This window comes from Ranitomeya variabilis, chromosome 5, assembly GCF_051348905.1.
Source record: "Ranitomeya variabilis isolate aRanVar5 chromosome 5, aRanVar5.hap1, whole genome shotgun sequence".
Classification (NCBI taxonomy): Eukaryota; Metazoa; Chordata; class Amphibia; order Anura; family Dendrobatidae; genus Ranitomeya; species Ranitomeya variabilis.
The window spans coordinates 22,996,867-23,492,975 of record NC_135236.1 but is presented as its reverse complement, the minus strand read 5'-3'; the positions used below and the strand labels follow the sequence as shown (position 1 = coordinate 23,492,975).

General features: G+C 45.3%; 3 protein-coding genes across 3 annotated transcripts; 1 reads left to right on the top strand and 2 right to left on the bottom strand.

Annotated features, from left to right (window-relative positions):
- Positions 1-19,262: 19,262 nt before the first annotated feature.
- Positions 19,263-321,471, bottom strand: LOC143774206 (sulfotransferase 2B1-like). The gene is made up of 7 exons (XM_077261584.1): positions 321,121-321,471; positions 240,890-241,031; positions 225,539-225,750; positions 96,524-96,650; positions 96,348-96,442; positions 84,450-84,630; positions 19,263-19,593 (listed from the first exon to the last, which is right to left on the bottom strand). Exons 2-7 carry the CDS (start codon positions 241,023-241,025, stop codon positions 19,469-19,471), a joined length of 876 nt encoding a protein of 291 aa, XP_077117699.1. The 5' UTR covers positions 241,026-241,031; positions 321,121-321,471; the 3' UTR covers positions 19,263-19,468.
- A 94,639-nt stretch (positions 321,472-416,110) lies between these two features.
- On the top strand, positions 416,111-417,858 carry LOC143774727 (olfactory receptor 1500-like). Its single transcript, XM_077262492.1, has 2 exons — positions 416,111-416,137; positions 416,941-417,858. The coding sequence occupies exons 1-2, from the start codon at positions 416,111-416,113 to the stop codon at positions 417,856-417,858; spliced, it is 945 nt and encodes a 314-aa protein (XP_077118607.1).
- A 36,647-nt stretch (positions 417,859-454,505) lies between these two features.
- Positions 454,506-455,432, bottom strand: LOC143774725 (olfactory receptor 11L1-like). The gene has a single exon (XM_077262491.1). It carries the CDS (start codon positions 455,430-455,432, stop codon positions 454,506-454,508), a length of 927 nt encoding a protein of 308 aa, XP_077118606.1.
- Between the last annotated feature and the right edge of the window lie 40,677 nt (positions 455,433-496,109).

Below are 496,109 nucleotides of genomic sequence, written 5' to 3'. Positions count from 1 at the left end.
TGGCACTGTATAACGCATACGTGCTATCACAATGTGCAGGCCAGACCAACAACACCTTCCTTCAGTTCCAGGAGGCGGTGATAAAGGCCCTGATTGGAGGCATGGAAGGAGTGGGCCACAGCACCCCTGGAACTCAAAGTTCCCATATGGTACCAGGGCAACATTTTCCCTGTGAGGGGAGAGCAAAAAAAGGTGCCGGGTGTGCTATAAAAGGGGGATAAGAAGGCAAACTCGTTTCCAATGTGAGACGTGTCCCAACAAACCTGGACTGTGTTTGAATGAATGCTTCAGAATTCATCACACGTCCGTGGACTAGCCACATCCTGATATTCCACTACAGAACTCACCCACACCAGGCTGATATACACAACACCACACATAAACACCAACGTGACGTACACTAAACCACACCCCAACCTGACATACACTACACCACACCACACACACCAACCTGACGTACACTACACCACACCCCAACCTGACATACACTACACCACACACATCAACCTGACGTAGTGTGTCAGATTGGTGTGTGTGGCGTAGTGTACATCAGGTTGGTGTGTGGTGTGGTATAGTGTACTGTTGTGAATTCCATTCTCGGGATTCCTCCTGTGGTCATGAGTGGTACTGTGTGAGTTTGTTCTTGGGCTCCCTCTGGTGGCCTTTAGCGATATGGCTGGTCTTGGCTGGGCTCAGCTGTTTCATCTCCTGCTAGGCTGGGCCTATTTAACTCACCTGGACCTTTACTTGTCGCCTGCTGTCGGTGTACTCAGTCCTGATCCTGTGCTCTCCTGAATATTCCTTGTGACCAGTCTCCTGCTATGAGAAGCTAAGTTTGCTTGTTCAGTTTCTCATTATTTCCTTGACAACGTTTCTCATTATATAATGAGTTCAGCCCAGCTTGCTTTTATGTGATTTTTTGCTTGCTGGTTAGTTCTGGGATGCAGAGTGCGCCTCTCACATCGTGAGTCGGTGTGGGGGTTCTTGTATTCTCTGTGTGGTTTACTTTTGATAGTTTTTGTAGTGACCGCACAGACACCTATCTATTTTCTGCCTATCTAGTATTAGCGGGCCTCATTTGCTAAATCTGTTTCATTTCTACGTTTGTGTTTTCCCCTTGACTCACCGTTATTATTTGTGGGGGGCTATCTAAAACTTTGGGGTACATTTCTCTGAGGCAAGTGAGGTCTTTGCTTTCTCTCTAGTAGTCAGTTTCTCAGGCTGTGACGAGACGTCTAGGTTTTCAGGTAACGTTCCACAGCTGCCTTTAGTGTGTTTGGATAGGATCAGGATTGCGGTCAGTATAGCTTCCACATTCCCATAACTTGTCCTATATACTCAGGGTATATTTGTCAGGTCAGTTTGAGATCCTACCACCAGGATCATAACAGTACGGCAGGCCCGAAAGTGTTAATGCAGCTAAAGAGGGAGAAGAGAAATCTTAAGGTCATTTTTTTTTTTTCCCTCTGCACTGTGTTTTGCCTCTCTCCTCCCCTTAATCTCTGGGTGGTTCTGTATGCAGCTACTAATATGGACATTCAGAGTCTGTCTTCTAGTGTGGATCATCTCACTGCAAGGGTACAGGGCATTCAGGATTATGTAGTCCGTAGTCCTATGTCAGAGCCTAAAATACCTATTCCTCAGCTGTTTTCCGGAGATAGATCTAGGTTTTTGAACTTTAAGAATAATTGTAAGTTATTTCTTTCTCTGAGACCTCGCTCATCTGGCGACTCTGTTCAGCAAGTCAAAATTGTTATTTCTTTGTTGCGGGGTGACCCTCAAGATTGGGCATTCTCTTTGGCGCCAGGAGATCCGGCACTGCTAAATGTTGATGCGTTTTTTTCTGGCGCTTGGAGTGCTTTATGAGGAACCAAATCTGGTAGACCAAGCAGAGAAGGTTTTGCTGGCTCTCTCTCAGGGTCGGGATGAAGCAGAGGTTTATTGTCAGAAGTTTAGGAAGTGGTCAGTGCTCACTCAGTGGAATGAGTGCGCCCTGGCGGCGATTTTCAGAAAGGGTCTTTCTGAAGCCCTTAAAGATGTTATGGTGGGGTTCCCCACGCCGGCTGGTCTGAATGAGTCAATGTCTTTGGCCATTCAGATTGATCGGCGTTTGCGGGAGCGCAAACCTGTGCACCCTCTGGCGGTATTTTCTGAGCAGAAACCTGAGCCTATGCAATGTGACATGTCATGATTCCCAATGGCAGGGACATGGGCAAAAACGGACTAGCTCTAGGAAGATGGTATCTCAGGTAACCGCGATGCTGAACCTAACACGCAAATAAAAGTAGCCAGGGGGTGTGCCTACGTTGTATCCCTAGACACCTCGCGCCAGCCGGAGAGCTAACTACCCCTATACGAGGAATACACAGACCTGGCTTGCCTCCAGGGAAACCCCAAAAGTTATAGTAGCCCCCCACATGTAATAACGGTTAGGTAAGAGGAAAACACAAACGCAGTATGAATATAGATTCAGCAAAGTGAGGCCCTCTGACTAGATAGATGAAAATACAAAAGAGGACTTTGCGGTTAGCTCAAAACCCTAAGCAGCCATCCTGAAACCACCTTAACTCCGTTATCAACTCATGACACCGGAGTAGTAATTTCAGATCACTAGAGCTTCCAGCAGCACGAGAAATATAAATGCATGCTGGACAAAACAAACACAAAAAGCCAAAGATTTCAACTTAGCTGAATTGCAGACTTGGAGCAGGTAGCAAGCAACAGAGATGCTCTGGTAACATTGATTGCCGGCACTAGAGTGACTGAGAAGCCAGACTAAATAGGAAACTCCCAATTTCCTGATGAAAACAGGTGCACTGGAAACACAAGACCAAAGTCAACCAGTACCACCAGTAGCCACCAGAGGGAGCCAAAAACAGAATTCACAACAGTACCCCCCCCTTAAGGAGGGGGCACCGAACCCTCATGAGAACCACCAGGGCGATCTGGATGGGCCCTATGAAAGGCGCGAACCAAATCAGAGGCATGAACATCAGAGGCAGTCACCCAAGAATTATCCTCCTGACCGTATCCCTTCCATTTAACCAGATATTGAAGTCTCCGTCTGGAAATACGAGAGTCCAAAATCTTCTCCACAACATACTCCAATTCACCTTCCACCAGCACAGGAGCAGGAGGCTCAACAGAAGGAACAACCGGTACCTCGTACCTCCGCAACAACGACCTATGGAAAACATTATGAATGGTGAAAGATGCTGGAAGGTCCAAACGAAAAGATACAGGATTAAGAATCTCCAAAATCCTATAAGGACCTATGAACCGAGGTTTGAACTTAGGAGAAGAGACCTTCATAGGGACAAAACGAGAAGACAACCACACCAAGTCTCCAACACGGAGATGATGACCCACACGACGATGACGATTAGCAAACTGCTGAGTCTTCTCCTGAGACAACTTCAAATTGTCCACCACATGACTCCAAATCCGGTGCAGTCTATCCACCACAGAATCCACTCCAGGACAATCCGAAGACTCCACCTGACCAGACGAAAAACGAGGGTGAAACCCTGAATTGCAAAAGAAAGGAGAAACCAGAGTAGCAGAACTGGCCCGATTATTGAGGGCAAACTCTGCCAACGGCAAAAAGGCGACCCAATCATCCTGATCAGCAGACACAAAACACCTCAAATACGTCTCCAAGGTCTGATTAGTTCGCTCCGTCTGGCCATTAGTCTGAGGATGGAACGCAGATGAAAAAGACAAATCAATGCCCATCCTGGCACAGAACGCTCGCCAGAACCTAGACACAAATTGAGATCCTCTGTCAGGCACGATGTTTTCCGGGATACCATGTAAGCGAACCACATTCTGAAAAAATAAAGGAACCAACTCCGATGAAGAAGGCAATTTGGGCAAGGGTACCAAATGAACCATCTTAGAAAAACGGTCACACACCACCCAAATGACGGACATTTTCTGAGAAACCGGGAGATCCGAGATAAAGTCCATAGAGATGTGCGTCCACGGCCTCTTCGGAATAGGCAAGGACAACAACAATCCACTAGCCCGAGAACAGCAAGGCTTGGCCCGAGCACAAACATCACAAGACTGTACAAAGGTACGCACATCCCGAGACAGGGAAGGCCACCAGAAGGACCTGGCCACCAAATCTCTGGTACCAAAAATTCCAGGGTGGCCCACCAACACAGAAGAATGAACCTCTGAGATGACTCTACTGGTCCACTCATCTGGAACAAACAATCTCCCAGACGGACAACGATCAGGCCTATCAGTCTGAAACTCCTGCAAAGCACGTCGCAAGTCTGGGGAGACAGCAGACAAAATCACTCCATCCTTAAGGATACCCGTAGGCTCAGAATCACCAGAGGAGTCAGGCTCAAAACTCCTAGAAAGAGCATCTGCCTTCACATTTTTCGAGCCCGGCAAGTATGAAACCACAAAATTAAACCGAGAGAAAAACATTGACCAGCGCGCCTGTCTAGGATTCAGACGCCTGGCGGACTCAAGGTAAATCAGATTCTTGTGATCAGTCAAGACCACCACCTGATGTCTAGCACCCTCAAGCCAATGACGCCACTCCTCAAATGCCCACTTCATAGCCAAGAGCTCCCGATTACCGACATCATAATTTCGCTCGGCGGGCGAAAACTTTCGAGAGAAAAATGCACATGGTCTCATCACTGAGCAATCGGGACTTTTCTGCGACAAAATCGCCCCCGCTCCAATCTCGGAAGCATCAACCTCAACCTGAAAAGGGAGCGAAACATCAGGCTGGCGCAACACAGGGGCAGAAGAAAAGCGGCGCTTAAGCTCCCGAAAGGCCTCCACAGCCGCAGAGGACCAATTGGCAACATCAGCACCCTTCTTAGTCAAATCAGTCAGAGGTTTAGCAACACTTGAAAACCCAGTTATAAATCGACGATAGAAATTAGCAAAGCCCAAGAACTTCTGAAGACTCTTCAGGGAAGTAGGCTGCGTCCAATCACAAATAGCCCGAACCTTGACAGGATCCATCTCAACAGAAGAAGGGGAAAAAATATACCCCAAAAAGGAGATCTTCTGAACCCCAAAGATACACTTTGAACCCTTTACAAACAGAGAATTGGACCGCAAAACCTGAAAAACCTTCCTAACCTGTTGAACATGCGACTCCCAGTCATCCGAAAAAATCAAAATATCATCCAAATACACAATCATAAATTTATCCAGGTATTTACGGAAAATATCGTGCATAAAGGACTGAAAGACTGAAGGAGCATTAGAAAGACCAAAAGGCATTACCAAATACTCAAAATGGCCCTCGGGCGTATTAAATGCAGTTTTCCACTCATCTCCCTGCTTGATCCGCACCAAATTATACGCACCCCGAAGATCAACCTTAGAGAACCACTTTGCCCGTTTAATATGAGCAAATAAATCAGTCAGTAGTGGCAAAGGATACTGGTATTTGACTGTAATCTTATTCAACAGGCGATAATCAATACAGGGCCTCAGGGAGCCATCTTTTTTACCCACAAAAAAAAACAACTGCTCCTAAAGGGGATGAGGATGGACGGATATGTCCCTTTTCCAAGGACTCCTTAATATACTCTCGCATAGCAGCATGCTCAGGCACAGATAGATTGAACAAACGACCCTTGGGAAACTTGCTGCCCGGAATCAAGTCTATAGCACAATCGCAATCCCGGTGAGGGGGGAGAGAACTAAGTTTAGGCTCCTCAAAAACATCACCATAATCAGACAAAAATGCCGGAATTTCAGAGGGAGTAGATGAAGCAATGGAAACCAAAGGTACTTCCCCATGAGCCCCCTGACATCCCCAGCTTAACACAGACATTGTTTTCCAGTCAAGGACTGGATTATGAGTTTGCAACCATGGCAATCCAAGCACTAAGACATCATGCAAGTTATGCAACACAAGGAAGCGAATCACCTCCCGATGGTCAGGAGTCATACACATAGTCACTTGTGTCCAGAACTGTGGTTTATTCCTAGCCAAAGGTGTGGAGTCGATACCCTTCAGAGGGATAGGAACTTCCAAAGGCTCTAGGCTAAACCCACAACGTCTGGCAAAGGACCAATCCATAAGACTCAAGGAAGCGCCAGAATCCACATAGGCATCCACAGTAATAGTTGATAATGAACAGATCAAAGTTACAGACAAAATAAACTTAGACTGTAAGGTGCCAATTGCAAAAGACTTATCAACCTTTTTTGTGCGTTTAGAGCATGCTGATATAACATGAGCAGAATCACCACAGTAGAAGCACAACCCATTTTTACGCCTATAATTCTGCCGTTCACTTCTGGACAGAATTCTATCACATTGCATAATCTCCGGTGCCTGCTCAGAAGACACCGCCAAATGGTGCACAGGTTTGCGCTCCCGCAAACGCCGATCAATCTGAATAGCCATAGTCATGGATTCATTCAGACCTGTGGGCGTAGGAAACCCCACCATGACATCTTTAACGGCGTCAGAGAGACCTTCTCTGAAATTCGCCGCCAGGGCGCACTCATTCCACTGAGTAAGCACAGACCATTTTCGAAATTTTTGACAATATACTTCAGCTTCATCATGCCCTTGAGAGAGGGCTAGCAAGGCCTTTTCAGCCTGAATCTCCAAATTAGGTTCCTCATAGAGCAACCCCAGTGCCAGAAAAAACGCATCCACATTGAGCAGCGCAGGATCCCCTGGTGCCAATGCAAATGCCCAATTCTGGGGGTCACCCCGCAACAAGGCAATAACAATTTTAACCTGCTGAGCGGGGTCTCCAGCGGAACGAGATCTCATAGAAAGATACAATTTACAATTGTGCTTAAAATTCAAAAAGCGAGATGTATCTCCAGAAAAGAACTCAGGTATAGGGATCTTGGGTTCAGACATAGGAGCATGTATCACATAAACTTGGATATTTTGAACCTTAGAGGCAAGAGTATTAAGATTAGAAGCTAAACTCTGGATATCCATTTCTCAACAGCAGAGATCTGAGCCATTCAGGGGTTAAGAGGAGAGGAAAAAAAAAAAAAAAAGACAACAGATTGCAATTATGGCTAGACAGAACCTCTGAGTAAAAAAAAAGGGTCTCTCCTTCTTTAGCCAATACCTTTAATACATTATGGCCGGCAATACTGTCATGATTCCCAATGGCAGGGACATGGGCAAAAACGGACTAGCTCTAGGAAGATGGTATCTCAGGTAACCGCGATGCTGAACCTAACACGCAAATAAAAGTAGCCAGGGGGTGTGCCTACGTTGTATCCCTAGACACCTCGCGCCAGCCGGAGAGCTAACTACCCCTATAAGAGGAATACACAGACCTGGCTTGCCTCCAGGGAAACCCCAAAAGTTATAGTAGCCCCCCACATGTAATAACGGTTAGGTAAGAGGAAAACACAAACGCAGTATGAATATAGATTCAGCAAAGTGAGGCCCTCTGACTAGATAGATGAAAATACAAAAGAGGACTTTGCGGTTAGCTCAAAACCCTAAGCAGCCATCCTGAAACCACCTTAACTCCGTTATCAACTCATGACACCGGAGTAGTAATATCAGATCACTAGAGCTTCCAGCAGCACGAGAAATATAAATGCATGCTGGACAAAACAAACACAAAAAGCCAAAGATTTCAACTTAGCTGAATTGCAGACTTGGAGCAGGTAGCAAGCAACAGAGATGCTCTGGTAACATTGATTGCCGGCACTAGAGTGACTGAGAAGCCAGACTAAATAGGAAACTCCCAATTTCCTGATGAAAACAGGTGCACTGGAAACACAAGACCAAAGTCAACCAGTACCACCAGTAGCCACCAGAGGGAGCCAAAAACAGAATTCACAACAGTGACAGGATTCTGACCAGAGTTGAACGGCAAAACCACAGACGTCAGAATGGGTTGTGCTTTTACTGTGGTGATTCTGCTCATGTTATCTCAGCATGCTCTAAGCGCAAAAAAAGGGTTGCCAAGTTTGTCACCATTGGTACTGTACAACCTAAATTCATTTTGTCTGTTACTTTGATTTGCTCTCTGTCATCCTACCCAGTTATGGCTTTTGTGGATTCAGGTGCTGCCCTGAATTTGATGGATTTGTCATTTGCCAGGTGCTGTGGTTTTATCTTGGAGCCTTTACAATTCCCTATTCCGCTAAAGGGAATTGATGCTACACCATTGGCCAAGAATAAACCTCAGTACTGGACTCAATTGACCATGTGCATGGCTCCTGTACATCAGGAGGTAATTCGCTTTCTGGTGCTACATAATTTGCATGATGTTGTCGTGTTGGGTCTGCCATGGCTGCAGGCTCATAATCCAGTCCTGGATTGGAAAGCAATGTCTGTGTCAAGTTGGGGTTGCCAGGGGATTCATGGTGATGCTCCTTTGGTGTCAATTGCTTCTTCTACTCCTTCTGAAGTCCCTGAATTTTTGTCCGACTACCAGGATGTATTTGATGAGCCCAAATCCAGTGCCCTACCTCCTCATAGGGATTGTGATTGTGCCATAAATCTGATTCCTGGCAGTAAGTTCCCTAAGGGACGACTTTTTAATTTGTCTGTACCAGAACACACCGCTATGCGGAGTTATATAAAGGAGTCCTTGGAGAAGGGACATATTCGCCCGTTCTCGTCCCCTTTGGGTGCGGGGTTCTTTTTTGTGGCCAAGAAGGATGGTTCTCTGAGACCCTGTATAGATTATCGCCTTCTAAATAACATCACGGTCAAATTTCAGTATCCCTTGCCACTGTTGTCCGATCTGTTTGCCCGGATTAGGGGGGCCAGTTGGTTCACCAAGATAGATCTTCGTGGAGCGCATAATCTTGTGTGCATAAAGCAGGGCGATGAATGGAAAACAGCATTTATTACACCCGAAGGTCATTTTGAGTACTTGGTGATGCCTTTTGGGCTTTCTAATGCCCCCTCTGTGTTTCAGTCCTTCATGCACAACATCTTCCGAGAGTACCTGGATAGATTTATGATTGTGTACCTGGATGATATTTTGGTCTTTTCTGATGATTGGGAGTCTCATGTGAAGCAGGTCAGGATGGTATTTCAGGTCGTGCGTGCCAATGCCTTGTTTGTGAAGGGCTCTAAATGTCTCTTCGGAGTCCAGAAGGTTTCCTTTTTGGGCTTTATTTTTTCTCCTTCTACTATCGAGATGGATCCAGTCAAGGTTCAGGCTATTCATGACTGGACTCAACCTACATCTGTGAAGAGTCTTCAGAAGTTCTTGAGTTTTGCTAATTTTTACCGTCGCTTCATCACTAATTTTTCTAGTGTGGTGAAGCCTTTGACGGATTTGACCAAGAAGGGTTCTGATGTGACGAATTGGTCTCCTGCGGCCGTGGAGGCCTTTCAGGAGTTGAAACGTCGGGTTTTTTCGGCTCCTGTCTTGCGCCAGCCCGATGTCTCTCTTCCCTTTCAGGTCAAGGTTGATGCTTCAGAGATTGGAGCAGGGGCTGTTTTGTCGCAGAGAAGCTCTGATGGCTCTGTGATGAGACCCTGTGCTTTCTTTTCAAGAAAGTTTTCGCCTGCCGAGCAGAATTATGATGTTGGTAATCGAGAGTTGTTGGCAATGAAGTGGGCATTTGAGGAGTGGTGACATTGGCTTGAGGGAGCCAAGCATCGTGTGGTGGTCTTGACGGATCACAAGAATTTGACTTATCTCGAGTCTGCCAAACGGCTGAATCTGAGACAGGTTCGATGGTCGCTGTTTTTCTCTCGTTTCAATTTTGTGGTTTCATATCTTCCGGGTTCGGAAAACGTGAAGGCTGATGCCCTTTCTAGGAGTTTTGTACCTGACTCCCCGGAAGTTTCTGAACCGACTGGTGTTCTCAAAGAGGGGGTGATTTTGTCTGCTATCTCTCCTGATCTGCGACGGGTGTTGCAGGAGTTTCAGGCCAATAGACCTGACCGTTGTCCACCGGAGAGACTGTTTGTCCCAGACAGATGGACCAGTAGAGTTATATCCGAGGTTCATTCTTCGGTGTTGGCGGGTCATCCTGGGATTTTTGGTACCAGGGATTTGGTGGCGAGATCCTTTTGGTGGCCTTCCTTGTCGCGGGATGTGCGTTCCTTTGTGCAGTCCTGTGGGATTTGTGCTTGGGCCAAGCCTTCGTGTTCTCGTGCCAGTGGATTGCTTCTGCCTTTGCCTGTCCCGAAGAGGCCTTGGATGCATATTTCCATGGATTTTATTTCGGATCTTCCTGTCTCTCAGAAGATGTCTGTCATCTGGGTGGTTTGTGATCGTTTTTCCAAAATGGTCCATTTGGTACCCTTGCCTAAGTTGCCTTCCTCCTCCGATTTGGTGCCATTGTTTTTTCAGAATGTGGTTCGTTTACATGATATTCCGGAGAACATTGTGTCCGACAGAGGATCCCAGTTTGTGTCCAGATTTTGGCTATCCTTTTGTGCTAAGATGGGCATTGAATTGTCTTTTTCGTCAGCCTTCCATCCTCAGACGAATGGTCAAACCGAACGAACTAATCAGACCTTGGAAACTTATTTGAGATGTTTTGTTTCTGCTGACCAGGATGATTGGGTGACCTTTTTGCCATTGGCTGAGTTTGCCCTCAATAATTGGGCTAGTTCTGCTACTTTGGTTTCACCTTTCTTTTGCAATTCTGGTTTTCATCCTCGTTTCTCCTCAGGTCAGGTTCAGTCTTCTGACTGTCCTGTGGTGGATTCTGTGGTGGATAGGTTGCAGCAGATTTGGAACCATGTGGTGGACAATTTGACTTTGTCCCAAGAGAAGGCTCAGCGCTTTGCTAACCGCTGTCGCTGTGTGGGTCCCCAACTTCGTGTGGGGGATTTGGTATGGTTGTCTTCTCGTTATGTCCCGATGAAGGTTTCCTCTCCTAAGTTCAAGCCTAGTTTCATCGGTCCTTATAAGATTTTGTAAATCCTCAACCCTGTGTCTTTTCGTTTAGACCTCCCAACATCATTTGCCATTCATAATGTGTTCCATAGGTCATTGTTGCGGAGATATGTGGTGCCTGTGGTCCCTTCTGTTGATCCTCCTGCTCCGGTCTTGGTCGAGGGGGAGTTGGAATATGTGGTGGAGAAGATCTTGGATTCTCGTGTTTTGAGATGGAGACTTCAGTACTTAGTGAAATGGAAGGGTTATGGTCAGGAGGATAATTCCTGGGTTGTCGCCTCCGATGTCCATGCGGCCGATTTGGTTCGTTGGTTCGTGCCTTTCATTTGGCTCGTCCTGATCGGCCTGGGAGCTCTGTTGAGGGTTCGGTGACCCCTCCTCAAGGGGGGGGGGTACTGTTGTGAATTCAGTTCTCGGTCTCCCTCCTGTGGTCATGAGTGGTACTGTGTGAGTTTGTTCTTGGGCTCCCTCTGGTGGCCTTTAGCGATATGGCTGGTCTTGGCTGGGCTCAGCTGTTTCATCTCCTGCTAGGCTGGGCCTATTTAACTCACCTGGACCTTTATTTGTTGCCTGCTGTCGATGTATTCAGTCCTGATCCTGTGCTCTCCTGAATATTCCTTGTGACCAGTCTCCTGCTATGAGAAGCTAAGTTTGCTTGTTCAGTTTCTCATTATTTCCTTGAAAACGTTTCTCATTATATAATGAGTTCAGCCCAGCTTGCTTTTATGTGATTTTTTGCTTGCTGGTTAGTTCTGGGGTGCTGAGTGCACCTCTCACATCGTGAGTCGGTGTGGGGGTTCTTGTATTCTCTGCGTGGTTTACTTTTGATAGTTTTTGTACTGACCGCACAGACACCTATCTATTTTCTGCCTATCTAGTATTAGCGGGCCTCATTTGCTAAATCTGTTTCATCTCTACGTTTGTGTTTTTCCCTTGACTCACCTGTTATTATTTGTGGGGGGCTATCTAAAACTTTGGGGTACATTTCTCTGAGGCAAGTGAGGTCTTTGCTTTCTCTCTAGTAGTCAGTTTCTCAGGCTGTGACGAGACGTCTAGGTTTTCAGGTAACGTTCCACAGCTGCCTTTAGTGTGTTTGGATAGAATCAGGATTGCGGTCAGTATAGCTTCCACATTCCCAGAACTTGTCCTATATACTCAGGGTATATTTGTCAGGTCAGTTTGAGATCCTACCACCAGGATCATAACAGTGTACGTCAGGTTGGTGTGTGTGTGTGGTGTACACTACACCACACACACCTACCTGATGTACACTACACCACACACCAACCTAACATACACTACACCACACACCAACCTAACATACACTACACAACCCAACCTGATGTAGTGTGTCAGGTTGGGGTGTATGGCGTAGTGTACGTCAGGTTGGTGTGTAGTGTGGTATAGTGTACGTCAGGTTGGTGTGTGTGTGTGTGGTGAATACTACACCACACACACCAACCTGACATACACTACATACCTTCCATACACAACATGGTGTCCGCTAACGATTGGAGCTAATTTTTCATTCAAAAAGTGAAATGGCGCACCTTCCCTTCCGAGCTTTGCCGTGCGCCCAAACAGTGGTTTACCCCCACATTTGAAGTATTGGTGTACTCAGGAGAAATTGCCCAACAACTTTTAGCATCTATTTTATCCTGATACCCATGTGAAAATGAAAAAAATTGAGGCTAAAATAAAATTTTTGTGAAAAAAAAGTACTTTTTCATTTTTATGGATCAATTTGTGAAGCACCTGGGGGTTCAAAGTGCTCAATATGCATCTAGACAAGTTCCTTGGGTGGTTTAGTTTCCAAAATGGGGTCACATGTGGGGGAGCTCTTATGTTTAGGCACACAGGGGCTCTCCAAATGCGACATGGTGTCCGCTAAAGATTGGAGCTAATTTTTCATTCAAAAAGTCAAATGGCGCTCCTTCCCTTCCGAGCCTTGCCGTGCGCCCAAACAGTGGTTTACCCCCACATGTGAGGTATCGGTGTACTCAGGAGATATTGCCCAACAAACTTTTGCATCCATTTTACCCTGATGCCCATATGAAAATGAAAAAAATTGAGGCTTAAATAAATTTTTTGTGAAAAAAAGTACTTTTTCATTTTTATGGATCAATTTGTGAAGCAACTGGGGGTTCAAAGTGCTCAATATGCATCTAGATAAGTTCCTTGGGTGGTCCAGTTTCCAAAATGGGGTCATATGTGGGGGAGCTCCAATGTTTAGGCACACAGGGGCTCTCCAAACGCAACATGGTGTCCGCTAACGATTGGAGCTAATTTTTCATTAAAAAAGTGAAATGGTGCTCCTTCCCTTCCGAGCCTTGCCATGCGCCCAAACAGTGGTTTACCCCCACATGTGAGGTATCGGTGTACTTAGGAGAAATTGCCAACAAATTTTAGCATCCATTTTATCCTGATGCCCATGTGAAATTGAAAAAATTTGAGGCTAAAATATTATTTTTGTGAAAAAAAGTACTTTTCATTTTTATGGATCAATTTGTGAATTACCTGGGGGTTCAAAGTGCTCAATATGCATCTAGATAAATTCCTTGGGGGGTCTAGTTCCCGAAATGGGGTCACTTGTGGGGGAGCTCCAATCTTTAGGCACACAGGGGCTCTCCAAACACGACATGGTGTCTGCTAACGATTGGAGCTAATTTTTCATTCAAAAAGTCAAATGGCGCTCCTTCCCTTCTGAGCCCTGCCGTGCGCCCAAACAGTGGTCCCCCCCCCCCACATATGAGGTTTCAGCGTTCTCAGGACAAATTGGACAACAACTTTTGGGGTCCAGTTTCTCCTTTTACCCTTGAGAAAAAAAATTGTTGCTAAAAGATCATTTTTGTGACTAAAAAGTTAAATGTTCATTTTTCCCTTCCATGTTGCTTCTGCTGCTGTGAAACACCTGAAGGGTTAATAAACTACTTGAATGTGGTTTTGAGCACCTTGAGGGGTGCAGATTTTAGAATGGTGTCACTTTTGGATATTTTCTCTCATATAGACCCATCTAAGTGACTTCAAATGTAAGGTGGTCCCGAAAAAAATGGTTTTGTAAATTTTGTTGTAAAAATGAGAAATCATTGGTCAAATTTTAACCCTTATAACTTCCTAGCAAAAAAAAATGTTGTTTCCAAAATTGTGCTGATGTAAAGTAGACATGTGGGAAATGTTATTTATTAACTATTTTGTGTCACATATCTCTCTGGTTTAACGGAATAAAAATTCAAAATTTGAAAATTGCGAAATTTTCAAAATTTTCACCAAATTTCCATTTTTTTTTTAGAAATAAACACAAAAATTATAGGCTTAAATTTACCACTAACATGAAGCACAATATGTCACGAAAAAACAATCTCAGAACCGTTAGGATCCGTTGAAGCGTTCCTGAGTTATTACCTCATAAATGGACACTGGTCAGAACTGCAAAAAATGGCCAGGTCATTAAGGTCAAAATAGGCTGGGTCATAAAGGTGTTAAGATCTGGACTAAGGCTCTGAATCAAAGCTTCGTGATGGCCCTTGCATTGGTCATTTCTAAACTCAACAGCATTGCATGATTATATATTCTATTCATTACCTTCTATCATAACAATGCAAAGTGGAAATGAGAGTTTTACAGAAATGTAAAATTTAGTTACATTCAGGAGAGATTGAGCCTCTGAGAAAAACTGTTTCTTATGTGTGAAAGGACCCATAGGATCTGTCTGATCACAGCATGAATAGGAGTTTTGTTCACAAAGCAAATTACATGACGATCCTTATCTCAGTTATCTCAGTAAACTAAAGTACTTTATAACACCAGCTTGAGAAAATGATTTTAACATCTGAAATGTTGTCCTACTGAAATGTCTGTTTAGTAATTGCACTCAATACTTGGTGGGGTCTCCTTTTGCATCAATTACTGCATCAATGTGGCGTGGCATGGAGGCGATCAGTCTGTAGCAGTGCTGAGGTGTTATGGAAGCCCAGGTTGCTGTGATAGCAGCCATCAGCTCATCTGCATTGTCGGGTCTGGTGCCTCTCATCTTCCTCTTGATGATACCCCATAGATTCTCAATGTGGTTAAGGTCAGATAAGTTTGCTGGCCAATCAAGCACATTGATACTGTTGTTTTTAAACCAGGTATTGCTACTTTTGGCAGTGTGGACAGGTGCCAAGTCCACCTGGAGAATTAAGTTTCCATCTCCAAAAAGCTTGTCGGCTGAGGGAGTCATGAAATGCTCTAAAATGTCCTGGTAGAGGGCTGCGCTGACTTTGGTCTTGATAAAACACAGTGGACCTACACCAGCAGATGACATGGCTTTCAAAACCATCATTGATTGTGGATACTTCAAATCATTTTTTCAAGCTGGTGTTATAAAGTGTTCTAATTTACTGAGATAATTACTTTTGGGTTTTCATTGGTTGTAAGCCATAATCATCAACATTAACAGAAATAAACACTTGAAATAGATCACTCTGTTTGTAATGACTCTAATATATGAGTTTCACTTTTTGCATTGAGAAACTGAAATAAATTAACTTTTCGATGATATTCTAATTTTGTGAGATGCAAATGTATTAAGACAAAATGCAAAAGGATCCAAATCCCCCCTGATGGCATTGATATTGAGCTAGAGATACTCCTGCACCATGCTCTCCAGTCGTTCACAACTTGTCAGACTTGTTCTCTGTTCTGCTGGTGCATGGGCTGGTCTTAAAAAATGTGTGAAATGACGCACAGAAATTGCTGCTGCAACTTACACTGCTGCTGATGATAATTTTTTTGCATTGATAACTCAACGTTCCTTGGGTTGGAAGTTTATAACTGCGATGCATGCTGTGTACCTGACTGCTACATTGGGGAAAATCACTCTGCAGATTGTCCACAAGTGTGTTTTGATACTCCAGTATGCGCGTGTCCCTTTCCAGTGGGGGGAGTATCTGGCAAAATATACTCTTGCACCAATGGATCTAAAGGAGTGGCAACCCAGTAGTCAGCACTATTTCTTATTCTGACAATCTGGGCATCATGTTGGAGACAGTGCAGCAAGAAAGTGCTCATTTGTCAGATGTTAAAATGAGGTAAAAGTCCGTGGTGTGTTGATGACAGAGTAATACTCAAGCTTGCTTCCTACTTCTGCTTCCGCCAACCATGGTCATATGAGAAGGGATCCTTATCCTCTTCATCTCCTGATGGTTGCATGCCTATCACTTCCTCATCCTCTTCATATTTTCTCTGCTCCTGCACCTTCCCTAACAGTTTCTCTGGTACCATAACCACCCCTCATTTGCTGTGATCCACCCTACCATGGCATCCACTTGTGCGACAACAGTCCAGAAAAATGAAATATTGTTGTACCTTTTGCATCCTCCTTTGTTTCCTCCACTTCTCTGGGACCAACACCTTGTCCCGCAGACAATTCAAAGTATACTCCAGTAAAGTAGAAGAAAGGAATAGGGATGCTGATGATGAAATTTTCACTGCTAACTCTCTTAGTAGCCTTTTTGAAAATGTACAGAAGCATGCAGAGGTCCTTGATCTGTGCACACTCCACAAGTGTGATTTGCACCACGTCCATACTGTGTTGGCCCAAGCTATGCAAAAGAACATATTGCACCAGGGCTCATCGCTGTTGTTACAGTCGCTTCAACATAGAGAGAGGATTTTCAAAGTGTTGGCACATCCCATATCATTTGGTTAAACGATACCCAGAAAGAACTCTGTAGCGAAGCAAGTCGATGACTCGCAGGATGCCAATGGTGGAAGTGAAAACACACAGCAACAATGATTTCTGCAGTAGCGTATCCAGGCCAAGATTGTGGCGGAGAAATTGCTGTATCACCAAGTTCAGGAAGTGAGCCAGGGAAGGCACATATGTGAGTTTGCCACAGTGTAGTGGCCCCACAGGGTTTGCACCGTTATCGCACAATCCTTTCCCTGCATCCAGTTTCAGTGGAGACAGCCATTGTTGAAACTCAATTGGGTGTAGTGGTTTAGTTCTCCATCCTCTGGTGTGTAGTGGCTTAGTTCTCCAACCCCTGTAGTCTAGTCATTTATTTCTTCTTTTTCTGGTGTGGAGTGGTTTAGTTATCCAACCACTGTTTTCTATTAATTTACTTTGCCTTGAGAAAGTATTCGGCCCCCTGGAACTTTTCAACCTTTTCCCACATATCATAATTCAAACATAAAGATACCAAATGTAAATTGTTGGTGAAGAATCAACAACAAGTGGAACACAATTGTGAAGTTGAACAAAATTTATTGGTTATTTTAACTTTTTGTGGAAATTCAAAAACTGAAAAGTGGGGCGTGCAATATTATATGGCCCCTTTAACTTAATACTTTGTTGCGCCACCTTTTGCTGCGATTACAAGTCGCTTGGGGTATGTCTCTATCAGTTTTGTAAATCGAGAGACTGAAATTCTCGCCCATTCTTCCTTGGCAAACAGCTCGAGCTCAGTAAGGTTTGATGGAGATCATTTCTGAACACGAGTTTTCAGCTCTTTCCACAGATTCTCAATTGGATTGAGGTCTGGAATTTTACTTGGCCATTCTAACACCTGGATACGTTTATTTGTGAACCATTACATTGTAGATTTTGCTTTATGTTTAGGATCATTGTCTCATTGGAAGACAAATCTCCGTCCCAGTCTCAGGTCTTTTGCAGACTCCAACAGGTTTTCTTCAGGAATCGAATTTGGCTCCATCCATCTACCCATCAATTTTAACCATCTTCCCTGTCCCTGCTGAAGAAAAGCAGGCCCAAACCATGATGCTGCCACCACAATGTTTGACAGTGGGGATGGTGTGTTCAGGGGAATGAGCTGTGTTGCCTTTACGCCAAACATATCGTTTGATGTTGTTGCCAAAAAGTTCGATTTTGATTTCATCTGACCAGAGCACCTTCTTCCACGTTTGGTGTGTCTCCCAGGTGGCTTGTTGCAAACTTTAAACAACACATTTTATGGATATCTTTGAGAAATGGCTTTCTTCTTGCCACTCTTCCATAAAATTGTCCTATGGACAGACTATCCCACCTCAGCTGTAGATCTCTGCAGTTCATCCAGAGTGATCATGGGCCTCTTGGCTGCATCTCTGATCAGTCTTCTCCTTCTTTGAGATGAAAGTTTAGAGGGACGGCCGGGTCTTGGTAGATTTGCAGTGGTATGATACTCTTTCCAATTCAATATGATCGCTTGCACAGTGCTCCTTGGGATGTTTAAAGTTTTGGAAATCATTTTGCATCCAAATCCGGCTTTAAACTTCTCCACAACAGTATCAAGGACCTGCCTGTTGTGTTCCTTGTGCTTCATGATGCTCTCTGTGCTTCAAACAGAACCCTGAGACTATCACAGAGCAGGTGCATTTATACTGTGACTTGATTACACACAGGTGGATTATATTTATCATCATTAAAAACCATATTCTCATCATCATTTCTGAAGAATTTATTCACACCAGCAATGCAGCCCACCTGCAAGTTTATCCAACTGGATCCAGTATCTCCGGATGGATTCCTCCACCAGTCACTGGGCACAGCAGCTATCTTTCTTCAGCACTACAGAACAGTTGTCCCTGTCACAACTCCACCAGATGAGTGTAACCAGCCCTCTCCTACTCTTCCTCCATAGGGTATCACCCTATTTTGCGATCTGTTTCCAACTTCTAGATTTATTCATAGAAAATACTGAAACATATGATCATTTCTTTGAAAATAGCCAATCCTGTCACCCATCACCAATTCCTGGCCTACACCTTGCAGTTTGAAGCACTAATAATAAAATTACACTGTGCAGTTTTTACTGAACCAGAACCACATTTGTCTATGGGAAATGTCTGAAATTAAGGAACGAGAGCGCACAGGGCGATAAAAGTGATATTTTGGATGACAATACGTGGTAGGTGCAGTCACCTTTACAGGTTGTGAAAGGTCACAACCCCTTGCAGGACATCAAAGGAAACAGTCGTTTCTGCATACTCCAATGGATACCAATGTCACAAAGAAGGAAGAAGAAGACCGGGTTTCTTGTATCCACACTGCCCACACAACGATGGAAATGTTCTTAAAAGCTTTATTTTGCCATCACATTTCGTGGCAATCTGCCACTTCCTCAGGGCTAAAAATTAATATAAATTTTTGGCCCTGATGAAGTGGCAGATTGCCACGAAATGCGTCGGCACAATAAAGCTTTTAAGAACATTTCCATCGTTGTGTGGTCAGAGTGGATACAAGAAACCCGGTCTTCTTCTTCCTTCTTTGTGATATGGGAAATGTCTGGTATGGTCGATCATTCATAAACAGATGGACTGCCATCAAGAACCTGGCTGACACATAAGAGATATACAAGGTCAGTCATTAGAAGCCACCGGAACAAACCTGTTACCTGTAAAGTTTTATTATATACAGATATGGAAACATGGATTCCACTCAAATGCAATGAATTTATTGAAAATATTGAAATTAATTCAGTACAGGCAGAACATCCAGAAAACATCAATATCCTTTACTTGATCATTAATCTTATTCATATCTTATGATCTTGCATAAAAAGTGTTAATTTGCAGCCAATAATCATCACCGACTGGCAAATTTACTGCACTGAGAACATTTGTCAGCTGGCAAAGCCCCATTATTCCGGTATGTTTGTATCCCAAGGAAATTTCACACTGAAGTCTTTCATTTCTGCCTTGTAGATCTTGTCAAAATATTCATTTTGAGCCACAGTAAAATTATTTTTCCAATCTCCGACTATCCCTGTAAAACACAAGTGGTGACAAAATATTTAAATTTATGTTTAAGAGATCTGTTATATGCACATAGTAATCCCTAAAATAGTATCAGTCCTAAAACACAATACTTAGGAATAGTAAAGAAATAAAAAATGTGAAGAATGTGGCATAGTCCAGACAAAATTGGATAAGGGCAAAAAGAATTTCATCAAATAAACCTAAACTACACGCTTCTACGTTGTACTGATGCCTTCCGAAGATACCAGAAAAAAATAAATAAATGGGATAAAAAGACGGGACTACAAGTCTAAAGTCTAATCATGAAAACAATAGTAGAACATTTCATAGAAACTTAAATCCTTGAATAACAGTCATTGAACAATAAAAAACACATGACCATGTAGAAACAGGTCATCAGTGTCTGAACAATAGGGGTACAACAACCCGGCTGACTAGAGCTGTTACCGTCACCAGCTGGAAGTTCTCAGATGATGCCGGGAACACAGAAAATTTATAGTGACCACAGTCAGGTACCCAACATTGACCCCCTATACATTTAAATAGGAGGTAAATCTGTCTGTGGCCGCTATTTAAATGAAGGAGTGGCCGTGTTCCAGCAAAGTTCAAGAAATTCCAGCCACCACCAATAATGGCTGTTCGGTGTGGCTGCCTGGTGTCGCACCCCTCAATCAGATATTGATGACCTGTTCTAAGGTTAGGTCATCATTAAATACGTAGTGGCCAACTCATTTATTCCATTGCAGTGATAGTAGCATAGGCACTACACATAAAAACATATTGAATAAATTCCTAAAAAAAATCCTGCACTTCACTGAAAAGGGGTGCAGGAAAAATAATATACATAAGCATCAGCACGGGGGTCATCATGTGTGGAGGGGGTTCAAGAGCTCAGTCCTTATCACTGTGGTTATCAATATAGTTGTTGATGTGAATATATGACAGGGACATTTAAATGGAGAAGTTTTCGGTGCACGTGCAATGCCTCCTATCAGCCCCCAGCAGCATGACAGCTAGGGACCTGCTGAAGGTGACATTGCTGACATTTTGGCACTTATGTGAATCTCAGCCACAGGCTGAACTTATTAGGAATATCTAATAAATATAAAAATGAAAGCGGCGCTGGTTATTGGTGCAGGGTATAAATTACCTGCAGCGAAATAAAAACAATCACCACAAGATTGTGAGAAATACAAAAAAGTAAAAAATATATATATGTACTTCGCGCTGGTATACCCTATATTCAAACACTTAGGTGGATGTGTTCTCCACACAAATCTCTTAATAATACACTGGATTAGATCATCAGTCCATATCTGTATAAGAGAGTCAAAATAGTCTGAACACTAGGACCTGCAGATTAGGTCTCCTAGATAAATAGTCAGTACCTTAGGATTAGAAATGAATCGTGTCCAATATCGTGGATTCACAGAGTTCCTGGATGGCATCAGGGCCTGAGGAAGAAAACTGTTGTTTTCGAAACGCGTAGGCTGTGTTGGTCCTTACCGCAATCCGTACTGAACTTTCTAGTTACGTGGGGCGGTCACCTGATCCACTACGTCACGCAGGTCCTAGACACGCCGCTCACACCGCTCACACTATACGGCGCTGCAGACCAAAGACTGAGTGTTTCCGCCCCCTGCTGAGATTTTGGTGCACGGAGCAGCTGCCACCGGCCGGGGCAGCCCTCCGGTTTAGTACTTTCCTGAAGACTACGCTGATGCCATCCAGGAACTCTGTGAATCCACGATATTGGACACGATTCATTTCTATTCCTAAGGTACTGACCATTTATCTAGGAGACCTAATCTGCAGGTGCAGGTCCTAGTGTTCAGACTAGGGTTGAGCGAAACGGGTCGATCATTTTCAAAAGTCGCCGACTTTTGGCTAAGTCGGCGTCTCATGAAACCCGATCCGACCCCTGTGCTTGTCGGCCATGCGGTACGCGACTTTCGCGCCAAAGTCGCGTTTCAATGACGCGAAAAGCGCCATTTCTCAGCCAATGAAGGTGAACGCAGAGTGTGGGCAGCGTGATGACATAGATCCTGGTCCCCACCATCTTAGAGAAGGGCATTGCAGTGATTGGCTTGCTGTCTGCGGCGTCACAGGGGCTATAAATGGGCGTTCCCGCCGACCGCCATCTTACTGCTGCTGATCTGAGCTTAGGGAGAGGTTGCTGCCGCTTCGTCAGAAGCAGGGAGAGCGTTAGGCAGGGTCCACTAACCACCAAACCGCTTGTGTTGTAGCGATTTCCACTGTCCAACACCACCTTTGGTGTGCAGGAACAGTGGAAGCTATTTTTTTTTTTTTTTCCTCAGCGCTGTAGCTCATTGGGCTGCCCTAGAAGGCTCCGTGATAGCTGTATTGCTGTGTGTACGCCACTGTGGAAACCAACTGCTTTTTTCAAAGCACATATCCTCTTGTTCCTTTCTGCACAGCTATCTTTTTGTTTGTCCACACTTTTTATTTAATTTGTGCATCAGTCCACTCCTATTGCTGCCTGCCATACCTGGCTTAGATTACTGCAGGGAGATAGTAATTGTAGGACAGTCCCTGTTTTTTTTTTTTGTTTTTTTTTGTGGGAGATTAAGATTGGAATTTCTGCTACAGTGCCATCCCTGTGTGTGCCATCTCTCACTGAGTGGGCCATAGAAAGCCTATTTATTTTTTCCGTGATTTGTGTTCTAAATTCTACCTCAACACAAAAACACTACATCAATCAGTGGTAGAAAAATATTGGCCTCAGTCAGGGCTTGTGTGCCACTGCTGTGTGTGCTATCTCTCATTCAGTGGGCTATAGAAAGCCTATTTATTTATTTTTTTTTTCTTATTATTTGGTTTCTAAAGTCTCCCTGAAAAAAAAAAAAAAAAAAAAAACAGTGGGAGAGTAATATTGCCCTTTCAGCTTGTGTGCCAGTCTTGACTCCTGGGTGTGCCACCTCTCTCCCTCTCATTCAGTGGGCCATAGAAAGCCTATTTATTTTTTTGGTTTTTTTAATATTATTTGGTTTCTAAAGTCTCCCTGAAAATAAAAAAATAAAAACTTAAAAAAACAGTGGGAGAGTAATATTGCCCTTTCAGCTTGTGTGCCAGTCTTGACTCCTGGGTGTGCCACCTCTCTCATTCAGTGGGCCATAGAAAGTCTATTTATTTTTTTTTTTTAAATATTATTGGGATTCTAAAGTCTCCCTTAAAAAACAAAAAATACATAAAAAAACAGTGGGAGAGTAATATTGCCCTTTCAGCTTGTGTGCCAGTCTTGACTCCTGGGTGTGCCACCTCTCTCATTCAGTGGGCCATAGAAAGCATTTTTTTTTTCCTTGATTTGTGTTCTAAAATCTACCTCAACACAAAAACACTACATCAATCAGTGGGAGAAAAATATTGGCCTCAGTCAGGGCTTGTGTGCCACTGCTGTGTGTGCTATCTCTCATTCAGTGGGCTATAGAAAGCCTATTTATTTATTTATTTTTTTTCTTATTATTTGGTTTCTAAAGTCTCCCTGAAAAAAAAAAAAAAAAAAAAAAAACAGTGGGAGAGTAATATTGCCCTTTCAGCTTGTGTGCCAGTCTTGACTCCTGGGTGTGCCACCTCTCTCTCATTCAGTGGGCCATAGAAAGCCTATTTATTTTTTTGGTTTTTTTAATATTATTTGGTTTCTAAAGTCTCCCTGAAAATAAAAAATAAAAAACTTAAAAAAACAGTGGGAGAGTAATATTGCCCTTTCAGCTTGTGTGCCAGTCTTGACTCCTGGGTGTGCCACCTCTCTCATTCAGTGGGCCATAGAAAGCCTATTTATTTATTTTTTTAAATATTATTGGGTTTCTAAAGTCTCCCTTAAAAAACAAAAAATACATAAAAAAACAGTGGGAGAGTAATATTGCCCTTTCAGCTTGTGTGCCAGTCTTGACTCCTGGGTGTGCCACCTCTCTCATTCAGTGGGCCATAGAAAGCCTATTTATTTATTTTTTTAAATATTATTGGGATTCTAAAGTCTCCCTTAAAAAACAAAAAATACATAAAAAAACAGTGGGAGAGTAATATTGCCCTTTCAGCTTGTGTGCCAGTCTTGACTCCTGGGTGTGCCACCTCTCTCATTCAGTGGGCCATAGAAAGCATTTTTTTTTTTCCTTGATTTGTGTTCTAAAATCTACCTCAACACAAAAACACTACATCAATCAGTGGGAGAAAAATATTGGCCTCAGTCAGGGCTTGTGTGCCACTGCTGTGTGTGCTATCTCTCATTCAGTGGGCTATAGAAAGCCTATTTATTTATTTATTTTTTTTCTTATTATTTGGTTTCTAAAGTCTCCCTGAAAAAAAAAAAAAAAAAAAAAAAACAGTGGGAGAGTAATATTGCCCTTTCAGCTTGTGTGCCAGTCTTGACTCCTGGGTGTGCCACCTCTCTCATTCAGTGGGCCATAGAAAGCCTATTTATTTTTTTTAAAAAATATTATTGGGTTTCTAAAGTCTCCCTTAAAAAACAAAAAATACATAAAAAAACAGTGGGAGAGTAATATTGCCCTTTCAGCTTGTGTGCCAGTCTTGACTCCTGGGTGTGCCACCTCTCTCATTCAGTGGGCCATAGAAAGCCTATTTATTTTTTTTAAAAAATATTATTGGGTTTCTAAAGTCTCCCTTAAAAAACAAAAAATACATAAAAAAACAGTGGGAGAGTAATATTGCCCTTTCAGCTTGTGTGCCAGTCTTGACTCCTGGGTGTGCCACCTCTCTCATTCAGTGGGCCATAGAAAGCATTTTTTTTTTTCCTTGATTTGTGTTCTAAAATCTACCTCAACACAAAAACACTACATCAATCAGTGGGAGAAAAATATTGGCCTCAGTCAGGGCTTGTGTGCCACTGCTGTGTGTGCTATCTCTCATTCAGTGGGCTATAGAAAGCCTATTTATTTATTTATTTTTTTTCTTATTATTTGGTTTCTAAAGTCTCCCTGAAAAAAAAAAAAAAAAAAAAAAAACAGTGGGAGAGTAATATTGCCCTTTCAGCTTGTGTGCCAGTCTTGACTCCTGGGTGTGCCACCTCTCTCATTCAGTGGGCCATAGAAAGCCTATTTATTTTTTTTAAAAAATATTATTGGGTTTCTAAAGTCTCCCTTAAAAAACAAAAAATACATAAAAAAACAGTGGGAGAGTAATATTGCCCTTTCAGCTTGTGTGCCAGTCTTGACTCCTGGGTGTGCCACCGCTCTCATTCAGTGGGCCATAGAAAGCATTTTTTTTTCCTTGATTTGTGTTCTAAAATCTACCTCAACACAAAAACACTACATCAATCAGTGGTAGAAAAATATTGGCCTCAGTCAGGGCTTGTGTGCCACTGCTGTGTGTGCTATCTCTCATTCAGTGGGCTATAGAAAGCCTATTTATTTATTTATTTTTTTTCTTATTATTTGGTTTCTAAAGTCTCCCTGAAAAAAAAAAAAAAAAAAAAAACAGTGGGAGAGTAATATTGCCCTTTCAGCTTGTGTGCCAGTCTTGACTCCTGGGTGTGCCACCTCTCTCTCATTCAGTGGGCCATAGAAAGCCTATTTATTTTTTTGGTTTTTTTAATATTATTTGGTTTCTAAAGTCTCCCTGAAAATAAAAAAAAAAAAAACTTAAAAAAACAGTGGGAGAGTAATATTGCCCTTTCAGCTTGTGTGCCAGTCTTGACTCCTGGGTGTGCCACCTCTCTCATTCAGTGGGCCATAGAAAGCCTATTTATTTTTTTTTTTAAATATTATTGGGTTTCTAAAGTCTCCCTTAAAAAACAAAAAATACATAAAAAAACAGTGGGAGAGTAATATTGCCCTTTCAGCTTGTGTGCCAGTCTTGACTCCTGGGTGTGCCACCTCTCTCATTCAGTGGGCCATAGAAAGCATTTTTTTTTTTTCCTTGATTTGTGTTCTAAAATCTACCTCAACACAAAAACACTACATCAATCAGTGGGAGAAAAATATTGGCCTCAGTCAGGGCTTGTGTGCCACTGCTGTGTGTGCTATCTCTCATTCAGTGGGCTATAGAAAGCCTATTTATTTATTTATTTTTTTTCTTATTATTTGGTTTCTAAAGTCTCCCTGAAAAAAAAAAAAAAAAAAAAAAAACAGTGGGAGAGTAATATTGCCCTTTCAGCTTGTGTGCCAGTCTTGACTCCTGGGTGTGCCACCTCTCTCTCATTCAGTGGGCCATAGAAAGCCTATTTATTTATTTATTTTTTTCTTATTATTTGGTTTCTAAAGTCTCCCTGAAAAAAAAAAAAAAAAAACAGTGGGAGATTAATATTGCCCTTTCAGCTTGTGTGCCAGTCTTGACTCCTGGGTGTGCCACCTCTCTCTCTCATTCAGTGGGCCATAGAAAGGCTATTTATTTTTTTGGTTTTTTTAATATTATTTGGTTTCTAAAGTCTCCCTGAAAAAAAAAAAAAATAAATTAGGTGGGAGATTAATATTGACATTAGTGCTTGAGTGACAGTCCTGCGTGTGTGTCATCTCTGTGATTTTGTGCCACAGAAAACAGAGTGTGTAACATTGTGCCTGATTTTCCTTGTGGTCTCACCAACCTGTTAAGGGATATTGAAATCATACTGAAGTTATAGCTCACCGTGTAAGTTGTTTGACAGCAACAAATAAAGTTACTTTGGTTAAGATTTTAAAACAATGAGGAAGTCTGGTGCAAGAGGTCGTCGTGGGCGTTCATTGTCAGCTGGTAATGATGGTAGTGGTAGTGGAGCATCAGGTGGTCGTGGGGATAAAAATATTCCACCTAAGTCTGGAGCTGTGGAGCCAGTTTCGTCGTCAGGCTACACAAGGCCTCGAACGCTCTCTTTTCTGGGAGTAGGAAAACCGCTTTTAAAGGCGGAGCAGCAACAGCAAGTTTTGGCTTACATTGCAGACTCAGCCTCTAGCTCTTTTGCCTCCTCTTCCGAAACTGGTAAATGTAAAAGCAGCGCGTCGCTTGTGGATGTTCACGGTCAGGGACAAGTCGCTTCCTTGTCCTCCTCAGCAAAAACTACAACAAGAGAGAAGGATGCAGCAGGCGACACAACGGGTCACTCCATGGAGCTCTTTACACATACCGTCCCTGGCTTAGAAAGTGAAACATTTAACAGGCCATGCCCATTACAAGTAGATTCTGACATGGAGTGCACTGATGCACAGCCACAGCCAGAGTACTATGCTGCTCCTTTGACTCAGACCACCACATTGCCCTCTCAGGGTACAGATCCACAATCAGACCCTGATGAGACTATGTTGCCCCGCCACGAACGCTATACCACCGACCGACACAGTGACACAGACGAAGTTGCACACGAGCTCGAAGAGGAGGTAATAGATGACCCAGTTATTGACCCCGATTGGCAGCCATTGGGGGAACAGGGTGCAGGCGGCAGTAGTTCAGAAGCGGAGGTGGAGGAGGGGCCGCAGCAGGCATCAACATCGCAACAGGTTCCATCTGCCGGGCCCGTATCTGGCCCAAAACGCGTGTCAAAGCCAAAACCTGTTGGAGGACAGCGTGGCCATCCGGTTAAAGCTCAGTCTGCAATCCCTGAAAAGGGATCCGAGTCTAGGAAGAGTGCAGTCTGGCATTTTTTTAAACAACATCCAACTGATCAGCGCAAAGTCATCTGTCAAAAATGTTCAACTAGCTTAAGCAGAGGTCAGAATCTGAAAAGTCTAAATACTAGTTGCATGCATAGACACTTAACCACCATGCATTTTCAAGCCTGGACTAACTACCAAACGTCCCTTAAGGTTGTAGCACCCTCGGCCAATGAAGCTAGTCAGCAACGCAACATCCCTTCCGTCACTGTAAGGCCACCATTTTCCGCACCACCGGCAGTATCTGTGCAGGTTTCTTTGCCAGCCAAAAGCAGTCAGGGTCAGGGAACCACCAGTTTTGTAGGAGGAAATATTGCATCTAGGGCACCGGCGGAAACAATACCGTCTCCAACCGTCTCTCAGTCTGCCATGTACACCGGCACACCCGAAAGTTCCACGATCTCCAGCTCTCCAGTCCAGCTCACCCTACATGAGACTCTGGTTAGAAAAAGGAAGTACTTATCCTCGCATCCGCGTACACAGGGTTTTAACGCCCACATAGCTAGACTAATCTCGTTAGAGATGATGCCCTACCGGTTAGTTGAAAGCGAAGCTTTCAAAGCCCTGATGGAGTACGCTGAACCACGATACGAGCTACCCAGTCGACACTTTTTTTCCAGAAAAGCCATCCCAGCCCTGCACCAGCATGTTAAACAGCGCATCGTCCATGCACTCAGGCAATCTGTGAGTACAAAGGTGCACCTGACTACAGATGCATGGACCAGTAGGCATGGCCAGGGACGTTATGTGTCCATCACGGCACACTGGGTGAATGTGGTGGATGCAGGGTCCACAGGCGACATCAATTTAGGGACAGTTGTGCCTAGCCCACGGTCTAGGAAACAGTTGGCTGTAGGCGTTCGCACCCCCTCCTCCTCCTCGTCCTCCTGCAGAAGCTACAGCTCTTCCACAGAACGCAGTCTGCCAACCACTCCATCGGCAGATGACACTGTTGCACACCAGTTGTCCCATTATGGGCCAGCTACTGCCAAGCGTCAGCAGGCTGTATTGGCTATGAAGTGTTTGGGCGACAACAGACACACCGCGGAAGTTCTATCCGAGTTCTTGCAACAAGAAACGCAGTCGTGGCTGGGCACAGTAGATCTTGAGGCAGGCAAGGTAGTGAGTGATAACGGAAGGAATTTCATGGCTGCCATCTCCCTTTCCCAACTGAAACACATTCCTTGCCTGGCTCACACCTTAAACCTGGTGGTGCAGTGCTTATTGAAAACTTATCCTGGGTTCTCCGACCTGCTCCTCAAAGTGCGTGCACTTTGCTCACATATCCGACGTTCGCCTGTACACGCCAGCCGTATGCAGACCTATCAGCGGTCTTTGAACCTTCCCCAGCATCGCCTAATCATAGACGTTGCAACAAGGTGGAACTCAACACTGCACATGCTTCAGAGACTGTGCGAACAGAGGCGTGCTGTTATTTATTTGTGGGAGGATACACGGGCAGGCAGTAGGATGGCAGACATGGAGTTGTCAGGTGTGCAGTGGTCTAAGATACAAGACATGTGTCAAGTCCTTCAGTGTTTTGAGGAATGCACACGGCTGGTTAGTGCAGACAACGCCGTAATAAGCATGAGCATCCCCCTAATGCGTCTGCTGATGCAAAGTTTGACGCACATAAAGGAGCAGGCGTCTGCACCAGAGGAAGAGGAAAGCCTTGATGACAGTCAGCCATTGTCTGGTCAGGGCAGTGTACAGGACGAGGTAGCGGGCGAAGAGGAGGTGGAGGACGAGGAGGATGATGGGGATGAGTATATTTTTAATGCCGAACCTTTCCCGGGGGCACAGGAAATTGGTTGCGTGTCACGGCCGGGTTCTGGTTTTTTGAGGGACACAAGTGACGTAGATTTGCCTGCAACTGCCCCTCAAACAATCACAACCGGAGATTTGACAACTGGAACTTTGGCCCACATGGCGGATTATGCCTTACGTATCCTAAAAAGGGACACACGCATTACGAAAATGATGAACGATGACGATTACTGGTTGGCCTGCCTCCTTGATCCACGCTATAAAGGCAAATTGCAAAATATTATGCCACATGAGAACTTGGAACTAATATTAGCAACCAAACAATCAACTCTTGTTGACCGTTTGCTTCAGGCATTCCCAGCACACAGCGCACGTGATCGTTCTCACACGAGCTCCAGGGGGCAGCAGACTAGGAGTGTTAGGGGTGCACACATCAGAAGTGGCGTTGGACAGAGGGGTTTTCTGACCAGGTTGTGGAGTGATTTTGCTATGACCGCAGACAGGACAGGTACTGCTGCATCAATTGAAAGTGACAGGAGACAACATTTGTCCAGTATGGTTACTAACTATTTTTCATCCCTTATCGATGTTCTCCCTCAACCGTCATTCCCATTTGATTACTGGGCCTCCAAATTAGACACCTGGCCAGAATTGGCAGAATATGCATTGCAGGAGCTTGCTTGCCCGGCAGCAAGTGTCCTATCAGAAAGAGTATTCAGTGCTGCAGGTTCAATATTAACCGAAAAAAGGACTCGTCTGGCTACCCAAAATGTTGACGATCTAACATTCATTAAAATGAACCACAACTGGATTTCGAAATCTTTTGCCCCACCTTGCCCGGCCGACACCTAGCTTTCCTATGAAAAGCTCTTGCCTGTGAATTACTTTTCTAATGTCTAATTTGCTGCAGCTGATTGTACAGCATACGACATGTTTACACCTCCCTAAATGGCAAAACTCCCCACACGGGGCCGTGGTATCGCGACTTGGCGCAAGCACCCGTGAGACTGCTGTTTGTCTGAAGAGGTGGGTGTGCTCGCTTTTGGTTGACGGCATTGCTACTGGGTCCCTCATAGTACAATGTAGTGTCTCTGGCGGTGGTGGTGCGCACCCAACGTCAGACACACCGTTGTAACATGAGGGGCCCTGGGGCGGTCCCGCCGGCCTCAAGAGAGTTCCCCCCTACCCCAGCTCAAAATGTGCTCTACCACGTGCAAAATTATGTCGCACAGCTCCACCAATCTTTAGTCTATTCGCTGACATCATTCAATGTCTGGCACTGACAATACAAATTTGTAGACATCTATGATGCAACTTAAAGTAGTCTGTGTCTGTGTCCTATATTGGCACCATTAAATAGTTACTGCCAAATTACTATGTCAGAAACTCAGTAGATGAGCCCACCCCTGTACCTAAGTATTCCACCTTTTTTTTTGTTTTGGTTGTTTTGCGAGACATTAACATCTATTTATATTTTGGGAGTACTGGGACAGACACTCCTTGCACTACTCCTCCACTCACCACCAAGCTGCCTGTGTATCCATGTAACCGCTGTAAAGCTGCCATGAGCCTATTGTTTGTTATTTTAGGCCTTTGATAGCCTGTCTGCGGTCCCTACTTTAAATACTCCTCCACTCATCACCAGCTGCCTGCCCGTGTATCCATGTAACCGCTGTAAAGCTGCCATGAGCCTATTGTTTGTTATTTTAGGCCTTTGATAGCCTGTCTGCGGTCCCTACTTTAAATACTCCTCCACTGACCACCAAGCTGCCTGTGTATCCATGTAACCGCTGTAAAGCTGCCATGAGCCTATTGTTTGTTATTTTAGGCCTTTGATAGCCTGTCTGCGGTCCCTACTTTAAATACTCCTCCACTGACCACCAAGCTGCCTGCCCGTGTATCCATGTAACCGCTGTAAAACTGCCATAAGCCTATTGTTTGTTATTTTAGGCCTTTGATAGCCTGTCTGCGGTCCCTACTTTAAATACTCCTCCACTGACCACCAAGCTGCCTGCCCGTGTATCCATGTAACCGCTGTAAAGCTGCCATGAGCCTATTGTTTGTTATTTTAGGCCTTTGATAGCCTGTCTGCGGTCCCTACTTTAAATACTCCTCCACTGACCACCAAGCTGCCTGCCCGTGTATCCATGTAACCGCTGTAAAACTGCCATGAGCCTATTGTTTGTTATTTTAGGCCTTAGATAGCCTGTCTGCGGTCCCTACTTTAAATACTCCTCCACTCACCACCAAGCTGCCTGTGTATCCATGTAACCGCTGTAAAGCTGCCATGAGCCTATTGTTTGTTATTTTAGGCCTTTGATAGCCTGTCTGCGGTCCCTACTTTAAATACTCCTCCACTCACCACCAAGCTGCCCGTGTATCCATGTAACCGCTGTAAAACTGCCATGAGCCTATTGTTTGTTATTTTAGGCCTTTGATAGCCTGTCTGCGGTCCCTACTTTAAATACTCCTCCACTCACCACCAAGCTGCCCGTGTATCCATGTAACCGCTGTAAAACTGCCATGAGCCTACTGTTTGTTATTTTAGGCCTTCGAAGCCTGTCTGCGGTCCCTCCTTCCACTAGGCCTCCACTGACCAGACCACTGCTGCCCGTGTACCCCTGGAACCAATTTTAAAGTGCCTACAGCCAGCCCATTTTATTGTGTTAGGCCTTCGAAGCCTGTCTGCGGTCCCTCCTTCCACTAGGCCTCCACTGACCAGACCACTGCTGCCCGTGTACCCCTGGAACCAATTTTAAAGTGCCTACAGCCAGCCCATTTTATTGTGTTAGGCCTTCGAAGCCTGTCTGCGGTCCCTCCTTCCACTAGGCCTCCACTGACCAGACCACTGCTGCCCGTGTACCCCTGGAACCAATTTTAAAGTGCCTACAGCCAGCCCATTTTATTGTGTTAGGCCTTCGAAGCCTGTCTGCGGTCCCTCCTTCCACTAGGCCTCCACTCACCTGACCACTGCTGCCCGTGTACCCCTGGAACCAATAATAAAGTGCCTACAGCCAGCCCATATTATTATGTTAGGCCTTTGAAGCCTGTCTGCGGTCCCTCCTTCCACTAGGCCTCCACTGACCAGACCACTGCTGCCCGTGTACCCCTGGAACCAATAATAAAGTGCCTACCGCCAGCCCATTTTATTATGTTAGGCCTTCGAAGCCTGTCTAAGGTCCCTCCTTCCACTAGGCCTCCACTCACCTGACCACTGCTGCCCGTGTACCCCTGGAACCAATAATAAAGTGCCTAGAGCCTATTTTTTTATTTAATTTAATATTAATAAAGCCAGGATGAACTACGATATACCACGCTATGAGCTACCCAGTTGACAATTCTTTTGCGAGAAAAGCCATCCCACCCCTCCACCTGCATGTTAAAGACCGCATTGTCCTTGCATTCTGTCAATTTGTCAGTCCAAAGGTATACCTGACAACAGACACATGGACCTGTAGGCCTGGCCACGGAAGGTTACGTGTCCTTTGTGGCTAAATGGGTTAATGTATTGGATGCATGGTCCACACAGGGGACAGTGTCATGATCTCTGCAGGCAGAGATCATAGCAAGCCTATAGAGGGACAAGCTCTCGGAAGATGGAACTATACTGACCATGAACTAAGCCTGCCGCGCAACTAGAAATAGCCAGGTAGCATTTCCTATTTATCGCTAGATGCCCAGCTCTGGCCTAAGACCTAAATAGCTAGCAGAGGGAAATATAAGACCTGGCTCACCTCTAGAGAAATATTCCAAAGAAGACAGTAGCCCCCCACATATAATGACGGTGAGTTCAGATGAAACAACAAAACACAGCAGGAAAATAGTCTTAGCAAATTTGAGGTCCGCTTACTAGATAGCAGAAGACAGATAGTATACTTTCATGGTCAGCAGAAAAACACTAACAAAACACCATCCAGAGATTACCTTAAACTCTGGCATTAACTCATAACGCCAGAGTAGCAATCCCTGATCAACGAGAGCTTTCCAGACACAGTAACAAAACTTCAGCTGTGAACTGGAACAAATAGGCAAAACAAAACATGGACAAAAGTCCAACTTATCTAGTAGTTGTCTAGAAGCAGGAACAAGCACTGAGAGGCATCAGATAACATTGTTGACCGGCAAGAAACCACCAGAGAAATGAGCTTAAATAGCGACACCCACTACTGATGGAACCAGGTGAAACAGGAAAGAGGATGACAAGTCCAATTCCACAAGCGGCCACCGGGGGAGCCCAGAATCCAAATTCACAACAGTACCCCCCCCTCAAGGAGGGGGCACCGAACCCTCACCAGATCCACCAGGGCGACCAGGATGAGCCCTATGGAAGGCACGAACAAGATCAGAAGCATGAACATCAGATGCATTGACCCAAGAATTATCCTCCTGGCCGTAACCCTTCCAGTTGACCAGATACTGGAGTTTCCGTCTGGAAACACGAGAGTCCAAAATTTTCTCCACAACGTACTCCAACTCACCCTCAACCAACACCGGAGCAGGAGGCTCAACTGAAGGTACAACAGGTACCTCATACCTGCGCAATAACGACCGATGAAAAACGTTATGAATGGAAAAGGACGCAGGGAGGTCCAAACGGAAAGAAACAGGATTAAGAATCTCCAATATTCTATAAGGGCCGATGAACCGAGGTTTAAACTTAGGAGAAGAGACCCTCATAGGGACAAAACGAGAAGACAACCACACTAAATCTCCAACACAAAGCCGAGAACCAACACGACGATGACGGTTGGCAAAACGCTGAGTCTTCTCCTGGGACAACTTCAAATTGTCCATAACCTGCCCCCAGATGTGATGCAATCTCTCCACCACCGCATCCACTCCAGGACAATCCGAGGATTCCACCTGACCGGAGGAAAATCGAGGGTGAAACCCTGAATTACAGAAAAACGGGGACACCAAGGTGGAAGAACTGGCCCGATTATTGAGGGCGAACTCTGCCAATGGCAAAAAAGCAACCCAATCATCCTGGTCAGCAGAGACAAAACACCTCAGATATGTCTCAAGGGTCTGATTAGTCCGCTCGGTCTGGCCATTAGTCTGAGGGTGAAAAGCAGATGAAAAAGACAAATCTATGCCCATCCTAGCACAGAATGCCCGCCAAAATCTAGACACAAATTGGGTACCTCTGTCAGAAACAATATTCTCAGGAATACCGTGCAATCGGACAACATTCTGAAAAAACAGAGGAACCAACTCAGAAGAAGAAGGCAACTTGGGCAGAGGAACCAAATGGACCATTTTAGAGAAACGGTCACAGACCACCCAGATGACAGACATCTTCTGGGAAACAGGCAGATCTGAAATAAAATCCATCGAGATGTGTGTCCAAGGCCTCTTAGGAATAGGCAAGGGCAACAGCAGTCCGCTAGCCCGAGAACTACAAGACTTGGCCCGAGCACAAACGTCACATGACTGCACAAAGACTCGCACATCTCGTGACAGGGAAGGCCACCAGAAGGATCTTGCCACCAAATCCCTGGTACCAAAAATTCCGGGATGACCTGCCAATGCAGAAGAATGTACCTCAGAGATGACTCTGCTGGTCCAATCATCCGGAACAAACAGTCTATCAGGCGGACAACGATCCGGTCTATCCGCCTGAAACTCTTGCAAGGACCGCCGCAGATCAGGAGAAACGGCCGACAAAATTACTCCCTCCCTAAGGATACCTGTGGGTTCAGAATTACCAGGAGAGTCCGGGTCAAAACTCCTAGAAAGGGCATCTGCCTTAACATTCTTAGAACCCGGTAGGTATGACACCACAAAATTAAAGCGAGAAAAAAATAAAGACCAGCGCGCCTGTCTAGGATTCAGGCGTCTGGCAGTCTCAAGATAAATCAAATTTTTGTGGTCAGTCAATACCACCACCTGATGCCTAGCCCCCTCGAGCCAATGGCGCCACTCCTCAAACGCCCACTTCATGGCCAAAAGCTCCCGATTCCCAACATCATAATTCCGCTCTGCGGGCGAAAATTTGCGAGAAAAGAAGGCACAAGGCCTAATGACGGAGCAGTCGGAACCTTTCTGCGACAACACTGCCCCAGCTCCGATCTCCGAAGCGTCAACCTCAACCTGAAAAGGCAGATTCACATCAGGCTGACGCAACACAGGGGCAGAGGCAAAACGGCGCTTAAGCTCCTGAAAGGCCTCTACAGCATGAGGGGACCAATTAGCAACATCAGCGCCTTGTCTGGTCAAATCAGTCAGTGGTTTAACGACATCCGAAAAACCAGCAATAAATCGGCGGTAAAAGTTGGCAAAGCCCAAAAATCTCTGAAGACCCTTAAGAGAGGAGGGCTGAGTCCAGTCACAAATAGCTTGCACCTTGACGGGATCCATCTCAATGGAAGAGGGAGAAAAAATATACCCCAAAAAGGAAATTTTCTGGACCCCAAAAACGCACTTAGACCCCTTCACACATAAAGAATTAGACCGCAGAACCTGAAAAACTCTCCTGACCTGCTGGACATGAGAGTCCCAGTCATCAGAAAAAATCAGAATATCATCCAGATATATTATCATAAATTTATCCAGAAAATCGCGGAAAATATCATGCATAAAAGACTGGAAAACTGAAGGGGCATTAGAAAGACCAAAAGGCATGACCAAATACTCAAAGTGGCCCTCGGGCGTATTAAATGCGGTCTTCCACTCATCCCCCTGCCTGATCCGCACCAAATTATACGCCCCACGAAGATCAATTTTAGAGAACCACTTAGCACCCTCTATACGAGCAAACAAATCAGTAAGCAATGGCAATGGGTATTGATACTTAACAGTGATCTTATTCAGAAGCCGATAATCAATACATGGTCTCAAAGAGCCGTCTTTTTTTGAGACAAAGAAAAACCCAGCTCCCAAGGGAGAAGAAGATGGACGAATATGTCCCTTTTCCAAAGACTCCTTTATATATTCCCGCATAGCAGCATGTTCCGGCACAGACAAATTAAACAAACGACCCTTTGGATATTTACAACCCGGTATCAAATCTATGGCACAATCGCACTCACGGTGCGGAGGTAACGACCCAAGCTTGGGTTCGTCAAAGACGTCTTGATAATCAGAGAGGAACTCAGGGACTTCAGAGGGAATGGACGACGAAATAGAAACCAAAGGTACGTCCCCATGAATACCCTTACATCCCCAGCTCAACACAGACATTGCTCTCCAGTCCAAGACTGGGTTGTGAGACTGCAACCATGGCAATCCCAGTACCAAATCGTCATGTAAATTATACAGCACCAGGAAACGAATAATCTCCTGGTGATCCGGATTGATACGCATGGTTACTTGTGTCCAGTATTGTGGTTTATTATTAGCCAATGGGGTGGAGTCAATCCCCTTCAGAGGAATAAGAGTCTCCAAAGGCTCTAAATCAAAACCACAACGATTGGCAAAGGACCAATCCATAAGACTCAGAGCGGCGCCAGAGTCAACATAGGCGTCCGTGGCAATGGATGACAAAGAACAAATCAGGGTTACAGACAAAATAAACTTAGACTGAATGGTGCCAATGGAAACAGACTTATCAAGCTTCTTTGTACGCCTAGAGCATGCTGATATAACATGAGTAGAATCCCCACAATAGAAGCACAATCCATTCTTCCGTCTAAAATTCTGTCGCTCGCTCCTGGACAGAATTCTATCACACTGCATACTTTCTGGCGTCTTTTCCATAGACACCGCCAGATGGTGCACCGGTTTGCGCTCCCGCAGACGCCTATCAATCTGAATAGCCATTGTCATGGACTCATTCAGACCTGCAGGCAAAGGGAACCCCACCATAACATCCTTAACGGCATCAGAGAGACCTTCTCTGAAAGTTGCCGCCAAGGCGCACTCATTCCACTGAGTAAGCACAGACCATTTACGGAATTTTTGGCAGAAAACTTCAGCTTCGTCTTGCCCCTGAGATAGTGCCATCAAAGTTTTTTCTGCCTGAAGTTCCAAATGAGGTTCCTCATAAAGCAAGCCCAAGGCCAGAAAAAACGCATCCACATCGCGTAACGCAGGATCCCCTGCTGGCAATGAGAAGGCCCAATCTTGAGGGTCACCCCTGAGCAAGGAAATCACAATCCTAACCTGCTGAGCAGGGTCTCCAGCTGAACGAGACTTCAGGGACAAATAAAGCTTACAATTATTTCGGAAATTCTGGAAGCTAGCTCTATTCCCTTTGAAGAACTCCGGCAAAGGAATTCTCGGCTCAGATACCGGAGCATGTACCACAAAATCTTGTAAATTTTGTACTTTCGTGATGAGATTATTCAAACCCGCAGTTACACTCTGGAGATCCATTATTGTCAGGTGCACACAGAGCATACAGAGATTAGGAGGAGAGAGAGAAAAAAGACTGCAGCAAGTCAGACTGGAGGAAAAAAAAAAAAAAAATTCCAGCAGACTTCTTATAACTCTCCTTTCTCAACCTGGGTCTTTAACACTTTATTGTCCGGTCAAACTGTCATGATCTCTGCAGGCAGAGATCATAGCAAGCCTATAGAGGGACAAGCTCTCGGAAGATGGAACTATACTGACCATGAACTAAGCCTGCCGCGCAACTAGAAATAGCCAGGTAGCATTTCCTATTTATCGCTAGATGCCCAGCTCTGGCCTAAGACCTAAATAGCTAGCAGAGGGAAATATAAGACCTGGCTCACCTCAAGAGAAATATTCCAAAGAAGACAGTAGCCCCCCACATATAATGACGGTGAGTTCAGATGAAACAACAAAACACAGCAGGAAAATAGTCTTAGCAAATTTGAGGTCCGCTTACTAGATAGCAGAAGACAGATAGTATACTTTCATGGTCAGCAGAAAAACACTAACAAAACACCATCCAGAGATTACCTTAAACTCTGGCATTAACTCATAACGCCAGAGTAGCAATCCCTGATCAACGAGAGCTTTCCAGACACAGTAACAAAACTTCAGCTGTGAACTGGAACAAATAGGCAAAACAAAACATGGACAAAAGTCCAACTTATCTAGTAGTTGTCTAGAAGCAGGAACAAGCACTGAGAGGCATCAGATAACATTGTTGACCGGCAAGAAACCACCAGAGAAATGAGCTTAAATAGCGACACCCACTACTGATGGAACCAGGTGAAACAGGAAAGAGGATGACAAGTCCAATTCCACAAGCGGCCACCGGGGGAGCCCAGAATCCAAATTCACAACAGGACAGCCTGCAAAGTCTGTCTGCAGTCCCTAATTCAAGTTGTCCTCAACTGAATAAAGCTGAGCTTCTACCATCTGGCTCTGATTAACTGCTGTTTTTAAAAAAATTGGCTGTTCCGTCCTTCTAAAGGTGTCTGCCCCTGCCTGGTGTTGTCCTCAACTGAATAAAGCTGAGCTTCAACCTTCAGTTCCAAACATACAACAGAAAACTGGTACAATACAAAAAGTGGCCTCCAGCTACAAAAACTTTCTCCTACAAGTAGTTAACTGACAGTTTTTTTTCCAGTGAAAACACAGATATGGCATCCAACGAGTGTTGTCCTGTCTCGTCTTCTTTATATTATTGCCAAGAAGCTGCAACTGAATAAAGCTGAGCTTCAACCTTCAGTTCCAAATTACCATTTTTAAAAAAGCAATTGGCTGTTCCGGCCTACTAAAGGTGTCTGTCTGCCCCTGCCTGGTGTTGTCCTCAACTGAATAAAGCTGAGCTTCAACCTTCTGTTCCAAATTACCATTTTTAAAAAAGCAATTGGCTGTTCCGGCCTACTAAAGGTGTCTGTCTGCCCCTGCCTGGTGTTGTCCTCAACTGAATAAAGCTGAGCTTCAACCTTCTGTTCCAAATTACCATTTTTAAAAAAGCAATTGGCTGTTCCGGCCTACTAAAGGTGTCTGTCTGCCCCTGCCTGGTGTTGTCCTCAACTGAATAAAGCTGAGCTTCAACCTTCTGTTCCAAATTACCATTTTTAAAAAAGCAATTGGCTGTTCCGGCCTACTAAAGGTGTCTGTCTGCCCCTGCCTGGTGTTGTCCTCAACTGAATAAAGCTGAGCTTCTACCTTCTGCCTCTTACTAACTGCTGTTTTTTTTAAAAATTGGCTGTTCCGGCCTACTAAAGGTGAATGTCTGCCCCTGCCTGGTGTTGTCCTCAACTGAATAAAGCTGAGCTTCTACCTTCTGTTCCAAATTACCATTTTTAAAAATGCAAATGGCTGTTCCGGCCTACTAAAGGTGAATGTCTGCCCCTGCCTGGTGTTGTCCTCAACTGAATAAAGCTGAGCTTCTACCTTCTGCCTCTTACTAACTGCTGTTTTTTTAAAAAATTGGCTGTTCCGGCCTACTAAAGGTGTCTGTCTGCCCCTGCCTGGTGTTGTCCTCAACTGAATAAAGCTGAGCTTCAACCTTCTGTTCCAAATTACCATTTTTAAAAATGCAATTGGCTGTTCCGGCCTACTAAAGGTGTCTGTCTGCCCCTGCCTGGTGTTGTCCTCAACTGAATAAAGCTGAGCTTCTACCTTCTGTTCCAAATTACCATTTTTAAAAATGCAATTGGCTGTTCCAGCCTACTAAAGGTGTCTGTCTGCCCCTGCCTGGTGTTGTCCTCAACTGAATAAAGCTGAGCTTCTACCTTCTGTTCCAAATTATCATTTTTAAAAATGCAATTGGCTGTTCCGGCCTACTAAAGGTGAATGTCTGCCCCTGCCTGGTGTTGTCCTCAACTGAATAAAGCTGAGCTTCTACCTTCTGTTCCAAATTACCATTTTTAAAAATGCAATTGGCTGTTCCGGCCTACTAAAGGTGAATGTCTGCCCCTGCCTGGTGTTGTCCTCAACTGAATAAAGCTGAGCTTCTACCTTCTGTTCCAAATTACCATTTCTAAAAATGCCATTGGCTGTTCCGGCCTACTAAAGGTGTCTGTCTGCCCCTGCCTGGTGTTGTCCTCAACTGAATAAAGCTGAGCTTCAACCTTCAGTTCCAAATTACCATTTTTAAAAATGCCATTGGCTGTTCCGGCCTACTAAAGGTGTCTGTCTGCCCCTGCCTGGTGTTGTCCTCAACTGAATAAAGCTGAGCTTCAACCTTCTGTTCCAAATTACCATTTTTAAAAAAGCAATTGGCTGTTCCGGCCTACTAAAGGTGTCTGTCTGCCCCTGCCTGGTGTTGTCCTCAACTGAATAAAGCTGAGCTTCAACCTTCTGTTCCAAATTACCATTTTTAAAAAAGCAATTGGCTGTTCCGGCCTACTAATGGTGTCTGTCTGCCCCTGCCTGGTGTTGTCCTCAACTGAATAAAGCTGAGCTTCTACCTTCTGCCTCTTACTAACTGCTGTTTTTTTAAAAAATTGGCTGTTCCGGCCTACTAAAGGTGTCTGTCTGCCCCTGCCTGGTGTTGTCCTCAACTGAATAAAGCTGAGCTTCTACCTTCTGTTCCAAATTACCATTTTTAAAAATGCAATTGGCTGTTCCGGCCTACTAAAGGTGAATGTCTGCCCCTGCCTGGTGTTGTCCTCAACTGAATAAAGCTGAGCTTCTACCTTCTGCCTCTTACTAACTGTTGTTTTTTTAAAAAATTGGCTGTTCCGGCCTACTAAAGGTGTCTGTCTGCCCCTGCCTGGTGTTGTCCTCAACTGAATAAAGCTGAGCTTCTACCTTCTGTTCCAAATTACCATTTCTAAAAATGCAATTGGCTGTTCCGGCCTACTAAAGGTGTCTGTCTGCCCCTGCCTGGTGTTGTCCTCAACTGAATAAAGCTGAGCTTCAACCTTCTGTTCCAAATTACCATTTTTAAAAAAGCAATTGGCTGTTCCGGCCTACTAAAGGTGTCTGTCTGCCCCTGCCTGGTGTTGTCCTCAACTGAATAAAGCTGAGCTTCTACCTTCTGCCTCTTACTAACTGCTGTTTTTTTTAAAAATTGGCTGTTCCGGCCTACTAAAGGTGAATGTCTGCCCCTGCCTGGTGTTGTCCTCAACTGAATAAAGCTGAGCTTCTACCTTCTGTTCCAAATTACCATTTTTAAAAATGCAAATGGCTGTTCCGGCCTACTAAAGGTGAATGTCTGCCCCTGCCTGGTGTTGTCCTCAACTGAATAAAGCTGAGCTTCTACCTTCTGCCTCTTACTAACTGCTGTTTTTTTAAAAAATTGGCTGTTCCGGCCTACTAAAGGTGTCTGTCTGCCCCTGCCTGGTGTTGTCCTCAACTGAATAAAGCTGAGCTTCAACCTTCTGTTCCAAATTACCATTTTTAAAAATGCAATTGGCTGTTCCGGCCTACTAAAGGTGTCTGTCTGCCCCTGCCTGGTGTTGTCCTCAACTGAATAAAGCTGAGCTTCTACCTTCTGTTCCAAATTACCATTTTTAAAAATGCAATTGGCTGTTCCAGCCTACTAAAGGTGTCTGTCTGCCCCTGCCTGGTGTTGTCCTCAACTGAATAAAGCTGAGCTTCTACCTTCTGTTCCAAATTATCATTTTTAAAAATGCAATTGGCTGTTCCGGCCTACTAAAGGTGAATGTCTGCCCCTGCCTGGTGTTGTCCTCAACTGAATAAAGCTGAGCTTCTACCTTCTGTTCCAAATTACCATTTTTAAAAATGCAATTGGCTGTTCCGGCCTACTAAAGGTGAATGTCTGCCCCTGCCTGGTGTTGTCCTCAACTGAATAAAGCTGAGCTTCTACCTTCTGTTCCAAATTACCATTTCTAAAAATGCCATTGGCTGTTCCGGCCTACTAAAGGTGTCTGTCTGCCCCTGCCTGGTGTTGTCCTCAACTGAATAAAGCTGAGCTTCAACCTTCAGTTCCAAATTACCATTTTTAAAAATGCCATTGGCTGTTCCGGCCTACTAAAGGTGTCTGTCTGCCCCTGCCTGGTGTTGTCCTCAACTGAATAAAGCTGAGCTTCAACCTTCTGTTCCAAATTACCATTTTTAAAAAAGCAATTGGCTGTTCCGGCCTACTAAAGGTGTCTGTCTGCCCCTGCCTGGTGTTGTCCTCAACTGAATAAAGCTGAGCTTCAACCTTCTGTTCCAAATTACCATTTTTAAAAAAGCAATTGGCTGTTCCGGCCTACTAATGGTGTCTGTCTGCCCCTGCCTGGTGTTGTCCTCAACTGAATAAAGCTGAGCTTCTACCTTCTGCCTCTTACTAACTGCTGTTTTTTTAAAAAATTGGCTGTTCCGGCCTACTAAAGGTGTCTGTCTGCCCCTGCCTGGTGTTGTCCTCAACTGAATAAAGCTGAGCTTCTACCTTCTGTTCCAAATTACCATTTTTAAAAATGCAATTGGCTGTTCCGGCCTACTAAAGGTGAATGTCTGCCCCTGCCTGGTGTTGTCCTCAACTGAATAAAGCTGAGCTTCTACCTTCTGCCTCTTACTAACTGTTGTTTTTTTAAAAAATTGGCTGTTCCGGCCTACTAAAGGTGTCTGTCTGCCCCTGCCTGGTGTTGTCCTCAACTGAATAAAGCTGAGCTTCTACCTTCTGTTCCAAATTACCATTTCTAAAAATGCAATTGGCTGTTCCGGCCTACTAAAGGTGTCTGTCTGCCCCTGCCTGGTGTTGTCCTCAACTGAATAAAGCTGAGCTTCTACCTTCTGTTCCAAATTACCATTTTTAAAAATGCAATTGGCTGTTCCGGCCTACTAAAGGTGTCTGTCTGCCCCTGCCTGGTGTTGTCCTCAACTGAATAAAGCTGAGCTTCTACCTTCTGTTCCAAATTACCATTTTTAAAAATGCAATTGGCTGTTCCGGCCTACTAAAGGTGAATGTCTGCCCCTGCCTGGTGTTGTCCTCAACTGAATAAAGCTGAGCTTCTACCTTCTGTTCCAAATTACCATTTTTAAAAATGCAATTGGCTGTTCCGGCCTACTAAAGGTGAATGTCTGCCCCTGCCTGGTGTTGTCCTCAACTGAATAAAGCTGAGCTTCTACCTTCTGTTCCAAATTACCATTTCTAAAAATGCCATTGGCTGTTCCGGCCTACTAAAGGTGTCTGTCTGCCCCTGCCTGGTGTTGTCCTCAACTGAATAAAGCTGAGCTTCAACCTTCAGTTCCAAATTACCATTTTTAAAAATGCCATTGGCTGTTCCGGCCTACTAAAGGTGTCTGTCTGCCCCTGCCTGGTGTTGTCCTCAACTGAATAAAGCTGAGCTTCTACCTTCTGCCTCTTACTAACTGCTGTTTTTTTAAAAAATTGGCTGTTCCGGCCTACTAAAGGTGTCTGTCTGCCCCTGCCTGGTGTTGTCCTCAACTGAATAAAGCTGAGCTTCAACCTTCTGTTCCAAATTACCATTTTTAAAAATGCAATTGGCTGTTCCGGCCTACTAAAGGTGTCTGTCTGCCCCTGCCTGGTGTTGTCCTCAACTGAATAAAGCTGAGCTTCTACCTTCTGCCTCTTACTAACTGCTGTTTTTTTAAAAAATTGGCTGTTCCGGCCTACTAAAGGTGTCTGTCTGCCCCTGCCTGGTGTTGTCCTCAACTGAATAAAGCTGAGCTTCAACCTTCTGTTCCAAATTACCATTTTTAAAAATGCAATTGGCTGTTCCGGCCTACTAAAGGTGAATGTCTGCCCCTGCCTGGTGTTGTCCTCAACTGAATAAAGCTGAGCTTCAACCTTCAGTTCCAAATTACCATTTTTAAAAATGCAATTGGCTGTTCCGGCCTACTAAAGGTGTCTGTCTGCCCCTGCCTGGTGTTGTCCTCAACTGAATAAAGCTGAGCTCCAACCTTCTGTTCCAAATTACCATTTTTAAAAATGCAATTGGCTGTTCCGGCCTACTAAAGGTGTCTGTCTGCCCCTGCCTGGTGTTGTCCTCAACTGAATAAAGCTGAGCTTCTACCTTCTGCCTCTTACTAACTGCTGTTTTTTTAAAAAATTGGCTGTTCCGGCCTACTAAAGGTGTCTGTCTGCCCCTGCCTGGTGTTGTCCTCAACTGAATAAAGCTGAGCTTCAACCTTCTGTTCCAAATTACCATTTTTAAAAATGCAATTGGCTGTTCCGGCCTACTAAAGGTGAATGTCTGCCCCTGCCTGGTGTTGTCCTCAACTGAATAAAGCTGAGCTTCAACCTTCAGTTCCAAATTACCATTTTTAAAAATGCAATTGGCTGTTCCGGCCTACTAAAGGTGTCTGTCTGCCCCTGCCTGGTGTTGTCCTCAACTGAATAAAGCTGAGCTTCAACCTTCTGTTCCAAATTACCATTTTTAAAAATGCAATTGGCTGTTCCGGCCTACTAAAGGTGTCTGTCTGCCCCTGCCTGGTGTTGTCCTCAACTGAATAAAGCTGAGCTTCTACCTTCTGCCTCTTACTAACTGCTGTTTTTTTTAAAAATTGGCTGTTCCGGCCTACTAAAGGTGTCTGTCTGCCCCTGCCTGGTGTTGTCCTCAACTGAATAAAGCTGAGCTTCAACCTTCTGTTCCAAATTACCATTTTTAAAAATGCAATTGGCTGTTCCGGCCTACTAAAGGTGTCTGTCTGCCCCTGCCTGGTGTTGTCCTCAACTGAATAAAGCTGAGCTTCTACCTTCTGCCTCTTACTAACTGCTGTTTTTTTTAAAAATTGGCTGTTCCGGCCTACTAAAGGTGTCTGTCTGCCCCTGCCTGGTGTTGTCCTCAACTGAATAAAGCTGAGCTTCAACCTTCTGTTCCAAATTACCATTTTTAAAAATGCAATTGGCTGTTCCGGCCTACTAAAGGTGAATGTCTGCCCCTGCCTGGTGTTGTCCTCAACTGAATAAAGCTGAGCTTCAACCTTCTGTTCCAAATTACCATTTTTAAAAATGCAATTGGCTGTTCCGGCCTACTAAAGGTGTCTGTCTGCCCCTGCCTGGTGTTGTCCTCAACTGAATAAAGCTGAGCTTCAACCTTCTGTTCCAAATTACCATTTTTAAAAATGCAATTGGCTGTTCCGGCCTACTAAAGGTGTCTGTCTGCCCCTGCCTGGTGTTGTCCTCAACTGAATAAAGCTGAGCTTCTACCTTCTGCCTCTTACTAACTGCTGTTTTTTTAAAAAATTGGCTGTTCCGGCCTACTAAAGGTGTCTGTCTGCCCCTGCCTGGTGTTGTCCTCAACTGAATAAAGCTGAGCTTCAACCTTCTGTTCCAAATTACCATTTTTAAAAATGCAATTGGCTGCTCCGGCCTACTAAAGGTGTCTGTCTGCCCCTGCCTGGTGTTGTCCTCAACTGAATAAAGCTGAGCTTCTACCTTCTGCCTCTTACTAACTGCTGTTTTTTTTTAAAATTGGCTGTTCCGGCCTACTAAAGGTGTCTGTCTGCCCCTGCCTGGTGTTGTCCTCAACTGAATAAAGCTGAGCTTCAACCTTCTGTTCCAAATTACCATTTTTAAAAATGCAATTGGCTGTTCCGGCCTACTAAAGGTGTCTGTCTGCCCCTGCCTGGTGTTGTCCTCAACTGAATAAAGCTGAGCTTCTACCTTCTGCCTCTTACTAACTGCTGTTTTTTTAAAAAATTGGCTGTTCCGGCCTACTAAAGGTGTCTGTCTGCCCCTGCCTGGTGTTGTCCTCAACTGAATAAAGCTGAGCTTCAACCTTCTGTTCCAAATTACCATTTTTAAAAATGCAATTGGCTGTTCCGGCCTACTAAAGGTGAATGTCTGCCCCTGCCTGGTGTTGTCCTCAACTGAATAAAGCTGAGCTTCAACCTTCTGTTCCAAATTACCATTTTTAAAAATGCAATTGGCTGTTCCGGCCTACTAAAGGTGTCTGTCTGCCCCTGCCTGGTGTTGTCCTCAACTGAATAAAGCTGAGCTTCAACCTTCTGTTCCAAATTACCATTTTTAAAAATGCAATTGGCTGTTCCGGCCTACTAAAGGTGTCTGTCTGCCCCTGCCTGGTGTTGTCCTCAACTGAATAAAGCTGAGCTTCTACCTTCTGCCTCTTACTAACTGCTGTTTTTTTATAAAATTGGCTGTTCCGGCCTACTAAAGGTGTCTGTCTGCCCCTGCCTGGTGTTGTCCTCAACTGAATAAAGCTGAGCTTCAACCTTCTGTTCCAAATTACCATTTTTAAAAATGCAATTGGCTGTTCCGGCCTACTAAAGGTGTCTGTCTGCCCCTGCCTGGTGTTGTCCTCAACTGAATAAAGCTGAGCTTCTACCTTCTGCCTCTTACTAACTGGTGTTTTTTTAAAAAATTGGCTGTTCCGGCCTACTAAAGGTGTCTGTCTGCCCCTGCCTGGTGTTGTCCTCAACTGAATAAAGCTGAGCTTCAACCTTCTGTTCCAAATTACCATTTTTAAAAATGCAATTGGCTGTTCCGGCCTACTAAAGGTGAATGTCTGCCCCTGCCTGGTGTTGTCCTCAACTGAATAAAGCTGAGCTTCAACCTTCAGTTCCAAATTACCATTTTTAAAAAAGCAATTGGCTGTTCCGGCCTACTAAAGGTGTCTGTCTGCCCCTGCCTGGTGTTGTCCTCAACTGAATAAAGCTGAGCTTCAACCTTCTGTTCCAAATTACCATTTTTAAAAAAGCAATTGGCTGTTCCGGCCTACTAAAGGTGTCTGTCTGCCCCTGCCTGGTGTTGTCCTCAACTGAATAAAGCTGAGCTTCTACCTTCTGCCTCTTACTAACTGCTGTTTTTTTAAAAAATTGGCTGTTCCGGCCTACTAAAGGTGTCTGTCTGCCCCTGCCTGGTGTTGTCCTCAACTGAATAAAGCTGAGCTTCTACCTTCTGTTCCAAATTACCATTTTTAAAAATGCAATTGGCTGTTCCGGCCTACTAAAGGTGAATGTCTGCCCCTGCCTGGTGTTGTCCTCAACTGAATAAAGCTGAGCTTCTACCTTCTGCCTCTTACTAACTGTTGTTTTTTTAAAAAATTGGCTGTTCCGGCCTACTAAAGGTGTCTGTCTGCCCCTGCCTGGTGTTGTCCTCAACTGAATAAAGCTGAGCTTCTACCTTCTGTTCCAAATTACCATTTCTAAAAATGCAATTGGCTGTTCCGGCCTACTAAAGGTGTCTGTCTGCCCCTGCCTGGTGTTGTCCTCAACTGAATAAAGCTGAGCTTCTACCTTCTGTTCCAAATTACCATTTTTAAAAATGCAATTGGCTGTTCCGGCCTACTAAAGGTGTCTGTCTGCCCCTGCCTGGTGTTGTCCTCAACTGAATAAAGCTGAGCTTCTACCTTCTGTTCCAAATTACCATTTTTAAAAATGCAATTGGCTGTTCCGGCCTACTAAAGGTGAATGTCTGCCCCTGCCTGGTGTTGTCCTCAACTGAATAAAGCTGAGCTTCTACCTTCTGTTCCAAATTACCATTTTTAAAAATGCAATTGGCTGTTCCGGCCTACTAAAGGTGAATGTCTGCCCCTGCCTGGTGTTGTCCTCAACTGAATAAAGCTGAGCTTCTACCTTCTGTTCCAAATTACCATTTCTAAAAATGCCATTGGCTGTTCCGGCCTACTAAAGGTGTCTGTCTGCCCCTGCCTGGTGTTGTCCTCAACTGAATAAAGCTGAGCTTCAACCTTCAGTTCCAAATTACCATTTTTAAAAATGCCATTGGCTGTTCCGGCCTACTAAAGGTGTCTGTCTGCCCCTGCCTGGTGTTGTCCTCAACTGAATAAAGCTGAGCTTCTACCTTCTGCCTCTTACTAACTGCTGTTTTTTTAAAAAATTGGCTGTTCCGGCCTACTAAAGGTGTCTGTCTGCCCCTGCCTGGTGTTGTCCTCAACTGAATAAAGCTGAGCTTCAACCTTCTGTTCCAAATTACCATTTTTAAAAATGCAATTGGCTGTTCCGGCCTACTAAAGGTGTCTGTCTGCCCCTGCCTGGTGTTGTCCTCAACTGAATAAAGCTGAGCTTCTACCTTCTGCCTCTTACTAACTGCTGTTTTTTTAAAAAATTGGCTGTTCCGGCCTACTAAAGGTGTCTGTCTGCCCCTGCCTGGTGTTGTCCTCAACTGAATAAAGCTGAGCTTCAACCTTCTGTTCCAAATTACCATTTTTAAAAATGCAATTGGCTGTTCCGGCCTACTAAAGGTGAATGTCTGCCCCTGCCTGGTGTTGTCCTCAACTGAATAAAGCTGAGCTTCAACCTTCAGTTCCAAATTACCATTTTTAAAAATGCAATTGGCTGTTCCGGCCTACTAAAGGTGTCTGTCTGCCCCTGCCTGGTGTTGTCCTCAACTGAATAAAGCTGAGCTCCAACCTTCTGTTCCAAATTACCATTTTTAAAAATGCAATTGGCTGTTCCGGCCTACTAAAGGTGTCTGTCTGCCCCTGCCTGGTGTTGTCCTCAACTGAATAAAGCTGAGCTTCTACCTTCTGCCTCTTACTAACTGCTGTTTTTTTTAAAAATTGGCTGTTCCGGCCTACTAAAGGTGTCTGTCTGCCCCTGCCTGGTGTTGTCCTCAACTGAATAAAGCTGAGCTTCAACCTTCTGTTCCAAATTACCATTTTTAAAAATGCAATTGGCTGTTCCGGCCTACTAAAGGTGAATGTCTGCCCCTGCCTGGTGTTGTCCTCAACTGAATAAAGCTGAGCTTCAACCTTCAGTTCCAAATTACCATTTTTAAAAATGCAATTGGCTGTTCCGGCCTACTAAAGGTGTCTGTCTGCCCCTGCCTGGTGTTGTCCTCAACTGAATAAAGCTGAGCTTCAACCTTCTGTTCCAAATTACCATTTTTAAAAATGCAATTGGCTGTTCCGGCCTACTAAAGGTGTCTGTCTGCCCCTGCCTGGTGTTGTCCTCAACTGAATAAAGCTGAGCTTCTACCTTCTGCCTCTTACTAACTGCTGTTTTTTTTAAAAATTGGCTGTTCCGGCCTACTAAAGGTGTCTGTCTGCCCCTGCCTGGTGTTGTCCTCAACTGAATAAAGCTGAGCTTCAACCTTCTGTTCCAAATTACCATTTTTAAAAATGCAATTGGCTGTTCCGGCCTACTAAAGGTGTCTGTCTGCCCCTGCCTGGTGTTGTCCTCAACTGAATAAAGCTGAGCTTCTACCTTCTGCCTCTTACTAACTGCTGTTTTTTTTAAAAATTGGCTGTTCCGGCCTACTAAAGGTGTCTGTCTGCCCCTGCCTGGTGTTGTCCTCAACTGAATAAAGCTGAGCTTCAACCTTCTGTTCCAAATTACCATTTTTAAAAATGCAATTGGCTGTTCCGGCCTACTAAAGGTGAATGTCTGCCCCTGCCTGGTGTTGTCCTCAACTGAATAAAGCTGAGCTTCAACCTTCTGTTCCAAATTACCATTTTTAAAAATGCAATTGGCTGTTCCGGCCTACTAAAGGTGTCTGTCTGCCCCTGCCTGGTGTTGTCCTCAACTGAATAAAGCTGAGCTTCAACCTTCTGTTCCAAATTACCATTTTTAAAAATGCAATTGGCTGTTCCGGCCTACTAAAGGTGTCTGTCTGCCCCTGCCTGGTGTTGTCCTCAACTGAATAAAGCTGAGCTTCTACCTTCTGCCTCTTACTAACTGCTGTTTTTTTAAAAAATTGGCTGTTCCGGCCTACTAAAGGTGTCTGTCTGCCCCTGCCTGGTGTTGTCCTCAACTGAATAAAGCTGAGCTTCAACCTTCTGTTCCAAATTACCATTTTTAAAAATGCAATTGGCTGCTCCGGCCTACTAAAGGTGTCTGTCTGCCCCTGCCTGGTGTTGTCCTCAACTGAATAAAGCTGAGCTTCTACCTTCTGCCTCTTACTAACTGCTGTTTTTTTTAAAAATTGGCTGTTCCGGCCTACTAAAGGTGTCTGTCTGCCCCTGCCTGGTGTTGTCCTCAACTGAATAAAGCTGAGCTTCAACCTTCTGTTCCAAATTACCATTTTTAAAAATGCAATTGGCTGTTCCGGCCTACTAAAGGTGTCTGTCTGCCCCTGCCTGGTGTTGTCCTCAACTGAATAAAGCTGAGCTTCTACCTTCTGCCTCTTACTAACTGCTGTTTTTTTAAAAAATTGGCTGTTCCGGCCTACTAAAGGTGTCTGTCTGCCCCTGCCTGGTGTTGTCCTCAACTGAATAAAGCTGAGCTTCAACCTTCTGTTCCAAATTACCATTTTTAAAAATGCAATTGGCTGTTCCGGCCTACTAAAGGTGAATGTCTGCCCCTGCCTGGTGTTGTCCTCAACTGAATAAAGCTGAGCTTCAACCTTCTGTTCCAAATTACCATTTTTAAAAATGCAATTGGCTGTTCCGGCCTACTAAAGGTGTCTGTCTGCCCCTGCCTGGTGTTGTCCTCAACTGAATAAAGCTGAGCTTCAACCTTCTGTTCCAAATTACCATTTTTAAAAATGCAATTGGCTGTTCCGGCCTACTAAAGGTGTCTGTCTGCCCCTGCCTGGTGTTGTCCTCAACTGAATAAAGCTGAGCTTCTACCTTCTGCCTCTTACTAACTGCTGTTTTTTTATAAAATTGGCTGTTCCGGCCTACTAAAGGTGTCTGTCTGCCCCTGCCTGGTGTTGTCCTCAACTGAATAAAGCTGAGCTTCAACCTTCTGTTCCAAATTACCATTTTTAAAAATGCAATTGGCTGTTCCGGCCTACTAAAGGTGTCTGTCTGCCCCTGCCTGGTGTTGTCCTCAACTGAATAAAGCTGAGCTTCTACCTTCTGCCTCTTACTAACTGGTGTTTTTTTAAAAAATTGGCTGTTCCGGCCTACTAAAGGTGTCTGTCTGCCCCTGCCTGGTGTTGTCCTCAACTGAATAAAGCTGAGCTTCAACCTTCTGTTCCAAATTACCATTTTTAAAAATGCAATTGGCTGTTCCGGCCTACTAAAGGTGAATGTCTGCCCCTGCCTGGTGTTGTCCTCAACTGAATAAAGCTGAGCTTCAACCTTCAGTTCCAAATTACCATTTTTAAAAATGCAATTGGCTGTTACGGCCTACTAAAGGTGTCTTTCTGCCCCTGCCTGGTGTTGTCCTCAACTGAATAAAGCTGAGCTTCAACCTTCAGTTCCAAATTACCATTTTTAAAAATGCAATTGGCTGTTCCGGCCTACTAAAGGTGTCTGTCTGCCCCTGCCTGGTGTTGTCCTCAACTGAACAAAGCTGAGCTTCCACATTCTGGCTTTCGCCCTATACTATCAGATATTAAACTGCATTTGGCCTACTAGTGTGGTTATGCCCTTGAAACAGTGTCTGCTGCTCTTGGGTTTGCTACTCCACTGAACAAAGCAATGCCGCCTGTTTAGTCCTGTTACCAATTTTGAACTGCATTTAGCCTACTTTATTCTTTGGCCCTATATCTGTTTCCTCCTCATCCTGCCCATTGCCCAGCCACTGCTAGATGAGTCTGCTGGTACATTGACCTAGACCACTACATTCCCCTTATACTCTACACAGCCAGAATCTGACCCTGCTGAAAGTAAGGTTCCCCTTCCCGCATGTTATACCACCTTACACAGGGACAGAGAGGAAGGTGCAGATGAAAGTGCAGGTTCCTTCATCAGGTGGGGGGGCATACTCGTTGGCTACGTCACTGGCACAGGGCCCCTCAGAGTACGCAAAAGTGTCGCTGCTGGTGGGAGGCGCCCCCGCCATGCAAACACACATCGCTGTACTTTGAGGGGCCCTGTGCCAGTGCCAATGCGAACGAGTGGGCCCCCCCTGCTTGCTCAGGATCACAGCACTTGCAACGTTGAAATACTTACCTTTCCCTGCAACACCGCCGTGACGTAGTCCGCATTTCCTGGGCCCACGAAAAACTTGAGCCGGCCCTACTCCCCCCACAACTTTTGCCAAATGACCCCCAATTCCCTATGCCCAACTATTATTATAAAGTTAATTAAGATTGACAAGCTTCAGAAACAAGAATGGATGTTTTTGGCATTAAAATGGGCACTGTAGGTGTTTTCCTGGCCTCCACTCACTGCCGACTATGCTTCCCCATTGACTTGCATTGGGTTTCGTGTTTCGGTCGATCCCCGACTTTTAGCGATAATCGGCCGACTGCACTCGACTCGACTCTGGACAAAATCGGGTTTCACAAAACCCGACTCGATCTTAAAAAAATGAAAGTCGCTCAACTCTAGTTCAGACTATTTTGACACTCTTATACAGATATGGACTGATGATCTAATCCAGTGTATTATTAAGAGATTTGCGTGGAGAACACATCCACCTAAGTGTTTGAATATAGGGTATACCAGCGCGAAGTACATATATATATTTTTTACTTTTTTGAACTTATTAGGAGACTGCAATTTTCCCTATGTACTGTAATTTTGTGATATTACAGATACGATACAAGCAAATGGATGACCACATGTTGATGATCCTTAAGGGGATTAAAAATATAAAAAAAAGTTTAAAAATATAAAAATTCAAATCACAACTTTTAAATTAAAAATGAACATGTGGTATTTCCATGTCCATAAAAGTCCAGGTTATTAAAATATAACCAATATGGTAAATGCTATAAAGAGGGAAAAAAAATCAAAACTAATTGTGTTTTTTCAGTAACTATATCTCCTTATAACAGTTGGGGCATGGCTTGCAAGCTGATGGTGCCAAGTGCCTGAGCTCCGGCGTTCATGGACTGCAAAGTGGCCAAACCAGCTAACTTACCGTAAAGTAATCTCCTCCCCATGCGTGTCGCCCTAGTGATCTCTGGTGAGCTCGGCGAGGTACAATGCCGAGGGTCAAGTCTCGCAAGCAGGAGTCCTCAACAAAGCTTAATTACTTTTTCATCTGACAGACAGCTCAGCTGCGGTGTTTCTCCCTCACTCGGTGTCTCTCCACATACCTCTCCCAGGATATTAGTAGGAACCGTGGATGATGACGGCTGTGAGATTCCTCTTACAAAAAAGATGATGCAAAGTCTTCTCAGCTCAATTAGAGCTTCTCTCCGAGAAGATCTGCGAGGTATGCTAATTGAACTGAAAGGGGGCATTGATTCTGTGGAGGACCACAAGGTACAAATCGAGACAAAAATGGCGGAATATGCCAGATCACATAATGATCTAATAGATGCTAATGCGGCCCTAGAAGAAGCGGTACCGTTATCTTAAAGGTTAGATTTGTGTTCTAGAAGACAGATCATGCCGCAATAATGTTCGGGTGTGGGGTTCTCAGAGACTGTTCAAGAAAAAAAGCTTACTATTCATTTTTGTAAATTTCGGCAGATCGTCCTTCCAGAACACGACCATGGGACTTGATGATAGACAGAATCCATATTGTACCTAAGCCAAAGAATGTAAAACCCATCTTTGCGAACGATTATGTTGGCACAATTCCATTTTTCTAAGCTAAGGAAGCCTTTCTACTAAATCTGAGGAAAAAGCCTTACTTGCCAGACCCTTTTCAGAATATTGTAAATAGCTAACCACACAACAAGAAACAGCATAGCCGATAGTAAATATTATTTACGCAATAATCAGAAATAATTAGACTATTTATGCTGAAAATAATACAAAAAACGACTTAATATCAGGATTAGTCGCTATCAAATATAGAAAGGGAATTATGGATCACAAGGACCCAAAAAAAACGACCAACAAATCCAAATGGTAATATATAAAAAATGTTAAATTTTATTATTGCACAACAATTATGAAAAATACATATACATCACATATAAGAAACAGGTGAGGCACAATACTGCGGGGTGTACAGAGACACCACAGGAGAGCATACTAAAGGCACACGGAGCCGGGAACAAAACATACACCCATACAAAGAGTAGTAATAAGCAAGGGATTAAGGTAACTTCAATCCCATCCTGCTATAGCTAATGAGATTCTAACACCAACACCCACATAACAAGACCAAAGGTCCGAGTACACATATATATGGAACAAATATCCATTACCTCTAGTGGGAAAAGCGGGTGAGACGTATCTAGGGTCTGTGCGCCCTCCCCGACGCACGTTTCGGTAATCAAACCTTCCCACTGAGGGAGGGGAGGGTGCACGGACCCTGGATCCGTCTCACCCGCTTTTCCCACTAGAGGTAATGGATATTTGTTCCATATATATGTGTACTCGGACCTTTGGTCTTGTTACGTGGGTGTTGGTGTTAGAATCTCATTAGCTATAGCAGGATGGGATTGAAGTTACCTTAATCCCTTGCTTATTACTACTCTTTGTATGGGTGTATGTTTTGTTCCCGACTCCGTGCGCCCTTAGTATGCTCTCCTGTGGTGTCTCTGTACACCCCGCAGTATTGTGCCTCACCTGTTTCTTATATGTGATGTATATGTATTTTTCATAATTGTTGTGCAATAATAAAATTTAACATTTTTTATATATATTACCATTTGGATTTGTTGGTCGTTTTTTTTGGGTCCTTGTGATCCATAATTCCCTTCCTTTTCAGAATATTTCAGCTTTTCCAGATTTGTTTATGTTGACAATTGCTAAGAGAAAGGAACAAGCGAATGTAGCTAAAGTGTTGAGAGACAATACCATTATATATAGATGAGGCTTCCCAGTTAAAATTATGATTCTCTATTCAGGAACAACGCATGTATGCCAGTCACCGGTGCAAGAGGAACATCTGTTATATAAATGGAACCTGCTATCTTCTATAGCTAAAGATTTAAATATGGAGAGATCCATGAGTCTTGCTGGACTTAGTTAGGACTAGGGTTTTCTGCAACTCCGAAATAAGCAACTGGTACATGACACTTCAGGATTCTCAATCACTTTGCTAGCATAAGGAATCTCTTAAATTTTTTGTGACAAATCTGCTTGCAAAAACAATATATTGATTTTGCTCTACTCCTATATTAATATAGATGTAGTAATTATTAGTGATGAGCGAACGTGCTCGCCACTACTCGTTATTCGCCTGAGTATCGGGGCACTTGGGGTACTCGCAGAGCAGCAAGCTTTTCCAGAATTATTTGGCGGTACCTGTTGTCTCCACCCAGCATTTTTGCCAGACTTTAGAGACCCAATCACGGTGCAGGGATTGTCTGCCAGGCCATGAAACGCCACAGCCATCTTTGTTGTGGTCATGCAGTGATTGACTTGGTCGCACAGCTTCATCCCGAGTATAAAAGACCGGGCGCCGCCCTGCTCGCCGCATTCTGTTCCTGTTTCAGAGAGAGCAGGTAGAGCTGCTGCCAAGATAGGGTCAGAATCGTGGTTTTAGAGTCAGTGTAGGTCTGCAACTCTTACATCCACAACTCCTCAGAAACCAAAAGTCCTTTTTAGGGCTAATTCGTGGGTCCCGATATTGCAGCGCTAGGTAGGCAGGGCACAGCATATCCACATCAGTGCAAGGCCTGCAGGCACTGTATGTGCGTCCATTGGTCCCACTGCATCCTTCCCAAAACTCCATAACTGTTTGCTGCTGCAGCTTATTTACTGTCTATATTTTTTTCCAAAAATTCCTCCCCCCCAAAAAAAATATACAGTCTCTTCTGTCAGACTGAGGCCTGTTCAAAAGTTATTGTTTGTCAGGCATAGTTGTGTGTGCTAGCCTTGTGCCCCTTTTTTTTGGTGTTTTAAAGTCACCAAAAAAGGCCCCATATTTCTGCGTGCTCCAAGTTTGGGCACTGGAGGCCGGTGTACTTATTTTTTGGCTGTGTTGTACTCAAATTCTATACAGCGCTATTTAACATAAAAAATTTGAAAGGCCACAGATTTGCCAGTGTGGTATTTCTGTTACTGCCATCATATATCTCTGTGCTCCAAGTTTGGGCATTGGAGGCCGGTGTACTTATTTTTTGGCTGTGTGATACTCAAATTCTATACAGCGCTATTTAGCACAAAAAAAATTGAAAGGCCACATATTTGCCAGTGTGGTATTTCTGTTACAGCTGTCAAATATCTCTGTGCTCCAAGTTTGGGCATTGGAGGCCGGTGTACTTAATTTTTGTCTGTGAGATACTTAAATTCTATACAGCACTATTATGCATCCAAAAAAATTTGAAGGCCACAGATTTGCCAGTGTAGTATGTCCATTATAGCTGTCATATATCTCTGTGCTCCAAGTTTGGGCATTGGAGGCCAGTGTACTTATTTTTTGGCTGTGTGATACTCAAATTCTGTACAGCACTATTTCGCAACCAAAAAAATTGGAAGGCCACAGATTTGCAAGTGTGGTATTTCCGTTACAGCCGTCATATATCTCTGTGCTCCAAGTTTGTTCACTAGAGGCCTGTGTACTTATTTTTTGACTGTGTGATATTCAAATTCTATACAGCGCTATTTCTCATTCCAAAAATTGGAAGGCCACAGATATGCCTGTGTGGTATTTCCGTTTCAGTCGTCATGTATCTCTGTGCTCCATGTTTGGGCATTGGAGGCCGGTGTACTTATTTTTTGGCTGTGAGATACGCAAATTCTATACAGCACTATTTTGCATAAATTAACTTTAAAAAAAAGAAAAATTGAATACAGTCTGTTATGTCAGGCTGAGGCAGCCTGGTGTTTGTGTTTGAAAAATCATAGATTTGCAGGCATACTGATCACATATTATTTAGCTACTAATAAAGACATATGTGCTGAGCATTTGAAATAGTGCAGTAGTCCATTTAAAATGGTTAAGGCAAGGGGCAAGGGATGGGGAAGTGGATGTGATGCCGATGGTACATCCAGAGGACGAGCCCGTGGGCAACTTGAAAGTGGGCAACAACAAAGCCCCACATCTTCTTGCTCGACCTTCCTGTCCCAGTTTCTAGGTGACCGCAGCACACCACTATTGAAGCCAGAGCAGTGTGAAACGGTTGTTGGTTGGATAGCGGATAATGCTTCCAGTCATTCAGCCACCACCACCACCTTGTCTTCCACACGGTCAAGTATGAGTAGCCGTGAGTGTGGCCAGGATATTCCTCACCCTGATCCTCCTTCTTCTCACCATGACAGGTGCCCTGAGACAACTGATCCCACACTGGGACACTCTGAAGAGCTGTTCAGTTTTCCATTTCAACATTCAGAAATCTCTGCCGATCAACTTTAAGTGGGGAAAGTTGAGATCGCATGTAGAGCTGCCCAAAGCTTTATCCAGCCCCAGTCACATGAAGGAGATGGTGGGAAAGTTTCACAAGAGGTGGACGATGATGAGATACAATTACCAGAAAGTCAGGAGGAGGAGCATGGTGCGGATGTGGAAGACAAGGTGGTGGATGACATAGTGACTGACCCAACCTGGCAGGAGGACATGCATAGTGAGGACAGCAGCACAAATGGGGAAGGAGGCATATCCCCCCAACAGACAGGAAGAAACAGTGTGGTGGCCACAGACAGAAGGCGTGCATCCGTTCCCCGTAACACCAACATGAGTGAAGTTGCCATTCCACCTGTGAGATCTTCCCGAGTCTGGCTATTTTTTAAAGACTCTGCCGATAACCCCAAACAGGCCATTTGCAGAACCTGCCATTTCCGCATCAGCAGGGGTAGCAAAACAAACATCTTGACCACCACCAGCATGATCAGGCACATGCAAGCCAAGCACCCGACTTTGTGGGCCGAACCCCAAGCTCCAGGACAGTTGCCTGCTGGTCACACCACTGCTTCTTCCACTGTTTTGCATAGAAGCCAATTCCCAGTACACTGTGCATGTGAAGAAGCCTCTAGACCTGCACCTGTTATGGCCCACAGTCAAGCAGCACTATCAGCAAACCCGTCCAAGTCCTTGTCCCAGCACAGTGTTCAGTTGTCTATAACCCAGTCTTAGGAATGCAAGCGGAAATAGCCAGCCAACTCAACAGTCCTCAATTCTAATATTTCTTGGTCCCCAGTCACCACTATTTCTCCCGGTGCGCCGTACCGGCATTACACCAGCATGTGTCCCACAACATTACCCGTGCCCTCAACAATGCTGTTGCCGGGAAAGTCCACCTAACTACGGACACGTGGACAAGTGCTTGTGGGCAGGGATGGTATATCTCAATGATGGCAAACTGGGTTGCATAGTGGGAACTGGGACCCATTCGGATGTTCTGATGGGACACATCCTCCCCATGCCAAGGATTGCTGGCCCTACGTCAATCAGGGTTGCCCCCACAGTCTGCAGCTCCTGCACCTCCTCCTCTTCTTCCTCCATCTCTGAAATCAACACATCAGTCAGTAGCTGGAACCACTGCAGCACTGCCTCAGCCAAGCGGCAACAGGCTGTGCTGAAGCTAATCTGCCTAGGTGACAAAACCACACAAGGCAGAAGAGTTGTGGACAGCGCTTTCGAGCAGTCAGATGTTTGGATGACACTGCTGAACCTACAGCCAGGCACGGTCGTATGTGACAATGGCCGTAACCTGGTGGCAGCTCTGAGGCAAGGTGAGCTCACACACATACCTTGCTTGGCACATGTGCTTAACCTTATGGTTCACCTTTTTCTGAAAAGCTACCCGGAGCTGCTAGTGAAAGTACGCCATCTGTCTGGCCATTTTAGAAAGTCAGCTACAGCTTTAGCCACCCTTGCTGTGCTTCAGCAGCGTTTTTACCTTCCAGCTCACCGACTGTTGTGTGATGTCCCCACGCTTTGGAACTCTATGCTGCATATGTTGGAAAAGATTTGTGAGCAGAAGAGGGCCTACCAACATTAACAAGGCCATCAAATTTCAGGTCAGACTCCACACATAAGGAATGGACATGGATGTCAGACATATGTAACATCCTCCAAAATTTTGAGGACTGCACCAAGATGGTGAGCGGCGATTACGCCATAATTAGCATCAACATTTCACTTCTCTGCATTCTGAAAACCTCGCTGCTCACAATCAAAGAGGATGCATTGCAGGTGGAGCACGAAGACATGGAGCAAGGACACATACAGGGGGACTACACTCAGCCCAGATTCATGTCTTCTCATCGTGGATTGGTAGGCAATGAAGAGGAGGAGGAGGAAGAAGAGGAGCTACTTTCATGTGCTATAGATGGTACTTCAAACACATATGTATTAGCTTCTGTTCAGCGGGGATGGCTTGAGGACAGGGAGGAGGAGGAGGACAGCATTGTCAGTCATCCTGTTGGTGAGGACATGGAAGTCTTGCCTGTTAGCAGTCTGGCATGCATGGCTGACTTTATGTTGTGCTGCATTTCACGTGACCCTTGTATTATCAAAATTTTGGGTGGCACTCATTACTGGTTGGTGACACTTCTAGACCCACGCTATAAGGAGAACTTTCAATCTCTTCTGCCTGAGGCAGAGATGTGTACTAAAATGTTGCAGTACCACAGGGCCCTTGTAGCGGAATTACTTAGATAATTCCCATGTAAGAACGCTGAAAGCAGGCGTCAGAGTTTGTTGTACAACCAAGGAGTCCAAGCAAGAGAGACAGAAGTACAATCGATCTCAGGCAGGGGAACAATGGCCAAGTTCTGGGACAGTTTTCTCAGACCCTCCCATCGTGGCGGCACAGAGGCAAGGGGTGCTGTCTCAAGAAGTGCAATTTTGGGAAGATGGTGAGGGAGTACCTTGCAGATCGTACAAACGTCCTCCGTTATTCCTCTGTGCCTTTTGATTATTGGGTATCAAAGCTGGACACGTGGAATGAACTGGCTCTCTATGCATTGGAGGTCCTGGCCTGCCCTGCTGCTAGTGTTCTGTCAGAGAGGGTCTTTCAGTGCCGCTGGTGGAATTATAACAGATAAGTGCATCCTCCTGTCAACTGAAAATGCTGACAGGCTGACTCTTATAAAAATGAACAAGGCCTGGATTGGAAAGACTGTACACCACTGTTATGACCCCAATGGCAGAGGGTCTCAGAAATAATTTCTAAGTCTGCAAACACAAAAAACCAGCTCATAGGGCAGTGGTAACTGGGCTGACCATATACTGTATCTAATCCTAGCACCACAAATAACAGCAGCCGGGGAACGTTCCTACGTTGGTTCTAGACGTCTCGCGCCAGCCGGAGAACTAGCTAACCCTAGAAGGGAAAAGAAAGACCTTTCTTGCCTCCAGAGAATAGACCCCAAAAGTTGGATACAAGCTCCCAACAAATAATAACGGTGAGGTAAGAGGAAAAGACAAACATAAGAATGAGCTAGGTATTTAGCAAAGAGAGGCCCACTAGCTAATAGCAGAATATAGAAAGATAACTTATATGGTCAGCAAAAACCCTATCAAAAATCTCCACACTGGAAATTCAAGAACCCCCGAACCGTCTAACGGCCCGGGGGGAGAACACCAGCCCCCTAGAGCTTCCAGCAAGATCAGGAATCACAATTAGTACAAGCTGGACAAAAATGAAAGCAAGCAAATAACCCAAAAAACAAAGAAGCAGGACTTAGCTTAATTTTGCACGAACCAGGACCAGCAGATAGGAGCAAACAGAATGTGTCTGATTACAACGATGCCAGGCACTGGACTAAGGTTCCAGGAGGTTTATATAGCAACACCCCTGAAGTAACGACCCAGCTGGGTGCAAACTGAGGGAAGAAAATCCCAGAGTCATATCACTAGTAACCACAAGAGGGAGCCAAAAAGTCTAATTCACAACACACCACCAAGTGAAAACAGCGAAACATAACCTCAAACAAATTCGCTCTTTTGGGGAGGTGATTTCTGATGCACCTCTTCACAACCATCCATAAGTATAGGCTTCCAAGTTTGGTCTGTTTGTTGTTATCCTCCTCTTTATCCTCATCCTCATCATCCAGACCACTAGATGACCAGGGTGAAACGTGCTCTGTACTGTTATAGGCCGTTGATTTTTGGGCACGAGGGCTGTGTGGGCACTATTTTATTTAGTAAAAACAGGACCCCACATTGGGGAATTGGGCATTACATTACATTGGGCCTACTTCTTAAGTCTGTTTCATGCAATGTGTCCTTTAACTGCCACTAGATGACCAGGGTGAACATGCTCAGTACTGTTATAGGCTGGTGAATTTTGGGCAAGGGGCCTGCGATGGAACTAGTCTATTTTTTAAAAAAAGGTAACCCCACTGGGGAATTGTTTGGCAGATCATGCACTGCATTACGAGTCTCAGAGACACACACCACTACATTGGGCCTAATTAGCTCTGTCTATTGCAAAATGTCCTTTAACTGCCACTAGATCACCAGAGTGAACGTGCTCTGTACAGTCCTTGTTAGGACTGGCGGAACGCACCAAATAATATTTAGAGAGGATATGAGGTGCGTTCGCAGTCCGGGGTCCACCGTGTAGAAAGAAAACCTGCTGCTTGGTAATGGCGGACTAGATGGTGGTATAATGAGAATACACACATGGGTTAGCTTCACCCAGAATGAATGAAGAAAACCCTGTTGCATCACAGGGCCATGATACTGCACAGAAATTGCAAGTAAAGGGTCACAGAATTCTGTCCCAAAACACGGGGAAAGAGTTCCTCAATACCTCTTACGCTTGACACTGTTACTGTGGTGTCAGGGGTAGAACTGAACTAATAATAATAATTAATCACACAAGAGTGCATACAACGCCGCTCTGGCAGATGCCACTAACAACCCTAACCAGGGCCCAGAAAGCGCACTAAGAGCACGGCGCCGCATTGGTGGTCGCTGCTGAGAGACGCTGACTTGTGTGCTGGATGTGCAGAGCAGCACTGTCTGGTGCTAGGTAGCTTCCACCATTTGCGAGTAGGCAACAACACTAGGGATGGGAATGATTCGGAGATTTCATCCATCGACAGGCATTTATCTACACACACAAGTAAATAAGTTTACACTAGTGCATGGCCGAGCGGCCATGCGAACCTTTTATAACAGTAGCGCTCCAGGACCTTCCTGATGGTCCAATAGGAGCCTCAACTGGACCTCAGCATGTGACCCCCCCCTCCAATGGGAGGTCATCCTGTGGGCATGCTCAGTATGGGAAAAGCAGGACTTAGTCCCAGAAAAGCCTGCTTGCTGCTGGTCAGTGCCGGCTACAAAGGCAGAGCCTGGAAAGGCAACAGTAACCATTTGCACAGTATCATCTTGAGCCAGATTCTGGGACTGACGTTGCTGCTGAGCAGGTTCCACTGCAGCTGGAGGAGAATGGGAGACCACAGTGGACATTGTTTGCGATTACCCCTGTGCAGCGGTAACCCCACTGGGGAATTGTTTGGCAGATCATGCACTGCATTACAAATCGCAGAGGCACACACCACTACATTGGGCCTAGTTCTTAACTATGTCTCTTGTTTAACTGCCACTAGATCATCAGGGTTGAACGTGCTTTGTACTGGTATAGGCCGGTGAATTTTTGCAAGGAGCCTGTGATGGCACTAGTATATTTTTAAAAAAGGTGCCCCACATTGCTGAAACCACATCCTTGTTGGCAAATATTTTTTAACATTTCTGTACCTTAAAGAGCTCCCTCAAAAAGCTCCTTTTTGTGTTGCCTGGTTGCTCACATTGGACACAATGCACTTTGTATAATTCAATAAAGCAATGCTGTTAGTTTGGCTCAGTAGTTCATTACAAATATTTCTTTGTCGACTACATTAGTTTCTCTCCTTGAGAGCCATAACTTTGGCTGCCTCAAATGTACAAATAGTGAGAGAAAATTGGTGCGCACTCGATATGCTATGGGAGCGAGGTGCTGGTGTAACGGGCTGTAAAAAGCCCCAATATAATAGAAGGTATAGAATACATTGCACACTCTACACAAATATAATGCAATAATAGTGTAAATTTATTAAGGACATGAAGATAGAGTGATGTATGTTGAAAGCAACCAGAAGTAAATTGACAGAGCCTTAATCATATAATTGCTAGAATAAAACAAAAAAATACTTAAACATCAATATCCGTATAAATAGTGTCACATGTAATATTTACAAATCAGATAATGAAACAGATAAAATGAGTCCCATCAAAAATACATAATATAAAAAAATACGGCAAGCAGTAACTGCATCCCAATGAAGAGGATAGAAAAAAAGCAAAGTACATAAGGGTAGAATGCTTAGAAGGCCAGAACATATGGCTACACATACAGAGGGCAAAAATGATGTTCTACCTTTAATAGAGATAAGGTGGAGGATAAGGAAAATCCCTAGGTGTCGTAGAATAAACTGTGAAAGATAGTGACTCTAAGTAAGATGTTATACATAGGTACATAGACAGTAAAGATAAATGACACATAGGGTACCTTTATAGTAGTGTTATGTCCCAGTGACAATGTTGTATGGACCCCTGGTGTGGGGTCTATAAATAAGTAGGGACGGACATCAACAAAAGACATCTGGTAGCGTGTCTAGCGGTAAAATAAGCTTGTGTGCGGGGGAATAAATATTTGCTTGATCTGCCTGATAAGCGGCGCTCCCGCGCCCTGCTGCAATGGTGTGGCGTGACCGGCGGTATGAGGAGTTATATGTGCACTGATGCCTATCAGCCCGGAAGGGCCATCCCCTGCCCGGAAGTGACACTATGGATGTTAGAGTAGCAACCGCGCATGTGCAGCTGCCGTACGTATGAAGCGCTGGTTGCTACGATACAGGAGCGCTGTGTTGGGTTTTAGAGTAGCGACTGCGCATGCGCGGCCGCCGTACATATGAGTCCCTGGTTGCTAAGATATAAACACGCTGTATCCCAGCTGGTGCTATTTTAGGAGGACTGGTACTTGTGCATGTGGCTGGAGAGGGAGAGAGTAGAATAACGCTAGAGTGGCATGAATAAAAATCTGAGAGGGAACGCATTATTAATTGCCTGGACACAGTAGGGACTATGTATAATATACCTATAGCAAATAGTACAAGAATTACAATATGGAGGGTATGAAGACTCTAGATCATTAAGGGAAGGTCAGATATGAGCAATGTCATAAATAGCAGGGGGAACATTATGCATATTGTAGTAGGTGGGGGAGGGTTACTTATTATGAAGAACTCACCAGAGTATTCAGCGTGTCTGAAAAAAAGGGGGTACAAAAGATAATTAATTTACGCTTTAATGTAAACAATCAATTTCTCTATTGAGCCACTTGGACAGTAGGTATCTAAAGTATAAATCCAATATGTTTCCAATGATTTTAGGTGCTTGACGTGATTACCCCCATCTAGGACAAGGTACCTGTTCAAAGATCTGAAATTTGAGATGTGACACGGAGTGTCTAGCCTTAGAAAAATCATCTGGGAGGGGAAGCCAAGTTTTACCACAGCGCATAGTCGATTTGTGGCTTGCTATCCGGTCCCTGACATGTTGGGTGGTCTCCCCAACGTAGAGGAGACCACAAGGGCACTTAATTACATAGACCACAAAGTTTGATTTGCATGTATAGAAGCCACGGATGTGAAAAGATTTTCCGGTCCTGGGATGGGTGATGTTATCTGATTTAAAGGGGTTGTCCACTACTTTCAATTAACTCCCCAATGTATCCCCCCGGGGCCCCTGATGAATTGTGTAAATACCTTCCATTGCCGTTTTCACCTGTGAGTGGCGCTATGCCAGCGGCTGACTCCAGGTCACGTGACTCCCAGGCTGCAGCCGCTGCTTATTTCCACCGACGTCACGTCAATTTCCAGACTCTGGAAATTGATGTGACGTCATGATCAGGCGTGACACAGGCTCCACAGGCAGCAGACACTCATCTAGAGTGACTGGGCTGTGGGCAATGCTGGGGGTGGGCGGGGCTGTGCTGAGGGCGGTCGGGCTAGGCAGGAATATGCGGGCGCCAGGATTCTGTGTGCCGGCGCCGGGTGTCTGCGTGCCAGCGTCGGGATGTGCGTGCGTCAGGGGTCTGTGTGCCGGCGCCGGGATGTGTGTGTGTGTGGGGGGGGGTCATTGTTGTGTGTGTCTCTGTGTGCAGGCATCGTCCGATGTGGCTACAAGTCCCATCGGGCTCTGCCTGCTACAGTGACAGTGAGTGACACATTAGCCAATGATGGGACAGTAGTAGTCCCATCATCCGGCTAATGTGTTGAAAGTAAAGAAACAAAACACATATAAACATATACAGACATTCAACATGTGACAACATGCAACATGCAACATACGACATGCAACATGCGATGACATGTGACAACATGCAACATGTGATGACATGCAACTTGCGATGACATGCACAATGCAACATGCGATGACATGCAACATGCAACGACATGCAACATGTGACGACATGCAACATGCGACGACATGTAACATGCGACTATATGCAACATGCAATGACATGCAACATGTGACAACATGCGACAACATGCGTTGACATACAGCATGTGACATGCAGCGACATGCAACATGTGATGACATGCGACTTGCGGCATGTGACATGCGATGACATCTGACATGCACCATGCAACATGTGATGACATGCAGCATGTGACATGCAACATATGACATTCAACATGCGATGACATACACCAAGCGACATGCAACATGCGACATGTGATGGCATGTGACATGCGACATGCGCCATGCAACATGCAACAACATGCAGCATGCAACATGCAGCATGCAACATGCGATGACATACAGCATGCAACATGCGACACGTGATGACATATGACATGTGACATGCACCATGCAACATGCGATGACATGCAACATGTGATGGCATGCAACATGCGACGACATGCAATGACATGTGACATGCAGCATGCAACATGCAACATGTGACGACATGTGACGACATGCAACATGCTACAACATGCAACATGCGATGACATGCAACATGTGACGACATGCAACATGTGACATATAACATGCCACATACAGTACATACATACAGTGCATACATACAACATACATATAGACATACAGCACATATAACATAGAGTACATACTCACCATCACTTGTCACTTTTATTCCCCGAAGCCAGTGTCACCTGTAAAAAATATTAAAATAATAAACAAACTCTATACTCCCTGATCCGCAGAAATCCAATGAAAATGAGTGTCCCACGACGATCTCCCATAGAGCAGCAGCATCAGCTCTCCAGGGGCTCCAGGAATACAATGATGGAAGTTATCTTTCCACAATGTATTCCTCACAATGTATTCCTACGCCCCTGTGGGAAAATAATCCCCAGTCTCACTTTTGGCATTGCTGTGTGAGAAATTTTCCCACACAGCAATTGCCATAAAGTGAGACTTTGAACTCTAATAACCTCTCCGTGATGCACTTCTGGAGCCATTGTCTCCTGTCAGTGTGTCACTGAGAGTCCTATAGAGCGGTGACATCACCCGATGTCGCAGTTTTATAAGGGAGATCGTCATGGGACACTCGTTATTAATTGGACTACGATGGACAGGTAGTATGCGGTTTATTATTTTAAGATTTTTGCAGGTGCTGAAGTATGGTAAGTATGGTTAAATGAAGAATATTAAAATACTTTTTTCTGTCTGTGTCTTTTTTAACTCTTTCACTACTAAGGGATTAATATTGGATAGGTGTCTTATTGACGCCTCTCCATTATTAACCCGGCTTAATGTCACCTTACAATAACAAGGTGAAATTAACCCCTTATTACCCCAAAATTACATGATTGCTAAATGGCGTAGCAAGAAAAAAAACCAAAAGCCAAAATTATGTTTCTTTGGTCGCCGCAACATTGCATTAAAATGCAGTAACGTATCTGCACAAAAGTTGTATCAATAAAAACGTCAGCTCGGCGCGCAAAAAATTAGCCCTCACCCGACCCTATATCTCAGAAAATATAGACACTATGCGTATTGGAAAATAGCATAATTATTTTACTTCTTTTTAGCAAAGTTTGGAATTTTTTTTCACCACTTAAATAAAAAATAACCTAGATATGTTTGGTGTCTATGAACTCATAATGACCTGGAGAATCATAATGGTAGGTCAGTTTTATGCTGTGTGCAGATTTGTTGCAGATTTGGGTGCAGAATTTTCTGCACAAAAAAATCTGCATCTCCTTGCAGAAAACGCAGCTGCATTTTTGATGCATTTTTCTAATTTTTTTCACGGTTTTGATGCCTTTTTTGTGCAGTTTTGATGCAGTTCTTGGTGCGGTTTTCGGTGCGTTTTTTTGCGTGGTTTTGATTCAAGTTTTTCATGCTTTTTTATGCAGTTTTTGGTGCGGTTTTTATGCAGTTTTTAGTGTGGTTTTGATGCAGTTTTGATGCAGTTCTTGGTGCGGTTTGATGCAGTTTTTGGTGCGGTTTTGATGCAGTTTTTGTTGCAGTTTTGCTGCAGTTTTGCTGCAGTTTTGCTGCGTTTTTTGTGCAGTTTTGATGCAGTTTTTAGTGCGGTTTTCATGCAGTTTTGATGCAGGTTTTGGTGCAGTTTTGATGCAGTTTTTGGTGCGGTTTTGAAGCAGTTTATTGTGCCATTTTGATGCGTTTTTGGTACAGTTTTGATGCAGTTTTTGGTGTGGTTTTGATGTAGTTTTTGGTGCAGTTTTTATGCCTTTTTGATGCACTTTTTGGTGCGGTTTTGATGCTGTTTTTGGTGCAGTTTTCTTGTGTTTTCAATGCAGTATTTGGTGTGGTTTTGATGCAGTTTTTGGTGTGGTTTTGATGCAGTTTTTGGTGCAGTTTTCGCTGCGGTTTTGAAGCAGTTTTTGGTGCAGTTTTGATGCCGTTTTTGGTGCAGTTTTGATGCTTATTTCTGCAGTTTTGATGTATTTTTTGTGCATTTTTTGCACGGTTTTGATGCATTTTTTTGGTGCGGTTTTTGCGCCGTTTTTGTATGCGTTTTTGAAAGCTAAATAAAGATATATTATGGAACAACAAAAAAAATTGTGATATCATTATTGTCCAACCTCCTCTTTTACATTTGTCCAACCCACACTCCATTACACACAGATAGACAGATAGATGATAGATGAAATGGATAGACAGATCTACATATAGATAGATCTATTAATGCATACATTTATCTATTCATATATCTATCTATAGATATATCTGGATAGATATATCTATTGATAGATGTATGAATAGTGTAGGGTGCGGGTCCACTGTCCGGATGAGGCTACTTTCACACTTCCGTCTTCTGGGCTCCATCGCAATCCGTTGTTTTGGGCAAAAAACGGATCCTGCAAATGTGCTTGCAGGATGTGTTTTTGCCCATAGACTTGTATTAGCCGCGACAAATGGGCACACGTAGCATCCGTTGTGCAACGGATCTGTCGTGTTTTGGCGGACGCGACGCAAAAAAAGTGTTCAATATAACTTCTTTTGTGCGAAGTGTCCACCTTTTCTGACCGCACATGCGTGGCCGGAACTCCGCCCCCTCCTCCCCACTCATCACAATGGGCAGCGGATGCGTTGTAAAACTGCATCCGAAATGTACAGTATATAGAAAACAAGGCACTTCCATAGTATGCACACCACAGCAATAATAAAGTAAGAAAAAGTCCACTTTTATTGGTTCACAATTAAAACATAATTAAAAATATACACACACAACTGTAGCAAACCCGGGTACATATGATAGCCCCAAAATATACAACTTGGTACACAATAATGCATATATAAAACATACATGTATTTACATATACCTATAGATTAAACCCATACCTCAATGGCTCATGGGGTATACAAAATAGACCCTCCACAAAAAGGAGAAAGGACGTAGTCTCAGCATAAAAAGGCTGCATACAAAGAGCGCCAATAATATGACATGCACCAAGTATGTATAGCAGCCCAACTACCCACAATCCTAAAAATGAGAAGAGTATCCCATGCATATACCATGGGAAAAGGGGAATACCAAGATGTGAACCTGAAATAGACAGGCTAGACTACCCGGGAAGGACCACAGACCATAGCCTCTCACAGATGAGGCTTCGTCAGGGGAAGTGAAAGAACACAAAACCGTGGATATATATATATATATACACACAATAAAGATGTCTGATAGAACTGCATCCGCTGCCCACGTTGTGCTAAATTTAGCACAATGTACATTGGGCCGACAGTTTGCGATGGCCCCGTACCGACGGAAGTGTGAAAGTAGCCTTACATCCGAATTAGCTGCAGATTGGATGCTGCGTACTTGTAGTCCCATCGGATGATGTCTGCACACACACCCCAAAAGACTCCCCGCTCAGCCTCGCACACACCCGAGCAGTCCTGAACACACCCGAACAGCCCGCAGACTCCGCCCGCACACACATACACGCACACAGTCACTGCCCACACACTTCCCTCCTCCCGAACTGCAGCGGTTCTCGGACCCACATCCGCAGCAAAACTGCAGATCTTTTTTAAATCTGCGGTTTTGCTGCGGATGTGCCCGACTCAATGAAAGTCTAAGGCTGGAGTCACACTACAGCGAGATAAGGCCGAGTCTCGCAGGTTAAAACCAAGCTCTGGCACCGGCACTCTGGAGCTGAGCGTGCAGCTCCATGTATTGCTATGTGGCCACACGCTCCGCTCTGGAGTGCTGGTGCCAGAGCTTGGTTTTAACCTGCAAGACTCGGCCGTATCTCACTGTGTGTGATCTCAGCCTAATGGTGCAGAAATGCTGCAGTTTGGCACAAAAGAAGTGACATGCTGCGGGAAAAAAAAGCTGTGTTTCGGTGCACAACAAGTCTGCGGCTCCCATAGACTTACATTGGTTGTGCACTACACTGTGGATTTGATGCAATTCTGTTCAGCAAAAAACCCTGCGGATCTGCAATCAAATCCGCAACGTGTGCACACAGCCTTAGCATTTAGTGAACCTAGCAAAAAAGACAAGCAAAAAACAAGTGTGGGATTGCACTTTTTTGCAATTTCATCGCACTTTGAATTTTTTTTTCACATTTTCTGTTACACGACATGGCAAAATCAATGGTGTCGTTCAAACGTAGAACTTGTCCCGCAACGGATAAGCCCTCACATGGCCATATTGACGGAAAAATGATGGCTCTGGAAAAAAGGCGAGCGATTAAAGAAAGAAACTCCAGGGGTGAAAGGGTTTAGAAACATGGATATGGACATATCTATGGAAATAGACATAGATATATAAATATATCTGTATGTATCTATCTATCCATCCCATATCTATCTATCTGTCTATCTATCTATCTATCTATCTATCTATCTATCTATCTATCTATCTATCTATCTATCTATCTATCCAACCACCCATCCATCCATCTATCTGTGTGTAATGGAGTGTGGGTTGGACAAATGTAAAAGAGGAGGTTGGACAGAAATGACATCACAAATCTTTTTGAAGATAGAGGGGAGAGACGAGGGAGGGGTTTGGGTGTGTTTTGGAGTGGGTGTGGTAGGTTCATGCTTAGTGGCCAGTGCAATGCATCATGGAACTTGTAGTATTAGAGCACAATAACTCAGGAGAAAGGAAGTTGTCGATTAACTCCATGAGAGCTGGATCCAGCACTGAAGATGTGCTGCTACAGCATGATAAAAGGTAATATTGCTAAAATAAACAGAGTGGATGTTTTCAGTGGCACATAATAGCAAGATTTATGAAAAAAAAATTATTGTAGTGGATATCTTCTTTAAGGTGAACACTGGCAGGTGCAGCAGGCTCTGCTACAAGTCCTGGGACCTGAGAACTGACATGCATGTTACAAACAAACTCACAAAATTGCACTGGCACCTCCATGTTGGAGGAGGTTTAAATACTGAGTGACCTCCAGCTATTGGCTGGGGACACTTTAGAGGAACACGCATGACCCATTTAGGAAATAGGAAGTGTGCGCTTACTCGCTTTAAGCACAGTGCCTGAAGATCTGCTAGGAGTGCAAGCACCCTGGGCAGCAGCAGACCCGGAGGGAGCATGACGGGAACCTTGGCGGTAAGCACGCTGATGTCTCTGCAAAGGGAGAGGGACTGCAGGTAGAGATGCCAGCGCTACACGATGAAAGAGTTTTATGGTGATGATTCCCATCATATGATGTAGTCAATAACTGAATGTCCATTTCCTTGTCAGATTGCGATACTAAGCAGGTTGAGGCGGGGTAAGCACTAGCATGGGAGAAAGGCTGGGAATCCCTGGTTATAAAATTAATAAAGAAAGAAATGATAAAAGGGATCAATTCATACTTTCTTTGTGTTCTTATAATTTTTAAATAACAATTTTATATGCTACGGTATAATCTGTTATTAGTATTTTTAGATTGTGTGTGAAATATTTTGTAAAAAAATGTTTTCAGGTGATTAGGTGTTTGAATCACTTTGAAATTTATTATCTTTAGGTCAAATTTTATATTTTATTTTATAATGATATTGCTATATTTTACATAATTTTACATTTATATATTGTACATTTTATATTTTATATCACTTTATTCCTTGATCATTTTTTGACTATTTTTTTATTATAGTGCTTTGGAACAAAGCACTATACTGTTATTCCATCGTGGATAACTTCTTCTTATTATTATTATTATTCAGTCCGCACGTAATGCGGCCCGAACCGCTTCACTCACAGACTCCAGTGAGGTGTCATTTCGAAGCCAGCGTCTCCTAAGTATTTTTCGTGTCGATCGGATTTGTAGTTTTGGTGCAATTTGCGTTTGAAAATGTTTTTTCCCCTCATTGTAATGCATTTCAATAGGGAAATTTTCCCATAGGTTATAATGGCCGGGTTTCTGAGGCAATTTGAAATGTACCTGCCACCTGGCTGATTAGCTCATTGATATGCGCAGTCAGGCCCAGTTACTATGCCAACGCCTGCAACATGACCACACCAGCACAGTTTTGCCAGATAATATCAGCTCTTAAAGTGATAGCACAGCACAATTCCAAAGCACTAGGCCCAGAGTGACCTGGGCCACCAAATCGGGCCCAGAGTGACCCGGGCCACCAAATCGGGCCCAGAGTGACCCGGCCCACCAAATCGGACCCAGAGTGACCCGGGCCACCTAATGGGACCCAGAGTGACCCGGCCCACCAAATTGGACCCAGAGTGACCCGGACCGCCAAATGGGACCCAGAGTGACCCGGCCCACCAAATCGGACCCAGAATGACCCGGCCCACCAAATGGGACCCAGAGTGACCCGGCCCACCAAATGGGACCCAGAGTGACCCGGCCCACCAAATGGGACCCAGAGTGACCCGGCCCACCAAATCGGACCCAGAGTGACCCGGCCCACCAAATCGGACCCAGAGTGACCCGGGCCACCAAATCGGACCCAGAGTGACCCGGGCCACAAAATCGGACCCAGAGTGACCCGGGCCACCAAATCGGACCCAGAGTGACCCGGGCCACCAAATCGGGCCCTGAGTGACCCGGGCCACCAAATCGGGCCCAGAGTGACCCGGCCCACCAAATGGGACCCAGAGTGACCCGGCCCACCAAATCGGACCCAGAGTGACCCGGGCCACCAAATCGGACCCAGAGTGACCCGGGCCACAAAATCGGACCCAGAGTGACCCGGGCCACCAAATCGGACCCAGAGTGACCCGGGCCACCAAATCGGGCCCTGAGTGACCCGGGCCACCAAATCGGGCCCAGAGTGACCCGGGCCACCAAATCGGGCCCAGAGTGACCCGGGCCACAAAATCGGACCCAGAGTGACCCGGCCCACCAAATCGGACCCAGAGTGACCCGGCCCACCAAATCGGACCCAGAGTGACCCGGCCCATCAAATCGGACCCAGAGTGACCCGGCCCGGCACCCAAGTGTGAAAGTCTTGCAGGGGTAGCCCGGGCACCATTCCAAAGCACTATCTGTAGTTCCTTCAGGCAATACCCATCTAGTTTTATTTTTGTTTTCTTGGTTTTATTGCTGCATTTCTGACAGCTTACCGCTTGTTACCAAGGGTTAATTGACATCATTGAATGCTTCCATCCAATTGGTCACTAGTACTACCCCTATTTAATATGTCACTTCCTACACTGTCTGTAAATCCACCTGAGGAAGGCAGCAGTCCGCTACCGAAACGTGTTGTGGTTAAATAAAAGGTTTGTTCACCATTAATCTATTGCAGTGTGCTCTATAGCCATAGCGCTCCTTAAATTGACCACATGTTTTCCAAAATAGTTTACATTCCCCTCAGGGGATTATGGCTTCAGCAGCTTGGGGTCATAGAGTTCATCTCCAGGCAAAAGGACCTGAAGTGACATCACATCCTGTGAAGTGGCATCACATGACTGGATCTTGGGCCCACATGACCAGACTGGGATGCACAGCACAGGAGCAGTCCCGGAGCAACAGAACAGGATTGCACGGAGACGTCCGCTACCAGAGTTGTGCAGGAGTGCACAACCCTTCCAGGTGAGAGACTAATCCCTCCACCTTCCATTGCAGCATCCCAATCAAATCACCTGGGGCTTCTCATGCTCTTCCATGTTTATTGTCTGACATGGAAACCAGGAGGACTTTTTCAACAGACTAGTGAAACAGGAGGAAAGCTGGGTCCATCACTATGATCCTGAGACTAAAGTCCAGTCGATGCAATGGAAGCATCATGTCTCCCTGCCTTTGAAGAAACCATAATCACTGGGGCATACTATGCTTCACTGCTGCAGAAATTGTGGCAGGCCATCAAAACCAAGAGATGTGGCATGCTCACCAAAGGTGTCCACCTTCTCCAAGACAATGCAAACAGTTCACAACTCACTTGTATAATAATAATCTTTATATAGCGCTAACATATTCCGCAGCACTTTACAGTTTGCACATTATCATCGCTGTCCCCAATGTGGCTCACAATCTAGAATCCCTATCAGTATGTTTTTTGGAATGTGGGAGGAAACTGGAGAACCCAGAGGAAACCCACGCAAACATGGGGATAACATGCAAACTCCTTGCAGATGTCGTCCTTGGTGGGATTCGAACCCAGGACCCCAGCGATGCAAGGCTGCAGTGCTATCCACTGAGCCACTTGTTGCCCAAATGGAAGCATGCTCCCATGGCTTTGAAATTCTACTGCTTCCCCTTTATTCACCCGAATTGCACCATTGGACTTCCACCTCTTTCCAACAATTAGGTTATTTTTGAAGGGCAAGCATTTTCCAGATGATGAAACTCTGATTTCCGAAGTCACAACATGGCTTTTGGAACAACCTGTCGACTTCAACAAGCGAGGTGTTTACAGTTGCTTAAAGAGATGGGAGAAGTGTGTGTGATAGAAATATATATATCATGTAGATCTCACTTGCATGTATACTCCTCTATAATCAAATATATACTTATATGTTCACAGCTAATATATACATTATAATCAATGGTTTAAAATGGCTGACAAACTGATATAACCCAGACAGATCATATGGGGTTTTCCATCCCAAAAAAGCAGAAGAGTGTCAGATGTTTGGTGACTGCTGATCAGATGTCTCCACTTTGTCCTAGACACAGAACTCAAGTTTAGTTGCTTAATCAGCAGTCATATGAGCATTAATCACAATATTCCATATATGTTTAGATAACCAATGACAGAGGAGCTAGACAATATGGTAATTAACTAACCACCCCTGACAACCCCTAACCACTCCTTTCTATGGGAAAATATAAAACTATGTATGTACAATAAAGTTTCAGTATTGATGGAATGTTGTTCTGTCACAGTTGTGTACAGTCCATTCTTGATGAGCGCTCAAAATACTCAGTCTAATTGGGAGTGGCCGCAGCACACACGGGGATATATTTATCCAACCCTAATATTTCCATAACATTAATGGCGCCCCAACAGCGAGGCATGGATGAAACGCACGCGGGGACCCACTACTGACCGGAAAGAAGGAGGTGTTGCCATGGCCTTGGCACAGGGGCAGGAGACTGCGCAGCTCCATAAGTAAGGTAAGAAAATGTTATCATCTTACCTGAAAGTCCCCTGTGCCCAGTCCTTGTCTATGCCTCTTGCCGGTCAGATGTGGTCATCAATTCCCAGGTAGTGTAAAAAGTCCTGAATCCACCCTGGGAGGTGTCTGCTGTGTGCCGTATATATGTTTTGTATTTGTGTAAAATCCGAGAGAAGAAGGAAAAAGTGACTTTTGTTTGTGGTTGCTGGGAAACAGACCGCAGGAGGTCAAATCGCTCGATAAGTTATTGCAGGATTCCCGTGCATAGGAGGAACACGCAGAGTTCCGGGGCAGGTAGTCCCATGTTCCAGGCACGAGTGGTGATAACTTAAGAGGGCTACTGCAGATTCCCGTAGTGCCGGCGATCCAGTCAGGGCGTCCGGACCGGGGTGGTAGATTTCCCGCTTGTTGTGCTTCTCAGGCACTCAAGCGGCCCGGGCGCAGGTGCGTCCAGTGCGATTGGCAGTAGTCTGTTCCCAGCGCAACCTGCATGTGTCACAGAATATAAAAGGGCATCTCTCGGATTGTCTATCTGTTTCTGTTTGTGTCATGTACTATTGCCGCTTTAAGAAGCAGAAATAGTTCTCTTAAACTTCCTCTTTTTTTTAGCTGAAGCGGAGATATGCATTGTAAATCAAACTGTCACATCTGGTTTTTTCTGACTGTTTTCAGCTGCAATGCTGGCTATGTGTAGTTTTTTTGTGAAGAAGTGAAATTTAAATTGTATCTATCATTTTTGATGTGACATAAGTGTTTTCAGAAACGTGATTTTAGTGACATTTGATATTATTGCAATGGCATACGGAATAAAAAGAGGAAGTGTGTCTCTGACTGCATTTGAGCACAGAGATTCTAAAAAAAAAAAAAAAAAAAGAGAAGAGAAAAGCCGTTTTAATTAATTTTTTTTTTTACTCTCTTAAAGGGTCTTTTTCTTTTTGCGGCATTTTAACGTTTTTTAATTAAGTTTTCCTCAATCTTCAATCTCTTTACCTTTTTATTTTTTATTTATTTATTTATTTATTTTTGAAAAAAGTTTTTTTTCTTTACTCTTGTATCAAAGTTTTGAGTTTTTGGTTGTGAACTAAGTTTTTGACGGTTTTTCTTATCGTTTTGGGTTTTTCTTAGTGTTTTATATACTCATTTTTAGAAGTTTTTTTTAGTACTGTTTTCTTTTTTTTCATTTTTGTGTGTTTTTCGTTTTCATTTTTTTGCTTTTGCCATGGGGAATAAAGTGGCCGAGCAACAGGAAAGTCTTTTATTTCCTGATGAGCAAACAGCCCCTAGATAGTGGCAGAACACCAAGGTGTGAGTATGTGAAGATTTTGGAAGGTATAAAGTACGTGAAATTCATTAGAATGGCAGACTTCAAGCTGCGGAGTGGCATGACGTAGAAAGGAAAATAAGGGAAGTTAGCTGATGTTAGATTGCTGAATACTAATACATGGTATGAAGTGGCAGCAGAGCTTACATCGTTTAGGTGGTACAGAAAGTTATGTGAGCAAACCAGGAAGTGATTTTTGTGGGTATAAGACAGGAGAATCTGCGCAGTCTGCTTTTAGCAGAATCCATGGTATAGGTAGTTATTTTTGCACAGTATGTGGTGTGCCCCGTCTCTCCCTACAGGGAGAAGGCATAATTGCTCCTCTCTATTATTCTTGTTGTTCTCATCTATCCTCTTTTTTTTTCTCTGTCAGTATTTTCTCTCCGCATTCTCTCTCCTTTCCTCTCCTCTTCCTCCACCTTTTTTCTCTTCTCTCTCTTCCCCTCCTTCTCCACTCCTCTCCTCCCTCTCCCTTCCTTCCACCCCTCCCATTTTCTCCTCCCTCCTACTCCACTCCCCCACCACACCTTTCTCCTCTCTTCTCCTCCCTCTCTCTCCACATTCTCTCTCTCTCTCTCCTCCTACTATTCCTTTGTCTCACTCCTCAACCCCTCCTCCTTCTTCTTCCTCTTTTTCCCTCCTTGTTGCCCGCTGGGCCAACACCCAATTCAAACAATATGGTGCTTACAGCACAAGGTTTCCCTCTATGCCCCTGGCACAGTCCAGCCATTGCCAGTTGTGATATCGGGGAAAGAAGGTGAAAGCCCCCCCCACAGTGGGCAGCCCCAGACACATCAGGTAGCAGACAGCTCAGCCCTGGGTGCAGAGGGGGGAGGAGTGATATCAGAACGAGCTCACTGACAGTTCCTCCGTTACCTCATTTCACAGTCAACAATATTGTAACCCTTAAGGTTTTACGTGAACTTTGATATCACCATGTATTGATAATGTACAGCTTCAGCACCGGTCAGAGCTGCCTACATTCACACCAACATGAAACTATAAGCCTAATCCATCATAGCTTCAGCAAGGGGGGAGACATCCTCACATAAAAAGGCAACTTCTAAGTCCAATATAAGTCAGTGTACGACCCCAGTACAAGCTATCACAACTATTCCTCTGATGAAGATGAAGAGGGAACATCATACATGCTGTCCAGTACTAGAAAGGAAACCCACAGGCACCAAGAATGCAAGGGCAGATAGAGGCACCACCATTACACTATGTGCACTCCACCCCAAGTCAGGTGACAATCTTCCAGACCCAGGGATGCATCCCATGCCATTTTACCGAAGAATGTAGCAGAGCCAGTGAAACATATGCAGCCACCTGGAATGATCTCTGGGCCATGAATGAAAATAGAAGCAGGTGATGCAGTCTGGCCAATCATGAAGGAACAATTCAAACTTCCAGCAGAATCAGACGTACACGCTTGGGAGTCAGAGCCACAGCTAATTGAACAGCTCAGAGAGTGGGCCAAAGGCAGATTGGCAGGACAAGTCATGACATGAGCCAAGATAAGACAGAGTCTGTAAAGAAGTTTCATTGCAGAGTAATGCAAGTATTCCAAGACTTGGGCTTCACCATTCATGACCAGATACACAGGCAAATGTTGGCACAGGACATTGGGCATGGACTGAGACAGCCAATCAGGAAACCACTGATAGTGGCTAGGCCTAGGAACAGGTCAATAGCAGTGGACTGACCCAGAAAAAATGTTTTATGTGCGCCTAGGAGACTGTTTATTGCCGATTGTCACCAAAATTGCCACCATTATAGCACCACAAAAGAGCACAAAGAAGGAAAAGGGTGCCGTGCTGCTGAGAACACCAGAAGGGGAGCCAGAGGTGAAGACACTACAAAGTGCCAATCGTCACACCGGAAGAACCGCTGCAGACTCCATAGAGGAGACACCGACCTCAATAAGGTTAGCAAAGGGGAGAAGCTATGTTGGAGCAGGGGGAAGAAGTGATGGCAGATGCAGCCGCAGCCCCTGTAATGCCCCCAGACCTTGGGTTGGATGCAGCCGCCGGTCTCATGGCACCCCCGGGCCTCGCCACGAATGCACCTGCAGGCCCCATCTTACCACCGCAGCCACAGCCAGCAGGCCGGACCCCGCTGCCGCTACAGTACCCATCATGCCGTTGTCCACAGTAGCCAAAGGGATTGAATCCCAACCAGGGGTGCAGAAGACAGCCCCTCTCATGGTGACCACTGACCTGGAAGCGCAACCACCCTACAAAGACAGAAGAAGTGTCAAGTGTTACATTTGTGGCGACTCAGTTTGGCCATTTCCAGAACCAGTGCAAAGCACTGACGCCCCCGAAGAGACTGGACCCATGCAATCCAAGAGTTGGTCCAGAGAAACAGGTCAAGGAGGAAGTGCAGAAAGCAGTGAAGTACCCCGTCCATAGGACAGAGGCAAGCAAGCCAGGCCCGCAAGACACTATGCTCCTGACATGTAAAACTTCATCTGCAAGACCAATACCTTCAATTACCCTTAAAGTGGATGGCGTTGTCAGATCCAATGTGGTGCAGCCAGAAGTGTGATGACACCTGTGGAACTCACGGATCCCACCTGCCTATCAGAATCCTCTGTGTCTCGCATGGGCATTGATGGTCAAGTCAGACATTCTCAGCTTACAAAGCCACTGAGCGTGTGCACTCAGCCAGGACACTCTATCCTGTCCCAGTTTGTGGTGTAAAGGACCTGCCACTCAACCTGCTGGGAGCGAACCTACTGCAGAAGCTGAAGGCAACCACAGTGTTCCACGAAGATGGGACAGTGACACTTTCTTCATCCCTGACCCAAGAAGATTCATGCTGGCGGCCCTACAAGAACATTAAACAATCGATGAGGCCTACCCAAGGAGGTACTGGATGTAGTACCAGAAAGTCTATGGTCTAAGGGACCCCAGCACGTGAGAAAACCTCAAGTTGCCCCAGTACGGGTGTCACTCAAGCCATGTACCCCGTACCATCGTAAGGCCCAGGCCAGGCCTAGAGTCAAGCTGCCTCTGACCAACTGAAGGTCTACCTGGAAATAGGAATCATTGTTCCTCGCACATCGCCTTGCAATACCCCGCTTTTCCCCTTCAAGAAAAAGACTGTAAAAGGAGAGCCAGCCAAGTTCAGAATGATATATAACCTGAGAGCTGTGAATGACGCCACAGTGTTTGAAACTGCATTTATGCCGAATCCGCACACTCTGCTCTCAAATGTGCCTGCCACAGCAAAAGTGTTCACAGTGAACAACCTGGCTAACATTTTCTCCAGTGTTCCAGTTCATCCGGAAGACCAGTTCCTGTTTGCCTTAATGCACCAGGGGGGACAACACACATGGACAGTGATGCCACAGTGGGCCCAGAACAGCCCTTCACAGTTCACCAAAGCAATGTCCACAGTTCTCACCAACTGAGTCACAGAACAAGCAGAAGTAACCCTGCTACAATACATGGACAATCTACTCCTTTGTGCAGTTGACTTTGACACGTGTAAAGCCCTTTCCTTGTATCTCCTACTCTACCTGGCGGAGCAGCACTGCAAGATCTCAAAGAACAAAGTCCAGTGGTGTCTGAAGCAAGTTACGTTCCAGAGACACTGTATTGCTCACCAGGCGAAACACCTGACAGATGACCGGAAGACCACAGTGGAGAAGATGGTCCCTCCGAGAACTCCAAAGGTGCTACTTGCCTTCCTTGGTCTAGTTTCGTATTGCAGAGCCTGGATCCCTGATGCTTCCGTCCTAATGCAGCCTCTGTGTGAATACGTCAGCGTGACCCCGTTCCTCCAGACAGATGTGGCCTTCAGTTCGTTTAAGAAGTTAAAAGGCTCTGTAGTCTCAGCGCCAGCACTAGGCCTATCTGACTACAAGAAGCCATTCAGTCTCTACTTGATGAGAAGAGAAGGCCTTGCTACTGGAGTCCTGACACAGCTTCAGGGGGAAAGCAGAGACTTTCGGACTACTTTTCAGCTTGCCTGGATCCAGTTGCAAGGGGAGCCTCTTCCTCCCGCATGAGAGCAGCAGTTGCAGCACACGCCCTCCTGGACAGGACTACTGACATCAGTGGAAAAACCATTGGAAATCCTGGCTCTGCATGACATCTCAGCAATCCTCAACCAAACCCAGCTAAAACATCTCTCCACCGCCAGGCATCTTCGCCTCCAGTGCTCTCTACTCCTGCCCAACAATGTCACCATCTCCAGATGCACAGTCCTCAACCCGTCCACTCTACTCCCACTCCCAAGGGGGGATACAGATATGGACCCTCAGATAAAAAGTCTGCATGGGATCTGAATTTGCTCCGGACGGATGACCATGATTGCTTCAGCATCATGCAACAGGAAACAGCAGGACTACCCAAGGTGGCAGAAGAGCCTCTGACCAACCCAGAGTTGATCCTCTATGTGGATGGCTCCAGATTCGCAGATGATGAAGGAAGATTCCACACGGGATGTGCAGCGACCAGCAATCAAGAGATCCTGTGGTCCAGAAGTCTGCCGCCCAGTCTGTCAGCCCAGGAAGCAGAACTGATAGCGCTGATGAAGGCCTACCAGATGGCAGAAGACAAGACTGAGAAAATGTATACCGATTCAAGGTACTTGCATGGCATAGCACACGACTTCGGACCCATCTGGGCTGCAAGGGACTTCCTCACAGCAAGCGGAACAACCGTGAAGCATAATGGAGCCATTAAGGACCTGCTGAACACACTTCAACTTCCAAAAGTGGTGACAATGCTAAAAGTCAAAGCGCATGGAAAACTGAACACAGTAGGGGCACGAGGCAACAACATGGCGGATATGGCAGCCAAAGAAACAGTCAAGGGAAGACAATATGGACAAGTGGAAGAGGTCGTAGAGCCGGACGGCTAAAGACAGGAAACCTGACCAAATGACGTCCTGTGATCTGCTCAAAAAAGCTGCAAGAGCAAGCCCCAAAGGACAAGAAGGAATGCTGGATGCAGAAGAGAGCAACACATGAAGAAGGAAGGGTATACTCAATGGACTACAAACCCTGTTTACCCCGAAGCATGTACCCTATGGTGGTCCAGTGGGCACATGGACCCACATACAGATTAAAGACACAGATGAATGATCCGATTGGTGCTTACTGGTTCGCTCCAGAAATCTCCACCCTAACAGCCAAGTTCATAAACAGCTGTCTGACCTGTGGCAAATGCAACCCTGGAAGAATGAAGAAAGTTCCCACACCTCGTCTTGCCAGACCACTGTACCCCTTCCAGAGGATCCAGATAGACCACATCCAGATGCCGCCAAGTGGAGGATTCGAATATGCCCTTGTGGTCGTGGACGTGTTCTCAGGATGGCCAGAAGCTTTCCCAGTGAGGAACCAGTCAGCAGAGACTACTGCAAAGAAGCTACTCTCAGAGACGAGATATGCAGCTATGGGGTCCCAGAAGTGATAGAGAGTGACCAGGGACCTGCATTCACAGCAAACCTCACATGAGAGATCTAGTCAGCAGTAGGGTCAGACTTAGGCCTACACACTCCCAATCACACTACTTAATGTAAGGCATACTTCCAGAGGCCCAGCAAAGCTGTCACCATATGAAGTTTTGTTTGTGTCTAGTCCCAGGTTAGGGGTATCCTTTCCCTCAGCAGCTGACTATGTAATATGATATGTCCAAGTTGAAAAGAAATGAAAGCGCACTCACCGGTATTCAGCAGACAGCGATTTTATTCATGTGCATTATTGCAGTGCAGGGAGGGTAGACAACGCATGGTGGATGACAGCTGTTTCGTGCTAACAAGCACTTCAACAGATTCTATGATCCGGTGATCACTTTGAGGCTTAAGAGTCCAACACATAACGGCAGTGCGTCTGCATTTTCTCTGGACTGTGTATATGTAATATGATACTTTGTCTGCTTATGTAATTGAAATCACCAAGAAACTTGCTAACATCCATTCTCGAGTTTTTTTCTTCATTGCCAGATCCTGATACAGTGTCCGGTATGCACTCCTAGAAGCCAGGAGACTGGGTGTTGGTGAAAAAGCTTGTAAGGAGAACACCACTCGATCCCAGATTTGATGATCCTGTTCAAGTGCTGCTGATGACACCAAACTCTGTGAAACTGGAGGGAAGACTCGCTTGGATCCACTCATCGCATTGCAAGAAAGCTCCCCTACCAGAAGATGACATCCAAGCCAGAATGATGTTGCGGCCTGACCGAAAGGATGACCTACCTGATAAAGACTACACATCGCTCACTACACCTGCTATTGACTAAGAGACTGATTGCAACGAACCCCCGTTAGGGACAGATCTCCTGACCGCCCATTTGCGAAAAGTCTGTACGGAGTGGGGCACAGGCGTTAGGCTTGTGTCAGTTCGCCGACAGCACAAAAGAGTTGCAGCGCTTTGGGACAGGAGGCTAGGATTAGGGCAAGTGATATCTAAGGGGGGCTTGTGATAGAAATATATATATCATGTAGATCTCACTTGCATGTATACTCCTCTATAATCAAATATATACTTATATGCTCACAGCTAATATATACATTATAATCAATGGTTTAAAATCGCTGACAAACTGATATAACCCAGACAGATCATATGGGGTTTTCCATCCCAAAAAAGCAGAAGAGTGTCAGATGTTTGGTGACTGCTGATCAGATGTCTCCACTTTGTCCTAGACACAGAACTCAAGTTTAGTTGCTTAATCAGCAGTCATATGAGCATTAATCACAATATTCCATATATGTTTAGATAACCAATGACAGAGGAGCTAGACAATATGGTAATTAACTAACCACCCCTGACAACCCCTAACCACTCCTTTCTATGGGAAAATATAAAACTATGTATGTACAATAAAGTTTCAGTATTGATGGAATGTTGTTCTGTCACAGTTGCGTACAGTCCATTCTTGATGAGCGCTCAAAATACTCAGTCTAATTGGGAGCGGCCGCAGCACACACGGGGATATATTTATCCAACCCTAATATTTCCATAACATGTGTCCCTAGGTGGAACCTATGTAGAGAAGGACTAATAACTGTGCCAAGTTTCATTGCTTTCAGGCCACAGGAGTGAGTCAGGGAAAATCTTTAATGAATGCCCCTAGTATATCACCTGAATTAGTGTTTGACTAAAGACTAGTGATGAGCGAGAATGCTCGTTGCTCGGGTTTTCCCGAACATGCTCGGGTGTCATCCGAGTATTTTGGAGTGCTCGGAGGTTTAGTTTTTGTTGACGTAGCTGCATGATTGTGGTATCTAGACGGCCTGGATACTTGTGGGGATTGCCTGTTTGTTAGGGAATCCCCACATGTATTCAGGCTGTCTAGCAGCCGCAAATCATGCAGCTGCGTCAACAAAAACTAAATCTCCGAGCACGCCAAAATACTAGGAGGACACCCGAGCATGCTCGCTTATCACTTCTAAAGACCCCATATGCTTTTACTAGCTGTCAGATTGTTTAGTTAGCAGCTAGCTTATCTTGTACTATCCCCCCACTTTGTCGAGTGCTCCTCTGTTTTCTTTGAGAGAGCTGCTACAAACATTTCTGGTGGCAACTTACAGTATCTGTTAGATAATGAAAGGATCTACAATCTGAAATTGGAAACGCCGGATTCTTATTTCCCCCAACAATCCCATCAGTCAGAAGCACCCATACATACTACACTGTCGGCTAAACCTTTTGATATTGGACGGTTTGGCCACCGTTAATTTGTCACTTTTAGGGTATGGTCACCATTAGAGTATGTGCACGTTATGTATTTTCAATGTCTTCGAGCCTGACAATTTTTCAAGTGGAAGACGCTGAAGAGTCTTATTTTTCATCTCTCATTTTTCATCAGTTTTTCCTCAATTTCTTTTGTTTGCCCATTTTGGACCAGTCACTTTTTTAACCTCTTGTCATCTTTGGAAGCCCAAAAAAGCTAATGGAATCTAAGCATCAAACCGTTTTCACATTGCAGTGCATATGTTCAGACTGTTAGAATCTGTTTTGTTTTTGACCATCCGCCATCTTGTTGTGGTTTTCTGGCTGCTGGTCTTTTTCCCCTGGTGCTGGGTTGTCTTAGGTCAGGTGATTGTATCACCCTTTATTACCCAGCACCTGCCTCCCATTCCTTGCTGGACAACAGTGTTAATCCGCTAGAGTTCTGGCTTGGTGCTTTGATAGCTTTCTGTTTTTGATATTGTGCAGCTCTGGGATCTCTGGTTCTGCTATCTTTAGTTTCTGTTTTCAGTTTTCTTGTGCAGACTTCTCTGTATTTTTAACTAGGAGGTGACCAGTGTTATACCCAGTCCTTATCTCTTTTAGGGAACTCCTTCCCCCTATCTATAGGTCTTCACTTGAGATTAGCCTAGGATCGTCGGTGGGTCTATTCTCGAGGAATGGGTCGCCCACTCCATCGTAGGGTATCTGCCTAGTCTCCTTTTTCAGGCAGGTTATATAGCATACCCAACTGAAAAGGGTAAAAAAGCTTGGGCCACCTGAATATTGGGCTTTTCACATCTTTCTGCCACTTCAAGGCTTTTGAAGCTTGAATTTAAAAGTAAAAATAACAAATGAAGGGACCTGCGAACAGCAAATTAATTTAAGTTAAGTTAATTCATTTTTTCTTTTTGTTTTAACTTTTCAGGCAAGTTTTAAGTGGAATCCAGCAGATAAAAACACGTTGTATGCATATATTCAGTCTGACTTGCCAGGAGAAGGCATGACAGAAATTGCCTAGTGCAGAATGAACGCAAGATATGACCTTGACTGTACATATTTTTTTCTCAATATGATGTTAAGTTTTTACCTTTTCTCATAAATGGGCTTTTCTCCAGGTCCATCCAAGTAAGTGGTGCAAGACTGTAATTAGCCATATTGTTCTGTTTCATGTTCTTAAAGGAAGCATTTTTCACCACAGAGTCCACTGCTTCGTCATCTAATTCCTTTCCAAGAAATTTGCAAATCTTAATCACACTTCCTCGTAGGTCCTGTTGCCAATTAGGAAAATCCAATATTTAGCATAATAATTATGCAGAATGAAATTAAATATTTATGTTTCTACTTTTATGGTGAGACCACACGTTGCGACTGGACACATGACTGGACCAAACTCAGTTCATGCTTTTTGCCAATAGCTGCATAATTTTATTTAAAAATAGTGTAGACATTGGCCAACCATGGCCGGAATGAGCCTCAATGCACGATGAGCCATAGAGTGTAGCTGCATCCTAAGACTATACTTACATCTTATAAGTTACTATCTACTGCTCTCTCTTTCTCTCTCTCCAGTTTCCGAACTGTAAAATGGACTTCTAGGAGAAGGCCTTATTCAGAGTTCAGCATAGGACACTTGGTGTCCAGTAAGATCCCCAAACTTTACAGTTCGAGTTTGCTCACCTCTAATCTTCATCATCATAGGTTCATGCTTTGTTTCTTATTGTTCAGATTGGTTGCAAATTTATTAGGAATTTGATGCCTGGAGATTTTGTTATATTGGGTATAGAATGAATACAAGTAACAAGAAACAGAACTACCAGCAATAAAATGCATAACTGGAGTTGCATTCACTTTTGACAACTAATCAATACTTTTTTGGTTTGAGGATTGTGGCAGAGATCAATGATTATGATAATGGAACAACCTCTTTAAGTCCTTTCCCCCCAAATGTGGTTTGCATGTTAATGACCAGGCCAATTTTTACAATTCTGAACATTGTAAATTTATAAGGTAATAACTCTGGAACGCTTCAACGGATCCTACTTATTCTGAGATAGCTTTTGCGTGACATATTATACTTTATGATAGTGGAAAAATTTGTTTGGTATGATTTGTGCTTATTTGTGAAAAAAATGAACATTTGGCGAAAAATGATTAAAATTTTGCAATTTTCCATCGTCTACTTTACATCAGCACAATTTTGCAACCAAATTTTTTTTGTTATAAGGGTTAACGTTGACCAGTGATTTTTCATTTTTCCAACAAAATTTACAAAACCAATTTTTTCATAGGGACCACATCACATTTAAAGTCATTTTGAGTGGTTTATATGATAGAAGACACCCAAAAGTGACAATACTCTAAAAATTGCACCCCTCAAGGTGCCCAAACCCACTTTCAAGAAGTGTATTAACCCTTCAGGTGCTTCATAGGAATTTTTGGAATGTGGAAAGAAAAAGTGAACATTTAACTTTTTTCACAAAAAATTTACTTCAGATCCAATTTTTTTTTTATTTTGACAATGGTAAAAGTAAAAGTAGGGCACAAAATGTGTTGTGTAATTTCTCCTGAGCATGCTGATACCTCATATTAGAAAGACAACCACTGCTTGGGTTCAGAATGGAAGGAGCGCCTTTTGACTTTTTGAATGCAAAATATGCTGGAACAATTGGAGGACATCATGTTGCCTTTGGAGAGTCTCTGATGTGCCTAAACAGTGAAAATCTCCCACAAGTGACACTGGTTTTGGAAACTAGACCCCTCAGGGAACGGATGTGTGGTGAGTACCTTGAAACCCTCTGGTGCTTCACAGATGTTTATAATTATAATTATTATTATTTATTTATATAGCACCATTAATTCCATGGTGCTGTACATGAGAAAGGGGTTACATAGAGGGTTATAGATATTGTCTACAGTAAACAATTTACGATGACAGACTGGTACAGAGGGGAGAGGACCCTGTCCTTGCGGACTTGTAATGTTGAGCTGTGAAAATAAAGAAAATTCAATTTTCCTCAAAATATGTTTAACCTCATCTGTTGCATTTTCATAAGGGTAACAGGAAAAATTGCACTATACAATTTGCTGTGCAATGTCTCCTGAATACGCCAATATCGGATATGAGGGAGAAAATTACTGATTGGGCGCACACAGGGCTCGGAAAGGAAGAAGTATCATTTGATTTTTTGAATGTAAAATTTCCTGGAATCATTAGCGGACGACATGTCTAATTTGGAGGGCCCCTGATGTGCCTAAACAGTGGATGTGACCCCGTTTTGTAAACTGGACCCCTCAAGGAATATATTTAGATGTGTGGCGATCACCTCGAACCCTCAGGTGCTTCACAGAAGCTTATGAATTGAGCCATGAAAATTAAAAAGCACATTTTCCCCACAAAAATGTTATTTTGGCCCCAAATTTTGCATTTTCAAGGAGAACAGGAGAAATTGCACATGCAATTTGTTGTGCAATTTTTCCTGAGTATGCCGATGCCCCATATGTGAGGAATGCTACTTTTGAGGCACAGTTCAAAGCTCAGAAAGGAAGAGGCACCATATTGGAGCTCAGATTTTGCTGGAATTGTTTTTAATTTTTTTAGGGTTAATAGGATTTTTTTTTCCAAAAAAACTATGTCCACTTTTTCCTGAGTGCGCCAATACCTTACATGTAATCAAGAAATAATTTTCAGACACAGTCCATAGCAAGAAGCACCAGATTTTACTGTTATGCTTGGACCCACTGGGAGAGCCCATGAGGTGCCAACACAGCAGAACCTGTTATGGTTCCGGTGGTTAGGAACACATGAACTGACCTGATAGGTAAACAAAAAGTAAGGACAAGCTCTGGGAATGTGTGAACTTTACTAACCGCAATCCTGATCCTATCAACACACACTATATATATACTCATATACTGAGAAACATTTTCAAAAAACAATGAGCAAAAATGGACTAGCATGAACTTAGCTTCTCCACGAGGAGACAGGTCACAAGGGAAGTCCCAGAGAGATCTGAACCAGTACTGAATACAACGACAGCAGGCAACAAGTAAAGGTCCAGGTGGAGTTAAATAGGCAGCAAGCCTAGCAGGAAACGAGGCAGCTGGAGTCCAGCTACAGACCAGCCGTAACAGTCAAAGCCACCAGAGGGAGCCCATGAACAGAACTCACAAAGTACCACTCATGACCACAGGAGGGAGCACGAAAACGGAATTCACAACAGTACCCCCTCCCTTGAGGAGGGGTCACCGAACCCTCACCAGAGCCCCCAGGCTGATCAGGACAAGCCAAATGAAAGGCACAAACCGAATCGGCAGCATGGACGTCAGAGGCAACAACCCAGGAATTATCCTCCTGACCATAGCCCTTCCATTTAACCAAGTACTGGAGCTTCCATCTCGAAATACGAGAATCCAAGATCTTCACCACATACTCCAATTCTCCCTCGACCAACACCGGAGCAGGAGGATCAACAGAAGGAACCACAGGCACCACATACCTCCGCAACAATGACCTATGGAACACATTATGAATGGTAAAAGATGCTGGGAGGTCCAAACGAAATGACACAGGATTGAGGATTTCTGAAATCTTATAAGGACCGATGAAACAAGGTTTGAACTTAGGAGAGGAAACCTTCATAGGAACACAACGAGATGACAACCATACCAAATCCCCATACCAAATCCCCCACACAGCGACGGCGATTAGCAAAGCGCTGAGCCTTCTCCTGTGACAACGTCAAACTGTCCACTACGTGGTTCCAAATCTGCTGCAACCTATCCACCACAGAATCCACCCCAGGACAGTCAGAAGGCTCAACCTGACCTGAGGAAAAACGAGGATGAAAACCAGAATTACAAAAAAAAGGCGAAACCAAAGTAGCAGAACTAGCCCGATTATTGAGCCAATGGCAAAAAAGTCACCCAATCATCCTGATCAGCAGAAACAAAACATCTTAGATAAGTTTCCAAGGTCTGATTAGTTCGTTCGGTTTGGCCATTCGTCTGAGGATGGAAGGCCGAAGAAAACGACAAGTCAATGCCCATCTTAGCACAAAAGGACTGCCAAAATCTGGACACAAACTGGGACCCTCTGTCAGACTCAATGTTCTCCGAAATACCATGCAAACGAACCACATTCTGAAAAAACAGCGGAACCAAATCAGAAGAGGAGGGCAACTTAGGCAAGGGCACCAAATGGACCATTTTAGAAAAACGATCACAAACCAGCCAGATGACAGACATCCTCTGAGAGACATCCGGGACAAACAGTCTCTCCGGTGGACAACGGTCAGGTCTATCGGCCTGAAATTCCTGCAACACCCGCCGCAAATCAGGGGGAGATGGCAGACAAGATCACCCCCTCTCTGAGGATACCAGCCGGTTCAGAAACTCCCGGAGAGTCAGGCACAAAACTCCTAGAAAGGGCATCAGCCTTCACATTCTTTGAGCCCAGAAGGTACGAAACCACAAAATCAAAACAGGAGAAAAACAGCGACCATCGAGCTTGTCTAGGATTTAACCGCTTGGCAGACTCGAGATAAATCAAATTCTTGTGATCCGTCAAGACCACCACGCGATGTTTGGCTCCCTCAAGCCAATGTCGCCACTCCTCGAATGCCCACTTCATTGCCAACAACTCCCGATTACCAACATCATAATTCCGCTCGGCAGGCGAAAACTTTCTAGAAAAGAAAGCACAAGGTCTCATCACCGAGCCATCAGAGCTTCTCTGTGACAAGACAGCCCCTGCTCCAATCTCAGAAGAATCAACCTCGACCTGAAAAGGAAGTGAGACATCAGGCTGACGCAAGACAGGAGCCGCAGAAAACCAACGTTTCATCTCCTGAAAGGCCTCAACGGCCGCAGAAGACCAATTCTTAACATCAGCACCCTTTCTAGTCAAATCCGTCAAAGGCTTAACCACACTAGAAAAATTAGTGATGAAGCGACGGTAAAAATTAGCAAAGCCCAAGAACTTCTGAAGACTCTTCACCGATGTAGGTTGAGTCCAGTCATAGATGGCCTGGACTTTAACTGGATCCATCTCGATAGTAGAAGGGGAAAAAATAAAGCCCAAAAAGGAAACCTTCTGGACTCCAAAGAGACATTTAGATCCCTTCACAAACAAGGCATTGGCACGCAAGACCTGAAACACCATCCTGACCTGCTTCACATGAGACTCCCAATCATCAGAAAAGACCAAAATATCATCCAGGTACACAATCATAAATCTATCCAGATACTCTCGGAAGATGTCGTGCATGAAGGACTGAAACACGGAAGGGGCATTAGAAAGCCCAAAAGGCATCACCAAGTACTCAAAATGACCTTCGGGCGTATTAAATGCTGTTTTCCATTCATCGCCCTGCTTTATACGCACAAGATTATAAGCTCCTCGAAGATCTATCTTGGTGAACCAACTAGCCCCCCTAATCCGAGCAAACAGATCGGACAGCAGAGGCAAAGGGTACTGAAATTTGACCGTGATTTTATTTAGAAGGCGATAATCTATACAGGGTCTCAGAGAACCATCCTTCTTGGCCACAAAAAAGAACCCTGCACCCAAAGGTGATGAGGACGGACGAATATGCCCTTTCTCCAATGACTCCTTTATATAACTCCGCATAGCGGCATGTTCTGGTACAGATAAATTAAAAAGTCGACCCTTAGGGAACTTACTACCAGGAATCAAATTTATAGCACAATCACAATCCCTATGAGGAGGTAGGGCACTGGATTTGGGCTCATCAAATACATCCTGGTAATCCGACAAAAATTCAGGGACTTCAGAAGGAGTAGAAGAAGCAATTGACACCAAAGGAACATCGCCATGTACCCCTTGACAACCCCAACTTGACACAGACATTGCTTTCCAATCCAGGACTGGATTATGAACCTGCAGCCATGGCAGACCCAACACGACAACATCATGCAAATTATGTAACACCAGAAAGCGAATAACCTCCTGATGTGCAGGAGTCATGCACATAGTCACTTGAGTCCAGTACTGAGGCTTATTCTTGGCCAATGGTGTGGCATCAATTCCCTTTAGTGGAATAGGGAACTGCCATGGCTCCAAGATAAAACCACAGCGCCTGGCAAATGACAAATCCATCAAATTCAGGGCAGCGCCTGAATCCACAAAAGCCATAACTGAGTAGGATGACAGAGAGCAAATCAAAGTAACAGACAAAATGAATTTAGGCTGTATAGTACCAATGGTGACAGACTTAGCGAACCTTTTTGTGTGATTAGAACAATCAGAGATAACATGAGTGGAGTCACCACAGTAAAAGCACAACCCATTCTGACGTCTGTGATTTTGCCGTTCAATTCTGGTCAGAATCCTGTCACATTGCATAGACTCAGGCTTCTGTTCAGAAAACACCGCCAGATGGTGCACAGGTTTGCGCTCCCGCAAACGCCGATCAATCTGAATGGCCAAAGACATTGACTCATTCTGACCCGCAGGCGTGGGGAACCCCACCATAACATCCTTAAGGGCTTCAGAAAGACCCTTTCTGAAAATAGCTGCCAGGGCACACTCATTCCATTGAGTGAGCACAGACCACTTCCTAAACTTCTGACAGTAAACCTCTGCTTCATCCTGACCCTGAGAGAGAGCCAGCAAAATCTTTTCTGCCTGGTCTACTAGATTAGGTTCCTCATAAAGCAATCCAAGCGCCAGAAAAAACGCATCCACATTTAGCAATGCAGGATCTCCTAGCGCCAGGGAGAATGCCCAATCTTGAGGGTCACCACGTAACAAAGAAATAATTATTTTAACTTGCTGAGCAGGGTCACCAGAGGAATGAGGTCTCAGAGAAAGAAACAATTTGCAATTATTTTTGAAATTCAAAAACCTAGATCTATCTCCAGAGAACAGCTCAGGAATTGGTATTTTAGGCTCTGACATAGGACTGTGAACTACATAATCCTGAATGCTTTGTATCCTTGTAGCGAGCTGATCCACACAAGAAGACAGACCTTGAATGTCCATATTTGCAGCTGAGTCCTGAACCACCCAGAGATTAAGGGGAGGAGAGAGGCTAAACACACTGCAGAGGAAAAAAAAAACCTCAGAGCTTCTCTTATCCCTCTTTTGCGATGCATTTAACACTTTACGGGCCTGCTGTACTGTTATGGTTCCGGTGGTTAGGAACACATGAACTGACCTGATAGGTAAACCAAAAGTAAGGACAAGCTCTGGGAATGTGGGAACTTTACTGACCGCAATCCTGATCCTATCAACACACACTATAGGCAGCCGTGGAGCATTCCTGACTCGGCCTAGATGCCTCTTCACAGCCTGAGAAACTAGCTACCCCTAGAGAGAAACAAAGCCTCACTTGCCTCAGAGAAATTTACCCCAAAGTGTAGGGAGCCCCCCAAAAATAATAACGGTGAGTTAAGGGGAAAACACAAACATAGAAATGAAAACAGGTTTTAGCAAATGAGGCCCGCTAATAACTAAATAGTCAGAAGATAGCAAGGAATCTGTGTGGTCAGTATAAAATACTACAAAAATTATCCACGCAGAGAATACAAAAAGACCCCCACACCGACTCACGATGTGAGAGGCGCAACTCCGCACCCCAGAGCTTCCAGCTAGCAATAAAATAGCATATAAGCAAGCTGGACTGAACTCATCATATACTGAGAAACATTTTTAAAAAACAATGAGCAAAAATGGACTAGCATGAACTTAGCTTCTCCACGAGGAGACAGGTCACAAGGGAAGTCCCAGAGAGATCTGAACCAGTACTGAATACAACGACAGCAGGCAACAAGTAAAGGTCCAGGTGGAGTTAAATAGGCAGCAAGCATAGCAGGAAACGAGGCAGCTGGAGTCCAGCTACAGACCAGCCGTAACACTCAAAGCCACCAGAGGGAGCCCATGAACAGAACTCACAAAGTACCACTCATGACCACAGGAGGGAGCCCGAGAACGGAATTCACAACAAGAACCCCCAATAAGAGACCCCATTTTACGAACTACACCTCTCCATGAATTCATGGAGGGGTGCAATGATCATATTGATATCATGTATATGTCACAGAATTTTATACCATTGGGCAGTGAAGAAAATATAACTACATTTTTACCACCCAAATTTTGTTTTAGCCCAAGATTTTACATTTTCACATAAGTGAGTAAAAATGTCACCAAAATTTGTCCCACAATTTCTACTGAATGTGGCAATAGACCATATGTGGCTGTACAGTGCTACATAGCCATACGGAAGAGACTCAGGAGGAAAGGAGCGCTATTAGCTTCCTGGAGTGCAGATGTTCCTAGAACAGTTTTCAAACTCCATATGCAGTGCCCCTAATTGCTAGAAAAGCAGAATCCCCCCTCAAGACGACCCCATTTTGGAAATTATACCTCTTCAGGAATTTATCTACAGGTGCAGTGACGATTTTGACTCCATGGATATTTTCCAGAAACAAGCAGCAATGAATGTTGCCAAGTGAAAATTGCAAACTACCGTTGCAGTGATCAGTATGTTGCAGTCACCATTACCTTATGCCCAGCTCTTGCTCCTGGAGGCATGCACCCATAAGTTAAGCAGGCTCAGAAATGCCAAGTGTGGATTCTATATGTAGATTAGGTACACTTTGGGGCTCAGAAAGGAGGGGACATTTGGATTTGGTAGCGAAGAATTTGCTGAATTTATTTTGTTGGGTGAGGAACAATTTCGCTTTCCCAGTAGCCTTTGTCCTTCCAGTAATGTGGACGCCTCCTATATTTCCATTAACAGATGACAGACCAGAGTGGCGACTTGCTTTTTTTGTGGATTGAATTGAAGCTTTTATGGGGAACATTTTACATAAAATTTGAGATCACATTTATCCGGCACTTTATGCTGAGCACTTACTTTGGGGTTTCCATCTAAATCTCTAATTAATGTGATTCAGATGAAACTCTTGAGTGATTCGTTCACTATAGCTATGCAGCAGAGTTACTTTTGTCTGGCCTCCATTCAGCGGTGTCTTTCTTTTCAGAAGTGAACAAAACTATGGCAGACGGCACTTTTATCCAATCCTAAAAAGACAGACATTGGCGGATCACAGGTCTGACAGTGTTCACAGTGCTTGCATCTGCCTCATTATAGGGAATCTTCTACCGAGGGTTCCTTCTGAATCACGTATTTCAGAGATTTTCATAGAAACCATAATGCAAGTGCTCAAAGCCGAGTGCAGGATAAATATCCGCTGAGCCTTACTGTGATTTTTGTGAGGCAGAATGAAAAAAATCAACAGCACGTGATGAATTGGTTTTATTTATTTTTCCTCATGCTGCAAAAGTGACAAGGTGACTTTATTCTTGTGGTAACTACGATTACAGCGATACCAGATTTATATCGAATTTTTATGTTTGGCTATAGCCACAAACTAAAATACACTTTTTATTGCAAAAAATAGTTTTTGCATCACCACACTTTGAGAGCTATAATTTTTCCATATTTTGGCTCACAGAGTCATGTGAGGGCTTGCTTTTTGCGGGCCAAGTTGACATTTTTATTTATACCAATTTTAGGCAAATTACATTTTTGATCACTTTCTATTCAAATTTTTTGGAAGCAGAATGAACAAATACCAGCAATTCAGGAATAATTTTTTGTTTGGGGGGGTTATACTGTTCCATGTGTGGCAAAATTGATAAGGCAGTTTTATTATTCAGGTCAGTATGATTACAGTGATAACTCATTTATATTTTTTTATGTTTTGACGCTTTTATAGAATAAAAACTATTTTATAGAAAAAATAAGTGTTTTTGCAGCACTTTTTTCTGAGAGCTATAACTTTTTTATATTCCACTGATGGAGCTGTATCTTGGCTTGTCTTTTTACAGGACAATATGATGTTTTCAGCGATACCATGCTGATTTATATCTGCCTCTTTGAACACATTTTATTCCACTTTATGTTCTGTGGTATGACAATAACATTGCTTTTTGCCTTGCTTTTTATTTTATTTTTTTATGGTTTTCTCCAAAGGGGTTAACTTGTGGAACAGTTTTACAGGTCGGGCTGTTGCGGACGTGGCAATAACAAACGTGCGCTTTTGTTTATATTTTTATGGATACAATATCTTTTGTTTTTTTATTATTATTCTACATTTATTAAAAACATGTTTTTACAATTATTTAAAACATTTTCTTTTTTTACTTTTTTTACTTTGTCTACTATGGAACCATCATTTTTTTGCAGGATGATTGCTTGTACACCATGAGAATGTAGCAGCATCCCTGTGCCGTACAAACTGTCAGCTCTGCAATGATGGAGAAAGTTGCTGACCATGCACTGTTCATGATCAAGCAACTTTCCTAGCTCTGGTGACCCGGATGTCGTCATGATGACATTGCGTCACCATGGCAACTATTGGCAGCCTACGTCATGCCACAAGGTCTCTGATTCATGAGCAGTGGGGCTGTCATCCCTCTGCGGCTCCCGAAATGCTGCAATCACTTTCGACTGCAGCATTTAGGAATCTAAAGTGCTGGGAGAAGTGTGTGAGCGCTCCTATAACTTAGTGCCGTGTGTCAGCTGTCAGAATCAGCTGACAACCGGCGGTGATCACCCGCGCACAAGCTGTGTGCGCGGGCAATTGCAATGATGTAATAATCTGTCCCTGGTCAAATAGGACCAGGGCACAGGAGCGTATTATTGTGAAAAACATCATAAAGGGGTCAATATGATTTTTTTTTACATAATAGACACATATATCAAACCAGATTAATTGAAAGGAGTTGCCCATGACTATTGATCACGGTAAGATGGCCGTCGGGCTTCGGCTCTTTTGCTTAGCTGGCGGTGCCAAAAATGTAAAACGCAGAGAACCACAGCCATGTAAAGAGAACCTGTTAGCTTGATTTGTAATGTTAAGTAAAGACATTGCTGTAATGGTGCTGTAATGCTGATTGATTTTATAGTTTTGTTAAATATGCAATTTGTCTCTTCAGAGAGGAAAAGAAATAGAATTCTAGTACCACATATAAGAAGTAGCAATCCTAACAGTGAATGTCGATCCTTTAACGAGCCTTGCCACATGACCTAGAATGAAAGTCAAAACCAGAATCTTAATTTGTAGAGACTGTTTCAGAGCACTGCCTCTCATCAGGGCAAAGTGTGAGATTTGGGTTGGCTGCATGAGAGGTGTCTGACCGGGATCTAAGGGGTATCGTTTCTCCTTGCAGAGAGTGACATGTCAAGCTTGTTGAGATGAGACTTTCAAGCCGCAATGCTCCTCTGGGAAATATGCAAATTTTCTCTTTGCATATTTCCCAGAGGAGCATTGTGACTTGAAAGTCTCCTCATCGTGGCATGGTTGACGTGTCACTCTCCACAAGGAGAAATAATACCCCTTGGATCGGTACTTTTGGTGAAGAAATACGCTTTGTTGATTTTGTTTTTCTTCTTTAGTCTCCATTTGAAGTTTTCTGCTAAATAGGTTTCGGTGCACAAGACCAGACTGAACATTTGGTCTTCTCCTTCCTGTCTGTGATTCCGAGGCTTCTCCACTTATCTTTTTCTATTACCTCCCTTCTGTGATTGAAATCTCCAATTCAAAAAGAGGAAGCAGGCAAAGGAGCCAGAGAATCAGACAGTGAGAAGAACACCCAGTGTCCGGCCCCTGTGCACCAAAATCTAATTAGCAGAAAAATTCAAATGGTGATTAAAGAAGAACCAGAAAGTAGATTTCCTCACTAAAGGTATTAATGTAATTTCTGCTATTTCTGTATTTCTGAGCCATTATAGGCATATATTTATTTTACATTACAAACTCGTGCTAGCAGGTTCTCTTTAGTCACACATTTGGATGATATAACATCCATTCTTCTGTTATTTTGGTTTTGCAAAGGTGAGATTTCAATCTATTACATTTTTAACCTTTTTTACGAGGTTTATTTCTGCCCTTAAAATGGATATTCATAAGAATGTTTCCTCTACATGTCAATAATTTCATATTAAAGATTTACCTTCTTAAGATCCTCATAAGTGTGAAGCATAAAGTTATCTTTTCCCAGCAATGCCATCCATCCCTTGACGTGATTAAACCAAGATCCATATGGTACTGCAATGAATAAAATAGTACAGCAGAGAATATGCTTATAACTGACAATTTTATAAGTTTACATTAATTTTAATTACTTACTGTTTTCAGTTAAGAATTCTCTTATAAAATTATCCATATTTTCTGGATCTTTGAAAGTTGTACTCATTGTTGAAAAATAATAAAGGGACACCGCAACATCTTTAGGATCTCTGATTGTATATATGATCTAAAACAAACATTTCAAAAGCAAGAAATGAAAAATTTATATTTTATATGATTGTTTATACAATTTTATGTATGACTACTTACTTTTAAGATGTATTTCCTCTATAAAAGAAGGGATAGGATTTACTTCAAAGTGGTGTCAAAACTAAATTAATCCACCCCAGAGGGTTAGAGTTGCCGAGTGATATAATATATCTTGATATTAATAACTGGCTTCTATATAATATAATATGATATTTTTCCTAATGCAGAACCAAAAACGCAACACTGGATCACAACAGTTTAAAAAAATAAAAACAAAAACTGATGCTAACTATTAAATAGATAGTTGAGTTGCGATATGATGCACATGTCATGATCCGTTCCAGGGTTTATTAGTGTCTGCCTTTTTTTAGGACGGATCATGTCATGGGTTAACTTTGCTCTGCCTCATTCTGGGTTCAGGTTGGCTATTTAGCTCCCAGGAATCTTGCTGGCAGTGTTAGCTATAGTTCTGTCTTTGGCTTGTGAACCTGACTCTGGAAGCCCTTAGTTTGTCCTGCTGTGAACCCTGACTTGTCCTGTGTCTGTTATCTCCCTCTGTCTGCCCTTTCCCTGCGTTTGTCTGTTCTGCTTGATTCTCTGATTCTGACCTCCTGGCTTGGCTATTGACTCTGTTTTGATTTGTCCCTATCATACCGTATTTTGCTCATCCTGGTTTACTGATCTATTGCTACATCCTGACTATCCTTTCTGTTTAAATCCTTTTTTTACTGACGTGTTATCTTGTGCCCTGACTCAGCTTTTTCTGACTACTCTCTTGCCACTAGGTGGCATCTGTTCAGCTGCTCAGTGTGTGCAGTGTGTGTCTCGCTTCCCTATAAAGCTCCCCCTGGTAAAGGTTGCGCTGTACTGCACTGCAGCTGCATGACAGCACACCTTCATACTGTAACGCTTCCACCCCTTAGTATGTCTGAGCAGAAATTGACAACTTGGTTGTCTGGTTTCGTGCAGGGGTGTGCTGAGCTGTCTATGCAGTAATTGACAGCTCACGTGTTCAGTCTGTTGCAGGGGTGTGATGAGCTGTTTGTATTCTTATTGACAGCTTGGTCATCCAATCAGAGACTCTCGCCAGATGCTAACTATTCCCTTGTTTGCTCAGCTATATAACTAGGCTGGCAGTCCCAGATAGCTGTAATAAGTAATCAAATTCACCGCACTCTCTCTAGATGAAATGCCAAAATTGTGTCAGTTTATTAACCTGAGTTAGACTGGGAGCGTAACAGAATATTACAGCATATGCGGTTAACAACGTTTCGGCTCAACCTGAGCCTTTATCACGTTTTCGCTGTGAAGAAAATATGTAAACAAAACAAAAATAAATAAATAACATAAATGAAATGGTACATTGTCAAATAATCATGGGTTATCCTAGATATGGAATAAGGAAACAAAGACATGTCCACCAATAAGGACATAAAGAGGTGTCCGTGAAGGTGATGACTCAGGGATTGAGTATCTGAGTAGGGTAGAGAGGGTCTTGTGCGTCCTGCAAGTAGGGATGGTAGAGTGAGTACCAATAGTAAGGGTATTGAGATCGTCAGAGGAAGAGTGATCAAAGATACACAATGATTAACATATACAAGCATTGCATTACATTAGTATGGCATGACATTGTGGATCACAATACAATAAGGCAGCGGCGCAGGTGTTTTACCTTGTTCCAGTAAAGGATAGTGTGTGAGAAGGGATAAGTCCCAGTGGTACAACACAAGTTCTGCAGAAAACAGTGAACAAGGGTTAGCTGGTAAGGAATAGAAGATTAGTGCCCAAATAAGTTGTCCAGGTTACCTTTAAGTAATATACTGGTGTGTAGGTACGCTAATTGAGGCTCCCTTACAGAGGGTATGGACCTGTTAAGAGTAAACAGTATGTATGTAATGTTCATCTGAGTGCCCATAGTGTGCCGAGATAAGAAGAAGCCCTGTATATAGGTGATTACCTTTGGTATCTGGATGTTGAGTGGCACTCCCACGCTTTGCTCAATGGCAGCATATGTCAGGTCTGTGGCTGGGATGGCGTGTGTTTGTTAAATCACCGCCGTACCGGAAGTAGACGGCGCAAACCGGAAGTGACATCGCGCTACTGTGTGGGGCCTCAGTGCGCACGCGCAGCTCTCGTTGTAGCAACCCTGTAACCAAGCACTGCTGATAGCTTAGATCAGAGCGCTGTGTAACGAAGTAGATGACCTAATGGGGGCATACTGTAGCCTGGGATTATGTAATAGCTGCAATATGTGTGTAGATGTTAATAAATGTGCCTAGATGTTTATAAATGCAAAGTACTAAGATATACTACAAATGCAGGATATTGGATTACATGAAAAACGGGGAAAAAAATAAAATAAAACAAAACAGGGAAAAAGGCAATGATAATAGGGGGGCAGGATAGGGCAAACCAGGGAACTCGGGGCAACTCACCCACATTGGAGTTGCGGGTCCTATGAAATAGTGTTTTAACGAGTCTGTAAGAGAGGATAAAATCATTAAGTGGTATAGCAAGGCTCATACTAACCAATCAATTTCCCTATTGAGCCCTCTGGGGGCCAGGGTGTCCAGTTTGTATATCCAGAGGGTTTCACGTGCTCTGAGAAGTTTTATGTGATCACCCCCTCTCCTGGGGAGGGGGACTTGATCAATGACCTGAAATTTTAGCTGTGCCACTGTGTGTCTGAATTTGGTGAAATGATCTGGTAAAGGCAACCAGTTTTTGCCGCATCTGATGGTAGATTTGTGACTGGCAATTCTGTATTTTATGTGTTGTATGGTCTCCCCTACATATAGGAGGCCACATGGGCATTTGACTAAATACACAACAAAATTCGAATCACATGTATAAAATCCACGTACTGGATAGGATTTGCCGGTTCTGGGGTGGGTTACGGTACTGGACTTAATGACATTCGAGCAGGCTGCACAGTTCAAACAAGGGAAGGTGCCATTACGTTGGGTGCCCAGTAATCTCTGTGTAGTGGTGGGCCGCTTACTGCCAATGTCTGCTCTTACGAGTTGGTCCCTAATATTGGGGGGTCTTTTGTTGCACATCAGGGCTGGTTCTTTGAAAGGAGGTATGTTCGGATATGCTTTGGCTAAAAGTGGCCAGTGTCTCCTAATAATAGAATGGATTTTGGGAACCAATGGATGAAATACGTGTACAAATGGAATCCTTTCACTTGTGTTGCTCAGGGGCCGAGGAGAAGGAGGTGACAAAATATGTGCTTTCTCATCAGCGAGAAGTTTAGAGGGATAACATTGTGCTTGAAATTTAGAAGTCAAGATATCCAGTCTATCATTAAGTTTGACAGGGTCAGAGACAATACGAGCTACTCTGTTAAGTTGGGAATGTGGTAGGCTATTTTTCAATGAATGTGGATGACAACTAGTGTAGTGTAGGAGGCTGCTGCAATCAGTAGGTTTACAATACATATCCGTGGAGAGGCCTCCATTAGTATCCTTGACAACTGTGGTGTCTAAAAAGGTTACTGAGTCGGTATTATAATAAATGGTGAATTGGAACTCGGGGAGGATGGAATTCAAGTGAGAATGAAAGGATAATAATGTATCTGAGGTACCTGTCCAGATAAGAAAAATGTCATCAATATAGCGGTGATAACTAGGGTTGAGCGACTTTCATTTTTTTAAGATCGAGTCGGGTTTTGTGAAACCCGACTTAGTCCAGAGTCGAGTCGAGTGAAGTCGGCCGATTATCGCTAAAAGTCGGGGATCGACCGAAACACGAAACCCAATGCAAGTCAATGGGGAAGCATAGCCGGCAGTGAGTGGAGGCCAGGAAAACACCTACAGTGCCCATTTTAATGCCAAAAACATCCATTCTTGTTTTCTGAAGCTTGTCAATCTAAATTAACTTTATAATAATAGTTGGGCACTGGAAATTGGGGGTGATTTGGCAAAAGTTGTGGGGGGTAGGGCTGGTTCAAGGTTTTAGTGGGCACAGGAAACATGGACTACGTCACGGCGGTGGAGCAGTGAGAGGTAAGTATGTCAAGTTTGCAAGTGCTGTGATCCTAAGCAAGCAGGGGGGCCCAATCGTTGGCATTGGCACTGGCACAGGGCCCCTCAAAGTACAGCGGTGTGTTTGCACGGCGGGGGCGCCTCCCACCAGCAGCGACACTTTTGCGTACTCTGAGGGGCCATGTGCCAGTGACGTCGCCAACGAGTATGCCCCCCCACCTGATGAAGGAACCTGCACTTTCATCTGCACCTTCCTCTTTGTCCCTGTGTAAGGTGGTATAACATGCGGGAAGGGGAACCTGACTTTCAGCAGGGTCAGATTCTGGCTGTGTAGAGTGCAAGGGGAATGTAGTGGTCTAGGTCAATGTACCAGCAGACTCATGTAGCAGTGGCTGGGCAGTGGGCAGGATGAGGAGGAAACAGATATAGGGCCAAAGAATAAAGTAGGCAAAATGCAGTTCAAAATTGGTAAGAGGACTAAACAGGCGGCATTGCTTTGTTGAGTGGAGTAGCAAACCCAGGAGCAGCAGACACTGTTTTAAGGGCCCAAACACACTAATAGGCCAAATGCAGTTTAATATCTGATACTATAGGCCGAAAGCCATAAGGTTGAAGCTCAGCTTTTTTTAGTTGAGGACAAACACCAGGGAGGAGCAAACAGAGCTATTAGGCCCCATCCAGCAATTTAAAAAAAAAAAAAAAAAAAAGAGCCAGAAGGTGGAAACTCAGCTTTGTTCAGTGGAGGACAACACCAGGCAGGGGCAGACACCGTTAGTAGGCCCTAACCACCAATTTTTAAAAACACAGCACTTAATGAGAGCCAGAAGGTTGAAGCTCAGCTTTATTCAGTTGAGGGCAACACCAGGGAGGGGCAGACACCGTTAGTAGGCCCTAACCACCAATTTTTAAAAACACAGCACTTAATGAGAGCCAGAAGGTTGAAGCTCAGCTTTATTCAGTTGAGGGCAACACCAGGGAGGGGCAGACACCGTTAGTAGGCCCTAACCACCAATTTTTAAAAACACAGCACTTAATGAGAGCCAGAAGGTTGAAGCTCAGCTGTATTCAGTTGAGGGCAACACCAGGGAGGGGCAGACACCGTTAGTAGGCCGTAACCAAAGTTGAAGGCCAAATGCAGTTTAATATCTGATACTATAGGCCGAAAGCCACAAGGTTGAAGCACAGCTTTATTCAGTTGAGGGCAACACCAGGGAGGGGCAGACACCGTTAGTAGGCCCTAACCACCAATTTTTAAAAACACAGCACTTAATGAGAGCCAGAAGGTTGAAGCTCAGCTGTATTCAGTTGAGGGCAACACCAGGGAGGGGCAGACACCGTTAGTAGGCCGTAACCAAAGTTGAAGGCCAAATGCAGTTTAATATCTGATACTATAGGCCGAAAGCCAGAAGGTTGAAGCACAGCTTTATTCAGTTGAGGGCAACACCAGGGAGGGGCAGACACCGTTAGTAGGCCCTAACCACCAATTTTTAAAAACACAGCACTTAATGAGAGCCAGAAGGTTGAAGCTCAGCTTTATTCAGTTGAGGGCAACACCAGGGAGGGGCAGACACCGTTAGTAGGCCCTAACCACCATTTTGTTTTTTAAAAAACACTTAATGAGAGCCAGAAGGTTGAAGCTCAGCTGTATTCAGTTGAGGACAACACCAGGGAGGGGCAGACACCGTTAGTAGGCCGTAACCAAAGTTGAAGGCCAAATGCAGTTTAATATCTGATACTATAGGCCGAAAGCCACAAGGTTGAAGCACAGCTTTATTCAGTTGAGGGCAACACCAGGGAGGGGCAGACACCGTTAGTAGGCCCTAACCACCAATTTTTAAAAACACAGCACTTAATGAGAGCCAGAAGGTTGAAGCTCAGCTTTATTCAGTTGAGGGCAACACCAGGGAGGGGCAGACACCGTTAGTAGGCCGTAACCAAAGTTGAAGGCCAAATGCAGTTTAATATCTGATACTATAGGCCGAAAGCCACAAGGTTGAAGCACAGCTTTATTCAGTTGAGGGCAACACCAGGGAGGGGCAGACACCGTTAGTAGGCCGTAACCAAAGTTAAAGGCCAAATGCAGTTTAATATCTGATACTATAGGCCGAAAGCCAGAAGGTTGAAGCACAGCTTTATTCAGTTGAGGGCAACACCAGGGAGGGGCAGACACCGTTAGTAGGCCCTAACCACCAATTTTTAAAAACACAGCACTTAATGAGAGCCAGAAGGTTGAAGCTCAGATTTATTCAGTTGAGGGCAACACCAGGGAGGGGCAGACACCGTTAGTAGGCCGTAACCAAAGTTGAAGGCCAAATGCAGTTTAATATCTGATACTATAGGCCGAAAGCCACAAGGTTGAAGCACAGCTTTATTCAGTTGAGGGCAACACCAGGGAGGGGCAGACACCGTTAGTAGGCCGTAACCAAAGTTGAAGGCCAAATGCAGTTTAATATCTGATACTATAGGCCGAAAGCCACAAGGTTGAAGCACAGCTTTATTCAGTTGCAGCTTCTTTGCAATAATATAAAGAAGACGCGAAAGGACAACACTCGGTGGATGCCATATCTGTGTTTTCAATGGAAAAAAACCTTTCAGTTAACTACTTGCAGGAGAAAGTTTTTGTAGCTGGTGGCCAATTTTGGTACTGTACCAGTTTTTGGTTGTATGTGTTTTTGTTTTTAATGTTAAAATGTATGCATTTGATATCTCTCCAGTATTTTCTTTATTATAAGCAAAATACTTATTTTTATATTTTCTGATGTTTTATACCGGAGTGTTCTTCGGGACACGCTTATAAACTTGATAATTGGTTCCAGGGGTACACGGGCAGCAGTGGTCTGGTCAGTGGAGGCCTAGTGGAAGGAGGGACCGCAGACAGGCTTCGAAGGCCTAACATAATAAAATGGGCTGGCTGTAGGCACTGTAAAATAGGTTCCAGGGGTACATGGGCAGCAATGGTCTGGTCAGTGGAGGCCTAGTGGAAGGAAGGACTGCAGACAGGCTTCGAAGGCCTAACATAATAAAATGGGCTGGCTGTAGGCACTGTAAAATAGGTTCCAGGGGTACACGGGCAGCAGTGGTCTGGTCAGTGGAGGCCTAGTGGAAGGAAGGACCGCAAACAGGCTTTGAAGGCCTAACATGATAAAATGGGCTGGCTGTAGGCACTTTATAATTGGTTCCAGGGGTACACGGGCAGCAGTGGTCTGGTCAGTGGAGGCCTAGTGGAAGGAGGGACCGCAGACAGGCTTCGAAGGCCTAACATAATAAAATGGGCTGGCTGTAGGCACTGTAAAATAGGTTCCAGGGGTACACGGGCAGCAGTGGTCTGGTCATTGAAGGCCTAGTGGAAGGAGGGACCGCAGACAGGCTTCGAAGGCCTAACATAATAAAATGGGCTGGCTGTAGGCACTGTAAAATAGGTTCCAGGGGTACACGGGCAGCAGTGGTCTGGTCAGTGGAGGCCTAGTGGAAGGAAGGACCGCAGACAGGCTTTGAAGGCCTAACATGATAAAATGGGCTGGCTGTAGGCACTTTATAATTGGTTCCAGGGGTACACGGGCAGCAGTGGTCTGGTCAGTGGAGGCCTAGTGGAAGGAGGGACCGCAGACAGGCTTCGAAGGCCTAACATAATAAAATGGGCTGGCTGTAGGCACTGTAAAATAGGTTCCAGGGGTACACGGGCAGCAGTGGTCTGGTCAGTGGAGGCCTAGTGGAAGGAGGGACCGCAGACAGGCTTCGAAGGCCTAACATAATAAAATGGGCTGGCTGTAGGCACTGTAAAATAGGTTCCAGGGGTACACGGGCAGCAGTGGTCTGGTCAGTGGAGGCCTAGTGGAAGGAGGGACCGCAGACAGGCTTCAAAGGCCTAACATAATAAAATGGGCTGGCTGTAGGCACTGTAAAATAGGTTCCAGGGGTACACGGGCAGCAGTGGTCTGGTCAATGGAGGCCGATTGTAATGAGTGTCTGCCAGTTAGTAGTCAAAAAACAACAAATAAATGTGAATGTCTCGCATTAAAACAAAGACACTAAAGGGTGCAATCATTAGGTTCAGGGGTGGGATCCTCTGCGTTGTTTAAGACCTACTAATTTAGCGCAAAGTATTTACTGTGGTAAATAGAGAACACTGCCCCTGACTATGTTATGTACCATCATACATGTCAACACAATGGTATTGTCAGTGGCAGATATGGAAGGATGTCAGCGCATAGACTAAACATTGGTGGAAGTGTGAGAGATAACTGTGGAAGTGGTAGAGCAATGTTTGACCTGGGGGTGGGTGAACTCTCTTGTGGCCGGCGGTACAGGCCCCCTCATGTTACAACAGTGTGTCTGACGTTGGGTGCGCACCACCACCGCCAGAGACACTTTATTGTACTATGAGGGACCCAGTACCAATGCCGTCGACCAAAAGCGAGCACACCCACCTCTTCAGGCAAACAGCTGTCTCACGGGTGCTTGCGCCAAGTCGCGATACCACGGCCCCGTGTGGGGAGTTTGGCCATTTAGGGAGGTGTAAACATGTCATATGCCGGACAATCAGCTGCAGAAGACAGCTAGACATTAGAAAAGTAATTCACAGTAGTCCACAGGCAAGAGCTTTTCATAGGAAAGCTAGGTGTCGGCCGGGCAAGGTGGGGCAAAAGATTTTGAAATCCAGTTGTGGTTCATTTTAATGAATGTTAGATCGTCAACATTTTGGGTAGCCAGACGAGTCCTTTTTTCGGTTAATATTGAACCTGCAGCACTGAATACTCTTTCTGATAGGACACTTGCTGCCGGGCAAGCAAGCTCCTGCAATGCATATTCTGCCAATTCTGGCCAGGTGTCTAATTTTGAGGCCCAGTAATCAAATGGGAATGACAGTTGAGGGAGAACATCGATAAGGGATGAAAAATAGTTAGTAACCATACTGGACAAATGTTGTCTCCTGTCACTTTCAATTGAAGCAGCAGTACCTGTCCTGTCTGCGGTCATAGCAAAATCACTCCACAACCTGGTCAGAAAACCCCTTTGTCCAACGCCACTTCTGATGTGTGCACCCCTAACACTACTAATCTGCTGCCCCCTGGAGCTCGTGTGATAACGATCACGTGCGCTGTGTGCTGGGAATGCCTGAAGCAAACGGTCAACAAGAGTTGATTGTTTGGTTGCTAATATTAGTTCCAAGTTCTCATGTGGCATAATATTTTGCAATTTGCCTTTATAGCGTGGATCAAGGAGGCAGGCCAACCAGTAATCGTCATCGTTCATCATTTTCGTTATGCGTGTGTCCCTTATTAGGATACGTAAGGCATAATCCGCCATGTGGGCCAAAGTTCCAGTTGTCAAATCTCCGGTTGTGATTGGTTGAGGGGCAGTTTCAGGCAAATCTACGTCACTTGTGTCCCTCAAAAAACCAGAACCCGGCCTTGCCACGCAACCAATTTCCAGTGCCCTCGGGAAAGCTTCCGCATTAAAAATATACTCATCCCCATCATCCTCCTCATCCTCCACCTCCTCTTCGCCCGCTACCTCGTCCTGTACACTGCCCTGACCAGACAATGGCTGACTGTCATCAAGGCTTTCCTCTTCCTCTGGTGCAGACGCCTGCTCCTTTATGTGCGTCAAACTTTGCATCAGCAGACGCATTAGGGGGATGCTCATGCTTATTACGGCGTTGTCTGCACTAACCAGCCGTGTGCATTCCTCAAAACACTGAAGGACTTGACACATGTCTTGTATCTTGGACCACTGCACACCAGACAACTCCATGTCTGCCATCCTACTGCCTGCCCGTGTATGTGTATCCTCCCACAAAAACATAACAGCCCGCCTCTGTTGGCACAGTCTCTGAAGCATGTGCAGTGTTGAGTTCCACCTTGTTGCAACGTCTATGATTAGGCGATGCTGGGGAAGGTTCAAAGACCGCTGATAGGTCTGCATACGGCTGGAGTGTATGCGAGCACGGATATGTGAGCAAAGTCCACACACTTTGAGGAGCAGGTCGGAGAACCCAGGATAAGTTTTCAATAAGCACTGCACCACCAGGTTTAAGGTGTGAGCCAGGCAAGGAATGTGTTTCAGTTGGGAAAGGGAGATGGCAGCCATGAAATTCCTTCCGTTATCACTCACTACCTTGCCTGCCTCAAGATCTACTGTGCCCAGCCACGACTGCGTTTCTTGTTGCAAGAACTCGGACAGAACTTCCGCGGTGTGTCTGTTGTCGCCCAAACACTTCATAGCCAATACAGCCTGCTGACGCTTGGCAGTAGCTGGCCCATAATGGGACAACTGGTGTGCAACAGTGTCATCTGCCGATGGAGTGGTTGGCCAACTGTGGTCTGTGGAAGAGCTGTAGCTTCTGCAGGAGGACGAGGAGGAGGAGGAGGAGGTGGTGCGAACGCCTACAGCCAACTGTTTCCTAGACCGTGGGCTAGGCACAACTGTCCCGAAATTGATGTCCCCTGACGACCCTGCATCCACCACATTCACCCAGTGTGCCGTGATGGACACATAACGTCCCTGGCCATGCCTACTGGTCCATGCATCTGTAGTCAGATGCACCTTTGTACTCACAGATTGCCTGAGTGCATGGACGATGCGCTGTTTAACATGCTGGTGCAGGGCCGGGATGGCTTTTCTGGAAAAAAAGTGTCGACTGGGTAGCTCGTATCGTGGTTCACCGTACTCCATCAGGGCTTTGAAAGCTTCGCTTTCAACTAACCGGTAGGGCATCATCTCTAACGATATTAGTCTAGCTATGTGGGCGTTAAAACCCTGTGTACGCAGATGCGAGGATAAGTACTTCCTTTTTCTAACCAGAGTCTCATGTAGTGTGAGCTGAACTGGAGAGATGGAGATCGTGGAACTTGCGGGTGTGCCGGTGGACATGGCAGACTGCGAGACGGTTGGAGATGGTATTGTTTCTGCCGGTGACCTAGATGCAATATTTCCTCCTACAAAACTGGTGATTCCCTGACCCTGAGTGCTTTTGGCTGGCAAAGAAACCTGCACAGATACTGCCGGTGGTGCGGAAAATGGTGGCCTTACAGTGACGGAAGGGATGTTGCGTTGCTGACTAGCTTCATTGGCCGAGGGTGCTACAACCTTAAGGGACGTTTGGTAGTTAGTCCAGGCTTGAAAATGCATGGTGGTTAAGTGTCTATGCATGCAACTAGTATTGAGACATTTCAGATTCTGACCTCTGCTTAAGCTAGTTGAACATTTTTGACAGATGAGTTTGCGCTGATCAATTGGATGTTGTTTAAAAAAATGCCAGACTGCACTCTTCCTAGCATCGGATCCCTTTTCAGGGATTGCAGACTGAGCTTTAACCGGATGGCCACGCTGTCCTCCAACAGGTTTTGGCTTTGACACGCGTTTTGGGCCAGATACGGGCCCGGCAGATGGAACCTGTTGCGATGTTGATGCCTGCTGCGGCCCCTCCTCCACCTCCGCTTCTGAACTACTGCCGCCTGCACCCTGTTCCCCCAATGGCTGCCAATCGGGGTCAATAACTGGGTCATCTATTAACTCCTCTTCGAGCTCGTGTGCAACTTCGTCTGTGTCACTGTGTCGGTCGGTGGTATAGCGTTCGTGGCGGGGCAACATAGTCTCATCAGGGTCTGATTGTGGATCAGTACCCTGAGAGGGCAATGTGGTGGTCTGAGTCAAAGGAGCAGCATAGTACTCTGGCTGTGGCTGTGCATCAGTGCACTCCATGTCAGAATCAACTTGTAATGGGCATGGCCTGTTAAGTGTTTCACTTTGTAAGCCAGGGACGGTATGTGTAAAGAGCTCCATGGAGTAACCCGTTGTGTCGCCTGCTGCATCCTTCTCTCTTGTTGTAGTTTTTGCTGAAGAGGACAAGGAAGCGACTTGTCCCTGACCGTGGACATCCACAAGCGACGCGCTGATTTTACATTTACCAGTTTCAGAAGAGGAGGCAAAAGAGCTAGAGGCTGAGTCTGCAATGTAAGCCAAAACTTGCTGTTGCTGCTCCGCCTTTAAAAGCGGTTTTCCTACTCCCAGAAAAGAGAGCGTTCGAGGCCTTGTGTAGCCAGACGACGAAACTGGCTCCACAGCTCCAGACTTACGTGGAATATTTTTATCCCCACGACCACCTGATGCTCCACTACCACTACCATCATTACCAGCTGACAATGAACGCCCACGGCCACGACCTCTTGCACCAGACTTCCTCATTGTTTTAAAAACTTAACCAAAGTAACTTTATTTGTTGCTGTCAAACAACTTACACGGTAAGCTATAACTTCAGTATGATTTCAATATCCCTTAACAGGTTGGTGAGACCACAAGGAAAATCAGGCACAATGTTACACACTCTGTTTTCTGTGGCACAAAATCACAGAGATGCCACACACGCAGGACTGTCACTCAAGCACAAATGTCAATATTAATCTCCCACCTATTTTTTTTTTTTTTTTTCCTCAGGGAGACTTTAGAAACCAAATAAGATAAATTGTTTTTTTCAGGGACAATTTAGAAATCAAATAATAATAATTAAAAAAAAGCTTTCTATGGCCCAGTGCCCACTGAGTGAGAGATGGCACACACAGGAGTCAGGATAAGGAGTGGCACACAAGCCCTGAGGACAGTATTAATCTCCCACTGATGGATGTAGTGTTTTTTTTTTTCAGGTAGATTTTAGAACCCAAATCAAGCAAAAAAATAAATAGGCTTTCTATGGCCCACTGAGTGAGAGATGGCGCGCACAGGAGTCAGGATCAGGAGTGGCACACAAGCCCTGAGGACAGTATTAATCTCCCACTGATGGATGTAGTGTTTTTTTTTTCAGGTAGATTTTAGAACCCAAATCAAGCAAAAAAATAAATAGGCTTTCTATGGCCCACAGAGTGAGAGATGGCGCTCACAGGAGTCAGGATCAGGAGTGGCACACAAGCCCTGAGGACAGTATTAATCTCCCACTGATGGATGTAGTGTTTTTTTTTTCAGGTAGATTTTAGAACCCAAATCAAGCAAAAAAATAAATAGGCTTTCTATGGCCCACTGAGTGAGAGATGGCGCGCACAGGAGTCAGGATCAGGAGTGGCACACAAGCCCTGAGGACAATATTAATCTCCCACTGATGGATGTAGTGTTTTTTTTTCAGGTAGATTTTAGAACCCAAATCAAGCAAAAAAATAAATAGGCTTTCTATGGCCCACTGAGTGAGAGATGGCGCGCACAGGAGTCAGGATCAGGAGTGGCACACAAGCCCTGAGGACAGTATTAATCTCCCACTGATGGATGTAGTGTTTTTTTTTCAGGTAGATTTTAGAACCCAAATCAAGCAAAAAAATAAATAGGCTTTCTATGGCCCACAGAGTGAGAGATGGCGCTCACAGGAGTCAGGATCAGGAGTGGCACACAAGCCCTGAGGACAGTATTAATCTCCCACTGATGGATGTAGTGTTTTTTTTTTCAGGTAGATTTTAGAACCCAAATCAAGCAAACAAATAAATAGGCTTTCTATGGCCCACTGAGTGAGAGATGGCACGCACAGGAGTCAGGATCAGGAGTGGCACACAAGCCCTGAGGACAATATTAATCTCCCACTGATTGATGTAGTGTTTTTTTTTCAGGTAGATTTTAGAACCCAAATCAAGCAAAAAAATAAATATTTTTTCTATGGCCCACTGAGTGAGAGATGGCGCGCACAGGAGCCAGGATCAGGAGTGGCACACAAGCCCTGAGGACAGTATTAATCTCCCACTGATGGATGTAGTGATTTTTTTTTCAGTTAGATTTTAGAACCCAAATCAAGCAAAAAAATAAATAGGCTTTCTATGGCCCACAGAGTGAGAGATGGCGCTCACAGGAGTCAGGATCAGGAGTTGCACACAAGCCCTGAGGACAGTATTAATCTCCCACTGATGGATGTAGTGTTTTTTTTTCAGGTAGATTTTAGAACCCAAATCAAGCAAAAAAATAAATAGGCTTTCTATGGCCCACTGAGTGAGAGATGGCGCACACAGGAGTCAGGATCAGGAGTGGCACACAAGCCCTGAGGACAGTATTAATCTCCCACTGATGGATGTAGTGTTTTTTTTTTCAGGTAGATTTTAGAACCCAAATCAAGCAAAAAAATAAATAGGCTTTCTATGGCCCACTGAGTGAGAGATGGCGCGCACAGGAGTCAGGATCAGGAGTGGCACACAAGCCCTGAGGACAATATTAATCTCCCACTGATGGATGTAGTGTTTTTTTTTTCAGGTAGATTTTAGAACCCAAATCAAGCAAAAAAATAAATAGCCTTTCTATGGCCCACTGAGTGAGAGATGGCGCGCACAGGAGTCAGGATCAGGAGTGGCACACAAGCCCTGAGGACAATATTAATCTCCCACTGATTGATGTAGTGTTTTTTTTTCAGGTAGATTTTAGAACCCAAATCAAGCAAACAAATAAATAGGCTTTCTATGGCCCACTGAGTGAGAGATGGCGCGCACAGGAGTCAGGATCAGGAGTGGCACACAAGCCCTGAGGACAGTATTAATCTCCCACTGATGGATGTAGTGGTTTTTTTTTCAGGTAGATTTTAGAACCCAAATCAAGCAAAAAAATAAATAGGCTTTCTATGGCCCACTGAGTGAGAGATGGCGCACACAGGGATGGCACACACACGGATGGCACTGTAGCAGAAATGCAAATCTTAATCTCCCACAAAAAAAAAAAAAAAAAACAGGGACTGTCCTACAATTACTATCTCCCTGCAGTAATCTCAGCCAGGTATGGCAGGCAGCAATAGCAGTGGACTGATGCACAAATTAAATAAAAAGTGTGGACAAACAAAAAAGATAGCTGTGCAGAAAGGAAGGAACAAGAGGATATGTGCTTTGAAAAAAGCAGTTGGTTTCCACAGTGGCATACACACAGCAATACAGCTATCACGGAGCCTTCTAGGGCAGCCCAATGAGCTACAGCGCTGAGAGAAAAAAAAAATGTAGCTTCCACTGTCCCTGCACACCGAAGGTGGTGTTGGACAGTGGAAATCGCTACAGCACAAGCGGTTTGGTGGTTAGTGGACCCTGCCTAACGCTATCCCTGCTTCTGACGAAGCGGCAGCAACCTCTCCCTAAGCTCAGATCAGCAGCAGTGAGATGGCGGTCGGCGGGAACGCCCCTTTATAGCCCCTGTGACGCCGCAGACAGCAAGCCAATCACTGCAATGCCCTTCTCTAAGATGGTGGGGACCAGGACCTATGTCATCACGCTGCCCACACTCTGCGTTCACCTTCATTGGCTGAGAAATGGCGCTTTTCGCGTCATTGAAACGCGACTTTGGCGCGAAAGTCGCGTACCGCATGGCCGACAAGCACAGGGGTCGGATCGGGTTTCATGAGACGCCGACTTAGCCAAAAGTCGGCGACTTTTGAAAATGAACGACCCGTTTCGCTCAACCCTAGTGATAACATAAAACGTATTGTAGGAAGAGTTCGTTGGTAAATACATGGGTTATCTCGAAATGGTTCATGAACGCATTTGCGTAAGCTGGCGCAACGTTCGAACCCATCGCGGTCCCGCACTTCTGGATGTAGAAGGTATCTTCGAATACAAAGTAGTTCTCATACAGCACTAGGGTGAGTAGGTCTAGGCAGAATTGGATAGCATCTTCCAAAATTGTAGATTGGCACAATAGGTGTTTAGTGGCCTCAATGCCTTTCGTTGAATCGACGTTGTAGTGTGGCTAAAGGGTGTCTAATTGACGGGAGATATGTGTCGCATAGATGGCTTGCCGCTGTGATGTAGCCATAGCTACCTATATGTCTGTCAGGACCTGTGGTGATGTCACAACCACATGCCTGATCATGTGATGGGTTCTGGGTGTGGTTAGACCTACAAAAGAAAGCCTAATACTTAACACAGTGGTTATGTGTGGAGCTGCTAGGCTCCTGAGTGTGTTAAAGTTCCAGGGCTGAGCCTGAAAGACTGGACACTTTGTTTTTCCTTTTCCTGAACTAAAGGCTATTTGTTTGCTGTTATTTTGCCACATGGTTTATGATGTAATAAACCTATGAATTTTTAAAGGAATGTGCCTCCTGAAGTGTCAGCCATCGCACCTGAGTGAGTGAAATCCCTACAATTGGTGGTAGACGTGCGGGCAGCGTTCCCAGCGGAGACAAAAGTCTGTTATTGAATGTCCTGGGTCAAGTCTGTTGTAAGCCAGCCGGGGAAAATGGAGGAACTGCTGAAACACTTGGTCCAGTTGCAATCACAGCAGGAGCAATGGCAGCAGGTACATCAAGAGACCAACAGGCTGTTGATGCAGCAGATACAACAGAGCCAGCAGGAGCAACGGCAGAGCCAGCAGGAGCAATGGCAGCAGATGCAACAAAACCAGCAGGAGCAACGGCAGCAGATGCAACAGAACCAGCAGGAGCAACGGGAGCAGAAGCAGCTTCTGGCAACCGCCATCCAGGGCAAGACGAGTGCCCCAACCCCAGGTCTGGCTGATGACACCCACGTCCGGAAGACGGTAAGATGCGCATTGCAGAAAATGACCCCCGGGGATGATGTTGAGGCCTTCCTGACGGTGTTTGAGAGGGTCGCTGAGAGGGAAAAACTCCCGCCAGAGCAGTGGGCAGAGGTACTGGCGCCATACCTGACCCCAGAAGGCGTACTATGATTTGACCTTGCAGGATGCCAAAGAGTATCACAAATTGAAAGTCGAGATTCTCGCACGTTTGGGGGTGACACTGACTGTCAGGGTACAGCGAGTTCACAGCTGGGCCTATCACCAGGACAAACCACCTCGCTCTCAAATGTTTGATCTGTTGCACCTGGTCCAGAAATGGCTGCAGCCAGAGTCATGTACACCAGCACAGATGGTGGAACGAGTGATGATGGATCGGTTTGTGCATTCCCTCCCGAGGTCCATACAGACTTGGGTTGCCCAGGGTGATCCCCAGAATGCCGACGAACTGATCGGACTGGTCGAGAGATACCAAGGGATGGAAGGCTCCTTTGGGAGGCAGCCCGTGCCGTACTGGGGGTCCCAGAAAGCTGCTGAGTCCCAAAAAGGGGTGGCGCGTCCAAGGTCACAAAGGGCAGGGGAGGTGGTGCCCAAGGTCCCTACGGGTGATATTATTTGCTGGAGGTGCCACAGGCCAGGACATATAGCTGCCCGTTGTTCCCAGACCACTGAGCAGATGGACTGCAGCATGGGACGCCGTTGTTCATACTATGCGTATCCAGCCTGCAGTGTGAACTCTCCGCCCAACGAGGGACCTCAAGCGTGTCCCGTAAGGGTGAACGGTCGAGCAGCAACGGCGCTGTTAGACTCAGGGAACTTAGTGACCCTGGTGAGGGCCACTTTCCCTCTCCATCTGCTCCTGGGAAAGAAGGTCGGAGTGCGGTGCATCCATGGTGATGCAAAGGACTGTGGCTAGGGTGGACATTGAAATGGCATGTGGCACTGAGTCCCACATAGTTGGCGTCGTGCAGGACTTGTTGCACCCTATAATTATTGGCCGGGATTTCTGTTTGTTTTGGGATTTGTGGGGAAAAGGTTCTGAGCTCCCTAGCAAGAGTAGGGAACCAGTGAACCCTGGAAGGGTGTCACCACACCCAGAGACAGATAGATTTCCTTTTTGTGTGCTGGTTGGGGAAGAGGAGGAAGTGTCCCCTGCATCTGACACTATGGAGTTAGAGGTAACCGGTGAAAATTTTGGGACTGCCCAACATAGGGACCCCACTCTGAGGGAAGCCTTTAATAATGTCACAGTTATTGACGGGGTGGTACAGGAGCCGGGGGCAGACACAAGGTTTCCCCATTTTCTGATGAGTGGGTAGTTGTTGTACCGGGTCACGAAAATAAGGGAGGAGTTGGTAGAGCAGTTGGTAGTACCGGGTCCATATAGACGGAAGGTGTTGGACATGGCCCATTCACACATCTTGGGTGGACACCTAGGGGTGGAAAAAATGCAGGAATGGGTTGTGCAGAGATTCTATTGGCCTGGGTGTCAAAGAGAAATAGTGAACTATTGCAGGTCCTGCCCTACATGTCAGCTAACTGCTCCCACTCCTCATTTCCGGAACCCCCTTGTGCCACTGCCCATTATTGAGGTACCGTTCGAGAGAATTGCCATGGACTTGGTTGGTCCCTTAGTTAAATCAGCCCGAGGCCATCAGTATATATTAGTCATCCTGGACTATGCCACACGCTATCCTGAGGAAATTCCCATGAGAAATTCTTCCTCGAATAGTATAGCCCGCGAGTTGGTCCATGTCTTTTCCCGGACAGGTCTGCCGAAAGAGATCCTGACTGACCAGGGGACACCTTTCATGAGAAAGGTGATGAGGGAGTTATGCAAAGCCCTGAAAATCTCCCAGTTGAGGACCTCAGTGTACCATCCCCAGTCAGATGGTCTTGTTGAGAGATTTAACAAGACACTGAAGAGCATGCTGAGAAAGGCTATAGAGAAAGACGGTAGAGACTGGGATTGTCTCTTACCCTATCTGATGTTTTCCATTCGTGAAGTTCCACAGGCCTCCACAGGGTTCTCACCGTTTGAGCTTCTATATGGCCGACATCTGCGAGGACTCCTGGATGTAGCCAAGGAAACCTGGGAAGCCGAAGTCACGCCCCACAGAAGCGTCATTGAGCATGTGGCCCTGATGCAGCAGAGGATTGCAAAGGTGATGCCTATCGTGAAAGAACACCTCCTCCAGGCACAAGAAGCTCAGGCCAGAATCTACAACCGGTCAGCAAGAGTGAGGCAGTTCAATCCGGGAGACCGAGTTCTTGTGTTAGTTCCGACGGTGGAAAGCAAGTTCTTGGCCAAATGGCAAGGGCCATATGAGGTTGTCGAGAAACTTGGTGAAGTAATTTAAAAAATTCAACAACCAGGAAGACGGAAACCATTCCAGGTATACCATGTCAACCTCATCAAGCCGTGGCAAGATAGAGAGCCGACAGTGACTCCGTCGTTGTTAAGCAACCCAGAAGGTGAGGTTGGAGCGGTTACTATAGCGGAGACGCTATCGAAGACCCAGAAACAACAGTGCCGGGAGTTACTCCAGAAAAACAGGGACCTGTTTTCAGAGTTGCCAGGACACACGAAGGTCATAGCGCACGAGGTCCTAACAGAGCCACATGTGCGGGTGAACGTGAAGCCCTATCGTATTCCTGAGGCTCGACGAGAAGTTATCTCCAAGGAAGTGGAGCGTATGTTGAAGCTTGGAGTCATTGAGGAGTCCAAGAGTGGTTGGTCGAGCCCAGTTGTCCTCGTCCCAAAACCTGATGGAGAGTGGAGGTTTTGCAACGACAATCGGAAGTTGAATGAGGTCTCCAAGTTTGACGCTTATCCCATGCCCCGCGTTGATGAGCTCATCGAAAGGCTTGGACCTGCCAGGTACATAACCACCTTGGATTTGACGAAGGGGTATTGGCAGATCCCCATGGCACAGGAAGCCAAGGAGAAGACGGCGTTTTCTACACCAGATGGATGTTTCCAGTATGTCCAGATGCCATTTGGCCTACAGGGAGCTCCGGCGACCTTCCAGAGGGCTATGGATAGAATCCTTGCACCCCATAAGGCATACGCTGCTGCGTACCTGGATGATATCGTCATCTTTAGCCCGGATTGGGAGAGTCATCTGGAAAAGGCCCAAGCGGTGTTTGATGCTATAAGAGAGGCCGGTTTTACAATAAACCCAAAGAAGTGTGCCTTGGGTAAAGAAGAAGCTGCTAAGTACCTTGGATACATAGTGGGTCGTGGAGAAATAAAACCCCAAATCAGTAAAGTGGAGGCAATTCAAACATGGCCAAAACCAGTTTCCAAGAAGCAAGTTAAAGCCTTCCTGGGTATCGTGGGATATTACAGGAGGTTCATCCCAAACTTCGCCACGATGGCTGCGCCTCTGACTGGCCTGCTAAAAGGGACAAAATCAGTAATGGTTAAGTGGTCCGAAGAAACAGAGTCAGCCTTCCAAGGAATGAAAGAGGCTTTGTGTAAGCAACCCGTTCTGATGGCCCCAAACTTCAAATAAGAGTTAATTCTTCAGACAGATGCCTCAGATGTCGGGGTGGGAGCAGTCCTTTCCCAGGAGCTACATGGGGAGGAGCATCCTGTCCTCTATCTGATTAGGAAGTTGTCCTCGTCTGAAAAGAACTACTCAGTCGTTGAGAAGGAGTGCTTGGCCATAAAATGGGCGGTGGACACATTACGGTACTATCTGCTGGGACGTAAATTTAGATTGGTATCCGACCATGCCCCACTTAGGTGGATGAGGGAAACAAAGGGTAGAAATACTAGGGTCACCCGTTGGTTCTTAGCCCTGCAGGACTTTTGTTTCCATGTGGAACATAGGGCCAGAAAGCTGCACGGTAATGCTGATGCCCTGTCAAGAATCCCTTGTCTAGTGGGGGAAAGTGCCAAGCCCCACGGCTTTAGGCAGAGGGGGGAGGTATGTAGCGTGGCTAAAGGGTGTCTAATCGACGGGAGATATGTGTCGCATAGATGGCTTGCCTCTGTGATGTAGCCATAGCTACCTATATATCTGTCAGGAACTGTGGTGATGTCACAACCACATGCCTGATCATGTGATGGGTTCTGGGTGTGGTTAGACCTATAAAAGAAAGCCTAATACTTAACACAGTGGTTATGTGTGGAGCTGCTAGGCTCCTGAGTGTGTTAAAGTTCCAGGGCTGAGCCTGAAAGACTGGACACTTTGTTTTTCCTTTTCCTGAACTAAAGGCTATTTGTTTGCTGTTATTTTGCCACGTGGTTTATGATGTAATAAACCTATGAACTTTTAAAGGAACATGCCTCCTGAAGTGTCAGCCATCGCACCTGAGTGAGTGAAATCCCCACAACGTGTAAAGACTATTTACATCAAGCGTGACAAGGGTACTGTTGGGTGGTACTGTGCCCAATTGTTTGATAATATTTAGAAAATGACCGGTGTCTAAGAGAAAGTATCGGGTGGATTTGATCAAAGGTGTCAAGATTCTCTCCAAAAAGACAGATAGAGGAGATAGGACAGAGTCTGTTGAGGCCACTATAGGGCGACCCGGGGGATTCTGTAGTGATTTATGAATCTTAGGTAACACAAAAAATACGGGTGTTATCGGATGAGGATTGATCAGGAAGGTTGCTGTTTTCTGATCGATGGTGTGTTGAATCAGATATGTGTCAATTACATTTTTGATTTTGCGACTAATGGCCGCAACCGGGTCCCTTGGTATGATACCGTAGGTGTTGGTGTCCGCTAGTTGGCGATTAATCTCACCGATGTATTGTATGCGATTCATCACTACAATAGCTCCCCCCTTGTCAGCTGGCTTCACTATAATAGATTTGTTGGTGTGAAGACAGGACACAGCCTGTTTCTCAGTGGGACAAAGATTAGAGTGAGGAGGAAATAGACCAAGACGTTGTTGGTGTATAAGAGAGTCCACTTCCTGGTCCACTAGAGAAATGAACATTTCAGCTGCATGATAGGTCCTAGGAGGGCAAAAATTACTTCGATTACGGAGTCCAAGGGTGGTGATTGACAACGCCGGCGGTGTGTCATCTCCCCTTGTGGGTACTAGGGTACGCATATTGTCCGTATTAAGACCAAAATGAGTCCGGTAGAAACTCTCCAAGTCTTTTTTCAGCTGCAGAGCATCCCAATTTGGTGTAGGGCAAAATGAGAGCCCCTTTTGAAGTACTGAGAATTCTGTGGGGGAAAGAAGATGGTCGGATATATTGATTACTAGGTTCATGGTCTCACCTGTGATCTTGTTGTCATTCTTTCACTTTGCTCTCCTTGTGGGTCCCCATCGTGATGTCCTCCTCTGCGTCCCTTGGATAAAAAACGTCGACGGCTGGAATTGGTCGAAGAGTCGCTTCCGGAACTGTAGGATCCATCTTTGTGTGGATAGCGTGATCGACCCCAGGTAGAGGTAGAGGAGTCGGTCCATTTATAGACCCTGTTGTTGGCGTAATCTTCAGTGTCACGTTGGAATTTGGCTCTTTTGCATTCCTGTAGGATCCTCTGGTGTTCAGCCAAGGTTTTCTCCGTCTTAGTCTTCAGAGTGGACCACTCAGTGGAGGAAACAGTAGTTGAAAGTTGCGCCTCTATATTCTGAATACTCTGTTTGGTCTCCCCTATTGCTTTCTGAAGGAATTCTATTGTTAGTATAATGATGTCTAGGGAGCACTTGTTTAGAATCCTCTTATACTTTTCACAGTATTCCGGATTATCCGAGAATAAGGTGGGATGTAAATTGCACCTAAGACCCCTGGGTATTTTGTTTTGCCTATAGTATTCGGCTAGGGTTGTGCAATGAAGGTCGTAGGAAATGAGCCTACGTTTTTCTTTTTCAAAATCCCTGGTCCTCAGTTCATGTACTGGGGTCCTGAGAAATTCGCTAGATCCTGTCACTTGGGACAGTATATCTGAGCTTGTGGCCACATCAAACGCAAAAGTGTCAGTAGACATGGGAACATTGCAATGATGTAATAGGAATGGCCGGTGCAGCTGCCAATACAATAGTATAGGAAGAGGGTTATTTGGCGTGCACTCAGCCCAATAAGGCGAGGTGCCGGTGTAATGGACCAGAGGCCCTGATATAATAAGTAATCAAATTCACCGCACTCTCTCTAGATGAAATGCCAAAATTGTGTCAGTTTATTAACCTGAATTAGACTGGGAGCGTAACAGAATATTACAGCATATGCGATGAACGTTTCGGCTCAACCTGAGCCTTTATCACGTTTTCGCTGTGAAGAAAATACATAAACAAAACAAAACAAAACAAAAATAAATAAAAAGCATAAATGAAATGGTACATTGTCAAATAATCATGGGTTATCCTAGATATGGAATAAGGAAACAAAGACATGTCCACCAATAAGGACATAAAGAGGTGTCCGTGAAGGTGATGACTCAGGGATTGAGTATCTGAGTAGGGTAGAGAGGGTCTTGTGCATCCTGCAAGTAGGGATGGTAGAGTGAGTACCAATAGTAAGGGTATTGAGATCGTCAGAGGAAGAGTGATCAAAGATGCACAACGATTAACATATACAAGCATTGCATTACATTAGTATGGCATGACATTGTGGATCACAATAAGGCAGCGGCGCAGGTGTTTTACCTTGTTCCAGTAAAGGATATTGTTCGAGAAGGGATAAGTCCCAGTGGTGCAACACAAGTTCTGCAGAAAACAGTGAACAAGGGTTAGCCGGTAAGGAATAGAAGATTAGTGCCCAAATAAGTTGTCCAGGTAACCTTTAAGTAATATACTGGTGTGTATGTATGCTAATTGAGGCTCCCTTACAGAGGGTATGGACCTGTTAAGAGTAAACAGTATGTATGTAATGTTCATCTGAGTGCCCATAGTGTGCCGAGATAAGAAGAAGCCCTGTATATAGGCGATTACCTTTGTACTTTGCATTTATAAACATCTAGGCACATTTATTAACATCTACACACATATTGCGGCTATTACATAATCCCCAGGCTACAGTATGCCCCCATTAGGTCATCTACTTCGTTACACAGCGCTATGATCTAAGCTATCAGCAGCGCTTGGTTACAGGGTTGCTACAACGAGAGCTGAACGTGCGCACTGAGGCCCCACACAGTAGCGTGATGTCACTTCCGGTTTGCGCCGTCTACTTCTGGTACGGCAGTGATTTAACAAACACACGCCGTCCCAGCCACAGACCTGACATATGCTGCCATTGAGCAAAGCGCGGGAGCGCCGCTCAACATCCAGATACCAAAGGTAATCGCCTATATACAGGGCTTCTTCTTATCTCGGCACACTATGGGCACTCAGATGAACATTACATACATACTGTTTACTCTTAACAGGTCCATACCCTCTGTAAGGGAGCCTCAATTAGCGTACCTAAACACCAGTATATTACTTAAAGGTAACCTGGACAACTTATTTGGGCACTAATCTTCTATTCCTTACCGGCTAACCCTTGTTCACTGTTTTCTGCAGAACTTGTGTTGCACCACTGGGACTTATCCCTTCTCACACACTATCCTTTACTGGAACAAGGTAAAACACCTGTGCCGCTGCCTTATTGTATTGTGATCCACAATGTCATGCCATACTAATGTAATCAAGGAAAAAGGAGAAGATCCAGCTCAACGATATAGTGAAAAATCCATAGCTTTATTTCACTTCAAAACAGCATCGTGTAAGGATAAAACATCAGCACGCAAGAAGATAAAAAACCAAGATCAACGCGTTTCCGGTGACTAAGCACCCTTAATCATGATACCTGGCACATGTCATGTCTCATACTTTTATACTGGTATCCGGTCGGCACACCGGTATTACAATTAGTTGAATTGGTCAATCCAACCAAGTGGACACACATGAAAGTAGATACACAGCAAACATGATAATAGAACTGAGACAAATGTTCTAGCTAGATAAAAGTACAGAAATAATGGAACATGCATAAAATACATGAAAGGACTACATACAAAATTTAGAAAAATGAAATAATAAATGAATAAAACTATGCAAAATTCAGATATAATAGTTATGATTAAGTAAGCCCAAAATAAAGTATGTTAAAGTTTTAGTACATATGGTATAATATACTCTAATAGCAGTGTGACAAAGGTACTATTATTAGTCTGTAATATAGAACTGGATTCGTTGAAAACAACTAAATCCACTATGACTAGTGACAATTTGAGCAAAAAAGAAAGAAATTTACAAAAAAGGAAAAAAGGGAAAACTATCTGACATGGAGCACGAACTCTTGTGAGTTCTTTGTTCAAAGGTATGGCATGCATGTGAATCTCATAATTAACAGAGCTACAAGCTTCTTTGATTCAAGAGTCAGCCTGGAAATGTCACAGACTCGTACGCACAGCTGCAGACGCTGTTACAGTGTCAATGCGGCCGGCAAACGAAGAGGAGCAGAAAAAACACATGTTGGTAATGAAATGTATTATAAGAAAAATATTTTATATAAATGATAAATATGAGCATAAAAAGCATACAGGGAATATGACCCACACATTTAGTGAACAGGTAACGGAGAAGCAGCTCCGCAGTCCATGAACTTGTCGGGAAATTGATAAAAGAGCATAAGATCCTTCCTTGATTCAAAGGTCAGCCTAGGAATGTCACAGACTCGTAAATGGCTAGAATTTAGAGGAACAAAAATAAACAAACTAAGAACAGTCACAGCCGAGGTGAATTAAAGCACAGCTGCAGACGCCGTTACAGTGTCAATGCGGCCGGCAAACAAGAAGGAGCAAAAAGACATGTTGGTAATTAAATGTATTGTAGACAAAATATTTTATATGAATGATAAATATGAGCATAAAAAGCATACAGGGAATATGACCTACGCATTTAGTGAACAAGTAACGGAGAAGCAGCTCCGCTGTCCATGAACTGTTGGGATATTAATAAAGAAGCATTAGATCCTTCCTTGATTCGAGAGTCAGCCTAGAAATGTCACAGACTCATAAATGGCTAGAATTGGAGGAACAAAAACAAACAAAATAAACAAATTAAGAACAGTCACAGCCGAGGTAAATTAAAGCACAGCTGCAGACACCGTTACAGTGTCAATGCGGCCGGCAAACGAAGAGAAGCAAAAGGACATGTTGGTAATTAAATATGTTATAGAAAAATTATTTTATATAAATAATAAATATACGCATAGACAGCATACAAGGAATATGACCTACACATTTAGTGAACAGGTAACGGAGAAGCAGCTCCGCTGTCCATAAACTGTCAGGATATTAATAAAAGAGCATTAGATCCTTCCTTTTATTTAGGCCATGTGGTATGCTAGTCCCAAGCTTAAAAATCCACCATGTTTCTCTATTTCTCAGGATTACCTCAACATCCCCTCCTCTGAATGGTTTGTGAATTTTTTCGATCGCATACATTTTGAGTGACTCAAGATTAGACTGATGATGATTAATGAAATGTTGAGAGACTTGTGATATATTTCTGTTAACATTGATATTCTCAACGTCATAAGTGTGTTCACGGATGCGTGTTTTTAAGGAACGTATGGTACTTCCCACATATTTAAGATGACACGTTGTGCATTCCATGATATATACCACATTTTTGGTGTTGCAATTCAAAAATGTTTTAATGGAATAAATATTCTGGTCACTAGCGTCAGTAAAGTTACAGCATTTCCCCGAAAATTTACTAGTTTTGCATGCCACCGCACCACATTTGTAAAAGTCCTTGGTACTAAGCCAATGGGAAGGCTGTGCAGAAGGGGCATTAAGAGAGATTGGTGATAGGCTGGAACCCAAGGAAGGTGCTTTTGTGGACACAATTCTGCATCCATTTCTCAAGATTTCAGCTATATCAGAATCCTCCTTAAGAATGGCCAAATTATTAGTAATTGTTTTCTTAATTAAATTAAATTGGTTGCTGTACTGGAGAACTACAGTGATCGGATCTCGTGAAGGCAGACTTTGATTTTGCTTTTGCTTTTTATAAAAACGTGGTCGTCGTGCGACGATTTTTTCTGCTCTTTTCAAATGCCAATCACTGTAGCCTCTCTGTGTGAGTCTTCCTTTGATGCCCTCAATTTCTTGAGAGTAATCTTTCTGTGTACTACAATTGCGTTTTGCCCTTACCATTTCCCCTACAGGAATACTTTTAATTGCGTGTTTGGGATGGTGACTGTTTGCACGCAATATCGTATTTCCTGCTGTGGTTTTCCGAAAAGTGGAGGTAACAATGGGGGTATGAGGTATGCCCTTCAATTTTAGATCCAGGAACTCTGTGCATGTGCGGTCTTGACGTGAGGTGAACTCAAGGTTAAAAGGATTGCCGTTAAAGTAATTTGTTAAGTCCTGTACGGTAGACACATCGGAATTCCAGATTAATATCAAATCATCGATGTATCTACCGTACCAACGTATGCAATCTTTAAATGGGTTCTCATCATTGTATATATAAGATTCTTCCCACCAACTCATTACCAAATTGGCGATGGAAGGTGAGTATTTAGCACCCATTGATACACCGCCAATTTGCATAAAGTGCACTTGATTAAAGCAGAAAAAATTATTAGTCATGAGAAAAGAGGTGACCTCTATAACATAGGACTGAAGGTCCGTGGAAAAATCACTATATTTCTGCATGTGAAATTTAAGAGCAAAAAAGCGCCACTTCATATGGTATGGAGGTATATAACGAAGTGACGTCTGAAGTAATCCATGAGAAATTTGACTGCCATATGAACTCCTCCATAAAGTTAAGAACATCAGTGCTATCCCTAAGATAACCGGGTGTTCTCTGGACGAGAGGCTGGAGGAGCAGGTCCAGCCACTCCCCCAGCCTCTCACCCAGAGATCCAATACTCGACACAATCGGCCTCATGGGTGGTGGGTATTTATTTTTGTGGGTTTTGGGTAAAGCATACAGGATTGGAGTTACTGGATTTGAAACTTTTAGATAATCACTTTCCTTTTTATTGAATAGTCCCATGCTAAGCCCCTCATCTATTAGACTATGAATTCTATTTTGTATTTGTAGAGTGGGATTGGCAGACAGGCGCTTATAAACAGTCGAATCCAAAAGCATGTCATTAACCCATGTGATATAATTAGCCTTGTCCATTATAACAACGGACCCACCCTTGTCAGAGTTTTTGATGACAAGATCATCATTGTTTTGTAGTTCACGTAATGCCTTCTGTAACCTGGGTTTAAGATTACTATTGTACAAGTGTCTATCCCGCACACCTTCAAAGAGACTTCTCAACTGAGATTCCATCACATTTTGAAATCTGTCCATAGCAGGTTTACGTGCCTGGACAGGATAATAATGGGGATTGGGCACTTTAATTACATTTTTTGGAATGGTTAGATCTTTACTGGTCTCTGAACTTTCTTCTTGCAGTTCTAATAGACACATGAGTGACAGCTGGTCTGGAAAGTCAAGAGACCTGAAAGCATTATTATGGGCATTCATGTTGCATTTTACCTCTAATGGATCATCCCTAAAATGCAATTTGAGAGCGATATTTCTAATGAATCTATTCACATCGCGAATCGTGGAAAAAAGGTCAAAATTACAGCTTGGTACAAAATTAAAGCCATATGATAGAAGTTCTTGTTGGTCATCTGTGAGGGAAAAAGAAGACATATTGACAACATTATATTGACCTAGCGCTGGCGTCTGAGATGATATCTCGGAGGATTTCTGTTTGTTTCGATGTTTCCTTCCTTTTCTTCGGTAAACCTTTTTTTGTTGTGAAATGGAGGTTTGCTTTTTTTGAAGTAAGAGTTTTTTGAACTCTGTGCAGGTTCAGAATCTGAGTCCTCTGTGACTCCAGTTGAAGTGTCCAGATCTGACGAGCTGAAGGTGACCTGTCTCCGCATGCGATTTCTATAAGTGCGGTTTCTATGGGGTTTTAGGATTAAGCTTTGGGATTGATTCATTTTATCCCACCTCCCCCACTCGTAAACCTGTTCATTAGCATAATCATAGAGATCACGATCCAACTTGAGTTTTTTCATGTTCATAATAGCTTCTTCTGCTTTAGAAATTTTAGAGTTACTGGTGTTAATAAACTCATCAAATTTTGCCGATGTCATTTTATCCTTCACCTCCTTAGTCATAGTTTCAATGTTTTGTTGCAATTGAATCAAAGAATTTTCCTCGTGTTGTATTATCAGGGCAATTAGTTTTAACGAACAATCAGATAGAATTGTGTTCCACTCTTGAACAAAGGTGTCTGAAAACACAGTACTGGGAATTTTCTTCACTCTCAGCCCTGTTGGGATAACATTTTTTTCTTTGTAGTTTTTCAGTGAACTAAGGTCCCACCAAAGGCGGTTTTCCTTAAGCATAGAAGATAATAAATTATCAAGTAGTCCATCCTTGTTGCTATTCAATGGAGTTTCCTCCGTAGCTAATGATGCAAACAATTTCTCTGCTTTATTTTGTCTTTTAGACATATCCATTTTGTTGCATCAAAGTCTATTGTGCTGATGTTAAAATAAATCCTTTTGCCAAAATTAGATGTATGGGGGTCCGGGCGAGCACGGAGACACAAATAAATAGAGTAAAAAGAACAAAGTCCAGCTCACCATACCGACATTCCCCAGGTCTCGGAGCACGGAACTGCTGTGTCAGGGCGCAGGTAAACAAGGAAAAAGGAGAAGATCCAGCTCAACGATATAGTGAAAAATCCATAGCTTTATTTCACTTCAAAACAGCATCGTGTAAGGATAAAACATCAGCACGCAAGAAGATAAAAAACCAAGATCAACGCGTTTCCGGTGACTAAGCACCCTTAATCATGATACCTGGCACATGTCATGTCTCATACTTTTATACTGGTATCCGGTCGGCACACCGGTATTACAATTAGTTGAATTGGTCAATCCAACCAAGTGGACACACATGAAAGTAGATACACAGCAAACATGATAATAGAACTGAGACAAATGTTCTAGCTAGATAAAAGTACAGAAATAATGGAAAATGCATAAAATACATGAAAGGACTACATACAAAATTTAGAAAAATGAAATAATAAATGAATAAAACTATGCAAAATTCAGATATAATAGTTATGATTAAGTAAGCCCAAAATAAAGTATGTTAAAATGTAATTAAAGTGCCCAATCCCCATTATTATCCTGTCCAGGCACGTAAACCTGCTATGGACAGATTTCAAAATGTGATGGAATCTCAGTTGAGAAGTCTCTTTGAAGGTGTGCGGGATAGACACTTGTACAATAGTAATCTTAAACCCAGGTTACAGAAGGCATTACGTGAACTACAAAACAATGATGATCTTGTCATCAAAAACTCTGACAAGGGTGGGTCCGTTGTTATAATGGACAAGGCTAATTATATCACATGGGTTAATGACATGCTTTTGGATTCGACTGTTTATAAGCGCCTGTCTGCCAATCCCACTCTACAAATACAAAATAGAATTCATAGTCTAACAGATGAGGGGCTTAGCATGGGACTATTCAATAAAAAGGAAAGTGATTATCTAAAAGTTTCAAATCCAGTAACTCCAATCCTGTATGCTTTACCCAAAACCCACAAAAATAAATACCCACCACCCATGAGGCCGATTGTGTCGGGTATTGGATCTCTGGGTGAGAGGCTGGGGGAGTGGCTGGACCTGTTCCTCCAGCCTCTCGTCCAGAGAACACCCGGTTATCTTAGGGATAGCACTGATGTTCTTAACTTTATGGAGGAGTTCATATGGCAGTCAAATTTCTCATGGATTACTTCAGACGTCACTTCGTTATATACCTCCATACCATATGAAGTGGCGCTTTTTGCTCTTAAATTTCACATGCAGAAATATAGTGATTTTTCCACGGACCTTCAGTCCTATGTTATAGAGGTCACCTCTTTTCTCATGACTAATAATTTTTTCTGCTTTAATCAAGTGCACTTTATGCAAATTGGCGGTGTATCAATGGGTGCTAAATACTCACCTTCCATCGCCAATTTGGTAATGAGTTGGTGGGAAGAATCTTATATATACAATGATGAGAACCCATTTAAAGATTGCATACGTTGGTACGGTAGATACATCGATGATTTGATATTAATCTGGAATTCCGATGTGTCTACCGTACAGGACTTAACAAATTACTTTAACGGCAATCCTTTTAACCTTGAGTTCACCTCACGTCAAGACCGCACATGCACAGAGTTCCTGGATCTAAAATTGAAGGGCATACCTCATACCCCCATTGTTACCTCCACTTTTCGGAAAACCACAGCAGGAAATACGATATTGCGTGCAAACAGTCACCATCCCAAACACACAATTAAAAGTATTCCTGTAGGGGAAATGGTAAGGGCAAAACACAATTGTAGTACACAGAAAGATTACTCTCAAGAAATTGAGGGCATCAAAGGAAGACTCACACAGAGAGGCTACAGTGATTGGCATTTGAAAAGAGCAGAAAAAATCGTCGCACGACGACCACGTTTTTATAAAAAGCAAAATCAAAATCAAAGTCTATGTGCAAAAAGAAAAAAAAGAGCATGAACCGCACATCCCAAAATCATACGTTGATCTAAAGCCGCTAGGCAAAAATTTAAATACTGAACATGAGGTTTTCAGTTTAACATTCTGATCAGACTGTATGAAGCCCACTGCCCCTTCACGGCAAACCTCGTAGTGGGTCCTAACGCCCATTTTGGGGTCTAGCCCATTTTGGCTCTCACTGAAGAGCTGGAGGTAGGTGAGTTGAAATGCTCCCTTCATTTTGGTGCTGGTGCTGTGTGGCGGCCATTGTTGCTGTGGCTTTGTGCTGGTGGGGCGGCGCGGTCTGGAGTCTTGGGGACTCAGTCTCGCAGCATGGGTGCTGTGGGGCAACAGGCCATTCGCCCTGCTGGTGCATGGCCGCTGCGGCGGTGGTCGCCGCACGGCTCCACTCCGTTAGGGCGTTAGGACCCACTACGAGGTTTGCCGTGAAGGGGCAGTGGGCTTCATACAGTCTGATCAGAATGTTAAACTGAAAACCTCATGTTCAGTATTTAAATTTTTGCCTAGCGGCTTTAGATCAACGTATGATTTTGGGATGTGCGGTTCATGCTCTTTTTTTTCTTTTTGCACATAGCATGTACTTGTCTCTTTTTTTGGACCAGCACTCCTCCCATTTGGCTCAGGTGATTTTAATTAGCAGGAGACTGCAAAGTAAGCGGTCTAGCCCATTTTGGCTCTCACTGAAGAGCTGGAGGAAGGTGAGTTGAAATGCTCCCTTCATTTTGGTGCTGGTGCTGTGTGGCGGCCATTGTTGCTGTGGCTTTGTGCTGGTGGGGCGGCGCGGTCTGGAGTCTTGGGGACTCAGTCTCGCAGCATGGGTGCTGTGGGGCAACAGGCCATTCGCCCTGCTGGTGCATGGCCGCTGCGGCGGTGGTCGCCGCACGGCTCCACTCCGTTAGGGCGTTAGGACCCACTACGAGGTTTGCCGTGAAGGGGCAGTGGGCTTCATACAGTCTGATCAGAATGTTAAACTGAAAACCTCATGTTCAGTATTTAAATTTTTGCCTAGCGGCTTTAGATCAACGTATGATTTTGGGATGTGCGGTTCATGCTCTTTTTTTTCTTTTTGCACATAGCATGTACTTGTCTCTTTTTTTGGACCAGCACTCCTCCCATTTGGCTCAGGTGATTTTAATTAGCAGGAGACTGCAAAGTAAGGGGTCTAGCCCATTTTGGCTCTCACTGAAGAGCTGGAGGAAGGTGAGTTGAAATGCTCCCTTCATTTTGGTGCTGGTGCTGTGTGGCGGCCATTGTTGCTGTGGCTTTGTGCTGGTGGGGCGGCGCGGTCTGGAGTCTTGGGGACTCAGTCTCGCAGCATGGGTGCTGTGGGGCAACAGGCCATTCGCCCTGCTGGTGCATGGCCGCTGCGGCGGTGGTCGCCGCACGGCTCCACTCCGTTAGGGCGTTAGGACCCACTACGAGGTTTGCCGTGAAGGGGCAGTGGGCTTCATACAGTCTGATCAGAATGTTAAACTGAAAACCTCATGTTCAGTATTTAAATTTTTGCCTAGCGGCTTTAGATCAACGTATGATTTTGGGATGTGCGGTTCATGCTCTTTTTTTTCTTTTTGCACATATCAAAATCAAAGTCTGCCTTCACGAGATCCGATCACTGTAGTTCTCCAGTACAGCAACCAATTTAATTTAATTAAGAAAACAATTACTAATAATTTGGCCATTCTTAAGGAGGATTCTGATATAGCTGAAATCTTGAGAAATGGATGCAGAATTGTGTCCAGAAAAGCACCTTCCTTGGGTTCCAGCCTATCACCAAGCTCTCTTAATGCCCCTTCTGCACAGCCTTCCCATTGGCTTAGTACCAAGGGCTTTTACAAATGTGGTGCGGTGGCATGCAAAACTTGTAAATTTTCGGGGAAATGCTGTAACTTTACTGACGCTAGTGACCAGAATATTTATTCCATTAAAACATTTTTGAATTGCAACACCAAAAATGTGGTATATATCATGGAATGCACAACGTGTCATCTTAAATATGTGGGAAGTACCATACGTTCCTTAAAAACACGCATCCGTGAACACATTTATGACGTTGAGAATATCAATGTTAACAGAAATATATCACAAGTAGTGTTGAGCATTCCGATGCTGCAAGTATCGGGTATCGGCCGATACTTGCTGTATCGGAATTCCGATACCGGGATTCCGATACTCTTGTGGTATCGGGTATCGGGTATCGCAACAACATTAATGTTAAAATGTGTAAAAGAGAGAATTAAAATAAAAAATATCGCTATACTCACCTCTCCGACGCAGCCGGGACTTCAGCGAGGGAACCGGCAGCGTTGTTTGTTTAAAATTCGCGCTATTACTTGGTTACGTGAATTCCCGGCTTGTGATTGGTCAGGTCGGCCACGTTGCCGGGACGTGGACCAATCACAGCAAGCCGTGACGAAATTACGTCACGGCTTGCTGTGATTGGTCCGCGTCCCGGCAATATGGCCGCCCTGACCAATCACAAGCCGTGACGTCACGGGAGGCTGGACACGCGCCCATTTTAAAATGAGCGCGTCCAGCCTCCCGGCTTGTGATTGGTTGACCGCGGCGCAACCAATCACAAGCCGTGACGTCACGGGAGGCTGGACACGCGCCCATTTTAAAATGAGCGCGTCCAGCCTCCCGGCTTGTGATTGGTTGACCGCGGCGCAACCAATCACAAGCCGTGACGTCACGGGAGGCTGGACACGCGCCCATTTTAAAATGAGCGCGTCCAGCCTCCCGGCTTGTGATTGGTTGACCGCGGCGCAACCAATCACAAGCCTTGACGTCACGGGAGGCTGGACACGCGCCCATTTTAAAATGAGCGCGTGTCCAGCCTCCCGTGACGTCACGGCTTGTGATTGGTCAGGGCGGCCATATTGCCGGGACGCGGACCAATCACAGCAAGCCGTGACGTAATTTCGTCACGGCTTGCTGTGATTGGTCCGCGTCCCGGCAACATGGCCGACCTGACCAATCACAAGCCGGGAATTCACGTAACCAAGTAATAGCGCGAATTTTAAACAAACAACGCTGCCGGTTCCCTCGCTGAAGTCCCGGCTGCGTCGGACAGGTGAGTATAGCGATATTTTTTATTTTAATTCTTTCTTTTACACATTTATATGGTTCCCAGGGCCTGAAGGAGAGTTTCCTCTCCTTCAGACCCTGGGAACCATCAGGAATACCGTCCGATACATGAGTCCCATTGACTTGTATTGGTATCGGGTATCGGTATCGGATTGGATCCGATACTTTGCCGGTATCGGCCGATACTTTCCGATACCGATACTTTCAAGTATCGGACGGTATCGCTCAACACTAATCACAAGTCTCTCAACATTTCATTAATCATCATCAGTCTAATCTTGAGTCACTCAAAATTTATGCGATCGAAAAAATTCACAAACCATTCAGAGGAGGGGATGTTGAGGTAATCCTGAGAAATAGAGAAACATGGTGGATTTTTAATCTTGGGACTAGCATACCACATGGCCTAAATAAAAGGAAGGATCTAATGCTCTTTTATTAATATCCTGACAGTTTATGGACAGCGGAGCTGCTTCTCCGTTACCTGTTCACTAAATGTGTAGGTCATATTCCTTGTATGCTGTCTATGCGTATATTTATTATTTATATAAAATAATTTTTCTATAACATATTTAATTACCAACATGTCCTTTTGCTTCTCTTCGTTTGCCGGCCGCATTGACACTGTAACGGTGTCTGCAGCTGTGCTTTAATTTACCTCGGCTGTGACTGTTCTTAGTTTGTTTATTTTGTTTGTTTTTGTTCCTCCAATTCTAGCCATTTATGAGTCTGTGACATTTCTATGCTGACTCTCGAATCAAGGAAGGATCTAATGCTTCTTTATTAATATCCCAACAGTTCATGGACAGCGGAGCTGTTTCTCCGTTACTTGTTCACTAAATGCGTAGGTCATATTCCCTGTATGCTTTTTATGCTCATATTTATCATTCATATAAAATATTTTGTCTACAATACATTTAATTACCAACATGTCTTTTTGCTCCTTCTTGTTTGCCGGCCGCATTGACACTGTAACGGCGTCTGCAGCTGTGCTTTAATTCACCTCGGCTGTGACTGTTCTTAGTTTGTTTATTTTTGTTCCTCTAAATTCTAGCCATTTACGAGTCTGTGACATTCCTAGGCTGACCTTTGAATCAAGGAAGGATCTTATGCTCTTTTATCAATTTCCCGACAAGTTCATGGACTGCGGAGCTGCTTCTCCGTTACCTGTTCACTAAATGTGTGGGTCATATTCCCTGTATGCTTTTTATGCTCATATTTATCATTTATATAAAATATTTTTCTTATAATACATTTCATTACCAACATGTGTTTTTTCTGCTCCTCTTCGTTTGCCGGCCGCATTGACACTGTAACAGCGTCTGCAGCTGTGCGTACGAGTCTGTGACATTTCCAGGCTGACTCTTGAATCAAAGAAGCTTGTAGCTCTGTTAATTATGAGATTCACATGCATGCCATACCTTTGAACAAAGAACTCACAAGAGTTCGTGCTCCATGTCAGATAGTTTTCCCTTTTTTCCTTTTTTGTAAATTTCTTTCTTTTTTGCTCAAATTGTCACTAGTCATAGTGGATTTAGTTGTTTTCAACGAATCCAGTTCTATATTACAGACTAATAATAGTACCTTTGTCACACTGCTATTAGAGTATATTATACCATATGTACTAAAACTTTAACATACTTTATTTTGGGCTTACTTAATCATAACTATTATATCTGAATTTTGCATAGTTTTATTCATTTATTATTTCATTTTTCTAAATTTTGTATGTAGTCCTTTCATGTATTTTATGCATTTTCCATTATTTCTGTACTTTTATCTAGCTAGAACATTTGTCTCAGTTCTATTATCATGTTTGCTGTGTATCTACTTTCATGTGTGTCCACTTGGTTGGATTGACCAATTCAACTAATTGTAATACCGGTGTGCCGACCGGATACCAGTATAAAAGTATGAGACATGACATGTGCCAGGTATCATGATTAAGGGTGCTTAGTCACCGGAAACGCGTTGATCTTGGCTTTTTATCTTCTTGCGTGCTGATGTTTTATCCTTACACGATGCTGTTTTGAAGTGAAATAAAGCTATGGATTTTTCACTATATCGTTGAGCTGGATCTTCTCCTTTTTCCTTGTTTACCTGCGCCCTGACACAGCGGTTCCGTGCTCCGAGACCTGGGGAATGTCGGTATGGTGAGCTGGACTTTGTTCTTCATACTAATGTAATGCAATGCTTGTATATGTTAATCGTTGTGTATCTTTGATCACTCTTCCTCTGACGATCTCAATACCCTTACTATTGGTACTCACTCTACCATCCCTACTTGCAGGATGCACAAGACCCTCTCTACCCTACTCAGATACTCAATCCCTGAGTCATCACCTTCACGGACACCTTTTTATGTCCTTATTGGTGGACATGTCTTTGTTTCCTTATTTCATATCTAGGATAACCCATGATTATTTGACAATGTACCATTTCATTTATGTTATTTATTTATTTTTGTTTTGTTTTGTTTACGTATTTTCTTCACAGCGAAAACGTGATAAAGGCTCAGGTTGAGCCGAAACGTTGTTAACCGCATATGCTGTAATATTCTGTTATGCTTCCAGTCTAATTCACGTTAATAAACTGACACAATTTTGGCATTTCATCTAGAGAGAGTGCGGTGAATTTGATTACTTATTATATCAGGGCCTCTGGTCCATTACACCGGCACCTCGCCTTATTGGGCTGAGTACACACCAAATAACCCTCTTCCAGATATCTGTAAGTCATTGCTTCAGCTCCGTGTGCATTGTTTTATCTGTACCAAGTGCCTTGCTTATTGATCTATCTTTGCCTGACCTTGAACCTCATTCTGACCATCCATTTGTATAATCCTTGTGCTCTGACCTCCTTTTCTTCCTTGCATTATGACCTTGGACTGCTGGATGACAACGCCTTTGTGTCTTCCATATGTTTATGAAGTACTTTCCTGGTTATTGACCTTAGACTACTTGCCTATACCGACTTGTGGTTTGTCCATGAGAAGTGACTCATGTCACATTACAGCTGAACTACACATTTTTCTTTTTCACCAGTGTAGAGCCTGTTCACACGCTGTGTGACCAGGTGACAAATTTGTCACAGGATTATTCTAATGAATGTGAGAGTCTGGAACCATCACAGTACCAGTTGCAGGGTCAGATAATTCATTTATGAAAATTTCCTCTAGCCATCCACTGCCTGCAGTGGCTATAACATCAGTACACTCTGATGTATGGTTGGTCTCTTCCAAACCTATAATGGACCTTCTGGGTAAATTATCAGGAGAGGAAGACCAGTTTAAAATAGTGAAAGAAATGGTTAAACTGAATTTGAAAATATATTCTCTTATAAGCAAAGGGTCAGTATTATCATCTAAGTCTTCCTGTGTCCAGCTTCCTGTACACTCCATCTTGTTAAAGGTCAGTTATTCTCGTAAGACTGCCATAAGGATGGGAGTTGATATCCTCTTGAGGATGCATCTGTTCTTGACCTCTTCACCAGAATAACCCACACGGTTCTGCCAAATCCCTTGTTAAACCACAAACATCACAAATATGTACAAAACACCCCTGCATTCCTCTTTTTAGAAATCTACTTGTATCCCAGGACATGAGTGATAACCCGTCAAGAATTGTATATGTTTTGCCAAGTATTTTTGTAACCTATACTCCTTGTGACTTTTTCCTATAAAAGAAGGGCTCAATAAAGGAAGGATAGGATACTTTGGAAAGACAACCTGTAGTCTGTCTCTCTGATTTATTTCTCCTAATAGGCGCCTATCAACAGCTATACCTGAGGTTGGTTTCCATTTGAGAGAAAATCTCGTCTTTAACAAAGTGTTTAGGGAGAGCTGTAGGTTATTTTTTACCCTGCTTTCCCAGACATCAGGGGATGAGTTCCATTGAGTAGGAATAATCATATCCGTAGTACGAGGGGGTCTTCAGACCTGGGCATTTTCCTTGTCCTCACAGGTCCCAGAATGGTCTTCTGTGGACACCTTTTTTGAAGTTTTAGCGTTGATCTATGACAAACCCAGCAGGATCCAGGTTGTTGAGACAATGATCATGCACAGGGTGGCCACACAGCTGAGGACTACTGCACTGACTTCTCACAGTGGTCTACTAAAGTCCTGTGAAATGATGCTAGTTTCAGGTGCCAGTTTCACAAAAGTCTTTCTGAGGCTCTTTAAGAATGCTCTGGTTAATCATGATGCCCCTTGCTCTCTGGTGGAGGTCATAACCCAGGATATTCAAATGGACAGCAGAATCAATGAGAGACGTGGTGAACAGAAGGCTGCCCTTTATACTTCCACAAAGAAAGTCCATTTACCAGAGGTGAAGCCAATGAAAGTTATAATTGCCAGTCTTCCTGTTGTGGAGAGAAAATGTAGATAAGATCTTGGATTCTGTCTGTACCGTCGTCTCACAGGACATTTTCTCAAGAAGCGCCCAACTCATTCTCAGGCAATCAATCCATCGGGAGAATGTCAGAGTCTGGGTGATGGCTGAGGTAGGCATCCAGACTCCCAGGTACCTTTTTCTTCCTCTCATAGAGTACTGATGTTATCCTTCAATACCTAGATGTTATCAGCATTGGGATTTATTGACTGTGGGACTGCTGCTAAATTTATTGATTTGGGACTGGTTGTAAAGTTGGGATTAATGGCAGTTAGTTTAGAAAGACCTTTTCAAATTTTTGCCATTGACATGACACCGTTAGTCTGGAATTTGGTCAAGAGTGTAACGGTGGATTTCACTCTAAGAGTAGGAGCATTTCTCTCTGAATCCATCTACTGTTTTTTTTGACAATTTACCTACTGTTTTGGGAATCAGACATTCATGGCATCTTCTTCACAAACCTGTTATTGATTGATGTCAGAGGGAAATTGTTAAATGGAGCCCCGATTGTTACAGTACATGTTTAAAATTGGTACATATATGCTCTGCTACTCTGAAGAGTGCCGGGGTTCCTGTTATGGTTCTCAATGGCAAGAGAACATAGCCCAGCAAACATAAGTCCTAGCTCTTGGAAGGATGGAAACTAAACTGACCATGAACTAAACCTGCCGCACAACTAACAGTAGCCGGGTAGCGTTGCCTACGTTTTTTATCCCTAGACGCCCAGCGCCGGCCGGAGGACTAACTAATCCTGGCAGAGGAAAATATAGTCCTGGCTCACCTCTAGAGAAATTTCCCCGATAGGCAGACAGAGGCCCCCACATATACTGGCGGTGATTTTAGATGAAACGACAAACGTAGCATGAAAACAGGTCTAGCAAAATTGAGGTACGCTTACTAGATAGCAGGAAGACAGAAAGGGCACTTTCATGGTCAGCTGAAAACCCTATCAAAATACCATCCTGAAATTACTTTAAGACTCTAGTATTAACTCATAACATCAGAGTGGCAATTTCAGATCACAAGAGCTTTCCAGACACAGAAACGAAACTACAGCTGTGAACTGGAACAAAATGCAAAAACAAACGAGGACTAAAGTCCAACTTAGCTGGGAGTTGTCTAGAAGCAGGAACATGCACAGAAAGGCTTCTGATTACAATGATGACCGGCATGGAAGTGACAGAGGAGCAAGGTTAAATAGCGACTCCCACATCCTGATGGAAACAGGTGAACAGAGGGGATGATGCACACCAGTTCAATTCCACCAGTGGCCACCGGGGGAGCCCAAAATCCAATTTCACAACAGTACCCCCCCTTAAGGAGGGGGCACCGAACCCTCACCAGAACCACCAGGGCGATCAGGATGAGCCCTATGAAAGGCACGGACCAGATCGGAGGCATGAACATCAGAGGCAGTCACCCAAGAATTATCCTCCTGACCCTATCCCTTCCATTTGACCAGATACTGGAGTCTCCGTCTGGAAACACGGGAGTCCAAGATTTTTTCCACAACGTACTCCAACTCGCCCTCAACCAACACCGGAGCAGGAGGCTCAACGGAAGGCACAACCGGTACCTCATACCTGCGCAACAATGACCGATGAAAAACATTATGAATAGAAAAAGATGCAGGGAGGTCCAAACGGAAGGACACAGGGTTAAGAATCTCCAATATCTTGTACGGGCCGATGAACCGAGGCTTAAACTTAGGAGAAGAAACCCTCATAGGGACAAAACGAGAAGACAACCACACCAAGTCCCCAACACAAAGCCGAGGACCAACCCGACGCCGGCGGTTGGCAAAAAGCTGAGTCTTCTCCTGGGACAACTTCAAATTGTCCACTACCTGCCCCCAAATCTGATGCAACCTCTCCACCACAGCATCCACTCCAGGACAATCCGAAGATTCCACCTGACCAGAAGAAAATCGAGGATGAAACCCCGAATTACAGAAAAAAGGAGACACCAAGGTGGCAGAGCTGGCCCGATTATTGAGGGCAAACTCCGCTAAAGGCAAAAAAGCAACCCAATCATCCTGATCTGCAGACACAAAACACCTCAAATATGTCTCCAAGGTCTGATTCGTCCGCTCGGTCTGGCCATTAGTCTGAGGATGGAAAGCAGACGAGAAAGACAAATCTATGCCCATCCTAGCACAGAATGCTCGCCAAAATCTAGACACGAACTGGGTTCCTCTGTCAGAAACGATATTCTCCGGAATACCATGCAAACGGACCACATTTTGAAAAAACAGAGGAACCAACTCGGAAGAAGAAGGCAACTTAGGCAGGGGAACCAAATGGACCATCTTAGAGAAACGGTCACACACCACCCAGATGACAGACATCTTCTGAGAAACAGGAAGATCCGAAATAAAATCCATCGAGATGTGCGTCCAGGGCCTCTTCGGGATAGGCAAGGGCAACAACAATCCACTAGCCCGAGAACAACAAGGCTTGGCCCGAGCACAAACGTCACAAGACTGCACAAAGCCTCGCACATCTCGAGACAGGGAAGGCCACCAGAAGGACCTTGCCACCAAATCCCTGGTACCAAAGATTCCAGGATGACCTGTCAATGCAGAAGAATGAACCTCAGAAATGACTTTACTGGTCCAATCATCAGGAACAAACAGTCTACCAGGTGGGCAACGATCAGGTCTATCCGCCTGAAACTCCTGCAAGGCCCGCCGCAGGTCTGGAGAAACGGCAGACAATATCACTCCATCCTTAAGGATACCTGTAGGTTCAGAGTTACCAGGTGAGTCAGGCTCAAAACTCCTAGAAAGGGCATCCGCCTTAACATTCTTAGAACCCGGCAGGTAGGACACCACAAAATTAAACCGAGAGAAAAACAATGACCAGCGCGCCTGTCTAGGATTCAGGCGTCTGGCGGACTCAAGATAAATTAGATTTTTGTGGTCAGTCAATACCACCACCTGATGTCTAGCCCCCTCAAGCCAATGACGCCACTCCTCAAAAGCCCACTTCATGGCCAAAAGCTCCCGATTCCCAACATCATAATTCCGCTCGGTGGGCGAAAATTTACGCGAGAAAAAGGCACAAGGTCTCATCACGGAACAATCGGAACTTCTCTGCGACAAAACTGCCCCAGCTCCGATTTCAGAAGCGTCGACCTCAACCTGAAAAGGAAGAGCAACATCAGGCTGACGCAACACAGGGGCGGAAGAAAAGCGGCGCTTAAGCTCCTGAAAGGCCTCCACAGCAGCAGGGGACCAATCAGCAACATTAGCACCCTTCTTAGTCAAATCAGTCAATGGCTTAACAACATCAGAAAAACCAGCAATAAATCGACGATAAAAGTTAGCAAAGCCCAAAAATTTCTGAAGACTCTTAAGAGAAGAGGGTTGCGTCCAATCACAAATAGCCTGAACCTTGACAGGATCCATCTCGATGGAAGAGGGGGAAAAAATATATCCCAAAAAGGAAATCTTTTGAACCCCAAAAACGCACTTAGAACCCTTCACACACAAGGAATTAGACCGCAAAACCTGAAAAACCCTCCTGACCTGCTGGACATGAGAGTCCCAGTCATCCGAAAAAATCAAAATATCATCCAGATACACAATCATAAATTTATCCAAATAATCACGGAAAATGTCATGCATAAAGGACTGAAAGACTGAAGGGGCATTTGAAAGACCAAAAGGCATCACCAAATACTCAAAGTGGCCCTCGGGCGTATTAAATGCGGTCTTCCACTCATCCCCCTGCTTAATTCGCACCAAATTATACGCCCCACGGAGATCTATCTTAGAGAACCACTTGGCCCCCTTTATGCGAGCAAACAAATCAGTCAGCAGTGGCAACGGATATTGATATTTAACCGTGAATTTATTCAAAAGCCGATAATCAATACACGGTCTCAAAGAGCCATCTTTCTTAGCCACAAAGAAAAAACCGGCTCCTAAGGGAGATGACGAAGGACGAATATGTCCCTTTTCCAAGGACTCCTTTATATATTCTCGCATAGCAGCATGTTCAGGCACAGACAGATTAAATAAACGACCCTTAGGGTATTTACTACCCGGAATCAAATCTATGGCACAATCGCACTCCCGGTGCGGAGGTAATGAACCAAGCTTAGGTTCTTCAAAAACGTCACAAAATTCAGTCAAGAATTCAGGAATCTCAGAGGGAATAGATGATGAAATGGAAACCACAGGTACGTCCCCATGCGTCCCCTTACATCCCCAGCTTAACACAGACATAGCTTTCCAGTCAAGGACTGGGTTATGAGATTGCAGCCATGGCAATCCAAGCACCAACACATCATGTAGGTTATACAGCACAAGAAAGCGAATAATCTCCTGATGATCCGGATTAATCCGCATAGTTACTTGTGTCCAGTATTGTGGTTTATTACTAGCCAATGGGGTGGAGTCAATCCCCTTCAGGGGTATAGGAGTTTCAAGAGGCTCCAAATCATACCCACAGCGTTTGGCAAAGGACCAATCCATAAGACTCAAAGCGGCGCCAGAGTCGACATAGGCATCCGCGGTAATAGATGATAAAGAACAAATCAGGGTCACAGATAGAATAAACTTAGACTGTAAAGTGCCAATTGAAACAGACTTATCAAGCTTCTTAGTACGCTTAGAGCATGCTGATATAACATGAGTTGAATCACCGCAATAGAAGCACAACCCATTTTTTCGTCTTAAATTCTGCCGTTCACTTCTGGACAGAATTCTATCACATTGCATATTCTCTGGCGTCTTCTCAGTAGACACCGCCAAATGGTGCACAGGTTTGCGCTCCCGCAGACGCCTATCGATCTGGATAGCCATTGTCATGGACTCATTCAGACCCGCAGGCACAGGGAACCCCACCATAACATCCTTAATGGCATCAGAGAGACCCTCTCTGAAATTCGCCGCCAGGGCGCACTCATTCCACTGAGTAAGCACAGCCCATTTACGGAATTTCTGGCAGTATATTTCAGCTTCGTCTTGCCCCTGAGATAGGGACATCAAGGCCTTTTCCGCCTGAAGCTCTAACTGAGGTTCCTCATAAAGCAACCCCAAGGCCAGAAAAAACGCATCCACATTGAGCAACGCAGGATCCCCTGGAGCCAATGCAAAAGCCCAATCCTGAGGGTCGCCCCGGAGCAAGGAAATCACAATCCTGACCTGCTGAGCAGGATCTCCAGCAGAGCGAGATTTCAGGGACAAAAACAACTTGCAATTATTTTTAAAATTTTGAAAGCAAGATCTATTCCCCGAGAAAAATTCAGGCAAAGGAATTCTAGGTTCAGATATAGGAACATGAACAACAAAATCTTGTAAATTTTGAACTTTCGTGGTGAGATTATTCAAACCTGCAGCTAAACTCTGAATATCCATTTTAAACAGGTGAACACAGAGCCATTCCAGGATTAGAAGGAGAGAGAGAGAGAGAAAGGCTGCAATATAGGCAGACTTGCAAGAGATTCAATTACAAGCACACTCAGAACTGAAGGGAAAGGAAAAAAAAAAAAAATCTTCAGCAGACTTCTCTTTTCTCTCCTTTCTCTGTCAATTAATTTAACCCTTTGGGGCCGGTCAAACTGTTATGGTTCTCAATGGCAAGAGAACATAGCCCAGCAAACATAAGTCCTAGCTCTTGGAAGGATGGAAACTAAACTGACCATGAACTAAACCTGCCGCACAACTAACAGTAGCCGGGTAGCGTTGCCTACGTTTTTTATCCCTAGACGCCCAGCGCCGGCCGGAGGACTAACTAATCCTGGCAGAGGAAAATATAGTCCTGGCTCACCTCTAGAGAAATTTCCCCGATAGGCAGACAGAGGCCCCCACATATACTGGCGGTGATTTTAGATGAAACGACAAACGTAGCATGAAAACAGGTCTAGCAAAATTGAGGTACGCTTACTAGATAGCAGGAAGACAGAAAGGGCACTTTCATGGTCAGCTGAAAACCCTATCAAAATACCATCCTGAAATTACTTTAAGACTCTAGTATTAACTCATAACATCAGAGTGGCAATTTCAGATCACAAGAGCTTTCCAGACACAGAAACGAAACTACAGCTGTGAACTGGAACAAAATGCAAAAACAAACGAGGACTAAAGTCCAACTTAGCTGGGAGTTGTCTAGAAGCAGGAACATGCACAGAAAGGCTTCTGATTACAATGATGACCGGCATGGAAGTGACAGAGGAGCAAGGTTAAATAGCGACTCCCACATCCTGATGGAAACAGGTGAACAGAGGGGATGATGCACACCAGTTCAATTCCACCAGTGGCCACCGGGGGAGCCCAAAATCCAATTTCACAACAGGTTCCTGCAGGACTTCAGAGTTGTGTTCTCGGAAAATGATGAGGAGATAATACCTGCCCATTGTCCTACTGATTGTGCTAATAATCTTGTCTCTGGTGCAAAATTCACCTTTACAATTTTCCAGGGCCTAAATGGACAGCCATGAATTAATGTGTTTATGACAGAAAAATATTTAGAATTGAGAGTCCTCAGTGTGTCAGGACTCTGATCATTTTTTACCTTTTGTGCATTACTGCCCTTTTCCAACATGGCGTCTTTGGTCTCATGTGCACTTGTCTTCCTGCTATAAAACTCCACCCCAGCCTTCAGTCTGTGCTAGATTATTCTGCTTTGCATTCAGCTCCTGATTAATCCCTGGCCTTGCACCTGCACATGCTTCTGTGAACCTGTGTTGGAGATCCTGCCACTCTGCTCTGAGTTCCTGCTGCATACACCAGTGTTCAGTATTCCTCCTTCATCTGCTGCTCGTGTTACTTCCATCTGCATTTGCTGGACATGTAAGCTGTTTCTGCTCTGCAAAACCTGAGACTATTAACCAGGCCTCCCTGGTTGAGCTAAGATATGATTTGAACTGCCTAATAGCATATCTATCTGTGTCTGGACTAAGTCAAGGATCTATTCGTGTCAAGTTTCCTCAAGTATAACTGTGCTTCATAGACTTTCTGCTTGTTTGCATCTACCTCTGAAGTTTCCTATTGACTGCTAAGCTGCGTTTATTATTTGCACCAAGTGTTGTGGACTTGAGTTTCTCTCTGCATCTGCTTGAATTACCGTGTGATAATATAAACTTTACCACTTATAAAACTGTGTCCTGTTGTCTTGTTCCATGCAAAGAGTCTCCTGAATTATCCCCTATAATTATTACACAGTGGTTGATACCTTTTAATGGCTAACTGAAAAGATGGTAACAAATTGCAAGCTTTCGAGACTACACAGGTCAATTCATCAGGCAAAGACTAAAAGAAATTCTGAAGAATCACATATTTATGCACAACGTAGCACAGAAAAAAAAACAGGAAAAAACCATGGATAAGATAGGTGACATGAAGCAGAATTACCATGAGTGATAAACAGTTATGTCCATAAATATTGGGCCAATTCTTAGATAAGGAATGTTTTATTGTCCTCTGATTGGGGTTGGTTCTGTTGTGATGACCCCACATGGTCTGAGGAGCAAGTTCCTTAGTTGATGTAAAAAGACATAAATCCATGCGACACATTCATTCCTGCAGTGAGACTGTCAAAGGTCGTCATCAGTTTATATTCCCAGACTCTTCTGTCTCTCTTAGATTTGAAGTTACCTTTTAAAAAGTAATTTTATGTCCATAATGTTATGATTTGGGAGACAAAAATGTATTGCCACAGGTAGATCCATTCTTTTTTCTCTTGTTTTGTGGCGGTGAGAATTCATTCTTGTTCTAAGCTTTGCCCTGTCTCTCCCACATACAGACCCCCTGTTGGACATTTAGTACAAATAATTAAGTACTCCACATTAAAAGTGTCGCAGCTGAAAGTACCTGGTATCTTGTAGTCCTGATGTGAATTGGAGAGGACAGGGAGCTCTTGACAATGAAGCTTCTTAGATTTGGGGGCTGCCTAAAACACAGTAGTGGGCGGTCTGGAAAAATGGATTGTAATCAGGCATCTTTTTGTAGTAAAGATTGTAATTTCCGTGCAGCTCCCCTTAGCACCTCCAGATTTGGATTGTAGGTAACTACTAGAGGTACCCAGTTATTTTCTTCTTTAGCTTTGTAATGTAGCAGGTGATTCCTTGATATTCTGGTGGCTCTTGTAATCTGGTTTTCAATTGTTCTTGGATGGTAGCCCTGATTCAAAAAGGTCTTTCTGAGGCGACCAAGGTATTCATCCCTGTCCATTGGGTTGGAACATATACAATTGTAACTGATGGCTTGGCTGTAGACAATGGAGTTGTTTATGTGTTTTGGATGGAAACTGTCCCATTTAAGGTATGTTGGATGATCGATTGGCTTCTTACACAGGGATGTCTCTATTTTATTGTTCTGCAGCTTCATGATGGTGTCCAAAAAGTTAATATCAGTACAGGAGTAGTTGAGTGTCAAGTTGATGGTTGGATGAAATTGATTAAACTGTTCATGGAACGTCTTTAGCTGTGGCTCAGACTCCGTCCAGATGATTAAAATGTCATCAATGTAGCGGTAGTACACCAGAGGCCTGATGGGACATGAGGACAAAAAGTTGCTTTCAAGTTTGGCCATGAAAAGATTTGCATACTGTGGGGCCATTTTACTTCTCATTGCTGTGCCAGTCTCCTGTAGATATATCTTCTTGTCAAATTCAAAATAATTATGGGCGAGGATGAATTTTATAAGTTTCACCACAGAATTTGCATCAGTCCCTGTGTTTTCCAGGAAGAATTTGCAGGCATTTAATCCATCCTGGTGTGGGATATTGGAGTACAAAAATTCCACATCCATGGTGACCATGATGGTTCCTTCTGGTAGAGGACCTATTGTTGATAGATTATTCAATAGGTCAGTTGTGTCCTGAATGAAGCTGGGTGTTTCCTTTACCAGGGGTTTAAGAATACCCTCTACCCATCCAGAAACCTGCTCAGTAAGGGTGCCCACACATGAAATAATTGGTCTTTCTGGATTTCCAGATTTGTGGATTTTGGGAAGCATGTAGAATATCCCTGTTCTTGGACTTTCTGGTATCAGGTCATTGGCTCTTATGGATTCGTCGGGCAGACAAGATACCAACTTGTTTAATTCCTTTTAATAGTCCTGTGTAGGATCCGACTCCAATTTTACATCAACTAAGGAACTTATCCCTCAGACCATGTGGGGGTGGGGTCATCACAACAGAACCAACCCCAATCAGAGGACAATAAAACATTCCTTATCTAAGAACTGGCCCAATATTTATGGACATAACTGTTTATCACTCATGGTAATTCTGCTTCATGTCACCTGTCTTATCCATGGTTTTTTCCTTTTTTTCTGTGCTATGTTGTGCATAAATATGTGATTCTTCAGAATTTCCTTTAGTCTTTGCCTGATGAAGAGACCTGTGTAGTCTCGAAAGCTTGCAATTTGTTACCATCTTTTCAGTTAGCCATTAAAAGGTATCAACCACTGAGGACTCTCAATTCTAAATATTTTTCTATCTACTGGCTAACACGGTACCAAGATATATATCTTTCCTGTATCAATATGTTTATGACAGTTTATTAAAGGGTCATATCTGTCCGACTTATTCCCCTATAGCTTCTTGACCATCCTTGCCTTGATTTCCAAGAACCAAACAAAATCACATTTAAAAATTCATACCAGCTTCCACTTATCCCCAACCTATATAATATAAGCCTCTGGGGGCTAAATGGTTTTCTTAACTTGATCATAGAGGGGCTAAAAATGTAATACACATCTGGAACGATGATGAGTGGAAAATGGCATTCCTAATTCTATTTGAAAATCTCATCATGCCATTTAACTTATCCAATGCACCTGCTGTTTTCCAAAATGTTATACATGATATTTTTCATGATTACATTGGAAGATGTGTTGTGATTAGTGATGATCAAACGTTCTCACCAACACTCGGTACTCGCCTGAGTATCACTATGCCCGAGTATTTCCAGGATTATTTAGCAGGAGCTCGAGTCTCCGCCCTGCAATTCTGGCACTGGATAGAGCACCAATGACAATGCAGGGATTGTCTGCCATGCACTGTAATGCCACATCCATCCTTGTTGTGGTATTACAGTGATTGGCTGGCCGCACAAGGTCATCGGTTCTATAAGAGACTTGGTGCCGCCCTGCTCGCCGCATTCTGCGCTGGATTTATGTACTGTAGTTAGAGCTGCTGCTGAGATAGTGTCAGAATCGTCCTTTAAGGCCGGAGACACACTGCTGCGAGATACGGCCGAGTCTCGCTGGTTAAAAGCAAGCTGTGGCACCTGCACTCCGAAGCGGAGCATGCAGCTGCATAGCAATACATGGAGCTGCACACTCCGCTCTGGAGTGAGGTGCGACAGCTTGCTTTTAACCAGCGAGACTCGGCCGTATCTCGCAGCAGTGTGTCTCCGGCCTAAGAGTTAGTGTGGGTCTGCTAGTGTTCAGTCCACAAATCCTGAGAAACCAGCAGTCCTTTTTAGGGCTAATTCGGGGTTACAGAGATAGTAGCGCTAGATAGGCAGGGGAGTCTATGTGCACATATCCACATCAGTGCAAGGTCTGCAAGCACAGTATGTGAGTACATACGTACTGCATACCTCAAAAAGCTCCATTACTGTCTGCTGCTGCTTATTTAATATATCCCTAGCTGCAGTTATCTGTGGATCTTTTTTCAGCTTATAACTGGTCATTTTATACTTAAGCAATCCATAGCCCCCGTTTTTCTACATTTATTTGCTTGGTCGCGCGGCAGACTACAGCCAGGTCATTGCAATAGAAGAGCGTGCAAACCTAAGAATTTTATTTATTTTTTTATTGTCCCAAACATCAGATGTGAATGCACCAATAAATATGTCCTTTTTTTGTACTATCTAATATTTTGTAGTGTTTTACAACATTTTTGGACACCATTTTGCTGCCCCAAAAATCTGTAGCTGGCCCAAAAATATTCAGCTACAGCTCATATATTTATCACAGTGAATTGTACGACACACGCATCTCATATCATCGCGCTAAATAGCTTTACATTTTAATACTCCATTTTTTTAGTGGCATAGCCAACTTGTTAACACAATTTTGGTGTGGCCAAACAAACCAAGGTCACATTTTGATGAGTCTGATATCTCAGGCTGACGCCTGGTGTATCTGTGGTGTAAAATTCTTCGCTTTGCAGGCATAAGTTTTATAGTTCTATCTGCTACCCTTGTTCTACTCAGTATTTACTGTTTTAAAAAATTACCCCCAAAAAAATTAAGTCTGTTATCTCCGTCAGATGCCTCATGTATCTGTGGTGGAAAAATCTTTACTTACCAGGCATACGTTGCATAGTTCTGGCTGCTAGCCTTGTTCTACTCAGTATTTATAATTTTCAAAAATTACAAACATTTTTTTAAAAAATACATAAAGTCTGTTATGTCTGTCAGACGCCTGGTGTTTCTGTGGTGGAAAAATCTTCACTTACCAGGCATACGTTGCATAGTTCTGACTGCTATCCTTGTTCTACTCAGTATTTAGTGCTAAAAAAGTGGCTGCTAGCCTTGTTCTACTCAGTATTTAGTATTTAAAAAAATTAAAAAAAAACATTTAAAAAAATTTAGACAGTCTGTTATCTCCATCAGATGCCTGGTGTATCTGTGGGGAAAAAAAATCTATGCTTAGATGGCATATGTTGCATGGTTCTGGCTGCTAGCCTTGTTCTACTCAGTATTTAGTGTTTTCAAAAATTGCAAAAAAAATTTCAAACAATACAAACAGTCTGTTATGTCTGTCAGACGCCTGGTGTATCAGTGGTAGAAAAATGTTCACTTACCAGCCATATGTTGCATAGTTCTGGCTGCTAGCCTTTTTCTACTCAGTATTTAACGTTTTCAAAAATTGCAAAAAAATTCAAAAAATACATACAGTCTGTTATCTCTATCAGACGCCTGGTTTATCAGTGGTGTAAAAATCTTCACTTACCAGACATATGTTGCATACTTCTGGCTGCCATTCTTGTTATACTCAGTATTTAGTGTTTTTTTTTTTTTAAACATTTAAAAAATGTAGACAGTCTGTTATTTCCATCAGACGCCTGGTGTATCTGTGGTGGAAAAATCTTCACTTACCAGGCATACGTTGCATAGTTCTGGCTGCTAGCCTTGTTCTACACAGTATTTAATGTTTTAAAAAAATAAAACATTTTAAAAAATTTAGACAGTCTGTTATCTCCGTCAGACGCCTGGTGTATCTGTGGTGGAAAAAGCTTTGCAGGCATAACTGCTAGCCTTCGTCTACTCATTTTTTGTTTAAAACATATTTTTTTTAAATATATATTTTAGCTGTCTGTTATCTCCGTCAGATGCTCGGAGTATCCGTGGTCTCCAAAAACGTGTTTTTTCAGGCATACTGATCACATACAATTTTTATCCAAATAAATCCATTTGTATTGAGCTTTTCAAAGATTTCAGTAGTCCATTTAAAATAGGCAAGGCAAGGGTCAAGGGATGGGGAAATGGACGTGATGCTGATGATGCATGCAGAGGACGAGGCCATGGCCAAGCTGAAAGTGGGCAACAACAAAGACCCACATTTTCGTGCTCAACCTTTCTGACCCAGTTTCTAGGGGACCACAGCACACCACTATTGAAGCCAGAGCAGTGTGAAATGGTTGTTGGTTGGATAGCGGATAATGCTTCCAGTCACTTAGCCACCACTACCACTAAGTCTTCCACATGGTCAAGTCTAAGTAGCCATTAGTGTGGACCGGATATTACTCACCCTGATCCTCCTTCCTCACACCATGCCGAGTGCCCAGAGACAACTGATCCAACACTTGGACACTCCAAAGAGCTGTTCAGTTTTCCCTTCAAAGATTCCAGACTCTCGGCCAATCAACTTGAAGTGTGGACAGATGAGATCGCATGTAGTGATGCCCAAAGATTTCAACAGCCATGGTCACATGAAGGCGATGGTGTCACAAGAGGTGGATGATGATGAGACACAATTTTCAGAATGTCAGGAGGAGGAGCAGGGTGTAGATGTGGAAGACGAGGTGGTAGATGACATAGTGACTGACCCAACCTGGCAGGAGGACTTGAAAAGTGAGGACAGCAGCACACATGGGGAAGGAGGCATATCACTCCAACAGGCAGGAAGAAGCAGAGTGATGGCCACAGACAGAAGGTGTGCATCCATTCCCCATAACACCAACATGAGGGAAGTTGCCATTCCAACTGTTAAAAATCTTCCCGAGTGTGGTTATTTTTTGCAGACTCTGCCGATAAGCCCAAAAACAGGCCATTTGCAGCACCTGCCATGCCTACATCAGCAGGGGTAGCAAAACTACCAGCTTGACCACCTCCAGCATGATTAGGCACATGGCAGCAAAGCACCCGACTTTGTGGGTCAATCCTCAGGCTCCAGGAACACTGTCTGCAGGTGACACCACTGCTTCTTCCACTGTTTTGCATAGAAGCCAATCCCCAGTTCACCGTGCATGTGATGATGCCTCTGGCCCTGTTATTGCACACAGCCAAGCAGCACCATCATCAAGCCCTCCCACATCCTTGTCCCAGTGCAGCCTTCAGTTGTCTATACCCCAGTCATGGTAACGCAAGCGGAAATACCCAGCTAACGCCTCACAAGCCACAATACTAAATTCTAAAATATTGTCTGCTTGCGCTCCAAATGTTGCCTTTCAGGCTCGTTGAGATGTACGTTTTCCGCAACCTGATGGACCTGCAGTCCCTAGTAACTCGGTCCCCAGTCTCCACTATTTCTCCCGGTGTGCCATACCAACTGTAACAACTCTGCTGGCATCACTGCATGGCCTCCCATCCCCCACCTGCATTACACTCAAACTCACTTACTTCTCTGGGCCTTGTTGTGACTTCTCTCTGCTGCCAGCTCCATGCTGTGTGCCTCATGTCTGCTGTTTGCTCTGTGCATGCTCTGTCTGTGTGCATAGGGGGTGGCAACGGCAACTCCTTTTTCTTATAGAGACTGTGTGCACCTTGCTAAGTTGTCCCTGGCCAATCGCCATGAGGCTTCCTGTATTTAAGACATTCCCACCCATTGGTGGGGGCCTGTGCAACTTACTCCCTCAGTCAGTTCTTAGCTGCTGAGGTGCCAGGCCCTGTTTTGCTTACTCTGTGTCTTGTGTAGCCACCCAGAGGGGATTAGTACCCTGGTCTATGTCCTTGTGTAGCCACCCAGCGGGACTTTGTACCCTGGCCTATGTCTGCCACCCAGAGGGGCGTCGTACCCTGGCTTGTGTCCATGTCTTTTTTGTCCGGTTCCTGACTTTGTCTTAGCCTAGTCTTGCTCCTATGTTCATTTATATCCCTGCCTTGGTTTCCTTTCCCTGCTATGCGTACTCTGTGTCTTGCTTTGCCCTGCTTTGTACTCTGTATCTAGCTTTGCTCTGCTCTGCCCTGTGTCTTGCTTTGCTCTGCTTCCGGCTCTGCTCTCTGCGACCTTGCTTGGTTCCTTGCTCTGCATTCTGTGACCTTGCTCTGCACTCTGTGGTTTTGCTCTCGGCTCTGCACTCTGTGTCTTGCTCTGCTCTCTGACTTTGCTCTGCTCTCAGCTCCGCACTCTGTGGCTTTGCTCTCAGCTCTGCTCTCTGTAGCTTTGCTCTGCACTTTGCTCTGTACTTTGACTTTGCTCTGCACTCTGTGGTCCTGCTCTGCGACTCTGCTCAGCTCTTGCTCTGTGGCTCTGCTTCTTGTGGTTCTACTTTGCTCCGCTCCTTGCGGTTCTACCTGGCTTCGCTCCTTGCGTTTCTGCACTTGGCTCCGCCTCCAACTATTGGCTCCGCCTCCTGCATTTCTGCACTTGGCTCCGCCTCCAGCTCTTGGCTCCGCCTCCAGCGTTTCTGCACTTGGCTCCGCCTCCAGCTCTTGGCTCCACCTCCTGCATTTCTGCACTTGGCTCCGCCTTCTGCATTTCTGTGCTTGGCTCTGCCTCCTGCTCTTGGCTCCGCCTCCTGTGTTTCTGTTCTTGGCTCTAGCTCCTGTGCTTTCGCTCTGCATCCGCTCTTGCGGTCTTTATCTACCTATTCTTAAGTCCTCGTGTCTGAACAGTTTCTTACCTATTCTACATACATGCCTGCAGACCGGTCCCTACCACTCCTTCCAGTGTACCTGCCTGCCTACCAGAGAGCCAGCCGTGACCGCCTGCCTGCCAGTGTCTCTTTTGTACCTGTCTGCCTGCCTGTGTCCCAGCCGTGCCCGCCTATCTGCCAGAGTGCCAGCCGTGCCCGCTTGCCTGTTTATGTTCCGTTCCCCAGTGGGATCAGCAGCCACAGCCAGACACCACCCTGGAGTGGTACCTGGTAGCTTCCTATTGCACAAGTCTGACCTCACCATCAGAGGCTCCAGCGAACACCTAGGAAGCTACTTATTTACACCCCTTCCAGGGAAGTTTGGTCTGTGGTCCAGTGGGGCCACTCCCCTGCACGTCCACGCCAATCAGTCTGGGCGCGAGCGTGACACCAGCATTACACCAGCAATTGTCTCACAACATTACCCGTGCACTCAACAATGCTGTTACTTGGAAAGTCCATCTAACCACAGACAGGTACACAAGTGCTTGTGGTCAGGGACAGTACATCTCACTTATGGCACACTGGGTTAACATAGTGAAAGCCGCGACCCAGTCAGACCTTGGAATGGAACACATCCTTCCCACGCTGAGGATTGTGGGCCCTACATCAAGCAGGGTTGTCACCACAGTCTACAGCTCTTGCAACTCCTCCTCCTCTTCAGCCTCCTTCTGTTAAATGAACACATCAGTCAGGAGCTTGAAGCGCTGCAGCACTGCCTCAGCCAAGCGGCAAAGGCTATGCTGAAGCTAATCTGCTTAGGTGACAAACCACACAATGCTGAAGAGTTGTGGACAGCGATGAAAGATCAGTCAGATATTTGGATGACACCACTGAACCTACAGCCAGGCATGGTCCTGTGTGACAATGGCCAGAACCTCGTGGCAGCTCTGAGGCGAGGTGAGCTCACACACATACCTTGCCTGGCCCATGTGCTTAACCTCATGGTTCAACATTTTCTCAAAAGCTACCCGGAGCTGCCGAATCTGCTAGTAAATGTGCTCCATCTGTCTGCCCATTTTAGAGAGTCAGCCAGAGCTTCAGCCGCCTTTGCCATGCTTCAACAGCGTTTGCAGCTCCCAGCTCACTGACTGGTGTGTGATGTCCCCACGCTCTGGAACTCTTCATTGCATATACTGGAAAGGATTTGTGAGCAGAAGAGGGCAGTTGTTGATTAACAACATCAAAAGGCCGTTGATATTCAGTTCAGACTCCACACATAAGACCTCAGGAGTGGACATGGATGTCAGACATATGCAACATCCATCAAAACTTTGAGGACTATGAGCGGTGATTACGTCGTAATTAGCTTCACCATTTCACTTCTCTGCATTCTGAAAACCTCTCTGCTCACAATTAAAGATGATGCATTGAAGGCAGAGCACGAGGACATGGAGCAAGAAACCATACAGGGTGATTACAGTCAGCCCAGCCTCATGTCGTCCCAACGTGGATTGGTAGACAATGAGGAGGAGGAGGAAGAACAGGAGCTAATTTCATGCACTATAGACTGTAAGGCAAGCACAGCTGTCATACCGTCTGTTCAGTGGGGATGGCCTGAGGACAGGGAGGAGAAGAAAGAGGATGAGGAGGAGGACGAGAGCATGGTCAGTCGTCCTGTTGGTGAGGACACAGACGTCTTGCCTGTTAGCAGTTTGGCACACATGGCTGTCTTTATGTTGCGCTGCGTCTCATGTGACCTTCGCATTATATAAATTTTTGGTGACACTCATTACTGGTTGGTGACACTTCTAGACCCATCCTACAAGGAGAACTTTCAATCTATTCTGCCAGAGGCAGAGAGGTGTACTAAAATGTAGCAGTACCAAAGACCCTTATAGTGGAATTACTTAGCATAAAAAATAAATTCCCATGTGAGAACGCTGGCAGCAGACGTCAAAGTTTGTTGTACAACCAAGGAGTCCAGTCGAGATAGACAGAAGTACAATCCAGCTCAGGCAGGGGAACAATGGCAAAGTTCTGGGACAGTTTTCTCATACCCTCCCATCGTGCCGGCACAGAGGCAAGAGGTGCTGTCACAAGAAGTGCATTGTTTGGGAAGATGCTGAGGGAGTACCTTGCAGATTGTACAAACGTCCTCCGTGATTCATCTGTGCCTTTTAATTATTGGGTATCCAAGCTGGACAAGTGGCATGAACTAGCTCTCTACGCCTTGGAGGTCCTGGCCTGCCCTGCTGCTAGCATTCTGTCAGATCGGGTTTTTAGTGCTGCTGGTGGAATTATAACAGATATGCACATTGGCCTGTCCACTGAAAATGCTGACAGGCTAACCCTTATGTAAAGGAACAAGACCTGGATTGGGAAAGACTTCTGTACACCACCAAGTGAAACAGTGAAACATAGCCTTAAATACATTCTCTGTTTTGGAGCGGTGTATTCTCATGCACCTCTTTACAACCACACATGAGTATACACTTCCAGATTTGGACAGTTTGTTGTTATCCTCCTCTTTATCGTCATCCTCATCATCCACAACCAGAAGAACACCAGGATGAACAGATTCCTTGATGCCAAAATCACACTTTTTTTTGTGCAAGGGTGTTTTTATGATGCCCATTACTAATTGGAAACTAAAACAAATGTTACTCCCACAGAGGGAAATGTCATAAAAAAGAGATGTACATCTACTATTCCCATATATTCTTATATTTTCCATTTTTTCCCTATCTCTGGACAGTCCTCTAATGAGGTAGTGTATACCTCTACAATATAAATTTATTCAAAGACTTTTATATTATATTTTTATTTATACCCCTGTCTCTGAGCTGTTACTAGGGGCAAACATATCTCGTTGGACACATTCTGGCTTCAAATCTATTAACCTGTGTTCGCCCCTCCCTTTTATTATTTACTTTCAGCCGTGGATTCACATTATTTATTTATTTGTTTGATTTCATTATGATTTAGCTTTATGTCTCCTCATTCTTCACCACTAGATCACCAAGCTTAATATGTTCTGTGCAGCTACAGGCAGTCCATTTTTTGGCAAGGGTGTCTGTGATGCCCATAGTATGTTTTTAAAAAATGTATCCCCCTTGGGGAAATGTTTGTCAGCCCATGCACTGCGTGTATGTGCATTACAGGTCTAATAGGCACAGTCCTTTAAATTGGGCCTAGTTTGTAATGAGGCCTTCAGAAATGTCTGCTCATTATCCACCACTAGATCACCAGGCTTAACATATTTTGTGCTGCTACAGACAGTCAATTTTTTGCCAAGGGTGTCTGTTATCCCCATTCAATATTTTTTAAAAATGTACCCCCATGGGGAAATGTTTGTCCACCCATACATTTAGTGTATGGGATTTCAAGTTTAGGAGACACAATCCTTTACATTGGGTCTAGTTTTTAATGAGGCCTTCAGAAATGTCTGCACATTCTCCACCACTAGATCACCAGGCTTAACGTCTTTTGTGCTGCTACAGGCAGTCAATTTTTTGGCAAGGGTGTCTATGATGCCCATAGTATTTTTTTTTTAAATGTACCCCCCATTGGGAAATGTTTTTCAGCCTATGCACTTCTTGTATGGGCATTACAAGTCTAGCAGACCCGCTCCTTTAAATTGGGCCTAGTTTTTAATGAGGCCTTCCTCCACCTCTGATCATTTTCCACCACTAGATAACCAGGGTTCACGTGTTCTGTGCTGCTACAGACAGTCAATTTTTTGGCAAGGGTGTCTATGCTCCCCAATCCTTTAAAACCCTGCTGTTCTGTTCCCATGTACTATACACTTGTATTGCTCCTGGGTCACTATGACCCGGTTTATTAAATCTTGATTTTAGATACTGTAACTCAATTATTTTTATACCTTTTGCTTACTAGACTGTATGGGAACATGTTTGGAAATAAAAAAAAAAAGAAAAATGAAATTGAAATCTTTATTTATTTTTTTAAAAAAAGGAATCTTAGTAATAAGCAAAACGAAAAATAGCAAACTACACATGTGGTAAAAAAAACAAACCAAAACAAGCAAATCAAACATTTTGTGGAAAAATTAAAGATAATAAACACTTCAATATGAACATATTTACATGGTAATATAAATTTATGTATTCCTGATTGAAGATCAATAAACATGAGCTTTGCATAAGAATTTTTTGCATCCAGAACATGTAATACTTGTTTTATTATCACAAGAATAAGGGCAATAGCTGCACCTTTTTCTTTATATTCTGGAAGCACCGCTGGTAGAGGCCATGGGGGTAGAAGTGCTTGTGTAGGCCATGGTTTCACTTTCTTGAGCATGTTGCTGGATGCTCTGTACAAGGCCTGCTGCTCCTTCTTAAAACAAGGAGATAAGCCAGGAAGACAGGCTTACTTAGCAAAAAAAAATCATTTGCAGGCCTTTAGAGCTCAGCTTTACAAAATGAGGCCCTTTTACACAGCGCATTCAGCACAGTCCATTCTGCACAGAATATACAGGTGTAGTGCAAACCTAGTGATCTCTCTGGATGCACTCTACATTTTAGTATAGACTGTGCACCAAAAATAATCAATATAAAGCCATTTTTATGGTGCCCAGATCTCAATGCATACACCCGGCAGAGCACGTGTACGTGTCACGGGGGAACTGGGTAGACTAAGGTTGGTTACCCGGGCCCCTGCGATATCCTTCAGACTAGGGAAACCCTGTCTGTCCCTTTCTCAGAAGTTACACTAAAAGTGTGCATGCCTGGGCCGCCAGGCCTGACCCTGACTCCTGTTTCAGCCCTAAGCTGAAACCACCACCCGCCACCCAGTGAAGAGACCACACACCAATCCCCACAGAAAGCACAGACAGGGAAAACTGAAAAACGCACCACGCCGCAGACACACAGGAATACACTATAATGTGCACAGGGCAAAACAAATACAAATAGGAAGGAGGAATAAGACAAAGGATTATACACCACCAGATACGATATTCCTACAAGAAGACCACCACTCCAGACCGGAATCACCAGGCATAAAGCACAAGCTATAATCGGCGACGCCCAAAGTCCAGCGTGACTATTTAAAGGCCGTGGGCGTGACCCAGCCTCCAACCTGATTACCAGCTAGATTAACCCCGAGCAAGCTGGATAAAATCTAGCCGACGCCACTGAGCGTGTAGTGGACGTAAGTGGAATTACTGCTGTCTGTCGGACGCCCTAGTGTGAACAGTGTCCAACATGACAGTACCCCGCCTTCTACGAGGGATCCCAGGGCCCTCACGACTTATAGGACCCAGCTTGTCCGGATGGCGGCGGTGAAACATACTGACCAGCCGGTCCGCATGTATGTCCGAGGCTGGTACCCAGGACATCTCTTCCGGCCCATAACCACGTCAGTGTATAAGGTACTGTAAATTGCGGCGCACTACACAATAGTCAACTGTTATGATCCCAATGGTAGAGGATCTCAGGGTTTTCAGCAAAGTCTGCAAACATAAAAAACCAGCTCATAGGGAGGTGATAACTGAGCTGACCGCATACCTGATCCTAGCCCACAACTAATAGCAGCCGGGGAACGTACCTACGTTGGTTCTAGACGTCTCGCGCCAGCCGGAGAACTAACTAACCCTTTCAGAGAAAATCAGACCTCACTTGCCTCAAGAGAAAGGTACCCCAAAGTAAAGACACGCCCCCAACAAATAATAACGGTGAGGTAAGAAGAAAGGACAAACGTAAGTATGAACTAGATTCAGCAAAGAGAGGCCCACTATATAATAGCAGAAATATAGAAAGCGGACTTATGCGGTCAGCGAAAAACCCTACAAAAATATCCACGCTGAATATCCAAGAACCCCCGCACCGACTAACGGTGTGGGGGGAGAATATCAGCCCCCTTAGAGCTTCCAGCAAAATCAGGAATCACATTATGAACAAGCTGGACAAAAAAACAGAACAATGCAAATGAACAAAAATAAGAAAGCAGGACTTAGCTTATCTTGCAAAAATCAGGACCAGTAGACAGGAGCAACTAGACAAGGACTGATTACATTGATGCCAGGCAATGAACTAAGAATCCAGGAAGTTTAAATAGGAACACCCAGGGTCTAACGAACCAGGTGACTACAAACCTGGGGAAAGAAAATCCAAGAGCCATACCGCTAGTGACCACAAGAGGGAGCCAAAAAGTATAGTTCACAACAGTACCCCCCCTTTAAGAAGGGGTCACCGAACCCTCACTACGACCACCAGGGCAATCAGGATGAGCAGCGTGAAAGGCACGAACCAAATCGGCCGCATGAACATCAGAAGCGACCACCCAGGAATTATCCTCCTGACCATAGCCCTTCCATTTGACCAGATACTGAAGTGTTATGACCCCAATGGCAGAGGGTCTCAGGAAAAATGCTAAGTCAGTAAATACAGAAAACCAGCTCATAGGGCAGTGGTAACTGGGCTGACCATATAACTAATCCTAGCACCACAAATACCAGCAGCCGGGGAACGTTCCTACGTTGATCCTAGACGTCTCGCGCCAGCCGGAGAGCTAACTACCCCTAGAAGGGAAAAGAAAGACCTTTCTTGCCTCCAGAGGAAATACCCCAAAAAGTTGGATAGAAGCCCCCCACAAATAATAACGGTGAGGTAAGAGGAAAAGACAAACATAAGAATGAGCTAGGAATTTAGCAAAGAGAGGCCCACTAGCTAATAGCAGAATATAGAAAGATAACTTATATGGTCAGCAAAAAATCCTATCAAAAATATCCACACTGGAAATTCAAGAACCCCCGAACCATCTAACGGCCCGGGGGGAGAACACCAGCCCCCTAGAGCTTCCAGCAAGGTCAGGAATCACATTTAGTACAAGCTGGACAAAAATGATAGCAAACAAACAAATAACCCAAAAAACAAAGAAGCAAGACTTAGCTTAATTTAACACGAACCAGGACCAGCAAACAGGAGCAAACAGAATGTGTCTGATAACACCGATGCCAGGCACTGGACTAAGGTTCCAGGAGGTTTATATAGCAACACCCCTGAAGTAACGACCCAGCTGGGTGCAGACAGAGGGAAGGAAATCCCAGAGTCATATCACTAGTAACCACTAGAGGGAGCAAAAAAAGTCTAATTCACAACAGTACCCCCCCTTAAGGAGGGGTCACCGAACCCTCACCAAGACCACCAGGGCGATCAGGATGAGCAGCGTGAAAGGCACGAACCAAATCGGCCGCATGCACATCAGAGGCAACCACCCAGGAATTATCCTCCTGACCATAACCCTTCCACTTGACCAAATACTGAAGCCTCCGCCTGGAGAGACGAGAATCCAAGATCTTCTCCACCATGTACTCCAACTCGCCCTCAACCAACACCGGAGCAGGAGGCTCAGCAGAAGGAACCACAGGCACAACGTAGCATCGTAACAAAGACCTATGGAACACGTTGTGAATGGCAAACGAAACCGGAAGATCCAAGCGAAAGGACACAGGATTAAGGATTTCCAATATCTTGTAAGGACCGATGAAGCGAGGCTTAAATTTAGGAGAGGAGACCTTCATAGGAACAAATCGAGAAGACAGCCACACCAAATCCCCAACACGAAGTCGGGGACCCACACCGCGGCGGCGGTTGGCAAAACGCTGAGCCTTCTCCTGTGACAACTTCAAGTTGTCCACCACATGATTCCAGATCTGCTGCAACCTATCCACCACAGAATCTACTCCAGGACAGTCAGAAGGCTCCACATGTCCCGAGGAAAAACGAGGATGGAAACCAGAGTTGCAGAAAAATGGCGAAACCAAAGTAGCGGAACTAGCCCGATTATTTAGGGCAAACTCAGCCAACGGCAAGAAGGTCACCCAATCATCCTGATCTGCCGAAACAAAACACCTCAAGTAAGCTTCCAGAGTCTGATTAGTTCGCTCAGTTTGTCCATTAGTCTGAGGATGAAAGGCAGACGAGAACGATAAATCAATGCCCATCCTAGCACAAAAAGATCGCCAGAACCTGGAAACAAACTGGGATCCTCTGTCAGACACAATATTCTCAGGAATGCCGTGTAAACGAACCACATTCTGAAGGAACACAGGAACCAGATCGGAAGAGGAAGGCAGCTTAGGCAAAGGCACCAAATGGACCATTTTTGAAAAGCGATCACATACCACCCAGATGACAGACATACCCCGAGACACCGGGAGATCAGAAATGAAATCCATGGAAATATGTGTCCAAGGCCTCTTCGGGACAGGCAAGGGCAAGAGCAACCCGCTGGCACGGGAACAGCAAGGCTTAGCTCGAGCACAAGTCCCACAGGACTGCACAAATGACCGTACATCCCGTGACAAGGAAGGCCACCAAAATGACCTAGCCACCAGATCTCTGGTGCTAAAAATTCCCGGATGACCTGCCAACACCGAGGAATGAACCTTGGAAATGACTCTGCTGGTCCACTTATCAGGAACAAACAGTCTGTCAGGTGGACAAGAGTCAGGTCTACCAGCTTGAAATCTCTGCAACACACGTCGCAAATCAGGAGAAATGGCTGACAAAATAACTCCTTCTTTAAGAATACCAACAGGTTCTGTGACTCCAGGAGAGTCAGGCACAAAGCTCCTTGAAAGAGCATCAGCTTTCACATTCTTTGAACCTGGTAAATACGAGACCACAAAGTCAAAACGGGAGAAAAACAATGACCAGCGGGCCTGTCTAGGATTCAAGCGTTTAGCAGACTCGAGATCCATCAAATTTTTGTGATCAGTCAAGACCACCACACGATGCTTAGCACCCTCGAGCCAATGACGCCACTCCTCAAATGCCCACTTCATGGCCAGTAATTCCCGATTGCCCACATCATAATTCCGCTCAGCAGGTGAAAACTTCCTAGAGAAGACAGCACATGGTCTCATTACCGAGCAACCAGGACCTCTCTGTGACAAAACCGCCCCTGCCCCAATCTCAGAAGCATCCACCTCGACCTGAAAGGGAAGTGAGACATCAGGCTGGCACAAAACAGGCGCCAAAGTAAACCAGCGCTTCAACTCCTGGAACGCCTCCACGGCTGCAGGAGCCCAGTTAGCAACATCAGAACCTTTCTTGGTCATATCCGTCAAAGGTTTAACAACGCTAGAAAAATTAGCGATAAAAGGACGGTAGAAGTTAGCAAAACCCAAGAACTTCTGAAGACTCTTAACTGACGTGGGTTGAGTCCACTCATGAATAGCTCGGACCTTGACTGGGTCCATCTCCACAGCAGAAGGGGAAAAAATAAACCCCAAAAAGGGAACTTTCTGTACTCCAAAGAGACACTTTGAGCCTTTAACAAACAAGGCATTCTCACGCAAAACCTGAAACACCATCCTGACCTGCTCCACATGTGAGTCCCAATCTTCAGAGAAAACCAGAATATCGTCCAGATAAACAATCATAAATTTATCCAGATACTTCCGGAAAATATCATGCATAAAGGACTGAAATACTGAGGGAGCATTAGAAAGCCCAAAAGGCATCACCAAGTACTCAAAATGACCTTCGGGCGTATTAAATGCAGTCTTCCATTCATCACCTTGCTTAATGTGCACAAGGTTGTATGCACCACGAAGATCTATCTTGGTGAACCACTTGGCACCCTTAATCCGGGCAAACAAGTCCGACAAGAGAGGCAAAGGATACTGAAATTTTACAGTGATTTTATTCAGTAGCCGATAGTCAATACAAGGTCTCAAAGATCCGTCCTTCTTAGCCACAAAAAAGAATCCCGCACCAAGAGGTGAAGAGGATGGACGGATATGCCCCTTCTCCAGAGACTCCTTGATAAATGAACGCATTGCGGCATGTTCAGGTACTGACAGATTAAATAATCTTCCATTAGGAAATTTACTACCTGGAATCAAATCTATGGCGCAGTCACAGTCCCTATTAGGAGGCAGAGCACTGGATCTGGACTCACTGAATACATCCTGATAATCAGACAAATACTCAGGAACTTCCGAAGGAGTAGAGGAAGCAATAGACACCGGCGGGGAGTCAGCATGAATTCCCTGACAGCCCCAACTTGACACAGACATTGCCTTCCAATCCAGGACTGGATTGTGGGTCTATAACCATGGCAGACCCAAAACGACCAAATCATGCATTTTATGCAGAACAATAAAACGAATCACCTCCCGATGTTCAGGAGTCATGCACATGGTCACCTGTGTCCAAAACTGCGGTTTATTTTCCGCCAATGGCGTAGCATCAATACCTCTAAGAGGAATAGGATTTACTAACGGTTCAAGAACAAAACCACAGCGCTTGGCAAATGACAGATCCATTAGACTCAGGGCGGCACCTGAATCCACAAACGCCATAACAGGGTAAGAAGACAAAGAGCAAATTAAAGTCACAGACAAAATAAATTAGGTTGCAAATTACCAATGGCGACAGGACTAACAACCCTTGTTAGGCGTTTAGAGCATGCTGATATAACATGTGTAGAATCACCACAGTAAAAACACAACCCATTCTGACATCTATGATTTTTCCGTTCATTTCTAGTCTGAATTCTATCACATTGCATTAAATCAGGTGTTTGTTCAGACAACACCACCAGAGGATTAGCGGTTTTGCGCTCCCGCAAACGCCGGTCAATTTGAATAGCAAGCGCCATAGAATCATTCAGACTTGTAGGAATGGGGAAACCCACCATCACATTCTTAATGGCTTCAGAAAGGCCATTTCTGAAATTTGCGGCCAGAGCACACTCATTCCACTGAGTAAGCACGGACCATTTCTGAAATTTTTGGCAATACACTTCAGCTTCATCCTGACCCTGAGAAATAGCCAGCAAGGCTTTTTCTGCCTGAATTTCAAGATTGGGTTCCTCGTAAAGCAATCCGAGCGCCAGAAAAAACGCATCAATATTCGCCAATGCCGGATCTCCTGGCGCTAGCGAGAAAGCCCAATCCTGAGGGTCGCCCCGTAAAAAAGAAATAACAATTTTAACTTGCTGAGCAGAATCTCCAGATGAACGGGGTCTCAGAGAAAGAAACAATTTACAATTATTCTTGAAATTCCTAAACCTAAATCGATCTCCAGAATACAATTCCGGAATAGGTATTTTAGGTTCAGACATAGGACTACTGGTAACAAAATCTTGTATACCCTGCACACGAGCTGCCAGCTGGTCAACACTTGTAATCAAGGTCTGCACATTCATGTCTGCAGCAAGCACACGCCACTCAAAGGTAAAGGGGAGGAAGAGAAGGAGGGAAAAAAAAAAACCTCAGAATTTCCTTTCTTATTATCCCACTTCTGCAATGCTTTAAACATTCAATATTGGCCTGGCATACTGTTATGACCCCAATGGCAGAGGGTCTCAGGAATAATGCTAAGTCAGTAAATACAGAAAACCAGCTCATAGGGCAGTGGTAACTGGGCTGACCATATAACTAATCCTAGCACCACAAATACCAGCAGCCGGGGAACGTTGCTACGTTGATCCTAGACGTCTCGCGCCAGCCGGAGAGCTAACTACCCCTAGAAGGGAAAAGAAAGACCTTTCTTGCCTCCAGAGGAAATACCCCAAAAGGTTTGATAGAAGCCCCCCACAAATAATAACGGTGAGGTAAGAGGAAAAGACAAACATAAGAATGAGCTAGGAATTTAGCAAAGAGAGGCCCACTAGCTAATAGCAGAATATAGAAAGATAACTTATATGGTCAGCAAAAAATCCTATCAAAAATATCCACACTGGAAATTCAAGAACCGTCTAACGGCCCGGGGGGAGAACACCAGCCCCCTAGAGCTTCCAGCAAGGTCAGGAATCACATTTAGTACAAGCTGGACAAAAATGATAGCAAACAAATAACCCAAAAAACAAAGAAGCAAGACTTAGCTTAATTTAACACGAACCAGGACCAGCAAACAGGAGCAAACAGAATGTGTCTGATAACACCGATGCCAGGCACTGGACTAAGGTTCCAGGAGGTTTATATAGCAACACCCCTGAAGTAACGACCCAGCTGGGTGCAGACAGAGGGAAGGAAATCCCAGAGTCATATCACTAGTAACCACTAGAGGGAGCCAAAAAAGTCTAATTCACAACACTGAAGCCTCCGTCTAGAGAGACGAGAATCTAAGATCTTCTCCACCACGTACTCCAACTCGCCCTCAACCAAGACCGGAGCAGGAGGGTCAACAGCAGGAACCACAGGCACAATGTACCGCCGCAACAAAGACCTATGGAACACATTGTGAATGGCAAATGACACAGGAAGATCCAAACAAAAGACACCGGATTTAGGACCTCCAATATTCTATAAGGACCAATAAAGCGAGGCTTAAACTTAGGAGAGGAAACCTTCAGAGGGACATACCGAGAAGACAACCAAACCAAATCCCCAACACGAAGTCGGGGACCCACACCGCGGCGGCGGTTGGCAAAACGCTGAGCCTTCTCCTGTGACAACTTCAAGTTGTCCACCACATGATTCCAAGTCCGCTGCAACCTATCAACCACGGAATCCACCCCAGGACAGTCAGAAGGCTCAACATGACCTGAGGAGAAACGAGGATGAAAACCAGAGTTGCAGAAAAATGGCGAAACCAAAGTAGCGGAACTAGCCCGATTATTGAGGGCAAACTCAGCCAATGGCAAGAAGGTCACGCAATCATCCTGATCCGCAAAAACAAAACATCTCAAATAAGCCTCCAGCGTCTGATTAGTTCGCTCCATTTGGCCATTAGTCTGAGGATGAAAGGCAGACGAGAACGACAGATCAATGCCCATCTTAGCACAAAAAGATCGCCAGAATCTGGACACAAACTGGGATCCTCTGTCAGACACGATATTCTCAGGAATGCCGTGCAAACGAACCACATTCTCAAAAAACAAAGGAACCAGATCAGAAGAGGACGGCAACTTAGGTAATGGCACCAAATGGACCATTTTGGAAAAACGATCACACACCACCCAGATGACAGACATTCCCTGAGACACCGGAAGATCTGAAATGAAATCCATGGAAATGTGTGTCCAAGGCCTCTTCGGGATGGGCAAGGGCAAAATCAACCCGCTGGCACGAGAACAGCAAGGCTTAGCCCGAGCACAAGTCCCACAGGACTGCACAAAAGAACGCACATCCCGTGACAAGGAAGGCCACCAAAAGGACCTAGCCACCAAATCTCTGGTACCAAAAATCCCAGGATGCCCTGCCAACACCGAGGAATGAACCTCGGAAATAACTCTGCTGGTCCATTTATCAGGAACAAACAGTCTGTCAGGTGGACAAGGGTCAGGTCTACCAGCCTGAAATCTCTGCAACACACGTCGCAAATCAGGAGAAATGGCCGACAAAATTACTCCCTCTTTAAGAATACCAGCCGGCTCTGAGACTCCAGGAGAGTCAGGCACAAAGCTCCTAGAGAGAGCATCAGCCTTCACATTTTTCGAACCAGGCAGGTATGAGACCACAAAGTCAAAACGGGAGAAAAACAATGACCAACGAGCCTGTCTAGGGTTCAGGCATTTAGCAGACTCGAGATACATCAGATTTTTGTGATCAGTCAAGACCACCACACGATGCTTAGCTCCCTCGAGCCAATGACGCCACTCCTCAAATGCCCACTTCATGGCCAACAACTCCCGATTACCAACATCATAGTTCCGCTCAGCAGGCGAAAACTTCCTGGAAAAGAAAGCACATGGTCTCATCACAGAGCAACCAGAGCCTCTCTGCAACAAAACAGCCCCTGCACCGATCTCAGAAGCGTCTACTTCAACCTGAAAGGGAAGTGAGACATCAGGCTGGCACAAAACAGGCGCCAAAGTAAACCAGCGCTTCAGCTCCCGAAAGACCTCCACGGCCGCAGGAGCCCAATTAGCAATATCAGAACCTTTCTTGGTCATATCCGTCAGAGGTTTAACAACGCTAGAAAAGTTAGCAATAAAACGACGGTAGAAATTAGCAAAACCCAAAAACTTCTGAAGACTCTTAACAGACGTGGGATGAGTCCAATCATGAATAGCTCGGACCTTGACTGGGTCCATCTCCACAGTAGAAGGGGAAAAAATAAAACCCAAAAAGGAAACCTTCTGCACTCCAAAGAGACACTTTGAGCCCTTCACAAACAAAGCATTATCGCGCAAAACCTGAAACATCATCCTGACCTGCTTTACATGAGAATCCCAATCATCAGAAAAAACTAAAATGTCATCCAGATAAACAATCACAAATTTATCTAGATACTTCCGGAAGATGTCATGCATAAAGGACTGAAACACTGAAGGGGCATTAGAGAGCCCAAAAGGCATCACCAAGTACTCAAAATGACCTTCGGGCGTATTAAATGCAGTTTTCCATTCATCTCCCTGCTTAATGCGCACAAGGTTGTACGCACCACGAAGATCTATCTTGGTGAACCAACAGGCACCCTTAATCCGAGCAAACAAGTCTGACAATAGTGGCAAAGGATATTGAAATTTAACCGTGATTTTATTCAGAAGCCGATAGTCTATACAAGGTCTCAAAGACCGGTCTTTCTTGGCCACAAAAAAGAATCCCGCACCAAGAGGGGAAGAGGATGGACGAATATGTCCTTTCTCCAAAGACTCCTTTATATAAGAACGCATCGTGGCATGCTCAGGTACCGACAGATTAAATAATCATCCCTTAGGAAACTTACTACCAGGAATCAAATCTATAGCGCAGTCACAGTCCCTATGAGGAGGAAGAGCACTGGACCTGGACTCACTGAATACATCCTGATAGTCAAACAAATACTCAGGAACTTCTGAAAGAGTGGAGGAAGCAATAGACACCGACGGGGAATCGCAATGAATTACCTGACAACCCCAACTTGACACAGACATAGCCCTCCAATCCAAAACTGGATTATGGGCCTGTAACCATAGCAGACCCAAAACGACCAAATCATGCATCTTATGCAGAACAAGAAAACGAATCACCTCCCGATGTTCAGGAGTCATGCACATGGTCACTTGTGTCCAATACTGCGGTTTATTCTCCGCCAATGGCGTAGCATCAATTCCTCTAAGAGGAATAGGATTCTCTAAAGGCTCCAGGACAAAACCACAGCGCTTGGCAAACGACAAGTCCATAAGACTCAGGGCAGCACCTGAATCCACAAACGCCATAACAGGGTAGGAAAACAATGAACAAATCAAAGTCACAGACAAAATAAATTTAGGCTGCAAGTTACCAATGGCGACAGGACTAACAAACTTTGTTAAGCGTTTAGAGCATGCTGATATAACATGTGTAGAATCACCACAGTAAAAACACAACCCATTCTGACGTCTATGATTTTGCCGTTCGGTTCTAGCCTGAATTCTATCACATTGCATTAAGTCCGGTGTCTGTTCAGACAACACCGCCAGAGGATTAGCGGATTTGCGCTCCCGCAAATGCCGATCAATCTGAATGGCCAGTGTCATAGAATCATTCAGACTTGTAGGAATGGGGAAGCCCAACATCACATTCTTAATGGTTTCAGAAAGGCCATTTCTGAAATTTGCGGCCAGAGCGCACTCATTCCACTGAGTAAGCACGGACCATTTCCGAAATTTTTGGCAATACACTTCAGCTTCATCCTGGCCCTGAGAGATAGCCAGCAAAGCCTTCTCTGCCTGAATTTCAAGATTGGGCTCCTCATAAAGCAATCCGAGCGCCAGAAAAAACGCATCAATATTTGCCAATGCCGGATCTCCTGGCGCCAATGAGAAAGCCCAATCCTGAGGGTCGCCCCGCAAGAAGGAGATAACAATTTTAACTTGCTGAGCTGAGTCTCCAGACGAACGAGGTCTCAAAGATAGAAACAATTTACAATTATTCCTAAAATTCCTAAATTTAAATCGATCTCCAGAGAACAGCTCAGGAATAGGTATCTTAGGCTCTGACATAGGACTGCTAATAACAAAATCCTGAATGCCCTGCACACGTGCAGCAAGCTGATCCACACTAGTAATCAGAGTCTGAACATTCATGTCTGCAGCAGAGCTTCAAGCCACTCAGAGATAAAGGGGAAGAAGAAAAAAAAAACAAAAAACTCAGAACTTCTTTTCTTTTAATCCCACTTCTGCAATGCATTAACTATTCACTCGGCCTGGCATTCTGTTATGATCCCAATGGTAGAGGATCTCAGGGTTTTCAGCAAAGTCTGCAAACACAAAAAACCAGCTCATAGGGAGGTGGTAACTGAGCTGACCACATACCTGATCCTAGCCCACAACTAATAGCAGCCGGGGAACGTACCTACGTTGGTTCTAGACGTCTCGCGCCAGCCGGAGAACTAACTAACCTTTTCAGAGAAAATCAGACCTCACTTGCCTCAAGAGAAAGGTACCCCAAAGTAAAGACACGCCCCCAACAAATAATAACGGTGAGGTAAGAAGAAAGGACAAACGTAAGTATGAACTAGATTCAGCAAAGAGAGGCCCACTATATAATAGCAGAAATATAGAAAGTGGACTTATGCGGTCAGCGAAAAACCCTACAAAAATATCCACGCTGAATATCCAAGAACCCCTGCACCGACTAACGGTGTGGGGGGAGAATATCAGCCCCCTTAGAGCTTCCAGCAAAATCAGGAATCACATTATGAACAAGCTGGACAAAAAACAGAACAATGCAAATGAACAAAAATAAGAAAGCAGGACTTAGCTTATCTTGCAAAAATCAGGACCAGTAGACAGGAGCAACTAGACAAGGACTGATTACATTGATGCCAGGCAATGGACTAAGAATCCACGAAGTTTAAATAGGAACACCCAGGGTCTAACGAACCAGGTGACTACAAACCTGGGGAAAGAAAATCCAAGAGCCATACCGCTAGTGGCCACAAGAGGGAGCCAAAAAGTATAGTTCACAACAGTCAACCACCTTGGAGACTTCAAACTCCAAATTGCCATCCACCAAGACTGGAGGTGGCATAGGCGCCGTATCCACAGAACCCATCACCTTTTTTAATAAAGATCTGTGGAACACGTTGTATATTTTATATACCGTAGGGAGCGCTGTTATGATCCTGGTGGTAGGATCTCAAACTGACCTGACACATATACCCTGAATATATAGGACAAGTTCTGGGGATGTGGAAGCTATACTGACCGCAATCCTGATCCTATCCAAACACACTAAAGGCAGCTGTGGAGCGTTACCTGAAAACCTAGACGCCTCGTCACAGCCTGAGAAACCCACTACCCCTAGAGAGAAAGCAAAGACCTCACTTGCCTCAGAGAAATATCCCCAAAGTTTTAGATAGCCCCCCACAAATAATAACGGTGAGTTTAAGGGGAAAACACAAACGTAGAGATGAAACAGGTTTAGCAAATGAGGCCCACTAATACTAGATAGGCAGATAAAGATAGGTGTCTATGCGGTCAGTACAAAAACTATCAAAAGTAAACCGCGCAGAGAATACAAGAACCCCCACACCGACTCAGATAAAGATAGGTGTCTATGCGGTCAGTACAAAAACTATCAAAAGTAAACCACGCAGAGAATACAAGAACCACCACACCGACTCACGATGTGAGGGGCACACTCTGCACCCCAGAACCAACCAGCAAGCAAAGAATCACATAAAAGCAAGCTGGGCTGAACTCATAATATAATGAGAAACGTTTTCAAGGAAATAATGAGAAACTGAACAAGCAAACTTAGCTTCTCATAGCAGGAGACTGGTCACAAGGAATATTCAGGAGAGCTCAGGATCAGGACTGAATACACCGACAGCAGGTGACAAGTAAAGGTCCAGGTGAGTTAAATAGGCCCAGCCTAGCAGGAGATGAAACAGTTGAGCCCAGCCATATCGCTAAAGGCCACCAGAGGGAGCCCAAGAACAAACTCACACAGTACCACTCATGACCACAGGAGGGAGCCCGAGAACGGAATTCACAACAGTACCCCCCCCTTGAGGAGGGGTCACCGAACCCTCACCAGAGCTCCCAGGCCGATCAGGACGAGCCAAATGAAAGGCACGAACCAAATCGGCCGCATGGACATCGGAGGCGACAACCCAGGAATTATCCTCCTGACCATAACCCTTCCATTTCACTAAGTACTGAAGTCTCCGTCTCGAAACACGAGAATCCAAGATCTTCTCCACCACATATTCCAACTCCCCCTCGACCAAGACCGGAGCAGGAGGATCAACAGAAGGGACCACAGGCACCACATATCTCCGCAACAATGACCTATGGAACACATTATGAATGGCAAACGATGCTGGGAGGTCCAAACGAAAAGACACAGGGTTGAGGATTTCCAAAATCTTATAAGGACCAATGAAACGAGGCTTGAACTTAGGAGAGGAAACCTTCATCGGGACATAGCGAGAAGACAACCATACCAAATCCCCCACACGAAGTCGGGGACCCACACAGCGATGGCGGTTAGCAAAGCGCTGAGCCTTCTCTTGGGACAAAGTCAGATTGTCCACCACATGGTTCCAAATCTGCTGCAACCTATCCACCACAGAATCCACCCCAGGACAGTCAGAAGACTCAACCTGACCCGAGGAGAAACGAGGATGAAAACCAGAATTGCAAAAGAAAGGTGAAACCAAAGTAGCAGAACTAGCCCGATTATTGAGGGCAAACTCAGCCAATGGCAAAAAGGTCACCCAATCATCCTGGTCAGCAGAAACAAAACATCTCAAATAAGTTTCCAAGGTCTGATTAGTTCGTTCGGTTTGACCATTCGTCTGAGGATGGAAGGCTGACGAAAAAGACAATTTAATGCCCATCTTAGCACAAAAGAATCGCCAAAATCTGGACACAAACTGGGATCCTCTGTCGGACACAATGTTCTCCGGAATACCATGTAAACAAACCACATTCTGAAAAAACAGTGGCACCAAATCGGAGGAGGAAGGCAACTTAGGCAAGGGTACCAAATGGACCATTTTGGAAAAACGATCACAAACCACCCAGATGACAGACATCTTCTGAGAGACAGGAAGATCCGAAATAAAATCCATGGAAATATGCGTCCAAGGCCTCTTCGGGACAGGCAAAGGCAAAAGCAATCCACTGGCATGAGAACACGAAGGCTTGGCCCGAGCACAAATCCCACAGGACTGCACAAAGGAACGCACATCCCGCGACAAGGAAGGCCACCAAAAGGATCTCGCCACCAAATCCCTGGTACCAAAAATCCCAGGATGACCCGCCAACACCGAAGAGTGAACCTCGGAAATAACTCTACTGGTCCATCTGTCTGGGACAAACAGTCTCTCCGGTGGACAACGGTCAGGTCTACTGGCCTGAAACTCCTGCAACACCCGTCGCAGATCAGGAGAGATGGCAGACAAAATCACCCCCTCTTTGAGAACACCAGTCGGTTCAGAAACTTCCGGGGAGTCAGGTACAAAACTCCTAGAAAGGGCATCAGCCTTCACGTTTTTCGAACCCGGAAGATATGAAACCACGAAATTGAAACGAGAGAGAAACAACGACCATCGAGCCTGTCTCGGATTCAACCGTTTGGCAAACTCGAGATAAGTCAAATTATTGTGATCCGTCAAGACCACAACACGATGCTTGGCTCCCTCAAGCCAATGTCACCACTCCTCAAATGCCCACTTCATTGCCAACAACTCACGATTACCAACATCATAATTCCGCTCGGCAGGCTTAAATTTTCTTGAAAAAAAAGCACATGGTCTCATCACAGAGCCATCAGAGCTTCTCTGCGACAAGACAGCCCCTGCTCCAATCTCAGAAGCATCAACCTCAACCTGAAAGGGAAGAGAGACATCGGGCTGTCGCAAGACAGGAGCCAAAGAAAACCGATGCTTAAGCTCCTGAAAGGCCTCCACGGCCGCAGGAGACCAATTCGTCACATCAGAACCCTTCTTGGTCAAATCCGTCAAAGGCTTAACCACGCTAGAAAAATTAGTGATGAAGCGACGGTAAAAATTAGCAAAACCCAAGAACTTCTGAAGACTCTTCACAGATGTAGGTTGAGTCCAGTCATGAATAGCCTGGACCTTGACTGGATCCATCTCAATAGTAGACGGAGAAAAAATAAAGCCCAAAAAAGAAATATTCTGGACTCCGAAGAGACATTTTGAGCCCTTCACAAACAAGGCATTGGCATGCAGGACCTGAAATACCATCCTGACCTGCTTCACATGAGACTCCCAGTCATCAGAAAAGACCAAAATATCATCAAGGTACACAATCATAAATCTATCCAGATACTCTCGGAAGATGTCATGCATGAAGGACTGAAACACAGAGGGAGCATTAGAAAGCCCAAAAGGCATCACCAAGTATTCAAAATGGCCTTCGGGCGTATTAAATGCTGTTTTCCATTCATCGCCCTGTTTTATGCGCACAAGATTATACGCTCCTCGAAGATCTATCTTGGTGAACCAACTGGCCCCCCTAATCCGAGCAAACAGATCAGACAACAGTGGCAAGGGGTACTGAAATTTGACAGTGATGTTATTTAGAAGGCGATAATCTATACAGGGTCTCAGAGAACCATCCTTCTTGGCCACAAAAAAGAACCCCGCACCCAAAGGGGACGAGGATGGGCGAATATGCCCCTTCTCCAAGGACTCCTTTATATAGCTCCGCATAGCGGCATGTTCTGGTACAGATAAATTAAAAAGTCGTCCCTTAGGGAACTTACTACCAGGAATCAAATTTATAGCACAATCACAATCCCTATGAGGAGGTAGGGCACTGGATTTGGGCTCATCAAATACATCCTGAAAGTCTGACAAAAATTCAGGGACTTCAGAAGGAGTAGAAGAAGCAATTGACACCAAAGGGGCATCGCCATGAATTCCCTGGCAACTCCAACTTGACACAGACATTGCTTTCCAATCCAGGACTGGATTATGAGCCTGCAGCCATGGCAGACCCAACACGACAACATCATGCAAATTATGTAGCACAAGAAAGCGAATCACCTCCTGATATGCAGGAGTCATACACATGGTCACTTGAGTCCAGTACTGAGGTTTATTCTTGGCCAATGGCGTAACATCAATTCCCTTTAGTGTAATGGGGAATTGTAAAGGCTCCAAGATAAAACCACAGCGCCTGGCAAATGACAAATCCATCAGATTCAGGGTGGCACCTGAATCCACAAAAGCCATAACTGAGTAGGATGACAGAGAGCAAATCAAAGTAACAGACAGAATGAATTTAGGTTGTACAGTACCAATGGTGACAGACTTGGTAAACCTTTTTGTGCGCTTAGAGCATGCTGAGGTAACATGAGCAGAATCACCACAGTAAAAGCACAACCCATTCTGACTTCTGCATACATATTAATCCAATTTGACCTATAGCAATTCAATGCTTGGTCCCATTCCGTAGGACTAAGTAAAACAACAGAGCCACCTCAAATCATAACATGGCTCAAGGAATGCAAAATATACAACTTTATTGACAGAATTTAGACATAACAATAAAAACAAGGTACCTCACAGTGCAACTAAACATCACCCAGGTACTGAGGCACTATAAATATATACTTCTTACTATACCACCCTACTACGGATACTCATAATTACGATGACAATAGTATATAGTATCATGAACTCTTATTATGATATCACATGCCACCACTGGTAAACCATAACTAAGTGGAAGACAGCAACAGAGCCCTCTCACAAATTCTAGATCCAATCAGAGTCCCCTAGGTGTGGGTATATGTGTGTAAAAGGATAAGTATAAATATATTTACCAAGTGGAGTGCCGAAGCCTGAGTGATTATCCCACCCCGACACGCGTTTCGCCTGTTCTTCTTCCGGAGGCGTGTCTGGCTAGGGAGGTGTGTGGTCTATTTAAGTGACCGGGGGCCAATGGATGACAAGCGTGGTTGACAACAGTAACTAGGTAAGAGCAACACATGGCTAGGGTATGACGGCGCATCCGGTGCTCGGCCGATCTCCAATGGGAACGCCCCACTTCCGGTCAGTGAGACGCCAGCATTACGCCCAGCGTGTGCAGGGCGGAAGTCAGGCATCATCACAGCAGACCGGAGCAGGGAGCTCCGGAATGGTCCGAGCGACGCATGCGCACACCCTGACAGGTCATGCGAGGAGTGGACGCGGGGCGTTATGTTACACATAAGGAAGACATGCTGTATATATACTATAGCAGTCTAATAATATTACGATTTATATAGCTTGACCAAAGTGCAATTGTGCTCAAGATCTAAAGTGCATATGATTAATAATAAGCACCGCTATAGTGCTGCGCTACATATAATGAGCCTAAAGTGCAAATATATAATAAAATTAAAATTAGTCCATTATGTGATTACTAGTGACAACACCAAGGGCATTAGATAGTATTGGTGTGGTTCATAGTTGTGCATTACTGCACCAAAGTGCCTAAAAATATGTGACATACATGCAGCACCAATTACTGCATATTCACCAAAATACATACCAAGATGCATATATAAGACACAAAAATGTGTTGACATTGGGTAAAATACATACAAAAATAAAAGTATAATATGATATAAACATAGGTACCTGTGGGTAACAAAATAAAAACAATATGTGTTAAATATACCCCTATATATATGTATATATATGTATATATATACACATATATATGTACCAACCTAATGGTGAGTGACAAAAAATAATAAATAACATCCCCACCCACAAGTCACATGAATACAGTTACCCCGAGCCAAAATGATATACAGCATTCAACAGATGTCCATAGCTGATATCAGGACACCTGTTCAAATATTCTCTTCATGGATGAAAAGTTCTTTCATGGAGCTGTCAGGAAATAATAGAGTCAACATGATGAGCACCCGATCACCACGACCACAAGAATATAGATCTAAAAGGTAATAAAACAATGTCAATACAAATCTAATACACATTCTGACATCTGTAGTCTTGCCGTTCAACTCTGGTCAGATTCCTGTCGCATTGCATAGGCTCAGGTTTCTGCTCAGAAATTACTGCCAGATGGTGCACAGGTTTGCGCTCCCGCAAACGCCGATCAATCTGAATGGCCAAAGACATTGACTCATTCAGACCCGCAGGCGTGGGGAACCCCACCATGACATCTTTAAGGGCTTCAGAAAGACCCTTTCTGAAAATCGCCGCCAGGGCGCACTCATTCCATTGAGTGAGCACAGACATCTTCCTAAACTTCTGACAGTAAATCTCTGCTTCATCTTGACCCTGAGAGAGTGCCAACAAAACCTTCTCTGCTTGATCTACGAGATTTGGTTCCTCATAAAGCACTCCAAGCGCCAGAAAAAACTCATCCACATTTAGCAATGCAGCATCTTCTGGCGCCAGAGAGAATGCCCAATCTTGAGGGTCACCACGTAACAAAGAAATGACAATTTTAACTTGCTGAACAGAGTCACCAGAGGAGCGAGGTCTCATAGAAAGGAACAACTTACACGTATTCTTAAAGTTCAAAAACCTAGATCTATCTCCGGAGAACAGTTCAGGAATTGGTATTTTAGGCTCTGACATAGGACTGCGGACTACATAATCCTGAATGCCCTGCACCCTTGCAGTGAGATGATCCACACTAGAAGACAGACTCTGAATGTCCATATCTGCAACTGAATTCAGAACCACCCAGAGATTAAGGGGAGGAGAGAAGCCAAACACAGTGCAGAGGAAAAAAAAATGACTTCAGGATTTCTCTTCTCCCTCTTCTGCTGCATTAACACTTTGTGGCCTGCTGTACTGTTATGATCCTGGTGGTAGGATCTCAAACTGACCTGACACATATACCCTGAATATATAGGACAAGTTCTGTAGATGTGGAAGCTATACTGACCGCAATCCTGATCCTATCCAAACACACTAAAGGCAGCTGTGGAGCGTTACCTGAAAACCTAGATGCCTCGTCACAGCCTGAGAAACTGACTACCCCTAGAGAGAAAGCAAAGACCTCACTTGCCTCAGAGAAATATCCCCAAAGTTTTAGATAGCCCCCCACAAATAATATAAATAAATATAATAACGGTGAGTTTAAGGGGAAAACACAAACGTAGAGATGAAACAGGTTTAGCAAATGAGGCCCGCTAAAACTAGATAGGCAGATAAAGATAGATAAAGATAAAGATAGGTGTCTATGCGGTCAGTACAAAAACTATCAAAAGTAAACTACGCAGAGAATACAAGAACCCCCACACCGATTCACGATGTGAGGGGCGCACTCTGCACCCCAGAACCAACCAGCAAGCAAAGAATCACATAAAAGCAAGCTGGGCTGAACTCATAATATAATGAGAAATGTTTTCAAGGAAATAATGAGAAACTGAACAAGCAAACTTAGCTTCTCATAGCAGGAGACTGGTCACAAGGAATATTCAGGAGAGTACAGGATCAGGACTGAATACACCGACAGCAGGCGACAAGTAAAGGTCCAGGTGAGTTAAATAGGCCCAGCCTAGCAGGAGATGAAACAGCTGAGCCCAGCCATATCGCTAAAGGCCACCAGAGGGAGCCCAAGAACAAACTCACACAGTACCACTCATGACCACAGGAGGGAGCCCGAGAACGGAATTCACAACAGAGAGCCAAATGGTAGGCTACCAGGTTAATGATGATGGCAACCCTAAATGGACCAATAAACCTTGGACCCAATTTCAAGGATGGAATCTTGAGTTTTATGTTTTTTGTGGACAACCACACCCAGTCACCCACACTCAGGTCCGGACCTGTCACACGTTTACTGTCAGCCACTCGTTTGTACCTTGCACCTACACTTAGCAAGCTCTGTTTCACTCTCCTCCAAATGGATGACAGTTGTGCTCCTAACTGGTCCTCCTCCGGGATGCCAGTAGAGCCCCCCTGATGCAGAGTACAAAACTGAGGATGGAGCCCGTAAACACAAAATAACGGGGACCGTTATGGTCTGGTGATTAAGGAGCGACATGCGACTAGCTCTGAGCAGGTGGTAACTATACGGACCGCAGATCCTGATCTTAACACAGACACTAGCAGTAGCCGTGGGATGTTCCTGTCACTCCCTAGACACCTCGTCACAGCCGGAGATCTAGCTACCCCTAAAGGTAGAAAATAGGAAAGCTATCTTGCCTCAGAGAAAATCCCCAAAGGATAGGACAGCCCCCCACAAATAATGACTGTGAGAGGAGAAGGAAATGACATACGTAGTATGAAACAAGATTTAGCAAAGGAGGCCACTACTAGCTAAATAGAATTAGTACAGGACAGAACACTATGCGGTCAGTAATAAAAACTAGCAAAAGTCCACCGCAGAGAAATGCAAAAATCTCCACACCTGACTAAAGGTGTGGAGGGCAAACTCTGCTGCCCAGAGCTTCCAGCTTAACTAAATAAATCCATACTGATAAGCTGGACAAATGAGCAAAACATAGAAAGTGCTGAACAACAAAGTCCACAACAAGTGAACAGCAAAAAGACAAGCAAGGACTTAGCTTTGCTGAAATGGTCAGAGTGACAGGGAAATCCTCAGAGAGCCATGACTCCAAGCTCAACAATTGACAACTGGCATTGAATTAGGGATAAAGCCAGACTAATATAGCCGAGCCAGAAAGACGATCAGTGAAAACAGCTGCTGATGTTAAATCCAAGAAGCAGCCATACCACTCAAAACCACAGGAGGGAGCCCAAGAGCAGAATTCACAAAAATGCTACTTATAACCACCGGAGGGAGCCCAAGAGCGGAATTCACAACAGGGGACTCCCCAGACAATTCCTGATGGTGATTATTTGTAGCAAACTCAGCCAAAGGAAGGAATGTCGACCACTCCTCCTGATTGTCAAAAACAAAACAGCGTAAGTACTGCTCCAAATTCTGATTCATACGCTCGGTCTGACCATTTGAGGATGAAACGCAGAAGAATGCGACAACTTGATCCCCAGCCGCGAGCAAAAAGCTTTCCAAAATTTTGCCAAAAACTGAGTACCCCTATCAGACTTGATGTCAGATGGGACCCCGTGAAGTCTGACCACCTCCTGCACAAAAACCTGAGCCAGAGTCTTAGCGTTAGGCAACGAAGGCAAAGACACAAAGTGCGACATCTTTGAGAACCGATCAACAACCACCAGAATTACCATGTTCCCAGCAGAGGAAGGCAAATCTGTGATAAAATCCATGCAAATCTCCGTCCATGGCCTACTGGGTACCCCGAGAGGATGTAGTGTGCCAGCAGGACGAGAGCGGGACGTCTTAGCCCTAGCAAACGTGGTACATGCTGATACGTATGAGACCACGTCCTGTCGGATTTTGGGCCACCAAAACTGACGTGACACCAACTCCAAGGTACCCATAACCCCTGGATGGCCAGCCAGGACAGCATCATGATGCTCACCCAACACCTTTAGGCAAAGATGGAGCAGTACAAACGATTTGTTAATGGGAAGCTCTGGTGGTACCTCCACCTGAGCCTCGGCAATCTCAGCCTCAACCTCGGTCGTGAGAGCCGAGACCACTACACCCTTTTGGAGGATGGGTACCGGATCTTCCCGAGGTTCTCCCCCCGGAAAACACCTGGACAAAGCATCCGCCTTAGTGTTCTTAGACCCAGGTCGGTACGTAACAAAAAAGTTGAACCGCAAGAAAAACAATGCCCAGCGAGCCTACCTGGGGACAGACGCTTGGCTGACTCTAAATACAGCAGATTTATATGGTCGGTGATAACTGTAACCTGATGGACTGACCCCTCCAAAAAGTATCGCCATTCCTCAAAAACCAACTTGATAGCGAACAACTCCCTGTTGCCGATATCATAATTGCGTTCGGCAGACGACAGCTTCTTAGAAAAGTAGGCGCAAGGACGCAACTTACCCAAGGATAAGCCTTGTGACAGCACCGCCCCCGCATTAACCTCAGATGCATCGACTTCCACGGTAAATGGTTTTGATACGTCCGGTTGCACCAGAATGGGGGCCGAAGCAAAACTGTTCTTCAGAAATTCAAATGCTCGCACAGTAGCCTGAGGCCAGGCAGAGAAATTGGTACTCTTTTTCGTCATGTTAGTAAGCGGTTTAGCAATGGTAGAAAAATCTTTGATAAACTTTCTATAATAGTTGGAAAACCCAAGAAACCACTGTAGTGCTTTTAGGTTATCAGGCCGTTCCCATTGCAGCACCACTTGCACCTTAGCGGCATCCATTTTAAACCCTGAAGCAGACAAAATATAACCCAAGAAAGGCAACTTCTGAACTGAAAATACATATTTCTCAAGTTTTCCATAGAGCTTATTTTCCCTGAGAAGCTGTAACACCTGCCTCACATGCCCTAAATGAGTATCACGGTCGCATGAATAAATGAGAATGTCATCTAGGTACACAATAACGAATTTCCCCAGAACATGCGAGAATACATCATTTATGAAATGTTGGAAAACTGCAGGCGCGTTTGTCAACCCAAATGGCATCACCAAATTTTCAAAATGACCCTCAGGAGTATTAAAAGCCATCTTCCACTCATCACCTTGACGGACTCTTATGAGGTTGTAAGCCCCCTGAGGTCAAGCTTGGAAAACCAGTTAGCACCAGCCACCTGGTTGAACAAATCAGGTATCAGTGGCATAGGATATGGATCACGAACCGTAATCTGGTTTAACTCCCTGAAATCTAGACAGGGGTGTAGTCCGCCATCTTTCTTTTTAATGAAGAAGAACCCCGCTGCCACCGGCGAGGACGAAGGCCTGATGTGCCCTTTGCTCAGATTCTCAGCAATGTAATCTTTTAAAGCTTGCTTCTCAGGACCAGAGATGTTGAACATCCTTGCTTTTTGCAATTTAGCCCCTGGTTTAAACCTAATAGTACAGTCATAGGGGCGATGTGGTGGCAATTCTGTGCAACCCTTCTCTGAGAACACATCCGCAAAATCCAGCAGTGACTCAGGAATGCTTGGAGTCACAGCGGACACACATGTGGCCAGGCAATTCTCCTGGCAAAATCCGCTCTACTGAATTATGTCCTGAGTTTTCCAGTTAATAACCGGGTTATGCACAGATAACCATGGAAAACCCAGAACCATTTGTGCAGGAAGATTACTGAGCACCCTACTGTTATGACCTGGTGGTTAAGAGGCCACACTGATATGACCTGGTGGCTAAAACGCAACATGGAATGAGCTCTGAGAAGGTGGTATCTCTACTGACCGCATTCCCTAATCCTAACAACAACACTAGTAATAGCCGTGGGATGTTCCTGACTCTCCCTAGACACCTCTTCACAGCCTAAGAACTAATTACCCCTAAAGAAGGAAATAGAAAGCTATCTTGCCTCAGAGAAAACCCCAAAAGGAAAGACAGCCCCCCACAAATATTGACTGTGAGTGGAGAGGGAAATGACGTACACAGAAATTAAATCAGATTTAAGCAAAGGAGGCCAATACTAAACTTGATAGACAGAGAGAAAAGGATACTGTGTGGTCAGTATTAAAAACTAGGGTTGAGCATAACGGGTCGGCCATTTTCAGAAGTCGCCGACTTTTGGCAAAGTCGGGTTTCATGAAATCCGACCCCTGTATGGGGTCGGCCATGAGGTCGGCGATCTTCTGAATCTGGTATCGGAATTCCGATACCGAGTTCCGATATGTTTGCGATATCAGAAATCGGTATCGGAATCCACATTTAAGTGTAAAATAAAGAATTAAAATAAAAAATATTGATATACTCACCTCTCCTACGCAGCCTGCACCTTACCGAGGGAACCGGCAGCCTTCTTTGCTTAAAATGAGCGCGTGAATGGCCTTAGATGACGTCACGGCTTGTGATTGGTCGCGGCCGCCCATGTGACCGCCACGCGACCAATCACAAGCCGTGATGTAATTCTCAGGTCCTAAATTCCTAATTCTAGGAATTTAGGACCTAAGAATTACGTCACGGCTTGTGATTGGTCGCGTGGCGGTCACATGGGCAGCCGCGACCAATCACAAGCCGTGACGTCATCTAAGGCCATTCACGCGCTCATTCTTAAGAAGGAAGGCTGCCGGAAAGAAGCAGGGCGCGTCCGAGGGTGAGTATATACCTAATAGGAATATACTCACCCTCGGCTTCTTTCCGGCAGCCTTCCTTCCTAAGAATGAGCGCGTTCAGGGCCTTAGATGACGTCACGGCTTGTGATTGGTCGCGGCCGCCCATGTGACCGCCACGCGACCAATCACAAGCCGTGATGTAATTCTCAGGTCCTAAATTCCTAATTCTAGGAATTTAGGACCTGAGAATTACGTCACGGCTTGTGATTGGTCGCGTGGCGGTCACATGGGCGGCCGCGACCAATCAGAAGCCGTGACGTCATCTAAGGCCATTCACGTGCGCATTTTAAGCAAAGAAGGCTGCCGGTTCCCTCGGTAAGGTGCATGCTGCGTCGGAGAGGTGAGTATATCAATATTTTTTATTTTAATTCTTTATTTTACACATTAATATGGATCCCAGGGCCTGAAGGAGAGTTTCCTCTCCTTCAGACCCTGGGAACCATAGTATCCCATTGCACTGCATTGGGTTTCGTGTTTCGGCCGACCCCGACCCCGACTTTTTTATAGGATCAGCCGATTTCACTCGACCCGACTTTTGAGAAAGTCGGGTTTCGTGAAACCCGACCCTATAAAAATAACAGTCGCTCAACCCTATTAAAAACTACAAAATCCACGCAGAGTTTACAAAAATGAACTCCACACCGACTCACGGTGTGGAGGGGCAAATCTGCTTTCCCAGAGCTTCCATCTAGCCTGAATATGACATAGTGACAAGCTGGACAAAACGAGACATATTTGCAGAGCAATAGAGTCCAAGCAAATGGACAAACAAGAACTAGCAAAAACTTATCTTTTGCTGACAAGGACAGGCCATATGAGAAATCCAAGGAGAGAACCAAATCCAACCAAGAACATTGACAGCTGGCATGAACTAAAGCCCAGAGCAGGTTTAAATAACAAACCCAGGCAAGGCGATTAGTGAAGGCAGCTGCTACAGCTACCTAAAGGAGCAGCAGTTCCACTCGAAACCACCAGAGGGAGCCCAAGGGCAGAACTCACAAAAATACCATAAGCAACCACAGGAGGGAGCTCCAGAACGGAATTCACAACAGTACCCCCCCCCTGAGGAGGGGTCACCGAACCCTCACCAGAGCTCCCAGGCCGATCAGGACGAGCCAAATGGAAAGCACGAACCAAATCGGCAGCATGAACATCGGAGGCAACAACCCAAGAATTATCCTCCTGGCCATAACCCTTCCACTTGACCAGATACTGAAGCTTCCGCCTCGAAAAACGAGAATCCAAAATCTTCTCCACCACATATTCTAATTCCCCCTCAACCAACACCGGAGCAGGAGTATCAATGGAGGGAACCATAGGTACCACATATCTCCGCAACAAGGATCTATGGAACACATTATGAATGGAAAAAGAAGCTGGAAGGGCCAAACGAAAAGACACCGGATTGATAATTTCAGAAATCTTATAAGGCCCAATAAAGCGAGGCTTGAACTTAGGGGAAGAAACCTTCATAGGAACATGATGAGAAGACAACCAGACCAAATCCCCAACACGAAGCCGGGGACCAACACACCGATGACGGTTAGCAAAACGTTGAGCCTTTTCCTGAGACAACGTCAAATTGTCCACCACATGAGTCCAAGTTTGCTGCAACCTGTCCACCACAGAATCCACACCAGGACAGTCAGAAGGCTCAAGCTGCCCCGAAGAAAAAAGCGGATGAAAACCAAAGTTACAAAAGAAAGGCTAAACCAAGGTAGCCGAACTAGCCCGATTATTAAGGGCAAACTCGGCCAATGGCAAAAAGGTCACCCAATCATCCTGATCAGCAGACACGAAGCATCTCAAATAGGTTTCCAAGGTCTGATTGGTTCGCTCCGTTTGGCCATTTGTCTGAGGATGAAATGCTGAAGAAAAAGACAAATCAATGCCCATTCTAGCACAAAAGGACCGCCAAAACCTAGAAACGAACTGGGAACCTCTGTCAGACACAATATTCTCTGGAATACCATGCAAACGAACCACATGCTGAAAAAATAATGGAACCAAATCAGAGGAGGAAGGCAACTTAGGCAACGGTACCAAATGGACCATCTTAGAAAAACGGTCACAAACCACCCAGATGACAGACATCTTCTGAGAAACAGTAAGATCAGAAATAAAATCCATGGAAATATGCGTCCAGGGCCTCTCAGGAATAGGGAAAGGCAAAAGCAATCCACTGGCACAGGAACAGCAAGGCTTAGCCCGAGCACAGGTCCCACAGGACTGCACAAACGAACACACATCCCACGACAAGGAAGGCCACCAAAAGGACCTAGCCACCAAATCTCTGGTACCGAAAATCCCAGGGTGACCAGCCAACACCGAACAATGAACCTCAGAAATTACCCTGCTAGTCCATCTATCAGGAACAAACAGTTTCCCCACTGGACAGCGGTCAGGTTTATCAGCCTGAAACTCCTGAAGTACCCGCCGCAAATCCGGTGAGATGGCAGAAAGAATCACCCCCTCCTTGAGGATCCCAGCCGGCTCAAGAACTCCCAGAGAATCAGGCAAAAAACTCCTAGAAAGGGCATCAGCCTTCACATTCTTAGATCCCGGAATAAACGAGACCACAAAATCAAAACGTGAGAAAAACAGAGACCACTGAGCTTGTCTAGGATTCAACCGCTTAGCAGACTCGAGGTAAATCAGATTCTTATGATCGGTCACGACCACCACGCGATGCTTGGCTCCCTCAAGCCAATGTTGCCACTCCTCAAATGCCCACTTCATAGCCAACAACTCCCGATTGCCGACATCATAATTACTCAGCAGGCGAAAACGTTCTGGAGAAGAAAGCACATGGTTTCATCAACGAGCCATCAGAATTCCTCTGTGACAAAACGGCCCCTGCCGCAATCTCAGAAGCGTCAACCTCATCCTGAAAAGGAAGAGAAACTTCCGGCTGATGCAAGACAGGGGCAGAAGTAAATCGGCGTTTAAGCTCCTGAAAGGCCTCAACAGCCTCAGAGGACCAACTAGTCACATCAGCGCCTTTCTTCGTCAAATCGGTCAGGGGCTTAACCACACTAGAGAAGTTGGCAATGAAACGGCGATAAAAATTAGCAAAGCCCAAAAATTTCTGAAGGCTCTTCACAGATGTGGGTTGAATCCAGTCATGAATGGCTTGGACCTTAACAGGATCCATTTCTATAGATGAAGGAGAAAAAATAAACCCTCAAAAATAGACCTTCTGAACTCCAAATAGGCACTTAGACCCCTTCACAAATAGAGCATTATCACGAAGGATCTGGAATACCATCCTGACCTGCTTCACATGAGACCCCCAATCATTGGAAAAAATCAAAATATCATCCAAATACACAATCAAGAATTTGTCAAGATAATTGCGGAAAATATCATGCATAAAGGACTGAAATACAGAAGGAGCATTAGAAAGCCCGAAAGGCATCACCAGGTATTCAAAATGGCCTTCAGGCGTATTAAATGCAGTTTTCCATTCGTCACCCTGTTTAATACGAACAAGATTATATGCCCCTCGAAGGTCAATGTTGGTAAACCAACTAGTCCCCTTAATCCGAGCAAACAAATCAGAGAGCAAAGGTAAAGGGTATTGGAATTTGACCGTGATCTTATTAAGAAGGCGATAATCAATACAGGGTTTCAAGGAGCCATCCTTCTTGGCAACAAAAAAGAATCCCGCTCCCAATGGTGACGAAGATGGCCGAATATGCCCCTTCTCTAAAGACTCCTTAACATAGCTCCGCATGGCGGCATGCTCTGGCACAGACAGATTGAAAAGTCGGCCCTTAGGGAACTTACAGCCAGGAATCAAGTCAATAGCACAATCACAGTCCCTATGTGGAGGAAGGGAACTGGACTTGGGCTCATCAAATACATCCTGGAAATCTGACAAAAATTCAGGAACATCAGAAGAGGGGGAAGAGGAAATTGACATTAAAGGAACGTCACTATGTACCCCTTGACAACCCCAACTAGTCACAGACATTGATTTCCAATCCAGCACTGGATTGTGTACCTGTAACCATGGAAAACCCAGTACAACAACATCATGTAAATTATGCAACACCAGAAAATGGCAATCTGCCTGATGTGCTGGAGCCATGCACATAGTCAGCTGAGTCCAATACTGAGGTTTATTGTTGGCCAACGGTGTAGCGTCAATACCCCTTAAGGGTATGGGACTCTGCAAAGGCTGCAAAGAAAAACCACAGCGCCTAGCGAATTCTAAGTCCATTAAGTTCAGAGCAGCGCCCGAATCCACAAATGCCATGACAGAAAAAAATGACAATGAGCAAATCAAGGTCACAGACAGGAGAAACTTAGGCTGCACAGTACTAATGGTAACAGATCTAGCGACCCTCTTAATACGCTTAGAGCAATCAGAAATAGCATGAGCAGAATCCCCACAGTAAAAACACAGCCCATTCTGACGTCTGTATCCCCTCTGTTCCGCTCTAGTCAAAATCCTATCACATTGCATGGGCTCAGGACTCTGCTCCGAGGACGCTGCCATATGGTGCACCACTTTGCGTTCGCGCAGGCGCCGATCAATCTGAATGGCCAGAGACATAGATTTGCTCAAACCAACAGGCGTGGGGAACCCCACCATAACATCCTTAAGGGCTTCAGAAAGACCCTTTCTGAAAATTGCTGCCAGCGCGTCCTCATTCCATTTAGTGAGCACAGACCATTTTCTAAATTTCTGGCAGTATAATTCTGCCGTATCCTGACCCTGACACAGGGCCAACAGTGTTTTCTCAGCATGCTCTACAGAGTTAGGTTCGTCATACAATAATCCGAGCGATTGAAAAAATGCATCTACATTAAGCAATGCCGGATCCCCTGACTCAAGGGAGAATGCCCAGTCCTGAGGGTCACCACGCAGCATAGAAATAACTATTTTTACTTGCTGAATGGGGTTACCAGAGGAACGAGGTTTCAGAGCAAAAAACAATTTGCAGTTATTTTTAAAGTTCAAAAACTTAGATCTATCCCCGTAAAACAAATCCGGAGTAGGAATTCTAGGCTCTAAGGCCGGAGTCTGAACAACATAATCTTGAATACTCTGTACTCTTGCAGCAAGCTGATCCACACAAGAAAACAACCCCTGAACATCCATGCCCGCATCAAAATCCTGAATCACCCAGAGATTAAGAGGAAGGAAAAAGACAAAACAGACTAAAGAAAAAAAAATGGCTCAGAACTCTTTTTCTTTTCTTTCTTTTGAGATGCATTCAGCTCATTTTTGGCCAGTTGTACTGTTATGGTCTGGTGATTAAGGAGCGACATGCGACTAGCTCTGAGCAGGTGGTAACTATACCGACCGCAGTTCCTGATCTTAACACAGACACTAGCAGTAGCCGTGGGATGTTCCTGTCACTCCCTAGACACCTCGTCACAGCCGGAGATCTAGCTACCCCTAAAGGTAGAAAATAGGAAAGCTATCTTGCCTCAGAGAAAATCCCCAAAGGATAGGACAGCCCCCCACAAATAATGACTGTGAGAGGAGAAGGAAATGACATACGTAGTATGAAACAAGATTTAGCAAAGGAGGCCACTACTAGCTAAATTGAATTAGTACAGGACAGAACACTATGCGGTCAGTAATAAAAACTAGCAAAAGTCCACCGCAGAGAAATGCAAAAATCTCCACACCTGACTAAAGGTGTGGAGGGCAAACTCTGCTACCCAGAGCTTCCAGCTTAACTAAATAGATCCATACTGATAAGCTGGACAAATGAGAAAAACATAGAAAGTGCTGAACAACAAAATCCACAACAAGTGAACAGCAAAAAGACAAGCAAGGACTTAGCTTTGCTGAAATGGTCAGAGTGACAGGGAAGTCCTCAGAGAGCCATGACTCCAAGCTCAACAATTGACAACTGGCATTGAATTAGGGATAAAGCCAGACTAATATACCCGAGCCAGAAAGTCGATCAGTGAAAACAGCTGCTGATGCTAAATCTAAGAAGCAGCCATACCACTCAAAACCACAGGAGGGAGCCCAAGAGCAGAATTCACAAAAATGCTACTTATAACCACCGGAGGGAGCCCAAGAGCGGAATTCACAACAGGGGACTCCCCAGACGATTCCTGACGGTGATTATTTATAGCAAACTCAGCCAAAGGAAGGAATGTCGACCACTCCTCCTGATTGTCAAAAACAAAACAGCGTAAGTACTGCTCAAAATTCTGGTTCATACGCTCGGTCTGACCATTTGACTGAGGATGAAACGCAGAAGAATGCGACAACTTGATCCCCAGCCGTGAGCAAAAAGCTTTCCAAAATTTTGCCAAAAACTGAGTACCCCTATCAGACTTGATGTCAGATGGGACCCCGTGAAGTCTGACCACCTCCTGCACAAAAACCTGAACCAGAGTCTTAGCGTTAGGCAACGAAGGCAAAGACACAAAGTGCGACATCTTTGAGAACCGATCAACAACCACCAGAATGACCATGTTCCCAGCAGAGGAAGGCAAATCTGTGACAAAATCCATGGAAATCTCCATCCATGGCCTACTGGGTACCCCGAGAGGATGTAGTGTGCCAGCAGGATGAGAGCGGGACGTCTTAGCCCTAGCGCACGTGGTACATGCTGATACGTATGAGACCACGTCCTGTCAGATTTTGGGCCACCAAAACTGACGTGACACCAACTCCAAGTTACCCATAACCCCTGGATGGCCAGCCAGGACAGCATCATGATGCTCACCCAACACCTTTAGGCAAAGATGGAGCAGTACAAACGATTTGTTAATGGGAAGCTCTGGTGGTACCTCCACCTGAGCCTCGGCAATCTCAGCCTCAACCTCGGTCATAAGAGCCGAGACCATTACACCCTTTTGGAGGATGGGTACCGGATCTTCCCGAGGTTCTCCCCACGGAAAACACCTGGACAAAGCATCCGCCTTAGTGTTCTTAGACCCAGGTCGGTACGTAACAAAAAAGTTGAACCGCAAGAAAAACAATGCCCAGCGAGCCTACCTGGGGACAGACGCTTGGCTGACTCCAAATACAGCAGATTTATATGGTCGGTGATAACTGTAACCTGATGGACCGACCCCTCCAAAAAGTATCGCCATTCCTCAAAAACCAACTTGATAGCGAACAACTCCCTGTTGCCGATATCATAATTGCGTTCGGCAGACGACAGCTTCTTGGAAAAGTAGGCGCAAGGACGCAACTTGCCCAAGGATGAGCCTTGTGACAGCACCGCCCCCGCATTAACCTCAGATGCATCGACTTCCACGGTAAATGGTTTTGATACGTCCGGTTGCACCAGAATGGGGGCCGAAGCAAAACTGTTCTTCATAAATTCAAATGTGCGCACAGCAGCCTGAGGCCAGGCAGAGAAATTGGTACTCTTTTTTGTCATGTTAGTAAGCGGTTTAGCAATGGTAGAAAAATCTTTGATAAACTTTCTATAATAGTTGGAAAACCCAAGAAACCGCTGGAGTGCTTTTAGGTTATCAGGCCGTTCCCATTGCAGCACCACTTGCACCTTAGTGGCATCCATTTTAAACCCTGAAGCAGACAAAATATAACCCAAGAAAGGCAACTCCTGAACTGAAAATACACATTTCTCAAGTTTTCCATAGAGCTTATTTTCCCTGAGAAGCTGTAACACCTGCCTCACATGCTCTAAATGAGTATCACGGTCGCATGAATAAATGAGAATGTCATCTAGGTACACAATAACGAATTTCCCCAGAACATGCAAGAATACATCATTTATGAAATGTTGAAAAACTGCAGGCGCGTTTGTCAACCCAAATGGCATCACCAAATTTTCAAAATGACCCTCAGGAGTATTAAAAGCCATCTTCCACTCATCACCTTGACGGACTCTTATGAGGTTGTAAGCCCCCTGAGGTCAAGCTTGGAAAACCAGTTAGCACCAGCCACCTGGTTGAACAAATCAGGTATCAGTGGCATAGGGTATGGATCACGAACCGTAATCTGGTTTAACTCCCTGAAATCTAGACAGGGGTGTAGTCCACCATCTTTCTTTTTAATGAAGAAGAACCCCGCTGCCACCGGCGAGGACGAAGGCCTGATGTGCCCTTTGCTCAGACTCTCATCAATGTAATCTTTTAAAGCTTGCTTCTCAGGACCAGAGATGTTGAACATCCTTGCTTTCGGCAATTTAGCCCCTGGTTTAAACCTAATAGTACAGTCATAGGGGCGATGTGGTGGCAATTCTGTGCAACCCTTCTCTGAGAACACATCCGCAAAATCCAGCAGTGACTCAGGAATGCTTGGAGTCACAGCGGACACACATGTGGCCAGGCAATTCTCCTGGCAAAATCCACTCCACTGAATTATGTCCTGAGTTTTCCAGTTAATAACCGGGTTATGCATAGATAACCATGGAAAACCCAGAACCATTTGTGCAGGAAGATTACTGAGCACCCTACTGTTATGACCTGGTGGTTAAGAGGCCACACTGATATGACCTGGTGGCTAAAACGCAACATGGAATGAGCTCTGAGAAGGTGGTATCTCTACTGACCGCAGTCCCTAATCCTAACAACAACACTAGTAATAGCCGTGGGATGTTCCTGACTCTCCCTAGACACCTCTTCACAGCCTAATAACTAATTACCCCTAAAGAAGGAAATAGAAAGCTATCTTGCCTCAGAGAAAACCCCAAAAGGAAAGACAGCCCCCCACAAATATTGACTGTGAGTGGAGAGGGAAATGACGTACACAGAAATGAAATCAGATTTAAGCAAAGGAGGCCAATACTAAACTTGATAGACAGAGAGAAAAGGATACTGTGCGGTCAGTATTAAAAACTAGGGTTGAGCGAAACGGGTCGGCCATTTTCAGAAGTCGCCAACTTTTGGCAAAGTCGGGTTTCATGAAACCCGACCCCTGTATGGGGTCGGCCATGAGGTCGGCGATCTTCTGAATCTGGTATCGGAATTCCGATACCAAGTTCCGATATGTTTGCGATATCGGAAATCGGTATCGGAATCCACATTTAAGTGTAAAATAAAGAATTAAAATAAAAAATATTGATATACTCACCTCTCCGACGCAGCCTGCACCTTACCGAGGGAACCGGCAGCCTTCTTTGCTTAAAATGAGCGCGTGAATGGCCTTAGATGACGTCACGGGTAACCGCGAAGTCCTCTTTTGTATTTTCTGCTATCTAGTCAGAGGGCCTCACTTTGCTGAATCTATATTCATATTGCGTTTGTGTTTTCCTCTTGCCTAACCGTTATTATATGTGGGGGGGCTACTATAACTTTTGGGGTTTCCCTGGAGGCAAGCCAGGTCTGTGTATTCCTCTTCTAGGGGCAGCTAGATCTCCGGCTGGCGCGAGGTGTCTAGGGATAAAACATAGGCACACCCCCTGGCTACTTTTATTTGCGTGTTAGGTTCAGCATCGCGGTTACCTGAGATACCATCTTCCTAGAGCTAGTCCGTTTTTGCCCGTGTCCCTGCCATTGGGAATCATGACAGTATTGCCGGCCATAATGTATTAAAGGTATTGGCTAAAGAAGGAGAGAAAATAAAAGAAGTTTCTGACACTTTTTTTTTTTTTTTTTTTACTCAGAAGTTCTGTCTAGCCATAATTGCCATCTGCTGTTTTTTTTTTTTTTCTTCTCTTAACCCCTGAATGGCTCAGATCTCTGCTGTTGAGAAATGGATATCCAGAGTTTAGCTTCAAATCTTAATACTCTTGCCTCTAAGGTTCAAAATATCCAAGACTATGTTATAAATGCTCCTATGTCTGAACCCAAGATCCCTATACCTGAGTTCTTTTCTGGAGATAGATCTCGTTTTCTGAATTTTAAGCACAATTGTAAATTGTATCTTTCTCTGAGATCTCGCTCCGCTGGAGAGCCCGCTCAGCAGGTTAGAATTGTTATTTCCTTGTTGCAGGGTGACCCCCAGAATTGGGCATTTGCATTGGCACCAGGGGATCCTGCGCTGCTCAATGTGGATGCCTTTTTTCTGGCACTGGGGTTGCTCTATGAGCAACCTAATTTGGAGATTCAGGCTGAAAAGGCCTTGATAGCCCTCTCTCAAGGGCATGATGAAGCTGAAATATATTGTCAAAAATTTCGAAAATGGTCGGTGCTTACTCAGTGGAATGAGTGCGCCCTGGCGGCGAATTTCAGAGAAGGTCTCTCTGACGCCGTTAAAGATGTCATGGTGGGGTTTCCTACGCCCACAGGTCTGAATGAATCCATAACTATGGCTATTCAGATTGATCGGCGTTTACGGGAGCGCAAACCTGTGCACCATTTGGCGGTGTCTTCTGAGCAGACACCGGAGATTATGCAATGTGATAGAATTCTGTCCAGAAGTGAACGGCAGAATTATAGGCGTAAAAATGGGTTGTGCTTCTACTGTGGTGATTCTGCTCATGTTATATCAGCATGCTCTAAACGCACAAAAAAGGTTGATAATTCTTTTGCAATTGGCACCTTACAGTCTAAGTTTATTTTGTCTGTAACTTTGATCTGTTCATTATCAACTATTACTGTGGATGCCTATGTGGATTCTGGCGCTTCCTTGAGTCTTATGGATTTGTCCTTTGCCAGATGCTGTGGGTTTAGCCTAGAGCCTTTGGAAGTTCCTAGCCCTCTGAAGGGTATCGACTCCACACCATTGGCTAGGAATAAACCACAATACTGGACACAAGTGACTATGTGTATGACTCCTGACCATCGGGAGGTGATTCGCTTCCTTGTGTTGCATAACTTGCATGATGTCTTAGTGCTTGGATTGCCATGGTTGCAAACTCATAATCCAGTCCTTGACTGGAAAACAATGTCTGTGTTAAGTTGGGGATGTCAGGGGGCTCATGGGGAAGTACCTTTGGTTTCCATTGCTTCATCTACTCCCTCTGAAATTCCGGCATTTTTGTCTGATTATTGTGATGTGTTTGAGGAGCCTAAACTTAGTTCTCTCCCCCCTCACAGGGATTGCGATTGTGCTATAGACTTGATTCCGGGCAGCAAGTTTCCCAAGGGTCGTTTGTTCAATCTATCTGTGCCTGAGCATGCTGCTATGCAGGAGTATATTAAGGAGTCCTTGGAAAAGGGACATATCCATCCATCCTCATCCCCTTTAGGAGCAGGTTTTTTTTTCGTGGGTAAAAAAGATGGCTCCCTGAGGCCCTGTATTGATTATCGCCTGTTGAATAAGATTACAGTCAAATACCAGTATCCATTGCCACTATTGACTGATTTATTTGCTCGTATTAAAGGGGCAAAGTGGTTCTCTAAGGTTGATCTTCGGGGTGCGTATAATTTGGTGCGGATTAAGCAGGGAGATGAGTGGAAAACTGCATTTAATACGCCCGAGGGCCATTTTGAGTATTTGGTAATGCCTTTTGGTCTTTCTAATGCTCCTTCAGTCTTTCAGTCCTTTATGCACGATATTTTCCGTAAATACCTGGATAAATTTATGATTGTGTATTTGGATGATATTTTGATTTTTTCGGATGACTGGGAGTCGCATGTTCAACAGGTTAGGAAGGTTTTTCAGGTTTTGCGGTCCAATTCTCTGTTTGTAAAGGGTTCAAAGTGTATCTTTGGGGTTCAGAAGATCTCCTTATTGGGGTATATTTTTTCCCCTTCTTCTGTTGAGATGGATCCTGTCAAGCTTCGGGCTATTTGTGATTGGACGCAGCCTACTTCCCTGAAGAGTCTTCAGAAGTTCTTGGGCTTTGCTAATTTCTATCGTCGATTTATAACTGGGTTTTCAAGTGTTGCTAAACCTCTGACTGATTTGACTAAGAAGGGTGCTGATGTTGCCAATTGGTCCTCTGCAGCTGTGGAGGCCTTTCGGGAGCTTAAGCGCCGCTTTTCTTCTGCCCCTGTGTTGCGCCAGCCTGATGTTTCGCTCCCTTTTCAGGTTGAGGTTGATGCTTCCGAGATTGGAGCGGGGGCGGTTTTGTCGCAGAAAAGTCCCGATTGCTCAGTGATGAGACCATGTGCATTCTTCTCTCGAAAATTTTCGCCCGCCGAGCGAAATTATGATGTCGGTAATCGGGAGCTCTTGGCTATGAAGTGGGCATTTGAGGAGTGGCGTCATTGGCTTGAGGGTGCTAGACATCAGGTGGTGGTCTTGACTGATCACAAGAATCTGATTTACCTTGAGTCTGCCAGGCGTCTGAATCCTAGACAGGCGCGCTGGTCATTGTTTTTCTCTCGGTTTAATTTTGTGGTTTCATACTTGCCGGGCTCGAAAAATGTGAAGGCAGATGCTCTTTCTAGGAGTTTTGAGCCTGACTCCTCTGGTGATTCGGAGCCTACGGGTATCCTTAAGGATGGAGTGATTGTGTCTGCTGTCTCCCCAGACTTGCGACGTGCTTTGCAGGAGTTTCAGACTGATAGGCCTGATCGTTGTCCATCTGGGAGATTGTTTGTTCCAGATGAGTGGACCAGTAGAGTCATCTGAGAGGTTCATTCTTCTGTGTTGGCGGGCCACCCTGGAATTTTTGGTACCAGAGATTTGGTGGCCAGGTCCTTCTGGTGGCCTTCCCTGTCTCGGGATGTGCGTACCTTTGTACAGTCTTGTGATGTTTGCGCTCGGGCCAAGCCTTGCTGTTCTCGGGCTAGTGGATTGTTGTTGTCCCTGCCTATTCCGAAGAGGCCGTGGACGCACATCTCTATGGACTTTATCTCGGACCTCCCGGTTTCTCAGAAAATGTCCGTCATTTGGGTGGTGTGTGACCGTTTTTCTAAGATGGTTCATTTGGTACCCTTGCCCAAATTGCCTTCTTCATCGGAGTTGGTTCCTTTATTTTTTCAGAATGTGGTTCGCTTACATGGTATCCCAGAAAACATCGTGTCTGATAGAGGATCTCAATTTGTGTCTAGGTTCTGGCGAGCGTTCTGTGCCAGGATGGGCATTGATTTGTCTTTTTTATCTGCGTTCCATCCTCAGACTAATGGCCAGACGGAGCGAACTAATCAGACTTTGGAGACTTATTTGAGGTGTTTTGTGTCTGCTGATCAGGATGATTGGGTCACCTTTTTGCCGTTGGCAGAATTTGCCCTCAATAATCGGGCCAGTTCTGCTACTCTGGTTTCTCCTTTCTTTTGCAATTCTGGGTTTCACCCTCGTTTTTCATCTGGTCAGGTGGAATCTTCGGATTGTCCTGGAGTGGATTCTGTGGTGGATAGACTGCACCAGATTTGGAGTCATGTGGTGGACAATTTGAAATTGTCTCAGGAGAAGACTCAGCAGTTTGCTAATCATCGTCGTCGTGTGGGTCATCGTCTCCGTGTTGGAGACTTGGTGTGGTTGTCTTCTCGTTTTGTCCCTATGAAGGTCTCTTCTCCTAAGTTCAAACCTCGGTTCATAGGTCCTTATAAGATTTTGGAGATTCTTAATCCTGTATCTTTTCGTTTGGACCTTCCAGCATCTTTCACCATTCATAATGTCTTCCATAGGTCGTTGTTGCGGAGGTACGAGGTACCGGTTGTTCCTTCTGTTGAGCCTCCTGCTCCTGTGCTGGTGGAGGGTGAATTGGAGTATGTTGTGGAGAAGATTTTGGACTCTCGCATTTCCAGACGGAGACTTCAATATCTGGTTAAATGGAAGGGATACGGTCAGGAGGATAATTCTTGGGTGACTGCCTCTGATGTTCATGCCTCTGATTTGGTTCGCGCCTTTCATAGGGCGCATCCAGATCGCCCTGGTGGTTCTCATGAGGGTTCGGTGCCCCCTCATTAAGGGGGGGGTACTGTTGTGAATTCTGTTTTTGGGCTCCCTCTGGTGGCTACTGGTGGTACTGGTTGACTTTTGTCTTGTGTTTCCAGTGCACCTGTTTTCATCAGGAAATTGGGAGTTTCCTATTTAGTCTGGCTTCTCAGTCACTCTAGCGCCGGCAATCAATGTTACCAGAGCACCCTGTTGCTTGCTACCTGCTCCAAGTCTGCAATTCAGCTAAGTTGAATTTTTTGGCATTTTTTGTGTTTGTTTTGTCCAGCATGCATTTGTATTTCTCATGCTGCTGGAAGCTCTAGTGATCTGAAATTACTACTCCGGTGTCATGAGTTGATAACGGAGTCAAGGTAGTTTCAGGATGGCTCCTTAGGGTTTTGAGGTAACCGCGAAGTCCTCTTTTGTATTTTCTGCTATCTAGTCAGAGGGCCTCACTTTGCTGAATCTATATTCATATTGCGTTTGTGTTTTCCTCTTGCCTAACCGTTATTATATGTGGGGAGCTACTATAACTTTTGGGGTTTCCCTGGAGGCAAGCCAGGTCTGTGTATTCCTCTTCTAGGGGCAGCTAGATCTCCGGCTGGCGCGAGGTGTCTAGGGATAAAACATAGGCACACCCCCTGGCTACTTTTATTTGAGTGTTAGGTTCAGCATCGCGGTTACCTGAGATACCATCTTCCTAGAGCTAGTCCGTTTTTGCCCGTGTCCCTGCCATTGGGAATCATGACACAGTTCCACTCGAAACCACCAGAGGGAGCCCAAGGGCAGAACTCACAAAAATACCATTAGCAACCACAGGAGGGAGCTCCAGAACGGAATTCACAACAGTACCCCCCCCTTGAGGAGGGGTCACCGAACCCTCACCAGAGCTCCCAGGCCGATCAGGACGAGCCAAATGGAAAGCACGAACCAAATCGGCAGCATGAACATCGGAGGCAACAACCCAAGAATTATCCTCCTGGCCATAACCCTTCCACTTGACCAGATACTGAAGCTTCCGCCTCGAAAAACGAGAATCCAAAATCTTCTCCACCACATATTCTAATTCCCCCTCAACCAACACCGGAGCAGGAGTATCAACGGAGGGAACCATAGGTACCACATATCTCCGCAACAAGGATCTATGGAACACATTATGAATGGAAAAAGAAGCTGGAAGGGCCAAACGAAAAGACACCGGATTGATAATTTCAGAAATCTTATAAGGCCCAATAAAGCGAGGCTTGAACTTAGGGGAAAAAACCTTCATAGGAACATGACGAGAAGACAACCAGACCAAATCCCCAACACGAAGCCGGGGACCAACACACCGATGATGGTTAGCAAAACGTTGAGCCTTTTCCTGAGACAACGTCAAATTGTCCACCACATGAGTCCAAATTTGCTGCAACCTGTCCACCACAGAATCCACACCAGGACAGTCAGAAGGCTCAAGCTGCCCCGAAGAAAAAAGAGGATGAAAAGTTACAAAAGAAAGGCGAAACCAAGGTAGCCGAACTAGCCCGATTATTAAGGGCAAACTCGGCCAACGGCAAAAAGGTCACCCAATCATCCTGATCAGCAGACACGAAGCATCTCAAATAGGTTTCCAAGGTCTGATTGTTTCGCTCCGTTTGGCCATTTGTCTGAGGATGAATTGCTGAAGAAAAAGACAAATCAATGCCCATTCTAGCACAAAAGGACCGCCAAAACCTAGAAACGAACTGGGAACCTCTGTCAGACACAATATTCTCTGGAATACCATGCAAACGAACCACATGCTGAAAAAATAATGGAACCAAATCAGAGGAGGAAGGCAACTTAGGCAACGGTACCAAATGGACCATCTTAGAAAACCAGTCACAAACCACCCAGATGACAGACATCTTCTGAGAAACAGGAAGATCAGAAATAAAATCCATGGAAATATGCGTCCAGGGCCTCTCAGGAATAGGCAAAGGCAAAAGCAATCCATTGGCACAGGAACAGCAAGGCTTAGCCCGAGCACAGGTCCCACAGGACTGCACAAACGAACACACATCCCACGACAAGGAAGGCCACCAAAAGGACCTAGCCACCAAATCTCTGGTACCAAAAATCCCAGGGTGACCAGCCAACACCGATCAATGAACCTCAGAAATTACCCTGCTAGTCCATCTATCAGGAACAAACAGTTTCCCCACTGGACAGCGGTCAGGTTTATCAACCTGAAACTCCTGAAGTACACGCCGCAAATCCGGTGAGATGGCAGAAAGAATCACCCCCTCCTTGAGGATCCCAGCCGGCTCAAGAACTCCCAGAGAATCAGGCAAAAAACTCCTAGAAAGGGCATCAGCCTTCACATTCTTAGATCCCGGAATAAACGAGACCACAAAATCAAAACGTGAGAAAAACAGAGACCACTGAGCTTGTCTAGGATTCAACCGCTTAGCTGACTCGAGGTAAATCAGATTCTTATGATCAGTCACGACCACCACGCGATGCTTGGCTCCCTCAAGCCAATGTTGCCACTCCTCAAATGCCCACTTCATAGCCAACAACTCCCGATTGCCGACATCATAATTACTCAGCAGGCGAAAACGTTCTGGAGAAGAAAGCACATGGTTTCATCAACGAGCCATCAGAATTTCTCTGAGACAAAACGGCCCCTGCCCCAATCTCAGAAGCATCAACCTCAACCTGAAAAGGGAGAGAAACATCTGGCTGACGCAACACAGGGGCAGAAGTAAAACGACGTTTAAGCTCCTGAAAGGCCTCAACAGCCGCAGAGGACCAATTCATCACATCAGCGCCCTTCCTCGTCAAATCAGTCAGAGGCTTCACCACACTAGAAAAATTAGCAAAAAAGCGGCGATAAAAATTGGCAAAGCCCAAAAATTTCTGAAGGCTCTTTACAGATGTAGGTTGAGTCCAATCATGAATGGCCTGGACTTTAACAGGGTCCATTTCAATAGCCGAGGGAGAAAAAATGAAACCCAAAAAAGAAACCTTCTGAACTCCAAAGAGGCACTTAGACCCCTTCACAAACAACGCATTAGCACGAAGGACCTGAAATACCATCTTAACCTGCTTCACATGAGACTTCCAATCATCGGAAAAAAACAAAATATCATCCAAATACACAATCATGAATTTATCCAGATAATTCCGGAAAATATCATGCATAAAGGACTGAAATACCGATGGAGCATTAGAGAGTCCGAATGGCATCACAAGATATTCAAAATGGCCTTCGGGCATATTAAATGCTGTTTTCCATTCATCACCTTGTTTAATAGGCACAAGATTATACGCCCCTCGAAGGTCGATTTTAGTAAACCAACTGGCACCCTTAATCCGAGCAAACAAATCAGAAAGTAAAGGTAAAGGGTACTGGAATTTGACAGTGATCTTATTGAGAAGGCAATAATCTATACAGGGTCTCAAGGAGCCATCCTTCTTGGCAACAAAAAAAAATCCCGCTCCCAACGGTGACGAAGACGGGTGAATATGCCCCTTCTCCAAGGATTCCTTTACATAACTCCGCATAGCGGCATGCTCTGGCACAGACAGATTGAAAAGTCAGCTCTTAGGGAACTTACAGCCAGGAATCAAATTAATGGCACAATCGCAGTCCCTATGAGGAGGCAGGGAACTGGACTTGGGCTCATCAAATATATCCTGGAAATCCGACAAAAACTCAGGAACTTCAGAAGAAGGGGACGAGGAAATGGACATCAAAGAAATATCACTATGTATCCCCTGACAACCCCAACCAGTTACAGACATAGATCTCCAATCCAGCACTGGATTGTGTACCTGTAACCATGGAAAACCCAGTACAACAACATCATGTAAATTATGCAACACCAGAAAATGGCAATCTTCCTGATGTGCTGGAGCCATGCACATAGTCAGCTGAGTCCAATACTGAGGTTTATTGTTGGCCAACGGTGTAGCGTCAATACCCCTTAAGAGTATGGGACTCTGCAAAGGCTGCAAAGAAAAACCACAGCGCCTAGCGAATTCTAAGTCCATTAAGTTCAGAGCAGCGCCCGAATCCACAAATGCCATGACAGAAAAAAATGACAATGAGCAAATCAAGGTCACAGACAGGAGAAACTTAGGCTGCACAGTACTAATGGTAACAGATCTAGCGACCCTCTTAATACGCTTAGAGCAATCAGAAATAGCATGAGCAGAATCCCCACAGTAAAAACACAGCCCATTCTGACGTCTGTATCCCCTCTGTTCCGCTCTAGTCAAAATCCTATCACATTGCATGGGCTCAGGACTCTGCTCCGAGGACGCTGCCATATGGTGCACCACTTTGCGTTCGCGCAGGCGCCGATCAATCTGAATGGCCAGAGACATAGATTTGCTCAAACCAACAGGCATGGGGAACCCCACCATAACATCCTTAAGGGCTTCAGAAAGACCCTTTCTGAAAATTGCTGCCAGCGCGTCCTCATTCCATTTAGTGAGCACAGACCATTTTCTAAATTTCTGGCAGTATAATTCTGCCGTATCCTGACCCTGACACAGGGCCAACAGTGTTTTCTCAGCATGCTCTACAGAGTTAGGTTCGTCATACAATAATCCGAGCGATTGAAAAAATGCATCTACATTAAGCAATGCCGGATCCCCTGACTCAAGGGAGAATGCCCAGTCCTGAGGGTCACCACGCAGCAGAGAAATAACTATTTTTACTTGCTGAATGGGGTTACCAGAGGAACGAGGTTTCAGAGCAAAAAACAATTTGCAGTTATTTTTAAAGTTCAAAAACTTAGATCTATCCCCGTAAAACAAATCCGGAGTAGGAATTCTAGGCTCTAAGGCCGGAGTCTGAACAACATAATCTTGAATACTCTGTACTCTTGCAGCAAGCTGATCCACACAAGAAAACAACCCCTGAACATCCATGCCCGCATCAAAATCCTGAATCACCCAGAGATTAAGAGGAAGGAAAAAGACAAAACAGACTAAAGAAAAAAAAATGGCTCAGAACTCTTTTTCTTTTCTTTCTTTTGAGATGCATTCAGCTCATTTTTGGCCAGTTGTACTGTTATGGTCTGGTGATTAAGGAGCGACATGCGACTAGCTCTGAGCAGGTGGTAACTATACCGACCGCAGTTCCTGATCTTAACACAGACACTAGCAGTAGCCGTGGGATGTTCCTGTCACTCCCTAGACACCTCGTCACAGCCGGAGATCTAGCTACCCCTAAAGGTAGAAAATAGGAAAGCTATCTTGCCTCAGAGAAAATCCCCAAAGGATAGGACAGCCCCCCACAAATAATGACTGTGAGAGGAGAAGGAAATGACATACGTAGTATGAAACAAGATTTAGCAATGGAGGCCACTACTAGCTAAATAGAATTAGTACAGGACAGAACACTATGCGGTCAGTAATAAAAACTAGCAAAAGTCCACCGCAGAGAAATGCAAAAATCTCCACACCTGACTAAAGGTGTGGAGGGCAAACTCTGCTACCCAGAGCTTCCAGCTTAACTAAATAGATCCATACTGATAAGCTGGACAAATGAGAAAAACATAGAAAGTGCTGAACAACAAAATCCACAACAAGTGAACAGCAAAAAGACAAGCAAGGACTTAGCTTTGCTGAAATGGTCAGAGTGACAGGGAAATCCTCAGAGAGCCATGACTCCAAGCTCAACAATTGACAACTGGCATTGAATTAGGGATAAAGCCAGACTAATATACCCGAGCCAGAAAGTCGATCAGTGAAAACAGCTGCTGATGCTAAATCTAAGAAGCAGCCATACCACTCAAAACCACAGGAGGGAGCCCAAGAGCAGAATTCACAAAAATGCTACTTATAACCACCGGAGGGAGCCCAAGAGCGGAATTCACAACAGGGGACTCCCCAGACGATTCCTGACGGTGATTATTTATAGCAAACTCAGCCAAAGGAAGGAATGTCGACCACTCCTCCTGATTGTCAAAAACAAAACAGCGTAAGTACTGCTCAAAATTCTGGTTCATACGCTCGGTCTGACCATTTGACTGAGGATGAAACGCAGAAGAATGCGACAACTTGATCCCCAGCCGTGAGCAAAAAGCTTTCCAAAATTTTGCCAAAAACTGAGTACCCCTATCAGACTTGATGTCAGATGGGACCCCGTGAAGTCTGACCACCTCCTGCACAAAAACCTGAACCAGAGTCTTAGCGTTAGGCAACGAAGGCAAAGACACAAAGTGCGACATCTTTGAGAACCGATCAACAACCACCAGAATGACCATGTTCCCAGCAGAGGAAGGCAAATCTGTGACAAAATCCATGGAAATCTCCATCCATGGCCTACTGGGTACCCCGAGAGGATGTAGTGTGCCAGCAGGATGAGAGCGGGACGTCTTAGCCCTAGCGCACGTGGTACATGCTGATACGTATGAGACCACGTCCTGTCAGATTTTGGGCCACCAAAACTGACGTGACACCAACTCCAAGTTACCCATAACCCCTGGATGGCCAGCCAGGACAGCATCATGATGCTCACCCAACACCTTTAGGCAAAGATGGAGCAGTACAAACGATTTGTTAATGGGAAGCTCTGGTGGTACCTCCACCTGAGCCTCGGCAATCTCAGCCTCAACCTCGGTCGTGAGAGCCGAGACCATTACACCCTTTTGGAGGATGGGTACCGGATCTTCCCGAGGTTCTCCCCACGGAAAACACCTGGACAAAGCATCCGCCTTAGTGTTCTTAGACCCAGGTCGGTACGTAACAAAAAAGTTGAACCGCAAGAAAAACAATGCCCAGCGAGCCTACCTGGGGACAGACGCTTGGCTGACTCCAAATACAGCAGATTTATATGGTCGGTGATAACTGTAACCTGATGGACCGACCCCTCCAAAAAGTATCGCCATTCCTCAAAAACCAACTTGATAGCGAACAACTCCCTGTTGCCGATATCATAATTGCGTTCGGCAGACGACAGCTTCTTGGAAAAGTAGGCGCAAGGACGCAACTTGCCCAAGGATGAGCCTTGTGACAGCACCGCCCCCGCATTAACCTCAGATGCATCGACTTCCACGGTAAATGGTTTTGATACGTCCGGTTGCACCAGAATGGGGGCCGAAGCAAAACTGTTCTTCATAAATTCAAATGTGCGCACAGCAGCCTGAGGCCAGGCAGAGAAATTGGTACTCTTTTTTGTCATGTTAGTAAGCGGTTTAGCAATGGTAGAAAAATCTTTGATAAACTTTCTATAATAGTTGGAAAACCCAAGAAACCACTGGAGTGCTTTTAGGTTATCAGGCCGTTCCCATTGCAGCACCACTTGCACCTTAGTGGCATCCATTTTAAACCCTGAAGCAGACAAAATATAACCCAAGAAAGGCAACTCCTGAACTGAAAATACACATTTCTCAAGTTTTCCATAGAGCTTATTTTCCCTGAGAAGCTGTAACACCTGCCTCACATGCTCTAAATGAGTATCAAGGTCGCATGAATAAATGAGAATGTCATCTAGGTACACAATAACGAATTTCCCCAGAACATGCAAGAATACATCATTTATGAAATGTTGAAAAACTGCAGGCGCGTTTGTCAACCCAAATGGCATCACCAAATTTTCAAAATGACCCTCAGGAGTATTAAAAGCCATCTTCCACTCATCACCTTGACGGACTCTTATGAGGTTGTAAGCCCCCTGAGGTCAAGCTTGGAAAACCAGTTAGCACCAGCCACCTGGTTGAACAAATCAGGTATCAGTGGCATAGGGTATGGATCACGAACCGTAATCTGGTTTAACTCCCTGAAATCTAGACAGGGGTGTAGTCCACCATCTTTCTTTTTAATGAAGAAGAACCCCGCTGCCACCGGCGAGGACGAAGGCCTGATGTGCCCTTTGCTCAGACTCTCAGCAATGTAATCTTTTAAAGCTTGCTTCTCAGGACCAGAGATGTTGAACATCCTTGCTTTCGGCAATTTAGCCCCTGGTTTAAACCTAATAGTACAGTCATAGGGGCGATGTGGTGGCAATTCTGTGCAACCCTTCTCTGAGAACACATCCGCAAAATCCAGCAGTGACTCAGGAGTGCTTGGAGTCACAGCGGACACACATGTGGCCAGGCAATTCTCCTGGCAAAATCCACTCCACTGAATTATGTCCTGAGTTTTCCAGTTAATAACCGGGTTATGCATAGATAACCATGGAAAACCCAGAACCATTTGTGCAGGAAGATTACTGAGCACCCTACTGTTATGACCTGGTGGTTAAGAGGCCACACTGATATGACCTGGTGGCTAAAACGCAACATGGAATGAGCTCTGAGAAGGTGGTATCTCTACTGACCGCAGTCCCTAATCCTAACAACAACACTAGTAATAGCCGTGGGATGTTCCTGACTCTCCCTAGACACCTCTTCACAGCCTAAGAACTAATTACCCCTAAAGAAGGAAATAGAAAGCTATCTTGCCTCAGAGAAAACCCCAAAAGGAAAGACAGCCCCCCACAAATATTGACTGTGAGTGGAGAGGGAAATGACGTACACAGAAATGAAATCAGATTTAAGCAAAGGAGGCCAATACTAAACTTGATAGACAGAGAGAAAAGGATACTGTGCGGTCAGTATTAAAAACTAGGGTTGAGCGAAACGGGTCGGCCATTTTCAGAAGTCGCCAACTTTTGGCAAAGTCGGGTTTCATGAAACCCGACCCCTGTATGGGGTCGGCCATGAGGTCGGCGATCTTCTGAATCTGGTATCGGAATTCCGATACCAAGTTCCGATATGTTTGCGATATCGGAAATCGGTATCGGAATCCACATTTAAGTGTAAAATAAAGAATTAAAATAAAAAATATTGATATACTCACCTCTCCGACGCAGCCTGCACCTTACCGAGGGAACCGGCAGCCTTCTTTGCTTAAAATGAGCGCGTGAATGGCCTTAGATGACGTCACGGCTTGTGATTGGTCGCGGCCGCCCATGTGACCACCACGCGACCAATCACAAGCCGTGATGTAATTCTCAGGTCCTAAATTCCTAATTCTAGGAATTTAGGACCTAAGAATTACGTCACGGCTTGTGATTGGTCGCGTGGCGGTCACATGGGCAGCCGCGACCAATCACAAGCCGTGACGTCATCTAAGGCCATTCACGCGCTAATTCTTAAGAAGGAAGGCTGCCGGAAAGAAGCAGGGTGAGTATATACCTAATAGGAGTATACTCACCCTCGGCTTCTTTCCGGCAGCCTTCCTTCCTAAGAATGAGCGCGTTCAGGGCCTTAGATGACGTCACGGCTTGTGATTGGTCGCGGCCGCCCATGTGACCGCCACGCGACCAATCACAAGCCGTGACGTAATTCTCAGGTCCTAAATTCCTAGAATTAGGAATTTAGGACCTGAGAATTACATCACGGCTTGTGATTGGTCGCGTGGCAGTCACATGGGTGGCCGCGACCAATCAGAAGCCGTGACGTCATCTAAGGCCATTCACGCGCGCATTTTAAGCAAAGAAGGCTGCCGGTTCCCTCGGTAAGGTGCAGGCTGCGTCGGAGAGGTGAGTATATCAATATTTTTTATTTTAATTCTTTATTTTACACATTAATATGGATCCCAGGGCCTGAAGGAGAGTTTCCTCTCCTTCAGACCCTGGGAACCATAGTATCCCATTGCACTGCATTGGGTTTCGTGTTTCGGCCAACCCCGACCCCGACTTTTTTATAGGATCGGCCGATTTCACTCGACCCGACTTTTGAGAAGGTCGTTTTTCGTGAAACCCGACCCGATCCTATAAAAATAAAAGTCGCTCAACCCTATTAAAAGCTACAAAATCCACGCAGAGTTTACAAAAATGAACTCCACACCGACTCACGGTGTGGAGGGGCAAATCTGCTTTCCCAGAGCTTCCAGCTAGCCTCAATATGACATAGTGACAAGCTGGACAAAAAGAGACATATTTGCAGAGCAATAGAGTCCAAGCAAATGGACAAACAAGAACTAGCAAAAACTTATCTTTTGCTGACAAGGACAGGCCATATGAGAAATCCAAGGAGAGAACCAAATCCAACCAAGAACATTGACAGCTGGCATGAACTAAAGCCCAGAGCAGGTTTAAATAACAAACCCAGGCAAGGCGATTAGTGAAGGCAGCTGCTACAGCTACCTAAAGGAGCAGCAGTTCTGTTGTGAATTCTGTTTTTGGGCTCCCTCTGGTGGCTACTGGTGGTACTGGTTGACTTTTGTCTTGTGTTTCCAGTGCACCTGTTTTCATCAGGAAATTGGGAGTTTCCTATTTAGTCTGGCTTCTGAGTCACTCTAGCGCCGGCAATCAATGTTACCAGAGCACCCTGTTGCTTGCTACCTGCTCCAAGTCTGCAATTAAGCTAAGTTGAATTTTTTGGCATTTTTTGTGTTTGTTTTGTCCAGCATGCATTTGTATTTCTCGTGCTGCTGGAAGCTCTAGTGATCTGAAATTACTACTCCGGTGTCATGAGTTGATTACGGAGTCAAGGTAGTTTCAGAATGGCTCCTTAGGGTTTTGAGGTAACCGCGAAGTCCTCTTTTGTATTTTCTGCTATCTAGTCAGAGGGCCTCACTTTGCTGAATCTATATTCATATTGCGTTTGTGTTTTCCTCTTGCCTAACCGTTATTATATGTGGGGGGGCTACTATAACTTTTGGGGTTTCCCTGGAGGCAAGCCAGGTCTGTGTATTCCTCTTCTAGGGGCAGCTAGATCTCCGGCTGGCGCGAGGTGTCTAGGGATAAAACATAGGCACACCCCCTGGCTACTTTTATTTGCGTGTTAGGTTCAGCATCGCGGTTACCTGAGATACCATCTTCCTAGAGCTAGTCCGTTTTTGCCCGTGTCCCTGCCATTGGGAATCATGACAGTATTGCCGGCCATAATGTATTAAAGGTATTGGCTAAAGAAGGAGAGAAAATAAAAGAAGTTTCTGACACTTTTTTTTTTTTTTTTTTTACTCAGAAGTTCTGTCTAGCCATAATTGCCATCTGCTGTTTTTTTTTTTTTTCTTCTCTTAACCCCTGAATGGCTCAGATCTCTGCTGTTGAGAAATGGATATCCAGAGTTTAGCTTCAAATCTTAATACTCTTGCCTCTAAGGTTCAAAATATCCAAGACTATGTTATAAATGCTCCTATGTCTGAACCCAAGATCCCTATACCTGAGTTCTTTTCTGGAGATAGATCTCGTTTTCTGAATTTTAAGCACAATTGTAAATTGTATCTTTCTCTGAGATCTCGCTCCGCTGGAGAGCCCGCTCAGCAGGTTAGAATTGTTATTTCCTTGTTGCAGGGTGACCCCCAGAATTGGGCATTTGCATTGGCACCAGGGGATCCTGCGCTGCTCAATGTGGATGCGTTTTTTCTGGCACTGGGGTTGCTCTATGAGCAACCTAATTTGGAGATTCAGGCTGAAAAGGCCTTGATAGCCCTCTCTCAAGGGCATGATGAAGCTGAAATATATTGTCAAAAATTTCGAAAATGGTCGGTGCTTACTCAGTGGAATGAGTGCGCCCTGGCGGCGAATTTCAGAGAAGGTCTCTCTGACGCCGTTAAAGATGTCATGGTGGGGTTTCCTACGCCCACAGGTCTGAATGAATCCATAACTATGGCTATTCAGATTGATCGGCGTTTACGGGAGCGCAAACCTGTGCACCATTTGGCGGTGTCTTCTGAGCAGACACCGGAGATTATGCAATGTGATAGAATTCTGTCCAGAAGTGAACGGCAGAATTATAGGCGTAAAAATGGGTTGTGCTTCTACTGTGGTGATTCTGCTCATGTTATATCAGCATGCTCTAAACGCACAAAAAAGGTTGATAATTCTTTTGCAATTGGCACCTTACAGTCTAAGTTTATTTTGTCTGTAACTTTGATCTGTTCATTATCAACTATTACTGTGGATGCCTATGTGGATTCTGGCGCTTCCTTGAGTCTTATGGATTTGTCCTTTGCCAGACGCTGTGGGTTTAGCCTAGAGCCTTTGGAAGTTCCTAGCCCTCTGAAGGGTATCGACTCCACACCATTGGCTAGGAATAAACCACAATACTGGACACAAGTGACTATGTGTATGACTCCTGACCATCGGGAGGTGATTCGCTTCCTTGTGTTGCATAACTTGCATGATGTCTTAGTGCTTGGATTGCCATGGTTGCAAACTCATAATCCAGTCCTTGACTGGAAAACAATGTCTGTGTTAAGTTGGGGATGTCAGGGGGCTCATGGGGAAGTACCTTTGGTTTCCATTGCTTCATCTACTCCCTCTGAAATTCCGGCATTTTTGTCTGATTATTGTGATGTGTTTGAGGAGCCTAAACTTAGTTCTCTCCCCCCTCACAGGGATTGCGATTGTGCTATAGACTTGATTCCGGGCAGCAAGTTTCCCAAGGGTCGTTTGTTCAATCTATCTGTGCCTGAGCATGCTGCTATGCAGGAGTACAGTTAGGTCCATATATATTTGGACAGAGACAACATTTTTCTAATTTTGGTTATAGACATTACCACAATGAATTTTAAACAAAACAATTCAGATGCAGTTGAAGTTCAGACTTTCAGCTTTCATTTGAGGGTATCCACATTAAAATTGGATGAAGGGTTTAGGAGTTTCAGCTCCTTAACATGTGCCACCCTGTTTTTAAAGGGACCAAAAGTAATTGGACAGATTAAATAATTTTAAATAAAATGTTAATTTCTAGTACTTGGTTGAAAACCCTTTGTTGGCAATGACGGCCTGAAGTCTTGAACTCATAGACATCACCAGACGCTGTGTTTCCTCCTTTTTGATGCTCTGCCAGGCCTTCACTGTGGTGGCTTTCAGTTGCTGTTTGTTTGTGGGCCTTTCTGTCTGAAGTTTAGTCTATAACAAGTGAAATGCAAGCTCAATTGGGTTGAGATCAGGTGACTGACTTGGCCATTCAAGAATATTCCACTTCTTTGCCTTAATATACTCCGCGTTGCTTTGGCTTTATGTTTTGGGTCATTGTCCATCTGTAGTATGAAACAACGACCAATCAGTTTGGCTGCATTAGACTGGATCTAAGCACGCAGTATGTCTCTGAATACCTCAGAATTCATTCGGCTGCTTCTGTCCTGTGTCACATCATCAATAAACACTAGTGACCCAGTGCCACTGGCAGCCATGCATGCCAAAGCCATCACACTGCCCCTGCCGTGTTTTACAGATGATGTGGTATGCTTTGGATCATGAGCTGTACCACGCCTTCGCCATACTTTTCTCTTTCCATCATTCTGGCAGAGGTTGATCTTGGTTTCATCTTTCCAAAGAATGTTCTTCCAGAACTGTGCTGGCTTTTTTAGATGTTTTTTAGCAAAGTCCAGTCTAGCCTTTTTATTCTTGATGCTTATGAGTGGCTTGCACCGTGCAGTGAACCCTCTGTATTTACTTTCATGCAGTCTTCTCTTTATGTTAGATTTGGATTTTGATACGCCGACCTCCTGGAGAGTGTTGCTCACTTGGTTGGCTGTTGTGAAGGGATTTCTCTTCACCATGGAGATTATTCTGCGATCATCCACCACTGTTGTCTTCCGTGGGCGCCCATATCTTTTTGCATTGATGAGTTCACCAGTGCTTTTTTTCTTTCTCAGGATGTACCAAACTGTGGATTTTGCTACTCCTAATATTGTAGCAATTTCTCGGATGGGTTTTTCTGTTTTTGCAGCTTAAGGATTGCTTGTTTCACCTACATAAAGAGCTCCTTTGACCGCATGTTTACGTCACAGCAAAACCTTCCAAATGCAAGCATCACACATCAAATCAACTCCAGGCCTTTTATCTGTTTAATTGAGAATGACATAACGAAGGGATTGCCCACACCTGTCCATGAAATAGCCTTGGAGTCAATTGTCCAATTACTTTTGGTCCCTTTAAAAACAGGGTGGCACATATTAAGGAGCTCAAACACCTAAACCCTTCATCCAATTTTAATGTGGATACCCTCAAATGAAAGCTGAATGTCTGAGCTTCAACTGCATCTGAATTGTTTTGTTTAAATTTCATTGTGCTAATGTCTATAACCAAAATAAAAAAAATGTTGTCTCTGTCCAAATATATATGGACCTAACTGTATATTAAGGAGTCCTTGGAAAAGGGACATATCCATCCATCCTCATCCCCTTTAGGAGCAGGTTTTTTTTTCGTGGGTAAAAAAGATGGCTCCCTGAGGCCCTGTATTGATTATCGCCTGTTGAATAAGATTACAGTCAAATACCAGTATCCATTGCCACTATTGACTGATTTATTTGCTCGTATTAAAGGGGCAAAGTGGTTCTCTAAGGTTGATCTTCGGGGTGCGTATAATTTGGTGCGGATTAAGCAGGGAGATGAGTGGAAAACTGCATTTAATACGCCCGAGGGCCATTTTGAGTATTTGGTAATGCCTTTTGGTCTTTCTAATGCTCCTTCAGTCTTTCAGTCCTTTATGCACGATATTTTCCGTAAATACCTGGATAAATTTATGATTGTGTATTTGGATGATATTTTGATTTTTTCGGATGACTGGGAGTCGCATGTTCAACAGGTTAGGAAGGTTTTTCAGGTTTTGCGGTCCAATTCTCTGTTTGTAAAGGGTTCAAAGTGTATCTTTGGGGTTCAGAAGATCTCCTTATTGGGGTATATTTTTTCCCCTTCTTCTGTTGAGATGGATCCTGTCAAGGTTCGGGCTATTTGTGATTGGACGCAGCCTACTTCCCTGAAGAGTCTTCAGAAGTTCTTGGGCTTTGCTAATTTCTATCGTCGATTTATAACTGGGTTTTCAAGTGTTGCTAAACCTCTGACTGATTTGACTAAGAAGGGTGCTGATGTTGCCAATTGGTCCTCTGCGGCTGTGGAGGCCTTTCGGGAGCTTAAGCGCCGCTTTTCTTCTGCCCCTGTGTTGCGCCAGCCTGATGTTTCGCTCCCTTTTCAGGTTGAGGTTGATGCTTCCGAGATTGGAGCGGGGGCGGTTTTGTCGCAGAAAAGTCCCGATTGCTCAGTGATGAGACCATGTGCATTCTTCTCTCGAAAATTTTCGCCCGCCGAGCGAAATTATGATGTCGGTAATCGGGAGCTCTTGGCTATGAAGTGGGCATTTGAGGAGTGGCGTCATTGGCTTGAGGGTGCTAGACATCAGGTGGTGGTCTTGACTGATCACAAGAATCTGATTTACCTTGAGTCTGCCAGGCGTCTGAATCCTAGACAGGCGCGCTGGTCATTGTTTTTCTCTCGGTTTAATTTTGTGGTTTCATACTTGCCGGGCTCGAAAAATGTGAAGGCAGATGCTCTTTCTAGGAGTTTTGAGCCTGACTCCTCTGGTGATTCGGAGCCTACGGGTATCCTTAAGGATGGAGTGATTGTGTCTGCTGTCTCCCCAGACTTGCGACGTGCTTTGCAGGAGTTTCAGACTGATAGGCCTGATCGTTGTCCGTCTGGGAGATTGTTTGTTCCAGATGAGTGGACCAGTAGAGTCATCTGAGAGGTTCATTCTTCTGTGTTGGCGGGCCACCCTGGAATTTTTGGTACCAGAGATTTGGTGGCCAGGTCCTTCTGGTGGCCTTCCCTGTCTCGGGATGTGCGTACCTTTGTACAGTCTTGTGATGTTTGCGCTCGGGCCAAGCCTTGCTGTTCTCGGGCTAGTGGATTGTTGTTGTCCCTGCCTATTCCGAAGAGGCCGTGGACGCACATCTCTATGGACTTTATCTCGGACCTCCCGGTTTCTCAGAAAATGTCCGTCATTTGGGTGGTGTGTGACCGTTTTTCTAAGATGGTTCATTTGGTACCCTTGCCCAAATTGCCTTCTTCATCGGAGTTGGTTCCTTTATTTTTTCAGAATGTGGTTCGCTTACATGGTATCCCAGAAAACATCGTGTCTGATAGAGGATCTCAATTTGTGTCTAGGTTCTGGCGAGCGTTCTGTGCCAGGATGGGCATTGATTTGTCTTTTTCATCTGCGTTCCATCCTCAGACTAATGGCCAGACGGAGCGAACTAATCAGACTTTGGAGACTTATTTGAGGTGTTTTGTGTCTGCTGATCAGGATGATTGGGTCACCTTTTTGCCGTTGGCAGAATTTGCCCTCAATAATCGGGCCAGTTCTGCTACTCTGGTTTCTCCTTTCTTTTGCAATTCTGGGTTTCACCCTCGTTTTTCATCTGGTCAGGTGGAATCTTCGGATTGTCCTGGAGTGGATTCTGTGGTGGATAGACTGCACCAGATTTGGAGTCATGTGGTGGACAATTTGAAGTTGTCTCAGGAGAAGACTCAGCAGTTTGCTAATCGTCGTCGTCGTGTGGGTCATCGTCTCCGTGTTGGAGACTTGGTGTGGTTGTCTTCTTGTTTTGTCCCTATGAAGGTCTCTTCTCCTAAGTTCAAACCTCGGTTCATAGGTCCTTATAAGATTTTGGAGATTCTTAATCCTGTATCTTTTCGTTTGGACCTTCCAGCATCTTTCACCATTCATAATGTCTTCCATAGGTCGTTGTTGCGGAGGTACGAGGTACCGGTTGTTCCTTCTGTTGAGCCTCCTGCTCCTGTGCTGGTGGAGGGTGAATTGGAGTATGTTGTGGAGAAGATTTTGGACTCTCGCATTTCCAGACGGAGACTTCAATATCTGGTTAAATGGAAGGGATACGGTCAGGAGGATAATTCTTGGGTGACTGCCTCTGATGTTCATGCCTCTGATTTGGTTCGCGCCTTTCATAGGGCGCATCCAGATCGCCCTGGTGGTTCTCATGAGGGTTTGGTGCCCCCTCATTAAGGGGGGGTACTGTTGTGAATTCTGTTTTTGGGCTCCCTCTGGTGGCTACTGGTGGTACTGGTTGACTTTTGTCTTGTGTTTCCAGTGCACCTGTTTTCATCAGGAAATTGGGAGTTTCCTATTTAGTCTGGCTTCTCAGTCACTCTAGCGCCGGCAATCAATGTTACCAGAGCACCCTGTTGCTTGCTACCTGCTCCAAGTCTGCAATTCAGCTAAGTTGAATTTTTTGGCATTTTTTGTGTTTGTTTTGTCCAGCATGCATTTGTATTTCTCATGCTGCTGGAAGCTCTAGTGATCTGAAATTACTACTCCGGTGTCATGAGTTGATAACGGAGTCAAGGTAGTTTCAGGATGGCTCCTTAGGGTTTTGAGGTAACCGCGAAGTCCTCTTTTGTATTTTCTGCTATCTAGTCAGAGGGCCTCACTTTGCTGAATCTATATTCATATTGCGTTTGTGTTTTCCTCTTGCCTAACCGTTATTATATGTGGGGAGCTACTATAACTTTTGGGGTTTCCCTGGAGGCAAGCCAGGTCTGTGTATTCCTCTTCTAGGGGCAGCTAGATCTCCGGCTGGCGCGAGGTGTCTAGGGATAAAACATAGGCACACCCCCTGGCTACTTTTATTTGAGTGTTAGGTTCAGCATCGCGGTTACCTGAGATACCATCTTCCTAGAGCTAGTCCGTTTTTGCCCGTGTCCCTGCCATTGGGAATCATGACACAGTTCCACTCGAAACCACCAGAGGGAGCCCAAGGGCAGAACTCACAAAAATACCATTAGCAACCACAGGAGGGAGCTCCAGAACGGAATTCACAACAGTACCCCCCCCTTGAGGAGGGGTCACCGAACCCTCACCAGAGCTCCCAGGCCGATCAGGACGAGCCAAATGGAAAGCACGAACCAAATCGGCAGCATGAACATCGGAGGCAACAACCCAAGAATTATCCTCCTGGCCATAACCCTTCCACTTGACCAGATACTGAAGCTTCCGCCTCGAAAAACGAGAATCCAAAATCTTCTCCACCACATATTCTAATTCCCCCTCAACCAACACCGGAGCAGGAGTATCAACGGAGGGAACCATAGGTACCACATATCTCCGCAACAAGGATCTATGGAACACATTATGAATGGAAAAAGAAGCTGGAAGGGCCAAACGAAAAGACACCGGATTGATAATTTCAGAAATCTTATAAGGCCCAATAAAGCGAGGCTTGAACTTAGGGGAAAAAACCTTCATAGGAACATGACGAGAAGACAACCAGACCAAATCCCCAACACGAAGCCGGGGACCAACACACCGATGACGGTTAGCAAAACGTTGAGCCTTTTCCTGAGACAACGTCAAATTGTCCACCACATGAGTCCAAATTTGCTGCAACCTGTCCACCACAGAATCCACACCAGGACAGTCAGAAGGCTCAAGCTGCCCCGAAGAAAAAAGAGGATGAAAAGTTACAAAAGAAAGGCGAAACCAAGGTAGCCGAACTAGCCCGATTATTAAGGGCAAACTCGGCCAACGGCAAAAAGGTCACCCAATCATCCTGATCAGCAGACACGAAGCATCTCAAGTAGGTTTCCAAGGTCTGATTGTTTCGCTCCGTTTGGCCATTTGTCTGAGGATGAATTGCTGAAGAAAAAGACAAATCAATGCCCATTCTAGCACAAAAGGACCGCCAAAACCTAGAAACGAACTGGGAACCTCTGTCAGACACAATATTCTCTGGAATACCATGCAAACGAACCACATGCTGAAAAAATAATGGAACCAAATCAGAGGAGGAAGGCAACTTAGGCAACAGTACCAAATGGACCATCTTAGAAAACCGGTCACAAACCACCCAGATGACAGACATCTTCTGAGAAACAGGAAGATCAGAAATAAAATCCATGGAAATATGCGTCCAGGGCCTCTCAGGAATAGGCAAAGGCAAAAGCAATCCATTGGCACAGGAACAGCAAGGCTTAGCCCGAGCACAGGTCCCACAGGACTGCACAAACGAACACACATCCCACGACAAGGAAGGCCACCAAAAGGACCTAGCCACCAAATCTCTGGTACCAAAAATCCCAGGGTGACCAGCCAACACCGATCAATGAACCTCAGAAATTACCCTGCTAGTCCATCTATCAGGAACAAACAGTTTCCCCACTGGACAGCGGTCAGGTTTATCAACCTGAAACTCCTGAAGTACACGCCGCAAATCCGGTGAGATGGCAGAAAGAATCACCCCCTCCTTGAGGATCCCAGCCGGCTCAAGAACTCCCAGAGAATCAGGCAAAAAACTCCTAGAAAGGGCATCAGCCTTCACATTCTTAGATCCCGGAATAAACGAGACCACAAAATCAAAACGTGAGAAAAACAGAGACCACTGAGCTTGTCTAGGATTCAACCGCTTAGCTGACTCGAGGTAAATCAGATTCTTATGATCAGTCACGACCACCACGCGATGCTTGGCTCCCTCAAGCCAATGTTGCCACTCCTCAAATGCCCACTTCATAGCCAACAACTCCCGATTGCCGACATCATAATTACTCAGCAGGCGAAAACGTTCTGGAGAAGAAAGCACATGGTTTCATCAACGAGCCATCAGAATTTCTCTGAGACAAAACGGCCCCTGCCCCAATCTCAGAAGCATCAACCTCAACCTGAAAAGGGAGAGAAACATCTGGCTGACGCAACACAGGGGCAGAAGTAAAACGACGTTTAAGCTCCTGAAAGGCCTCAACAGCCGCAGAGGACCAATTCATCACATCAGCGCCCTTCCTCGTCAAATCAGTCAGAGGCTTCACCACACTAGAAAAATTAGCAAAAAAGCGGCGATAAAAATTGGCAAAGCCCAAAAATTTCTGAAGGCTCTTTACAGATGTAGGTTGAGTCCAATCATGAATGGCCTGGACTTTAACAGGGTCCATTTCAATAGCCGAGGGAGAAAAAATGAAACCCAAAAAAGAAACCTTCTGAACTCCAAAGAGGCACTTAGACCCCTTCACAAACAACGCATTAGCACGAAGGACCTGAAATACCATCTTAACCTGCTTCACATGAGACTTCCAATCATCGGAAAAAAACAAAATATCATCCAAATACACAATCATGAATTTATCCAGATAATTCCGGAAAATATCATGCATAAAGGACTGAAATACCGATGGAGCATTAGAGAGTCCGAATGGCATCACAAGATATTCAAAATGGCCTTCGGGCATATTAAATGCTGTTTTCTGTTATGGTTCTCAATGGCAAGAGAACATAGCCCAGCAAACATAAGTCCTAGCTCTTGGAAGGATGGAAACTAAACTGACCATGAACTAAACCTGCCGCACAACTAACAGTAGCCGGGTAGCGTTGCCTACGTTTTTTATCCCTAGACGCCCAGCGCCGGCCGGAGGACTAACTAATCCTGGCAGAGGAAAATATAGTCCTGGCTCACCTCTAGAGAAATTTCCCCGATAGGCAGACAGAGGCCCCCACATATATTGGCGGTGATTTTAGATGAAATGACAAACGTAGTATGAAAATAGGTTTAGCAAAATTGAGGTCCGCTTACTAGATAGCAGGAAGACAGAAAGGGCACTCTCATGGTCAGCTGAAAACCCTATCAAAATACCATCCTGAAATTACTTTAAGACTCTAGCATTAACTCATAACATCAGAGTGGCAATTTCAGATCACAAGAGCTTTCCAGACACAGAAACGAAACTACAGCTGTGAACTGGAACAAAATGCAAAAACAAACGAGGACTAAAGTCCAACTTAGCTGGGAGTTGTCTAGCAGCAGGAACATGCACAGAAAGGCTTCTGATTACAATGTTGACCGGCATGGAAGTGACAGAGGAGCAAGGTTAAATAGCGACTCCCACATCCTGATGGAAACAGGTGAACAGAGGGGATGATGCACACCAGTTCAATTCCACCAGTGGCCACCGGGGGAGCCCAAAATCCAATTTCACAACAGTTTTCCATTCATCACCTTGTTTAATAGGCACAAGATTATACGCCCCTCGAAGGTCGATTTTAGTAAACCAACTGGCACCCTTAATCCGAGCAAACAAATCAGAAAGTAAAGGTAAAGGGTACTGGAATTTGACAGTGATCTTATTGAGAAGGCAATAATCTATACAGGGTCTCAAGGAGCCATCCTTCTTGGCAACAAAAAAAAATCCCGCTCCCAACGGTGACGAAGACGGGCGAATATGCCCCTTCTCCAAGGATTCCTTTACATAACTCCGCATAGCGGCATGCTCTGGCACAGACAGATTGAAAAGTCAGCTCTTAGGGAACTTACAGCCAGGAATCAAATTAATGGCACAATCGCAGTCCCTATGAGGAGGCAGGGAACTGGACTTGGGCTCATCAAATATATCCTGGAAATCCGACAAAAACTCAGGAACTTCAGAAGAAGGGGACGAGGAAATGGACATCAAAGAAATATCACTATGTATCCCCTGACAACCCCAACCAGTTACAGACATAGATCTCCAATCCAGCACTGGATTATGTACCTGTAACCATGGAAAATCCAGTACAACAACATCATGCAAATTATGCAACACCAAAAAGCGAATATTTTCCTGATGTGCTGGAGCCATGTACATGGTTAACTGTGTCCAATACTGAGGTTTATTCTCGGCCACTGGCGTAGCATCAATCCCCCTTAAGGGAATACGGCTCTGCAAAGGCTCCAAGGAAAAACCACAGCGCTTGGCAAATTCTAAGTCCATTAAGTTCAGGGCAGCGCCAGAATCCACAAATGCCATAACAGAAAAGGACGACAATGAGCAAATCAGGGTAACAGACAAGAGAAATTTAGGCTGTACAGTACTAATGGTAACAGACCCAGGGACCCTCTTAGTACGCTTAGGGCAATCAGAAATAGCATGAGCAGAATCACCACAGTAAAAACACAGGCCATTCTGACGTCTGAATTTCTGCCTTTCTGCTCTAGTCAAAATCCTATCACATTGCATAGGCTCAGGACTCTGCTCAGAGGACACTGCCATATGGTGCACTGTCATGATCTCAATGGCAAGAGAACATAGCATAAGCATATATAGGAACTAGCTCTTGGAAGATGGGAACTGAGCTGACCATGAACTAAACCTAACGCACAACTAGCAGTGGCCGGGTAGCATGCCTACGTTGATTCTAGATGCCCAGCCCAGCCGGAGGACTAAATAAAGCTAGCAGAGGAAAATATTAGTCCTAGCTCACCTCTAGAGAAATACCCCGAAAGGAGACAGAGGCCCCCCACATGTATTGGCGGTGAGTTGAGAAGAAATAACAAACGTAGTATGAAAATAGGTTTAGCAAATTTGAGGTCCACTTACTACATAGCAGAAGACAGAAAGGACACTTTCATGGTCAGCTGAAAACCCTATCAAAAACACCATCCAGAAATTACTTTAAAACTCTGGCATTAACTCATAACACCAGAGTGGCAATTCCCGTTCACAAGAGCTTTCCAGACACAGTAACGAAACTACAGCTGTGAACTGGAACAAAATGCAAAAACAAACATGGACAAGAGTCCAACTTATCTAGTAGTTGTCTAGGAGCAGGAACAAGCACAGAGAGGCTTCTGATAACATTGTTGACCGGCAAGCAACTAACAGAGCAGCAAGGTTATATAGCGACTCCCACATCTTGATGGGAACAGGTGAACAGAGAAGATGAAGACACCAGTTCAATTCCACCAGTAGCCACCGGGGGAGCCCAGAATCCAAATTCACAACAGTACCCCCCCCTCAAGGAGGGGGCACCGAACCCTCACCAGAACCACCAGGGCGATCAGGATGGGCCCTATGAAAGGCACGAACCAGATCGGAGGCATGAACATCAGATGCATTCACCCAAGAATTATCCTCCTGGCCGTATCCCTTCCACTTGACCAGATACTGGAGTCTCCGTCTGGAAACACGAGAGTCCAAGATTTTCTCCACAACGTACTCCAACTCACCCTCAACCAACACCGGAGCAGGAGGCTCAACGGAAGGCACAACCGGTACCTCATACCTGCGCAATAATGACCGATGAAAAACGTTATGAATAGAAAAGGATGCAGGGAGGTCCAAACGGAAGGAAACAGGGTTAAGAATCTCCAATATCTTATACGGGCCGATAAACCGAGGCTTAAACTTAGGAGAAGAGACCCTCATAGGGACAAAACGAGAAGACAACCACACCAAATCCCCAACAGAAAGCCGAGGACCAACACGACGGTGGCGGTTGGCAAAAAGCTGAGTCTTCTCCTGGGACAACCTCAAATTGTCCACCACCTGCCCCCAGATCTGATGCAATCTCTCCACCACAGCATCCACTCCAGGACAATCCGAAGATTCCACCTGACCAGAGGAAAATCGAGGATGAAACCCCGAATTACAGAAAAACGGGGACACCAAAGTGGCAGAGCTGGCCCGATTATTGAGAGCGAACTCCGCCAATGGCAAAAAAGCAACCCAATCATCCTGGTCAGCAGACACAAAACACCTCAGATATGTCTCCAGGGTCTGATTAATCCGCTCGGTCTGGCCATTCGTCTGAGGATGGAAAGCGGACGAAAAAGATAAATCTATGCCCATCCTAGCACAGAATGCCCGCCAAAATCTAGACACGAATTGGGTCCCTCTGTCAGAAACGATATTCTCAGGAATACCATGCAAACGAACAACATTTTGAAAAAACAGAGGAACCAACTCGGAAGAAGAAGGTAACTTGGGCAGAGGAACCAAATGGACCATCTTAGAAAAACGGTCACACACCACCCAGATGACAGACATCTTCTGAGAAACAGGCAGATCTGAAATAAAATCCATCGAGATGTGCGTCCAAGGCCTCTTAGGAATAGGCAAGGGCAACAATAATCCACTAGCCCGAGAACAACAAGGCTTGGCCCGAGCACAAACGTCACAAGACTGCACAAAGCCTCGCACATCTCGTGACAGGGAAGGCCACCAGAAGGACCTTGCCACCAAATCCCTGGTACCAAAAATGCCAGGATGACCTGCCAACGCAGAAGAATGAACCTCAGAGATGACTCTACTGGTCCAATCATCAGGAACAAACAGTTTATCAGGTGGGCAACGATCAGGTCTCTCCGCCTGAAACTCCTGCAAGGCCCGCCGCAGGTCTGGAGAAACGGCTGACAATACCACTCCATCCTTAAGGATACCTGTGGGCTCAGAGTTACCAGGCGAGTCAGGCTCAAAACTCCTAGAAAGGGCATCCGCCTTAACATTCTTAGAACCCGGTAGGTATGACACCACAAAATTAAACCGAGAGAAAAATAATGACCAGCGCGCCTGTCTAGGATTCAGGCGCCTGGCGGTCTCAAGATAAATCAAATTTTTGTGGTCAGTCAATACCACCACCTGATGTCTGGCCCCCTCAAGCCAATGGCGCCACTCCTCAAAAGCCCACTTCATGGCCAAAAGCTCCCGATTCCCAACATCATAATTCCGCTCAGCGGGCGAAAATTTACGGGAAAAGAAGGCACAAGGCCTCATCACGGAGCAGTCAGAACTTTTCTGCGACAACACTGCCCCAGCTCCGATCTCAGAAGCGTCGACCTCAACCTGAAAAGGTAGAGCAACATCAGGCTGACGCAACACAGGGGCAGAGGAAAAACGGCGCTTAAGCTCCCGAAAGGCCTCCACAGCATCAGGGGACCAATCAGCAACATCAGCACCCTTCTTAGTCAAATCGGTCAATGGCTTAGCAATATCCGAAAAACCAGCAATAAATCGACGATAAAAGTTAGCAAAGCCCAAAAATTTCTGAAGACTCTTAAGAGAAGAGGGCTGCGTCCAATCACAAATAGCTTGAACCTTGACAGGATCCATTTCAATGGAAGAGGGGGAAAAAATATATCCCAAAAAGGAAATCCTCTGTACCCCAAAAACACACTTAGAACCCTTCACACACAAAGAATTAGACCGCAAAACCTGAAAAACCCTCCTGACTTGCTGGACATGAGAGTCCCAGTCATCCGAAAAAATCAGAATATCATCCAGATACACAATCATAAATTTATCCAAATAATCGCGAAAAATATCATGCATAAAGGACTGGAAAACTGACGGAGCATTAGAAAGACCAAAAGGCATCACTAAATACTCAAAGTGGCCCTCGGGCGTATTAAATGCGGTTTTCCACTCATCCCCCTGCCTGATTCGCACCAAATTATACGCCCCACGAAGGTCAATCTTAGAGAACCACTTGGCCCCCTTTATGCGAGCAAACAAATCAGTCAGCAACGGCAATGGGTATTGATATTTAACAGTGATTTTATTCAAAAGCCGATAATCAATACATGGTCTCAAAGAGCCGTCTTTTTTTGACACAAAGAAAAAACCGGCTCCTAAGGGAGATGACGATGGACGAATATGTCCCTTTTCCAAGGACTCCTTTATATATTCTCGCATAGCAGCATGTTCAGGCACAGACAGATTAAATAAACGACCCTTTGGGTATTTACTACCCGGGATTAAATCTATGGCACAATCGCACTCTCGGTGCGGAGGTAACGAACCAAGCTTGGATTCTTCAAAGACGTCACGATAGTCAGACAGGAACTCAGGAATTTCAGAGGGAATGGATGATGAAATGGAAACCACAGGTACATCCCCATGAGCCCCCTTACATCCCCAGCTCAACACAGACATAGCTCTCCAGTCGAGGACTGGGTTGTGAGATTGCAGCCAAGGCAATCCTAGCACCAAATCATCATGTAGATTATACAGCACCAGAAAGCGAATAATCTCCTGGTGATCCGGATTAATACGCATAGTTACTTGTGTCCAGTATTGTGGTTTATTATTAGCCAATGGGGTGGAGTCAATCCCCTTCAGAGGAATAGAAGTCTCCAAAGGCTCTAAATCATACCCACAGCGTTTGGCAAAGGACCAATCCATAAGACTCAAAGCGGCGCCAGAGTCGACATAGGCGTCCGTGGTAATAGATGACAAAGAGCAAATCAGGGTCACAGATAGAATAAATTTAGACGGTAAGGTGCAAATGGAAACAGATTTACCAAGCTTTTTAGTGCGCTTAGAGCATGCTGATATAACATGAGTAGAATCACCACAATAGAAACACAACCCATTTTTCCGTCTAAAATTCTGCCGCTCGCTTCGGGACAGAATTCTATCACACTGCATACTCTCTGGCGACTTCTCAGTGGACACCGCCAGATGGTGCACTGGTTTGCGCTCCCGCAAACGCCTATCGATCTGAATAGCCATTGTCATGGACTCATTCAGACCCGCAGGCACAGGGAACCCCACCATAACATCCTTAATGGCATCAGAGAGACCCTCTCTGAAAGTCGCCGCCAGGGCGCACTCATTCCACTGAGTAAGCACAGACCATTTACGGAATCTTTGGCAGTAAATTTCCACTTCATCTTGCCCCTGAGATAGGGACATCAAAGTTTTTTCTGCCTGAAGCTCCAAATGAGGTTCGTCATAAAGCAACCCCAAGGCCAGAAAAAACGCATCCACATTGAGCAACGCAGGATCCCCTGGTGTCAATGAAAAAGCCCAGTCTTGAGGGTCGCCCCGGAGCAAGGAAATCACAATCCTGACCTGCTGTGCAGGGTCTCCAGCAGAGCGAGATTTCAGAGACAAAAATAATTTGCAATTATTTCGAAAATTCTGAAACCCGGATCTATTCCCCGAGAAAAATTCCGGCAAAGGAATTCTCGGCTCAGATACAGGTGCATGACAAACAAAATCTTGCAAATTTTGTACCTTCGTGGCGAGATTATTCAAACCTGCAGTTACACTCTGAAGATCCATTACAAACAGGTGGACACAGAGCCATTCAAGGGTTAAGAGGAGGTAAGAAGCAGCTAGACAGCAATTAAGGGCTAGGCAGCAAAACTCTGAGGGGAAAAAAAAAAAAAAAAAAAAAAAAAATTTCCTTTCAACACTTCTTTTTCTCCTGCTTCAGCCCAAACAATTAACACTTTGCGGGCCGGTCAAACTGTCATGATCTCAATGGCAAGAGAACATAGCATAAGCATATATAGGAACTAGCTCTTGGAAGATGGGAACTGAGCTGACCATGAACTAAACCTAACGCACAACTAGCAGTGGCCGGGTAGCATGCCTACGTTGATTCTAGATGCCCAGCCCAGCCGGAGGACTAAATAAAGCTAGCAGAGGAAAATATTAGTCCTAGCTCACCTCTAGAGAAATACCCCGAAAGGAGACAGAGGCCCCCCACATGTATTGGCGGTGAGTTGAGAAGAAATAACAAACGTAGTATGAAAATAGGTTTAGCAAATTTGAGGTCCACTTACTACATAGCAGAAGACAGAAAGGACACTTTCATGGTCAGCTGAAAACCCTATCAAAAACACCATCCAGAAATTACTTTAAAACTCTGGCATTAACTCATAACACCAGAGTGGCAATTCCCGTTCACAAGAGCTTTCCAGACACAGTAACGAAACTACAGCTGTGAACTGGAACAAAATGCAAAAACAAACATGGACAAGAGTCCAACTTATCTAGTAGTTGTCTAGGAGCAGGAACAAGCACAGAGAGGCTTCTGATAACATTGTTGACCGGCAAGCAACTAACAGAGCAGCAAGGTTATATAGCGACTCCCACATCTTGATGGGAACAGGTGAACAGAGAAGATGAAGACACCAGTTCAATTCCACCAGTAGCCACCGGGGGAGCCCAGAATCCAAATTCACAACAGTGCACCACCTTGCGCTCGCGCAAGCGCCGATCAATCTGAATGGCCAAAGACATTGACTCATTCAGACCAGCAGGCGTAGGAAACCCCACCATAACATCTTTAAGCGCTTCAGAAAGACCCTTTCTGAAAATCACTGCCAGGGCATACTCATTCCATTTTGTGAGCACAGACCACTTTCTAAATTTCTGGCAGTATACTTCTGATGCTTCCTGACCCTGACACAGAGCCAGCAAAGTTCTTTCTGCCTGATCCACAGAATTAGGCTCGTCATACAGCAATCCGAGCGCTTGAAAAAATGTGTCAATATTGAGCAATGCAGGATTTCCTGGCTCAAGGGAGAATGCCCAGTCCTGCGGGTCGCCACGCAGCAAAGAAATAACAATCTTCACCTGCTGAATGGGGTCACCAGAGGAACAATCTGCAATTATTTTTAAAGTTCAAAAATTTAGATCTATCCCCAGAAAATAAATCAGGAATAGGAATTCTAGGCTCTAATACCGGAGTCTGGACAACATAATCTTGGATACTCTGTACCCCTGCAGCGAGTTGATCCACGCGCAAGGACAGACCCTGAACCTCCATATCAGCACCAAAATCCTGAACCACCCAGAGATTAAGGGGAAAAAAAGACAAAACAAGCTACAAAGGAAAAAAAAAATGACTCAGAACTTTCTTTTCCCTCTTTTGAGATGCATTTAACACATTGTGTGCCAGCTGTACTGTTATGACCTGGTGGTTAAGAGGCCACACTGATACGACCTGGTGGCTAAAACGCAACATGGAACGAGCTCTGAGAAGGTGGTATCTCTACTGACCGCAGTCCCTAATCCTAACAACAACACTAGTAATAGCCGTGGGATGTTCCTGACTCTCCCTAGACACCTCTTCACAGCCTAAGAACTAACTACCCCTAAAGAAGGAAATAGAAAGCTATCTTGCCTCAGAAAAAACCCCAAAAGGAAAGACAGCCCCCCACAAATATTGACTTTGAGTGGAGAGGGAAATGACGTACACAGAAATGAAATCAGATTTAAGCAAAGGAGGCCAATACTAAACTTGATAGACAGAGAGAAAAGGATACTGTGCGGTCAGTATTAAAAACTACAAAATCCACGCAGAGTTTACAAAAATGAACTCCACACCGACTCACGGTGTGGAGGGGCAAATCTGCTTTCCCAGAGCTTCCAGCTAGCCTGAATATGACATAGTGACAAGCTGGACAAAAAGAGACATATTTGCAGAACAATAGAGTCCAAGCAAATGGACAATCAAGAACTAGCAAAAACTTATCTTTTGCTGACAAGGACAGGCCATATGAGAAATCCAAGGAGAGAACCAAATCCAACCAAGAACATTGACAGCTGGCATGAACTAAAGCCCAGAGCAGGTTTAAATAACAAACCCAGGCAAGGCGATTAGTGAAGGCAGCTGCTACAGCTACCTAAAGGAGCAGCAGTTCCACTCGAAACCACCAGAGGGAGCCCAAGGGCAGAACTCACAAAAATACCATAAGCAACCACAGGAGGGAGCTCCAGAACGGAATTCACAACACCCTACATGTAATCTGCTCAGAATGTAGGACCCCAATGTGGAGTTTAACCTCAGCCACAAACTCAGTAATCTCCCCCTGTGAGAGAGGGGTAGCATTGATCGTGACCACCCGGATAGGATGACGCAATTTTCCGACCGTGAACCCGGCCGTGCGTGCAAACTCCTCATCAATGAGATTAGTGGCCGAACCACTATCCACATAAACAGTGATTGGCAGCTCTCTGCCAGCGACCATAACTGTGGCAGGGAGCATACATTGAGAGACCACCATGGAGGATATGCATAAGCTCAGATTGGCCTCCTCCACACCCTCTGAGCTTAGTAGATTTTCGCCGTTGCGCTTTTTTTTAGAAAACAGAGGACAAGTATTTACATAATGCCCCTTTTCACCACAGCAAAAACAGAATCCCTGCTTCGTGAGTGAGGGGGCTTGATGACGTGACACCCCTGCAATTTGCATAGAATCCGTGGGCTCACCTGCAGCAAACTCACGTGCACCTACAACCTCCCCCATAGGCGGCGTCTCTAGCGCCCCCTGACGCAAACGCCGATTAATGCAGACAACAAGACTCATGGCAGACTCTAGAGATGCAGGAGTCTCATACATCAGAAGGGCTTGTTTAATCCTTCTCGAAACCCCACATACAAACTGACTCCGCAGCGCCGGGTCATTCCATTGTGTGTCCCCTGCCCAGCGGCGACATTCAGAACAGTAATCCTCCACCATTCGCTGCCCCTGGCAGAGAGCATGTATTTTAGATTCTGCTAGAGCCAATCTGTCAGGATCATCATATATGAGTCCAAGAGCAGAAAAAAAACTCTGTGCTGAGTTAAATGCAGCTGAATCAGAAGGTAATGAAAATGACCATGCTTGGGGGTCTCCTTTCAGTAATGAGAAAACCAAGCCCACACGCTGAGCCTCATTACCTGAGGAAAGCGGGCGCATACGAAAATACAATTTGCAAGCTTCACGGAAAACAACAAATTTACTGCGTTCCCCAGCAAACCTCTCAGGTAAAGGGATTTTTGGCTCTGCAACTCTACCTGCAGTTTCCACTTGCACATTAGATACCACAAGACCCTGTTGCTGAACTGCCCCCTTCAATTCTGAGACCTGTAAGAACAACGCCCTCAACTGGCGGTTTATGGAAGTCATGGGATCCATGACATAAAAAAAATATATATATATATTTTTTCTTTTGGGACGATTATAATGTCACGGGGGAACTGGGTAGACTAAGGTTGGTTACCCGGGCCCCTGCGATATCCCTCAGGCTAAGGAAACCCTGTCTGTCCCTTTCCCAGAAGTTACACTAAAGGTGTGCATGTCTGGGCCGCCAGGCCTGACCCTGACTCCTGTTTCAGCCCTAAGCTGAAACCACCACCCGCCACCCAGTGAAGAGACCACACACTAATCCCCACAGAAAGCACAGACAGGTAAAACTGAAAAACGCACCACGCCGCAGACACACAGGAATACACTATAATGTGCACAGGGCAAAACAAATACAAATAGGAAGGAGGAATAAGACAAAGGATTATACACCACCAGATACAATATTCCTACAACAAGACCACCACTCCAGACCGGAATCACCAGGCATAAAGCACAAGCTATAATCGGCGACGCCCAAAGTCCAGCGTGACTATTGAAAGGCCGTGGGCATGACCCAGCCTCCAACCTGATTACCAGCTAGATTAACCCCGAGCAAGCTGGATAAAATCTAGCCGACGCCACTGAGCGTGTAGTGGACGTAAGTGGAATTACTGCTGTCTGTCGGACGCTCTAGTGTGAGCAGCGATCCCATTGAAATAATTTAGGAAGTAAATAAATTGATATACAATATTAGATGCAATAAATAGACCCAACTGAGGTTATATCTCCTTTATTTCACTGAAAATATGGCCACACAGCTGTAAAAATGATGGCGGGTCACTATGACCCGAACACAACAAGTGTACAAATCGGCGTGTAGCAAAAAGTAAACAAAAAATATATATATACTAGATGGTGGCCTGATTCTAACGCATCGGGTATTCTAGAATATGTATGTAGGTATATAGCAGCCACATAGTATATAGCACAGGCCACGTAGTATATAGGAGCCATGTAGTATATAGCAGACCAATACTACGTGGCCTGTGCTATATACTATGTGGCTGCTATATACATACATACATACATATTGTAGAATACCCGATGCGTTAATGCAGGCCACGCAATATATAACAGTGGCCACACAGTATATAACACAGCCCATATAGTATATAACACAGCCCACGCAGTATATAGCAGCCACACAGTATATAACATAGTCAATGTAGTATATAACACAGGCCATGCAGTATATAACAGTGGCCACATAATATATAGCACAGGCCATGCAGTACATAACACAGCCCAGATAGTATCTAACACTGGCCATGCAGTATATAGCAGCCACACGATATATAACGCAGCCCATGCGGTATATAACACTGTCCACGCAGTATATAATACTGCCCACGTAGTATATAACACTGGCCACGCAGTATATAACAGCCACACAATATATAACGCAGCCCATGCGGTATATAACACTGTCCACGCAGTATATAATACTGCCCACATAGTATATAACACTGCCCACATAGTATATAGCAGCCCACACGGTATTATAACGCAGCCCACACGGTATATAACACTGCCCATGTAGTATATAACACTGCCCATGTAGTATTTAGCAGCCCACGCAGTATATAATGCAGCCCACATGGGATATAACACTGCCCACGCGGTATATAACACTGCCCACGTGGTATATAACACTGGCCACATAGTATATAACACTGGCCACGTAGTATATAGCAGCTATGCTGTATATAACGCAGCCCACGCGCTATATAACACTGCCCACGTAGTACATAGCAGTGTGGGCACATATCCGTGTTAAAAAAGATAATTAATACAAAAAATAGTTATATACTCACCCCCTGGGATCCAGCGAAGCTGTCCCTATGCATGCGGCTGCTGCCATCTTCCGTTCCCAGGATGGATTGCAAAATTACCCAGATGACTTAGCGGTCTCCCATGTCATTTGAGCAGTGTTTACATCACTTTCAGATGTTTTTAGACCTTAAAAGGACCCCCGGGGGATCGTGGTAAAAATATTCGGGTTTCCCATAGACTTACATTGGGTTCGTTGCTCGGGTCGAGTACACAAATATTCCAATTTGCTCAACCCAAGAAACGAGCACCAGAGCATTTTAGTGCTCACTCATCACAAATCAAAAGTAGTATTTCTCCACAAATGTGATATCATAAGCACACTCAGAAGAAACAAATTGTATGGTGCAATTTCTCCTGTTACCCTTGTAAAAATAAGAAATTAGGGCTCAAATATCATTTTTGTGGGGAAAATGTGATTTTTTTATTTTCACAACTCAATGTTATAAACTTCTGTGAAGCCTCTTGGTGTTCAAGGTGCTCACCACTCATGTGAGGGGTCTACTTGGGGTCACTTGTCGGGGGTTACCATTGTCGGGGGTTTCCATAAAGTGACAGTGGTCAGAATTGTCATTAACGGTCAAACCACCTAGCGGGTAAAAGGGTTAATGTTTGCACACATCTTTGTACTTACACTGTGCTTCTGCACTCTTTAGATTACACTTTTTACATTATATATTTGATCTACGTATTACATCTAGTTGTTATGTACTTTTCATTTTGACACAATAATCGTATTGATAAATATAATATTAACAATATAAGCGAGATCACACTTAAGCACTGCAGAATGTTTTTGATGACTTTCTGTGTAATAATTTACCTTTGCCTTTGAACCATTAAATGATTTCATAAACATGTGTCTGTGCAAGTGGCTGGTAATTAGGCGAGGGTGTTCCTCACTTTGTTGTAGTTTTTCGGCATAATCCAACTCTTCAATCCAAGGTACTCTTTCCCAGTTCAGTACAGTATTGCTCCAGGTTGGGTCTCCATTCTTTTGAATGAGGCTTAAAATCTCAACCATCCATGTGGTACCTAATAATGTTATTAAAAGCAAGAAGAAAAAATATATATTTTTAACATTTGAGAAATTTTAGTTATGCAAGATGATCTCTGACCAACATTTGTACAAGGCTTTTAAAATTGTGGGGCTGGATCTGAATACATTTTATATGACACATGCAAAAATATACACTGCTCAAAAAAATAAAGGAAACACTAAAATACCACATCCTAGGTATCTCTGAATGAAATATTGCAGTTACAATTTTTTTTTTATTGCGTAGTGGAATGTGTTCAGAACAATAAAACATAACAATTATCAATGTAATTCAATATGAATATCCCATGGAGGTCTGGAGTTGATCCAACTTCAGTGGAAATGCCTCATGACAAGGAAATGATGCTCAGTATTGTGTGTGGCCTCCACGGGCCTATATGACCTCCCTACTGTACCACACCTGGGCATGCTCCTGATGAGGATGCGGATGGTCTCCTGAGGGATCTCCTCCCAGACCTGGACTAAAGCATCCACCAACTCCTGGACAGTCTGTGGTGCAACATGATGTTGGTGGATGGAGCAAGACATGATGTCTCCGATGTGTTCAATTGGATTCTGGTCTGGGGAACGGGCGGGCCAGTCCATAGCTTCAATGGCTTCAGCTTGCAGGAACTGCTGACACACTCCAGCAGCATATGGTCTCACAAGGGGTCTGAGTATCTCATCTCGGTACCTAATGGCAGTCAGGCTACCTCTGGCGAGCACATGGAGGGCTGTGCGGCCCACCAAAGAAATGCCACTCCACACCATTACTGACCCACTGCCAAACCGGTCATGCTGAAGGCTGTTGCAGGCAGCAGATCGCTCTCCATGGTGTCCCCAGACTTTGTTACGTCTGTCACATGTGCTCAGTGTGAACCTGCTTTCGTCTGTGAAGAGCACAGGGCGCCAGTGGTGAATTTGCCAATCCTGGTGTTCTGTGGCAAATGCCAAGCGACCTGCACGGTGTTGGGCTGTGAGCACAACCCCCATCTGTGGATGTCGGGCACTCAGACCATCCTCATGGAGTCAGTTTCTAACCATTTGTGCAGACACATGCATATTTGTGGCCTGCTGGAGGTCACTTTGCAGGGCTCTGGCAGTGCTCCTCCTGTTCCTCCTTGCAAAATGGTGGTGGTAGCGGTCCTGCTGCTGTGTTTTTGCCCTCATACGGCCCCCTCCAGGTCTCCTGGTGTACTGGCCTGTCTCCTGGTAGCGCCTCCAGCCTCTGGACACTACGCTGACAGACACAGCAAACCTTCTTGCCACAGCTGGCATTGATGTGCCATCCTGGATGAGCTGCACTACCTGAGCCACTTGTGTGGGTTGTAGAGTTCATCTCATGCTGCCACGAGTGTGAAAGCACAACCAACATTCAAAAGTGACAAAAACATCAGCCAGAAAGCATTGGTACTGAGATGTTGTCTGTGGTCACCACCTGCAGAACCACTACTTTATTGAGGGTGTCTTGATAATTGCCAATAATTTCCATCTGTTGTCTATTACCTTTGCACAACAGCATGTGAAATTGATTGTCAATCAGTGTTGCTTCCTAAGTGGACAGTTTGATTTCAAAGAAGTTCGATTTACTTGAAAGTTATATTCTGTTGTTTGTGTTCCCATTATTTTTTGAGCAGTGTATATTAAATGACACAATAAATTACAATAAAACAATACACAACTGCAAATAAGATACGTGGAAGAAGCCAATTTGAACTCAGAAATGCATTTTCTCACTTGAAAACCATCTGTAATCTGACATTTTTTGTATTGACAAGGATAATTGACATCAAAATTGACATCAAAAGCTTTATTAGAAACAGAATGATTGGAGCTGAGACAAACTCAAAACCTTATACAATGATCCTGACTTTTACAGTTCGCTCACAGTAGCTTCTAAAAAATCAATCCCATTCTCATCCTGAAAAGATGAACTATCGAAATCCATATGGTTCACCTTTTGTCATGCGAATGCAATGTGAGTGTGCAATTATTTTCTCATCTCGGATTCATATGCAATGCATTTTATAATCATCTTTTACATACTATAATACACTATGTAAACTTAATAGCTAGTTGACAAAAATAAAGCAATCATATATAAAGATATAGATACAAAGATGATAGAAAAATCTAAATTATATAAATAGTAAATAGAATAGATACAGAGGCTTGCAAAAGTATTCACCCCTTGGTATCTCCTTTGGTTTGCTACCTCACAACCGTTTTTTTAAGGGTTTGCATCAGGTCATGTAAAGATAGGACAAACATGTATGACAAAATAAATGAAAACTTCAGTGTGAATAGCTAAAGTCAGTACTTTGTAGAACCTCATTAAAGCTGCAAGTTGCTTTGGATTAGTCTCCATGAGCTTTCCACATCTTGCTACTGAGATTTTTGTTTAATCTTCAAGGCAAAACTGCTCTAGTTCCTTCAGATTAGATGATTTCCTTTGTTATAAAAGAGAAGGAACCAGGTGCACTACCATAACATAAATTATATGAAGCTCGGGGTGCAAGAAAGTGGTAAACATGAATAGTAAAAACAGAAGAAAGCACCACTACAATTATGCACACCATGCAGTAATATACATATTCCAGTACACAATATATAGAAAGCAGAGGTTTTTATGGAAACACCACACAATATAAAACATACTTAAAACCAAAAAAACAACATAGAAACCTTGTCCATATAGAATAATAACACATAAATAGCTTAGTGTATAGCATAATGCCTGAACCCTAGCACATATATCTATCGGCTCATGGGGCTCATGACGATGGACAACCAGCATATGAATCCCCCAAAGAAAACACAAGGGAAGTCCAAAGCAAGTACATGAAAAGGCTTATAAGCCATCACAGACAACTAACCATATGATAAGGTAAAGTAGCCCATAGAGTACAAAAGCCCAAGGGATTAGATTACCCAATGTTCAGCATTGGCAGGGGAACAATTTCCCCATACACCCAAGCTGGATGGACCAAGGAATGCGGCCCCACTCGTATCGCCCTCACCAATAGGGCTTCATCAGGGGAAGTAATGGCGTTCACGCCGACCTCTTTTTAAATACAAATAAGAGTATACTCCACCTAATAGCGACCTGGTGTGTACCGGAAGAACCTGGGCAGGAGCCGGAGTCACGGCGAACCGCACATGCATGGCCTGGACCGCAAGACGCGCAATAAACCACAACAGCTCATGCACAAGCCTGAACCGCAAGTAGCACGACAAACCACAAATTCGCATGCACCAGCTGAGAAGCCCGAGTAAATGTGTCACAAGCCGCGGGACCATACATAGCACCTGCATAGGCAAGTCTTATGCCAGTCCCAAAGGGCAGGTGTGGCTAAATAGCCAAGGAAGGAGTGAGGGGAAGGAAGGTAAAAAAGAGGGGGAAAAAAGAGGGGGAAAAAAAGGGGGGGAAGAAAAATTAAGGGGGGGAAGGGGGCCAAACGTAAGCAAACATATAACAGATATCTGTGAAAGGGGTGAGAGAGATTCTGAGCATAAAGGCTCAGGATAAACACCCCCAAGGCAGAAGAGCCATTAATACTTATAACCATGTATGTTTGCTGGCAGGGGATAAAATTATCCCTTGGACCCCTAAAATATGCACCAGTAAGATATAGAGAGACAAAAATGACACACTATCACTTTGTGGAGCCCAAGGTAACATCAAAAGCACCACAAGTGCAAGTGTACCCATAATGTATGATTTAAAGGACGCATAGTGATAGCTAGGTACATCCAAACTAATCCAACCATCATTCAACCCCCAGGGGTACATTCATACAATCATCACCTGACACTTTTTTGAGAAAGTATATCAATAACAAAGTACATATAATGCCATAATAAGCATGTACTGAAATAACATCTTTATTAGGTCTCAAAATACAAATATAATTACTTTCCAAATAACTACAGACATAATACAGTAAACTTCATTTATAGGACCCATAACTTAGGCCCAGACTGAATAATGCACGTTCGCACTAAAGCCCTGCCCAACAATAAAAACTATATACAGGCACCATGATTACAAAAAAAATGGGGCTGCACCACTACCCAGATCCAAGTTGCCAAAACCGTATGAACCATGGGGCAAGACCGGGGTCTAACCCAGGAAGAACCTAAATCCATAGCAGAAGAACACCGCCCCATGAGCCAAACCCAAAGGAAGGAGCATAACAAGGGAAGGGAAGAGAAGAAAAGAGAAAATCTCCTCTACATAGAAAGTAAGCAATCACCCCATGAGCCAGAACACCAAGATATCTAAATAGAAAACACATCGACGGTATATACATAATAGATACATATGTCATGACATAACTAATAACAAGTGACAACAAACAACTCCAACTGTAAAAATTGCATCATAGGTATAGCACATTAAAGAGAAAGGAACCCACAGGAGCAGAACCATGAGGCATCCAATGTATCCAATCCAAAATCGGCCATAAATAATGACCAAATCTTCAGATTAGGCCTAGTCGGGATGATGTGTCCAACCTCCTCTCCATGTAAGGTCCCACGGAGCCACCTCCAGCATATTGTAATAAGGACGGGCAGATCTCATCCTAAAAATCCTGTAAACAAAAGCTCCTCATTGAGACCTGCTGGGGCAACAGAACCAAGCTTAAAAATCCATCGAGACTCAGAACGTAATAGGCACGGTTTGTACGGACCACCCCTATTAGAGATATGGATTTTTTCCAACCCCACTACCCGTGTGTTCAAAACCCGCCCTGCGTGGTGTGCCAAAAAATGGTCCGCTACAGGCGTGAGAGTCCGGCCCTTAGATGAATCACTAGAAGCCAAATTAATGGTGAAAAAGTGTTTTGAACTCTACAGCGTAACTCCTGCAACGTTTGGCCCATATACACCAACTGACATGGACAAATAAGAGTATACAGTGGGGCAAAAAAGTATTTAGTCAGTCAGCAATAGTGCAAGTTCCACCACTTAAAAAGATGAGAGGCGTCTGTAATTTACATCATAGGTAGACCTCAACTATGGGAGACAAACTGAGAAAAAAAAATCTAGAAAATCACATTGTCTGTTTTTTTATCATTTTATTTGCATTTTATGGTGGAAAATAAGTATTTGGTCAGAAACAAAATTTCATCTCAATACTTTGTAATATATCCTTTGTTGGCAATGACAGAGGTCAAACGTTTTCTGTAAGTCTTCACAAGGTTGCCACACACTGTTGTTGGTATTTTGGCCCATTCTTCCCTGCAGATCTCCTCTAGAGCAGTGATAGTTTTGGCTTTTCGCTTGGCAACACGGACTTTCAACTCCCTGCAAAGGTTTTCTATAGGGTTGAGATCTGGAGACTGGCTAGGCCACTCCAGGACCTTGAAATGCTTCTTACGAAGCCACTCCTTCGTTGCCCTGGCAGTGTGCTTTGGATCATTGTCATGTTGAAAGACCCAGCCACGTTTCATCTTCAATGCCCTTGCTGATGGAAGGAGGTTTGCACTCAAAATCTCACGATACATGGCCCCATTCATTCTTTCATGTACCCGGATCAGTCGTCCTGGCCCCTTTGCAGAGAAACAGCCCCAAAGCATGATGTTTCCACCACCATGCTTTACAGTAGGTATGGTGTTTGATGGATGCAACTCAGTATTCTTTTTCCTCCAAACACGACAAGTTGTGTTTCTACCAAACAGTTCCAGTTTGGTTTCATCAGACCATAGGACATTCTTTCAAAACTCCTCTGGATCATCCAAATGCTCTCTAGCAAACTTCAGACGGGCCCGGTCATGTACTGGCTTAAACAGTGGGACACGTCTGGCACTGCAGGATCTGAGTCCATGGTGGCGTAGTGTGTTACTTATGGTAGGCCTTGTTACATTGGTCCCAGCTCTCTGCAGTTCATTCACTAGGTCCCCCCCGCGTGGTTCTGGGATTTTTGCTCACCGTTCTTGTGATCATTCTGACCCCACGGGGTGGGATTTTGCGTGGAGCCCCAGATCGAGGGAGATTATCAGTGGAATTGTATGTCTTCCATTTTCTAATTATTGCTCCCACTGTTGATTTCTTCACTCCAAGCTGGTTGGCTATTGCAGATTCAGTCTTCCCAGCCTGGTGCAGGGCTACAATTTTGTTTCTGGTGTCCTTTGACAGCTCTTTGGTCTTCACCATAGTGGAGTTTGGAGTCAGACTGTTTGAGGGTGTGCACAGGTGTCTTTTTATACTGATAACAAGTTTAAACAGGTGCCATTACTACAGGTAATGAGTGGAGGAAAGAGGAGACTCTTAAAGAAGAAGTTTCAGGTCTGGGAGAGCCAGAAATCTTGATTGTTTGTTTCTGACCAAATACTTATTTTCCACCATAAAATGCAAATAAAATGATAAAAAAACAGACAATGTGATTTTCTGGATTTTTTTTTCTCAGTTTGTCTCCCATAGTTGAGGTCTACCTATGATGTAAATTACAGACGCCTCTCATCTTTTTAAGTGGTGGAACTTGCACTATTGCTGACTGACTAAATACTTTTTTGCCCCACTGTAGATGACCCAGGTAGTTTTGCAATTGATGTAAGACTGGAGCCTATGTCTCCCATCCAAGGGATTAACAAAGACATCCCTGGTGGCCACCAAGTAAGAACAGATATTGCAGCCACCACAAGCAAAGGATCCACTGAGTCTACTCCCCTGATTGATTCTCATCGTTTGCCTCCAATGCCCAAACTTGGAGCACAGAGATATATGACGGCCATAACGGAAACAGCACACTGGCAAATCTGTGGCCTTTCAAAAAATGTTTATGCTAAATAGCGCTGTATAGAATTTGAGTATCACACAGTCAAAAAATAAGTACACTGGCCTCCAATGCCCAAACTTGGAGCACGCAGATACATGAGGCCTTTTTCAGTGAATTTAAAACACCAAAAAAAGGGGGCACAAGGGTAGCACACACAACTATGCTACGTATGCCTGACAAACTATAACTTTTCAACAGGCCTCAGTCAGACAGGACAGACTGTATATTTTTTTTGGGGGTGGGGATTTTTTGGAAAAAAATAAAAAATATAGGTATATAGACAGCAAATAAGCTGCAGCAGCAGGCAGTTACAGAGCTTTGGGAGGGATGCAGTGGGACCAATGGACGCACATACCTGCAGTCCTTGCACTGATGTGGATATGCTGTGCCCTGCCTACCTAGCGTTGCAATATCGGGACCCACAAATTAGTCCTAAAAAGGACTTTTGGTTTCTGAGGAGTTGTGGATGTAAGAGATGCAGACCTAGACTAACTCTAAAACCATGATTCTGACCCTATTTCGGCAGCAGCTCTCCCTACTCTCGCTCAAACAGGAACAGAATGTGGTGAGCAGGGCGGCGTCAGGTCTCTTATACTCGAGATGATGCTGTACGGCCCAGCCAATCAATGCCCGACTACAACAAAGATGGCTGCAGCGTTTCATGGCCTGGCAGACAATCCCTGCACCATGATTGGGTCTCTAAAGTCTGCAAAAACGCAGGGTAGAGACTGCAGTTACCACCGAATAATCCCGGAAATGCTCGCTGCTCGCCGAGTACCTCAATACTCGGGCGAGTAACGAGTAGTGGTGAGCACATTCGTTCATCACTACTAAATACAGTGAGAGCAGGAGCAACGGATGGGAGTATTCATCAGCCGCTTCAGCGCTGTAAATAAATAATAAAAAAAAACAGGCGTGGGTTCCAATGTATTTTTGCTAACCAGCCAGACAAAACTCACAGCTGGGTGCTGCAACCCTCAGGTGTCAGCTTCAGCAAGACTAGCTCCCAAGAATACAGGGGTCCCCATCTTGTTTTTTAAAATTATTTAAATAAATAATTTAAAAAAACGGTGTGGAACCCCCCTATTTTTGACAACCAACCTTGCTAAAGCAGACAGCTGGAGGCTGATATTCTCAGGCTGGTAAGTAGCCATCGATATTCACACCCCCCAGCCTAAAAATAGCAGCCCACAGCTGCCCAGAAAAGGCACATCTATTAGATGTGCCAATTCTGGCACTTTGCCTTTATCTTCTCACTTGCCCTGAAGCGGTGGCAAGTGGGGTTCATATTTGTGGGGTTAACATCACCTTTGGATTTTCAGGTGACATGAAGCCCAGCTTAGTATTGGAGAAGCGTCTATAAGGCACCTATACATTATTAATCCTATAGTTGTATGGTAAATAAAGACACAGACAGAGCAAAGTCCTTTATTTGATATAATACTAAACACAGTTTTCCATTTTTATTTAAACGCCTAATTCCAGTGAAGCCCTCAATCTCATGTAATAAAAGTAAAATTAAAAAAACAACAATATCCCTCACCTGTCTGTTGTCCTGTCCCATGCTGTAATCCATGTCTGGGGGATAAACAGTTTTCCACCTGAATGGTGCCAAGATGTGTCTGTCCAGGCTGAGAACCACTGGTGACTGAATTGTTGTGAGTGCAGCCTCAGAGACTGGTGGTGATGTCATAGAGGTTACGTCTGGTCACTGAGGCTGTGTTCCTAGCCGGGCTGAACTGCAATGACATCGGTGACATCCCCACTAGCATCGTGAGAGTTTTTCTCACTGTTGGGGTTTGCCCATCTCTAAAGAGAAGATCAGCAACTCATATGCTCTGCAGGAAAGTCTTGGTCTTTGGTACTTAGTGGTCTTGACTAAAAACTATAAAACTTAAGTAATGCACATGAGAAGTTGTTAGTAGATGCCAATGGATTGTTAGGCAGATGTTATGTTGGCATGTAGGCCCAAATAACTAGGACTCTATTCTGGAATCAGTGCATCTCCAATAATGAACACTACACACCCCTGGAAGAAGTGAACATTGATTTTATGTGTTTCATAGGTTTTATGTGAATTGGTGCCTTCCAGGTTCAGGTTCCCTGAGTGGGTGAGGACGACAATTGTTATAGAGGGGAGAAATAAAAATGTGCTATGTGAAATGTGAACCGCGTACTGTGGTTTTAGCATAAATTGTGAAAAGACTGTGATTTGGTAGTGTACTGCATATGGTAGAGATATAAATTAGGATCTAAGACATAAGATAAGGGCAATACTGATATGAGACAGTAACTGTAGCTAGTTGGGACAGATGATGGATAATAACTATAGTGTATGCATTATAGGTGTAATTTACTTTGTGCAAATGTGTGGGTGTTTCACCAGCTACATACTGTAAGGCCAGACATAGTTAAAGGTTTGGATTAGCCTATAGTGGGAGGGACAAGTCCCATTAAAAAGGGACTGCTTCCTGGTAGTGACTCGGATAGGAAAGTACAGTAACAAAGGTCAAGTTCAAGTGCAATTACACCTAGACAGGCTGTTTGAGGTTAGTCTAACAAAATGTTACAGTTATTCTTTAGGACAGTACTAACAGTCAACTTTGCCCAAGTCTGACTAGCATAGTTTCCATCCTTCTGACTCCCTCTCACCTACAGTGACTTCCAACAGTATTCACTCCCTTGGCTTTTTTCACGTTGTGCTACTTCACAAAGTGGAATTTCACTGTTTTTTAGTGTTTGCATCAGTTCATGAAAAAAATTCCTACAACTGTGAACATTTGTTTTTTTTTTGTTTGTTTTTTATTGTGAAGCAAACGACAAATAGGATAAAATATTTTAGAAAGTATTAGATTTGCATACAGGAAAGCAGAAGAGAACTGTTTAATCACTAGATTGTGAAAAATACACTGAATCTATATAGAAAAAATATATGTTTACTGAGGGTATATATTATCACTGAAGAGCTTGATGGAGGACCATTAATGCATACAGGACCAACCCTGATGAAGGAAAGCGTACTTTCCGAAACACGTAGGAATTGAAAGGTCCCTGTTGCACCCTGTACCATACGAACGGCAAACACGCAGCGGTTCCACGTGGTTGATGACGTCATGCCAGGTCCTGCCCTGACCATCGCCCACAGCACAGCAAGGCAGTACCCGGCAGCTGGCTGATCCGAGCTCCCACACACCACCTGATTTTCCCTGCCGCCCGCACCGCTAGGAGAGAAGAAGCGGTGTTGCCTCAATAGAAGCTCAACAATAAGGTAACAGCGACGCGTGTGCAGATTTCCAACCCGCGCCACATCACCTTAATTCATAGAAGCACTGCCACCAGCTGGGGCATCTTCTACTAAATCTCAACTACTGCATGCATGATTTGACTTTCATAGGATTCTTCACTTTGGATCAAGGATCGGGAGGGTTACCCAATATCAGAGGTTTAAACCCTCTTCAACAGACTCCAACTGGACTCTTTTTTATAAACTTTTGTACAGCTTGTCACCCCTCTGTTGTTCCTTTTTTACTTTACAGGCTGTCAGTATAATAACTTTGCAAATTTCACTTTAGGTGGCTGCAAATACCCATCAGATACCTGATTACACAGCGCATTACCCCCACACTTTAGCATTTTCTCCATTTTTCCACAGGTGTCTAGCGCTGGTTCAATTAAGAATATGTTATCTTTTTTCATAGCATCACAAATCAAATATTGTTGGCTTTATGGGCATAGTGCAATCTAATCATACAGGATACTGTTGTCTCTACATTGTATTTTCTATGCATTTTTAATACCCCCCTCTCGTGCACAGTGTACAACTCTTTAATATATACCCTCAGTAAACATATATTTTTTTATATAGATTCAGTGTATTTTTCGCAATCTAGGGATTTAACACGTTAACGTTCTTTTCTGGTTTCCTGTGCGCAAATCTAACACTTTCTAAATTATTTATCTTTTTGACAACATGGTGGTCATTTAAACCTAGAAACAACCAAGAGCATAATGCCCCCAAAGAATTCATCACATCAACAGTTTCATATGAAACATGTATATTTTATTAGCATAATACACAAACGTAACAATAGAAAAGTTCAGATAGTACAAATGATGAGGATAAAGTGAATGACTAAAAGACACGCCAAAATGGAGATGCACACATTACACATTGTAAGGGTGCCAGCACAAGCATACAATAAGTAGTCTATTTAAATAAGGCAACAGTATTGCAAAAAATTGTGGGGATGGAGGGAGAAAGTGCGGTAATCCTAGGCTACATGGCCAGTAAATAATGAGCATAGCTCCACCATGTCCCTCTTAAGTCCACCCATATTGCAACGTGCCCATAAAGTGCAAATCTAACTAAGTAGCATATCATGTGTTGCGCTTACCCATGTGTGCAATCTCTTGTTAGACGTGTCAGACCGAAAGCCCCGACGTGCGTTTCGCTTTCTGTGCTTCCTCGGGGTGGTCATTGTCTAGATTTGCAGCAATAGGACACCTCATATTCTAGCGCCACTGTAAACATATATTCTAGCTAAATAGGATACATACCTGAAAACTTCAGTGTGCATAACTATTCACCCCTTAAGGTTAGTACTTTCTAGAGCCTCTTTTTGCAACAATTACAGCTGCAAGTCAGTATGGATAAGACTCCATGAGCTTTCCATATTTTGCCTCTGGGATTTTTGCCCATTCCTCAAGTCAAAACTGCTCCAGATCATTCAAATTAGATGGTTTCCCCTGATGAACAGCAATCTTCAAGTCTGACAACAGATTCGCAATTTCATAAAGGTCTGGGCTTTGCCTAGGCCATTCCAAAACATTTACATGTTTCCCCTTAAACCACTTGAGTGTTGCTTTAGAAGTATGCTTTGGGTCATTGTCTTGTTGAAGGTGAACCTCAATCCCAGTTTTAAATCACTGACAGACTGAAACAGGTTGTGCTCAAGAATATCCCTGTATTTTGCACCATCCACCTTCCTCTCAACTTGGACCATTTGACCTGTCCCTGCTATCAAATACATTCCCAGAGCACAATGGTGCCACCACCATGTTTCTTTGTGGGGATGATGTTCGTGGAGTGATGAGCTGTGTTGGTTTGGCACCAGATATGACGTTTACCTTGGTGGCCAAAAAGTAAAATTTTTGTCTCATCGGACCACAGCCCCTTACTTCATACATTTGGGGAGTCTCCCATATGTTTTTTGGCAAGCTCAAAATGAGCCTTACAATTTTCTTGTGAAAGGAAAGGCTTATTTTTTCCCACTCTTCAATAAAGGCCACTTCTGTGAAGTGTAGGCATATTGTGGTAATATGGACATATACTCCTGTCTTTGCTTGGAAACTCTGCAACAGCTTTTTCATGGTTACCTTTTGTGTCTGTGCTGCATCTGTGAATAATGTGCTTCTTGCCCTTGCTGAGAATGTTGGCAGGTGGCTCTCTCTTGGTGGGTTTATTGTGGTACCATGTTCTTTCCATTTGATGATTATGGATTTGATGGTGCTTCTGGGGGTCATCAGATATAAGGATATTTTTTATAACCCAACCGTGACGTACTTATTATTACCGTATTTTCCGGCGTATAAGACGACTTTTTAACCCCTGAAAATCTTCTTAAAAGTCGGTGGCCGTCTTATATGCCGGGTGTCGTCTTGTACGCCGGGTGCAGACCTATGTGTATATGGTGGGTGGGGGGGAGTGGTCCCGATGATGAAGAGAGGGGGCATCTCACAGGAAAGTGTGAGTGGAGTATTTCCCTATTACCTCATTGTAGCAGTGTGGGGTCTCTGTGCTGGGGAGCGGCGGCGGCTGCTCCTCTTTGTGCCGCCTGGGTGCTGTGCTGTGGGGCGGCTCCTCTTTGTGCAGCGTCAGGCCTCTGTGCTGTGGGGCGGCAGCGGTGTATCTTAGTGCAGAGTCGGGGCTCCTCTGGCATCTCCTCAAAGCCCGGTGGCGCCTTCCCCAGCAGCCATTTTCCTGGAGGCCACCGCATCGCTGCAATGGAGCTGCCGGTGCCTCTGGGCTTTGGGGAGATGCCAGAGGAGCCCCGACTCTGCACTAAGATATGCTGCCGCCGCCCCACAGCACAGAGCCCTGACGCTGCACGAAGAGGAGCCGCCCCACAGCACAGCACCCACGCGGCACAAAGAGGAGCAGCCGCCGCCGCTCCCCAGCACAGAGACCCCACGTCGCTACAATGAGGTAATAGGGGGATACTCCACTCACACTTTCCTGTGAGATGCCCCCTCTCTTCATCATCGGGACCACTCCCCCCCAAAAGGCACATTATTCACCGGCCCTATAAGATGACACATGGCATATAAGAAGACCCCCGACTTTTAAGAAGATTTTATATTTTAATTGGAAAAGTTGGGGGGTCGTCTTATATGCCCAGTTGTCTTATATGCCGGAAAATATGGTATTATTATTTATTTATTTATATAGCACCATTAATTCCATGGTGCTGTTCATGAGAAAGAGGTTACGTACAGAGTTCTAGATATCATTAACAGTAAACAAATTTACAATGAGAGACTGGTACAGAGGGGAGAGGACCCTGTCCTTATGGACTTACATTCTACTTCTCAACAACTTTGTCACTGAATTGTTTGGAGATCTCCTTGTCTTCATGATGTTGTATGGTTAGTGGTGCCTCTTGCTTAATGGTATTTCAGCCTCTGTGGCCTTTCAGAAAAAGTGACACATGGGTTAAACGTCACCTGGTATGTATGGATACGAACTCTGTTGCGTCACAGGGCCGCAATACCGCTGAATGAATGCTAGTGTTCGGTCACAGGACTCTGCCCCAAGGACACAGAGTTAGAGTCCCTCTAGACCCACTAGTGCTCGGCATCGCACCTGCAGTGCCAGGGAAAACTAGCATAAATTGATTTAGCGCACTGAGTGCACCCAGCACTGCTCTGTCAGACGCCACTTACTGCCCTAACTAGGGTAGGAAAATGCACTAGCTGCGCATGGCGTCGCACTGGCGAACGCTGCTTAAATTGACGCAGTAGGATCGTGCTTTGTGCTGGATGGCACTTAACTGGTGCTAGTCAGTTTTAAACACCCAACCACATACAACAACATTAGGGAAGGGGATAATTAGGAGCTTTCACCAGATAACATACACACATCCACACACACACACAATTTCAGTTTATACTAGTGCATGGCCGAGCGGCCATGCAAAACTTTTATAGCTGCGACCTTCCTGGTGGTACAATCAGGGCCACTTCAGGAACTGAACATGTGACCCCAACTTCCAATGAAAGTTCATCCCACGAGCATGCTCAGTTGAACGAAAGCAGGACATAGTCCCTGGAACATCTGCTCACCGCTGATTAATGCTGGCTACAATAGCTGAATCTGGGAGAGGAGCAGTAACCAGATGCTCAGCATCAGCTTGAGCAAGATGCTGGGACTGACATCTCTGCTGAGCAAGCTCCTCTGCGGCTGGGAAAGAATGGGAGACCACAGAGGTCATGGTTCGAGATTCCCCCTGTGCAGCTATGGGAACTCAACAACTACCACCAAGTTAGCATAGGCAGCTTTATAGGTCATGCAATATTCCTTTGGGAATTTATATAAGCAATCAGAGCAGAAGAAAACTGGAACTTTGTGCTCCTGATGTCTTTCTCTCTGAGGAGGTTCTTTGCATTGACTGTTGTTACACAAAGACAAAAACAGGTTTTAATCAAGCAAAACATGAAAGCTCCACATTTAAAATAATTCTATAATTTGGGCCTTACACTTTTCTTATTTGATCCCTTAGATGTCTTTATTTATTAATTTTATATACATATCAGCACTGTTTTTCTCACATTGCTGTCTCATATTCATAATCTCTCCATTTGATGCCTCCAAGTTAGGCACCAAGATTTATTCCACAAGCCAACAGTTTTAAACAGGCTTGAACTGGCCAGTAGGGGAAAAAGATAATTCTCTGGTAGGAAGTAGTGCTGATGAGCACTTGGTTCACTATTCATAGAAAAAAAAGACATCATCTAATCATTCAGTAATCATGCTAGCCAAATTTATATTATTATTTATTATTTCATTTTTGCACATAGCTGAACAGTGGGGCCAAATAATCAATGTAATTGATGGGCATTTGTCAACCCAATCTGACACTAGTTTAAAATACTTGTGGAACTGTTGTCAAAGTCAGAAACACACATTAGCTTGTAAATGAAATAAAATATTACTTTGTATTTAAACTATAGTATAAGTAAAAGAGAAAACAAGGAAAGTGTGAAAAAAAACACTGACAATGCAGAAGAGCTGTATTATCATATTTATATAAAATAAAATGATTTGTATTTAATTTTTGACTTTAATAATCCTTTACCTGATTTTGGATAGGTTATATTATAGACGTCATCATCTCTAACTTGAAATTCATTTTCCACAAACTCCAGAACTTCCTTAGACATTGTTAAGCTAGGGTAAAGGACTCCCTTGTATTCAAAGTGAAGATCCGACATGTTTTACTTTAAAAGAGATAAAAAATGAGGTCACAAAAAGGGAATATGCATAATTCGAGATATTGACCCCACACAGCCCCCCACATACGGTAGTTTGCAAAAATATTCACCCCCTTGGCTTTTTAACAATTTTGTTAAATTACTACCTGTGTTTAAACATTTTTGTATTCTGATCTGTGTGGTGCATCAGCACTAAATAGTCTAAGTTGGTGAGTGAAGTGAGAAAAATATAGGCAGAAATTAAATTTTTGGGAAGAAATAACTAAAAATTGTATTCACCCCTTTTGCTATGAAGCCCCTAAATTTTTTTGATACAATTAATTACCTTTATAAGTCACATGCTCAGTGAAAGTATATGCACCTGTGTACAATCTACAATAAGTATCACATGGTCTGTCAGCATACACTCACTTTTTCTGAAAGGGTTTAGAGGCTGCAACACCATAAGGCCATGTTCACACATTGCGTTTTTTACAACGGATCCGCAGCATTGTTTTTTCCGCAGCATGTCAATTCTTTGTGCGGATCTGCAGCGTTTCTGCACCCATAGACTTGCATTGAGTTGGGCACATCAGCAGCAAAACCGCAGATGTAAAATAGATCTGCTGTTTAGTTGCGGGTAAAACGCTGCAGATCGGGAGCGGGGAGTGTGTGGGCGGAGACTGTGCGTGTCTGTGTGTGCAGGCGGGGTCTGTGCAGGGCTGTCGGGGGTCTGTTCGGGGCTCTCGGGGGTCTGTGTGGGGCTCTCGGGGATCTATGAGGGCTGCTGGGGGTCTGTGCGGGGCTGAGGGGGGTCTGTGCTGGCTGCCGGGGGTCTGTGCGGGCTGTCAGGGTTCTGTGCAGGGCTCTCAAGGGTCTGTGCGGGGCTCTCGGGGGGTCTGTGCGGGCTGTCGGGGGTCTGTGCGGGGCTCTCGGAGGTCTATGTGGGCTGCCGGGGGTCTGTCCGGGGCTGTCGGGGTCTGTGCGGGCTGCCGGGGGTCTGTGCGGGCTGTCAGGGGTCTGTGCGGGGCTCTCGATGGTCTGTGCAGGGCTCTCAGGGGTCTGTGCGGGCTGCCGGGGGTCTGTGCGGGGCTCTCGGGGGTCTGTGTGGGCTGCTGTGGGTTTGTTCGGGGCTCTTATGGGTCTGTGTGGGGCTCTTGGGGGTCTATGTGGGCTGTCGGGGGTCTGTGCAGGGCTGTTGGGGCTGTGCGGGGGTCTTTGTGTGTGTGTGTGCAGGCATCGTCCGATGGGACTACAAGACCCATTGGGCTATGCCTGCTACAGTGACAGTGACTGACACATTAGCCAATGATGGGACAGTAGTAGTCCCATCATCCGCCTAATGTGTTGAATGTAAAAAAACACAAACATATAACAGTACATTCAATATATAACATACAACATATAACAGAACATACAACATATAACATACAACATATAACAGAACATACAACATATAACATACAACATATAACAGAACATACAACATATAATATACAACATATAACAGTACATACAACATAAACCATACAACATATAACAGTACATACAACATACACCATATAACATACAACATATAACATTGCATGCAACATATAACAGTACATACAACATATAACATACAACATATAACAGTACATACAACATACAACATATAACAGTACATACAACATATAACATACAATCCATACATACAGTAAATTCATACATTACATACAGTTAGTGTTGAGCATTCCGATACTGAAATATCGGGTATTGACCGATGTTCACGGTTTCGGAGTTTCAATACTGAGTTCCGATACTTTAAGGGTATGTGCACACGCTGCGGATTTTGCTGCGGATCCGCAGCGGATTTGATTTCGAATCCATGCGGAAACGCAGCCGATTATTTTCCGCAGCATGTCAATTCTTTCTGAGGATTCTGCAGCGGTTTTCAACATGCACCAATAGGAAAGTGCAGTTGAAAACCCGCAGAGGAATCCGCAGAAGAAACCGCAAGAAAATCCGCAGTGAAAACCGCAGTGGTTTTGCACTGCGGATTTTCAAAATCCGCTGCGGAAAAATCCGCAGCAGAATCCACAACGTGTGCAAATACCCTTAGTATATCGAATACCAGAATCGGAAATTCCCATAATGCAATGAGCCAGTTTGATTTTATTCAGCCAATGAGGATCCGAAGAAGTGTGGGCACATCCTGTTACGCATTTTAGGCACGTTAACTAATGGCATGGCTGTGATTGGCTGCTGAAATGATGTCATGATGCAATATGAAAGCCACTGCTGCCATTTTGGGTTCACTCTGCTGTGAATTCAGTTAGGGACAGGATGCTGCTGTTCTGAGGGACAGTTTGAGCTAGCGATTTGCTTTATTGTGCTTTACCCAGGCTACTTTATCAACCGCTGTAGCATTCTTTTGCCTTGCAGTGCTGTTCACGGCTGTCTGCGAGGTCTCTGTGTGTGAGTGCAGCTCAAGCTGTTGTGTGTTCTGCAGCCACCTCCGGTTGCAGTCCGCTCAGCATGCGTCACTGCCTCATACATTGTCCTTTTATGCATTAGTGCTGCTCATTTTTCCTGATTTCTCCTATTAGTGTGGTTCCATCCATATCCCGCTAGATTGCTTGCAAACACTATATAGGAGTAGATAGAGGAGCCTTTCTGCAGCCTTGCAGCGATAGTGCACAGTTCTCTGCACTGTTCACGGCTGTCTGCGAGGTCTCTGTGTGTGAATGGAGCTCACGCTGTAGTGTGTTCTGCAGCCACCTCTGCTTGTAGTCCGCTCAGCGTGTGTCACCGCCTCATACATTGTCCTTTTTTGTATTAGTGCTGCTCATTTTTCTTGATTTCTCCTATTAGTGTGGTTCTATCCGTATCCAGCTAGATTGCTTGCACACATTATATAGGAGTAGATAGAGGAGCCTTTCTGCAGCCCCAGCCAGATTAGTATTAGCCTATTTTTTTGGAGCCTCATCTATTGCATTGTAGGTTACCATCCTGCATTGTAATCGCTACAAAAAGATTGTGATACTATCAGTTTTACATGTTTGGGCACATCCAGTGTCTTTTTGTGAAAAAAAAAGTTAATTAAGTTCACCAAACACTCCACTTTACAGTTCTGTAGGCCACATTAGCTCATATTAAAGTCTAGTCCACACTTTATAAAATTAGTGTTCCTTAGACCTGTTAGCAGCTGTTCAGGAATAAGCACACTAAGCCCTTATTACTTTTCTGCCTATCTCTATCAGTCTACCAAGATGAAGAAGGCAATGAGGAAGGCACGTGGTAGTGGGCATGGAGTTTCTGCAGGGAGAGGATGTGGGGATTCTGTGCCTGCTGCGGGCACCAGTGACTCAGCATCCCCCAGATTTGCCAGGGAATAGTCCTTTATGCGAAGCTTTGTAGGAGCTCGCTGTACCCCACTGCTGCGGGAGGAACAAATTGAAGCCGTTGTCGGATGGATGGCAGCTAACACATCGACTTCAATTAGTTCCAGATCCTCTCAGGCACAGAGCAGTGAAGAGCCTCCACCTGCCAAATTGCCCAGTCAGTCAGAGAGCCCTGGACAGGAGCCATCTCTACTTCGGTTCTCTGAATCTCTTGGCTTGGAAAGAGGGGGCCAGCCAAGCAGCATTTTAGAATTTGAAGAAGAGGTAGTATGCAGTGATGCGCAACAGCTTTGTCTCTCTGAATCTGAAGAGGTGGGTGGGTCATTGCCTATGGTCAGCACACCTCTACGCATCTGATGATGAGACTCAGGTGCCACTTTCTGGTTCATACTGTTCTGTCGAGACTACCCAGGAGGAGCAGTTGTTTGAACAGGGTAGTGTAGATGATGAGGTCCTTGACCCATCATGGTGTGAGGTACAGGAAGGTGGTGGGAGCAGATCTGAGGGAGAAACGGCCCAAAAAGGAGGGAGAGGGAGGGGGCAGACTTGGTTGCCTGTAGCCTCCACTTCGGCACCCATTACGAGCATGCCTCTTCCAAAACCCAAAACGGGCACTACCAAGACTTGCAGTGCCTGGTTCTTTATTGACACAGTTGCAGATGACATTTGCTTTGTCAAATACAAGCCGTGTAATCAGAAAGTGAAAAGAGGGAAAAGTGTCAGCAACCTCAATACCACCAATATGTGGAAACATGCGGACCAAGCACGTGGTGGAGTTACAAAGACACACTGAAGACCTAGGCCAACCTACAGCGCCACCTACCACCTCTTCAGCTCGTATTGTAGCCTCTTCCTCCAGCTCACACACAGCTGGTTCAGCTTTCTCACAGGATCGCCATGGAAGAACCTCTGGCACTCTTGTAGAGACACAGTGTAATTCCACCCACAGCACCACGTACCCTGTCATCCTCGCACTCCCAGGCCAGTCTACAGCCATCGGTAGCACAGGCATGGGAGAAAAGGCACCCATACTCGGCAAACCACCCCTTAGCACAGGCTCTGAATGCTGGCATTGCAAAACTACTGCCCCTTGAAATGCTCTCATTCAGGCTGGTGGAGACTGACACCTTCACTTCATGCCATTGGCAGTCCCACAATACAACTTGAGAGTGGCGCTGTACATGTTCTGCCAACTCCAAGGATTGCATGAATCCAGTCTGTACACATTGACTCCTCCTCATACTCCATTTCCTCTGAATCAGCGCTGTAGGAGCGGTCACAGTCTACCTCCACATGGACCCGTGAACGCTTACCTGTTACGACCGATATGAGAACAGCCATGGGCAAACATCAACAGGCCGTATTAAAATTAATTTCTTTGGGGAATCGAAGCCACACAGCGCAGGAGCTCTGGAATGCCATCAAGCAGCAGAGTGACATGTGGTTTGTGCCAGCGGATCTCCAGTCAGGCATGGTAGTGTGTGATAACAACCGAAATCTGGTGGCAGCTCTGGGCCTCGGCAACCTCACTCACATCCCATGTCTGGCACATGTGCTCAACTTGATCTGGCAGAGTTTTTTTAGGTACTAGCCAGATCTTGATGCACTGCTGCACAAGGTCCGCATAGAGTGCACTCACTTGCGGCGTTCCAGCAGGGCAAGATCGCGCATTGCAGCTCTGCAGCGCCAATTCCGCCTTCCGGAACATCACATCATATGTGACCTACGCACCAGGTGGAATTCAATGTTACATATGTTGGAGAGGTTGTGTGAGCAGCAGGCTGCAGTAATGGAGTATCAGCTGCATCAGGCGCAAACTAGTCGCACTCCGCGCCGTTCAGACTTCACAACCACTGAGTGGGCCACTATGAAGGACGTCTGCCAGGTTTTGTGTGCCTTCGATGATTCCACACGGATGGCGAGTGCAGTTGATGCACTAGTCAGCATGACTATCCCCCTTATCTGCCTGCTTGAAAAAACAATGCAAGCACTAAGGGAGGAGGTTTTGGAAGAGGTGGAGGATGTGGAGTCACAAATGCCACCTGCTTCTGGACAGTCTGTGCGACGTGGTTCCTCACAAAGGCCTAGGCAGGGGACACTTTGTGAGGAGGAGGAGTCAATGGAGGAGGAAGACATCTGTCCAGAGGAGGGAGGTACACAATTCTCTAGTAGTCAGTATGTAGAGCAAGGGTGGGGTGATGCAGAGCAGGCAGAGATGACGCCTCAAGCAGGAGACAGCGTGTCTTGCCCAGTTGACAGTCTGCAGTACATGGTTGATTTCATGCTGCAGTGCTTGAGAAACGACCGCCGCATCGCCAACATTCTCAACACGGCTGATTATTAGGTTTACACCCTCCTAGATCCTTGCTACCGGGACAACTTACAAAGCCTCATAACACCGTTGAACCGGGAGCGTAAAATGCGGGAGTACCAAGACATACTGGTGCAGTCCATCATCTTCTCCAGTCCAACTGAGAGCAGTGCTGCTAGTGCTTTACAAGGCAGCCCAGTGCATCGAGGCAGTGGAGGTAGCTCTGCACAAAGAGGGAGCAGAAGCAGCGCCTCAGCACAACGCAAGACCAGTATGGCCCAAGTGTGGCAAACTTTTGTGTCTACGCCACAAATGTCTACAACAACACAGACGGCTCCAGTCATCAGGAGGCAACGTTTCCGTCAGATGGTGACAGACTACATGTCTTGCCCTCTCAGTGTTATCCCAGATGGCTCTTCCCCCTTCAAGTTTTGGGTCTCTAAGCTGGATACATGGCCAGAGCTTAGCCAGTATGCATTAAAGGTGCTGGCTTGCTTTGCTGCTAGTGTATTATCGGAACGCGTCTTTAGTGCTGCAGGTGGTGTACTAACAGACCGTCGCATGCGACTATCCTCCGATAACATTGACTGTCAAACTTTCCTGAAAGTGAACAAGGCCTGGATCTCGCAGGAATTTACCAGTCCTCTTCCAGATTAAATAATTGGTTGGCAACAGTATCTAGGTCTCCTGTTGTGTTCATGTTTCTACCACCTGAACTGTAATCTCTGGGCTCCAACACCGCCAGCTGCTTCTCAGAAGTGCCATCTGCACAGTCAACACATGCTCCAGTGTTATTGGGGTTCAGTCACGTCAGCTGATCCCCAGCTGTGTGTCTGGCAATTTCTACTGTTTTGTCCACATTCACACCACTACAGATTTTACACTTGCTCCAATTAGACCTCTGGCTACACTCTGTTTCTAATGTAATTCCCGGGCTTCAACACCGCCAGTTGCTGTTTAGAAGTGCCGTCTGCACAGTTAACAAATGCTCCAGTGTTATTGGGGTTCGGTAACGTCAGCTGATCCTCTGCTGTGTGTCTGGCAATTTCTCCTGCTCTGTCCACATTCACACTACTACAGATTTTAAACTTGCTCCAATTAGGCCTCTGGCTACACTCTGTTTCTACTGTAATCCCTGGGCTCCAACACCACCAGTTGCTGCTCAGAAGTGCCGTCTGCACAGTCAACACATGGTCCAGTGATATTGGGGTTCAGTAACGTCAGCTGATCCCCTGCTGTGTGTCCAGCAATTTCTCCTGCTCTGTCCACATTCACACTACTACTGATTTTAAACTTGCTCCAATGAGGCCTATGGCTACACTCTGTTTTTGCTATAATCCCTGGGCTCCAACACCGCCGGTTGCGGCTCAGAAGTGTCTTTGGCACGGGTACTCCCTCCTGCCCAGCCTGGTTCCAGCACGCCAGCTGGTTCAGGGTAGTGTCAACGTCACTTTGCCTCCAATACGTTGTCCTGTTGGGTTGCGGTCGAGTTAGCCGAATCTATGGTGCCTGCAGTTTAGGTGCTTCCTATGTGGGCTGCGGGATCTGGCAATGAAGGCTGGTTCTGTAGTGCCAATAGGACAAGCACCCCCTGTAGGATTGTGGGCTTCGGTAACTCTGGCCGGTTCGCAGTCTTGCAACTTTTTTTTCATGTGTACCTTCTGCTGCCTATCTGAGTTCCAGTACCGTTAGCTGGTTCTTTGGAAGTCAATCTTGAATATGTCCCCCTGGGTTCCAGTAACGTCAGCTGGTTCCAGGCAGAGCCTTTGGCTTAGGTGCCTCCTTCTCGGTATCCGAGTTCCACCAACGTCTGCTGGTCCTTGGTAGTGCTTTCTGTCAGAGGTACCTCCTGCTTAGTAACTGGTTCCAGTACCATCAGCTGGTCCTCAGAAGTTCTATTGGCTCTTGCACATTCTGCTACTCATCCGGGTTCCAGTACCGTCCGCTGGTTCTCGGCAGTTCCTCAGCCTTCTTGTACCTTCTGCTACATTTCCAAGTTCAAGCTTTTTGAAATGGTTTTTGGTAATCACTCTGGATCTCCCTGACGATGACCATCAAGACAACGACCCTGAAGACCACCCCGAAGAAGACGACCCCAAAGACGATGACCCCAAAGACGATGACCCTGAAGACCACCCAGAAGAAGACGGCAACCCCGAAGACGACGACCCTGTAGATGACCCTGTAGGCCACACTGAAGTAGACGACCCTGAAGACAATGACCCTGAAGACCACCCCAAAGAAGACCAAGAAAATGACCCTGAACAAGATGACCAAGAGGACTGTTAGGGGTCGAGTTCCAGCCACTGCACAGGGGGAATCTCGGGCCATCTCCACTGCGGTCTCCCATTCTTCTCCTGCCACATTGGAGCCTGCTCAGTGGAGATGTCGGTCCCAGCGTCTCGCTCAGTCTGACTTTGTGCAAAGGGTTACTGTTGCTTTTCCAGCTTCTGCCATTGAAGCCAGTGCTGGGTAGTGGCAAGCAGACGCTTTTGGGACTCAGTCCTGCTTTTTCCCTTCTGAGCATGCCCAGGGTAAGATCTCTCATTGGTTGTGTTGAGCGATACCTTCCGATACTCAAAGGTATCGGTATCGGATGGTACCGGCAAATATCCAAAAAATATCGGATATCGCCGATACCGATACCCGATACCAATGCAAGTCAATGGGACACAAGTATCGGAAGCTATCCTGGATGGTTCCCAGGGTCTGAAGGAGAGGAAACTCTCCTTCAGGCCCTGGGATCCATATTCATGTAAAAAATAAAGAATTAAAATAAAAAATATGGATATACTCACCCCTCCGGCGGCCCCTGGACCTTACCGAATGTAACCGGCAGCCTCCGTTCCTAAGAATGAGGAGTTTAGGACCTTCGATGACATCGCGGCTTGTGATTGGTCGTGTGACCGCTCATGTGACAGCTCACGCGACCAATCACAAGCCGCGACGTCATCGCAGGTCCTAAACTCCTCATTCTTAGGAACGGAGGCTGACGGTTACATTCGGTAAGGTCCAGGGGCCGCCGGAGGGGTGAGTATATCCATATTTTTTATTTTAATTCTTTATTTTTTACATGAATATGGATCCCAGGGCCTGAAGGAGAGTCTCCTCTCCTCCAGACCCTGGGAACCATACACTGGGAACTTCCGATTCCAATTTCCGATATCACAAAAATATCGGAACTCGGTATCGGAATTCCGATACCGCAAGTATCGGCCGATACCCGATACTTGCGGTATCGGAATGCTCAACACTACTCATTGGAGATCGAGGGTCACATGCTTAGATACTGCAGCAAAACCCATTGGTTCTCCAGGAAGGTCCTGAAGTTGCTCTGGCTCTGTGGCAGCCTCTCATTGGTCCTTCTAGGAAGGTCCTGTACTTGCTGCAGCCATAAAAGGTTCGCATGGGCGCACGGCCATGCACTAGTATCAAATCTAAGTGTAGCGTTTCACCCACTACGTGTCTTGGGGGACACTTGCTTGGCACGGGATTAACGCTCTCATTCACGGTTTTTCACACATAATGGTCCATTCGGTTTATTAAATACAGCATAAACCGTGTCTCGAACAGTTCATTACATCACCATATCAGGATATCACATAGCCTTCAGTGGTCACACTGGTATCTCTCTCCAGACACCAGATGACTATGCAGTTCAGTAACTGCCCTATGTTAGCGCACACAGTTCTTTTCCCCATACCAGGGGTTACCTTTCAGGAGCTCCTGCTCCACGATTTCACTCCATGTCAGTCCCATGTCCTCAATACGGATTGTCCAGGTCGACGGTCTCACAGTGCTTCCAGGATGTCTCCACTCCCAGGAGCCTCCAACATTGACCGTCCAGGTCCACGGTCTCTAGGTGCTTCCAGGACATCTCCACTCTCAGGAGACTCCAACACACAGGCAACTCGGTGCCAAAACCCAACCATGTGCTATTCAGGAATCCTATTCCCCAGGACTTCCAACACAGGCTTCCAGGGCCTTGCACTTGGACCATTCAGATCCACACACAGGAACCCACAGGAACCATGTGACCCACACCCTGGTCACATTACATACCTGTAATCACTCCCCTGGGGTGGGAGTGTGGGTGTGTGGCTAGTTTGTCCCACCCATCTCACATAACTAGCCCTGCCAACCTCCCATTATAAACATACAAAATACTTGTGGGACTATAGGTCCCAGAACACCACATCGCTTCAGGCTGGCAGCGCAGTGTCTGCTCCTCTGCGACACACATATCGGCCATTCACCAAAATGCTGGACTTTGTCACATCACATTTATGCCTCCAAGTGCATCTTAAAGCGCACACACAGCGCCCCCTGGCTGTATCATGGGTCATTGTACCACATAAGTTATGTGCTTTGTGCCTGTGTGGTTACGTGTGTATGTGTTCAGGGACCCGGCTGAAATAAGCCCCTAGAATACCGGTTCCTCCGGCGAGGAGATTGTATGATTGCGGAACCACCAACTGCTATCTGCTCGGCAGTTGCTGTGTACTCCTGTGAGCTTAACAGGACACATTGCTTTCTTTAGGGGACTCTGTGAAGTAACAGAGTTCATTTCTACCACTATATAGGGCCGCCATTTGCCAGCAGCAGGTTCTCTCCTGCACGGTGGTCCCCGGGCTGCGAATGCACCAAATAACATCTCTCTATTTACTCGGTATGTTCCGTGTTATGATCCGGTGACCTTGGAGCCGCATGAGACTTTCTCTGGAGAAGGTGGAACCTGTACTGACCGCAAACCCTAAACTGACACCGCAACTAGAAGTAGCTGTGGGGTGTACCTAACACATCCTAGACACCTCGACACAGCCGGAGGACTAAATACCCCTATAGATGGAAATGGGAATTCTATCTTGCCTCAGAGCAGAACCCCGAAGGATAGGCAGCCCCCCACAAATATTGACTGTGAGTATTAGAGGAAAGACACACGCAGGCAGAAAACAGGATTTAACAAAAGAGGCCACTCTAGCTAAATAGAAAAGGATAGGACAGAATTCTAAGCGGTCAGTATTAAAATCCTAAAAATATCCACAGCAGATAATACAAATATTCCACATCTAACTAAAGACATGGAATGTATATCTGCATCTCCTGAGATTCCAACTTGACTGAAAAAGTCCAAACACAGTCTAAGCTGGACAAGAAAAAACAATGAATAGTACTGAACTGTAAAGCACACAGCATGTGTGCTGCAGAAACAAAACGCAGACACTTATCTTTGCAGATTTGGCAGCAGGGCAGGAGGAACCAGACAGAAATGTAAAACCTCCAAGAACAATGGACAACTGGCAAGGGCCAATGGATCCTAGACAACTAAATACCCAGTAGAGCTGCAATCAGCAGGAACACCTGCTCAGGATTGCCACCCAGGGACAGCTGCATTACCACCAACAACCACCGGAGGGAACCCAAGAGCAGAATTCACAACAGTACCCCCCTTGAGGAGGGGTCACCGAACCCTCACCAGAGCCCCCAGGCCTATCAGGATGAGTCAGATGAAAGGCACGGACCAAATCAGCAGCATGGACATCAGAGGCAAAAACCCAAGAATTATCCTCCTGGCCATAACCCTTCCATTTGACAAGGTACTGAAGCTTCCACCTCGAAAAGCGAGAATCCAAAATCTTCTCAACCACATGCTCCAACTCCCCATCAACCAACACAGGGGCCAGAGGATCAACAGAGGGAATCACGGGCACCACATATTTCCGCAATAAAGATCTATGTAAGACATTATGGACAGCAAAAGAGGCCGGAAGGGCCAATCGAAAAGACACCAGATTAATAATCTCAGAAACCCTATAAGGACCAATAAACCGAGGCTTAAACTTAGGGGAAGAAACCTTCATAGGAACATGATGGGAAGACAACCAGACCAGATCCCCAATCCGAAGCCGGGAACCAACACACCGACGACGGTTAGCAAAACGTTGAGCCTCCTCCTGAGACAACACCAAATTGTCCACCACATGAGCCCAAAGCTGCTGCAACCTGTCAACCACAGAATCCACACCAGGACAGTCAGAAGGCTCAACCTGCCCTGAAGAAAAACGAGGATGAAAACCAAAATTACAAAAGAAGGGCGAAACCAAGGTAGCCGAACTAGCCCGATTATTAAGGGCAAACTCGGCCAATGGCAAGAAAGCCACCCAATCATCCTGATCAGCAGACACAAAGCATCTCAAATAAGTTTCCAAAGTCTGATTAGTTCGCTCGGTCTGGCCATTTGTCTGAGGATGAAATGCGGAAGAAAAAGACAATTTAATGCCCAGCCTAGCACAAAAGGCCCGCCAAAACCTAGAAACAAACTGGGAACCTCTGTCGGACACAATATTCTCTGGAATACCATGCTGAAAAAACAATGGAACCAAATCAGAAGAGGAAGGCAATTTAGGCAAAGGCACCAAATGAACCATCTTAGAGAACCGGTCACAAGCAACCCAGATAACCGACATCCTCTGGGAAACCGGAAGATCAGAAATAAAATCCATAGAAATATGAGTCCAGGGCCTCTCAGGGACCGGCAAAGGCAAAAGCAACCCTCTATCACGGGAACAACAGGGCTTGGCCTGCGCGCAAGTCCCACAGGACTGCACAAAAGAAAGCACATCACATGACAAAGAAGGCCACCAAAAGGACCTACCAACCAAATCTCTGGTACCAAAAATACCAGGATGGCCAGCCAACACAGAACAATGAACCTCAGAAATCACTCTACTAGTCCATCTATCAGGAACAAACAGTTTCCCCACTGGACAGCGGACAGGTTTGTCAGCCTGAAATTCCTGAAGAACGCGTCGTTAATCAGGGTAAATGGCAGAAAGGACCACCCCTTCTTTCAGAATGCCGACCGGTTCAAGGACCTCAGGAGAATCAGGCAAAAAACTCCTAGAGAGGGCATCAGCCTTAATATTCTTAGAACCCGGAAGATATGAGACCACGAAATCAAAACGGGAAAAAAACAAGGACCATCGAGCCTGTCTAGGATTCAGCTGTCTGGCAGACTCGAGGTAAATCAGATTTTTATGATCGGTCAAAACCACAATACGGTGCTTAGCTCCCTCAAGCCAATATCGCCACTCCTCAAATGCCCACTTCATAGCCAACAACTCCCGATTGCCGACATCATAATTGTTTTCAGCAGGCGAAAACTTACGGGAAAAGAAGGCACACGGTTTCATCAAGGAACCAACAGGATCCCTCTGAGACAAAACGGCCCCTGCCCCAATCTCAGAAGCGTCAACCTCAACCTGAAACGGAAGAGAAACATCCAGTTGACGCAACACCAGAGCAGAAGTAAATTGGCGTTTAAGCTCCTGAAAGGCAGAGACAGCCGCAGCGGTCCAATTCGACACATCAGCGCCTTTCTTCGTCAAATCGGTCAAGGGTTTAACCACACTGGAGAAGTTAGCAATGAAACGGCGATAAAAATTAGCAAAGCCCAAAAATTTCTGAAGGCTCTTCACAGACGTGGACTGAATCCAATCATGAATGGCCTGAACCTTAACCGGATCCATCTCCATAGATGAGGGAGAAAATATAAAGCCCAAAAAATAAACCTTCTGCACTCCAAAGAGACACTTAGACCCCTTCACAAACAAAGCATTATCACGAAGGATCTGAAATACCATCCTGACCTGTTTCATATGAGACTCCCAATCATCGGAAAAAATTAAAATGTCATCCAAATATACAATCATGAATTTATCAAGATAAGTCCGGAAGATATCGTGCATGAAGGACTGAAAAACAGATGGAGCATTAGAGAGCCCGAATGGCATCACAAGGTATTCAAAATGGCCTTCGGGCGTATTAAACGCAGTTTTCCATTCATCACCCTGCTTAATACGAACAAGATTATATGCCCCCCGAAGGTCAATCTTCGTAAACCAACTAGCCCCCTTAATCCTAGCAAACAAATCGGAAAGCAGAGGTAAAGGGTATTGAAACTTGACCATGATCTTATTCAAGAGGCGATAATCAATACAGGGTCTCAAGGAGCCATCCATCTTAGCAACAAAAAAAAATCACCGCACCCAACGGTGAAGAAGATGGCCGATTATGCCCTTTCTCCAAAGACTCCTTCACATAACTCCGCATGGTGGTATGTTCAGGCACAGACAGGTTGAAAAGTCGGCCCTTAGGAAACTTACAGCCTGGAATCAAGTCAATCGCACAATCACAGTCCCTATGCGGTGGAAGGGAACTGGACTTGGGCTCATCGAATACTGTTGTGAATTCCGTCTGGGCTCCCTCTGGTGGCCTTTAGCGATACTGCGGGTCTGGAGCTGGGCTCAGCTGCCTCATTTCCTGCTATGCTGGTTCCTATTTAACTCCACCTGGACCTTTACTTGTTGCCTGCTGTCGTTGTATTCAGTACTGGTTCTGACCTCTCCTGGATTTTCCTGGTGACCTGTCTATTTCTGAGAAGCTAAGTCTTGCTACTTCTTTTTGCTCATTGTTTCCTTGAAAATGTTTCTCAGTATATGATGTGCTCAGTCCAGCTTGCTTATATGTGATTTTTCGCTTGCTGGTAGCTCTGGGGAGCAGAGTGCGCCCCTCACATCGTGAGTCGGTGTGGGGGTTCTTGTACTTTCTGCGTGGATAGTTTTTGATAGTTTTGTACCGACCGCACATATCCCTGCTATCTTCTGTCTATTTAGCGTTAGCGGGCCTCATTTGCTTAAACCTGTTTTTCATTCCTACGTTTGTATTTTCCCCCTTAACTCACCGTTATTATTTGTGGGGGGCTGCCTAAACTTTGGGGTTATTTCTCTGAGGCAAGTGAGGCTTTGCTTTCTCTCTAGGGGTAGCTAGTTTCTCAGGCTGTGAAGAGGCATCAAGGTTTTTAGGTAACGCTCCACGGCTACCTTTAGAGTGTGTGGATAGGATCAGGATTGCGGTCGGTATAGTTCCCACATTCCCGGAGCTTGTCCTACTATTCAGGTTTACCTATCAGGTCAGTTTGGTGATCCTACCACCGGATCATAACAGTACAGCAGGCCGATAGTTAATGCATCACAAAAGAGGGATAAGAGAAATCCTGAGTTCATTTTTTTTTTCTTTTTCCTCTGCAGTGTGTCTAGCCTCTCTCCTCCCCTTAATCTCTGGGTGGTTCAGAATTCAGCTGCAGCTATGGACCTTCAGAGTCTGTCTTTTAGTGTGGATCATCTCACTGCTAGGGTACAAGCCATTCAGGATTATGTAGTCCGCAGTCCTATGTCAGAGCCTAAAATACCAATTCCTGAGCTGTTCTCCGGAGACAGATCTAGGTTTTTGAACTTTAAAAATAATTGCAAATTATTCCTTTCTCTGAGACCTCGTTCCTCTGGTGATCTGGTTCAGCAAGTTAAAATTATTATTTCTTTGTTGCGTGGTGACCCTCAAGATTGGGCATTCTCTCTGGCGCCGGGAGATCCTGCATTGCAAAATGTGGATGTGTTTTTTCTGGCGCTTGGAGTGTTTTATGAGGAACCTAATCTGGTAGACCAAGCAGAAAAGGTTTTGCTGGCTCTCTCCCAGGGTCAGGATGAAGCAGAGGTTTTTTGTCAGAAGTTTAGGAAATGGTCTGTGCTCACTCAATGGAATGAGTGTGCCCTGGCAGCGATTTTCAGAAAGGGTTTTTCTGAAGCTATTAAGGATGTTATGGTGGGGTTCCCCACGCCTGCGAGTCTGAATGAGTCAATGTCTTTGGCCATTCAGATTGATCAGCGCTTACGGGAGCGCAAACCAGTGCACCATCTGGCGGTATTTTCTGAGCAGAAGCCTGAGTCTATGCAATGTGACAGGATTCTGACCAGAATTGAACGGCAAAATCACAGACGTCAGAATGGGTTGTGCTTTTACTGTGGTGATTCTGCTCATGTTATCTCAGATTGTTCTAAGCGCATAAAAAACTTCGCTAAGTCTGTCACCATTGGTACTGTACAGCCTAAATTCATTTTGTCTGTTACTTTGATTTGCTCTCTGTCATCCTACTCAGTTATGGCTTTTGTGGATTCAGGTGCTGCCCTAAATTTGATGGATTTGTCTTTTGCCAGGCGCTGTGGTTTTATCTTGGAGCCTTTGCAATTCCCTATTCCACTAAAGGGAATTGATGCCACGCCATTGGCCAAGAATAAACCTCAGTACTGGGCTCAAGTGACCATGTGCATGACTCCTGCACATCAGGAGGTGATTCGCTTTCTTGTGTTACATAATTTGCATGATGTTGTCGTGTTAGGTCTGCCATGGCTGCAGGCTCATAATCCAGTCCTGGATTGGAAAGCAATGTCTGTGTCAAGTTGGGGTTGCCAGGGGATTCATGGCGATGCTCCTTTGGTGTCTATTGCTTCTTCTACTCCTTCTGGTCCCTGAATTTTTGTCGGACTACCAGGATGTATTTGATGAGCCCAAGTCCAGTGCCCTACCTCCTCATAGGGATTGTGATTGCGCCATAAATTTGATTCCTGGTAGTAAGTTCCCTAAGTGACGACTTTTTAATTTGTCTGTACCAGAACATGCCGCTATGCGGAGTTATATCAAGGAGTCTTTGGAGAAGGGGCATATTCACCCGTCCTCGTCCCCTTTGGGTGCGGGGTTCTTTTTTGTGGCCAAGAAGGATGGTTCTCTGAGACCCTGTATAGATTATCGCCTTCTAAATAACATCACGGTCAAATTTCAGTATCCTTTGCCACTATTGTCCGATCTGTTTGCTCGGATTAGGGGGGCCAGTTGGTTCACCAAGATAGATCTTCGTGGAGCGTATAATCTTGTGCGTATAAACCAGGGCGATGAATGGAAAACAGCATTCAATACGCCCGAAGGCCATTTTGAGTACTTGCTGATGCCTTTCGGGCTTTCTAATGCCCCTTCTGTGTTCCAGTCCTTCATGCACGATATCTTCCGAGAATATCTGGATAGGTTTATGATTGTGTACCTAGATGATATTTTGGTCTTTTCTGATGATTGGGAATCTCATGTAAAGCAGGTCAGGATGGTATTTCAGGTCCTGCGAGCAAATGCCTTGTTTGTGAAGGGCTCTAAATGTCTCTTCGGAGTCCAGAAGGTTTCCTTTTTGGGCTTTATTTTTTCTCCTTCCACCATTGAGATGGATCCAGTCAAGGTCCAGGCTATTTATGACTGGACTCAACCTACATCGGTAAAGAGTCTTCAGAAGTTCTTGGGTTTTGCTAATTTTTACCGTCGCTTCATTACTAATTTTTCCAGTGTGGTTAAGCCTTTGACGGATTTGACCAAGAAGGGTTCTGATGTGACGAATTGGTCTCCTGCGGCCGTGGAGGCCTTTCAGGAGCTCAAACGTCGGTTCTCTTCGGCTCCTGTCTTGCGTCAGCCGGATGTCTCTCTGCCCTTCCAGGTCGAGGTTGATGCTTCTGAGATTGGAGCTGGGGCTGTCTTGTCACAGAGAAGCTCTGATGGCTCTGTGATGAGGCCATGTGCTTTCTTTTCAAGAAAGTTTTCGCCTGCCGAGCGGAATTATGATGTTGGTAATCGGGAGTTGTTGGCAATGAAATGGGCATTTGAGGAGTGGCGACATTGGCTTGAGGGAGCCAAACATCGTGTCGTGGTCTTGACGGATCACAAGAATTTGACTTATCTCGAGTCTGCTAAATGGCTAAATCCTAGACAGGCTCGATGGTCGCTGTTTTTCTCCCGTTTCGATTTCGTGGTTTCGTACCTTCCGGGTTCGAAGAACGCGAAGGCTGATGCTCTTTCTAGGAGCTTTGCGCCTGACTCTCCGGGAGTTTCTGAACCGGTTGGTGTCCTCAGAGAGGGGGTGATTTTGTCTGCCATCTCCCCTGATTTACGACGGGTACTGCAGGAATTTCAGGCCAATAGACCTGACCGTTGTCCACCGGAGAGACTGTTTGTCCCGGATAGATGGACCAGTAGAGTCATTTCCGAGGTTCATTCTTCGGTGTTGGCGGGTCATCCTGGGATTTTTGGTACCAGGGATTTGGTGGCTAGGTCCTTTTGGTGGCCTTCCTTGTTGCGGGATGTGCGTTCCTGTGTGCAGTCCTGTGGGATATGTGCTCGGGCCAAGCCTTGCTGTTCTCATGCCAGTGGATTGCTTTTGCCTTTACCTGTCCCGAAGAGGCCCTGGACGCATATTTCCATGGATTTTATTTTGGATCTTCCAGTCTCTCAGAAGATGTCTGTTATCTGGGTGGTTTGTGATCGTTTTTCTAAAATGGTCCATTTGGTGCCCTTGCCTAAGCTGCCTTCCTCCTCCGATTTGGTTCCACTGTTTTTTCAGAATGTTGTTCGTTTGCATGGTATTCCTGAGAATATTGTGATGACAGAGGATCCCAGTTTGTGTCCAGATTTTGGCGGTCCTTTTGTGCTAAGATGGGCATTGAATTATCTTTTTCATTGGCCTTCCATCCTCAGACGAATGGCCAAACCGAACGAACTAATCAGACCTTGGAGACTTATCTGAGATGTTTTGTTTCTGCAGATCAGGATGATTGGGTGACTTTTTTGCCATTGGCTGAGTTCGCCCTCAATAATCGGGCTAGTTCTGCTACTTTGGTTTCGCCTTTTTATTGCAATTCTGGTTTTCATCCTCGTTTTTCCTCATGTCAGGTTGAGCCTTCTGACTTTCCTGGGGTGGATTCTGTGGTGGATAGGTTGCAGCAGATTTGGAACCACGTGGTGGACAATTTGATGTTGTCACAAGAGAAGGCGCAGCGCTTTGCTAACCGCCGTCGCTGTGTGGGTCCCCGACTTCGTGTGGGGGATTTGGTATGGTTGTCTTCTTGTTATGTTCCGATGAAGGTTTCCTCTCCTAAGTTCAAGCCTCGTTTCATCGGTCCTTATAAGATTTTGGAAATCCTCAACCCTGTGTCATTTCGTTTGGACCTCCCAGCATCATTTGCCATTCACAATGTGTTCCATAGGTCATTGTTGCGGAGATATGTGGTGCCTGTGGTTCCTTCTGTTGACCCTCCTGTTCCGGTCTTGGTCGAGGGAGAATTGGAGTATGTGGTGGAGAAGATCTTGGATTCTCGTGTTTCGAGATGGAAGCTTCAGTACTTAGTTAAATGGAAAGGCTATGGTCAGGAGGATAGTTCCTGGGTTGTCGCCTCTGATGTCCATGCGGCTGATTTGGTTCGTGCCTTTCATTCGGCTCGTCCTGATCGGCCTGGGGGCTCTGGTGAGGGTTCAGTGACCCCTCCTCAAGGGAGGGGGAACTGTTGTGAATTCCGTCTGGGCTCCCTCTGGTGGCCTTTAGCGATACTGCGGGTCTGGAGCTGGGCTCAGCTGCCTCATTTCCTGCTATGCTGGTTCCTATTTAACTCCACCTGGACCTTTACTTGTTGCCTGCTGTCGTTGTATTCAGTACTGGTTCTGACCTCTCCTGGATTTTCCTGGTGACCTGTCTATTTCTGAGAAGCTAAGTCTTGCTACTTCTTTTTGCTCATTGTTTCCTTGAAAATGTTTCTCAGTATATGATGTGTTCAGTCCAGCTTGCTTATATGTGATTTTTTGCTTGCTGGTAGCTCTGGGGAGCAGAGTGCGCCCCTCACATCGTGAGTCGGTGTGGGGGTTCTTGTACTTTCTGCGTGGATAGTTTTGATAGTTTTGTATCGACTGCACAGATCCCTGCTATCTTCTGTCTATTTAGCGTTAGCGGGCCTCATTTGCTTAAACCTGTTTTTCATTCCTACGTTTGTATTTTCCCCCTTAACTCACCATTATTATTTGTGGGGGGCTGCCTAAACTTTGGGGTTATTTCTCTGTGGCAAGTGAGGCTTTGCTTTCTCTCTAGGGGTAGCTAGTTTCTCAGGCTGTGAAGAGGCATCTAGGTTTTTAGGTAATGCTCCATGGCTGCCTTTAGTGTGTGCGGATAGGATCAGGATTGCGGTCGGTATAGTTCCCACATTCCCGGAGCTTGTCCTACTATTCAGGTTTACGTATCAGGTCAGTTTGGTGATCCTACCACCGGATCTTAACAGAATACATCCTGAAAATCAGACAAAAACTCTTGAATTTCAGAAGAGGAAGAAGAGGAGATTGACATCAAAGGAACGTCATTATGAACCCCCTGACAACCCCAGGTAGTCACAGACATAGACTTCCAATCCAACACAGGATAATGTACCTGCAACCACGGAAAACCCAGCACAATAGCATCATGCAAATTATGCACCACCAGAAAATGACAATCTTCCTGATGGGCTGGCGCCATGCACATGGTCACCTGTGTCCAAAACTGGGGCTTATTTTTAGCCAAAGGTGTAGCATCAATGCCCCTTAAAGGAATAGGGTTCTGCAAAGACTGCAAGGGGTAACCACAATGCCTGGCAAACTCAAAGTCCATTAAATTCAAGGCGGCGCCTGAATCCACAAACGCCATGACAGAAAATGATGACAATGAGCAAATCAAGGACACAGATAACAGAAATTTAGGTTGTACAGTACTGATGGTAATTGAACTAGCGATCCTCTTTGTACGCTTAGGGCAGACTGAACTGACATGAGAAGCAGCGCCACAATAAAAACACAACCTATTCTGACGTCTGAATCCTTGTTGTTCCGTTCTAGACAGAATCCTATCACGCTGCATTGGCTCAGGCATCTGCTCTGAGGACAACGCCACAGCGTGCACAGTTCTGCGCTCCCGCAAGCACCGATCAATCTGAATGGCCAGAGACATAGAATCACTCAGACCGAAAGGCGTGGGAAACCCCACCATAACATCTTTAACGGATTCAGAAAGACCCTTTCTGAAAATTGCCGCCAAAGCATCATCATTCCATTTAGTCAATACAGACCATTTTCTGAATTTCTGACAATACAATTCTGCCGCTTCTTGACCCTGAGACAGGGCCAACAAGGTCTTCTCCACTTGATCCACAGAATTTGGTTCATCATATAATAATCCTAAAGCCTGAAAAAAGGCGTCTACATTAAGCAAAGACGGATTCCCAGATTCCAGGGAAAATGCCCAATCCTGAGGATCGCCACGCAGCAGGGAGATGACAATTTTAACCTGCTGAATGGAATCACCAGAGGATTGAGGTTTCAGAGCAAAAAATAGTTTACAGTTGTTTTTAAAACTCAAAAATTTGGACCTGTCCCCAAAAAACAAATCAGGAGTAGGAATCTTAGGCTCTAAAACTGGAGTCTGAACAATATAATCAGAAATATCCTGTACCCTAGCAGCAAGCTGGTCTACACGAGAAGCTAATCCCTGAACATCCATGCTAGCACAAGACTCCTCAGCCACCCAGAGAAAAAGAGGGAAGGTAAGAAAAAGCAGGCTACAGAAAAAAAAATGGCTCAACACCTTTCTTCCCTTCTTCTGAGATGCATTTAACTCATTGTTGGCCAGTTGTATTGTTATGATCCGGTGACCTTGGAGCCGCATGAGACTTTCTTTGGAGAAGGTGGAACCTGTACTGACCGCAAACCCTAAACTGACACCGCAACTAGAAGTAGCCGTGGGGTGTACCTAACACATCCTAGACACCTCGACACAGCCGGAGGACTAAATACCCCTGTAGATAGAAATGGGAATTCTATCTTGCCTCAGAGCAGAACCCCAAAGGATAGGCAGCCCCCCACAAATATTGACTGTGAGTATTAGAGGAAAGACACACGCAGGCAGAAAACAGGATTTAGCAAAGGAGGCCACTCTAGCTAAATAGAAAAGGATAGGACAGAATACTAAGCTGTCAGTATTACAACCCTAAAAATATCCACAGCAGATAATACAAAAATTCCACCATCTAACTAAAGACATGGAATGTATATCTGCATCTCCTGAGAATCCAACTTGACTGAAAAAGTCCAAACACAGTCTAAGCTGGACAAGAAAAAACAATGAATAGTACTGAACTGTAAAGCACACAGCATGTGTGCTGCAGAAACAAAATCCAGACACTTATCTTTGCAGATTTGGCAGCAGGGCAGGAGGAACCAGACAGAGATGTAAAACCTCCAAGAACAATGGACAACTGGCAAGGGCCAATGGATCCTGCACAACTAAATACCCAGTAGAGCTGCAATCAGCAGGAACACCTGCTCAGGATTGCCACCCAGGGACAGCTGCATTACCACCAACAACCACCCGAGGGAACCCAAAAGCAGAATTCACAACAGTTCCGCCAGCCCTAACAGAATACTAGCGCCAGGGTCTGGCTAGTAAATGGCGGACGATCATCGTTTACAGCGGTACATCCAGCAGCTGGAGGGTAGGTTGGAGGATCTTGAGTGCACAAAAGCTCAGCTGTGGATGTTACCGCAGTCATTGTTCAGGCTGCAAGTGTAGATGCAGCCAGTTTGTCCTTTGCCACACCCTGCTCCGACTTTATCCCATCTCCAACTTCCAGACAAGTTTGCTGGTGACAGTAAGCTATGTCGGGGATTCATGTGTCAGTGCTCCATACATCTAGAGCTCCTGGCTGCACGTATTCCTAAGGAACGGGGGAAAGTGGTATTTATTGTATCCCTTTTGTCAGGCAGGGCATTGGAGTGGGCAACGCCGCTATGGGAGCGTCATGATCGTGTGGTGCAGAGTGCTCCTCTCTTCCTGGACCCTCTGAAACAGGTCTTTTTGGGACCTTGTGTCACACACAATACCGCTCTCCAATTGTTGGCAATAACACAGGGTTCGTCCATGGTCAGCCAGTTCGCTGTCCATTTCCGGACTCTGGTCTCTGAGCTGGAGTGGCCAGATAAAGTCCTTATTCTGGTGTTCTGGAAAGCACTGGCAGACCATGTGAAGGAAGCCTTGGCCACCAGGGAAATTCTCGCCACACTGGAGGAGCTCATTTCTTTATCTACCTGCATCGACCTCCGTTTTAACGAGCGGAGGTTAGAGCGGACCCAGTGTAGGCAGAGGTTTTGGCTGGCTCCTACCTTCTACAGCCCTCTAGAATCTCCTGTTCAGGCGTCTAACTCCCATGAGGCCATGGAGGTTTCTCGAGTGGGACCTAAGTCTCGGACCGCTCGAGTACCCGTGGTTTGTAAAAATTGCCAACAGCTAGGACATTAGACCAATAAATGTCCTCGGCGGTCAGGAAATGATTGCGTCTAGTAACCATTGGAGGAGGTTCACTAGACACAGCGGCCTTTTTCTCCAAACTATCCTTCAAAGGGCAATCATGTTAGGCTCATCCTCTCTAACAGTCGAGCTTTGTGTGGATTATGGAGCAGAGGGTGTCATGATTCTCAATGGCGAGAGAACATAGCCCAGCATATATGAGAACTAGCTCTTGGAAGATGGAAACTATACTGACCATGAACTAAACCTGCCGCACAACTAGAAGTGGCCGGGTAGCATGCCTACGTTTTTTAACCCTAGATGCCCAGCGCCAGCCGGAGAACTACCTAATCCTAGCAGAGGAAAAGACAGTCCTGGCTCACCTCTAGAGAAATTTTCCCAAAAGGCAGACAGAGGCCCCCACATATATTGGCGGTGATTTTAGATGAAATGACAAACGTAGTATGAAAATAGGTTTAGCAAAATCGAGGTCCGCTTTCTAGATAGCAGGAAGACAGAAAGGACACTTTCATGGTCAGCAGAAAACCCTATCAAAACACCATCCAGAAATTCCTTTAAGACTCTAGCATTAACTCATAACACCAGAGTGGCAATTTCCGATCACAAGAGCTTTCCAGACACAGTAACGAAACAGCAGCTGTGAACAGGAACAAAATGCAAAAACACACAAGGACAAAAGTCCAACTTAGCTGGGAGTTGTCTAGTAGCAGGAACAAGCACAGAAGGCTTCTGATTACATTGTTGACCGGCAAGAAACTGACAGAGGAGCAAGGTTATATAGCGACTCCCACATCCTGATAGGAGCAGGTGAACAGAGGGGATGATGCACACAAGTTCAATTCCACAAGTGGCCACCGGGGGAGCCCAGAATCCAATTTCACAACAGTACCCCCCCCTCAAGGAGGGGGCACCGAACCCTCACCAGAACCACCAGGGCGATCAGGATGAGCCCTATGAAAGGCACGGACAAGATCGGAGGCATGAACATCAGAGGCAGTGACCCAAGAATTATCCTCCTGACCGTATCCCTTCCATTTGACCAGATACTGGAGTCTCCATCTGGAAACACGAGAGTCTAAGATCTTTTCCACAACGTACTCCAACTCACCCTCAACCAACACCGGAGCAGGAGGCTCAACGGAAGGCACAACCGGTACCTCATACCTGCGCAACAATGACCGATGAAAAACATTATGAATCGAAAAGGATGCAGGGAGGTCCAAACGGAAGGACACAGGGTTAAGAATCTCCAATATCTTGTACGGGCCGATGAACCAAGGCTTAAACTTAGGAGAAGAAACCCTCATAGGGACAAAACGAGAAGACAACCACACCAAGTCCCCAACACAAAGCCGAGGACCAACACGACGACGGCGGTTGGCAAAAAGCTGAGTCTTCTCCTGGGACAACTTCAAATTGTCCACCACCTGCCCCCAAATCTGATGCAACCTCTCCACCACAGCATCCACTCCAGGACAATCCGAAGATTCCACTTGACCGGAGGAAAATCGAGGATGAAACCCCAAATTACAGAAAAACGGGGACACCAAGGTGGCAGAGCTGGCCCGATTATTGAGGGCGAACTCCGCCAAAGGCAAAAAAGCAACCCAATCATCCTGATCCGCAGACACAAAACACCTCAAATATGTCTCCAAGGTCTGATTAGTCCGCTCGGTCTGGCCATTAGTCTGAGGATGGAAAGCAGACGAAAAAGACAAATCTATGCCCATCCTAGCACAGAATGCCCGCCAAAATCTAGACACGAATTGGGTCCCTCTGTCAGAAACGATATTCTCAGGAATACCATGCAAACGAACAACATTTTGAAAAAACAGAGGAACCAACTCGGAAGAAGAAGGCAACTTAGGCAAGGGAACCAGATGGACCATCTTAGAGAAACGGTCACACACCACCCAGATGACAGACATCTTCTGAGAAACAGGCAGATCCGAAATAAAATCCATCGAGATGTGCGTCCAAGGCCTCTTCGGGATAGGCAAGGGCAACAACAATCCACTAGCCCGAGAACAACAAGGCTTGGCCCGAGCACAAACGTCACAAGACTGCACAAAGCCTTGCACATCTCGTGACAGGGAAGGCCACCAGAAGGACCTTGCCACCAAATCCCTGGTACCAAAGATTCCAGGATGACCTGCCAACGCAGAAGAATGAACCTCAGAGATGACTCTACTGGTCCAATCATCAGGAACAAACAGTCTACCAGGTGGGCAACGATCAGGTCTATCCGCCTGAAACTCCTGCAAGGCCCGCCGCAGGTCTGGAGAAACGGCAGACAATATCACTCCATCTTTAAGGATACCTGTGGGCTCAGAATTACCAGGGGAGTCAGGCTCAAAACTCCTAGAAAGGGCATCCGCCTTAACATTCTTAGAACCCGGTAGGTACGACACCACAAAATTAAACCGAGAGAAAAACAACGACCAGCGCGCCTGTCTAGGATTCAGGCGCCTGGCAGACTCAAGGTAAATTAAATTTTTGTGGTCAGTCAATACCACCACCTGATGTCTGGCCCCCTCAAGCCAGTGACGCCACTCCTCAAAAGCCCACTTCATGGCCAAAAGCTCCCGATTCCCAATATCATAATTCCGCTCGGCGGGCTAAAATTTACGGGAAAAAAAAGCACAAGGTCTCATCACGGAGCAGTCGGAACTTCTCTGCGACAACACCGCCCCAGCTCCGATTTCAGAAGCGTCGACCTCAACCTGAAAAGGAAGAGCAACATCAGGCTGACGCAACACTGGGGCGGAAGAAAAGCGTCGCTTGAGCTCCCGAAAGGCCTCCACAGCATCAGGGGACCAATCAGCAACATCAGCACCCTTCTTAGTCAAATCAGTCAATGGTTTTACAACATCAGAAAAACCAGCAATAAATCGACGATAAAAGTTAGCAAAGCCCAAAAATTTCTGAAGACTCTTAAGAGAAGAGGGTTGCGTCCAATCACCAATAGCCTGAACCTTGACAGGATCCATCTCGATGGAAGAGGGGGAAAAAATGTATCCCAAGAAAGAAATCTTTTGAACCCCAAAAACACACTTAGAACCCTTCACACACAAGGAATTAGACCGCAAAACCTGAAAAACCCTCCTGACCTGCTGGACATGAGAGTCCCAGTCATCCGAAAAAATCAGAATATCATCCAGATACACAATCATAAATTTATCCAAATAATCGCGGAAAATGTCATGCATAAAGGACTGGAAGACTGAAGGGGCATTTGAAAGACCAAAAGGCATCACCAAATACTCAAAATGGCCCTCGGGCGTATTAAATGCGGTTTTCCACTCATCCCCCTGCTTGATTCGCACCAAATTATACGCCCCACGGAGATCAATCTTAGAGAACCACTTGGCCCCCTTTATACGAGCAAACAAATCAGTAAGCAGTGGTAACGGATATTGATATTTAACCGTGATTTTATTCAAAAGTCGATAATCAATACACGGCCTCAAAGAGCCGTCTTTCTTAGACACAAAGAAAAAACCGGCTCCTAAGGGAGATGACGAAGGACGAATATGTCCCTTTTCCAAGGACTCCTTTATATATTCTCGCATAGCAGCGTGTTCAGGCACAGACAGATTAAATAAACGACCCTTAGGGTATTTACTACCCGGAATCAAGTCTATGGCACAATCGCACTCCCGGTGCGGAGGTAGTGAGCCAACCTTGGGTTCTTCAAAAACGTCACGAAAGTCAGACAAGAATTCAGGAATCTCAGAGGGAATAGATGATGAAATGGAAACCAAAGGTACGTCCCCATGAGTTCCTTTACATCCCCAGCTTAACACAGACATAGCTCTCCAGTCGAGGACTGGGTTATGAGATTGCAGCCATGGCAATCCCAGCACCAAAACATCATGTAGATTATACAGCACCAGAAAGCGAATAACCTCCTGGTGATCCGGATTAACACGCATAGTCACTTGTGTCCAGTATTGTGGTTTATTACTAGCCAATGGGGTGGAGTCAATCCCTTTCAGAGGTATCGGAGCCTCCAGTGGCTCCAAATCATACCCACAGCGTTTGGCAAAGGACCAATCCATAAGACTCAAAGCAGCGCCAGAGTCGACATAGGCGTCCGCGGTAATAGATGACAAAGAACAAATCAGGGTCACAGATAGAATAAACTTAGACTGTAAAGTGCTAATTGAAACAGACTTGTCAGGCTTCTTAGTACGCTTAAAGCATGCTGATATAACATGAGTTGAATCACCACAATAGAAGCACAACCCATTTTTTCGTCTAAAATTCTGCCGCTCGCTTCTGGACAGAATTCTATCACATTGCATATTTTCTGGCGTTTTCTCAGTAGACACCGCCAAATGGTGCACAGGTTTGCGCTCCCGCAGACGCCTATCGATCTGAATAGCCATCGTCATGGACTCATTCAGACTCGCAGGCACAGGGAACCCCACCATAACATCCTTAATGGCATCAGAGAGACCTTCTCTGAAAATCGCCGCCAGGGCGCACTCATTCCACTGAGTAAGCACAGACCATTTGCGGAATTTTTGGCAGTATATTTCAGCTTCATCTTGCCCCTGAGACAAGGACATCAAGGCCTTTTCCGCCTGAAGCTCTAAATGAGGTTCCTCATAAAGCAACCCCAAGGCCAGAAAAAACGCATCCACATTGAGCAACGCAGGATCCCCTGGTGCCAATGCAAAAGCCCAGTCTTGAGGGTCGCCCCGGAGCAAGGAAATTACAATCCTGACCTGCTGTGCAGGGTCTCCGGCAGAGCGAGACTTCAGGGACAAAAACAATTTGCAATTATTTTTAAAATTTTGAAAGTGAGATCTATTCCCCGAGAAGAATTCAGGCAAAGGAATTCTAGGCTCAGACATAGGTGCATGAACAACAAAATCTTGCAAATTTTGTACCTTTGTGGCGAGATTATTCAAACCTGTAGCTACACTCTGAAGATCCATTTGAAACAGGTGAACACAGAGCCATTCAAGGATTAGAAGGAGAGAAAGAGAGGAAGGCTGCAGTATAGGCAGACTAGCAAGTGATTCAATTAAGAGCACACTCAGAACTAGAGGAAAAAAAAAAAAAATTGTAGCAGACTTCTTTTTTCTCTCCTTTCTCAGCCAGTAATTTAACCCTTTTTTGGGCCGGTCAAACTGTCATGATTCTCAATGGCGAGAGAACATAGCCCAGCATATATGAGAACTAGCTCTTGGAAGATGGAAACTATACTGACCATGAACTAAACCTGCCGCACAACTAGAAGTGGCCGGGTAGCATGCCTACGTTTTTTAACCCTAGATGCCCAGCGCCAGCCGGAGAACTACCTAATCCTAGCAGAGGAAAAGACAGTCCTGGCTCACCTCTAGAGAAATTTTCCCAAAAGGCAGACAGAGGCCCCCACATATATTGGCGGTGATTTTAGATGAAATGACAAACGTAGTATGAAAATAGGTTTAGCAAAATCGAGGTCCGCTTTCTAGATAGCAGGAAGACAGAAAGGACACTTTCATGGTCAGCAGAAAACCCTATCAAAACACCATCCAGAAATTCCTTTAAGACTCTAGCATTAACTCATAACACCAGAGTGGCAATTTCCGATCACAAGAGCTTTCCAGACACAGTAACGAAACAGCAGCTGTGAACAGGAACAAAATGCAAAAACACACAAGGACAAAAGTCCAACTTAGCTGGGAGTTGTCTAGTAGCAGGAACAAGTACAGAAGGCTTCTGATTACATTGTTGACCGGCAAGAAACTGACAGAGGAGCAAGGTTATATAGCGACTCCCACATCCTGATAGGAGCAGGTGAACAGAGGGGATGATGCACACAAGTTCAATTCCACAAGTGGCCACCGGGGGAGCCCAGAATCCAATTTCACAACAAGAGGGGAATTTCATGTCCTCAGCTTTTGCTCTGCGCCATGCAATACCTCTGGTGATGCTCGCCAAACCGGTAACTGTTAGAGTAGTGATTGGGTTGACATTTCCTTCACAAATCACTCACCAGACTGTCACTTTCACGTTATCCATGTCCCCTTCCCACCACGAGATTATTTCCCTTTTTGTCCTTCCCAAGGGAATGGACGAGATTCTGCTGGGAATACACTGGCTCCGGTTCCACTCCCCACATTTTGAGTGGACCTCTGGGAGGATATTGGGTTGGAGTGAATCATGTAAGGGCAGATGTGTGAGAGAGTGCATTCAGGTCTCCACCACCGAGATACCTGCAGATCTTCCTTCCCTTCCCAAATGCTATTTGACCTATGCAGACATCTTCTCCTAAAAGGCTGCGAAGACCCTTCCGCCTCACCATCCCTATGACTGTCCTACTGATCTCTTGCCCGGAGCAGAACCTCCTCGGGGACGGGTCTATCCCCTCTCTCTCCCGGAACCGGAGGCTATGTACCAATACATCCAGGAGAATTTGGAAACAGAGTTTATTAGGAAGTCATTGTCACCTGCTGGGGCAGGGTTCTTCTTCGTGCAGAGGAAGAACAGAGAAATACGTCCTTGCATAGATTACAGGGGTCTTAACATATCACCGTTAAGAATAAGTACCCGCTGCCCCTGATTTCTGAGCTATTAGATAGGCTACGGAGAGCAAGGGTATTTACCAAATTAGATCTGCGGGGTGCTTATAACCTGATTCGCATCCGTGAGGGGGACGAATGGAAAACGGCGTTTAATACCAGGGATGGGCACTATGAGTATCCGGTGATGCCCTTCGGGCTCTGTAATGCCCCGACCGTTTTCCAAGACTTTGTCAACTATATCTTCCGGGATTTGCTCTCCACCTCAGTCGTAGTCTCTCTGGATGATATTCTCATCTTATCTCCAGATATTGACTCCCACTGGAGAGATGTTGGCAGAGTCTTCGACCTCTTACGGGCAAATTCCCTCTATGCAAAGTTGGAGAAGTGTATGTTTGAGCAGGAGTCTTTACCTTTCCTGGGCTATATCATCTCCGCCCAGGGATTGGCTATGGATTCTGCCAAACTACAGGCTGGGATGGACTGGCAAGAACCCCATTCTCTTAAAGCGGTGCAGCGCTTTATGGGGTTCATTAATTACTATCGCCAGTTCAATCCCCACTTCTCAATTTTGGTAGCTCCCTTGGTAGCCCTCACCAACACGGCAGCAAATCCCAAATTGTGGTCTGAAGAGGTCTCCGGGGCCTTCTCTTCTATTAAGTCTCATTTTGCTAGCGCTCCCGTCCTACATCGTCCCGATGTTGATAAGCCATTTATAATGGAGGTGGAAGCCTCATCCGTTGGTGCAGGAGCAGTCCTCTTCCAAAAGGATGCTCAAGGTCAGAAGCATCCTTGCTTCTTCTTCTACAAGACCTTCACACCAGCGGAGAGGAATTATTCCATCGGGGACAGGGAGTTGCTATCAATGAAGCTGGTTTTCTCGGAATAGAGACATTTTTTGGAGGGGGCTCGCTTTCCCTTCCAAGTCTTCACGGACAACAAAAATTTGGTATATGTACAAACAGCCCAGCGGCTAAATTCTCGTCAGGACAGATGGTCCTTGTTCTTCTCCCGATTCCACTTCACCCTCCATTATCTCGCTGGGGAGAAGAACATTCATGCTGATGCCCTCTCTTGCTCCATTGTGTCTCCTGAGGAGGAGGAAGGGAATCCTCAGCTTATTGTCCCTTCTGAGAGCCTGAGAACTGTAGCTCTGGTTTCGCTAGAGTCTGTGCCTCCGGGCAAGACTTTTGTACCCATTAATTTGCGACCGGAGGTTCTCTCTTGGGCTCATTCCTCCATGGTGGATGGACACTTTGGGACAAAGAGGACATCGGAGCTGCTTGCAAGAACGTACTGGTGGCCACATATGGTCCATGACGTCGGAGATTATATTCGGGCATGTGTCTCATGTGCCAAAAATAAGTCTCCTCGACAACGGCCAGCTGGGTTACTCTATCCCTTGCCTGTGGCAGACAGGCCCTGGGAGATGGTTGGGATGGACTTTGTGGTGGGTTTGCCCAAGTCTCGTGGCTGTACCATCATTTGGGTTATCACCGATCATTTTTCTAAAATGGTGCATTTGGTGCCACTTCCACGGCTACCTTCTGCATGGGCCTGGGCAGCGTTGTTCATAAAACACATCTTCCGCCTACACGGTATGCCGGACAAAATTGTCAGTGACCGGGGTCCCCACTTTGCGTCTCGGTTCTGGAGAGATCTTAGTCATCTTCTCAGCATTGAGTTAAATCTTTCTTCTGCATATCATCCTGAGATGAATGGGTTGGTAGAGAGGGCCAACCAGACCTTGGTCACATATCTGTGACATTTTTTCTCAGCCAGGCAGGATGACTGGGCACCCTTGCAATTGTGGGCGGAGTTTGCGCTGAACAATGCCGTAGCTGACTCCACTGGACAAACTCCTTTCCTCCTTAACTATGGACAGCATCTGTGGGTACCTGTGCCTATTCCCATGTCTTCCACCGACTCCAGGGTGGCAGACTGGGCTGTGGAGGCACGGGATATTTGGGACCGCACTCAGGATGCCATTCGGGCCTCCAAGGAGAGAATGAGGTCCTCCATCGATGAACATCGGCACCCCGCTCCGACCTTTTCTCCTGGCGACTTGGTGTGGCTCTCCGCCTGTAACATCAGGCTGTGAGTTGAGTCCACTAAGTTTGCAACTTGCTACTTGGGCCCTTTTAAGGTCCTCAAACAGGTTAACCCTGTGGTCTACCGTTTAGCCCTTCCGCCACGCCTGGGTATCACCGACACTTTTCATGTGTCCCTCTTGAAACCCGTATACATGTCCCGGTTTTCCAAGTCATCTGCCGGGACATCGGGTTCGTCTATGGACGATTACGAGGTGAACGTTATTTTTGGGTGCAAGGTGGTACGTGGCAAAAAATTTTATTTGGTGGACTGGAAGGGTTATGGTCCAGAGGACATGTCTGGGAGCCTGCTGAGCACATTCGGGCTCCGCAGCTCATTGCTACCTTTGAGTGTAGTGAGGTCCAAGGGGGGGCCCTAGGAAGGGGGTAATGTTAGGGGTCGAGTTCCTGCCTCTGCACAGGGGGAATCTCGGGCCATCTCCACTGCAGTCTCCCATCCTTCTCCTGCCTCAGTGGAGCCTGCTCAGTGGAGACGTCGGTCCAAGCGTCTCGCTCAGTCTGACACTGTGCAAAGGGTTTCTGCTGCTTTTCCAGCTTCTGCCATTGAAGCCAGTGCCTGGCAATGGCAAGCAGACGCTTTTGGGAGTAATGCATGTAGAAAAGCCGCGGAGTCACCATCATGTGTTTCTCAACGCAAGCAATAAATAGCCCGGTCTTTCACCGGGAAGGAAAAACTACAAGAAGGGCAGCATCCAATGAAGGAAAACCACCTATGCCAAAACATGGTATCCATCCACAGACAGCTGTTTCAGGGTATTTGCCCCTCATCGGTGTGGAGTAGGAAACTGGCTATTAGGAGCAGTGCCTAGTGAAAAGACTATAAACATAAGGATGAACGACCACGGAGACACCATCACGTGTTTCTCAATGAAGTGATCCAGAACACTGCCCCCATCCCTAAGGGGAAATATGCAAATGCATGTAGAAAAGCCGCGAAGACCCCATCACGTGTTTCTCAATGCAAGCAATAAATAGCCAGGTCTTTCCCTGGGAAGAAACAACCATGGGAAGGGCAGCATCCAATGAAGGAAAACCACCTATGCCAAAACATGGTATCCATCCACAGACAGCTGTTTTGGGGTATTTGCCCCTCATCAGTGTGGAGTAGGAAACTGGCTATTAGGAGCAGTGCCTAGTGAAAAGACTATAAACATAAGGATGAATGACTGTGGAGAGACCATCACGTGTTTCTCAATGCAGTGATCCAGAACACTGCCCCCATCCCTAAAGGGAAATATGCAAATGCATGTAGAAAAGCTGCGGAGACACCATCACATGTTTCTCAACTCAAGCAATAAATAGCCAGGTCTTTCACCAGGAAGGAACAACCACGGGAAGGGCAGCATCCAATGAAGTAAAACCACACTTTTGGGACTAAGTCCTGCTTTTTCCCTTCTGAGCATGCCCAGGGTAAGATCTCTTATTGGAGATTGAGGGTCACATGCTTAGATACTGCAGAAAAACCCATTGGTTCTCCAGAAAGGTCCTGAAGTTGCTTAGGCTCTGTGGCAGCCTCTCATTGGTCCTTCTAGGAAGGTCCTGTACTTGCTGCAGCTATAAAAGGTTTGCATGGCCACACGGCCATGCGCTAGTATCAAATCTAAGTTATGTGCTTTGCGCCTGTGTGGTTACGTATGTATGTGTTCAGGGCCCCGGCTGAAATAAGCCCCTAGAATACGGCTCCTCCGGTGAGGAGATTGTATGATTGTGTAACCAACAACTGCTATCTACTCGGCAGTTGCTGTGTACTCCTGTGAGCTTAACAGGACACATTGCTTTCTTTAGGCGACTCTGTGAAGTAACAGAGTTTGCTTCTACCGCTATATAGGGCCGCCATTTGCCAGCAGCAGGTTCTCTCCTGCACGGTGGTCCCTGGGCTGCGAATGCACCAAATAACATCTCTCTATTTACTTAGTGCATTCTGCCAGCCCTAACAAGGACAAAGAACAAGAAGACAGCCACCAAGATACAGAAGAACTAGAGACAGAAGACCAAGAAGCAGAAGAACAAGAAGCTGCAGAACAAAAAGCAGAAGAACATTAAGCATAAGATTAAAAATCAGAGCAAAAGATATTATCTAAATTATAAGCAGAAGACTAAGCAGTGTATGGGGTGAATCTGTTCCTCCTTGTGGTGCCCCTGGAAATTAGCTGCTGCTGCAGGCCAAACTGAACATGGACAAATCCTGCTGTAAATCTTTTGTGACAGGCAGAACGGAAGGTGTAATTTTCAAAACTTTAGAGATAACAACTACAGGAATGCCTGTCACAAATAAGAATATGATGAAGAAGAATATGAAGAAGATGAAGAAGTAGAATATGAAGAAGAATATTAGTTGAATAAGAAGAATATGAAGAAGGTAAAAAAAAGAATAATAGGAAGATGGTGAAGAAGATGAATAAGGTGAAGAAGAAGTTGATGAAAAAGATGCTGCTGAGGATGATGAAGGAGAAAGTGTAGGAGAAGTAAAAAAGAAGGTGAAGAGTATGAAAGTAGTGAAACATAAATATCTGACAAAATATAAAAAAGCTTAACATAGTCAATATCTTTGTAACTCCGAACGTCTTAAAAAAAAAATTATTCCTGCTATTCCATTTGATTGGGCTAAACCTCTATGCCTTTAATGCCTCCTCCACCTCCCCCAATACATTCTACATTATTCTTAATTGTTTTCCTTCATGTAGAATTAACCTACAAGGAAAGAAAGGGTTTATTTTCATTCTGATATTTGTGTCCCATTGACGTGCATTGGTTTCCGGTATCGGAATTGGCGATATCCGATATTTTTTGGGTATCGGTCTGATCCAATCCGATCCGATATTTCTCGATATCAGAAGGTATCGCTCAACACTACATACAATACATACATATAGTCATACAGTACATACAACATAGAGAACATACTCACCATCACCTTGCCTCCTTGATCCCCGAAGCCATTGTCACCTGTAAAAAATATTAAAATAATAAACAAACACTATACTCCCTGATCATAGTAACATAGTAACATAGTAACATAGTTAGTAAGGCCGAAAAAAGACATTTGTCCATCCAGTTCAGCCTATATTCCTATATTCCATCATAATAAATCCCCAGATCTACATCCTTCTACAGAACCTAATAATTGTATGATACAATATTGTTCTGCTCCAGGAAGACATCCAGGCCTCTCTTGAACCCCTCGACTGAGTTCGCCATCACCACCTCCTCAGGCAAGCAATTCCAGATTCTCACTGCCCTAACAGTAAAGAATCCTCTTCTATGTTGGTGGAAAAACCTTCTCTCCTCCAGACGCAAAGAATGCCCCCTTGTGCCCGTCACCTTCCTTGGTATAAACAGATCCTCAGCGAGATATTTGTATTGTCCCCTTATATACTTATACATGGTTATTAGATCGCCCCTCTGTCGTCTTTTTTCTAGACTAAATAATCCTAATTTCGCTAATCTATCTGGGTATTGTAGTTCTCCCATCCCCTTTATTAACTTTGTTGCCCTCCTCTGTACTCTCTCTAGTTCCATTATATCCTTCCTGAGCACCGGTGCCCAAAACTGGACACAGTACTCCATGTGCGGTCTAACTAGGGATTTGTACAGAGGCAGTATAATGCTCTCATCATGTGTATCCAGACCTCTTTTAATGAACCCCATGATCCTGTTTGCCTTGGCAGCTGCTGCCTGGCACTGGCTGCTCCAGGTAAGTTTATCATTAACTAGGATCCCCAAGTCCTTCTCCCTGTCAGATTTACCCAGTGGTTTCCCGTTCAGTGTGTAATGGTGATATTGATTCCTTCTTCCCATGTGTATAACCTTACATTTATCATTGTTAAACCTCATCTGCCACCTTTCAGCCCAGGTTTCCAACTTATCCAGATCCATCTGTAGCAGAATACTATCTTCTCTTGTATTAACTGCTTTACATAGTTTTGTATCATCTGCAAATATCAATATTTTACTGTGTAAACCTTCTACCAGATCATTAATGAATATGTTGAAGAGAACAGGTCCCAATACCGACCCCTGCGGTACCCCACTGGTCACAGCGACCCAGTTAGAGACTATACCATTTATAACCACCCTCTGCTTTCTATCACTAAGCCAGTTACTAACCCATTTACACACATTTTCCCCCAGACCAAGCATTCTCATTTTGTGTACCAACCTCTTGTGTGGCACGGTATCAAACGCTTTGGAAAAATCGAGATATACCACGTCCAATGACTCACCGTGGTCTAGCCTATAGCTTACCTCTTCATAAAAACTGATTAGATTGGTTTGACATGAGCGATTTCTCATAAACCCATGCTGATATGGAGTTAAACAGTTATTCTCATTGAGATAATCCAGAATAACATCCTTCAGAAACCCTTCAAATATTTTACCAATAGTAGAGGTTAGACTTACTGGTAGTGTTGAGCATTCCGATACCGCAAGTATCGGGTATCGGCCGATACTTGCGGTATCGGAATTCCGATACCGGGATTCCGATACTTGCCGCGTATCGGATACCGGAATCGGAAGTTCCAAGATTCAAAATGCAGAAATTCAGCCAATGAGAATGATTCCAAGTGTGGGCACATCCTGTTTAGCATGGAGGGCATGAAACTACTGGCAAGGCTGTGATTGGCTGCTGAAATGATGTCATGATGCAGTTTAAAAGTCGCTGGCGCCATTTTGCGATCACTCTGCTGTGAATTCAGTTAGTGACAGGACGCTGTTTGCTGACTGAGGGACAGTTTAGAGATAGCGATTTGCTTCTTTGTGCTTTCCAAAGGCTAATTTAGCAACCGCTGTGTTCACCTACTATTCACCTTGCTTTTGCCTTGTAGCGCTGTTTTCACAGCGATCTGCAAGGTCTGTGTGTGTGTGTGTGTGAGTGCAGCCCACTCTCTAGTCTGAGTGCAGCCACATAGGCCATCCATAGCTGGTTGTATTCAGTTCAGGGAGGGTGGTTCATTGCCTCATACTGTTCTTTTTTTTTTTTTTTTTCAAGTAGTGTAGTCTGCTGCTAATTTATTCAAAAAAATCCTATTAGTGTCTTTCCACCCGTCTCCAGCTAATTTGTGGAAAAACACTACATAGGATAAAGTAGAGGAGGGTTTTTGGGCCTTGCAGCGCCGTTTACGGCTGTCTGCACGGTCTCCGTGTGACTGCAGCTCGCCCTGTAGTCTGTGAGCAGCTATAGCCTGGTTGTCTCCAGCTCAGGGTTGTTCACTGCGTCATACCGCCAAATCAATTTTCATTTTGTTTTAAGTAGTGCAGGCTGCTGCACATTTTTTCAAAAAATTCCTATTAGTGTCTTTCCACCCGTCTCCAGCTAACTTGTGGAAAAACACTACATAGGATAACGTAGAGGAGGGTTTTTGGGCCTTGCAGCGCCGTTTACGTCTGTCTGCACGGTCTCCGTGTGACTGCAGCTCTATCCGTTGTCAGTTCAGCCCCCAAAAAATAAATAAATAATAAAGTTCACCAAACACACCAGTTACACCACTTTACATTTGTGTAGGCCACATTAGCTCATATTAAAGTCTAGTCCACACTTTAGAAAATTAGTGTTTCTTATACCTGTTAGGAGGAGTTGCTCAGGAATAAGCACACAAAGCCGTTAGTACTTTTCTGCTTATCATTATCAGTCAACCAAGATGAAGAAGGCAGTGAGTAAGGCACGTGGGCGTGGGCGTGGGCGCGGAGCAGGGAGGGGACATGGGGATTCTGTGCCTGCTGCGGGCACCGGTGACTCATCAGCACCCACATTCACCAGGCAACAGTCGTTCATGCGCAGCTTTGTGTCAGAGCGCCGTACACCGCTGCTGCGTGAAGAACAAATTGAAGCCGTTGTCGGATGGATGGCAGCTAATGCATCAACTTCAATTAGTGCCACATCCTCTCAGACACAGAGCACTGGAGAGCAGCCATCTGTCTCTTCACCACCTGCCAAATTGCCCAGGCAGACAGAGAGCCCAGGACAGGAGCCGTCTCTACTTCTGTTCTCTGAATCTCTTGGCTTGGAAACAGGGGGCCAGCCAAGCAGCATTGGAGAAATGGAAGAAGAGGCAGGGTGCAGTGATGCCCAACAGCTTTTTCTCTCTTCCTCTGAAGAGGCGGGTGGGCCAGTGGCTCCGGTCACCACATCGCAGGCCGCATCAGCTGATGATGACACTCAGGTGCCACTTACTGGTGCGTGCTCTGCTGCTGAGACTACCCAGGAGGAGCAGTTGGGGGCAGAGGGTAGTGTAGATGATGAGGTCCTTGACCCATCTTGGCGTGAGGGACAGGAAGGTGGTGGGAGCAGCTCTGAGGAAGAGATTCCCCGTACGGCCCAAAGAGGGAGAGGGAGGGGGAAGACTGCGGATCCTGCAGCCTCCGCTTTGGCACCCGTTAGGAGCATGTCTCTTCCAAAAGCCAAAAAGGGCGCTCCCAAGACTTGCAGTGCCTGGTCCTTTTTTGACACAGTTGCAGATGACATTTGCTATGTCAGATGCAAGGTGTGTCATCAAAAAGTCAAAAGAGGTCGAAATGTCAGCAACCTCAATACCTCCAACATGTGGAAACATGTGCGCAACAGGCACCCGGCGGAGTTAGAAAAACACACTGAAGAGCTAGGCCAACCAACAGCGGCAGCTACCACCTCTTCAGCTCGGGTTGCCTCTTCCTCTAGCTCACACGCAGCTGGTTCGGCTTCCTCCCAGGATCGCCGTGGAAGAACCTCTGGCCCTGTTGTCCAGAGACCCGCTGTAATTCCACCCGCAGCACCACTTTCCCAGTCATCCACACACTCCCAGCCCACTCTACAGCCATCGGTAGTACAGGCATGGGAGAAAAGGCGGCCTTTCTCGTCAAACCACCCACGAGCACAGGCTCTGACTGCAGGCATTGCCAAACTTCTTTCACTGGAAATGCTGTCATTCAGGCTGGTGGAGACTGACAGCTTCCGTGACTTGATGTCATTGGCAGTCCCACAGTACAATGTGCCCAGCCGCTTTTACTTCAGCAGGCAAGCCGTCCCTGCCCTGCACAAGCATGTGGAGGGACACATAAAACACGCGCTACTGAACGCCGTCAGTAGCAGGGTCCACCTCACCACCGATGCGTGGACCAGTCAACATGGACAGGGGCGATACCTTTCCCTCACTGCCCATTGGGTTAATGTCGTTGAGCCGGGTACAGACCATGCGAGTGGCGCAGGACGTGTCCTGCCCACTCCAAGGATTGCAGGAATCCATTCTGTACGCATTGACTCCTCCTCTTACACCAGTTCCTCAGAATCATCGCTGCAGGAGCCGTCACAGTCCACCTCCACATGGACCCGTGATGAACGTGTACCTGTTACGACCGACATGAGCACAGCTGTGGCCAAACGTCAACAGGCCGTCTTGAAATTAATTTTTTGGGGGAATCGTAGCCACACAGCGCAGGAGCTCTGGAATGCCATCAAGCAGGAGAGCGATGTGTGGTTTGTGCCAGCGAATCTCCAGCCAGGCATGGTAGTGTGTGATAATGGCCGAAATCTGGTGGCAGCCCTGGGCCTCGGCAACCTCACTCACATCCCATGTCTGGCACATGTGCTCAATTTGGTCGTGCAGAGCTTTTTGAGGGACTATCCAGGTCTTGATGCACTGCTGCACAAGGTCCGCCTAGAGTGTGCTCACTTGCGGCGTTCCAGCACGGCAAAAGCGCGCATTGCGGCTCTGCAGCGCCGACACCGCCTGCCGGAACATCGCATCATATGTGACCTACCTACCAGGTGGAATTCCACGTTACATATGTTGGAGCGGTTGTGTGAGCAGCAGCAAGCTGTAATGGAGTACCAGCTGCTTCAGGCGCAAAGAAGTCGCAGTCAGCGCCGTACAGACTTCACAACCACAGAGTGGGCCACTATGAATGACGTCTGCCAGGTTTTGCGTCCCTTTGATTATTCCACGCGGATGGCGAGTGCAGATGATGCACTAGTCAGCATGACTGTCCCCCTTATCTGCCTGCTTGAAAAATCACTGCAAGCGCTAAGGGATGATGTTGTGGAAGAGGTGGAGGATGAGGATTCACCATTTCCATCATCTTCTGGACAGTCAGCGCCACGTGGTTCCTCACAAACGCGTAGGCAGGGGACAGTTTGTGAGGAGGATGAGGAGGAGTCAATGGAGGAGGAAGACATCCGACCAGAGGAGGGAGTTACTAAATTGTCCAGTACTCAGTGTGTACAGCGAGGGTGGGGTGATGACGAGCAGGCAGAGATCACGCCTCCAGCAGGGGACAGCGTTTCTTGGGCAGTTGGCAGTCTGCAGCACATGGTGGATTACATGCTGCAGTGCCTGAGAAATGACCGCCGCATCGCCCACATTCTCAACATGTCTGATTATTGGGTGTTCACCCTCCTCGATCCTCGCTACCGGGACAACGTAGAAAGCCTCATCACACCGTTGAACCGGGAGCGAAAAATGCGGCTTATTCAAACTGTGCGGTGTCAGCTGGTCCCTAATAGCATGCCACGGCCGTGACACCGCACAGTCAGAAGAAGCCATAGGGAGATGAGTGAGAGGTGGAGGTTCAGATATGCACTGCGCATGTCCATGGATCTCAGGCCCCCAGTGGGATTAAATCAGAAGACAGTACGAGGCGGGCTCTCGGCCAGTGCGGCCGCACAGGCGCAGCCAGCCTGACACCAAATGATGTCAGAAGACGGGCAGCGCAAAATGTGTGCATGGCCAAGGGCTAACCTAACAGCGCAGGCTCCGGGACTGATTCAAACAACGCTGAGGAGGCGGCGCACGGCGCCAAGGGGGTAAGAATGACGGCTGTGCTGCGTCACATCACAAAGGAAAGTTCCACCTACCGGACGGTATCACGGTAGGAGGGGACACTTTTTATAAGTGTTAGGTTCAGCATGTGCAAGGACCATAATTAAAAGAGCTAAGTTTACCTTTTCCAGCATTAGTGCTGTACACGATGGCTCTTTCAGCTACAAACGCCTGGGGGGGGGTTAAAGTTTCCCTTTCAACTTGCTCCAGTGCAGGCTTCGGCCTACACTCTGCTCCCTCTCCTCCTCCTGCTGACCCTGGGCTCTAACACCGCCAGTTGGGGCCCAGATGTGCTAGCTGCACAGAGAAAAACACCAGCCAATGTGTCAGTGGGGTTCAGCACCGCCAGCTGTTCCCCTGCTGTGCAGCCAGCAACGTGTCCTGCAACAGCCACGCAGGCACAACAGACCCAAAGCTGCCGCCAGTGCAGGCTTCGGCCTACACTCTGCTCCATCTCCTCCTCCTGCTGACCCCGGGCTCTAACACCGCCAGTTGGGGCCCGGTACTGCTAGCTGCACAGAGCCAAACACCAGCCAATGTGTCAGTGGGGTTCAGCACCGCCAGCTGTTCCCCTGCTGTGCAGCCGGCAACGTGTCCTGCAACAGCCACGCAGGCACAACAGACCCAAAGCTGCCGCCAGTGCAGGCTTCGGCCTACACTCTGCTCCATCTCCTCCTCCTGCTGACCCCGGGCTCTAACACCGCCAGTTGGGGCCCGGTACTGCTAGCTGCACAGAGCCAAACACCAGCCAATGTGTCAGTGGGGTTCAGCACCGCCAGCTGTTCCCCTGCTGTGCAGCCGGCAACGTGTCCTGCAACAGCCACGCAGGCACAACAGACCCAAAGCTGCCGCCAGTGCAGGCTTCGGCCTACACTCTGCTCCATCTCCTCCTCCTGCTGACCCCGGGCTCTAACACCGCCAGTTTGGGCCCGGTACTGCCAGCTGCACAGAGAAAAACACCAGCCAATGTGTCAGTGGGGTTCAGCACCGCCAGCTGTTCCCCTGCTGTGCAGCCGGCATCGTGTCCTGCAAAAGCCACGCAGACACAAGAGCTGAAATTGAAGGGAACCTGTCCCCCCTCCCCCAGGCGTTTGTACGTTTTTAAGGCCACCTTGTACAGCGGTAATGCTGCATGTGTGCAAGGTGGCTCATAAACGTATTCTCCTCGCACATGTGGAACTGAAAACACGTCTGAAATGTGTCCTCTGTGTGACCATTTAACCGTCCCGGGGGTGTGACTTTCCTTTGTAATGACACTCTGCAACCCCCTTGGTAGCGCTGCCCGTCTTCTGGCATCATTGTTTGGCTGCCTGCGCCTCTGCGGCCGCCCTGACCCACACAACGCCCCTCGGTGTCTTATTTCTTGGGACTGCGAGGGTGTGATTGATGGGCATGAGCAGTGCATCAGTTCGCCTGTCCCTCATCTCCTTCCGCCTTCTTCAGACTGTGCGGCTTCATGGCCATGGCATGTGATAAGGGATCAGCTGACGCCGCACAGTCTGCAGCGGGTGTAAGGACCCGAGTGCGAGAGGCGAACATATGTGCTGCGCCAGGCCATGAATCACAGCCCCGCAGTGTTTTAACAATGTTAAGACACCGCGGGGCTGGGATTCATGGTCATCGCGAACCGCAGCGGCCGACATTAAATGAGGTCAGAAGATGGGCAGCGCTAACAGCGCTAGGCCAGGGGATAACACGACAGCGCAGACTCCTGTACAGCAAATAACAACGCTCAGGAGGCTGCACCCAGCACCAAGGTGGGATTCTTGACATCTGTGCTGCGTCTCATTACAAAGGGAACTCGCGCCTCCAACACAGTTTGACTGTATAAAGGGCTAAATGTTATACGTGTTTCATTCAGCGTGTGCAAGGAGCAAAATTAAAAGAGCAACCTTTGACTTGTGCAGCACTACTGCTGCATAAGCTGTGGCTCTTCTACTTTGTAACCCCTGAGGGGGGGTTAAAGGTTACCTTTGAAATTGGTTCAAGTAGGCTTCGGCCTACACTCTGCTCCTCCTGCAGAGCCCGGGCTCCAACACCGCCAGTTGGGGCCCGGTACTGCTAGCTGCACAGAGCCAAACACCAGCCAATGTGTCAGTGGGGTTCAGCACCGCCAGCTGTTCCCCTGCTGTGCAGCCGGCAACGTGTCCTGCAACAGCCACGCAGGCACAACAGACCCAAAGCTGCCGCCAGTGCAGGCTTCGGCCTACACTCTGCTCCATCTCCTCCTCCTGCTGACCCCGGGCTCTAACACCGCCAGTTGGGGCCCGGTACTGCTAGCTGCACAGAGAAAAACACCAGCCAATGTGTCAGTGGGGTTCAGCACCGCCAGCTGTTCCCCTGCTGTGCAGCCGGCATCGTGTCCTGCAAAAGCCACGCAGACACAAGAACTGAAATTGAAGGGAACCTGTCCCCCCTCCCCCAGGCGTTTGTACGTTTTTAAGGCCACCTTGTACAGCGGTAATGCTGCATGTGTGCAAGGTGGCTCATAAACGTATTCTCCTCGCACATGTGGAACTGAAAACACGTCTGAAATGTGTCCTCTGTGTGACCATTTAACCGTCCCGGGGGTGTGACTTTCCTTTGTAATGACACGCTGCAACCCCCTTGGTAGCGCTGCCCATCTTCTGGCATCATTGTTTGGCTGCCTGCGCCTCTGCGGCCGCCCTGACCCACACAACGCCCCTCGGTGTCTTATTTCTTGGGACTGCGAGGGTGTGATTGATGGGCATGAGCAGTGCATCAGTTCGCCTGTCCCTCATCTCCTTCCGCCTTCTTCAGACTGTGCGGCTTCATGGCCGTGGCATGCGATAAGGGATCAGCTGACGCCGCACAGTCTGCAGCGGGTGTAAGGACCCGAGTGCGAGAGGCGAACATATGTGCTGCGCCAGGCCATGAATCACAGCCCCGCAGTGTTTTAACAATGTTAAGACACCGCGGGGCTGGGATTCATGGTCATCGCGAACCGCAGCGGCCGACATTAAATGAGGTCAGAAGATGGGCAGCGCTAACAGCGCTAGGCCAGGGGATAACACTACAGCACAGACTCCTGTACAGCAAATAACAACGCTCAGGAGGCTGCACCCAGCACCAAGGTGGGATTATTGACATCTGTGCTGCGTCTCATTACAAAGGGAACTCGCGCCTCCAACACAGTTTGACTGTATAAAGGGCTAAATGTTATACGTGTTTCATTCAGCGTGTGCAAGGAGCAAAATTAAAAGAGCAACCTTTGACTTGTGCAGCACTACTGCTGCATAAGCTGTGGCTCTTCTACTTTGTAACCCCTGAGGGGGGGTTAAAGGTTACCTTTGAAATTGGTTCAAGTAGGTTTCGGCCTACACTCTGCTCCCCCTGCAGAGCCCGGGCTCCAACACCGCCAGTTGGGGCCCGGTACTGCTAGCTGCACAGAGCCAAACACCAGCCAATGTGTCAGTGGGGTTCAGCACCGCCAGCTGTTCCCCTGCTGTGCAGCCGGCAACGTGTCCTGCAACAGCCACGCAGGCACAACAGACCCAAAGCTGCCACCAGTGCAGGCTTCGGCCTACACTCTGCTCCATCTCCTCCTCCTGCTGACCCCGGGCTCTAACACCGCCAGTTGGGGCCCGGTACTGCTAGCTGCACAGAGAAAAACACCAGCCAATGTGTCAGTGGGGTTCAGCACCGCCAGCTGTTCCCCTGCTGTGCAGCCGGCATCGTGTCCTGCAAAAGCCACGCAGACACTTGCTCTTGTACCTTCTGCTCCCCATCCTGGTTCCAGTACCGTCAGCTGGTTCCGGGCAGAGCCTTTGGCTTAGGTGCCTCCCTCTGGGTATCCGAGTTCCACCAACGTCAGGTGGTCCTTGGTAGTGCTTTCAGGCACGGGTACCTCCTGCTTAGTAACCGGGTTCCAGTAACGTCAGCTGGTCTTCGGTAGTTCCATTGGCTCTTGGACCTTCGGCTACCCATCCGGGTTCCAGCACCGTCAGCTGGTTCTCGGCAGTGTCTTTTGCTCTTGTACCTTCTGCTCCCCATCCTGGTTCCAGTACCGTCAGCTGGTTCTGGGCAGAGCCTTTGGCTTAGGTGCCTCCCTCTGGGTATCCGAGTTCCACCAACGTCAGATGGTCCTTGGTAGTGCTTTCAGGCACGGGTACCTCCTGCTTAGTAACCGGGTTCCAGTAACGTCAGCTGGTCCTCGGTAGTTCCATTGGCTCTTGGACCTTCGGGTAGCCATCCGAGTTCCAGTTCCATCAGCTGGTTCTCGGCATTTTCTCAGCCTTCTTGTACCTTCTGCTACATTTCCAAGTTCAAGAGACTAAACACGATGACCCGGAAGACCACCCCTAAGATGACGACGACACCAGAGACGTCAACCATCGTGATGACGACGACCCTGGAGACGATGACCCTGAAGACCACCCCGATGACGACGACCCCTGAGACGACGACCCTGGAGACGACGACGACCTGGAAGACCGAGAAGCAGAAGAACAAGAGGCTGCAGAACAAAGAGCAGAAGAACATTAAGCATAACACTAAATATCAGAGCAAAAAATATTATCTAAATTATAAGCAGAAGAAGACTAAGCAGTGTATGGGGGTGAGTCCGTTCCTCCTCGTGGTGCCCCTGGATAAAGCCTGATGCTGCAGGCCAAACTGAACGCGGACAAATGTAACTCTTTTGTGACAGGCAGAACGGAAGGTGTAATCTTCAAACTTTTATAGATAACAACTACGGGAATGCCTGTCACAAATAAGAATATGATGAAGAAGTAGAATATGATGAAGATAATAGTAAAATAAAAAGAATATGAACAATGTAACCAAAAAAATAATAGGTAGAAGATGAAGAAGAAGATGAATAAGGTGAAGAAGTTGATGTCTAAGAAGCTGATGATGAGGATAATGAAGAAGAAAGTGTGGGAGAAGTAAAAAAGAAGGTGAAGGGCGTGGAAGTAGTGAAACATCAATATCTGACAAAATAAAAAAAAAATTTACATAGTCAAAATCTTTCTAACGCCGAACGTCATAAAAAAAACCAAAAACCTGCTATTCTATTACATTGGGCTAAACCTCTGTGCCTTTAATGTCTCCGCCACGTCCCCCAATACATCCTACATTATTCTTAGTTGTTTTCCTTCATGTAGAATGAACCTACAAGTTTATAAAGGGTTTATTTTAATTCCGATATTTTCGTCCCATTGACTTGCATTGGGATCGGGTATCGGTATCGGATTAGATCCGATATTTTGACGGTATCGGCCGATACTTTCCGATACCGATACTTTCCGATATCGGAAAGTATCGCTCAACACTACTTACTGGCCTATAATTTCCAGGTTCACTTTTAGAGCCCTTTTTGAATATTGGCACCACATTTGCTATGCGCCAGTCCTGCGGAACAGACCCCGTCGCTATAGAGTCCCTAAAAATAAGAAATAATGGTTTATCTATTACATTACTTAGTTCTCTTAGTACTCGTGGGTGTATGCCATCCGGACCCGGAGATTTATCTATTTTAATCTTATTTAGCCGGTTTCGCACCTCTTCTTGGGTTAGATTGGTGACCCTTAATATAGGGTTTTCATTGTTTCTTGGGATTTCACCTAGCATTTCATTTTCCACCGTGAATACCGTGGAGAAGAAGGTGTTTAATATGTTAGCCTTTTCCTCATCATCTACAACCATTCTTTCCTCACTATTTTTTAAGGGGCCTACATTTTCAGTTTTTATTCTTTTACTATTGATATAGTTGAAGAACAGTTTGGGATTAGTTTTACTCTCCTTAGCAATGTGCTTCTCTGTTTCCTTTTTGGCAGCTTCAATTAGTTTTTTAGATAAAGTATTTTTCTCCCTATAGTTTTTTAGAGCTTCAATGGTGCCATCCTGCTTTAGTAGTGCAAATGCTTTCTTTTTACTGTTAATTGCCTGTCTTACTTCTTTGTTTAGCCACATTGGGTTTTTCCTATTTCTAGTCCTTTTATTCCCACAAGGTATAAACCGCTTACAGTGCCTATTTAGGATGTTCTTAAACATTTTCCATTTATTATCTGTATTCTTATTTCTGAGGATATTGTCCCAGTCTACCAGATTAAGGGCATCTCTAAGCTGGTCAAACTTTGCCTTCCTAAAGTTCAGTGTTTTTGTGACTCCCTGACAAGTCCCCCTAGTGAAAGACAGGTGAAACTGTACAATATTGTGGTCGCTATTTCCTAGATGCCCGACCACCTGCAGATTTGTTATTCTGTCAGGTCTATTAGATAGTATTAGGTCTAAAATTGCTGCTCCTCAGCAGATATCTGGATCAGCAGATATCCAATTAAAATGAGTGTCCCATGACTATCTCCAATGGCATCAGCTGATGCGACCTCTCTCCAGGGGCTCCAGGAATACAATGAAGGAAGGTATCCTTCCGCACCGTATTCCTCCGCCACTGTAAAAAAAATAGTCCCTAGTCTCACTTGTGGCACTGGTGTGTGAGAAATTTCCCACGCAGCATTGCCATAAAGCGAGAGAGTGAACTACAGTAACCTCTTCACTGATACACTGAAGGAGCCATTGTTGTCACGGGGAGACTAGGTGGGCGAGAGCTAATAACCCGGGCCCCTGCGATTTCCCTCAGACTAGGGAAATCCTGACTGACCCTCTACCTGAAGTTTACACTGATGGTGTGCATGTCCAGGCCTCGAACCTCACCCTGTCTCCTGTTTCAACCCTTGGCTGAAACCTCCATCCACCACCCAGTGAAGGTAATACACCAATACCCACAGTTAGCACAGACAAGGATAAAGGAAAATATACACCACGCTGCAGTCACTCAGGAATACACTATAAATGTGCACGGCAAAATAAATACAAATATAGGAAGGAGTAAATAAGACAAAGGAAAATACACCACCAGCAACGAATCTCCAACAACCAGCTCTCCACTCCAGACCGAGATAACAATGCACAAGACAGAAGCTATAATCGGCGATGCCCAATGATCAGGAGAACTATTTAAAGGCAATGGGCATGGCCCAGCTTCCAATCCGAGGATCAGGTAAATTAACCCCGGAACAGCTAGATAAAATCTAGCCGACGCCAATGAGCACATAGTGGTCAAAAGCGGAATTACCGCTGTCTGTCGAACGACCTGGTCTGAACAGCGTCCGACATGACAGTACCCCGCCTTCTATGAGGGACCCCAGGGCCCACACGGCTTATAGGACCCAGCTTGTCTGGATGGCGATGATGAAAAAACCTGACCAGCCGATCCGCATGAATGTCCGAGGCTGGTACCCAGGACCTCTCCTCAGGCCCATAACCATGCCAGTGTACCAAGTACTGTAAAGTGCGGCGCACTACACGAGAGTCAACCACCTTGGAGACTTCAAACTCCAAATTACCATCCACCAAGACTGGAGGTGGCATAGGTGCCACGTCCACAGAACCCACCACCTTCTTTAGAAGAGATATCAGAGAACCCGAAAGCATAATAAGCCGGACCCGGGAACAAACACTAGTGTGATAAATAATAATAACCCGGGCGCTTAATTCATCGCTCCAACAACATTGTATTAAAAGGAGAAACAGGAGCCTAGAGTACAAATGTAACAAATACTTTATTAATGAAAAAGTTAAAATATGGGACAAGAACTGTGCAAGAAATGAGCGTACCACAACAATACATGGAGGGGAACAAAAGAAAGGACAACTCTACCTATCCGCCCCCAGCACTAAAAGGAGTAGACATGATTCTTTAGAAGAGACCTATGGAACACGTTGTGTATCTTATACACCGTAGGGAGCTCCAATCGGTACGCTACTGGGTTAATGACGGTGGTGACCCTAAATGGACCAATAAACCGTGGACCCAATTTAAGGGATGGTATTTTGAGTCTTATAACCACACCCAGTCATCCACACTCAGGTCCGGACCTGGCACACGCCTACTGTCAGCCACACGTTTGTACCTAGCACCCACACTCAAAAGGTGCTGTTTAACTCTCCTCCAGACTGATGACAATTGTGCTCCCAACTGGTCCTCTTCCGGAACGCCGGAAGAGCCCCTCTGACTCAAAGTACAAAATTGAGGATGTAGCCTGTAAACACAAAAAAAAGGAGACTCCCCAGACGACTCCTGGCAGTGATTATTGATGGCAAACTCAGCCAAAGGAAGAAAGGTAGACCACTCCTCCTGGTTATCGGAGACAAAGCAGCGTAGGTACTGTTCCAAATTTTGGTTCATATGCTCCGTCTGACCATTTGACTGAGGATGAAACGCTGAAGAATGAGACAACTTGATCCCCAGCCGTGAGCAAAATGCTTTCCAAAATTTTGCCACAAACTGAGACCCCCTATCAGACACGATGTCAGATGGAACCCCATGAAGTCTGACCACCTCCTGCACAAATACCTGAGCCAGAGTCTTAGCGTTAGGCAACAAAGGGAAAGACAAAAAGTGCGACATTTTTGAAAACCGATCAACAATCACCAAGATGACCATGTTCCCAGCTGATGAGGGCAAATCAGTGATGAAATCCATGGAGATTTCCGTCCATGGCTTACAAGGTACCTCGAGAGGAAGTAGTGTGCCAACAGGACAGGAGTGGGGCGTCTTAGCCCTAGCGCATGTGGTACAAGCTGACACATATGAGGCCACATCCTGTCGGATCTTGGGCCACCAAAACCGACGTGACACCAACTCCAAGGTACCTCTAACCTCTGGGTGGACAGCCAGGACAGCATCATGATGCTCCGCCAAAACCTTTAAGTGGAGATGAAACGGTACAAAAGATTTGTTGATGGGAAGCTCAGATTGTACCTCCTCCTGAGCCTCGGCAATCTCAGCCTCAACCTCGGTAGTGAGAGCCGAAACCACAACACCCTTTTGGAGGATGAGGTTCTCCCCCCGGAAAACACCTGGACAGAGCATCCGCCTTAGTGATTTTAGACCCCGGTCTGTAAGTGACAACAAAATTGAACCGCGTGAAAAACAATGCCCAGCGAGCCTGCCTGGGGGACAGACTCTTGGCTGACTCCAAATACAGCAAATTCTTATGATCGGTAATAACAGTTACCTGATGTATTGACCCCTCCAAGAAGTGTCGCCATTCCTCAAAGGCCAACTTAATTGCCAACAACTGCCTGTTGCCGATATCGTAGTTACGTTCGGCGGACAACAGTTTCTTGGAGAAATAGGCGCACGGACGCAAACCACTCAAAGATGAGCCTTGAGATAGTACCGCCCCCACACCAACCTCAGACGCATCGACTTCCACAACAAAGGGTTTTGATACGTCTGGCTGCACAAGAATGGGGGCTGAAACAAAACTGTTCTTAAGAAATTCAAATGCGCGCACAGCAGCCTCAGGCCAAACGGAGGAATTGGTACCCTTTTTAGTCATGTCTAGTGTTGAGCATTCCGATACCGCAAGTATCGGGTATCGGCCGATACTTGCGGTATCGGAATTCCGATACCGAGATCCGATACTTTTGTGGTATCGGGAATCGGTATCGGGATTAATATCAATGTGTAAAAGAAAGAATTAAAATAAAAAATAGGGATATACTCACCTCTCCGGCGGCCCCTGGACTTTACCGCCGTAACCAGGAGCCGTTGTACCTAAGAATGCGCGCTTGAAGGGCCTTAGATGACGTCATGGCACTCTGATTGGTCCGTAGCGGTCGCGTGACCGCTACGCGACCAATCACAAAGCCGTGACGTCACCTAAGGTCTTTCAAGCGCTTGAAAGACCTTAGGTGATGTCACGGCTTTGTGATTGGTCGCGTAGCGGTCACGCGACCGCTACGCGACCAATCAGAAGCTGCGGACGTCTTCTAAGGTATTTCAAGCGCTTGAAAGACCTTAGGTGACGTCACGGCTTTGTGATTGGTCACGTAGCGGTCACGCGACCGCTACGGACCAATCAGAGCGCCGTGACGTCATCTAAGGCCCTTCAAGCGCGCATTCTTAGGTACAACGGCTCCCGGTTACGGCGGTAAAGTCCAGGGCGCGTCAGAGGGTGAGTATATCCCTATTTTTTTATTTTAATTCTTTCTTTTACACATTGATATGGATCCCAGGGCCTGAAGGAGAGTTTCCTCTCCTTCAGACCCTGGGAACCATACAGGATACCGTCCGATACTTGGTGTCCCATAGACTTGTATTGGTATCGGGTATCGGTATCGGATTAGATCCGATACTTTGCCGGTATCGGCCGATACTTTCCGATAGCGATACTTTCAAGTATCGGACGGTATCGCTCAACACTAGTCATGTCAGTTAGCGGTTTAGCAATGATGGAAAAATCCTTGATAAATTTCCTATAGTAGTTAGAAAACCCAAGGAACCGCTGAAGTGCTTTCAGGTTATCAGGATGTTCCCAATGCAGCACCGCTTGCACCTTAGCGGCGTCCATTTTAAAACCAGAAGCAGAAACAATATAACCCAAGAAAGGCAACTCTTGAACAGAAAATACACATTTCTCAAGTTTAGCATACAGCTTATTCTCTCTGAGAAGCTGTAACACCTGCCTGACATGATCTAAATGAGCATCACGGTCGTAAGAATATATGAGAATGTCATCTATGTACACGATAACGAATTTCCCCAAAACATGCGAGAACTAGTGTTGAGCAATACCGTCCGATACTTGAAAGTATCGGTATCGGAAAGTATCGGCCGATACCGGCAAAGTATCGGATCTAATCCGATACCGATACTCGATACCAATACAAGTCAATGGGACTCAAGTATCGGACAGTATCCCTGATAATTCCCAGGGTCTGAAGGAGAGGAAACTCTCCTTCAGGCCCTGGGAACCATATTAATGTGTAAAATAAAGAGTTAAAATAAAAAATATTGCTATACTCACCTCTCCGACGTAGCCTGGACCTCACCGAGGGAACCGGCAGCGTTCTTTGCTTAAAATGCGCGCTTTTCCTTCCTTCCATGACGTCACGGCTTCTGATTGGTCGCGTGCCGCCCATGTGGCCGCGACGCGACCAATCACAGCAAGCCGTGACGTAATTTTCAGGTCCTTCTAGGCATTCAGTATTTTAAAATTACGTTCCGGCTTTGTGATTGGTCGCATCGCGGTCACATGGGCGACGCGACCAATCCCAATCCGTGACGTCACGGGAGGCAGGAAACGCGCGCATTTTTAAAATTACGTCACGGCTTGTGATTGGTTGCGTGCCGCCCATGTGACCGCGACGCGACCAATCACAGCAAGCCGTGACGTAATTTCAGGTCCTGATGCCTATTTCTGCATTCAGGACCTAAAATTACGTCACAGCTTGCTGTGATTGGTCGCGTCGCGGTCACATGGGCGGCACGCAACCAATCACAAGCCGTGACGAAATTTTAAAAATGCGCGCGTTTCCTGCCTCCCGTGACGTCACGGCTTGTGATTGGTCGCGTCGCCCATGTGACCGCGACGCGACCAATCACAAAGCCGGAACGTAATTTTAAAATACTGAATGCCTAGAAGGACCTGAAAATTACGTCACGGCTTGCTGTGATTGGTCGCGTCGCGGCCACATGGGCGGCACGCGACCAATCAGAAGCCGTGACGTCACGGAAGGAAGGAAAAGCGCGCATTTTAAGCAAAGAACGCTGCCGGTTCCCTCGGTGAGGTCCAGGCTGCGTCAGAGAGGTGAGTATAGCAATATTTTTTATTTTAATTCTTTATTTTACACATTAATGTTGTTTCGATACCGATACCCGATACCACAAAAGTATCGGATCTCGGTATCGGAATTCCGATACCCGCAAGTATCGGCCGATACCCGATACTTGCGGTATCGGAATGCTCAACACTAGCGAGAACACATCATTGATGAAATGTTGGAACACTGCAGGTGCGTTAGTCAACCCAAATGGCATCACCAAATTTTCAAAATGACCCTCAGGGGTATTAAAAGCCATCTTCCACTCATCACCTTGACGGACTCTTATGAGGTTGTACGCCCCCCTGAGGTCAAGCTTGGTAAACCACTTAGCACCTGCCACCTGGTTGAAAAAATCTGGTATCAGTGGCATAGGGTATGGATCACGAACCGTAATCTGGTTCAACTCCCTGAAATCCAAACACGGACGTAATCCGCCATCTTTCTTCTTCACGAAGAAGAACCCTGCTGCCACCGGCGAGGATGACAGCCTGATGTGCCCTTTGCTTAAGCTTTCAGCAATGTAATCTTTTAACGCTTGTCTCTCCGGACAGGAGATGTTAAACATCCTTGCTTTAGGCAATTTGGCCCCTGGTTTAAACCTGATAGAACAGTCATAGGGACGATGTGGCGGCAACTCTGAACAACCCTTCTCAGAGAACACATCCACAAAATCCAGAAGTGACTCCGGAACGCTTGAAGTCACCGCAGCCACACATGTGGCCAGGCAATTCTCCTGGCAGAACTCGCTCCACTGAATTATGTCCTGAGTTTTCCAGTCAATTACCGGGTTGTGCATAGACAACCAAGGAAAATCCAAAACCACCTGAGCAGGAAGATTCCTGAGCACCTTACATGTAACCCGCTCGGAATGTAGAACCCCAATGTGGAGTTTCACCTCAGCCACAAATTCAGTAATCTCCCCCTGAGAGAGAGGAGCAGCATTGATGGTGACCACGTGGATAGGATGAGACAGTTTTTCAATCCTAAAACCTGCTGAGCGCGCAAACTCCTCATCAATGAGATTTGTGGCTGAACCACTATCCACAAAAACAGTAATTGGCAGCTCACTGCCAACGATAAAAACCTTAGCAGGGAGCATGCATTGAGAAACCACCATGGAGGATATACATAAGCTCAGATTGGTCTCCTCCACACCCTCTGAGCTTAGAAGTTTTCTGCCGTTGTTTTTTTCTTAGACAGCAGAGGACAGATGTTAATAAAATGACCAGTTTTACCACAGTAAAAACAGGCTCCCTGCTTCCTGAGCTCAGGGGCTCGACGCTTCACATGTGACACCCCTGCGATTTGCATAGGCTCCATGGGCTCACCTGCAGCAACCTCACGTGAACCTAAACCCTCTCCCATAGGCAGTGTCTCATGCTCCCCCTGACGGAAACGGCGATCAATGCAGACAACCAGACTCATAGCGGAATCTAGAGAAGTAGGAGTCTCGTACATCAGAAGGGCTTTTTTAACCCTTCCAGAAATCCCATGTATAAACTGACTCCGCAATGCTGGATCATTCCATTGTGTATCGATCGCCCAGCGACGAAATTCAGAACAGTAATCCTCTGCAACTCGCTCCCCCTGGCGAATAGTGCGTATCTTAGATTCTGCTAGAGCCATTCTGTCAGGTTTATCGTAGATTTTCCCAAGAGAGGAAAAAAAACTCTCCACAGAGTCAAGTGCGGCAGAATCAGATGGCAAAGAAAACGCCCATGCTTGGGGATCCCCGCTTAACAATGACAACACCAGGCCCACATGCTGAGCCTCATTACCCGAGGAGATCTGGCGCATATGGAAATATAGTTTGCAAGCTTCACAAAAAGAAACAAATTTACTGCGTTTCCCAGCAAATTTTTCAGGCAAAGGAAATTTAGGCTCAGCAACTCTTCCTGTCGCTCTAGCTTGCACATTAGATACTGCTAGTCCCTGTTGCTGTACTGCCTCCTCAACTCAGTGACCTGTAGGGACAGCGCCTCCAACTGGCGGGTTATCGAAGTCATAGGATCCATGACTAGTGTTGAGCATTCCGATACTGCAAGTATCGGGTATCGGCCGATATTTGCTGTATCGGAATTTCCGATACCGAGATCCGATACTTTTGTGGTATCGGGTATCGGGTATCGTTAATGTAATAATGTGTAAAATAAAGAATTAAAATAAAAAATATTGCTATACTCACCTGTCCGACGCAGCCTGGACCTCAGCGAGGGAACCGGCAGCGTTGTTTGTTTAAAATTCGCGCTTTTACTTGGTTACGTGAAGTCCCGGCTTGTGATTGGTCAGGGCGGCCATGTTGCCGGGACGCGGACCAATCACAGCAAGCCGTGACGAAATTACGTCACGGCTTGCTGTGATTGGTCCGCATCCCGGCAACATGGCCGCCATTAACCAATCACAAGCCGTGACGTCACGGGAGGCTGGACATGCGCGTATTTTAAAAAGCGCGCGTGTCCAGCCTCCAGTGACGTCCCGGCTTATGATTGGTCACGGCGCCATGTTGCCGGGACGCGGACCAATCACAGCAAGCCGTGACGAAATTACGTCACGGCTTGCTGTGATTGGTCCGCGTCCCGGCAACATGGCCGCCATTAACCAATCACAAGCCGTGACGTCACGGGAGGCTGGACATGCGCGTATTTTAAAAAGCACGCGTGTCCAGCCTCCCGTGACGTCACGGCTTGTGATTGGTTAATGGCGGCCATGTTGCCGGGACGCGGACCAATCACAGCAAGCCGTGACGTAATTTCGTCACGGCTTGCTGTGATTGGTCCGCGTCCCGGCAACATGGCCGCCCTGACCAATCACAAGCCGGGACTTCACGTAACCAAGTAAAAGCGCAAATTTTAAACAAACAACGCTGCCGGTTCCCTCGCTGAGGTCCAGGCTGCGTCGGACAGGTGAGTATAGCAATATTTTTTATTTTAATTCTTTATTTTACACATTTATATGGATCCCAGGGTCTGAAGGAGAGTTTCCTCTCCTTCAGACCCTGGGAACCATCAGGAATACCGTCCGATACTTGAGTCCCATTGACTTGTATTGGTATCGGGTATCGGTATCGGATTGGATCCGATACTTTGCCGGTGTCGGCCGATACTTTCCGATACCGATACTTTCAAGTATCGGACGGTATCGCTCAACACTATCCATGACAAACACAAAAAAAAAGAAACCCCTTTTTTTTTCTTTTTTTGTTGTTGGGCTGATTATAATGTCACGGGGAGACTAGGTGGGCGAGAGCTAATAACCCGGGCCCCTGCAATTTCCCTCAGACTAGGGAAATCCTGACTGACCCTCTACCTGAAGTTTACACTGATGGTGTGCATGTCCAGGCCTCGAACCTCACCCTGTCTCCTGTTTCAACCCTAGGCTGAAACCTTTGCCCACCACCCAGTGAAGGTAATACACCAATACCCACAGTTAGCACAGACAAGTATAAAGGAAAATATATACCATGCCGCAGTCACTCAGGAATACACTATAAATGTGCAGGGCAAAATAAATACAAATATAGGAAGGAGTAAATAAGACAAAGGAAAATACACCACCAGCAACGAATCTCCAACAACCAGCTCTCCACTCCAGACCGAGATAACAGCGCACAAGACAGAAGCTATAATCAGCGACGCCCAATGATCAGGAGAACTATTTAAAGGCAATGGGCATGGCCCAGCTTCCAATCCAAGGATAAGGTAAATTAACCCAGGAACAGCTAGATAAAATCTAGCCGACGCCAATGAGCACATAGTGGTCAAAAGCGGAATTACCGCTGTCTGTCGAACCACCTGGGGCTGCGGCGGTGATTCCCCTGTCACCGGTTCTCTATGGGTAAGAGCTAATCTGATTACGTGGGATGTTATGCACGCTGATAGGGCGAAAGGGTACCCGTTGTGGACCTAGCATATTCCTGTATACTAGCTATGTAATATAGCAGGCTCTTTGACCTTAAGCATGCACTATTAGCACTTTTCTGATTAAATATTACCAGTGTCATAGAGGGTCTCGCTGCCGTCATTTTTCAGTGTTCTCTGAAGGTTTCCTCATTGTCTCTAGTTACTTGTGAATATTTATTGTTCTGTACTGGTTTTATAAATAAAAATTGCATTTTTTCTCTCTTTACAAATGGGACTCAAACTCCGTATGGTTCTTTCTTCAGTTTATATAACCTGTCGAACCACCTGGTCTGAACAGCGTCCGACATGACAATTGTCTCCTGTCAGAGTGTCACTGAAGGCCCTATAGAGCAGTGACATCACCCGATGTCACTGTTCTATAGGGGAGATCATCGTGGGACACTCATTATTAATTGGACTGCATCGGACAGGGAGTATGCAGTTTACTATTTTTAATTTTTTGCAGGCGATCGAGTATGGTGAGTATGGTTAAATTAAGAATATTAAAATACTTTTTTCTGGCTGTGTTTTTTTTTTTTTAAAACTCTTTCACTACTATTGGATTAATAATGGATGGGCGTCTTATTGATGTCCCTCCATTATTAACCGGGCTTAATGTCACTTTACATTAGCAAGGTGAGATTAACCCCTTATTACCCCATATCCCACCGCTACTCAGGAGTGGGAAGAGAGGGGCTAAGTGCCAGAATTGGTGCATCTTACAGAAGGCTGCGGGTTGGTATTTGTAGCCGGGGGGCCAATATCCATGGCCCTTCTCTAGGCTATAAATATCAGCCCGCAGCTGTCTGCGTAGCCTTTCTGGCGCTAATACAACTCTATGAGAAAAAAAACAGATCTAGATCTAGACCTCTTTGTAAAGTCTGCCATAAAAATGCTCGATTTTGAATAGACTCCTAATATACTTGTTACTCGAAATTAGCGTTACGAGTAACGAGCATTCGAACATTTTATTGCTCACTCATCTCTAATAAATATACCTATATTTCCTTTGTTCCTTCTTTATTTTTGGGGGGATTTCACACTTTTGTTATTTTTCCTTTACTCTTCTAATTAGTTTCTACATGAGACTTCAAATTTTATTTCTCTGATTACTGTTCGCTGTTCTAATACACATTTTCCGCAGTGTATTAGAGCTGTAAATGGGACACTGGCAGATTGCCTGTTAGATCTTGCTCCTGGCATGGTCTATCAGGCCACTGTAGCTGGCACTCATTGTTTGACATTTAGTTGGCGTGACTACCATCTGCAGCTCATGATCACATCACGAGGTGCCAATCTGGTGGGAGTGAAAGCACCCTCCCTCTCCTAATCTTTTAAATGCTGCAATCAGCATTGATCTGTTATGAACTGGTGGTTTAGGAGCAACATGGGACGTGCTCTGGAGGAGGTGGTACCTGTACTGACCGCAGTTCCTGAGCTTAACACAACACTAGAAGTAGCCGTGGGATGTTCCTGTCACTCCCTAGACATCTCGTCACAGCCGGAGGACTAACTGCCCCTAAAGATAGAAAACAGGAAAACTATCTTGCCTCAGTGAAAATCCCCAAAGGATAGGACAGCCCCCCACAAATATTGACTGTGAGTGGAGAGGGAAATGACATACGCAGAATGAAAACCGGGTGTAGCAAAGGAGGCCAGTCTAGCTAGATAGATAGAACAGGATAGAATACTGTGCGGTCAGTATTAAAAACTAGAAAAATCCACCACAGAGTTTACAAAAATCTCCACAACTGACTAAAGGTGTGGAGGGTAAATCTGCTTCCCAGAGCTTCCAGCTTAACTGAATAAATCCATAGTGACAAGCTGGACTAGAAAAAACATAGAAAGTGCAGAAAGATTAAGTCCACAACAAGTGGACTGCAAAAGAACAAAGCAAGGACTTATCTTTGCTGAACTGGTCAGAATATCAGGGAAATCCAAGCAGAGATTTGAATCCAACCAGGAACCATTGACAACTGGCCCTGGCTGAAGGATAGAGCCAGGATAAATAGCCGAGCCAGAATAAACGATCAGTGGAAGCAGCTGCTGACTGCTAAATCCAAGGAGCAGCAGTTCCACTTAAATCCACCGGAGGGAGCCCAAGAGCAGAACTCACAAAAGTGCCACTTACAACCACCGGAGGGAGCCCAAGAGCGGAATTCACAACAGTACCCCCCCTTGAGGAGGGGTCACTGAACCCTCACCAGAGCCCCCAGGCCAATCAGGACAAGCCAAGTGAAAGGCACAAACCAAATCGGCAGCATGGACATCGGAGGCAACAACCCAAGAATTATCCTCCTGGCCATAACCCTTCCACTTGACGAGATACTGAAGCCTCCGCCTCGAAAAACGAGAATCCAAAATTTTCTTCACCACATATTCCAACTCCCCATCAACCAACACCGGGGCAGGAGGATCAACAGAGGGAACAACGGGCACCACATATCTCCGCAACAAAGATCTATGGACAACATTATGGATGGCAAAAGTGGCTGAAAGGGCCAAACGAAAAGATACCGGATTGATAATCTCAGAAATCTTATAAGGAACAATAAACCGAGGTTTGAACTTAGGGGAAGAAACCTTCATAGGAACATGATGAGAAGATAACCAGACTAAATCCCCCACCCGAAGCCGGGGACCAACACACCGACGGCGGTTAGCAAAACGTTGAGCCTTTTCCTGAGACAACGTCAAATTGTCTACCACATGAGTCCAAATCTGCTGTAACCTGTCCACCACAGAATCCACACCAGGACAATCAGAAGGCTCAACCTGCCCCGAAGAAAAACGAGGATGAAAACCAAAATTACAAAAGAAAGGCGAAACCAAAGTAGCCGAACTAGCCAAATTATTAAGGGCAAACTCGGCCAACGGCAAGAAAGCCACCCAATCATCCTGATCAGCAGACACAAAGCATCTCAAATAGGTTTCCAAGGTCTGATTAGTTCGCTCAGTTTGGCCATTAGTCTGAGGATGGAACGCCAAAGAAAAAGACAAATCAATGCCCATCCTAGCACAAAAGGCCCGCCAAAACCTAGAAACAAACTGGGAACCTCTGTCAGACACAATATTCTCCAGAATGCCATGCAAACGAACCACATGCTGAAAAAACAATGGAACCAAATCAGAGGAGGAAGGCAAGTTAGGCAAAGGTACCAAATGGACCATTTTAGAGAACCTGTCACAAACCACCCAGATAACAGACATCTTCTGGGAAACAGGGAGATCCGAAATAAAATCCATGGAAATATGCGTCCAGGGCCTCTCAGGGACCGGCAAAGGCAAAAGCAACCCACTAGCGCGGGAACAGCAAGGCTTGGCCCGGGCACAAGTCCCACAGGACTGCACAAAAGAACGCACATCTCGCGACAAGGAAGGCCACCAAAAGGTCCTAGCAACCAAATCTCTGGTACCAAAAATCCCAGGATGACCAGCCAACACTGAACAATGAACCTCAGAAATTACCTTACTAGTCCATCTATCAGGAACAAACAGCTTCCCCACAGGACAACGGTCAGGTTTATCAGCCTGAAATTCCTGAAGCACCCGCCACGAATCAGGGGATATGGCAGAAAGAATTACCCCTTCTTTAAGAATGCCAACCGGCTCAAGGACTCCAGGAGAATCAGGCAAAAAACTCCTAGAGAGGGCATCAGCCTTAACATTCTTAGATCCCGGAAGATATGAGACCACAAAATCAAAACGGGAGAAAAACAGGGACCATCGAGCCTGTCTAGGGTTCAGCCGCTTGGCCGACTCGAGGTAAATCAGATTCTTATGATCGGTCAAGACCACAACGCGGTGCTTGGCTCCCTCAAGCCAATGTCGCCACTCCTCAAATGCCCACTTCATAGCCAACAACTCCCGATTACCAACGTCATAATTGCGCTCCGCAGGCGAAAACTTTCTGGAAAAAAAATGCACACGGTTTCATCAAAGAACCATCAGAATTCCTCTGAGACAAAACGGCCCCTGCCCCAATCTCAGAAGTGTCAACCTCAACCTGAAAAGGAAGAGAAACATCCGGCTGACGCAATACAGGGGCAGAAGTAAATCAGCGTTTTAGCTCCTGAAAGGCCTCAACAGCCGCAGAGGACCAATTCGTCACATCAGCGCCTTTCTTCGTCAAATCGGTCAGGGGCTTAACCACACTGGAAAAGTTGGCAATGAAACGGCGATAAATATTAGCAAAGCCCAAAAATTTCTGAAGGCTCTTCACCGATGTGGGTTGAATCCAGTCATGAATGGCTTGTACCTTAACAGGATCCATTTCTATAGACGAGGGAGAAAAAATAAAACCCCAAAAAGAGACCTTCTGAACTCCAAATAGGCACCTAGACCCCTTCACAAATAAAGCATTATCATGAAGGATCTGGAATACCATCCTGACCTGCTTCACATGAGACTCCCAATCATCGGAAAAAATCAAAATAACATCCAAATACACAATCATGAATTTATCAAGATAATTGCGGAAAATATAATGCATGAAGGACTGAAATACAGAAGGAGCATTAGAAAGCCCGAAAGGCATCACAAGGTATTCAAAATGGCCTTCGGGCGTATTAAATGCAGTTTTCCATTCGTCACCCTGTTTAATACGAACAAGATTATATGCCCCTCGAAGGTCAATCTTAGTAAACCAACCAGCCCCCTTAATCTGAGCAAACAAATCAGAAAGCAAAGGTAAAGGGTATTGGAATTTGACCGTGATCCTATTAAGAAGGCGATAATCAATACAGGGTCTCAAGGAGCCATCCTTCTTGGCAACAAAAAAGAATCCCGCTCCCAATGGTGACGAAGACGGCCGAATATGCCCCTTCTCCAAAGACTCCTTGACATAACGCCGCATGGCGGCATGCTCTGGCACAGACAGATTGAAAAGTCGGCCCTTAGGGAGCTTACAGCCAGGAATAGTGTTGAGCATTCCGATACCGCAAGTATCGGGTATCGGCCGATACTTGCGGTATCGGAATTCCGATACCGAGATCCGATACTTTTGTGGTATCGGGAATCGGTATCGGATCCATATTACTGTGTAAAATAAAGAATTAAAATAAAAAATATTGATATACTCACCTCTCCGGAGGCCCCTGGACATCACCGCTGGTAACCGGCAGCCTTCTTTGCTTAAAATGAGCGCGTTTAGGGCCTTCCATGATTGGTCACGTGCCGCTCATGTGACCGCCACGCGACCAAACACAAGCCGTGACGTCATTCTCAGGCCCTAAACTCCTCATTCTAGGAATTTAGGACCTGAGAATGAAGTCGCGGCTTGTGATTGGTCGCGTGGCGGTCACATAAGCGGCACGCGACCAATCAGAAGCCGTGACATCATCCGATGCCGATATCGATACTTTCAAGTATCGGACGGTATCGCTCAACACTAGCCAGGAATCAAGTTAATAGCACAATCACATTCCCTATGTGGAGGAAGGAAACTGGACTTGGGCTCATCAAATACATCCTGGAAATCCGACAAAAACTCAGGGACTTCAGAAGAGGGGGAAGAGGAAATTGACATCAAAGGAACGTCACAATGTACCCTTTGACAACCCCAACTAGTCACAGACATAGATTTCCAATCCAGCACGGATTATGTTCCTGTAACCATGGAAAACCCAGTACAACAACATCATGCAAGTTATGCAACACCAGAAAACGGCAATCTTCCTGATGTGCTGGAGCCATGCACATGGTCAGCTGAGTCCAATACTGAGGTTTATTCTTGGCCAACGGTGTAGCATCAATCCCCCTCAAAGGAATAGGGCTCTGCAAAGGCTGCAAGGAAAAACCACAGCGCCTGGCGAATTCCAAGTCCATTAAGTTCAGGGCAGCGCCGAATCCACAAATGCCATTACAGAAAAGGACGATAATGAGCAAATCAGGGCCACAGATAAGAGAAATTTAGGCTGTACAGTACTGATGGTAACAGACCTAGCGACCCTCTTAGTACGCTTAGGGCAATCAGAAATAACATGAGCAGAATCACCACAGTAAAAACACAGCCCATTCTGACGTCTGAATCCCTGCCGTTCTGCTCTAGTCAAAATCCTATCACATTGCATAGGCTCAGGACTCCGCTCAGAGGACACTGCCATATGGTGCACAACTTTGCGCTCGCGCAGGCGCCGATCAATCTGAATGGCTAGAGACATAGATTTGCTCAAACCAGCAGGCGTGGGGAACCCCACCATAACATCTTTCAGGGCTTCAGAAAGACCCTTTCTGAAAATTGCGGCCAGAGCATCCTCATTCCATTTAGTGAGCACAGACCATTTTCTAAATTTCTGGCAGTATAATTCTGCCGCTTCCTGACCCTGACATAGGGCCAACAAGGTTTTTTCTGCATGATCCACAGAATTAGGTTCATCATACAATAATCCGAGCGCTTGAAAAAATGCGTCTACATTAAGCAATGCCGGATCCCCTGATTCAAGGGAGAATGCCCAGTCCTGAGGGTCACCACGCAGCAGAGAGATGACGATTTTAACCTGCTGAATGGGATCACCAGAGGAACGGGGTTTCAAAGCAAAAAACAATTTGCAGTTATTTTTAAAGTTCAGAAACTTGGATCTGTCCCCAAAAAACAAATCAGGAGTAGGAATTTTAGGCTCTAAAGCCGGAGTCTGGACAACATAATTTTGGATACTCTGTACTCTTGCAGCAAGTTGATCCACACGAGAAAACAAACCCTGAACATCCATGCCAGCGCCAAAATCCTGAACCACCCAAAGATTAAGAGGAAAAAAAAGACAAAACAGACTGCAGAAAAAAAAATGGCTCAAAATTTTCCTTTTTTCCTTCTTTTGAGATGCATTTAATTCATTTTTGGCCAGTTGTACTGTTATGAACTGGTAGTTTAGGAGCAACATGGGACGTGCTCTGGAGGAGGTGGTACCTGTACTGACCGCAGTTCCTGAGCTTAACACAACACTAGAAGTAGCCGTGGGATGTTCCTGTCACTCCCTAGACATCTCGTCACAGCCGGAGGACTAACTGCCCCTAAAGATAGAAAACAGGAAAGCTATCTTGCCTCAGTGAAAATCCCCAAAGGATAGGACAGCCCCCACAAATATTGACTGTGAGTGGAGAGGGAAATGACATACGCAGAATGAAAACCGGGTGTAGCAAAGGAGGCCAGTCTAGCTAGATAGATAGAACAGGACAGAATACTGTGCGGTCAGTATTAAAAACTAGAAAAATCCACCACAGAGTTTACAAAAATCTCCACAACTGACTAAAGGTGTGGAGGGTAAATCTGCTTCCCAGAGCTTCCAGCTTAACTGAATAAATCCATAGTGACAAGCTGGACTAGAAAAAACATAGAAAGTGCAGAAAGATGAAGTCCACAACAAGTGGACTGCAAAAGAACAAAGCAAGGACTTATCTTTGCTGAACTGGTCAGAATATCAGGGAAATCCAAGCAGAGATTTGAATCCAACCAGGAACCATTGACAACTGGCCCTGGCTGAAGGATAGAGCCAGGATAAATAGCCGAGCCAGAATAAACGATCAGTGGAAGCAGCTGCTGACTGCTAAATCCAAGGAGCAGCAGTTCCACTTAAATCCACCGGAGGGAGCCCAAGAGCAGAACTCACAAAAGTGCCACTTACAACCACCGGAGGGAGCCCAAGAGCGGAATTCACAACATGATCACAGTATTAAGAGGGTTAAAGAGCCAGGGGTGGTGTGAGCAGAAGTACTCTCAAGGTATGACATATTGGAATGTCATATGTCGGGAATGGGTTAAAAAATATACTGTGTTATTTATTTTTTAGGTGGTGCCCAGAAAATTGTTTCATTTTAACCCCTCAATGTCCAATGACGGATATATCCGACATTGGATGCCTCCCTCTAATTGGTGAGGGCTCTATCAGTAAGCCCACACCTTTTCCAACCCATGACAACTGATGTAATCAGCTGACATGTGCCCTTAACAGCCGCGGGTGGAATCGCGATTCACCCACGGGTTTTAACATGTTAAATGCCGCTGTCAAACTCTGACAGCAGCATTTAACATGCACAAGCAGGAAGCACATCATTAACCCTGCCCATTGGTGCCCGTGTCACATGACCGCAGGGCGCTGATGGGTTGGCATCACAACCCGGGGTCTGCAGGAGACACCTGTGGTTGTCATTGCGGGATCGCTATGAGGGCCACCCAGCAGTCGGCGCTTATAGCAACTGAGCATTTCTGTTAGGTAGAGCAGAGTTGCAACCATGCTTTATGTAGCACAAGCAAACAGATGATTGCTTCTAGTATCCCATGAAGACTATTGAAGCAAGTAATAACTAAAAATAGTTTTTAAAAATATGAAAAAATAAAAAAATATAAAAGTTCAAATCACCCTGCATTTGATCAATTCCAAATAAAACAACTAAAAAAATGAAAAATACACATATTTGGTATCGTTGTGTTCAAAATCACCCGATCTATCAATATATAAAAATTATTAACCTGCTTGTAAAATGACTCAGCGAGAAAAAAAATCGAGAATTTAGGTTTTTTGTTTGCTGCAACATTGCAATAAAAAGCAATAATGGGCGTTCAAAAGATAGTATCTACACCTAAATCATAGTAATAAGAATTTCAGTTCGGCAAGCAAAAAATGAGGCCTCACCCAGTCCCAAATCACGAAAAATGAAGACGCTACGGGTCTCGTCAAATTTCAACATTTTTATTTTTACAAACTTTGGTTTATTTTTTACCACTTAAATAACAAAGAACCTAGATGTATTTGGTGTCTACGAACTGATGATCTGGATAATTATAATGGCAGGTCAGTAGTGATGAGTGAGCATGCTCGCCACTACTTGGTACTCGTCTGAGCATCTCACTGCTCAAGAATAACAGAGCTCGCCAAGTATTTCCGGGGTTGAATGGCGGGAGCTCGGGTCCATGTTTGGCGCTCTTTAGAGAGCCAATGAACATGCAAGGATTGTCTGCCACACACTACAATGCCGCAGCCATGTTGGTTCTGGCATTACAGTGATTTGCTAGCCTCACAGCGTCATCAGGTCTATATCAGATCTTGCACCGCCATGCTCGTAACAGTCTACTCTGGAATAAGGCAATGTAGGGAGATTTGCAGCTTGGCTAGGGAGATATTTGCTTGTGTCTTAGTTAATGTACATATACCACAATATATTAGACACATATCCTTCTCAAATAACAGTCCTTCTTAGGACTAATCCAGTTGCATAGATATCAGTGCTAGGCAGGCAGGCAATGTATGTGGCAGACTGCAGTGTATATATCAAGAGGGTCCATTCTATTTCTTTCTTCTGCTGTTGCTTTTACAGATATTTTTAGACATAGCCCCAGTTATCAGGGGCCAGGAAATATTTTTTTTTCATCTTAATCCTGATTATTTGCTCAAAAAGCAATCCAGAGAACACTGTTTTTCTGCTCCATTTGCCTGTTGGCACTGCAGAATACAGCCAGATCCTTTCCATATTACAACGCTAAAATTCCATCTAGTTAAAACTGTGGTTTGTCCATCACACGGATCACATATAAAAAGTGCTCTCAAAAGTCTGCCATCTCTGGCCTCCTTCTAAATGTTGTTGCAGTGTTTTAGCGAAGTTATTGACACCACTTTGCTGTTAAAAATAGTTAACTACAGGTCATCTATTTAACCCCTTCATGACCTTGGGATTTTCAGTTTTTCCGTGTTCGTTTTTCGCTCCCCTTCTTCCCAAAGCCATAACTTTTTTATTTTTCCATCAATATGGCCATGTGAGGGCTTATTTTTTGCAAAACGAGTACTTTTGAACGACATCATTGGTTTTAACATGTCGTGTACTAGAAAACGGGAAAAAAATTCCAAGTGCGGGGAAATGCAAACCAACACTGTTTTTTTGCTTGGCTTTTTTACTAGGTTCACAAAATGTTAAAACTGACCTGTTAATATGATTTTCCAGGTCATTACGAGTTGATAGACACCAAACATGTCTAGGTTCTCTTTTATCGAAGTGGCAAAAAAAAATCCAAACTTTGCTAAAAAAAAAAATAAAAAAAAAAATTGTGCCATTTTCTGATATCCGTAGCGTCTCCATTTTTCGTGATCTGGGAACGGTTGAGGGCTTATTTTTTGCGCGCCAAGCTGATGTTTCTAATGATACCATATTGGTGCAGATACGTTCTTTTGATCGCCCATTATTGCATTTTAATGCAATGTCGTGGCGACCAAAAAAACTTAATTCTGGCGTTTCAAATTTTTTTCTCGCTACCCCATTTAGCAATCAGGCTAATCCTTTTTTTTATTGATAGATCAGGTGATTCTGAACGCGGAAATACCAAATATGGGTTTTATGATTTTATTTTGAATGGTGCGAAAAGGGGGTGATTTTATTTTTTTCACATTTTTTAACTTTTTTTTTACTTTTGCCATGCTTCAATAGCCTCCATGGGAGGCTAGAAGCTGGCGCAACTCGATCGGCTCAGCTACATAGCAGTGATCATCAGATCGCTGCTATGTAGCTGAATTACAGGCTTGCTATGAGCGCCAACCACAGGGTGGCGCTCACAGCAAACCGGCATCAGTAACGATAGAGGTCTCAAGGACCTCTATGGTTAACATGCAGTTGCATCGCTGACCCCCGATCATGTGACAGGGGTCGGCAATGCGCTCATTTCCAGCCGCGTGGCTGGAAGCGCCGGTTAAATGCCGCTGTCAGCGTTTGACAGTGGCATTTAACTAGCTAATAGTGGCGGGTGGATCGCGATTCCACCCATCGCTATTGCGGGCACGTCAGCTGTTCAAAATAGCAGACATGTCCCGTCTTTGATGCGGGCTCACCGCCGGAGCCCGCATCAAAGCGGGGGTTCTGACCTCGGATGTACTATCCCGTCCGAGGTCAGAAAGGGGTTAAAACAGTGGTTTGTCCATAACACGGATCACCTATAGAATGTGTGCTCAAAATTCTGCTATTTCTGGCCTCCATTTACATTTTTTGCAGTATGTTAGTGAAGTAATTGACACCAGTTTGCGGTTAAAAATAGTTACCTAAAGGCCAGGTATTTAAAACTGTGGCACAAATTCAGCCATTTTTACTGAACGTTAAAAACATTGTCCTCCATTTAAAATGGGTAAGGCACGTGGCAAGGGATGGGGAAATGAATGTGATGGTGATGGTGATGGTGATAAGGCATGCAGTGGCCAAGGCCATAGGCAAGCTGAAATTGTGCCACAACAACAACGCACATCTTCTTGCCCGACCTTCCTGTCCCAATTACTAGGGGACCACAGCACATCACTATTGAACCCAAAGCAGTGTCAAAAGGTTGTTGGTTGGATAGCAGATAATACTTCCAATCATTTTACTACCACCACCACCACCCTGTCTTCCACATGGTCAAGTCGCAGTAGCCGTGAGTCAGGACCACATATTCCTCACCCTGATCCTCTTTCCTCCCACCATGTACAGTGCCCTAAGACAACTGATCCTACACTTGGACACTCCAAAGAGCTGCTCACTTTTCCATTTAGAGATTCGGGCTTCTCTTCTGCTCCACTTGAACTGGGGCAAGAGGAGATCACATGTAGCGTTGCCCAAATATTTGAGCAGCCATGTCACTTGAAGGCGACGGTGGGAAAGTGTCACAAGAGGTGGACGATGATGATACACAATGGCGAGAAAATCAGGAGGAGGACCAGGGTGTGGAAGAGGAAGACAAAGTGGTGGATGATATAGTAACTGACCCTACCTGGCAGGAGGACATGAAGAGTGAGGACAGCAGTGTACAGGGGGAGGGAGGCGTAGCACCCCAACAGGCAGAAAGAAGCAATGTGGTGGCAGCAGACAGAAGGCGGGCAATCGTTCCCCATAACACCAACGCAGCAGAAGTTGCCAGTACAACTGTTAGGTCTTCCCAAGTCTGGTTGTTTTTTAAAGACTCTGCCGATAACCCTTAAAAGTCCATTTGCACCAACTGCAAGGCCAGCATCAGCATGGGTAGCAAAACTACCAGCCTGACCAAGACCAGAACTGCACCTGACTTTGTGGGCCGAACACCCAAGAGGCCGGGAACAGTGTCTGTGGGTGACACCACTGCTTCTTCTGCTGTTGTGCGTGCAAGCCAATCCCCTGTCCATGTTGCATGCATAGATGCCTCCTGTCCTGCACCTGTTATTGCACACACTGAAATAGCACCATCAGCAAGCACGTCCATATCCTCGTCCCAGTGCAACATTCAGTTGTCTGTATCCCAGTCCTTGAAACGCAAGCGCAGAAGCGCAGTCAATGCCCCACAGGCCACTCTACTAAATTCCCACATTTTGCGACTGCTTGCACTTCAAATGTTGCCTTTTAGGCGTGTGGAGAAGGAAGCTTTCTGCAACCTGATGGCTGCGGCCATCCCTCGGTGCTCGGTCTGCAGCCACCACTAATTCTCCTGGTGTATCGTCCCCACATTACACAAGCACATGTCCCACAACATTATCCATGCCCTCAGCAATGCAATTACTGAGAAAGACCACCTAACCATGGACACACAGACAAGTGCTTGTGGGCAGGGATGGTACATCTTGCTGATGGTATACTGGGTTAACAAAGTGGAAGCCGAGTCCCAGTTGGACCTTCGGATGGAACACGTCCAACCGACGCTGAGGATGGCAGACCCTAGGTCAATCAGAGTTGCCCACACAGTCTGCAGCTTCTGCACCTCCTACTCCTTCTCCTACTCTTCCTCTTCAGTCTCCATCTCTGAAATGACCACATCAGTCAGAAACTGGAAGCACTGCAGCATTGCCTCAGTCAAGTGTCAAGAGGCTGTGCTGAAGCTAATATGCTTAGGTGATAAACCGGACAATGCTGGAGTCGTGGACAGCTCTGAAAGAGCAGGCAGATCTGTGGCTGACACCACTGAATCTACAGCCAGGCATTGTCATGTATGACAATTGCCGAAACCTGGTGGTGGCTCTGAGGCGAGCTCACACATGTACTATGCCTGGCTCATTTACTTAACCTTGTGATTCAGCAGTTTTTCAAAACCTTCCCGGAGCTACCAGATCTGCTTGCTAAAGAAAGCCACCTGTGTGCCCATTTTAGAAAGTCAGCTACAATTTCCGCCACATTTGCCGTGCTTCAACAATGTTGGCAGCTTCCAGATCACTGACAGGTGTGTGATGTCCCCACAAGTTGGAACTCTACACTGCAGATATTGGAAAGGATTTGTGATAAAAAGAGGGTATTTGTTGAATACCAGCATCAACAAGGCCATCGGTATTCGGTTCAGACTCCACACATAAGATCTCAGGAGTGTAAATGGATGTCAGGCACATATAGCATCCTTGAAAACCTTGAGGACTCCACCAAGATGGTGAGTGGCGATGATGCCATAATTAGTGTCATCATCCCACTTGTCTGTGCTCTAAAATGCTCTCTGCTCACAATCCAAGAGGATGCATTGCAGGCGGAGCACGGTGAGATGGAGCAAAGAACCATACAGGGTGATTACACACAGCCCAGGTTCATCTCATACCAATGTGGATTGGGTGACAATGAGGAAAAGGAGGAGGAAGAACAGGAGCTAGTTTCATGTGCTATAGAAGGTACTACCTGCACAACTGTTATTCTGTCTGTTCAGCGTGGATGGCCTGAAGACAGGGAGGAGGAGGAGATCATGGTCAGTCGTCCTGTTGCTGAGGACATGGAAGTCTTGCTTGTTAGCAGTCTGGCATGCACGGCTGAGTATATTTTATGCTGCCTTCCCCGTGACCCTCGCTTTCTCAAAATTTGGGGTGACATTCATTACTGGTTGGTGACACTTCTAGACCCATGCTATAAGGATCTCTTTCGATCTCTTATTCCTGAGGTGGACAGGTCCAGGTCTGCTAAAATGGGGCAGTACCAGAAGGCCATTGTTGCGGAATTATTAAAAAAATTCCCATCTGAAAATGCTGGCGGCAGCCGTCACAGTTTGTTGGACAACCAAGAAGTACAGGTGAGAGAGACACAACTCCAATCCAGCAGAGACAAAGGAACACTGTCAAAGTTCTCGGAGAGTTTTCTCAGACTCTCCCATCGCACAGGCCCTGAGGTGTGGGGTACTCTCACAAGGAGTGCAAAGTTTGGGAAGATGCTGAAGGAGTACCTTGCTGACCCTTTCAACGTCCTCCCTGATTCCTCTGTGCCTTATAATTATTCGGTATCCAAGCTTGACACATGGCATGAACTGGCTTTCTACACCTTAAAGGTCCTAGCCTGCCCTGCCGCTAGCGTTTTGTCAGGTCAGGTTTTTAGTGCCGCTAGTGGAATCATAACTGGTAAGCACATCCGACAGTCAACTGAAAGTGCGGACAGGCTGACTCTTATATAAATGAACAAGTGCTAGATTGGGCCAGATTTCTCAACACCACCGAATGATAGCAGCATAACTACCTGATTTTGGCTATTTGCTGTTGGCCACCTCCTTTTCCTCATCCTCATCCTCCACCACCAAATTACCAGTGTTACTGGGGTCCGTGATGCAACACCCACATCATTTTTTTAAAAGGTGTTCATTATGCCCTTAAAAAAAATGGTGTACAGTAATTTCATGTATACCCTCAGGGGTAAATGTTTGTCGGCCCACACACCTAGTGCATGGGCATTACAAGTGTAGGATATCATGATCCAGGCTGGGGTTTGTGTCTTGTTTTTCTCTCCCTGGTCTGGTGGTGAGGGGTTTAACCTTCTCTCCCTCGATTTGGGTTTTGTGGGGCTATTTCAGTCTGCTGGGGCCTACAGACCAATGTTAGTGATAGTTCATGTTTACAGGCTAGAGAAGCTGACCCCTTGATACCATGTTTTGTCTTCTGCCCATTCAATCTGCTCCCGTGACTTCCATTTCCTACCACCTGCTTAACTTAGTTTTCGATACCTGTGTTTTGACCTCTTCGTATGTGACCCGGCTTGTATGCTGACCTGTTTGACTGTCTCACATTTAGGTTATCTCTGCTCCTGCCTGGCTCTGACTTCTGGCTTGTATTTGACGACGTGTATTGCTGTGATCTCTGGTACTTCTTGTCCTGGCTGTTTCAGACTCGGCTCGTCTGACCACTCTCTCGCCACTTTGTGGCGCCTGTGCTGCTGCTCAGTGGTGCTACGTGGTGTTTGCTACCTCTCTTCCTTCACCAGCATCCCCTGGTAAAGGTTGTGCTATACTGCACTGCAGCAGCATTACATAGGAGACCCTCTCATTTTTAATGGGAACATTTATTTTATGAGGCCCTCCTCCATGTCTCTTCCAAGGGGCATTGGAGTGCCTCCAAGTATTTGGCAGCCGTTGCTTCACTGCATAGGTAAACACTATGGGAGACCCACTTCCTAATAATGGAAACATTGTTTTCAGGAGGCCCTCTGACTTCTGTGTCTCTTCCAAGGGGCATTGGAATTCCTCCAAATTTTTTGCAGCCGTTGCAAAACATTGTGGGAGACCCACATCCTAATAATGGGAATTTTTTTTCATTATGCCTCCTCTACATCTCTTCCAAGGGGCATTGGAGTAGGTCCAAATTTTTGGGAAGGCTTTGCATTCACTGCATAGGCAATCAGTATGGGGGACCCACTTTCTAATAATGGGAACATTGTTTTCAGGAGGCCCTCTTATACTTCTTTTCAAAGGGGTATTGGGGTGCGTCCAAATTATGGCCAGCCCTGCCACTCACTGCATACGCTATTACAGTATAGGAGACTGTTTAATAATGGGAACAACAAAGCATAGCCGGCTGCTGGCTCTCTAAGAATAGTGAGGAAAGACTGCTGGCCCTTTAAGAATAATAAAGGCCACCTGATGGCTCTATAAAAATAGGCTTTGTGACTTTCACAGTCCTTCATAAATGAAACAGGATGTGTCTGATGATGTGTCACTCACCACATGGCCAGATAAGATTGTAAAATGTTACAATGACATTTCCCAATGAATGCATTTGTCTTGGTTGAAACCAATGCTAAAGTTCAAAAATGCATCAAAAACGCTACGTGTGAACATAGCCCAAGTGGTGGAGGAGCATTTTAGTTTTTGGTTATTTATTTTGCCTTATATAAAAGTCATTACCCTGGAATGGATGTTCCTTAACATGTTCCTAGGAAAATCCATTTTGTTTTTGTTTTTGTTTGTTTTATTGGGAGTCTGTAAAAGTGGCGTAAGACTCTGACAAAATTTTTCATAGCAGTGACCTGGGAGTCAGAAATGCATCCAGGGGTCTTACCATGCTGTTCCCATGTCATATGAGCACTGTTCCCATTGATTTCCCCAATTTCTAGTCTACCTGCAGACTGCCTGGGAAAAATGCTCGAGTTTCCCTTAGACTTAGGCCGGCGTCACACTGGCGAGTTTTACGAACGTATGAGCGCAGAAAATACATCCGTAAAATACGCATAACACACGGCCCAATGATTCCCTATGTCCCAGCTCCTATCAGCCGTATTTTACTGATCCGTATTATACGGTCCTCTACGGCCGTACAGAATCGCAGCATGCTGCGTTTGTCAGCGTATTGCGCAAATAAATCGCCAATGAAAGTCTATGGGGCGAGAAAAATACGGATTCCACATGGACCTGCAGTGTGACTTGCGAGAAATATGCAGCGGTGTTATTGAAAAGCCGGTAATTCAATTGCCAGCTTTTCATTTCTCCTGCCTAAACCCGACATGATATGAGACATGGTTTACATACAGTAAACCATCTCATATCCCCATTTTTTTTGCATATTCCACACTACTAATGTTAGTAGTGTGTATGTGCAAAATTTGGGCGCTGTAGCTGCTAAAATAAAGGGTTAAAAAGTGGCGTGGGCTCCCGCGCAATTTTCTCTGCCAGAGCGGTAAAGCCAGTGACTGAGGGCAGATATTAATAGCCAGGAGAGGGTCCATGGTTATTGCCCCCCCCCGTGGCTAAAAACATCTGCCCCCAGCCACCCCAGAAAAGGCACATCTGGAAGATGCGCCTATTCTGGCACTTGGCCACTCTCTTCCCACTCCCTGTAGCTGTGGGATATGGGGTAATGAAGGGTTAATGCCACCTTGCTATTGTAAGGTGACATTAAGCCAGGTTAATAATGGAGAGGCGTCAATTATGACACCTATCCATTATTAATCCAATTGTCTGAAAGGGTTAAAAAACACACACACACGTTATTAAAAAGTATTTTAATGAAATAAACAAACAGGTTGTTTTAGTATTTTATTGCTCTCTCAATCCATCCGGAACACCCTCGCTTGGCAAAATAATAAACCCACAATATACATACCCTCTGATGAACTTTCAGGTCCCACGAGGTAATCCATCTGAAGGGGTTAATTATTTTACAGGCAGGAGCTGCGCTAAAGCACTCACTCGTGTCTGTAATCCCCGGGTGATGAAATGAAAGCTGGGTGATCTGTACTTACATTGAGTTGCGGTGAGGCGCCCTCTGGTGGATGAACTCATCAACTGCAGCCTTGGAAAAGTTCCCACGCTCCAGTTCATATGAGTTCATCCACCAGAGGGCGCCTCACCGCAACTCAATGTAAGTACAGATCACCCAGCTTTCCTTTCAGTACTCGGGGATTACAGACACGAGCGAGTGCTTTAGCGCAGCTCCTGCCTGTAAAATAATTAACCCCTTCAGATGGATTACCTCGTGGGACCTGAAAGTTCATCAGAGGGTATGTATATTGTGGGTTTATTATTTTGCCAAGCGAGGATCTTCCGGATGGATTGAGAGAGCAATAAAATACTAAAACAACCTGTTTGTTTATTTAATTAAAATACTTTTTAATATCGTGTGTGTGTGTTTTTTTAACCCTTTCAGACAATTGGATTAATAATGGATAGGTGTCATAATTGACGCCTCTCCATTATTAACCTGGCTTAATGTCACCTTACAATAGCAAGGTGGCATTAACCCTTCATTACCCCATATCCCACCGCTACACGGGAGTGGGAAGAGAGTGGCCAAGTGCCAGAATAGGCGCATCTTCCAGATGAGCCTTTTCTGGGGTGGCTGGGGGCAGATGTTTGTAGCCAGGGGGGGCCAATAACCATGGACCCTCTCCTGGCTATTAATATCTGCCCTCAGTCACTGGCTTTACCACTCTGGCGGAGAAAATTGCACGGGAGCCCACGCCAATTTTTTCCGCGATTTAACCCTTTATTTTAGTAGCTACAGTGCACAAATTTTGCACATACACACTACTAGCATTAGTAGTGTGGAATATGCAAAAAAAAAGGGGGATATGAGATGGTTTACTGCATGTAAACCATGTCTCATATCCTGTCGGGTTTGGGAAGGAGAAATGAAAAGCCGGCAATTGAATTACCGGCTTGTCACAAATAACGCGCTTAATTAAATCTAAATACAGAATGTATATATATGTGTCTCAATGACATATATATATACTGTATATATGTTTTACCGATCATTTGAGCACATAAATCCATTAGATGTCGGTTTTGCAAGCCTGCGAGAAAATATCGCAGTATGGATGCCATACGGATTACATATGGAGGATGCCATGCGCAAAATACGCTGACACACCCTGCCTACAGATCACTATTTTAGGAACATTTCTCCGTATTACGGCTGTATTACGGCCGTAAAAAACGGACCGTATTGTCTTACGCTGAGTGTGACGCCGGCCTTACATTGGGCTTGCTGCTCGGGTCGAGTACCCAAGTATTCCAATTTGCTTGACCCAATCAACAAACACCCGAACATTTTAGTGCTTGTTTATTACTACAGGTCAGTATTAGCATTTAGTGAACATGGTAATAAAAAATTCCCAAAACAGCTGTGTATTTGCACTTTTTTGCAATTTCATTTCAATTTTATTTTTTTCCCCATTTTCCAGTTTACAATATGGTAAAACTAATGGTGATTATTAAAAGTACAACTCGTCACGCAAAAAACAAGCCCTCACTTGGCTATATTGATGGAAAAGTAACAAATTTATAGCTCTGGGAAGAAGGGCAGAAAAAAATGGAAACGCAAAAATGGAAATACCCCTGATCCTTAAAGGGAACCTGTCACCTCCAAAATGGAAGGTGAGCTAAGCCCACCGGCATCAGGGTCTTATTCTGGAATGCTGTAGATAAGCCCCTGATGTAACCTGAAAGATGAGAAAAAGAGGTTAGATTATACTCACCCAGGGGTGCTGTAGATTAGCCTCTGATGCCAGTGGGCTTGGCTCACCTTCCATTTTGGGGGTGACAGGTTCCCTTTAAGGAGTTAAATGACTCTGCCAGTGATTGACAGTTGCAACTAAATGGTAAAGCAGAGACAATTGGTGCAGGCTCTACTGTTACACACAGATGTAGGCTCTATAACCCAGCCAGCATCTGTTGCTTTTGTATGAGGCTTAGCTCCTGACCCCCCTCCAAATTACAGACCCCCAGCATAACCAGGTACATCCATTTGCGCTAAAGCAGAGTTCCCCAACTCCAGTCCTCAAGAGCCACCAACGAGTCATGTTTTCAGAATTTCCTGTGTATTTCACAGGTGATAGAATTATTGCCTGTGAAGGTGATGTCATTATTAGTGATGAGCGAATATACTTGTTACTTGAAATTTTCCGAGTATTTTTTAGTGCTCGGAGATTTAGTTTTCATCGCCGCAGCTGAATTATTCTGAATGAATCTGTTAGCCAGCATAAGTACATGTGGGGGTTGCCTGGTTGCTAGGGAATTCCCACATGTAATCAAGCTGGCTAATAGCTGTAAATCATCCAGCTGAGGTGAGGAAAACTAAATCTCCGAGCACTAAAAAATACTTGGAGGACACCCGAACATGCTCGGGAAATCTCGATTATCGAGTATATTCGTTCATCACTAGTAATTATCACCTGGGCAACACTAAGGAAGTCGTGAAAACATGACCTGTTGGTGGCTCTTGAGGACCTGAGCGCTAAAGGTTTAATATTATCACAACCTTTGTGATAGTGAGCACTCCACATTCAGGAGTGATTATGTGATATGTATGTGAAAGTTTTGTGCCAAAAATCAGTTCTCTATTATTGAGTAACCTCTCAGATAAACAAGTATTTCTTCATAACTTCAGCCAATGTTCTTTTCAATAACAATTATTTACCTATCTGTGTAATACGTGCCCTGACAAAGCAGGACTTTGTATAAAGGAATGCTCCAGGATTTACAACACATCCCCTGCATATTAATGTTATTTTGTATAACCCCATTTTTATTTATTTTGATGTATTGTGCACAGCTGGCATCCTCACTTTCTCTTGGGAGCCTTGCCATGAGCCCCCGGAAGCTGAGTGGGCTGTTGCCGTTCCCAGTAGCACCAACAATCTTTACATAACAAACATGTTACCACCACTACGATCAAGCTGCTTTAATGGAAAGCAAAATGACTTAAATAATTCAGATTCACCAAAATCAGATTTTCTTTCTTTTTCCATTCATATTAAAGCAGCTAGCAGTGGCCGGCTTTCACTTTGCTGGATTAAAAAATGTCAGAAAATTAAAAAAAAAAACTCAATGGGCCTCCACCTGTCTTCTTCGTTCTGGTTATGTCTTGCTCTGACATGGTTGTAGCGTCATGATCCCAGAAATGTCAGAGGATGGCGCAATGAAGAGTGTGATGGTGATATCTGCGTGGTGAGATAGGTGGAGGCTGGGCGAGTATACATTGTTTTCATCATTTACTTTTATTATGCTGTAGAAGGATATTTTATTGCAGTGATGGGTCGATAAGATTATTCAGTTTGATATATCTTTTAGACACCTATTTCAGGATTTGTGCTGGCTGTCAAATAGTGTTCATCCTTTAAGGGAGAACACTACAATGAGCTGCATGCTTGAGAAAGGGGGGGACCCCAAAACGTGGCCGTGGTGTGGGTGTTCAATCTCTAATATGGCGTTTCTGCCTAACCTAAATTGGATAGAAGTTTCTGCCTCGTCCACACCTTACCATGTTTGAATCTTTTACATCATGGCTTGGCAAAAATGATGAAAGTTTGACCATCAAACCTGTAAGATGGATGTACTTTTTGTTATAAAATAGCTTTGAAACAATAATAGTTATATTATGCACATGACAGCGCTGGTGAGTAGCTGTGTCTCACGGTATTGGAGCTTAAAGAAGAGGAATTATATTGAGGACATAGTTGACCCCGTCCGTGGCCCTGGGCGCCTATGTTAAAGACTGTAAAAAGGACTTTGAAGGGGTTTATTGAATAAAGTGTGTTCATGATGCCACCTCGGTCAGGGGTGGCCGACGCTGCTTAAAAGGGGTCCTCTGGGGTGATGCTATGGCAGCAGGGATGGTATGGCTTCACACAGGTGAAGCTGGGTCCCCAGGGCTCCTGAGGTGTTTGGCAAGGATGGTGTGGTGTCGGGAATAAACACAGGACACGGTTGCAGTCTCTTTACCTGGTTTATTGTTGAATTCAGGCAGCCGCAGTCCCGGCTACCCGAATCACATGTACAGGTAAGGTCCGACCGGCTTAGAAGCAAATCTGGAATCCCCTTTACCAGGTGGGGTTTGAAGCCTTCCCTTTAGCACTGTGGTGTAGTCCCTTGCTGCCTTAGGCCTCACACAAGGTCCTCAAGTTTTCTCTCTGTCCCCCTTTAGGTAGGACACTACCCATGCGAAAGGTAGCGCAAGGCTTTTTACAGGATCTCTATCACGACCCGGACTCTATCTGCTACTGTGTCCTCAGTTGTCAATGGTGGACAGGTAACTTGCAATCTGATGTCTGCTGGTTTCTGCCATGGGGTCTAGAGTTACCCCCACAACCTCGGTATTCCGGCTACCGGTATCTGTGCTCAGCATGGAGGAAGCCCAGTCACAGCTTCTCTCCAGCTCTTCTCTCCTGTGCCTCTTTTCCTCCTTCCCGCTCTCTACAACTTGTTAAATCCTTCTCTCTCCCGTCCAGAAGCTGCAGCACCTCACATGGCTGCACGGCCTCTCTGTCTTCCCAACTCTCTTCTGTCTGCTTCCTCCCTCCTCACTCCTCTGTGACAGACTACCCTTACTTCCCCTCCAGCCAGAATATATATAGGGGAGCCACTCACAAGCTGTATCAGAGGCTCCCCTTCTGGCCTGGAGTAAGGACATTCTAATCACCAAATGTCCAAATATAATGACTGGCACTTCTCAATACATATTAATCAAAACTCGGTCTGACCTAACCAAACAGCCGAAACAAAGCGATCCAGAGTAGAAAAGTTAAATTAAAGCTTTATTGTGTACAATTTATATCACATGCACAAATGCCCAAGTCCAGCAGTGACTTAACAACCAGTAATTTGACCAGGTGAAATTATATCTAGAAAATCATTATATAACTGGAAGCATACGCCTGTTTTCCTGACACAAAGTCAGAGTTGGATATTTGCCTTTCAAAGAAGGAAAAGTGTACTTGTAGAAACACAAGCTGTAGTGATGATGACACTGATGATGGTGATGATGACACTGAGCTTGTACTAAATGTTGGTGCAGCCTGGCTGACAGGAAGATGAACATGACGAGAGGTAGGAAGTGGACAACTTGAGGCTTGCTCTAATTGCTGTCTAACTATTTTTTTCACAAATGAGCAGATGATGTCGATTCTGTGTTAATGGAATGCCATAGTTCTTATCTTATGTGAGCTAGGACTTACACAGCTCATTTTCCTGTGGCAGAGCCTGCAGGCTGCAAATAAATTGTCTGTTGGGAGCATGCAAAAGAGCTCTCTCACATGAGAAACCTCAGGGCATTACTGCTGTAAATCATGTGAATCATGTACCGAGGGTGTTGTTCAAGACACAGCAGAGTCACAGATGAGAAAATAGCTAGTTTCCACACAGCCCAGTGTCAGTAACTATTTTACTTAGAAACTAAAGGCTGAGTCACACATAATGATATCGTTAACGATCTCGTTGCAACGTCACGCTTTTGGTGACGTAGCAACGATCCCGCTAACGATCTCATTATGTGTGACAGCGACCAACAATCAGGCCCCTGCTGGGAGATCGTTGGTCGATGGGAATGATCAGGACCTTTTTTTGGTCGCTGATCACCCGCTGTCATCCCTGGATCAGCGTGTGTGATGCCGATCCAGCGATGTGTTCACTTGTAACCAGGGTAAATATTGGGTTACTAAGCGCAGGGCAACGCTTAGTAACCCGATGTTTACCCTGGTTACCATTGTAAAAGTTAAAAAAAACAGTACATAGTCACATTCTGATGTCTGTCATGTCCCCCGACATCCACAGGGTTAAAACTGCTTTCGGCAGGAGCGCTGCTAATATGCATGCGCTGCTGCCGAGAGCTTCCCTGCACTGACTGTGTCAGAACCGGCAGTAAAGCAGAGCACAGCGTTGATGTCACTGCTGTTGCTGCCGGCACTGACACATTCAGTGCATGCCGGTGGACGCCGGCGGGGGACGTGACAGACATCAGAATGTGAGTATGTAGTGTTTTTTTTTTTACTAGTGTTTTTTTTTTTACTTTTACAATGGTAACCAGGGTACATATCGGGTTACTAAGCGCGGCCTTGCACTTAGTAACCCGATGTTTACCCTGGTTACCCGGGTGCTGCAGGGGGACTTCGGCATCGTTGAAGACAGTTTCAACGATGCTGAAATCGTTCCCCTGATCGTTGGTCGCTGGAGAGAGCTGTCTGTGTGACAGCTCCCCAGCGACCACACAACGACTTACCAACGAGCACGGCCAGGTCGTATCGCTGGTCGTGATCATTGGTAAGTCTTTTAGTGTAACGGTACCTTAACTTATTCCTAATCGGTTTTGCTAAACGTGCAAAGAAAACACATTAAACAAACATTTTGCTAGAAGCTATACCCACTGTGCTGGAGAGCTCGGCACTCAAGAGAGCTGTTTCTGCTATTGACGCTATGGGAATTTACCTGTTGGCATGTCCCCGTCTGAACCGGCCGCCGTTACCTTATTACACCCTGAGAGTAAACTGGTTTAATTAAGTGAGTGCAAAGCACACGCTCACCTACGGTCTATCACAGTGGTTTACAATCTTAAGAATATATATTTCTATTCCTATTTCCCAGTCAAGCATTCCCCTCCTGTCCCAGTATAAACTCAAGAAACTAGAGAAAATGTCCGTCCTCTACGACATGGAGGCTTTTACAGAATCAATCAAGCATATATATACAGATTAGTGAGGGTGCTATGGACAAAGTCTATTATAACTGATTCACTGCTCCACCTTATATTGTCCCATAGAGAGACTCCTCTTCCAAAGAATAGAGAGGAAAACACAAGTCCTTCCTTGAGTTCACTGTGTGTTGTGTCAGCACCAAAATGTAGCATAGAATCCTTAGTTACTAAACAGCACGAAAACGTACTGGCAAATCTAGGGTTTCTGGTCGTTCATTCTGGTAGGAAAACATGGTCTGTAGAGTGAATATACCTAACTAACTAACAAAAGGTTTATTTGTGACCTTGTGTCTTTTAGCGCCAAAATATATTATGATGCGTGCATGTTTACTTACTGCGGTGTCACAGTGGTCTTTTGGTGTTTCTTACCGCCGGGTCTTCTCCAAAAGACACAATCAGGACACGCAGATGGATGCAGTGCTCTCCCAGCTGGTGAGCAACACCGAGAAGGCTTGTGCTTGATGCGGCACCTTTCACTTCACAGGTCCCGGGTCCTTTCTGTTCCTTAGCAGCATTTACAGAAGGAATTCCCTGGCATCTGGACAGGTTCGGATACCAGTTAAGATTAGCCTCAATCTGCCACAGCTCTTTACTCAGACGGGTGCTGTCATGAGGAGATTTCACCACTTCTGTCTTCAGCACAACCTTATACACTCCTGCAGACCCTGCACAAGATGGCCGCCTGCATCTCTCAGTCTTACTTCACTTTTCTAACTGACTCTGGGGGTGGTTCAAACTGGCTTTATCCCTGTGTACCAAGTGACATACAGGTGATAGTCATATGAATCTGTAACCTGCTGACATCTAGTTGCTAAAACACCATTAATTAAAAAGAAACAAATCTTTTGACAACAAGTGCAAAGATTATTCAGGAGTGAGTGCAATTACAATTCAATTATACTGCCCTGGTGAGCCGACATACATCTCTCACTGCCCTTACTGCTCAGTCTGGGCCCCCTCTCTTGTGCTTCTGCTCACCAGGCCCCAGAGTATCGTGCGCCAGTGCAAGGAGGCTTCTGGAGCTAGCGTCACAGCCTTCAAAACTGAATGGTTCTGCAGCTCCAAGGAAGCTCCTTCTCCTCTTCTGTGATTCACTCATTATGGCTAGTGTTGAGCATTCCGATACTGCAAATATCGGGTATCGGCCGATATTCGCTGTATCGGAATTCCGATACTGAGTTCCAATATTTTTGTGATATCAGAAATCGGAATCGGAAGTTCCTATAAGTTCCCAGGCGTGTGCGGTGCGTATGGTTCTCAGGGTCTGGAGGAGAGGAGACTCTCCTTCAGGCCCTGGGATCCATGTTTATGTAAAAAATAAAGAATACAAATAAAAAATATGGATATACTCACCCCTCCTACGGACCCTGGACCTCAGAGGTGCAACCGGCAGCCTCGGTTCCTAAGAATGCAGTGAGTGTAGGACCTGCGATGACGTCGCGGTCTTGTGATTGGTCGCGTGACCGCTCATGTGACTGCGACGTCATCGAAGGTCCTTCACTCACTGCATTCTTAGGAAAGGAGGTAGACGCTTGCACCGGTGAGAGCCAGGGTCCGTCGGAGGGGTGAGTATATCCATATTTTTTATTTTTATTATTTATTTTTTACATGAATATGGATCCCAGGGCCTGAAGGAGAGTTTCCTCTCCTTCAGACCCTGGGAACCATCCAGGATACCTTCCGATATTTGTGTCCCATTGACTTGTATTGGTATCGGGTATTGGTATCGGCGATATCCGATATTTTTGGGATATCGGCCGATCCAATCCGATACCGATACTTTTGAATATCGGAAGGTATCGCTCAACACTAATGATGGCGTGTACACAATGACATCATCACATATGCACCGACATGTACACGTGTATCTTGCCAGGATACCAGTCCAGAAGTGGAACTGCAGGAGATCGGATGAGAGGTAAGTATGAAAAACTTTTTTACTTAAATAAATTAAATGGGCTTGGGGACAGCAAATGATGATGAATTGAGGGTGTGGGAAGGGGGACAGTGAATGATGAATTGAGGATGGGGGATGGGGACTGTGAATGATGACTTCATGGTGGAGGACAGTAAATGATGAACTGATAGTGGGGGAGGGGGACAGTGGATAACAAATTAATTTTAGAGGGTGGGGAGAGCAAATGATGACTTGAGGGTGGGGAGGGGGAATAAAGATAACTTGAAAGTGTGGTACAGAAAATGATAATGTATAGTTGGTGGTGAAGAGAAAATATGATGATTTGAGACTAGGGGATGATTGACAGTAAATGATAAATTGAGGGTGAGGGAGAGAGCAAATGATGATGAATTGAGGGTGGGGGTCAATAAATGATGATAAATTGAGTGTGAGGGAAAGCACATGAAGTTGAAATAAGGGTAGGGGTCGGAGAGAGGAAAGAGTATAGGTGCTAATTTATTTATACATTTAATGGGTGGAGAAAATGGTTATTAACCCCTCTCCGACATCTGGCGTACTCCTTTTGATGTGGGCTCCAGCAGTGAGCCCACATGTTTCCCGGTACATATCAGCTGTTTTGAATAGCTGACATGCACCCGGAAAATCTGTGGGTGGAATCGCGATCCAACTACGGCTATTAACCCATTAATTGCTGCTCTCAAACTCTAACAGCAGCATTTATCTCGCACTTACGGCCATCAGTCTGGAAATCCGCCCATCGGTGACCCCGTCACGTGATCGCGGTCACCAATACATTGGCATGACAACCAGAGGTCTCCTGGAGACCTCTTTGGTTGTCACTGCCGGATTGCTCATAGCAAGTGAGCAATACTGATACATACAGGTGATCTGATCATCGCCTGTATGTAGCAGAGCCCGATTTTGGCAGCTTCTAGTCTCCCGTGGAGACTATTAAAGCATGCCAAAAGTAAAAAAAAATGTTTTTTAAAAATATAAAAAAAACATAACCACCACTCTTCAAACCACCCCACTTTTGACCCATTCAAAATAAAAATAAAAAAATCAAACATACACATATTTGGTATCACTGCTTTCTGAATCGCCCGATCTATCAGTAAGAAAGGGATCAACCTGATTGCTAAATGGTAAAGTGAGAAAAAAAGACAAAACAAAAGAATTACGCTTTGTTTGGTCACTGTGACATTGAATTAAAATGCAATAACGGGCGATCAAAAGATCGCATCTGAACCAAAATGGCTTCATCAAAAACGTCAACTCGGCACACAAAAAACATGCCTTCACCCAACCCAAGATAATGAAAAATGGAGACGCTATGGGTATCGGAAAATGGCACATTTTTTTAAACAATTTTTTTCATCACTTAAAATAGAACCTAAAATAGAACCTAGACATGTTTTGTGTATATAAACTTGGAGTGACCTGGAGAATCATAATGGTCAGTTTTAGTATTTAGTGAACATGGAGAAAAAACAACAAAGCACAAAAATCAAGTGTGGGATTGCACTTCTTTTGAAATTTCATGGCTCTTGGTATTTTTTTCCCATGGGATATTTCAGTTTTTCTTTTTTAATAAATTTGCTAAAATTTCTACGTTTCTGTTTTTTTCAGTCAAGATGGGGTGCAGAGTGTACATTAATGAGAAAAAAATGAACTTTTTTGAATTTACCAAATGGCTGCAATGAAACAAAGAGAGAAAAATTGAAAGGGGTCTGAATACTTTCCGTATTCACCATATATTAATAGTGGGTGTATTCAGCTATGTAGTGTAGAAGTTGGAGAAAAAGTGGGGAATGTGCTCTGAAAGTGGTGCTTTAGAAGACAGTGTTATTTACTGCAGAGATGAGTCCTGGCTGTAAGAAGTGACGGCAATCGGTGCTGGATGAAGAAGAAAAAAGAAATTATACAAAATATGCAGACCTCCTATGTTTAATGCCACTGAGGATCACTGTACTACGTGTATGGTATGCAACCCCAAAAAAATAAATATGGATCACAGAGCAATAAAAAAAATAGAATATTTATTGATAATCACAGATTTAATTCTTGGTAAAAATACATAAATACACAATATAAAACAGAAGGAAGAAAAGGGAATTGATGACACCTTAGTGCCACGTCCAAAAAGTGGTTGGTTAGGTCAGAAAGGCGACATTGGGCCACACGCATATATATATGTATACATATACCTATCTCATCTGCAAGCAACCTGATTAATAGATTGATATTGAATAAATAGTACACATGATAGCAGCTACTGAAAGGCTAATTATGGAAATTAATAAGGGCCTCCATTTAAATTTAAAGTGGCAAGTGCATACTATATTGAAGGATCCAAATGAAAAACAATCATATAGAAAAAAGCCCAACCATTGCTACCATCGTGCAAGGAACAGCATAATGCAGACAGATTGCCATGAAATACAAACTAATGAAGAGCATATATCTAATCAAAGTGGTATAACCAAGAAGCCCATGATAAACCTTAGGAGAGGACGTGGAAGACAGACCCCAAAGAACTTTTCGCTACAATGCTTCCTCGGGGGGCATGTATGGTATGCACTGTATACAGAGAACCTGTGTCTATAATGTTACTAGTGATCCCTGTATTACCTGTGCATTATGCAAAATATGCAGAGTTCCTATGTTTAACCCCTTAGTCCCATATGACGTACTATCCCGTCGAGGTGACCTGGGACTTAATTCCCAGTGACAGGATAGTACGTCATATGTGATTGGCCGCGCTCACGGGGTGGAGCATGGCCGATCGCGGCCGGATGTCAGCTGACTATCGCAGCTGACATCTGGCACTATGTGCCAGGAGCGGTCATGGACCGCTCCTGGTACACTAACCACCGGAACACTGCGATCAAATGATTTCAGTGTTCCGGCAGCATAGGGAATCATTGCGCAGGGAGGGGGCTCCCTGCGTGCTTCCCTGAGATGCTTTGCTCTGAGGGTCTCTTTCCTCCTCATCCCTGCAGGCCCCGGATCCAATATGGCTGCAGGGCTGCTTCAGGGTCCTGCAGGGAGGTGGCTTGCAAGTGCCTGCTGAGAGCAAGCACTTGCAAGCATCCCTGCAGTGCTACCAGATCGCTGACCTGACACAATGCTCTGCAAAGTGTCACATCAGCGATCTGACCCTATAACATGTTGCCTCCCCCGGAGGCATTGTTATAAAGTAAAAAAAAAAATATTCACATATGTAAAAAAAAATAAAAATTCCTAAATAAAGAAAAAATAATGTTGCTCCCATAAATGCATTTCTTTATCTAACCCCCCCCCAAAAAAACAATAAAAGTACACATATTTAGTATTGCCGCGTCTGTAATGACCCGATCTATAAATCAAAAAATGTAATAACACGCAATCAAAAATACAGATAAAATAACCATACCACCACTGAAAACGTCATCTTGTCCTGCAAAAAATGACCCACCATATAGCATCATCAGCGAAAAAATAAAAAAAGTTATAGTCCTCAGAATAAAGTGATGCAAAAATAATTATTTCTTCTATAAAATAGTATTTATCATATAAAAGCGCCAAAACATAAAAAAATTATATAAATGAGGTATCGGTGTAATCATACTATCCCAAACAATAAAACTGCTTCATCAATTTTACCAAACGTGGAACGTTATAAATGCCCCAAATAGAAATTTGTGAATAGCTGGTTTTTGGTCATTCTGCCTCACAAAAATCAGAATAAAAAGCGATGAAAAAATGTCACATGCCCCAAAATGGTACCAATAAAAACATCAACTCGTCCTGCAAAAAACAAGACCTCAAATGACTCTGTGGACCAAAATATGGAAAAATTATAGCTCTCAAAATGTGGAGACACAAAAACAATTTTTTGCAATAAAAAGTGTATTTTAGTGAGTGACAGCTTGACAGCTGCCAATCACAAAAATCCGCTAAAAAACCTGCTATAAATAGTAAATCAAACTCCCCTTCAAGACCCCCTTAGTTAGGGAAAAATTAATAAAATAAAAAAAATGTATTTATTTCCATTTTCCCATTAGGGTTAGGGTTGGGGCTACAGTTAGGGTTGGGGCTAGGGTTAGGGTTAGGGTTGGGGCTAGGGTTGGGTTAGGGTTAGGGCTGGGGCTAGGGTTACAGATAGGGTTGGGGATAGGGTTAGGGCTAGGGTTGGGGTTAGGGTTGAGGTTAGGGCTACAGTTAGGGTTGGGGCTAAAGTTAGGGTTAGGGCTAAGGTTGGGGCTGGGGCTAGGTCTACAGTTAAGGTTAAAGCTAAAGTTAGGGCTAGGGTTGGGGCTAAAGTTAGGGTTTGGGTTGGGGCTAAAGTTAGGTTTAGGGTTGGGGCTAAATTAAGGGTTAGGGTTAGGGTTGGGGCTAAAGCTAGGGTTAGGTTTTGGATTACATTTACGGTTGTAATTAGGGTTAGGGGTGTGGTTAAGATTATGGTTGGGATTAGGGTTAGGGGTGTGTTGGAGTTAGGGGTGTGTGTTGTGAATTTGGATTCTGGGCTCCCCCGGTGGCTACTGGTGGAATTGAACTTGTGTCATCATCTTCCCTGTTCACCTGTTCTCATCAGATCTGGGTGTCGCTATATAACCTGGCTTCTCTGTTAGTTGCTTGCCGGTCAACAATGTTATCAGAAGCCTCTCTGTGCTTGTTCCTGCTCCCAGACATCTACTAGATAAGTTGGACTTTCGTCCTTGTTTGTTTTTGTTTTTTGGTTCCAGTTCACAGCTGCAGTTTCGTTACTGTGTCTGGAAAGCTCTTGTTTATCAGGAATTGCCACTCTGGTATTATGAGTTAATGCCAGAGTCTTAAAGTAATTTCTGGATGGTGTTTTGTTAGGGTTTTCTACTGACCATGAAAGTGTGCTTTCTGTCTTCTGCTATCTAGAAAGCGGACCTCAAATTTGCTAAAACTATTTTCCTGCTGCGTTTGTTATTTCATCTAAAATCACCGCCAATATATGTGGGGGGCCTCTGTCTCCTTTTTGGGCATTTCTCTAGAGGTGAGTCAGGTCTTATATTTCCCTCTGCTAGCATTATTTAGTTCTCCGGCCGGCGCTGGGCATATAGGGATAAAAAGTAGGACATGCTACCTGGCTACTTCTAGTTGTGCGGTAGGTTTAGTTCATGGTCAGTACAGTTACCATCTTCCAAGAGCTTGTTCCTATATAGGCTTATGCTAGTTCTCTGGCCATGGAGATCATGACAGTTTGACCGGACCACTAAAGGGTTAAAATCCTTGGCTGAGAAAGGAGAGAAATAAGAAGTCTGCTGAGAGTTTTTTTTTTTTTTTTTTTTGTGCTCTTGATTGGATCACTTGCCAGTCTGTCTATGCTGCAGTCTTTCTTTTTTTTCTCTCTCCTTCTAATCTTTGAATGGCTCTGTGTTCACCTGTCTATAATGGATCTTCAGAGTGTAACTGCAGGTTTGAATAATCTCGCCACGAAAGTACAAAGTTTGCAAGATTTTGTTGTTCATGCTCCGGTATCAGAGCCGAGAATTCCTTTGCCGGAATTCTTCTCAGGGAATAGATCTGGCTTTCAGAATTTTAGAAATAATTGCAAGTTATTTTTGTCCCTGAAATCTCGTTCTGCTGGAGACCCTGCACAGCAGGTTGGGATTGTGATTTCCTTGCTCCGCGGCGACCCTCAAGACTGGGCTTTTTCATTGGCACCAGGGGATCCTGCGTTGCGCAATGTGGATGCGTTTTTTCTGGCCTTGGGGTTGCTCTATGAGGAACCTCATTTGGAACTTCAGGCAGAAAAAACTTTGATGTCCCTATCGCAGGGGCAAGATGAAGCTGAAATTTACTGCCAAAGATTCCGTAAATGGTCTGTGCTTACTCAGTGGAATGAGTGTGCCTTGGCGGCTACTTTCAGAGAGGGTCTCTCTGATGCCATTAAGGATGTTATGGTGGGGTTCCCTGTGCCTGCGGGTCTGAATGAGTCCATGACAATGGCCATTCAGATCGATAGGCGTCTGCGGGAGCGCAAACCAGTGCACCATCTGGCGGTGTCCACTGAGAAGACGCCAGAAAGCATGCAGTGTGATAGAATTCTGTCCAGAAGCGAGCGGCAGAATTTTAGACGGAAAAATGGGTTGTGTTTCTATTGTGGGGATTCTACTCATGTTATATCAGCATGCTCTAAGCGTACTAAAAAGCTTGATAAATCCGTTTCCATTGGCACTTTACAGTCTAAATTTATTTTGTCTGTGACCCTGATTTGCTCTTTGTCATCTATTACCACGGACGCCTATATCGACTCTGGCGCCGCTTTGAGTCTTATGGATTGGTCCTTTGCCAATCGTTGTGGGTATGATTTAGAGCCTTTGGAGACTCTTATTCCTCTGAAGGGGATTGACTCCACCCCATTGGCTAATAATAAACCACAATACTGGACACAAGTAACTATGCGTATTAATCCGGATCACCAGGAGACTATTCGTTTTCTGGTGCTGTATAATCTACATGATGATTTGGTGCTAGGATTGCCATGGCTGCAGTCTCACAACCCAGTCCTTGACTGGAGAGCTATGTCTGTGTTGAGCTGGGGATGTAGGGGGACTCATGGGGACGTACCTTTGGTTTCCATTTCATCATCTATTCCCTCTGAAATCCCTGAGTTCCTGTCTGATTATCGTGACGTCTTTGAAGAACCCAAGCTGGGTTCACTACCTCCGCACCGTGAGTGCGATTGTGCTATAGATTTAATTCCGGGTAGTAAATACCCAAAGGGTCGTTTATTTAATCTGTCTGTGCCTGAACATGCTGCTATGCGAGAATATATAAAGGAGTCCTTGGAAAAGGGACATATTCGTCCATCGTCATCTCCCTTAGGAGCCGGTTTTTTCTTTGTGTCAAAAAAAGACGGCTCTTTGAGACCATGTATTGATTATCGGCTTTTGAATAAAATCACGGTTAAATATCAATACCCATTGCCGTTGCTGACTGATTTGTTTGCTCGCATAAAGGGGGCCAAGTGGTTCTCTAAGATTGATCTTCGTGGGGCGTATAATTTGGTGCGGATCAGGCAGGGGGATGAGTGGAAAACCACATTTAATACGCCCGAGGGCCACTTTGAGTATTTGGTGATGCCTTTTGGTCTTTCTAATGCCCCTTCAGTCTTCCAGTCCTTTATGCATGATATTTTCCGCGATTTTTTGGATAAATTTATGATAGTGTATCTGGATGATATTCTGATTTTTTCGGATGACTGGGACTCTCATGTCCAGCAAGTTAAGAGGGTTTTTCAGGTTTTGCGGTCTAATTCTCTGTGTGTCAAGGGTTCTAAGTGCGTATTTGGGGTTCAGAGAATTTCCTTTTTGGGATATATTTTTTCTCCCTCTTCCATTGAGATGGATCCTGTCAAGGTTCAAGCTATTTGTGATTGGACGCAGCCCTCTTCTCTTAAAAGTCTTCAGAAATTTTTGGGCTTTGCCAACTTCTATCGTCGATTTATTTCTGGTTTTTCGGATGTCGTTAAGCCATTGACCGATTTGACTAGACAGGGTGCTGATGTTGCTAATTGGTCCCCTGATGCTGTGGAGGCCTTTCAGGAGCTTAAGCGCCGTTTTTCTTCTGCCCCTGTGTTGCGTCAGCCTGATGTGGCTCTTCCTTTTCAGGTTGAGGTCGACGCTTCTGAGATCGGAGCTGGGGCAGTGTTGTCGCAGAAAAGTTCTGACTGCTCCGTGATGAGGCCTTGTGCCTTCTTTTCCCGTAAATTTTCGCCCGCTGAGCGGAATTATGATGTTGGGAATCGGGAGCTTTTGGCCATGAAGTGGGCGTTTGAGGAGTGGCGCCATTGGCTTGAGGGGGCCAGACATCAGGTGGTGGTATTGACTGACCACAAAAATTTGATTTATCTTGAGACCGCCAGGCGCCTGAATCCTAGACAGGCGCGCTGGTCATTATTTTTTTCTCGGTTTAATTTTGTGGTGTCATACCTACCGGGTTCTAAGAATGTTAAGGCGGATGCCCTTTCTAGGAGTTTTGAGCCTGATTCACCCGGCAACTCTGAGCCCACAGGTATCCTTAAGGATGGAGTTATTTTGTCGGCCGTTTCTCCAGACCTGCGGCGGGCCTTGCAGGAGTTTCAGGCGGATAGACCGGATCGTTGTCCGCCTGATAGGCTGTTTGTTCCTGATGATTGGACCAGTAGAGTCATCTCTGAGGTGCATTCTTCTGCATTGGCAGGTCATCCTGGAATTTTTGGTACCAGGGATTTGGTGGCAAGATCCTTCTGGTGGCCTTCCCTGTCACGAGATGTGCGAGGCTTTGTGCAGTCTTGTGACGTTTGTGCTCGGGCCAAGCCTTGTTGTTCTCGGGCTAGTGGATTATTGTTGCCCTTGCCTATTCCTAAGAGGCCTTGGACGCACATCTCGATGGATTTTATTTCAGATCTGCCTGTTTCCCAGAAGATGTCTGTCATCTGGGTGGTGTGTGACCATTTTTCTAAGATGGTCCATTTGGTTCCCCTGCCCAAATTGCCTTCTTCTTCCGAGTTGGTTCCCCTGTTTTTTCAAAATGTTGTTCGTTTGCATGGTATTCCTGAGAATATCGTTTCTGACAGAGGAACCCAATTTGTGTCTAGATTTTGGCGGGCATTCTGTGCTAGGATGGGCATAGATTTGTCTTTTTCGTCTGCTTTTCACCCTCAGACTAATGGCCAGACCGAGCGGACTAATCAGACCCTGGAGACATATCTGAGGTGTTTTGTGTCTGCTGACCAGGATGATTGGGTTGCTTTTTTGCCATTGGCGGAGTTCGCCCTCAATAATCGGGCCAGCTCTGCCACCTTGGTGTCCCCGTTTTTCTGTAATTCGGGGTTCCATCCTCGATTTTCCTCCGGTCAGGTGGAATCCTCGGATTGTCCTGGAGTGGATGCGGTGGTGGAGAGATTGCATCATATCTGGGGGCAGGTGATGGACAATTTGAAGTTGTCCCAGGAGAAGACTCAGCTTTTTGCCAACCGTCACCGTCGTGTTGGTCCTCGGCTTTGTGTTGGAGATTTGGTGTGGTTGTCTTCTCGTTTTGTCCCTATGAGGGTCTCATCTCCTAAGTTTAAGCCTCGGTTCATCGGTCCGTATAAAATATTGGAGATTCTTAACCCTGTTTCCTTCCGTTTAGACCTCCCTGCATCCTTTTCTATTCATAACGTTTTTCATCGGTCGTTATTGCGCAGGTATGAGGCACCGGTTGTGCCTTCCGTTGAGCCTCCTGCTCCGGTGTTGGTTGAGGGTGAGTTGGAGTACGTTGTGGAGAAAATCCTAGACTCCCGTGTTTCCAGACGGAGACTCCAGTATCTGGTCAAGTGGAAGGGATACGGCCAGGAGGATAATTCTTGGGTCACTGCATCTGATGTTCATGCCTCCGATCTGGTTCGTGCCTTTCATAGGGCCCATCCTGATCGCCCTGGTGGTTCTGGTGAGGGTTCGGTGCCCCCTCCTTGAGGGGGGGGTACTGTTGTGAATTTGGATTCTGGGCTCCCCCGGTGGCTACTGGTGGAATTGAACTTGTGTCATCATCTTCCCTGTTCACCTGTTCTCATCAGATCTGGGTGTCGCTATATAACCTGGCTTCTCTGTTAGTTGCTTGCCGGTCAACAATGTTATCAGAAGCCTCTCTGTGCTTGTTCCTGCTCCCAGACATCTACTAGATAAGTTGGACTTTCGTCCTTGTTTGTTTTTGTTTTTTGGTTCCAGTTCACAGCTGCAGTTTCGTTACTGTGTCTGGAAAGCTCTTGTTTATCAGGAATTGCCACTCTGGTATTATGAGTTAATGCCAGAGTCTTAAAGTAATTTCTGGATGGTGTTTTGTTAGGGTTTTCTACTGACCATGAAAGTGTGCTTTCTGTCTTCTGCTATCTAGAAAGCGGACCTCAAATTTGCTAAAACTATTTTCCTGCTGCGTTTGTTATTTCATCTAAAATCACCGCCAATATATGTGGGGGGCCTCTGTCTCCTTTTTGGGCATTTCTCTAGAGGTGAGTCAGGTCTTATATTTCCCTCTGCTAGCATTATTTAGTTCTCCGGCCGGCGCTGGGCATATAGGGATAAAAAGTAGGACATGCTACCTGGCTACTTCTAGTTGTGCGGTAGGTTTAGTTCATGGTCAGTACAGTTACCATCTTCCAAGAGCTTGTTCCTATATAGGCTTATGCTAGTTCTCTGGCCATGGAGATCATGACAGGTGTGGTTAGGGTTGGAATTAGTGTTAGGGGTCTGTTTGGGTTAGGGGTGTGTTGGGGTTAGGGTTAGGGGCATGTTCGGGTTAGGGGTGTGGTTAGCATTATGGGTAGAGTTGGGATTAGGGTTAGGGGTGTGTTTGGGTTAGGGTTTCAGTTAGAATTGGGGGCTACCACTGTTTAGGCACATCAAGGACTCTCCAAACGCGACATGGCGTCCGATCTCAATTCCAGCCAATTCTGCGTTGAAAAAGTAAAACAGTGTTCCTTCCCTTCCGAGCTCTTCCGTGCGCCCAAACAGGGGGTATCAGTGTACTCAGGATAAATTGGACAACAACTTTTGGGCTCCAATTTCTCTTTTTACCCTTGTGAAAAAAAAATTAGGTGGGGCTAAAAAAACATTTTTGTGGGAAAAAAATTTTTTTTTTATTTTCACGGCTCTGCGTTATAAACTGTTGTGAAACACTTGGGGGTTCAAAGTTCTCACAATACATCTAGATAAGTTCCTTGGGGGTCTAGTTTCCAATATGGGGTCACATGTGAGGAGTTTCTACTGTTTAGGAATATCAGGGGCTCTGCAAATGCAATGTGACGCCTGCAGACTAGTGTTGAGCGATACCTTCCGATATCGGGAAATATCGGATTGGATTGGATCGGACCGATACCCCAAAAATATTGGGTATCTCCAATTCTGATACCGGAAACCAATGCAAGTCAATGGGACACAAATATCGGAATTAAAATAAACTCTTTCTTTCCTTGTAGGTTAATTCTACATGAAGGAAAACAACTAAGAATAATGTAGAATGTATTGGAGGAGGTGGATGAGACATTAAAGGCACAGAGGTTTAGCCCAATCAAATGGAATAGCAGGAATTACATTTCTTCTTAAGATGTTCTGAGTTACAAAGATATTGACTATGTTAATCTTTTTTATATTTTGTCAGATATTTATGTTTCACTACTTCCATGCTCTTCACCTTCTTTTTTACTTCTCCCACACTTTCTCCTTCATCATCCTCAGCAGCAGCATCTTTTTCATCAACTTCTTCTTCACCTTATTCATCTTCTTCTTCTTCACCTTCTTCCTATTATTCTTTTTTTAATATTCATCATATTCTTCTTATTCAACTTTTATTCTTCTTCATATTCTACTTCTTCATCTTCTTCATATTCTTCTTCTTCATCATATTCTTATTTGTGACAGGCATTCCTGTAGTTGTTATCTATAAAAGTTTGAAGATTGCATTATCCGTTCTGCCTGTCACAAAAGATTTACAACACAATTTGTCCGCCTCCAGTTTTGCCTGCAGCAGCAGGTTTTTTCCAGGGGCACCACGAGGAGGAACGGACTCACCCCCATACACTGCTTAGTCTTCTTCTGTTTATAATTTAGATAATATCTTTTGCCCTGATTTTCAGTCTTATGCTTAACCCCTTCCCGACATTTGACGTACTATCCCGTCGAGGTGGGGTGGGCCCCCATGACCGCCGACGGGATAGTACGTCATACGCGATCGGCCGCGCTCACGGGGGGAGCGCGGCCGATCGCGGCCGGGTGTCGGCTGCATATCGCAGCTGACATCCGGCACTATGTGCCAGGAGCGGTCACGGACCGCCCCCGGCACATTAACCCCCGGCACACCGCGATCAAACATGATCGCGGTGTACCGGCGGTACAGGGAAGCATCGCGCAGGGAGGGGGCTCCCTGCGGGCTTCCCTGAGACGATCGGTACAAGGTGATGTACTCACCTCGTACCGAACGTCTTCTCCCTGCAGGCCCCGGATCCAAAATGGCCGAGGGGCTGTATCCGGGTCCTGCAGGGAGCACTTCCGGGTCGGAGCAGGCTGCAGATGAAAGCTGCAGCCTGCTCCGATGAAAGTATGATCGCGGATCTGATAGAGTGCTGTGCACACTATCAGATCTGCGATCTGTGATGTCCCCCCCTGGGACAAAGTAAAAAAGTAAAAAAAAAAATTTCCACATGTGTAAAAAAAAAAAAAAAAAATTCCTAAATAAATAATAATAAAAAAAAAAATATTATTCCCATAAATAAATTTCTTTATCTAAAAAAAACAAACAAAAACAATAAAAGTACACATATTTAGTATCGCCGCGTCCGTAACGACCCAACCTATAAAACTGGCCCACTAGTTAACCCCTTCAGTAAACACCGTAAGAAAAAAAAAAAAAAAACGAGGCAAAAAACAACGCTTTATTACCATACCGCCGAACAAAAAGAGGAATAACACGCGATCAAAAAGACGGATATAAATAACCATGTTACCGCTGAAAACGTCATCTTGTCCCGCAAAAAACGAGCCGCCATACAGCATCATCAGCAAAAAAATAAAAAAGTTATAGTCCTCAGAATAAAGCGATGCCAAAATAATTATTTTTTCTATAAAATAGTTTTTATCGTATAAAAGCGTCAAAACATAAAAAAATGATATAAATGAGATATCGCTGTAATCGTACTGACCCGACGAATAAAACTGCTTTATCAATTTTACCAAGCGCAGAACGGTATAAACGCCTCTCCCAAAAGAAATTCATGAATAGCTGGTTTTTGGTTATTCTGCCTCACAAAAATCGGAATAAAAAGTGATAAAAAATGGTCACGTGTCCGAAAATGTTACCAATAAAAACGTCAACTCGTCCCGCAAAAAAAAAAAAACCTCACATGACTCTGTGGACCAAAATGTGGAAAAATTATAGGTCTCAAAATGTGGAGACGCAAAAACTTTTTTGCTATAAAAAGCGTCTTTTAGTCTGGTTTCACACTTGCGTTTTTATCTGCATGCGTTTTTTTAAAAAACCACATGTGTGAAAAAATGCATGTAAACGCGGTAAAACGCATGCGTTTTTATAGAAAAACACAAGAAAACAAGAAAAAAAACAAAAAACCCTAACCCTACCCCTAACCCTACCCCTAACCTGAAATACGTGGCACTGAAATACGTGGCACTGAAATATACGTTTATATACGTATATACGTATATAAGTGCCACGATATTTCAGTGGCCACGTATTTAAGTGCCACGTATTTAAGTGCCACGTATTTAAGTGCCACGTATTTACGTGCCACGTATTTATGTGCCACGTATTTTTCAGTGCCTGAAATACGTGGCACTGAAATACGTGGCACTGAAATATCGTGGCACTGAAGTATTTACGTGCCACGTATTTTTCAGTGCCTGAAATACGTGGCACTGAAATACGTGGCACTGAAATATCGTGGCACTGAAATACGTGGCACTTAAATACGTGGCACTTAAATATGTGGCACTTAAATACGTGGCACTTAAATACGTGGCTCTTAAATACGTGGCACTTATATACGTGGCACTTATATACGTGGCACTTATGACTGTCAGAAAATGTTCAGTAAACGGTTAGGGGTGAGGTTAGGGGTAGGGTTTCAGGTAGAATTGGGGAGATTCCACTGTTCAGGCACATCAGGGGCTCTCCAAACGCGACATGGCGTCCAATCTCAATTCCAGCCAATTCTGCGTTGAAAAAGTAAAACAGTGCTCCTTCCCTTCCGAGCTCTCCCGTGCGTCCAAAAAGGGGTTTACCCCAACATATGGGGTATCAGCGTACTAGGGACAAATTGAACAACAACTTCTGGGGTCCAAGTTCTCTTGTTATCCTTGGGAAAATGAAAATTTGGGGGGCTAAAAATCATTTTTGTGGGAAAAAAAAATATGTTTCATTTTCACGGCTCTGCGTTGTAAACTGTAGTGAAACACTTGGGGGTTCAAAGTTCTCACAACACATCTAGATAAGTTCATTGGGAGGTCTAGTTTCCAATATGGGGTCACTTGTGGGGGGTTTGTACTATTTGGGTACATCAGGGGCTCTGCAAATGCAACGTGACGCCTGCAGACCAATCCATTTAAGTCTGCATTCCAAATGGCGCTCCTTCCCTTCCGAGCTCTGTCATGCGCCCAAACAGTGGTTCCCCCCCACATAGGGGGTATCAGCGTACTCAGGACAAATTGGACAACAACTTTTAGGGTCCAATTTATCCTGATACCCTTGTGAAAATACAAAACTGGGGGCTAAATTTCATTTTTGTGAAAAAAAAAAAAAAATTATTTTCACGGCTCTGCGTTATAAACTGTAGTGAAACACTTGGTGGTTCAAAGTTCTCACAACACATCTAGATAAGTTCCTTGGGGGGTCTAGTTTCCAATATGGGGTCACTTGTGGGGGGTTTGTACTGTTTGGGTACATCAGGGGCTCTGCAAATGCAACGTGACGCCTGCAGACCAATCCATTTAAGTCTGCATTCCAAATGGCGCTCCTTCCCTTCCGAGCTCTGTCATGCGCCCAAACAGTGGTCCCCCCCCACAAATGGGGTATCAGCGTACTCCAGACAAATTGGACAACAACTTTTGAGGTCCAATTTATCCTGATACCCTTGTAAAAATACAAAACTGGGGGCTAAAAAATCATTTTTGTGAAAAAAAAAAATAATTTTTATTTTCATGGCTCTGCGTTATAAACTGTAGTGAAACACTTGGGGGTTCAAAGCTCTCAAAACACATCTAGATAAGTTCCTTAGGGGGTCTACTTTCCAAAATGGTGTCACTTGTGGGGGGTTTAATGTTTAGGCACATCAGGGGCTCTCCAAACGCAACATGGCATCCCATCTTAATTCCAGTCAATTTTGCATTGAAAAGTAAAATAGCGCTTCTTCCCTTCTGAGCTCTGCTATGCGCCCAAACAATGGTTTACACCCACATATGGGGTATCGTCGTACTCAGGACAAATTGCACAACAACTTTTGTGGTCTAATTTCTTCTCTTACCCTTGGGGAAATAAAAAAATGGGGGTTAAAAGATCATTTTTGTGAAAAAATATGATTTTTTATTTTTACGGCTCTGCATTATAAACTTCTGTGAAGCACTTGTTGCATCAAAGTGCTCAACACACATCTAGATAAGTTCCTTAAGGGGTCTACTTTCCAAAATGGTGTCACTCGTGGGGGGTTTCAATGTTTAGGCACATTAGGGGCTCTCCAAATGCAACATGGCGTCCCATCTCAATTCCAGTCAATTTTGCATTGAAAAGTCAAATGGCGCTCCTTCCCTTCTGAGCTCTGCCCTGCGCCCAAACAATGGTTTACACCCACATATGGGGTATCAGTGTACTCAGGACAAATTGCACAACAATTTTTGGCGTCCAATTTCTTCTCTTACCCTTGGGAAAATAAAAAATTGGGGGTGAAAAGATCATTTTTGTGAAAAAATATGATTTTTTATTTTTACGGCTCTGCATTATAAACTTCTGTGAAGCACTTGGTGGGTCAAAGTGCTCACCACACATCTAGATAAGTTCCTTAGGGGGTCTACTTTCCAAAATGGTGTCACTTGTTAGGGGTTTCAATGTTTAGGCACATCAGGGGCTCTCCAAATGCAACATGGCGTCCCATCTCAATTCCAGTCAATTTTGCATTGAAAAGTCAAATGGCGCTCCTTCCCTTCCGAGCTCTGCCCTGCGCCCAAACAATGGTTTACACCCACATATGGGGTATCAGCGTACTCAGGACAAATTGCACAACAATTTTTGGGGTCCAATTTCTTCTCTCACCCTTGGGAAAATTAAAAAATTGGGGGTGAAAAGATCATTTTTGTGAAAAAATATGATTTTTTATTTTTACGGCTCTGCATTATAAACTTCTGTAAAGCACTTGTTGGGTCAAAGTGCTCACCACACATCTAGATAAGTTCCTTAGGGGGTCTACTTTCCAAAATGGTGTCACTTGTTAGGGGTTTCAATGTTTAGGCACATCAGGGGCTCTCCAAATGCAACATGGCGTCCCATCTCAATTCCAGTCAATTTTGCATTGAAAAGTCAAATGGCGCTCCTTTGCTTCCAAGCTCTGCCATGCTCCCAAACTGTGGTTTACCCCCACATATGGGGTATCAGCGTACTCAGGACAAATTGTACAACAACTTTTGGGGTCTATTTTCTCCTGTTACCCTTGGTAAAATAAAACAAATTGGAGCTGAAATAAATTTTGTGTGAAAAAAAGTTAAATGTTCATTTTTATTTAAACATTCCAAAAATTCCTGTGAAACACCTGAAGGGTTAATAAACTTCTTGAAAGTGGTTTTGAGTACCTTGAGGGGTGCAGTTTTTAGAATGGTGTCACACTTGGGTATTTTCTATCATATAGACCCGTCAAAATGACTTCAAATGAGATGTGGTCCCTAAAAAAAAATGGTGTTGTAAAAATGAGAAATTGCTGGTCAACTTTTAACCCTTATAACTCCGTCACAAAAAAAAATTTTGGTTCCAAAATTGTGCTGATGTAAAGTAGACATGTGGGAAATGTTATTTATTAAGTATTTTGTGTGACATATGTCTGTGATTTAAGGGCATAAAAATTCAAAGTTGGAAAATTGCGAAATTTTCAAAATTTTCGCCAAATATTTGTTTTTTTCACAAATAAACGCAAGTTATATCGAAGAAATGTTACCACTAACATGAAGTACAATATGTCACGAGAAAACAATGTCAGAATCGCCAAGATCCGTTGAAGCGTTCCAGAGTTATAACCTCATAAAGCGACAGTGGTCAGAATTGTAAAAATTGGCCCGGTCATTAACGTGCAAACCACCCTTGGGGGTGAAGGGGTTAATGTTCTTCCGCTTTTTGTTCTGCAGCTTCTTGTTCTTCTACTTCTTGGTCTTCTGTCTCTTGTTCTTCTGTATCTTGGTGGTTGTCTTTTTGTTCTTTGTCCTTTTGGTCATCTTCTTCAGGGTAATCTTTTTGGTCTTCTTCAGTGTGGTCTTCAGCGTCGTCATCTCCAGGGTCGTCGTCTTTAGGGTTGTCATCAGGGAGATCCAGAGTGATTACCAAAAACCATTTCAAAAAGCTTGAACTTGGAAATGTAGCAGAAGGTAGAAGTAGGATGAGGAACTGCCGAGAACCAGCTGACGGTACTGGAACCCGGATGGGTAGCCGAAGGTACAAGAGCCAATGAAACTACAAAGGACCAGCTGATGGTACTGGAACCCGGTTACTAAGCAGGAGGTACCCGTGCCAGAAAGCACTACCAAGGACCACCAGATGTTGATGGAACTCGGATACCGAGAAGGAGGCACCTAAGCCAAAGGCTCTGCTTGGAACCAGCTGACGTACTGGAACCAGGATGGGTAGCAAAAGGTACAAGAGCCAAAGACACTGCCGAGAACCAGCTGACAGTACTGGAACCCTGGATGGGTAGCAGAAGGTATTAGAGCCAATGGAACTACCGAGGACCAGCTGACGGTACTGGAACCCAGGGGGACCTATTCAAGATTGATTTCCAAAGAACCAGCTAATGGTGCTGGAACTCAGATAGGCAGCAGAAGGTCCATATGAAAAAAAAGAAGCAAGGCCGCGAGCAGGCTGCAGTTACCGAAACCCACAGTCCTACAGGGGGAGCTTGTCCTATTGGCACTGCGGAACCAGCCTTGATTGCCAGATCCCGCAGCCCACATAGGAAGCACCTAAACTGTAGGCACCATAGAGTCGGCTAACCGGACCGCAACACGACAGGGCAACGTATTGGAGGCAAAGTGATGTTTTTTTTTAAACCAGTAATTTTTATGGGAATTTTCAAAGGAAAACAGAAGCAAGCAATCAACAACAAACAAGGATCAAACTATTCAAGGGGAAGGTATAAGGGAAGATGGGGGATGGGGGGAGGTGGGAATAGGCAGCTATAAAACATGTCCAGTGTAAGATTCAAAGTATACAAACAGCAATCACGACCAAGGAGAGTGTTGTGAATTCTGCTTTTGGGCTCCCTCCGGTGGTTGTAGGTGGTAATGCAGTTGCCCCTGAGTTGCAGTTCTGACTGGGGTATTTAGGCGTGCAGGATTCATTAGTCCTTGCCAGTTGTCAATTGTTGTTGGGAGGTGTAGGACCTCTGCCTGGTTCCTCCTGCCTTTCTGCCAAATCAGCAAAGATAAGTGTCTGTTTTTTTTTTCCTGTGGCACACATGTTGTGTGCTTCACAATTCAGTGCTATTCTTTGTGTTTTCTTGTCCAGCTTAGATTGTGTCAGTATTTTCTCAGTCTTGTTGGATTCTCTGGAGTGGCAGATATACATTCCATGTCTTTAGTTAGATTGTGGAACTTTTTGTATTATCTGCTGTGGATATTTTTGGAAGGGTTTTAATACTGACCGCCTAGTAATCTGTCCTATCCTTTCCTATTTAGCTAGAGTGGCCTCTTTTGCTAAATCCTGTTTTCTACCTGCGTGTGTCTATTCTTCTCCTACTCACAGTCATTTTTCGTGGGGGGCTGCCTATCATTTGGGAGTCTGCTCTGAGGCAAGGTAGCATTCCTATTTCCATCTATAGGGGTATTTAGTCCTCCGGCTGTGTCGAGGTGTCTAGGGTTTTGTTAGGCACACCCCACGGCTACTTCTAGTTGCGGTGTTAGTTCAGGATTTGCGGTCAGTACAGGTTCCACCAACTCCAGAGAAAGTTTCATGCGGCTCCAAGGTCACCAGATCATAACAGGAGAGAGGAGTGCTGCTAAACGGGTAAATTCTCAGTGGGAATCAGGGCGGGACATCCACAGTGTTAAAATTTGAAGAGGTCCATGGATCCCACCAATTCAGAGCCGTAGTTTTCTGTTTCAGATCGTGTGCAAGCGTGAGTTCATATGCACAGTGTAGATTCAAATGAGATATTGCCTCAGAAAGAGTAGGACAAGTCGGAGACCTCCAGTGTGCTGCAATTGTCTGAAGAGCAGCTATGAGGGTATTAGTTATGATGGGCCTCAGAGTTAGGGGGAAAGAATCCAAGCCCAGGCCCAGCAATGCTAGGGGAGCTGTTAGGTCCAGGGGAAGGCCCGTCAATGATGACAGAAGGGATTTCACCTCAACCCAAAACCGGTTCACACCAGGGCAGGTCTGTTGTGAATTAGACTTTTTGGCTCCCTCTTGTGGTCACTAGTGATATGACTCTGGGATTGTCTTTCTTCAGTTTGGCACTCACCTGGGTCGTTAGTCCAGGGGTGTCGCTATATAAACTTCCTGGATCCTTAGTCCAGTGCCTGGCATCGTTGTAATCAGATCCTTCTGTTGCTCCTGTCTGCTGGTCCGGGCTCTTGCAAAATTAAGCTAAGTCCTGCTTCTTTGTTTTTTGAGTTACTTGCTTTGCTTCTATTTTTGTCCAGCTTGTACTAAATGTGATTTCTAACTTTGCTGGAAGCTCTAGGGGGCTGGTGTTCTCCCCCCGGCCGTTAGACGGTTCGGGGGTTCTTGAATATCCAGCGTGGATATTTTGATAGGGTTTTTGCTGACCATATAAGTCATCTTACTATATTCTGCTATTAGCTAGTGGGCCTCTCTTTGCTAAATACCTAGCTCATTCTTATGTTTGTCTTTTCCTCTTGCCTCACCGTTATTATTTGTTGGGGGCTTGTATCCAACTTTGGGGGTCTGTTCTCTGGAGGCAAGAAAGGTCTTTTCTTTTCCCTTCTAGGGTTAGTTAGTTCTCCGGCTGGCGCGAGACGTCTAGAACCAACGTAGGCACGTTCCCCGGCTACTTCTATTTGTGGTGCTAGGATTAGATATATGGTCAGCCCAGTTACCACTGCCCTATGAGCTGGTTTTTTATGTTTGCAGACTTGGTATTTATTCCTGAGACCCTCTGCCATTGGGGTCATAACAGTATGCCAGGCCTATATTGAATGTTTAATGCATTGCAGAAGTGGGATAATAAGAACGGAAATTCTGAGTTTTTTTTTTTTTTCCTCTCTTCCTCCCCTTTACCTCTGAGTGGCTTGAGCTTGCTGCAGACATGAATGTCCAGACCTTGATTACAAGTGTGGACCAGCTTGCAGCTCGTGTGCAAAGCATACAAGATTTTGTTACCAGTAGTTCTATGTCTGAACCTAAAATACCTATTCCTGAACTGTTTTCTGGAGACCGATTTAAGTTTCGGAATTTCAGGGATAATTGTAAATTGTTTCTATCTCTGAGACCCCGTTCATCTGGAGACTCAGCTCAGCAAGTTAAAATTGTTATCTCTTTTTTACGGGGCGACCCGCAGGATTGGGCTTTCTCGCTAGCGCCAGGAGATCCGGCATTGGCAAATATTGATGCGTTTTTTCTGGCGCTCGGATTGCTGTACGAGGAACCCAATCTTGAGGTTCAGGCAGAAAAAGCCTTGCTGGCTATTTCTCAGGGCCAGGATGAAGCTGAAGTGTATTGCCAAAAATTTCGGAAATGGTCCGTGCTTACTCAGTGGAATGAGTGTGCTCTGGCCGCAAATTTCAGAAATAGCCTTTCTGAAGCCATTAAGAATGTGATGGTGGGTTTCTCCATTCCTACAAGTCTGAATGATTCCATGGCGCTGGCTATTCAAATTGACCGGCGTTTGCGGGAGCGCAAAACCGCTAATCCTCTGGTAGTGTTGTCTAAACAAGCACCTGATTTGATGCAATGTGATAGAATTCAGACTAGAAATGAGCGGAAAAATCATAGACGTCAGAATGGGTTGTGTTTTTACTGTGGTGATTCTACACATGTTATATCAGCATGCTCTAAACGCCTAACAAGGGTTGTTAGTCCTGTCGCCATTGGTAATTTGCAACCTAAATTTATTTTGTCTGTGACTTTAATTTGCTCATTATCCTCTTATCCTGTTATGGCGTTTGTGGATTCAGGTGCTGCCCTGAGTCTTATGGATCTGTCATTTGCCAAGCGCTGTGGTTTTGTTCTTGAGCCGTTGGTTAATCCTATCCCTCTGAGGGGTATTGATGCTACGCCATTGGCGGAAAATAAACCGCAGTTTTGGACACAGGTAACCATGTGCATGACTCCTGAACATCGGGAGGTGATTCGTTTTCTTGTTCTGCATATTATGCATGATATTTTCCGGAAGTATCTGGATAAATTTATGATCGTTTATCTGGATGATATTCTGTTTTTTTCTGATGACTGGGACTCGCATGTAGAGCAGGTCAGGATGGTGTTTCAGGTTTTGCGTGAGAATGCTTTATTTGTTAAGGGCTCAAAGTGTCTCTTTGGAGTACAGAAGGTTCCCTTTTTGGGGTTTATTTTTTCCCCTTCTGCGGTGGAGATGGACCCAGTCAAGGTCCGAGCTATTCATGATTGGACTCAACCCACGTCAGTTAAGAGTCTTCAGAAGTTCTTGGGTTTTGCTAACTTCTACCATCGTTTTATTGCTAATTTTTCTAGCATTGTTAAACCTTTGACGGATATGACCAAGAAAGGTTCTGATGTTGCTAACTGGGCTCCTGCAGCCGTGGAGGCTTTCCAGGAGTTGAAGCGCTGGTTTACTTCGGCGCCTGTTTTGTGCCAGCCTGATGTCTCACTTCCCTTTCAGGTTGAAGTGGATGCTTCTGAGATTGGGGCAGGGGCCGTTTTGTCGCAGAGAGGTCCTGGTTGCGCTGTGATGAGACCTTGTGCCTTTTTCTCGAGGAAGTTTTCGCCTGCTGAGCGGAATTATGATGTTGGCAATCGGGAGTTGTTGGCCATGAAGTGGGCATTTGAGGAGTGGCGTCATTGGCTCGAGGGTGCTAAGCATCGTGTGGTGGTCTTGACTGATCACAAAAATTTGATGTATCTCGAGTCTGCTAAACGCCTGAACCCTAGACAGGCCCGCTGGTCATTGTTTTTCTCCCGTTTTGACTTTGTGGTCTCGTATTTACCAGGTTCAAAGAATGTGAAGGCTGATGCTCTTTCAAGGAGCTTTGTGCCTGACTCTCCGGGAGTCGCAGAACCGGTTGGTATTCTTAAAGAGGGAGTTATCTTGTCAGCCATTTCTCTGGATTTGCGACGTGTGTTGCAGAGATTTCAGGCTGGTAGACCTGACTCTTGTCCACCTGACAGACTGTTTGTTCCTGATAAGTGGACCAGCAGAGTCATTTCCGAGGTTCATTCCTCGGTGTTGGCAGGGCATCCGGGATTTTTTGCCACCAGAGATCTGGTGGCTAGGTCCTTTTGGTGGCCTTCCTTGTCACGGGATGTGCGGTCGTTTGTGCAGTCCTGTGGGACTTGTGCTCGAGCTAAGCCTTGCTGTTCTCGTGCCAGCAGGTTGCTCTTGCCCTTGCCTGTCCCGAAGAGGCCTTGGACACACATTTCCATGGATTTCATTTCAGATCTCCCGGTGTCTCAGGGCATGTCTGTCATCTGGGTGGTATGTGATCGCTTTTCTAAGATGGTCCATTTGGTGCCTTTGCCTAAGCTGCCTTCCTCTTCCGATTTGGTTCCTGTGTTCTTTCAGAATGTGGTTCGTTTACACGGCATTCCTGAGAATATTGTGTCTGACAGAGGATCCCAGTTTGTTTCCAGGTTCTGGCGATCCGTTTGTGCTAGGATGGGCATTGAGTTGTCGTTTTCGTCTGCCTTTCATCCTCAGACTAATGGACAAACGGAGCGAACTAATCAGACTCTGGAGGCTTATTTGAGGTGTTTTGTTTCTGCGGATCAGGATGATTGGGTGACCTTCTTGCCGTTGGCTGAGTTTGCCCTTAATAATCGGGCTAGTTCCGCTACATTGGTTTCGCCATTTTTCTGTAACTCTGGTTTCCATCCTCGTTTTTCCTCGGGACATGTGGAGCCTTCTGACTGTCCTGGGGTGGATTCTGTGGTGGATAGGTTGCAGCAGATCTGGAATCATGTGGTGGACAACTTAAAGTTGTCACAAGAGAAGGCTCAGCGTTTTGCCAACCGCCGCCGCGGTGTGGGTCCCCGACTTCGTGTTGGGGATTTGGTATGGCTGTCTTCTCAATTTGTTCCTATGAAGGTCTCCTCTCCTAAATTTAAGCCTCGCTTCATCGGTCCTTACAAGATATTGGAAATCCTTAATCCTGTGTTTTTTCGCTTGGATCTTCCGGTGTCGTTTGCCATTCACAACGTGTTCCATAGGTCTTTGTTGCGGCGGTACGTTGTACCTGTGGTTCCTTCTGTTGAGCCTCCTGCTCCGGTGTTGGTTGAGGGCGAGTTGGAGTATGTGGTGGAGAAGATCTTGGATTCTCGTCTCTCCAGGCGGAGGCTTCAGTATCTGGTCAAGTGGAAGGGCTATGGTCAGGAGGATAATTCCTGGGTGGTTGCCTCTGATGTGCATGCGGCCGATTTAGTTTGTGCTCATCCTGATCGTCCTGGGGGTCTTGGTGAGGGTTCGGTGACCCCTCCTCAAGGGGGGGTACTGTTGTGAATTAGACTTTTTGGCTCCCTCTTGTGGTCACTAGTGATATGACTCTGGGATTGTCTTTCTTCAGTTTGGCACTCACCTGGGTCGTTAGTCCAGGGGTGTCGCTATATAAACTTCCTGGATCCTTAGTCCAGTGCCTGGCATCGTTGTAATCAGATCCTTCTGTTGCTCCTGTCTGCTGGTCCGGGCTCTTGCAAAATTAAGCTAAGTCCTGCTTCTTTGTTTTTTGAGTTACTTGCTTTGCTTCTATTTTTGTCCAGCTTGTACTAAATGTGATTTCTGACTTTGCTGGAAGCTCTAGGGGGCTGGTGTTCTCCCCCGGCCGTTAAACGGTTCGGGGGTTCTTGAATATCCAGCGTGGATATTTTGATAGGGTTTTTGCTGACCATATAAGTCATCTTACTATATTCTGCTATTAGCTAGTGGGCCTCTCTTTGCTAAATACCTAGCAAATTCTTATGTTTGCCTTTTCCTCTTGCCTCACCATTATTATTTGTTGGGGGCTTGTATCCAACTTTGGGGGTCTTTTCTCTGGAGGCAAGAAAGGTCTTTTCTTTTCCCTTCTAGGGTTAGTTAGTTCTCCGGCTGGCGCGAGACGTCTAGAACCAACGTAGGCACGTTCCCCGGCTACTTCTATTTGTGGTGCTAGGATTAGATATATGGTCAGCCCAGTTACCACTGCCCTATGAGCTGGTTTTTTATGTTTGCAGACTTGGTATTTATTCCTGAGACCCTCTGCCATTGGGGTCATAACACAGGTCCACTACATATGTCTCTCCGAGCCTAGTTCAGAACATCCCTTCCAGCAAAGAGGGGAGGGGGAGGAGCCGGGCCTCCAAATCTAGCAATCCGTGTTGGGGTCAAATACCAGTTGATCATAAGTTTTTTCGATTGCTCCAGACGGTTAATACATCGACTAAAATATGTAGTATGTCCAGAGGCTATATGCCACTGTTCTAGGGGCGCAGTGAAAGCAAGCCTGGATTCCCATCTGAGCATGTGTGGGAGTTTCTCAGTGGATCGAGGGGCGAGAAAGGCTTTATATATGATAGACACTCCGCGGTGGGTGTGTCCGGATTGTTTGAAAAGAGCCTGCAACGGGAGACTGATCTCTGTGAGATCCCATTCTGGTATGACAACCGTGCAGAGGAAATTCCGGAGACAACAATGAGAAAACAAAGATTAGGGAGGGAGGGAAAGTTTAGTTGCTAGGGTATCATAGGGTAGGAGCAGACCCTGGTCCAGGAGATCGCTAAGCGAGGACGTAGCTCCGTCCCCCCAAGCCACGAATTAAATCTCCCCATAAGAGTTTCCATAGCTCGCAAGGAAATGTAACGATAAAGAAAAGGGAAATGCGGCTTGCAGGGCTTAAACCAAAGCGAAAGGAGTCCCTGCATAGTACGAAAAATGGTGGATGGGGAGGAGTAGCGAAGGAGACTCATCTCCAGAAGAACCCTGGTTGATCCACGGGGAGCATAATAAGACTCGATTTGTAGCCAGAACGAGGGAGGAGACTCCACCCACCAAATCCTTGCTATGTCTAAGACAATTGACGAGTAGTATGCTGCGATGTCAGGCACTCCGACGCCGCCCCCAGTGTAAGGAAGGGTCAGTGTGGACATGGCGACGCGATGTGGCTTATTGCTCCAAATGAATCGACCCAGAACCGACTGGAAAAGATTTAAGTACTTTTTGGGAAATAAGAGGGGTATGCAGCGCAGAAGGTATAGGATCTTGGGGAGGAGCATCATTTTGACAATTTGTATCCAGGCGATCCATGATAGCTGATAAGTAGAGTAGTCTGCACAGATCGACAGTATAATCGAGAGCAAGGAGTCACAATTAATTCTAAGTATATTTTTTAGAGAGGTGATGTGGATCTCTAGGTAGCGAAAGACGTCTGGGGCCCAAATGAAAGGGAATTTGTGTGCAAAGCAAATGTTGAGTGAAGGAGGGCAGGTTAATTGGGAATATCGAGGATTTGGTGAGGTTGAGCCAAAAAGAAAGAATGAAGAATGAAAGAGACATTAGAAAAGTCAGAAAGCGCAGAAACAACAGCTGGAATGGAAACAGAAGGGTTTGTGCAAGTAAGGAGGACGTCATCAGCATAGAGACTGATCCTATGGTCCACAGGGCCAACAGTGATACCTGATATATCAGGATGAGAGCGAATAACAGCCGCCAGCGGCTCCATAGCAAGGGCAAAAATGAGAGGGGAGAGGGGGCAGCCCTGGCGCGTCCCGTTGGTTATTGAGAAAAAGGAGGAGGAAAAGCCTCCCGCTCTAACAAAGGAGCAAGGGGAGGAGTATAAAGCCATAATGGCTGATTTAATATTGCCATAAAATGCAAATTTATCCAGGACAGCTTCCAGATACCCCCAGTGCACGCGGTCAAAAGCTTTTTCTGCATCAAGGGACACGAGTACACCGGGGGTACCTCTCCCCTCTAAAATCTCCAGGAGATCTATGACCCTTCTTGTGGCATCTCTCGCCTGATGATCAGGAATGAATCCTACCTGATCCAGTGCAATCAAGGACGGAAGAACAGCCTTGAGACGGTCCGCCAGCAGCTTAGAGTAGAGTTTCAGATCACAGTTAAGCAGGGCTATTGGGCGATAGCTGCTCGGGTCTGTAGGGGGTTTTCCCGGTTTCGGGATTGTAGAAATGGACGCTCTCAATCCCTCAGGCCTGATGCATCCCTCACATTGCCAGAACTGAAATAGAGATAGAAGATAAGGAGCAAGAAGGGGGGCAAAAGAAGAGTAATACTGGTAGGGGAATCCATCTGGGCCAGGGGCAGAGGGTTTTTTTGAGGTGCGAATGATCCCAAGAATTTCAGGAAGGGTGAAAGGTTTATTTAAATATTCCAATTGGTCTGTGGACAAGGAAGGGAGTTTAGCTCTTGAGAGGAAAGCAGATATAGCTTCTGAAGAAGGTTGCGGCATGGAGGGAGAAGTAGTAAGATTATAAAGATCATTATAATAAGTGCAAAATTGTTCGGCAATTAGGATAGGATTACGAACTATATCGCCCCGGGGGGAGATGATATGTGAGATTCTGGATCAGATCTCAGTTTTCCTAATTCTACGAGCAAGGAGAGCTCCAGCTCTGTCTCCCATGCTATAATAAATAGATTTGTTTTTTTCAGTTGGAGGTCAACACGAGAGAGTAGGAGAGCACGGAGTTGATTCCACGTTTTCAGCCGGTCAGAGAGGGACGCAGAATCCTGGGAGGTCATACAGGAACGTTTGAGTATTTTAATTCTGGACAGCAGGGAATCCAAGGTCGCATTGTACTGTTTTTTGGTATGAGCTGCCAATTTAAGAAAATGACCTCGCATTACAGCTTTGCACGCCAACCATAACACATCTGGAGCAATGTCATCAACGTTGTTAAACTGAAAGAAGTCTTTCAAGTGGGCAGTAAGGGCTTCATGATTAGTCGGCGATGTCAGGAGGTGTTCGTTCATTTTTCAAGAGGTCATGGGGGAGTGGGGAGTGGAGTCAGAAAGAGTTAGGGTGATAGGGGCATGGTCTGACCAGGAGATGGAATCAATAGAAGCAGATATACAAAGAGGCAAGAGGGAGTCGTTAACTAAAAAGTAATCTATACGGCTAAATGATTTATGTCTCGGGGAAAAGAAGGTGTAATCCCGTTCATTGCTGTGGAGGTAGCGCCAAATGTCATTAAAATGAAAGGAGGAAGTGACAGGGGCGAGGTCAAATCTAAAGGTCAAGGGAGTGGAACAGTCGAGAGATTTGTTTAAGGGGCATTAAGGTCACCCGCTTTCAATTTGTGTCCCACCATAGAGGGGGTGAGGTCTTCCAGGAGTGATTTAAGAAATCGCGGGGCGATACTCCCAGGTGTTTTTGTTAGAGGGGGTAGGAGAGAAATGTTGAAGAATGGTAGTGAGGAAGACAAAAGGGGATAGAGAAAAGAGTCAATGATATAATCTGGGAGGTGCAAAAAAAGGAGACCAGGAAGACGGTCCCCTGGGCAAGTCATCCATTAGAAAATAGAACAAATACCAGCTCAGCCGATAATGGATCAGGCGACTCTCTATTCTGGATCGATCCTCCTTCCATGAGGGCCTTGTTTCTCAGGGTTATCCCGTCCAGGGCACTGCGGCATTGCTGAGGAAGACGATGGAAGAAAGTCCCAATGTTTCAGGAGTTGCGCCGCTTGAGCAGGAGTTACACAAATGTGGGAGACATCATCTCTTCGAATAATAAGGCGAGTGGGATGACCCCATCGATAGGTCACCTCTTTTCCCGTAGTAGCGTTGTGTAGGGATGAACGCGCGATGCAGGGCCAAGGTGCCCGGGGACAAGTCCGGATACACCTCGAGCCCCGCAAAGCACTTAGAATGGGAAGGGGCCACTCTTAGAGCTCTCAGAAAGTCTTCTTTAGCCTCAAAAAATGTATTCTCTCAAGTATGTCTCGCAGGATCCGAGCGGATTCCAGGAGGCTTTGGAACTCTGTGTATGCGGTCTAATTTAAGGTCTCTAGGCTCTAGGTCTGGAAGTACCTCCAGCATGAAATCTTGAAGAAGTGCTCTCAGCTCTGCGGGAGGGATCGACTCCGGGATACCTCTAAGGCGGATGTTGTTCCGTCTATGTCTATCTTCCAGGTCAGAGTTCTTTATATGCACCGCCTCAACCATCTGCTGTATTTGTTCATGTTCATCTAGGAGAGTGTTGTGAGACCGGATAAGTTCGGTCAGTTTGGTCTCGAGGTGGTCCATGCGGTTGCCCAATTCCACAACTTCCCCTCTGAGATCAGCCACAATAGACTTTATATCTTCCTGGATGGAGGCTCTGAGCTCCGATAAGAGTCCCTTCATAAGGACGAGGGTGACTGGGGTCTCTATAGAGAGGGCTGCTGAGGCGGCTTCCTGTGCTTGGAGATCTCGGCGGGAAGCGCTGGCTGCACGAGGGGAAGGAGGTGCCATATTGGAGAGGAGTGCAGATTCTGGGCGGCCAGGGGGAAAGTAATCTGAAACCCACTTCGGAAGCGAGGATTGCAGGTGTTTTATGCCACCACGGCCAGGCGCGGGAGCGCCGCTATTTACAGCGATATTCACAGACTTCAAGCAGCTATAACTTGCGCTACTACGCATGGGCATCACACAGCATTAGTCATTATACAGCATCAACGGGATCACTATCCCCAATTTCCTATACCTCCTATTCCTCTGAATAAGCGATTGTGATAAAGGCTCCGGTGGAGCCGAAACGTCTGCTTTATCGCTTTATTGAAATATTCTGTTATGCTCCCAGAACATATTATAATAAATTCAAAGTATTTTGCATAATATTCCCTAAGAGAGTGCGGTGAATTTGATCTTTACCTTACCTTTCCCATCGGCAGAGAGTCGTCAGATGTACATCTGCGGCAAATTTCAGCAGTCTGAGGCTGGTTTGGAAGCTTTGAAAGCTGCTTTAGTGCCCTGGGGACCGGGAGCTCCTGGATCAAACAGCCTCCACCATGAGCAGTCAGGTCATGCCCCCCGAGGCAAAGTGATATTGACACTACCCAGAAACAGCTGGTGTGCTTGAACCAGGCTGGGCAGGAGGGAGTCCCCGTGCCAAAGACACTGTTGAGAACCAGCTGGCGGTGCTGGAACCCGGATGGGTAGCCGAAGGTACAAGAGCGAATGGAACTACCGAGGACCAGCTGATGGTACTGGAACCCAGTTACTAAGCAGGAGGTACCCGTATCAGAAAGCACTACCAAGGACCAACAGTTGGGGGAACTTGGATACCGAGAAGGATGCACCTAAGCCAAACTCTCTGCCAAGAACCAGCTGACGGTACTAAAACTCAGATAGGCAGCAGAAGGTTCACATGAAAAAAAAAATTGCAAGGCCGCGAGCTGGCCGCAGTTACCAAAACCCACAGTCCTACAGGGGGTGCTTGTCCTATTGGCACTATGGAACCAGCCTTGATTGCCAGATCCCGCAGTCCACATAGGAAGCACCTATACTGCAGGCAGGGCCGGCGTTAGGGGCAGGCAGACTAGGCAGCTGCCTGGGGCCCCCGCTGCCCTAGGGGCCCCCAGCCAGGGGCAGACATACTGCTGATGGCACTGCTCCAGGGCCCAGAGGTGGAGGGGGCCCCTGCAGGCAGGCCCGGTATCATGCAGGGTCGGGCCCCTCTCACTCCCTCCTGTAATCATGGAACACCGGGTGCTGGGGAGAGAGCGGGGCGCGAAGAGCAGGAGATCAAAAAGAGGGCGTGTCATGCAGGGAGAGACGCTGGCCAATGAACGCTTTCCTTACTTCACAGTGACCAGACTGAGGAGAGCGCTCACTGGCTGCCGTCTGTCCCCCTGCATGGAGCGTCCCAATCGTGAGTGCTCACCTCACCTACAGTCAGGGGCCCCACAGCACAGCACATAGAGACAGCAGTGGAGGAAGAGCAGGACTTACAGGGGGTCTTCTGCTCCCTCCACTGTTCTGTTCAGAGCAGGCTGCAGCGTCTCCTCACAGAGAAGAGATGGGGGAGGAGCTCACTGCAGGGGACAGCACGGCAGCAGCAGGGGGCCGATATCAGTGCTGCCTGCTCTGTGCCCCATCCCCCACAGTGGGGTCTGCAGCCTTCTCCAGCTGAACTGACCTCCTGCAGAGCTCATCTGATCACCTGTACAAGATTAGTATGTGTATACTATGTATATGCTTGTATATGTATGTGTGCATCTGTGTGTCTCTATGAGTATGTTTCTGTGTGTGTATCTGTGTATGTATGTACGGTATATGTGTGTATGTATGGTATATTTGTATGGCTGTGTGTGTATGCATGTACAGTATGTGTGTATCTGTATGTGCAATAAATTTGTATGGATATATGGTATATATGTATGTTTATGTGCATGTACATACAGTATATGTGTATGTATATGTGTGTACGGTATGTGTATATACTGTATGTGTGTATGTACGGTACGTGTATGTGTATCTATGTTCGGTATATGTATGTATGTACGGTATGTGCATTTGGGTGTATTTTATATGTATGTACGGTATGTGTGTACTATATGTATATAACTGTATCTGTGTATGTACGGTATATGTGTGTGTATCTGTGTGTATGTTCGGTATATGTGTGTACGGCATTTGTGTGAGTGTACGGTATATGCATGTGTGTATGTACGGTATGTGTATGTATGACGGTATATGTATGTGTATCTGTGTGTATGTATGGTATATGTACTGTATGTGTTTGCATATACTGTATTTGTATGTGTATCTGTATGTACGTATGGTGTATGTATGTGTATTTGTGTGTATGTATGGTATATGTATGTACGGTATGTGTATACTATATGTGTATATAACTGTATGTGTGTATGCATGTAAGGTGTATGTCTGTGTATGTATGTACGGTATGTGTATCTGTGTGTATGTACGGTGTATGTATGTACAGTATATGCCGGAACAAAAATCATTGTTCTCATCAGCACATCGCCCAGTTAAAACTGCAGATATTCTGCTAAGATGATACTGTATGGGGACAGATTGATTTACTAGTGATCATTCTGTCCCCATCATTGTTCCTCAGCCAGTGTAAAGAGGCTGGAAACAAGTGGTGAATGACTTCAATATTGTTGATCACACTCGTTTAGTGGCCTGAAATCAGCGCATGTAGCTACAACCAAAATGTTTCTGTTTGATGGTGCATTTGGGGCCCCATTTTAAACTTTTGCCTAGGGCCCCACTTTGCCTAAAACCGGCCCTGACTGCAGGCACCATAGAGTCGGCTAACCAGACTGCAACACGACATGACAATGTATTGGAGGCAAAGTGACGTTGACACTACCCGGAAACAGCTGGCATGCTGGAAACAGGCTGGGCAGGAGGGAGTACCCGCGCCAAAGACACTGCTGGGAAACAGCTGGCAGTGCTGGAACCCAGGGTAAAAACTAGAAACAGAGTGTAGCCAGAGGCCTATTTGGAGCAAGTTTAAAATCAGTAGTGTGAATGTGGACAGAGCAGGAGAAATTGCCAGACACATAGCTGAGGATCAGCTGACGTTACTGAACCCCAATAACACCGGAACAGGTGTTGACTGTGCAGTTGGCACCTCTGAGCAGCAACTGGCAGTGTTGGAGCCCAGGGTAAAAACTCGAAACAGAGTGTAGCCAGAGGCCTAATTGGAGCAAGTTTAATATCTGTAGTAGTGTGAATGTGGACAGAGCAGGAGAAATTGCCAGACACACAGCGGGGATCAGCTGACATTACTGAACCCCAATAACACCGGAACAGGTGTTGACCGTGCAGTTGGCACCTCTGAGCAGCAACTGGCAGTGTTGGAGCCCAGGGTAAAAACTCGAAACAGAGTGTAGCCAGAGGCCTAATTGGAGCAAGTTTAATATCTGTAGTAGTGTGAATGTGGACAGAGCAGGAGAAATTGCAATCACACAGAAAGTCTCTGAAGCACAATTATTCTTGAGGATACTTGACACGAATAAGTCCTTGTCTTAATCCAAACACAGATAGATATGCTTATAAGGCAGTTCAAATAATATCTTAGCTCAACCAGATAGGCCTGGGTAATAGTCTCAGGTTTTTGCAGAGCAGCAACAGCTTACATGTCCAGCAAATGCAGATGGAAGTAAACACGAGCAGCAGATGAAGGAGGATTACTGGAAAATGGGATATGCCGTAGGAACTCAGAGCAGAGTAGCAGGATCACCACACAGGTTCACAGGAGCAGGTATATAGCCAGGCAGTCATCAGAGTCAGGAGCTGGATGCAAGGCAGAATATTCTAGCACAGACTGAAGGCTGGGGTGGAGTTTTATAGCAGGAAGACACAGTGCACATGAGACCAAAGACGCCATCTTGGAAAAGGGCAGATATGCACAAAAGGTAATAAAAAATGTTCAGAGTCCTGACATTACTCCCTCCTTAGAAGTGGCCTCAGGACGATCCTGGACCTGGTTTCTCAGGGAATCTCTGATGAAAGCAAGAAATCTTTTGTTGGGCATTGATGTTTTCCACAGGTTCCCAAGAGTCTTCCTCAGGGGGATATCCCTGCCATCTTATCAGATATTGGAGCCGATTCCTGTGAATCCTGGAATCAACAATTTCCTCCACCACAAATTGTTCTTGCCCATCAATCACCACAGGCAGCGGAGGTGGCACTACACATCCCTGGAATGTATTAGGAGATACAGGCTTTAGTAAAGATACATGAAAAACTGCATGTACCTTCATAGTCCTAGGCAGCTTCAGCTGACAGGCCACAGAGCTCACAATACCGTTGATCTTGAAAGGGCCATTGAATTTCTGTCCAAGTTTTTGTGAAGGAACTTTTAACTTCAGATTCTTAGTTGCTAACCACACGGAATCTTCTACCTTGAACATTGGTGCAGGTTTACGGAATCTATCAGCCGATCTCTTATAACGTTCTTGAGCTGTGGTCAGGGATTCCTTCAGAACCTCCAGATTTTGCCTCATCGCAGTCAGCCTTTCCTCCACTGCCGGAAGCGGAGAATTAATTGGAGACCTAGGTAAGATACACAGATGATAACCCAGATTGGCAAATAAAGGTGTAAATTTAGTGGAGGCGCTCTGAGAATTGTTATATAAAAATTCAGCTAACGGCAGCAACTCCAGCCAATCATCCTGGAGATTGCTGACATAGCATCTTAGATATTGTTCCAGCGTCTGGTTGGTACGCTCAGTCTGACCATTTGTCGGGGGATGATAAGCGGAAGAGAGACAGACATTAATATTGAGTGCAGAGCAAAACCCCTTCCAGAATCTTGAAGTGAACTGTACTCCACGGTCAGAGATGATCTCATCCGGAACCCCATGCAACTGAAAGACACTCTGTATAACCAAGTTCACTGTATCTTTAGCTGAGGGGAGGCCAGTGCATGGAACAAAATGAGCAGCTTTAGTCAGGCTATCAACTACCACTATGATTGTATTCATGCCCCCCAGATGTAGGAAGCTCCACAATAAAGTCCATTGATATAGACCCCCAAGGGCGGGACGGAACAGTTACTGGTTGTAGAAGACCCGTAGGTGCCAGACGAGGAGTCTTGTAATGAACACATACCTTGCAAGAGAGAACATAGTCCTTGATATCCTTCAGGCAAGTTGGCCACCAGAAGAATCGGCCCAGGAACTCTTGTGTCTTCTGTACCTCCCTGTGACCAGCCAACTTGGAGTCATGTACCAACTTGAGGATCTGCAGACGGACGACCTCAGGGACATAGATACGTCGATCTCTGAACCACATGCCACCCTTAAAGACAAGATTAATATCCACAGGTGGGTTGGCCAGAAATACATCATTGTCATAGGCCTCCCTGCACTCCTTCCACAAGTCCTGATCGTGGATAACTCCGATGAAATTGGCATCAGATGGAATGGTCTTGGACGGGGCTCCAGGTACGGAATTCATTAGAGAACCTGGATAGTACGAAATAAAGTTAAATTGATTTAAAAATAAGTTCCAATGAGCCGGACGAGGAGAAAGACATCTAGCGGATAGTGTTGAGCATTCCGATACCGCAAGTATCGGGTATCGGCCGATATTTGCTGTATCGGAATTCCGATACCGAGTTCCGATATTTTTGTGATATCGGAAATCGGAATCGGAAGTTCCCAGTGTATGGTTCCCAGGGTCTGGAGGAGAGGAGACTCTCCATCAGGCCCTGGGATCCATATTCATGTAAAAAATAAAGAATAAAAAAAAATAAATATGGATATACTCACTCCTCTGGCAGACCCTGGACCTTAGCGATGTAACCAGCAGCCTCCGTTCGTAAGAATGCAGTGAGTGTAGGACCTGCGATGACTTCGCGGCTTGTGATTGTTCGCGTGAGCGGTCACATGAGCGGTCACGCGACCAATCACAAGCCGCGACATCATTGAAGGTCCTTCACTCTGCATTCTTAGGAACGGAGGCAGACGCTTGGACCGGTGAGAGCCAGGGGCCGTCCGAGGGGTGAGTATATCAATATTTTTTATTTTTATTCTTTATTTTATACATGAATATGGATCCCAGGGCTTGAAGGAGAGTTTCCTCTCCTTCAGACCCTGGGAACCATTCCGATATTTTGTGTCCCATTGATATGCATTGGTATCGGGTATCGGTATCGGCGATATCTGATATTTTTTGGGTATCGGCCGATCCAATCCGATACCGATACCTTTGCATATCGGAAGGTATCGCTCAACACTACTAGTGGATCTAAGGAAGCGACTTTTACTTTTTTAGGATCAAATCGGGTTTCGCGAAAGCCGACTTTGTCAAAAGCCGGGTCGGGTGAAATCGACCGATTATTGGGAAAAGTCGGGGGTTGACCGAAACACAAAACCCAATGCAAGTCAATGGGGAAGCAAAGTCTGCAGTGAGTGGAGGACAGGAAAACACCTACAGTGCCCATTTTAATGCCAAAAACATCAATTCTTGTTACTTAAGCTTGTCAATCTTAATTTACCTTATAATAATAGTTAGGCATTGAAAACTGGGGGTCATTTGGCTAAAGTTGTGGCGGGGGGTAGGGCTGGCTCAAGTTTTTCGTGGGCCCAGGAAACGCGGACTACGTCATGGCGGTGGAGTAGGGAGAGGTAAGTATTTCAACTTTGCAAGTGCTGTGATCCTGAGCAAGCAGGGGGTGCCCACTCGTTTGCATTGGCACTGGCACAGAGCCCCTCAAAGTACGGCGTTGTGTTTGACGGCAGGGGCGCCTCCCACCGGCGGAGACACTTTTGTATACTATGAGGAGCCCTGTGCCAGTGACGTCGCCAACGAGTATGCCCCCATCTGATGAAGGAACCTGCACTTTCATCTGCACCTTCCTCTTTGTCCCCGTGTAAGGTGGTATAGTATGCGGGAAGGGGAACCAGACTTTCAGCAGGGTCCGATACTGGCTGTGTAGAGTGCAAGGGGAATGTAGTGGTCTGGGTCAATGTACCAGCAGACTCATCTAGCACTGGCTGGGCAATGGGCAGGATGAGGAGGAAAAAAAGGTATAGGCCCAAATAATAAAGTGGGCTAAATGCAGTTCAAAATTGGTAACAGAAGTAAACAGGTGGCACTGCTTTGTTCAGTGGAGGAGAAAAGCAAGGAGCGGCAGACACCGTTAGTAGGCCCAACCAAACTAGTAGGCCAAATGCAGTTTCATATTCAAAATATAGGCCAAAAGCCTGAAGAATTAAGCTCAGCTTTTTTCAGTGGAGGACAACAACAAGCAGCGGCAGACACCGTTAGTAGGCCCAACCAAACAAGTAGGCCAAATGCAGTTTCATGTTCAAAATATAGGCCGAAAGCCTGAAGATTGAAGCTCAGCTTTGTTCAGTGGAGGAGAAAAGCAAGGAGTGGCAGACACCATTAGTAGGGCCCAACCAAACTAGTAGGCCAAATGCAGTTTAAAATTTCCTATAGGCCAAAAGCCTGAAGATTGAAGCACAGGAGAAAAGCACAGGAGAACACCAAGAAGCGGCAGTCACCGTTAGTAGGCCCAACCAAACTAGTAGGCCAAGTGCACTTTCATATTCAACATATGGGCCGAAAGCCTGAAGATTGAAGCTCAGCTTTGTTCAGTGGAGGAGAAAAGCAAGGAGCAGCAGACACCGTTAGTAGGGCCCAACCAAACTAGTAGGCTAAATGCAGTTTTTTAAATTTCCTAAAGGCCGAAATGTTATGGTTACCCCAATGACCATGGGAAAAAAATACAAAACGGACTAGCTCTCGGGTGATGGAAACTAAGGTCGACCGTGACCTGAACCTGACCCAACACTTACAGTAGCTGGGGGATGTACCTACGATGCCCTAGACACCACGCGCCAGCCGGAGATCTAACTACCCCTATAAGAGGAATATACAGGCCTGCCTTACCTCCAGTGAGGAACCCCAAAAGATGATAGTAGGCCCCCACAGATATTGACGGTGAGTTCAGAGGAAATGACATACGTAGGATGAACAGCAGATTTAGCACAGTGAGGTCCGCTTACTAGATAGCAGAAGGACAGGAAAGAGTTACTTCACGGTCGACCTAAAAATCACTATTCAAAAACACCATCCAGAAATTACTTTAAACTCCAGTGACAACTCATGCCACTGGAGTAGTAATTTTCTGTCCACAAGAGCTTCCAGCACTGAAGAGTCACATTGCAGATAGCTGGACAAAAATAGCAAAACAAGAAACAAAATTCAACTTAGCTGAACTGGAACTTGAGGCAGGTGAATGCAACAGAATGCTACTAGCACATTGATGGCCGGCATGTGACTAACAGCCAAGCAGCCTTAAATAGGAAACTCCCCAAGAGGGTGGCGACAGGTAATCAGAGATGGAGGAAGGCACATAAGAGACACTACCATAACAGACCACCGGGGGAGCCCACAAACCGAATTCACAACAGTACCCCCCCCTTAAGGAGGGGGCACCGAACCCTCACCAGAACCACCAGGGCGACCTGGATGAGCACTATGAAATGCACGAACCAAATCGGGAGCATGAACATCGGATGCTGTCACCCAAGAATTATCCTCCTGGCCATAACCTTTCCACTTAACCAGATACTGAAGTTTCCGTCTGGAAACACGGGAGTCCAAGATCTTTTCCACCACATACTCCAATTCACCCTCAACCAACACAGGAGCAGGTGGATCAGCAGAAGGAACAACCGGTACCTCATACCTCCGCAATAATGACCGATGGAAAACATTATGGATATTAAAAGATGCTGGGAGGTCCAAACGAAAGGACACAGGATTAAGAACCTCCAGAATCCTATAAGGGCCGATAAACCGAGGCTTAAACTTAGGAGACGAGACCTTCATAGGAACAAATCGAGAAGACAGCCACACCAGGTCCCCAACACAAAGACGAGGACCAATACGCCGATGACGATTAGTGAACTGTTGAGTCTTCTCCTGGGACAACTTCAGATTGTCCACAACCTGTCCCCAAATCTGATGCATCCTATCAACCACAGCATCCACTCCAGGACAATCCGAAGACTCCAATTGGCCGGACGAAAACCGAGGGTGAAACCCTGAATTACAAAAAAATGGAGAAACCAAAGTGGCAGAACTAGCCCGATTGTTAAGGGCAAACTCTGCCAATGGCAAAAAGTCAAGCCAATCATCCTGATCAGCGGACACAAAACACCTCAAGTAAGTCTCCAAGGTCTGATTAGTACGCTCAGTCTGGCCATTAGTCTGAGGATGGAATGCAGACGAAAAAGACAAATCGATACCCATCCTGGCACAGAACGTCCGCCAAAATCTAGACACAAACTGAGTACCCCTGTCAGACACTATATTTTCAGGAATACCATGCAAACGCACCACATTCTGAAAAAATAGAGGAACCAACTCAGAGGAGGAGGGCAATTTGGGTAAAGGTACCAAATGAACCATCTTGGAAAAACGGTCACAAATCACCCAGATGACAGACATCCTACGAGAAACCGGAAGGTCAGAAATAAAGTCCATAGAGATGTGCGTCCAAGGCCTCTTAGGAATAGGCAAGGGCAACAACAACCCACTGGCCCTAGAACAGCAGGGCTTGGCCCGAGCACAAACATCACAAGACTGCACAAACATGCGCACATCTCGAGACAAAGAAGGCCACCAGAAGGACCTAGACACCAAATCCCTGGTGCCAAAAATTCCAGGATGACCTGTCAACGCGGAAGAATGAACCTCCGAGATAACTCTACTGGTCCAATCATCAGGGACAAACAGTCTACCAGGCGGACAGCGATCAGGCCTATCCACCTGAAACTCCTGCAAAGAACGCCGCAGGTCTGGGGAGACAGCTGACAATATCACCCCATCCTTCAGGATGCCGGTAGGTTCGGAATCACCAGGCGAGTCAGGCTCAAAACTCCTAGAGAGGGCATCCGCCTTCACATTCTTGGACCCAGGCAGATATGACACCACAAAGTTAAATCGGGAGAAAAACAACGACCAGCGCGCCTGTCTAGGATTCAGACGCCTGGCCGACTCAAGATAAATTAGATTCTTGTGGTCAGTGAGGACCACCACCTGGTGTCTAGCACCCTCAAGCCAATGACGCCACTCCTCAAACGCCCACTTCATGGCCAGAAGTTCCCGATTTCCCACATCATAATTTCGCTCAGCGGGCGAAAACTTTCGGGAGAAAAACGCACATGGTCTCATTACTGAGCAGTCAGGATCTTTCTGCGACAAAACTGCACCTGCTCCGATCTCCGAAGCATCCACCTCAACCTGGAACGGAAGTAACACATCAGGTTGGCGCAACACAGGAGCGGAAGAAAAGCGGCGCTTAAGCTCTTGAAAGGCCTCCACAGCCGCAGAGGACCAATTAGCAACATCAGCACCCTTTTTGGTCAAATCAGTCAAAGGTTTAGCAATGGCAGAAAAACCCGCTATAAATCGGCGATAGAAATTAGCAAAACCCAAGAACTTTTGCAGACTCTTCAAAGAAGTAGGTTGCATCCAATCACAAATAGCCTGGACCTTGACAGGGTCCATCTCCATAGATGAAGGGGAAAAAATATATCCCAAAAAGGAAATTCTCTGAACTCCAAAACTACACTTTGAGCCCTTTACAAAAAGAGAATTAGCTCGCAAAACCTGAAAAACTCTCCTGACCTGTTGAACGTGAGATTCCCAGTCCTCCGAAAAAACAAGAATATCATCCAAATACACAATCATAAACTTATCCAGATATTCACGGAAAATATCGTGCATAAAGGACTGAAAAACGGAAGGGGCATTTGCGAGACCGAAAGGCATTACCAAATACTCAAAATGGCCTTCAGGCGTATTAAATGCGGTCTTCCACTCATCCCCCTGCTTAATCCGCACCAAATTATACGCACCACGTAGATCGATCTTAGTGAACCACTTAGCCCCCTTTATACGAGCAAACAGATCAGTCAGTAAAGGTAACGGGTACTGGTATTTAACTGTAATCTTATTCAAAAGTCGATAGTCGATACAAGGTCTCAATGAACCATCCTTTTTACCTACAAAGAAAAATCCTGCCCCTAGTGGAGACAACGAGGGGCGAATATGACCCTTTTCCAAGGATTCTCTGATATACTCCCGCATAGCAGTATGTTCAGGTACAGACAAATTAAACAAGCGACCCTTAGGAAACTTACTACCGGGGATCAATTCAATAGCGCAGTCACACTCTCTGTGGGGAGGGAGAGAATCAACTTTAGGCTCTTGAAAGACATCATAAAAATCTGACAGAAATGCTGGGATCTCAGAGGGAGTAGATGAAGAAATAGGAACCAAAGGTGCATCCCCATGAATACCCCGACATCCCCAGCTCAACACAGACATAGATTTCCAGTCCAAGACGGGATTATGAATCTGTAACCATGGTAATCCAAGCACTAAGACATCATGTAGGTTATATAATACAAGGAAACGAATAATCTCCTGATGGTCTGGGGTAAGACGCATAGTCACTTGTGTCCAATATTGTGGTTTATTGCTAGCCAAAGGTGTAGAATCAATACCCTTCAGGGGAATAGAAACTTCCAACGGCTCCAAATCAAACCCACAACGCTTGGCAAAGGACCAATCCATGAGACTCAGAGCGGCGCCAGAATCCACATAAGCATTCACAGTCACAGATGATAAGGTACAAATCAATGTCACGGACAAAAGAAATTTTGACTGCAAGGTACCTGTAGAAAAAGATTTATCAACCTTTTTATCAACCTTATTTATACGTTTAGAGCATGCTGATATAACATGAGCTGGATCTCCACAGTAGAAGCACAATCCATTTTTGCGCCTGTAATTTTGACGTTCGCCTCTAGACAAAACACGATCGCATTGCATATGCTCTAATGCCTTTTCAGAGGTCACCGCCAAATGGTGCACAGGTCTTTGCTCAGAAGACACCGCCATATGGTGCACAGGTTTTTGCTCAGAAGATACCGCCATATGGTGCACAGATTCTTCCTCAGAAGACCCCGCCATATGGTGCACAGATTTGCGCTCCCGCAAACGCCGATCAATCTGGATAGCCAATTTCATGGCATCATTCAGACCTGTAGGCACAGGGAACCCCACCATGACATCCTTCACGGCATCAGAGAGACCTTCTCTGAAATTAGCTGCTAAAGCGCACTCATTCCATTTAGTAAGCACCGACCATTTACGGAATTTCTGGCAGTATATCTCAGCTTCATCTTGCCCTTGGGAAAGAGCTATCAAGGCTTTCTCAGCCAAAATCTCCAAATTAGGTTCTTCATAAAGCAACCCCAAGGCCTGAAAAAACGCATCTACATTTAACAACGCAGGATCCCCTGGCGATAATGCAAATGCCCAACTTTGTGGGTCGCCGCGCAGTAGAGAGATAACAATTTTAACTTGTTGAGTCTGATCACCAGCAGAGTGAGATCTCAGAGACAAAAACAATTTGCAATTTTCTCTGAAACTCAAAAACCGGGATCTGTCTCCGGTAAAGTATTCAGGCAGAGGAATCTTAGGTTCAGACATTGGAGCACGTATAACAAAATCTTGTAGGTTCTGTACTTTTGTCGCAAGGTTATTCAAACCCGCAACTAAACTCTGTGGATCCATGTTTCAAATGGGTGTAACCCAAGCATTCAGAGGTTAAGAGGAGAGGAGAAAAAAAAAGGCTGAAGACTGCAGTTTAAGCAAGGAATACAAATGATCAAACTAAGGTGCACTTTCAAACACAGAAAAAAAAACAACCTTTTCTTCTCCTTCCTACTTTAGTGCATATTTTAACACATAGATTTTTTACGGGCCGGCCAAACTGTTATGGTTACCCCAATGACCATGGGAAAAAAATACAAAACGGACTAGCTCTCGGGTGATGGAAACTAAGGTCGACCGTGACCTGAACCTGACCCAACACTTACAGTAGCTGGGGGATGTACCTACGATGCCCTAGACACCACGCGCCAGCCGGAGATCTAACTACCCCTATAAGAGGAATATACAGGCCTGCCTTACCTCCAGTGAGGAACCCCAAAAGATGATAGTAGGCCCCCACAGATATTGACGGTGAGTTCAGAGGAAATGACATACGTAGGATGAACAGCAGATTTAGCACAGTGAGGTCCGCTTACTAGATAGCAGAAGGACAGGAAAGAGTTACTTCACGGTCGACCTAAAAATCACTATTCAAAAACACCATCCAGAAATTACTTTAAACTCCAGTGACAACTCATGCCACTGGAGTAGTAATTTTCTGTCCACAAGAGCTTCCAGCACTGAAGAGTCACATTGCAGATAGCTGGACAAAAATAGCAAAACAAGAAACAAAATTCAACTTAGCTGAACTGGAACTTGAGGCAGGTGAATGCAACAGAATGCTACTAGCACATTGATGGCCGGCATGTGACTAACAGCCAAGCAGCCTTAAATAGGAAACTCCCCAAGAGGGTGGCGACAGGTAATCAGAGATGGAGGAAGGCACATAAGAGACACTACCATAACAGACCACCGGGGGAGCCCACAAACCGAATTCACAACACCGAAAGCCTGAAGATTGAAGCTCAGCTTTATCAGTGGAGAACACCAAGGAGCGGCAGACACCGTTAGTAGGGCCCAACCAAACTAGTAGGCAAAATGCAGTTTAAAATTTCCTATAGGCCGAAAGCCTGAAGATTGAAGCTCAGCTTTGTTCAGTGGAGGACAACACCAAGGAGCGGCAGACACCGTTAGTAGGCCCAAACAAACAAGTAGCCCAAATGCAGTTTCATATTGTAAATATAGGCTGAAAGCCTGAACATTGAAGCACAGGAGAAAAACACAAAAGAACACCAAGGAGCAGCAGACACCGTTAGTAGGCCCAACCCATCTAGTAGGCCAAATGCAGTTTCATATTCAAAATATAGGCTGAAAGCCTGAAGATTGAAGCTCAGCTTTGTTCAGTGGAGGAGAAAAGCAAGGAGCGGCAGACACCGTTAGTAGGGCCCAACCAAACTAGTAGGCCAAATGTAGTTTAAAATTTCCTATTGGACCGAAAGCCTGAAGATTGAAGCTCAGCTTTGTTCAGTGGAGGACAACACCAAGGAGCGGAAGACACCGTTAGTAGGCCCAAACAAACAAGTAGCCCAAATGGAGTTTAATATCTGATCTAGGCCGAAAGCCTGAAAATTGAAGCTCAGCTTTTTTCAGTGGAGGACAACAACAAGCAGTGGCAGACACCGTTAGTAGGGCCCAACCAAACTAGTAGGCCAAATGCAGTTTAAAATTTCCTATAGGCCGAAAGCCTGAAGATTGAAGCACAGGAGAAAAGCACAGGAGAACACCAAGAAGTGGCAGACACCGTTAGTAGGCCCAACCTAAACTAGTAGGCCAAATGCAGTTTCATATTCAGCATATAGGCTGAAAGACAGAAGATTGAAGCTCAGCTTTGTTCAGTGGAGTAGAAAAGCAAGAAGCGGCAGACACCGTTAGTAGGGCCCAACCAAACTAGCAGGCCAAATGCAGTTTAAAATTTCCTATAGGACAAAATCCTGAAGATTGAAGCACAGGAGAAAAGCACAGGAGAACACCAAGAAGCAGCAGACACCATTAGTAGGCCCAACCTAAACTAGTAGGCCAAATGCAGTTTCATATTCAACATATGGGCCGAAAGCCTGAAGATTGAAGCTCAGCTTTGTTCAGTGGAGGAAAAAAGCAAGGAGCGGCAGACACCGTTAGTTGGGCCCAAACAAACTAGTAGGCTAAATGCAGTTTAAAATTTCCAATAGGCCGAAAGCCTGAAGATTGAAGCTCAGCTTTGTTCAGTGGAGGAGAACACCAAGGAGCAGCAGACACCGTTATTAGGGCCCAACCAAACTAGTAGGCCAAATGCAGTTTAAAATTTCCTATAGGCCGAAAGCCTGAAGATTGAAGCTCAGCTTTGTTCAGTGGAGGAGAAAAGCAAGGAGCGGCAGACACCGTTAGTAGGGCCCAACCAAACTAGTAGGCTAAATGCAGTTTAAAATTTCCTATAGGCCGAAAGCCTGAAGATTGAAGCTCAGCTTTGTTCAGTGGAGGAGAACACCAAGGAGCGACAGAAACCGTTAGTAGGGCCCATCCAAACTAGTAGGCCAAATGCAGTTTAAAATTTCCTATAGGCCGAAAGCCTGAAGATTGAAGCTCAGCTTTGTTCAGTGGAGGACAACACAAAGGAGCGGCAGACACCGTTAGTAGGCCCATCCAAACAAGTAGCCCAAATGCAGTTTAATATCTGATCTAGGCCGAAAGCCTGAAAATTGAAGTTCATCTTTTTTCAGTGGAGAACAACAACAAGCAGTGGCAGACACCATTAGTAGGCCCAACCAACCTAGTAGGCCAAATGCAGTTTAAAATTTCCTATAGGCCGAAAGCCTGAAGGTTGAATCACAGGAGAAAAGCACAGGAGAACACCAAGAAGCGGCACACAACATTAGTAGGCCCAACCAAACTAGTAGGCCAAATGCAGTTTCATATTCAAAATATAGGCCAAAAGCCTGAAGATTGAAGCTCAGCTTTGTTCAGTGGAGGAGAACACCAAGTAGCGGCAGACACAGTTAGTAGGGCCAAAACAAACATGTAGCCCAAATGCAGTTTCATATTCAAAATATAGGCCGAAAGCCTGAAGATTGAAGCTCAGCTTTGTTCAGTGGAGGACAGCTGTATTGAGTGGCGAGGACAGACACAGGTAGTAAGCCTAAAATAAAAAAGTAGGCTCAATGCAGTTTAAATGGGTTACAGGGGTACACAGGCAGCATTGGTTTGGTCAGCGGAGGACGATTGCAAGGAGTGGCACAGACTTACTAGGCCTAAAAAAGAAAAGTAGGCTCAATGCAGTTTAAAATGGGTTACAGGGGTACACAGGAAGCATTGGTTTGGTCAGCGGAGGACGATTGCAAGGAGTGGTTCAGACTTGCTAGGCCTAAAATAGAAAAGTAGGCTCAATGCAGTTTAAAATGGGTTACAGGGGTACACAGGCATTGGTTTGGTCAGCGAAGGACAATTGCAAGGAGTGGCACAGACTTACTAGGCCTAAAATAAAAAAGTAGGCCCAATGCAGTTTAAAATGGGTTACAGGGGTACACAGGCAGCATTGGTTTGGTCAGCAGAGGACGATTGCAAGGAGTGGCGCAGACTTACTAGGCCTAAAATAAAAAAGTAGGCTCTATGCAGTTCTAAACTGGTAACAGGAGTAAACTGGCGGCACTGCTTTGTTTGGAGGAGGACAACTGGAAGAAGTGGCTGACACAGTAAGTTGGCCAAAATAGTAAAGTGGGCTAAATGTCTGCAAAAAAATGATCCTAAATAAACAGGTGGCAAAGCTAGGTACAGGGGTGGCTTCCTCTGCTGAGTAGCAGACAGTGGTAGTTCGCGCACAGTATTCACAGGTCTAAATGGAGGGCAGGGCCCCTGTATATTTTTACTATCATCTATCATTTCAACAAATTTGTATTGGCAGTGCCATTGAAGGATTTAACAGCACAGACTAAACAGTGGTGATGCAGTGAGAGGTAAGTTTTGCAAGTGGTAGAGCACTGTTTGAGCTGGGGGGAAACACTCTCTCGTGGGAGGCGGTACTGGCCAAGGCCCCTCATATTACGACGGTGTGTCTGACGTTGGATGTGCACCACCATCGCCAGAGACACTTCATTGTACTATGAGGGACCCTGTGCCAGTGCCGTCGGCCAAAAGTGGGCACACCCACCTGTCCAGGCAAACGGCACTCGCATGGGTACTTGCGCCAAGTGGTGACCACGGCCCCGTGCATGGAGTGAGCCCATTTAGGGAGGTGTAAAAATGGCCTATGGTGGACATTCAGCAGCTGCAAATGGAGGAATTGGAGCAGTCAGTAAGAGGAGTCCAAACGCAAGGCCTTTTTACAGGAAAACTACGTGTCAGCAGGGGAAGGTGGGGCAAAATAATTAGAAATCCATCATTGGTTCATTTTAATGAAGGTTAGATCATCAACATTTTGGGTAGCCAGACGAGTCCTTTTTTCGGTCAGTATTGAACCAGCAGCACTGAAGACTCTTTCTGATAGCACACTAGCAGCTGGGCAAGTGAGCTCCTGTAATGTATATTCTGCCAATTCAGGCCAGGTGTCTATTTTAGATGCCCACTAGTGTTGAGCGATACTTTCCGATATCGGAAAGTATCGGTATCGGAAAGTATCGGCCGATACCGTCAAAATATCGGATCCAATCCGATACCGATACCCGATCCCAATGCAAGTCAATGGGACGAAAATATCGGAATTAAAATAAACCCTTTATAAACTTGTAGGTTCATTCTACATGAAGGAAAACAACTAAGAATAATGTAGGATGTATTGGGGGACGTGGCGGAGATATTAAAGGGACAGAGGTTTAGCCCAATGTAATAGAATAGCAGGATTTTTAATTTTTTTTTATGAAGTTCGGCGTTAGAAAGAATTTGACTATGTTATTTTTTTTTTTTTTTATGTCAGATATTGATGTTTCACTACTTCCACGCCCTTCACCTTCTTTTTTACTTCTCCCACGCTTTCTTCTTAATTATCCTCATCATCAGCTTCTTTGACATCAACTTCTTCACCTTATTCATCTTCTTCTTCATCTTCTACCTATTATTTTTTGGGTTACATTGTTCATATTCTTTTTATTTTACTATTATCTTCATCATATTCAACTTCTTCATCATATTCTTATTTGTGACAGGCATTCCCGTAGTTGTTATCTATAAAAGTTTGAAGATTACACCTTCCGTTCTGCCTGTCACAAACCAGTTACATTTGTCCGCGTTCAGTTTGGCCTGCAGCATCAGGCTTTATCCAGGGGCACCACGAGGAGGAACGGACTCACCCCCATACACTGCTTAGTCTTCTTCTGCTTATAATTTAGATAATATTTTTTGCTCTGATATTTTGTGTTATGCTTAATGTCCTTCTGCTCTTTGTTCTGCAGCCTCTTGTTCTTCTGCTTCTCGGTCTTCCAGGTCGTCGTCGTCTCCAGGGTCGTCGTCTCCGGGGTCGTCGTCATCGGGGTGGTCTCCGGGGTCGTCGTCATCGGGGTGGTCTTCAGGGTCATCGTCTCCAGGGTCGTCGTCATCACGGTGGTTGTCGTCTCTGGTGTCGTCGTCATCTTAGGGGTGTTCTTCCGGGTCATCGTGTTTAGTCTCTTGAACTTGGAAATGTAGCAGAAGGTACAAGAAGGCTGAGAAAATGCCGAGAACCAGCTGATGGAACTGGAACTCGGATGGCTACCCGAAGGTCCAAGAGCCAATGGAACTACCGAGGACCAGCTGACGTTACTGGAACCCGGTTACTAAGCAGGAGGTACCCGTGCCTGAAAGCACTACCAAGGACCACCTGACGTTGGTGGAACTCGGATACCCAGAGGGAGGCACCTAAGCCAAAGGCTCTGCCCGGAACCAGCTGACGGTACTGGAACCAGGATGGGGAGCAGAAGGTACAAGAGCAAAAGACACTGCCGAGAACCAGCTGACGGTGCTGGAACCCGGATGGGTAGCCGAAGGTCCAAGAGCCAATGGAACTACCGAGGACCAGCTGACGTTACTGGAACCCGGTTACTAAGCAGGAGGTACCCGTGCCTGAAAGCACTACCAAGGACCACCTGACGTTGGTGGAACTCGGATACCCAGAGGGAGGCACCTAAGCCAAAGGCTCTGCCCGGAACCAGCTGACGGTACTGGAACCAGGATGTGGAGCAGAAGGTACAAGAGCAAGTGTCTGCGTGGCTTTTGCAGGACACGTTGCCGGCTGCACAGCAGGGGAACAGCTGGCGGTGCTGGACCCCACTGACACATTGGCGAGGTGTTTGGCTCTGTGCAGCCAGCACTTCCGGACAGCAACGAGCGGTGTTGTAGCCCGGGCTCTGCAGGGGGAGCAGAGTGTAGGCCGAAGCCTACTTGAACCAATTTCAAAGGTAACCTTTAACCCCCCCTCAGGGGTTAGAAAGTAGAAGAGCCACAGCTTATGCAGCAGTAGTGCTGCACAAGTCAAAGGTTGCTCTTTTAATTTCGCTCCTTGCACACGCTGAATGAAACACGTATAACATTTAGCCCTTTATACAGTCAAACTGTGTTGGAGGCGCGAGTTCCCTTTGTAATGAGACGCAGCACAGATGTCAAGAATCCCACCTTGGTGCTGGGTGCAGCCTCCCGAGCGTTGTTATTTGCTGTACAGGAGTCTGCGCTGTCGTGTTATCCCCTGGCCTAGCGCTGTTAGCGCTGCCCATCTTCTGACCTCATTTAATGTTGGCCGGTGCGGTTCGCGATGCCCATGAATCACAGCCCCGCAGTGTATTGACATAGTTTAAACACTGCGGGGCTGGGATTCATGGCCTGGCGCAGTACATATGTTCGCCTCTCGCTTGGGTTCTTACACCTGCTTCAGACTATGTGGCGTCAGCTGATCCCTTATCGCATGCCACGGCCATGAAGCCGCACAGTCCGAAGAAGGCGGAAGGAGAGGAGGGACAGGCGAACTGATGCACTGATCCTGCCCATCAATCACACCCTCGCAGTCCCAATAAATAAGACACCGAGGGGCGTTGTGTGGGTCAGGGCGGCCGCAGAGGCGCAGGCAGCCAAACAATGATGCCAGAAGACGGGCAGCGCTACCAAGGGGGTTGCAGCGTGTCATTACAAAGGAAAGTCACACCACCGGGATGGTTAAATGGTCACACAGAGGACACATTGCAGACGTGTTTTCAGTTCCACATGTGCGAGGAGAATACGTTTCTGAGCCACCTTGCACACATGCAGCATTACCGCTGTACAAGGTGGCTGGATAACGTAAAAACGCCTGGGGGAGGGGGGACAGGTTCCCTTCAATTTCAGTTCTTGTGTCTGCGTGGCTTTTGCAGGACACGTTGCCGGCTGCACAGCAGGGGAACAGCTGGCGGTGCTGGACCCCACTGACACATTGGCTGGTGTTTTTCTCTGTGCAGCTAGCACATCTGGGCAAAAACTGGCGGTGTGTTAGAGCCCAGGGACAGCAGGAGGAGGAGCAGGAGGAGGAGGAGCAGGGGGAGGGGAGTGTAGGCCGAAGCCTGCACAGGCGGCAGCTTTGGGTGTGTTGTGTCTGCGTGGCTTTTGCAGGACACGTTGCCGGCTACACAGCAGGGGAACAGCTGGCGGTGCTGGACCCCACTGACACATTGGCGAGGTGTTTGGCTCTGTGCAGCCAGCACTTCCGGACAGCAACTAGCGTTGTTGGAGCCCGGGCTCTGCAGGTGGAGCAGAGTGTAGGCCGAAGCCTAATTGAACCGATTTCAAAAGTCACCTTTAACCCCCCCTCAGGGGTTACAAAGTAGAAGAGCCACAGCTTATGCAGCAGCAGTGCTGCGCAAGTCAAAGGTTGCTCTTGTAATTTTTCTCCTTGCACACGCTGAATGGAACACGTATAACATTTAGCCCTTTATACAGTCAAACTGTGTAATGGAGGCGAGAGTTCCCTTTGTAATGAGACGCAGCACAGGTGTCAAGAATCCCACCTTGGTGCTGGGTGCAGCCTCCCGAGCGTTGTTATTTGCTGTACAGGAGTCTGCGCTGTCGTGTTATCCCCTGGCCTAGCGCTGTTAGCGCTGCCCATCTTCTGACCTCATTTAATGTTGGCCGGTGCGGTTCGCGATGCCCATGAATCACAGCCCCGCAGTGTATTGACATAGTTTAAACACTGCGGGGCTGGGATTCATGGCCTGGCGCAGTACATATGTTCGCCTCTCGCTTGGGTTCTTACACCTGCTTCAGACTATGTGGCGTCAGCTGATCCCTTATCGCATGCCACGGCCATGAAGCCGCACAGTCCGAAGAAGGCGGAAGGAGAGGAGGGACAGGCGAACTGATGCACTGATCCTGCCCATCAATCACACCCTCGCAGTCCCAATAAATAAGACACCGAGGGGCGTTGTGTGGGTCAGGGCGGCCGCAGAGGCGCAGGCAGCCAAACAATGATGCCAGAAGACGGGCAGCGCTACCAAGGGGGTTGCAGCGTGTCATTACAAAGGAAAGTCACACCACCGGGACGGTTAAATGGTCACACAGAGGACACATTGCAGACGTGTTTTCAGTTCCACATGTGCGAGGAGAATACGTTTCTGAGCCACCTTGCACACATGCAGCATTACCGCTGTACAAGGTGGCTGGATAACGTAAAAACGCCTGGGGGAGGGGGGACAGGTTCCCTTCAATTTCAGTTCTTGTGTCTGCGTGGCTTTTGCAGGACACGTTGCCGGCTGCACAGCAGGGGAACAGCTGGCGGTGCTGGACCCCACTGACACATTGGCTGGTGTTTTTCTCTGTGCAGCTAGCACATCTGGGCAAAAACTGGCGGTGTGTTAGAGCCCAGGGACAGCAGGAGGAGGAGCAGGAGGAGGAGGAGCAGGGGGAGGGGAGTGTAGGCCGAAGCCTGCACAGGCGGCAGCTTTGGGTGTGTTGTGTCTGCGTGGCTTTTGCAGGACACGTTGCCGGCTACACAGCAGGGGAACAGCTGGCGGTGCTGGACCCCACTGACACATTGGCGAGGTGTTTGGCTCTGTGCAGCCAGCACTTCCGGACAGCAACTAGCGTTGTTGGAGCCCGGGCTCTGCAGGTGGAGCAGAGTGTAGGCCGAAGCCTAATTGAACCGATTTCAAAAGTCACCTTTAACCCCCCCTCAGGGGTTACAAAGTAGAAGAGCCACAGCTTATGCAGCAGCAGTGCTGCGCAAGTCAAAGGTTGCTCTTGTAATTTTTCTCCTTGCACACGCTGAATGGAACACGTATAACATTTAGCCCTTTATACAGTCAAACTGTGTAATGGAGGCGAGAGTTCCCTTTGTAATGAGACGCAGCACAGGTGTCAAGAATCCCACCTTGGTGCTGGGTGCAGCCTCCCGAGCGTTGTTATTTGCTGTACAGGAGTCTGCGCTGTCGTGTTATCCCCTGGCCTAGCGCCGTTAGCGCTGCCCATCTTCTGGCATCATGTAATGTCGGCCGGTGCGGTTCGCGATGACCATGAATCCCAGCCCCGCAGTGTCTTAACATTGTTAAAACACTGCGGGGCTGGGATTCAGGGCCTGGCGCAGCACATATGTTCGCCTCTCACACTCGGGTCCTTACACCCGCTTCAGACTGTGCGGCGTCATCTGATCCCTTATCGCATGCCACGGCCATGAAGCCGCACAGTCCGAAGAAGGCGGAAGGAGAGGAGGGACAGGCGAACTGATGCACTGATCCTGCCCATCAATCACACCCTCGCAGTCCCAATAAATAAGACACCGAGGGGCGTTGTGTGGGTCAGGGCGGCCGCAGAGGCGCAGGCAGCCAAACAATGATGCCAGAAGACGGGCAGCGCTACCAAGGGGGTTGCAGCGTGTCATTACAAAGGAAAGTCACACCACCGGGACGGTTAAATGGTCACACAGAGGACACATTGCAGACGTGTTTTCAGTTCCACATGTGCGAGGAGAATACGTTTCTGAGCCACCTTGCACACATGCAGCATTACCGCTGTACAAGGTGGCTGGATAACGTAAAAACGCCTGGGGGAGGGGGGACAGGTTCCCTTCAATTTCAGTTCTTGTGTCTGCGTGGCTTTTGCAGGACACGTTGCCGGCTGCACAGCAGGGGAACAGCTGGCGGTGCTGGACCCCACTGACACATTGGCTGGTGTTTTTCTCTGTGCAGCTAGCACATCTGGGCAAAAACTGGCGGTGTGTTAGAGCCCAGGGACAGCAGGAGGAGGAGCAGGAGGAGGAGGAGCAGGGGGAGGGGAGTGTAGGCCGAAGCCTGCACAGGCGGCAGCTTTGGGTGTGTTGTGTCTGCGTGGCTTTTGCAGGACACGTTGCCGGCTACACAGCAGGGGAACAGCTGGCGGTGCTGGACCCCACTGACACATTGGCGAGGTGTTTGGCTCTGTGCAGCCAGCACTTCCGGACAGCAACTAGCGTTGTTGGAGCCCGGGCTCTGCAGGTGGAGCAGAGTGTAGGCCGAAGCCTAATTGAACCGATTTCAAAAGTCACCTTTAACCCCCCCTCAGGGGTTACAAAGTAGAAGAGCCACAGCTTATGCAGCAGCAGTGCTGCGCAAGTCAAAGGTTGCTCTTGTAATTTTTCTCCTTGCACACGCTGAATGGAACACGTATAACATTTAGCCCTTTATACAGTCAAACTGTGTAATGGAGGCGAGAGTTCCCTTTGTAATGAGACGCAGCACAGGTGTCAAGAATCCCACCTTGGTGCTGGGTGCAGCCTCCCGAGCGTTGTTATTTGCTGTACAGGAGTCTGCGCTGTCGTGTTATCCCCTGGCCTAGCGCCGTTAGCGCTGCCCATCTTCTGGCATCATGTAATGTCGGCCGGTGCGGTTCGCGATGACCATGAATCCCAGCCCCGCAGTGTCTTAACATTGTTAAAACACTGCGGGGCTGGGATTCAGGGCCTGGCGCAGCACATATGTTCGCCTCTCACACTCGGGTCCTTACACCCGCTTCAGACTGTGCGGCGTCATCTGATCCCTTATCGCATGCCACGGCCATGAAGCCGCACAGTCCGAAGAAGGCGGAAGGAGAGGAGGGACAGGCGAACTGATGCACTGATCCTGCCCATCAATCACACCCTCGCAGTCCCAATAAATAAGACACCGAGGGGCGTTGTGTGGGTCAGGGCGGCCGCAGAGGCGCAGGCAGCCAAACAATGATGCCAGAAGACGGGCAGCGCTACCAAGGAGCTTGTTGCGTGTGTCAATACAAAGTCAAATCACACCTGAGGGACGTTTTAATGGTCACAGAGGACACATTTTAGACGTGTTCACTTCAACATGGGCAAGGAGAATAAGTTTCTGAGCCACCTTGAACACATGCAGCATTACTGCTGTTCAAGGTAGCTGTAAAACATAGAAACACCTGGGGGAGGGGGGACAGGTTCCCTTCAATTTCAGTTCTTGTGTCTGCGTGGCGGTCGCAGGACACGTTGCCGGCTACACAGCAGGGGAACAGCTGGCGGTGCTGGACCCCACTGACACATTGGCTGGTGTTTTTCTCTGTGCAGCTAGCACATCTGGGTAAAAACTGGCGGTGTTAGAGCCCAGGGTCAGCAGGAGGAGCAGGGGGAGCGGAGTGTAGGCCGAAGCCTGCACTCGAGCAAGTTGAAAGGAAACCTTTAACCCCCCCCCCCCCCAGGCGTTTGTAGCTGAAAGAGCCATTGTGTACAGCACTAATGCTGGAAAAGGTAAACTTAGCTCTTTTAATTATGGTCCTTGTACATGCGGAACCTAACATTTATGAAATGTGTCCCCACACAGCGTTAAACCGTCCGGTAGGTGGAACTTTCCTTTGTCGTGTGACGCAGCACAGCCATCATTTTTACCCCCTTGTCGCCGTTCGCCCCCTCCTCAGCGTTGTTTGAATCTGTCCCGGAGCCTGCGCTGTTAGGTTAGCCCATGGCCATGCACACATGTTGCGCTGCCCGTCTTCTGACCTCATTTGGTGTCAGGCTGGCTGCGCCTGTGCGGGTGCGCTGGCCGAGATCCCGCCTCGCAGTGTCGTCTCATGTAATCCCACCGCGGGCCTGTGATCCGTGCCCGTGCGCAGTGCATATCCTCTCCTCTCACTCCCCTCCCTACGGCTTTTTCAGACTGTGCGGTGTCACGGCCGTGGCATGCTATTAGGGACCAGCTGACATCGCACAGTCTGAAGAAGCCGTAGGGAGGGGAGTGAGAGGAGAGGATATGCACTGCGCACGGGCACGGATCACAGGCCCGCGGTGGGATTACATTAGACGACACTGCGAGGCTGGATCTCGGCCAGCGCACCCGCACAGGCGCAGCCAGCCTGACACCAAATGAGGTCAGAAGACGGGCAGCGCAACATGTGTGCATGGCCAAGGGCTAACCTAACAGCGCAGGCTCCGGGACAGATTCAAACAACGCTGAGGAGGGGGCGCACGGCGCCAAGGGGGTAAAAATGATGGCTGTGCTGCGTCACACGACAAAGGAAAGTTCCACCTACCGGACGGTGTAACGCTGTGTGGGGACACATTTCATAAGTGTTTGGTTCAGCATGTGCAAGGAGCATCACGAAAAGAGGCACTTTTTCCCTTTGCATCATTACTGCTGCACAAGGTGGCTCCTTCAGTAACAAACGCCTGGGGGGGGGGGGGGTCAGGTTCCCTTACATTTAACTTGTTGTGCCTGCGTGGCGGTCGCAGTACACGTTGCCGTATACACAGCAGGGGAACAGCTGACGTTACTGAACCCCAATAACAGAGGAGGGACTGTTGACTGTGCGTACAGCACTTCTGGACGGCAACTGGCGGTGTTGGAGCCCAGGGACAGGTGGAGGAGGAGGAGGTTGGAGGAGGTAGGAGGAGGTAGGAGGGATTGCCACACACACAGCAGGGGAACAGCTGACGTTACTGAACCCCAATAACAGAGGAGGGACTGTTGACTGTGCGTACAGCACTTCTGGACGGCAACTGGCGGTGTTGGAGCCCAGGGACAGGTGGAGGAGGAGGAGGTTGGAGGAGGTAGGAGGGATTGCCACACACACAGCAGGGGAACAGCTGACGTTACTGAACCCCAATAACAGAGGAGCGACTGTTGACTGTGCGTACAGCACTTCTGGACGGCAACTGGCGGTGTTGGAGCCCAGGGACAGGTGGAGGAGGAGGAGGTTGGAGGAGGTAGGAGGAGGTAGGAGGGATTGCCACACACACAGCAGGGGAACAGCTGACGTTACTGAACCCCAATAACAGAGGAGGGACTGTTGACTGTGCGTACAGCACTTCTGGACGGCAACTGGCGGTGTTGGAGCCCAGGGACAGGTGGAGGAGGAGGAGGTAGGAGGAGGTAGGAGGGATTGCCACACACACAGCAGGGGAACAGCTGACGTTACTGAACCCCAATAACAGAGGAGGGACTGTTGACTGTGCGTACAGCACTTCTGGACGGCAACTGGCGGTGTTGGAGCCCAGGGACAGGTGGAGGAGGAGGAGGTTGGAGGAGGTAGGAGGGATTGCCACACACACAGCAGGGGAACAGCTGACGTTACTGAACCCCAATAACAGAGGAGGGACTGTTGACTGTGCGTACAGCACTTCTGGACGGCAACTGGCGGTGTTGGAGCCCAGGGACAGGTGGAGGAGGAGGAGGTTGGAGGAGGTAGGAGGGATTGCCACACACACAGCAGGGGAACAGCTGACGTTACTGAACCCCAATAACAGAGGAGGGACTGTTGACTGTGCGTACAGCACTTCTGGACGGCAACTGGCGGTGTTGGAGCCCAGGGACAGGTGGAGGAGGAGGAGGTTGGAGGAGGTAGGAGGGATTGCCACACACACAGCAGGGGAACAGCTGACGTTACTGAACCCCAATAACAGAGGAGCGACTGTTGACTGTGCGTACAGCACTTCTGGACGGCAACTGGCGGTGTTGGAGCCCAGGGACAGGTGGAGGAGGAGGAGGTTGGAGGAGGTTGGAGGAGGTAGGAGGGATTGCCACACACACAGCAGGGGAACAGCTGACGTTACTGAACCCCAATAACAGAGGAGGGACTGTTGACTGTGCGTACAGCACTTCTGGACGGCAACTGGCGGTGTTGGAGCCCAGGGACAGGTGGAGGAGGAGGAGGTTGGAGGAGGTAGGAGGGATTGCCACACACACAGCAGGGGAACAGCTGACGTTACTGAACCCCAATAACAGAGGAGCGACTGTTGACTGTGCGTACAGCACTTCTGGATGGCAACTGGCGGTGTTGGAGCCCAGGGACAGGTGGAGGAGGAGGAGGTTGGAGGAGGTAGGAGGAGGTAGGAGGGATTGCCACACACACAGCAGGGGAACAGCTGACGTTACTGAACCCCAATAACAGAGGAGGGACTGTTGACTGTGCGTACAGCACTTCTGGACGGCAACTGGCGGTGTTGGAGCCCAGGGACAGGTGGAGGAGGAGGAGGTAGGAGGAGGTAGGAGGGATTGCCACACACACAGCAGGGGAACAGCTGACGTTACTGAACCCCAATAACAGAGGAGGGACTGTTGACTGTGCGTACAGCACTTCTGGACGGCAACTGGCGGTGTTGGAGCCCAGGGACAGGTGGAGGAGGAGGAGGTTGGAGGAGGTAGGAGGGATTGCCACACACACAGCAGGGGAACAGCTGACGTTACTGAACCCCAATAACAGAGGAGGGACTGTTGACTGTGCGTACAGCACTTCTGGACGGCAACTGGCGGTGTTGGAGCCCAGGGACAGGTGGAGGAGGAGGAGGTTGGAGGAGGTAGGAGGGATTGCCACACACACAGCAGGGGAACAGCTGACGTTACTGAACCCCAATAACAGAGGAGGGACTGTTGACTGTGCGTACAGCACTTCTGGACGGCAACTGGCGGTGTTGGAGCCCAGGGACAGGTGGAGGAGGAGGAGGTTGGAGGAGGTAGGAGGGATTGCCACACACACAGCAGGGGAACAGCTGACGTTACTGAACCCCAATAACAGAGGAGGGACTGTTGACTGTGCGTACAGCACTTCTGGACGGCAACTGGCGGTGTTGGAGCCCAGGGACAGGTGGAGGAGGAGGAGGTAGGAGGAGGTAGGAGGGATTGCCACACACACAGCAGGGGAACAGCTGACGTTACTGAACCCCAATAACAGAGGAGCGACTGTTGACTGTGCGTACAGCACTTCTGGACGGCAACTGGCGGTGTTGGAGCCCAGGGACAGGTGGAGGAGGAGGAGGTTGGAGGAGGTAGGAGGGATTGCCACACACACAGCAGGGGAACAGCTGACGTTACTGAACCCCAATAACAGAGGAGCGACTGTTGACTGTGCGTACAGCACTTCTGGACGGCAACTGGCGGTGTTGGAGCCCAGGGACAGGTGGAGGAGGAGGAGGTTGGAGGAGGTAGGAGGGATTGCCACACACACAGCAGGGGAACAGCTGACGTTACTGAACCCCAATAACAGAGGAGCGACTGTTGGGACTGTGCGTACAGCACTACCAGGCAACAACTAGCGGTGTTGGAGCCCAGGGACAGGTGGAAAAGCAGAGGAACACAATGTAGGCCGAAGCCTGAGAAAGTCGAAAGGGAACCTTTAACCCCCCCCCAAGGCGTTTGTAGCTGAAAGAGCCAGCTTGTGCAGCACAAAAGATGCAAAAGGAAAAGGTGGCTCTTTTCATCATGCTCCTTGCAAACACAGAACTAAACACTTATAAAATGTGTCCCCTGCAACCGTAAAACCGTCCCGGAGGTGGGACTTTCCTTCGTAATGTGACGCAGCCCAGCCGTCATTCCTACCCCCCCGGCGCCGCGCACCGGCTCCTCAGCGTTGTTTTATTCCGTCCAGGAGCCTGCGCTGTTATGTTATCCCGTGGCCAGGCACACTTAGCGCTGCCCGTCTTCTGGCATCATTTGGTGTCTGGATGGCTGCGCCTGTGCGGCCGCGCTGGCAGAGAGCCCGCCTCGCAGTGTCTTCTGATTTAATCCCACTGGGGGCCTGGGATCCATGGACATGCGCAGTGCATATCTGAACCTCCACCTCTCACTCATCTCCCTATGGCTTCTTCAGACTGTGCGGTGTCACGGCCGTGGCATGCTGTTAGGGACCAGCTGACACCGAACAGTCTGAAGAAGCCATAGGGAAATGAGTGAGAGGTGGAGGTTCAGATATGCACTGCGCATGTCCATGGATCCCAGGCCCCCAGTGGGATTAAATCAGAAGACACTGCGAGGCGGGCTCTCTGCCAGCGCGGCCGCACAGGCGCAGCCATCCAGACACCAAATGATGCCAGAAGACGGGCAGCGCTAAGTGTGCCTGGCCACGGGATAACATAACAGCGCAGGCTCCTGGACGGAATAAAACAACGCTGAGGAGCCGGTGCGCGGCGCCGGGGGGGTAGGAATGACGGCTGGGCTGCGTCACATTACGAAGGAAAGTCCCACCTCCGGGACGGTTTTACGGTATCAGTGGACACATTTTATAAGTGTTAAGTTCTGCGTGTGCAAGGAGCTAAACAAAAATAGCTACCTTTTCCTTGGGCAGCATTACTGCTGCACAAGGTGGCTCTTTCAGTAACAAACGCCTTGGGGGGGGGGGGGACAGATTCCCTTACATTTCAGTTGTTGTGTCAGCGTGGCGGTCGCATGACACATTGCCGGCTACACAGCTGGGGATCAGCTGACGTTACTGAAACCCAATAACACTGGGTCGTATGTTTTGACTGTGCAGACGGCACGTCTGAGCCTCAACTGGCGGTGTTGGAGCCCAGGAATTTAAGTTCAGGTGGTAGAAAGATGAACACAACAGGAGACCTGGATAACGTATACAGTGACCTAATTATTCAATCAGGAGGAGGAGTGGCAAATTCCGGCGAGATCCAGGCCTTGTTCATTTTCAGGAAAGTAAGCCGGTCAACGTTATCGGAGGATAGTCGCATGCGACGGTCAGTTAGTACACCACCTGCAGCACTAAAGACACGTTCCGATAATACACTGGCCGCAGGGCAAGACAGCACCTCCAATGCATACTGGCTTAGCTCTGGCCATGTATCCAGCTTTGAGACCCAAAACTTGAAAGGGGAAGAGCCGTCTGGGAGTACAGCAAGAGGGCAAGACATGTAGTCTGTCACCATCTGACGGAACCGTTGCCTCCTGCTGACTGGAGCCGTCTGTGATGGTGTAGACTTTTGTGGCGGGCACAGAAAACTGTGCCACAGTTCGGCCATACTGGTCTTGCCTTGGGCAGAGGCACTGCTTCTGCTCCCTCTTTGTGCAGAGCCTCCACCACGGCCTGGACGCACTGAGCTGCTTTGGAATGCACTAGCAGCACTTCTCTCAGTTGGAATGGAGAAGATGATGGAATTGACCAGTGTGTCTTGGTACTCCCGCATTTTTCGCTCCCGGTTCAACGGTGTGATGAGGCTTTCTACGTTGTCCCGGTAGCGAGGATCGAGGAGGGTGAACACCCAATAATCAGACATGTTGAGAATGTGGGCGATGCGGCGGTCGTTTCTCAGGCACTGCAGCATGTAATCCACCATGTGCTGCAGACTGCCAACTGCCCAAGAAACGCTGTCCCCTGCTGGAGGCGTGATCTCTGCCCGCTCGTCATCACCCCACCCTCGCTGTACACACTGAGTACTGGACAATTGTGTAACTCCCTCCTCTGGACGGATGTCTTCCTCCTCCATTGACTCCTCCTCATCCTCCTCACAAACGGTCCCCTGCCTACGCGTTTGTGAGGAACCACGTGGCGCTGACTGTCCAGAAGATGATGGAAATGGTGAATCCTCATCCTCCACCTCTTCCACAACATCATCCCTTAGCGCTTGCAGTGATTTTTCAAGCAGGCAGATAAGGGGGACAGTCATGCTGACTAGTGCATCATCTGCACTCGCCATCCGCGTGGAATAATCAAAGGGACGCAAAACCTGGCAGACGTCATTCATAGTGGCCCACTCTGTGGTTGTGAAGTCTGTACGGCGCTGACTGCGACTTTTTTGCGCCTGAAGCAGCTGGTACTCCATTACAGCTTGCTGCTGCTCACACAACCGCTCCAACATATGTAACGTGGAATTCCACCTGGTAGGTAGGTCACATATGATGCGATGTTCCGGCAGGCGGTGTCGGCGCTGCAGAGCCGCAATGCGCGCTTTTGCCGTGCTGGAACGCCGCAAGTGAGCACACTCTAGGCGGACCTTGTGCAGCAGTGCATCAAGATCCGGATAGTCCCTCAAAAAGCTCTGCACGACCAAATTGAGCACATGTGCCAGACATGGGATGTGAGTGAGGTTGCCGAGGCCCAGAGCTGCCACCAGATTTCGGCCATTATCACACACTACCATGCCTGGCTGGAGATTCGCTGGCACAAACCACACATCGCTCTCCTGCTTGATGGCATTCCAGAGCTCCTGCGCTGTGTGGCTACGATTCCCCAAGAAAATTAATTTCAAGACGGCCTGTTGACGTTTGGCCACGGCTGTGCTCATGTCGGTCGTAACAGGTACACGTTCATCACGGGTCCATGTGGAGGTGGACTGTGACGGCTCCTGCAGCGATGATTCTGAGGAACTGGTGTAAGAGGAGGAGTCAATGCGTACAGAATGGATTCCTGCAATCCTTGGAGTGGGCAGGACACGTCCTGCGCCACTCGCACGGTCTGTACCCGGCTCAACGACATTAACCCAATGGGCAGTGAGGGAAAGGTATCGCCCCTGTCCATGTTGACTGGTCCACGCATCGGTGGTGAGGTGGACCTTGCTACTGACGGCGTTCAGTAGCGCGTGTTTTATGTGTCCCTCCACATGCTTCTGCAGGGCAGGGACGGCTTGCCTGCTGAAGTAAAAGCGGCTGGGCACATTGTACTGTGGGACTGCCAATGACATCAAGTCACGGAAGCTGTCAGTCTCCACCAGCCTGAATGACAGCATTTCCAGTGACAGAAGTTTGGCAATGCCTGCAGTCAGAGCCTGTGCTCGTGGGTGGTTTGACGAGAAAGGCCGCCTTTTCTCCCATGCCTGTACTACCGATGGCTGTAGACTGGGCTGGGAGTGTGTGGATGACTGGGAAAGTGGCGCTGCGGGTGGAATTACAGCGGGTCTCTGGACAACAGGGGCAGAGGTTCTTCCACGGCGATCCTGGGAGGACGCCGAACCAGCTGCGTGTGAGGTAGAGGAAGAGGCAACACGAGCTGAAGAGGTGGTAGCTGCCGCTGTTGGTTGGCCTACCTCTTCAGTGTGTTTTTCTAACTCCGCCGGGTGCCTGTTGCGCACATGTTTCCACATGTTGGAGGTATTGAGGTTGCTGACATTTTTCCCTCTTTTGACTTTTTGATGACACACGTTGCATCTGACATAGCAAATGTCATCTGCAACTGTGTCAAAAAAGGACCAGGCACTGCAAGTCTTGGGAGCGCCCTTTTTGGCTTTTGGAAGAGACATGCTCCTAACGGGTGCCAAAGCGGAGGCTGCAGGATCCGCAGTCTTCCCCCTCCCTCTCCCTCTTTGGGCCGTACGGGGAATCTCTTCCTCAGAGCTGCTCCCACCACCTTCCTGTCCCTCACGCCAAGATGGGTCGAGGACCTCATCATCTACACTACCCTCTGCCCCCAACTGCTCCTCCTGGGTAGTCTCAGCAGCAGAGCACGCACCAGTAAGTGGCACCTGAGTGTCATCATCAGCTGATGCGGCCTGCGATGTGGTGACCGGAGCCACTGGCCCACCCGCCTCTTCAGAGGAAGACAGAAAAAGCTGTTGGGCATCACTGCACCCTGCCTCTTCTTCCATTTCTCCAATGCTGCTTGGCTGGCCCCCTGTTTCCAAGCCAAGAGATTCAGAGAACAGAAGTAGAGACGGCTCCTGTCCTGGGCTCTCTGTCTGCCTGGGCAATTTGGCAGGTGGTGAAGAGACAGATGGCTGCTCTCCAGTGCTCTGTGTCTGAGAGGATGTGGCACTAATGGAAGTTGATGCATTAGCTGCCATCCATCCGACAACAGCTTCAATTTGTTCTTCACGCAGCAGCGGTGTACGGCGCTCGGACACAAAGCTTCGCATGAACGACTGTTGCCTGGTGAAAGTGGGTGCTGATGAGTCACCGGTGCCCGCAGCAGGCACAGAATCCCCACGTCCCCTCCCTGCTCCGCGACGGCTCCCACGCCCCCGTGCCTTACTCACTGCCTTCTTCATCTTGGTTGACTGATAAAGATAAGCAGAAAAGTACTAACGGATTTGTGTGCTTATTCCTGAGCAACTCCTCCTAACAGGTATAAGAAGCACTAATTATCTAAAGTGTGGACTAGACTTTAATATGAGCTAATGTGGCCTACAGAAATGTAAAGTGGTGTAACTGGTGTGTTTGGTGAACTTTATTATTTATTTATTTTTTGGGGGCTGAACTGACAACAGATAGAGCTGCAGTCACACGGAGACCGTGCAGACAGACGTAAACGGCGCTACAAGGCCCAAAAACCCTCCTCTACTTTATCCTATGTAGTGTTTTTCCACAAATTAGCTGGAGACGGGTGGAAAGACACTAATAGGATTTTTTTGAATAAATTAGCAGCAGACTACACTATTTGGAAAAAAAAGAAAATTGATTTGGCGGTATGACGCAGTGAAAAACCCTGAGCTGGAGACAACCAGGCTATAGCTGCTCACAGATTACAGGGCGAGCTGCAGTCACACGGAGACCGTGCAGACAGCCGTAAACGGCGCTGCAAGGCCCAAAAACCCTCCTCTACTTTATCCTATGTAGTGTTTTTCCACAAATTAGCTGGAGACGGGTGGAAAGACACTAATAGGATTTTTTTAAATTAATTAGCAGCAGACTACACTACTTTGAAAAAAAAGAAAATTGATTTGGCGGTATGACGCAGTGAAAAACCCTGAGCTGGAGACAACCAGGCTACAGCTGCTCACAGATTACAGGGCGAGCTGCAGTCACACGGAGACCGTGCAGACAGCCGTAAACGGCGCTGCAAGGCCCAAAAACCCTCCTCTACTTTATCCTATGTAGTGTTTTTCCACAAATTAGCTGGAGACGGGTGGAAAGACACTAATAGGATTTTTTTAAATTAATTAGCAGCAGACTACACTACTTTGAAAAAAAAGAAAATTGATTTGGCGGTATGACGCAGTGAAAAACCCTGAGCTGGAGACAACCAGGCTACAGCTGCTCACAGATTACAGGGCGAGCTGCAGTCACACGGAGACCGTGCAGACAGCCGTAAACGGCGCTGCAAGGCCCAAAAACCCTCCTCTACTTTATCCTATGTAGTGTTTTTCCACAAATTAGCTGGAGACGGGTGGAAAGACACTAATAGGATTTTTTTAAATTAATTAGCAGCAGACTACACTACTTTGAAAAAAAAGAAAATTGATTTGGCGGTATGACGCAGTGAAAAACCCTGAGCTGGAGACAACCAGGCTACAGCTGCTCACAGATTACAGGGCGAGCTGCAGTCACACGGAGATCGTGCAGACAGCCGTAAACGGCGCTGCAAGGCCCAAAAACCCTCCTCTACTTTATCCTATGTAGTGTTTTTCCACAAATTAGCTGGAGACGGGTGGAAAGACACTAATAGGATTTTTTTGAATAAATTAGCAGCAGACTACACTACTTGGGAAAAAAAAAAAAAAAAGGAACAGTATGAGGCAATGAACCACCCTCCCTGAACTGAATACAACCAACTATGGATGGCCTATGTGGCTGCACTCAGACTGGAGACTGGGCTGCACTCACACACACACACACACAGACCCTGCAGATCGCTGTGAAAACAGCGCTACAAGGCAAAAGCAAGGTGAATAGTAGGTGAACACAGCGGTTGCTAAATTAGCCTTTGGAAAGCACAAAGAAGCAAATCGCTATCTCTAAACTGTCCCTCAGTCAGCAAACAGCGTCCTGTCACTAACTGAATTCACAGCAGAGTGATCGCAAAATGGCGCCAGCGACTTTTAAACTGCATCATGACATCATTACACCAGCCAATCACAGCCTTGCCAGTAGTTTCATGCCCTCCATGCTAAACAGGATGTGCCCACACTTGGAATCAATCTCATTGGCTGAATTTCTGCTTTTTGAATCTTAGAACTTCCGATTCCGGTATCCGATACGCGGCAAGTATCGGAATCCCGGTATCGGAATTCCGATACCGCAAGTATCGGCCGATACCCGATACTTGCGGTATCGGAATGCTCAACACTAATGCCCACTAATCAAAGGGGAATGACGTGTGAGGGAGAACATCAATAAGGGAGGAAAAATAGTTCGTAACCATACTGGACAAATGTTGTCTCCTGTCACCTTGAATTGATGCAGCAGTACCTGTTATATCTGCGGTCATTGCAAAATCACTCCACAACCTGGTCATAAAACCCCTCTGTCCAACGCCACTTCGGATTTGTGCACCTCTAACACCTCTGCCATGTTACCCCCTGCAGCTCGTGTGAGAACCATCACCGCCGCTGTGTGCTGGGAATGCCTGAACCAAACGGTCTACAAGAGTTGCTTGTTTGGTAGCCAATATTTGTTCAAGGTTCTCATGTGGCATGATATTTTGCAATTTCCCTTTATAGCGTGGATCCAGGAGGCAGGCCAACCAGTAATCATTATCGGTCATCATTTTGATAATGTGGGGGTCCCTTTTTAGAATACGCAAGGCATAATCAGCCATGTGGGCCAATGTTCCAGGTGTCAAATCACAGTTGTGCTGGGTTGAGGAGCACTTTCTGGCAAATCAACATCACTTGTCTCCCGCAAAAACCCTGTACCTGACCTTACAACACCACCAATTTCTATTGCCCCCTGAGAAGCTTCCTCCTCCCATAAATATTCATCCCCATCCTCCTCCTCCCCCTCCTCCTCCTCCTCTTCATCCGACACCTCGTCCTGGAGAGTTCCCTGAGCAGACAATGGCTGACTGTCATCAAGGCTTCCCTCATCCTCGGCTGCAGACACCTGCTCCTTAATGTGCGTCAAACTTTGCATCAGCAGACACATTAGTGGGATGCTCATGCTTATGATGGGGTCGTCTGCACTTGCCAGCCGTGTGCATTCCTCAAAACACTGAAGGACTTGACAGAGGTCTTGTAGCTTCGACCACTGCACACCTGACATCTCCATGTCTGCCATCCAACTGCCTGCCAGTGTATGTGTATCCTCCCAGAAATACATTACAGCACGCCTCTGTTCGCACAGCCTCTGAAGCATGGGCAGTGTGGAGTTCCACCTTGTTGCAACGTCGAATATTAGTCAGTGCTGGGGAAGCTTCAGCGATCGCTGATGGTTCTGCATACGGCTGGAGTGTACGGGCGACCGGCGGATGTGCGTGCAAAGTCTTCGCACCTTCAGGAGCAGGGCTGGTAACCCCGGATAACTTTTCAGGAAGCACTGCACTACCAGGTTCAAGGTGTGAGCCAGGCAAGGTATGTGTTTCAGTTCTGAAAGGGCTATGGCAGCCATAAAATTCCTTCCATTATCACTGACTACCTTGCCTGCCTCAAGATGTACACTGCCCAGCCAGGACTGAGTTTCTTGCAGCAAGAACTCGGCCACAACATCCGCGGTGTGTCTGTTTTCGCCCAAACACTTCATTTCCAACACAGACTGCTGACACTTACCACTAGCTGTTCCATAATGGGACAGCTCATGTGCAACACTGGCAGCTGCGGATGGAGTGGTCATGTGACTGCGCTTTGTGGACGAGCTTTCGCTTCTGCTGGAGGAGGAGGAGGAGGGGTGGTGAATGCCTACAGCCAACTGTTTCCTAGTCTGTGGGCTAGGCAGAACTGTCCCACTATGGCTTTCCCCTGTGGACCCTTCATCCACCACATTAACCCAGTGTGCTGTGATGAACACGTAATGTCCCTGGCCATGCCTACTGGTCAATGCATCTGTTGTGGGGTGTATATTTCTACTGACTGATTGCCTGAGTGCATGGACAATGCAGTCTTTGACATGCTGCTGAATGGCTGGGAAGGCTTTTCTCGCAAAGAAATGTCAACTGGGTAGGTCATAGCGTGGTACTGCGTAGGCCATCAGGGCTTTGAAAGCTTAGCTTTCAACCAACCGGTAGGGCATCATCTCTAACGAGATTAGTATAGCAATATGGGCGTTCAAACCCTGTGTACGCGGATGAGAGTATGAGTACTTCCTTTTCCTAACGAGAGTCTCTTGTGGGGTGAGCTGGACTGGAGAGCTGCATACGGTGGAACTAGCGGGGGTGGTGGTGGACATGGCAGATTGAGAGAGGGTTGGTGAGGGTATTGTTGCTGTTGGCCTACATACAGTGTTTCTTAGCAACAACCTTGTGATTCCCTGACTGCTTTGGCCTTGAGACGATACCTCCACATTTGCTGCAGGTGGTGTCCTAAACGGTGGGCTTACAGTGAGGGAAGCAATGTAGCGTTGCTGACTAGCTTCATTCTGAGCAGGTGCACCTACATTACGGGACGTTTGATAGTTAGTCCAGGCTTGCAAGTGCATGTTGGTTAAATGTCTATGCATGCACGTCGTATTTAAATTTTTGACATTCTGCCCTCTGCTAAAGGTCCTTGAGCATTTCTTACAGATAACTTTGAACTGATCATTCGGATCTTGGTTAAAAAATTGCCAGACTGCATTCTTCCTACTATCAAATACCTTTTCAGGCATTGCACGCTGTGCTACTTTCACTGGATGACCACGCTGTCCTAAAACTGTTATTGATTTTGACACACGGTTTGGGCCAGATACAGGCCTGCCAAATGAAAGCTGTTGCGATGTTGATGCCTGCTGCGGCTCATACTCCTGCGCTTCAGAGCTACTGCCAGCGGCACCCTGTTCCCCCAATGGCTGCCAATCGGGGTCAACAACTGGGTCATCTATCACCTCCTCTTCAATGTCCTGTGCACCTTCCTCTGTGTCACCATGTAAGGTGCTATAGCGGTCGGGACGGGGCACCATAGTCTCATCAGGGTCAGATTCTGGCTCAGTACACTGCGAGCGCAATGTTGTGATCTGAGTCAATGGAACGGCATAATAATCTAGCTGTGGCTGTGCATCTGTGCACTCCATGTCCGATTCATCTTGTAATGGCCTGTCAACAATTTCCCTTTCTAACCAAGGCACGGTATGTGTAAAGAGCTCCATGGAGTAATCTGTTGTGTCGCCTGACGCATCCTTCACTGTTGTTCTGGGTGAAGGACACAAGGAAGCGACTTGTTCCTGACCGGGAGCATCCACTGACGACTCGCTTTTTTTTAATTTTGAACTTTCCGAAGAGGAGGCGAAAGAGCTAGAGGCTGAGTCAGCAAGGAAAGCCAAAACTTTTTCCTGCTGCTCCGGCTTTAAAAGCGGTTTTCCTACTCCCAGAAAAGGAAGCGTTCGAGGCCTTGTGTAGCCAGTCGATGACGCTGGCTCAACAACTCGAGCCTTAGGTGCTATTTTGCTTTTCACACTACCACCAGATGCTCCACCACCACCACCATCATTACCAGCTGGCAATGAATGCCCACGGCCACGACATCTTCCACCAGACTTCCTCATTCTTGGGAAAATGTAACCTAACGGCCATTATATGGTACTGTAAAACAAGGTAGAAGGTGTATGTAAACTTGTTGTGAATTTAAATCTCCATTTCTATATGTGTGGGAGACTGCTGCAAAAATCAGGCCCACTCTATTACACTACACGGTATAAGTGGCAGAAAGTGGCTGGAAATATATAAATATAAAAAAGGGACTGTACTACAATAACAATCTCCCTACAATGGTCTCAGGAGTCAGGACAAGTATGGCAGCCAGCAATAAAAATGACTGCTGCATACAAAAGTGGGGACAAATAAACAATAGAACTGTGCAGAAAGGAGCAACAGGACTTTTGCTTTTAAAAAAACAGTTGGTTTGCACAGTGGTGTACACACAGCAATGCAGCTATCAGGGAGTCTTATAAGCTACAGAGCTGATGCACAAAGATATAGCCTCCACTGTCCCTGCAAAGAAAAGGTGGTGTTGGACAGTGGAAATTGCTACAGCACAAGCGGTTTGGGGGTTAACATTTCCTCCCTAACAATATCCCTGCTTCTGACGAACCTGCAGCAACCTCTCCCTATGCTCAGATCGGCAGAAGTAAGATGGCAGTCGGCGTGCACGCCCCTTTATAGCCCCTGTGATGCCGCAGAAAGCAAGTCAATCACTGTCCTGCCCTTCTCTAAGATGGTGGGGACCGAGACCTATGTAATCACGCTGTCCACACTCTGCATCCACCTTCATTGGCTGAGAAACGGCGCTGAAAGCATCATACGAAACGCGACTTTGGCGCGAAGATCGCCGACAGCATGGCCGATCCCACGCTGGGATCGGGTCGGGTTTCACGAAACCCGACTTTGCCGAAAATCAGCAATTTTTGAAAATGTCCGATCCATTTCGCTCAACCCTACTAAGGAACTGTAAATTGTGATGGTCAGTTAGCACTATGATCTGTTGTGCAGCTCCTTGCAGATGATGCCTCCATTCTTTGAAAGCCGCAATAATAGCCAGCAATTCCTTGTCGCCCACGTCGTAATTCTTCTCTGCTGAGGTTAGTCTACGGGAAAAGAAAGCACAAGGATGTAGCAGACCATTCTCTCCAGTTCTTTGGGAGAGAATAGCCCCCAAAGCATTATCAGAAGCGTCCACCTCCTCAATTAAAGAAAGTGTTTTATCTGAGTGTATCAACAGCGGTGCTGATGTGAAACAGAGCTTAAGCCAATCAAAAGTTTCTGGAGCCTGTGATCACCACTTAAAGGGCTTTTCTTTCTTTGTCAAGGAAGTAATGGGACGGACAATATCAGAAAAATTTCGAATGAAGCGTCTGTAGAAATTTGCAAAACCAATAAAATGTTGGACCTCCTTAACATTCTTGGGTACAGGCCAGTCAAGGATACCCTGAATCTTACCAGATTCCATGTTCAGCCCATGGGGAGAGATGATATAACCTAAGAACTGTATCTCAGAACGATGGAACTCACATTTCTCTGGCTTAATATACAGATGGTTCTCTTTCAGAGGTCTTAAACAGTTTTGACATGTTCTTCTTGTTCCTGTAAAGAGTCAGAAAAGATTAGTATATCGTCCAAATAGATCACCACAAACTGGTCCAACAAATCTCTGAAAATGTCATTAGCAAGGTGTTGAAACGTTGCAGGGGCGTTACAAAGCCCGAAAGGCATCACAAGATATTCAAAGTGTCCATACCGGCATATGAATGCTGTCTTCAACTCATCCCCTGGACAAATACGCACCAAATTATAAGCCCCACGAAGATCCAGTTTACAGAACACCTTAGCATGGCGGACACTTTCCAGTAATTCGGGAATCAGAGGCAAAGGGTAACGGTTTTGTACGGTTACCTTATTGAGTTCCCGATAGTCAACACAGGGTCTCAGGGTCCCATCCTTCTTTTTTTACAAAAAATATAGGTGCCCCTGCTTGTGAGGAAGAAGGACGTATGAAGCCTTTGGCCAGATCTTCATCAATATACTCCTTTAAGGCTTGAAGCTCAGGTGCCGCCAAAGGGTATACATTACCAAAAGGAATAGCTGCCCAAGGAAGCAGCTCAATGGGACAGTCATAATGCCTGTATGGAGGAAGCTGATCTGCATTCTTCTTGTCACAGATGTCAGAGAACTCTTTATATGCTGGAGGTAAAGCAAATACCTGTACATGTGGTTCAGTAGCCATGGACTCAGGGACAGCTTCTGTTAACGCTGAGTTGCTCCTTGTTGGAAAGATAATCTCCTTGGTCTCCCAGTTGATAATTGGTTTCTGAGAATGCAACCAAGGAATGCCTAAAATCACAGGAAAATGAGGAGAAGAAATTAGCAAGAAAGAAAGTTGCTCCTGATGATTAGGCTCCAACACAATTTCAAGGGGTAAGGTCTCCTCATCCACAGGCCCAGAGATTAAAGGTGACCCATCCACTGTTTCCATGGTAATTGGAGAGGCTCTTTGCTGAATTTCAATACCATGTTCCTTGACAAATGTGATATCCATGAAATTGCCACCTGCACCAGAGTCAATTATAGGTGCACTGGAAATCCACTGTCCTGAACACAGGATCTTAACAGGGAGAGAACAGTGAGAGTTATTTTCCTTAAGCTCCTTGGGGGGTGAAGTCATAGAAAGTGAATGGAATACAGCGTTTAAAGGCAGGCTACATTCAGGGATGTCAGATTCATCATCACAGTTGTCATACTCCCCTACTGCTGCTAGCACCTTGTTAGGCCGTCTAGGACACTTAGGACAATTGATCAAGAAGTGGTCAGACTGGCCACAGTAGAAACATAGACTTTCACGAAGGCGATGCTCCTGGTGCTCATTGATCTCGCGCCTCTGAACGGAATCAATTTGCATGGGCATCACCTCCACTTCCCGAGATGTTTTACCTGCAGGCTCTTTGCAAGGAAGGGAAAAGTTAGAAACACAGTTTATTCAGCAAACTTCTCCTGCCTAAGCTCAGTAAGGCAAATGTCTATGCGCACACAATGCTGTATAAAGGTCTCTAGCTCTTGTGGTGACTCAGAGCGAGCTAGTTCATCTTTTACAATACTAGACAGACCCCTTTTAAAAATAGGCAATTGTGCATAACTGTCCCAATTGGTATCTACCGCTAATCTCCTGAATTCAGTAGCATACTCAATAACAGAACGTTTAGCCTGGCATAAAAACAATAAAGCAGATTGAGCGGTTGCACAGCAATTAGGGTCATCAAACATTAATGCCATAGCGGCCAAGAAATCATCCAAGTTATTTAACCGTGGGTCACAAGACTCAATCATTGGATTCGCCCAGGTGAGCGCTCGTGTGGTCAGCAGCATTATTACACACAATACTTTGGATCTATCATTAGGAAAACGGTCAGCATGCACATCAAAATATAACATACATTGATTCACAAAGCCATGAAATTTGTCGCGATCACCATTAAATCTGAATGGGGGCAACTTAGGTGGGCTAGCTGGTGGCGCTTGCCCAGAGGGTAAAGTCGCTTGTGCAGCTATTTGCGTGTTTATGTCCTGAAAAGCCCGTCCATACTGGCACTCTATGCCAGCAAGTTTGTTTTCCTGGGCTGCCATGCAGGTGCTTAAGTCCTGCAATATCTGTCCAAACACTTGTTGATTGTGTTCAAAGCTTCCAAACTTCTTTTGCAGACCTTCCCCATCTTTCTGCAGTGATTTAATTATGGAAAACACCTGCTCTAATCTGCTCTCTGCAGTCATTGTTCCAGCAGTCTCCTATTTTGTGGCTAGAGTATCCTGAAATAATTATAGGGGATAAATCAGGAAACTCATTGCATGGAACAAGACAACTACAGGATACCGTTTTATAAGTGGTAAAGTCTATATCATCACATGGTGATTCAAACAGGTGCAGAGAGAAACTCAAGTCCACAACACTTGGAGTAAATATTAAACGCAGCTTAGCAGTCTATAGGAAACTTCAGAAGAAAATGCAATCACGCAGAAAGTCTATGAAGCACAATTATTCTTGAGGATACTTGACACGAATAAGTCCTTGTCTTAGTCCAATCACAGATAGATATGCTTATAAGGCAGTTCAAATAATATCTTAGCTCAACCAGGGAGGCCTGGGTAATAGTCTCAGGTTTTTGTAGAGCAGCAACAGCTTACATGTCCAGCAAATGCAGATGGAAGTAAACACGAGCAGCAGATGAAGGAGGATTACAGGAAACTGGTATATGCAGCAGGAACTCAGAGCAGAGTAGCAGGATCACCACACAGGTTCACAGGAGCAGGTATATAGCCAGGGAGTCATCAGAGTCAGGAGCTGGATGCAAGGCAGAATACTCTAGCACAGACTGAAGCTGGGGTGGAGTTTTATAGCAGGAAGACACAGTGCACATGAGACCTGCCATCTTGGAAAAGGGCAGGAATGCAAAAAAGGTTATAAAAAATGTTCAGAGTCCTGACAGGGATTACAGTTCAGGTAATAGAAACATGAACACAACAGGAGACCCGGATACTATTGCCAACCAATTATTTAATCTGGAAGAGGACTGGCAAATTCCTGCGAGATCCAGGCCTTGTTCATTTTCTGAAAAGTAAGCCGGTCAATGTTATAGGAGGACAGTCGCATGCGACGGTCTGTTAGTACACCACCTGCGGCACTAAAGACGCGTTCCGATAATACACTAGCAGCAGGGCAAGCCAGCACCTCCAATGCATATTGGCTAAGCTCTGGCCATGTATCCAGCTAAGAGACCCAAAACTTGAAGGGGAAAGTGCCATGTGGGAGAACACTGAGAGGGCAGGACATGTAGTCTGTCACCATCTAATGGAAACGTTGCCTCCTGCTGACTGGAGACGTCTGTGATTGTGCAGACATTTGTGGCGGGGACACAAAACTTTGCCACATTTGGGCCATACTTTTCTTGCCTTGTGCTGAGGCACTGCTTCTACTCCCTCTTTGTGCAGACCTTCCTCCACTGCCTCGACGCATTGACCTGCTTTGTAAAGCACTAGCAGCACTGCTCTTGGTTGGAATGGAGAACATGATGGCATGCCCCAGCTGTGTCTTGGAACTCCCGCATTTTATGCTCCCGGTTCAAAGGTGTTATGATGCGTTGCAAGTTGTCCCGGTAGCCAGGATCTAGGAGGGTGTACATTCAATAACCAGCCGTTTTGAGCATGTGGGCGATACGGCGGTCGTTTCTCAGGCACTGCAGCATGAAATCAACCATGTGCTGCAGACTGCCAACTGGCCAAGAAAAGCTGTCCCCTGCTTGAGACGTCACCTCTGCCTGCTCTGCATCACCCCTCCCTCGCTCTACATACTGACGACGAGAGCATTGTGTACCTCCCTCCTCTGAACAGATGTCTTCCTCCTCCATTGACTCCTCCTTATCCTCCTCACAAAGTTTCCCCTGCCTAGGCCTTTGTGAGGAACCACGCTGTGCAGACTGTCCAGAAGCAGATGTCATTTGTGACTCCTCATCCTCCACCTCTTCCACAACCTCCTCCCTTAGTGCTTGCAGTGTTTTTTCAAGCAGGCAGATAAAGGGAATAGTCATGCTGACTAGTGCATCATCTGCACTCGCCATCCGCGTGGAATCATCAAAGGCACGCAAAACGTGGCAGATGTCCTTCATAGAGGCCCACTTAGTGGTGATGAAGTGTGAACGGCACACAGTGCGACTTGTTTGCGCCTGATGCAGCTGGTACTCTATTACTACTGCCTGCTGCTTACACAACCGCTCCAACATATGAAGGTCTGGTGGGTAGGTCACATATGATGCGATGTTCCGGAAGGCAAAATCAGCGCTGCAGAGCTGCATTGTGTGATCTTGCCATGCTGGAACGCTGCAAGTGAGCACACTCTAGGCGGACCTTGTGCAGCAGTGCATCAAGATCTGGATAGTCCCTCAAAAAACTCTGCACAACCAAGTTGAGCACATGTGTCAGACATGGGATGTGAGTGAGGTTGCCTAGGCCCAGAGCTGCCACCAGATTTAGGCCATTGTCACACACTACCATGCCTGGCTGGAGATTCTCTGGCACAAACCGCACGTCACTGTGCTGCTTGATGGCATTCCAGAGCTCCTGCCATGTGTGGCTTCAATTCCCAAAATAAATTAATTTCAATACGGCCTGTTGACGTTTGGCCACGGCTGTGCTCATATTGGTCATAACAGGTAAGCGTTCACGGGTCCATGTGGAGGTAGACTGTGACAGCTCCTGCAGCGCTGATTCAGAGGAACTGGAGTATGAGGAGGAGTCAATGTGTACAGACTGGATTCCTGCAATCCTTGGAGTTGGCAGAACACGTACAACGCCACTCTCAAGATCTGTACCCGGCTCAACAACATTTACCCAATGGGCAGTGAGGGAAAGGTATCGTCCCTGTCCATGGTTACTGGTCCACGCACCGGTAGTCAGGTGGACCTTGCTACTGATGGTGTTTAGTAGCGCATGTTTAATGTTTCCCTCCACATGCTTTTGCAGGGCAGGGATGGCTTGCCTGCTGAAATATAAGCGGCTGGGCATGTTGTATTGTGGGACTGCCAATGCCATGAAGGTATGGAATGTGTCAGTCTCCACCAGCCTGAATGAGAGCATTTCAAGGGACAGTAGCTTTGCAATGCCAGCATTCAGAGCCTGTGCTCGGGGTGGTTTGCCGAGTATGGGTGCCTTTTCTCCCATGCCTGTGCTACCGATGACTGTAGACTGGCCTGGGAGTGTGAAGATGACAGGGAACGTGGTGCTGTAGGTGGAATTACACTGTGTCTCTGTCCAACAGTGCCAGAGGTTCTTCCATGGCGATCCTGTGAGGAAGCCGAACCATCTGTGTGTGAGCTGGAGGAAGAGGCTACAACACGAGCTAAAGAGGTGGTAGGTGGCGCTGTAGGTTGGCTTAGGTCTTCAGAGTGTCTTTGTAACTCCACCACGTGCTTGGTTCGCACATGTTTCCACATGTTTGTGGTATTGAGGTTGTGAAGAGCGGAACAAAAATGGTTACCTCAATGAACCAAAAAGAATTTGTGATCAATATTGACCTGTCCATTCAAGGACATTTTAGCTATAGTGTGAAATCCTATTTTTTGTTTGTGAAACTGCCACTTAGGCGAAACTGTACTGTTTTGTTTGTTGTGAAACTATCACATAGCCAAAACTGTTTTTTTTGTCTTCTCTTTTCTCTCTTTGTTTAAACAAGCAAAACTTGTATAACCACTGAAACTACCTGTACAACTATATAAAGAGGGGATAGCACCTTGAAGGCAGGCGTGCTTCAGAGTCTTCCCAGTGATATACTATACGAGACGTGTCTTGTGTATTATTTCTGGTGATTCCCCACTTCCAAAGGCTGCTCCGACTGAGTGTGGTCCCGACATTTCCTGGCGCCTGAACAGGGACCCGAGGTCTGTGTACTCCTTCAAGAACACCGGCAGAATACGAACGAAAAGAGAATCTGGGATAATGGACGGCAGATGAATAAAAACCTGGCCAGGTAAGAGACACTGTTAGATCTCTTATATCTGCCCTGCACTGTCCGTAAGATTTTCTGTGTCGTGTCCTTTAGCGGGTAGTTCTAGTAGAGGAGGATACCTATAGCTCGGGTTCTTGAACTACTTAGGAATTGACCACCTCACGGAGTACGGCATTGAATGAGAGTGAATGTGAATAGAAGGTGTGTGGAAGTTGGGAATAGCCCTATAAGCCGCCCAGGGTGTTGAAACAGAAGAAGTGACTGTCCCACTGGGCAACGTGGTTGCGTGCTTTCGGGGAGACCTCCGCGCCTATGTTCAATCTCTGATCCTGTCTTTGACGAAAACCTGGTGACGGATAAGTGTATGATAGTATGAGCCCAGGACAGATAAATTAGCCTGGGACAAGATACGTTGTATTTTGATCCTCTGTCTGGTTGCATTTGTGTTGTTTGCTATAGGTGTAGGAATCAGGATTTTCTTACATCAACACGGTACGCAGAAGCCGTTAAACATCCTAGCTCCTTAGGAAGAAGGTAACGAGGTATTCTCATACCCAAACGCCACCTAGGGCAAGAAAAGAAAAAAGCTCAGGATAAGAAAATGGGGAATAAGCAAACAAAGTCGGAACCAGAAGATTTAGATATCTATACTATCATAAAGGAGAGAAGTGGTGAAGATGCCACTAAGGGGCTGAGAAAGATTTTTAGTAAGTTTGGAGTTACTAAGGCAGAAGCCTTTAGTAGAAAAAAATGGGAAGGAATTCAGGAAAAAAAAAAAGGCATAATCAGAGACAAGAAATGGATAGATCAGATCCAAGCGTTGATTGATGTCTCTAGGGTAGCAGAAAAAGAGGGATGGACATATAATCAACAGAATAAAAAGTGGTGTATTAGACCCGCAGGCTATGGAGAAAAACAAAATGTGGAATATAAGAACACCCCACCCCCATACCTTAACCCACATGCCCCATCTTTTCTCCAAACACCACCTCAAAGTTTAGCTGGACCAGGAGGATGGGTATGTCCGCACTGTGGACAACAAAATCCAGACTGGAGAAATGATTGCCTAGCCTGTGGTACACCTAGACATGGCGCTGTACTTGCCCCTGTTAGGGTAGTACCAAGACCCTTTAGGGAACCTAAAGGTTCCCTAAAGGGTGCAGGGACAATATTTCCCTTGGTCCCCCGCTGAAGGCATGTCTCTCTTGCATAACGCACCAGATCCCACCCAGTGTCCAGTTAGATTTGCACAATATATACAGCAAATTATGCAGACTCACGCTGGAGTTTGGGCAGATGGAGAAGAATTATGTAGAATGAAAATGACTCCTGGACTCTTCCAGGAGCTATTAGCAAATCTACAGGTACATAGGCCCCAGGCAGGAGATGGTGCCTTACAACGATAGAATCAGGTACGCAATTTGTAGATCACTTAATGGTTTTCATGAGGGAAAAACAGAGGCAGAGAGGAACAACGGGAGTGGTGGCTCAGAAATCTGGACAATCAGTAGACGAATATTATCTAAGTGTAGAAAATAATTTCAGAGATGAAGGCATGGATCTAACCGCTTCAGGAATGATGAGGTTAGTTACAAAAACCTTTATACATGGATTGTCTCCAAAAGTGAAGGAAAAGCTTAAGGCCGCAACCCCTAATTGGAGAACCTTGGAAGACCCACACCTGGCTAGACAGAAAGCTGTAGGGATAGAAATGGACTTAAGAGAAAATTCTAAGCCAGTAAGAATTGCACAGGCTAATACTGGCTCTGCTAATCAAAAGTTTACTTGTCATTACTGTAAGAAGCCAGGACATTTCCAAAGGGAATGTAGGAAGAGAAAAGCAGATATAGATTCAGGAACCTTTGTACCCAAAAATAGGATAAATAACCCAGCGCCTGATCAAACAGACAGCTCAGAATGACTGAAGGTTATGCAGGTCTCTCTTCCTTCTAGAAGACCAATAATACAAGTTGAGGTTGAGGGTAAAAATGTACCTTTTCTGATAGATACGGGAGCAACATCCTCCATTTTAAATCAAGACTTTTTACCATATCCTGACAATATATCCTCAAAGGTAACATATGCAGAAGGGTATGATGGTAAAATTCAGGCGTTGCCCTTTACAAAACCTTTAAATGTGAGCTTTGGCCCTAAAACCTTTGTATCCAAATTTTTATTTGCTAAAGGTGCACCTACCTGCTTGCTGGGTACTGATGTTCTAAGTAAAATGCACGCAAACATCCATTTTAGAGAAAATGGCACAGTTATGCTGACCATCCCTGAAGATGCAGAAACTCTGGAACAATATGTTAGAATACAGGCAATGGAGGATTTTCCCGAAATTTACACTCAACAAGCAAAAATTGACTTGTCTCGGGTTCCTGACAGCCTATGGGCAAAAGGAGACACTGATGTAGGATTCTTATCAGTAGCTCCTATACTGTTAGAAACTGCCCCGGGAACCATTTTACCTCAGCTTAGGCAATACCCCATCAGCGCCCAGCAAGAACTGGCGATTTCTCAACAAATTCAGGATTATGTGTTACAAGGTGTTTTGGTAGAAATCAGGTCACCCGCCAATACACCCTTATATCCTGTTAAAAAGAAAGTTTCCTCCAAAGAAACTATGGTGAAATATCGCATGGTGCACGACCTACGGGAAATCAATAAGGTTTTGGCACCGGTCACCCCTGTGGTACCGAATCCTCATACCTTGCTGTCTCAAATTCCCAGCACTGCTGCATATTTTACGGTAATTGACTTATCAAACGCATTTTTTTCTGTGCCACTACATAAGAACTGTTGGCATTTGTTTGCCTTTACATTCAAGGGTAAACAATTAGCATGGACAAGATTGCCACAAGGTATGGTACACTCACCAACTTTGTACTCTGAAGCAATGCAGACCGTGCTAAAAAATTTCATCCCAGAACCAGGAGTAGTCATTCTACAGTATGTAGATGATTTACTTATTTGTTGCCCTGATGAGCAGACGGCAGTTACCTCAACTGTTAATTTCTTAATTTTCCTAGCGCAAGAAGGCTGTAAAGTAAATAGACAGAAACTCCAGGCTTGTCAACAAACAGTCGTGTTCTTAGGTCACTGCATATCACAGGGCATCAGACACCTCACACCTCAACGTACGGAAGCCATACGTAACATGCTTGAACCCAGGAATCACAAACAGCTGCGTGCTTTCCTGGGTATTGTTTCACACTGTAGACAGTGGATCATACATGCAAGTCAACTCATGCAGTCTTTATATGACTGTATTGCCAACACGCCATATTCACTCAGTGAAGAGGCTAAACAGTCATTTTCCTCTTTGAAAACAGCACTGGTATCAGCTCCGGCTTTGGGACTCCCAGACTACACTAAACCTTTTCAATTGATGGCAGCTGAGATATCCTCACATGCTACAGGGGTGCTCACACAAAAACATGGAAACAAACAGAGACCTGTGGCATACATATCAGCTCATCTGGACCCTGTAGCTAGAGCCGCACCTTCTTGTGTAAGAGTAGTAGCCGCAATTTCACTGTTATTAGATAAAGCTTCTGAGATTGTTCTTGATCACCCACTTCTAGTTCAGACCACTCATGATGTACATGGCATTCTTAACCAGGTCCAACCTAAACATATTTCAATGGCCAGACACCTCCATCTCCAATGTTCCCTACTACTGCCGCCCAACATTTCCTTTGCCAGGGTTCAGACTCTTAATCTCGCGTCTTTGCTCCCTTTAGAGTCTGAGGGGGGTACCATACCTGAGGAAACTGCACTCTCCAACTCCTTTGACCCATCAGAGTCAATGCATGATTGTGTACAATTAATGGAACAAGAGACTCAGGGCTTACGTAATGTACGTGACAAGCCACTCTGTAATGCTACATTTGAACTTTTCATAGATGGCAGTAGATATGCAGATATGAATGGACAATTTCATACAGGTTATGCGGTAGTAACTCAGCATGAAGTGCTGAAAGCAGAACCTCTCCCTGCTAATCAGTCTGCACAAGAAGCAGAACTTACGGCATTAGTTGAAGCTCTAAAAATAGCCAAAGATCAGACAGCAAACATATACAGTGGGGCAAAAAAGTATTTAGTCAGTCAGCAATAGTGCAAGTTCCACCACTTAAAAAGATGAGAGGCGTCTGTAATTTACATCATAGGTAGACCTCAACTATGGGAGACAAACTGAGAAAAAAAAATCCAGAAAATCACATTGTCTGTTTTTTTATCATTTTATTTGCATATTATGGTGGAAAATAAGTATTTGGTCACAAACAAAATTTCATCTCAATACTTTGTAATATATCCTTCGTTGGCAATGACAGAGGTCAAACGTTTTCTGTAAGTCTTCACAAGGTTGCCACACACTGTTGTTGGTATGTTGGCCCATTCCTCCATGCAGATCTCCTCTAGAGCAGTGATGTTTTTGGCTTTTCGCTTGGCAACACGGACTTTCAACTCCCTCCAAAGGTTTTCTATAGGGTTGAGATCTGGAAACTGGCTAGGCCACTCCAGGACCTTGAAATGCTTCTTAAGAAGCCACTCCTTCGTTGCCCTGGCGGTGTGCTTTGGATCATTGTCATGTTGAAAGACCCAGCCACGTTTCATCTTCAATGCCCTTGCTGATGGAAGGAGGTTTGCACTCAAAATCTCACGATACATGGCCCCATTCATTCTTTCATGTACCCGGAGCAGTCATCCTGGCCCCTTTGCAGAGAAACAGCCCCAAAGCATGATGTTTCCACCACCATGCTTTACAGTAGGTATGGTGTTTGATGGATGCAACTCAGTATTCTTTTTCCTCCAAACACGAAAAGTTGTGTTTCTACCAAACAGTTCCAGTTTGGTTTCATCAGACCATAGGACATTCTCCCAAAACTCCTCTGGATCATCCAAATACTCTCTAGCAAACTTCAGACGGGCCCGGACATGTACTGGCTTAAGCAGTGGGACACGTCTGGCACTGCAGGATCTGAGTCCATGGTGGCGTAGTGTGTTACTTATGGTAGGCCTTGTTACATTGGTCCCAGCTCTCTGCAGTTCATTCACAAGGTCCCCCCGCGTGGTTCTGGGATTTTTGCTCACCGTTCTTGTGATCATTCTGACCCCACGGGGTGGGATTTTGCGTGGAGCCCCAGATCGAGGGAGATTATCAGTGGTCTTGAATGTCTTCCATTTTCTAATTATTGCTCCCACTGTTGATTTCTTCACTCCAAGCTGGTTGGCTATTGCAGATTCAGTCTTCCCAGCCTGGTGCAGGGCTACAATTTTGTTTCTGGTGTCCTTTGACAGCTCTTTGGTCTTCACCATAGTGGAGTTTGGAGTCAGACTGTTTGAGGGTGTGCACAAGTGTCTTTTTATACTGATAACAAGTTTAAACAGGTACCATTACTACAGGTAATGAGTGGAGGAAAGAGGAGACTCTTAAAGAAGAAGTTACAGGTCTGTGAGAGCCAGAAATCTTGTTTGTTTGTTTCTGACCAAATACTTATTTTCCACCATAATATGCAAATAAAATGATAAAAAAAACAGACAATGTGATTTTCTGGATTTTTTTTCTCAGTTTGTCTCCCATAGTTGAGGTCTACCTATGATGTAAATTACAGACGCCTCTCATCTTTTTAAGTGGTGGAACTTTCACTATTGCTGACTGACTAAATACTTTTTTGCCCCACTGTACACTGATTCTAGATATGCACATGGCATTATTTTCGATTTTGGCGTAATATGGAGAGCCAGAGGTTATATGACTGCTTCAGGCCAACCTGTTAAATATGCCTCCCTCATTAGACAGATTCTGGAGGCAGCACAAGAAACTAAAGAAATAGCGGTGATAAAGGTAGCTGCACATGTGAGACTCGACACCGAGGAAGCCAGGGGTAACGATAAAGCCGACTAAGCAGCAAAACAGGCAGCACGTAAACCCTTACATCATGCCCACACACTAGATAGCTCTGAAGATGATGAGGAGAGATTGAAGGAAGCTCAGAAACAGGTAGACGACGAAGAACGAGGGCAGTGGCAGAAAAAAGGGGCAGAACATCAGCAAGGATTATGGAAAAAAGGAACTTTGTTGTGTTTACCCAGAGCCTGGTACCCCGCAGTGGCGAGTGACCTCCACCTACCTACGCATGTATCGGCAAACGGTATAACGCTCAAGGTAAAAGAAAGGTGGTTGGCTCCAGGCTTTGGTAATTTCGCTCGGAACATGTGTGCTGCATGCGCTATATGCCTGGCACACAATCCAGGTCAGACCATTAAAACCCCAACCAAGCATCATGTAAGACCACTGTATCCCTTTCAAAGACTCCAGATCGACTACATCCAGCTTCCTAGGTACAACGGATACGAATATGTGCTTGTGTGTGTGGACATGTTCTCAGGGTGGCCAGAGGCTTATCCAGTTCGTAAAGCCTCAGCAAAAACTACTGCCATTAAAATAGCACATGAACTGATACCCCGTTACGTGTTGTGAAATTGGATTTTGGGCTCCCCCGGTGGCCACTGGTGGAATTGAACTGGTGTGCATCATCCTCTCTGTTCACCTGTTTCCATCAGGATGTGGGAGTCGCTATTTAGCCTTGCTCCTCTGTCACTTCCATGCCGGTCAACATTGTAATCAGAAGCCTTTCTGTGCATGTTCCTGCTGCTAGACAACTCCCAGCTAAGTTGGACTTTAGTCCTTGTTTGTTTTTGCATTTTGTTCCAGTTCACAGCTGTAGTTTCGTTTCTGTGTCTGGAAAGCTCTTGTGATCTGAAATTGCCACTCTGATGTTATGAGTTAATACTAGAGTCTTAAAGTAATTTCAGGATGATGTTTTGATAGGGTTTTCAGCTGACCATGAAAGTGCCCTTTCTGTCTTCCTGCTATCTAGTAAGCGGACCTCAATTTTGCTAAACCTATTTTCATACTACGTTTGTCATTTCATCTAAAATCACCGCCAATATTTGTGGGGGCCTCTGTCTGCCTTTCGGGGAAATTTCTCTAGAGGTGAGCCAGGACTATATTTTCCTCTGCCAGGATTAGTTAGTCCTCCGGCCGGCGCTGGGCGTCTAGGGATAAAACGCAGGCTACGCTACCCGGCTACTGTTAGTTGTGCGGCAGGTTTAGTTCATGGTCAGTTTAGTTTCCATCCTTCCAAGAGCTAGTTCTTATGTTTGCTGGGCTATGTTCTCTTGCCATTGAGAACCATAACAGTTTTGGCATGCCTGAGGTGATCGAGTCAGATAGGGGTACCCATTTTACTGGAGAAATATTCCAGAATGTTATGAAAATGTTGGGAGTAGAAAACCAGTTTCACACTCCGTATCACCCACAGAGTTCAGGTAAAGTGGAAAGATTAAATGGAACAATTAAATTAAAAATCCAGAAGGCCATGGCAGAAACAGGAAAGCCTTGGACCGAGTGTCTACCACTTGCCCTGTATTCCATCCGAAACGCCCCAAGGGGGAAGGCTAAGCTGTCACCACATGAGATTCTTTTTGGTAGAGCAGCAAATTTGGGTTGTTATTTTCCACAACAACTGATGTTGAATACTGAGACTTTAACTGCTTATGTACAAGAATTACAAAAACGTTTAACTAAAGTGCATTCGCAAGTTTTGCTTCCCTTCCAGATCCAGAAAATCTCGAAGGAGGCCACAAGTTGGAACCTGGTGATCAAATCTACGTGAAAAGACACACCAGAAAGACTCTGGAACCGAGATTTGACGGACCTTTCCAAGTCCTGTTAACATCTCCAACAGCAGTCAAGCTTGAAGGAAAGGCATCATGGATACATGCAAGCCATTGCAAAAAAGCAGTATAAGACTCATGATATTGATGTTAATAATGTTAACCTCAATGGAGGCATGGGAAAGATTGAATTCTCTAGCCCCTTTGAACAATAGATTCGTACAACATCATAGAAAATTAGTGCATGATTTGTTAAATAATCCGCAACCCCTGGCAGATTGTTGGATCTGTACCCATTCACCAGTATCAGCCACAAGTATACCTTTTCTAGCAGTTCCCGTGTCAGCTGAAGAAATATTCGCTTGGCCTAATTGTTCAGACAACCTGGCCAACAACCAACCTGGCAATACTAGACTATGGATAACTACAATCGCCATACCAGTTGTGGGATGGGTAGAATTTCCTTGGTGGCAGGGCAATCTTACAGGAAAAATAGGCAACTTACAATATTTAGCACTCAGAGGAGGAGCATGGGTACCTAGGAATAAGACTGGATTAACTGATTTAGGACAGGTCCCCACTGAAAATCTACAGCTCAGTTTCAGTACAACCACCCCTTCCTCTGATGCTTTCAAACCTACAGTATTGGAAAGGTACATACATAATAGAAAATGGGAACATTCCGAGTTGTTCCCCCAAGGTGATGCAAACAGTTGTACAAGTAAGCCGGGGAACCTGGTTTGCAATGAATCCGATGAGTATGTCAACGGAATGCATGTATGTGGGAATCCCGCAGCCGGGTACTGTAGCCCCTTGGGACAAAAACCCTCTTGGTGTATGCTTCAGAATGTATCTAGTTTTGTGGATTTGGCTCACAGATTGGTATTGCAGCACTCAGCTTTGTGGGATCTGCCTGAGGGTACATTTTGGATATGCGGAGAAGGAGCATATAAATGGCTTCCCGTAGGTATAAAGGGTACTTGTACATTAGGACGCCTAACCCCGGCTACTTTCATAATTTCGAACAAACAAGTGAATATGCAAGCCGTGCCCAAGCACACACTGTATAAAAGAGCTGCAGATAACTCACCACGTCCCTCGGGGAGGCCACATATAGTACAAATGGGAATTCCCAACAAAATTGCTAGTACCATTTTTATTTATCCTATGTTAACACAGATGTGGGATAAATTAGTTAGAGCCACGGATTATCTAGATGACCAGATTTGGGATATATTGAACATATTAAATACTAGTATAGCTGTACAGAATCAGCTCATAATAGTCACTAACCAACATACCCAGGTATTGGATTACCTAACTGCCTCACAAGGGGGTATGTGTCAAATCATCGGACCCACCTGCTGTCATTATATAGACCCGAATAGTACTATGAGTATGAGATTTAAATTAGAAGACGTACAACGACTCAGGGATCAGTATGACAAAGACAATGACCAAAATAAGGATAGCTGGTGGTCAGATACCTTTTCTTTTCTTAACCCGGCCAATTGGTTCAGTGGGATCCGTGGGTGGGTTACGGGGATTATGCAAAGCCTAATACATACAGTTATAGTTATTGTAATTATATATGTATTATTCAAGGTTGTACTCAAGGGTATCTCGGTATGCACAAATAAATTTTGTGTAATGGATGCGAGAATATAAAGTTGTTTTTTTTGGATTAAAATTTTAAAATGCGCGCGTGTCCAGCCTCCCGGCTTGTGATTGGTTGATCGCGACGCAACCAATCACAAGCCGGGACGTCACGGGAGGCTGGACACGCGCCCATTTTAAAATGCGCGCGTGTCCAGCCTCCCGTGACGTCACGGCTTGTGATTGGTTGCGTCTCCCATGTGACTGCGACGCAACCAATCACAAAGCCGGGACGTAATTTTAAAATCCATAAGGACCTGAAATTATGTCACGGCTTGCTGTGATTGGTTGCGTTGCCCATGTGACTGCGACGCAACCAATCACAACGCCGGAACGTAATTTTAAAATCCTGAAGGACCTGAAATTACGTCACGGCTTGCTGTGATTGGATGCGTCCCGGCCACATGGTCGGCACGCGACCAATCACAAGCCGGGACTTCAGTAAAGGAAAGAAAAGCGCAAATTTTAAACAAAGAACGCTGCCGCTTCCCTCGGTAAGGTGCAGGCTGCGTCGGAGAGGTGAGTATAGCAATATTTTTTATTTTAATTCTTTCTTTTACACATTTTTACATTAATGTTGTTTCGATACCGATACCCGATACCACAAAAATATCGGATCTCGGTATCGGAATTCCGATACAGCAAGTATCGGCCGATACCCGATACTTGCAGTATTGGAATGCTCAACACTAATAACCACTGAAACTACCTGTACAACTATATAAAGAGGGGATAGCACCTTGAAGGCAGGCGTGCTTCAGAGTCTTCCCAGTGATATACTATACGAGACGTGTCTTGTGTATTATTTCTGGTGATTCCCCACTTCCAAAGGCTGCTCCGACTGAGTGTGGTCCCGACAAGGTTGCTGACACTTTTCCCTCTTTTGACTTTCTGATTACACAGCTTGCATGTGACAAAGCAAATGTCATCTGCAACTGTGTCAAAAAAGGACCAGGCACTGCAAGTCTTGGGAGCGCTCATTTTGGGTTTTGGAAGAGGCATGCTCCTAATGGGTGCGGAAGTGGAGGCTACAGGCAACCATATCTGCCCCCTCCCTCTCCCTCCTTTTTGGGCCGTTCAGGGAATCTCTTCCTCAGAGCTGCTCCGACCACCTTCCTGTACCTCACGCCATGATGCGTCAAGGACCTCATCATAAACACTACCCTCTTCCAACAACTGCTTCTCCTGGGTAGTCTCGGCAGCACAGTACGCATCAGAAAGTGGCACCTAAGTCTCATCATCAGATGAGTACTGAGGTGTTCTGACCGTAGGCAGTGGCCCACTCGCCTCTTCAGATTCAGAGAGACAAAGCAGTTGGGCATCACTGCATACTGCCTCTTCTTCAATTTCTCGAATGCTGCTTGGCTGGCCCCCTCTTTCCAAGCCAAGAGATTCAGAGAAAAGAAGTAGAGATGGCTCCTGTCCAGGGCTTTCTGACTGCCTGGGCAATTTGGCAGGTGGTGAAGAGACAGATGGGTGCTTTTCAGTGCTCTTGACCTGATAGGACGTGGCACTAATTGAAGTTGATGCGTTACCTGCCATCCATCCGACAACAGCTTCAATTTGTTCGTCCCACAGCAGTGGGGTACAGCGAGCTCCTACAAAGCTGCGCATAAAGGACTGTTCCCTGGTAAAACTGGGGGATGCTGAGTCACTGGTGCCCACAGCCGGCACAGAATCCCCACGTCCTCTCCCTGCAGAAATTTCACACCCCTGACCACATGCCTTACTTCCTGCCTTCTTCATCTTGGTAGACTGATAAAGATAAGCAGAAAAGTACTAAGGGCTTAGTGTGCTTATTCCTGAACAGCTGCTAACAGGTATAAGAAACACTAATTTTATAAAGTGTGGACTAGACTTTAATAAAGACAATGACCAAAATAAGGATAGCTGGTGGTCAGATACCTTTTCTTTTCTTAACCCGGCCAATTGGTTCAGGGGGATCGGTGGGTGGGTTACGGGGATTATGCAAAGCCTAATACATACAGTTATAGTTATTGTAATTATATATGTATTATTCAAGGTTGTACTCAAGGGTATCTCGGTATGCACAAATAAATTTTGTGTAATGGATGCGAGAATATAAAGGTTTTTTTTTTGTAATATCACAAAAAGAATGACTAAAATAATTGTCTATATGACGAGGTTTTGAATGGAATATGTCAAAGTGGGGATTGTGAAGAGCGGAACAAAAATGGTTACCTCAATGAACCAAAAAGAATTTGTGATCAATATTGACCTGTCCATTCAAGGACATTTTAGCTATAGTGTGAAATCCTATTTTTTGTTTGTGAAACTGCCACTTAGGCGAAACTGTACTGTTTTGTTTGTTGTGAAACTATCACATAGCCGAAACTGTTTTTTTTGTCTTCTCTTTTCTCTCTTTGTTTAAACAAGCAAAACTTGTATAACCACTGAAACTACCTGTACAACTATATAAAGAGGGGATAGCACCTTGAAGGCAGGCGTGCTTCAGAGTCTTCCCAGTGATATACTATACGAGACGTGTCTTGTGTATTATTTCTGGTGATTCCCCACTTCCAAAGGCTGCTCCGACTGAGTGTGGTCCCGACAAGGTTGCTGACACTTTTCCCTCTTTTGACTTTCTGATTACACAGCTTGCATGTGACAAAGCAAATGTCATCTGCAACTGTGTCAAAAAAGGACCAGGCACTGCAAGTCTTGGGAGCGCCCATTTTGGGTTTTGGAAGAGGCATGCTCCTAATGGGTGCGGAAGTGGAGGCTACAGGCAACCATATCTGCCCCCTCCCTCTCCCTCCTTTTTGGGCCGTTCAGGGAATCTCTTCCTCAGAGCTGCTCCGACCACCTTCCTGTACCTCACGCCATGATGCGTCAAGGACCTCATCATAAACACTACCCTCTTCCAACAACTGCTTCTCCTGGGTAGTCTCGGCAGCATAGTACGCATCAGAAAGTGGCACCTAAGTCTCATCATCAGATGAGTACTGAGGTGTTCTGACCGTAGGCAGTGGCCCACTCGCCTCTTCAGATTCAGAGAGACAAAGCAGTTGGGCATCACTGCATACTGCCTCTTCTTCAATTTCTCGAATGCTGCTTGGCTGGCCCCCTCTTTCCAAGCCAAGAGATTCAGAGAAAAGAAGTAGAGATGGCTCCTGTCCAGGGCTTTCTGACTGCCTGGGCAATTTGGCAGGTGGTGAAGAGACAGATGGGTGCTTTTCAGTGCTCTTGACCTGATAGGACGTGGCACTAATTGAAGTTGATGCGTTACCTGCCATCCATCCGACAACAGCTTCAATTTGTTCATCCCACAGCAGTGGGGTACAGCGAGCTCCTACAAAGCTGCGCATAAAGGACTGTTCCCTGGTAAAACTGGGGGATGCTGAGTCACTGGTGCCCACAGCCGGCACAGAATCCCCACGTCCTCTCCCTGCAGAAATTTCACACCCCTGACCACGTGCCTTACTTCCTGCCTTCTTCATCTTGGTAGACTGAAAAAGATAAGCAGAAAAGTACTAAGGGCTTAGTGTGCTTATTCCTGAACAGCTGCTAACAGGTATAAGAAACACTAATTTTATAAAGTGTGGACTAGACTTTAATATGAGCTAATGTGGCCTACACAACTGTAAAGTGGAGTGTTTGGTGAAAATTGCTTAGGTTTTTTTTTTTTACAAAAAGACACTGGATGTCGAACCGATAGTATCACAAACTTTTTGCAGCTATTACAATGCAGGAAGTTAACCTACAATGCAATAGATGAGGCTCCAAAAATAGGCTAATACTAATCTGGCTGAGGCTGCAGGGCACAAGGCTGCAGAAAGGCTCCTCTATCTACTCCTATATAGTGTTGGCATGCAATCTAGCTAGTTACGGATGGAACCACACTAATAGGAGAAATCAGCAAAAAAACTGCAGCAGCACTAATGCAAAAAAGGACAATGTAACAGTATGAGGCAGTGACGCATGCTGAGCAGACTACAACCAGATGTGGCTGCAGAACAGACTACAGCGTGAGCTGCACTCACACACAGAGACCTTGCAGACAGCCGTGAACAGTGCTGCAAGGCAAGAAAAAAGCTTCTCACACAGCAGTTGCTAAAGTAGCCTGGGTAAAGCACAATGAAGCAAATCGCTATCTCAAACAGTCCCTCAGTCGGAACAGCAGCGTCCTGTCCCTAACTGAACTTACAGCAGAGTGAACCCAAAATGGCGGCGGCGGCTTTTATAGTGCATCATGACATCATTTAAGCAGCCATTCACAGCCATGCCATTACATACATGCCTATCATGCATAACAGGATGTGCCCACACTTCTTAGGATTCCTCATTGGCTGAATCAAATTAAACTGGGTCATTGCATTATGGGAACTTCCGATTCCGATATTCGATATACTGAAAGTATCGGCCGATACCCGATATTGCAGTATCGGAATGCTCAACACTACTCATTACTAGCCTTTAACTGAGCTCTGATGCACTGCCTGTTACCTGAGTAATACACTCCTCATTAGTGGTGAGCGATACCGTCCGATACTTGAAAGTATCGGTATCGGAAAGTATCGGCCGATACCGGCAAAGTATCGGATCTAATCCTATACCGATACCCAATACCAATACAAGTCAATGGGACTCAAGTATCGGAAGGTATCCTGATGGTTCCCAGGGTCTGAAGGAGAGGAAACTCTCCTTCAGGCCCTGGGATCCATATTATTGTGTAAAATAAATAATTAAAATAAAAAAATATTGCTATACTCACCTCTCCGACGCAGCCTGGACCTCACCGAGGGAACCAGCAGCGTTCTTTGCTTAAAATGCGTGCGTTTCCTGCCTCCCGTGACGTCACGGCTTGTGATTGGTCGCGTGCCGCCCATGTGGCCGCGACGTGACCAATCACAGCAAGCCGTGACGTAATTTTCAGGTCCTGAATGCCTAATTCTAGGCATTCAGGATTTTAAAATTACGTTACGGCTTGTGATTGGTCGCGTCGCGGTCACATGGGCAACGCGACCAATCACAAGCCGTGACGTCACGGGAGGCTGGAAACACGCGCATTTTAAAATTACGTCACGGCTTGTGATTGGTTGCGTGCCGCCCATGTGACCGCGACGCGACCAATCACAGCAAGCCGTGACGTAATTTCAGGTCCTGAATGCCTAATTCTGCATTCAGGACCTGAAAATTACGTCACGGCTTGCTGTGATTGGTCGCGTCGTGGCCACATGGGCGGCACGCGACCAATCACAAGCCATGACGTCACGGGAGGCAGGAAACGCGCGCATTTTACGCAAAGAACGCTGCCGGTTCCCTCGGTGAGGTCCAGGCTGCGTCGGAGAGGTGAGTATAGCAATATTTTTTATTTTAATTCTTTATTTTACACATTAATGTTGTTTCGATACCGATACCCGATACCATAAAAGTATCGGATCTCGGTATCGGAATTCCGATACCCGCAAGTATCGGCCGATACCCGATACTTGCGGTATCGGAATGCTCAACACTACTCCTCAGACCTCGACTCTCTCTGGGACATATCCTGTAATTGCTCCATCATTGCTCAAAACTATGCGAAATATATATTCTGCCTGGTTTGGTAGTTTCCAGATGAACTGTGTAGATTAGTCAATGGCACTCCTATCTCTTTCCCTTGAGGAGACTGTGTCCAAGGAAAATGAGGCTTGTACATGTTCCTAAAACAGATTTCAGGCCTGACAGACTGACCACAATACAGGCCCTTGCTTGCATACATTGTAGTCAGAATTTAACTCTAATATTTTGGTGTTTGGTAGAATCCAATTCACTGACATCGAACATACAGCTCCTCTAACTGTTGTATTATATTCACCTTACAGCGGCATCACCCCTATGACAGTGGCCCCATTAAAAAATCCGGTGGCCAAAATGAACTGTGGAGCGCACAAAATTCAGGTTTCATGGCACCTTCTGGCACTCTGAAAATGTTAAGCGAGGCCCGCATAATGATGTGTCGGTAGACATGAGTGATGCCCAAAATTCAAATGGGCATGTTTAACTGGCATTGAAAAGGGATGGGGAATATGTATTCCACTATCTTGTTAACCATTTGGAATGAGGGAGGGACCTCTCAAATGTGGGAGTGGATGTGGTGGTAGTGGCGGGCTAAGCCCAAAATTCAAAAGGGCATTTTTTAACTGACATTGTAAAGGGTTGGAGAATATGTATTCCACTATGTTGCTAACTATTTGGAATGAGGGAGGGACCTACCAAATGTAGGGGTGAGAGCTTTCCCAAAAGTATGATATGGCCCACCTGAGGGCCATCCCCAAACTCAGGTTTGACAGCACCTGCTGGCCCTCTGGAAATGTGAAACGTAGGCCACATAATGAGATGGCGGTGGACATGGTTTTGGTGGTGAGTGAAGCCCAAAATTCAATTGGGCTTGTTTTAATTGGCATTGTAAAGAAATGGGGAAAATGTATTTCACTATCTTGCTAACTATTTGGAATGAGGGAGGGACCTCTGAAATGTAGAGAGGTCTCACAAATGTTAAAGGAAAACCTGAAGCCAAAACACTCCGTGTAAACATATGCTAAAGGGGAGGTATAATTTTTATTTTATTTTGATTTATTTTAATTTGGCGCTATATATGTAGTTATGAAGGAAAAAATGTTTCTTATCATTTTTTCTCTTTAAAAAAAAATAGGTATGGTTTGTTAAGTCTTTTTTTAAATCCGTAAAACCGGTGAATAGTCTGACATTATTGCCATATACCATATGTGAGTCAGAAAGGCATGCAGGCATCTTCTCCATGCTGTTCCCATTTAGTTTTAGCTCCTTCTCATCCATTTCAACTTTTTTCTCAGGCCCCAGACCTGTTTGTTGGGTCCAGCAGAACTATATTCGGCCTTCCCATTTACTTGCATTGGATTCGATGTTCGACACGAATACACGGATATTAGAAATTTTTTGTGGCGATATTCCCGAATCCGAGTATTTCAGTATTCGTTCATCACTACTTACAAATTTAAATTTTAAAAACTGCTAATTTTCCAAATGTTTCATCAAAATTTGTGATATTGTCAATAATAAAGGCAAATTTTAATAACGTAAATTTGCTGCTAGCATGAAGTAAAAAGTGTCACAAAAAATAATCTGTTACACTAAGATTAATATATCCAAATAAGGTGACATGTCAGATTTAACCCCTTCACGACATGCCCCGTACTAGTATGGAGCATGTCGTGTCTCCCCCTTTGATGTGGGCTCCAGCGGTGAGCCCACATCAAAGTCATGACACGTCAGCTGCTTTATACAGCTGACATGTGAGTGCAATAGCGGCGGGTGGAATCGCAATCCACCTGCCGCTATTAACCAGTTAAACGCCGTGTCAAACGCTGACAGCGGCATTTAACTACTGCATCCGTCCGCGCGGCCGGAAATGCGCGCATCGCCAACCCTTGTCACATGATCGGGGGTCAGCGATGCATCAGCCTAGTAACCAGAGGTCTCCTTGAGACCTCTATGGTTACTGATGCCGGCCTGCTGTGAGCTCCACCCTGTGGTCGGTGCTCATAGCAAGTCTGCAATTCAGCTACATAGGAGCGATCTGATGATCGCTGCTCTGTAGCAGAGCCGATCAAGCTATGCCAGCTTCTAGCCTCCCATGGAGGCTATTGAAGAATGGCAAAAGTTAAAAATAATGTTTTCAAAAACTATGAAAAAAATAAAAAATATATAAAACTTTAAATCACCCCCTTTCGCCCCATCCAAAATAAAACAATAAAAAACAAACATACACATATTTGGTATTGCCGCATTCAGAATCGCCCGATCTATCAATAAAAAAAAGCATTAACCTGATCGTTAAACAGCGTAGCGAGAAAAAAATTTGAAATGCCAGAATTACGGGTTTTTTTGGCCGCCGCAACATTACTTTAAAATGCAATAATGGGCGATCAAAAAAACGTATCTGACCAAAAGTGGTATCATTAAAAACATCAGCACACAAAAAAATAAGCCCTCAACTGACCCGAGATCCCGAAAAATGGAGACGCTACGGGTATCAGAATATGGCACAATTTTTTTTAGCAAAGTTTTTAATTTTTTTTCACCACTTAGATAAAAAATAACCTAGACATGTTTGGTGCCTATGAACTCGTAATGACCTGGAGAAACATAATGGCAGGTTAGTTTTAGCATTTAGTGAACCTAGCAAAAAAGCCAAACAAAAAACAAGTGTGGGATTGCACTTTTTTTGCAATTTCACTGCACTTGGAATTTTTTTCCCTTTTTCTAGTACAAGACATTGTAAAACCAATGGTGTCGTTCAAAAGTACAACTCGTCACGCAAAAAATAAGCCCTCACATGGCCATATTGACGGAAAACTAAAAAAAGTTATGGCTTTGGGAAGGAGAGGAGCAAAAAAACCAAAAAGGGCTGCGTCTTGAGCTGTCAGCAAGTTAGTAACCTTTCTCTATATAAAACCTAGAACTCCAACAACAATGATGATCAAAGGCAATGTTCACGATATAAAACCATAATTTTATTATATAAACACATATAAAAGCATAATATCAAACCTTCAGGAGATACGGACACAAACACATATCTAACACCACCGTCAGTGTTAACGCACAGCGCCACATGACATACAGCTAACACCCATATTGGGTATAAATAGAAGGCAAAAATGTAAAAGGGTACACTACATGCACTGTTGTTATCTGCTCACATAGATTCAAGGAAAATACCATTATTTTAGTAATGCATGAACCTATCACCAAGTTGTCATGGCTGATTTGGGCCAATAAATATATAAAAAGGTATTTTTACCTGTACATGTAACATATTTGGATTCAACAGGCCCCTTGAAAAAGGTGTCCGAAACGCGCGTCGGGGCATACGCGCGCCGCCAGGTGACTGTTCAGCTGTGACGCTAGTTTGGCACGGGTAAATATATCTTTTGACATGTACTGGCCCAAATGGGTCATGATAGCTTGTTGTATTAGGTTCATGGGAATCCAAATATGTTACATGTACAGGTAAAAATACCTTTTTATATATTTATTGGCCCAAATCAGCCATGACAACTTGGTGATAGGTTCATGCATTTCTAAAATAATGGTATTTTCCTTGAATCTATGTGAGCAGATAACAACAGTGCATGTAGTGTACCCTTTTACATTTTTGCCTTCTATTTATACCCAATATGGGTGTTAGCTGTATGTCATGTGGCGCTGTGCGTTAACACTGACGGTGGTGTTAGATATGTGTTTGTGTCCGTATCTCCTGAAGGTTTGATATTATGCTTTTATATGTGTTTATATAATAAAATTATGGTTTTATATCGTGAACATTGCCTTTGATCATCATTGTTGTTGGAGTTCTATGTAGTAGTGGATGATGGGCATTATTTATCCCATTTAAATACATGGTTATAATATATGAGAAATACAATTCAGCACATTACCATGGTTTACAGTCATACATATTTGTGGTTGTCTATATAAAACCTGAAAATCCCATAATCATCTTTGAAGTGCGTTACTTGTACATTTAGGAACAATACAGACATAAAGAAGAAACATATATAAATAAGCAAAAATGAAAACCTTTTGAAAAGTCATGTTATCAAGACTTTTCCTTGTTCTTCATGCAAAACTTCTAAGCAAATAGTAATAGTCACTTTTTATCAAAATCAAATTATTAAAGTATTAACTTTATTTTTATGTATAAGAAGACAAAGTGGACTCTAGAGACAACGGCAAACAAATCTCCCAAGACTTACGACACGTTTCCTTGTGTTATACTATGTATATAAATTTCTGTTCTATCTCATTCATCTGCCCGACGGCCGCACTGCACCACTATTTTGCTGTTCAACATTTCCGTTTTTTCCCACTGGAGTCGTTCTTCACAAAATATTCACTGACATTAATAGAAGAAACGTAAAGTGCAAAACAATATTTGATGTAAGTATTCTAAGGAAATCATTGTGAATCATTGGATGCTAAATTCTACTAAACTGTCTGAAGTACAATGTTTTCTTCTAAAAAAATAAATATAATAATGTATATGTGTTCTGAGGATTTTAGACCTAATTAAGAATTTGACTTTCAAAAAGAAAAATGTGATCTCTGAAATGTAATGGATAATTTTATATTTCTTTCTTTTACAAGCAATGCAATTAAATTTTATGTATGTGTATTTTTGAGCAAACAGAAGTTATAAATTTTGAGTGAAAAAATATATTTGATGCAGTGACACTGCTGTATTTCATTTTACGATTTTGTTTCTTCTAGAATTGTTGGACCGGTCCTGTTTTGACTTATAAGTGAATAACAATGGATTCAAATCATAGGAATTCTAAGGTGCAAAGAAATGTGTAAATCTGTAACTTGTCCCTTTTTTTGGCCTTCCAACGTGGTTTTGTGTTTTACTTTCTTATAACTTTGGATAGTGAAATGAGGTTAGAAAGCCTAAACAATTCAGGTCTCGATTACTTAGGGCTTTCATTCTGATTTTTTTTTGGTGTAAATGAACTCTACATTTACAACAGGATTTTATTTTTTTCCTTTCAAGAGATTTTTTTTTAATTGCATATAAAATTACTTTATTTGTCTTTATATATACAGTGGGGCAAAAAAGTATTTAGTCAGTCAGCAATAGTGCAAGTTCCACCACTTAAAAAGATGAGAGGCGTCTGTAATTTACATCATAGGTAGACCTCAACTATGGGAGACAAACTGAGAAAAAAAAAATCCAGAAAATCACATTGTCTGTTTTTTTATCATTTTTTTTGCATTTTATGGTGGAAAATAAGTATTTGGTCAGAAACAAAATTTCATCTCAATACTTTGTAATATATCCTTTGTTGGCAATGACAGAGGTCAAACGTTTTCTGTAAGTCTTCACAAGGTTGCCACACACTGTTGTTTGTATGTTGGCCCATTCCTCCATGCAGATCTCCTCTAGAGCAGCAGTGGCTTAAAGCTACACTTTAAATGCACTTCGCCATGCATTAAAGATTAGGACCACTTGTCACAAACATTTTTATACAATATATTAGGCTACATTATGTAATCTGTAGTAAAAAAAATTAAGTTTAATCGTGAATTTGAATAATTTGAGAGCTCATTAATTATATCATAGCTAACATTTCTTCTATATGCAGGAGAACAATCTGACTACAATCACAGAATTGTTCCTTTTAGGATTTCAAGTCGGTCAAAGTTTAAGAATTTTCTTATTCAGCTTTCTGCTAGCAACTTACTGGGTGACAATATGTGGGAATCTCCTGATCATCACCCTGGTGTCCACCAGCAAGAACCTCCACACTCCAATGTACTTCTTCATCTCACAATTGTCCCTCAGTGACATCTTGGTGATCTCAGATATTGTCCCTAAGATACTTCACATCCAACTGAATAATGGGGCAACCATTTCTTTTGCTGGCTGCATCACTCAGTTTTATTTTTTAGGTGCCTTAGAAACAGTTGAATGTTTTCTCCTTGGCATAATGTCTTATGACCGATATGTGGCCATCTGTAATCCCCTCCGTTATTACACCATCATGACAACTAGATATTGTGCTATATGGACTGTCATCCTATGGGTATTTGGATTTTCTATTGTTTTGATTTACATCATAACTACAGCAAAACTTACATTTTGTGGCCCAAATATCATTGACCATGTGTTCTGTGACATTCTCCCTTTACTAGAACTTGCCTGCTCCGATACCCACATGGTTCACTTGGAGATTTATTTCATTTGTATTCCAATTGTCTTAGTTCCAACCACAGTCATAGTAGTGACTTACACTTACATTGCTTTGGAAATCTTAAGGATCCCATCTAGTGCCGGCAGACATAAAGCCTTCTCCACCTGTAGCTCCCACCTCACTGTGGTCTCCATATTCTACTGGACAATGTTCAGTGTTTATATTTTCCCATCAAAAGGTCGTACAATCACCACGAGTAAGATCCTATCACTGCTATATACTGTGCTTACCCCTTTGATCAACCCCATTATATACAGTCTGAGAAATAAAGACATCATAAAAGCTGCACAGGATGCAGTTTATAAGTGAATAGTCTAGTAATTTATCAATAATACTGCTTATATCACTAAGACTATGCCTGAATATACTCAGCCAAATTGTTATTCTATACATTGTCTTGCAAAGGTTGATTAAAAATAATATATTATTGAATTATTGATCTTAATAGACATGTCTTTTTTTCAAGTGTGAGTAGTACAGAATGGATTTATGATGGTGGGCAGTGCGGGAACCAAGTGCGCAGTGATTTCGTTTGACAATGTTGCATTAAAGCTCTTTTTCTTGAAGAATTTGCAGGAGCAGGTCTCGTCTGCAGGTATGAAATAGAGCCGAGCACCACATGGTGTGCCTGTAAGTCGTTTATTATTATTTTTGCATTCTCTGTTCTAAGATACACAGCTTACAAGGTGTGATATGTAGAACAAAGAAGAATCAGCAGTGGTGATACGTCCATTGGTCCCAGCGATCACAGGATTGCTAGGGGTGTTCACAGCATAGTATGGCTGCTGTTTTTTAGCTGACTCAAATGAACGTTGCCAGTAGATTGAGTCATGAATGGAAGCTTTTGTAGGCACTCTGCTATAAAACGGAGAATATGTTCCAATGACGCTGACTTTGAGGAACAGTCAGTCTTATTAAAGGAGAGATTCATTGAGCGGGGTTATAGTAGGCGTTCCATCAAGAGGGGCTACAATAGGGCTAAGTATACTACGCGCCATCAGGCTCTATATGGGAGTAAGCCCCAAAAATTCAATCAAAAGGTGAGATTTATAACCCAGTATAATGGCCAAACAGAAATGGTGAGATCGTTGCTCTCTAAATCCTGGGGTATTTTACAATCGGATCCCATTTTGTCACAATACGTAGGCGCAGGCCCGAACATCACATATCGTAGATCCAAGAACTTGGGTGAGTACTTGGTAAAAAGCCACTATGATTTTAAACCAACAATTACCACTTTTTTGGATAATAGTACACCAAAAAATGGTTGTAAAGCATGTGGCAAATGTGTGGCCTGTTCAAATGTAGTACGGGCTGAAACATTCACCGACTCTAGTGGGACTCGGACTTTTAAGATCAAACATGCCATCACTTGCACCACAAAAGCGGTAATTTATCATGCGGTATGCCCATGTTCATTAATTTATGTGGGAATGACAACAAGGCAGTTCAAGGTACGCATTCGCGAACATGTTTGTGGTATAATGGCTGCTAAGAAAGTTGAGGACATATCGAAGCTGAAGACTTTGCCTAAGCATTTTAAAATCCACCATAATAGTGACCCCTCTGGCCTAAAGTTTGTGGGTATTGATACCATCACGTTAAATGAGCGCGGTGGGGAAATTGGTGTGCCACTTGCTAAACTTGAGACCAAGTGGATATGGTTGTTGGATACGGTTACACCAAAGGGGTTAAACGAAAATCTGTGTTTTGCCCCATTCCTTTAAGTTTTACCATCTGATTTTATGTATATTTTAATTTTTGTGTTTTTAATTCTGGCTATTGTTTTTATGTATGTATTATTATTTACAGATTTTTATTTATGTTTTGTTTTTATTTTGTGTTCCTGCTTTTATCTCTAATTTTATTTTTTTGTACTAATTACTCCTATTTTACTACTTTCTTTAGTGATCTACTTACCTGTTTATATGTCCCATCCTGACTCCTGTTGCTGTACGATGCGTCGTCTGTCATGATGTCTGGTGCTCAGGAGAAACTTGGTCTGAGCGGGATTTGCCGGATGGTCCTGTTATAATAAATGTGGATATATTATATATATATATATATATATATATAGAACACAGGGCTATAAAAACGTTATGTCATTATTTAATAACATTATGACAATATGACTGTTGTAATTATGTCCGACTATTATATTATCCCCCATGCCTGTACAGCTCTAATATATTCCCGTTTTCCTGTATATATTTCCTTTTTTTGTATATATTTTTCCTTATTTATATAAGTTTTTTTGTGGAGTAATTCGTCCTGGTCCATCTGGGGTTATTTTGTCTTTTTACTTTCCTTTATCCGCCCCTGCATTACATGGATGGCCTTGCTTTAATAAGGGTTGTGGTTCTCCATCCCTTATTTACTTTCCTTATACTCATCTAGACACGGCTTCTGGTGGTGCGCATGCCCGGTCGGCGTGAAAGCACTCGGCCGTTCCGCGTCTTTGCTGCTATGGAGACGTCGGGTACTCCGCCCCCGTACGTCCGGCGGTATGACGCGGACGGCGGAAGTGCCGGAACGAAGGGACCGCGCATGCGCCGCTGACACCCGGGCCGTGCTGCTAGTTAAGGGGACACTATATAATCGGTGTCCTGGCGCCCTAATAGCCACCCCCCTGATGAAGGATCAATATCCGAAACCCGCGTTGGGGCGCGTTTGCATGAGGACGTAGCTGACCCTGCTGACCTGGCTTATTCAGGTATTGTGTGCTCCCCATTCGCTATATAATAGCCAAAATCATTATCTTGGCTGCTATGGCTCTCTTAACTATTTGCGGACTTTTTTCCGCTTTGATCTAATAGAGAGGCGGCAGCAATTGTTTGTCTTCATTATAGATATCCTATTGCGTACCATCTCTACCGTGTAGGCTATACTGCAATGTGACATCACCTTTTAGTTTTTTAACACTGTATTGGTAATCAGACCAGACTAATCACTTTTTTGTTTTATTAAATATATTGCACATGTAAAATATTTTGCACAATTTGCACTTTAGTATTTCACATTGTGTGATAAATTGGTGTTTGTACTCTTATATATCTATATTGTATTATTATATATTTTTGCACGCTGCACCTTGTCTGTGCAGTTTTAATATATATATACACGGACCGTTTTTTTATTTTAATATACACTGGTAGGGAGCCACACCCCTGGTTTATGTGTATATTGCTGGGGTCAGCTGTGATTTTCATATTTATATACATGTCCTTTTAGATATTTTTTAATAATTACTAATTTTTGTTTTCTCATCGTTCTTGTGCGCACTTTTTATGTAAATTTTAATATACATTATTTTGCCACTATATTTAATAAAGGCGTTTTTCTATATAATTCCTGTCTGGTGTTGTATCTTACTTTTATCCATATATTGGCTTTGGTTGTACCTAACTCTGCTATAAAAACCTGAGAAATAAAAAAAATCATTTTATTATCCAAAAATTAAAATTTTTTACCCCTAAATAGCATTGTAAAATAATACATATTTTCCCACAACAAAGTATTGTGTAACTATGTTAGTAAGAAGAGAAAAAAATGTTCGTTAAGCAAATGTTTTGGGATCAAAACAAAAAAGGTCAGATCATTAACCCCTTACTGACATCTTCCATATATATATGGTTCTGCGGGAAGTAAGTTTCCACAAATCTCTAAACATGCATCATGTGAAGATCATGCAGACCGTCACACCAAGACAGGCGGAGTGAGGTTAGTGAATCCACTTGACCACAGAAGATGCTGTGGAAGCTGAATCCAAGGAACCATGCAGAAAAGCATGTCAGATGAATTCCAAGGCTTTATTTAGACTCTTATACAGGAGAGCCTGCAAGGGAGAACCCTCTGGTCTGAAACACCAAATTCCCCTGAGGGGGATCCGTCGAACGAACCCCTATAATAGGGATTTACCCGGAACAACCAGGGAGGCCCAAGTGCAACAGTTCCAAGACCAGGGAAACAGACCACAGAGGAACAGAAGAACTGAGAGGAGGTGTGTTTTCGGGAGGCCCTGCTGTACATCTCTTCAAAGGGGTATGTTTAAATTTTGGCAGGTCATGCATTCACTGCATAGGCAAACAGCATTGGAGACCCACTTCCTAATAATGGGGACATTGATTTAAGGGGACCCTCCTGTACGTCTCTTCAAAGGGGCATTGGGTTGCGTCCAAATTTTGGGCAGCCCTGCCCCTCACTGCATGTGCAATAGCAGTATAGAAGACCCACTGTTTAATAATGGGAACAGCAAAGCATAGCCGGCTGATGGCTCTGTAAGAATAGTGAGGGTTTACTGCTGGCCCTTTAAGAATAGTAAAGGCCATCTGATGGCCCTATAAAAATAAGCTTTGTGATTTTCAATGTTTCAATTCCCTCCTTCAAAAATGAATCAGGATGTGTCTAATAATGTGTCACACACCACATGGCCAGATAAGGTTGTAAAGCGTTAAAATAACATTTCCCAGTGAATGCATTTGTCTTGTTTGAAACCAATGCTAAAGTTCAAAAACGCATCAAAAACGCTATGTGTGAACATAGCCCAAGGTGTGGAGGAGCATTTTTGGTTATTAATTTAGCCCTATATGCAAGTCATTACTCTGGAAAGGATGTTCCTTAACATATTTCTCAGGAAAAACCATTTTGGTTTCATTTCTGTATGTTTTATTGTGAGTCTGTAAAAGTGGCGTAAGACTTTGACAACATTTTTCACAGCAGTGACCTGGGAGTCAGAAATGCTTCCAGGGGTCTTCCCCATGCTGTTCCCATGTCATTTGAGCACTGTTCCCATCGATTTCCACAATTACTTGTCCCTCAGAAGACTGCCGCAGGGGTCCGCCTGAAAAATGCTAGAGTTTCCCATAGACTTACATTGGGCTCATTGCTTGGGTCGAGCACCCGATCCTTCCAATTTGCTCGACTCCAGCAATGAGCACCTGAACATTTTAGTGCTTGCTCATCACTAGTGATGAGCGAGTATACTTGGGTTGCTTGGGTTTTCCAGAGCACGCTCAGGTGGTCTCCGAGTATTTATGACTTCTCTGAGATGTAGTTTTCCTTCAGCAGTGGATGATTTACGGCTGCTAGCCAGCCTAAGTACATGTAGGAGTTGCCTGGTTTCTAGGGAATCCTCACATGTAATCAAGCTGTCTAGTAGCCACAACTTATTCAGCTGTTGCAAGGAAAACTAAATCTTCAAGCAGTCATAAATACTCGGAGACCACCCGAGCGTGCTCGGGAAAACCCAAGCAATGAGTACACTCGCTCATCACTACTTTTCTCTAGTCCTTACCATTCATCGTTTCCGGTGAGGTCCAGTGTTGAGTGTGCAAATGCAGCGCCCCAGAGTCCTGGTCATTGCAGTACTGATGCTCCGCCGCTAAGGGGGGCTATGGTACGTCTGATGGCACTGAAGGAGTTCATCTGACCAGGTATCATAGACACCAATACACTTCACAGTCTGGCCTCCAGGGGGAGCTAAGGGTGCTATGTATTAGGCCACTCCTCACAATCTGGTAAAACTGGGGGTTAGATAGGAAGTTAGACCGAAAGCTGACTGGGTTGGAACCAGGCAACATCCTGTGGCAGAGGGTGTTGCAGGGGAAGATTCAGGGGGGTCCCTGTCAGGGGTGGGATCCTGACAGAGGCCTAGCGAACAGAAGGAACGTTACGGGACCGCGCCTGCACTTCATCGCGGCGGTACCCCAAGAAAGGACAAGAAGTATTGTGCTGAGTGAGAAACGAGATCAACGCAACAAGGAGAATCATCAGTAGGAGTCGTGCTGTAAGATGAGGCAACATCCTACTGAGGCACGCAGCCGGTGGCCGGAAACGCTGAGGAAGTATTGAGCTCCAGGCCTTACTTCAAACCTACGGCAGGACAGTCAGTTATAGGCGGGCTGTCTCACTCAAATCACCTAAGCAGACATAAGGGGCAATAGTTGGAGAGGGGCGACTCTAGGGTCCCAGGAGACCTCCAGGCCTACCCGTCATATGGGTGCATCCTAGCCATATCATCTGGGGGACGAAGAAGAACATCAGAATTAGTTGTGAGGGAACTTCAGAAACAGACACAACAGTTGTGAGGACTATCCCGTGGTGCTAAGCAGGGAAGGACTACAACACACAAGCGCTAGAAGGTAGGCACAGATTTCCACCAAAGGGAACTCTGGAGGTGCCATCGGACTGGCCGGTCTCAGACAGCCCTGTTAACCGTATTCCGGATTGAGGATCCAGAAGCATTCAGTAAAGAGGTAAAGAGACTGCAACCTGGTGTCCTCGTTATTCACCGCGACCTGCACCACACCACAACATCATCACTCTCCATCTTCACTGGACGCCCCTCAGCAGGGTCACGGACCGAGTCTAGCCACCGTGACAACCCCAGAACTGAGACAGAAAGGCCCAGTACCGGGTACCACTCAGCCCTGCGGCAGTGGGGGCGCTCCACAAAGGCCCCTCATTGAAAGGAGGGTACTGTCACGATCCATTTTTGGATTCATGGCAGCTCTGGTTCCACTATGATTTCAATTAAGCTTTTTTTCCTTTCAGGACCAACAGGAGTTAATATCAGTTTCCCTCACTGGCAATCTGTTGTATCTGCAGAGTTGTCAGGTCAGCTGATGTGGGTGGTTACCACTCCAACCATCCTTTAAATGGTCACTGGATGCATCAGCTGACTGTTGGTGATAGAGCAATCTAAAGTGACCAAGCCTGGAGTAAGGAGCTTGCTGACTGCTGTGGTTTATCAGCTGGTTTTGTGAGTTTTGATCCAGGTGCCTTTATTCTGCTGTGCAGTGCTTTGCAGCAGAGGAGGTTGTAAGCTAAGTTGTGTTATTACCTTGTTTTTCTCGTGTTTGCCACTGTTCTCTGTGTTGTACCATCTGCAGTGTTGAGGCTAGCGTCCTTACCAGCCATGGCACTGGCAAGGGCAGTGTATGGTGACAGAGAGTGATGAGGTTCCTGATGGCGGTGGGGGGAAGTACCCACTTAGGATGTTAGGAGAGTGCAGGGTCAGGTTTGAGCAGGAGGTTTTCATTCCTAATTTCCCTATTGGTAGGGCCTTTCTCAACCCTACTTTACTTTACTATCCCGTTCTGTAACGTGCCACTAACTGACCGACTCCCTCGTGGGGTCACTTTATATATCTTGACAGCTGTAGTCTCTTGTACTTTGTACAAATAGGGGTGTGGCTCCATTTCTGAGCTTAGTATTTAATTTTTATAGCTGCCTATGGATAGGTGTGTCAGTCCTGACCCTAGCTTTGCCCTTATAAACATTAAACTATGTGACAACACAGCATTTATTCTTAATTATGCCTGACATATTATTCAGCATGTGAAGAGAGATAAGCCATTGTTCCTAGGAACCTGAAAGTTGAAACAAAAATAAAAAACGACCATATCCCACACCTGTCCCTCGTTCTGTCCCATGTATTAATCCATGTCTGAGGGATAAACAGTTTTCAACCTGAATGGTGCCAAGATGCAACCTACAGGGGAATAAGTTGCTGAGATTGCTGCATCAGTGACTTAGAGGTGATCACATCGAGGTTACTGCTTGCCACTGGATGGATGGACGAGGGATGGATGGAAAGAGGGAGGGAGGGATGGCTGGATAAAGGATAGCTGGATGAGGAATAGATTGATGAGGGATGGATGAAGGATGGATGGAGAGATGGAGGTATGGCTGGATGGATGAGGGATGGATAGTTGGAGGGATGGATGTGTGAATGAGGGATTTATGGATGGATGGATGGATGGATGAGGGATGGATAGATGGATGAGTGATGGATGGAGGGGTGGCTAGATGGAGGGATGGAGGTATGGCTGGATGGATGAGGGATGGATAGTTGGAGGGATGGATGTGTGAATGAGGGATTGATGGATGGATGAGGGATGGATAGATGGATGAGTAATGGATGGAGTGGTGGCTAGATGGAGGGATGGCTGGAATCCATAGTGCTTTACACCATAATCCATCTGTGTGACATATGCCCTTCAGTATGAGTAGTGGCATCATGCCAGAATGCTTGAAGGAAGAATGAGCTGCAGCGAGCAGGCCGATGAACTGCTGTGATCACCACTAGGACAATGAGGAAATGTCTTACTGTGCAGAGGTGAGCTCACAGTGAGAAATATCTCCAGATGAACTGCGGCGAACTCAGCTCTGCACTGTGAGACTTTTTATCACCGTGCAACCGTTGATCTTATCACATTTCATTGGCTCGGCTGGGAATGCAGCCTCATTTACCATTAACCTCAATGATGTAATTGAAGGACTTTTTTCTCTCTGTGTCTTTATTTTCAATATAACTGTAGGATTAGTAATGGAAAGTTGGCTTATATATGCCTCTCCATTACTAAGCCATGGGCTTGATGTCACCAGACAATACAAATGTGACATCAACCTCACAAATATGGACCCCACTTGCCACCTCTAAAGGGCAAATGGGAAGAGCCGAGCATAGAACCAGAATTTTCTGGGTCGCTGCAGGCTGCTGTTTTTAGGCTGGGGGGCCAAGATCCATCGCCCCTTACCAGTCTGGGAATTCCAGCCCCCAGTTGTATGCTTTAGCAAGGCTCGTTGAGAAAAATAGGGGTACTTCATGATATTATTTGTTAAAAAAATGTAAAAAACATTTTGGGGACCCCTCGATTCTTGATAACTAACCTTGCAAACGTTGACAGCTAAGAGTTGCAACCCCAAGCTGTCAGTTTTTCCAGGCTGACTATCAAAAATGCATCCCAAACCATTTTTTTTTATTTATAACACAGATGCTGGCTGGCGAATACTCCTGTTAGAAACCGGGATTCTCCTGCTGCACAGGATAGATCCCAAGCCTTGTCTGTCCCACAGGTCTCCCATTCAGGTTCGACAGCTGCAGGTGCTGCTGAGCATAGACATTAGTCCCAGCATCTTGCTTAGGCTTGTGGTGTATGCTTGGTTACTGCTGGCTCTCCAGCTAAACCCTTAGTAACCAGTAGTATTCAGGTGCAGTCCAGCACCGTACTGAGCACGTCAATGAGGTGGCATCTTCTCATTCATGGTCAGACGTCAGCTGCTCTGGGATGTGACAGTGCCGGATTGGTCCACAGGCAAGGTCCTGTCCGACTGGACGTGAGCCTAGTGTATAAAAGGCTCTCAGAGGCGCATGCTAGTGCACCAGTATCACCTTTGTGTGGCAGTTTCCAATGGATACTCTACCAATCTGTCTGCATGTCTTGTGTGAACCAATAAGAAAAAAGCACCAAAAGAACCAAGAGTATAAAATAAAAACAACTTTATTAAATACAAAATAATACAAAGAGAAACCACAGGACAAATGACAGGGAACACACCATGGAGGCGGCACCACAAAGAACAGCAGGTAAAACTAAATGAAGAGCATCACAAAAAGCCTAGAAAAGATGCACCACGATTGTATAAGTATACCCATATGCCAATGTGACTCAGTAGTAGGGAGGCACAAATAGAAAAAGGCTATAAGACTGAAGAATAACGGATGCAAACAAAGTAACAATAAACAAGTTGTATTACCTGCGGGACCGTGATGCCACCCACCCCAACGCCGCGTTTCGGCCTCGTGCCTTCTTCCGGGGGTATGGCATCATCAATAAGAGCCAGCGTTTTATGTGTAAGAGGAACCAATCCAGAGCGCCGTTACAAAAAAGACCCATGTAGCGGCGCATGCGCAAGTCGGCCTCCAGAAAGCAGAGCGACACAGAGGGCGTCAAGCAAGGCCGGGGAACGCGTCACCAAGAACCGCCCACATGCGATCACATGAGCGGCGGCGTCGCCGGACCCCAGACAAGCCTATGAGACGCCGCCGGCGTCGCCCGGCAACAGAACGCCGACGCGCATGCGCACAGGATCAGGTAAGTATAATAAGAGCGGCGCTCAAGGAAAGAAAAACGCTGGTTAAAAAAACCCTAGCCAATGTTAAAATTAGATAAAATTAAAAACATTGCGGACCAGAAAGCTAAAGGGAATAACCCTATAAATGTGCAGCATGATAAAGTGCAAAGTGCAAAAATGTGAACTAAGTACCCCACTAAAAGGTACATTAGAGACTACGAAATACAAGTCAATAAGACTGATATACAAGAGCAATTGCTATCACACATACAAAAGTGATGACGTCAATACTACAGCATAAATACAAAAAAATCAATACATATATAAGAATGGATGATCCATAGATAAGATGCTGTAATCTTCAAAACAGGTGATATTCCACATATTTAAAAAAGAAGAAGTGCAGAAACAAGGGGTCGCAATATTGATGATCCAAAAGACCTAATCTAAAAAGAATAAAATGATAACACAAGGGTTAAAATAAGTAACACAGAACGAGATACCAATTAAAAAGCGTGCTAAAAAATGATCAAGGAGATGGATAGATTAAAGAAAAGGGGCAAAACTAAGGCTTTCATTGAGACCCAAAGGATGTAATGTCTGGAGTCTCCATATCCATCGCGCCTCTTTCTGCGCTAGATGGCGGCTGAGTTTGCCACCACGTAAGTCGACAATCAGATGGTCAATGCCCTTAATCCTGAAGCCTGAGGGGTCACATGAATGATATAATTTGAAGTGTCTAGGAATGGTTTTAAGACACTCCGCATTCTCCACCTTTGCAGCCGCCAAAATGTCACATAGTCCATGAGCCAAGAACCAAATTTGACGATATCGGTACCAAGCGGAGTGACTAATTCTCTTTGGTATTTTTAGGTAGATGCATGTCTGTAGTTTATTTTTTGATATGATAGCCCTTACATATACGTAGCTTATTAACCCCTTCAGCCCTAGGCCTATTTGTACCCAAGTGCCTAAGCCAATCTGACCTGTGCCACTTCATGGGCTAATAACTTTGGAACGCTTTCACCTATCCAAGCCATTCTGAGATTGTTTTCTCGTGACATATTGTACTTCACGTCAGTGCTAAATGGGAGTCAATATATTTTACCTTTCTATATAAAAAAATGCTAAATATTCGGAAATTTTGGAAAAATCGGCAATTTTTTAACTTTGAAATTCTCTGCTTTTTACAAAAATACTGATACCCCCCATAATAGTTATTAATTTACACTCCCCACATGTTTACTTCATATTGGCATCATTTTGAAAATGAAACCTTATTGTTTTACGACGTAATAGGGCTTATAGTTTTATGCGCAATTTTTCACATTTACAGCAAAACCCACTTTTCAAAGGACCAAGTCACTTCTGAAGTCACTTTAAGGGGCTTACATAACAGAAACCACCCATAAATTACCCCATTTTGCAAACTACACCCCTCAAGCTGTTCAAAACTCATTTTTAAAAACTGTTAACCCTTTAGGTGTTCCACAGGAATTTTAGCATGAGCCAAGAACCAAATATGACGATATCGGTACCACCCGGAGTGACTAGATGTAGTATTTGTAACAAAATTTAATCCAAGTTATGTAAATACACACTGAACATGTCATGTGCATATATATATATATATATATATATATATATATATATATATATATATATATATATATATGTTACTCCATAATATCTTCAACATCGGACTCTGAATCTGACTGTTGTTCTACTGGCTCGTCTTCAGTACCCTTGTTCTGGCATGTCTGTAATCTGCACATGTCTGTGCACTTCAGGCCATTGCTGAGGCAAGTACACTGAGGAAGTTCACATGACCGCACACACTTGCAGGACAGTAGCTGTATAATAGCTTCTGGTGCTGGTGCCCCTTGCATCCACTTGACAACAAGCTTTCCGTCGTTATCTATCATCCAACCGCAGTCTGTTGGGTTTGCAACCCATGGCTGGCTCTGCAGACTTCTCCTCCAGATCGCAGCCTGGTAGTTTGCACGCAGTGCATGCATGAAAAGGCAGTCCTGGCAAGGAGGGAGTTGACTTGACTCTACCACTCCACGTCTGGCACAGAACAGCTGATAACGGAGCCTGTTTACCTCAGTTGTTTGGGTAGTTGGCAGGTACATGTGGCAGGTGATTTCCTGTAACTTCTCAAAAAGTTCGGTAGACACTTCCCATGAACGACCAACTTCCTGAAAGGCATCCTGGTATGTCTTGTTCATCTTCAACTGCTTGAGTGTCGTCATCTTCCCACGGCCAGCGAATGCACTGACGGTGTCACAGCCTGTAAATGCATGCATACCAATCAATGAATCACATACGCTGCCTCCCAATGTTCGGCTCAGAGTGGTGATATCCAGGAATCTTGTCCGGTTCTGTGTACCGCATTTCTGGAACAGGTGGGATGGGATTTTGTGGCACATGCCCAGACACAGGACCATGACATCAGTATCCTCCGAAGTGATGATGACCGACTTGTAACCAGATTCTGCTGCATGAAGAGCATGGAGAAGGAGGCGTGTGTCTGCTTCTTCTTGATTTGACTTAAGGTCAGCAGCCTCTTCCCACTGTTCTTTGGTGATCTTAAAGCAGAGCTGCTCACATGTGACATACAGCTCCTTCTCCTCAAGCTTCTCCCTGTGGTGTTTCGCCTTCCATTCTTCTACCAGAAACTTTATGAGACTTGCCTTGTTGGAGGAACTACTTAGAAGCTTTTTCCACTGCTGGATGTTGTGCCCATGTTGAATGTTCTTGAAATGGATCCCTGTGCCTTCATATCTGTTGACTCTTTCTGTATCTTTGATGGATGTCTCCTTGTAGACGTCAAAGACAATATCAATGCGCTTGCTCTTAGCACCCTCATGGATAGCGCGACTCATTGCTGTGCCTGCTAGCTGGCCAAATGTTGCATTGTTTCCCTTCAGTTTCTGAACCAGGCTCATCCCATCAATGATGGTTGCAGAGGGCTCGGGGATCACTTCTGCAGGACGAGCATTCCTCTCCAACTCCCTTGCGAGGGCAGCCTTGTTGGTCTTGCGGATAGACCCATCACCATTGGCAAGTGCCCATGGCAATGGACCCAGGGGATGAGTCAAGACATCACTCATTTGTAGCTTTCTGTTCTCAGCTACAAGTATCATCTGGCCAAATAGGTTTCTGTCAGCCTTCAAAATTACCTCCTTGCCAAGACCTTGTCTGCGTGTCTTCATTTGGATGTTAGAGAACGTTTTAAGTTTGTTCTTCGTCATCTTGTCATGAAACAATGTAGTTGGCTTATCGGTACCCAAACGCTCATCCTTGAATGTTTGATATGCATCCTCTCCTATACTGTATGCCCCTTGAAGGTCTTTGGCTACATCTGGTGGTGCTACAGTCGCTGTTGACAAACTGATAAGTTCACCATTATGCTCTTTGTTGAAGGGGTTCACCCAACCTGTCTCCAGCAGTTGAACGAAAGATTGGACATCGGCTTCATCTCTTCTAATCCTAGACACCTGTAGGTCTGAATGGCTGAAGTCAGTATATTGTTGGCCTACCAGGGCCCTCAGCTGCCTCAAGTACATACTGCGGTACTCTGATGTCAGGTAGAACCTGGAAACAGCTCCAACTTTGAGGCTGAAGCCTTTTGTGCCCCCTGGTGTCTGGGTGTCTTTGTTGATTGTCTCTTCAATGGTCTGGTCCACAGGAATTCGTCCAAAAGGATTCTTGCTACCGATCTGGACCGAAAAGCCACCTTGCATGAAGTATTCATGGACCTCTGGGTGTTCTATGGGCACCACATGGGCGAAACACCACAGGGAGAAGCTTGAGGAGAAGGAGCTGTATGTCACATGTGAGCAGCTCTGCTTTAAGATCACCAAAGAACAGTGGGAAGAGGCTGCTGACCTTAAGTCAAATCAAGAAGAAGCAGACACACGCCTCCTTCTCCATGCTCTTCATGCAGCAGAATCTGGTTACAAGTCGGTCATCATCACTTCGGAGGATACTGATGTCATGGTCCTGTGTCTGGGCATGTGCCACAAAATCCCATCCCACCTGTTCCAGAAATGCGGTACACAGAACCGGACAAGATTCCTGGATATCACCACTCTGAGCCGAACATTGGGAGGCAGCGTATGTGATTCATTGATTGGTATGCATGCATTTACAGGCTGTGACACCGTCAGTGCATTCGCTGGCCGTGGGAAGATGACGACACTCAAGCAGTTGAAGATGAACAAGACATACCAGGATGCCTTTCAGGAAGTTGGTCGTTCATGGGAAGTGTCTACCGAACTTTTTGAGAAGTTACAGGAAATCACCTGCCACATGTACCTGCCAACTACCCAAACAACTGAGGTAAACAGGCTCCGTTATCAGCTGTTCTGTGCCAGACGTGGAGTGGTAGAGTCAAGTCAACTCCCTCCTTGCCAGGACTGCCTTTTCATGCATGCACTGCGTGCAAACTACCAGGCTGCGATCTGGAGGAGAAGTCTGCAGAGCCAGCCATGGGTTGCAAACCCAACAGACTGCGGTTGGATGATAGATAACGACGGAAAGCTTGTTGTCAAGTGGATGCAAGGGGCACCAGCACCAGAAGCTATTATACAGCTACTGTCCTGCAAGTGTGTGCGGTCATGTGAACTTCCTCAGTGTACTTGCCTCAGCAATGGCCTGAAGTGCACAGACATGTGCAGATTACAGACATGCCAGAACAAGGGTACTGAAGACGAGCCAGTAGAACAACAGTCAGATTCAGAGTCCGATGTTGAAGATATTATGGAGTAACATATATATATATATATATATATATATATATATATATATATATATGCACATGACATGTTCAGTGTGTATTTACATAACTTGGATTAAATTTTGTTACAAATACTACATCTAGTCACTCCGGGTGGTACCGATATCGTCATATTTGGTTCTTGGCTCATGCTAAAATTCCTGTGGAACACCTAAAGGGTTAACAGTTTTTAAAAATGAGTTTTGAACAGCTTGAGGGGTGTAGTTTGCAAAATGGGGTAATTTATGGGTGGTTTCTGTTATGTAAGCCCCTTAAAGTGACTTCAGAAGTGACTTGGTCCTTTGAAAAGTGGGTTTTGCTGTAAATGTGAAAAATTGCGCATAAAACTATAAGCCCTATTACGTCGTAAAACAATAAGGTTTCATTTTCAAAATGATGCCAATATGAAGTAAACATGTGGGGAGTGTAAATTAATAACTATTATGGGGGGTATCAGTATTTTTGTAAAAAGCAGAGAATTTCAAAGTTAAAAAATTGCCGATTTTTCCAAAATTTCCGAATATTTAGCATTTTTTTATATAGAAAGGTAAAATATATTGACTCCCATTTAGCACTGACGTGAAGTACAATATGTCACGAGAAAACAATCTCAGAATGGCTTGGATAGGTGAAAGCGTTCCAAAGTTATTAGCCCATGAAGTGGCACAGGTCAGATTGGCTTAGGCACTTGGGTACAAATAGGCCTAGGGCTGAAGGGGTTAATAAGCTACGTATATGTAAGGGCTATCATATCAAAAAATAAACTACAGACATGCATCTACCTAAAAATACCAAAGAAAATTAGTCACTCCGGGTGGTACCGATATCTGGCCCGGCTCATGGACTAACATACATGCTCACGTGTTCTAACTTTAAGGGTACGTGTAGTGAGCCCGATGTAAATTTTATTGCATGGGCAAGTTCCATGATACACCACCATTGTGGTTTGGCAGTTGATCGTGTGTGTGATGGTAAATTCACGGCCATCTGATGCCGAAAAATGCGTAGCAGAATCAATGTTAGGGCACGCTATGCACTTCCCGCATGGTCTGCAACCCCATCGAGAATGACCAGGTGCACTGGAAAAAATAGGAGGTGGCGTTATTGGTTTCAAATAACTCCTAACGAGGTGATCCCCTAAATTTTTAGATCTCCGTGCTGTAACAGATGGATATAAGGGCAGATATTGTCTTAAGATAGGATCCGCGAGCAAAATGGGCCAGTACTTAGCCAGAACATTAGACATCTCCCCCCACCTGGAGTGGTACTGTGTAACGAATCTGACCTGATTTGTACTCTTAACCGATCTGGAGGAGAAGAGGAGTTGTTGGCGGTCTGAATACTTTGCTCTGTTGTACGCTTTTTTGATGCATCTTTTACTATAGCCTCGATCCATGAAACGGTTTTTCAAGTCCTCAGCTTGGATTTCAAAAGACTCCTCAGTGGTACAGATTCTTTTCAGCCGAAGAAATTGTCCTGTAGGAACAGCTCTTATCACATGGGGTGGGTGGGAAGATGAAGCATGAAGTACTGCATTCACAGATGTTTCCTTACGGAAAACACTGGTCAGGAGTAAGCCATCCACATTCCTCTCCACCAAGACATCCAAAAAATCAATACGAGAAAAATCATGTTTATAAGTTAGATGAATATTCAATGAATTGTCATTCAACTCCTGTACAAAAGATCGTAACTCAACCGAAGTCCCCCGCCAGATCAGGAAAATGTCGTCGATGTAGCGGGCCCAAAATACGACCCGCTCCATCGACGAGACCCGATCCGACGAGAACAGATCCCTCTCCCACAGCCCCAGGAACAGATTTGCATACGAGGGCGCACAAGCCGCACCCATCGCTGTCCCCTGGAGCTGCAGGAAGAAGGATCCGTTAAAAAGAAAAAAAAAAAATTATGTGTCAGGAGGAAATCCAAAAGAATAGACAAAAAATTGATGTCATTGGTGGAGAGGCTTGTCATGGCGAGAAAATATGAAACTGCCCTCAAACCATCCCTGTGGCGAATATTGGTGTACAATGACTCAACGTCACACGTGACGAGGAGCATGTCCTCGTCAACATGGACGGAGTCAATCTTTTTCAAGAAATCTGATGTATCCTTTAAATAGGAGGGTATAGTCTCCACAAGGGGCTTGAGGAAAGAGTCGAGATATTTCCCAATGTTCTCCGTAAGTCCACCCACCCCAGAGATGATCGGCCTACCTGGAGGTGATTGAAGTTGCTTATGGACCTTGGGCAAAAGGTATAATGTCGGTATACAGTGATCATGACCCAAAAGGATATCCCGGACCTGTGTTGTAATTATCCCCTCTAGTACCGCTTTGTTCAGGATCTTGGCCAATTCTTCTCTAAATGAAATTAGAGGGTTGAATGTTAGTCGCTTATAGCACTTCAAGTCCTTGAGAAGGCGTTGTGCCTCAGCCAGGTACAATTTAGTCGGCCAGATCACAATATTCCCCCCCTTGTCCGCAGGCTTGATAACCACATCCTGAAATTGTTTAATACGTTTCAAAGCCTGAATTTCATTGAATGATAAATTACCATAACTAATATTAGTCGGTATCATGTCAAACTCGCGGGAAACCAGCTTGACAAAAATGTCGACATTTGGACAAAGGGACAAGGGGGGGAATTTCCTGGATCTAGGGCGCAACGAGGAAGGTACCTTAGCCAGCGAGGGATTCAAGTGTTCACGTGCCAACTCCTCCAAGTCTTGTAGTGCTAGTTGTTCTTCCGGTAAAGGGAATGCTCGTTGGATATCCTCATTATGGTGCCACTTCTTAAATAAAAGGGAGCGTGCAAACATATGTAGATCCTTCAGAGCTAAAAAAGGATCAAACCGCATACTTGGTGAAAATGTTAGACCCTTAGAAAGAACAGAAATTTCAACAGAGTTCAAAACATGGTCTGAAAGATTTATTACCTTAGGAGTATTATTCATTGAGGGCTGGCTCTGGCCCTGTGCATTCTGACCGTATTTATTCTTGCGCGTCTTTCTTTCCCATCTACGTCTACCATTATTCCCAAATCGGGTTTGCATAGGATGTAGGGGGGTATCAGAAACATCTCCAGACGAAGAGGCCGAGGATGCAGAGGGAGATCTCTGTCTCTTGCCAGGAAGATTAATACGTCTCCATCTATACATGGTTTTGTTTTGGAAGTCTGTTGTATCACGGAGTAATTTCTTAGCATGAGTAGTTTTGATTTGAGTCTCCCACTCCACAGAGCTCTTATCTATAGCAGTATCAAATGCTGAAATGGCATCAGTACCTGCCAATTTCTTAAAGTTGGAATACAAGTCATCAATTTCTGTCTCAAGTATCACCAAAGAATCTTTTTCAAACTTCACCAAAAGTTCCATAAATTGAGTAGATGCTCTACTACACACCTCTTCCCAACTATCAATGAACTGATCGTCAGATATCGGAAAAGAGGGAAAAATCTGTATCCGCAACCCACGCGGTATAAGATTCTTCCTAAGGTAATTCTCTAAGAAAGCCTTGTTCCACCATAGTTTCGTACGTTTATACATTAATTTCTTAATTTGGGTTTGTATTTTATTCACATCTCCTCGATCATCGATAAGCACACTCGATGGATCCCTGTCAAAAACCTGGGCAACTGCAGACTGCCAGGTAGCGTCTCTAGAGCGGTAGTCCATCCTGATAAAAAAACAACACTGTGAAAACCACAGCAATAATTAGTATATGAATCCAAGAACAAAATATACACACCACACCTGAATAATGGAAGGGGTGTCAGGGTATGTATAGTAAGGTTCAGTGCCAAGGACATGTGAACCAATAAGAAAAAAGCACCAAAAGAACCAAGAGTATAAAATAAAAACAACTTTATTAAATACAAAATAATACAAAGAGAAACCACAGGACAAATGACAGGGAACACACCATGGAGGCGGCACCACAAAGAACAGCAGGTAAAACTAAATGAAGAGCATCACAAAAAGCCTAGAAAAGATGCACCACGATTGTATAAGTATACCCATATGCCAATGTGACTCAGTAGTAGGGAGGCACAAATAGAAAAAGGCTATAAGACTGAAGAATAACGGATGCAAACAAAGTAACAATAAACAAGTTGTATTACCTGCGGGACCGTGATGCCACCCACCCCAACGCCGCGTTTCGGCCTCGTGCCTTCTTCCGGGGGTATGGCATCATCAATAAGAGCCAGCGTTTTATGTGTAAGAGGAACCAATCCAGAGCGCCGTTACAAAAAAGACCCATGTAGCGGCGCATGCGCAAGTCGGCCTCCAGAAAGCAGAGCGACACAGAGGGCGTCAAGCAAGGCCGGGGAACGCGTCACCAAGAACCGCCCACATGCGATCACATGAGCGGCGGCGTCGCCGGACCCCAGACAAGCCTATGAGACGCCGCCGGCATGTCTTGTGTGTCTATCTATCCTTGGGACTGTACACATAGGCAGGCAGCTAGCATCAGTGGTGGCAGTTAGCCTTCGGCTTAGCATCTTGTCCCTATGTGTCTGTGGATAGCACAGTAGAGTTCCAGAGCAACCACAACCCTAGTCAGAGTATTGTGCAGAGTATCTGGTTCGCTCCTGTGTGCAAGTGACACAGCTCAGTTGCAGATCATCTCTTTCATTTCTGTGTGCGAGTGACACAGCTCAGTTGCAGAGCATCTGTTCCATTTCAGTGTGCGAGTGACACAGCTCAGCTGCAAAGCATCAGTTTTGCTTCTGTGTGCGAGTTCAGTTTATGTGCTGTTCACATTGAGTGGCGTTCAACTGATTGTTTACTGGTAATTGCTCGCCATGTATTCAGTCATTTTACACTAGCAGCAGTTTTCCATCTCTGCACGGTGGACCCCGGGTTGCGATTATGTTTCTTTGTTTATTTTATTTAGCGCAATCAACCAACCCTAACAATTCCCATCAGCCGCTGCCTGCTCTTGCTGTTTTTTTCAGCAGCTGTAGACTGATGGGAGCATTAGTGACCTCAGCCAATGCCAGTGACTGTAGGTAAACTCTATATCTTGGATCACAGTTGCAAGCTCATGCTGTCATTTGATAGCGTGGGAACCGCTGCTTTCTTACCACCAGTAATGATTTTACCATCGATCAGAAGCAATGTTTACCCTCTGTCATGCACATTACAGCATGGCAAACACTGTATGTTCGGGCCCCTCATGCAAGTACCCAAACCCAAACTTTTTTTTCCACTGGATGGCCAAATCTGCTGGTCCCGAAAATCCAGGGGTCTGTTTATCTCTAATAACAATCTATCATTGGAACCAAACCCTGTTTTCTTTGTTTATCTACTAACTAGAGAAGTGCAAATGTGTTGTAAAAATAATCACCAAACATAAACTCAGCACAAATATGGCACATTCAAATTTGTGAACGTTTGCACAAGCAAATTTTTCTAAAATCGGTAAAAACCAGTAACATTAAGTAAAAAGTGCGGGAAAATATTTGCGTTGCCACCAAAGTATTTATAGCACTTTAGCTAGCATAGTCATAGTGTATGATGAGTGTTGGGAACGTGTTTAATGATCATAGGAAATGGGGAGAGCTCAGAGGAGTGGAGTACTTCTAAATAGTGTTGAGCGAGTTTGTTCGAAAAATTATAGCCAAACATAAATTCGCCACATTCGGATTCGTGATTGGAAACACTAACAAAATTTTATAAAATTGGAAAAAATGAAAATATTTGGTAAAAAGCACAGGAAAATATTTGCGTTGCCACAAAAGTATTTATAGCACTTTGGCTAGGATAATGGTGGTATATGATGAGTGATAGGAATTTGTTTGATGAGGGTAGGGGGTTTATAGAGCTCAAAGGCATAGCATGCTTGTAAACTGTAATTTTTTTTCTAACTTTATGTGTGTACATTGCGACTAGCCAATCAAGGCGAAGGAAATATCCACAATGTCCTGACACAACAGTTTGTGTCATTGGCTGCTAAAATCACATGTGCCTCTCAATGTAAAGAGTGGACATCTTGCTTTAGTACAATTTTGACACTGTAACAGCGCAGAGAGGCTGCTCCTGATGCTGGCAGTGTTGGCAGCTAGATTTTAGGTAGTTAGGTAGGTGGTGGTTTATTAGTCAGATAGTTTAACTAGCTAGTGTCCAGTGTGGCTGTGAAAATGACCTTCCAGCATATTTTCTTTGTGCAATTAATGAGTTCCATAGACAAAGAAATCAGGGCACATTTCATACAAGTGTGTTGTGCACTGCGTCTGTTGTGCTCCATGCATGAGTAGAACATTCTAAATCTTATTTCTTCACTAGCTAAATGTGAAACAGACATGCTATATCCCACCTTGTCATTTATTGCTGTGGTGACACTGTTCTGTGATTTGAGCTGTTGTGCATGAAAAAATATTTTTAAGGGCAGTTTCTTCCGTGATTCACCTTGCCATATCTCACCTTGTTATTTAGTGGCGGTGAAATTCCACAAGTCCACAGTCTGCACAGCTTATGCACATTAAAAAAAGAGTAATATTTTGTTCTGCTGTTAAACATGATACAGCCCGCCGTATCCCATATTGTAATTTTGTGGCGGTGATATGAAGCTGTCTGAGGATCTCACGCACATTCAAAAAATATATTCTGTTGCTAAATGAAATACAGCCCACCATATCCCCCATTGTAATTTTTTTGGGTTCAAATTAGGCTGTCTGCAGACATAACGCACATAAAAATAAAATTCTGTTGCTAGACATCATACAGCCCGCCATATCCCAAGTAATTTTGTGGTGGTGAAATTGTTGTGTGTGCAGAGCTGTTGCACATAAAAAAGTGGCTTTACAAATGTGATACAGCAGGCTATATCTGGTTTTAAAATTGTTTGGAGTATATCTTCTAGGTTATACAGGCATCATCCACACTAAAAAAAAAATTTGTTCAGTTCCTATCGTTGTACAGTAGGGGATATCTCACTTTGAAATTGTTTGTAGCATCTAGTCTATGTTATACAGGCCTCAAGCATGGGCCCATAAATATTTCTTCTGTTACTAATGTAATACTTTAGGGGACAACTCAGTTTCAAACTGTTGTCAACATATCGTCTGTCGTGAATTCCGCTCTTGGGCTCCCTCCGGTGGTTGTAAGTGGCACTTTTGTGAGTTCTGCTCTTGGGCTCCCTCCGGTGGTTTTCAGTGGAATAGCTGCTCCTTGGATTTAGCAGTCAGCAGCTGCTTCCACTGATTGTCTTTCTGGCTCGGCTATTTTAGTCTGGCCTTATCCCTCAGCCAGTGCCAGTTGTCAATGGTTCCTGCTTGGAGTCACATCTCTTTTGGATTTCCCTGATATTCTGACCAGTTTAGCAAAGATTAGTCCTTGCTTGTTCTTTTGCAGTCTTCTTGTTGTGGACTTGATCATTTAGTGCATTCTATGTTTTTTCTTTCTAGTCCAGATTATCAGTATGGAGTTGTTCATGTAAGCTGGAAGCTCTGGGCAGCAGATTTGCCCTCCACACCTTTAGTCAGGTGTGGAGATTTTTGTAAAACTCTGCGGTGGACTTTTTCTAGTTTTTATTACTGACCGCACAGTATTCTGTCCTGTACTATCTATCTAGCTAGAAGTGGCCTCCTTTGCTACATCTTGTTTCATTCTACGTATGTCATTTCCCTCTCCACTCACAGTCAATATTTGTGGGGGGCTGCCTATCCTTTGGGGATTTTCTCTGAGGCAAGATAGCTTTCCTGTTTCTACCTTTAGGGGTAGTTAGTTCTCCGGCTGTGACGAGGTGTCTAGGGAGTGACAGGAACATCCCACGGCTACTTCTAGTGTTGTGTTAAGCTCAGGAACTGCGGTCAGTATAGTTACCACCTGCTCAGAGTTCGTCGCATGTTGCTCCTAAACCACCAGTTCATAACAATCGTCTATTTTATACAGTTGTCATCCAACAACAAAAACATTATTTCTGTTACTAAAGTTCTACAGTAGGGGAGGTCTCACTTTGATATTGTTTGTAGTATCTAGTCTATGTTATACAGGCCTCATCAACTGGCCCAAAATAATTCTTCTGTTACTAACGTAGGGGACATCTCATTTTTTATTGTTTGTAGCATTAAAGGAACTCTGTCACCTGAATTTGGAGGGAACAATTTTCAGCCATAGAGGCGGGATTTTCGGCTGTTTGATTCACCCTTTCCTTACCTGCTGGCTGCATGCTGGCTGCAATATTGTATTGAAGTTCATTCTCTGTCCTCCATAGTACATGCCTGCGCAAGACAAGATTGTCACCTTTTTTGGTGAATTTAACCCCCACCAAAAAAAACAGTGGCACAAGGCTAGCACACACAACTATGCTATGTATGCCTGACAAACTGTGATTTTTAAACAGGCCTCAGTCTGACAGAAGAGACTGTATATATTATATGGGGGTGTGAATTTTTGGGAAAAAAAATGCAACTAAGTATATAGTAAAAAAGCTGCAGCAGCCGCAGCAGACAGTTATGGAGCTTTGGGAGGGATGCAGTGCAAGCAATGAATGCACATACAGTGCCTGCAGGCCTTGCAGTGATGTGGATATGCTGTGCCCTGCCTACCTAGCGCTGCAATATCGGGATTCACGAATTAGCCATAAAAAGGACTGTTGGTTTCTCAGGAATTGTGGATTTAACAGCTGCAGATGTACACTAACTATAAAAACCATGATTCTGCCCCCTATCTCGGCAGTAGCCTTCCCTACTCTCGCTGAAGCCGGAGCAGAATGCGGCGAGCAGGGCGGCAACAGGTCTCTTATACTCGGGATGATGCTGTGCGGCCCAGCCAATCACTGCACGACCACAACAAAGATGGCTACAGAATTTCATAGCCTGGCAGACAATCCCTGCAGCATGATTGGGTCTCTAAAGTCCGCCAAAAATGCTGGGTGGAGACCTCACTTCCCACCGAGTAATCCCGGAAATTCTCGATGCTCGCCGAGTTCACCGAGCATAGTGATACTCAAGCGAATAATGAGTAGTGGCGAGCACCTTCACTCATCACTACTTGCGTTACCTTCATCTTGGACAAAAGAGTACGTGTTGTTTACCCTTCTAGACTCAAAGGTCATTGTGCAAAATATGTTGAAAAAATTCCGATCAGACATTGCTGAGCGAATTTTTAGTACCACGGGGGGTCATAACAGACAGACACTTTCACCTCTCAACAGAAAGTGCTAAAAAAGCTCAATCTGATAACAACGAACAACGCCTGGCTTACACGCAACTTTTATACACCACATAATGTGTTTTTAATGTTCTATATTTGAATAAGGCCTACCAGTTGTTGCCTTTCAGAGTCTATGGATGACCCTACTTAAAACGTTTTTCTGGCTTTGCACTGTGTACAAAGCCTTTATGAGTGTAGCAGTAACACAACTACACCTTGTTCACAATATTTGAATGAGACAATACAGTTGGTGCCTTCAAGTGTGTATGGATAACACTGCTTGCAATTTTTGACAGGATTTCCACTTAATGCTTAGCCTTTGTTAGACTTGGAGTACCAATACATAACAATTTGAACAGAATGTGTATGAGGCTCTCCTTTATGTCTAATCCAGGGTATATCAGAGTCCCTTTGGGTCTTTAATTTTTAGCAGTTTTTGCTTCCTTCATAAATTAATAAAATAAATAAATAAATTCTGAAGAATCACATATTTATGCACAACATGTGATTCTTCAGAAATTCTTTTAGTCTTTGCCTGATGAAGAGACCTGTGTAGTCTCGACAGCTTGCAATTTGTTACCATCTTTTCAGTTAGCCATTAAAAGGTATCAACCACTGAGGACTCTCAATTCTAAATATTTTTCTATCTACTGGCTAACACGGTACCAAGATATATATCTTTCCTGCATCAGACATATTAGACATTTCTCTGAATAGTTTCCAGGAAGGATTTCTTAATATCTTTGTTCCTAAAACTGTATATGATGGGATTTACCAATGGAGTACACACAGTATATAGAAGGGATAGGATTTTATTATCATCTGATGTTTGTCCTTTTCTTGGAAAAAGGTAAACGGTGACTGTTGTCAAATAAAATATGGAGACCACAGTGAGGTGGGAGCTACAGGTGGAGAAGGCTTTCTGTCTACTGGTACTGGATGAGATCCGTAAGACGACACGGACAATGTTCAAATAAGAAAAAACAATTATTAGGCTGGGAATAATAAATAATGGGATGCCTGTAAAATACATTTGAAATTTTATAGCAAATGTATTAGAACAGGAAATTTCTAGTAAAGGAACAAGATCACAGAAAAAATGGTCAATGATATTCGGCCCACAGAAAATTATTCTTGAAAATAATATGATGTAAATGAATGAAATGGAAAATGAGAAGATCCAGAAGATAATGACTAACTTCACAGACAACATACCGGTCATTATAGAGATATAGTGAAGAGGATTACAGATGGCCACATATCTGTCATAAGACATCACAGCGAGGAGAAAATTCTCAGATGCTTCAGCAGTCAAGAAGAAATACAACTGGGCCATACAATTGGTGAAAGAAATGGCAGCTCCATTATTTAGTAGGATGTGGAGAATGTTGGGGGCGATGTCTGAGGCCAGTAAGATGTCACTGATGGACAGTTGTGAGATGAAGAAGTACATTGGAGTGTGGAGGTTCTTGATGGTGGACACCAGGGTGATGATCAGGAGATTCCCACATATTGTCACATTGTAAACTGGAAGGAGGAGAGCAAACAGGAACATTCTCCAATTCTGACTGATTTGAAATCCTAAGAGAAAAAACTTGTTGTCCACGGTCACATTGTTCTCCTGCATCAAAGGCAAAACACAAAAAGAAAGAAAAGAAAAATTACCAGGCTTGATTAATGCATCACATTAAAATGTACATTGTTGTTTTATTCTATAAACTACTGACAACATATCTCAGAAATTCAAAGCTAAAAATGTTGTATTTATTTGCAGCAGATGAGAAATTGTCAAAATAATATAAAAGAAACAGTGTTTTCAGACCTCAAATAATGCAAAGAAAACAAGTTTTTATTCATTTACAAACAACAATACTCATGTTTTAACTCAGGAAGATTTCAGAAATCAATATTTTGTGGAATAACCATGATTTTTAATCATAGCTTTCATGCGTCTTGGCATGTTCCACCAGTCTTTCACACTGCTTTTGGGTGACCTTATGCCACTTCTGGTACAAAAATGTAAGCAGTTCTTCTTTGCTTGATGGATTGTGACCATCCATCTTCCTCTGGATTACATTCCAAAGGTTTTCAATGGGGTTCAGGTCTGGAGATTGGGCTGGCCATGACAGGGTCTTGATGTGGTGGTCCTTCATCCACGCCTTGATTGACCTAGCTGTGTGGCATGGGGCATTATCCTGCTGGAAAAATTAGTCCTCAGAGTTGGAGAACATTGCCTGAGCAGAAGGAAGCCAGTGTTTTTCAAGGATGACCTTGTATGCGGCTTGATTGATACGTCCTTCGCAAAGAGCAACCTGCCCAATTCCAACCTTGCTGAAGCATCCCCAGATCGTAACCGATTATCCACCAAATTTCACAGTGGGTGCAAGACACTGTGGCTTGTACACCTCTCCAGGTCTCCGTCTAACCCTTAGAAGACCAAGTGTTGGGCAAAGCTGAAAATTAGACTGATCAGAGTTATTATGGTCCTTGGAAAACTTCAGCCTGGCTCTCCTTTGCTTCTCATTGACAAAAGGTTTTCTTCTAGCTTTACATGACTTGAGTCCTGCCTCTAGGAGCCTGTTATGAACTGCTCTTGCCGTGTACTTCACCCCAGCTGCCAATTGCCGTTCCTTTTGTAGGTCACTTGATATCATCCTGTGGTTCCTGAGTGACATTCGAATAAGATGACGGTCCTGGTCAGTGGAGAGTCAATATCATCCTCTGCTGGTTTGTAGCTTTGTTGTCCCCAGTGTCTGCCGCTTGACCTTGTTGTAATGGACTGCCGTCTTTGAAATTTTAAGGATGGAGGCAACATGACACACACTGAATATCTCTGCTAATAAAGCCAGCATTGAGCCCTTCTTTTACTCACTCTAGACTTTTCTTTTCAATTCCTTTGGCATGATTAAAAGTTATTTTTTTCATTCCTATTACTTTTGCGATATTCCTAGCACTTGTTTGGCCATCCAGCTTGTCCTATTGCAGGAGGATTGTGAACACCACAGCAGGGTTTTTTATACTTTCCCTTGTTAAATAAGATTTGGTTCAGGTGATCACCTAATCAGAAGCACACTAAGTAGAATGAGGTGTCCTCTGGTTGAAATTCTACTGACTCTGGAATAGAACGGCTGTCAGACATGTAGAGATGGTGATTTTTAGATAACTGTGCAGTGGTCTCTAAATGTTTGGTAGAGCTGCATATATATCAAACGCAAAAAGCTGCCCACACCAGCCTCAAACATCCTGCTTACCATAAGCACATGGGCTTTCGGTGATTTATCATATCACCCAGAATGTACACTCACTGGCCACTTTATTAGGTACACCTGTCCAACTTCTTGTTAACACTTAATTTCTAATCAGCCAATCACATGGCAGCAACTCAGTGCATTTAGGCATGTAGACATGGTCAAGACAATCTCCTGCAGTTCAAACCGAGCATCAGTATGGGGAAGAAAGGTGATTTGAGTGCCTTTGAACGTGGCATGGTTGTTGGTGCCAGAAGGGCTGGTCTGAATATTTCAGAAACTGCTGATCTACTGGGATTTTCACGCACAACCATCTCTAGGGTTTACAGAGAATGGTCCGAAAAAGAAAAAAAATCCAGTGAGCGGCAGTTCTGTGGGCGGAAATGCCTTGTTGATGCCAGAGGTCAGAGGAGAATGGGCAGACTGGTTCGAGCTGATAGAAAGGCAACAGTGACTCAAATCGCCACCCGTTACAACCAAGGTAGGCCTAAGAGCATCTCTGAACGCACAGTGCGTCGAACTTTGAGGCAGATGGGCTACAGCAGCAGAAGACCACACCGGGTACCACTCCTTTCAGCTAAGAACAGGAAACTAAGGCTACAATTTGTACAAGCTCATCGAAATTGGACAGTAGAAGATTGGAAAAACGTTGCTTGGTCTGATGAGTCTCGATTTCTGCTGCGACATTTGGATGGTAGGGTCAGAATTTGGCGTAAACAACATGAAAGCATGGATCCATCCTGCCTTGTATGGAGCATCTTTGGGATGTGCAGCCGACAAATCTGCGGCAACTGTGTGATGCCATCATGTCAATATGGACCAAAATCTCTGAGGAATGCTTCCAGCACCTTGTTGAATCTATGCCACGAAGAATTGAGGCAGTTCTGAAGGCAAAAGGGGGTCCAACCCGTTACTAGCATGGTGTACCTAATAAAGTGGCCGGTGAGTGTATATGACCCAAACTATACATCATTTATCCACAGTCAACAATGTTTGCTTTCTCCATCCCAACCCTATTTACACTGGAATCGTCACTTAAAAACATTTATACCTGGATGGCAATAAAGCCTAGGAGGAATGACATTTCATGAAAAGCAAATATCAGGCATGTGTTTTGGGTAACAGTGAAATTCTAGACTGGCATCCTCAGAAATCGGGTTTAAATCTATGACAGTTTCCTCTTTTTGCAGTTAGGTAGTGTTGTTATAACTTTGTTCCTACACAATATGTCTCCTACTATACATCTATGAATATTTATTTTCTTTACTCATTTTGCTAACAAACAAATTGCACAGTAGGTGGAATAACTTTTATTTCATCTGTATTTTATAATATGTACACATATTTGCATCACTAATGGTTTTTTTTCCTTTCTCTGGATCAACATGTTAGGGCATGTTAGGTTAGGCTATGGGTTGAACTAGATGGACTTAAAGTCTTCCTTCAACCTTAGTAATAAATAACTATGTTACTACATAAAGGAATTAGAAGATTTTTTATATATTTCCATCCATTTGTAAATGTTGAAAATGCCTAATGTATCTGGCAAAATCTAATCTAAGGTAGGAGTCTAAAATGTTACATTGCATTTACACCATCCCCCAACATAACCCCGTGACAAAACAATGAATACATTTCTCATCACCTTACTTACAGTAGATATTTTCATGCTTCTATAATTTATTTTCCAAATCTTTCATTTCAGTTTCAAACATGAAAAATTCTGTCAGACAGTTGCAGGCTCCCCACTGTGATATAATGTGAGGTGCAGCAGATGATGGCACTGTCATTACACATAGAAAATACACGGAATACGTTACATGTATAAATACTCAGTCTGAGGCTGCGATAGTGTGCGAAATAAATCTGTGGATTACTTGTAATTCTCACTTGTGTCTCCTTTGTTCTTTATCATTACTCAACAGAAAAAAAAATGTTAATAGTTGCTTTCTGGGGCTCAATTATTGCTGTAAAATAAAATATTGATTATAAAGATATTAAGGAATTACAATGCACAACAGTAAAATAAAATATTACATACAGTGACAGAAATAAGTATTTGATCCCTTTATGATTTTGTAAGTTTTCCCACTGACAAAGACATGTATAGTCTATAATTTTAGGTAGGTTTATTTTAACATTGAGAGATAGAATATCAAAAATAAAATCCAGAAAATCACGTTGTATAAATTACATACATTTATTTGCATTTTCAAGTGAGAAACAAGTATTTGATCCCCTACCAGCCATTAAGAGTTCTTGCTCCTACAGACCAGTTAGATGCTCCTAATCAACTTGTTACCTTGCATTAAAGACAGCTGTCATACAGTCACCTTTATAAAAGACTCCTGTCCGCAGACTCAGTCAGACTCTAACCACTACAACATGGGCAAGACCAAAGAGCTTTCTAAGAATGAGATGAGATCATAGACCTGTACAAAGCTGGAATGGACTACAAAACCATAAGTAAGATGCTGGGTGAGAAAGAAACAGCTGTTGGTGCAATAGTACTAAAATGACTGTCAATCGACATCCATCTGGGGCACCATGCAAAATATCACCTCGTGGGGTATCCTTTATCATGAGGAAGGTGAGAGTTCAGCCTAAAACTACACGGGGGAACTTGTTAATGATCTCAAGACAGCTGGGACCACAGTCACCAAGAAAACCATTGGTAACACATTATGCCACAAAGGTTTAAAATTCTGCAGTGCCCGCAAGGTTTCACTGCTTAAAAAGGTACATGTGCAGGCCCGTCTGAAGCTTGACAAAGAACACTTGGATGATTCTGAGTGTGATTGGGAGAAGGTTTTGTGGTCAGATGAGACCAAAATTGAGGTCTTTGGCATTAACTCAACTCCCCGTGTTTTGAGGAAGAGAAATGCTGCCTATGACTCAAAGAATGCTGGAAAGCTTACAGCCTGCAATAACCATTCTGCCGACTCACCACCACCAAAGCTGCCGCCTCACCACCACCAGAGCTGCTGCACTCCTGACCTTCTGTCTCTTCCCCATTATCCCATAGAATGTAAGTCTGCAAGGACAGGGTCCTCTCCCCTCTGTACCAGTTTGCCATTGTAAATTTGTTTACTGTAAGCGATACCTATAATTATGTATGTAACCCCTTCTCATGTAAAGCACCATGGAATTAATGGTGCTGTATAAATAAATAAATAATAATAATAACACCATCCCCACTGTCAAGCATGGAGGTGGAAACATTATATTTTGTGAATATTTGTCTGTTAAAGGCATAGGACTACTTCAACGCATCAATGGGAGAATGGATGGAGCCATGTACCTTAAAATCCTAAGTGGCAACTTCCTTGCCTCAGCCAGGACATTAAAAATGGGTCATGGCTTGGTCTTCCAGCAAGACAATGACCCAAAAACATACAGCCAAGACAACAAAGGAGTGGCTCAAAAAGAAGCACATTAAAGTCATGGAGTGGACTAGCTAGACTCCAGACCTTAATCCCATAGAAAACTTATGGAGGGAGTTAAAGCTCCAAGTTGCCAAGCCACAGCCTCAAAATCTTAATGATTTAAAGATGATCTGCAAAGAGGAGTGGACCAAAATTCCTCCTGATATGTGTGCAAAACTCATCATCAACTACAAAAAACATCTGAATGCTGTACTTGCCAGCAACGGTTTTGCAACCAAGTAATACATCTTGTTTGCCAGAGGGATCAAATACTTATTTCTCACTGCAAAATGCAAATAAATGTATATAATTTATTTCTTCTTAATCTATACACTTGGCCTGGGACAACTCCTAAAGTCCCATGGATTCCAGTAGCATCTTTATGCTGATGACATTCAGATCTACCTTTCTGGCCCATACGTCACCTCTCTGCTGTCCAAAATCCCGGAGTGTCTATCAGCCATATCCTCCTTCTTCTCCTCTCACTTCCTCAAACTCAATGTGGACAAATCTGAACTCATCATCTTTCCTCCATCTCATAGATCTTCCTTACTTGACCTATCTATCGCAATTAATGACATCACGCTTTCCCCCTTACCGGAAGTCCGCTGCCTTGGAGTAATCTTTGACTCTGCCCTGTCCTTCAAACCGCACATCCAAGCTCTTCCACCTCCTGTCGCCTCCAGCTCCAGAATATCTCCAGAATCTGTAATCTACTCAACTATCAATCTACTAAAATGCTTGTGCATGCCCTCATCATCTCCTGCCTTGACTACTGCAACATCCTTTCCTGTGGCCTCCCTACTAACACCCTTACACCTCTCCAGTCTATCCTTAACTCTGCTGCCCGACTAATTCATCTCTCTCCACGCTATTCCTCCACTTCCCCCCTCTGCAAATCTCTTCACTGGCTCCCATTTGTATGTAACCCCTTCTCATGTACAGCACCATGGAATCAATGGTGCTATATAAATTATTAATAATTAAAAATAATAATAATTTATATAGTGTGATTTTCTGGATTTTATTTTTGATATTCTGTCTCTCAATGTTAAAAATTTACCTACCCTTAAAATTATAGACTGTTCGTGATTTTGTCAGTGGGCAAACTTACAAAAGCAGCAATGAATCAAATAATTATTTCCTTCACTGTGTAAATAAAATATTATTTCCAATACAATTTTTAAGTTTTGCTCTTTGCATTGGTTTCAAATATAAATGGTGAATTCATGTATCAGAGAACTGAGTTTTTATTGAAAATATTGGTAAGGTGTTTATTGGTGATGAGCCAATTTATTCAGAAAACGATCACCAGACATAAATTTGGCACAAATATGGCACATCTGGATTCGTGATTGGAAACACGAGCAAAATTTTATAAACTCTGGAAAAATCAGAAGCATTTGGTAAAAAGTGCGTGAATAAAACATGTGTTGCCGCAGAAGTATTTTCAGCACTTTTGCTATGATAATGGTCTTGTGTCATGAATGTGGGGCACGTGTGTGATGAGGGGAGGAGGTTTGCAGAGCTCAGGGGCACAGCATTCTTGTGAAGAGTATTTTTTTCCCTAACTTTATGTGCGTACATTACAGCTAGCCAATCAGGGCGCAGGAAATATCCACAATGTCCTGACACAACGGCTTGTGTCATTGGCTGCTGAAATCACATGTTCCTCTCCATATAAAGAGCAGACATCTTGTTTTAGCCCCTTTTTGAAAGCAGGACATATGTCATACAAATATGCTGTGTACTGTTTCTATTGTTCCCCATACACAAGTAGATCATTCTAAATCTTATTTTTTCACTAGCTAAATGTGAAACTGCCTGCCATATCCCGCTTTGTAATTTAGTGCTGTGGTGAGATTGTTCTGTGATTTGACCTGTTGTCAAAATAAATGTATTTATTGGAAAAATATTTATTTACCCTTGAAAAATTAAAAAATGTGGTGCTATAGATGATTTTTATGGGAAAAAATGTGATTTTTTATTTTCACGGCTCTACGTTATAAACTTGTGTAAAGCACCTAGGGGTTCAAGGTGCTCACCAAACATTTCAATAAGTTTCTTGAGAGGACTAGTTTCCTAAATGGGTTCACTTGTGGGGTTTCCACTGTTTAGGCACATCAGGGGCTCTCCAAATGCGACATGGCGTCCCGCTCTTGATTCCAGCCAATTTGGCATTCAAAATATGAAATGGTGCTCCTTCCTTTTCAAACCCTGCCGTGCGCCTAACTAGTGGTCTTCCTCCGCACTTGGGTTATATGTGTACTCAGGAGAAATTGTACAACAAAGATTGTGGTTCATTTTCTCCTGATATCCTTGAGAAAATTAAAAAAATTGTGTCCAAAGTAAAATTTTTGTGAAAAAAAGATAAATGTTCATTTTTTTCCTTCCACATTGCATCTGTTCTTGTGAAGCACCTGAAGGGTTGATAAACTTACTGAATGTAGTTTTGAGCGGTGCAGTTTTTAGAATGTTGTAACTTTTGGGTGTTTTCTGTCATATAGGCCCTCAAAGTCACTTCAAATGTAGGGTGGTCCCTAAAAAAATGGTTTAGTAAATCTTGTCGGAAAAATGAGAAATCGCTGGTTAAATGTAAATGCTCATAACTTCCTAACAAAAAAGTTATGTTTCAAAAATTGTGCTGATGTAAAGTAGACATTTGGGAAATGTTATTTATTAACTATTTTGTGTGACATAATACTCTGATTTTGGGCCATTAAAATTACAAGTTTGAAAATTATGAAATTTATATTTTTTTCACAAATAAACACAAGTAATTTTGAAGAACTTTTACCACCATCATAAAGTACAATATGTCATGAAAAAACAATCTCAGAATCAGTGCGATCCATTAAAGGGTTCTAGAGTTATAACCACATAAACTGACACTGGTCAGATTTCAAAATTAAGGCCTGGTGGTTATTAAACTACAACGTGGCTTTGTCCTTAAGAGGTTAATGGGAGGCTTGGTAAATTACAATGGAATGTAAACAGTTCCTCAGAGTGGCTAGTGTTGGGGTCATATGTCTCCTGTGACTCTTGATGGTGGGAGGAAGAAGGATAAGGTTGAGGATTCAGAGGCCCAGTCTCTTGGCTACTGAAACTTAACCGTGTGGAAGACATTGTGATGTTGCTTGTCAACACATTGGAGCCTTTGGCTGCCATCCAATCCACAACATCCTCGCACTTGTCTGGGTTCGTTAGTGGTGTAGCACGCTGACAAAATTTTGACAGCACCCTATAATGAGATATAGTTACCTTTGGCTCTGTCACATGGCCTTGATGGGCACCACCACATCCACATACCTTAAAGGGCCACTGTCACCCCCCTCCAGCCATTCTAAACTAAAAGAGCCACCTTGTGCAGCAGTAATGCTGCATTCTAACAAGGTGGCTCTTTTAGTTTTTGGTTCAAGTATTCCCAAAATAAAGCATTTTGAAACTTAGCCAAAATACCTGTCTCTAGCCAGGGAGGTGGGTCCTCATTCCCCAGCTTGAACCGCTACTCTGCCGTCACTCCAATCTTCAGGGGCTTTCATCGCCGCCCCCTCAGCGCTGTTTACGCTTCAAAACCGGCGCCTGCGCTGTGTACTGCTGTGCTGCGCAGGCGCAGTAAGCTCTGGCCGTCTGATGTCCCAGCCAGGCTTGCAGACTGCGCCTGTGCGGGCAGTGCGGCCACCCACCTTTGGAATCCCAGCCCAGCACTGTGTTATGCATTATGCACAGTGTGAGGCTAGGATTCCTGGGCATGCGCACTACGTGTGTCAGCCTGTCACCCAGGTTCCCCGCCTTACAGCGTCTGAATACAGTATACAGCTGATCGTACCTCCTCCTCCTAGTAATCGCTGGGCAAGAAGCAACTTTGGAAACTTGCCTGCTAGCTGGGTAAAGATCACCCCCAATTTATTAACATATCTATACACCTAAATAACACACCTAGACAACACACACACCAGCTAGCAGGCAAGTTTCCAAAGTTGCTTCTTGCCCAGCGATTGCTAGGAGGAGGAGGTACAATCAGCTGTATACTGTATTCAGACGCTGTAAGGCGGGGGACCTGGGTGACAGGCTGACACACATAGTGCGCATGCCCAGGAATCCTAGCCCTGCACTGTGCATAATGCATAACACAGTGCGGGGCTGGGATTCCAAAGGTGGGTGGCCACACTGCCCGCACAGGCGCAGTCTGCAAGCCTGGCTGGGACGTCAGACGGCCAGAGCTTACTGCGCCTGCACAGCACAGAAGTACACAGCGCAGGCGCCGGTTTTGAAGCGTAAACAGCGCTGAGGGGGCGGCGATGAAAGCCCCTGAAGATTGGAGTGACGGCAGAGTAGCGGTTCAAGCTGGGGAGTGAGGACCCGCCTCCCTGGCTAGAGACAGGTATTTTGGCTAAGTTTCAAAACGCTTTATTTTGGGAATACTTGAACCAAAAACTAAAAGAGCCACCTTGTTAGAATGCAGCATTACTGCTGCACAAGGTGGCTCTTTTAATTTATAATGGCTGGAGGGGGTGACAGTGGCCCTTTAACGTCACCCTTTTGCATCTTGAATGTGTTATGCTTAGGAAACCAAAATCCAGCCTTTATTTTTCACAAGTACCCTTACAAAGGTCTTATGTACAAATTCACTGTATCTAGCACTGAGTGACTATTTTTTTGGAATAAGATACAGGCACCTTTGGATCTGTCACTCGGTCTTGACGGGCACCACCACATCCACATCCCTTAATGTCACCCTTTCGCATCTTGAATACATTATGCTTATGAAACCAAAAAATTCACTATATCTAGCAATGTGTGGCTATTTTTTTGAGAGATTGTCTTGCTTAGACACTCCAAATGCGGAGTAATGAAGTATATTGCCCCTGATAAATTGTCATGTACTATTATCTGCACCCATATTGCACAAGTTGCACAACTGGTAGATAAAGATACACTATTTTTTAGAGCAATAGAAAACAAAGATTTTTTGTTCAATCAGTTTGCTGACACACTGCAAATGCAGAGTAATGAAGATTATTGCCCCTGCTAAATTGTCACCTACGATTATCTGTACCCGTATTGTGCCAGTCGCACAACTGCTAGACAAATGTGAGGTATTTTAAGTGGAAAATAGAAGAGAGCTGCAGCATGTACATGCAATGATCCGAACACTCAGGTGCCTGCCTTTCACAGACACTTCCTTCCAGTTCTTATCTTCCTGCTCCTGATAGACTTTCTCATCTAGCAGTACAGGGGTGAGCCCAGCTTTACTCTTTAATGTAATCCTGTGTCTCTATGGTTCTCTTGCCTGAACTTTTGTGAGAGACAGATCACACACCACTCATCCCTTCGGCTGCTGCCAGAATAGTAAACAAATTCCCCATAATCCCACTGGGGCTCTGCTAACCACTTCCTGCCTCCTGTGACTGTGTTAACCCCTCTAGTTGCTGGATGCTTTGGAAGCAACAGCACTCCTCAGCAGTACTTCTGCATGTCACACTCACAAAGTAATGAATAGCCCAAATACCGTACTATTTGTGCAAGTATCGAATATTGCCGAATGTATTTGCTCCTCACTAGTCATTTTTTTAATACCTGTTTGTTATTGAAAAATGTGACTCCAGTTCCAATTTCTATTTGTGTAGTACATTCGAGATTTAGGTAAATGACTGGCTTAGCCTCTCCAGGATGACTCAGTATTTCATGATGAACCTTGTAGAAAGTTTAAAAAAATTAGGGCTTTGAACCTGAAAAAAAGTGAAAAAACAGGGCCTCAACAGATTGTACAGGCCACTGTTCCATACTTGAAAACTTCAAAACAGAATCAAGGAAAAAATAATAGACAGGCTTCAACTTGTTATATATGAAAAATAAAAAAGTGTCAATGCCCCTCACCATTTATGTGTTAGAGATAAACATACCATGAAAACTTCCAGGGTAGACAGAACGTAGACTGAGCGTGGTGCACAGAGTATACACTTGTCTGTTTTCCAGGTCAAATAACTCGCAATGGTCCAAAAGGAGATGTTCTATAGCACCAAAGAAAATAGATAAAACTTAGGGTTTAATCATATAGTAAAAAAAGAAAAAAAAAACATAATTGTGATGTGTTTCACATAAAAAAAATCCGATAATCACAGCTAACACAATTAAGGATTTTTCTATCCTAAATGCGTAAACATTCTAGGTTTCCTTTTGTTTTGTTTGTCGAAGCCGCCTTGAAGTTTGTGAGAGATTTTGCAGAAGCTGTTTTTTATTTTTTATTATTATTTATTTTATTGTTTTTTAAAAACATTAAAAACTAATTAACACTTATGTTTTGTTTCACCTCGAGGAACTTAACCCATGATCATTTGTTCACTTGTATGATATGTTGCAATGTATCAGACACATTAGAAAAATATTTAGAATTGAGAGTCCTCAGTGGTTGATACCTTTTAATGGCTAACTGAAAAGATGGTAACAAATTGCAAGCTTTCGAGACTACATATGTCTACATTAGACATTTTTCTGAATAGTTCCCAGGAAGGATTTCTTAATATCTCTGTTCCTAAAACTGTATATGATGGGATTTACCAATGGAGTACACACAGTATATAGAAGGGATACGAGTTTATTAACATCTGACGTCTGTCCTTTTCTTGGAAAAAGATAAACGGCGAATGTTGTCAAATAGAACATGGAGACCACAGTGAGGTGGGAACTACAGGTGGAGAAGGCTTTCTGTCTGCTGATATTAGACGGAATACGCAAGACAACACGGACAATGTTCACATATGAAATGACAATTATTAGATTAGGAATAACCATGAATGGAATACTTAGTAAATATAGATGAAGTTTTATAGAAAACGTATCAGAACAGGAAATTTCCTGTAAAGGAACAAGATCACAGTACAAATGGTCAATGATATTCGGTCCACAGTAAATTAGCCTTGAAAATAATATAATGTGAATGAATGAAATGGAAAATGAGAAGATCCAGAAGATAATGACTAACTTCACACACAACATACCCGTCATTATAGAGATATAGTGAAGAGGATTACAGATGGCCACATATCTGTCATAAGACATCACTGCGAGAAGAAGACATTCAAATGCTTCAGCAGTCGAGAAGAAATACAACTGGGCCATACAATTGGTAAAAGAAATGGCAGCTCCATTATTTAATAGGATGTGAAGACTGTTGGGGGCGATGTCTGAGGCCAGTAAGATGTCAGTCATGGACAGGTGTGAGATGAAGAAGTACATTGGAGTGTGGAGGTTCTTGCTGGTGGACACCAGGGTGATGATCAGGAGATTCCCACATATTGTCACACAGTAAACCACAAGGAGAAGACAGTACAGGAAAATTCTCAAATTATGGCTGATTTGAAATCCTAAGAGAAAAAACTTGTCCACGGTCTCATTGTTCTCCTGCATCAAAGGCAAAACACAAAAAAGAATAGAAAAAAGGTTATTGTTTGATGAATACATCACATTGAACTTACAACCTAAAAAATTATTTCTATCTAGAATATTATTACAGGTGGCTTCGAGAATATTCATTCAGCATACTGTATTTGTACATTTATTCTGACCGAGAGGCGTAGATTAGATTTGCTTTTTGAAACATACTGGCCATCAGCTCAGTAACTTAAACAATTGCCCTCATTTTACATTTTCGTTCATAAATTAATAGCACAATTGGAAATAAACAACTTTGTAATCAATCTAATCAGCTAAGTCTGCTCCTTTCTCCACCAGAACTGATCATTCATTCTCAAAATTATCAATTTCCAGGTAAAATGTGTATTCAGTGAAGGCAGATTGTTAAATTGCCTAGATGAGATAGGAGATGACAGTTACTACCGATAAGATTCTATATAGAAGGAACGAGGTGAGAAGAGAGGGGATAGAGCAAGGATGTCAAACCCAAATACATAGAGGACCAAAATTAAAAGCTTGGACAAAGTCATGGGCCAACCTTGATATTTATTTAAAAAATTCTACAGTTAAAGATGTTTTTCCCTATAATCAGATATGACAATGAACCTTTTAATATATAAACAAGGGTTAAAAAGAGGTTGTCCCATGAACAAAATACTTGTTAATTAATGGATCTTAGAATAAAATATTGGAATAATGTAATATGTTATGTAAGAGCCGCAAAAAGCATATGGCCCAATGGCCTAATCTAAATATTTAATAATAAAGGATAAAAAACCTTGAATAATGCAGATAATAAAGTATGGAACAAAAAAGTGCCCCCAAACACAGTATGATACCCCCACAGTGAATTCCTCCACAGTAACCTCCACACGCACGGTATTATTACCCTAATGCCTCCCACCCAACCCTCTGGCAAAGTATGGTGGCCTCCATTACAGTATCATTCCGCAACTGTAATCCCCACACAACCTTCCATACTTTATAATGGACCATACATAGTTCTCCATACAGTATAACGGGTCATGCATTGCCTTCCATACAGTATAATCGGCCACACAGTGCTCCACACACTGTAGTGGGTCCACATAGTGCTCTGTACAGTGTACTGGTCCCCATGTAGTGCTTCTTACGTTATAATGGGCTACATACACTCACCGGCCACTTTATTAGGTACACCATGCTAGTAACGGGTTGGACCCCCTTTTGCCTTCAGAACTGCCTCAATTCTTCGTGGCATAGATTCAACAAGGTGCTGGAAGCATTCCTCAGAGATTTTGGTCCATATTGACATGATGGCATCACATAGTTGCCGCAGATTTGTCGGCTGCACTTCCCAAAGATGCTCCATACAAGGCAGGATGGATCCATGCTTTCATGTTGTTTACGCCAAATTCTGACCCTACCATCCGAATGTCGCAGCAGAAATCGAGACTCATCAGACCAAGCAACGTTTTTCCAATCTTCTACTGTCCAATTTCGATGAGCTTGTACAAATTGTAGCCTCAGTTTCCTGTTCTTAGCTGAAAGGAGTGGTACCCGGTGTGGTCTTCTGCTGCTGTAGCCCATCTGCCTCAAAGTTCGACGCACTGTGTGTTCAGAGATGCTCTTAGGCCTACCTTGGTTGTAACGGGTGGCGATTTGAGTCACTGTTGCCTTTCTATCAGCTCGAACCAGTCTGCCCATTCTCCTCTGACCTCTGGCATCAACAAGGCATTTCCGCCCACAGAACTGCCGCTCACTGGATTTTTTTTCTTTTTCGGACCATTCTCTGTAAACCCTAGAGATGGTTGTGCGTGAAAATCCCAGTAGATCAGCAGTTTCTGAAATACTCAGACCAGCCCTTCTGGCACAAACAACCATGCCACGTTCAAAGGCACTCAAATCACCTTTCTTCCCCATACTGATGCTCGGGTTGAACTGCAGGAGATTGTCTTGACCATGTCTACATGCCTAAATGCACTGAGTTGCCGCCATGTGATTGGCTGATTAGAAATTAAGTGTTAACAAGAAGTTGGACAGGTGTACCTAATAAAGTGGCCAGTGAGTGTATAGTGCTCCATATAGTCTAATGGCCCCACACCGTGTTCCATAAAGTACAATAGCCCCACATAGTGCTCCATACAGTGTAGTTGGCCCCACATAGTGCTCCATTCAGTTTAATAGTCCCACATATTCGCAGGCCAAATTTATTCACCCTGTGTGCCAGATTTGGACTTCAAGACAGAGGTTGACATATGTGGGATAGAGGCAGAGCTCCTCACCCCCTCTCCCAAATAAATAAAAGCTTATCAGAAGTAACTGTCATCCCTTATCTCAGTAATTTAGCAATTTGTCTTCACTGAATACTGATTTTCCTATAAATTGCTAATTTTGAAAAGCAATGATCAGTCCTGGCATAGAAAGACGGTTACTCTTTTATTCCCCATACAGATTACATGGCCAAATGGGGGTTCAAGTTTTAAAAATATATCATAAGATAAGAACTTAAAATGTTACATTTTACTATTAGCACCAACCCCAACATAACCCGGTGACAAGACAATGAATGCATTTTTCATCAAGTTACTTACAGTAGATACTCTCATGCTTCTAAAATATATATTCTAAATCTTTAATTTCAGTTTCATGCTTAAAAAATTCTGTCAGACAGTTGCAGGCTCCCCAGAGTGATATAATATGAGGTGCAGCAGCCGATGTAGACACAGTCATTACACACAGAACATACAGGGATACAGCACATGTATATATTCTGAGTCGGAGGCTGCGATAGTGTGCGAAATAAATCTATGAGGATTAGCTGCAATTCTCACTTGTGTCCCTTTGCTCCTTGTCATTACTGAATAGAAAACAAATAATACTTTTAATAATCGATGTGTGGGGCTCAATTATTTCTGTAAAATAAAGCCTTGATTAGAAAGTTAATATGAAATTGCAATACACAACAGTAGAATAAAATAATACATAATAAAAAAATAATAATTTCCAACACCATTTTTCAGTATTGTACTTTGCATTGGTTTCAACTATCAATAGTGAATTTGTGTTTCAGTGAACTGATGTTTCATTGAAAATATTGGTAAGGAATTGTTTCGTGGCTTAGAATTTGCAGGAACATTTTACAAGCTGACAGCCTCTATCCAACTCTCCCTCCTACAAACAAGCCATTTTTGTTTTAAATAATGGTAGAACGGTATGCAACAAAGGGCTTTTCCTCATAGAATTATCTGTTTAATGTAAAAAGAAAATGACAATGAAAATATAGATTTTATGCATCAAATAATAGTGCTAAAATTGGCTCCTTCAAATGATAGCCTTAGGCTGGTTTCACATTTGTGGATAGAGGTGCTGCGGAGGGCTAAGTACGTCCTCCATGAAGCTCCACCCATTGCTGCACCTCCTCCAGTCAGCTCCGCCTACATCGGCATGTGGTGTGCGTACCCTATCTTTGCCATTAGGTACGCAGGCCATGCCGATGTATGCGTTGCGTTCGGCGCAGGTCGCCGCACCATCAAAACGGTGCATATGGAGGCTTCCGTATACATCGGCATGGCCTGCGTGCCTAATGGTAAAGATAGGGTACGCACGCCGCATGCCGACGTAGGTGGAGCTGACTGGAGGAGGTGCGACGGTGGGTGGAGCTTCACGGAGGACGTACACAGCCCTCCGCAGCACCTCCAAGCACAAATGTGAAACCGGCCTTATACAGCAATATTGATGTAATTCTATAAAATTCATGGCTTTTGGAAATAATGGAGACAACTCTGGGATATTTTTACTTTTTCTGTATATGCAAACACTGGTTGTGTCTCAGTGACCTGTTACCAGATTCCCAGCATCAAAGTCAGAATTTGCTTGTTGGGCTCAGCAGAGATTCAGGAGCAAATAATCAGTAATGTGAACCCCACAATGATCACACTATACATTTGCTGCAATTATTTTGGAGCCTTATGGATGAGTACAGAGTAGAGATAACAGATATTTTTCACACACTGCATACAAGGAGGGTAGTTTAATATGTTTGTCCTAATTTTGCTTTTAAAGAAATATCATGAAATCTAAGCCAGTGTGCCAGAGAAAGTGTGTTTCCTGATTTGTGACAAGAGTTAAGTCTTTTCTTTTGTACATTTTACAAAATCCCAGACTGTAAACACAACTGTAAGGTTATGTGCACCCGTTGCGGATTTTGTTGCGGATCTTCAGTGTTTTCGGATGCGCGGAATTGCACCAAATTTGCAATCTAGCGCACAACCAATGGTAATCTATGTGAATTGCAATGTTTTATTTTCCCAGCATGTCAATTCTTTTTGTGGATCTCATATATGTGTGCTCCAAGTTTGGGCACTTTAGGCCGGTATTCCATTCTTTGTCCTGCGCACATGCACACACAGGACTTTAACACCTCCAGGAAATTTGTGTATTATTACATATAATCTGGTACATCTTTTGCACTTTTTTGCTCAGCACTTTTTTTGTTCTATTTATTGTATTTTATCATTGGGTTAACATATTAAATATTGATGAATTTTGGGGATTTTTTCAATAGACATGTTATTTCACTTGTTGCACAATTTATATATGTACCTGTATAATTATTCACTCTGACACTGTATGCACTAACATTGTACTAGATTTGTATGAATTGCTATTAGTTTAACTTGTGTGTTTGTATTTATTCTATAAGTTAAATATTGTCTTTTTATGTACCCTGTTGTGTGCACATTGTGGTTTTAATCCTTTTTCTTGTGATTTGCCTTATTGTTACATATACAAAATATTTTTATTAATTAAATATTTATATTACATTGATTTCTTGTCCTGCATTTCTCCCTCTCGAACTGTGTCTTGGTTTTGGTTCTACTTTGCACGAGTGGTTACTAGTGATGAGCGAACGCACTCGCCACTACTCGTTACTCCCCCCAGTATAACTATGCTCGGTGTACTCAGCGAGCACCGAGCATTTCCGGGATTATTCGGAGGTAACTGCAGTCTCCACCCAGCAGTTTTGTTGGACTTTAGAGACCCAATCACGGTGCAGGGATTGTCTGCCAGGCCACGAAACGCTGCAGACATCTTTGTTGTGGTCGTGCAGTGATTGGCTGGGCCATACCATCATCCTGAGTATAAGAGCCCTGGCGCCGCCCTGCTCACCGCATTCTGCTCCGGATTCAGAGAGAGCAGGTAGAGCTGCTGCCGAGATAGGGTCAGAATCGTGGTTTTAGAGTTAGTGTAGGTCTGCAACTCTTACATCTACAACTCCGAAGTAACCAACAGTCCTTTTTAGGGCTAATTCGTGGGTCCCGATATTGCAGCGCTAGGCAGGCAGGGCACAGTATATCCACATCAGGGCAAGGGCTGCAAGCACTGTATGTTCGTCCATTGCTGCCACTGCATCCCTCCCAAAGCTCCATAAATGTCTGCTGCTGCTGCAGCTTATTTACTGTCTATATACCTTTTTTTCCATAAATCCTCCCCCCCCAAAAAAAAAAATACAGTCTGGTCTGTCAGACTGAGGCCTGTTGAAAAGTGATAGTTTGTCAGGCATACATAGCATAGTTGTGTGTGCTACCCTTCTGTCTTTTTTTTTTGGTGTTTGAAATTCCCCCGAAAAAGGCCTCATATAACTCTGTGCTCCAAGTTTGGGCATTGGAGGCCGGTGTACTTATTTTTTGGCTGTGTGATACTCATATTCTATACAGCGCTATTCAGCCAAAAAAAAAAAATTTGATACGCCACAGATTTGCCAGTGTGGTATTTCTGTTACACCCGTCATATATGTCTGCTCCAAGTTTTGGCATTGGAAGCCGGTGTACTTATTTTTTGGCTGTGTGATACTCATATTCTATACAGTGCTATTCAGCCTAAAAAAATTTTTAAAGGCCACAGATTTGCCAGTGTGGTATTTCTGTTACAGCCTTCATATATCTCTGCTCCAAGTTTGGGCATTGGAGGCCGGTGTACTTATTTTTTGGCTGTGAGATACTCAAATCCTATACAGCGCTATTTCACATAAATTACCTTTAAAAAAAAAATTGAATACAGTCTGTTAGGTTAGGCTGAGGCCTGCCTGGTGTTTGGGTTTGAAAAATCATACATTTGCAGGCATACTGATCAGATATTATTTTGCTACTAATAAAGACATTTGTGTTAAGCATTTGAAATAGTTCAGTAATCCATTTAAAATGGTTAAGGCAAGGGGCAAGGGATGGGGAAGTGGATGTGATGCTGATGGTGCATCCAGAGGACGAGGCCGTGGGCAAGGTGAAAGTGGGCAACAACAAAGACCCACATCTTCTCGCTCGACCTTCCTGTCCCAGTTTCTAGGGGACCACAGTACACCACTATTGAAGCCAGAGCAGTGTGAAACGGTTGTTGGTTGGATAGCGGATAATGCCTCCAATCACTTAGCCACCACCACCACCTTGTCTTCCACACAGTCATGTCTGAGTAGCTATGAGTGTGGCCAGTATATTCCTCACCCTGATCCTCCTTCCTCCCACCATGCTGAGTGCCCAGAGACAACTGATCCCACACTTGGACACTCTGAAGAGCTGTTTAGTTTTTAGTTTCAAGATTCAGAAATCTCTGCCTGTAAACTTGAACTGGGGAAAGATGAGATTGCATGTAGAGCTGCCCAAAGCTTTGTCCAGAACCGGTCGCACGAAGGCAATGGCGGGAAAGTGTCACAAGAGGTGGACCATGATGAGACACAATTGCCAGAAAGTCAGGAGGAGGAGCAGAGTGCGGATGTGGAAGACGAGGTGGTGGATGACATATTTAGTGACCCAACCTGGCAGGAGTACATGAGTAGCGAGGACAGCAGCACAAATGTGGAAGGAGGCATATCCTCCAACAGGCAGGAAGAAGCAGTGTGGTGGCCACAGACAGAAGGTGTGCATCCGTTCCCCATAACACCAACATGAGTGAAGTTGCCATTCCACCTATGAGATCTTCCCAAGTCTGGCTATTTTTTAAACACTCTGCCGATAACCCCAAACAGGCCATTTGCAGCACCTGCCATGCCCGCATCAGCAGGGTTAGCAAAATGACCAGCATGATCAGGCACATGACAGCAAAGCACCCAACTTTGTAGGCCAAACCCCAGGCTCCAGGGCCACTGCCTGCTGGTCACACCACTGCTTCTTCCACTGTTTTGCATAGAAGCCAATCCTCAGTACACCGTGCATGTGAAGATGCCTCTAGCCCTGCACCTGTTGTGGCCCACAGTCAAGCAGCACCACCAGCAAGCCCCTGGTCCTTGTCCCAGCACAGCGTTCAGCTGTCTATAATGCAGTCTTTGGAATGCAAGCAGAAATACCAAGCCAACGCCCCACAGGCCACAGTCCTCAATTCTAATATTTCTCTTTTGCTTGCGCTAGAAATGCTGCCTTTTAGGCCTGTTGAGATGGAAGCTTTTTACAACCTGATGGCGGCGGCTGTCCCAAGGTACTCGGTCCCCAGTCGCCACTATTTCTCCCTGTGTGCCGTACCAGCATTACACCAGCATGTGTCCCACAACATTACCTGTGCCCTCGACAATGCTGTTACAGGGAAAGTCAACCTAACCACAGACACGTGGACAAGTGCTTGTGGGCAGGGATGGTACATCTCGCTAACGGCAGACTGGGTTAACATAGTAGAAGCAGGCACCATGTTGGACCTTGGTATGGAACACATCCTCCCCACGCCAAGAATTGCTGGCCCTACATCAATCAGGGTTGTCCCCACAGTCTACAGCTCCTGCACCTCCTCCTCTTCATCCTCCATGTCTGAAATCAACACATCAGTCAGAAGCTGGAAGCACTGCACCACTGCCTCAGCCAAGCGGCAACAGGCTGTTCTGAAGCTAAATTGGGTAGGCGACAAACCGCACAATGCAACAGAGTTGTGGACAGCACTGAAAGAGAAGTCAGATGTTTGGATGACACCATTGAACCTACAGCCAGGCATGGTCATGTGTGACAATGGCCGTAACCTGGTGGCGGCTCTGAAGCTCTGTGAGCTCACACACGTACCTTGCTTGGCCCATGTGCTTATCCTCGTGGTTCAATGTTTTCTGAAAAGCTACCCATAGCTGCCGGATCTGCTAGTAAAAGTGCGCCATCTGTCTGCCCATTTCAGAAAGTCATCTACCGCTTCAGCTGCCCTTGCCATGCTTCAGCAGTGGTTTCAGCTTCCAGCTCACCGACTGTTGTGTGATGTCCCCACGCACTGGAAGTCTATGCTGCATATGTTGCAAAGGATTTGTTAGCAGAAGAGGGTCATTGTTGACTACCAACAGCAACAAGGCCGTCGAATTTCAGGACAGACTCCACACATGAGACCTCTGGAGTGGCATTGGATGTCAGACATATATAACATCCTCCAAAACTTTGAGGACTACACCAAGATGGAGAGCGGTGATGATGCCATAATTAGCATCACCATCCCGCTTCTCAGCATTCTGAAAAAGTCTCTGCTCACAATCAAAGAAAATGCATTGCAGGCGGAGCACAAGGACATGAAACAAGGAAACATACAGGGGGATGTTTCAGCCCAGCCTCATGTCTTCTCAACGTGGATTGGTAGGCAATGAGGAGGAGGAGGAGGAGGAACAGGAGCTACTTTCCTGCGCTATAGATGATACTACAAACACATCTGTATCAGCTGCTGTTCAGCGGGGATGGCCTGAGGACAGAGAGGAGGAGTATGAGGATGACGAGAACAGCATGTCAGTCGTCCTGTTGGTGAGGACACGGAAGTCTTGCCTGTTAGCAGTCTGGCATGCATGGCTGACTTTATGTTATGCTGCATTTCATGTGACCCTCGGATTATCAATATTTTGGGTGACACTCATTACTGGTTAGGGACACTTGTAGACCCATGCTACAAGGAGAATTTTCAATCTCTTCTGCCTCAGGCAGAGAGGTGTACTAAAATGTTGCAGTACCACAAGGCCCTTGTAGCGGAATTACTTAGAAGATTCCCATGTGAGAACGCTGGCAGCCGACATCAGAGTTTGTTGCAAAACCAAGGAGTCCAAGCGAGAGAGACAGAAGTACAATCTAGCTCAGGCAGGGGAACAATGGCCAAGTTCTGGACAGTTTTTTTAGACCCTCACATCATGGCAGCACAGAGGCAAGGGGTGCTGTCACAAGAAGTGCAATGTTGGGGAAGATGCTGAGGGAGTACCTTGCAGATCATACAAACATCCTCCGGGATTCCTCGGTGCCTTTTAATTATTGGGTATCCAAGCTGGACACGTAGCAAGAACTGGCTCTCTACTCCTTGGAGATGCTGACCTGCCCTGCTGCTAGCATTCTGTCAGAGAGAGTTTATAGTGGTGGAATTATCACAGTTAAGCGTATCCGCCAGTCAACTGAAAATGCTTGCAGGCTGACTCTTATCAAAATGAACAAGACAGAAGGAAAATGGTACAAAACAGCATTATTTTGATGACTATAATTATCATTATCCGCTGTCCATTATAGACTTTATGTCGACTAGTCGTCATTCATATACGTGAGAATGTGGAAACCACAAATACGACCAACACAGTCAAAAAATAATGTACAAAAAACTTTTATTTCATAAAAACATATACTACACAAATCTACAGGCAGAAATGATAATGGTAGAAGGCATGTGCAAAAAACGGACATAAAGTGCAGCTGTGCAAAAACCATGCAGATAAACAGAGAACCATTATAAATAGGCTGTAGGCTCTTATTTGAGCGGTGCCGTTTTTATTCTGATGGGGCATCCGGGGGATGTGTTCACTAAATAGATATGGTGGCTTTTTCAGGCTTTATATTCCAGCAGGTATAACTAATGTTTCCTACAGTGATGGGTAATATCCCTCCTGGAAATAGCCTTATAAGTATAGGATAATACATTATGCTGGTAGGATATATCTTTGTACCACATTTATGATAGTGGTCTCTCTTTTTTCGATTAATAGCACCTCCCCCAGCGTTAATATGACTTGATATACATTGATATTGATGAATAGATTTCTAGGTGGTTTCCACATTCTCGCGTGAAAATGAACAAGGCCTGAATTGGGAAAGACTTCTGTACACAACCATGTGAAACCAGTGAAACATAACCTCAAATGCATTCTCTGTTTTGGGGAGGTGTATTCTCATGAACCTCTTCACAACCACACATGGGTATATGCTTCCTGATTTGTTTCTGTTTGTTTTTATCCTCCTCCTTATCCTCATCCTTCTCATCCAGAACCACTATATCACCACGGTGAATGTGGTCTGTATGGTGCATTGTGGCCAAGGGGCCCGTGATGGCACTCTTTTATTTTTAAAAAAAGGATTTTACATTGGGGAATTGGACATGACATTACATTGGGCCTTCTTCTTAACTCTGTCTCCTGCAGTCTGTCCTGTACCTGACAGTAGATCACCAGGGTGAACGTGCTTTCTACGGTGCATGTCGGTCAAGGGGCCTGTGATGGCACTCTTTTATTTTTTAAAAAATGGACCCCACATTGGGGAATTGGGTATGACATTACATTAGGACTACTTCTTAGCTCGGTCTCCTGCTATGTGTCCTTTAACTGCCACTAAATGACCAGGGTGCATGTGCTCAGCACTGTTATAGGCCGGTGGTTTTTGGGCAAATGTGCTGTGATGGCACTATATTTTTAAGCCCAAAAATAACAACACATTGGGGAATTGGGTGTTGTGAATTTGCTTTTTGCTCCCTCTAGTGGTTACTAGTTTTTTGACTCTGGTTTTTCTGTCATTCCTTTTATCCGCACCTGGGTCGTTAGTTAGGGGTGTTGCTATATAAGCTCCCTAGACCTTCAGTTCAATGCCTGGCAACGTAGTTATCAGAGCTAGTCTGCTGTGCTCTTGTCTACTGATCCTGGTTCCAGTTATATCAGCTAAGTCTGCCTTTTGCTTTTTGCTATTTGTTTTGGTTTTGTATTTTTGTCCAGCTTGTTCCAAATCTATATCCTGACCTTTGCTGGAAGCTCTAGGGGGCTGGTGTTCTCCCCCCGGACCGTTAGACGGTTCGGGGGTTCTTGAATTTCCAGTGTGGATTTTGATAGGGTTTTTGTTGACCATATAAGTTACCTTTCTTTATTCTGCTATCAGTAAGCGGGCCTCTCTGTGCTAAACCTGGTTCATTTCTGTGTTTGTCATTTCCTCTTACCTCACCGTTATTATTTGTGGGGGGCTTCTATCCAGCTTTGGGGTCCCCTTCTCTGGAGGCAAGAAAGGTCTTTTGTTTTCCTCTACTAGGGGTAGCTAGATTCTCCGGCTGGAGCGTGTCATCTAGAATCAACGTAGGAATGATCCCCGGCTACTTCTAGTGTTGGCGTTAGGAGTAGATATATGGTCAACCCAGTTACCACTGCCCTATGAGCTGGATTTTTGTATTCTGCAGACTTCCACGTTCCTCTGAGACCCTCGCCATTGGGGTCATAACAGTTTGCCAGGCCAGTATTAAATGTTTAATGCGTTGCAGAAGAGGGATTATAAGAAAGAAGATTCTGAGTTTTTTTTTTTTTTCTTTCTTCTTCCCCTTTACCTCAGAGTGGCTATGCTTGCTGCAGACATGAATGTCCAGACCTTGATTACAAGTGTGGACCAGCTGGCTACTCGTGTGCAGGGCATACAAGACTATGTTATCAGAAATCCTAGGTCAGAACCTAAAATACCGATTCCTGAACTGTTTTCCGGAGACAGGTTTAAGTTTAGGAATTTTGTGAATAATTGTAAATTGTTTTTGTCCCTGAGACCCTGTTCATCTGGAGACTCTGCTCAGCAAGTAAAAATAGTTATTTCGTTCTTACGGGGCGACCCTCAGGATTGGGCTTTTTCGCTGGCGCCAGGAGATCCGGCATTGGCTGATATTGATGCGTTTTTTCTGGCGCTCGGTTTACTTTATGAGGAACCCAATCTTGAGATTCAGGCAGAAAAGGCCTTGCTGGCTATGTCTCAGGGGCAGGACGAGGCTGAAGTGTATTGCCAAAAATTTCGGAAATGGTCCGTGCTGACACATTGGAACGAGTGTGCACTGGCCGCTAATTTTAGAAATGGCCTATCTGAAGCCATTAAGAATGTTATGGTGGGTTTTCCCATTCCCACAGGTCTCAATGATACTATGGCACTGGCTATTCAAATTGACCGGCGGTTGCGGGAGCGCAAAACCGCAAATTCCCTCATGGTGTTGTCTGAACAGACACCTAATTCGGTGCAATGTGATAGAAAAACCGCAAATTCCCTCATGGTGTTGTCTGAACAGACACCTGATTTAATGCAATGTGATAGAATCCTGACTAGAAATGAGCGGAAAATTCATAGACGCCGGAATGGCTTGTGCTACTACTGTGGTGATTCTACACATGTTATCTCAGCATGCTCTAAACGTATAGCTAAGGTTGTTAGTCCTGTCACCGTTGGTAATTTGCAACCTAAATTTATTCTGTCTGTAACTTTGATTTGCTCACTGTCGTCTTATCCTGTCATGGCGTTTGTAGATTCAGGTGCTGCCCTGAGTCTTATGGATCTGTCATTTGCTAAGCACTGTGGTTTTACTCTTGAACCATTAGAAAATCCTATTCCTCTTAGGGGTATTGATGCTACGCCATTGGCAGCAAATAAACCGCAGTATTGGACACAGGTTATCATGTGCATGACTCCTGAACACCGCGAGGTGATACGTTTCCTGGTTTTACATAAAATGCATGATTTGGTTGTTTTAGGGCTGCCATGGTTACAGACCCATAATCCAGTCCTGGACTGGAAGGCTATGTCAGTCTCAAGTTGGGGCTGTCGTGGTATTCATGGGGATTCCCTGCCTGTGTCTATTGCTTCTTCTACGCCTTCGGAAGTTCCGGAGTATTTGTCTGATTATCAGGATGTCTTCAGTGAGTCTGAGTCCAGTGCACTGCCTCCTCATAGGGACTGTGACTGTGCTATAGATTTGATCCCAGGCAGTAAGTTTCCTAAGGGAAGACTGTTTAATCTGTCGGTACCTGAACATACCGCTATGCGTTCATATATCAGGGAGTCTCTGGAGAAAGGACATATTCGTCCGTCTTCTTCCCCCCTTGGTGCGGGATTCTTTTTTGTGGCAAAAAAGGATGGATCTTTGAGACCTTGTATTGATTATCGGCTTTTAAATAAGATCACTGTCAAATTTCAGTATCCTTTACCGCTGTTGTCTGACTTGTTTGCCCGGATTAAAGGTGCCAAGTGGTTCACCAAGATAGACCTTCGTGGTGCGTACAACCTTGTGCGCATTAAGCAAGGTGATGAATGGAAAACCGCATTCAATACGCCCGAAGGTCATTTTGAGTACTTGGTGATGCCTTTTGGGCTCTCCAATGCGCCTTCAGTTTTTCAGTCCTTTATGCATGACATTTTCCGGAAGTATCTGGATAAATTTTTGATTGTTTATCTGGATGATATTTTGGTTTTTTCTAATGATTGGGATTCGCATGTGGAGCAGGTCAGGTTGGTCTTTAAAATTTTGCGTGAAAATTCTTTGTTTGTCAAGGGCTCAAAGTGTCTCTTTGGTGTACAGAAGGTTCCCTTTTTGGGGTTCATTTTTTCCCCTTCTGCTGTGGAGATGGACCCAGTCAAGGTCCGAGCTATTCTTGATTGGACTCAGCCCTCGTCGGTTAAGAGTCTTCAGAAGTTCTTGGGTTTCGCTAACTTCTACCGTCGTTTTATCGCTAATTTTTCTAGCATTGTGAAACCGTTGACGGATATGACCAAGAAGGGCTCCGATGTAGCTAACTGGGCTCCTGCTGCCGTGGAGGCTTTCCAGGAGTTGAAGCGCCGGTTTACTTCGGCGCCTGTTTTGTGCCAGCCCGATGTCTCACTTCCCTTTCAGGTTGAGGTGGATGCTTCAGAGATTGGAGCAGGGGCCGTTTTGTCGCAGAGAGGCCCTGGTTGCTCTGTTATGAAACCTTGTGCCTTTTTCTCCAGGAAGTTTTCGCCTGCCGAGCGAAATTATGATGTGGGCAATCGGGAGTTGTTGGCCATGAAATGGGCATTTGAGGAGTGGCGTCATTGGCTCGAGGGTGCTAAGCATCGTGTGGTGGTCTTGACTGATCACAAAAATCTGATGTATCTCGAGTCTGCTAAACGCCTTAATCCGAGACAGGCCCGCTGGTCATTGTTTTTCTCCCGCTTTGATTTTGTTGTCTCGTATTTACCAGGTTCAAAGAATGTGAAGGCCGATGCTCTTTCTAGGAGCTTTGTGCCTGATGCTCCTGGAGTCGCTGATCCTGTTGGTATTCTTAAAGATGGAGTTATCTTGTCAGCTATTTCTCCGGATCTGCGACGTGTGTTGCAGAGATTTCAGGCTGATAGGCCTGAGTCTTGTCCACCTGACAGACTGTTTGTCCCGGATAAATGGACCAGCAGAGTCATTTCCGAGGTTCATTCCTCGGTGTTGGCAGGTCACCCGGGAATTTTTGGCACCAGAGATCTGGTGGCCAGGTCCTTTTGGTGGCCTTCCTTGTCAAGGGATGTGCGGTCATTTGTGCAGTCCTGTGGGACTTGTGCTCGAGCTAAGCCTTGCTGTTCTCGTGCCAGCGGTTTGCTCTTGCCCTTGCCTGTCCCGAAGAGACCTTGGACATATATCTCCATGGATTTCATTTCTGATCTTCCGCTATCTCAGGGCATGTCCGTTATCTGGGTGATATGTGATCGCTTCTCCAAGATGGTCCATTTGGTTCCTTTGCCTAAGCTGCCTTCCTCTTCCGATCTGGTTCCTGTGTTTTTCCAGAACGTGGTTCGTTTGCACGGCATCCCTGAGAATATTGTGTCAGACAGAGGATCCCAGTTCGTTTCTAGGTTCTGGCGATCCTTTTGTAGTAGGATGGGCATTGATTTGTCGTTTTCGTCTGCTTTCCATCCTCAGACTAATGGACAGACGGAGCGAACCAATCAGACTTTGGAGGCTTATTTGAGGTGTTTTGTCTCTGCTGATCAGGACGATTGGGTGACATTCTTGCCGTTGGCTGAGTTTGCCCTTAATAATCGGGCTAGTTCCGCCACCTTGGTTTCGCCTTTTTTCTGCAACTCTGGTTTCCATCCTCGCTTTTCTTCGGGTCATGTGGAGCCTTCTGACTGTCCTGGGGTGGATTCTGTGGTAGATAGGTTGCAGCGGATCTGGAATCATGTGGTGGACAACTTGAAGTTGTCACAGGAGAGGGCTCAGCGCTTTGCCAACCGCCGCCGCGGTGTGGGTCCCCGACTACGCGTTGGGGATTTGGTATGGCTTTCTTCCCGCTTTGTTCCTATGAAGGTCTCCTCTCCCAAATTTAAACCTCGTTTTATTGGGCCTTACAAGATATTGGAAATCCTTAATCCTGTATCTTTTCGTCTGGATCTTCCTGTGTCGTTTGCTATTCACAATGTATTTCATAGGTCCTTGTTGCGGCGGTACATTGTGCCTGTAGTTCCTTCTGCTGAGCCTCCTGCTCCGGTGTTGGTTGAGGGCGAGTTGGAGTACGTGGTGGAGAAGATCTTGGATTCTCGCCTCTCCAGGCGGAGGCTTCAGTACCTGGTCAAGTGGAAGGGCTATGGTCAGGAGGATAATTCCTGGGTGGTCGCCTCTGATGTTCATGCGGCCGATTTAGTTCGTGCCTTTCATGCCGCTCATCCTGATCGCCCTGGTGGTCGTGGTGAGGGTTCGGTGACCCCTCACTAAGGGGGGGGTACTGTTGTGAATTTGCTTTTTGCTCCCTCTAGTGGTTACTAGTTTTTTGACTCTGGTTTTTCTGTCATTCCTTTTATCCGCACCTGGGTCGTTAGTTAGGGGTGTTGCTATATAAGCTCCCTAGACCTTCAGTTCAATGCCTGGCAACGTAGTTATCAGAGCTAGTCTGCTGTGCTCTTGTCTACTGATCCTGGTTCCAGTTATATCAGCTAAGTCTGCCTTTTGCTTTTTGCTATTTGTTTTGGTTTTGTATTTTTGTCCAGCTTGTTCCAAATCTATATCCTGACCTTTGCTGGAAGCTCTAGGGGGCTGGTGTTCTCCCCCCGGACCGTTAGACGGTTCGGGGGTTCTTGAATTTCCAGTGTGGATTTTGATAGGGTTTTTGTTGACCATATAAGTTACCTTTCTTTATTCTGCTATCAGTAAGCGGGCCTCTCTGTGCTAAACCTGGTTCATTTCTGTGTTTGTCATTTCCTCTTACCTCACCGTTATTATTTGTGGGGGGCTTCTATCCAGCTTTGGGGTCCCCTTCTCTGGAGGCAAGAAAGGTCTTTTGTTTTCCTCTACTAGGGGTAGCTAGATTCTCCGGCTGGAGCGTGTCATCTAGAATCAACGTAGGAATGATCCCCGGCTACTTCTAGTGTTGGCGTTAGGAGTAGATATATGGTCAACCCAGTTACCACTGCCCTATGAGCTGGATTTTTGTATTCTGCAGACTTCCACGTACCTCTGAGACCCTCGCCATTGGGGTCATAACAGTGGGCATGACATTTGTTTGGGCCTACTTCTTACAAATGCGGAGTAATGAAGATTATTACCCCTGCTAAATTGTCACATGCGATTATCTGTACCTGCATTGGGCCAGTCAAACAACTGCTAGATAAAGATTCGCTGTTTTTTAGAACAATTGAAAACTAAGATTTTTATTCAATCAGTTTGCACAACTGCTAGACAAATATTAGGTATTTTAAGTGGAAAATAGAAGAGAGTTGCAGCATGTAATTGCAATGATCAGAACACCCAGGTGCCTGCCTTTCATCGCCCTCCCTCCTATTAAACAAGTAATCTTGACAGTCTTCTGCTCTTAAAAGAGCTTTTTGGAATGAATAAATGCTCAATATAAAATCCTATCACTCTCCTTACACTACTTTCCCTATGCTCAAAGTATGTTCTCCCTATGCTGTTTCTAGCTCTAATGTGTGCGAGGTGGTGCCGGCAACCTTTAAATATCTACTATGATAGTGGCAGGCCAGCCAATCACAGTAATGCCCCACCAAAGATGGCACCGTCATTACTGTGATTGGCAAGCCAGCCTAGCATGTTAATTGGCTGCAAGTAAATTGCCAAACATGGTGGGCAGATAATTTGAACATACCGACGCAAATAACTAATTACTCGTGTTATGTGCATGCTGCTAGGTTCAGATAGAGGTGGGACACATCTCAAGAATTCTTTGGAACTCTGGGGGAATCATTACTCAGGGCCACTATGCACTGCAGCTGATCAACTTGCTCACACTGACACTTCCTTCCAGTTCATATTTTCCTGCTCCTGATAGACCTTCTCAACTAGCAGTACAGGGGTGAGCCCAGCTTCACTCTTTAATGGAATCCTGTGTCCATAAAGTTCACTTGCCTGAACTTTTCTGAGAGACAGATCAAACATCACTCATCCTTTTGACTGCTCATAGAATAGTAAACAAGTTCCCCACAATCCCCCTGGGGCTCTGCTAACCCACTCCCTGTCTCCTGTGACTGTGTTAACCACTCTAGTTGCTGGATGCTTTGAAGCAACAGTACTCAGCACTACTTCTGCATGTCACACTTGCAGAGAACCCAATAGCCAGAATCCTGTACTATTTGAGCGAGTAATGAATAGTGTCGAATGTATTCGCACATCACTAGTCATTTTTTAATACATTTTTGTTGTTGTGAAATGTGACTTCAATTCCTATTTCTATCTGTATAGTACATTTGAGATTTAGATGAGTGACTGGATTTCATGACAAACCTTGCAGAAAGTTTAAGAAAAATTAGGGTTTTGAACCCCCCAAAAAAGAGAAAATACAGGGCCTCAACAGATTGTACCGGGCCAATGTTGCAGACTGTATTATATGTTGCAATGCATCAGACACATTAGAAATTTTTCTGAATAGTTCCCAGGAAGGATTTCTTAATATCTCTGTTCCTAAAACTGTATATAATGGGATTTACTAACGGAGTACACACAGTATATAGAAGTGATAAGAGTTTATTAACATCTGATGTTTGTCCTTTTCTTGGAAAAAGATAAACGGTGAATGTTGTCAAATAAAATATGGAGACCACAGTGAGGTGGGAGCTACAGGTGGAGAAGGCTTTCTGTCTGCTGATATTGGATGAGATCTTTAAGACAACACGGACAATGTTCACATAAGAAAAAACAATGATCAGGTTGGGAATAACCATAAATGGGATACTTAGTAAATATAGATGAAGTTTTATAGCAAACGTATCAGAACAGGAAATTTCCTGTAAAGGAACAAGATCACAGTACAAATGGTCAATGATTTTTGGTCCACAGAAAGTTAGCCTTGAAAATAATATAATGTAAATTAATGAATTGGAAAATGAGAAGATCCAGACGATAATGACTAACTTCACACACAACATACCCGTCATTATAGAGATATAGTGAAGAGGATTACAGATGGCCACATATCTGTCATAAGACATCACTGTGAGAAGAAGGCACTCAGAATCTTCAGCAGTAGAGAAGAAATACAACTGGGCCATACAGTTGGTAAAAGAAATGGCAGCTCCATTATTTAGTAGGACGTGAAGAATGTTGGGGGCGATGTCTGAGGCCAGTAAGATGTCAGTCATGGACAGTTGTGAGATGAAGAAGTACATTGGAGTGTGGAGGTTCTTGCTGGTGGACACCAGGGTGATGATCAGGAGATTCCCACATATTGTCACCCAGTAAATCACGAGGAGGAGAGCAAAAAGGGACATTCTCCAATCCTGACTGATTTGGAATCCTAAGAGAAAAAATTTGTTGTCCATGGTCTCATTGTTCTCCTGCATCAAAGGCAAAACACAAGAAAAAAAGAAAAGAAAAAAGGCTTTTGTTTGATTAATATATGACAATGAACTTACAACCAAAAATGTATTTGTATCTAGAATATAATTATCCATTCAGCATACTGTATTTATACATTTATTCTGACTGAAATGTGTCATTTGGATTTGCTTTTTGAAACCTACTGGACATCAGCTCAGTAACATAAACAATGACCATCACTTTGCTTTTTCATTTATAAATCAATAGTACAATTGGAAATAAGCAACTTTGTAATATATCAAATCAGAGAAATCTGCTTCTTTCTCCACCAGAACTGATCATTGATTCTTAAAATGTTCAATTTCCAGGTAAAATGTGTCTACTCTTCAGTGAAGGCAGATTGGTAAATTACTGAGATGACAATAACTGCTGAAAAGATCCTATATAGAAGGAACGAGGTGAGGAGAGAGGGGATAGAGCAAGGATGTCAAACCCAAATACATAGAGGACCAAAACTAAAAGCTTGGACAAAGTCATGGGCCAAGCTTGATCTTTATTAAAAAAAAAGTCTACAGTTAAAGATGTTTTCTCCTATAATCAAATATAACGATGAACCTTTTAATATGTAAACAAGCTTAAAGGGATTATCCCATGAACAAAATACTTGTTAATTAATGGATCTTAGAGTAAAATATTGGAATAATGTAATTTGTTATGTAAGAGCCGTAAAAAGCATATGGCCCAATGGCCTATTCTAAATATTTAATAATAAAGAATAAAAAGCCTTGAATAATGCAGATATGAAACAAAAAAAAGTGCCCCCAATCACAGTATGATACCCCCACAGTGAATTCCTCCACAGTACCCTGCACATGCATGGTATAATGACCCTAATGCCCCCCCACCTAACCCTCTGGCAAAATATGGTGGCCCCATCACAGTACCATTCCACAGCTATAATCCCTACACAGCCTTCCAGCCTTCCACACATTTTAACCCCTTCCCCCCCGGAGCTTTTTCCGTTTTTTTCATTTTCGTTTTTCGCTCCCCTCCTTCCCAGAGCCATAACTTTTATATTTTTCCATCAATTTGGCCATGTGAGGGCTTATTTTTTGCGGGACGAGTTGTACTTTTGAACGACATCATTGGTTTTACCATGTCTTGTACTAGAAAACGGGAAAAAAATTCCAAGTGCAGTGAAATTGCAAAAAAAGTGCAATCCCACACTCGTTTTTTGCTTCGCTATTTTACTAGGTTCACTAAATGCTAAACCTGACCTGCCATTATGATTCTCCAGGTCAGTACGAGTTCATAGACACCTAACATGGCTAGGTTATTTTTCATCTAAGTGGTGAAAAAAAATTCCAAACTTTGCAAAAAAAAAAATAAAATTGTGCCATTTTCCAATACCCGTAGCGTCTCCATTTTTCGTGATCTGGGGTCAGGTGAGGGCTTATTTTTTGCGTGCCGAGCTGGCATTTTTAATGATAGCATTTTGGTGCAGATACATTCTTTTGATCGCCCGTTATTGCATTTTAATTCAATATCGCGGCGACCAAAAAAACGTAATTCTGGCGTTTTTTTCTCATTACGCCATTTAGCAATCAGGTTAATGCTTTTTTTTTGTTGATAGATCGGGCGATTCTGAACGCGGCGATACCAAATATGTGTAGGTTTGATTTTTTTTAATTGATTTATTTTGATTGGGGCGAAAGGGGGGTGATTTAAACTTTTATATTTTTTTTATTTTTTTCACATTTTTTTTACAATTTTTTTCACTTTTGCCATGCTTCTACAGCCTCCATGGGAGGCTAGAAGCAGGCACAACCCGATCGGCTCTGCTATGTAGCAGCGATCATAAGATCGCTGCTACACAGCAGAATTACATGTGTGCTGTGAGCGCCGACCACAGGGTGGCGCTCACAGCTGCCGAGGATCAGTAACCATAGAGGTCTCAAGGACCTCTATGGTTACCATTTAGAAGCATCGCCGACCTCCGATCATGTGACAGGGGTCAGCGATGACGTCATATCCGGCCGCCCGGCCGGATGCGGTAGTTAAATGCCGCTGTCTGCGTTTCACAGCGGCATTTAACTAGTTAATCGGCGCGGGTGGATCGCGATTCCGCTTGCGCTCATTGCGCGCACATGTCAGCTGTACAAAACAGCTGACATGTCGCGGCTTTAAGGTGGGCTCGCCGCCGGAGCCCACCTTAAAGCGGGGGTTCTGCCAGCTGACGTACTATTCCGTCAGCTGGCAGAAAGTGGTTAATGGATCTTACATAGTTTCCATACAGTATAATGTGTCATGCATTGCCTTCCATACAGTATAATAGGCCACACAGTGCTCCATACAGTGTAGTGGGACCCACATAGTGCTCTATATAGTTTAATGGTCCCCACGTAGCACTTTGTACATTATAATGGGCTCCATATAGTGCTACATGTAGCATAATGGGCTACATATAGTGCTCAATATAGCATAATGGCCCCACATAGTGCTCCATAGAGTATAATGGCCCCATATAGTGCTCCATGTAGTGTAATGTGCTACATATAGTGCTCCATACAGTACAATGGCCCCGCATAGTGCTCCATACAGTATAATGGCCCCACATAGTGCTCCATAGAGAATAATCGCCCCACATAGTGCTTCATAGAGTATAATGGGCCGACATAATGCTCCATGTAGTATAGGGGCTACATATAGTGATCCATAGAGTATAATGGCCCCACAAAGTGCCCTGTAGAGTATAGCAGCCCCACATAGTGCTCCATATAGTATAATGGCCCCAAAAAGTGCTCCATATAGTATAACAGACCCACATAGTTCTCCATGTAGTATAATGGGCTACATATAGTGCTCCATACAGTATAATGGCCCCACATAGTGCTCCTTACAGTATAATGGCCCCACATAGTGCTCCATAGAGTATAATAGCCCCACATAGTGCTCCATAGAGTATAATGGCCCCACATTGTGCTCTATATAGTATAACAGCCCCACATAGTGTTCCACAGAGTATAATGGCCCACATAGTGCTCCATGCAGTATTGTAGCCACATATAGTGCTCCATTCCGTATAATAGCACCCCATTATTTGCAGGCCAAATATATTCAACCTGTGTGCCAGATTTGAACTTCAGGACAGAGGTTGACATATGGGATAGATGCAGAGCTCCTCACCCCCTCTCCCTAATAAATAATAATAATTTTTATTTATATAGCGCCAACATATTCCGCAGCACTTTACAATTAAGCGGAAACATACACAGACAATAAATTCAATACAAGTTAAGACAATTTAAACAGTGACATTAGGAGTGAGGTCCCTGCTCGCAAGCTTACAATCTACAAGGAAATGGGGGGACACAATAGGTGAAAAGTGCTTGTTTTTTCAGGTCTGGCAATTATAATAAATAGGGATTTTCATATAAAGCTGCATGATCCAGTCATCAGCCCGTGTGTTTAAGTGCAATAGTCAAGTATCAAGTGCAGTTATCATGTGCGTGGAGGGTGTGGAGAAAGATGAATAGTAGGGGGCAGATTCAGAGTAATATTTGGAAGGAGGGAGCAGGGCAAAGTTAGTTTACTGAGTAGTTGATGTGGTAGGCTTGTTTGAAGAGATGGGTTTTCAAAGCGCTCTTGAATAGGTCAGGGCTAGGTATCAGTCTGATCGTCTGGGGAAGTGCATTCCAGAGAGCTGGCGCAGCACGAGAGAAGTCTTGGAGACAGAGGTGCGAGGTTCAGATTATGGGGGATGTTAGTCTTAGGTCATTTGTAGAACAGAGGGCATGTATAGGGCGATAGACAGAGATGAGAGAGGAGATATAAGGCGGTGCAGAACTGTGGAGAGCTTTGTGGGTGAGAGAGATGAGTTTATACTGGACCCTGTAGCGAATGGGTAGCCAGTGTAATGACTGGCACAAGATGGAGGCATCGGTGAAGTGGCTGGACAGAAATATGACCCTGGCTGCCGCATTCAAGATGGATTGGAGAGGAGAAAGTTTGGTAAGAGGGAGACCGATCAGAAGAGAGTTGCAGTAGTCCAGACGAGAATGAATAAGAGCGACAGTAAGAGTCTTAGCAGTTTTAACAGTGAGAAAAGGTCAGATTCTGGAGATGTTTTTAAGATGCAGGTGACAAGAGCGAGTGAGTGATCGGATGTAGGGAGTAAAGGAAAGTTCGGTGTCGAATATGACCCCAAGACAGCGGGCATGCTGCTTGGGAGTTATGGTTGAACCCTCCAGAGTAATTTTGATGTTGGGTAGAGAGAGGTTAGTAGAAGGGAGAAACACAAGAAGTTCCGTTTTGGAGAGATTTAGTTTCAGATAGAGGGAGGACATGATGTTAGAGACAGCAGACAGACAATCCTTGGTATTTTGTATTAGGGTAGGGGTGATGTCAGGGGAAGAAGTGTATAATTGGGTGTCGTCAGCATAGAGATGGTACTGGAACCCAAATCTGCTGATTGTTTGTCCAATAGGGGCAGTGTATAGAGAGAAGAGGAGGGGGCCTAGAACTGAGCCCTGTGGAACCCCGATAGTAAGGGGACAAGGAGAGGAAGAGGAGCCGGCAAAAGATACAGTGAAGGAGCGGTCAGAGAGGTAGGAGGAGAACCAGGAGAGGGCTGTGTCCTTGAGGCCTATGGAGCTGAGCATAGTGAGGAGGAGCTGGTGATCCACAGTGTTGAATGCTGGGGAGAGATCCAGGAGAATCAGCAGAGAGCAATGACCTTTGGATTTAGCTGTTATTAGTTCATTAGAGACTTTAGTGAGGGCAGTTTCAGTGGAGTGTAAAGAGCGGAAACCAGATTGTAAGGGGTCGAGAAGAGAGTTATCCGAGAGATAGCGGATTAGACGGGAGTGGACCAAGCGTTCCAGGAGTTTAGAGATGAAGGAAAGGTTAGAGACAGGTCTGTAGTTAGCAGTGCAGTTCTGGTCCAGGTATACAGTGGGGCAAAAAAGTATTTAGTCAGTCAGCAATAGTGCAAGTTCCACCACTTAAAAAGATGACAGGCGTCTGTAATTTACATCATAGGTAGACCTCAACTATGGGAGACAAACTGAGAAAAAAAAATCCAGAAAATCACATTGTCTGTTTTTTTATCATTTTATTTGCATATTATGGTGGAAAATAAGTATTTGGTCAGAAACAAAATTTCATCTCAATACTTTGTAATATAGCCTTTGTTGGCAATGACAGAGGTCAAACGTTTTCTGTAAGTCTTCACAAGGTTGCCACACACTGTTGTTGGTATGTTGGCCCATTCCTCCATGCAGATCTCCTCTAGAGCAGTGATGTTTTTGGCTTTTCGCTTGGCAACACGGACTTTCAACTCCCTCCAAAGGTTTTCTATAGGGTTGAGATCTGGAGACTGGCTAGGCCACTCCAGGACCTTGAAATGCTTCTTACAAAGCCACTCCTTCATTGCCCTGGCGGTGTGCTTTGGATCATTGTCATGTTGAAAGACCCAGCCACGTTTCATCTTCAATGCCCTTGCTGATGGAAGGAGGTTTGCACTCAAAATCTCACGATACATTGCCCCATTCATTCTTTCATGTACCCGGATCAGTCGTCCTGGTCCCTTTGCAGAGAAACAGCCCCAAAGCATGATGTTTCCACCACCATGCTTTACAGTAGGTATGGTGTTTGATGGATGCAACTCAGTATTCTTTTTCCTCCAAACACGACAAGTTGTGTTTCTACCAAACAGTTCCAGTTTGGTTTCATCAGACCATAGGACATTCTCCCAAAACTCCTCTGGATCATCCAAATGCTCTCTAGCAAACTTCAGACGGGCCCGGACATGTACTGTCTTAAGCAGTGGGACACGTCTGGCACTGCAGGATCTGAGTCCATGGTGGCGTAGTGTGTTACTTATGGTAGGCCTTGTTACATTGGTCCCAGCTCTCTGCAGTTCATTCACTAGGTCCCCCCGCGTGGTTCTGGGATTTTTGCTCACCGTTCTTGTGATCATTCTGACCCCACGGGGTGGGATTTTGCGTGGAGCCCCAGATCGAGGGAGATTATCAGTGGTCTTGAATGTCTTCCATTTTCTAATTATTGCTCCCACTGTTGATTTCTTCACTCCAAGCTGGTTGGCTATTGCAGATTCAGTCTTCCCAGCCAGGTGCAGGGCTACAATTTTGTTTCTGGTGTCCTTTGACAGCTCTTTGGTCTTCACCATAGTGGAGTTTGGAGTCAGACTGTTTGAGGGTGTGCACAGGTGTCTTTTTATACTGATAACAAGTTTAAACAGGTGCCATTACTACAGGTAATGAGTGGAGGAAAGAGGAGACTCTTAAAGAAGAAGTTACAGGTCTGTGAGAGCCAGAAATCTGGATTGTTTGTTTCTGACCAAATACTTATTTTCCACCATAATATGCAAATAAAATGATAAAAAAAACAGACAATGTGATTTTCTGGATTTTTTTTTCTCAGTTTGTCTTCCATAGTTGAGGTCTACCTATGATGTAAATTACAGACGCCTCTCATCTTTTTAAGTGGTGGAACTTGCACTATTGCTGACTGACTAAATACTTTTTTGCCCCACTGTATATCGATGGCTATTTCGTTCCCTTTGCAATTTATGTTTTTTACCAAAAAGAGTAAAGTGGGTGTAATAACTTTTATTGCATCTGTATTTCATAGAATGTACACATATTTGGCATCACAGTGCATTAAATAATTAGAAGAATATTGATATATTAGATCCATTTGTAAACATTGAAAATGCCTAATGTATCTGCCATAATCTAAGAGAAAAAAAGTTTAAAATAATATCATAAGATAAGAATTTAAAATGTTACATTTTACTCTTGGTACCAACCACAACGTAACCAAGTGATAAGACAGTGAATACATTTCTCATCACTTTACTTACAGTAGATATTTTCATGCTTCTAAAATATATATCCTAAATGTATAATTTCAGTTTCATGCTAAAAAATTCTTCCAGACAGGTGCAGGCTCCCCAGTGTGATATAATATGAGGTGCAGCCGATGTAGACACAGTCATTATACACAGAACATACAGGGATACAGCACATGTATATATTCTGAGTCGGAGGCTGCGATAGTGTGCGAAATAAATCTATGAGGATTAGCTGCAATTCTCACTTGTGTCCCTTTGCTCCTTGTCATTACTGAATAGAAAACAAATAATACTTTTAATAATCGATGTGTGGGGCTCAATTATTTCTGCAAAATAAAGCATTGATTAGAAAGTTAATATGAAATTGCAATACACAACAGTAAAATAAAATAATAAAAAAATAATAATTTCCAACACCATTCTTAAGTATTGTACTTTGCATTGGTTTCAACTATCAATAGTGAATTTGTGTTTCAGTGAACTGATGTTTCTTTGAAAATATTGGTAAGGAATTGTTTCGTGGCTTAGAATTTGCAGGAACATTTTACAGCCTCTGTCCAACTCCTCTGTCCAACTCTCCCTCCTACAAAAATGCCATTTTTGTTTCAAATAATGGTAGAACGGTATGCAACAAAGGGTTTTTCCTCATAGAATGATCTGTTTAATGTAAAGAGAAGATGACAATGGACATATAGAATTTATGCATCAAATAATAGTGCTAAAATTGGCTCCTTAAAATGATAGCCATAGGCTGGTTTCACATTTGCTGATGCAGGTGCTGCGGAGGGCTGCGTACGTCCTCCAAGAAGCTCCACCCCTCGCTGCACCTCCTCCGGTCAGCTCCGCCTACATCAGCATGTGGCGTGCGTACCCTATCTTTGCCATTAGGTATGCAGGCCATGCCGATGTATGCGGATGTCTCCGCATGCATTGTTTTGATGGTGCGGCCCCAAAATGCAACTCATTGCGTTCTGTGCAAGTCACCACAACATCAAAACGACATATGTGGAGGCATCCGCATACATCGGCATGGCCTGCGTACCTAATGGTAAAGATAGGGTACGCACGCCACAAGCTGATGTAGGCGGAGCTGACCGGAGGAGGTGCAGCGAGGGGTGGAGCTTCATGGAGGACGTACACAGCCCTCCGCAGCACCTCCATGCGCAAATGTGAAACCGGCCTTATATAGCAATATTGATGTAATTCTATAAAATTCATGGCTTTTGGAAATAATGTAGACAACTCCGATATTTTTACTTTTTCGGTATATGCAAACACTGGTTGTGCCTCAGTGACCTGTTACCAGATTCCCAGCATCGAAGTCAGAATTTGCTTGTTCAGCCTTAACAGAGATTTGGGAGCAAATATTCAGTAATGTGAACCCCACAATGATCACACTATGCATTTGCTGCATTTATTTTGGAGCCTTATGGATGAGTACAGAGTAGAGATAACAGATATTTTTCACACGCTGCATACAAGGAGGGCAGTTTAATATGTTTGTCCTAATTTTGCTTTTAAAAAAATAAAAAATACAGGCCACATATTTGGCAGTGTGGTATCTCCGTGACAGGCCTCATATATCTTTTTAGGCATTTTAGGCCAGTAATCCAGTTTTTTTCATGTCCGTTACTCTAGTTATATACAGCACTATTTTGCATTAAAAAAATTAAAAATACAAGCCACATATTTGGCAGTGTGGTATCTCAGTGACTGGCCTCACATTTCTGTGTGCTCCACGTTTGAGCATTTTAGGCCAGTATTCTATTATTTTTCCAGTCCGATATTCTAGTTAAATACAGCACAATTTAGCATACCCACCAAAAATACAGGCCACATATTTGGCAGTGTGGGATATCTGTGCCATGACTGCGTTCTCCAAGTTTGGGCATTTTAGGCTGGTGTTCAAGTGTTTTTCCTGTCTGTTACTCTAGTTCTATACAGCACTATTTAGCAGACCCCTCAAAAAATAAAGGCCACATATTTGGCAGTGTGGTGTCTTCGTGACAGGCCTCATATACTGTATCTGTGTGCTCCAAGTTTCAACACTAAAGGCTAGCATTCCAGTCTTTTTCCTGTATGTTACTCTAGTTATATACAGCACTATTTTGCATTAAAAAATAAAAAACACAGGCCACATATTAGGCAGTGTGGTATCTACGTGACTGACCTTATATATCTGTGTGGTCCAAGTTTGGGCATTTTAGGATGGTGTTCAATCCGTTCTTCAACCTGTTAATCTAGTTCTATACCTCACTATTTATCAGACTCCCTCAAAAATACAATCCACATATTTGGCAGTGTGGTATCTTGGTTACAGGCCTCATATACCTCTGTGCTCCAAGTTTGGGCATTTCAGGCCGGTATTCCATTATTTTTCCTTGTTTGTTACTCTAGTTTTATACAGCACTATTTAGCAGACCCCTCAAAAATTACAGGCCACATATTTGATATTGTGGTATTTCTGTGACAGGCCTCATATTTATGTGTGCTCCAAGTTTGTGCACTTTCGGCTGGTATTCCAGTTTTTTCCTGTCTGTTACTCTAGTTCTATACAGCACTGTTTAGCAGACCCATTAAAAAATAAAGGCCACAGATTTCGCAGTGTGGTACCTTTGTGACAGGCATCATATATCTGTGTGTCCCAAGTTTGGGCATTTTAGGCTGTTATTCCATTCTTTTTCCTGTCTGTTACTCTAGTTATATATAGCACTATTTTGCATTAAAAAATAAAAAATACAGGCCACATATTTGACAGTGTGGTGTCTCTGTGACAGGTCTCTTATAACTGCGTGCTCCAAGTTTGGGCATTTTAGGCTGGAATTTTAGTGTTTTTCCTGTCTGTTACTCTAGATCTATACAGCACTATTTAACAGACCCCTAAAAAAATAGAGGCCACATATTTGACATTGTGGTATCTCTGTGACAGGCCTCATATATATGCGTGCTCCAAGTTTGTGCTCTTTAGGCCGGTATTCCAGTCTCTTTCCTATCTGTTACTCTAGTTCTATACAGCACTATTTAGCAGACCCATTAAAAAATACAGGCCACATATTTGGCAGTGTAGTGTCTGCATGACAGGCCTCATATATCTGTGGGCTCCAAGTTTCGACACTAAAGGCTGGCATTCCAGTCTTTTCCCTGTCTGTTACTCTAGTTATATACGGTATTATTTAGCAAATTCTCCAAAAAATACAAGACATATATTGGCGTTGTGGTATCTCTGTGACAGGCCTCATATATCTGTGTGCTCCAAGTTTGGTCATTTGATGCCGATGTACCATTTTTTTCCCTCTCTGTTACTCTAGTTATATACAGCACTATTTTGGTTTAACAAATAACAAATACAGGCCACATATTTGGCAGTGTGGTAACTCTGTGACAAGGCTCATATGTCTGTGTGCTCCAAGTTTGGGCATTTAAAGTTGCTATTCCAATGTTTTTCTGTCCATTATTCTAGTTCCATAGAGCCTTAATTAGCAGCTCCCCCTAAAAATACAGGCCATATTTGGTGTTGCAGTATCTACGTAACAGTGCTCATATATCTGTCTGCTCCAAGTCTGGGCATTTTAGGCTGGTGTTCCACTTTTTACTGTCTGTTACTCTAGTTCTATATAGTACTATTTTTCAGACCCCTGAATTATACAGGACACATATGTGGCAATGTGGTGTCTCCGAGACAGGCCTTATATATCTGTGTGTGCCAAGTTTGGGCATTTTAGGCTGGTATTCCAATGTTTTTCCTGTCTATTGCTCTAGTTCCACAGAGCACTAATTAGCAGTCCCCCCCAAAAAAATACAAGCCACATATTTATGTGTATCTGTGTGACAGTGCTCATATATCTGTGTGCTCCAAGTTTGGGCATTTTAGACTGGTGTTCCACTCTTTTTACAGTCTGTTACTCCAGCTCTATACAGCACTATTTTGCAGACCCATCAAAAAATAAAGGCCACATATTTGGCAGTGTGGTATCTCCGTGACAGGCCTCATACATCTGCGTGCTCCAAGTTTGGGCATTTTAGGATGGTATTCCAGCATTTTTCCTGTCTGTTACTTTAGTTATATACAGCACTATTTAGCAGACCCCCAAAAATTACAGGCCACATATTTGGTAGTGTGACATCTCTGTGACAGGCCTCATATATCTGTGTGCTCCAAGTTTGCACATTTTAGGCCGGTATTCCAGTGTTTTTCCTGTCTTTTCCTCTAGTTCTATACAGCACTTTTTAGCAGACATAAAAAAATACAGGCCACATATTTTAGGCCGGTATTCCAGTGTTTTTCTTGTCTGTTACTATAGTTATATACAGTACTATTTTTCATTTAAAAAAAAAAATAAAAGCCATTTATTTGGCAGTGTGGTATCTCCGTGGCATCTATCTGTGCTAACAATTTAGCCATTTTAGGTCTACATGTTGTTAGGAGTCGAGTTCTCACCGCTGCACAAGGTGAATCTTGAACCATGTCTGCTGCGGTCTCCCATTCTGCATCAGCTGCAGTCGAGCCTGCTCAGCGGAGACGTTAGTCCCAGCATCTCACTGAATCTGGTACTGTGCAAAGGGTTACTGCTGCCTCTCCAAGCTCTGCTATTGTACCCTGCACTGGTCTGCAGTGAGCAGGCTTTTCTGGGACTAAGTCCTACTTTTAACACACTGAGCATGCCCAGGGTAAGATCTCTCAATGTAGATCAAGGGTCACATGCTCAGGTACTGCAGCAACTTCCATTGGTCCTCCAGGAAGGTCATGTACATGATCTAGTTCTGTGGAAGTCTTCCATTTGTCCTTCTCGGAAGGTCCTGAAGTTGCTGCAGCTATAAAAGGTTCTCATGACCGCACGGCCATGCGCTAGTATCAAATATATACGAGCTCAGCGCCAGTGTGGTCGTGTGTGTGGTCAGGGACCAAGCTGAAATAAGCCCATAGAATGCTTGCACCTCTGGCGGGGTGTTTTTGTGTGTATGCAGTTAGGAACCCAGCTGAAATAAGCCCCTAGAATGCTGGCACCTCCGGCGAGGAGTTTCTTATGTGTGAATTCAGGGCTGGCTAATAGCCATTAGAATTCCGGCTCCACCGGAGAGGAGCTGCGTGTTTGGTTCAGACTGCATGACCACTGTCAGCTCAACTCTGTAGCTGTGTCTCATGTGAGCTAAACAGGGCACAGCATTCTCTTTTCTACGGGCTCTGTGAAGTAACAGTGTTCATTTATTCTAAGTTACTTCACCATCTTGCTTAGCAGCAGGTTATTTCCTGCACGGTGGATCCCGGGTTGCAAACGCACCTATCTCACCTAATAAATATATTCGGTGCGCTCCGTCAAACCTAACAGTATACTAGCGCCAGGATCTGGCTAAGTAATGGCGAATGAACAGCGATTGCAGAGGTTTATCCAGCTGCTGGAGGGCCGGTTGGCGTCTCTCGAGCGTGCAACGTCGGCGGTGGATGTTACCACAATAGCTGTTCAGGCTGCTAGCGTGGCTGCAGCAGCATTACCCACTGCCACCTCTGTTCCGACCTTCACTCACCTCCCGTTGCCTGAAAAATACTCTGGGGACAGTAAGGTCTGTAGGGGTTTTGTGAGCCAGTGTGGTATACATCTCGAGCTCCTGGCTGCACGTTTTCCCACAGAGCGGGCAAAGGTGTCCTGTCGGACAGAGCTTTGGAGTGGGCTACGCCGCTGTGGGAGCGCATCGATCATGTGGTGCGGAGTGTTCCTCGGTTTCTGGACACTCTGAAACAGGTCTTTGTAGGACCTCAAGTCACCCATGATACGGTGGCTCAACTGCTGGCTTTGACTCAGGGTTCAACCATGGTCAGCCATTTTAGCCTTCCACTTCCGGACATTAGCGTCTGAGTTGGAGTGGCCAGATAAAACCCTCATCCCTGTATTTTGGAGGGGGCTGGCTGACCATGTGAAGGACGCTTTGGCCACTACGGAGATTCCCACCACACTGGAGGAGCTCAAAGCTGTATCAACTCGCATAGACCTTCATTTTCACGAGTGAAGGTTGGAGCGAGCCCAGTGTAGGCAGAGGTTTCGGCTGGCTCCCCCTTCGCCAGACCTTTGGAATCTCCAGTTCAGGCGCCCGAGTCATATGAGGCCATAGAGGGGTCATGAGCGGGGTCCAAGTCCCTGTCCGCTCATGCACTTAAGTTCGGTCATGTTTGCCGGCAGTCAAGACATCTTGCCTCCATGCGTCCTCAGCGGTCGGGGAAACGTCAGCGTCTAGTGGCAGTTGGAGGAGGTACACTAGACATGGCTACATTTGCCTCTAAGTTGTTCTTCAAGGAGACAATTACCATAGGCCCATCCACTCTTATGGTAGAGCTATGTGTGGACTATGGGGCGTAGGGTCATTTTATGTCATCCGCTTTCGCCCAGCGACACGCTATACCCCTGGTGATGCTCGCCAAACCAATAACCGTTCGAGTGGTAAATGGGTCGACACTAACCTCACAGATTACACACCAAACTATTCCTTTCACTCTTTCTGTGTCTCCATCACATCAGGAGATTATCTCTCTATTAGTCCTTCATGAGGGAGTTGATGAGGTCCTGTTGGGGATACCATGGCTATGCTATCATTCTCCTCATATAGAGTGGTCCTCAGGGAGAATTTTGTTATGAAGTAAATCCTGTGAGGGTAGATGTCAGAGGGAGTGCGTTCAGGTTGCTACAACAGAGGTACCCGCAGATCTTTCCCCTCTCCAAAAAGGCTGCGGAGACCCTTCTGCCTCACCGCCCCTATGACTGTCCTATCGACCTCTTGCCTGGTGCTGAGCCTCCCTGGGGTCGAGTCTATCCGTCATCTCTCCCGGAGATGGAGGCAATGTCTCAGTACATCCAAGATAATCTGGCAAGAGGATTCATTAGAAAGTCATTGTCACCTGCAGGGGCTGGGTTCTTCTTCGTGCAGAAGAAGAGTGGAGAATTACGGCCATGCATAGACTACAGGGGTCTTAATTCCATCACCGTTAAGAACAAGTACCCACTACCCCTGATATCTGAGCTCTTTGATAGGCTACGGGGAGCAAGGGTATTTACTAAATTAGGTCTGTAGGGTGCTTACAACCTGATTTGAATCCGTGAGGGGGACGAATGGAAGATGGCTTTTAACACCAGGGATGCGCACTATGAATATCTGGTGATGCCCTTCGGGCTCTGTAATGCCCCAGCCGTTTTCCAAGACTTTGTGAAAGACATCTTCCGGGATATGCTCACCACCTCGGTCGTAGTCTATATGGATTATATTCTCATCTACTCTCCAGATATTGACTCCCATCGGAGATTCGGAGAGATGTTCGCAAAGTCTTCAACCTCTTATGGGCAAACTCCCTCTACACCAAGTTGGAGAAGTGTGTGTTTGAGCAGGAGTCCTTGCCTTTCCTTGGTTATATCATCTCTGCCCAGGGTTTGGCTATGGATCGTGCCAAGCTACAGGCTTTGATGGACTGGCAGGAACCCCATTCACTTAAAGCGGTGCAGCGCTTTATAGGGTTCATTAATTACAATCGCCAGTTCATTCCACACTTCTCAAATTTGGTAGCTCCCTTGGTTGCCCTCACCAAGAAGGGAGCAAATCCCAAGTTGTGGTCGGAGGATGTCTCCAAGGCCTTTCTCTCGATTAAATCACACTTCGCTAGCACTCCCATTCTACTTCGCTCTGATGTAGATAAGCCATTTATCATGGAGGTGGATGCCTCATCCATTGGTGCTGGAGCAGTCCTTCTCCAAAAGGATGCTCAAGGTCAGAAGCATCCTTGCTTCTTCTTCTCCAAGACCTTCACACCTGTGGAGAGGAATTATTCCAATGGGGACAGGGAGTTGCTAGCCATGAAGTTGGCTTTTTCAGAGTGGAGACACCTCTTGGAGGGGGCTCGCTTTCCCTTCCAGGTATTCACTGACCACAAGAACTTGGTATATCTACAGATGGCCCAGCGGCTGAATTCTCGCCAGGCTAGATGGTCCCTGTTCTTCTCCCGGTTTCATTTTACTCTCCATTTCCTCTCCGGGGAGAAGAACATTCGTGCTGATGCTCTCTCCCGCTCCGTAGTGTCATCTGAGGAGGAGCCTCGGCTTATTGTCCCTTCTGAGAGCCTGAGAACAGTGGCTCCGGTTTCGCTAGAGTCCGTGCCCCCGGGCAAGACTTTCCTGCCAGCGAATTTGCGACCGGAGGATCTCTCTTGGGCTCATTCGTCCAGAGTGGGTGGACATTTTGGGACCAAAGGACATCTGAGCTTTTGGCGAGGACGTACTGGTGGCCGCATATGGCCCGTGACGTCGGGGACTATATTTGTGCGTGCGTTTCATGCGCCCAGAATCGGTCTCCACGGCAATGGCATGCTGAGTTGCTTTACCCCCTGCCGATGGCAGACAGGCCCTGGAAGATGGTCGGGATGGACTTCATGGTGGGCTTACCCAAGTCTCGTAGCTGCAGCGTTATATGGGTTGTCACCGATCATTTCTCTAAGATGGTGCACTTGGTGCTGCTTCCACGGTTAACTTCTGCACGGGCCTTGGTGGCGTTATTCATTAAGCATATTTTCCGTTTACGTGGAATGCCTGATAAAATTGTTAGTGACCGGGGTCCCCAGTTCGCGTCTCAGTTTTGGAGAGAGCTCTGCCATTACTCAGCATAGAGTTGAATCTCTCCTCTGCATATCATCCTGAGATGAATGGGTTGGTAGAGAGGACCAACCAGACTCTGGTGATACTTGCGACATTTTGTCTCTGCTGGGCAGGATGACTGCGCATCTTTGCTACCTTGGGCGGAATTTGCCTTGAACAACGCCGTAGCCGATTTCACTGGGCAGACTCCACTTCTCCTCAATTACGGCCAGAATCCGCATGTCCCTATGCCCATGCCCATGTCTTCCACTGATTCTAGGGTGGCACACTGGGCGGTGAAGGCACGTGACATTTGGGACCGCACACAGGATGATATCCGGGCCTCCAAGGAGAGAATGAGGGTTTCTGCTGATACACACAGGCGCCCCGCTCCGACCTTTGCTCCTGGTGACTTAGTGTGGCTCTTCACCCATAACATCAGGCTGCGAGTTGAGTCCACAAAGTTTGCGCCTTGATACATTGGCCCGTTCAAGGTTCTGGAACAGGTCTACCCTGTGGTCTACCGTTTGGCCATTCCTCTGCGCCTTGGTATCACCGACACTTTCCACGTCTCTCTCTTAAAGCCCGTCCATTTGTCCCGGTTTTCCGAGTCATCTGACGGGACGTCTGGTTCATACATGGATGAGTTTGAGGTGAATGCTATCATGGGGTGCAAGGTGGTACGTGGCAATAAATTTTATCTGGTGGACTGGAAGAGTCACGGCCCAGTGGACAGAACCTGGGAACCTGTGGAGCACATTCGGGCTCCGCTGCTCATTGCAGCTTTTGAGCATAGCGAGGCTCAGGGAGGAGGAGGCCTTAGGGGGGGGTGGTAATGTTAGGAGTCGAGTTCCCACCACTGCACAGGGGGAATCTCAAACCATGTCTGCAGCGGTCTCCCATTCTGCATCAGCTGCAGTGGAGCCTGCTCAGCGGAGACGTCGGTCTCAGCATCTCACTGAATCTGGTACTGTGAAAGGGTTACTGCTGCCTCTCCAGGCTCTGCTATTGTACCCTGCACTGGACTGTGGTGAACAGGCTTTTCTGGGACTAAGTCCTGCTTTTCACACACTGAGCATGCCCAGGGTAAGATCTCTCAATGGAGATCAAGGGTCACATGCTCAGGTACTGCAGCAACTTCCATTGGTCCTCCAGGAAGGTCATGTACCTGATCTAGTTCTGTGGAAGTCTTCCATTGGTCCTTCTTGGAAGGTCCTGAAGTTGCTGCAGGTATAAAAGGTTCTCATGACTGCACGGCCATGCGCTAGTATCAAATATATACGAGCTCAGCGCCAGTGTGGTCGTGTGTGTGGTCAGGGACCCGGCTGAAATAAGCCCATAGAATGCTGGCACCTCCGACAAGGAGTTTCTTATGTGTGAATTCAGGGCTGGCTAATAGCCATTAGAATTCCGGCTTCACCGGAGAGGAGCTGCGTGTTTGGTTCAGACTGCATGACCACTGTCGGCTCAACTCTGTAGCTGTGTCTCCTGTGAGCTAAACAGGGCACAGCGTTCTCTTTTCTGCGGGCTCTGTGAATTTACAGTGTTCATTAGGGTTGAGCGAAACGGATCGTTCATTTTCATAAGTCGCCGACTTTTGGCAAAGTCGGCGTCTCATGAAACCGACCCGATCCCTGTGTGGGGTCGGCCATGCGGTACGCGACTTTCGCGCCAAAGTCGCGTTTCAATGACGCTAAAAGCGCCATTTCTCAGCCAATGAAGGTGGACGCAGAGTGTGGGCAGCGTGATGACATAGATCTCAGTCCCCAACATCTTAGAGAAGGGCATTGCAGTGATTGGCTTGCTTTCTGCGGCGTCACAGGGGCTATAAAGGGGCGTTCCCGCCGACCGCCATCTTACTGCTGCTGATCTGAGCGTAGGGAGAGGTTGCTGCCGTTTCGTCAGAAGCAGGGATAGTGATAAGCAGGGTACATAAAGCCACAAACCGCTTGTGCTGTAGCGATTTCCACTGTCCAACACCACCTACAGCTACATTTTTTTTCCTCAGCGCTGTAGCTCATTGGGCTGCCCTAGAAGGCTCCCTGACCCTGATAGCTGCGTTGCTGTGTGTGTACGCCGCTGTGCAAACCAACTGCTTTTTTCAAAGCACAAATCCTGTTGTTCCTTCCTTTCTGCACAGCTATCTTGTTTGTTTCTCCACACTTTTGTGTGCAGCAGTCCTTTTTTTTATAGCTGCCTGCCATACTTTTCTGAGATTACTGCAGGGAGATAAAGATTGGCAAGTCTGCCTCTGTGCCAGTGCTGTGTGTGGCACCTGTCTCTCATTGTGTGCCACCAAAAACCACTGTGTAATACTGGGCCTTTTTTTTTTTTTTTTTTCTAACTTCTCCCTTTAAAAAAAAAATAAGAATAGTGGGAGATAAATATTGGCAAGTCTGCCTCTGTGCCATTGCTGTGTGTGGCATCTGTCTCTCATTGTGTGCCACCAAAAACCACTGTGTAATACTGGGCCTTTTTTTCTCTAAATTCTCCCTTTAAAAAAAAAATAAAATAAGTGGGAGATAAATATTGGCAAGTCTTCCTCTGTGCCATTGCTGTGTGTGGCATCTGTCTCTCATTGTGTGCCACCGAAAACCTAGTGTGTAATATTTTTATTTATTTATTTTTTTTAAATTCTCCCAGAAAAAAAAATAGTGGGAGATTAAGATTGGCATTTGTGCTTGAGTGCTGGTCCTGTGTGTGCCATCTGTCTCAAATTATTGGGGCACAGAAAACCTAGTGTGTAACATTGGGCCTGATTTTCCTTTCAGTGTCAGGCACCTATAAAGGTATATATAAATCCTTCAGAAGTTTGAGTTCACCTTATAAGTTGTTTTACAGTAACAAATACCGTTACTTTGGTTACGTTTTGCAAACAATGAGGAAGTCTAGTGGAAGAGGTCGTGGCCGTGGGCGGTCATTGTCAGCTGGTAATGATGGTAGTGGTGGTGGAGCATCAGGTGGTCGTGGTAAAAGCAGTACAGCACCTAAGTCTCGAGTTGTTGAGCCAGGTTCGTTGTCTGGCTACACAAGGCCTCGAACGCTCTCTTTTATGGGAGTAGGAAAACCACTTTTGAAGCCGGAGCAGGAGGTACAAGTATTGGCTTTCATTGCTGACTCTGCCTCTAGCTCTTTCGCCTCCTCCTCGGAAAGTGCCAAATGTCAGAGCAGTGCATCGTCAGTGAATGCTCCCGGTCAGGAACAAGTCGCTTCCTTGTGTCCTTCACCCAGAACAACAGTGAAGGATGCGTCAGTCGACACAACAGGTTACTCCATGGAGCTCTTTACACATACCGTTCCTAGGTTAGACAGTGAAACAGTTAACAGGCCATGCCCATTAGAAGTTGAATCGGACATGGAGTGCACAGATGCACAGTCACAGCCAGATTACTATGCTGTTCCTTTGACTCAGACCAGAACATTGCCCTCGCAGTGTACTGAGGCAGAATCATACCCAGCGGAGACTATGGTGCCCTGTCACGAACGCTATACCACCGGCTTACACAGTGACACAGACGAAGTTGCACACGACATAGAAGGGGAGGTCATAGATGGCCCAGTTGTTGACCCCGATTGGCAGCCATTGGGGGAACAGGGTGCAGGCGGCAGTAGTTCTGAAGCGGAGGAGGAGCCGCAGCAGGCATCAACATCACAACAGGTTCCATCTACCGGGCCCGTATCTGGCCAAAAATGCGTGGCAAAACCAAAACCTGTTGGAGGACAGCGTGGCCATCCAGTTAAAGAAGCTCAGTCTGCAATGCCTGAAAAGGTATCCAATAGTAGAAAGAGTGCAGTCTGGCATTTTTTTAAACAACATCCAAATGATCAGCGCAAAGTCATCTGTCAAAAATGTTCAACTACCTTAAGCAGAGGTCAGAATCTTAAAAGTCTAAATACAAGTTGCATGCATAGACATTTATCCACCATGCATTTGCAAGCCTGGACTAACTACCAAACGTCCCTAAAGGTTGCAGCGCCCTCGGCCAATGAAGCTAGTCAGCAACGCTACATCCCTTCCCTCCCTGTAAGCCCACCATTTCCCGCACCACCTGCAGTATCTGTGAAGCTTTCGTCGCCAGGCCAAAGCAGTCAGGGAATCACCAGGTTAGTAGTAGGAAACACTGCATGTAGGGCACCGGCAAGAATACCATCTCCAACCCTCTCTCAGTCACCCATGTCCACCGGCACCATCTCTAGTTCCATGATCTCCAGCTCTCCAGTCCAGCTCACCCTACATGAGACTCTTGTTAGGAAAAGGAAGTACTCATCCTCGCATCCACGTACACAGGGTTTGAACGCCCACATTGCTAGACTAATCTCATTAGAGATGATGCCCTAACGGTTAGTTGAAAGCGAAGCTTTCAAAGCGCTGATGGACAACGCTGTACCATGCTACGAGCTACCTAGTCGGCACTTCTTTTCTAGAAAAGCCATCCCAGCCCTCCAACAGCATGTTAAAGACCGCATCGTCCATGCACTCAGGCAGTCTGTGACTACAAAGGTGCACCTGACAACAGATGCATGGACCAGTAGGCATGGCCAGGGACGTTACGTGTCCATCATGGCACACTGGGTGAATGTGGTGGATGCAGGGTCCACAGGGGACAGCAATATTGGGACAGTTCTGCCTAGCCCACGGTCAAGGAAAGAGTTGGCTGTAGGCATTTGCCCCCCCCTCCTCCTCTTCCTCCTCCTCCTGCAGAAGCGAGAGCTCGTCCACAGTCCACAGTCTCACATCCACTCCATCCGCAGCTGCCACTGTTGCACACCCGGTGTGCCATAATGGGACAGCTAGTGGTAAGCATCAGCAGGCTGTATTGGCAATGAATTGTTTGGGCGACAACAGACACACCGCGGAAGTTCTGTACAAGTTCTTGCAGAAAGAAACTCAGTCATGGCTGGGCACTGTACTGTCATGTTCTCAATGGCAAGAGAACATAGCATCAGCATATATAGGAACTAGCTCTTGGAAGATGGGAACTGAGCTGACCATGAACTAAACCTAACGCACAACTAGCAGTGGCCGGGTAGCATGCCTACGTTGATTCTAGATGCCCAGCACCAGCCGGAGGACTAAATAATGCTAGCAGAGGAAAATATTAGTCCTAGCTCACCTCTAGAGAAATACCCCGAAAGGAGACAGAGGCCCCCCACATGTATTGGCGGTGAATTAAGATGAAATAACAAACGTAGTATGAAAATAGGTTTAGCAAATTTGAGGTCCACTTACTACATAGCAGAAGACAGAAAGGACACTTTCATGGTCAGCTGAAAACCCTATCAAAACACCATCCAGGAATTACTTTAAAACTCTGGCATTAACTCATAACACCAGAGTGGCAATTCCTGTTCACAAGAGCTTTCCAGACACAGTAACGAAACTACAGCTGTGAACTGGAACAAAAATGCAAAAACAAACATGGACAAGAGTCCAACTTATCTAGTAGTTGTCTAGGAGCAGGAACAAGCACAGAGAGGCTTCTGATAACATTGATGACCGGCAAGCAACTAACAGAGAAGCAAGGTTATATAGCGACTCCCACATCTTGATGGGAACAGGTGAACAGAGAAGATGAAAACACCAGTTCAATTCCACCAGTAGCCACCGGGGGAGCCCAGAATCCAAATTCACAACAGTACCCCCCCCTCAAGGAGGGGGCACCGAACCCTCACCAGAACCACCAGGGCGATCAGGATGGGCCCTATGAAAGGCACGAACCAGATCAGAGGCATGAACATCAGATGCATTCACCCAAGAATTATCCTCCTGGCCGTATCCCTTCCACTTGACCAGATACTGGAGTCTCCGTCTGGAAACACGAGAGTCTAAGATTTTCTCCACAACGTACTCCAACTCACCCTCAACCAACACCGGAGCAGGAGGCTCAACGGAAGGCACAACCGGTACCTCATACCTGCGCAATAATGACCGATGAAAAACGTTATGAATAGAGAAGGATGCAGGGAGGTCCAAACGGAAGGAAACAGGGTTAAGAATCTCCAATATCTTATACGGGCCGATGAACCGAGGCTTAAACTTAGGAGAAGAGACCCTCATAGGGACAAAACGAGAAGACAACCACACCAAATCCCCAACACAAAGCCGAGGACCAACACGACGGTGGCGGTTGGCAAAAAGCTGAGTCTTCTCCTGGGACAACCTCAAATTGTCCACCACCTGCCCCCAGATCTGATGCAATCTCTCCACCACAGCATCCACTCCAGGACAATCCGAAGATTCCACCTGACCAGAGGAAAATCGAGGATGAAACCCCGAATTACAGAAAAACGGGGACACCAAAGTGGCAGAGCTGGCCCGATTATTGAGAGCGAACTCTGCCAATGGCAAAAAAGCAACCCAATCATCCTGGTCAGCAGACACAAAACACCTCAGATATGTCTCCAGGGTCTGATTAGTCCGCTCGGTCTGGCCATTCGTCTGAGGATGGAAAGCGGACGAAAAAG

Coding starts and splice junctions, on each gene's coding strand:
- LOC143774725 (XM_077262491.1), bottom strand. CDS start 455,432: ATGCAGGAGAACAATGAGACCGTGGACAAGTTTTTTCTCTTAGGATTT.
- LOC143774727 (XM_077262492.1), top strand. CDS start 416,111: ATGGATTCAAATCATAGGAATTCTAAG. Junction 416,138..416,940: donor CAAATCATAGGAATTCTAAG/GTGCAAAGAAAT, acceptor TTCTATATGCAG/GAGAACAATCTGACTACAAT.
- LOC143774206 (XM_077261584.1), bottom strand. CDS start 241,025: ATGTCGGATCTTCACTTTGAATACAAGGGAGTCCTTTACCCTAGCTTA. Junction 96,443..96,523: donor AGAATTCTTAACTGAAAACA/GTAAGTAATTAA, acceptor TATTCATTGCAG/TACCATATGGATCTTGGTTT. Junction 19,594..84,449: donor AAGCCCATTTATGAGAAAAG/GTAAAAACTTAA, acceptor TGTGTTTTACAG/GGATAGTCGGAGATTGGAAA.